Here is a 565,116-nt window from a genome sequence, read left to right as displayed (position 1 = left end):
AATAAATGCATTGGATATGTTTAATATAGCCTTGAAAGCCATGTGCTTTGGAGGCACCATGAGACCAAGCAAATGGGGCTCGGGGAGAGAAACCAGTACATTTAAAACAGCTAAAAATTACTGAAATGGCTTTGCTAGATATAAAAATTTTTCCAGAATTAAGTCTGGAATTGTGGGACCTTCTCTGGGTAGAGGTAAGCATATGTGTGTAAACATGGACACAAAATGTGTGTATCCTATAAATGCTTACTTTCATACAACAGAAAAGGATGCATGCCTTCACACAATTCCCTTTGAATGAAACATGGCATATTTATAGCAGCTACTCTGTGTTAATTAACTAATACATATCAATATATATATATGATTTCTCTTTTTGACTGATTACTGATTCTTTACGAGTCAAAAATAATGATTAAAAATATATGCTTTCTTGTATACCACTAGCAATTTTCATCTCTCATATATGTACTTGTTTGAGTCTGAGTGGCCCAATCCTATCACATTGCATTTCGTGCTTCATCCCCTGGGTCTTGTGTAGCAGACATAGCTACGGGCTATAGCTAAGATGTTCAAGAATTCCCCTTTGGGAGCTATTCTGCATGTGTGTATACGTGCACACATGTATGCACACATAAACACACGTGCGCTCTCCAGCTATGTAGAGAGAGTCAACGTAGTTTTTAGAGGGTGCAGAAGAGCAGGAGTGGAAATCTACAAGCCCTTCTGATTTTCATTATAAGCTCTTGAAACTAATTAAGCAAAAACCTGACCTTATTTTTATTCCTTTCCTTAAATTAGTGCCCATGCAATGGTGAAAGTACATCCCTACTTGAAGATGTTGGGAGAATGTCAAGAAGTAAAAGGTATGAAACTCATCCTGTTCCTCTGACACCGCTGACATCTCTCTAGACTAAGAAGAACTCCTGCCTCTAGAGGAAACCCCTTTCCTTTTCCTTGCTGTTTATGAAATGTTGTTGTTCCTGATGCCATTCCATTCCTTATTTCTGCTTAGAAGATACTAATGAAATTGTTGCTAAGTAGCTGGTCTAAAACTCATGAGGTTTTCCAGGCTTATCGCTGGAAGGTGAGCAAATAATTAAACCCCAAATCACTGCATCTCTTAGGCTGGGGGGAGTGCACGACTACCAGCTCAGGGCTAGGTGCAAATCACAGGATATAGCCTCAGAGCACATTTACCAATGTACTGTGCAAGCACGCAAGAAAGCTCTCAGCTGCCTTCCTGGGGATCTCTCCTCTTTTACAGGGTTGCACATGTGAGCTGTGAGTCCTTGTTCCTTTTTGTTTGTTCTCTTCTGTTTGGACCATGTGAAGCCTTCTGGCCATTGGAAGAACAGGAAACAAAGTTCACAGTAAAAGTTAAACCACTCAGGTTTAGGAAGTTTAGTTTGTGATGAAATAGTTTAGTCAAGGACGTGGTACAAGAAATAATGTCCTGGGTATAACAACTCACTGTAAGCAGGGAGGTTCAGTAATGCCAGAATACTTAGAGGAGGAAGTTAAAGCCTCCTCCTGCCTTGGTTAAATCTTTTTGAGACTTGTTCATAAGCAGGCAGGCCCGGTGTCCCTGGGGCAGACAACACCCGTGCTGCTCTTGGGGAAAAAATATAATGTTATCCACTTCTATTTCTGGATTTTCTGGGTGTGTATGAGACACTTGTTATGGAAGAAATGAGCATGGGTGGTTATTTGAGCTGCAGAGAGGTAAGAACTCAAAGGAGTTTTTATTTCCAAGCTTCTATACAGCAGCAGGGAAAGAAGAGGGCTGATTTTGTGGATCAAGGAATAGTAGAGCTCTCAGTTTTTTTCTCCTCAGTGGTTATTGGGTGGAGGGTCCAAGGAGTGCCTGTTTGGTGAATCTGCTTGCAGATTCATAGCTGCAAGCTAGCCAGAAGTCAATAAGACATCAGAATCCTGTTACACTTGTTTCTACTGGTCTGAAATGCCGAGTGAGTTTGGAGCGCGTCTGTGCCAGGTCATCCTTGTCAACTGCCTCAAGCTAATTTCAGCTGATTTCAAATCTGACATAAGCTGATACTATTCCTATAACACGTTACACTGATTGCACGTCTTTAGTAACTCAGGAAAAATGCTTGTTAGACAATTCTGGAAACTGTGCAGCAAGAAGCATCAATCATGCAAACTCACCCTCCAGAAGGGCCTTTTCTAGCCCCAAAGGAGGACCCTGGCAGGAAGAGGGGATTGCAGGAGGCCACTTTTAATGCAGACTAGTCTCTTCTGTCCTGGAACAGAGATGTTTAGGCAATCACGTCCAGAAGCCCCCGCTGCTTGCCTCCGGTTTGCCAGCTACAGCGCTAGGCAGTGGTGCACCGTAGAAAACCAGGCACACTTGCCGTGCTCGCTGCCTGCGTCTGCATCCACGGTAAATCTCAGTTTTTCTGTCAAGCAAGTGACGTAGTCTCCTCAACCATAACTCTGTAGCTCACTTCCCCCATGTGCTGCGAAAATTGGTAAACCTTTGCCTTTCAGACCTTCCCTTCTAACCCTCCTGTAACCCTCCTCTGTTACCCTCCTCTGTTTTTTTTAAGCATGGTAAGAGCAAGGCTGGGATATGGGTAGTGAATCTCACAGCTGTGGGACTGAATTGGGTCTTGTGAGAGCAGGTTTCATTTCTCAGCTTTGCTGCAGTTCCCTGGGCAATCTCGAGCACATCGGGGCTTTTCCTGGGTGGTAGTTCCCCATCTCCAGACCGAGAAGGGTATGCTATAGTTTAGAAACATTTCTCCCGTAGTCTTTTCTTCTGAATTATTTCAACGGGAACTCAGTGTAAGTACAAGAGCATGACATAAGATAGCCTGATGGGCTCAAAACAGCTCCGGACAATATCGTAATTAAAGAAAAGAAGCAGCAATTTGGATATTCTCTCTTTTTTTTTTTGTTATTTTTCATTTGCTATTTCCTTCATTTCCATCCCCAAGTGAAAAGCAGGTGTTCTGTCTAGATTCCTAGTTCCTCAGTGTCCCTGTGCTCTTCCTAAATTTAATTTGAGCTGACTCCAATTTCTTTTAAGAAGACATCATTGTTTCAGGAATTGCTCCCTTTTGGAACAGCAAAATTTTGCGGATTGAGCAACTTGCTAGACCTGTTTTTTCATAGACATCTGCTGCAAAGATGATTTTGGCTGGGAAAGAGAAGTCAGGAGGAGGCGAGGTTTCTTCACTGTTTTAGGTTTTACTGAATCTTGTCAGTTTTTCTTATTTTAGATCTAATGGGGCTACTTCCATGGGGAACTGCTTGGCAACAAGAAATGCAGCCTCCAGGCACTGTTGTGGTAAAAACAGTTATATAATTGCCTATAGAAATCATAGAACAAGCTACTCCCAAAAGGAGAATTTGAGTGAAAACCCCAGGCATTGGCCACATACTCAGGGACAGATGATCGTAATTACATAGTTAAAGGATTTTATATTGTCTTGCAAATGTCCTCACCAAATTATGGCAGTGTGAGACAATGGATTTTTGTCTCTGGGTGCTTCTTTTCTGGTAATTGCTGTGGCATTTCACATGTACTCCTGTATTTACAGTTGGTCTTAAAGTGGATCAGATTTATCAGTCCAAATTGGAGCCTGGAGAAAATCAGATCTGAATAAAATATCTGTCCCTCTCTTAAAATGAATGTCAGCTAATTCATCCTTTTTGTAAGCACAGCAAAACATTTAAAAATCGTAGTTATTTTAGTGCAATTTCCTACTTTCGACTAGATCTGGAAGTGGTAGCTCTGCTGTAATGATTGAATCTATTGCTAGTTTAATATCTCAAGAGTTAGATTTTCTTAGGAGATTTGAGTCCCTGTTTACTTTGTGCATTTAAAAATATACCTAATTACTGGGATGGAGTTCACAGCTACACTGGATACATAGCAACTAGTCTCCCGAGAGTGAAAGACAAGACGGTCTAAGGGGAAGGATCAGCTTGGTGTTAGGAGGAAAACAGGCTGCTTTTCATATTTCCTGTCTTTATTTTATTTATGTATTATTTTTTAAGGCGAGATCACCCATAAACAGTTGCCAGGAAAAAATCACAACGTCCTGCCCCTGGAAAAAGACACACAGTTTGGTTGGATGGTTTGGGGGTGTTTGCTGTTTAGTTTGTCCCATGAATGCTCATTCTGAGCAGGCTGGGTCTCCTCTCTGACTAGGCTTTAAACCGTGGTGGTTTTCATGCCTGTCAAGCTGTGCCAATGCTGTCTCTCCTCTCCGGTGGCCAGTGTTTCAGCAGCGTCAGGGCTGTGCTCTGTCTGGGTTGCACAGGACTGCTTCGATCTGACTTGGCTCATAGAGCTAAGTTGGTTCTTTCTTGGGCACTGGATTTGTGCCTTTGTTTGTGACCTGAGGTTTCTTCCTTAGACCATTCCTTTTCCAGCATCTCTCCCCCCGGAATAGGATTTTACTCACCTGACAGTCTGGGGCTGAACCAGTCTCTCATTTGCCATGTGGATGAGGTATATCCAACAAGTCTGGAATAACTCCCCCAGGTTGATAGAGATTTGCAACTCGGTTGTGAATCTCGAGGCAGGTATGTCCTACAGAAGGCCCCGTCCTTCAGTCCCTGTAACTTCTGTCAGTTCTGCTTGAGAATGAAGTTTCCCTCAGACTTTGTTTGCTCAGTTTCCAGAGTCACGGCAAACATAATTTAAAAGAACAGCTTTCGCTTTACCCAGATAAGTTAGTACAAACATGCCCTGAATGTCCTTTGCACTGCTTGTGCCAAAGGCTTAATGACAGGGCATTGTTAAACCTCCTGTATAAATCTTTTAACGACTTGGTGAAACTTTGGTCTAAATCTGCAAGTCCAAATACGTGGAAACAGCAAATGGTATTTGCTTACACTTTTAAGGCCCAGTGACGGAGAAACACCTCTTGCTTTACATTACTTACAGCCATTTGAGATGAAAAGACCTAAATGTTTATGAGTATTTTTAGGTTGACACTTTTTAATGTCACATGTATTCACATACCTGGGCACTGGGGTGGATCCAGCAGAGCCAGTCTGGTTTTATTTTAAGGCTTTTTGTATCTGTTCATCCAAACGCCTGTTAGAATTTTCACCCTTGAAGTGCTTCCATTTCTTGTTCAGGTTTGCTGTTCTCTCTACTGGGCTCGCTTGCTGTTGTTTGACTGTCCCTTTTCTGCAGGCAGCAGTGCTTCAAAGGAAGACAAGGAAGGCTGTGATTCCTTGTAGATACCTATGCATGGCTGTACTTAGGGGAGAAGCTTTCCCTCATCCTTGGATAACTCACTTGGTATTTTTAAGCCTGTAGTTTGAATGACTCTTAGCAAAAGCCTCCCCCTGCCTGCTGAGGCTCATGCTAGTCTTCCACTTGATTTTTTCCTTGTTGAAGTTCATGGAACTTGCCAAGTGCCTCGGTCATCTCAGAATATGTTAATTGGCAAAAAAAAATTACCCTATGCCTTTTAAAATCATAGAATGATTTGGGTTGGAAGGGACCATAAAGATCATCTAGTGCCAACCCCCCTGCCATGGGCAGGGACACCTCCCACTGGCTCAGGCTGCCCAAGGCCCATCCAACCTGGCCTGGAACACCTCCAGGGATGGGGCAGCCACAGCTTCCCTGGGCAACCTGGGCCAGGGCCTCACCACTCTCATCGTGAAGAAATTCCTCCTTATGCCCAGCCTAAATCTGCCCCTCTCCAGTTTATACCCATTGCCCCTCATCCTATCCCCACAAGCCTTTGTGAACAGCCCCTCTCCAGCTTTCTTCTAACCCCTTCAGGTGCTGGAAGGTCACTATAAGGTCTCCTTGGAGCCTTCTCTTCTCCAGGCTGAACAAGCCCACCTCTCTCAACCCGTTCTCATAGCAGAGATGCTCCAGCCCTCGGATCATCTTCATGGCCTCCCTGGACCTATTCCAACAGTTCCATATGCTCCTTATGTTGGGGATTCCAGAACTGGACACAATACTCCAGGCGGGGTCTCCAGAGAGCAGAGCATGCAGCTCTATGCCCAGCTCAGCCTGTGGAAGGCCATCTGGTCGTTGAGCAAAGCTTTGGTTGATACAAGGCTGGTCATCACCGCTGTCAGTGTCCCTTTACATCAGCTGGGGGCTTGGCCTGGGCTGTCAGCAGTTAATCCTGTAATGATTAATCGTGGTTGCCGTCAGGCCTGTGTGCTTGGGGTGTGAGCTAGCAGGACATAGGAATAAGGGATACACTGGAATTTGGGCTCCTCTCTGTCGCAAGACTCGCTCCAGGGTGAATCTTGCTGGCCTTGTACTTCAGACTTGCTTATCTGAGTGGCCCAGCACTGGTGGAGTGTGTGAAGCAAGGGACTCCGGTTTTATTGCATTTTCTAGTCATTAAATTGCTTCAGTGACTCCTTTCCGGTGGTGCTATTTTGTGGGCTGAATAAATCCTGCTTCTACAATCCTGCTTTTGTCTGTAAATCTCACCACCTCTCTTCCTTTGCTCCCCATAGATTGCGCCATTTGTTTGGTTACAAAAATGAAGTCTATTTTTCTGTTCTGAATGGGCAAAGTAAATGGAAAGATGGTGTAATGTGTATCATAGGCTGTTTATTGGATGTTGCCTCTCACAGGGCAGGGAAGCTGCACTGTGACAAATCCACAACTCACTGCAGAGCATCAGATGACTTACAGGTCCATTACGGGGTGATGTTGTTGCCCTTTGGGTCAAGGGAGTATTTTCTGGATTTACTCAGTTCTTTCCATCAGGAGAGAAAATAAGTTGTAAAAGGCTGTTATTTACTGGGAAAGAAACACTGGCAGCACGATTCTTTGCTTACTCTTCCTGATGGTAATGAAGAACAACCAGAATCAACGGTTTCTCACAGCATTCTGCTTCAGAAACTGTCAGCCTCTGGCCTGGATGGGCGCACACTCTCCTGGGTTGAAAACTGGTTGGATGGCCCAGAGAGTGGTGGTCAATGGAGTTAACTCCAGCTGGAGGCCAGTCACAAGTGGAGTTCCTCAGGGCTCGGTACTGGGTCCAGCTCTGTTCAATGTCTTTATCAATGACCTGGATGAAGGCATTGAGTGCACCCTCAGCAAGTTTGCAGATGACACTAAGCTGGGAGGAAGTGTGGATCTGCTGGAGGGTAGGGAGGCTCTGCAAAGGGATCTGAACAGGCTGGACTGCTGGGCCGAGACCAATGGCATGAGGTTTAACAAGGCCAAGTGCCGGGTCCTGCACTTGGGGCACAACAACCCTATGCAGCGCTACAGACTGGGGGAAGAATGGCTGGAGAGCAGCACGGAGAAGGACCTGGGGGTAACGGTTGACAGCGACTGAATATGAGCCAGCAGTGTGCCCAGGTGGCCAAGAAGGCCAACGGCATCTTGGCTTGTATTAGAAATGGGGTCACCAGCAGGGCCAGGGAGGTTATTCTCTGTCTGTACTCAGCACTGGTGAGACCGCACCTTGAATACTGTGTTCAGTTCTGGACCCCTCACCACAAGAAGGATGTTGAGGCTCTGGAGCGTGTCCAGAGAAGAGCAACAAAGCTGGTGAGGGGGCTGGAGAACAAGTCATACAAGGAGTGGCTGAGGGACCTGGGGTTGTTTAGCCTGGAGAAGAGGAGGCTGAGGGGAGACCTTATTACTCTCTACAACTACCTGAAAGGAGGTTGTGGAGAGGAGGGAGCTGGGCTCTTCTCCCAAGTGACAGGGGACAGGACAAGGGGGAATGGCCTCAAGCTCCGTCAGGGGAGGTTCAGGTTGGATATCAGAAAAAAATTCTTCACAGAAAGAGTCATTGGGCACTGGAACAGCTGCCCAGGGAGGGGGTCGAGTCGCCTTCCCTGGAGGTGTTTAAGGAACGGGTGGATGAAGTGCTGAGGGACATGGTTTAGGGAGTGTTAGGAATGGTTGGACTCGATGATCCAATGGGTCCTTTCCAACCTTGTGATTCTGTGATTCTGTGATTCTGTGATTCTGTGAGTGAAATGGTAGAAACCCAGCATATCCGCTCCTCATACCTGTGGCTCTCGCAGCTGGTAAGGATAGCGAGGTGCTGGTTTTAAGTGTGCCAAAGACACATTTCCTTAACCAGAACTGGAATAAAATATTTCTTTTTTCCAGTGAATCCTCTTTCCCAAAGACCTCTGCTATTACAATTTGTGCATTATTTTCATAATTATTATTATTTTGGCTTTTTCTTGTTTTTTCTCCCTGACAGAGCAGACTTTCAGTCAGGCCCAGGATTTCTTTTCTGCACGATTGACATCATAGTCCCTGATGGATGGAGAGCAGCCCAAAACGCGAACTGAAAATCTGCACACTGGTGCAATTGCTGTCTTGCATGGCCTGACTCCATTGAAGACCTCTTGATTTTAACAATAGCTGCCTGATGACAGCTCCTGCACTGCACAGCATAGCAAAAACACTGAATTACTTGAGCCAGGCTTACCTTTCTGATAGTTTAAGGAATCGATGGATTCAGGTTTGAATTTGTTGCAAGGGAAATATGCATTAATAATCTTTAATGGACTAAGTATCACTCATCATTGGAGTGGGTCCAGAGGAGGCCACAAGGATGATCAGAGGGCTGGAGCACCTCCCATAGGAGGACAGGCTGAAAGAGTTGGGGTTGTTCAGCCTGGAGAAGAGAAGGCTCTGAGGAGACCTTATAGAGACCTTCCAGTGCCTGAAGGAGCTACAAGAAAGCTGTAGAGGGGCTGTTCACAAAGGCTTGGAGTGACAGGAGAAGGGGCAGTGGGTATAAACTGGAGAGGGGCAGATTTAGACTGGGCATAAGGAGGAATTTCTTCACGATGAGGGTGGTGAGGCCCTGGCCCAGGTTGCCCAGGGAAGCTGTGGCTGCCCCATCCCTGGAGGTGTTCCAGGCCAGGTTGGATGGGCCTTGGGCAGCCTGAGCCAGTGGGAGGTGTCCCTGTCCATGGCAGGGGGATGGAACTGGATGGGCTTTAAGGTCCCTTCCAACCCAAACTATTCTATGATTAAATGTAACCTCTCTTGTTTTCCTACTGATTTCTCACAAGCATTAGGAATTCTTTCTCTTAGCCTGCATTTGCAGCTATTGCTGTATCTTTCCTAAAAGGTAGCACAGAATCGAATGTGGTCCTCCAAATGCAAATGCTCCATTGTTCAGTATTCTGTCATTGTATTATCTTCTGCATTATTTTTACATCCTCTCATTAATGCACCCACACACCCCATTTGCATTTTTTAACCTTTTTAAAAAACATTTTCATTACAGTGAGCAGATATAAGGGCAATGAAGTAAACGTGGAACAATAGAAGTGTAGAGCTTGATTCTCTTCAGATCTGCACCAGTTTTGAACTTCACTGGTGACATCAGTTTTGATTTACACCTAAAAGAAAGAGATGGGATCAAACCTAGGGTGGCTACATTGAGACATCTATTTTTTATAGTTAGGAAGAAATAGTTTGGTAAAATAGTGCAGCACACAACATTTTGTTTGGAAAAAAGCAGTTTTATTGGGAGGGAAGCTGTTTTGGTTTTAGTTTTGTCTCTGGAATGTGGTATGGGCTTTTCTGAGGAGCAGTGCTGGAGGCATGGATGCTGCAGCACTTGGCCATGTAGGGGAAGCACCCACTCCCCAGGAAGTAGTCCGAAGACAGGGGACCCCAGCTGGCTGCAGAGGAAGATGCCCCATCCCTGGAAACATTCAAGGCCACCCTGGATGGGGCTCTGAGCAACCTGGTCTAGTTGAAGATGTCCCTGCTCACTGCGGAGGGGTTGGACTGGATGACCTTCACGATCACTTGCAACCCAAATGATTCTATAATTCTATGAAGAAGATTCTATAATTCTATGAATTAAGGTGGGGAAGGGGAGCGGGGTGATGGCGGGCGACCAGAGACAAAGCCACTCTGCCCTGTGCAGTGCAGAGCAGGGAACCATCACCACCACAGGAAGCCACACTTGGGACTCTCCACTGTAAGAAGAGACAGACAACCAGTTTGAAAGCTGCAGCTGGGCAAGGTGATTTCCATTAGACAAATGAGCATTTATGGGTTGTCTGGCTGTAGAAGCAAAGCGTGTGACTCAGAACACCACCTGAGTAAGAGTGCTGTTAGCCAGGGAGCAGGAAAAAGGTGAAGAAATCCACAAAGCAATCATTCATGTCTGGCTTTCTGATGGACTGCGCCCTTGCAGCCTCTTCAGTGTCTCTCTTCCTTCCTTAATTGCTTCTGGTTTGCTTGACTCTGGATTTTCTCCAGGAGTCGCTGTTAAAAGTTACTATCTGGTGGATATCAATGCCATTGTCTCTGGAGGGACTTTTCCTCACATTGACTATTGTTTAGTTCCAGATGAAGCAGAGAGATACAAATGCCCTGAGGCTTCTCTTGTCGTCTCAGTTCAGGCAATACTTTACTTGCCCGGTTAGGCAAGGCTTGTAAACATGGGGTATGATTTTACGATTCAGCTAATTTGATCTAATGGGCTAGCTGCCAGCTGGAGAAGTGAGTCTGCTCCTCCTGTCAACAGCTTCGTGCTTCTACTCCCTCTCCTACTGCCGATCCTGCTGCTTGGCTGACTTTGCTGACGCAGTCCAGGACAGTGACCTAGCAGAAAACTGCTCACTTTTCTCCTTCTGGATAGTTTGCTGCCAGACTGCCATCCTCTGATGGTTTGCCAAGGTAAGATGAGCCTTGGTGCTGGCACAAGAAGGGATACAGGGTTGCCCAAGAGAGATGGAAGACAGCAATACAGAAGCTTTACATTAATTCAGTCGGTTGATTGGTTTTAAATCCACACATTTGCAACTCCCCGTTTGGCTTGCACAGATCAAAAAACCCGCCATCCAATGGGGAGAGTTTTCTTAGTTTTCTTCCTCCTTTTTCATTATCAGCAAAATCTGTTTGCAGGATGGTTATTTCAATTGTTTCAGATCTTCAAAGACAAGAAGAGTTAATGTCAGCAATGGAAACACATGGAGAAATAGAGAAGAGGGGAAAGCAAGAGAAACAGCAAGGGATGGTATAGAAAAGGTCACCTCTGACAGCAGCGACACAACATTAGATCAGTAGAACAAGGCAGTCATTTGCTTGGGTACTCCCAGCAGCGGCAGCTGCTGCCTCTAAGCCAGCCAGGGCACCAATGGGAGAAGGGGTGATGCTGTCCTCTTCTCCTGGACCTGGGACTCCAGGCTCGTACTCTCCCCTCCGTTCCCCTTCCTGACTCTCCCCATTAGCTCATTGAATGCAGCTGCTGGGATGGTGTGGCCCTGGTAACACCTCCACGGAGGCTACTGGGAGCTGCACCAGCATCTCCACTCCTGTGTTAACCCATCTCTTCACCCATAACAACATGAGAGAATGGATGGAAGGTGGATGGAGCCACCAGAGGAATATATCAGATTATCACAGCACCATCGCCTGCTGGTTCTAACCACTTTCTGGCTTCTTTTGGCCAACTTTCCCAGAGCTCAGGAGCACTCTGTGGGGAAGCGCCAGGAGTCTGCATGATGGGACTAGAGGAACTTTCCCCTCCTCCTCATAAGGGGACAAGGGGACCGAGAAGTAAGACAGCGTGCTGAACTGTATAGCCATTAGCAATGAAAGCCGTTCCCCAGTGCTCTCAAGCCATACAGGCAGAAATACGCTGTTTAATTAATATGATAACTTAAAAGTCTTTCGCAGGCTGCTTGTCCAGCTCATGTGGAACCTCCCTTATATGCAAAACAGCGTTGCTATTTAAATGTCAGCTTGTGCATACGTGCCAGCTGCTAGGTTTTCTGGGGATCCGAGGCAGCTGACGTTGCTGCCAATATAAATAATTTTGCAGGTTGGAGACTAGTTGGAAAGATTGTGGTGAGCCTCCCTTTTATCTAATCCAATAGGAGTGCTTTTTGGCTCTTTGGGTTCTTTTTTTTTCCCTTTGACGTGGCTTCCAGGAGAAACAGAGTAAAAGAGGTATTTATTTATTTATTTATTTAATTTCTTTTTTAAACAAACAAACAAACCACCCATCTTTTTTCATAACAGTGGACATTACTAGGAACTAAAAAGGTAACCTCAACGTTTTGTAGGTTCAAGTAGGAGTGCAGTTTGTGTATTCCTCCATCAACCATTTGCTAAGAAAAGTACTGTTTCTTCATGTAATTCCTCTCTAGTGCTAAGAAAACCTGCACTTTAAGGCACAGGAGCTGCTGCCAGGCTAAGCCACAACACTGTAAAAGCAGAACTTGATTGATTGTTTAGAAAAATATGTACTGGGGAGGCTGAAAATCCCCTTGTAAGTGTGGTAGGATTTTTTTTACCACAAGAAAAACTTTCTGTTTCTAGTGTGGTTAAAATGTTTAATCCACTTGGCTTCTGCTGAGTTAAAGTAATTCCAGTTTTGTGCTTTTTGTGTTTTGAATTCTGAATGTTTAATTCTGTTAGAGGTTTATTGTTTGACAGATCTCCCTGACAGCTCTCCTTTCTTTACATTGAGGGTGGTTTATTGGACTAAATAATTGCATGCTGCCCGGCTTGTTGAGAAATCCCGTGGCCTAGATTTAGTGTAGGATCTGGTCTACGGGGTATAAGAAGCCTGGAGATGGAGCGCTGGGGTTTGGCAGAGATGGATGCAGTCACACTGTTTAGCTAGGACGCAAGGCTTGCACAAAGGAATATGCTGTGTAGCAAGTATCCTAGAAGCAAACCGTCTCCTTAGCCCTGTACAACTGGAATGTGGATACTCCTGGCTCCCCTCTACGCAATATCGCAAAGGAAATGTCTTCTTTAAGTGAAACAAGAAATGTATTTCAACATAGCACTTATTTGACTTTTCTAAGTTTGGATAACACTGCAAGTCAAAGTCTGATGTTGAGTAGAGAATGACTGGCTCTGGATTCTTGTGCCTGCCTTGAAAAGCAGAATTTTAATTGGGTTTTGCACTTGATTCTCTCAGGTTTTTGTTTGTTTGTTTGTTTGTGTTTCCCTCCTAAAACTTTCCTGAATGGGTTGTTTTGTTTTTTGGGGGATCTAAATTCCTTCAAGACAAGCAGCCTCCTGCACAGAGCACTCTTGATGGGGACCAAGAGATAGAATTCAGCACATGGCTTCATTTCTGCTGGTCTGTTTTAAAAGATAGACTATTGTTTCATCTTGGATCTGAACATGTTAAGGATAGGTTTTTACAGAAGCTGAGGCCAGTGGAAATGTTATCCTTTTCAGTCATTTTTCTTGGAGAAGGTTTAAAGCAAATAAACACGCAAGGGCTCATCCTGCTCTATAGACGAGTCCATGGGAGGAAGGAACAAGTACCCTCTCCTGGCGTCTACCAGCACCTACACCTTACTGAAACTTGGGCTCCTTCCAGGTATTAGATCCATCTTAGTTTTGTTTGTTGACAACTGTTATTACTTCTCTTGACTCTTCTGATGTGCTGGAAACAGTCTCTGCCTTGGAAATGATTACAACTGCACAACTTGCGAACCGTGACTAATGGTTTCCTCCAGTTTGACTCCCCTTTTCTCTTACTTGTTCCCAATGCGCCTGTCTTTCTCCCTGTCCACCCAGTTCTGCCTGGAGGTGAGGTACTGGATCTCAGTGCAGCAGCTTCCCTGGTGCCATGGAGAGAGATTGCAGGGAAACCTCAGTCTCCGTGAACAGGAGATTTTGCAAAGATGAGCCTGGGAATTAGGTTTAAAACGCCAATAAACACAAAGCACAGAGGGAATACTGGCTTAATGGCTACATGCTAAATTTCCTTTCTCCTCGCTAGCATCTGTCATCTGGAAAAACTTTACCAGCTCCCTCTTTTTCCCCTAGGAAAACATTCCCAATCAGCTCTGCTTCTCCTTCCGCACTGCTTTACCTCACAAAAGTACAGCTAACTTTTCTCTCTGAGTTAATTGAGTTGATACAGGTCTGAGAAATCATCATTTTGTGTACAGCTCTTCAGTCTCCTGCTTGGATTTCAGCCCTATGCATTCTCAGTGGTTTGTCGTCTTCTTCTTTTTTTTCAGTTGCAGCTCTTGGTCTTTTAAAAGATACTGCCAAGACAAAGTTTATAGACCATGGCAACGTTCTTAAACCATGTTAGCAGCAACACTATGGCCTTGCAGGCCAGCCAGTGCTGTTTCAGTAGGGTTTAGGAACAAAGGAGCATCATGGACACGCAGCCCTTGGCAATTTAACCTCAAAGGGACTGGCGTGTATCATTTGAATTCCTGAACAGTCATTTGAATATTGAACAGTCTTTGTGAGACTGTCCTGGTGATGATTTGCTGTCCCATCAATGATTTTGCTTCTCTTTTATTCAGGAGGGTGTAGCTAGTGATTTTGTCTTTGAAAATGGGTAGAGATTAAGAGAAAAATAGACTCCTTTTAATTGGCTGGGGAGGTAACTAAAGCGGCACTATTTAAATATATATATATGTATATGTATATATAGAAAGAGAACTTTAAGTGTATTTAAAGATTCTGCATTTTTGATTCTGTGTGAAAGTCAAACTGTTGTGACTCAATCTTTGCTTGAGGATCCACAAGGGAGAAGGTAGAAGAAGCCTAGTACTGACTTCACATGTGTTTAAAAAAGGATGGAAGAGTTTCTCTGCAGATGGACGCATGGTGTGTATGTGTATACATATGCATACAGACATAATAGCCACACTGTGTGTAGGGAGTAGATATATAAACGTGTATGTATGTGTACACTCATACACATATCCCTGTTTACTTTCTGAAGAGGTGGAAGAGTCATTTGGTTCTAGTAATTTCCTCAATTATGGTTGTGGGTGCTGCGTCCAGGAACTTCAGGCTTGTTTCTATGGCAGCTATTCCCAGCCTTTTAACATCCCACCTTCCCTCAATTCCCATTTGGCAATAAAAGGAAAAGAAGTGTGTTGTGACACCCACACTGAGCATCTCACGGAGTGGCTAAGAGCACGGGCAGAGCTGTCTGCAAATGACAGGAGGGACTTGAGTAAAGTAGGCTGCAGCACAGCCTCCCTGGGCACTGCTCTCTTGGCTTTGCATTCGGGGCTTTGTAGGGCAGCCCAGATCTCCCTCTCTCTGTTTTTCTTTTCTCTCTTTTACTTATTTCTCTTTTTTGGCCTCCTCCTTGCCCTGCCCTGAAGCAGGGTCGCAATATTAGAACAGCATCATGAGTAGGAATGCCAGGGAACCTGTGCCGCACTAGACAAGCTGACTAATCTCCCTGTAAATAATCTCCCTTTAAATAGTCTGGAAGTGCTCTAGAGAGCTGCTGTTTCGGGAGCCATGAGAACACAGCCACGACTGTGGTCTATATAAATAGCCAGATCCAGGCTGGTGAGTAGTGAACAGGACAGTTATTTGTTCTAGGAAGGTCTTCCTATTTTGCTTCATGTTGTTGCACAGATAGCTGCGATCAAATTCTGGTAACGTTTCTGTAGAGCAGCGGTTCTGCTGCCTTTTCTCAGCCTGTTATAACCTCAGTGACAGCGAGGAGCGAGCAGCTACCCTTTGGAGATAATCTTCTGCCTCCGGGGGCTTTGCATTTGAGTGGCAGTGGGGCTGTGCTTTGCTGGGGTCTGCACAGCCGGATTTAACTACAGCTGCAGTTCAGACCCTTTTGATCAGTGCTGTGAGCTCAGAAATCTCACTGGTATTTATAGCGCCTGGGAGGCAAAAGCAAGGAATATTTGAATACTTTCTGCCAAGCTATGGATCTGGATAGAGCATAATGTGGTGGTGCATCTGAGGAGGATGAGCTTAGCTTATCTGTGCTGTCCTCGCCTGATAATCAGAAGCGTAATAAAAGAATTTAAAAAATTGTTCACTGAGTCTCTATTAGCTGCCTAACACAACCATTTCTTTTGAAAGGTGGAAGAGTGAAAACTATTCTCCACGTAGGTAGAGGCACTGCGCACCTGCACAAGCAATCCTCAGGCTGCCTCCATCAGGTCCAGACAGCCTTCAGAACCATCAGGATCTGCTCCATAGCCAGTAGCCACTATAGTGCTTTCCAAGTTTTGGGTAAATAGGAGAACCTCAACGAAGAGTGCAGCAAATCCTGCCTCAGCTGAGGTAGGAGGCATTTTAATTTCTTACTCATAGTGTATTGTCATCTTCTCCCTGCCATCCTGCCCACTCAATGCGTCAGAGATCTAAGCCTTGATTTTTTTTATTTATTTATTTTTTAATTTATTTTTCTCCCTCCCCCCTCTGCTGAACAGAGGATCCTCAAGCCTTCAGTTTCTGGTACATCATGTTGGAGATCCTTTGTAGTTTTTTTCTTCCCTCTCCCCAGACATAATTCCCCTGAGCCAGTGGGTTTCTGCCAGGGTAAATGATCTCACAGGAGAGGTTTGTTGCAAGAGGACCGAGAGCTGAGTGGGTCTGAGAAGAGGAAGAGAGACTATGTGGGGCCATAGCACAGACCAGTTACACAGAGGCAGCTTTCCAAATGCCTCCTCATGTTTGCCTTCCTCCCTAATGTTGCTTTTAAGTCACTATACAGATGACAAAGTTTTTGCCTGGCCAGAAGTCCCACCCAATGTGATGGGACACCATTCGGACTCTTCTTTAACCTGGCAGGGGGAAGGATGTTCTTTCTTTTGTCATGCTCAATGCTTACCTTCCTCAAACGGGGGCACAGCTATGGTCAGGGGTTGCCTCAGCATGTCGTTTATATGGAATTTTAAGTCATATTTGGCAAAGCAGAAGTTCTGTTGGGTCTTTGAAACACCGTCAACAAAGACGGTAATAGTCTTCTGAGTGAAAATACTATAATGTTTGATTATCAACAGTTTTCTGAATTACAAAGCAAACCCACAAAAATCCCAGTCTGTGCATTTAATTAAAAAGAATAAACAAACCACAGACAGCTTTTTCATTAACTGCTTTTAGTGTAGCTACCTTGCGTCACTCCAGTAAGATCAACCGGGCTGTTTCCTGGGGTAAGCCTGGTCTGTGTTGTCAGCTAGTGTGCAACACATGGGTTGTCAGAAAAACACAAGGAAAAGACAGCTGAAAGCAGCAGAAACTGTGTTTCCGTGCAGGACGGGTTCCACTAATTGGGGTGTGCAAAAAGCAGTGGAATCTGCCACTTCATGTTTTGCTAGGCTAAGGGTAGGTCAAAATGCAATTTGTTTTGTTGTCTTCCCCATAGCACAATGGCTTCATTTCCTGTCTTGGAGCAAGAGACGTTGTTCCAGAAGGGTACCTGGACCTATCGGATTCCAGCCCTGCTCTACCTGCCACGTTTCAGCATCATCCTGGCATTTGCTGAGGAACGAGAGGATGCGGTGGATGAACATGCCAAGCTAATAGCGATGCGCAGAGGCATTTATGACCCAGCCACGCACCATGTTCAGGTTCCAGTGGGGGGAGAAAATGGGGGAGACTTCCCACCTGTGCTCCTCTCCTCTTCCCAAATGAGTTGAGTGTGTTTGCCCTCCCACAAAAAGGGCAGCTTCACCTTCTCCCCAGTTACAGGGCACAAATCTGCTTATAAGTAACACGTGTATTGTTATAACTGCAGGGATTCAACCCCACCATGGAGCCGCTGGTGGGGGGACTAAAACAGGCAGGTGCAGCAGATTTTTCTAGGGATGGCTTTGAATCCATCACCACAGAGCTGAGTAGGCAGATAGAGAGAAGGGGCAAAAGTCCTCTTGTGACAAGAAAGATGTGGAGGAGGGGCAGAAATGGGGAGTGCCCCAGGAACGGGGGGGGAGCAAATTAGCAATCGGTGACTGGGTTTTTTTTTAATTCATCTTCTAGGACTAATTTATGGTTTAGAAAACAATTGAGAACAGCTAGTCTCCCCACGCAAAAGTGTGTTGTCTGGTTTGTCTCTGCCAGTGAATTGGCTACCTTATTAATCTACTGGTTATTATTAACAGTTATCTTCCTGGGTGACTGGGGGTGGTGGATACTCTATTTATAATCATTTTTTTTTTTTTGCATTTGCAAATGAATTAATGTCTTGCGAAAAGAAAAAAAGTCATTATATTTTTCTATTCAAATCCTTTGTTGGTGACTGGTTGTCTTAGATTATAGACTCTTGAGAGCTGGAATCTGCCTAGCAGAAGCAGCCTCAGAACACACCTGCAGCCTCATACAATTTAGTTAACATAGAATCATAGAATCACCAGGTTGGAAAAGACCTCTTGGATCATTGAGTCCAACCATTCCTTTCTGACACTAAACCATGTCCCTGAGCACCTCATCTACCCGTCCTTTAAACACCCCAGGGATGGTGACTCCACCCCTCCCTGGGCAGTCTCTGCCAGCGCCCAAAAACCCTTTCTGTGAAAATTTTTCTTCGGATGTCCAGCCTGACCCTCCTCTGGTACGGCTTGAGGCCATTCCCGCTTGTCCTGTCCCCTGTCATTTGGGAGAAAAGGCCAACATCATCCTCTCTACAACTTCAGGCCTCCCCTTAGCCTCCTCTTCTCCAGGCTAAACAACCCCAGGTCCCTCAGCTTCTCCTCATAAGACTTGTTCTCCAGCCCCTTCACCCGCTTCTTTGCTCAGCCTCGCGTAACCTCCTGTAATTCAGTTAAGTAGGACTCAGCTGGTCATAAATATAGTGATTTGGGTTCACAAGATAGAGGTTCTTAAAACTGAAATATTAAATAGTCCAAAAAAATTAATACTGGTTGAAAAGACCCAAATAAAACGTGACCAAAAAGGGTAATCAGCAAGTTAGGGTAGAAAAGCTGACTAGAATAGTCTTACTGGAAAACACTGCATTTTTTACCAAACCAATAATGCTATTTAGGGATAATTTTTGAATTGCAATGTTAGGGTTAGAAATGCGAGTGTATTTATGTGTCGTTCGTTGTCAAGAAGGACAGGGCTTGGAGGGTAGTTATACCTGCTCTGTGACCTGTTTTCTGTGTCAGACAACTTGGGTCCAGGTTTTCACACTAAAGTGTGTAAAGGCATGCAGTCGGCTCTAGCAAGGTGCTTCCGCGTAGGCTGGGATGCTCATTCACACACGGATCAAAGTGGAGGAAGAGGAGTCTGAATGGAAAGAAATTTGTCAGCATCTGGGATACTTGAAAAGGGCTCAGTTATCTAGCTGACTTCCAAAGAAACACTGACACTACAGTGTCTGTACCAGCACACTTTGACCACGTGTCTCTGTGTCATATATACATATTTACAAGAATTTCTGGAAATTCAGCTGCTGCAGTTTTTAAGCAGCGTCACCAGGCGCTGTCTGCACTGAGGTACGGAGCTATCGGCTCCTCAGCAAGGAGCAATTAAAAAGGACATCACCCACCTGTTTGGGGAAGTACATTGTGTCTTCCAAATAATTTTCACTTACATTTGGCAATGCTGGTATATTGTCTTCCCATTTCTTGCCCTATCCACTAAATTGCTTCCCTTCTGTTCTCGTGCTCTTCTGTAATTTTTATCTGGGCATCCTTACACTGAAATGTGGATCTGTTTGTAATGGTATGTTTTGTTCTTGTCTCCCTTCACACGGGCCCTGGCAGTGGAGTAGCATGGAGACCATTGTCAGTGCACAGTTGAAAGACCATCGCTCTATGAACCCCTGTCCTGTTTACGATGAGGTCACAGGGAAATTGTTCCTGTTCTTCATAGCTGTCCCAGGAAAGATCTCTGAGCAGCATCAGCTCAGGACAAAGATCAACTTGGTACAACTCTGCTACGTCACAAGCATGGACCAAGGACTCACCTGGAGCCCTGTCCAGGATATCACCGAAAGTACCATTAGCAGAGAGCACAAGAACTGGGCCACTTTTGCCGTGGGGCCAGGTCATGGATTACAATTGAGCAACGAGGCCCGGAGCCTTGTGATTCCCGCCTATGCCTATCGGATCTTGGACCCTGAGAAACATCCCACCCCTCACGCCTTCTGCTTCATCAGCTCTGACCATGGGACAACGTGGGAGATGGGGCACTTTGTGGGGGGGGAGAGTGCAGTGGAGTGCCAGGTAGCGGAGGTGCAAAGCTGCGGCAGGAAGGTCCTCTACTGCAACGCGAGGAGCAGCAACGGAGCAAGAATCCAGGCTGTCAGCTACAACAACGGGGTGGACTTTGAGGGAGGCCAGCGTGTTGAAGCGCTAGTAGAACCTCCTTCTGGATGCCATGGAAGCATTATTGCCTTTCCACCTCCCCCTGATGAGAAGTGTCGAGACACTTGGTTGCTCTACAGTCATCCTACAAACCCAAAGGGCCGTAAAGATTTAGGAGTTTACCTCAACAAAACCCCTTTAAATCCTGCAAGCTGGACAAAACCAAGAATCCTCTTCAAGGGCCTGTGCGCTTACTCGGATCTGCAGTACATGGGGATTGGGCCAGATGGCTCACCCTTGTTCTCCTGCCTCTTTGAATATGGGACCCACCAACAATGTGAAGAGATAATCTTTGTAATGTTCACTTTGAAGCAAGTCTTTCCATCAGAGTGCTGAGTCTTGAGCCTTTCCATCAGCATCCCTCTGAAAACCACCTTTGCTGACACTTCTTTTCACCATCACTTCTCATCTTTCAGCAAAAGGTTTCTTCATACTCCTGCACTCAGCTTGTGGCGTCTATAGTTTACAAAGTCTATTAAACATACTAAAATGGAACATGCATTTGGTTTTGTTTTCTGTTGGCTGCTCTCTCTTCTCACCTTTCCCTTTGGCTGCTATCTTCAACGTCACGTGCTCAAAACAAGCATGACCTTTGTGTGGGGCTCTCGCCTTGAGGCCTCTGACCGGCTTGAGGAGGGACGTGCAAGCTGACAGCGTGGGGACTGCGTGGGAACAGAGAGCAGCGATTTCAAGCTGAGCTTTATTTAGTGACTTGTGAAGAAAATGCTAAAGAGGACAGTGGGCTTTCTGCCCTATATCTGCAGTTACCTTCTTCAGAAAACTGCTTTGGCTCGCTCTGGTTAGGTGCGCATCTTCTTGCAGTCAGTGTAGGACTTGCTGGCAACTCTGTCTTTCAGGACTTTCTCTTTTCTCATTTTCAGCAAGGCCATGGGATGCCTTGCTCTTGGGATATTCCTCGTCCACCTCTGCTATGGATTTGGGGTTGCCTGGCTGTGTTCCCATGGCCTAACTCAGCCTTCTCCTTACTTCCCATGCTGGGTGGTTTTGCTTCTTTACCCTTTTGCTTACACTGCACTGAGAAGCTGCAGTTTCTCACGTGTAAGAAAACCACAGCCTCACGTGCTGTTCCCTCTCCCTGGGCAGAGACAGCAGAACCCATGCAGGATGCCAGGACCTCCGCGTGTTTGGGGACAGGGCAAGTGGCAGGAATGGCATTACACCAGCATCGAAACTGCATGATCAGGACAGGGCTGCAGAGGGAGCTCCCAATTTATGGTCGAAAAGGGGAATACTTGGTCTTTCTAACACAAGTGCTAAGCTATGATCCACAGAGCAACCGCTGTCATCGCGACAACCCGATGTCTTCAGGCATGGCTGTTGTTATTACAGGGTATTATTGGCGTTTGAGACAAGTGAGTCAAACAAATAACGCTGCCCCGCTTCCAACGAGCTGCAAAGGCACAGATGGCAGTGGAAGGGGATCTGACCAAGCTCAGAGCAGCCTGACAGCGCTCAAGGTGGAAGGCTTTCACGCCCAGACAGATTTTCAGCAGGTTTCTGAAGGAAACAGCCCCAATTTTGGTGAGAGAGAGGCTATTCTGAGGCTACGGTGTGGTTTGAAAGGAGTTATTATGCAGTGAGTAGACAAAAGGACTAACCCGAAATGAATGGGTACCAAGGGAGACACGTCAGAGCAGATGGAGCTAGGAAAGCTTTTCCCATGCCTCTGGACAAAATTCTGTTCTATGAACCAGTCTGTGCTTGTTTGCTGTGTGCTGTATTGTGTGTATGTGCATGTGTGGGATGGCTCCAAGGAAAATATATTTGTTTGCTCTGTTGCTGAAGAAAAACACGTGCTTTTAAGAGTGCTCTCAGAGCGCATCCCCTTTGGGGAGTGCTTAGCGGGTCCCGTAGGATCCTTTGCACTGTCACCGCTCAGGTCTGCCAGTCTCTGCTTGTTCTGTGTTCCCACCCGTGCCTTTTGATAGCTTTCAGGGGCAGTGGGAGAAGGGACCCTGATTTTTCTCACTATCTAGGTTTTTTTCAGGGCACTTGGAGGCTGCCTGAACCAAGGAAGTGATCTCATGGCCTTCAAAATATACCTGTAATTTCCTGAGCCTTTCCCAAACAGCAGGTCAGTAATGTGGAGTGGCGCAGAGTGGCTCAACCAACCAACCAGTACTTTGTGAGTATTACTCATGTGCTCTTTACGCGTAGGCCAGGGTCTAAATACACCTTTGTGGCCAATTGCCTGATGCTGATGCCTAATGAGGGAATGTTATATCTAGACTAGAGCAAAGGTAACTGCTCTCCTATAGCCTTAACATCCCTCATCAGGCATACTATGAAATACTTCTTTTTCATGACATGAAAGCACATATTTGAGAATTTTTCATCCTACCAAGGCCTGCAGTGGCCTTGCTGATGCACTGCACAGATTGGATATATACGGGGACCTGGGGTGACCGATGTCCATCTCGAATGATGCTGCAGACTGTATTTATCTACTGGTCCTGGACAGGCTGATGAGTTCACAGACAGCTGGTAAAATACTACCCGGACATCCGTAGCAAACTCACTTTAGATCAAATGTTTATTGCAATGTCTGAGAGACAGCTTGGAATAATACCTTAACGTGGGGAAAAATAATGTCTGCCTTGTCCATAGACTGCCAGAGCCATAATTTTTTATTATCCAACATCAAAATACGTCCCAGTTCTTTGTCTGTGGCCTCATAATCTCAAGTAAGTTTAAATGAAATACTGCTGCTGCTGCAGTTATCTGAAAGCTTCTGTTGAGTCTGGGTTGGATTTGTCTGACAGATGTACCCATTATTGTTTTGTTTTACCACAGCTCTCACACGGTGCTTTGTCCCGACTGTGGGATGACCGTGTAGACTTTTCGAAGCACATCCTATTCCTTGTGGAAACCTCAGGGCTGTGCTGGCTATGTTTGTAGTATCACCGTACCAGCCACCACGTAACTGGTGCAGGACAATTAGTGCATTCCCCCTCTATGGCAAACACTCCAACTCCCCTTTAGGTAACTTCTATAATCTCTTTTTCCTCAGATCGACTCACCAGACTTCTCCGACACAGGCACGAATGGAAAGAAAATGAACAGTGTAAGTATCTGCTGCAGAACAGCCTCTTGTCTCTGTGCAGGACAGAAGTTAACACTGTCCTTTGGGAATCAGGTAGTTCAGGACATGCACACACGTGTGTGCTGACCACGCAGGGATCAGTCTTTCTCCAGCGCGGCAGAGTTCACATGCCAGCACCATGAGAAGTAAAACCAATGCCATTTCCTCTTCAGGCAGTGTTGTGAATGAGCCATCACAGAGCTGTTTGTGTGAGGAGATTGGGAGTCACCTTTTGAGCAGCTGGAGCTGTGCTGTGCATTCTTTTGAGACCAAGAAGTATGCAGAGGAACCAGCCTTTACATCTTATTGCTACAATCGTTACAGGTGTCTGGATCCCCTCCCCTTGTTTATGTCTCCAAGTCAAGGAGCTGTGTGTGGCTGGATAGGAGACATGCACATTTGGAGGAAATAGCAACAGTTTGCTAAAAAACCAAAGTTGGTAGAGAGAGGAGGGCTTGTACCTCTCTCTTACCTTGGATTATCTTGCAGTAAACCAGAAGCTCTCCACGCAGAGTTTCATTCCAGCAAAACTCATGTTGTGCATCGGCTCTGTCCACTCTGCATTGACATGTGGGTCCTCGCATGGAGAGCACTGTAAGGTCAAGCAGCGGTTTGACATTCAGAGCTGTTCTGCTTCCTGCTGCAGCTGCACTCCAGAGCTACTGCCAGAACCAGACACCCCAAAGAGCTGGTACAAGTGAGGCTAGCGGCACGCTGCAGCCAGGCAAGACTGCCCAAGGAGCTGCACAGTCCCTTTGCCACACGTAGACGCTCTTCTTTCTGGGGAAAATGGTGTTTGCAACCACTCTGTAATTTGTTACAAGAGCTTACAGCTACTGTCCAGGCAGAGCCACCTCATGGCATTCAGCATCTGACTTGATTTAAGCACTTGAAGCCACGGGAGTCTGGATCCTAAAGCCCTCTGTGATCCGGGGGAAGCTGAAGGGTAGATCCAGCTGAGCTAATTTTGGTCTGTAGACAGCGCTTGCTCAGCGCAGACAGGAAGCCCTGCACGTTGCAGTTCTGCCTGTTTCACAGAGCTCTACTCTGGCCACACAATTTTGAGTTGCTGGTGCCCACGGTTTAATGTCAGCGGCAAAGGTTGAGCTTATCACTGCAGAGCAGATATCTGGATAACTGAAAGCACTGGAGGCCAGGCAGGGATGAATACTGGGCTGTACTGGTTCACTCTCCCTCTCCATACCCACAGGTTCTTGTCTCTCCCTGTTGGGTAATAGTCTGCTCTCTCCTGCTTTGCTGTCCCTGCTGTGTACAGAGGCAGCACTGCGTATATGATCCCGGTATCACGGTTCCAGCACTTCTCCCTGCTCTGGGAGTTAAGGGTTGCAAAGTACTAGCAGAGTGCCTGCCCTTCCTGCGGACTCGCTTTGTATTCCGAGTCCCAGCTCAGCTGCTGCTTTTAGGTATAGCTCAAACATGGATGTGCAAAAGTGGTGCCTTCAGAGGCAAAGGGTTTGAAGTTACGGGGTAGGCAACCAGTTTTGCCGTGCAGGCAGTGCCCCTGGAGCAATGTCCATCTTTGCTGCAAACATGCCCCTCATTGCTCCGGCTTGGAGATGCCGCTCCGAGCATGCCACGCAGCACAGCCCAGGGGCAGATGTGCAGACAAAGAAAAGGGAAGTGAAAGCTCCAGTTCTCTGCTCTCTGACGCAGGTTGCCAAAAATGGCTTTGCTCCATCCCACCTTCGGGGGTTTAGAATAGGAAAGATCTTTGAATCCATCTCACGGTAGCTGACTGGGAGCTTTGGTCACAAATCCCCAGAGCAAATCAGCCTCTACATCTGCTTCTGTGCACAGAGACATGTAGGGGTAGTATTTTTTCAGTTCTTTAAAGTCTCCTCCTCACTCCTAGCTAGATGCAAGGAGTAGGCAAAGCAGGAACGAGGCAGTCAGTGCTGAGTATCCTAATGCACGGTGTGTTTCTGATCAGTCTGCGTTTATTTATTCCCCATGGAGACCTGTAGTGGGTAGGACAGACAGACAGGAAGAAGATGGAAACTCCAAGTGTCTGGCAAGTGATCGTAAATGGAATGGCAGACCACCAGAGCCTGGGGGACTGAATCGGTGGGGGAGCACAAGAGATGCTCAGCTGGGACTTTTTGATACAGGACATGAGAGGGGAGGGAAAGGCAAGGGACACGGGCTTGCTGGTGACCTCAGCTGCTGCATGAAGAGGGAGAGCGGGGGCTGCAGGAACATGTCACACTCACTCTCTGAGCTGTTTGAGTTGAGGAAGTTGTCCGCGGCTGAGTTTCCTTTCCCTCTCTGTACTATTGAAACAGGAAGCTGGTGAGCTGAAAGCTGCCCGATCGTTACACACAGACACACAGGCAGCTCCTGCATTGGCATTCGGGTTTCCTCCAGCTCCAGAAATGGATCAGTGCTGGTACCACGGCAACATCACTCGCTCCAGAGCCGAAGACCTGCTCTCCAAAGTAGGCAAGGATGGCAGCTTCCTTGTGCGGGCCAGTGAGTCCATTGCTTCGGCATACGCACTCTGCGTGCTGTAAGTACAGCTTTCAACCTCGCGCTTCACGTGGACACTTTTGTCCCAGCTTGTGCAGGGTGTCACTTCCCGCACCCTCTCCAACAAACAGCCACTGCACCCGCTGGGAAGGTGCAGCCCACATCCGAGCGGGGCTGCTTTCACCTGCCTGGGCCACAGGGTAGGGAAGGGTTGTGGGAGCAGGGCTGGGCTGAACAAGCCCATATGCTTTTACTACTGCCCTGCTCGTGCTGCTCTTGCCTGTGGTTCAAATGGTGAGAAGAATCGAAGATACTGCAGCTGTGCTCTGAGAGAAAATAAAACCTCTTGGTCGCTCCTGTTAACAGCCTGGGTCACGTATTTTAACAGCTCAAGGACAGTTTAGTGCAGTACCCTGAGCTAGTGGGGTGTCCCTGCCCATGGCAGGGGGTTGGAACTGGATGATCTTTAAGGTCCCTTCCAACCCTAACTATTCTGTGGTTCTGTGGTGCCCTCCCAGGTGCTTTTCATGCTCTGGTTCAGTGTGTTTGACCCACAATGTCATGTCCCATTCAGCAAAAGGCTTGAAATAGTTCCCGGAGCAGTGTGTGATACACCTGGCACAGCGATGAATCTATCTGCATCATTAATGTGCCTCGCAGGGTAAATATTTCGTGTGGGAAATGGGGAGAGGCAAGAAGTGCTGGCAGCTCTGAGCGCTGTGTGCCGGGTTGGGACGGGGGACCCGAGAGCAGTGCCTCCCATCCTGGGTCTGTGAGGGGTGGGTGTTATTTCTGGAGGCTGGAGCGTAGGGGGAGGAGCAGGCTGAAGGCGGTAGGTGAAGTCTGAAGCATTTGACTTTGCACTACAGAGAGATATGAGGTGCTCTGCGCTTGGGAGAGCTCAAGAGAGCCTCTGTGGGACCCCACTCTGCCCATCAGATCGGCTTTGCTGCCGTGGCGCAGCAGTTTAATAAAACTCGTTTCCTCCTTACCCCACATTAAATCACAGGCGGGTTTCTCAGTACTCGGTGTAGTTTCTTTCTGAAAGTGTATTTCTTGCAGCGGTAAAGGCAGTGCTGCTGTCTATAACTCTGGTCTAACTGCTTGTCTCTGAGGTCAGACTTCTGGTGACAGCACAGTGCCGCAGACGATTCATCGGCAGAAAAGCATGGGGCTGAGTAACTGCCCTGTGAGCGTAGGTGTTGGACTGGCAGAGGTAGGCGGATGGGTAGTGGAAGTGTTCACAAGGAGCAGACAGCCTCTATGCCTGCCTGTAACAACTTGGGGAAGAGTTTTGTCTTTCTGGATGGAGCAAAGAATGAAGGGCAACTGCAGATGAATAGCCAGGACGAGCGAGAGGAAGGACGGGCAATCATGTAGCTGAGTGCCCGAGCTGCAAGTCAGGGAATGTCTTACTAGAGTAGACCGTCGCTTCCATTGAGTGTTTTTAGTACGACCGCTTTGATTTTTTGTACACAAAATATTTTTATGGAGTGGTGGTGGGGATTACAGAAAGGGAAGGTGCTGTAAAAATGTCGACTGACATACATTTGCATAAGTTTTTCCATTGTAAATGTTTACGCAGCCAACTTTGAAAGCCTTTTGTGACTTGAGAGACATGGGATCAGGAAATAGAAACAATATCATGACCAGGATTTTCTGAACCGGGAGCCAAAGGTTCTTAAATCCATTCTGAGGTGGTTAACATGAATGGCTTAATTAAAGAGATTGGGAGTACCCAGGTTTCTCAGCCAAGAGCAGCCGGATCTGCGGTGCAAAGGGTTGGCATTCATTACAGTCTGAGAAATGTCTCACAAACTTCTCTCAAAGTATTATACCTGACAAGCTTTCAGCTTATGCTGGTTTGCAGTTCTTTTGTGAAGAGAAAGGGTTAAAGGCAGTGAATCAGTCTTTCCCAGCCAATGTCAAAACGGGCAGCTTTGCTGGAGCTGAAAACTTCCTCAGAGATGTATCAGTTTCAGCTGTTTTATTGACTGGAAGATGTTTGCAGTGTGAGCTCTTCAGTCACTTCTGTTGGAAAAACAGACTGGAGACAAAGACTGAGAGAGGCGAGTTGAAAGCCTGACTGCAAAACGTTCTAATAAAAAGCGAATTACTTTGAAAGTGAGAAAGTGTCAACTCTGTGTAGATAAGGAAAACAAAACCCCACGAAATCTGCTCTGAAAAAGAAGTGTCATATTCTGCAAAGCTCTAATATTTATTGGGCAGATCAGTCAAAATTCAACAAAAGCGCTTATTAGATAATAGAAGGAAATATTGATTTTCTTGAAAAGCTGCTTTAGAAACATGGTGTTTGTATAAATATAGACAAGTAGAGGAGGTGTCTTTACGGGGCCTTTTAAGAGCAGCTCCTCTCCTTTTCTGAGAGTCAGAGCAGCAGCATTTCACTGGCAGTGGAAGCAGTCAGCAAACACAGCTCCTCCCTGCACTGCTGTCCTCTGCTCCGCTGGTCACACTGCCCCAAAAAAGGCAAGAAGCAAAGCCGTTTTCTTCCTCCTTTCTGCTTGGATCGGTTGATCTGCCAGTTTATTGGCAAACATCGGGCTCTTTAATTTACCTGATGAGGAATGCCTGGAGCCTGAAATCAGAAAGAGCATGCTTAGCTTTCACGGTGTGCTGTCTGAGCTGGTATCGTTCCTCCAGGGGATCTTCTGTTGGTGTGTGACTGGCTGCAGGAGTCTAGAGATGACCCTTGAAAGGCTAGCTGCAGCTTTGGGATCCCTCTCAGATCCTTTGGAATCCCTCTGCCTGTGAATCCCATTCCCAATCCCCTGGTGGCACCATCCTTCTCATAGGGCACTTGGCACCATGTCCTGTTTGGAATTTCCAGGCACTCCCAGTTTTTACATCATCACCTGTGCATAAAAACATGCGCAGCAGGAGAGGAAAGAGAAAACACAAGCCTGGGTGCTTTTCCTCTGGTTGAGAGGACAGAGATGACAAACTACTTGGAGACGTGTTTAAACTGTGGCTGATGTCGTATCTACCCCCAACACAGACAGCCTGAACAATGGTTGAGCAATCCTAAACTCAACTCAGTTTTTAGGGTGGACCTGGAATGTGACAGTAATTGTGACCACGTAACTTGACAGTCAGGATTCTGAGGAGAGAAAGACGAAGGATAGAAATGGAGTAAGAGTTCCAGTCTTCTCCATCCACAGGCACTAAATTAGGGGACTGCTAAAGAGGGTAGAATCATAGAATTGTAGAATCATTAGGATGGAAAAGACCTTTGAGATCATCAGCTGCAACCATACCTGTCTGCTACTAAATCATGTCCCCAGGCGCCTCATCTACCCACCTTTTAAACACCTCCAGGGATGGGGACTCAACCACCCCCCTGGGCAGCCTGGATACCTGCTTTAGATATTAGGAAGCGTCCCTCCCTGCTCCTGTCTCACCCAACAGCCTTTCTTTTCTCATCTTCCATTGAAATTGCCCGTCCTCAGCCTAAACCGCTTTCCAAGTATTGTGACAGCAGCCTCATCAGGACTGTGTGATGGGGCACTTTTTGTGAAGGTAACGAGGTGGGTCCCCTTGCGACGCAAGAGCCACTGAGCTGGTTTATCAGTTTCATAATCTCCACACACGTGTTTTCTTTCATCAGCTGCAGGAGCAGTTCTGCTTAGCCCTGTTTGCATATCAGCAGGAGGAAATGGTGTAAGAGAAGTGCATTGACAGATAAAAACAAACCCCATACCCTTCCTTGGTGCCTATCTGAGTTGACTGCCATGGGCTTGGTGAATTTGGCAGTGTTGTGGCAATCCGAAGCAGCGGGGGGATCATTTCTGTGCCTGCCAGCTCTGCACCAGATCCTCAGATGTGTGAACGAACAAATGAATGAATGAATGAATGAATGCAGGTGCCTGTGAAATGGTCTTACATTGCTTAGTGCAGTGGTATTGAGCTCTGGGAGGAGTTCCAGTTCTCCCGTGTCCTTTGCATTAATGCCATCACACCATGCAGGTTCATGTAGATACATAAAAAAATCTCCCAGACACCCTGGAAAAGCTCAGTTGTGATTTATGAGTAATTTATTTTCATTCCACTTGCTCTTTGTGACTCCTTGTATAAGGTTTCCCAAAATCCTGCCAACCTGTTTTTCTCTCTCCTGCATGGAGTGATTCTGAAAGGTGTATGGTGAACAGACTCACAACAACTGTAAAAGAGATGAGGGTGTTTTATTGTTCTCCCTGATTTCCCCAGCTGGGCATTTCACGACAATTCCACAGGTAATGCAGTGTTTCTGTTACAGCCAAGGAAGCTCTGGGAGTGGATTCTGTTTTTCCCTTTGAGAGAAAGGGGTTGAAATCATACGCTGGCTTAAAGCCATGTTGTATGTTTTAACATAGAGTTTTGCAGGTGACTTAAAAGATTTGATCAATCTGTTGGGAGACAGGTAAAAATGCATTTTTTAGTCAACGCTTCTTGGGCAAACTCTGCAAGTCTCACAGCTGCTGAGGAAGGTCACGCTTACCACCTCACAGCACTGCCGAGGCTTCCCTTGGGCTCATTAACACGGCCCTCCACCTGAGAAGACTCTTCCATCCCCCCTTAAATAAGAATCTAATTGAATTTAGGTGGGATGAAATGTTCCTTATTGACGATCTACAGATGCACATGGACAGTGTGCATCCGCACCAGGAGAGCGAGGCGGATTCTCATTTAGGCTGTTGTTTAGGATTTCTGCCTGGAAACATGTCTAACAATCAATTGGTTTACTGTGATTTAGCTGAAATCTATTATTTGTTTGGGTTTTTTTTTCCAGTACAAGTCAATGCACATTCTAGCTTTTCACTTTACTCATTCATTGCTGATTTTGGCCCTGTGTATTTTGGATTTCTGCTTTTTCATTCCTTCCTGAGACGCCCACTCCACTGACAGCTAGAGCCATTTGGTGTTTTCTTTCTTTCCGGCCAGAAGAAGAGTTGAGTAACTCACTCTGAGCCTGATGCTGATATCACTTTCTGCAGTGACATCTGCAAACATGTCTCGGTGACCAAGAACTAACATATACACAGGTTTATGTTAGTTCACATACTCAAGGGAAAGAAATAAAGAGAAATATTTAAAACTCTTGTACGTGAAGACATTGATGCATCTCAGGTTCTTCCAATAGCTTTTCTTAAGGGGAGGAGCACCACAGTGTGATTCCTTTCTGCACATGGTCTAACCAGATCTCCTCTGATCTGTTCCAGGTTCCGAAATTGCGTCTATACCTACCGAATTCTGCCAGATAAAGAAAATAAGCTAATTGTCCAGGTAAGCCATTAGATCCTACGAAGATGCACCTAAAAACCACTCACTGCTTTCTTTCACAGTGGTTCTAACATGAAGAGAAGAAAGTATTTAAGAATTTAACTAATGCCTCTGGCAGAGCAGTGCTAGCCTCCAGTCCACTGCTGTGGCCACAACCGTTAACGTATATGCCTTCAATCCAGTGGCACTGCCGTGTTTTATATAACTGAGCACTTAGGCTCAAGCAATACCTTTTCCTTTGAAGCCAGCGTCTTGTCTACACATTGTGGATCTTTCAAATCCAAAATTGCAGCACAGTTTTACCCAAACCCAGAGAATGTAAATTGAGTTGTGGTCGCAGGATCCACAAAGTATTAGGATTGAGGGCAGGAGTTTCAGACCTTCTGTTTATTCCTATTCTGCTTTAGGATCCCGAATGAGCAACTTCCCCTTCCTGTACCACCTCTCAGCCCTCGTTTTCTCAATATATATCGTGAAAGTCGGGGTGGGAAGGGAGGCATATTCTCTTACAGCCTCAAGCAGTGGGTTTACTAGGAGCAGCGGGGGCTGTAGCCTACCCATCCTCTACAGGAACGTCCCTTGTAAAATGGAACAGAAATGCCCATGCTACCCATGCGCCCCAGTCTGCGCTGCTGTTCAAAGTGAGTCTACATTTGTTCCTTCTTAGTTCCGATGACAATTAGCTTCCCACGCTAGAAATACAGATTTCTGCCAAATCCACATGCAGCTCACATGCACCACGTTACTTCAGCATTTCCTGACCTGCTTCAGGATCACCAGTTTTAATTTGGAATCTGCACCAAAACAGCAGCTTATCTGAAGCTAAAGGGATCAGGTTAGTGAGAAGAGCTGCGACCTAGCAGCTTGCTTTCAGCTGTAGGTAAGAATGGTGGATTGCGTGTCCTGAGTGCATGCACGCAGCTTGTCTCCCTTGAGAACCACTTTTGGGTGGCTCAGGTTTGGGCTGTTCTGAGGCTCCCCACTCGGATGCCACTCTGCACAAACATAGCTGTATTGCCACCCAGGCCGATGCCGAGCCCCTGGTGTGGTGTTCACAAGGACTGTGTGCCCAGGACCGGCCACCAGCCCAGCGTCCCAACTGGCCTCACCACCTCCTGCTGGTTCCCCCAGAGCTATTGAGATATCTCTGCCTCACTTTCCACGGTACTTCTGTTCCTGAGGAGGAATTGGCAGCAGGACACTATGCCAGACGTGACCTGGGTGTGTATGCGGTACTATGGCACATCGCTAAAGCTAATCCATTTTCCCAGACCACTGAGTAGTACTGTTCAGAGGAGGCTGTGCAGGTTCTGCAGGCTGCTAGCGCAAGGCCAGCACTCAGCTGGAATGAATAACCTGTCATTCTGACCTGGCTCCACACGGCATGCTGCAGGCTCTTTAAAGTAATGCTTGATTTTCCTCACCATCTGCTATATCTCAGCATTATTGTCCTAAATAATGTGTTTTGGCATATTGTGCTGGTGTGATGTAGAGTAATGGTAATATAGGCATCCAGAAGGTGATAGGGTGTTTATCATTATTTACAGTCCCTCGAGCCGCTGCAGAGATCAGTGGCTCATTGGGCTGCCTGCTCACAAAGAAGCACCGCAGGCAATAGGTACAACTATCCCAGCACCACCGCAGCCCTGTGGCAGAGCCAGGATGGGAGCCTGGTGCTGCTGCTGATGTCCTTGCACTTTGCACTGACACTGGGATGAGGAAGGGAGCTTTTGGAACCTTAACTCTGAATGGATTTAGGGTATGAGTTCGGCAGTGGCTTTGTCTTTTAGAAAACAAGCACAGAAATGATCATATGTTGGCTTTTCACCCGAGGGATGCGATGAAAGAAAGGCCCGGGGTTACACAGCCCATGCTTTGCCCTCCAGTGCTCCAGGTGGCCCTCAGCACCCCAGGCAAGCCCTGGGCCCCTCCTCAGGCTCCGCTGGTCCTGCTGGCGTGTGGTGTGAGTGATGCTGCCTCTAGAAGGGCACCAATTACAAAGAGGGGTTAAAATACGAGTTCAGAGCAGCATGTTTGTGTGCAGGGCTGCAGGCTGCTCCCAGGACACACCAGCTAAGGTATGGAGCAGGCTTGGCGTGTAGGATTGTTCAGCCTAGAGATGAGAAAGCTTCAGGGAGACTGTCTAGTGGCACTCCAGTACTTAAGGGGGGGCTACAGGAAAGCTGGGGAGGAGCCCTTTATCAGAGAGTGCAGGGACAGGACAAGGGGGAACGGTTTTAAGCTGAGAGAGAAGGGAAATTTAGATGAGATCTTAGGAAGAAATGTTTTCCTGTGAGGGTGGTGAGACACTGGCCCAGGTTGCCCAGAGAAGTTGTGGCTGCCCCATACCTGGAGGTGTGCAAGACCAGGTTGGATGGGGCTTGGAGCAACCCGCAGGAGGTGTCTCTGCCCATGGCAGGGAATTGGAACTGGATGGGCTTTGAGTTCCCTTCGGACTAAAACCATTCTATGATTCTGTACGTTACAACCTGGGAAGGTGTGAGTTACGTTTCCCAGTTTGTACTGGACCTGTAAGTGCTTTGCCACGACAAAGGACCTGTTTTCATGTGCAGGTATTCCAATCCGCTGACAAATCAGAGCACTGGAGGCATGAGAAATCAGCATTTCTCTCTGTTGTAGCAATGGACACCTCCCACGCTGGATCAAGGTTTACAAACAAGCAGAAGATGTGACTAATGTCCATCAGCTTGGGCTTTCCCCACTGCTCACACCTTCTCCTCCTCACCTTCTAGTTCTACATAAAGAATTCTGCAGGGTACTATTTACAAATAAATATGGGATGGAAGTGATTATTATAATCCTGCTTGATCCTGACGGTGTTATTAGGACTCCATAGGATCTTTATGGATGAAACCTTTTGAAACCTACTAGATCCCTTCAGGAAATACGATCAATAGAAGAGCAGCCAGGCTGGTTTGTAAGATTACGTTGGCGTCTGTGTTGTGATTGTGAGGGATTTCTGTTGTTTATCTGTTGTGGGATGTGGAGGGACTGTGGCGGAACACCTTTGTATGCTGGGGTGCCAGGAGCTGTAGGTTGGGTATCAGGAGTAGGCTAAATAAAGTGTGTTGTTAACTCATGTTTTGAAGACTCACCACCTCCTATTTTGCGCTGCTTTATTCCACTTTCCGTGGGAGAGGCAGAAGAAGGGGGATGGCTTCTGGCAACACGGTGAGGCTCAGAGTAAAACAGTCTCATGTTGTTGGCTGCTGCTCTTGGTACGTTGTTCCAGCTGGGCCGCATTTATGGTCGCGTGTCTGTTGGCTTTTGCATAAACCAAAACCTACTTCATGTTTTTTAAAAGATCAGATTTTTAAAAACCAATAGTTCTGCTGTACAAGGACATAAGAGCTGTTGAATAGGAAGGAGTCTTGATGTTAAAAAAATCCCACTAGAAAAGAGTCTACTAAACCTATGGAATCGGAACAGGAGTTAAATGAATACACAGAATCACACAGAATCACCAGGTTGGAAAGGACCCATTGGATCATGGAGTCCAACCATTCCTAACACTCCCTAAACCATGTCCCTCAGCACTTCATCCACCCGTTCCTTAAACACCTCCAGGGAAGGCGACTCGACCCCCTCCCTGGGCAGCTGTTCCAGTGCCCAATGACTCTTACTGTGAAGAATTTTTTTCTGATATCCAACCTGAACCTCCCCTGGCAGAGCTTCAGGGCCATTCCCTCTAGTCCTGTCCCCTGTCACTTGGGAGAAGAGCCCAGCTCCCTCCTCTCCACAACCTCCTTTCAGGTAGTTGTAGAGAGTAATAAGGTCTCCCCTCAGCCTCCTCTTCTCCAGGCTAAACAACCCCAGCTCTCTCAGCCGCTCCTCATAAGACTTGTTCTCCAGCCCCTCACCAGCTTCGTTGCTCTTCTACAGCAATCAGTAGATGCTTCTCATTTCCATATTTATAAAAAAAATTAGAGACATAGGAAAGATTCAATACTAAATCCTGGGATCAGCCTATGTTTTTTACAAACACGGGCCCTGGTCGTGCAATGTGACCTTTTCTCGCCTGCACAGTGCTCCTTCCTGAAGCTAACAAAGTTGTCTTCCTGCCCAGATCTGAGCTGTTGTCTGTCAGACAGTTGTCATGATGACAGCAGGTTCAGAAGATATCTGATTATCACAGCTACATACACAGCACTTGCGACATGACAGCTCTCCCTCTGCCACTCTGTGGAGTTTTTTCACCTTTAAAGCTGCTTCATGTTTTTTGAATCTTGGAAAATACATTTAATTTTCTTTTTTTTTTTTTTTTTTTTTTCAGTTAGAGCCTGGTCCTGCACTGGCGATGCTGCTCAGTGCCGTATTTTGCATGGTTAAATTAACTGTTCAGGTTCAGCTGGCAGAAAAGGAGCTGCATATTTTTGCATTGAGGTGCACATTTTTGCACTCATGCTGAAGAAAAAAATATTTGCATATGTCCTTCCCTCATTCTGTGGTGGACAACATGATCTGCCATCAGGTTTCTGCAACTGCAGCAGCTCGAGAACAGTCGGTATAGTCAGGAATCCCTCTTGCCTACCATGTTCTGGATCAAACTGGTGTCCCCCCAAAACAAACCAGGCCACAGAGGTTGTAGTCATAGACTTTTTTCTTTAAAGACAAATATAAATTCTTTCCCTTCTTTTCTGGGACTGCTGAAAATTCCTTTATCAAGCAGACTTTAAAATATAGGCAAAGAAGTCTATGGCTTGGATGAATCAAAGATGTATCCTGCTGATGAAAACATATTTTAGGAAGGGGGAAGGAGTTAAAAAAACCCCTTGACACACAGGATCTGTAACAGCAAGCGGCGATCTTTGTCCTTTGGCTCAGAACAATTAGTCATCAAGATATCTCTGTTAGCCTGCAGTAAAACAGTGAGAAGCTGAGGCAGGAAGACAGTGAAAAATGTAGTTACGCAGGAGTAGGGGCACGAGGCTGGAAAGCAGCTGCCCCCGAGTTAGCTTGGCTCCTGTCGGGCAAGTCACAGCTGGGGGGCTTCAGCTTTCCTCTCTGTAAAAACAAATATGATTTTCCCGTGCTCAAAAGGGGAGGCATAATTAGTGCAGAGTTGCTGAAAGTCTGGAGACTAGCTGAGTGTAATCCTGTTTGTGCGAGAGGAATGGAGTAGCAGAGTCTTTGGGAATCACTAAAGACACTAAAACTCTTTCTAAGCTGTGTGTCTATAGTCAGCTCTTGCCATCCAGCTTCACACAAGATAAAACTTTCCTATGGTGTCACTTAAAGCATCTCCTTTATCTTGAGGTTGACCCTCAGAGCTGCAGAATCTGAATTCCTTGTGATCTTAGCATCTCCACAATGAGGGGAAGTGCTTTTGTTCCCATTTTACAAATGGGGAACTCAGTCCCGCTCTGTTAAGGAGGATTGGGCTACCAAAAGTAATTTTAAATAGCTGTCCCTTGCTGACTTTCCCAGGATGAGATACATCAGTATCCACTCCCCTCGTGTTAGGTGTGCAGTCATAGCTGTGTGTAGTCGAAGCTGAGTTGTATCTCCACAGTCAGCAGGAAAGAAACAGATTTCTGTCTCTGGTGCGTGAACTTGGCAGGTCTTGTCTCTCTCTCTGTTGTCTAAAGAACCCAAAGAACCCCCTCAGACTGCCAGACGTGACAGGCTGAAGTCAGGTAAGGAGATTCCCATCATCTCTTGTTCAGCGTGAGAAGACGCTGAGGTCAAAAGCTGCTGTTGAAAAACTGTGCTACTGCCTTTGCCTAATTCTTCACCCTGTGTTGGCTTTATATGCTGCAGTTTTAAAAGTTCACGGTCAAGGGTATAACTGCCTCCTGAGTGAGGATGCTTGAAAGAGGTGGTGAGAAGGAAGAAGATGCTGGAGTGGGCTGGTCAGTAAGTACAAATTGGTATAGGGTAGCATGGTAGCATCTTTAAAACGCTGTGGAGTTTAATCTCTCCAGGCTTCTGGCTCATCTCAACTAAGAGTTTGCAGCTTGTGTTATCTGATGGATGATCGGCAATCTAGCTACTGCGCAAGCAGTCATTTCTCCGTGGCAGATAGATTGCATCTGAGTTTAGGCCTCTTGTCTATCAGATAACACCTCATGAATCACGGGCAGGATCAAGCGCTCAGCTCATGCCACTCTGCGTGAAGGCTGAGAGGGGACATCCTGAAGGACAGTTGTCCACACTGCACAAACAGGGCTGTTGCCCAAAACACCAGCCTTGTAATTCTGGGAACAGCTTCAGCTTGCTGCTGAGGGTGGCATCTCCTTAAGAAACTGGCTCATCTGCAGAGTAGGCTTTTGGTAGCTCAGTGACATGGACAGGTTTTACCGATGTGTGCCGTATCCTCCTGCGCCGTGTGGCACTGTCTGATCTCTGAGCCTGAGGAAGGTACGACCTCCCAGCGCTTTCCTGTGGGCAGGCCCTGCTGCTTTCGCTCAGTCGTGTAACGTTTCCATTCTGCAGCTCACAACTTGAACCAGAAACATTTGTCCACCACCTCAGGGCTTGGGCCTCACCGACCCTCGCTGCTTACTTCTGGCAAGGTTGCTTTTTCCTTCTCCTTCTTACAACCTGTTGGTGTTTCTTTTTCTTAAGTCTGCTCCCCGTTCACGCCTGTCAGAGCTCTTGCCGCAGGGTGGGTACCTGCCTTGAAATGTTGTGGGCTGCCAAAGATCGAGGCTTCCCATCACTCGGAACACCTTGAATAATGTGTGTGTGTCCTGGCTGCTCCACAGGAGAGGGCAGAAACAGAGCCTGGAGTAGGAACCGCTTGAACTTTTCAAGCAAACTAGAAAATTGAAAAAAAACCCCACATTCAGGTGAAATGTTTCATTTTCAACATCTCCGATGTTATCACAGCATTGCCAGGATGTTGAAGAAAAACGTTATTTCAGATGGAAAAAAAAGGGACATCCTTTTGAATAAGTCCAGATAAGCGATTTTGAACTTTTCACCCTTTTAGTGAAAAAGTGGGGGAGAGTGGGACTGAATGATGGCCATGCCTTGCTTAGCACATGTTCCAACCCCCTTCAATTTTGCATAAATTTCTTTTTCTTTTCCTTAATAAGCTTTTTTTTTTTTTGTTGTTTGAACCAAACCGTTTGACCAGCTCCAGAGTTTGGCACCTTCTGTGGATTACCTTTCTTCTCATGCCAGGCAAGAGACTGTGTTACAGTATGGAAAACATCAGTATTTTTACAGTCACTGCTTGCCTTTTCCTTTTCACTTCACCCTCCCGGGCTGTCCGAGCTGCCCTGACAGAAAGCAGCGATGTGCATCCGTCTTCGCAGCTTCTGCTCCGTGAGTAAGTGTGGGAGATACCAGTTTTGCAGTTCTAGTGCCAGAGAATGGTTTTGGTGAGCACAAACACAAAATCTCATTCGTGCTGAGATTCACCATCGCTGCAAGGGCTTTTAAAAACTAACTTATGTTTATACCTACTATTTGTTGCAAAGAGAGGACCTGGCCCTATTTACCCGTAGGTTTTGCTGCCTTCGGTGAAAGTGAGGGGTGCCGTGGCAGTGCTGGTTTACATTGAGGGATCATCTAGCTTTTTTTTGTCTATTTTTTTCTAGTCAGGTAGGAGGCTGTGCGCAACAGGAAACAAACGGTGCTATGAGAGCAGTCAGAAAGCAGGCCAGCGGCTGTGACTCACGGCATCAACTGACACTGAAGCTGTAGGTTACAGTGTACTTGCAGCACTGGCTCCCAGAAGGGAGGAGAGACGATTAATTCTGTGTACGGGGTTTCCTGCTGAAACCCCCTCCCTCTCTAGCACACTTCAAGGAACGTATTTTGGGGGAAACACCTAGATTTGTGCTCTGTCTGCGCATGGGTTGGCTAATTAGCCCAGAAAGGTCAAAATGCTTTGTGCTGGGCTAGGCAAGACACAGAAGGAGAGGCCAGGTCAGCAGGATTGTCCCTGCCTCTAGGCATGATTTGTTCTGGCTTCTGTTTGAGTCTTACAGGGTGGAGCTCAGTGTAAAAGCTTCACCTGTCCTGCAAACCTGCTCTGAGAGAACAGATGTACGGCTGCCCATCCTGCCAGCAAGATCTGATAAGAGCCTGAGTTTAGGTCAGTTCCCGCGTTCCTGGTGTCTCTGCTGTTGTCACCAACATCGGAGGCAGCGTCTGGCTGTGACACCTGCAGTACCGAATCCTTTGTGAGCCCTTTTAGAGAGATGCAAAGTTTCTGTCATTCTCTTTTAATCTGCTGTGCTGCTCTGATTCGTGTGGCCAAGAAAAGGTTTTCTATAGGAAGGATTTCATGCTTTGCCTTAGATTTTGCTGATCTATCTCTATCTGATCAAAACTTTTCTACTATGAAGTTACACTTGAGCTGTGGGAGATACGCAAAGCAAAACCTTCCGGGTGATGCTCGCTCATTCACAACGTTGTAAGGATTTTCTGCTTACTCAGGTTGATGTTAAAACCTCACGGTCTCCAGGGAGGGCAGGGCAAGCACAGCCCCCCCAAAATATGACTTTCAGGCTGTGTGGAGACTGTAAGATATCTACGGTCTGCTTGCAGCCGTGAGGCATCGGGCACTGTTGGCTTCCCTCTGTGTTGAAAGGCAGGAGGAGACCAAGCATCCCACCACGAAGGATGCTCGGTGGGCTGGGGGGCAGCAGCTGGACAGCCAGCACTCTAGAGGAAGGGAGAGGCAGAAAGGTCAGAGAATCATAGAATCAGCAGGTTGGAAATGATCTCTTGTATCATCAAGTCCAACCATTCCTATCTGCCACTAGCAGGTCCCAGCAAAGCTTTGGAGTTGGGGTCCTCACTGGAGAGCCAAGAGCTCTTTGGTGTTCAGAGCCGCAGAGCTTCTGTGAGGAAGTGGGATTTTATGCTTTGCGTAACAGTGAATTCAACAAAAGTTAATTCCAAGGATGGGGTTGATTTTCTGTCACTACCACGGAGAACTTGCATTGTTTGTGGTACTCCGTCGGCACTGAAGGGCTGAGGTATAATTAGGATAATTGCTTTTCTTGGATAGAAACAAAAGACAAGTGGACAACTAGATAATAATTAGGAGTAACGTTTGGAAAATGGTTAGGGAAACACATTCCTGGTATGCCCAAATTTAATTATACTATTTTTCACTTAATTACTGAAAACTGTAGATATTCCAGTTTTAATATTTTTTGATATAATTTAACGTTGATTTAAATCAGTTTGTAAAACCCTTCATAGTTTTTACATGTAGGACTGAAAATAATTTGCAGTCAGAGCTTAGCGAAATCTATGCCTCGTGTTTCTGCAAACTATCCAAATCTGTTTATACAAGGAAAATGTTTTTTCCGCTGTTGCATCTAAGGGTACGAGTAAACATATTTCATAGGTTATGAAATACTGAAAGAAGGAGCATTTAATAAGAGAACTGGGTATTTCCTGAAACAGGCACATTCCTGCTCCTGAATATCTCAGTATACAAATTTCTTCATACAAACAAACCATATCCAGCTTTTGTCTAGTTTGAACCTTCCAGAAAGTTTCCAGTTTCCTGAAAATATTAAAAAAAAATGTTCAGGGAAGATGGCTTAAATCAAGTTAAAGTGATATTATTAATTTGTTTTTCAAGCTTCAAGAAATTAAATAGGCTATTTGAAAGCTGATGCATGCCATGAAGTGAAATCACTTTTCCAGAGCTGGACGTGGTTTCAGATAAAATTTCACTCCAAAGAGTGAAATGTCAAAGAATGTCATCAATTTTGGTTGCCGTCTGCCCTCCAAGAAATGTGTTATGTCAGAAAGCCGTCGTCACACTTAAACAATTGAAAACTGTATGAAGGCAATTGTCGCTGAATGTACAAAAGCAATTTCCAGGCACCGCAAAATACTTTAAAGATTCCGAAGATTAGGGCTGCTAAGCAGTAACCAGCTGAACAATTACTCGTTTAGAAGAATAATTATTTTACCTTACTGTCCTTCGATTACTCGCAACCACATCCCCACCACCTGCTCTTTCCTACCCTACTGAATCTTTCAGTTCCCGCTATAAGGGCTCTAGCGTGCAAACAATCAGGTTTGCTCTTGGCACAAATATGGGCCAAAGAATTTGGTAGGAGGGTGGGGACCTTAGCATCCAACAGCACAGAAACCTTCTCCAGCAGCAAATATAATCATAGAATCATGGAATGGTTTGGGCTGGAAGGGACTCAAAGCCCATCCAGTCCCACCCCCTGCCACGGGCAGGGACATCTCCCACTGGACCTGGTTGCTCCACGTCCCATCCAACCTGGCCTGGAACACCTCCAGGGATGGGGGCAGCCACCACTTCTCTGGGTAACCTGGGCCAGGGCCTCCCCACCCTTGCAGGAACACGGTTCTTCCTAAGATCTCATCTCAATCTCACCTCTTTCAGCTTAAAACCATTCCCCTCCTATAGTTTAGGAAGTTCTTGCTCTCCCTTCAGCCCCTCTGTTTTGCCCTAATTGAGATGAGCACCTTGGGAACATGCGGTTCAACATCTCCCAGACGAACAAAATGAAAATTTTCATGGACGTCTCAACCTCTTATGGCCGGTGAGGAAAAATGATTCGAGACTTACACAACCAATATTGTCAACAAGAAAATATTCTAGTTTTTCTGTAATTTAATGGATGTTAGCTTTAGGATATTCCCAGTCACATAGCCTTTGTGTCCCACAAGCCTCCCTCTTATACCATTTCATTTTATTATCCTTTTCATATTTCCAAAGAATTCCAATGAAGCTTCATAACTGAATTTAAAGTATTCAGGGAGACGACAGATGATTCCTCTTTCAGCTGAGTGGTAACGAAGCACTATGTTTTATTGCTTCCGTGCTTTGAGGCATAATGGGTCACAGAGAAAAGGACTCATTTTCAGGCAAATCTTCAGTTGTTTTCTCAAAGAAAGAGAAGTTCATGTATTGTTGGTGCTATCTGAGTTTTTTTGTCCTCATCACTTAAGACAGGAATGAGTCTTGGAGATCATCACTATTGAATTTATTTACAATGAGTTTTATGGCAAATATCGCCATCTGGACAAAATTGCTTCTGCACTTGTTACTGCCAGGGTGATGCTCTGTCTTCTTCAGAGATATATCTTGATTTGCTGATGAGATGTGTCACTGCAGGCTGCGTCTCCCATGCAGAGCTGTAACTCACCCAAGGAAGTCACAATTAATACTGAGGCTCCAGTGAGATCTCGCTCACTCAGTCTGCTCTGCAGCCTCGAGGAACGGCAACGATAGACCCTGCATGCACTTGCACTACGGCTTCTTGCTGGTATAAATATAAAATATAAAGATGCAATCACCTTTAAATAACTACATGTTCAATTGAGAGTGTTGTCGTGGTTGCGCTTGTTTTAGATCGGTTCCACCAATACTTTTAAAATGTACCTTTTGGTGGTTGAAGGTATTTCATGAAGTTTTAATAGCAATTGAGAATCCTTTAGTTTTCAGATTGCTGTGTAAATGCAAAACCACACAGGGCTTGCTTTCAAATGACAAAATAGTTTAGGGAAATGAAACAGACTTTAGCAAAGATAGCTCAGATTCGGAGAGAATGAAGTCGCAATGCAGCTTTCAGTCGTTCCTAGGTCTTTGCCCCACTGTCTGACTTATATCTCCTTCAGCTCATAACTTCTGACAGTTTTCCATCTTGATTCTCCTCTGAAAGTTTAAGTCGGTTCCCTTCTGTTCCATCCCAGAGCTGTGAAGGTCTCCTTTCCTCATGTTTAACACCCTACACATCTGGGTTCGTCAAACCCCGGTGGGCACGGGATAGCAAAGCTCCCTATGGGCTGGGATTGCCGCCTGTTAGCAGGCAGTTGAACCTGAATTAAAATTTCCAGAGAACTCTGGATTAGACCTCATTTTCCAGAACTTAACGGGGATGTAGTGACCCGTGTTGTTTAAAAGTCTTAGGATAAAGTGTTCTTTGTGATCGAATGCAGTGGAACCCACATGCAGCAAGCACGGGTTGTTCGCAGGTAGCCTTTCCAGATGTTTGTCTTCACTGCATGCCACATCCCTGTACGTGCAAAATCAGAAACCTTGGATTAGGTCAAAATTTGGAGGGCAGAGTCTAACAAAAAGTTTGTAACACTACATCCACTCTTTTTATTCCAGAGGTGCAGTTCAGGGAAGAACATAAAGGGAGAGGGTTTGGAGGATGTTTTATGTTTGGGGTTAGTTTTGTGGTTTGTTTTATTAAATGACAGTGCTTCTTCAGGCTGGATTCTCTATCTGTTCAATTATAGAATCGTAGAATTGTTCGGTTGGATAAGACCAAAGATCATAGCGTCCAGCTGTGTCCGCCACCAAACCATATCCCTGAGCAATCAGCACGGATGGCTCAGTCCCTGCTTCTAATTGAGTAAAGGTTTGTTTTACTCATGCAGTAAACGAAAGAAATTAGGGAGAGTCTCTTGAAAGAAAGGACCGGGGGTCACCCTTAGTGGCATGAAAATAGAAAGCAGTTGCTGTAGCTGAAAGTCTGAGAAATTTTGCAGGCTGGAGGTGGGAAATTGTAACACTAAGGTGCTTAACCTCATCTGTGCTTTGCTTATGTTTTTTTTAATTATGCAGTCCCAGAAAGCTCTGCAGTTTAATGTGGTGAATGCAGCTGTTCTACACACACCTTCTGCCTGCATTGCTTTGCTCCAGCAGCGTGTCTTCAGCTGGTGTTACTTCTTCAATCTTACATTTTCTCTTTTTCTACTCAATATTTTATGTAACTCTGGCATATTTGCTGCTTGTTGTCTGTTGAAACTAGGATTCATTCAGCAGAGAAGACAATGGGGAAAGCAGAGAGCTGGTTATGGATCCCTCGCTGTCTGCCTGCACAGGCTAGAGGAACCCCCCAGAAATCTAGTGTAGGACTGATCTGAGCTGAGGAGTCCAGCCCTGCTGGGCAGGCAGAGCCAGAGTACGCACGCCTTCACCCATCTTGGATAAAAGTTATTTCTCAACAGACTTCAAACCCCACACACCATTGCCTGGGGATGTATTTATTGCCTTCTAAACAGGGAAAAGCTGAAGGGTGTATGGAAATTTCCAGCCAAAAGCAAGTATTGGTGACCTGCAGTAGTTGCCCCAGCTCAGTTACTGTCAACAGTGAGTGCGGACAAAATCAGCACGATGACCTCCACAAACCGCCTTTAGAAATGAGTATGTTGTCTTGCTGGCTCTTGAGGACCTGCCTTTTCAAGCTTGTGGTGGTAATCACTGAAGTGAGATACATTCTGAAGTACTTCCAGTGCTTCAGGTTTTCAGTGGAAAACCAAAAAGCTCAAAAAGCTTATGGTAAAATTACAAAAGTTGTTAGAAGTAGCGTATTCGAAAAGTTCTACTAAAGTCTACCCACAAGCTACAGAAGTGCTAAGAAAATTGCATCAGATCCCCATGGATCTGCAGTCTTCGCTCATTCATCACTAACTCAGCTGACTTGCTCCTTATTGCTAAATTTAATACCAGTCCCTCATGTTCTGCCATGGAACCATACTCTTATTTGCTTGTTGTTGATGTAAATCTTATTAAAACACAGAGAAATGCTGAAAGGGCTGGTTGCTCAGGAAGTTTCTCTTGGTGCTCTGAGTTGGATCGTTACACATTGTGTTGGTTAAATCTTTTGGACCTGCTAGAGTTTGAATGGTTTATTTATCATGAAGGACTACCTGGAGTAGGTGGTGTTGGTGCTTTCTAATTGCTTGGGGTTCCCACTGGTTTTTATCTAACTATATTAGTTAGATATTGTCAATTAACCACCCTTTTCATGTGAATCCTGGAGTTGCAAAGCAAAGTAGAATGAGGTGTTTAAATAGGATCTGGGTATGTTATTTTTATGACTGATGTCTTTATCTTGTGTGGGAGAATGCCAGTTCAAAGAACTTCCATAGAATCATAGAACAGTTTGGGTTGGAAGGGACCGTAAAGATCATCTAGTTCTAAGTTCTTTACCTTCCACAACTTCTAATATGTTTTTTCTTTAGAATGTAGAGTTTTAACAAGGAACTTGAGATAAAAAATTTGGCAGCGAGCTGTACTCTACTGAGAACTCCATGTTCCTTCTCTTCAACAGACTCCCTTCACTTGCAAATGTCCCAGTTCTGCCATGGGAGTGCTTCCTACCTGTGAACATGACCAGTCTTCGGGCTGCCAGAATGAAGCCTGAGTGGGACCATATAGAGGGAAACTCTAAGAGATCAGAAGTGGCAGATATGACAGTCAGAATCTTTTTAAGAGTAACTCAGGCTGGGCTCACATTCCACATGTAGGAAATGTTAAGCATTTGAAATGGAGCACGAGCAAAGTGCATTGTGCTTCCCGAGTCGTTTCCGTGACAGTGAGGATAGGAAAAAGTGAGACAGCTGTTCTGGCCAACATCGGATCAGGAGGGAGTTCAGGTTTTAATCTAGATTTGCTCTGTACCCAAGAGTTTGGAAGTGAAGTCATGATGTTCTCTACTGCCCAATGAGCAGTGGAGGCAAGGGTGCTTGTTTGCACCCAGCTGGCAGCAATAGGATTCCAATTTCATGCACATATTGCAAGCAAGGAAGTGCTGAGCTTTAACAAATGTTCTGTGCACACTAGTGTGAAAGAGAGTGAAAATGGTTTAGGGTTTCCTTTTTCTTTCAATTCAAGGAATTGTGATACGGTGCCAGTTATTCACATAGTGTCTCCTAAGTCAGTATTGTTCTTAAAGAAATGGAGCTTGTCTGCATTTGAGGAACACAGGGGATTTTATAGGATTGAAAACACAGTACTTTTCTTTTTTTCTTACTCTTTTAACTTTGGGTTTGGTTTGGTTTTTTTTTGTTTAGATCTCTGATTTTCAGCCAGGAACACAAACTAGAACTAATACGTCCTTAGTTGTTGTTATACTGCAATTCTTTTTTCCTTTCCATGAATAATCTCTTTCAGAAATTCTGAAGCCGTCTTTGCCAGAACTCTTAGATTTCCATTATTTTCACTGAAAGCGTTAAATGTAAAAGGCCATTGTAGCAAAAGTGACATGAATAAGCACCAGGACGAGACTGCACACAGACTAAGGCAAAACCGCCTTCTCTTCTCTCAGAGGAGACAGGGACCGTTAACTTTCCATTCTCTCCAATGTTATTCAAGTTAAGTAATTTACAACTGTACTTACACTGTGCCATTTTCCCCAAAATTGATAGATTTTTTTTTCCAGATAGGATGTACTGCTCCGGCCACTCGCTGGCACGTGCTGCCTTGGATTCCTCCTCTTGCCTCTTCTCTGGTGCTCAGTTCCACTGCTGGAGGCCCTCTCGCTGACCTTACTCAGCATCTGAACTCCTTTGCCAGCTCACAGGTTCCCACCACTTATTAAAGTCCATTCCTTTCCCAACTTTCCATGTCACAGGGTCCCCCTTTTTCCTCAGCACTTGCTCGTCTCCCTTCGTACTCCTAGTCAGCCCCATTTCTTCTCAGCCCTGGGGTGTTGCGTCCAAAACTGAGTCCGTTTCTGGGTGGCTTGTGTTTTAGGAAGTAGCTGTTCCTCCCAGCTGTGATTCCTGTCTATGATCCCAGTCCTGTGAAGTGCTCCTGAATTTCTTAGCACGAGAGTTGATATAAAAAGAAGAAATGTTTTCTAACGAAACAAAACAAAACTGAAACCAGATTGCTTTATAAAAAATAAATTATTGGGGATTTCTTATCTCTTCGGTTCAGCTCTTTAGGGAAACAGCAAAGCTTGCCTACATGAGAGCCAAATTGAAAGATGCCACCTAGACTGCCTAGCTAATAGACAGTCTTAGAGACAACTTTTTTCCAAAGCGGGAAGCCTAAGAATTTACTTTTTTTTCATATCAAAAAGGAAAAAAGTTCCTGCCAGCCTTTCACACCAAAGGAGAAGCGACCTGATTTTCAGCTTCCGTTTCAGCTGGTGGGTATTGCAAGAATTTTATAACTTGGAAGACTTATTGAATGTTACCGAAATGCCTATATATGGGGTTAAATACCTGTTTTAAGGCATTCTGGTCAGAAAAGATTGGCCTTAAGCAATATAACCAGATGACTAGTTTCCTAGTTCCTCCTTGTGCCTTGGCTCAGGAAAGGAAAACACTTCCTCTTCCTTCTGAGGGCCCCAGATTTCCTGTGCCATCTATTTATACAATTGGTGTAATGAACCCCAAGTTAACCACTTCCTCGCCTGGCTTCACATAGGCTTCACATCTTTAAAATCTCTTTTTGCTTTATGTCTTTATGCGCCACTCGCAACTTCTCTTCAAGGTGCATTCAGAGCTTCTTCCCAGCAAGCCCGTATTTGGAGTATCTTCGTCAAGGTGTTGTGTGGTCAGATGGTGTTGCTTGGAAGTAATGAAGAAGAGGAGACGTAGGCTGGGCCCTGCTGGCCTTTTTATACCAGAAATAAAAAAAGGTCTGATTATCTCAGCCACATAAAAATATGCCGAAAAGTTTAGGTGAATGAATTTGGCAAAGGCATCACAAGATTGAACTAAAGACTGACGATTAAAGGAGTTAGTCATACCTCATTTAATGAAACCAAGAACCCAGAAAGCTATTCAATGTGAAGGCAAGAACAAGTTGTAGCTGGTTGATTTGTACAGTGAGCGTTAAGAAGATGGAAGGGAAATGGGCAACTGGAAGGACCTGCAGAACTGAGAGCAGTTTCTGGAGGACAGGAGACCCCAAGACATGCTGTGGCAAAAGAGTTTTCCAGCTGAAAGTGCTGGAGTCAGAAGGACATTCAGAAGGTCCAAGAGTCCTTGGTTTGGGATGCAGTTGAAACGCCTGGGCTGTCATGACAAGTGTTACTAGTCTCCTTCAAGATGTAGCAGAACCTGGACGAAGAGACAGCAGGAAGATTTGCAAAGGGCTTCCTGCAGTCACTGAATTGGGCTGCCAGGAGGCCTTGAGAGGGCTCTGAGCTCTGGGTTTGCCCTGTTTTCAGGCTGAAGCAAGATCAGGTGCCCACTAGCCAGCTGTGAGGAATGCCTGGCTGCTCTGCAGTGATTCCAGAGACGCAGGGGCATGCTTTATCTCAGCAGCCTGACTTTGCAGCTTCTGCCTGGCAAAGTTCCTTGAGATCTGATCCAAACATCCTCTACTGCAGCCACATCTGCTGTACTTGGGTTGCCATCTTCTTTATAAGAGAATTTAAAGCTCGTGTGACTGCTGCTGCGATGTCTCCAGCCTGCCGGACTGTACCAGTCCCTTTCCTCTGAACTTCCCTTGTAAATCACATTTTCCAGCTCTTCAGCCATCCTCATAATTATTCCTTGCAATCCTCTATGGTGTTTTCATGTGTTCCATTCAAAGTATTCTTTGACAGGGGACAGGACAAGGGGGAATGGCCTCAAGCTGCGCCCGGGGAGGGTCAGACTGGATATCAGGAAAAAATATTTCGCAGAAAGGGTCTTTGGGCGCTGGCAGAGGCTGCCCAGGGAGGGGGTGGAGTCACCACCCCTGGAGGTGTTTAAAACACAGGTAGACGAAGTGTTCAGGGACATGGTTTAGTGGCAGATAGGAATGGTTGGACTCGATGATCCAAGAGGTCTTTTCCAACTTAGTGATTCTGTAATTCTATGATTCTAAGTGATGCCCCAGGCTGGACACAGCAGTGCAGCTAAGGCCTTAGAGCACCAAGTACAGCAGAAGAGTTTCTTCCTGCATCACATATGGCACTACCATTAATAGATCTTGGAAAGACAGGTTTTTTTCTGATGGAGTTTCCCACTGTATAATTTCTATTCTCTGATTTGCTCTTACCCAGAGTCCTTTGTACAATTCTGCTGTTTTGTGGGCTGTTCCCTACATTATGTATGTTCACTAGGTGTTTCCTTTCCGTATGTTGTGGCTATCAGCAGCACAAAGTTGAGGGACCAGCACTGACGCTGGAGGAGTCACCCACGGAAGGAATTCCTGCTCTCTGTGCCCACCAGCATCCTGCAAGCTGTGTGAGCACATTTCTGGGCATGTGTTGTGTTGCTGTGGAGATGACACTTGCCATCCACATTTCTAATGACTTGAAATAATTTGCTTTGCAATTAAAACAAGATCTATCCTGTGATAACCCTGAGGAAATAGTTACTAAACAGAGGGGGAGGCAGGCGGGAAGCGGATTTCATTGTTGCGCTCTGCTCGGTGGCTCCAGCTTGCTTTGCGCTGCCCCGTCCTGCTTGGTTCTGTTTCCTCCCTGTCTCAAGAACCAGAGCAAGTTTGTGTAAATTTTAGGCTCTATTTTGCTTCACTCCTGTCATCCAGTGTGCTTATCTAGAGGACATTAATTCAGAGAGCACTACCAGGCCAGTTTCTGCTAGTGCAGTGCACACCAGACCTGGGCCGATGCAACGCTAGTATTTTACTACCCACCACCGCTTTTCCTTCCCAACTCATAAACCTTTGCAACAAGTTCAAGTGTGAAGAAAGCACCTGTTCCAGCTCCGGGCTGCTTTCCTTGCTTGCTGGCAGTGCAAATCGTTAGACCAGCCTTCAGGTAGGTCATCTAGCAACCTGAGAGCTAGCTGCAACTTTGCTGAACCGGTTTTTCTGTGTTAAACTGATGCTACGCAGGCATCATGCCTGCAGTCCTGGGGAGTGTTGGGCTGGGGACACACTGCGCCCTCAGGGGTGGTGGTATTTCCTTGGAGTTAGTACATAAGTTGCAGGCTGTTTGATGCTGGGGGTTGGAAGTGGATGATCTTTAAGGTCCCCTTCCAACCCAAACTATTCTATGATTCTATGATTCAAGAGGCTCACACAACACTTGTCGCTGGTGGTATCCGAGCACCTTGCAGCTGTGTATTGAACAACGTGACTAGTGTCTGTCACGCAGTCTTTGTTCTCATCCTTTCCCCAAAGGGAGAAGTAAATGCAGCGAGGTCTTGCTTTTACTGTTCTCTCTCTCAGTTCTTACTATGTAGTTTTTCCTGTGCCTCTGTGCAGAGGGAGGCAGCACAAAGCAGCGTTCCCTGCTTTCCCTGGAGATTGGAGATGCTCAGGGATGCCTTGAGCAGAGGGAGCTCATTTCATAGTGCAGGGAAACAGGCAGAGGGTTGTCGGGCCCTGCTTTGTGCTGGAGGGGCACAGCCCTTCCCGCCTGCTTCCTCTGTTAGAGTCCTTGCAAATAATAACAATTATAATACAAAAGAAAATGTGGGAGAATAATCCAGCAGTCTTTGCTTTCCCACTCTTGTGATGGCAAAGCTGATGTGGAGCGAGGCGATGTCGCCACTGTGGCTTTCTCTTGAGCTCCCCTGCTGTAAGCGGGCACCGAACAGGTTTGATGGTCCCCTGTCCTTCCCTCCGTGCTTGGCCCCGGCTCGTTGGAGCTCCCAGCCCCACCAGTTTCCCGTTTCCTTATTGCTGCTCTTGCTGTCTGTGCAGCTGGTCAGGACACATGTTCAGGTCTCTGCCAAATCCTGTCTTAAAATGTGAAAGTGCTGTCCTTTACTTTTTGGTGTGTGCTGTGCGGGTTTGGTGCTTTTTACCCTGAATGGGCTTGGGGAAGGGGAACTTTTGAAGGAGCTTGCACTGCCACGATGGAAATTGTCTCTCTTTGGGAATGAGCAGGTGCATCCAGATGCATGCGAAGCCTACATGGCCACAAATCCCATTTCTTCTTCTTCATCAAGAAAAGTGGCTGGAGGTGACGGGCAGCTGAGCTACCGGGTGAAGGGGTGGAGAGCAGGAGGGTCTCTCCGGGTGTGCATCCCACTAGCTTGTATGTGAGTTGGAGCTTCTGGCCACCCTGGGGAATTTCCTTGGACCACAGGCTTTGGTCCACTCTTTAAATTACAGCACAATCAATTAGAGGAAGGAGGCCTGTTACAAAATGCTTCTTCTTCTGGTTACCACGGAGACCAGCACGGCTGCAGAGACTGAACTATCCTTGGCAGCAAAAAGTGCTAATTCAGCCTTTCCTCCCACTTACATCAGGGCTCCTTTTTGGCCTGAAACGAGCTGTACAGGGCAATCCGTCTTCTCGCAGGCACCCTGGGAGGGCAGGAGCTGAGAGGCAAAACAAGGCCTGAAGCTCCGTCAGGGGAGGTTCAGGTTGGATATCAGAAAAAAATTCTTCACAGTAAGAGTCATTGGGCACTGGAACAGCTGCCCAGGGAGGGGGTTGAGTTGCCTTCCCTGGAGGTGTTTAAGGAACGGGTGGATGAAGTGCTGAGGGACATGGTTTAGGGAGTGTTAGGAATGGTTGGACTCGATGATCCAATGGGTCCTTTCCAACCTTGTGATTCTGTGATTCTGTGAAGGCTGAGAAGGCAGTGTTTGGGCACTGGGAGAGGGAGGGAGGGATGCTGTGTGAGGGTGGGATGGGGGCTGAGGGAACATCATCTGTCCAGGGGTTCTGGGGAAGCGGGCAGACAGCGAGGTCTTTGGAAAGTGATGTGGGAGTGTGAAGACAACTTTGGGAAGAGGAGGAGAAGGGCAGGCTGCAGTAATTCGAGAGGTGGGAGAGAGCACTGATGGCAAAGAAGCAAAGAAGCGTTTGGCAAACTGTGACCGTCCTGTTTACGCTCGAGGTGTTTTTGGGTCTGAGTGAGCACTCTGATGGGGCTGATGCCTTTTTCCAGGTGAAAAAGGCCGAAGCAAACCATCACAAGCCTTGTCTCTCAAGAGCTGCAACCCACCTATGGATGCTGTAGGTGGTGGGCAGAAGGCAGTCCAGGCTGATTAAATCCAGAGGATGGACACTGCCGTGAGATAGGCACGAAAGCTGAGGGTCAGTGCTGCTAACAGTGTGCTCTGGGCTGCCGGGGGGACTGCTGTAATCACAAAAATGGGGATTTCAGAGCAGAGGAAGATGCACAGAGTTAAATGGAAGCAACTAGAGGAAATATTTCAACTCTGTCACAGTGCAGCAACGTCAGGATCCTTTCATACGATGGATTAAAGACACATGCTTTTTTCCCTTGATTGTTTTCCCTGATTCTCACCCTTCGTAGCTGACATCAAGAAGCAGAAGTCTGCTATTTTCATTAACTGGTGTAAATCAGAAGTCTTTCAGCTTATGCTGATTTTGTGCTGTGCTAGCAAAGCAGGATTTGGCCTGGGCTCTTACAGACCTGTGAAGTTTTAACCAGCAATTTTTTTTCCAACACCTCTGGCCTCACAAAAATATAATCCAGTGTTTGCCCAAGTGCAGCTTTCATGCTGAACGCCATGTTTTCCAGTGTAGGAGAATAATAAACCTTAATAAATGCATGAACACCTGGGAGACAGAAAAGGAGGCTGCACAAGCAGAGCTCTCAGAAACGTCACACACATTTGTTCTGGAAATGTGTCTTGCTGAGCCTTTAAAGACATGCAGGTGTCATTACAAATGAGAGGTATTTTAGATGGCAGGCCTGAGGGAGGCTTCAAAGGTGGGTGTGTTGAAAGCACTGTCCTAATTTCTGGGCTGAGATTTTGGTTTTTAGGAAAATTAAAAAGAAATCTTGTTTCTGCTAGGACACTGAAGACATTTTTCTGTGCTCCACCCACTGTGGTTTATTCCAGCATTTCTCCTGTTTAATCTCTTGGATTTGCTACATTTGCCTTTTAAACAAAAAAAGTAATAAGAAAGAGGTAATAAGAAACTGGGCAAACATAAATGGCATGTAAATAAGCTTGTTCAAACTTGTAGTGAAACCTTGTGTGTGTTAATTTTTACAGCCGATAATTACAATCCAAAAAGTAATGAATTTGTCCTGCCTGTTAGTCAGAAGCAGAATGTCCAAAGCCTGCCTGTGTAACAAGTTATTTCAAACTGGAAGCAAAGCTTTAAGCCATTATTAACTAACCACATTCCTTGTGCAAAATCTGGCTTTATGCATGTAAAATAGTGCAAGCCAAGGCTACTGGCGGGGTGATCAGGCCTTCCTTTTGATTGCTTACTGCTGCTGCTCCCCTAGATGTGACACATTCCCAGTGTTGCTCTTTTAAGTCAAGAACAAGAGTCTGGTGGGGCTGGAAAACACCATTTCTGCACTGTTTTGCCCTTGCTCCTTGATGTTTTGCTGTGTGTGTAGATGAGGCTTTCTTGGGTTGGTTTCTTGAGTTCCTTGAGTTTGCATGGTGCTTTAGTGCAGTTTCTTTTGGCCAGGAGGTCTGTGCTGAGCCCTGACAAACCATTTCGCTGTTCTTGGTAGGGCCCTTGGTTGAAGCAACCGTTCCTGCCTGGTGAATCCAGCCGATTTACCATTCATGCTGATGCCTAGATACAATTGCTCTGAAACTTTGCCACTTAAAGACCTCTAAGACCTTATCCCTGTGTTTTCCATCTGCAAATATGCATTTCCTGAGATTAGCAGCCAAGGCTGTGCTAGAAACAGGTTTAGTCACAGTTACAATTCAGGTGGTAAGCTCAGTGTGGTGCCTGATGCATTCACAGTCCTGGCTGTGTCCTGAGCCTCAGCTTCCTTAAGCTTCAAGGTGCCTACCAAGAGGATGGAGACTCCCTTTTTACCAGGAGTCACATGAAAAATGACAAAGGGTAATGAGTGTAAGTTGTTCCTGGAGAGATTCTGATTGGATTCCAGAAGAAAAGTTTTCACCATGAGAACATTTAAACATTGGAATCATCTCCTCAGGAAATTGAAGGATTCCTCTACACCGGACACTTTTAAGGCTCAACTTGACAGATACTGCGCCATCTCGTTGAAACTGTAGATCACTAAAAGGTTGGAGCAGATGATCCCTGAGGTCCCTTCCAACTCGGCATTCTATGATTCTTTTTTATGACGGTGCCTTTGCTAGCTTGTTTCATTTGAACCTAATTCTGAGCCCTTGAATCCTGGAAGGGGTGCTAATGTCTAGATTTAGACATGTTTATCTTAACAATTTCACAGAAAAATTCTTCCTGGATACTACAAAATATAAGATAAGCCAGGGGCTTTGTGCTCACTAAAAGAGAGGATGCAAAACATTAACCTGGGAGAACTCTTTCTTTTTAAAGTCTTGCTTTGCTTCAAAGCCAAACACACTGAATCAAGTGAGAGAGCTTTTCATTTGGCTTCAGTGAATCTTTGAAGCTGCCATTTTTGCTGACAGTGGCTGGACCGTGTGTGCGTTTCTCCTTCTGTTCGTACTGCAGGCGTCGTTCTGCACAGAGCCTGCGGTCAGGTGGGCAGTGAGAGCTGGGCTGCCTTTCTCTGGGCAGCAGTAGTCGGTTTTTCTCTCTTGATGACTATGTTTTCCCTTCTATGAGGAGCAGTGTTTCAGTGGTAGGAAATCCCAGACCATGACAGACTCCGTGTTTTGTTTCAGGCATCAGAGGGTGTTCCTGTGAAGTATTTTGAGAACTTGGAGGAACTGATAGAATTTTACAAGAAGGAGAACATGGGTTTAATATGGCACCTCAGATATCCAGTCCCCCGGGAAGAGGAGGAGGCTGCAGATGAACTGGAGGAGGATACTGGTAAGAAACCCGTGATGGGATGGGATGGGATGGGATGGGATGGAATGGGATGGAATGGGATGGGATGGGATGGGATGGGATGGGATGGGATGTGATGGTGCAGACCTTTGACACTCTGGACTGAAGGTACACAGTGCAGGCAGGGGCACTAGAGCATGGCATGAGATAAAATGGAGCAGGGCATAGAGAGACCTGAGCTGGTAAGACCTACAGGTCGGGAGTCCTCATGAAACTGGGGTGGTACTGCATCTGGAGCATCAGTTTAGTTCACCTGTGGGAATGCATAAGGACTCTCTGCAGAAGTAGATTATAGAATCATAGAATAGTTTGGGTTGGAAGGGACCTTAAAGATCATCCAGTTCCAACCCCCCTGCCATGTGCCAGGACATTCCAACTAGATCAGGCTGCCCAAGGCTCCATCCAACCTGGCCCTGAACACCTCCAGGGATGAGGATGGGGATTATATCAGTTTATGTCCAGCCGTCTCGTGTCTCTGCGCCCCTCTCCCTCTGCTGCATCTGTGGGGGCACTGCCTCCGCAGCAGAGATGCTCCCCCAGAGACTTCAAGTGTGTCTCTGTGCAAGCCACATTCAGCACTGTGGGTCCTGGGTCATCTGAAGCTCAAGCCCCCTTATCTGCTCTGATCTGGAGGACATTTCTAACAACGATACCAGAAGTCAGAGATCCCGCAGCAGCTGCCGGTCTCAGCGTGACTGGCATCATCCCAACTATTTTAGATGAAACGTCACTGTGGGTTCCTGACACTCGATGGTCTTGGATCATTCCTTGGATTTTTCTTGGATCATGCCTTGGATTTGTCATTGTTCTCCTGAATCCCAGGGGAAGGTCATGCCCACAGAGCCATCCTTCCTGTCCTTTCTGACGTCTGTCCGGAAATGATGAGCATTGCAATAAAACCTGTCTGCAGGACATAGTCCCTGTGACAGACGGGCAGGCGCGCGTGCTAGAGCAGATTGCGGTGCCTCTGTATGTTTAAGCAATCCAGCGGACCTCTAATAGAAGCTTGAAGATTTTGGTATGCAGTTCTTGTGAAGAAACAGAACAAAAATTTGCAAAGCTGCTCAGGAAAGATGTTCCTGGTTTTCGGCCAGCTGCACCGAGTCTCCAGCTCTCAGGGCGGGGGAGGGAACTACAGCAAAAATAATACACAGAGAGGCGAGCAGCAGGGAATGAAGTTCTAGCCAAGACTAAGAGCCTTTAAATAAAGAGATTTAGCACAGGGGCTGGGCTGTTCATGTACAGAATTTTGTGGAGGTTGTTTGGAGCCATTGTGCTGGAGCTGTGTAGGGCCGATAGATGTCTGGCTGTCTTACATATAGACTTGCAGAGGTGGCAGATGAGCACCCAGCTCACGCAGCTCCCCTGCAGGTGCACCTCCCCCTGTGCCATTGCTCTGTGCTGTGGTGCTTCTATGAATCACGGCTTCTGCCCAGGGGCAATGGATCAGCTCTGGGTATCTTTTTGTGATGAAAATTCCACTGTTTGGAAATAACCAACCCTTGAAACTCCAACAACTACATAGTAGAGGTGTAACAAAGTATTAGAGAGGTATAGAAAGAAAGGCACCATGGCTGGAATTAATGGAGATGAGCCCACTCTTCTCCCAGGAGAGGGAGGTGTGCTGAGCAGCAGGAGGACAAGAGTCTGGCAGAGTAGGAAAACCTTTTGTGCTTCCAACTTGTTGCCCACAAGACAAGGCAGGACACCCAGACCCTCTCTATTGGGCTATAGGGTCTATTTTCTCCATTTATATGTGTTTACTTTAGCTGTTCACCTCTTTCCGTGAGCACCTTCTGGTCCTCTTTCCATCCTGCCCCTACATCCATTCTGCCCCAGTTGCAGGTCTGGTAATAATAAGGATGAGGTACAGTTATGTTCTCTGAGTGTTACACTCAAGGTAATGAATTAACCTTCCGAGCTGCTGTGCAGATGGGACAGACAAACTGCCTCCGATGAGGGTACGCTGCCATGTGCTCCATGCGCGTGAGGTCCGAGCCTGGCGGCTCAGCCCGCTGACCTCACACCACTGGCATCCCTGAGAACAGCGCTGGGACGATATCAAGCCCTGAGCTTTCCAGCTCTGAAACCGGAGGCCCTTCAGAAGAGACGGTTTCTGCAGGGACTGCTGTGGTGGTGCAGCCGCTGCCCTGCCTGTGGGTGAGGGGGAGGAGGGCAAATTGCTGTGCTGGGATGACTGTGCCTTTCCCTTCCTCCTTGCCAGACATGGTACCCACGCCTCCTATCCTGCCCCCGCGCAACATCCTCATGGCATTGCCGAGCAGCGAGACAAAGGAGGTTGCTCCTCTCTCCGAGAACTCCAGGGTGGCAGATGTTAATAAGCTGTCCCTTTCTGAGACACTACTCCAGCGACTGCAGTTCCAGGACACAAGCAGGTGAGGATGGCAATCATGGGGCTGCAGAACCAGCCTTCAGCCCCGCTCTGCACTTTCTGCGCTGCTCTGTTTGGGGCAGCTGAGCACCTATTTGATTCAGCAAAACTACTCCTATTTCATACTACCAAATGAAGAACCAAATCAGATCTCCAGCTGTCATAGAATCATAGAATCACCAGGTTGGAAAAGACCTCTTGGATGGTCACTCCACCCCCTCCCTGGGCAGCCTCTGCCAGTGCCAGATGACCCTCTCTGTGAAAAATTTGTTCCTGATATCCAGCCTGAACCTCCCCTGGTGCAGCTTGAGGCCATTCCCCTGTCACATGGGAGGAGAGGCCATCACCCTCCTCTCTACAACCTCTTTTCAGGTAGTTGTAGAGAGCAATAATTTTTCATCTAGAAAAATATATTTTCCTGAGTATTAAAATCACCCACAGACTTTCTCAACTAAAGTATAGTTTTCTAATATGAAGGATGGCAATATCTGAGAGAACTTGGTGTATTAGCTGTGTTCCTAAACTACAGATTGTCTCAGAAAGCACCAGGCAGTCCTCAAAAAGAATGAAGTGGTGTGTGGTTTTCCAGGTACTCATACTTAGTATTTTACTCCAGCTATAGGTCTGGCTCACATTGTCCCATGTGCTACCTGTTTCAAGCCTGGACACACACAGATGCTTTAGAGGAAGCTGCATGACCTTTAATACCCAGCTCTGCAAAGCTTAGAACTAAAATAAAAATAAAATCAGAAGGCCTGCCTGCTGGCAGGGCAGTGGGAGGCTGTGAGCAACCGGTGGTTGCGTGTGGAAGCACAGGTCCTGTTGTGGTGGCCTGGTTGACTAGGAGAAACCCAGTTTTATTCAGCTGTCTGCGCCATTTAATCTGCGAAGCTGGGACTGCCTGCGTTTGTCAGGGGTCAAGAGAGTACATACAGTCTGCCTGGTTCATCCTTCCTTGTGGTGCTGGGAGTCCAGGCACCACAGAGGCAGGGAGGTGGGGAGCATCGCGTACAGCTCTGTGGTCTCAGCCCTCTTCAGACTCTTCTGGATTGTTTGGAATAAAAGTGAGACTTCATAGAAGCATAGAATGGTTTGGGTTGGAAGGGACCTAAAAGATCATCCAATTCCAACCTCTCTGCTATAGACAGGGACACCTCCCACTGGGTCTTCACTTCTGGAGCGTTTTAGCTTGATGGCCAGAGGAGGAATGCAAAGAGTCAACTATTTAATGATTGCTTGTTTGGTGCATTGTTTCTGAGAATAAGCGAACTGGCCTGACAGCACACATAGAATGGTTTGGGTTGGAAGGAACCTCAAAGCCCACCCAGTTCCAACCCCTTCCATGGGCAGGGACACCTCCCACTGGATCTGGTTGCTCCAAGCCCCATCCAACCTGGCCTTGAACACCTCCAGGGATGGGGCAGCCACCACTGCTCTGGGCAACCTGGGCCAGGGCCTCCCCACCCTTGCACGAACACATTTCTTCCTGATACCTCATCTAAATCTCAATCTAAATCTAAACGAATCTAACTTGGTGAGGTGAAAGGAGTCTTCATCTCCCCAGAACCCGTGCCAGCAGCCTGGCTTTACCCGCCAAGGCTAATGATCCCACTATGGCTTTGGCAAAGCCAGGCATCCCGAAACTTTCCCTGGCATGATAGCTCAGCAGTCACAGAGCAGAGGATTTGGGTTGGAGGAGGAGAAGGAGGAGAAGATGTCAGCACTGCGGTGGGGCATCCATGGTTCAATTCTGAGATTGGCATATTTACATTGAAATCCAAGACAAACTGCCCCACATCTATCCGTGCTGGCAGAAGTTTCAGAAACATAATAAAGCTGCCTGCTGTTTGGGAGCAGAGAGAAGAGCTGGGTTTTGATCTGCCTGTTTCTTTCACAGTGTCTCTGACGAGCATCTTAAACTCATCCAGGATTACCTGCGAGTTCACATCACCAGTGACTTTGAGATGGTGCAGACCGGCTCAAGCAATCTTCCTCAGCTGAAGAAACTACTTACACTTCTTTGCAAAGGACTCTTCAGGTAACTAGGGGCTGGTTTCTGGAGATTGGAGTGTAACGCTGTAACGCAGTAGTCTAAGGTAGGTTCCATGTGCACGGCATTCACAACCTGCATTTCTGGCATAGGAAGTTGGCGTAGCCTCAAAAACATTATATTTAGATCTCATGACCTGGGATTCTGGCTCAAAGATATGAAATCTATATAAAAGACATAGCTCTGACCGTGAAGTTTCCCTGTAGGCGGTTTCAGTCAGTGGAGTGTAATTTTTTTTTTATGCTTTGTTTAGAAAGAAACAAAACAAAAAAAATGCATTAACTGATTAACTGCATAATATGGTAATGCATAAATGACAGCTACAGAGTTGTCAAGCACAAGGCGTTCGGGGAAACAAGCACATAGTGGTGTACAGCTATGTTTAAAACGCTGATTTTCCTTTCCACTAGTGCACAGTGAACCTAGAGTGGTTCCACTGCTGTCAGTGAAGTCCAGCTCAAATGGAAAGGAAAACAAGCCTAGAGTCTACAAATTTTACCTTCCCTATTTATAGACTTTCCAGGTCCTGAATAAAAACACTTGAATAGGAAACTAAAACTTTGCAGAACTCCCTCTTTCTCTGGGGGAAGGATGTGATTTCCTCCCTTGCTGCTTGTAAGCAAATGAGGAGGTTAGCTGAGACCTTAGAGCACTCAGTGGCAGAGGGCGCATACTTCCACGCTCGTATCCGTGGCTTGCAATGTCCTTCTTTCTCTCCAGTGTACTTAAAAGTGAGGCTGGTAGTGCTACTGACCTGGTCTTGTTCTCCTAGAGCTCACCCAGGCTGAAGAAAGGGCTAAAATGAGGGGTGGATGCTGCTGATTTGCTTGTCCCTAACCCATGGAAGGAAGGTGGAGAGTGAGTGAGGTGCTCAGCTGCTTGGGACCACGGTTACTCCCCTGAAGCAGTGGGCACTGCGCATGTCTTAGCAGGCAAAGGGGGAGGAATGTGCAGCCCTGCTCCTTCTGCCCGAAGCCTGCCACCCCCATCTGAGTCCCTGGCAGGACTGAGGATGGGAGCTGCCCTTCCTCTGTGCCCTGCTTGAGGGTTTTGCTTCTCTATGCTTACAGAGGGGGAGACCCAGGTGGCCACCTAAGAATAAACGTGAACAATGGAAACTAAAATCTAATGAAATGACAAGTGAGAATTTTGTGTTACTAAAATATCTCCGGTAGTGCTGTTCTGATGATGGCTGGCTTTTTCCATTTCCAACTTCTTCTTCTACTTCACCTTATCTGGGTTTCATGGCCCTACTCCTCAGAAATGTACATGGGATGGCAAGAAAGGAGACGCAGCAGGTCCACAATCCTCTCAAGTGCCAGGACACCTTTGGCATTTCCAGATTTCTTTGGGTTTTTTGGTGACTGGACTTTGCAAAGCATCATCCTAGAACAAAGCTGGGTGAGTTCTGCTGGTGAAAGCCTGCTGAGCCCAGGGGCACTGCACCGCCATCCTTCTGGTGGCTACGTGTAGCTATGGAAATGTATCTCCTCGTACATTCCTTCCCTCACTTCCCCAGCATTTTCTCCCCACACCTACATTATATCACTTGGATGGAGATGTCTTCTCATTTCTTTTTCTGGGAAGGTCCAGAACTGCAGGCTGTTCTCAGTCCCTGCCAGATCTCTCTGAAGAGCTTCTCCCCCTCTACTCAGATTGTCCCATGAATCTCTAACCAAACTATTTGCTTAGCTGCCGCTGCCAATAGTCAGATCACACAGAATCACAAGGTTGGAAAGGACCCATTGGATCATCGAGTCCAACCATTCCTAACACTCCCTAAACCATGTCCCTCAGCACTTCATCCACCCGTTCCTTAAACACCTCCAGGGAAGGCGACTCGACGCCCTCCCTGGGCAGCTGTTCCAGTACCCAATGACTCTTTCTGCGAAGAATTTTTTTCTGATATTCAACCTGACCCTCCCCTGGCAGAGCTTGAGGCCATTCCCCCTTGTCCTGTCCTCTGTCACTTGGGAGAAGAGCCCAGCACCCTCCTCTCCACAACCTCCTTTCAGGTAGTTGTAGAGAGTAATAAGGTCTCCCCTCAGCCTCCTCTTCTCCAGGCAGATGTCTGGGTATCTTATAGTTTTCTGCAGTCTTAATCTGTGAGGCACTCTGGGATTTTATCTCTCTTCCCTTACCAGACTTCTGAACTCAAATTTAATCAGTGACATTATCTAAATGCAGGTTTTGTTTACCTCAGCTTTCTTCAGTTGCTCAGGGACTCCAGCTGAATGGACAGGTAACTCCTAGGCTACTTCTTAGTGGCTGTGGCCTCTTTTTCTTAATAACATTCAATTTCATTATTTTCCTGGTATTTAAGAATAGGTTAAAAAACTAACCAACCAAGAAGAAATGTTAATTGGCACAGCTTGAACTCTTTCTCTGGAACTGAAACTCCTTTGAATTTCCTGGCACTGTCAAGGATTAAGAGTGTGCAGGCAGACGCCCGCTGTGGCTGAGCTGACCCTGACAGTTTGTGAGCCACACGGATTTGCTGTGAATCTGAGGGTTTTGTGATGTTGTATTCTGGCTCCTTCCAACCTCCCAGAGCCCAGCTGTGCCATCTTTTAAGGTCACACTCAGACACACTCCTGTCACTGTGAAAAATGTGCTCAGGGACATAGTTTAGTGGCAGGTAGGAATAGTTGGACTCAATGATCCAAGAGGTCTTTTCCAGCCTGGGGACTGTATGATTCTATGAGCATCCCGATGCCCTTTGGCTGACTCCTTTCTGTGTTTTGGTACTGGGCTGTGGGTAGCACTGACTGTCGATGTTAGCAAGGTAGAGGCAATGCGTACTGGAGCTGCTCACTGCCCGGGAGAAGAAAAGAGCTTAGAGGGAGCTGTGGGTTGGGAGAAGAGATGGGTCAGTTTGTGAACAGTCTGTGCTTTTTGCAGTTCATGTATTACAGGTGGACAGGTACAGGACCCATTTGTGACCAGTTTAAGCACAGTGGAACAGGAGTGCTGAGTAGGTGATCTCTTGCCCTCACTCTCCTCACCACTGATCTGTGGTTAATTCAGTAAGAACCAGATTCCAATGTGCATTAGAATCATAGAATCAATCATAGAATAGTTTGGGTTGGAAGGGACCTTAAAGCCCATCCAGTTCCACCCCCTGCCATGGGCAGGGACACCTCCCACTGGCTCAGGCTGCCCAAGGCCCATCCAACCTGGCCTGGAACACCTCCAGGGATGGGGCAGCCACGGCTTCCCTTGGCAAACTGTTCCAGTGTCTCAGCACTCTCGTGGTGAAGAAATTCTTCCTTATGTCTAGTCTAAATCTGCCCCTCTCCAGTTTATACCCATTCCTCCTCATCCTATCACTCTAAGCCTTCATGAACAGCCTCTCCCCAGCTCTCCTGTAGCCCCTTCAGGTACTGGAAGGCTGCTTTAAGATCTCCCCAGAGCCTTCTCTTCTTCAGGCTGAACAACCCCAATACTCTCAGCCTGAAAAGGCTGACATTGAAAGCTGGTTTTGAAAGGGATGATTGAAAGGGACATTGAAAGCTGGTTTTAACTGTGCTGGAAGCTGCTGTTACCCTCTAAAGCCAACTGTGGCCAAGGGGGTGGGACAGCCATGGCACATCTTATCAGAACCGGGGGACAATGGGGCAACCCCTCCTGCGAGAGGCTGTTCACTCTGGCAGCTCTTGCACTAAAAAGGATGCAAAGCAGAGACTTGTGGCGCTGATGGGTACTTTTGTGAAGCGTTCAGTGCTAAAAGAAAGGTTTTTCTTAGTCAGGGAAATCCTTCAGGGGGTGGAAAGTGGACTCATGGAGAGCTTGGTGCCAGTGCAGCAAAGAGCAGGAACTGCCCATCTGAGTGGATTTTGTTCAGAGTTTCCTACCAGCTTTAGGTGGAAAATACTAATAGTGTCCTGTTCAGCCTGCTGCTGTCTGCAGCCATCTTTTGGTCATCCATCACTGCTCTGCATGTTCCTCTTTATTCTCCCTCACTGGATAATTTGCACATAGAACTTTCAAGGCAGCTTTTCAAGCACTTACAACACCAGCACTTGTGCAATCGTATGTGCACATATGGGCTTCTGACTCTCCAATGAAGGTCACTACATATATTTCCTTTATACTAATAAGAGAAGAAAACAAAAGGAGTTAAAAGTGCAATTAAAACCATTTTGTGGCTGTTTGAATGCGTACAGATGCTCTTCCCCCATCCTCACGGGCATGCTACACGTTGCACCGCACAGTAAAACAGAGGGCAGTTTTCCCATGAGAAATCCTTTCTGAACTGCTTCAAACACTTACTGCTCTACATTTTCCAGACATGGCCCAGACGTCCTGCACTCTTGGTCACAGTAAATATCCTTTCATCTTTTTCAAACTGAACTTCCCGCAATGCTCCTTCGACTGCTCACATCCTCCTAGGGCTGATTCTGTGGCTGCAGAAAGTGGTGGGAGTCTTGGGTTTGGGGCCCGAGCCATTTGCTGTGACCCTGGCCCCAGGTGATCCCCAGCTGAATAGGGAGGACTAAGTTTAGCAGATCACGATTCCTGCAAGTGTCTTGTACTTTTGTAAGCCCCATAGTAAATCTTTCAGGCTAAAATGTCAAACTTGAGTGCTTAATTTAGGCAATTAATCATCCATGGTTTAGCACCTAGACAAATATCTGACCTTTAGACAGTCAGGCATACTTTCGCTTAGGAGCACTTTCTCCAACAAACAGGGAGTAAAATCCAGTCCATTCAGACTTAAGAAAGCGAGGGAAATCATTAATATCCACTGTTGACTAGGCACAGTGCAAGCATCCTAGCGCTGCTCCCCACCATCACCTTCCTTTTGACCTGTGCTCCCTGGCTGCTCTTTCCGTGACAACTTTTGTCATTATCGGAGCGTGGCTTCTGTGCCAAATGCACACGACAGTGTTTTGACAAATGAGCATCCTGTAGAATCTAATTGGGAAACGCTGAGGGAATCTCATTGCGACCCGCAAAGGGCTCCTGTTCAAGAGATTAAAGGCTGGCTTTTCCAGCCCCTCGCTGTGCCTGGCCCCTCTTTGTCGTGTGAGCTGAAAAAAATCAAACTATCAGTTTCCTCTTGGCGCAATGTGCCCCGCGTTCTGCATCAGCCTCAGCGGTGGGGCAAGACCTGTGCAGGATGGAGCTGCTCCTGCCGCTGCAGCATTCACAGGCACCAAACTTTGCCGTGCTTTGAGATCTTTGGGAGCACTTTGATCTATGAGTTGGCATAGTTGGGTTGATCCTGGTTCTACACAGTGTGCTCAGGTTTGGCCCAGACTGGGACATCTTTCTCGGAGGTTTAGGAAGTTGCCACCTCCAAAGCCAAATCCAAGGAGCAGCCAGTAGGCTTCAGCCATCGCAAGGCAAAGGCAGCTGCCGGACTCTGAGCTGCCTTCATTGGATGTGTCACTAAGGCAGCTGAGGAATTCTCTTGTTGCCTGTCCCACTGACTCAGAGGGCATCAAGCAGCAGAGGACAAGAGCATGACACAAGGTGTGGTGTGAACGTGAGCCCACAGTCTCTCCTGCGTGGCTTTGTCCAAAGAGACTGAGTGCTAACCTAACTTGGGACTTGGCCGCAGCCTTAGACCTCTGCTGTGTCTCTGTTCCCAGCGAAGCCTCTAGGACTCTCCCTTCTCTGGAATCCATCCAGAAGGTGTTTGAGCAACAGCTGCACCCTGGTATCCATCAGCGCTCACAAGTAAGTCATCTGGAAGGTAGGAAAAGGAGTAGAGAGAGGAGTGTGAGTGGCTGTCAGCGTGGTGGGGAGGGAAGGGTTCTGGTTGCTCAGCAAGGACCGGTGGGATTCAAGTGATCAGTTACCACTTCTGTCCTCTCTAGCCTATTTCCAGCTGCAGTGCAGAGGGCACACAGTGAGTTATATCCCCACAGTTTCACTTATGCCATAGTCCCCTCTGCCTGCTCTCCCTTCCTGCCCCAGAGGACAGTGCAGTGAACTGCCTGAGGACCTCCATCTCCCCATCCTCCTCTAGCCTGTGGGCTAGAACTGCACATTTCTCTACCCATAAACTTCACTCCAGGATGTTTCACTGCCAAATCCTTCCTTCCGCCAGCCCGCACAAGTCCCACGACCCTTGTCTCCCTGCCAGTAGCCCAGAAAACCAAAAGTCCATGACTTCTGTATGTTGAGCCCTGGGCATGGTCATGCAAACCTGCTCCCCAGCAGTAAGCTGACTCCTTTGCATGCCCAGCTGCCGCTAAGCCATGGACAAGGTTTGCAAATTTGTCTTTCTGCCCTCCCGTACCTCTGCATGTTCAGTCAAACTGTGCTGTTGTGCTCCCCGTTACGGATTAGAGCGGCAGAGGCACGGGCGCTCCTCCTTGATCTGTGGGCAAGGTGCTCCTGGGGCACTTCCAGGCCACACTTTGTGGGTTTAGTAATTAGGCATCTCTCTCTCTTTTTGTTTCTATGTTGCGTTATCAGATTCTCGGCGAACCTAGTCCAGTCAATATTGTATTGAAACTCAATCAGCTGATTTCTTTGCTGTCTTCCATCGAAGAAAAGGTAGCGTTTTAAAGATATTTTATATTATCTTCTTGTCATCTTTTACCTCTATTTATGCTTCTTGTTCGTTACCCGTGCAGTCCTCTGCTACAGTAAGTCTTCTTTGCTCTGACTTCATTGCTCTCGATCACCAAAGGCAATCTGGTACAGATAAATTCTTTTACAGGTGAAAACACTGTTGATTGAAGGTCCCGATTCAACACACAGACGCTCCCTTATCCCTCCCGTCACTTTTGAGGTAAATGTATTTCTTTAACCATGCTGATCATGATGTGGAAGGGCAGCAATGCAAGATTTATGTTGATACCTCAGTTCCTAGGAACATGGCTGTGCTGCCACAGAGATAACAGCTATTCCTGGCTGCTGTTTAGCATCATGCAAATGCTTAGGAGATGTCTGGTGAGATTGGCATGATGACGATAGTTGCCCACCAGTTCAGGGAAGCGTTGCGTTTGTCATACATGTGACCAAAGTGTAGAAGATTGCTCATGAAGAATCTCTGTCTCCAACAGGTGAAAGCTGACTCCCTAGGAATTTTCTCAAAAATACACCTCAAGGTTGATGTGGAAATGGGAAAACTGATTATTAAGAGAGCTAAAGATGGTCCAGAAGACAAGTTTTATACCCACAAGAAAAGTAAGATGCTTAAAGTCATCAATGCTGGATTAGACTCTCGCTCCCTTGGGTGACAGGGACCTTGGGTGACCCTTTGGCCCCACTGTGGGCAAGGCTTGGCCCAGAGTGCAGATATTTCTGTGTCCTGGGCGTTGTGCAAGGCTCGTCAGTCTAGATTGCCTATCCCCAAAGTGGCCAGCAGAGAGCAGGGAGTCATTACTGGGGTAACCATCTTTCACAGATTGTGTTAGACCTCACCTCCCCATCTAAATGAAGACAGTGAGAGCAGGACTGCAAGGGAACAGGGTTTGATAGAAGATTCCCCCTCGAGCTGGTTGCAACAGACCCATTTTCTACTGAAAAGCAACATCAGTCTAAAAAAACCAACAATTTTGCGGGAACATATTGACTTCTCTGATGATATTTTGTGGTATAAAGCCACATACTCAGTTACTCAGTAACATTTTTTTCAGTGAATTTCTCCTTGATTTTTTTTTTTTGTTGTTTTAAATGGGAATCAATACCTCTACTGATGAGCAATGCCAGTCTGGCCTGTGAAGGCTCAGTTCAAACAACTTTGCAGTTTCTCTGTTGTATTTCTGAACAGGCAGGTCATTGGGACTGAGCCAAAGAGAGGATTTATCAAAGAGAAAACGATGCCCTCAGGCTCCCTCCTGGAAGAAAATCAACCTGTTGCTGGCACTGATTGAAAAGATTAGCTTTTGTGCCCATGTGATTGAAAAGATTAGCTTTCACGCCTGCCTTTCTCCAGCTGGTGTTCATAATTACTTAGCTGCTGTTTTAGATGCAGAGGAATCACCTTTACCACCAAATGAGGCTTTACCTCCTCTTTCACAGATGGGGAAGGAATATACGTAGGCTGGCTCAGGGCACAGAGAGATTGCCTGCAGGAGGCCAAGGCTTCATTTCAGACTGCAGGGCTTGGAACGGACAAGAGCTCCCATCAGAATGAGGTTTTGGGGTCTCTTCACTTCAGACTCCAAATCTATTCCTACAGGGGATGGGGTTAAACAGCATTAAAATATAGTTATGCGGAGCAAAGGGAGACTCGGACACAAACAATCGTGTAAGTCCTGAGCAGAATGAGGAGGGTCCTTTTAGCTTCGTTAGGATTCTAGTGTCAGTGACTGCAGCTCATGACACTCAGTTTCTGTTTAGTCTTGCAGCTTATCAAGTCCCAGAAGGTCCCTAACAAACTGGTGATTGTGCTGGAAACAGAAAAAGAAAAAACGCAACGGAAGGAATATGTTTTTTCTGATTCCAAGGTACACGCATAATGTTTCCTTCCTTCCAGCCTGGAGCAGGCACCTGGTTGGGAATGGAACAAGGGGTATTCCTAGGCAGAAAGAGGAACTGTTGAAGGACGGTGGTTGGCTTTGCAAAAATGAAATTTATCCTCTGTTCCGGAAACATCCAGAAAACAAACAAATGTACTCACTAAAGGGAGATACTGGAGAGGGTAAACATATCCAGGTGCTGTCACTGAGCCAGGAGAACAGAGGGTCAGCAAGCAGTGAGAAGAGGCAAGGACTTGTGTGAGGGTAGCTGCAAAAGGTTCATCTGGATAACGGAGAGGGAAGTCTAGGCTTTCTTCTGACCAGCTCAGCACTTGTTAAAGTAGTGCACAAGCTAAGTGCCTAAGAAAGTACCGCAGGAAAGACAGCCTCTTGGAAGGTTTCAGGATAGTGGAGAGCTAATCTGCCCTTCAAGTGTGCTGGGGATTTCCTGGTTCAGCTAGCTTTTCAAGAGGTCATGTTGGAGGAGTTAAGTATCTCGTTAATTGTCTCTTGTTCCTCCCGGTCTAGAAGAGAGAAGGGTTCTGCCAACTTCTGCAGCAGATGAAGAATAAACACTCGGAACAACCGGAGCCTGATATGATCACCATCTTCATTGGGACCTGGAATATGGGTATGGGCTCCCTTCTGGCATGGTCATTCCTTCAGGCACTTGCCAAAACATGTGCTCACCTGCCACGATGAGCTCCGGACACTGTGTTTGTTCTGTAGCAGATCCGTACCCCAGGGCTGCCTTCCCCTGATCTCTAGGCTTGTCCTTGCACGTGATTTGACACTTTTCATGGTTCCAATCAAGGAACCACAAGGTTGCCCCTCATGGGTACTAAAGGATTCTTCCAGCGTCAGGGAATTGAGGCTGGCACAAAGCTGGAGCAGCAGTGTCTGCTGTCCTTCACCTTGCAGAAAGGACAGGAGCAATTCCAATAACTGCACATCAGCTGCTTCCGAGCCTGGCTGGGGACTCTTTGTGTCCAGCCTGGGAAGAGAACTGATATTTAGAGAAGAGGATAAACTATAGCTGAGGGCAGTGGCAAATTTAAGTTATTTTTCCTGTTTTGGGAGAAAAGCCTGGTTTGACTGCTGTAAACTGAGCTATCACACTTTAAGGGTAAGGCGAAGGCGGTGGCAGGCCAGGAGTACAGCTCGCTGCCTTCCCACTTGGCTAACCTTGGCCTGGTAAGCTAATGAAGGAGAGGAGGATGGGCAAAGCAGAGTCACTCCCTCATCAGTGAGTCAGGTGGGGTTAACATCTTTGTCATCTTAGACTCGTGTGCCCGTGTGCCCTGGCTGATATGAAACCGATAAGGGACAGAGAGAATGTGAAGCCTGTTATTTCTGCCCTGTGGTTGTCTGTATCCCAGGTTTGACAGAACATGCTCTGACTTATGTTGGTGTTTGATTTGTTAATAAAAGGTGCTGCACCTCCCCCAAAGAAGATCACCTCCTGGTTTCTTTCCAAGGGGCAGGGAAAGACCCGTGATGACACTGCTGACTACATTCCTCATGACATCTATGTGATTGGCACCCAGGAGGATCCCCAAGGGGAGAAGGAATGGGTGGAGACCTTGAGGCAATCCCTGCAGGAAATCACCAGTGTCACCTTCAAAGTGGTAAGGTTTAATTCCATCTATTGCACATAACTGCAGCATGGGAGGAGAGTACAGAGGAACAAGTGGCATTTTGCTTACAACTCTTCGCCTTCCCTCCCTTTATTGTCCTTGCATTTGGAAGAGGCAGAGTGAACTGAGTCTGCCTGTGGGCTCTTCGAGGTCCTCCCCTGGAGCTGTGTTGCTGTGGACATAGACTCCCGCACTGCCAAAGGGGGAACCCTGTGTGAAGGTCCTCTGCCTGCCAGCCTGGGAGCAGGGGACAGATGTTGAGCACCTGAGTCAAGCGGTGATGACATTTTGACCTTCACAAAGGAGGAGACTAAAACTTTCTGAGGCAGCTGTAGCCTAGACCTCACCCTAAGCTACTGTACTTTCAAACTAGGACGTAACAGCACACAGGCACAATCATAAACGAAACTGAACCTTATTAAGACCAGATTTGGACGTTTCTGATCTTTCGGTAATGTTAGGAAACAAATCTAAGCATTGGCCACAGGAGAGAAGGACTCTTGTGGTCATCGGAAACTGTATTTTGTGCAAGTAAGGCAATCCAATGATTAACTAGAAAATAGCTCTAGAAAATAGCTAGGTCCTTCCTCCCACCTTTGATTAAAATCACTGAAAGCATATCCTGAGCAAAGGAAGAAGGACTAGAGAACGAATCGGGAAGGCTGCAGCTGCAGTGCAGCTCAGCAGGTATGGGTAGAAAGATAACCTCTAACCTTCCCATCTGTGCAGATAGCCATCCATACCCTTTGGAACATCAGGATTGTTGTACTGGCCAAGCCAGAACATGAGAACCGCATCAGCCACATCTGCACAGATAACGTGAAGACAGGCATTGCAAACACACTGGGTAAGGAACAGCCCCAGTGTTGTCCAGAGTCAACACTGTTGTCTACTCAGTCTGTGCCAATTCCCTCCTTTCAACACAACAGCTCTTTCTGCACAAGACTCCTTTGACTACATTCATGTGACACTTGTGGCACTAAAGTTATATCCCACTAGCACTGATTATATCTTACTCTGTTAGCGAGGAAATCTATTTTTGTATATCTTTAGCACACACATATATATATTTATACTCTGAGAAAACACCTTTGACTGGCTATTGGAGTGCTCTTTCTGAGGTTTCACAAGGAAATTGCACTTCTTTCCCTTCCACTAATTTTTTTTAGCATCCTTAGAAAATTTGTTACCGCGATCTCTGCTCTGTGCACTTATTCTTTCTATGCTGATTAAGTCAACTCATTTCTCTTCTCCATATTTCACTTAAGATGTGCTAGGTGCTTTACTACCTTTGCTAGACTCAGCCTGGAGGTGGATTGATTTCTTGACGGTTTTGGTTTCTCTTTTTCCAGGTAATAAAGGAGCTGTGGGGGTGTCATTCATGTTTAATGGAACCTCCTTTGGGTTTGTTAACAGCCATTTAACTTCAGGAAGTGAAAAGAAACACAGGTAAGATACATCTTCCCCTCTCAAAAATTAATGTTGACCCAGGGTGAAGTTCTCTGGGCCATATTTGGAAGAAGGGCCCACCTAACAGTCACAAGCATGTTTTCCTGACCATAAAAATGTGATAAATGTCTTGTAGGAGGGCAACCTGTGCCCACATTTAAATGAGGGACTTCTGCTATATGACTGTACCTCATTTCTGCAGCTGAAATGGACAGCAAAGTTATTTCAGAGGCAGTATAAAAGTCTTGCACAACACTTGTGTGACCTGTTATGTGAGCCCAGGATATTAACAAAACAGTTCACCGATCTACAGTGGTTTGGAGGGAATGGGAAGGCTTTTCCCATCCCAGAATAAGGTGCTGAAGGAGACTGTCTGCCTCCTCGCTGTAGGCAGTGCTGCAGGCGCTGGGAGCTGTGGTGCACCCTGGGGCACAGCTGAGAAAGATCCCGCTAGGCAGAGTGTGCTGTCAGGAATACCGAGGAGGAGGTGTGTAGCACAGAAATACCTCCCCAGTGGCTAATTCTCTATACCCAGCTGTGAAATGAATTTCCGCGGTCTAGGCAGGTTCTGTGCAGCACAGGACTGGAAGGCAAAGTTCTCAACATTGGTGGGAGATCTGGGCCCACGCTGGGAGGAGCTGGAGCACTTGGAAGGAGTGGTTTTGAAAGCAAAGAGGACTTGAAATGAAGAGGTTGTTTTGCCATCTTTCCCACTCCAGGACCCAGAAAACAGATGGTGTGGGATTTCCGCTCAGGGTCTTTGCCACTGATGGAGCTAACTTCTATGGAAGGGTTCCCCAGGGCCCGGAATAGCTGCCAAAATCTAGTTATGAGTTTGCTGCTGAAAGCTGAAGGCAACTATCTAGTGCTGGGTTTCTAGGACACAAAGCTTAGAAAAGCAGAGCCTCAGGAGGCACCCAAAGTGGCTTTAGGACAGCTTTCCAGCCTTTCAGTTCAGGTGGAAGCAGTTACACGCAAGGTAGAGCAGCCAGAGCTGCTGTAAACACCACTGCCCTCTTGTCACAGCAGGGTGCCCTCCGGCACCCAGCTCCCCAGGCTGCACATGGTACAGCACGAGAGCTCTGCAGCCTCATGGTTACGCGGCTCAACGGGAGACATCGAGTATGTCACCTTGGCTGAGGTGCAGTGAAAAGGCAGGGGTGGCACGTTCATAGAATCATAGAATAGTTTGGGTTGGAAGGGACCTTAAAGCCCATCCAGTTCCACCCCCTGCCATGGGCAGGGACACCTCCCACTGGATCAGGCTGCCCAAGGCCCATCCAACCTGGCCTTGAACACCTCCAGGGATGGGGCAGCCACAGCTTCCCTGGACAACCTGGGCCAGGGCCTCACCACTCTCATGGGGAAGAAATTCTTCCTAATATCCAGTTTAAATCTGCCCCTCTCCAGTTTATACCCGTTCCCCCTCATCCTATCACCACAAGCCTTTGTGAACAGCCCCTCTCCAGCTTTCCTGTAGCCCCTTCAGGTACTGGAAGGTCGCTATGAGATCTCCTCTGAGCCTTCTCTTCAGGTTGAACGACCCCAACTCTCTCAGCCTGTCCTCATATGGGAGGTGCTCCAGCCCTCCGATCATCCTTGTAGCTCCCTCTGGACCCGTTCCAACTGCTCCATCTCTTTCTTATGTTGAGGATTCCAGAACTGGACACAGTATTCCAGATGAAGTCTCACAGGAGAGGAATAGAGGGGCAGAATCCCCTCCCTCACCCTGCTGGCCACGCTGCTTTTGATGCAGCCCAGGATACGGCTGGCCTTCTCGGTTGCAAGTGCACATTGCCGGCAAACAGGTTCTTGGCTTCTGATCTGCTCTTCTCTAGCTGTGGAGCCGGGCCGGATCACTTTCTGCCAGCGCAGGCAGTTAGAAATTGCATGGCAATTCAGTATATCAGGCAGATGTTTCTTGTCTTGACAGACGCAACCAGAACTACATGAATATCCTGCGCTTCCTGACACTGGGAGATAAGAAACTAACTCCGTTTAACATCACTCATCGCTTTACTCATCTTTTCTGGCTGGGAGACTTGAACTACCGTGTGGAACAGCCCCCAACGGTGAGGGACTCGCGTGAATCCCTGGAGAGACAAAATACCATGCTGCTATAGAAACACTATCTTTTCCTAATCTAGGGTGAGATGGCAGCAAAAGGGGAGGAAGAAGGGATCCCCAGGGCAGGAGTCGAGGCAGAGTAAGGAAATCCCTTCTGCCCTCTCCAAGGATTAATGGACCAAGGGTATGCCAGGAATGCCGCCTGGTGCACTTTGCTGCTCCAAGCAGCATCGCTTCCCCAGACGTCCCAACTCTCCTTCCCAATGTAAGCGAGCATCTGTCCCTCAACAGCTTGATGCAGAGATTGCCTTTCTGCTCTGTTTGGTTAGCTTTTAATGGCTCAGAACAGGCCTTCAGAAACAGGCAAGCCGTAACAAATACTGGATAGGTTTCAGTAGGCGGGAGACAAGAGCAAGCCTGGTGTTGATGTGCATCTGGTTGTGTGTGTGTGTGCTGGTGTAGAGGATGTGTGGGCATTTTGACGCCTGTTTTGACAGACGATTGTTCAGGGATGCAACAAAGATTGTGACCTTTCAGCAAAGGGAAAGGTGGGGGAACGTCAGAGGGTAGAGCTCTGTGCAACAGTTCAGGAGCGCTTGCTGGCTCTGAAGTGAAGGGAGTATTTATAAGCAGGTTTTGCATCATCTGCAGCTCTGCTGTTTCCCTCTTGGCAGGAAGCAGAGAATATTATCCAGAAGATCAGGCAGCAGCAGTATCCGGAGCTGCTGGCTTTCGACCAGCTTCTGATAGAGAGAAAGGACCAAAAGGTGTTTCTGCAGTTCGGTAAGATTCCAAGTTCACTGGCAGGTTCCTCACCTATTTCCAGCAACTTTCCCTGCCAGACTTGACGTGGGGCAGAGGGTACAGAGCAACCATCTCTCTTGCTCAGATGAAGGTGCTCAATGGGCCAAACTGTAACGCAGCTCTCTCTCTGTTTTAGAAGAAGAAGAGATTACTTTTGCTCCAACTTACCGTTTTGAAAGAGGTACCCGGGACAAGTACGCTTACACCAAACAAAAAGCTACAGGGGTAGGTGAAAACCAATTTCCTTTCATAATTATATGGCAGAGCAGGGACCGTAACTCCTACAGTGACCAAAACAAATCTCTGCGTTTTCTGCCCTCTTAGTCTTTTGAAAGGAGTTGAGACAAACAGAAAGCTTTGACACAAATATATGGTGCTTGGGCAAGTGATTTGCCTGTTCTTTTGTGAACTGGTCGTCTCCCTTCTTCTTGACATCACTTCTCCTTTGGTTTGCAGATGAAGTACAATTTGCCATCCTGGTGTGATCGAGTGCTCTGGAAATCATACCCCATGGTGCACGTTGTGTGTCAGTCCTATGGTGGGTAGATAACAGATTGTAGATAGCAAAGCAAACAGTCTGAAACGGAAACGATTCAGAGCAGAGTCTGTAGGATCTCCCTGCACTGCCAGGCACTCAAACCAGGCAGAGTGGAGCCAAATCTCTCTGCCTGTAACCGCACAAAGTTGGGAATTAATTCTGTTATTCTTTTAGATGCAGAATGCTGCTCGGACAGCTGCAGCTGGCCAGTTTTAGGCCACGCTGAAGGACCATTTTACACCAGTTATTTCTTGGTGACAACAACCATTTTTCCTGTGCAGTTGCCACCAGGAGCTCCTTACTTGATGGTGCCAGCAGGGCAGATCCTTTGTACACAGTCCAGTCCAAAGTACTGGAGCTGCAAACATCTCCTTCTATTGAATCATATTCCAGAAGGACTGTGTGATGCCAAGAGCCCGTTTCTTTTCTTGCTGAGAGGCGTCACAAAAGTGTGTTGCTGAGAAGAGAAGAAGCCCACAGACCCGTTTAAAAAAAGACTCAATATTAATTCCTGCAATGGCACAGCCTGTATGCAAGAGCAAGCATCTGAGTGTGATGCTGATGGTCTCCTGGGCATGGGACTGAGAAGTGGGCTGTCAAAGTCTCGTGAGGGTTGAGGTGGACTGGTCTGATCACAGAGCTATGGTGATGGGATGTGCGGTGCCAGACCTCTAGAGTCTGGTATCTGCTTTTTTAACGCTGTTGAGTTGCCTGGGCTTGCTTGACCTCGGTGTGTGCTTAGCTCAGGTCCTTGCTCGCTCACTGTTAAACTTGGGTCATGAGTTTCTCTGCAGCACTGAAGTAGCACCAGTGTATTCTTGGGTGATTTCCTGCCGTATTCGAGCTTTAATTAGCTGTGCATGTTGCAGAGGTAACCCGGAAGCCGGCAAGTGCTTTTTGTACTGCGGGAATCTTACACTGACAGTCACTTGCAAAATTACATGTTGAGGTTGTGTCCATTAACCAAATCTTTATATATTTTGACAAGAGTCGCATTCCAATATACTGCCATGAGATTATGTAGAAACACCTTTGAGTAGAGACAGTTACCACAGCGACAGAACTGCTTTCTGGAAAGTTACCCAATAATATTTCTTTTGCAGCCATCTCCTGGAGCAGGGCAGGCGCAGGACAGTAACTTCCCTCCCGTTCTCGTTGGCAGGCTGCACCGCTGACATCATGACAAGCGACCACAGTCCTGTCTTTGCCACCTTTGAAGTGGGAGTCACCTCACAGTTTGTTTCAAAGAACGGTGAGTCAGTTTGACTGCGAGTGTACTGCCATCACTTTTGGATATGAAATGCAGTGCTTTCTATAAGTTGAAAGAAAAAGCAGAATCTTAGAGTCCACTCAAAAATATTCTCTCTTTATCTGCTACTGAAAACTCCACTATTTTCCCTTCCTCTTTCCTAGATTCCAAGTACACAGATTCCCAAGGGGAGATAGAGTTCCTGCATTGCTACGCTACTCTGAAGACCAAGTCCCAGACTAAGTTCTACATTGAGTTTCACTCTAGCTGCTTAGAAAGTATGGTTTTGCCTATATTTATTCTTTCTGTCCAAGTTTCCAGCTTGTTTGGATTAATCCCCTTCCTTTTGCTTTGATCTAAACAAACAGCTGTGTGGGTCACTTGTTCCAGTGCAAAAAGGGATGTCCTAGAGATCTGTTGTAGTATACAAGTTATTCTATGTTGACAACAAAACAAACCAAAACCGACAGCCATTTACCCGTAATCCATGCCTATACATGCAGCCTTCCACCATCTCTTCCCTATTATTTTCACAATCTGATTATCTCCCTCTTGAAGAGAAACACGTATAGTTCTTGCTTATCTCACGGAAAACCACCACTTAGCAAACACTTGATTGATGAAATTTCTAATCGTGTCTCCTGTAAATGATCAGGTGCTTTCAAAGTAAAGCATCTGCATTGTGCAGGTGGAGCTGTTGGGACGGGTCCAGATGAGGCTACAAATATGATCGGAGGGCTGGAGCACCTCCCATACGAGGACAGGCTGAGAGAGTTGGGGTTGTTCAGCCTGGAGAAGGCTCCGAGGAGACCTTAGAGTGACCTTCCAGTGCCTGAAGGGGCAACAAGAAAGCTGGAGAGGGGCTGTTCACAAAGGCTTGGAGTGATAGGATGAGGGGCAATAAACTGGAGAGGGGCAGATTGAGACTGGACATAAGGAAGAATTTCTTCACCATGAGAGTGGTGAGGCCCTGGCCCAGGTTGCCCAGGGAAGCTGTGGCTGCCCCATCCCTGGAGGTGTTCCAGGCCAGGTTGGATGGACCTTGGGCAGCCTGAGCCAGTGGGAGGTGTCCCTGCCTGTGGCTGGGTGTTGGAACTGGATGGGCTTTAAGGTCCCTTCCAACTCAAACTATTCTACGATTCTATGATTGTGCTAATACAAATAGTTTAATTACTCTGGTTTGAAAAGAATAAGTCAGGATCCATTTAAAGGTTAGTGATATGATTCTGTAAATGGGGCTCTGTACCCACCAGTGCCGTGGATTTCACTCCCTGTCCCTGTGCTGCAGGGCTGAGTCTCAGCTGTTTATGTAATGCGAGCCTACGTGCCCTTGCTGTGTTTTTTTTAAGCAATTCCCTATCACAGGACTGCTCCTGTAAGTGGGACAGCATGCCTTCAGTGGATGCTTCATCACATTATCGCATGTCAGAGCGCTGTGGCAAAGACAGTTCCATAAAAGATTATTTTTTGGCTGTATCAGAATTTGCATAAATTTCTATGGAAACAGTGTATTACGAATCTTAAATTAGAATTTCAAAACTGTGCTATCTTGAGTGGCGTAGGAAGAGCTGTCATGTTCTAATCCTCCAGTCCATATATGCACGGAGCTTTTCAGTGCCAAGTTTAACTGTAAAATAAAACCATTTAACAATGCTCCAGTAAAATCACTTGCAAATTTACTTGTGTAAACATTCACCCAAAGCACAGACTTTAAAGCTTCTTAATGCTTTTAAAACTTGTGTCCAAGTGGGAAAATAATTGCAGGCCTTCTGGAGAAATAGCGTCTGAAAAGGATTTGGAGCCAAGTTCTTACTGTCTCTCTTCTAGTGAACTCCTTTCTCCTCGCTTTGCAGGTTTTGTAAAGAGCCAGGAAGGAGAAAATGAGGATGGGAATGAAGGGGAGCTTGTGGTCAAGTTTGTTGATGCACTTCCAAAGGTAAATGGGGATTATTCTTTCCATACCCATACAGGAGAAAAGCTTTCCTCTTGCATCCCACAAGCAACAAAAAATCTTTTACTTATATAAACATTATTTTCAGGAATAGGGTTGTGGTGGTGTTTATGCTCAAAAGAGTCTGTAAGAATGCAGGATGGGCTTAAGCTAAACAGAGCATGGTATAAGCAGGAAAGGACTTTATTGCCAGTATCCTTTCATCTGTATCAGGAATTGTGCTGCTGTGGTTGTGTCAATCAGGAGTGTGACTTTTTCCTCACCTTTTTAGTGAAAATAGCTATGCTGACAGGCCCATTTTTTTGTTCTAGATGGAAGCTAAAACAGCTAAAAGAGTAACTGCCCTGCAGTTAATTTACCCTGTCAGACAGGATTTTTCTTGGTATATTTGAGAAAAGTTGATTAAATATTTTTCACCTGCCTTAAAAAGAACCATAAATGGCCACAAATAGAGTTCTGTGCGTTGGTGTCAGACAAATCCTGTCCTTGAGATCCGAGCTGTTGTTCATTTCCTGGTATGGTGGGAGCTGGATGAACTGTCTGGATCTGGAGCAAATGAGTGTGTCGTGCCCTTCCGAATAGCCCAAAAGAAGAACTGCTGACTTTGGAAGGAGTGCCTTACACTGAGAGGCTGGGGAACGGCGCTGCAATAAGTGATAACAGCGGCCAGCTAGATTTTTGGGAACAACTGTAATCAGAATCCAGACCACCTCCCCCCAGAGCGATTTTCAGTCCTGCACTGCAGGAAAAAACTGCAGCTCAGCCCATGAGTGTTTGATTTATACCATTCCATCTGCTGTGCTGGGAGCGAGAGTCGGGGACTCTAAAAGTGTGTAGGTTTCTACCATAGATCTCCAAATGTCACCAAAGTGGCTGATCCTGCAGGGGATGGTACACTCATGGGTTTGTCCAGCTGAGTTTTGCTCATTTGGGACTGAGGAACTGAGAGAACCGTGTTCATGTCAGCCAACTCTTGTATTGACCCACATTAAATTGTCTTTGCAGCTGACTCCAATCATTTCAGACCCAGAATACCTACTGGATCAACACATCCTGATCAGCATTAAGTCATCAGACAGTGATGAATCTTATGGTAAGTACTTAGCTCTAAAGTTCTGGATGAGTCAAAATCTACTCAGATTTTTCCAAACTGCTGAAAGAGTGGGAGACAGCAGAAGTAACTCTTATAGACTGAACATCTATGATGTTCTGACTTCTGATTTAGAACTCAATAAACACAAAAATACATTGTGGGCAATATTTTCTGAGGTCATGATGATTAGAGGAAAAAAAACTGGAAGCATCAATCTGTGTGACCTTTACAAGCCTTAAAAAAGCAGTGGCTTAGAAAGAAAGTTCTCCACAGGAATTAAATCTGGAGTTAGTCTGTTTAAATTGTTTTCTTCAGAACGTGCGAATCGTGTTTCACTTGCACTTACTTGATGCATTTCTCCTGGATACAGAAAAGTCATTGACAGTGCCAGTTGATTCCAAATTCTAACCAGCGAGAGACTGCAGTCCTTGTCCAAAGAAGGCTCTTTGCTGAAATCCCATAAATTGACATGGCAGCCGTAGGCTTATGTTTTCCGTACCAGCGATGGAAGCTCAGAACCCTGTGGACACTCATGGGTGTCTGCAATGCTCTTTCACACATACGTGAAGAAGGGACATGAATACCCCTGATTTCTTTAGATATCATAGAATCCTGGAATGGTTTGGGTTGGAAAGTACCTTAAAGATTATCTAATTCCAATCCCCCTGCCATGGGCAGGGACACCTCTCACTGGATCCGGGGCTCAAGGCCCCACCCAACCTGGCCTTGAACACCTTCAGGGATGGGGCAGCCACAACTTTCCTGGGAAACCTGGGTCAGGGCCATTGTGATGAAATTCCTCCTTATGTCCAGTCTAAATCTGCCCCTCTCTAATTTATTGGATATTACACCCCTTACTGTGATCTGAAGCAGATTCTCTCCAGTAATCTCAGGCACAGTGACAGTAGATGACTGATATAAGAAAGAGATTTCAGTGGTTTTTTTTTTTTTCTCAGTCCCAGGCTTGTTGTCTCCTTGTTGTCTTTTAGGGGAAGGCTGCATTGCCCTGAGAATAGAAGCAACAGAATCCTTAGCTCCTATCCATACTGTGCTGACACACCATGGTGAGAAAACAGGGATCTTCCAGGGTGAAATCAAGTTACAAACATCACAAGGAAAACAGAGAGAGAAACTGTATGGTAAGGAACGAGATCATCTCTGCAATGCTCACCTTAGACAATATCCATCTCCAAAGATTTCTGATAACTTCAAGGAATAACGTCAAGGGATAACGTCAAGGAATTGAAAATTATCCTTGTGATGCTTTTAGCCCTCAAGAGGCACGAGTGTTTGATGCTGATGGGAAGGATCCATGAGTATTGTTAGTTCTCAGGAGTATACCTGTACCCTTTCAGAAAGACACAGCAGTTCAGTTTGGGTTTTTCTTTTTCATCATTCAAGTAAATTCGGCAGACTGAGGGAGCCCCCTGTCTGTCACTGATACTGATTTTATTGAATGATGATAACTGGTTTCCACTTTCAGTGGCTATATGATAAGATGCCAAAGCTCTCCCTGCTCCAGTCACCCTGGGGAGCTTCTGTGAAGAATGTGTGAGGCTCTCAAGGGGCGTTCATTAGTTAAAAGATCACAACCCTTGCCTATTTTCCTTTTGCTACCTGTTGTTCTCTTTCAGAGTACAAAAGCAGCCTCATGGCATTTACTGTTATTTTAGGTGGTAAAATGTGGCAGTTTGGGTGATCGTGACCTTTGTATTTCAAGATTCATACTTCTTCCTGTGTCAACAAAACACAATAGGTGTGAGTGGGCAGTTGAAAACATAATAGCAACAGCTGTTTAAAACCGTCTGTCCTTCTAAGAGACAAAGATAGATGCCTCTATGCAAGCAGTAACACAGAAAACTTAGACAAACGGTGTCTGAAGCTGCCAAAACAATCTTTTATGCCTTTTTTTCCTTCAGATTTTGTCAAGATTGAACGTGACGAAATCATCGGGCAGAAATCAAAGAACATCAGCAACTTAGAGCCTAGCAAAGATTGGGATCAGACTAACAGGTAAAGGGCAAGTGGGTAAGTCTGTTGCAGAAAACTAGTTGGCTCAATAAACACCAAGCTGGGCTTGCTGTGGGAGCAGCGTCGATAGGCATGGTGAGCGCTGGAAGCTGCCTTTGGGGCTCTCTGTTCAGGACTAGTCACTGCTTCTGTGCTCAAAGCTTCAAAAGCTGGGAATGCATCAGTCAGACTGGGGTCCTGCACCCTGCTTAAACAGGGCCCTTTTATTTCCAACAGAAAGTCCAAATCTACTCATCTGATGGCCAGAGAGGCAGCAGCCGTTGCTCGCTATTGGGGGAGTGCTTCCTCTTCTCCAGACAACCCAGGAAAGGAGGATATGTTACGGTAATCTTGCTGCTCTACCTCTGCCAGCGTAGGGTGGGAAGCTATGCTCGAACTGCCTGTATTTTCCTCTCGAAGAGCCCTAGGGTGTGCCTGGGTAACGCCGTCCTGTCCCTCTGCTTTCAAGGGTGCATTTCTTTGCAGGCAGCTTCCTGCCTTCTGCCTGCTACCCTAGATGGGCAAACCTCAAAAGGCCAAGGGTCTGTCCTGTTGTTCAGCAGCATATTCCCACAGCGTGCAATGCTGCCCAGTGCTGGGATTTGCCTCTTGCTTGCACCTGTCTTGCTGCAGCTGCCAGTTGAAGTGCTGGACCCAGAAACCTGTAAAAGCCCCTCTTAAGTAGCTGCAGAAGCTGCTCTTTGCAGCCTGGGAATGGAAGCGGCTGCCACAGCAACTATTTGGGGCTGGGGGAGGTGGCTTTGACCAAGCCGCTTCCTCTCCAGTGACCCAGGGAGGGAGACGCTAACAGGAGTCCCACCTATTCTCTGATTCTAAAGCAACAGTGACCAAAAAGAAAAGTAGGTGGTATTGAATTTAAGCACTCGGTGGACACTAACTCCTTTGTAGCTGGTCAGGGAGACAAAAAAAAAATATATATTTGTATATGTATCTTCCTAACAATACTTGTTCTTTTCAGGAGCTCCGCTCCCACAGACATCAGCAACCCCAACTACCTGGGGATGGTTGCTTTCTCTCAGCAGCCCTCTGCAACCAGCCAGCTTAAGCAGATACCCTCACCAGACCAGCCACCTTCTCTCTGGAGCTACGAGCAGCAGCCCAAAGAGACTACCTCCGTGATGGGACTGAGCCAGTCATCCTCCACATCACCCTCCTTGTCACCTCTGTCTCCAAAACTATCCCTCCAGCCTACAGGAAACAGAAGCCTTTGCAGTCGGACTCAAGAGTACCTGTGAGTTCTGACCCGGGGCTGATCCCGTCCCTCCTGTCGTTCTGCACAGTCACTACTTCATTATCTGGACAAGGGAGTTCAAGGTGCAGCGTATTCTCTCGGCCTTTTATCTCTAGAATTAGAAAAAGATAAGTGAAGGTCACAAGTTCAGACATCACAGAATCAAAGAGAATTAGCCTTTTGTGAAAGGAAAGCTAAATATATGTATAATTCTCTACCAAGAGAAGGAGAAGACTACAGAGTTGACTGCAGTATCAAAGAGGAAAAGGGAAGAGTGTGTGGCATAACTCTTCCCACTGGATGAGAAGAATAGCTCCTTAGCATGTCATATGTGAAGTACTTTAAGAGAATTTCTCCTCACACTTATATACAAATGTCCCCCTTGTTATAGAAGTTTGCATCCATGCACTGCATCTGTCACAAGTCTTGACGCAGAATTTCCATCCAGCGATCAAAAATATCCCATCCCTACCTAATTTAGCGAAGAGATGAGGCTCCTCCACCCTAGAGCATGTACACAATCGGTGTCCTTGTTCTCCTCCTCACAGTGACAGCTGCTTTCTGAGTCCGGGCTAAGGTTATGGGAATCATAGAATAGTTTGGGCTGGAAGGGACCTTAAAGCCCATCCAGTTCCAACCCCCCTGCAATGGGCAGGGACATCCCACTGGCTCAGGCTGCCCAAGGCCCATCCAACCTGGCCTTGAACACCTTCAGGGATGGGGCAGCCACAGCTTCCCTGGGCAACCTGGGCCAGGGCCTCACCACTCTCATGGTGAAGAAATTCCTCCTTATGTCCAGTCTCAATCTGCCCCTCTCCAGTTTATACCCATTGCCCCTCGTCCTATCCCCACAAGCCTTTGTGAACAGCCCCTCCGCAGCTTTCTTGTAGCCACTTCAGGTACTGGAAGGTCGCCATAAGGTCACCTTCTCTTCTCCAGGCTGAACAACCCCAACTCTCTCAGCCTGTCCTTGTATCGGGATGGTCCAGCCCTCTGATCATCCTTGTAGCCTCCTCTGGACCCGTTCCAACAGCTCCATCTCTTTCTTATGTTGAGGATTCCAGAACTGGATACAGGACTCCAGATGAGGTCTCACAAGAGAGGAATAGAGGGGCAGAATCACCTTTCTCGACCTGCTGATTAAAGAGTTCACTGATAAATGTATGTGGCACTCTCTGAGCGAGGACTTGCAGAAGTCGGAGCTGCAAGCACTGCCGCAGTCTGTTTTGTACCTGACTATGCTTCCCCACGCTCTCAGCTCTTTGCTCCTGCATGTACTGACTTCTGGAAAATAACTTGAAGAAAGGAACACAACTCATTTGAACATACACAAAGAACGTGTGTGATTCCCCCTGACTCTCATTGTTCAGTGATATTGTGGCTTATCTTCTAGGTATCGTGGTGGTTCTTCAGATGAAAGCCTTGCCAAGTCAGGTCAAGATATACAAAACCCAGGAACCCTCCTTTATCCTATCGTACAGTCTGAGCCTCAATCCAAAGGGCTCAGCTGTGAATGCACAATGATTGTCTCACCTACAGAACATAACTGTTAATTATATATTGTGCATTTGGGTGCATTAAGGAGTTTTATCCCTTCCCTAGGAATACAGTGTGCAATTGGTAGCAAGAATCATAGAATCATTAGGTTGGAAAAGACCTTTGAGATCACCAATTCCAACTGTACCTGTCCACTACTAAATCATACCCCCAAGCACCCCATCTACCCATCTTTTAAACACCTCCAGGGATGAGGACTCAACCACCTCCCTGGGCAGCTTCTGCCAGTGCTTGAGAACCCTTTCAGTGAAGAAATTTTTCCTAATGTCCAATCTAAACTTCCCCTGACGCAGCTTAAGTCCATTCCCTCTCATCCTATCCCCTGTCACTTGGGAGAAGAGACCAACACTCACCTCTCTACAAGGTCCTTTCAGGCAGTTGTATTCAGTGATAAGGTCTCCCCTCAGCCTCCTCTTCTCCAGGCTAAACAACCCCAGTTCCCTCAGCCGCTCCTCATAAGACTTGTTCTCCAGCCCCTTCCCCAACTTCGTTGCTCTTCTCTGGACACGCTCCAGGACCTCTATGTCTTTCTTATAGTGAGGGGCCCAAAACAAAACACAGTATCCAAGGTGCCATCTCACCAGTGCCGAGTACAGGGGCAGAATCACCTCCCTGGTCCTGCTGGACACACCGTTTCTGAAACAAGCCAAGATGCTACTGGCTTTCTTGGCCACCTGGGCCAAGAGATTGATCTAGCTGTAAAATGCTACAGTGCAATGCGAGAGCTCTTACGGTAACTGTCTAGACAACCATTTCAATCCTCTCTTCCAGATCTGAGGACTGTTCTTAATATTTAAATTCAGATTTGTGCACTTCACAAAGCCATCAAAGCACTTGGCAGAGTTTGGCCCAGTGTCTTATCTCTGTTTAAAGAGAAGACAAGTACCACTCTGACAAGACTGTAGTCCGGCAGGGAGTTTACACAGTACAATGCATAATCTGCTCTCAGCTATCATGTTAATAATGACTAAACAAAGAAAAAACAATACACAATTGTGTTCTCTCCCCTGAGTTTGTTATCGTTACCCCTTTGCACACACAATTTAATTTTAATTTCTTATTCCTTTTCTGTTTATATCAGTCAGTGTCTGTTGCCTGCCCTTTACCAGTCCCCTTTCTATATTGCTTTGATGACTGTAGGCCACCTGAACTGGGGAAAACCACAGCAGAACCTCTGCTACAGGAGCAAGGACAGCAAAAGCCAGAGATGTTTGAGAACCCACTGTATGGCTCCATGGGCTCTAAGAGCAAGGCGGCAGCAAAGAAGGAGCAAGACTACCTCAAGGCCTCACGAAAAGAGCAGCCGCCACTGCCTGATCAGAGCTTTCATCTCACAAAATCACAGGATCCTGAGAGCAGCAAGACCTCCGGCAAACAACCATCACCACCTTTCCTGGTCCCCACACAGCTATTCCGGTCCTACACCTGCTCCAGCCAATCAGAAGAAAAGAATGTAGGTGAAAAGACTCAAGGCAAACCAAAGATGACTATGTCATTAGAAAACTCAGCACCACTCAAAAAACTGGCCAAGCCGTCGAGGTCTGAGGTCAGCCCAAGCATCCAGGGACAGCAAAACAAGCCACCCCTTCCCTCGAAGAGCCGGGCAGTGCTGGACATGCAGAACCCCAAGGGCCGAGACTATCGGGACAGTTCAGAGCTGCCACACTCTGGGAAGCATCGGACAGAAGAGGGGCCAGTTGGCAGGACAACTACACCGGTGTGTTACTTGTGGGAATAGGGCAGGGTGGAACTTTCATTAGACTGTGGTGTCGGAGCAGAATGCTAGAGTAGTACTGGCTTAGTCACTGTGCTCTCACTCTGCATTTCCTGACCATGCTGAGAGCACGGTCCCACAAACCTAGAGGGCTTGCAGAGCAGGGCATGCGAGGGAGTATCTTGCAGTAATATTGCTGCAGAAGATACTGTGTTGTGAAACCACAGCCTTAGTTTGGCATGAAGTCTTTGCTTCTGGAGTGTTTTAGCTTGATGGCCAGAAGAGGAATGCAAATAGTCAGCCACTTTGTGATTAATTGTTTGGTGCATGCTGCATTGTTTCCAAGAATGAGCCAACTGGCCTGACAGCACACATAGAATCATAGAACAGGTTGGGTTGGAACGGACCTCAAAGCCCATTCAGTTCCAACCCCCACATCACGGGCAGGGACACCTCCCACTGGATCCGGTTGCTCAAAGCCCCATACAACCCGGCCTCGAACAACCTCCAGGGATGGGGCAGCCACAGCTTCTCTGGGCAACCCGGGCCAGGGCCTCACCACCTTCACAGGAAAACATTTCTTCCTAAGATCTCATCTCAATCTCCCTTTTTTCAGTTTTACATCTACAGAAATGGCTAACAGATTTGCTTTGCTGTAATGAATAAAAGATGATTAAAAGTAGTTACCTTGTAGAAACACATCCCAACTTAGGACAGTGGTGTCCAAAAACATTACTGAACCCTCTCCAGAAATAATCAACCATCTACTTTTCTGGGCTGGTAGAGCATTTGCTGTTGAGTTTTGGGTTGTTTGGTTGGGTTTTTTTTTCCCCCAGAATGTCATGAGCTGGATGAGGAGGAGCAGAACAGGTCTTAATAAATGGGTTTGGGAGAAAAAGAGAGCCCACTTGAGCAAGCTGTAGAGGTTTTTTTTTTCCTTCTGCCTGAAAACTTTTAGAATAATTGACAATAGACAAGCTGATGTCTTCTCTTGTCTCTACAGTGAAAACACCATGGCAGATGGCACCCTAGGAGGAATCCTCATGGGAAGGAAGAAAGATGGAGATTACTGCTTTGTTCACACTGATGTCCTCCGGTCTGGTTCCAAAAACCCTGGGGTGGGGGGTATTTTTGAGGGCATATCCCTCTCTATGATTATGACAGTGTTCTAGCTGAGTTTATCCTACATTGCTCAGACCACGAGGCACCAGGACCACAAATACTGAATGCAAGTCAGCCTTTCATAGTGTCACTTTGGTACTTACTGTTCAGAGGCAGATGGTTAAGTACATGCGTTAGGGAATGTTTTGAAAATGAGGAAGGTACGGTATAAGGCCCAGGAGAGGGAAGGGGTGTATTTAAAGAACCTCCTTCCTACAAAAGCAAAATTGTATTTCTGTGTTACAGAATTCCTATTCAAGAGTGATATGTAAAAGAAAGCATTTTGAAAGCGGTACAGCTCCAAAAGCATGACCTATCTGTGGAGCAAGGAGTTAAGGGAGGGTGGGAATAGAGTGCAGATAGCAGATAGAGATGAATGTCACACACTGCCAAGGGAGCCGACTTTGCCTCTAGCTGAGCTCCCAGGCTGCACAGGTGCATTATTCACACAGTGTAAGGGCTGGCCGATGCTGATGGCACCATAGCTCTGGGTTTTTTTTCTAGCAGGTAATGCTTTTGTACCCCTGACAAACAAAGGGAAATGTCAGGGGACCTGCAGAACGGGGTGAGATCAGGCAGTGTCCATAGGCAGCGCAGGAGATCGGCTGCCTGGAGGGACAGCAGTCATTCCAGCCTGTCTTACGGCAAGCACGCTGCTTTTGAAGGACACTGGCCAGCTGGTTTTGTAGCATCCTTACTAGATTAATGCTGACCTTACTGTACACTTTTGTTCATTGACTGAGAATGAATAGTGTTAACATACTTGTAATTTCTGTTATATTCATGTTAAGTATTAATGCTGTGGTTACAATTAGGTTATGACTGTTTGTGACTTAACTGTTGCTATTGTTTCCATGTTGATTACCTAAAAATAATAAAATAGTCACCTTTCTGATCATTCTTTACTGAAAACTCAGAGCTGCCTGCTAGATGATTCAGCTTTAGTTGGGTGTTCCACCAGCTCGCACAGTGACTGTGGTCTCTGCCCAGAAGGCACTGAGGAGCGCAGGGAAAATACAACAATGCCGCTGCAATATCGCGACGGAGGACGCACTCATCCATGTGCACAGACCCCTCCTGGGTAAGCTGGTTTAAAAGTTGTAGCCCCTGGTAGCAGTACAGTTACTCATTGTAGGAGTACAGAAAACCTACAGTCCTTTTACCAGAGCAGAAGAGGCCAAGCACAGGCTTGTGAAAATGAGAGGAAGAGTAAAGTAGAAATCTTTTTAAAAGAGAGGTATTTCTGCCGTGCAGGTAGCAGTTTCAAGGCATCATTGCTGAAACGCCTGGCTTTCTAACCTACCAGTCAGCAAGACAGGCCATGAGCTTACATCCCTCTTCCTTTATTCAGCAGAATCCTCTCAGTGTAATCCCCATAATTCAAAAGCTGTGGTATTTCCCTGGCTCTGCGGACCTTTTCACTTTTCTGTTCCAAATTCCAGACTTCGTATGGCTGCGGTATAAAACTTTCCGGAGCAGGTGAGCTTTCTGCCCAGTATGGAGAGTTAGGTCAGTTCCTACTAATTCTGTGGCGTGTTGCTCTATGTCTGGAGGTGGAAATGTGACGGACTTTCTACAAACAGTTTTAGCTCCTCAATAATGAGACAGGCACAGACTTTCTGTGATCTTAGTGTTTATCCACTGACTAAACTGTATAAAAGAAAGTATATTCTCCAAAGTTCCCAAAATAACAGCAGGATAGCTTCTTCCAAAAAAAAATGCTAATTGGGAATACTGCTTAAATTTGGCCTAGATTTGCAGATGAGCAGAATTTGAGAACACTGGACTTACTAAGACGTAATAGAACATCCAGGTACTTGATTTGGCCTGTCCTTTAGAGAAGCAGATTGCTGAGGGAGAAGAAAACCTCTCTGTGAAGCTTCCAGCAGAAAAAATTGCATGACTACTCCCAAGCTAAAAACACGTTACTTACACAGCTTGAAAGCTGGCTAAGAACTACTTGCAGCTCCAACGAGTCAGAGTTATTCTCTGTGACAGAAACAATGGCAAATGCCACCACACTTTTTGCAAGCGGAAAATGTTCAAAAGAAGGCTCTGAAAAGAGCTTTCCGAGGCCTCTGCAGAAGAGACAGTTCCAAGGTGAGCAGCTTAGACAGAGGGGTAGAGAGCGGATAGTGCAGAAGAAGTAGTGGGACACTCCACGTTACTTGTCTTTAGAGTAAGGCCACCTGTACCGTGGGCCGGTAGAGCTGATAACGCCAACAATGGGACCTTCCCAGATGTGAATATTAGAAAACTGAATTTAATGAAGAAGCCTTGTGCTTGTGATTGGTTTGGTTTCACCTTCTGTCATAAAACCTGTAAAATGATATCTATTGGGTTTACTGCCTGTGTCCTGAACGGGATGAACCCGGGACTTAATGCAGGCTGCTGCTGCTGTCTCTGCTCCTATGCTCATCTGGAGACCTCATCTGGAGTTATTGAGACCTCATCTGGAGTATTGTGACCAGCTCTGGAATCCTCAACATAAGAAGGAGATGGAGCTGCTGGAACGGGTCCAGAGGAGGCTACAAGGATCATCCGAGGGCTGGAGCACCTCCCATAGGAGGACAGGCTGAGAGAGTTGGGGTTGTTCAGCCTGGAGAAGAGAAGGCTCTGAGGAGACCTTATAGCAACATTCCAGTACCTGAAGGGGCTACAGAAAAGCTGGGGAGGGGCTGTTCACAAAGGCTTGTGGGGATAGGACGAGGGGCAATGGGTATAAACTGGAGAGGGGCAGATTTAGACTGGACATAAGGAGGAATTTCTTCATGTTGAGAGTGGGAAGGCCCTGGTCCAGGTTGCCCAGGGAAGCTGTGGCTGCCCCATCCCTGGAGGTGTTCCAGGCCAGGTTGGATGGGCCTTGGGCAGCCTGAGCCAGTGGGAGGTGTCCCTGCCCATGGCAGGGGAGTTGGAACTATATGAGCTTTAAGGTCTCTTCCAACCCAAACTATTCTATGATTCTATGATTCCTACATGATTGATTCTGGGCTAACAAGGCACACTTTCCTGCAGTCTCCGTTACTGTAAGACACAAGGTGAAGGGTACGAATTGTGCAAGAATTCACTGGTTTCCCCCAGATGTATTACCTATCCGTAACCTTCCCACATCCTTTTTTTTAAGTTCTTAAAATAGCTGGAGTCTTAGAGCACTTATTTCCATGGAGACCCAGCTGTCAAAAACGCTCCAAGTTCCCAGCTACAGGATGTAATGTTGTAGAACACAGCAACTTTGTAAGAGCCTGTTTCCTGCCTGCACCTGATGCATCTAACATGAGCTTTCTTGTCTTCCCAACTGCGAAACGACCGCATGGCACTGATAAAGCTTTATGTAAAGTGGGCTATATATTTCCTTCCTGGTAAAGGCAAGGTCTTACGAGAAACAGCTCAAGGGAGAGGGAAAACAGAAGGCAAAATAACAAATGAAGATGAGTTAGTCACTCCAAAATAGCAACGGGATAATTTTGATGTTGTTAGAATCGATGTTGCTCAGACGCCTGCTGGGGCCAAGCACTCTTTTTCTATACAGCTTAAAACTAATTTTTTAGTCTCATCTGTTTTTAAAATGTAAGTTTTCCTGAAATCTTCACCACAATTTTCTGTTGTCCTGGTGACAGCACAGTTAAATTAGTCCACATTGTGACTGAAGGGATTTATTGTCCAAAAATTAATTGATTCCCCCAAGGCAAAACTCCCAATTTTTATTACTTTCAAGGCTTGGATAGTTGTGTGTGATTGAACTGGGGGTGTCAGGGCTAGCTGACTCACCAAAGTGGCCCGGGGCAGTTCCCAGAGATGATCTAACCAGTGGCCCCAGATGGCAACAGACTGGTTGGAAATGCACAACATCCAAATACTTACCTTCTTGTTTCCCTAATCTCTGCCTAAGAGAAATCTGCACTTTCTTCTCTAGGACATTTGCTAAAGATACTCCATCTCTACCCTTACTTGTTGTATCCTTTGACGACAACATCAGCTAGAGATGCAGCAGCAGGACTGTGCATTAGGGATGTTTACGTGATGCTGAAGGCTTCTGCAGTAAGAGTTGATGGTTTGGTGCCATAATGTATATCTGCTGCATCTGCGTGATGCTGGTTTTGTGGGAGCTGAGATATTTACTGAAGGGGTCCCTGACTTTCCCTCTTTTCTGCGCACAGCTGGAGGAAGAGCCGAGCACAGCTGGAACTGTCCCCCCACAGCTGCTCATATCCCCAGAGGTTCCTCAAGTGCCCATGGAGGGAGCCTCCAGTGCTCCAGAATCTGAAGTAATTTCAATGTGCCAGATTTCCCTGGTGTAGAAAAGGTATGAGGTGTAGAAGTACAAGATGTTCTTTCTACATGTACAAGCGAAGATCGGGTTTATATTCAGATGAATAGGAAAAACATCTTTTTTATTCCACAGTGTGCATGATGTTGTTTCAAATATGGCTTTTAACAAGAAGTATTTTAGGATTGCATTTGTGCTAAAGCTCTGAATTCTCTCAGAAATCCTTTCCCAGTTGAATCCCCAGTTGACAGAAGGAAGATTTGTTTTTACCTACTGTAATTTGCTGTATTTTTTCTGATGGACAATGAGATAATGCTTTATCTTATTATGCATCACTAAATTTCCCTGAACTTCTGCTCTCAGTTCATTACCATTGTCCTGTTTTATTAATTGTATTTACCGACCATTTTTGTACTAGCTCCCACGTCAGCTAAACAAAAGGTACGTTAGACATGCAGAGATTAATTTCGCTGTGCAGAACTATCTGCTGGTTCACAATGTCTGATGTATGAATCCAGTCTTCACTGTAGCCATGGTTTATTCTTGTCACAATTCTCCTTTCCTGATTCCTGTTTCTAAAGATGAATAAAAGTTCTGCCTGGAAACACTCAGCTGCTGCAAACACATGGAAGGGCTTCAACGTATCAAAAATAACCGATGTTCTTCTGTCAGGTTCTGAGAACTGTAACCAAAACCATAGTCTCAAAATCCAGTGTTGCAGGAAACATCATGAAGCCATGAGTGTTTACTGAGGCTTGGGGATCAGACTAGATGACCTCCAGAAGCCCATCCAGACTCAACAGTTCTGTGCTTCAGTAATTATACTTAGATGAAACCATTCTGTGCCAGGGACAGTAATATGCCACACATTACAGTTATTATTAACACTTCATTGCATTTTTCCCCAAGGTCTGGACTAGATTACATACAGAATAAATGAATCTTTCATATCATAAAGCATTAGATTACATCACAACTAATAGAGATAAAGTTGGCACACAACAGGCTGGTAAATGTCGAGCTCAGGAAGGAACGAGCAATTGGGAATGGGTGAAGGAGGCAGGGTCTAGCAGCGAACAGAAAGGCTGCAGAAAAGCAAGAAGAGACTTTGGGGGATGAGAGACAATCCAGAAGGGAGGTGAGTAAAAGCTGTCTCCAACAGAAATGGAATAGATGTCTCCAACAGAAAGAGAAAAATGAAGAAGGAAAGACAGTAAAGAAATTGGAAGAGAAACAGACCTTTGGAATAGAAAGGATGAAGAGTTAGCGGAAATTATGCCTGCTCTGTTCTTTACAGCAATTTGCATCTTCACAATTATAGATTGTAAGCACAAAGAAAAGGACCAGATGTGGGAAATGTTCCCTCTTTTCAAATGTAAACTCGAAGACCCAAAACAAAGCCTAATTTGAAAATAGAGCTTTGAATTTAATTTAGCCCTTGAGAAGTACACTGGTGCTCACCATCTTCCCAGTCAAGGAACAGTTCAGGTTCTAGGTCAGAAAGCAGTGAAGGAAGTAACCAAATCGGAGCACCACGCTTCAGTCCAAAGGGAAACATCAGAACCCCTTCCACCCCCTTTGAGCAAGGATCTGTTTCATCACTTGAGCATCAATCATGACACAGCCCCATTAGAACAGAATCTCCGAAGAATTAGGCTGGAAGGGGGCCTGAAGGGGCCCACACAATCCATTCACCATGCCAGCAAAGGGTAAACGACAAAATTCTTCACAGTTATGTTTTTAACTGGCCTCCCATACCTCCAGGGTGGCAGTTTCTCACCTTCCTCAGGCAGTCTGTTTCAGAGCTTTGCTAGCTTTATCTTGCTTACCTCTTGCAGGTTTGGGGTTTTTTTTTTGGTGGAATTTAAGCCCTATTAGTCTAGTCCTGTCCCAGATGAACAAGCAGATAAGGTTACTGTCTACATTTTCTGGCACACCATGTCTGCATACTGCCCTTGTGCTTCCCATCAGCCTTCTCCTCTTCAGAGTAAACAACCCCAGCTGCCCAAATCTTTCCTCTGGGTCAATTCTTCTATATCCTTTGGTCATTTCTGCTACTTGGACACTCTTGATTTGTCTGAAAACATGCTGGCTAAACCCAGACATGTCTCCCCAAGAAGCCTTGCTCTTGCTGACCAAAGAGGAAAGTCCATTCCACGTCTCTTGCTGATGGTGTCCCTGTTTATCTCTGAGATGGGATATGTCCTTTTTGCAATGGGATGCTGGTGCTGGCTTGTGATCAGCTGGTGAATCAGTACAAACCCTGGGGCCTTTCCTATGGATCTGCCCGTGTCCAAGTGCTTGGTTCCTCCTGCCTGAGGCAGCACCTTGCATTTTTATCACTGCTGAAGAGCATCCTGTTTATCCAGAGCGTTTGGATCGGGAAACCTGCTCGCTGGCACACCCGCAGTCTTCAGCCTGCAGAGACTGCATGGGAATCGCAGCTGCTGCAGGTGTTGGAGTGGAGCTTGCTGTTAGCAACAGAAATGGAGTCAGAAGCTCGACAGAGACCTCACAAACTGGAGAGCACCTTCCAGGAGCTCCAAATTTACACAAAGGGCAGGCACAAGGACTCTGAGTGAAACCCTCGTTAAGCACGGACAGCAGCACACAGCTTTTGTCTTCAGTGGCACTTTCTGCCTAACTTAACACACTCTTGGACTACCCTTAGATATTGCTCCTTCTCCACCTCCCTGTTCATTTGTAAGTAATTAAACAGCAACTGTGGTAACCTGGGGTAATTTTCTACCTCTAGGAGGACACCATGCTCAGTGTGGTGGAGTGTTTAACCCTGGAGCTAGGAAGCACAGACTGCATGAGCTTGTGTAGTAGGGAAGTGGTGAAGATGTGCCATGGCCACGCATACAGGTTGCCCAGGGAGGTTGTGGCTGCCCCATCCCTGGAGGAGTTCGATGCTAGGTTGGATGGGCCTTGGGCAGCCTGAGCCAGTGGGAGGTGTCCCTGCCATGGTAGGGGGTGAAACTGGATGGGCTTTAAGGTCCCTTCCAACACAAACTATTCTAGGCTTGTGTACAGAAAGAATCCCAGCATTTCTCCTTTTTATACAAGAGTCTGCGCCCAGTACAGTGTGCGTTTGACAGTTCTTTCTGGTTCCACTGTGAACAGGAGAGTCCTTTACCCACCACCTTGTAAAGAACTGGCCCTCACGGCAGGAAGAGCAATAACTTATTTTGATATGAGCCTTTTCTGTGTCTCTATGCAATCTTGCATCCTTAGCGCAAGCATCTCTTCCTCTGCAGCTGCTGACACCTGAAATCACCTCCCTGTGTTTGCCTGTACTAGTGTCTGCTTAAGAAGGCTTTTCTCCTTTGCCTTTTTTCCCCTGGACACAACAGCTACCAAACCCACAGTAAGCTTTCTGTGGGAAGCAAAGTTTCAGCTTCTACGGGTGTAGAATACAACAGGCTCTCACTGGAGATACAAAATCTATTTTTCCACTGTGGTATGAGTTTTCTGAAAATCATTACTTTGTTGGTTGTCTTAAATATTTATTCTTGAATTAGGCTGTTGAACAAATTGGCAGATTTTAATGATGGTGGTAGCAGAAAGGTGCTTCGACTGGAGAAAGGAGCCAATTTCAGTCTGAATGAGCTTTTTATTGTGTGTTCTTGTAGCTATGATATAAAAGGAGTGCAAGATGACAGATGATGAAATGGAGCAGGCATGTGCTAATGGAAAGATTGCCAGAAGCTTAAGTTGAATTTAAAAAGAGGAACTTTGTATTGGAGTGGAAAAAAGCATCATTAGCAGATATTGTAGATAGATAGATAGATAGATAGATAGATAGATAGATAGATAGACAGACAGACAGATCGATCGATCAGGATGTGCTGCCCACTCTGGAAACTAGAGATAATAGAAAGACGGACCTCTAACATAATGTGATTTCTCTAAGATTCAAACATAAAATTAATTGAAATCCTTCCCTCGGAACTCTCAGTCTAGCAGTAAATCTTACAGTGTTTCCAGTAATTCATCCAATGCTTGAGGACACACTTTTCTCTGGGTTTCTTTTTTCTCATGCCATTTCTGCTCACACCGATTCTTTTCCCTGCTGCACTGAAAGAAATGGTGGACAATTATTTTCTCTCCCAGTTTTAGCGAGAAAAGCCTATTCCCAAAAAGGAGCTGAAGGATTTTGCAGGAGAGGCTGAAGGAAAGCAGGTGGTTAACAATTCAAAGCCAGTGAGAGCCTTTTGGGGTGATTCTATATCAAGGCCAAGGAGAGGAGTAGCTGAGTCTGATCCCTGCATGTCTATATTTTTGCCTTCTCCCTCTTTCTCATGCTTCGTGTTTGGTTTCCTCTTTCTCTGCAGAGGATTAAGACGTAGAGAAGATCTGAAAGGATGAATTTTAGCACTTCCCTTCAGGAGTTGAGTAACTATATCTGTAGAATTAAGACTTAAGCTCACAGTTACAAGTAGTTTTAAATTTTAAAACATCTAATTTGACTTGATGATGTATAAGCAGGAAAAAAAAGTAGGCTGTGTGCTTACACTTGGCCAAATTAGTTTCATAGAGAACATGCATAACCTTGTGCATTGTGTACTTGATAAGGCAGAGCTGTGCTTGAGCTATTATTAACTCAGGCAGCACACTCTCCTCCGGTGTAATAATGTAGTGAATCATTTATTTTATTCTGATACAATTTAATAATTGTATCTTCATTTGTTTACCCAAAAGGAAAACAAAACAATTTAGGTAGTCCAAGACAAAAAGCTTTATGAGTCCTGCCCAGTTTCCAATTAAATTACAATAGTATGGTTGCCTAACACATTACTTAAGAAGCGGTCAAAAGTAAGGCAACGAAGCAAGCTGTTATGCGTTTTTACATATGCCAGAGAACATATGCTTTCTTTGTGATGCTGGACAGGATGTGCCAGCACAGTGAAGGCTCACGCTGTGTTCCAAATAATTTTTCCAAGTAATCCTATATAAAAACCCCAAACCGCACTTCGTTTCACCACCTTGGGTGGCCGTATTACTCGGTAAAGCTTTGTAACTGATGCTCTGTATGCAGAGGTTGTCTGTTAGTGGAGATTTGGGAAAAACAACCTGGGACACAGCAACATACAGACTAGTGAGAGAGAGGCTGGAGAGCAGCCCTGCAGAAAGAGATTTGAGGGTTCTGGTCAAGAGTAAGTTGAACATAAGCCAGATCTGGGGGTTCTGGTGAGTTGAACATGAGCCAACAGTGTGTCCTGGCAGCCAAGAGGGCAACCATGTCCTGGGGCGCATCTGGCACGGCATTGCCAGCTGGTCAAGAGAGGTGCTCTGCTCTGCACTGGTGTGGCCCCACCTTGAGCGCTCAGGGCAGTTTTGGGAATCGCAGTCTAAAAAGGATATTAAGGTACTGGAAAACATCCAGAGGAGGGCCACCAAGCTGGTGAAGGGTTTAGATGGGAAGGCATATGAGGAGTGGCTGAAGTCACTTGGTCTGTTCAGACTGGAGGAGACTGTGAGGAGGCCTCATCGCAGGCTACAGCTTCCTCACAAGTGGAGGAGGAGGATGGGCCGAGCTCTTCTCTCTGGTGACCAATAATAGCACCCAAGGGAGTGGCAGAAGGATGTGCCAGGGGAGGGTTAGGTTGGATATTAGCAAAAGGTTCTTCACCCAGAGGGTGGCGGAGCACTGGAACAGCTCCCCAGGGAAGCAGTCATAGCACACCTGACAGAGTTCAGAGGCCTTTGGGCATTTGGGCAACGTCCTCCAGACACACTGTGTGAGTGTTGGGGTTGTCCTGTGCAGGGACAGGAGCTGGACTGGATGATCCATGTGGGTTCCCTCCAACTGAGGACCTTCTGTGATTCTAAAAGCCACCCAACAAATAGTATTGCAGAGCTCTCTATGTTGTGTACGGCAGTACATCACCCTTCTGCCAGCTGTATAGCTTTTAGTAACTATTTAATGCTCATTCACATTAATAATCTGACTTTAAGAGCAAAAAGCAAAGGAATGAGCATAAGGCTCATTCCACATGGCACAGTTTGTTCACCAAAGCCTCAGGTACTTCTTGGCTCTGTGAGGTGACGTAATGGCAAAACCTTTTGTTATTCTTTTAGAGTCTTTATGCGTATACACAATGAGTTAAGCTCTCTGACATGGGGTTCTTTCATTTACTCCTTTAAAAAGCAGAAATACCAGGAGATCCTAGTGAACCGGAGGCACTCTTCACACTCCAACTGATACCAAAAACGCTGGCAAATAGAACTCTAAGACTCGTTTTGGAGTTTTAGAAAGCAAACATCCTTTATCAGGCCTGGGTGACGTATGGGAGTGATCCATCAATCGTGTGCAGGGAGACAAAGGCTGGTTACAGAATCTATTTCCACCTACAGGCACCTGAATAAATTTTCCCAGAAATCTTATGTGTATTCTATTGCTTTTCAAGGTCTAATTTTAATGTGAAAATGTGAAACTTTGCAGCAATCAAAACTCTTGCCGATTTGGAGCTGGCTCCAGCTCTCTTGCCTTTGAGACAGGGAAAGGCTGCAAGCAGAAGGGATTCCAGAAGAAACATCTGTTCAGCACAGGTTATCCGTTATCATCTTCAAGGAACAACACCTACAAAACACGGTTGTAAAGAAAACCTGCTCTCAGACGGACGTTCTGTGTAACTTTGAAAAAACGCAGCTGCTTAGACGAGACTTTACTGTGCTTCAGCTTAAATGAAAACATTCCACATGTTGTTAGGAAAGACGAGCTACATCAATCACAGCAACCGACCTGCATCCAAAGCAGCGCGGCCAGCAGGAAGGGAGAGCACTCTCGGCCCTGCTGCGCCCTGACAGACCCCGCCCGGTGTGTCCGTCTAGTTCCGGAGTGCTCAGCACACGAAGGGGAGGGAGCTGCTGCAGACGCTCCAGAGGAGCGACGGGGCCCGGCCCACGGCTCTCTGAGGGGCGGCTGAGCCCGCTCAACATGGCGGCTTGGATGAGGAGAGACGCTCGCCGCTCTCAAGATGGCGGCCAGGATGGGGAGAGACGCTCGCCGCTCTCAAAATGGCCGCCGGGCTGAATCGTGGCTCTCGTCACTCTCAAAAAGGCCGCCGGGCCGGGTGGTGGCGCTCGCCGCTCTCAAAATGGCAGCCAGGGCGGAATCATGGTTGGATCGGGGCTCTCGCCGCTCTCTAGATAGCGGCCGGGCTGGATCATGCCGCTCGCCCCTCTCAAAGTGGCGTCCGGGCAGGATCGCGACTCTCGCCCCTCTCAAGATGGCGTCCGGGCTGGGTAGTGCCGCTCGCCGCTCTCAAGATGGCGGCCGAGACTAGATCGCGACTCTCGCCCCTCTCAAGATGGCGGCCGGGCTGGGTAGTGCCGCTGGCCGCTCTCAATATGGCGGCCGGGGTGTCTGGTGACCCTCTGGCCGCTCTCAAGATGGCGGCCGGGCTGGCAGGTGCCGCTCGCCACTCTCAAGATGGCGGCGGGCTAGATCATTACTCACCCTGGCCGCTCTCAAGATGGCGGCCAGGCTGGGTCGTGCCGCACGCCGCTCTCAAGATGGCGGCCGGGCTGCCTAGTGACCCCCTGGCCGCTCTCAAGATGGCGGCATCGCGGGGCGCGCCGGGGGGGGCGGTGCTATGATGGCGGTGGTGAGGCCCCTCTCCTCACAGAGGCGCTTCCCGCCGTCCCTCCTGTTGAGGCGCCGCGGCCGCGCCCTCATCGCCTGGCGGGCGCCGGTCCGAGTGCGGCGTGTCCCGCGGCGGCGCGCAGGGCGGGGCCGGCGGCGGCGGGGCGGGGCGAGGGCGGTGGCGGCGGCTGCGGAGGCGCCCGCGCTGCCCCTTCCCCCCCCGGCGATGGCGGCGGGGCCGCGGGCCGTCGCGGCGCCCCCGTGGAAGCGGCACCTGGCGGCGGAGCTGCGGCGGCGGGACCGGGTGCAGCGGCAGCCCTTCGAGGAGATGATCGCGCAGTGTGAGGGCGGCGGGGAGCGGCGGAGAGGGGGTCGGGGGAGATCGGAGGGGAAATGTCTGCTCTGAGGGGGGAGGGCCTGGAGCAGCGGCCCCGCCTGGGCCTCGTGTCCGGGGGGGATCCTGCCCCTCTGCTCCTTCTGGTGAGACCGCAGTATTGGGTCCAGTGCTGGAATCCTCAACATAAGAAGGAGATGGAGCTCTTGGAATGGCTCCAGAGGAGGCTACAAGGATGGTCAGGGGGCTGGAGCACCTCCCATATGAGGACAGGCTGAGAGAGTTGGGGTTGTTCAGCCTGGAGAGGAGAAGGGTCCGAGAGCTTACAGCGACCTTCCAGTACCTGAAGGGGCTACAGGAAAGCTGGAGAGGGGCTGTTCACAAAGGCTTGGAGTGACAGGACGAGGGGAATGGGTATAAACTGGAGAGGGGCAGATTTAGATTAGGCATAAGGAGGAATTTCTTCACGATGAGAGTGGTGAGGCCCTGGCCCAGGTTGCCCAGGGAAGCTGTGGCTGCCCCATCCCTGGAGGTGTTCGAGGCCAGGTTGGATGGGCCTTGGGCAGCCTGATCCAGTGGGAGGTGTCCCTGCTCATGGCAGGGGGATGGAACTGGATGGGCTTTAAGGTCTCTTCCAATCCAAACCATTCTGTGATTCTATAGCAGGGACACTGGCACGAGGTGGGAAAAACACGACCCATGCCCTGGGCTGCAGCCAAAGCAGCGCGCGTGTGTGTGTGTATATTCTGCCCCTCTGCTCCGCTCTGTGTCCAGCTCTGGGATCCCCGGGATAAGAAGGAGGGGGAGCTGTTGGAGTGAGTCCAAAGGAGGCCACGGAGATGATCCAAGGGCTGGAGCACCTCTGCTGTAAGAACAGACAGAGTTGGGGTTGTTCGTCCTGGAGAAGAGAACGCTCCGAATAGACCTTTGAGCAGCTTCCAGCACCGAAAGGGGCTCCAGGGAAGCTGTGGAGGGACATTTTACAAGGGCAGGGAGTGATAAGACGAGGGGGAATGATTTTAAATTAGAAGGGGGAAGATTTAGATTAGACATTAGGAAGAAATTTATTATGCTGAAGCGTGATGAAACACTGGCCCAGGTTGCCCAGGGAAGCTGTGGCTGCCCCATCCCTGGAGGTGTTCAAGGCCAGGTCAGATGGGGCTTTGAGCAACGTGATCTAGTGGGACGTGTGCCTGCTCATGGCAGGGGTTGGAACTGGATGAGCTTTGAGGTCCCTTCTGACCTAAACCATTCCATGATTCTATGTCAGGGACACTGCCGTGGGGTGGGAAAAATGCCATCTGTGCCCTGGGCTGTGGCCAAAGCAGGGTGTGGGGGTGTGTGTGAGTGTGGATTCTGCCCCTCTGCTCGTCTCTGAGACCTCACCTGCGGCCCCTTGTCTAGCTCCGGAAGCCCCAGCATAAGGAGGAGATGGAGCTGTTGGAGCAAGTTCAGAGGCCACAGAGAGGATCCAAGGGCTGAAGCGTCCCTGCTATAAGGACAGGCTGAGAGAGTTGGGGTTGTTCAGCCTGGAGAAGAGAAAGCTCCAGGGAAGCCTTAGACCGGCTTCCAGTACTGAAAGGGGCTCCAGGAAAGCTGGGGAGGGGCAGGGATCAGGGAGTGCAGAAATAAGATGAGGGGAATAGTTTTTTAGCTGAAAGAGGGGAGATTGAGATGAGATCTCAGGAAAAAATGTTTTGCTGTGAGGGTGAGGAGGTGTTGGCCCAGGTTACCCAGAGCAGTGGTGACTGCCCCATCCCTGGAGGTGTTCAAGGCCATGTTGGTTGGAGCTTGGAGCCCCTGATCCAGTGGGAGGTGTCCCTCCCCAAACAGTTCTATGATTCTATGGATCAGGTTGCTCAAAGCCTCATCCAACCTTGCCTTGAACACTTTCAGGACAGCCACCACCTCTCTGGGCAACCTGGGCCTGTCTCTTATCACTCTCAACATGAAAAATTGCTTCCTAATGTCTAGTCTAAACCTCTCCTCTTTTAGTTTAAAACCATCACCCCTTTTCCTATTGCTACAGGTTCTGCTGGGAGTTTTTTTCTATTTTTCTTATGAGCCCCCTTCAAGTATCATAAGGCCGCAATAAGGTCTCCTCAGAGTCTTCTCCAAGCTGAACAACCCCAACTCTCTTGGCCTGTCCTCACAGGGGAGGTGTTCCAGGCCTTTGATCACATTTGTGGCCTCCTCTGGACCCACTCCAACAGGTCCATGTCCCTGCTGTGCGGGGGGCTCCAGAGCTGGATGCAGTATTCCAGATATGGCCCCACCACAGCAACAGAATCCTAGAATAACAAAAATCTGGCCCTATTTCAGGGCTGGTGCTGTTTGTCCCACACTTGCTTGCCCATCCCGCTTTATCCTACCTGAGCTGCGAGCAGACCAGGTGGGAGTGGGGTCACCTAACATTGCCGGCTTGCAATGAGGTGATGTGTGTTCCAGAGGGGGAATCAAACCATCTTCGGCAGAAATGTGCAGTGTTGGATGTGAGTGATTCTCCGGCCGGTCTGCTTTCCTTCTTGCTATCAGTTGAAGGGCTATACAGAGACTGAACTTTGAACTCCTCTGTTTTAACAGATATCGATACATTTGAGCAGCCTTTCTATTAAACTTCCCTAAGATTGGTCCCACACAGCAGCTGGGTTAATAAGGAATTCTTGGAGCTGTAGCTGAACGCTGCCTTAGCCTGCTGACATCAAAGAGGAGCATGGACTAATGTGCTGTAGGCTTGCATAATATTTGGTTGCGTCAGAGTAATTAAAGATACTAGATCTTAGCTGGTCAGAGAGGGTGGGGATTTGGTTTTGCTTTAATTGTCTTCTTAATTGCACTTTTTGCCCTTTCAGATAACAAGCTACTAGAGAAGTCAGACCTCCATGCGGTGCTGGCTGATAAGCTTCAAGCAGAAAAATATGACATGCAGAGCAGACATGAGATCAGGTATTTAAAATTCCTTTTCTGTCAGTCAGCTCTGTGTCATGTGCGCTGTAACCTAAACCATTGTTTGATGCATTACATAAATAACTTCCAGGTTACTGCAGCAACTTAGGATTAAAAAAACTGGAAGATCTGTTGAACTAAAATTATAACTAACTCCAAATATGTGATGAAGTTTCAATTTACAGTATGCAGTGCAGAAAGGTCTGACCGAGTGTTGGACAGAGTAATTTATCACACGTGCAGAGCAGGGAGGTGAACCAGAATGAGCTTCTGATCTGTTTGCCTTGTAGCACTTACAATGTTTGCCTCAGGTTAGTTCCTGTGATTGCACGGAGAAGCCGTGGCTGCCCCATCCCTGGAGGTGTTCAAGGCCAGGTTGGATGGGGCTTTGAGCAACCAGATCCAGTGGGAGGTGTCCCTGCCATGGCAGGGGGTGGAACTGGATGGGCTTTAAGTGTGTTTCATTGGGTTACGAAAGAAACAGTTCACTCTATTATGTGCAATTGCTAGTGAGGAAAGAACTCCTGATTTTATAGGAGTTGCAGGCAAAATGTCAGCATTTGGCCGGGAGGCTGGAGTTAAAACCCCTGTGAAAGCTCCCCAAAACTTTCTGATGCCTGCAGTTGTCTTGAATCATCTTTAGTTTATGGGAATTAGGTTCTGGTTGAAGACCACAGAGATGAGGCTGGACTGGATGGGGTTGAGAAGAAATGCACAAACCCAGCATCTTCAAAGTAAATGTACGAGGGGGTGAACTGAGTTTTCGGTAAATTTAATTTTCTAGTACTGTATAATGGCATTTTCTAGTACTGTATAATCTTGGTGAGAGTTATGTTGGTGGGGAGCTAGCTGTGCTTTAGTTTGAAATGAATGACTTGTATCTTTGATGCAGAGTAGAAAATCCAAGGCAGCTTGTCCCAAAACTGACTGGTCAGAGGGAAAGGAGCAGTTGAGTTGTAGTTTGTGACATCTCCCTCTCTCTCCACCTCCAGTCCAGGACACGATGGTACGTGGAATGATGCTCAGTTGCAGGAACTGGCACAGCTGAAGATAAAGCATCAAGAAGAGCTGACAGAACTGCATAAGAAACGTGGCGAGGTTAGAAAGTACCCTCGTGTATGGTTCATACATGGCTCCTTGGTAAAATTAAGGTCATGTTCACAAGCTTATTCATCATCATTTTTTCCTTGTTTCATATACAACCTTTTTAAGCAACACATGTCGATGATTAAAATAAACCAGAGTTGGTTGGCCTTTCAAACTGTCAGCCAGGAAATAGGAGCTGATGTTGTCAGCATAGCATGATTTTAAAAAAGTGTTTAATTTTGTTTCACAAATAAGTTTTTAATTGCCTTTGTTAGAGGAGAAAGGACCTGATCCAGTTTACAGAGCGGCACGTGCCCACTAGTTCAGCGCTGGAAAGATTTTGAATGAGCAGAGTGAGAGATTAGATGTCGGTGTGTAGTTTCACTTGTCTCTCTCACTTTGCAGACCCACTGCTAGGTAAGAGTAGATGAAAATAAGAACAAGCCAAAATTGCAAGCGCCATGGTGTTAGACCGAAAAGGGAGTACTGATTCTGCCATGTTGATGCAGTGGAGAGCCCAGAAGTCTCATTAGTTATGAGAATTGAGCCCGTAAGAGAGGAAAACCTGCTCTCTTTTTTTGGGGGGTTGTTTTTTGATGGGAAGTTGTGAACACTTGATTAGCAGAATTGGGTTTTTAAAAAGCACAGCAGTGGATTGAATGAGTCCAGGAGGTGGTACCTGAATGGTACTGCAGACTTTTATAGGGAGAAGGTGGGAGTGACCTGAGAAAAGTTGCTTTTCTCCTTTGATCGCACCTTCCTGGAGTTGTGGAGAAGCTCTAGCATCAGTAATTCTGAGCTTTTCAAAGAGGACACAGCTTTCTGCAGGAGGCGTGCACCAACTGAGAATTCCTTCTCTGCCCTGGTATCCTAAGCCATCTATGCAGACACGCGCTCTTCTCCAAACTCAGGCTTCCCTCTTCCCGGGCTGCAGAGGCTCTGCACGCGGTGGGCTCACTGCTGCTCGCTGCCCGGGTAGCTGCTCCCTGGCAGCGGCAGCTCACTAGTGTTGGCCTCTGCTTCTCTGTTTCCTGTGCACTCCAGAAACTTTCTTTGTGGGAAGACTCTTCATGAAACCTATGTTTACAGTATGTGAGCTACGTGCCTTCTGTAATGGCTGCCCCGATCCTAATGGGAAGATTTGTTGCTTGGGTGTTAGTACTGATTTGTTGGTTTGCTTACTTGGCAATTTTTAGTTTCTGTATTGATTTTTTTTTTCCCCTGCTACTTAAAAAAAACAAAATTTCTCTCTAATATGTATTCAGTTTGGTGTGACTTTAATAAAGAAACTTTCTGAGGGTAAGGAGTGAGATATGAAAGGAAAATGACTTTTTTTTAACAACTAATTTTTGAAAGTGGATTCCCTGATTTATGACCTGTGTGATAGGGACAGTGAACAGATCTGTACAGAAAGCTATGAAAAATGACCTGAAAGGTATGCTTCATGCTTGTAATGTTAGATTCATCTGAATTCTCGCTGCTTGCTGCTCTGTGTTTGTTACCCAGCTGGCATCCCTGCATTTTGTAAAGTATTTTTCTCCTCTCCCTAGCTGGCCCAGTCTGTAATTGATCTGAATAACCAAATGCAGCAAAAGGACAAAGAGATGCAGATGAACGAAGCAAAGTGAGTAGGAACTTCAATCTGTGTGGTTGAGTTATTTGATCCAGACTTCTGGTGGAGTTATTTATTAGTGTTGTGATTTTCTCTAGGGGTCCTAGCCATGGGCTAAAAATTCCTTTGTTAGGCATTGTGCAAAAAGCACAAAGAAGATGGTGCGGGTCCCAAAGGAGATCCGTATTGTTTTGTATGTTTTGTTGCCATTCCAGGATTGCTGAATATTTGCAAAAGATCTCCGAACTGGAAACAGAGTGCCAAGAATTGCGTAGCAAGCTACAAGATCTTGAGCGAGCTAATCAGACGCTGAAAGATGAATATGATGCTCTCCAGATCACCTTCAATGCCTTGGAGGAGAAACTAAGGAAAACTACTGAAGACAACCAGGAGCTGGTCTCGCGTTGGATGGCAGAGAAAGCACAAGAAGCCAATCGTTTGAATGCAGAAAATGAAAAGGATTCAAGGTGAAGCTGATGACCTCTGTTTGATAAACTACTTCCTGATATGTTTTTTAATACTTACAAGTGCATGGGATAAAACGAGGGTTAGTTTTGATCTCTTAAGATCTCCGTACTCTTGCAAAACACAATGAGAGTCCAGAACTTTGCGTTCCTTCTTCTTTCTGGCTTTGTGAAAACATTACTGTCTTTTAAATGAAGAACACGTGTTTGTTTGTTTCCTGAGCAACACTTAACTATGGCCTGAAGATCATCAATCAGATAGAAACTGGGGGGGCTGATACCAGATTTGAACTTCTTTTGTTCGAATTACATCTTGATGCTACTCCTAGTTTTATCCTTTTTTGACTTAACCAACTTAAGTGGTTTTTGTGTTGTGCTTAAAGGAGTGACTGCCATGAGACAGCCATGCATAACTTGCAAAAATAAGTTTGTATGGTTTTTTTTCATTGCAAAATAATAACATTTCTTATTCTTCTGAATTGCTTCAGAGTACTTGCAACTAAGAATGCTTGGAGACTAAGAGCTGTAATACAAGTCTTGTAGTATTTGGCAGTTTTTATTTTCTTTACTAATATAATCATTATTCTTGCAAGTTCTTGCACTCCAAGCAAATTCAGATTCATGAAGGGTTGTAAAGGGCTGTAGGCACAGTTCACCTTGTTGCCTCACTTGATTGATCTTGTCCTTCACTATTTGCAGTAAGAAAACTGCCTCTCCTGCACTGAGTATCTTGAAAAGCAGGCTAAAATTGGGGCAGTGGTCAGATTTTTATTTGGTTTTTTTTTTTTAATCTTAGGAAACCCATCAAAACTGTGCAGGATAGCCTTTGGAAATGGGATTGAGGAAGTTTGTTTTAAAACAACTTTGCTCGCTTTTTCTTAGGAGGCGACAAGCCAGGCTGCAGAAGGAGCTAGCAGAAGCTGCCAAAGAACCCCTGCCTGTTGAACCGTAAGCAGTCTCGATTTATAGCCTTCTTCATGCTTCAGCTTTAGGCAGATGCATGATAAATAGTATCTTTGTTATTTTTAAGCTTGGTGATATAGAGGGGTGTTTAAACTTGGGTGTAAAGTCAGAAATGTACAGTAACTCTCCTTACCTGAACTTCCAGAAGATGAACTCTGTTGCGAATTAAAATAGATGCTTGGGCTGAAAGTCCTAAGAATGGTTCATAGGGTGAATATATGTATTTTTATGTCAGTATAAGAACACTTGTTGTGTGGTATCTTTGATCTTAAAAATAGTTCTTCAGTCGTGGAACGATGCACACTGGAGATGCATTTTTGAATGTTAGACTACGAATGTGTTCAAGGATTTCCTGTAGGAACGGGTACTGAGTGAGTTAAGTTGGTTGAAAATGTATTGATCCCTTTGATATTGGGAGAGATTTGTTCAGTAGGGAAAAAGTAGCTAGATGTGGAGTTACCTTTCTTGGCAAACCAGAGGTAAATACCTCTTGTTCTTCTTTGCTGCCATGTTTGCTCCCTTTAATCACCTGACTGAAGTGGGTGGTTGATGGTATAGGTGCTTTGCACCAGCTTGGTAAGGTTATTGGCACTTGTGTTAGCCAGCTCCAGAAAATCTGCCGCTGCATTTGTTACGGAAACCACTGAGGCAGTGCCTGAGCGCTCTGCAGGCTTTTCCTTGATAGCAGTTATCTTTGTATCGGCATCACGTAATCACGCCAAGTCTCCATGTTGCATGTCCTTGCACGCGATAGGAATGACGTGTCTGCTCTGGAAAACAGCCTGCACAGAAGTCTGGTTGGGTTCGAAGGGCACGTGTAAGGGGAGTGTGAGAGGGCTTGTAGCGTCGGAAAGGAAAACTGAAACCGCTATTAACAGTGTGGCTAGTTGGTGCAACTTGCTTTGCATTTTTTTTAAGAGACACTTGCATGCTTCCATTCCCTTAGCTTATTGAGGTGTGACTCCCCATGAGGAGATTACTGCTGACCTCTGTGTCAGCCCCGTGAACAGTCCCAAGCCATAGGACAGTCTTCCCAGCTCCTAAGAACAGCAATATCCCTTTCGTCCACGTTATTTGACGGGAACGCATTCAAAACATCTTAGAATGTTAACTTCTTCGATAAATAATGTTGCACTGAGAGGGGAAATACACGTGTAATGTCCGTGGCCACTTTCCCTGTCAATTGTCTTCTTCTCCATTACCCAAATTGAGACCTTGCTATCTTAAAGCTGAGCTCAGAGGTAGCTGGAGCACAACAGCTTGAATATTTGACTTCCTCTCGTGGTGGTGATGATGGTGTCTCAGCGTTTCATAATAATCTGATGTGAGACACTGAGAAGCTAAAAAGAAGCCGTTTTGAAAAGAAACCTAGAAAATAATTGTTTCTATAAATTACTCAAACTCTTCTTCACAGATGTTTTTGATTCCTTTTTGATTTCGTAATTTTAGAGGGTTTGTTTGTATAAACGTGCACTGGAAGAGTGCAGCCTGGGTTTATAGTCACTTAAATATGTTAACGTGGGAAGTTCTTTTGCTATGTACTATTTAAATAGCTCAAGCTTTAGATTTAAAAAGAATATCAGTAGAATTTGATAGCGTTTATTGAAATATCAACCTGATACTTTCAGAGCATGATTTCTGTAGCCTTTTCATATATACTGTCCTCAAAAAAATCTTAGAACTTGAAGTGCAGCTTTTTTCTGCAATGAGAGGTAAAAATGGTCTCATCGTTTTCTTTTGCAGATGAGTGTTATCTGATGGCGGGAATTGGTTTATTGCTACTTAAATGCTGGATTTAAAACTTCCTGTTCAGTCAAACGGCATCAGGTTGATAGAGTGTGTTTAAAAATAGTTTGTCCTGCAGAATCAGCAGTGGAGGAAAAAAATCATCTTTGAAGGAAAAAATACCAGGCTGTCAGAGCCCATGATGACTAACGGGAAAAACCTTTTAGCGATAATGGAGTAGTTTGGCAGGATGAACTTACGGCGTGTATATATTGGAACCTCATACTCTGTTTGGTTGTACAGCAATACCTGAGTGAAGTGATCTGAAACGTCCCTGGTACTTAACGGAGCAGCACCTGAAGTGCAACAGTATAGGAAATATCAGGATATCTGGTGTGGGTGGAGAAGGAAAATTCAAACTCTTGTGCTTTGTTTTTTAATACTTCCTTGTTTGGAACAGTGAAAAAGGTGCTGTGAGAACAGGATATCGCCTGTATTTGGGGTTGTAATAACTCTGGGGTTTGCTGTTCTCTAACTATTCCAGCAAATACAGTTCACTCTGTAGCAAAGTCTTGCTCGGATGTGGTGGGTCTTTATAAAGCTGTAGGTCGTGCTGCAAGCTGCAGTCTAATGCCTGTAGCGAAGAGAATCTGGAAAGGATGCTTTGTTAACATGAATACAGAGGGAGAAATCCAGCCCTGTTGACTGCAAAGAGTATAATTTGCTGCTGCTAAGAAAAAAAAGATGTTTAGGTGCTGCATGTATTTGTTTTCAGACATTGCCTGTTGAATTGCCTTTGCACTTGGAGTGCAACAGCTCTATGCAGCGCTACAGGCTAGGGGAAGAGTGGCTGGAAAGCTGCACAGAGGAGAAGGACCTGGGGGTGTTGGTTGACAGTGGCTGAACATGAGGCAGCAGTGGCCCAGGTGGCCGGGAAAGCCAATGGCATCTTGGCTTGTATCAGAAACGGTGTGGCCAGCAGGTCCAGGGAGGCGATTCTCCCCCTGTACTCGGCACTGGTGGGACGGCGCCTCGAATCCTGTGTTCAGTTCTGGGCCCCTTGCTCCAAGAAGGATGTTGAGGCTCTGGACCGTGTACAGAGGAGAGCAATGAAGCTGGTGAGGGGCTGGAGAAAGTCTTACGAGGAGCGGCTGAGGGAACTGGGGTTGTTTGGCCTTGAGAAGAGGAGGCTGAGGGGAGACCTTATTGCTCTCTACAACTACCTGAAAGGAGGTTGTGGAGAGGAGGGTGCTGGGCTCTTCTCCCAAGTGACAGGGGATGGGACAAGGGGGAGTGGCTTCAGGCTGTGCCAGGGGAGGGTCAGACTGGACATAAGAAAAAAATTTTTCATAGAAAAGGTCATCGGGCCCTGGCAGAGGCTGCCCAGGGAGGTGGTGGAGTCACCATCCCTGGAGGTATTTAAAAGACGGGGAGACAAGGTGCTCAGGGGCATGGTTTACTGGTTGATAGGAATGGTTGGACTCAATGGTCTAAGAGGTCTTTTCCAACCTTGTGATTCTGTGAATGTGGTACCTCTGGCAGTGACAGGTAGATCAGTGTTTATGTTGTCTGGACCTGCCTACCTGTTACTACAGAAAAGTCGTTTGAGGTGAGGGTTGGTTGCAGACACTGACAGCCCCTGGAACAGCGTCATCCATTCATATACACCTGTGGGTGGTTCCCACAGGAAGCTCTGGCTGATGGAAAATGAAGTGGTTTCTCTCATTTCAGCAGGGATGATGATATTGAAGTGCTTGCGGATGAAACCTCTGACACAGCCGACGAGACGTCCCCAGTGCGAGCTGTCAGCCGGACAGCCAGGTTTGTAGAGCAAGAGATTTTTTGTACCATATCATTGAGGAACAAGGGGTGTAAGAGTTGGAGCAGTGTTGGGATTGTTACCTACTATTTTTCACTTCCTTTAGCTGGAGGAGAGTTTAGTACTTCCACCAGAGCAGTATGAAATTCATGTGCTGTGTCCTCTGTTACCATGCTCGTGGTATGCTACGGTTTTCCTTTGCCCTTCTAAATAAATCAAACTGCTGTCTGAAAAATCTGTGTCCAATCTTAAAAACAAAGGTTTAAAAGCAAATTAGGCATAAAATGGGCATTGCAGTGCTTGTTGTATTTTATCTCTGTTACTATACAAGATATCAACATGGCTTTGCAAATAGCTGGGGTTTTTGATTTGGCTGAAATGCTGAGAGTGCCTTCACCTAGATTAAATGCATCTTTTTCTTCCTCTAAAGTAGCAGTGAGTGGAAAGTAAGAGGTAGTTAAGTGAGAGCATGGATCAATTTGATTAGAAATTTGGACTGGGCAGACTGTTACATCTAAACCCAGTAATTTACAGTGTGGAAGATGAGGGAAATTGAAGACACTTCACTGATGAATTATGTTCTGAGTTGTAGTTACTGGTGATGTTTGAACTGATGCCCGCCTTTGGAGTTCTGTCTTTGGACTGGGTCTGAGGGGAGGGAGTCTTTCCAGAGACTTATTGCTATGAAATGTGTTTGTGTTGATCTTTATGTGGAGAAGCTATTCACGAGGTTTAAACCTGTCCTCCCATCCTTCAGTAAGCGACTCTCCCAGCCAGCTGGAGGCCTTCTGGACTCTATCAGTAATATCTTTGGGTAGGTTAGAACACTTTCACCTCTTTGTTTTGTATATTGGTTTCAATGTACACCAAAATCTTGGTGATGCAGGGAATACAAAAAAATAATTTCAGCCTTTCTTCTAGCTTCTGCCTTTCTTTTTTTTTTCTTTTTCGTTCTCCTCAACTTCCTGTTTCTTCCATCTTGCCGTGTGCTGACCTCTGACCTTTCCCTCCAGTCTGTCTGAGTCTCCCCTTTTGGGACATCAATCTTCTGATGCTGCCAGGTGAAAACATTATCCGCTCTTAGTCCAGCATGTGAATGTATTCCATTGAAGTAACACGGAACCCAGCGCATTATCCTGACTAGATTGCAAACGTTGATAGCACTGGCTAGAAACTGTCTACAGTTAGAGAGGCATTGAGCCCCTTCTTGTGAAGAAAATACATGGGGCTTGCTCTTACTTTCCACTGCACTTTGCTCCTTTAATATGGTTATTTAAAATAAGTCGTTGGGTTCTGTGCTTAGTATCCAGACTGGAGCCAGTCCTTCTAAGTTAAGCTCTGCATTAGGTGGATGGTCTTTGCTTAAATGGTGCAGCCCAAGCTTTTGAACAGAGCACTTTGTTGCCTGGGATGTAGTGCTGCCATGGTGTTGAGTCTCCCTAGACAGAATGACGGAGTTGCAGTCTCTCCACCTGAACTCAGTCGCACTCATTCCCATGTTTCTCTTTTTTGTTGAAAAAAAAAAATGATTGCTCTGAAATGAGGTCAGTGATCAGTTCAGTTAACTTCTCCGGCATGCAATGAAATACCTAAAGCCACAAGTGATGTAGAGTGATATGGCAAATGTAATTTTTGAAAGACGGAATAAAAGCAAGTTAAAAACTGCTTCCCCCATTTTTAATCGCTGTAGAGTGTAGTTAAGTGACAGATACAGATCTGGATGAACTCAAGAGAAACAGCATTCATTTCTTGTTTTAAAACATTTCTACTTTATTTCGTCTCAGGAGGCGTTCTCTGTCCTCGTTCCCTGCTCCCCAGGATAATGTAGAGCCACATCCAGGTGCCACTAAAGAAGTGAGAGTGCCCACTACTGCCATATGTGTCTTTGTAAGTAGAGAAGGAAATCTCGTTTCACTGTTCCTTTCACTGTCTTTGGAGGAAGTGAAGCCTATCTGTGTGGGATCCGATATCCTGAGACTGACTGTTGACATTGACATTGCCAAACAAGAAGGAATTCTTGATTTGGTAGCATAGTGCACCCCATTTAGTTTTTCACCCAAATGCTTCTCTGAGACAGTGTACTTGACGTCTGTCTTACTGAGGTCGATGATGAGTAGTGCAAGGCCTGAGGGCACGAGGGATTACACTCCACTACCTTCTTGGCTCCCAGCAGTCCCTCTTCTGTCATGCCGTAGTAGAGCTATGATTGAGGAAGAGATTGCTGACAGTTTTGGATTGATTCAGTTCCAGTTCTCCACAGTGAAGGGAGTTGTGGCACTGAATGTTGTCCAACAGAACTAAGTAAGAGGAGCTCGTGGTAGTGGGGTGTTTTAATTAGTTGTGCGTGATCTAAAGTTTTCAAGCTGAGACCTCCTTTATGTGCGGTTTTGGCCTCACAAGGCCAAACTTTTATTTTCTGTGAAGGGCATTGCCTTCTGAATGAAAGATTGTTATATGTTACCTTGTAATGCAGCTACTTGTTTTAACATTCTTCTTGAGCTTTCTCAGGCACTCTGATTCTGGATACGGATAAGAAATGCCTTATATGTTTCATCCAGAGTAACAGGGAGGCTCATTTGGTGTGGAGGCTGATGTGTTGCTAGCCTGCCCTGTTACCATCTTCCCTGGTGGTGGTGATGGGGTGGAGAGAGTAGCAATGTTACCTTCAGTGAGAACATTATCTCTTAAATGGCAGCCTGGAGCTGGTTGGACAAGGGAGGATTGGAGGTGTTGTTCATGCCCACCTCTTCTGATTGTGCACAGCAAGCACAATTAATCAGCAGATGTAAATCCTGGTAGATTTCATGGTAACAGGTACGGCAACAATATATGTGCGAGGTTTTCAAGAGCCGTGTGAGAGGTTATGTTGTTTTCACCTTTCTCCTGATCTTCTGTACCATTATTTGAACTTTCAAGAGTAGTGCAGTGTCTTTCCCAGACAGGGGCAAACCACAGCAGGCTGTGCCTACCCTTAATCGTTCTGATTCCTGACCTGGCAGCAGGAGTAGGAACAGCTGCAGTCGTGAGCCTGTCAGAACGTAGCATTGTGAAGGGGATGTGTGGTTCGCACTGTGGTATTAGAAAGAAGTCGCTACTCATTTCATGGGAGTCCACATGTTCCTTCTGTGAGATGATCTGTGCTGAGTTTTAGCTCCTGTGTGTGGAGCCCACGTCCAGCAGAGCATTCCAGGAATGACCGCAAGGAGCCTGGGCCAGAGGTTTGACAGGTACAGGGAGCAGACCAGGCTCACCTCTGGAGAGAGGAGTAGAACAGGCTTGGGAGGACAGAGGAGTTGCTTCAGCCATCGTTCTTGGTTATAGTTTCTGGGCAAGACCTTTGACCAGATTTGTTCTTGAATGGCTCTTCTGCGCTTGTAGAAAGGTCAGATTTGAAGTGTGATGACCCTAAATATGAGCTGCCAGACCAAGTTCAAGCAACAAAAAATACTAAGTTTCCAGTAAAACTGATTTTGAAAGAGCGGTTACTGAAAATACTTAAAAAGGAATGCAGAAAATGAATTAAGAATGTGGTACTAACGCTGTGTGGGTAAGTAGTTAAGAATCACTGAAGTGGCCGACTCAAACTTCAAAGCATTAAGCTGTGAGAAAGCAGGGATGCAGGGGTGTCACTGCAGCTGCAGACAGGAATCACAGCTTAAACCTGAGTTCTCTGTAAGGAAGCTGCTATTCCAAGTCACAACTCTGCTGGCAATATGAAGTAACGTTATGACCAGTACACTAAATGACCGCAGTTAATCTGTTATGCCATTTTCTAGCAGGCTTTCCTAACTCAAGCCTGACTTGAGTGTCCTGTGGTTGCTTGAACTGATTGGGCCATGTTCCATGGCTGGCTCTAGATGGAGAAATGAAAACTTAGTTTCCTTCTACAGCGTATCACCTGTTACTGTTTTCTGTCCTCTCCTTCCCTTAATATTCTTTCTGGTGTAACTTAAAAGCCTTACACTATCCAGCCTAAGCTTATGAAGCATTGTAAGGCTTCTGGCAGTTTATTAACATTGTTGAGTCCTTGCTAGGGTTTTTCTTTATGTGCTTTTGGTTTTTTGATTTAGATAAGGATCAATGTGTTTGCTCTGTAAGCCACCAGCTATGGCAGAGTTTCAGTCTGTGGCTTTGTTTCCTATATACTGCTGAAAGATCTACACCTGTGGTTCTGTATGACCTTTAAGTCCTATAGCTTTCTAATCTGTGTTTTTTGGGGTCTAATTCTATTTTGAGTGCCTGATCTGTTCCTCTCTCTCCTCAGGACGCACATGACGGGGAGGTGAATGCAGTGCAGTTCAGCCCCGGCTCCCGGCTACTCGCAACAGGAGGCATGGACCGGAGGGTTAAGCTTTGGGAAGTCTTAGGAGGTAAACATTTTTGCTTTGGGCTATGGTGGGATGCTAAACAAACTCGTATCATAGTTCACTTTGTGTCAGCGTCTGTTCTAATCCATTGCTTCAATTTTGTTTGTCTCTCTCTGTGCAGATCGGTGTGAGCCCAAGGGGTCCCTCTCTGGTAGTAATGCTGGGATTACAAGCATAGAATTCGATAGCGCTGTGAGTATCTCTGTGGTGTCCACTGTTTGGGAGTGGGGGGTAAATTAATTGAATTACATTGTGCTCTGCTATCAATTTCCATTCTAACATTTGGAAAAGTTACCTAAGAAATGAGTTAAAATACTTAGGAGAGTAAGTGCAACTAGTTAAAATTTGTACAAAAGATCTTTGTTGGATTTGCTGCAGTCTGTAATTCTCGTCTTTGCTTTACAGTTCAGAAGATGATAATGCAGCTCAGACACTGGCTGTTAGGGGCTATTGTGATAGAATTAAAACAAATTACACTGGGCTTTGTCTGAAGTAAGAAATTGGTCTTCAGGTTCCCACTAAAGCTGGCACAACAGCACAAAAGAAACGAATAAGCTGAGGCTTTATTTCATTGAAGTTTATTTCCATAAGTGCTCTGCTGAGGTCTGTGATGAATAGTAAAAGGTCTGATTATCCTAAGACTTGCACTTCCATGCCCTTCTCTCCCAGCAGTTTCTCACCAGCCACAACACAGTAATAGTGTGGCTGGCAGAGAGTTTGCTGACAGCTTGTGATGTGTTCGGTTCATGTTAACCTCAAGTATTGGAGACATGACTGGAATCTGCATCCAACAGTCCTGCCTGAAGGAGTTTGGGGTCTTGGATTGCTCAAACTGGAAATGTGATCTGACTTTTCTGCTGAGACCTCTCCTGTAGCACAGTGCTTTACTGCATAGACAATAGGCCAAAGCTGACATCGTTTCTTCGATTTGGTGGTTCAATGTGCTAGACTTTATTGGTACACACCCAAAAAGATCCTTCCTTTGGATGCTGACCAGCTTATTAGAGACTTGCTGGCACTGTTGATCTGCAGGAGAGACTAGTTCTGATTTTGGCAAGCTGCTTGAATACATTTGAGGTGTGAACTGCTGGAGGTGAGATGCTAATGAGCTTTAAGGATTCAAGGAAAGTCTTCTGAGATGGGCAGAAGTGCAAGCAGGAATCTTGTGGTGTCCATTCTCCATCGTGGCTGACTTAGAAAAGCCCTAAGCCTAAAGCCATGAACAAGTACATTTATCTTTCCTTGGATAGATTTAAGTTTTGGAATCTTAGTTTAAAATATTAGAGGTGTAACAAAAATTGCAAGAATTGGGCTAATTCCACTCTGAGGCCTATCTAAGCACGGGTAGATGACACTGGGGTTTTTCCCTGTTGGGAACATCGGAAGGAGTTAAAAGAACCCAAACACAACAGATGACAGTAAGCTAGAATCCGTTTCCTCACTGCAGCAGAAGGGAAAGGAGATTGTCCTTTCTGAGCTGGTTATTGTTATTCGTTTTATCTGTAGTCTTATGATTCTAGAAGTCACTCTCACATTTTGATGAGAAGGAAAAGGCATAGCCTTTTTGAAAGTTGTTACCCTGGCTTTCCTTACTGGTGTATGCTACTCTGGGTTTGATTTTGTTCTTTTTTTCTCTTGGCAATACAGCATCGATGTAGTTTTAATGATTTATTGGAAATATTTGTGAGTTTAATTTGCATATTAACTTGCAGAGGCAGTTTTAAATTTATCTTGTGTTCACAGGGTTCTTACCTCCTAGCAGCTTCAAATGACTTTGCCAGCAGAATTTGGACGGTCGATGACAATCGGTTACGGGTGAGTCTCTTGAAGGCAAAGCAGTGCTTGGACTGTTTCTGTCCTGTATTTCCAGTTTTCTCTAACGGGAACCTGGCAATTTTGAAAGTTGAGCGTTTACAGACATTTTCAGTAATTCTTTCTGTTAACAGGATCTTTATTTGTTTTAATGGTCTTCACAGTGAGACCTAGAATACAGTATTGGTCTCTGCACAGCCTTGCAGGAAACTCCAGTCACTGCATATTTTCACAGCACAGCTAGCAAAACCTTTCCACATAAACCCAGTGCACTTTTGCATCTCCCTCTGTGGAAATTCAAATGCTTTTTATGATTTATGGAGAACCGCTTCAATGTTTTAGCCTCGGTCCGAGGAGAGGTCTCCTAGAGAAGGATTTGCAGAAGACAAAGAAGGATTTCTTTGTTTTGTCAGGAGCAGCATCCTTGAAAAGGAGTCCTTTGCCTAGCTAGTAAAAGGCAGCGAGCCTGAAAGTTCTTGACTTTATTCACAATGTCTTTCAAAGATTCTTCTGCTCCTCCCAACTCCTTTATACTCAAGTTCTTCTCCAACACTTAGCTCTGTGTAAAGAAGGATTCACCTCCAACCAAAAGGAAAGTTTCTTTTCAGCTTTCTAAGAGATTTTCTTAACGTCATTTTTATGTAAACTTCTCAACTTTTTATTTTAGGGACACGCTACGTTGATGTTCTGAATCTTCTGACGCTTCAAATGTCAGCAATAACCTACAGTTGTGTTTTCATTCACTGGCTAGTTCTTGATATGGAGATGTCAGGTCTTGTTTGCAAAAGCAAAGAATATCTGTTCTTTTGCAGCTTCTGTTTGGCTGCAAAACCTACTATTGGATGTGAATAAATGTTTGGCAGACTATACATTAATCACTACAAAAAGTTAGTTATCCCTGCAAACATCGACCTGGCTTCATAGTATCTTCCTGTACTTTTTTGGTGTCTAGCTTTGGGCAAGCATACTCACTGTTCACTGAGATAAAATAGCGCATTCTTTGTTTCAAGAGTGTGTGATACAGACTTGTTGTGGCTTGCATGTGCGCAGGAGGCCGTAGAGCTGAAATCACCGTATATTTTGCCACAAACTCCCTACTTAAACACAAATATCTGTACATAATGACTGCACAGCAAGAGCAGAAGAGAGATGCAGAGTCAAAGTTTAGATCATTCTTTTTGGAGTTGGTGTCCTTTCTTGAGTCAAAGTGGTCTTTATAGGATGATCTGTTCTTTCAGAGTCTGTGTTGTCTATCAGGTTTGCTTTTTTCCCAAACTTTGCTCTCATTCCTTTCCATTCTCAAGGATTTTTCTTTTCTGTTTCCCAAGACCAGATTGTTTTGTGTAATTTGATAGTCCTTTGAGTATTTAAAAAAAAATCTTAACTATATACCAAAGATTTCTCTCTTGTTTTTCACAATTTAGTTCAGTCATTCCTTCTGTGTTTTGTGGTTTATGTAAATATTCAGCAGCTTTAAGTGAATATAGTTCGTGTTCTCCTCAGCCCCACAGAGCCTCCCCCTGCAGTTACAGAGACTGCTGCAGGGAGTTCTGAAATCTCTGGTTGTCTCAGTTTTCAGGCTTGAAGATATAAGAGCGGTTGAGACTTGGTACCCTGTTGTATCCTTGAGAGAAGCTCATTATAAGGCACAATTTCCATTTTCAGCATGCTTTAACCTCATGGTTTCTGCAAGGCTGGGTTGCAGTCTGTCCGTGTAGGTGTGTGGAATATCGCTTGTAGGATCCCCGAGTGGCTAAAGAAACTGCAGCCATGGGTGCCCTGTCTCTCCCAGCTTCAGGCTGAATTCTGTGGTACTTAACACTCAGTGTTAATCTCTGTTTAATCATAATAGATTGTATTTTTCACCAAGCAGTGCAGTAGATGTGCAAGTGATGATTTAATCTTGTCTTGGAGTTGTTAAATAGCAGAACTAGTAAGCTAGGAGGAAAGGGAGCAAGTGGAACTCTGCAGTTTTACCATGTGCATCTCTCGTCCTCAGCACACCTTGACAGGTCACAGCGGTAAAGTTCTGTCAGCCAAGTTCTTGCTGGACAATGCACGCATTGTTTCGGGAAGTCATGACCGGACCCTCAAGCTCTGGGACCTCCGCAGCAAAGTTTGTAAGGAAACCTAACTTTATCCTGTGCTTTTACTGAATGTAAATGGGAGTCTGACATCAGCCAGATTATTTCATCTTCTTGCTAGTCTAAAAAAGCAAAATCTAGCAGCTGTGCCATCTTCTGTGTTTGTTCAAGTAATGGGATTCTTTCTGCCTATTACTGGAAATAAGAGTAAGAAATCCTGCGTATGCAGGAAGCACTATTAATGCTATTACGTTCACAGCAACTGTGTTTTGTGAGTGTTCTTCGTTTACGACTCTGGGGGTGGGTATTATAGTCTTCCACCAAAAACTTGGAGCCAGGTCAGAGTTTTTAACCCTGAGGTGGATGGAAATGTCTCCTGAAAATGTGCCAAAAATGTCAACTCCTCAAAGAAAGAAAGTGCTAGGACACAGATTTTCCTTTAGGAGAAACACCCATTTTCGATGGCTTTTCTTCTATTGATGGCTCTTAAACCTGCTTGCACTGAGAGATAAGTGGAGATTCAAGGTTACCTTGATACCTGAACCGCAAATATGGGTCAAGGAGACAGCTTGATGTTGTTTAACAGTAGCAAATTATAGCTGTCATGGGAGTATTTAAAGGGATATTCGCCCCAGCAAAGGAGATTGAGAAGGGTGGAGAGGTTGTTAAAGACTTAAGTCAGGATTAGTCTAAGACAGTTTGTCTGTCCTGTTTGAACACTGCTCTATGTGGCCACTACGTGTGTGTGGGCAAACAATTATTTTGTGTGTCTGTTTTCATCAGTTTGTACAGTTTAAATTTCAATGTTTCACTATTGCTTTGTCCTTTTTAGGTATAAAAACAGTGTTTGCAGGATCTAGCTGCAATGACATCGTATGTACTGAGCAGTGTGTGATGAGTGGACATTTTGATAAGAAAATTCGTTTCTGGGACATCAGGTAAAACTCCTGTAAGAGAGCTTGTTGCGTAGGAATGGTTATGGGACTGCTGTCTGAGTACAATCTGAGCTAGAGAACTCTTCATCCTGAGCTTGGAAGCTAATGAGACTGCTGGAAGAGTTGCAGAATGCAGAAGGCTGTTGAAAGGGACTTTTATACTGTTTGTGGTTTGGGAATTTTTGAGGGGGGAGGATGCCATTTCTTCTCAGAAAAGGCAGTCTGCTTACTTGTAAATATTTTGCATTGGTCACTGCTTGCCATTCTAAGTGTTATTTAGTTTTTCAGAGGGTGGGGTTGTGAGGAGAGTAGTATCTGTTGGCTGGAAGTGTTATCCACAAAGTGAGATCTAGCTTAGGCAAGAATCAAAATGTGAGTATAAATCAGTACTCCTTTCCCTCATCTTCTTCCGTGTTGGGACGAGTCAAAGTTTTGGGGCAGTGGTTTGGCTTCTGGACCCTGTTTCATACTTTCCTTTTTTTTTTCTTTTTTTCTTCCCTGTCTCTCCTTTTCTATTTTTCTTTCTATCTTTAGGACTGAAAGCATAGTAAAAGAACTGGAGCTGCTTGGAAGAATCACAGCCCTGGACCTGAACTCAGAGCGAACAGAGCTTTTGACTTGTTCCCGTGATGATCTGCTAAAGATCATTGATCTGCGGGTTAGTGCTGTCAAGCAGACATTCAGGTGAGTGTGTTCTCCATGAGAACATTATGCATTTCAGGACTTTGCAGCTTACCCTTGATGTTGGAGTGTTTTTCAGTCTCCCCATGGAGAGAGCAGTCTCCTAACTTCTGTGGGGGTAACAGAGTTCTCCAGAGTCTAACAGCGAAGATCAGCTCTGGTGGATTTTTTAATTTACCTCTTTAAAGAAGAAGGCTTGGCTTAGAAGTCTTTGGCCTTGAGGAAAGAATGTCTTCGGGTGTGATTTAGGGGAGAGTGTATGATAAATGTGAACTGTGATAAAGGGATACTGGAGTTTATTCCGAACCATGTAGGAATCCTCACCGTACTTTTGAGAGAGAACCTGGAAGTCCATCTTCTTATAAATGAATTTACAATTATCTCATTATAACTTTTCAGTGCCCAGGGATTCAAATGTGGCTCTGACTGGACGAGAGTTGTGTTCAGGTAAGGTCAGATGTAAAAAATCTTTCCCCAGCAATAGTGAGTGATTCCTGATTCTTGGCTGCATTGTCCCTGCTTACAGCTAGAGAAACTGGGGCACAATTTGTGATTGGCTCAAGGTTGCCTCCCGGTCAGGAGAGGGTGTGTCTGTAGATCTTGATCCAATATCTTGGAAACTTTTGATTTCAAAGTACTTTCACCTCTTGGTGTTAGCAGCTGCTAACACAGAACTCTTCAAAGATTATTGGATACCAAGTTGCTTGCTTAGGAAGTTGCAAGTGGAATGATGATCTGTGCCAATAAATTGCTGACTTGAAAACTGTTCTCTGCCTTCTCACCTGCTCTGATCTTGTAGCCCTGATGGTAACTATGTGGCTGCTGGGTCAGCTGATGGGGCCCTTTACATTTGGAATGTGCTCACTGGGAAATTGGAGAGGACGCTTGCAAAGCATCACAGGTGAGGGGAAGCTGGCCGCGTGCTCTGAAGTGGGGATCTGGGTTGTGGATCTTGCTGAGCTATGAAAGAATTGTAGTCATGCAGCTTTGCAACTTGTATCGGTGTGTGAGGATTTTTAATATGCAGATTCTTTGTGTATTCATGGCACTATTCTCTAGACTGAAATAAGGTTAGGTTTGTTATTGTCCAGCTTCTTAAACTCAGATGTGATTCGAATAAAGTAAGTCTAACATATTCTGAAGAAACTGTATCTCTCAAGCTTACTATAAGCACGAGTCTACTGAGAGCCGAGAAAGTGCTTTTTCTGTGATAGAGGACTGTAATATTTCATTCCAGAGTTGACCGCTGGTGTGGAGTCTGGCTTTTTTATAAACTTGTACCTGGCTTCCATTTCAGTTCTTCTATCAATGCAGTCGCATGGTCGCCAGCGGGTGCCCACGTGGTCAGTGTGGACAAAGGAAATAAGGCTGTCCTGTGGTCTGAGTTTTGACTGGACGGAGGGTGAATGGCGTCCCGCGCCTGTGTGTGGTGGCGCTGGTCCGCGGCTGAACAGAATGGAGACCCGAGCCCAGATCCATCCTGGGATATTAACAAGCACACGGGCTTCACTTTCCAGAGGAAAGTTCTAAAGCAGTGGAGAAGGAGCCCGAGTCGGAGACTTCTTATGGCCGTAACTGCACTGTGGCACTCGGACTCAGCAAGGGATTGGCTGTTCTGGGTGGAGAATGCTACTTAGTCATGCCTTTACATGCAGTATCTGTGCACCGAGCGGAGCAGAAGATACTAGCGAGATTCCTCACCAGACAGCTGTGCCAAATACCCTGTCACACAAATGTATCTACAGCACTTCTGAGCTGGAAATGTTGAAAAAAATTACTGTGTATGCTGACTTACTACATGTCCTGTCTCCTGTGTTCTGTTCTTGTGGCCCGGTTCAGGTATGGGTGAGAAGATCCTGAAATGTGGACGGGTCCTAAGCAGGCTGAAGGGTCGGGACAGCTTTTCAAGAGAGTCTCCCATGGCTCTGGCAGCTCTGCCTTTGAGTTATCAGCTCAATCCAGATCTGCTCTGATCCTGACACGGGTTCTCCAGCACTGTCATGTCAACTGTTTGTATCCATTTCACCTGTCCTTTAGACAATGGTCCATTTTTCAGGACTCCTGCACCCTTTTGTTAAAATGCCCTTCAACAGCCTGAGTATTGCCAAGTAGATTTTTAATCTTTTTATCCCGCAGGCATTTTGGTTACTGGGTGTGAGGAGAGAGAAGTTCAACTGCTGCTGTGCTGAGGAATGTAGTCATACTGTAACTCCAGTACCGGAACAGAGATGTTTGGTCCCTTTTTCTGTTCATCCGTCCTGTCCTGGCAGCTGTCAGTAGAACACAGGGGAGCAGTGGGGTTAAATCCCAAATCCATTGTTTTGGTGCTGGCAATTCCAGGCCACTCGCCCCCTCCTTGAGCACACGTGCAATATTCCCGTTTGCGCTGGAGCTACAGAGCGGTGTCTTGGCTCTGTCCCCGTTTTAAGCATCCAAAACCGTGATGCGGCTGGGTGTGAGCTACCTGACATAACTTTATCCAGCCAAACCTTTCCACATCATCCGGGCCTCAAGACAAGCCACCAGCGTTTTATCGCCTTTTTATTTGCACTTTATTTCTTCTTTCCTGATAGTGTTTTACCAAGGAGTGCGTTCTTTGGAGGGGCTGGATTAGGGGGCAGCTGCTCTGACAGGCATCTCTCTAACCTGGCCTTTTGTTGGGACACTTTCTGCAGAGGGAAATTAGAGTATGTGGGGCAAAGTTTTTATTTATTCAGCAGCCCCTAAGAACTTGATTGTAAATAAACCTGTGTTCTGCTTTTAAAACCACACGGTGCTCAGGTTCTTTTATTTGTGTGTCTGTGTGTGAGATCTTGTTCTGAATGAGCAAAGAGGGGAACCTGAAACATGTTAAATTGCGGATTTGGGTTCAAGATCCAGTGTAGAGGGGGAAGGAGGGTAATGCACTTAGCTCAAAGCGGGACATCCTGCAGATACAACCTGGTCTCAGGAATACAGCCTCGAGACTGAAGGAAGTCTTACCATGTCGAACAAGTATCTCAGTCCTTGAAAGGCTGATGTATTCTTGAATGTTTTAGATAAATAACTGAGGAAATTGGTATCTGTATTTCAGACACTGCTGAAAATAGAAGGCTTTGTCTGCTGTGATGTTTTGCTAACTTGTTGAATTTGTAAGCCAGTAATAGGAGTTGCACGTGTCTTCCAAAACAGGAAAACCCACGTTGAAGATAAAATTCTGGTTCCTGCTTCAGAGTAGCAAAGGAAAGCCTTCAGCTGTTTAATGTACAGATGTCATATGTAACTAAGAGCCATCACTGACCGTCCTCCTGTTTTCCTAAGAAAGAAGTTGTCTGCCCAGCTCTTGGAAGTGAGAACTGTAGCAAAAAAGGAAAGATTCACATTGGCATTCTGAAGCATTTCTAAAAGCAAGATACTTTTTCTTCTGCCTGTTGCTGTGGCAGAAGGTCCTTGAAAAGGCACCTGCCAGGAGTCCAGGTGACCTTGGTTACTGCAGAAAAGCAGATCACTAAATGACAAGTAAGCATGGGGAAAGATTATTGGGAGATTAACATAATAAAAACGCTGCAGGCTCTGCTGAGGAGGATCAGAATGGGTTTAGGATGTTTATAATTTAGGTTGCTATACTTGTGTTTTTCTACAACGTGGACACAGATCTTGCACAAAGGGCCCTGTTTTGCTAGTTGATGCTGTTACGAAGTGAGTTATTAATGTTTGAGGAGAAGTGGGCCTGTGCGAACCTCATGAGATTCCACAAGGCCAAGTACAAGGTCCTGCACCTGTGTTGGGGCAATCCCCAGTTTCAGTACAGGCTGGGGGATGATGGCATTGAGAGCAGCCCTGCAGAGAAGGACTTGGGGTGCTGAGGGATGAGAAGCTTGATATGAGGCGGCAATTTGTGCTTTCAGTCCAGAAGGACAACCGTGTCCTGAGCTGCATCAAAAAAAATGTGGCCAGCAGGGAGGGAGGGGATTCTGCCCCTCTATTCCTCTCCTGTGAGACCTCAGCTGGAGTACTGTGTCCAGTTCTGAAATCTTCAACATAAGGAGATGGAGCTGTTGGAATGGGTCCAGAGGAGGCTACAAGGATTATCTGAGGATTGGAGCACCTCCCATATGAGGACAGGCTGAGGGAGTTGGGGTCATTCAGCTTGGAGAAAGGAGGCTCTGAGGAGACCTTAGAGCAACATTCGAGTACCTGAAGGAGCTACAAGAAAGCTGAGGAGGGACTGTTCACAAAGGCTTGGAGTGATAGGACGAGGGGCAATGGGTATAAACTGGAGAGGGGCAGATTTAGACTGGACATAAGGAGGAATTTCTTCACGATGAGAGTGGTGAGGCCCTGGCCCAGGTTGCCCAGGGAAGCTGTGGCTGCCCCATCCCTGGAGGGGTTCCAGGCCAGGTTGGATGGGCCCTGGGCAGCCTGAGCCAGTGGGAGGTGTCCATGCTTAGTGCAGGGGGAGTGGAACTGGGTGATCTTTAAAGTCCCTTCCAACCCAAACTCTTCTATGATTCTATCATTCTATGGTTCTGTGATTCTATGATAAGGGGTAGCTCGCTGAAGCCTTAAGGATTATAGATTAAAATTCCTTAGGATCAAGGTGTGTAGGAAATTCTAGCGACCAGTTTTAGGGCATTTTTGCTATGGTTTATTTATTTGCCTCTCTTACCCCTTTTCTGTTTCAACCCATAGAGGGAAGAAAGAGAAGGGGAAGGTACCTACTGTGCAGAGGTGGCTGTGCAGAGGCACTTCCAAAGGTGGAGCTGCCCTTCACGTGGTTGGGGGGTGGGCGGGCATCTTTCTCCAGACACAAGGAAGCATGAGTTATGGAGAAGCTGCTTCCAAGCTCCTCTGAAAATGTTAGTGATGGCACTTGTACCCGCACCTCGGAGGCTCTGAGAGGAGTAGCAGGTGTAATGGCAATGCTCACTGCTCTCCTGGAGGACTAATCATGCTCCAGTGGCCACAGCACAAGCTCTTAGCAAAACCAACTTTCTCCTTTGCTTTTGCCCTGTGTGACTGAAAAGAACGTGTTGATTTTTGTGGATTAATTCCTGGGATCTCTTCCCCACTTCCTAGAAGCAGGATCCGCCTTCCCTTCAGCAGCACGGGCACACGTGAATTGCTGTGTTTTAGTGCTGGCTGCTTTGTGTTTGCCAGACTTGATTAAACAGGGTAGTGATTAGACTCTCCAAATAATCCCCCTCCAGTTCACAAAATGTTGCTGGAATTTGGAAAACACTGAAAGAGCTGAGGAACACTAGGTCTGTGTTCATTTTTTGGTATAATTTGTGTACACAAGCCACTATATTCAGGCAAATGTTGGTGATAGTTGGCAAAAACAGTTTTGTGACTGCAAGGCTGCCTGAGGTGGAAGGTGCTGTTCAGAATGACGAGCGGAGAGGATTTCATCCCAACTCTCCAGTCAAACCTATAGATGCAGCCCAGCAGAAGGCTCCAGCTGCTTTGGCAGCTTGCAAGCCAAAAATTACACATACTGTTGTGCGTACTACCCAAACCAAATTAATGGGGGGAAGAAAAAGCTGTTCTTGGGAGATCTGTGGACAAAAAAACTAAATGGATTGAAGTTTCTGTTTGTGTGTCTTAACATTTTGGATGTTGTGCCTCACTCTAAGTGAATTAAGGAGGGGAAGTGTGGAACAGCTGCCCAGGGAGGGGGTCGAGTCGCCTTCCCTGGAGGTGTTTAAGGAACGAGTGGATGAAGTGCTGAGGGACATGGTTTAGGGAGTGTTAGGAATGGTTGGACTCGATGATCCAATGGGTCCTTTCCAACCTTGTGATTCTGTGTGATTCTGTGATTCTGTGTACTAGCTAGCGAATGCTGGTTTGCGTCCGCATGCCAATGGGATGTTGGTGGAGCAATAATAGATAAACTCCTTAGTGATTATGAGAGTAATACATTGTTCTCAATGTTTGGTAGTCCTTTATAATGGCATCTATTTATAGAGACTTGGTTTGGTACTTTTTAAACTTCCTCTTTCATAAATGGCTCTTGTCTGTTCAGCTTCTTATCAGGCTGGATGAGTTGCAAGCCTAGGAAGGAGAAGGTGGAGAAAGAGCTTTAGGCTAAAGCTGCTTTCAGTACCCATCCCATTCTATGTAGGTCTGTAGTCCTTACAAAGCGTGTAAGTATGACATTGTAGACCTTTTCACTGACGATCTGAGCTTCCTTAGGTAATGCTTTATGTTGCTGACTTAACCACTTTCCAGTTGAATCTTAGCCCAGGTACAAATATTTGCTCTTGGAGGGGGATTAATTCTTGAAATCCTGGATGGACGCAACCAGAGACGTATTTTCAAATCCCCTACAAATTGTCTTCCTTATTTGCTAAGAGGTTAGTGATTCCCTCTGGTAGACACGAAGAAGCACAGGACACGGCTACGTGGAAAGTTCGTCTTTGTTCGGTGGTTTAGGAATTCACATCTTTGTCCCGTGGCAGCACCTGTGGCATTTGGAACACAGCAAGGTATTTAATGTTGTTTGCTTGTTTGTTTATTTGGGTCTACAGCATGGGGAGAGTATCTGCTCAGCCACAAATCCAATTCTTGGCTTGAGAAACCTACCTATAGTTTATAAACCCATAAATGCTTAAACACACGTAAGGGCTGTCTCTCATCTCTGCCTTACTTTTTTCCCTAGCTTTCTAAAAGGAAATTATTTCCCTTTTCTACAGTCTGTTTTGTGTAAATAGGCCCTACAAACTGTTTCTACTCTTGAAACAGCTTTAGTATGGGAAAGGGAGCAACAGAACAGAATGGATGTGAACTTCTCCAGCAGGGAGAAGAGAAGGAACAGGGAGTTTGTGGCATCGTCCTTTCCTGATGCTGCTCCTCAGCTTCAGACTCTTACAGGGTTAAGGCTGCTACTTAATCATGCTGTCCAACACCTATCAAAACCCTTTTCCCTGTGAACATGTCTCATCCTGTGAATTGATTCATATTGGTGATTTCCAGAGCCTTCTGCAGGAGCACACTGTGCTCTGGAATCTTGTATTGAGTGGGGAGATGCTTCAATGTATTTGAAACTCGCTGTCTGATCACTTGGCTGGACGCTGCTATTTTGAGTTACGACAAAATGAAAAACTGAACTCTCTCTGCTTTGTACCACTCAGGTTTTCTGGACGTCTCTTTCTGTGTCTCTCTTGTGTCCTTTTGGTTCTTTTTCTTTTTACCTTCTTTTTCTTTTTACCTTCTTTTTCTTTTTACCTTCTTTTTCCTTTTGTCTTCTTTTTCCTTTTACCTTCTTTTTCTTCCCCAGAAGAATCTTATTCTGTCTGTTTTTCCCTTGGGGACATGCTGTTCCCTGCCCTTGGTTATCCTTGTTACCTTTCAGGGCAGGTGGTTCGACTGTCCCGCTCTTAAGGCCCATTCTGTTTTGAGTTCAGTGATGCCCTGCAAGTAATGGTTAGCGTTTGGTTCTGATATAAGAAAATACAGTAGGAGAGATGAATTCTCTTTTTAGGTTCAATCTGACTCCTTACCCACGTCTGCCACCTTTCTAGGCCTTGGACTGAGCATGTCATATCCATACATAAGGGGTTCTAATGTGGTATAAATGGCGTTCTCTGTTGCGTCCTTGATTTGTGTTCTAACTTCTCTACTCATGTCAAGAGATTCTTTTTAAGTGACACCAAGTATAAGAGTGCGTGTCAAACTGTGGTTGTGTTGTCTTTAAGTGCAATACTCCTCACTTACCATTGTAGAGTAAGTGGTATTTCATCGCCTCTCCAGTCTGTATCCTGAAGCCCTCCTCCAGCTTGACACAGAGAGCTTTATTTTCGGGAATCCCGACTAGCTTCATGTCTGTGGACAGGCCATTTGCTCCTTAGCAAAGCTTTTCCCTTTCAATCAAGGAGATGCTCAATATCAAACGTCCCAGGACTGATGAAGCTGCGCTGTTGTATTCTTGCAATGGTAAAAACCCCAAACAACCCCTCCAAAACCAATCCAAACCCTAAAAATAGCCAAAACCCATATGTATAGATATTCTATATTTCCTGGATGTTATCACATTGTTGAGTGAAATGGCCTTCCTTACCTCAGAGCCTCTCATGGCAAATCTTGAGGTACCTTCTGAAAATGGAAGCACCTTGTGTTGATCATATTACCTTTATCTGTACTCCTACAGATTTCTTCACAAAATTACTCTTTATGAACTTACAAAAGCCAGGCTGTCCCTTCCCCTCTAGATTTATCTGTTAGTCTAATAATTTTTTAATATGAATTAAGAAGAGTTCTTGGTCTTTTATAATGATGCTGAGGCGCTGTTTTTAAAATGATGTTTTTATGGTTTTTTTTTCATGAGGAACTGCTAGAATGAAAAGAAACCCACTTGTGCTGTGCCTGAGTATCTATTGAAATAGTTTTTGGTAAACAATATATGGGAGTAGCTTTACCCACCAAGTATAATTCTGCTTTTATCTCATCCACCTGTTTTTTTCTGATGTCTTTCCCAGGACATTTTGGGCCAGAAAAGCTTCATTCAGCCACAGTTATAGATCCATCTTTAACCATGAGCTGCCCTGAGTCTCAAAAGACAAAGATGGGTGGGAAGAATGCTAGTTCTCCTCCCAGACAAGTAATCTTCAGGAAAAGCACCCGTGACAAAGCTGTAAGTACCATAATAACGGATTTATGTAGGTATGAGTTTTACTGGTAGTCAGATTGGAGGCGGCTTAGAAAGTTCTTTTGTGTGTCCTTCATTTTTTCCTGAAGAAGGAACTGTATTTAGCACTAAGTTTTAGGAGATGATGTAAACAGAGTTTATAGGGCAAACTGCTCATATGCTATAGTACAAGAAGGTAACTCACCTCTCACTCCTCCTGTACTCCTGCTGATAGATGTTCAAGACATTGCTGATGTGTTTAAAACAAAGCTGATTCATTGTCCTTCTGACCTGATGGCATCAAAAAATCTCTAAATCTGTGGGATTTTGTCCCGTGCTCAAGTATTTTTGTTGTAATTCTGGTACTTTTGAGAGTTGATCTGCACGAGATCTACAGTTCTGATGTCCTGCAGCATGTGAATAACTGTTGAGTCTGGTGGGGATTGCATGTTTGCTGGAGAAAAGTAAATATTTCATTTAAAATGGAGTTGTTCTGGTCTCTACAAGATTTATAGCTCTCCACTGTTTCCCATGGCCCCCAACACACAACCATCAACATTTTGTAGTTCAACCATGGTCATCTTCTCCCTACAGCTAACCATCTACTTGGGAAAACGGGACTTCATCGACAACATAGGGAATGTGGAGCCTGTAGGTAAGCCTACAATGATATGTGCTGCCCTTCCCACTCTCTCAACCCTGATTATCCTCAGTTAATCTCTCTTATTATTTCCGTTCTTTTAGATGGTGTCGTATTGGTGGATCCTGCAATTCTCAAGGGGAAAAAAGGTTTGAGGTTTTATGTAACGTATGTTTCAGAGATGCAGAATCAGGGTTGGAAGGGTACTTAAAGACCATACAGTTCCACTCCCCTGCCATGGGCAGGGACACCTCCCACTGGCTCAGGCTGCCCAAGGCCCATCCAACCTGGCCTTGAACACCTCCAGGGATGGGGCAGCCACAGCTTCCTTGGGCAACCTGGGCCAGGGCCTCCCCACTCTCATCATGAAGAAATTCCTCCTTATGCCTCATCTAAATCTGCCCCTCTCCAGTTTGTAGCCATTACCCCTCGTCATATCACTCCAAGCCTTTGTGAACAGTCCCTCCTCAGCTTTCCTGTAGCCCCTTCAGGTACTGGAATGTTGCTATAAGGTCTCCTCGGAGCTTTCTCTTCTCCAGGCTGAACAACCCCAGCTCTCTCAGCCTGTCCTCATATGGGAGGTGCTCCAGCCCCCGGATCATCCTTGTAGCCTCCTCTGGACCTGTTCCAACAGCTCCATCTCCTTCTTATGTTGAGGATTCCAGAACTGGACACAGTACTCCAGCTGAGGTCTCACAGGAGAGGAATAGAGGGGCAGAATCCCCTCCCTCCCCCTGCTGGCCACGCTGCTTTGGATGCAGCCCAGGACACGGTTGGCCTTCTGGGCTGCGATATAGTGTTCTTTTGACTCACTGAGATAGAACATTTTTGCTTTAAGGGTAGAAACATAACTCCCTTCGCCAGCAAATGGGCTTCTGACTCAACGTAATGTATGTTCTTAGATATTGTATGAATGTTAACTGGGTTATACAACAGTGTTGAAATGGTTTTCCCTGGCTCTATAGTGCAGGAAGACATTGCCTCCTACCCTGGCCGCGTTGTTAGCCTGCTGTGTGCTTTAGCCACCTTGTGCTTCTTTCCAGTGTACGTTTCCCTGACCTGCGCTTTCCGGTATGGCCAGGAAGACATCGATGTGATTGGTCTCACCTTCCGACGGGACCTGTACTTCTCTAGGGTCCAAGTGTACCCACCTGCTGACAAGCCAGAGTCTCTCTCTCACTTGCAGGAATCTCTGCTAAAGAAGCTGGGGAAAAATGCTTATCCCTTTTTATTTACGGTAAGTATCTCGTAAGAGGCTCTGACCCTCTTCTCCTGGTCTGTTATTACCAGGCTGCTGCTGATGGACTGAGGACAGGGATTAATAGTGAATTCGTGTTATGCAAAGTTCCAATTTTGAGCAACAGGCGATGGACTATAATTGTTTTTTTCTTACCATCCTAAGTGGTAAAGTGCAAGAAGATCCCAACTGCGTGTGAAAAGTGCTTTCCTTGGAAAAGCAAGGAAGCATAAAGTGCTTTTATGCTAGCAACAGCCTCACATATCTTTGTCTTCCCCCTTCCCGAGGGGCTGGAATACTTTATACTGTTGTCCCAGTGGTCACAGAGGAAGTGCCACATCCTTTCTTCTTAAAAATTTTAAGGATCAAACAAGTGGATGAGAAGCTCTTTACCAGATGTCAATGAATAACAGCTCATTGCCAAATTCTGATTGGGACAGGATATGCTTCCAGTACTCAGTGACGTGGCTCCTTTAGCATTCCCTAGGAAGATCCAGGTTTGAAAACCACGGGGTCTGATATAGAAACGAATAAGTCTTTGAATGATGGTACTAAACAGGTCGATACCTGTTGTAATGTTATTAACCACTCAAATACAATCTAATGATCTTCAAACTGCTGGAGTCTCTCAGGGGTGTTAGCACTCCAGGAGCTACTTGGCAGCCTTCCCAGCTGATGTCTGGAGTTGCTGGCCCTGCCCAGGCCGGGAGCCAATGGACACTGCCTGGCAACTGGTCTTTGTGGCCTTAGTTGTGTTTCTGACACGGAGATGCTTTGCTCAAGTGAACAGCGAGTAGCAGTGCTGTGAGCCACACCATGGTGGCTCACAGGATGGTGAGCCAGATGGGCCACGCTCTACTCTAAGCTGTGCCTCTAGGGCTCTGATTTTTAGACCAGATGCTCCACATGCCTGGACTTGTTTTAGTTTTGTCTCTTTCCCCCTTCCCCGCCCCTTCCTTGGCTATTAAAGTAATTTTGGAAGAGAGAGGCTTGTTCATACCAGACAAGTTTAAGGTCCAGGACTTCAAAGGGTTCCTACATTACAGCAAGTGACCTGTTGTCCTCAGGATTGCTGTGTACCTTTTGTGTGCAACATGTAGTTGGAAATCTTTGTAATGGTGCTTTGGGATGTTTTTCTCTTCCTCCCACAGTTTCCAGATTATCTGCCTTGTTCGGTCTGCCTGCAGCCTGCTCCTCGTGATGTTGATAAGGTGAGACCAATGGGACGCTGGTGCTTATCACAGTTGAGGAAAGTCATATGGAAAAAGTCATGGGAATCTACCTGGCTAGCTTGACAGGAGAGTAAGGTGATTCTGGGGTTTAAGTTCTCAGAATCATAGAACGGTTTGGGTTGGAAGGGATCTTGACACCCCTGACGAGATCACTTGCATTGGTGATCATCAGGTCCAGTATTGCATCCCCTTGGTGGAGGTGTCTATTACCAGGGTTCAGAAGTTCTCTTCAGTGCACTCCAGGAGTCTCCTGGATTGCCTACAGCTTGCCATGCTACTTTTCCAGCAGATGTCAGGGTGGTTGAAGTCCTCCAGTAGGATGAGAGCTTGCAAGCATGAAGCCTCCTGTAGCTGGGGGAAGAAGGCTTCACCAGTAGGTTCTCCTTGATTAGGTGGCCTGTAGTATACACTGACCACAAGGTTCCTGTTGGTTCCTGTCTTTTATTCTGACCCACAAGCTTTCAACCTGTTCATGGCTACTCTTCAAAGGCAGCTCTTCACACTCTGCCTGTTTCCTGATATAGCTCCTTCCCACTCTGTCCCTTCTGAACAGCCATTGATAGCCACACTCCAGTCATGGGATTAGTCCCACCAAGTTTCAGTGATGGCAACCAGATCATAGCTGTCTAGCAGCATGGTAGCTTCCAGCTCCTCCTGTTTGTTGCCCAAGCTGCGTGCGTTTGTATAGAGGCCCTTCAACCAGCACATCACCGCCTTAGTGGAAGACCCCTTATTTCCTTCAAGTTTCCCTGCTGGCACCTACTACCTGAGGGGTCCCGAGCTCATCTCCATAGGACTTCAGTGGTGCTGTGGCATCCCCAGCACGTCCCGGGGAGCAGGTGGAGGGCCCATACCAGCACCCCATCCCTCCAGCCATTGCGTGTCCTCCCACAGCTTGTCATAGGCCTGATATCATCCCCTTCACGCCTGGTTTAAAGCCTTGACAATGAGCCCTACAAGAATAGGAAAGGGAATGTAGTTAAATAGCAGCAGGGCTACTAAATCTGCGATGCTCGTGGTTTCCTTAAGGGTACCACATGGTTTGTGGGTTGGCTGCACATAAAATGTTTGTAGCTGTCGGGTTACGTCAGAGAAAAGGAGACAGAGTGCCTGCAATCTCGTAGGTGGCTATAAATAGCAGGTGTTAAGACCTGCTTCTGAATTAAAACAAGTGCAGAGAAGGGCTGTCTTGTACTCGTGTGTAACCGAAACAAAAACCCTGGGGTATGAATCACGAGATGATGAGATGTTCTGCAAGGTTTCTGACATGATTTAAACTATTCCTTGTTTTACATCACTGGATGCTTCTCTGTACAGCTGAGGTAGACCAACTGGGCAAGGTGGGAGGCAGGGTGTAGGATCCAGTGCCACAAGGATAAGCTGTGGCTTTTGCCAAGGGATGATCTTCTAGCAAAAATTTGCATATTCATAGAATCATAGAATAGTTCTGGTTGGAAGGGACCTTAAAGATTATTCAGTTCCACCCCCTGCCATGGGCAGGGACACCTCCCACTGGCTCAGGCTGCCCAAGGCCCATCCAACCTGGCCTGGAACACCTCCAGGGATGGGGCAGCCACAGCTTCCCTGGGCAACCTGGGCCAGGGCCTCACCACTCTTATTGTGAAGAAATTCCACCTCATGTCCAGTCTAAATCTGCCCCTCTCCAGTTTATACCCATTGCCCCTCATTCTATCCCCACAAGCCTTTGTGAACAGCCCCTCTCCAGCTTTCCTGTAGCCCCTTCAGGTACTGGAAGGTCACTCTAAGGTCTCCTTGGAGCCTTCTCTCCTCCAGGCTGAACAACCCCAACTCTCTCAGCCTGTCCTCGTATGGGAGGTGCTCCAGCCCTCAGATCATCCTTGTAGCCTCCTCTGGACCCGTTCCAACAGCTTCATCTTCTTATGTTGAGGATTCCAGAACTGGACACAATCCTCCAGATGAGGTCTCACATTGCTCTATAGAGAATTACCTGGGACTCACAGAGATGTCCCACAGCAGTATAAAACCATGAAAACAAAGGTCACCTTGACCTGATCAGCCCATAGACATTGGGAAGTAAGAAGGTTGACCCTGCGTCAGGTATTGGCATTACAAAGCCATTTAGAAATTCAGTTCAGAAACCGAAGGTGGACTGGAGAACTGTGCAGGCTGATAGGTCTGACAACCTATAGCATGCTGTGACCTGTAGCAACACTGCTCCCACAGAAAGCCTTTTAGAAGCAGGGATCTCATCTGCCAAAGGCTGGGAAAGCAAGCTTCATTTATCAGAAGGAGCATGGAACAGGTGGATGCTGCCACATGGGTTGGCAGGGATCATTATAATGGTAGGAGCCAGAAGACTTTGCAGCTGGCAGGAATCTGCCGATTTCTGGTATGTAGAAAGATATTTAAACATCTGCAGATATTCTTGGTTTCTGATCCTGATTTCACAGCTGTCTTGTCTCTCTCTGGCAGACCTGTGGGGTGGACTTCGAAGTGAAAGCTTTCTCAACAGAGAATGTGGAAGAGAGGATTCATAAGAGGTAACAGAATGTGTGTGTCCATCTTCAGTTTTGCTGTTCTCAAAGGGGTTGAGTGGTTCAGTGATGCCGCTTGGTCGATTGTTCAGATTTGCCCCACTTGTCATTTGGGCTTCATGGGCGTCAGCACACATGAACGCAGAAGTCTTTCCTCCACCAAGCACAAAGTAACACCACGTTGTCCTCTGCTGCTTCCCAGGAACTCTACACGTCTGCTCATCCGTAAGGTGCAGTACGCTCCAGAAACCCCAGGACCCCAACCTTGTGCAGAGACCACCTGGCAGTTCTTTATGTCTAACAAGCCGTTACACTTGAAAGCTTCCCTCAGTAAAGAGGTGAGGAGCTGGGGATGTCATTGTATTGGCCAGTTTTGCTGCCCTAAGCAGCTACTTTGTGTGCTACTTAGCCAAGTCTCAGCTGAGACCGGCTTGGCGCGGCACTTTAGGGCTCCATCGTCATTTCTGTCAGTCGCTGCTGTCTGGGGAGACTGAGACCCCGTTACAAGACGCGTATGAGGCTACATAAGTCATTAAAGAAAGGGTGATCTTGCCTTGTCTGGCCTCTGCGAGGAGATTTATTTTGAGGGGGACTAGAGCGGTTTAGGGCTTGAGAGGAGCCTCCTGGTTTGATTTTGGAGCATCCCATTCCTTCTAGGTGTACTACCATGGCGAGCCCATTCCAGTCACTGTCACCATCAACAACAGCACAGACAAAACAGTGAAGAAGATCAAAGTCCAGGGTATGTTTTTACTGTTCATTGGGATTCTTTGAGGGCTGGAAGACTGAAATGGAAGGAGGGCTGAAAGACAGACAGAATTTAGTGCTTGCAACAGATTAAGCAGGCAGCATGGGACAAGTCAGGAATTTGTCCCTCCACCCTGCCTGTTGTTGTTGCTTTGCTGTTCACTGAGGGAAACACTGCAGCCTTTTCCCTGACTGTCATCGTTTCTTTTGTGGCTTAATTTCAGGTACCAGTATGTCCCCTTTAGTAAACAGTAAAGGGTCTGGCACCTGCGGCGGGCAAGGCGGGTGCTGTGGAGAGAAATCCTCTCTTGTGGGAGGTGGGTTGGAAGGGCTGCCCTGTCAGGGTGATGCTCCTGCTGTGAGTGTGCCTAGGGTGCGTACAATTCTGCCTTGGATTTCAGAAACATCTGGCAATGTGAGAAATAGCCGCTCTGCCAGCGATGGTGTAATTCCTCCTGAGGAAGCTGAGGGCAGGGGCTGAGTTTCAGAGGAGGTTCAGTACTGTGCCTGTGTTTTATTTGTGGCACTGCATATTTTCATCCCACAGCCCCATTGCCCTCGGACCCGTGGAAGGCAATCAGAGGAACAAAGGATGAGAAAGAGAAGGGAAGGCAAGGAGTGAACAAAGCTGCTGAGGTTTTTACAACACTCTAGATTACGGAAAGCCAATTCAGTGCTGGTCTTGGATGCACTGTTTAGTGACTCCCAAATATTTTTAGGCTGACACACCCATGTCAAGCTTAAAAAGACCCTGTTGATAGCTAGATTCTCTCCTCATCAGTGTTTCAGTCAGAATTACCCTATGGATGTTTTGGTGTTTGGTTGGAGAATATAAGCCATTTATTATCACAGGCTCTTGACTGCAGTTTGGCATCCAGTGTGCTGGATAATGGTGTGCTGGATAAGGGAACTCCTGAGTGCAGATCCCTTGGCTGTAGGTACACAAGAGATACCGGTGGCCAGAGATAAAAGTGGACACACTTTGCAAAGAAGAGGGAGATCTCTACCATGGAAAGATCAGGCTGCCAGGGGATACCGTGGGTTATTGACTTTGTCATCTCCAAACCAAGGCTGGATTCCTTCCAGGGAAGATAGGGTTTGGCTCTTTGTGTGCTATTGCTCTCTGTCCAGGTCTGGCTGCGTGACCTGGTAGTCTCTTCAGGCTCTAAATTGATGGGTTTTCCTGCTGACCTCCTCATGTCTTCCGTCTCTGAGACAGGAGTGGTGGGTATGCTCTTTCTGATACATAGGCACAACTGATGGTCTGCTTTCTCCTTCCTCACTCAGTGGAGCAGGTTGCCAACGTGGTTTTGTACTCCAGTGACTACTATACCAAAGTGGTGGCTGCTGAGGAAGCACAGTGAGTGAATGCTCTGCTTATCCCTTCTTACTCCTTCACACCTTTGTTGTTACCCTCCTCAGTAATGTGAGGCACTCCTGGCTATAGTCTCGCTGCTGTTACGGTGCTCTCTGCTCTTGCGTGGGTTCTCCACATCACCTCTACTCCTTTGTACACGTCACCTTGTCTCCTTCTCCCATAGCCAGCGGGCATCCTGCGCCTTTTTTTCATTGAAGGGGGTAGATTGCAGAAGCGAGCGTTTTTTTGAAGAATAATTCTCTACTAGACAAACTGAGGGGCTGCGGAGAGCTCTCAGTTGCTTGAAATCTTTAGAGATGCAGCATCTTTCTGAAAGGTGCTGCTGTTTGAGTGGAAGCCATGGATGCTCTAGCTTGAGGTCACTCTTTTTCACCCTATTTCATTTTGTTTCTTCTGTCTTGGAAAGCCCATCAAAATCTCAAGCCTGTTGACAGTGTGGAGAACCACATGCTTTTTTGCACTGCATTGGCAGTGCAGCATTGAGCTTCGCTATGTGAGGAGAGGTGGAAACACCTACACATAGAGACATGTTTCCATTGAGCACGGCTCTTCTAAACTAGGATTTATTTTGTCTAAATGTAGAGGTCTGCAGTATAGTTTAACCTACTTTAGAAGTCTGCCTTAATGGGAAATTAAGAATTTTTTGCAAGTGCTTGTTCCTCTTTGCTGATTCTAAAGGGAATTTTTCTGACTAGCTTAGATGTAGACACCTGCACTGTAGACAAATGTAGTTGAACAAATAAATTCCACTCCTTTTGGACGGCTTTGTAATCTGTTTTGATTCTCTTTGTTGGGTGTGTAACACAAATAGGAGAGTGCATCCCTTTCCTTCTCTCACCTGCTCCTTATTTTCAGGGAAAAGGTGCAGCCTAACAGCAGCCTGACCAAGACACTGACACTGTTGCCCTTGCTAGCAAATAACCGAGAGACCCGGGAAATAGCTCTGGATGGAAAGCTAAAGGATGAGGATACCAACTTGGCTTCTAGTACTATGTGAGTAGAGTTTTAAATGGTCTTAGCTAGTGGAGGGTTCTAAAGAAGAGGGGAGGATGGAGGAAAGACTTCTATCAGGAGTTAGTGCCTGTAAATGTGTGTCCGGATGGCTAGACCTAAGTTACATGACTTAGACTGTCATATTCCTTCAGGATAAACAAGGATAACAGATCTGGAGAGGTATTAGCTGTCCTTGAGGCTTGTCTGCTCTACCACTTTCAGGAGCACAGGAAGCTCACCTTGATCTTGCTCCACCATAGACTGTTGCCGAGGGATCTGGTTTAGTAGTGGATAGGTATGGTTGGACTCAATGATCTCAAAGGTCTTTTCCAACCTAGGGATTCTATGATTCTATAATTCTATGACGGTTGTTCTGTTTCTGCGCTGTGTAACGCTGCTGTCTGTTTCCTCTGGTAGTATTAAGGATGGAATAGACAAGACAGTGATGGGGATTCTGGTATCCTACAAGGTCAAAGTGAAGCTCACTGTTCCAGGGTAAGAATAACAGAGTTTTTTTTATGTCTACATAGATTTAAGAATGGGGAGTGTGTGTTGCATCAGTGAGTGGGGAGAGAGCAGGACAGACTACCCTAAGAGAAAGGGCACATGTCATCAGATATTGGGCTCCCTCTAGAGCATAAACTGCCTGGAAATCAGTCTTGGTCTAGCCAAAGAACTTGTCCTGAGCCAGAGGGACTGGATTACCTTCCTTAGCTATGAATGACTTTACAGCTGAAGTACGAACCTCTGGTTTGCATTGCAATTTTGTGTTTCAAAGCCATAACTTCTTTTGTGAGAAGTGAAGTGAAATTCTTCATGAGCCTTTCAGTTGACATTCTTCTTCTCCCAGAGCAGAAGGTAGAGACAGCTGGCTGAGAGTCACAAATGCTGTAGCCCTGGTTCTGTTCTGAGCCAGCTTCTTGGGAGAAGCTCATGCTATCAACATGAGTTAGCTCCGAGCATACAGTGCAAAAGAGGACAAGGATAACTCTGATGATAGTCACATTTGTATTTTATTCATCTATCTTTCCTTCTGGTATACAAATGAGTTAACGATTTGCCTAAAGCATGATAAAATGACTGCTGTGATACTCCAAATGCCCTTGTCCTTCAGCTCTCAGGAAAGGACCCATGCCCAACTCTTGGTTAGGAGTTTGAAAACTTAGACTCTGTCCATGGGAAGGACGTGAAACATGAAAATTATCTTTTTTATAGCAAGTTTATTTGGATGTTTATTTGGGGGGAGGGCGATCTGTGTGTAGAGAACCTCAGAAAGATAAGCTACTCAAGTAGAGAAGGATAGATAGGGAAGGTGATTTCAATAGTCCAGCAATAAAACAACGTTTGGTAGAGCACCAGAATGGAAAGGCACTAAATATGCTTGTGTTTTTCTCCCTGTTTTCTCCTGTAGCATGCTGGGAGACCTCACTTCCAGGTAAATGTCATATTCCTTTGCAGACCATGTGGTTATAGTTAATTCATCTTTTTAGTCTCTTTCCTATTTCCTTTCTCACCACCCTAAAAAAAAAGCATAACTATCTCCTAACCTATCAGAAATAAGAAGTCTGTGCATTCAGCTGTGACGATGAAGCAATTATACAAACGTCTCTGTTTTGGTGTACATGCTAGTACATTCAGCACATAATAAACCCAGTTTGTTAAAGTGAATATACCTGGGATATCTGTGGATAAACCAGAGTTTAACTCTTTTTGAGGGGAACATGTTTAGAAAAAGATGCAAGAATGGGTGAAGCTGGAGTTCAAGGCTTGGGCTGGGATGGGAAGGGCATTGAACCAGGCAGGAATGGAGCTGTGGATCTAATGCATTCTCTATTCTACCCAAAGTGAAGTGGGCACAGAGCTGCCGTTTCGTCTGATGCACCCCAAACCTGAGGAGAAGAACACATCAGGTCAGTTATGCCTTTCTTCATTAACAGACTGATGTGAAATCTTAGTGTGGCGAGGTGATCTGTTGTTCTACAGGAAGCCTTTAGAGTCAACAGGACTCCAGCGCGGGAGTTGCTCTGTATGTGTATACGTATATGCAAGTGTACACATATATTGGCCTCAAGGCACAAAATAACAGGGAAAAGGTGGAAATGGGTAATGTTCCCTTTTTGTCTTTTATCTATGGAATCACAACTCAAAGCACAGGGCTTGACGAAGTCCTGCACGTGGTTAAACCTCATGACTGCCGTGCAAAATGTCCTGAATGAAGCTGTCAGCATTCCCATCCAGATTCCAACCTAGCAAACAAGAATCTGTGACAGAAAACACCTAAGACACTTGAAGATTGTAAAAAGCAAAATACTTTTAAACAAAGTTAAGAGATGATAAAACCGTTCATGATTTTAAAGTCCCCGTTATCTTGATGTGGCATTGGCCACGGTGTCTGTGATGTGACCTTTATGTTCAGTGCGTATCTGAGCGAATGTATCTTCAGAGTCAGGTTAGCAAATGGATGTGTGGGAACTTGTGTAAGGAACCCAGGCATGTTGAGGCTCAGGACCAGATGCCAAAACTGCAGGCTGTCTTGAGCATCTGTGTTCTCCTCCCACTTCCTCAGGCCCTGGCTGGCTCTGCTCTCTAATGGTGAACATACAGAAACTGCAAGGTGCTTGCACTAAATCAGGAACTCCTGAACACCATCTGAAGCAACTATGAAAGGAGTTATCCCCAAATAGATGCCATGTTCTGTACTGGAAGCATTAGAGGGGTGACTTTAGTCCTTACCATGTGAAATTCTTGGAGGAATCACATGTGAGCGATGAGAAGTTTTCCACACTCAGGTGCTCTGGTTGGGAATCACTGTTTTCTAGTTACAGATGTGCTGGAGTGGGCAAAGGTAGGTTTCTTCACTCCTCTTTGAGACTTGCACCATAGTAATCTCTGACTTCCACTGGGAAAACCCCTGCTGTGAGCTGTGCCAGCAGGGCTTCTTCTCACAAACACAGAACATGCTTGTAGGAGAAGCTTTTTCTGCGTGTTACACTCCTACCAGAGTCTAGGAAGCACCTTCAGGAGAAATCCATGAGGCTTATTCCCCTCTCACCCCCTTTTTGCTCTGGCCACAGAGGAGACAGCCACTGAGAAGCACAGGACTCCCCAGAGCAGAACGTAACCCAAAGCTTCCCCCAGCTGGTCTGCAAGGTGGAACTCAAGTCCTCAGGGTTGGTCCATAGGATTGATAATGTTGGAGAACTTTGGAGAAGCTGCTGTGAAGCAAGTGCTTTTGTTGGCATAGCTCTGCCCACGCTGCGAGGTTCACTTTCTTGCTGCAGGGCAGTGAAACTCTGCCAGCAAAACACTGACATTGCTGCATGCTTGATCCTGATCTCAAGCGGGTGATTCATTGTGGGAGAGCTGCTTTGGCAAGGGTCTTCTGTCTCTTCTGGTAGCTTGTGTGTACTGAAACACTTCCCTTGGACTTTCCTGCGGCAATCACAGGAGCCTGGTGAAGGGCTGGTGGCCCCAGAGCGGTGGCTGATGAGGGCCATCTCGTGTCTGGGGACAGCCCTGCAGGGCAGAGGTGCTGGTGGGGCAGCTTGGAGCTGCAAAACCTGCAACTTTGATGGATATGGAGAAAAACTTGAAAAGTTCAAACATGGAATGTCCAAAGACTTTGGCAACTATAAAGAACTTTACATTTTTAGAATGGTGTGAATTTTTTTACATGACATTGTTTGATGTTAACAATGCCACATCTCACTTTTTATTACTTACGCTTCAGGCTGATAAGTCTGGCAGAAGCATCTCTAATAGGAAGAAAAATGGAAGTCAATCAGTTCTTTCTTCTACAATAATTTCAAAGGACGGCCGATACACTCCCTTATAGGATGTGGGCAGAAGACTTTACAAAGGAAACGAAGAACTGTGATATTTCTCAGATTGCTTCCCCCAACACATCCTCTTACTGAAGGCACAGCCCACGTATTGTTTGCTACATCAAAGTCTTCCAGGAGCTTGCTGTTGGAAGACAGCTATGGTTCGTACATTTTGTACAGCTGGAAACTGCAGATTTCTTATAAATTGGAAAAATATACAGGTAGTTTCAGGAGCTGTCCCAAGGGAAAGCCTTGCAAATGGTTAATTCCAGAAAGAAATGCTTTCTTTTAAAAAGGATAATGTAACACAACAGAAAATTCCGCTGAAGCCTGCATAGCTGAGGTTAAATCTGTGTTGGAATGTGGTGTCTGAGCTCATTACAGGGAATAAAACAACGTCACATAGGAAGTTGGTAAACTAAAACTCTTTCCGGGGTTATTTGCTAGAGGTTTTCTATGCCCGGTGCCTAATCACTCTTCCTGAGTTTAGGTTTTTTAAATTTTGATTCTACCACCTTAGTTCATAAACTCTGAGAAATAAAATGTGTTTCATTACTTGAAATACCATCTAATTTGGGATGAAGCAAATTGAGGCTTAATTGCAGAGATGGAGCTTCAGCAAACAGCATTCACGCTTTCAAAGGCCCCAAAAGATGGATTTTTTCATCATTGGCTTGTTCAGCAGCCTCTGCAGTGGGTGGAGGCAGGGATGCATGCACAGGGAATTTTGAGGTCATTCCTTATCTTCTTTTTCTTTTCCCTTTCAGTTTTACTGATGAGTCAGTAGTAACTAGTTTGCCTCTTGCACCTCTCTGCTTACTTGAGTGTCACTTCATTGTATGACATAGCTGAGAGAAAGGAAAGAAGTCAAAGTAGCCGTTGTATAGAGTCAAATGCCACATGTTACGGTTTATTTCTTGCAGCAGTGTAATATCCTTTTGCCTTCTCTAGCCAAGGTGATTTATGGCAAAAGTAAATCAAACGTGTAGCATCGTTATATTTAATCACACAGGGCTGATCTGTGGGTAGAGCAGCTCAGAAAGATAAGCTTCTCAAGCAGGTGGTTTAATTGTTTTAGGGCCAAACTGCAGCAAGTGTGATCCATTGCCGTGTGCTTTATTTCACAGCAGATTGCTTTGCCCTTTTATTTGTCTGTGGGTGAGCTCTGAAGCATTTATCACTGGATAGAAGGCAGGTCTGTCAGAGAGCATGGCTACTGCAGACTGCTTGCTCTTTCTTTTCTGTGCCTGGAGGAGACAGAGAAGGAATGGCTTGCTACCTTTCTTTTCCCATGTTTATTTATAGCTTCTTTGTCTTGGACTGCTTGTAGGCCGGCATTTGCATGTTTCATGTGTTCTGGCTTTGCAACTGTGTTTGGACTCATGTGGTTCACAGGTGGTTATTTTTAGGCGAAGCAGCTCCTGTCGTATTGGCAGTCTCTTTTCCTCCTGTTGACAAAAAATGGATAAAGATCCATTTCTTTTAAAGGCAGATTCAAACTGGGCTGTGTCTCTTCAAACTTCTAAGACCTTTCCCACTCAGCAGTTGGCCCAGAAGCTCCTGCTGGGTTTCTTCTCAAGGCTGTGGTCTCAGCACGAGTTCTTTGGTCTGGGGTTTTCCTATGTTTTACATTTGGTGGGCCTATGTCTGAGACACTGGCCCTCATTTTGGCTGTAGTTCAACAAATAGTCATTTATCTGCTCCCTTGTTAAACTTGCACAAAAGCTATGGTTTCAATAAAGCCATAAATACTTTACCCCTTTAATATTAAAGCTATATCTGCCCAGTATTGTTACCATAACTTTCAGAAATTAGTGCATTCTTTAAGCTCTTTAATGTCTTGGAAAAATAACACAGCCTACTCCCTTCCCCCCTCAAAGTTAAGAGAGGTTAAAAGCAAGCTTATAATGAAAATTACCATATGCCACAACTTTAATTATATGGAATCATTTCTGTGGCTGCATAATGAAAGCTTAGAGGAAAACCCTCTGCAGAGTGTATGATGACATTCTGGTGCCTCACTGAACACAGCCCCCCTCCCATCCCAGCCCTCAAAACAAGTGCTGGCATGCTAGTTAAAAAAAAGGAAGAGTCTACCCCTTTTCAGGTTCCTGAGAATTTGTCGATGTTACAATGTGAAATAAGCCAAAGGGCAGCAAGAGGACTACCTGGAATGGGCCTGACTCCTGCCCAGGTGCCATTTAACAGGCTACGTGTTGGTTTGGCTGCTTGAAGGTAAAACATCTTCAAATGTTGTCTTACATCTGAGGTGTACGATAAGCATTACTCCACTGCCACTCTACCTACGTATTGATTCAATAAGCAGTGTTTATCTGCCAGGAAAGTGTATGCCCAACTGAAACAACACCTGTTTTCCCCCCCTCAACCCATTTTGTGAAATTGGCTTCGACCCACATTGGGGGGTATCGCTCAGCTTCACCCATGTCGTTGATGTGTAGTGAATGAACTTCAAAGAGGGGAAAGAGAGCAGACTATTTAAAGAATAAAAATTGGAGGAAAAATTAGATGAGACCTTTGCTCTAAATGTTGGAATTTAAAGCTTTAAAGCTCTAAATATTTTACTTTAAATCCATTTCATTCAAGCACGTGTGCCCTGAGACTTTCTAGACTTCATCTTGGGTGAAGGAAACCATCCTTTCCAAATCTGGACAGAAGCCATCCTGCAAGGCATTTTGGCTAGAATGGCACACTTAATGCTGACTTTTCCAGCAGTGCCAGTTGCCACTTGTTGCCCTTGACTTCAACGTGCGTTGTGGGTGGGAATTCTCCAGGTAGCAAGTTATCCAGTCATTGAAGCATCCCATTTCCTCTGCTCCCTGATTTAAACTCATGAAAAGTATGCCAGCGAGGCAACTGTTACTTGCTAAAGATAAATAACTGTACGAACAGAAAAAAAAAGCCCAGCCCAGATTTCATCACTGCAATACAGTCTGTTCTGCTTACTTTAGGCTGTGCTTAAACAGCTTCCAAGGAATCCTGCTAGCAAGCAGGATTCATTACTGTGTGGTTAGAAAAGATCCAATTAAAGAAACACAAGTGCCAAAGGACTCAGGGTTATATTCAGGAAAAGATGAGATGCGGAGTGTTGCCTCAAGTGCCTCACCTGTCTGATGAAAGACCACCAAGGCCTTTCTGTATTCAGATCTCAGGTTGATTTTAATAGTGTCATGTTTATTGAACATCATCTTCTCATCAGCTGACTGCTTCAATCACAGTGACAGACCGAGACCAACCTCGCGTCATGCAAGCACTGTCATCTCAGAATAGAAGTGAATGCACAGATGTCTCTCCCAGCTGTGACCACCAGCAAGCATAGATAGGAAAATCTCTTTGTTTCTCAGCCCTTCTGATGTCTTGGCCGACATTCTTTCCCGTTCAGGAGGTGGAGTTTTGTTTCATCAGGTGCATGTCAGCACGTTTTCAGACTTTCTGGAATTCTCTTTGTATTGCTGCAAATTTTACTGCTTGTCACTCTTTGTCTTGGGAGTTTATATTTTTTTGACTAGTTTTAGCATCCATGTTCTAACTGTGTGGTGTGTCTTTTTTCCTCCTTAACGCCGATGACTGCAGGGAAGGATGGGTAAGTTTCTTTTAATGGTATTTCACGTTCTAGCTGCAGTTGTGTATTCGCTCTTTGAAAAGTCCTCAAAACTGTCAAAAAGTCCACAGGGTTCACAGAAATCTAGAGTCACTGTGACCTGACAAATTACTGCTAGCATTTGAGCAGCAATGGCTGACCATGTGAAACTGGTTTAAGAGAACATGTTTTGCCTCACAGTTGGATGGAGGGATGTGTTTGTGGTCAGCTGACGCTCTGTAGCTCTAAGTTTGAGACACAATAGGTTTGACCACGTGTCCATATCTTAGTACAGAAGGAATAAGGATTAAAAGTTTCACATTTTAGTTCACAGAATTGTAGAATCATAGAATAGTTTGGGTTGGAAGGAACCTTAAAGCTCATCCAGTTCCAACCCCGCTGCCATGGGCAGGGACACCTCCCACTGGCTCAGGCTGCCCAAGGCCCATCCAACCTGGCCTTGAACACCTCCAGGGATGGGGCAGCCACAGCTTCCCTGGGCAACCTGGGCCAGGGCCTCACCACTCTCATCGTGAAGAAATTCTTCCTTACGTCAAGCCCAAATCTGCCCCTCTCCAGTTCACACCCATTCCCCCTCATCCTATTACTACAGGCCTTTGTGAACAGTCCTTCCCCAGCTTTCTTGTAGCCCCTTTCAGTTCCCGGAAGGTTGAGGTTCTACACAAAGACCCTTTCCGGTTGCAGTCTCTTTGGCTAGCTGTTAAATATTTAGCTGGAATGGACATGATTCAGTACAGATAGAAAGTTCCTCAATTTCTGTCCTGACTTGCTCAATCAACTGCTTTTCATACTAGCTAGGATACCACCAATGAAGATGGTGCCTGTGGGAATGTGATCCAAATCCCTTTGAAGACAAAGGAAACGTTACCAGAATCTGCTCCGGGCTTCCCTTCTTCCTCCTATGCGTTACCTTTAGTCTGCTGGTATAAAAAAATTGCTAACGTCATTTTGAAAGACCTGTGTTTCTTCCATTTCAGTGAAGCAGAGCTGGTATTTGAGGAGTTTGCTCGTCAACAGCTAAAAGATATGCTTGATGATGAAGACAAGAATATGTCCTCAGCTGATGAGTGACTAAAAGAACGAGCTGCCAGAGAAGCTATGTCATCTGGCATCAATTAGAAATGTAGGACCTAGGTTTCTAGTAAACTGCATGTTCTCAGTGCATGCCTGGTCTTCCAGGGATCAGCCCTGAGATCAGTGGACATAAAATCATGAATCTTTATTGCTTATTAAAAATTTAAGCTCTAGAAGAATGAAGCAAACTCAAAACCTGATGCTTACTCAAGCTACCAGAGGAGGAGAGGAAGGCTGCTATGCCATGACTCCTGCTTTCAGAGCTACCTGAAAAACAAAACGTTGGTTGCTTTCACTGCTGGTGAGAGGTGAAATGAGGGTTTGTGCAGCTTGCCTGGACTTACTCGGTGTCACAGAGTCGCCGACTTTGAAATGCCGGTGAGCCAGCCCTAGCAGCCTTCAGTGATTCACTGAAGTTTCTCATCAGACTGTACAAAACTGATTTTATTTCCGTTTGATTGGTTTTGCATTTATGCTTTATCAAACTCGTCTAGTGAATATTCTGAGTGCTTGCACTGTCTCCCCGTGTGGCTTACATCCACGTTCTGTACCATTAAATGTTTGGTAAGCCATCTTCCACAGCGGATTTACTGCTGAAATATGTTGTTAGCTTTCTAGCAATATTCTTAACAACCGCGTTATTAAAGATGAGAGAAATGTGTGCTATCCATGTATTCCTTAACAAAGCTCCCCATACACAACCCCAAACAGAGAACTGCTAGTCCAGACTGATCCTGTATCTAATCAAGTTTCCTGTATGCAACAGTGCTTCAAAAGAGGGTGCAGTAAAATTAAGCAGGAAATTATGGCGCAGCCTGTCCTGAGGAGTCTTTTTTAACATCCATCTGCCAGAAGTCAGTTTATGCTCTAAGAAATGAGATTCTGCAAACTTTGTTCTCTCTTGTTGATCTGGATATTCTCATTATCCGTGTAAATGTCTAATCCTTTCCTGAACCTCACTTAGATTTTGGCTGAAGTGAGTTGCATCAGCTAATTATATTTGGTGCTTAAAATGATTGGTGTTTCCTTTTTTATTTTTTCTCATTTTTTTTGTTCTAAATCTGCTTTTCTCTGGTTTAGATTCTCCAGGAAACTCTGAATGCAGGGCCTATGTTAATTAATAAAACTTATGTTTCCCACCCTATGCACTGGAAAATGGAATTAAGAGCTTCCCACTCATACCTTAGTGAGCAATTACGGCTTTTAACAGAGAAGATGAGGGGGACATTTTTGAGATGCCCATTTCCCGTGGGAGTGGAACTCCTGGTAAAAGCCTGCTCTAAGGGCATTGTGCTTCCATCCTGCTGCAGACCAGTGGCTGTGCAAACCGCACTTGCCTGCTCTCTGGCTTCAGTTACTATTGATAACTCTAACAAGTCAAAGCAGCCTGCGTTGGACAAACGTGTGTGCTGTACTTTGGCATTTCTGCAGGATCATTCTGTATTCAGGCCTTGCTTTTTGAGCAAGGTTGGTTTGGTTTTTTTTTATTGACACCTTCATAGTTACAAGCCTTGCTTTTAACAGATGGTCAAAAGGCTTTAACTGACAGCTTAACCAAGTGCTTACAAAGAGCTCGAGTTAAAAGTAAAGCCTTCTCCTGTTTTGCTTCTGTAAACCGGTCTTAAGATGCTGAATTAAGACTGCAGCTGGTTTCACAGTTCCATCAGTGCTCTCACCTGATACCACTTGGGCTCCATTAGTCACAGCTGCCTCAGCTTAGATGAAATCACGAGAGGCAGTTTGCTTGCTCTGCTCTTTCTAAGCATCTTTTGCTGCTAAAGAAACCCTGCAGCCATTTTCAGGTGGTTGTGGTCAGGATAATTTGTGTGATTTCAGCTTTGGGTTTGGGGAGGGTTAGGCATTTGCACCTGGATTTTTGGAATGGTTTTTCTAATGACTGCCCTGGTATTTTTATTATGAATTTTTTGGTGGTTCAAGAAGAACGCACTGATACAGAAAGGTTGAGCAAATTGCTGGTAGCGAATATTCTGGTCTTAGAGAGCTGGTGTGCAGGAAATCCTTTAAAGATGCTAAGAGGAGGAGGGGACAACAGTGTCTGACAATCTTCTAGTCTCACTTCAAAGTGTGGTTTCCTCCATGGAACTGCTTCCTTCATTTTTCCTGGCTACTGGACCTGTAAGTATGGGACTGGCAAATTCAGAGGCCCTATTCCTTGTTTTTTTCCTCTTTTTTTTTCCCTCCTTATCTGTCAGCCTTGTGAGGCACCTCTGTTGCTGCCTGTTTCTTCCTCTCAAATTCATCTGCAGTGATGACTTCTGTAAGCTGACTGCGTAACAAAATCACAGTGCAATGAGAGGAGTCAAAGGGTTATTAAATCTGTTCTGTAGCCTGGGCTTAGGAAAGCACTTTCAGACGCTAATCTTTTGCTTAGTCCATTCTGGATGTTTGCTTAGGGAGCAAGCGCTTTCTGCTGGTTCCTTCAGCTCCCATTCCTCTGTCCTTCAGTCAGCAGATGCTCTTAGCAGAAAAGAGGTCTCGAGCTGCAACTGTTTGCCTTTTTTCTTTCCCTTTCTTCTGGTTCTGATGTTACGTTGATCTTCCATCGAGTCAGACCTGTAGTGTGCAACTCATATTTACAGCTAGGGGAGAGCGATCTGGTTTTCTGATCCCGTGCCTTTGATATGGTGGAATTCCATGTAAAGAAAGCCTGCCAGCTCCACGAGAGGGATGCGGTTTGATAGCGACAGCATCTCTGAAACTGGTACTTTTGCGCAGGGCTTTCATCGCATATGTGGTCTCCATGCTTTAGCTGCCTGCTGAAGGGAATGTTTTGGTGACAAGTGTTTTTTTTCCTTGTGCATCTTCATGAAATCCCAGCTGAAACACTCTGTACTGTCCCATAGCTGCTGCTGATGTGGCATTAGAGAAATGAGTGCTTCAGAGCTGAGTTATCTCATGTTCACAGAGCCGGTGAGGAACGGTGTGGAAAAGGCTGAGCCAGGGAAGCATGTTTCTGTATAGAAAAATAGAGTAGTTTGGTGCTTTGATGCCAGCCCCTGAGTCACTGAAAGGATGTACAGGATGGAGCAGGAGCAAAGCACCTGTTCCACAACAGGTCTTGCCTTGAGGAAGAGGACCTACAGGATGTGCCCACAGTTTTTTATTAAATGATAGAATAATTAAGGTTGGAAAAGTCCTCTAAGCTCATCCAGTCCAACCGTCAGCTCAACATCATCATGCCAACTAAGCCATGCCCTGAAGTGGCATGGCCACATGCTTTTTGAACACCTCCAGGGATGGAGACACCACCACTGCCCTGGGCAGCCTCTGCCAGTGCTTCACCACTTTCTCGCTAAAGAGATTTTTCCTAATATCCAATCTAAACCTCCCCTGGTGCAACTTGAGACCCAGGTCCCTCAGCTGCCTCTCATAACCCTTGTTCTCCAGACCCTTCCCCAACTCCATTCCCTTCTCTGGATGTGCTCCAGCCCCTCAATGTTCTTCTTGTAGTGAGGCTCCCAAAACTTGAACCCAAGATTCAATATGTGGCCTCATCAGTGTTGAGTCCAGGGGGACGATCCCTGCCCTGCTCATGGCAGGGACCTGAGGGGTGTTTGGGGGAGGCGTTGGGGGGCTGTGGAAGGGGGTGGTTTAGTGGGGCAGTTAGGGATTGGGAGGCAGGACCTGAGGGTCTGTTGGGGGGGCTCTTTGGGGGGCATTTGGGGACTGAGGGGCAGGACATGAGGGGAAGTTGGAGTGGGATTGGAGGGCAATTCAAGGAGCACGGTTTGGGGGGGCAGGATCCAAGGGGGCTGTTGGGGGGGGCGGTTTGTGGGGCAGGGACCCAAGGGGTATTTTGTGGGGCAGGACCCGAGGGGAGGTTTTGGGGGGGCAGGATGGATGGAAGGTCCCTGAGGGGCAGAATGGGAGGCAGAACCTGGGGGGCTGTTGGGGAGCAGAATGGCTGGAAGATCCCTGAGAAGCTGTTAGGGGGCGGAATGGGGGGGCAGGTCGTGAGGGGCTGTTGGGGGGCAGGATGGGGGCCGGAACCCTGAGGGGCTCCTGGGGGGCAGGATGGAGGGCACAACCCCACGGTCTATCGGGGGAGGCAAGATGGCTGGGAGGTCCCTAAGGGACTTTGTGTGGGGCGTCAGGATGGTGGGTAGGACCCTGAGGGGCTCCTGGGGGGCAGGATGGCTAGAGGGGTCCCTGAGGGGGTCAAGACATGGGGCGGGGGGCGAGCAGGTCTCTAAGGGGCTGTTGGGAAGACATGATGGCTGGAAGATCCCTGAGAGGCTATTAGGGGGCTGTTGGGGGGCGGGAGGTGTGGCAGGACCCGGGGGGCTGTTGGGGACAGGACACAGGACACGAGGTGCGTTCGGGGGGTGTTTTTTGGGCGGTCCGGGGGCGGTCGGGGGGCGGGTCCCGCGCGGTCGGTGCCCGGCAGGGGGCGCGGCGGGAAGGGGAGCAGCATGGCGGCGGCGGCGGCCGCGCAGCCCCAGGGCCAGGCCGGGGCGGGCGCCGCCGCCGCGCCCGAGGAGTCGTCGGACAGCGAGCCCGAGCAGGAGCCCGGCTCCCCGCAGAAGCTCATCCGCAAGGTCTCCACGTCCGGGCAGATCCGGCAGAAGGTGCGTGCGGCGGGCGGGGACCCACAGACCCGCACGGGAACCCCGACCCCATCCCGCCCCACAGCGGTGCCTTAGGGACCCTGACCCCCAAACCGCCTCCCAAAAGCCCCTTAGAGACCTGCCCCCCCATCCTGACCCCCAAACCGCCCCTCAGGAACCATCTAACCATCCTACCCCCCAACAGCCCCTCAGAGTCCTGCCCAACATCCTACCCCCCAACAGCCTCTTAGGGACCTGCCCCCTATCCTGCCCCCCAACAGCCTATCAGGAATCTTCCAGGCATCCTGACCCCCAACACTCCTCGGGTCCTGCCTCCCATCCTGCCCCCAAAATCAACCTCGGGGACCTTACAGCCATCCTGCACCCCAACAGCGCCTCAAGTTCTGTCCCCTATCCGGCCCCCTCTTAGCACCCCTTAGGGACCTGCCCCCCATCCTGTCCCCTAACAGCCTCTCAGGGATCTTCCAGCCATCCTGCCCCCCACAAAATTGCCCTTCGGGGTCCTGCCCCCCAACAACTCCTTAGGGACCTGCCCCCCATCCCGCCCCCCAACAGCCTATCAGGAATCTTCCAGACATCCTGACCCCCAACAGCCCCTCGGGTCCTGCCTCCCATCCTGCCCCCAAAATCAGACTCAGGGACCTTACAGCCACCCTGCAGCCCAACAGCGCCTCAGGTTCTGTCCCCCTTCCTGCCCCTTCCCCTCCCCCCAAACCACCCCTCTGAGTCCTGCCCCTCAACAGCCCCTCAGGGATCTGCCCCCCTATCCTGCCCCCTCTTACCACCCTTTAGGGACCTCCCAGCCATCCTGCCTCCCCCCCAACAGCTCCTCGGGTCTGCTTCTGCTTGCCATCCTGCCCCCTCAACAGCCCCTTAGGAACCTGCCCCCCATCCTGCCCCCCAACAGCCCCTTAGGAACCTGCCCCCATCCTGCCCCCCAACAGCCCCTTAGGAACCTGCCCCCATCTTGCCCCCCAGCAGCCACTCAGGTACCTGCCCTCCATCCTGCCCCTTCAAACCACCCCTTAGGGACCTGCCTACCATCCCGTCTCCATGACAGCCCCTCAGGGACTTGCCAGCCATCCTGCCCCCCAGCATCCCAGCCATCCTGTCTGTCCCCAGCAACCCTTTGGAGATCTGCTGGTAATTCCGCTCCCCAAACTGCCCCTCAGGGACCTGCTGGCAGGCCCTCCAAAACCGCCCCTTGGGGCTTTGCTGACAACACCCCCTAAGAGCTTTTCATGGACTTGAGAATCTCTGAATGCTCCTCAGGGATCTCTATAACAAACTGCTTCTCAGGTCTCTGTCAACAGACACCCCCTAAATGCCGTTCAAGGTCTGCTGACGACCCTGCTCACTGCCCTTGGGGCCTCCTGGAACTGTACCCCACCACTCCAAGCTGCCCCTCTGAAGCCCCATAGGAACGTCCCTAACTCACCCTCCCTGCCAGCCCAGCTTAGGCCACCTTCTTCCCAGCACCCAGGTTCAGACCTGCTGGGTACCTTGTCTACCCCAGCAGTGGTGATCAGTGTGCCCTGTTTCACCTCTTTCCTCCCTTACTGTCTCCCTCTCTAATATTTTCTTGGAGTTATTGAGCTCCTGCCCCACTCTGATATTTGAGCTCTAAGGACGTCTGGTCCCTCCCCACTCCTTGAAGCCGCATCTCTCCTTTTCTCCCCCTTTTTACCTGGTATCAGAGTTGCCATCGGCTCCCTCCTCACCTCCCTGTGCCTTCCCTGAGGACCCTTGCACAGCCCAGCTGCATCTCTCTGTCTGTTCTGCCCTCCCCCGAATCACTTTCCAACCCCTCTTCCTGCTGTAATGACAGAAGTCATTGTCTCGGGTTCAGAGCTCTTTAGTCTGCAAGGTGCAGCCCCCGCAGTCGGCATATACCTCCTTCAGCATCTTCTTATCATTTCCATGGTTGCATCCCAGTTTTCCCAATTTAGTACTACGCCATTTTCCCCTTCTGTAGCCATGCAGTGGTGTTTAATGTCTTGCCTGGTCAAACAATGATCTTATGACTGGTTAGTCTTTGTTCCCAGCTTTTTCTCCCCTGATGTGCCTCCCTGGTCAGGTATCAATCCTTTCCACTCCAATTCCATTGGCCCAGTGAGATTTTACCCTTCTCTGCCTTGTTCTGGAACAATAATGCCATTTTTAGGGGCTGAAACAGTATTTTGTGACTAAAACTGTAGCTCCTCTGTATTGTTACTGTAAGAGAAGATGCAAAGATTTCCTTCAGCCGTAGGCTAGGAACCACCCACAGGGAGTTGCCCTCTTCTGTACTATTTTTACTATAGCTGTGTGATTTCTCTTTGTAGCCGTCAAAGTCCGATATAACTCTTGGATTGTTGTGTGATATCTTCATGCTTAGGAATACTGGGTTAGTTTTTCTTTAGCCATCACCTTCCCGTTGTCACCAAAGCACGGGCAAGCACAGAAGCTGCTGCCTGGATGCAGGAGGCCGGGTCGGTGCTGGTGCTGCAAGCTCAGCTCTGCTTATCCTGTATTCATAGCGAAGGAGAGTAAATGTCTCTGCATGACTTGGTGTCTGAGGTGTTATTCGTAGGGATCGTTTTTCTGCTGGCTCGTTTGCTCTGCTTTCATACACACACGCGCGTCATTGTCCTGCTGCTCGTCACTGCTTTGCTGCATTGGTCCCAATTCCAAAGACCCCCCTGTAACCGAATATGTAAGGACCTTGTGCTCGCTTCATTCCGCATGGTGGGGCTGCTTCTTCCATCTGCCAAGTGCTGCCGACACTGTCACTCAGTCCTTGAGCGAAGACGCCGAGGATCTGGCTCTGTCAGTGAGGTGGTTCATTCAACCACAACAGGAAACGGTGAAATGCTCTAAATAGGTTGATGTTTGGTGTGTCAAGCAGATCTCAGCCTTGCTGTAGCACCAGGTGACTTGATCTGGTCTGTTAATCTGCTGTGATAAAAATAAGCCTTTTGAGATGTTTTCAAGCACGCAGGGTGCTGGATGTCAGAAATTTGTCTTGCTGGAGATTGGATGAGCCTTGTGATTTCTTAATGCCACTTGAGGCAGGGATTCCATGTGGGAAGGGAGGAAGGATGCTGTAGCCTGACCTTAGTATGTATGAGATGGTGTCTCAGATAAGAGCTAGGACAGTGACTTTCTCAGTGCTACAGTGGGAACTCTTGCTTACGGCAGGGTGTTAGAGATGCTAATGTAAAAGGTGCATTGGATTCTACTTCTGTCTGAATGTAGCAGAACAAATCCCCACGTCCCTACTTAATCATTTGCCCTGTTTTACATCACTTCCTGCGTCAGCATGGCTGAAAAAAGCCTAAACCAGCCACTTGTACTATGCAAACATAAACATGCTAAGAACAAGGATTATATACAGATACTGGCTACAGCTATTACACCTCCTGCATGTTAATCTGCAGAAGACCTCCAGCTAAACACTGTCAAGTTTTCCAAGTAAGCCCAGGTATTATGACAGCAAGGATTGATTTGTTCTGTTGCTTGACGATGTTGTTTTATTTTGTCACCACCTTTTCTGCGTGCTGCTGCATGTATGCTTTTTCCTTGTCCTGAGGGCAAGGAGCAAAGACAACTTCATGAGTAATCGTAGTTCCAATGAGACTTGGAGGAGCTTGCTTCCTCTGTAAAGGCAGACCTAATTCTGAATTTGTTGATTGAAGGACAGTGCAGGCTACTCGAAGCTGTTGGACAGGTCCATCAGAGCGACAATAAGAGATGCAGACACTTTTACTGTGCCCTGAGGATATAAATCTTTTTTAACAACATCTTTTGCCGTAGTTAGCTCAAGACGGTGCCTGTAAGTACAGTTAAATCACCATGGAAGCTTACTGTCACCACAGCTTGAGTGCAAAGTAGCCATGGAGTTCCTCTGAATTGACTTGCTTGTCACAGTCACAAGCACTTTGAAGACAGGTTTTCCTTCCTCTGTCATCTGTTTTCCCAAGAAACCCTGTAAGATAAAGCTGCTTGCTTACAAGACTATAAAACTTCAGTGAACTTGTTTTGGAGCCCACGTGTTGCCCACCTGCATTTGACTGAAGTCCATTGGTGCGGTAACACCGAGGGGCAGATAGAGTTGTTGCATGTACAGGTGCTGTGATTTTGACGTACAAAATCTGAAGACAAATCATAGCTAACATCTGCTTAGCTGAAAAATCTGTCCCTGGGGAAGATACAGGGCAGGGGAAGGAGGAGCGGAAAGCTGTTTGGGAAGTGAAGCACTTTGTGTTAATGTACTTAGATATTTTTAGCTAGACAGAATTTTTGAGGAAGAGAAGAAGGCGTAAGATAAGTACTTTTGGCGATCTCGTAATGGCTGTTATGCTGGGGAAAGGAAAAACCTCGTATGATCAGGTATAGCTAGTAGCGTAGCTGCTGCTATCTTGACTGGTAAAGAAGTGGAGGCTGCATAGACTGCTTGATCAGCCGTTTTGAGACCTGTCGGACTTGTACCAGTATCAAGCTTCATAGGATGCTGTTTTTTCCCCTCTCCTGGTCTCAGGCTGGCGTTGGTGCAGCTGCAGACACTGTCAGTCAGCTAAGAGAGGGTGGGAATTTAGAAAGGGTTGAGATAAAAACGAGCAGGATGGGGTGTGTGAGGAGATTCGGGAGCAGGAGCCCCACTTCCACCTTCACAAGCAGTGTTGAAGACTCAGCAGGAATCAGCTGAAGCCGTGCTGTCAGTTGTCTCTGGATGAAGACACAGCAGTATCAAAAGCGGTCCCGGGAGAGTGTGAAATGGAGGAGCACCGCACCTCTTATCTGCTCCAACAATAAAGCACGCGTCTTCCTTTGCACTTGACCTTTCATTGCAAGCGTCACATTGCAAACCTCAGAAAGCAGGAGAGTGGATGAACAGGCCATCTTCCTGTTCATTCATCAGTTCGGTGTGATTTCCAGCCTGGCAGCTTTGGTCCATTGAGATCTCGGTTTGTTCACCAGACAGGATTTCAGCAGTGTCCTTGGGTGGCATCAGGAGGACTTCTTGTTTAGACTAGTGCATTATAACTTCTGTTTATTTTTATGAGCAATTTCTCTGTAATATTCTAGGCTTTTTATAACCTTTTAGCATTGCGTTGAACTTTTTAAGACAGGTTTGCAGTATATATTTCGAGTTTAATAGAGAGCGAGCTGCACTCCAGTCTTTCTGGGATGCTGGAAGCTGTCTAGCACTAGTACCAGAGCTATGTCAGGTTAATTTATCCTATGAGGAGCTGGATAAATTAACCAGTAGGTGCTGAGCTTTATGCTGTGGTGAACAGGCTTTGTTCGGTATCTGAACAAGTGAGTTTCCTATTTCTGTGCTGTGCAGCAGCCTGTGGTATAGATAACTTTCACACTAGAAGAGGTTGTGATTCTCTTTCTGATTAGTAGTTTTGAGGTCTGGGAGCCACCCTGAAGCATAGGGGCAAGGAAAAACAGGATGAAGCAAAATGTTTCTCCTTGTTTTTGTGCAAGTTTCCAGGGCAGACTAAACCAAATTCTCCAACATATGGTAGGCAGCATGAGTGACTGAGGAAAGCCTGTTTCGTTCTTGTATTGCCTAATAGATACAATGTCCTTTTTGTAGGTAAAGGAAGTTGGTTTTTTATTTCTGGAGAGCAAATGTTTTAAGGTTTTCTGAGGTGAGATCAGAGTGAGGACATGGAGAAGTTTATTGATTCGATACAAGCACTGAAATATTATGATAAGAAGCCGTGCCTTTCAGTAAAGAGGCAAGGTAAAAGAAATGTGCAACAAATGAGGAATTTGGGAATTTATGGCTTAATTCTTGTTCTGTCTGTGATATCTCCCACTAAAACATATTCTGGGTTTGTTCATAGAATCACAGAATGGTTTGGGCTGGAAGGGACCTCAAAGCCCATCCAGTCCCACCCCCTGCCATGGGCAGGGACACCTCCCACTGGATCTAGTTACTCAAAGCCCCATCCAATCTGGCCTTGAACACCTCCAGGGATGGGGCAGCCAGAGCTTCTCTGGGCAGCAGCCTGTTCCAGTGCCTCCCCACCCTCACAGGAAAACATTTCTTCCTAAAATCTCATCTCAATCTCCCCACTTTCAACTTCAAAATGTTCCCCCTCATCCTATCCCTGCACTCCCTGATCAAGAGCCCCTCCCCAGGCTTCGTGCACCCCCTTTCAGTACTGGAAGCTGCTCTAAAGCCTCCCTGGAGCCTTCTGTTCCCCAGGCTGAACAACCCCAACTCTCTCAGCCTGTGCTTGTCGTTGTACTGCTTTCTAACAGGGTGCCTAAAAGAGGACATTTTGGGAGCTCTGCATGTCATAAATGGTATCAGCTCATGCTTTAGTGCAGGTAGAAACTGGGAGCTCTTCCCTTAAAGAGAGGTAATTGTTGCAAAAGAGAAAGTCCTTGCGATTGAATCCAAACCAAACACCTTGAGCACAGGTTTAAGGCCATGCATTTTCTTGGATTAACACCATGGAAGACTAGTTCCTTGTCTGAGCACTGAGGAGAAAGGTCAGTTTTCAGGCCGCTGTACGTGGCTGTAAGAATGTTTCTGCCCCTTAACTCAATCTACGCTGTGTTTCGCGTGCTCTTCAGACTCAGCTGTTCTGACAGGATTTGGGAAGCCTCCCAGCGCTGTTACCACTGCTGTACTGTAAGGCTGCCGCGCTGCGGGAGCGTTTTGGATGCGATGTGAAAGCGACAGCTGTTACTTCCTTTTTTTTTTTTTTTTTTCAAAAGAGCACAAAACAAAGCACAAAACCACACACACTTGTAGCTCTTCTCATTCCTTCTAACTATAGTTCAGGTTCCAGGAACTACAGAGCTAACATTAAACTTCTGCTTGTTATGAGAACGTCGATTTACTTCGACCACATTGCTAAAAAGTACATTGCCAGGCTAGTAATTGTTCTCTCAAATAAAATTAGAGACAAAAGAAAATGGATATTAAATAAGTTTTATTTATTTTAAAATAAAACTAATTCAAATGTTTAGAGGATTTTCCCCCTACCCAAAACCTGTTGTTACAAAAAATAATAACCTTCTCTGGAGTATTGTGTCCAGTTCTGAATCCTGAACATAAGAGAGAGGGATATGGAACTGTTGGAACGGGTTCAGAGGAGGCTACAAGGATGATCGGAGGGCTGGAGCACCTCCCATACAAGGACAGGCTGAGAGAGTTGGGGCTGTTCAGGCTGGAGAGGAGAAGGCTCCGAGGAGACCTTAGAGCAACATTCCGGTACCTGGAGGGGCCAGAAGTAAGCTGGAGAGGGGCTGTTCACAAAGGCTTGGAGTGATAGGATGAAAGGGGATGGCTTTAAACTGGAAAGGGCCAGATTTAGAGTAGACACAAGGAGGAATTTCTTCATGTTGAGAGTGGTGAGGCCCTGGCCCAGGTTGCCCAGGGAAGCTGTGGCTGCTCCATCTCTGGAGGTGTTCCAGGCCAGGTTGGATGGGCCTTGGGCAGCCTGAGCCAGTGGGAGGTGTCCCTGCCCATGGCAGGGGGTTGGAACTGGATGATCTTTAAGGACCCTTTCAACCCAAACCATTCTATGATTCTGTGATAATTGATATTTTACCTTAGGGAAGCACTGGATCGTAAATGAAAACTACAAATGAAAACTGTAAAATGCCTGTCCAGATCAGCGGATGAGAAAGTCCAGGATACCGTGTAAGGCACTGCAAAACTTTACCTTCTTTACTTACAAACCCAGTGTGATTCTTTCCAAAACAGCAAATACACTTTCACACTTAAAAGAAAGAATCGAGGTAAGGAAAGGATTTTGTACTCCCTGTTACCTTGAAAGTCTGAAGTTTATATTGGATAGTATCACAGCAGCATCAGAAATTTCAGAGCAAAATACTGTCCTGGTAAAAAGCACCTTTCTCATCAAATATGTTTATTCAAGTTTTCAAATGCACAAATCATTATGTCAAGGAATTTTGATTAACTCTCCACTTAAACCATTTGTTCTCTGGTTTTTCCCCAAAGTGGTTATTGCTTCTTGTTTCACTAAGAGTTATGCGAGTGTCTTTTAAAGTAAAAAGATGCTTCTGTGTGGTTCTGCAGCCTATCCAGGGACAGATCAGCTCCAGGCAGACGTGCTGAGGCAGCAGCAGTGCTCCGCACGAGCTGCCATCTTTCATGGTCCCTTCTCACTGGCTTCTTATATAGAGCCCTTCAGAAAGCAATGAGCTTATTGTGCGTGCCTGGTTCGGTAGAGCTGCACCTCTGCAGAAGCAGTGCAGTGCTTCCAATGGGGTACAGCGCTTTGTCTGTCATCCATGGGCTGCGCGTGGTCAGAAATACATATTTTATTTTACAGAGGAGATTGGAAGCCTGCTGCCCTCTTTGCATCCAGAGAGGTAGAAAGTAGCTTCCCTGGCTAAAAGGTTACCACTGCAGATTTAGATAATTGATTAATATGCAATTACTCCATTTGGGTTTAAAGGAAATCCTTCTGTTTCCTCACAGTTTCATTGCTGAGTTGGAACATTTTACATCTGATGCCTTTTCTGATGTTGTGGTTTGGTGTTCTTGAAAAAGGAAACGGCATCTTGATTACATAATGTTTGCATCAAGCACATTGTATTTGAGTCTTGCAAGTTTTCATAAATATAGCCATGTCATGTTGTAGTGCGGAGACTTGGTACCACCTCAGTTTCCCATACTGGGAGCTAAGATACACTCTTTTTGCATCAAATGCATGGAATCGCAGAAGTGTGGCTGATAAAACAGGGAGGGCGTGTTGCTGCCTCTTCAGACTGCTCTCTGCCAAGGCAGGTTGGAGTGCTGTTCTATAAGGTGTGGATCTGTCATTGAGATTTTATTAAAAATCAGTATTCTGGGGACTCATACCAGCCCCTTCTGTTCTTTTTAGCTGAAAGTTAACCAAACGGTGTTCCCAGGGCTGTGCTGATCTTCCTTGTTGTTACTGGTGCTGATCAAGATGTCTTGGCATGGTCAGAGGTATTTGCAGGACATTAAAACAGGGAAAATGGAAAAACAAATGAAAAACTTTGGAGTATCCTTTAAAAACGATGTTAAGTGGATGAGGAAAAAAAAACTTAAAAGCATAGGTTGTTTAATACATAAATATGGAAAATCTGATAACGACAATTGTTACACATGAGATAAAAATAAATCCTAAGATACCTTAAGTATTAATTAAATGGCCAAATGCCAAAAGCTGCTTTCTGCTCTCCACAGTGTAATCCCATTGGAATACCAGTTGGAGTAAAGGGATCAGGATTTGGCCCTATATCTACCAGCCACTACCAAATAAGGCTCCTTGCAGGATTCAGTAGCAGAGTTGGTGGGAATCCAGACACAGTGGGAGGAAGCTGTCATTCTCTCAGCCTTCGTGACACAAGGGCGAAGGATTTGGTTTTCTTCCTCAAGGTATAACTTTCACTTTCCCGTGTCCTGAAGTTCTGCCACCAGTACTTTCTGCTGACTTTTCCTTCCTACTTGGCCAAAGTCTCCATGACATTTAGCAGTATGGGAAGGATGGGGTGGTTATGATTGCGAGGATGAGATCCGCAGCTGTATTCTGGATGTGCTTTCCCTTGCGTTTGTTGTTCTTGTAGTAGCACCGATTGTGCCTTCCCAGCCTGATCCTCTTTATATCAAATGGCCCTGATACGCTGCTATGGTAAGTGCCTGGCTTGTTCTGCCTGCTGGAGAAGTGGATGTGGGGGCTTGGATGGGCAACGGAGCTCATTGGAAATAACCTGGCACTCTCTGCGTGAATAAAAATGTTATTTAAGTTCTAGCGATACAGGCTGCAGTGTTAAAGGGCTCTGCATCCAACGCTTTCATTCACAGTGAGGTTGTATCGCTGCATTTCAGCAGCAGAGCAAGGTGCTCTTGGCTAATAAAGGGGACTCTGGTGCAAAGCTGTGTGACAGGCGTGTCAGAGTTGAAGGTTTTACGGCAGGCAGTGTGTTGTGAAATTTTTTGTGCTGGGGGAAAGTGTTCTAAGGAAGCAGTGTAGTTGTGTACATGTATTTTAAGATGATAGAAAAAAATAACAGCATATTTTTCATATTAGTCCTTAGAATTCATGTTTAAATAGTACCCTCTAAAATTTTATTCCATTACAAAGTTTTCAGATAGCTTTTAAACTGTTGCATTTTTTGTTTTGATTATCTCTGGATAGACTTGAGCCCATATCTTCCAGCTTTGTTCTAGTTTGCTGGGATGACTTGAGCTTCATGCTCAGTTCCTCTCTTTTGATAAATGTGTTTGGGAAGGATGCCTGGAGCCTATGGAAAGCATACTGAGGGTTTAAACGGTTAGTGTGTCAGGAGTTGTCCAGCTACTAACTCATCCTGAAGCAGAGTGCACTGTTTTGTTTTTCAGTCTCTCTTCCAAGTAGCTGACCAGAGTATTTGTCTACTTTAAATACTTTGCTTTGAGCTCTCTGACTGAGCTCACTTTTCCAGGGAGCTGCGTGATGATAGGCTGGTACGTTGTATTTCCCTTCCCATATACATACAACCTCTGTGGCTTTCAAATTTGTTGTTCTTTGTTAATTTACTTGCTTTTGGTCTATGAGTGCCCCTCCCTTTCAGAAGAGAATCATGCACAGTAGCAGCAGGTGAATGTGGTCTTGAGGAAGACTAGTTCAAAGACCTGTTCTTTGATTACTGGCTGCAGCATTAGCTAATGAAGAATGAAGTGTTTGAGCATTTGTCTGCCTGTGCCAAGGCAGATTCTAATGCAAGCCATTTCAGTGTTTTATTTGATACAAACTCCTGTTTTCACTGCTGATCTGGAGAACGAGCTTGCGCTTCCTGTTGCAGCGACATGGCAGCTGCGCTATCAACAGATCGCTGCGTGCTGCTCTGAATTCTGCTCCTCTTAGTAGTTGCAGAGAGGCTGTACTGGGAGCTGTCACCTGAGTTCCCCCTGGTCTCTCACTGGGTATGCCAAGTCCAGCTAATTCAGCAGAGATAGAGGCTGGAAAAGGAGGGGATTGGGAGGATGGCTGTTAGGGGAGATTTTGCAAGCTTTTCCGTGTGATTGTCCAGAGGTCTGTGCTTAACCTGGCATGGATGCTTCCCTAGTTTATAAAACATGGGTTATTAAACAAAATGGTATTAAGGTATGTATGCACAAAGCCCTGACAGTGCCCCCTTTATCAGAGCTCAGCTTCTGGTACCTAATTGTTGACTCACAGCCCTAGCATCTGTTTTGACATTTGTTTCCTGCCGCTCACCTCTGATTTTCTTTCTTTTCTCCCCTCTTCTGTAGTCTTTTGTTGCAGCGTGCTCACATAATGCGTGTTCTCGTTCACATCACGTCCTGTTCTTTTGATACCAGTGAGAGAAATCTTAATGCAATTCTCGCTTTTGCAAGAGCATTTAAGGTAGAATTCCCAAACCGGACTATACAACCTGTAAATTCCTTGTGCTCCCCTGTAGTTTGGCATAGCTCCCTGCGTGTCCTGTACTTAGCACTGCATTACTGATCCAGATTTCCCCCCTTCCTGGAGTTAATTTCCAGGGTGTGACCAGTGTCTCGTGGAAGGATGTTGCTCTCGGATTAGCTTGTTAACCCTGAGCCTTTTGACCTTTCATGTCTTATTCTACGGGGCTGGTTAGATTTATTCCTATAGTTTCTTTATCGGATTTACTGTATTTCATTTGCTTTCTAAATAATTATTAGTTCCATATTTGCAATCACGACCGAGAGTTTTTATGGGACCAGCTACTAGAACTGTTTTACCCCCAGCAAGGTGCAGCACTCCAGGTTTGTCCCTGCCCTAGCAAGGCATGGCTTTTCTTGCCATGGTTAAGTCACTGCAAATCTACTCCCGGCTTTTTTTGCCACGGCGTACCCAAAGTGATTGACTGGGTGAGGTTGCCTGATCCCTGGGGATCAGCTGCCTGTCATTTCCTTACTAAACATATATAAAGATAGCCTGTCAGTTCTGCATATGCCTTTTTACTTTGTTTTCTCCTTCTCATTTGGTGCTTTCTTTAGTTATTTTTTTGTTTGGCATCAGCAACCTGCTCAAAGTTTTGTTTTCTCCTTCTCATTTGGTGCTTTCTTTAGTTATTTTTTGTTTGGCATCAGCACCCTGCTCAAAGTTTTATAGTACATAGAAAGAAAAACAGTCTGTGCCCTGGAAGTTTTGATGTTCTGAGGACACATGGAAAATGGAGAAATCCAGATGTTGAAGACTTTGGAATTCTTTAGTTGCTCTTGAGGTAGTTTTGGATTATTTTGCTTTTACCTTGTATACAGTTCATTTTCTGCTTTGGAAAGAAATACCAGTGGAGCAGAGTTCTCATTTCAGATGTGCCACAGTGAATAACTGCCCCTAAGAATATGTCATGATCTCAGCTGTCAAACAGGTTGCATTGTTCTTCCTCTGGGTGTATTGAACACGGTTTGGAGCTACCCTGTGCGAGAGGATGCTTGCCAGCCTGACAGCTGGGTACGCTTGGTACTTGCCTTTGGTCTGGCTGGTAGGATCTTTTCCAGATTAGGAAATCACTTTTGTCAAGGCCACTGCTTCCAAATGGGACAAGAGGCTTAAGCTTTGGGAACGGATGGACTACTCCTTTGTTTTTATGTAGCAAGCAGGAGAAAAAGGGATGCCACCTAAAAGTAGCTGAAATCCAATGTGATCGTTCTTAACTTTCCCCTGGAGTCATTTGCTTTATCAGTGCAGAAGATGTTTGTGTAGGCTGATCTCTGATCTCCTGATGTGAGTTACTGGATGCAGAGACACTTCAGACAAGTGATACTGCAGAAAATACGACTGTTCCTCACTGGGTTTGTGGATGAATACTGTTAATTGTTTGGTGTCTTGTTTTTACAAGGTGGGACTGTGGGGGGGGGAAGCACCAAAGCACAAGGCTCTCCCTGCCCTAAGTCCTTAATTTAAGTCTTCTAGGTTGTTGGAAACCATTCCTGTTGAGGTGGGAAAACTTTTCTTTCGTCAGCTAAGGATGCTGCACCGGTTTTGACAGGAGAAATCTAAGAACTTACTGTTTCTCGTCCTAAAAGTTGAGTTGTAACAGGGGATGAGTTGGAGGGAGGATTGTATATTGCTTACTGTGAACTGATTTTTTTTCTGCAGGAAGTTGCTTTTCTTTGAGGCCAAAGATAAACTGTGAAATGCAAGAAATTTCCTGGGCCCTGCCTTTCAGTTGTCTGATCACGTTCTTTGCTGAGACACTTAAGACACTCTGCTCTGTGCAGCAGTGCTTTAAATTTTGAGTTTGTGGCATAACATTTCTTACACTGTCTTGTAATACGGTAAACTGGGGTCACTGTTGAAACTAGTACACAAATCATTTTAGGCTTGGTCCAAGAAGGTGCTCCATTTTTTCACAGTGTTGATGGCCTATGGAGTGCCGTACTACCACGTTGGAGAGAAACTCAGCTGGATAGAAAGCAGTCTGGATAGTTCCATCAGGAACAGGTCTTATATTTGTCCTTGATAGGATGCACGTAATCAGACCTCATCATGTTGCAGGGCAGTTACTTTTCCTCTAGGATCCAATGTATGACGCAAAACAGATTTAACCCTCTTTTTTCGTAATGGGAGAAGTAATTTCACTTTTGTCTTCATTAATTATATGGCTAGTAATCTGATCAGAATAGATCTTCAATTAAAAAGCCACAGAGAGGCTGTTGAGCAGACATAACCATTCAGCTCCCCCATTTTATGTCATTCAGTGTCCCTTTGCTGTCAAGTCTTTTCCCCGGTTAATTTTTTTCATCTGTGTTCCTCTGCAAGTAGCAACTCCTTTGGCTGTAAAATTTAAAATTAAAATAGAGGAGGAGAAAGGCAGCAATGTCTGAATCATTTCATAAAGTCTTCTTGATCTTATCTCCAACCCTTTCCGCCCAAACCCACCAAACTCTTTTCTGAGCAGTGTGCCTATAAATAGAACAGCTGCTCTCGTGCAGAGATGGGCAGCTCTGAACCAGAGGCTTGTTTTCTCTGAGCAATGCGTGCCTGCGAGAGCTCGCTGCTCACTGGCCTTTCATCTCTCAGTTATGTAGCTGTGAGGTTTTCTATAGATAGAGGCTGGCAAATGACATAAACTGCTGCCGAGGGAGGGGCAGGGTGACCTCTGCGATTGTTGCCTTTTGGTTAAAAAAAACCCACCCCAGGGTTCTGTTTTAAAGAGGAATGGAGGAATGCACGCCTTGTGCAGTGGTGAGTGAGGCCTGCCAAGGTGAGGGGAGCTGGCTGATGCACAGCACTCGGGAGCTGAGTGGCAGGCAGGAGCTGTGGGAAGCAGAGGTATTGTTTTGCTGTGAGTTATGTTCTGGTGGGCTGGGCAAGAGTTTGAGTGGTGAGAGCGCTACTGGCTGAGCTTGGGGACTGCAGGGCTCTGGCTGACCCCTACTGAAGCATATCTGTGAATAAGCGTAGCAGCAGAGATCTGAAACTGCCTCCTGTAAGCTGTTATTTTCTGATTAGACTCCTTGACATCTTTGGGCTTTGCATCCTGGAAGTCTTCCCTGGGATTTTTAATTCCTCTCTAACTTTGGTTCAGGGCTTTGCTGAGTTTGGTACCTGCTTTCTCTTTCTCACCTTTTAATTATATATGGTTTTGTCTGAGGAATGCAAAGGATCTCTCTACGATTCTCTCTTAATCTGGGAAATCTCTTGCCACTTTCCCATTTTCTTCTCTGCAGAAAAGAACTGCAGCAACGTGTGATTTCTTTAGCATGGTAATTTAGATGCTCTTGCTTTACATGTCTCTTTGATACTCAGGTGCCGGAGGTTGATGTAATTCATCAGACAGACACATGCACACATATATGTATATTATAGTAGGACTCGGCAGAGTTGGGCAGTGCTGGTTGATCCACTTGGCAGGTAGGAGATGGAGACACACAGACTGAAAATTACTTTATTGGGATCTCACAAAAGGTCCATGGCACAGTAGGAGCCTGAATGCGACTCTCCCGGTTCCAGATGAGTGCCTTCAGTTCTGGTGTCACCTTCAAGCTCGTTTCAGCAAGGGATGGGGTTGGGTCAGTCTTTGAACTCCATTTTCTCTTATGCTGAAGCTTCAGATTAACATCATGGCTGAGTTTTGGATTCTCTGCTGTAGCACCAGCTCTAAGTTGGTTTAAAAGCTTGTTTCTGGGTATCGCTATAGTGTGTTTAACTTCCAGACCCTAAAGCTGCTCCCACATGCCTTAAAGTTGCTTAGAGTTTATTCCTACCGCTGTGTCCCTGCTGTGGCTTGTGGAAAATGGGCACCAAGGTGTCTTTCTGCGATCGTTTCAGAGGTGTGGGGAGCTGATGAGGGAAATGGACGATTTATGATGTGAGTTTAGTCCTCAATCATGTATTTTCGTTCTGTTTTCATTCTGCTGGAAATACCGTGGTGGTATTTGGCGATCCTCAGGTAAACCGGGCACACAATGTTGATGTTTGCTCCAGCACCGAGAGGCATTTTTGCAGGTGGCTCTGGGAAAAGATGAGGTTTAGGTGTGTTCCCCTCGCATTCAGCCAGTTCACACCCCCAATGTAGATGATGTTTCTTTTAGAGGAGACAGGGGAGCTCTTGCCCTTTGCTCTTTCCCAGCTCAGTGGTGACTGGTGTAGTGGCTCCTGTGGCCAGCAGCTCTCCTTCAGGAGCAGGAGCCTGCGCTTCCCCAACCCCTTTGTGAGCAGAGGCATCACTGTGGTGGTCCAGGCCCTGTGGTCTCTTGGGCCAGTTTGAGGATGGCTCAGTCTAGCAGGAGAAGAGCATGTATTGTCAGACAGATGTTTCTCCTTATAGTCAGCATTTTTTTTCTGAGTGCTTTTTGAGGAAACTTTGAGCTTGGCAAGGGCCAGCGTGTGTGGAAAGTATTAAAACCTGCAGCTGCTTCAAGAAGGAAAGACCCACATTAGAAGTATATATAGCATTTTAAAAGCGAGTTTAGTGCTCTGGAAAGGATTTCTAAAATGAACTAAACCCTGAGGATCAGTAAGAGTATTTATTTTGTGCTCTGTAGTAGCCTGGCAGTGGACGTTTAAGGCTGTGAATAATTGATACTCATTGGTGACCTGACTCTGTTACAAACCTGAGTTGCTCCGAGACCTCTGGTATGTTAACGCTGTGTCGTTTTCCTGGCATCAAGACACAGAATAACCTGTCTTACAAGATTGCTGGGCCTTTCGTTTCGCATGTTTTAACTGTGTGTTTATCACATTGGGCTCTCTCAGCCAGAAGTGGGTTCCTGGGGGCTGTTTCATGGGGAGAGAAGGAGGGCAGCTCCTAGGCAGTAACATAGTCATGAACCCTCAGCTGTGACTTCTCTGTCTTTTGTCTTTCTAAGCTGCAGTTTTTGAGATTATTTTCATGTAGCTGTGGGTATTCAGAATCTGTCCTCAGCGAAAGAATCAAATGCATTTGATGAAGTAGAATGAAGTGCATGTGGATTAACTACATGCCCCTACGTATGCAAAGTATGCGAGCGAGCATATGGGACTGTGTATGCTGGTATGTCAGTCTAGTTATAAAGCAGTTGACGAAAAAAAAAGGCAGTGTGCGTAGACAGTTTTGGCTCTGCAGCCCTGGGAAATGGCAGCCAGCCAGGGAGCGCTGAGGCAGGGCCAAGACTCTCTGAAGAACACCAAATGCTGAAGTTGGATGTAGCTCCTTCTCTCTAGTTTCACTCTTTACCCCGCGGGCCTGCAGCTTGCCAGCTCTGTGCCAGGTGGGTGCCGATAATGTCAGGAGGCAGAACTGGAGATAGGGACAGGTAGACTGTGGAGTGTTTGTGCTTGTCCTCAAACACCGGTTAAATGAACGGCACAGTTACTGCACAGTTACTGCGGCTGAAATCTGACCTCAGCGAGTTTAACTGTTCCACTCCCTGAGTCGTTGTTAGGCTTTGAAATGCTTACTCAGTTGTAAATTATTTATCTTTTTTGGTATCGAGATAGCACTGGAGACAAGGATAAAACCGCAACCCAGTGTGGATGATGCATTGTGATGGTTTAATCTTTTTAAGTTTGCTCGCTTATGTTGAATGAATTTAATCTCTTCCAGCAGAGGGCACTAAGATTACTGATCTCAAACTGCAGCCTTTTTATTACGGGCACATAGTGGGAGAGCAAAAAAGATGCCTATAACCAAAATGTGTGCCCCTCCCCACTTTGTTTTGTAGACTATCATAAAAGAGGGGATGCTGATGAAACAGACCAGCTCCTTCCAGCGCTGGAAGAGACGATATTTTAAGCTGCGAGGGCGAACACTCTACTATGCAAAAACTGCTAAGGTAAGGTCTTGACATTTCTTATGGGTCTAAGGGAAGAAAGTCAGTGGTGGAGCTTTTGGAGGCAGATGGATGTCCGTGAGAAGGTAGCCTTCAGCAGAGAAAAGAGCTCGTGCTCGGAAGGCACCTGCCTTCAGGTTTTGCAGCTTTAAGAAGGTCCTTGTGGTTTTGCCTCACACTTGAAAATCCTTATTTTTAAGTAAAGCACTCTATGGACCTGTGATAGTGATCTTTCCGCATTTTTTTCCACCTTGATGGGTTTTAGTAGGGAAAGGGCTCTTAATCGATAGAAGATGAAAGAGAAGGGAGAAAACATGAATGTGAAAAGAGGAATTGGAGGAAGGAAGCAGGGTTAGAATTTATCAAATCAGAGCAGCCGTGCATCTGACTTGGCACATTGCTAATCAACAGATATAATATGTCTCCTTTCACAAAGGCAAAGCCTACAATTAATTTTTTTTATATAATCCCTTGATAAAAATAAAGTCATCACATTCACTGACTGAAGACAAGCAAATGTGAGCCACACTCTATGGAACTAGACTTCTGAGTCCTTCGTATTGTTGGTGCTGGGCCTTTCCTTCAGATCACAAAAGCCTGTGTGCTAGGCAGGCATGTCCCTTTGGGTCTGCTGCTTATACGTTGGTTTCAATCACTCATTGGGCTTTTGAATTTTTTCTTTCCAGTCCATTATTTTTGATGAGGTGGATCTGACGGATGCCAGTGTGGCAGAATCCAGCACTAAGAATGTCAACAACAGCTTCACGGTAGGATTTCTTGCATTATTTTCCATTCTTCTTGCATCTTTGCCTCACATCCCTTCTCTTGCAGAGTTTGAAACCAGCAGGACAATCTCCACAGCCTCTTTCATTAAAAGAAAAAAAACCCAACAAATTATTTTTCCTTACAGTGATCATAACTCATCTCCAAGTGCATGGGAAATACCTTAGGTTATAGGTGTAGTGGTAAAACTTTGCATGCTGGGATTTTCTTATCTGTAAATTAGAAGAGTTTGGTAGAATCCATTTATGCAGTGGGACAGAAAAATCTGTTGTACTGAAGGAGTTAGGGGTGATGTTGCTGTTTGTGCAACAGATCTTGCATAAGGAATTTTGTTTTCCCTTTGGGTCTTAAAATACATAAGCTTCTTTCTCTGACTTTGTGTGTAGCTGTGTGTGTGATTGCTCAGTGGCAAAGCAAAAGGAGCTGCAAGAAAAAGTCCCACAGAAATAACTGTGGAATTAGTTTAGGATACTTGTTAGATGTGGAATATGTGCTGAATGTTTGCAGTCTGGAAATACGGTCATGTGACTGCTTCATTTTCTCCAGGCTTAGTAACTGGTATTAAAAAATTATTATATTTCTCAAGTGCAGGCATTCCCCAAGTTCCATTTCAGGGGAAACGCCTGGTGTGCAAAGAAAAACTGTTAAGAGCTGCCATGCAGCGCGAGCGTCAAGCAGCAGTGTGGGTTTCAGAGTTGGCCAACAGCAATAACCTCCATGCAGCCTCCAAAGGGCTCAGAAGGGAGGAGAGAAGAGACTGAGAAGAAAGGAGGCAGTGTTGGTCTATTGCAAGGTGAAGGGGGGAGCAATCCAGGTGGAGGGAGGAAGCTGGTCCTGCAGGTGGTGACCAAGGCTGAGCAGCGTAATTTGCTCTGCAGCAGTGACAACCCACTGCTTTCAACATCTAGCGAAGGATGTTTCTATTACATAGCTGCAGCTTTTTGTGTTGCAGTACCTGTGCAAAGCAGCTGTGGTGCCCACCCTATGTCCAGATGGTTCTTAAAGTCTGAAAATACTTTCTGCAACCATAATTGGATGCCACATCTGGGTCTGGTAGTAAATATTGATATCAGGTGTAGGTGTGCGTACCCCGAGAGAAGGATTCTTCAGTGGTTTCAGTACAGGATACGTTTTCAAGAATGTGAAGTTCTTCATCTCTTAACAAAGTATTTTTTCTTTGGTCTTGCTTCAGTTTTCCCATATGTAGATAAAGACTGACTTTTCAGGTAAGCAAATGTACTGTTACTGTTTTGTTTATTATTACAGTTGGGAGAGATCTCATCCCCATCGGGGATGCAGTGTAGGAATAGGAGGAAGCAGTGTGTTTGCTCTCCCAGATTGCCCGAGTCCAACAGTGAAGAGTTAACTTCCATGACTCTGGTATCAGGCTCTGCCTGTCCTCGCCTCCCCTAGGGCCTAAAAAGTTTAGGATTACTTGAGACTCAGGTAGCAGATCAGGTTTGGCTGTCTCCTGCTGTTCGCTGTATCTTGAGGCTCAGGGAGGCACTGTATCTTGAGACTCGGGGAGGCTTCAAGAAAAACATCTCAATTTCTATCTACTCTTTGTGTCATGGTTTACAGAGGGGATTGACTGCGGTTTACCATGAGCTATAAAAACACTTAGAAAATCAGAAGGTTGCCTAGTCTTGCTGCTGCTTGGTCTGCTGCATCACTGCCGTCAGTGCTTTCAAGTTGTTGCAAGTTTACCATTTTTTTCTTGGCTCTCTTTAAGAGCACCGTTTCCCCCACCCTCAATCTCCCCAGTTCGGTTCTGGTCTAAAATTCAGAGTTCTTTGATGCATTTTTTTTCCTCTTTCAAATCAGTGGGACTCACTACTAGGTTTTTATCCTAAAGCAGAAACATCCAGCACTTGGTGTTGGGTAGCACAGGCAGTTATTCTGCAGTTTCAGATGTTCTTTTTTCTTTTTGATGGTTTGTTTTCTTCAATGGAGGCTGGTAGTTTGGGATCTACAAAGTAGTTTCTTTCTGAGGAAACTCATCCTCTGTCCAGGCATGTGTATTGCTTACTGTATAAAGATTCTGCAGGTCAGGTTGGGTTAGGTGCTAACAAAGGAAGCAGGAAACATAAACATTGGATGAACTGCTTAAGAGCATTGCGGATCCAATGCAAAGAGATAATAAGGGGTGACCCGTCAAAGGAATCATAGAATCATTAGAGATGGAAAAGGCCTCTAAGCTCATCCGGTCCAACCACCAGCCCAACACCACTGTGCCAACTAAACCATGTCCTGAAGTGCCACGGCCACATGTTTTCTGAACCCCTCCAGGAATGGAGACTCTTCCACTGCCCTGGGCAGACGGTTCCAATGCTTCACCATTTCTTTCACTAAAGAAATTTTTCCTGATATCCAATCTAAACCTCCCCTGGCATAGCTTGAGGTCATTTCCTCTGTCCTATCACTTGTTACTTGGGAGAAGAGACCAGAACCCACCTCACCACAACCTCCTTTCCTGGAGATGCAGAGAGCGATGAGGTCTCCCCTCAACCTCCTCTTCTCCAGGCTAAACAGCCCTGGGTCCTTCAGCTACTCCCAGACCTCTGGGCTGCAGCTCCTTCCCCAGCTCCATTCCTTTCTCTAGATGGGCTCCAGCCTCTCAATGTCCTTCTTCGAGTGGGGGGCCCAAAACTGAACCCAGGATTTGAGGTGCAGCCTCACCAGCGCCGAGTCCAGGGGGATGATTCCCTGCCCTGCTCCTGTTGGCCACCCCATGGCTGATCCAAGCCAGGATGCCATTGGCCTTCTTGGCCACCTGGGCCACTGCTGGCTTATATTTAGCTGTTGTTGACGAGCACCTGCAGGTCTTTTTCAGCTTTCTAGCCACTCTTCTCTAAGCCTGGAGCACTGCCTGGGGTTGTTGTCACCCAAGTGCAGGACCCAGCACTTGGCCTTGTTGAACCTCATAGAATTTCCCTGAACTCATCCATCCAGCCTGGGCTTCCTGGAGAAAGTGGTGAAAGGGCAGTGAGGAGCACAGGTACGCAGCACCGTCAGAGTAGAAAACCAGAGCAGGAAGCCAACAAAGGTTACATTGCATAAACAGAGGAATAAGGTTGAAAAATACAGCTGCCAGTAAACCTTCTACACACAACAGAAGTCTGACAGCTAATTTGTTTGCTGTAAGCCAGCAGGAGAGAGAGAAAAGTGAGTGTTAAGAAGAAGCGTGTGATATATGGGTTCCACGGCTGTTTGCTTAGTTGATTGTGCATAGATTTCTTCAGTGCATGTGTCTTGTTTGCAGTGGGGACAGTTTTGGGGACCGCTACCCAGAGATAATAGGTATGGGACTAGAGAACGGGCTGGGAGCTTGTGAGTAGGGGCATCTTTGAGCCTAAGGTGTTGTACAACTCCATCCCCTGAGAGGTGTAAGGAGAGGCTTTGTGTTTGGCTGTTGTCCCTTCAGGTCAGGCAGCGTGGATGCAGAGTCGCTTTGCAGGAAGCCTCTGGGGAACAAATCATATTGCAGCCCTACACGAGGCTTCCCTTCTCCCAGGACAACTGTAGATGTAAGGTTGGCATCTGTGTCATCTCTGACATCTCTGTTCTAAGCTATCTCTACAGGGAGGTCCGGGCTGTGACTGGTTCTTGCCATCTATGCTCCCTTAGCTCCTGGTTTATAATCTCTTGCCAGTGGATTTTCCTAGGGCTGCTGGTTTTCCCAGGGTCTTAGAGAGGTTCTGCTGTGGTACAAATTCGGTGCTAACCGGGTTGTCCTGCTACTTCGCAAGCAGTTATTTTAAAAAAAGAGTGGTCATTTTTTAGTTTGGATTCCTGCTATCACTGTGTGCCTACGTTTGTAGTCCTGTGAAATAGAGATCATCGGCACTGGACGGGTGAGGTCAAACCCTGACCTGAACTTCAGAGCAGAGCTTTGCCAGTTGTACCCCCAAAATCTCTTGTGATTTCAAAAAGCAGATGATTTGGGATCACACTGGGCACATTGGGTCTTCCCAGGGAGACCTCAGCTGTTTCCACAAATGTTTTTTTCCTGGACGGCGCAATTTCACAGTCACTTGATTGGCTGATGCTCTTGTCTAATGCATCAGCAGGCAGTTGCTCTAGAAGCATTAGAAAAAAATACATGACGAGGAGCTTTGGGGAGCCAGCCAACTTTTCTGGTATGTGTCAAAACCTTTTTTCTGCTTAATATGTTAGAATTTGAATGATTTATTTTATTGTCTTTAGCATAAATAGTATTTCTGTCTAACTTCAGTGTTTTTGTCTATAGTAAGGTATCACTAGCTGTAGAAACCACACCCACGTCTGCAGGGCCAGAAGACAAACAGTGAACTTCTGTATATGTTTTCTTACTGATCCGGTCCGCTAGGCTGGTTTTGGCTGTTAATGAAAAGTAGGAGAGCAGGAAGTTTCTTAGCGTTTTTCACTGGTGCAAGAAGTTTGCTTCTCAGTTGCTCCGGGAGCATTAGAACAAAACATACGAGTTCCATTCTTCAAACCTGCAATAGTTTTTTTTTTCACTATATCATGCCAGAAAGCCTGCATTTTGGAGATACTTCACTCAAAGCGACTGCTTTACATGTCTTGTGAACTTGAGCATGCGTGTTCTTCCCTGCTAAGCCTTAAAGGTTTGGGGGGGCACTAGTTGCTCTATCGTCCATTGCTTGGGCCAAGACTTTGCCACCACAACCATCCTGTCTTTGAAAGGACTTTGGGTCATCTCCTTAGGCCCATTTTTATCAATGTTTGTGTAGGAACAAGTTCCTGCCCCTCAGGTTAGTGTTTTGGCTCATGATCTTCTCTTTTCTGGAAGGTGCCAGCTGAATTTAGCCTGCTGCCTTCAGTGCAATGGAGTGAGTCCTTATCAGTTCATTGACCCTTTCCTGCCTTTCGCAGGATTTATATAAAGCTAAAGAGGGGAAAAAAGTCTAAAATATACGTTCTCTTCTAATAAACCCCACCTATCACAGATAGGAGAGAGGCTGGGAAGGGCATCGGATCCTTCCAGGTACATATTTTGTGTTTCAATGTGAATTTCACATGGTGTTTTTCTAAGTGTTTTCCAGTTATTGATAGCCAATGGTGGTGTGGACTTTCACCTCCTTCATATAACATGGATTGCAACATTCACTTCCCATCCCATCTTATCGAAGGCTTTGAGATCCCAAAGGAGAAAGCTCCTCTCTTTGGAGAGAGATGTGCATGGTTTGATTTCTTCTTTCTGATGCTTTAATGCAATGGAGCTGGGTCACAGCACGTTTCTGAGTGCCAGGAGCCATGCTGTTGACCCCTCCTCCGTAGCACTTCATTGGAAGAGGTGGAGCTTGAACTTCGGAGCTCCTGTAAACCCTTTTCTGTTGGGAAGTACCTCTCAGCTCAGCCGCAGACAGGAAACAGCATATTATTACAGTCAGCGCCTGCCTCTCCACTTTACTGCCGCCAGAAGGAAACTTATCCCAGCTCCTCCTTAAGCAGACAGCTAATCAGCTTGTGGCAAGTGGGACATAGCTCAGAAAGACCGACCATAGAGGGGACTAATCCTGTTAATTGCATGTCAAGCAATCTGTTGAGGCTTTTCTCTGAGCGAGTAGGCTGTTCTGGACACTAGCTTAGAGGAAGATTGAACGTGAAAGGTAAGAGCAGGAGTCTGAGTTTTCTGGACTGAGCATTGAGAAACTTGGCACCTGTGCCAATGTAACAGATCATCAGGAGCTCGGGTTCCTTCGAATCAGTTTGCTACAAGCTCTTACTGTTTAGCTGTTCTCTCCTGTGTGGATTTAAGTAGATAAGTTCTCTGGAATCGGGGTAAAAGGAAATATGCCTGTGATGCTGTTGGAAATGCTGCACCCATCAGTTAAGAAATACTGTTTATTAACTGATGATTCACCCTAACCAATGTCACAGCAGAGAGGAAGTACTGAGATTAAAGTAATGCCTCTCTTTCAGAGCACTTGTGTGGCTAGAGGCAGCAATGGTTGTGATAGGTTGAGGAACAGGGAGTTGCTGGTGCTCCTGAATGAGAGCAGAGGGTGCTGTCATCTCTGAGAAGCAGCATGGATGTCCTCCTCCAGCCTTATGGAAGTCTGAGGTGTGCTACTTTTTCTATTACCGCCTTCTTACTTAGTACTGGATTATTCAGCAGCAAAGATGCTGGTTCTGTCTTGTGGAGTTTTGTGTGACTGTCTGATCTCCTTCAGGCTCTATATTTTTGCTGTTTTGTCCAGGGCTTGTTGACCGCTGTGAAGAAAGAGTATGAATTTTCATTTAGGGGTAATTAACCTTGCCTACAAACACAGGGCAAAGTGCTTGAGCTTTATCAAAAGATAAAATTGCTGAGGGTGCTTGGTGATGGTGAGAGTATGTTGTTGGTGTCTGCCAATTCATTTCACAATGAAGCAAAAATGCCTTTGCCTTTTCTGTGATTTTGTGTCAAATTAAATTATTTAATTATTGTGTTGTTGCTTTTAATGTGAAAAATGCATCCTTTTGAGCAGAGAAGGCAGTGAAGTCTTCTCTGAAGAGTTTGGTTTTGAAAGAGCTGCAGAAGCCACGTGTCAGGCGGAAAGTGCAGGAGCTGCGAGCCTGTAAGAAACTGCACTGTTGAAGCAAGAGGAACCCAGATCAGAGGTTGCTTGTGCTGGTTTGAAACGCAAACTTCAGCAAAGAGCATGTGACTTATTTTCATGAGGACAAAGACTATAGGAGCTTTTGTTACGAGCTGTTTGCTGAACTTCAGACTGATACTTTGAGCTTGGGCCGATAGAGGTGAGGGAAATCTGCATGGTTTGACACTTGCACAGGTTCCCCAACTGCCCTGGGTGGCTTCAGCCCTTCGAGAAGGGTGGGCTTGAACTGCAGAGAGTCACTGGGCTTCCCAGTGAGGGGGGGATTTTCATCTCCTGCTTCTTCAGCAGGGTGGTGAGGGACTGCAAGGGAAGACATCAGAAATGGACAAAAAGACTCACTAAACTGGGGACATAGTTACACAGGGAACTCACCGAGTGTCCTTGTTCCTCACCCTGCTCCTTCGTACCCAGCCATGGATTGCCTTGGTAAGGTTTGGAGAAGGGAAGGATTAGAGAAGAGGGTCTGCTGAAAGGCGTGGTTCTTCCCCCCTGCTTTTCAAATTCTCTGTTCTCAATGAATTCAAGTGCAGGTTGGGAAGTTGGGCTTTGCTGGGGTTGTTGTCTCTTCCACACCCATGTGTGTGCACATTCAGGAATTGCACGCTCTGCCAGTGCTCTCACTCTGTTTGTATTGGCAGCTGTCAGAATTTCCTTTATAAGCAGCTGAAAATATGAGTAAGCCATGAGTTGCCATGTCCAGAGCCGCTTAGCTGTTTCTCCCGGCTCCCTTCATTAAGTGCCGCTTGGTCCTCATTTCCTGTCAGAACCGCTGCAGCTTCAAAATACTTTGCTATTTTAGTAGTCTGCAATCCGGACTTCAGGGCAGTTTTTTTCTTCTTGAGAAAGGCTCTTTGGTAAACAGACCGTTCTGAGTCACTGTTAGTCAGTGAAAACAGTCATTTTAAGTCCTTCCATGTCAAGGATTTTTTAGGACTCCAGTCTCTGTCAGGAGCTGATCAGCAGTTGCTGGCACAAAAGAAGGAAGAGTGGAGAAAAAAATGACAAAGAGGATAAACATGGAAGAGGAGTTAGAGAGTCTGGAAGAAGTTGCTGTGGGTGGAGAGATCTGGTGGTTGCTACTGTGCAACTGTTGTACAGAATGACCCCTAAATATGCTAGGAGTTTCTGAGAACTCTACTGTAAGAGAAAGAGGTCAGACTGGGCTTTGCGCATTTTACTGTGAGAATGGGGTAGATGGAGAGCTGGAAAGCGAAGGCAACTGTTTGTGAGAGCTTTTGTTTCCCTAAAGGGAAGTTTACTGCTTTGAAATGAGTGTCTGTTATTGCCCTTGGGCCTGAACAGTAGGAGCTTTGTTTGATAATCCCTTTGCTCTTTGTAACCTTGGTGCCATGTTCCGTGTTTGATCCACCTTCCTGAGCGAGGCTGCAGATTCCAGCACCTGCTCGCCCTTCCAGGTGAGGACCCATAAGCAGAACAACCTGTGATAAACAGGAATCTGAGAACACGATGGGTTTAGTTTTACAGGGAAGCTGTTCTAGAAGAGGAAGACGACTTCTTACATGCATCTTCCCTCGGATCAATTTGATAGGCAGGGAGAGCCTTGCTAACAGTACTTGCAGAAAGAAGGTCTCTCCAGCTGTGGTGCTTGTGATGGTTTCAGGGTTGTGGTGTGTGTAAAAGGACTGGTCTTTGCCTGGTGACCCACTGTGGAAAGCTACCGAGTTCATCAGGCTGTTGAAAACTATTTATTTCCTTTCCTGCTAGCTATTAGTCTCTTTTCAGCACAGCTGATGTACGGGGGCTGTGAGGAGCTGTAACTAAAAATAAGCTGTCGGTAGCAGGTCATTTTTCTACCGTGGAAAAGGTCTTTCGTTGCTCCGTCCTGTGATTTATTGGCTGCTAGCCTCAACGTAGATGAGCCCACTGAGAGAGCTGCCCTGCCACTAGGGAGCATTGCCCTGCCCCTCTGGTCTCCATGGGTTTGCCTCTGTTTGAGGGAGTGGGAAGCTTTCTCTTAAATAACCTTTACCTTCCCACATGTGCTACTCTTTCTGAACTGTGTAGTTCTCTTTGGGAACTCTTTTCTTGGCAGGACTGCATCCTTTGGAAAATAGATGAAGAAAGGATGCATGCATGCATCTGCTGTGTGAAGCGGAGGGTGGATGGATAACGGAGCTGGGCTAAGATGCTCTGGCACTTGGCATGGCAGCCCAATCTGTTCCTATTTGGTGCTGCTCCACTCACAAAGGATATGGAACTGTTGGAATGGGTCCAGAGGAGACTCCAAAGATGATCAGAGGGCTGGAGCATCTCCCATATGAGGTCAGGCTGAGAGAGTTGGGGTTGTTCAGCCTGGAGAAGAGAAGGCTCCGAGGAGACCTTACAGCGACCTTCCAGTACCTGAAGGGGCTACAAGAAAGCTGGGGAGGGGCTGTTCACAAAGGCTTGGAGTGATAGGACGAGGTGGAGTGGGTATAAACTGGAGAGGGGCAGATTTAGTCTAGACATAAGGAGGAATTTCTTCATGATGAGAGTGGTGACACGCTGGAACACATTGCCCAGGGAAGCTGTGGCCGCCCCATCCCTGTGTTCAAGGCCAGGTTGGATGTGCCTTGGGCAGCCTGATCCAGTGGGAGTTGTCCCTGCCCATGGCAGGGGCGTTGGAACTGGGTGGGCTTTAAGGTCACTTCCAACCCAAACTATTCTATGATTGATATGCATGGATTACTGGGCATTTCATACCTGCTAATGGTGGCAAGGACCTTCTTGCATGAGCTTGGTTTTGACATCTGTTAAATGGTTGCTCAAGTCCTAAAATTCTCTCCTTGTCTGTGCTTCTCTTACCAGTTGCCAAGAGCAGGAATGTGCCTTGTTTAGCAACAGAGTTTCCAGAAGCATGTAGGAATGTGACCCTGGTATGAGAGATGATCATTTTCCCAGGGAACGCTTGGTCTGGTCTGCTGTCCCGCTGCAGCGTTCGGGAAGATAGGACTGGGAGAAAGCACAGAGGGAGGGTCAGTGTGAGCCAAACTTGATCTGCAGGCACAGCGTAGCAGCAGTAAGTGCCAAAGACAGTTCTTGGAGAAGATGTGATTGTAATGTGTGACCCCTGGCCAGTGAGGTATGTCACGAGATGAATGAACCTGTTAACGCATAAATGGTCCTAAGGAGACCACACCACATGCTGTATCTGTTTTCCTGTGAAACTGAGCTCTCCTGGGTTTTACAGGTTGAAAATTAAGGTAAAACAGCCACGTGTGTTGTAACCAGAGATTTGGGTCCTTAGGGCCTTGAGGAAAATCTTGTTATTGCTATTTAAAGAAAGAAAAAAAAGGCAGAATTTGGCACAACTATAAGGAGATTAACGACTTGTTTTATTTGGTGGAAATGAGAGTTTCCATAGGTGGAAGATGGTCATTTTAGCAGGAAATAAAGATATTGTGCTGTAAAAATAACTGTAAAACTGGTGTGTTTCTCCAGTGTCGTATGAAAAGTTTCTTTTTCCTTTCGCTTTCAGGGTAGCATCCAGGTTTTGAGGAAAGAGGTGCAATTCCAGAGAGCTCTAGCTGACCTCTGCAGTGAGTTGATAGGACCGAATTTACTGGCAAAACTGACTGAAAGGTGAATTGCAAATTGGAAGAGGGATGTTGTCTGTGGAGGAAGATGGGCCTCTGTCCGCCATAAGTCTAATCATTGATATCCATGTTACTTCTCTCTTACGAGCTATAGAGACCTGCTACGATCGTGCTGACTTGCTAAGGCTTTGCTGTCCTGTTGCTCAGTCCCAGATTATTTCAAGAGCTGACATCAGTTACACAGGCTTTTAAGTTTTTAAGCGTAAAGGACTGATTGTACTTAAGTGTAAAGGATCTCTTTTGGAGAAGAGAAGGCTCCGAGGAGACTTTACTGTGACCTTCCAGTACCTGAAGGTGCTACAGGAAAGCTGGGGAGGAACTGTTTACAAAGGCTTGGACTGATAGGATGAAGGGCAGTGGGTACAAACTGAAGAGGGGCAGGTTTGGACTAGGCATAAGGAGGAATTTCTTCACGATGAGGGTGAGGAGGCCCTGGCCCAGGTTGCCCAGGGAAGTGGTGGCTGCCCCATCCCTGGAGGTGTTCAAGGCCAGGTTGGATGATGCTTTGAGCCCCTGATCCAGTGGGAGGTGTCCCTGCCCATGGCAGGGCAGTTGGAATTAGATGATCTTTAAGGTCCCATCCAACTCAAGCCGTTCTGTGATTCTGTAATTGATTTGAGTCTGAAACTCATGCTTTCATTTTCCTTTCTTCTGCCTTTTTCAGTCTTCTTTTTAACCTTGTGTATTTGCTGAAAGGGCAGCATTTGCTTAATCCACGCTGAGTCTTTTGCCCTCTGTGAGTTCAGCTGTTGTGTTTGAAACATGGAGTGATGATCCTGGTTTGAGAATCTTGCTGAGAAACACAGGCGAGGTGTTTTAATGTACACCAGCGTATGTCTAACTACTGCTGTTGCCGGAACAGGAGCTAGGTAGATAAAAAGGCTGGGTCCTCGGTACAGTCTCACCCAGTTTTCCTTCCTGATTGTTAGGGTTCATGGGACACCAGAGCTTGCTACGATGTACAAAAGCCGAGGTAGCAGTTAGCTACAGATGGTGGACATTACCCCCCTTTAGCCAGATCTGATCAAGCTGAATCTTTTGCCTGCACCAGTACCATTCTCACAGCTGTTTTATTTTTTCTAGCTGCAATTCCTAGGTCTTTTGAGCTCCAGAAATTCCTTCTGTCCCTGTACCCAAGTCATCATCTCTTTGGGGGGTGTATGGCTAGCACCTTTGAATTATAAGTTCATATTTGAACAGGATATGAGTAAAAGGAAGCAGTCAGAATGAGCAGGTGTTCCCATGCACCCGCTTTTGGCCACTCTGAGAAATAAACTGCAACAGAAAAACTATATTTAGCCAAGTTGTATGTACCCCTCGCCCCGTCTGCCCCCACAGTGTTTCCTCAGCCAGCTCCATGATTGGGTCAGCATGATCTAAAGCTTGTTTTGCTGTCTTTTGTGGTCACTGAGCACCCCAGATCTACTCTGATAACTAACAGGCCCCATGCACGTTTGGCCAGGCTGTCACTTCTTATTCTGAGAAGTTTGTGGGCAGACAGAAAATGCTGAAGGAGGAAATGAGCAAAGGTGGTGAAGTTGCCTTTGATGGTAGCAAGACCAGCACATGAGATTTATGCTCTGGCTGTTGGCTGGAGGAAGGTTGCTTGGTACAGCAAAACCCCGAAGGGTGAAGTAGAGCAGATTTTTATTTAAAATGGGGTCTAATATAAAGAGTCTTTTTCGGACTGCCTTTCTAATCCAATTGTTCACAGCTGTTCATTGGGGAAGGACATCCAGGGACATCCAGTCCATTTTTAGAACATGAAATGAGAAATTTTCTTTATTGGCTCTGTTGTTTGCCAGCTGGCCTGATCCGAAATGTCAGTAAACTGGTGTTAGCTTTGGACAGGGGAGTGTGGGTCGACATGAGGGGTGGGAGTTAGCAGCTGGTAAGAGGACACATGCTGCAGGAGGAGAAGACAAAGCTCTATTCTGGAGAAGTGTCAGGGAACCATCAGTATTCACACAAGGCAGCCAATGAAGGCATGGCTTTTTTTAGATTTAGATTTTTTTTTAGATTTAGATTTTTTTTGGATTTAGAGTGAGCAAGCCTGAAAAGGGTGAGTTTTTCTGATAGACTTGAGATGGCCTCTCTGCTTAGAGGGCACATCAGTGTCTGCAAAGGGGTAACCTGGTGGGTGGTTGATTGTCACCATAATCCCACAAAAGGTATTTCTGGGGTTTAATACACAGTGAAGACTTTGTAAATTAAGCCTTGTCCTGATTTGAAATGTCTTTAAGCCTTCCTGCCATTCCCATCCACCCTTATGACTCTTAAGGATTGATCAGAGGGCCTGGCAGCTTTTTTCTGTGTGACTGTTGCTGAGCTTTTTTGCTGGTCAGCATTAGGTCTCAGTGTGGGCACATGGGTGTCTCGGCCTCCAGTTGTGCTGAGGGTTACAGTCTGAAGAATGAAGAACCTCACCCAAAAGTTCAGTAGCATAGGATCTAAAAATTGTTAGTTTTTAATATTCCCTTTTTAGGAAGAACAAGCACTTTTATTGTATGTAATTGCTCATATCTAGATAAAATTCTGAGCTGTTTCAGGGCAGGAAGACTCAGAGTTCTGCCAGTCCCCAAACAGGCCAAAAATGTATGAGATAATATAGCTAAATCTTAAAACTTTTTATTGTGGTTTTTTTTGACTCCTAGCAAGGCAGCCCCCATCCTAACTCAAAAGCAGTCAGATCACTGTTTTTGTGCTCTCCCTTTATGTGAGAACAAGAGGTCACTGGATGACATTACTGCTTTGTAAATTTAGAACAAATAAAAGGAAATGCTACTTCACCTAGTGCGTCGTCATCCTGTGGAATATATTGTTCCAGGATGTTAGTCAAAAGCTGTAGCCGGAACATAAAAAATAGCTGGACCATGCTCATTTCTCACCACGTTTGCCAACAGGGATAACTGAGCCTCGTGTTCCCGAGTGTCACCTCATCCTAGCTGTAGGTGAGAACACACACCCCGGACTCCCTGGCTGAGAAAGGACAGCTTTTCAGGGGGAAGATTGCTGTGGCTTCTTTTGGAGATGACAAGAATGATTGGGTTTTTTGGCACGAGACGTTAGGTTGGTCATCGGTCTCGTCTAGACAGCGGAGCGTATGTAATAGCCTTTCTCTCTCTGTTAGTGTCCTTCAACGGGTGGGTGGCTGGAGTTGAAATTAGTGGCTCAAGTAGAAGGCAGTAGAAATAGTAGGATGAGTGTTTATCCTCCCTGTGAGTGACAGCGTGTGCCTGTTAATTGCAATCCTTCCTCAAGACCGGTGTTGTGGCGTGTGTGTTGCACACCAGCCTGCTCAGGTAAGAGACCAGCAGTGGGGAAATCAGGGGTGTCTTACACTCCCGAGGTACCCAGTGTCTGCTGTTGGGTATGTGAGGCTGTGTGAAAGGCAAGCGAGATCTGTTGAACCACTCTGCAAAGGAAGTGTCCCTATTAACATGTTTCTGGATTCCTAATCATCCTCATTAAAATGTTTTACTGTAACACCACTGCATGTTAATCAGAAAAACAGGTCTGTGTGGTTTCTTCATTTCCCTCAAGTAATGTTACTCCAGTTCCAGTAAAATCTTATCTGCCCTCCACAGTGCAGCCTGAATTGTCGCGCTTTGTCCTCCTTGGAATAGGAGTGAGGTTTGAGGTGGTATTCCTTTATTTTCCATCTCTGATGATAGCACTAAATCCTAACGCAAATGTTGGTTTAGAACTGACTCCTGGGGAATGCCTTGCATAAATTTGCCTTGCACAAAGTTACATTTTATTTGCAGTTTTGTAGTTACACAATAGATCCCTTATTTTAATTCTAGAACTCTTTGTGTGGGTGATTCAAGTGTGAAAATCTTCTGGATATCTTTATTTGTCCTCTTGCCTCATAAACTTTACTGTTGTTCTTTGGATGGAGGATTGTCCTAGGCTGGATGTGGGGAGGTATTGAGATCATGGAGGTGCTGCAGCCTGTCTCGCTGTACTCCTGTGAGCAGCTGCCGTGTCCAGATGAGGGAGACACAGATACTTTAATTCTTGAAGGCTTTTATACTGTTTATTCTAATTATTAGAGCCATAAGCTCCAGAATGTGATTGGAGATGCTTCTGCTTTTTCTAGTATTTGAGAAATAAAGCAAGAGGGCAGGAATGACTCTGGAGCCTTTCACAGTACTAATTGAGAGATGCTTAGGTTCCAATCCAGTGACAAATTACTTATGCATCAAACAGTCATGTCAGAATTTGTGCCTGTGGGCTCCCGGCTCATAGCACTGGACAGCTTGACTTGCTCCCTGAGCAGGTCTATCCTTCAGGTGCAAACTGACTTAGGTCAATGAGGAGAGAAGGCAGAAGGGACTTCTTAAGATGACTTAACAAGGAATGACTGATTTTCTGTATTGGACAGTTTCTCCGGTCATCTGGGAAGTCAGTAGCCTCAGGAATTATTTCTTATCAAAGGAGCATCTGCATTTCTGTATTTTATGCCAATATTTTAGATTTCATGTCTTCCAAGGTGATGTAAAAATTATACTGTGTACTTAGCATTTGTGCTTCCTCTCCTCCGCCCCCCCTCAAAAGAGAGAAAAAAAAGGAAAGGGACCACACTGACTAGGACTGTTCTGAGAGGGGATCGTGATGATAATTAATTTTACCAACCATTTTAAATTCTTTTCCCCCATCTGCCTGAGAGCGTGTCAGTGGCTTCTTGAATGAACTGGCGGTTTCTTATAAAAACTGGCTGGTTTTAAAGTGATGAAAGGTCTTTGGATGCTTCATCCTAGGGTGTCTGGACTTCACATAGGGTACTGTTGTACATCTGCGGTTATAGATGTCCTTGGCTTTGCTGCCAGAAAAATGTGGGGCCCTGTGCTGTCTGAACAAATTAATTGAACTTGGTCTTGGTCATGCTGCTCGTCCTTCTCTAGCTTCACACTGATTTTGAGCAGTGCTTCATGTGCCGTAAAAGGTTTCTCTGGGGTAGCCTTTCTTACCTAGCAGAATTTTTGATGGAAATACAGTTACCGCCCACTTTTCTGCTTTTCCAAGGAAAAAGAAAGGCTCCTTTGATTACCTTCTTTGGGAATATGCTTTATCAGAGCTGGAATTGTTTAAAGGGAGAGTCAGGAAAGAGGGAAGGAGTTCTTCAAAGTTTCATTTTTAGAAAATTGTAAATGCTTATTTCGGTTTGCTTACAGCTGATACAGATCAGGTCATTTTGTCCAAACTAGAACGCTCCATGCCAAAAGTGTATTTCTAATATGAACAGCCAGTCTTTGCTTTAAAAAGGTATTAAACTCTATTTAATGCCAGCTTAATGTGGCTGGAGCATCCTTTTCTAGTACCTCTGAGTAACGTTACTGTCATTGTGGGTGAATACTGCAATCTGTTGCATCAAAAGAAATATATTTTGAAAATTGAAGACCTGAAAATAAAGCAGAAGTTTACAGGTGCATCTTTTTTTGTTGCATTGCATACACATTTCTTAGTGGATGCACTGAGGCACTTCAGCATCAACTGAAAGCCTGATGTTCAACTCCACAGGTTTTTATTTTTAATCTGTTTTATGAATCATAACGAGAGAAGTGAGAAACGGAGTGGAAAATGGTAATTAGCAGGGGTCAGGCATTGTGGGTGTTTGGTGTTCATTAACACTTTGGTTGCGTGCTTGCAAGAGCCACATGGGCCTCATCAATCTGACGCAACCCTAGATTGTTTCAATCCATTATTTCAGATATTAGGGTACAAATTTCTGGAAAAACAGATAACGTAGACAATTTTTTCATGTCAAGGGACACAGGGGCATATGGGCTGCTGGAAGTCCTCAGAGCTTACATAAAGAGGAGTCTCTTGATTTTTGTTAATGGTCCTCAACCTTAATGCAGCTTCTCTTACATCCAGGTCTTTCAAACACTTCAATCTTGGTCTGATTTAAGAAATCAGTTGGATGGAGATTGTGAGATGTGCCCAAGGAGACAGCATTGGTATGATAAGATAACTACAGAGTGGGGAAGAAAGACTTTTATCTTAGGAAGAGTAAATGTTGGTTGATAGTCAAGCCTGGAGCCCAGCTGAATGGGCAGCCCGGTGGACAGCAGACATGGTCCTCTAAAGAGCGAGGAGCTTTTGTTTCTCTTTGCTGCCGCCGTCTGACAAGAGGAGAGAGCTACGCAGAGACCTGTCTGCCTTCCTGCGCAGAGGGGAGCTTCAACCTCACTGCTTGTCTTCTACTGCTTTGTTAAAACGTTGGACTGTTCATTAACTGTTAAGGTTTAGCCCCAAGCTGGCACGGGAAAGCATGTGGCCGCTTGGTTTAGCCCCACGCTAGCAAAGCAGAGAACCACGTGGCTGCTCATTCATTTCCCCACTCCATGAAATAAGGAGGGGAATTGGAAACAAAGAAGGTAGAATTCGTGGGCTGGAGTAAGAACAGTTAAACCAGACAGGAAAGGAAGAGAAAATACAACAGCAGTAATAACAATAAAAGAACATACAAAACAAGTGATAACAAAATGCAAATCGCTCACCACCCAAAAAGCAATGCTTGCTGTGCTCCCGAGCCAGAATTCCCACCTGTGCTCCATAGAGGTAAAGCAGCAGTTTTTCATGTTCAGCAATATCTAAATCGAGCTGGGTGGCTTTCACCTCTGCAAACTGACTTGATTCACCTTGTCCCTCAGCAGTTTCTTCAGCTCATCCTGCAGGACTCTACACAGCAGCTTTCCACCTCCAGTGTTTTCCTACAATACGGCAGGAGCCGCCGAACAGGGCATATTGCTTTTCATTTTCTGGTAGTTTATTCTACAGTGGGGCCTCTTCAATGTGCGTCACCTGCTCCTCTGCTTATATTCTGAAATATTTGCCTTCTGGACAGTCCATGATTAATTCCAGAATTCCTGGGTGACTGGGGTTTCCTGGTCACTGGTTTCCCAGTGTGTGATCAGTGCAACCCACTTGCACACAGCATCAGTTGCATGATGTGTAGAGGGCACCCTCGGAACATCCAACCGAGCACTGGCAGTCAAGGTGCTAAGAGGAGCTGTGTTTCAGTCCCAGCCACCTCCAAAGCAGTTCAAACTCCTTCATATGCTGCCACTATCTCCTTTTCTGTTGAAGTATAGTGGGCCTTGGATCCTCTGTATCCCCAACTCTAAGACCCTTCTTTGAGCCTTCCCTGGTGCTTTCTGCCAGAGACTCCAAGTAGGGCCAATCTTGCTGGCTGTGACATAGAGTATGTTTTTAACGTCTTGTCCTGCGCAGACTGGCCCAAGGGCTTCTGTATGAACTATTTTGAGTTTAATTTGTTCAAAGGCTTGTGGTTGCTCAGGGCCACATTTAAAATTGTTCTGCTTCTGAGTGACTTGATAAAGAGGGGTTACAATTAGACTGTAATTGGGAATATGCATCCTCCAAAACCTCACAATGCCCAGGAAAGCCTACGTTTCTTTTTTGCTGTTGGTGCAGACGTAGCTGCTCTTTTGTTGATCACATTGATTGGGATCTGCCAACTCCCATCTTGCCGTTTTATTCCAAAAAATTAATCTCTTCTGCAAGTCCCTTCACCTTCCTGTATTTTATGGCAAGCTCAGCTTTCAGAAGGATCTGAACTATTTTCTCCCCTTTCTCAAAATCTTCTGCTGTGTTGCCCCATGCGATGATGTCATCAATGTACGGAGATGCTCCCAAGCTAGTAACCGCAGTGCCTGGAGCTGGGGTTGGAGTAATCAGTATGTTTTTGCTCTCTTCCCGCTGAGGATGCTGCATAATATTGAGCAGTGTTTGGCAGGTGCTGGCCAGGGCCCAGCACAACGCAGTAAGTTCTGCCTCCTCAGAACAGCCACAGTGTTTTTCTTTCCGATAGCCTGTCACTCCATCGGAGTCCTGTTAGTTGTTTAGGAGTGAAATTCTCTGGATGCCTGCCCATATTCTCCAGATGCCACCCGTGCCTGTCCAGCCTTGGGGCAGATCCAGGACAATGTTTCTAAATAGTTGTTCAACCCTAAACAAGACTTGAGTCATGGAGATAGAGCAATGAGAGACCAATTACATCAATTCCATAAAGTTTGACAAGAACAAGGGCTGGGTCCTGCACTTGAGTCTTGCTCCAGGCCTCAGGGAAGCATGGCTGGAAGGCTGCTGAGCGGAAAAGGAACTGGGGATGAACGTGAGCCAGCAGTGACCCAGGTGGCCAAGAAGGCCAAGAGCATCCTGGCTCGGATCACCCACATGTGGCCATCAGGAGCAGGGCAGGGATCATTTCCCTGGACTCAGTGCTGGTGAGGCTGCACCTCAGATCCTGGGTTCAGTTTTGGCCCCTCATTCCAAGAAGGACATTGAGGGGCTGCAGTGTGTCCAGACAAGGGAACGGAGCTGGGAGGGTGTGGAGAACGAGTCTTATGAGGAGCGGCTGAGGGACCTGGGGCTGTTCAGCCTGGAGAAGAGGAGCCTGAGGGGAGACCTCATCGCTGTCTACAACTGCCTGAAAGGAGGTTGCGGTGAGGTGGGTGTTGGTCTCTTCTCTTGGGTAACAAGTGATAGGACGAGAGGAGATGGCCTCAAGTTGTGCTAGCAGAGGTTTAGACTGGATATTAGGAAAAATTTCTTTAGTGAAAGAGTGGGGAAGCACTGGAACTGTCTGCTAGGGCAGCGGTGAGTCCTTGTCCTAGAATGGGTCAAAAGGTGTGTGGCTGGGGCACTTCGGGACATGGTTTAGTTGGCGTGGTGGTGTTGCGCTGATGGTTGGACTTATTTTCTTACCTCCTTCTTCCCCACTTGTCATGACTCTAAACAAATTTTTAGTATGATGTTGCAGAGTATGTTACCTGCTACTGCTCTGTGCTTCATTGGTGGTGTGCCGTTATTTGCGCCTCAAAGACTTCTTTACTCTGTTTGGTATTGGGAATAACAGCTGGAAACTTTGGTTCTGTACGTTTACGAGGGAATGAAGGTACGTTATGGTGGAAGAGAAGCGTAGTTGAAAGGCAGTTGTAACTTCTGTAGCTCATTGCCTCTGAAAACAGCTTCGATGGACTAAACGAGTGGTGACGTTCTCTCACTGTATCTCACTGACAAGCCCAGAATACACACTATTTATTTTCTCTCGCTCTCAGATTATCACTCCATGTCGGAAGCTCATCCTTTGCGCTGATAACAGAAAAGAGATGGAAGATTGGATTGCAGCACTGAAGACTGTACAGAACCGTGAACATTTTGAGGTAATAGGAAAATGTGTTTCTTTGCGCTCTGTGCCTCACCTCCTAAATAACAGCTTGTTTTGAGATAGCAGTCAGCTCCCAGTGGAGTTAATAGAAGCAATTTTTATTGATTGTAATGGGTGTAGCGTTAGGCCTTCTATAAAAACTCTCCTATGTATGCTGAGGTGATTCTCGGAAGAATCCTTGTGGCTTAGTGTGCTCTCCCTGGGCAACTTTGAGAGCACTTTTTTACGTACAGTAGGTTATGAAACGCAGTTCTCCTTCCATTGTCGTTTCACTCTTCAGTTATCCTCTGCCCTAATTCACACCTTGCCTTCAGTGCAGCTGTTTGCTTTCTGAGGTTGTAGTTAGGCCAGCCCTGCCACCAAAAGAAGCTGTCTTGTGTTTTCCCCACTCTGATGCTTGTCTCCCTGTTGCTTCCTCCTTTATACTGGCACAAGCATTCCTCTGCTGCACAATAAATCAGGTTGGGGAACTTGTCTTGCTGAAAACGTAATCCAACAAAGAAATGGGGAAGGGAAGGATCAGCTCCACAGCAGATAAATTCTCCAGTTCATTTCTCTACACACACTTAGAGTGAAACAAAGATGGGAGATGGGACAGGAACAGCAGTGGAGGTGTGGCTGCTTCTTCAAGTGGTCTCTTCTGTCTTAAAAGTTGCCTTGAGCTACAGCTGCTGTGTATAAACTGCATGTGACCCACTCTTCCCTGGTAAAAGTGTTCAATTTTTACCTTAGCTGACTGCTAGATGCACGTTTTTGTTTTAAGGAAGGGACGTCCTGTTGCTCTACTCTAGACTTTGCTGTAATACATTTATGTTATTAGTCTACCCAGTACAGCATGGACCATTTCTCAGGGATGCATAACTGGTACGCCTGCTCACATGCTCGGCCGACCTACTGCAATGTGTGTCGGGAGGCATTATCCGGAGTCACCTCACATGGGCTCTCCTGTGAAGGTAAATGTGCTGTCTTCTCTCTTGTTCTGGGATTGTCGTCTTTATAGCTCAGTGCCATATTCCAGAGGCAATTTAAGAGGAATGTTTTTAACGGTCTGCAAAGAGATGTCAAACAAAGCTGTATAAAAACCTGAGAGCGCTGCAGGTGATGTGTGAGACTGGAGGTGTTTTCTGGACCTGATGCTGAAAGCTTTTGCTTCTGAATCCCTTTGGCTTCACAGAGTTTTTGTGCAGAAATTAAGATCAGGATCTTGGCACCTTATAAAAGAGTGATAGATGTGACGGTGCTTTCCTGCTGGTTTTAGTGTTGGACTTGCTGGTAATATAGCCGATGATTTTTTTTTTCTTCCCCCCCCCCCCCACGTACCCAAATACTGCCATCCTTATTAAAATGATGCTTCTAAAGTGAACAGGTATGTGAGGAACCAGGTAGAATATTCATAAGAATAATCATATTTTAAGAACATCCTTGTGAAGTGTTTGAATGCCAGGAGGTTATTCTTTTTCAGCCTTGGCACAGCAGAAGTGGCTGCCTGTGCACGGGCGCTGGCCTGAATGATTCCCACACAGTGGTAAAGGCTGCAGGAGTGTAGGACTAAGTAAATCATGTCAATTTAACAAGGTGATAACTTAGCTTTCTGCAAGCAACTGGCGAGAGCAACAAGGCATGAATGAATAGCTAACTCATCTGACTTTGTATGCTTAGAGCTGTTTTGGCAGGGCTGACAAGGGTAGCATGTGCCTATGCTTTCTTCTGGAGCCAAATATGGTTACTTGGGAAAGCTTTCGCGCAGACTGCCACATTACATGGTCTGAGGCAGGATTAATTTATTCTTGTCTTCCTTTCTAGTGTGCAAGTTTAAAGCTCACAAGCGGTGTGCTGTGCGAGCAACTAATAATTGCAAGTGGACAACTCTGGCCTCTATCGGGAAGGATATCATTGAGGATGAAGATGGGGTAGGCATTAATCTTAACTCTTCTGGCTTTATCTTTTTGTGGAAGCACCAATGTGTGCTCTACAGCTTTCTTCACTGTACAAACAGTAGGTTCGCAATGTGGGAAAGGCCTTTACTGTCACAGCAGGAGATTCTCTGTGAAAAGTTGAGCCCGAGCAGCGAGTGCTCCTTGATAGGAAGAGGCTCCTGGCAGGGACTGGGAAGTTGGGATAGAAGTTGGGACTTGGAGGCATGGGGAATCTGGTCTGAGTTTCAGCATAAGAAAGATAAATGAGGGATTGGAACGGTACTTTAGCATATGACATCTTTCATTCCAGTCAAGTTTCCTGGGTTCCCTGGGGTGAGTTACCTGGTCTTTTTGTGCTTGCTTGTAAAATGCCAAAAGAGATCTGCAGCTGTTTTCCAGAAACAGCCCTTGCTGTCATTAAACAGTGCATATAAAGACTTGCCTCTCTGTGTGTCTCAGCGCCACAGCATCCTGCACCCCTGAGTTGTGCTCTGGAAAGTCCATGTTGCTTCTCTCCCTCTGTACCATTTGCAGATCTCGATGCCACATCAGTGGTTGGAGGGAAACCTGCCCGTGAGTGCCAAATGCACTGTGTGTGATAAAACCTGTGGCAGTGTCCTACGTTTGCAAGACTGGCGCTGCCTTTGGTGCAAAGCCATGGTGAGTAGAATGAATGCAATCATTTCAGTAAAAGGATAGATAGTCTTTGCTCAGCTCTCTGGTGTGTTCTGTCAGCAGCATTTACTTAGATGAAATCTCTACCTGCTCTGCCAGTTCTGTACCCATTTGGCCATGAAGGATCTTATTGTTCTTTCTCCAGAAGATAAACAACTTGCAAGAAAGAGAATTAAAATTTGTGATGAAAAGTATCACAGTGATGCATAAACACAGGACCTGAAATAAATATCTGGCTTCTCTGCAAGCTCATTTTCTTTTGATAGTGAGCTTTCAGAGAAGAATCTAATTACACTAGATACAAATCAATGCCTCAGGCATGAGAGATGCTGGATTTTAAAGAGCCATTATTTGTCATTTCTACAAGTTGACAAGGTACAACAAAAAAAGACGATAAGAATTCTAAGCTATTTAAATAACAGCAGTTCCCTTTCCTGTTGTGATAGGTTTCTCTTGCCTAACCACTGCAGTGATGCAGATCTTGCTATGTTTCCAGATGTCTATAATAGGAGTAAGAGAAGTATCACATATGTGTGTGTAATGTGGGGGATGAGGACTCAAACCCCGATCAAACCCTCTATCTTACAGTCTTTGTGTACCAGAAATGACTGAAGGGCTGTACTCACCTTTTATTTCCTTTTTGGATGGCTCTGTTAATCCCTTCTTCTCTTATCTCTTACATCCTTCGTGTCTTCCTGCTTTGTTTTTTGCTTTCTTGGCTTTTTTTGCATCCCCACTATTTTGTTTTGCTGCTACTTTTGACATCTCAGTGGAGGCTAGGATTTGGAAAGCAGAACAACTGAAGGCTCTTAAAGCCACATCATCTGTTATCTGGTCTTCTCAGCACTCAAAATGCTAGTCTCATAAATTCAAATGGCAGAAAATGTACACTAATAGAAAGGAGAATTAGTAGAATACTCTGATTAGATCATTCTTAAAATAACTATCAATTGACATTTCCTTGGATTCTCCCCTTTCTTACTCTTCCTTAAAGCCTCTTGTTGAGTGGCTTTAGGAGTTACACTGTGGTGCACAAAAGAGTCTGAATGAGTGTTTTTTTTGGTGGTGTTTTCAGGTACACACGGCATGTAAAGAGTTGTTGCCAAACAAGTGCCCTCTTGGGCTGTGCAAAGTATCTGTCATTCCTCCTACTGCTCTTAACAGCATTGATTCTGATGGTAAGTATCCCTAGCAAGTAGCACCTTCTCTCTCCTCCTCTCAGTCCCATCCCTTCCGCTAACACTGTTAATGCCAGACTCTGTCAGCTGACAGTTCTGCTTGTGCTGGTGCTGAAGCTCCAAACGGGAAGATGTTGCTGAAGTACAGTAATGAACTGCTTGCTTTGCTTTCGCATTCAGTTTATTACCCTGTAACGTCAGTATTTTCTGAGCTGCAGCTGTTAGAATTTATCGAGAGCAACTATGTTGCAGAGGCAGTTTTGGAAGGCTGGGGAAGCTGAAATGTTTGGCATACTGCTAGGAGATGAGTGTGACATTTGGCAGCACAAGGTGTGGTTTGTGCTGGATTCAGGGCTGTGCGTATGTGGCTTCTACCTGGTGGGTGCCATAAGCACAAGGAAAGCATTAGCTTCTTCGTAGCTTTGCTGGGGTGCAGAGTGTTGGCTTTTTTCTCACTCCGTCTCCATGAGCAGCTTCACATCTCTTGGCTTTTCCTCTCTCTCCCTTCCCTTTTCCCCAACAGGTTTCTGGAAAGCTACTTGTCCCCCTTCTTGCACAAGCCCTTTGTTGGTCTTTGTCAACTCCAAAAGTGGAGACAACCAAGGTGTAAAATTTCTGCGAAGATTCAAACAGCTTCTGAATCCAGCCCAGGTCTTTGACCTCATGAATGGAGGACCTCATCTTGGGTGAGCAGATATTGTATGGAAGCACACATTCCTTGTAAACACCAGAAAAGCACAAGTGATGCATGTGATTATAAACTCATCCTCAAATATAACAAGGAACCTGTTCCTAAGAGAAAACCAAACACATAGAAAGTTTGGGGAGGGGGATTTCCTCTCTCTGTGTTCAGTGTTACTGATTAGCTAAAACCAAAATTGTTTTTGAAAAAGGTTATTATTTCCATTCTTCAGTATCAGCAGGATAACTTGAGGGGCTTGGAGAGAGTTCCAGAAAGTCTTCCCTGGAAGAAGGCCAAGCATGGAAAGCTTGAATCCAGAAGAAACTTAACAGCAAACAGACTTGTAACAGGCATCCTGATGTACTGTTAACGAGAGTTAACTTCAGTTAAATCGGGTGAACAGACAAGTCATAGAATCATTAGGTTGGAAAAGACCTTTGAGATCATCAAGCCCAACCGTACCTGTCCACTACTAAATCATATCCCTAAGCAATTCATCCACTTGTGTTTAAACACCTCCAGGGATGGGGACTCAACCACCTCCCTGGGCAGCCTCTGCCAGTGCTTGAGAACCCTTTCTGTGAAGACTTTTTTCCTAATGTCCAATCTAAACTTCCCCTGCGCAACTTTGGGATGTTTCCTCTGGTCCTATCACCTGTTACTTGGGAGAAGAGACCAAAACCCACCTTGCTACAACCTCCTTTCAGGCAGTTGTAGACAGTGATGAGGACTCCCCTCAGCCTTCTTTTCTCCAGGCTAAACAACCCCAGCTCCCTCAGCTGTTCTTCATAACTCTTGTTCTCCAGCCCCTTCTCCAGCTCCGTTCCCTTCTCTGAACGCGCTTCAGCCCCTCAGTGTCCTTCTTATAGTGAGAGGCCCAAAACTGAAGCCAGGATTTAAGATGCAGCCTCACCAGTGCTGAGTCCAGGGTGGCAATCCCTGCCCTGCTCCTGCTGCCTGCACTGTTTCTGATACAGACCACAATGTCATTGGCCTTCTTGGCCACCTGGGTCACTGCTGGCTCATGCTCAGCTGCTGTCAGCCAAGATCCTTCTGTGCCAGGCAGCTTTCCAGCCACTCTTCCCAAGTCTGGAGCACTGCATGGGGTTGTTGTGTCCCAGGTGCAGGACTCATCACTTGGCCTTGTTGAACCCCATCCCGTTGGTCTCAGCCCATCGATCCAGCCTGTCCACTTCCCTCTGCAGAGCCTCCCCACCCTCCAGCAGATTGACACACCCTCCTAATGTCATCCACAAGCTCCCTGAGAGTGCACTCAATCCTCTCATCCAGGTCACCACCACTCTTTGGGCCAAGCATCCACCCAGTTTTTAACCAGCCAGTTTGTCAAGCGGAATCTTGTGAGAAGCAGTGTCAAAGGCTTTACTGAAGTCCAGGTACACCATATCCGCAGCTTTTCACTCATACATCAAGTGGGTCACCTTGTCATAGAAGGCAATCAGGTTAGTTTGGCAGGACCTGCTTTTCATGAACCCATGCCGACCAGGCCTAACCCGTTTGCCTTGCGTGTGCTGTGTGGTAGCACTCAAAATGACCTGCTCCATGACTTCCCACTCATATCTCTCTGCTCAGCCAAGCTGGTTTTCTTCCCTGCCAGCTCAATTTCAGGCACACAGGGATGCCCTTGCTCTTGCACTGCCAGGATTTCCTTCTTAAAGAGCATCCAGCCTTCTAGGGCTCCTTTGACCTTAAGGACCGTCTCATGGAACTTTATCAACCAGCCTTCTGCTGGCTGATAAGGCTTCTGCTCTTATCAACCAGTCCAAAGTCTGCCCTCTGGAAGTCCAAGGTGGCCGTTCTACTTACCTCCCCTTACTTCTTCTAGAACTGAGATTCTATCATCTTGTGATCAAGATGCCCCAGGTGTCCTCCAGCTGTCACGTCTCCTACAAGTCCTTTTCTGTTCACAAACAGCAGGTCCAGCAGGGCACCTTCCCTAGTCAGCCCACTCACCAGTTGTGTGAGGAAGTTGTCTTCCACACACTCCAGGAACTTCCTAGACTGTTTCCTCTCTGCTATATTATACTTCCAGCAGATATCTGGTAAGTTGAAGTCTCCCACAAGGACAAGGGCTAGCGATCGTGAGACTTCTAGTTGATTGTAGAATAACTCGTTGGCCTCCTCATCCTGGCTGGGTGGTCGCTAGCAAACTCCCACCACCATATCTGCCTTATTAGGTGCTCTGCTGATTTTCACCCATAGACACTCAACCATCACCGTCATTGAGCTCTAGGCTATCAAAACCCTCTCTAACACAGAGGGCTACCCTACTGCCTCTCCTTCCTCCCTTGTCCCACCTGAAGGGTTTATAGCCATCCATAGCAGCACTCCAGTTACGTGATTCATCCCACCTCATTTCCATAATGGCAGTTATATCAATGAGTTTTCTTGCCTTACAATAACTTCTAGTTCTTTTGTTTGTTGCCCGTGCTGCCTCCACTGGTGTAGATGCCCTTCAGCTGGGCTCTTGATCCTGCTACACTCCTGAGGTGAATAGTCTCAACTCCTACGTGACCTCTCACTGAATTTTTCTAACCCATCAGTAATCTTTACATCCATGCTACCATTTGAGGTGCCATCCCTTGCTTCCTCTGAGGTGACAGACCAATGGTCCTCATCAGCACACCGTTCTCCAGACAGTGGAGTGCCATTCCCAGATGTTTTTCTATCAAGCCTTGTTTGTCCCCCTCCCTCTAAATGTGTCAGATAGCAAACGAATATCGTCAAAGTCAGATTTCTCCACAAATAACTTACCTGGGAAGTATGTCAAACTTTCATCCCTTTAAGATTTTATGGTGATACTGAGAAAACATCCCTTATGAATGCTTTTATTAAAGTTAGTTCTGCCCTAGGATCTAAATGACATTTCAGACTTGTTTACAAGATTACGCTAGAATATCTGTGGATAAAAAAACCATTATGTGTGCTGTGGAATAAATTCCTCCAGTGCATTTCTTGGGGACCTATGAGAAAGCTGGGCAGGGACTTTGTAAAATGGTTTGGAGTGATAGGACGAGGGGCAATGGGTATAAACTGGAGAGGGGCAGATTTAGACTGGACATAAGGAGGAATTTCTTTACCATGAGAGTGGTGAGGCCCTGGCCCAGGTTGCCCAGGGAAGCTGTGGCTGCCCCATCCCTGGAGGATGTTCCTCCTGGAGGTGTTCCAACCAGGCCAGGTTGGATGGGCCTTGGGCAGCCTGAGCCAGTGGGAGGTGTCCCTGCCCGTGGCAGGGGGTTTGGAACTGGATGATCTTTAAGGTCCCTTCCAATCCAAACTATTGTATGATTCTATGATTCTGCAACTCTGTTTAAAACAAGAAGGTTTGATCATTACTTTTCCCCCTTCCAAATGTTTCTCTGTCACGTTGTATTTGAGTCTTGTTTGTCATGAATGGGTGCTTCCTCGCATAAAAGCCAGCACAGGGTGAATTTCCTTCCTAGTTTTCTAACTGTGGCTCAAAGTCTGTGACTGTGACCGGTAGATGCAGGGTGCTAAACCTTGGAGTGTCCACTCCTGGATGAGCGACCACTGGCGTCTGCTCTCCTGAGAACTAATGTGATTTTGTGCCACAGCTCATTGCCTTTAAAACTGCAACCTCCTGTCCAGGGGATGTGTTTGGCTGATAAATAATTTACAGACAGCTTTGAAAATTAATTGTTTTTCTTCTTCCCCAGATGGACTGACTGTAGCGAGAAATTTTGCATTTAAGCAGGAGAGGAGGGAAGGGAGAGAATATGGTGCACTCCAGCTGCGGTGCACTTCTGTAAAACAGCTGCTCTTGTTCATTTTCTTAAAAAGGAAAGGGTAAAGAAAAGGCACAGGGTAAAGGTTGCTTCTTAAGAACTTAAGTATTCTAAACCGGGGCCAGTCAAACTGTACCACAAGATGTTGTCATTGCTGAGAGCCATTTTTCATGTGTCAGCAATGAGAATTTTCCTGTACTACGGCAAATCCCATTTAGGTAATAATAAAAAACCCCCAGTAAAAATAAATGGAAAAAAAAAAAAATGAAAGCAAGCAGTAGTTCTGGAAGATGTTCAGTAAGAAGTACAGACTCAAACAGCGTAAGGAGAGGTTGCAGTTAATATTCTGGAAAGGATGAATAGAGAAATTCATGTGTGTCTTGCTGGGGAGTTGTTTGCCTGCCTGCAGGACAGACAAGGCGCCAGGGCATTGATTTACGTTGCTTTCCCAGAAGAAGGACCAAAGCTTCTGAGGCTTTACATCCTCTTACAGCTATCTGCTTACTGAATGACTGCATGAAGTTCCCACTCTTCAAGCTTTCCTTTAATTGGTGTGGCCTTGAGTATGAAGGCAGTGACATCAGAGCACTCCAAACCGTGACAAATAACTAGTGTTAGGCTGAACACAGCAAATCTGCTAAAAGGAACTATCACATGCTTGTTTCCTCTTCTGTTCAGACAAAAGTGCCCTGCTTTAGTACAGGAGTCTGTCTGGTATATATTTCTATAGTGAACAGCCATTGTATGTTACTTAGCTGTATTTAAAATTCCTTATTTATCATCTTAATTGATCTGTAATCTGACAGTGGCCCATATTCACTACGAAATCGGAGCCTACTTGAAGCAAATCTGCCATATTTATTGCCTTGATTGGAATTGTTTATCAATTAGTTCCATAATAGCTGATTGTTCTCACTTGCTTTTTTATTTTTCCTTCTCTAGTTTACGCTTATTCCAAAAATTTGACACTTTCCGGATTCTGGTTTGTGGTGGGGACGGAAGTGTTGGCTGGGTTCTCTCCGAAATCGATAGCCTCAATCTTCACAAGCAGGTACTTGCCCAGTGAGCTTGAAAGAATGAAGCAATAACAAGAGCATGGGTTGCAGAGGGTTTTGTTTGGTCCTACAGATGTAGTTTGCCCCAGGACTAAAGCCAGTGAAAGCTTTCCACAGCAGTGTTCTTGCATTAGTTTTCTGCAAGATGCAGCACTGCACTAACTCATTATTCCTGTCTCCTGTGCTCCTCCACAACTCCTTCCAAGATCTGGCTTTTGGAGTAGCTCAGAGTTACTCTTGCTCCATTGCCAGCAAAGACTTATAATCATAAAAGGATGCAGTTGGAAAACTAGGAGTTCCTAAAGGGTTATGCTCCTCATCTATGCCTGTCTTTGCATAGACAGAAACTTCCTTGGAGCAGAGGTATCCTACAGGGTTCAATTTGTTTCCATTTTGTCTTTGGAGGTGTCTATGTTGATTTTACAGAAGAAGCAATAGCACCACCTGATGGTTAAATAAACACATCTGTAGAGGTGGTCACTCTTAGCAAGGTGCTGCTCGAGACAGTAGCTGGGATACGCTCCTCTCAACTAACAACCTAAAAGCAGAGGAAGTTTTTCCTCACCTAGAGTTCTTTTCTGGTGATTTTCCCTATCCAATTACTTTCTCCTCACGCTGTTTCTCAGACTGATCTGTGTAAGGAGTCATTCGTGCTGGTGGTGGCTATTTATGGCTTTTGGGTTTCCATCTGAATATCAGGTCTGCTTTCCTTTCCTGTCATGCAGTGCCAGCTGGGAGTGCTGCCCTTGGGCACAGGGAATGACCTTGCCCGGGTGTTAGGCTGGGGTTCTGCTTGTGATGACGATACCCAGCTCCCACAGATCTTGGAGAAGCTGGAAAGGGCCAGTACCAAAATGCTGGACAGGTGAGTAACCGTTGCTAACATCATCCCCTGCTCAAGAGTTGTGTGGAAACGTCCTCTAAGGAGAAGCAGGCAGTTCTTGTTCTGCCCTGCTGCTGGATTTGTTAGTAATGCCAGTTAAGGTTTTTGCTTTAATAATCCTATCGTATTTTAGCAACAAAAGGTAGTCTGGCTTTCTGTGTCACTGCTGCAGAATAATAACAGGAGAAACTGTCTGATGTCCAGTGTCCTCTCTTGTGTTCCAGAGTTCTCATTAACTGAATTTGAGAGCCTTATGGTCGTGATAATTTTTTAAGCTAATTTTTTTCTTGGTATATTTGAACCGATTTATCTGAATTTTGACTTAGAAATGGGCTCCTCTGCCTCTGGTATTGGTATAGCCTGTATGTCTTTGTACATTTGAAAATACTTCTTGTCTTTGGAGTTGCATCTTGGCATCTTTTACGTTGAATCAAACAATGCCCGTAGAATTTCTGTGAGAGAGGGAGGAAGCACAGTGAAGTTCCTTGTGCCGTAGAGTGCTTGTTCATAGTGTCATCCTTCCCTCTTCCCCCAGTTCAGCCCCTCTGCAGTTCCATTACAGTCATACAGCTTCCTTACATCGTTGACATCCCTGCCAAACTGCAAGTTGTTCTGCTTGAGGTTCTAACCTGTTAGGTCCTTTGGATGAAGGAGGAAACCATCTGCCTTGTAGTGACAGCTATGATGTCTCCTTTTCCAACAGGTGGAGCATCATGGTGTACGAAACCAAACTCCCTCGCCAGGCCTCCACTTCCACAGTCACTGAAGATTTCAGTGAGGATTCTGAGGTACTTCATAGGATGCGGAGGGCAGGGAGAAACAGTCTTAGAACAGACAAGATGGAAGGCAGTGATTGAATTCAGATGGAGAAGTCCTGAGCTATGACTTGGGTGAAGCAGGAGCTGTAAAGATCCTGGGTCTTTAAGTCTATGAAGTCTTATGGAGAGGGATGGAGGGTGGGTTACCAGTGTCAATAACATAATGGGGCACAGGAGGGAAATGCTTTGGAACAGGACAGAGAGGAAATGGTTGACTTTTATCTGCTGTTGTGACATGTTGTTGAAACTGTGGAAAGCTGCGTAGCAGCCCTATGAGCTGTAAAAATACAATTTTGGATCCATAGTTAATCGGTATTCTAAGAAAACTGCACTGCTGATGATTTCTAGGTTCAGAATTAGTTTCTTCATCAGATTCAGATCTTCAGTGGGTAACTGAGCTCTGGAGCACAGAACTTTTCCAGGGCAAAAAGAACCTGTGGAATGATGAGTACTCTTTGGGAGCGAGGGTTACACAGTATATGTTGTGATGCTGGGAGGCAGCCCTCCAGTGGTTTGGTTTTGACTGTCACCAGGTGCAGAAGATTCTCTTCTATGAAGACTCCGTGGCTGCTCATTTGTCCAAAATTTTGACTTCTGACCAACACTCAGTGGTCATCTCCTCAGCCAAGTAAGTACTTGGAGACAACTGCTGTAGGTGAAAATTGCAGTGTGACAATCCTGAGACAATCCTTGCATGACTGTTTTCACTGCCTCCTTTTTCTAGGGTGCTTTGTGAGACAGTGAAGGATTTTGTGGCTCGTGTAGGGAAAGCCTATGAGAAGGCAACGGAAAGTTCAGAGGAATCAGAAGTCATGGCCAGAAAGGTAAAATTGAAAAAATCCTGTGTCTTTCTATTTCTGAAGTGGAAAACTTCTCTGTTTTCAGAGAACTAGGACAGCAGCATTTCAGCAAGCACTAAAAGAACGAGCTGCCCAGTCAAGTGTTAGTCTTGCCTAAGTGTTCGTCTTTGCCTTGTAGTGCTCTGTTCTGAAGGAGAAGCTGGACTCATTGTTGAAGACACTGAATGATGAATCTCAAGCATCCTCATCCCTGCCAAACCCTCCTCCCACCATCGCTGAGGAAACCGAAGATGGTGATGGGTCAGGCAGCACTTGCGATTCTTCTAGTGAGCGGTCGGTGGGCTCATCATGTACTGCACGGCCCCAGATATTTCGCCCTCGGGAACAGCTGATGTTGAGAGCCAACAGCTTGAAAAAAGCCATTCGTCAAATAATAGAGCATGCAGAAAAAGGTAATCTGTGAGGAGTCCTGCTTGTGGCTTGTTGCTGCTGTAGGAAGTTACTGCCTCTGTTCATTTGCATTTCCTGTCTGTCCCCACCCATACCACAATTGTGTCAGCACAGCTGTTTGTGTGGCCTTGCTGTAAAACAGATCTGAAAATACTTGGGAAGAAAATATTTTAAGTATTTTCACTTGAATTGTTTCAGAAATCTCTTTATAGTGCAGCCCAGCAAAACAGTGCAGTGGTTACAACTGCAAGAGAGGACAGGAACTTCTTAAACCAGCTTTGTCACTACCGCACCTTGGTGCGAATCAGTTCTATTCCAATATAACTTCCTAGGCAGGTGACCCTCTTCTCCACATCTTGACCCTTTCCTCTCACATCCATAGCTGAAAGTTTCATTTCCTTTGAAAGGCCTCAGTCTCCCAGATGTTAGTCATAAATTCAATGGTTTAACTTAGACCAAAGGAAGTACTTAACAACAACTGGAGATAAAAGCATTCAAGCTGCAGATGTGATGCCCACGCACACCTCGGTGTGCGCTAAGAACGACTGTGTTGGCAGTTACAGATCATTGCAATGCCGCCTGGATTCCAAGTGCTGCAATATTGCATTCAGCCTGTCCTGAAGGTGAAGTTACACAAGCTGATGGGAGTTGAGTGTAGAATCATAGAATCACTAGTTTGGAAAAGGCCTCTTAGATCATCGAGTCCAACCATTCCTATCTACCGTGTCCCTGAGCACCTCATCTACTTGTCTTTTAAATGCCTCCAGGGATGATGGCTCCACCTCTCCCTGGGCAGCCTCTGTCAGTGCCCGATGACCCTTTCTGTGAAAATTTTTTCCTGATATCCAGTCTGACCCTCCCCTGGCGGAGCTCGAGGCCATTCCCCCTTGTCCTGTCCCCTGTCACTTGGGAGAAGAGCCCAGTACCCTCCTCTCTACACCCTTCTTTCAGGCAGTTGTAGAGAGCAATAAGGTCTCCCCTCAGCCTCCTCTTCTCCAGGCTAAACAACCCCAGGTCCCTCAGTGGCTCCTCGTAAGACTTCTTCTCCAGCCCCTCACCAGCTTCGTTGCTCTTCTCTGGACACGCTCCAGAGCCTCAACATCTTTCTTGGAGCGAGGGGCCCAGAACTGAGCACAGGATTCAAGGTGCGGCCTCATCAGTGCCAAGCACAGGGCAGAATCACCTCCCTGGACCTGCTGGCCACGCTGTTTCTGATACAAGTCGAGATGCCGTTGGCTTTCTTGGCCACCTGGGCCACTGCTGTGCACTGCAAACAGCCTGCTGCTGGGGAAGTAGATGACCTCGCTGCTGCCTCGCTTTGCTACTGCATACTTTATGCTAGTTTGATGTTTGTTGGAGCTCTTTTGGAGCCCAACTGACTTGCTTAATCCAGCAAGATTTCAGCTTGGCTCACGGGTGGGATTGGATTGCCTGGTGGGTAGTTTTGATGAACTCCAGAGTGAACACGGGAGAGACTGAGAGGAAGGAGGCTCATCCCTCTGGCTCGGGGCTGTTCACAGAGCTGTGCCCTGTACGCGGTTGCTGGGGAGGACGGACGACTGGTCACATGCGAAGGAAGTTTTGATTTCTTTAGGCAGTGTGCTAGTATTTAATTCTTACCAGCTCTCTGGCAAACTCTTCTCCAAACTGTTTTTCTTCTTCCAGATTATGTAATCTGATTCTTTCCTTTGTTTGTATTGTTTTTTACCAACTGCTATTTTCTTCCTCCTGGTTACATGTGTCTGAGTGCCTTTTTCCAAGTGGTTTATCCTATTGCCCCATAACAGATTAAGCAGAGAATTCATTTAATTTATCATTTAATGTCCATCCATTTAGAATTTCTAGCAACATTTAAATGCGAATAAATGGAAGCCCATCACCTGAAATACAGTTTACACCTCTAGAAGCCCGAGTACCTGTAGCTTTAAAGGTGGGCATTCCTGTTTACAGCCTCACTGCTAAAGAGCTCAGCAAAGAAAACAGGAGGCTAAGTCAGGCCGGTTCCAAAAGCTCTCCAGAGCAGAGCTTAGTGGAGACAACTGATAGAGGGAAGCTTTTTGGTATTCCTGTTTTTCCCTTTATGGAATCAGGACTGGAGTACCTTCCATTCGAGGACAGGCTGAAAAAGTTGGTCTTCTTCAGCCTGGAGAAGAAAAGGCTCCAAGGAGACCTTAGAGTGACCTTCTAGTACCTGAAGGGGCTACAAGAAAGCTGAGGAGGGGCTGTTTACAAAGGCTTGGAGTGATAGGACGAGGGACAATGGGTATAAACTGGAGAGGGGCAGATTTAGACTGGACATAAGGAGGATTTTCTTCACGGTGAAAGTGATGAGGCCCTGGCCCAGGTTGCCCAGGGAAGCTGTGGCTGCCCCATCCCTGGAGGTGTTCCAGGCCAGGTTGGATGGGCCTTGGGCAGCCTGATCCAGGAGGAGGTGTCTCTGCCCATGGCAGGGAGATTGGAACTGGATGGGCTTTAAGGCCCCTCCAACCCAAACTGTTCTATGATTCTATGATTTGGAGCCCCATGCTGTTGTTACTTACATCAGTGGCACTTATTCCTCACTAGAAGAGCTGTGAGGCACTTACCTGCTTTCTCTTACCTGCTTTCTCTCTCCTTGCAGCTGTAGATGAGCAGAATGCACAGACCCAGGAGCAAGAGGGCTTCCTCCTTAGTCTCTCAGCCTCTGAAGAGGGCAAGGAGCTGAGGAACGAGGATAAAATCTCTCTGCAGTCATCACACAGCAGCAGCTATGGAGTGTCCAAAGGGAGGAGCCAGCGGAAAGGTACTGCTCTGGGGCTGCAGCTGTGCAGATCCTGCTGCAAATTATGATTCCATTAGTTGTAAAATATTAGGAAGGTGTTAGGTATATTGTACCTTCCTTATATTACCTTATATCATTATTATATACCTTCCAAGTTCTGTTTTTCTCCAATTTTCGAATGATTGCTTTTCAGGTGCCAGGCCTTGCATGTTTCTGTGCTCTAGCCTGTGCATCTTAAACCCTACTTTTCACCACATCTCTGATGGCTGGTCTATGGTCTTCACATATGGACCTTAAGATTCCGAAATTTCCTTGCACCTTAGCCAGTAATCTGGGTCCTTTTGGCTTTCAGTGCTTGGACGAGGACGGTCTTGAGCATTTTTCATGTCATCTACCTCATGACACTTCCCTGTAAGCCCCTGCCGTCCTTTGCAGATGACAGAGAAGTCAGTTTGCTTTAATAACTGTGTTATATGGATAATTTGTTAGAGATCTCTGATCACTGCAAATATATTTGGAACTTATCTGAGTATTGGCTAAGAGCCAAATACCCTGTCTGTTGTGCTGCTGGCACCAGCTTCTTCTCATCTCCATTTCTAATATTTGCGTGTGGCATTTTGGTACCTCCAATCTGTGAGGTTTTCTGGCTGCACATAAGCCACATCACTGCCTCTTAGTGACTGGTTCTGTCAGCTGTTTGTTTTATGGTAGCTAGAGTGTTTTGCTGTTGAGTGAGTGATTCCTAACCCACTCTTGTTCTTTGGGCTGTGCTACTATGTGCTGGTCTGAATCCCAGCGTTCTGTCTGTCAATCACTCTGTTTGCATTATGTTTTAAAGTGTCCAAGTCTCCTTGCGAAAGACTAATAAACAAAGGAAGTTTGTCGCTGGGCAGCTCTGCATCTCTTCCTCCCCAGACAGGAAACCGGGACAACTTGCCAATGCTGAACACAAAAATCCTCTACCCAAGTAAGTGTAACACCCACCACTTCCCACTGAGGCAGCCAACTGGAGTGTGGGTGACAGCAGCGCAGGCTGCAGTCTCCATGTGGAAATGTGGAATTGTCCTGCCTGATCTCCTTTGCGCAAAGGCCACTTTGAGAGAAAGCCCTTTGTGGGTAACATTCCACTGGGGCTGAAAAGTGGAGAATTGGAGGGGGCTGAAATAGTTTCCAGTTAGTAGCTGATACCTAGGCACAGATTTGTATTAATTAATACTGTGCAGTGGCAGAATGTAGATGCCAATCACAAGGAGATGCTGAGCTCAAAGTTACCTTGAGAAGGCTGATAGGATGCTGCTGAGAGAGGTTTCTGAAGAGTGGCAGCCACAGAATGGAGCAGCAATCCTTCCATGTGAATGCTGAAGTCACTGAAGGTGCACAGACCCAGCAGATTTCCCACATCTTGGGGAGAAACTTCTCCCCATCACCATGGTGCTGTCCTTCCACCTCCTATCCCAAACTACTTGTTCAAAGTGTTTCCTCTGGAGGCAGATAATCTCCTTTGGCCCTGACAAAGATAGTCTTTGTGGGTCATCAGGTAATAATTTAAGAAGCAGGAGGCAGCAATACTTGAGCAACCTGTAGAGTAACTTCAGTCCTCCCCCGCTACTCATTGCAGCAAGAACATTTCATGTCTCACCCTGGAACAAAAAGGCTACTGCAGTGAATACACTCACGTTTCCATGTGTCTGTACAACTGTGCTGCTGGCCTTGGGTGATACCCCATCAATCAAAAATCCTGCAGGCAGCCTGAGAAACCCTTTTCTTTATCCAGAGCACTAAACTTCCTGGAGTGGGAGAAAGCACTATTGCTATTGCTTTCCACAGTGACGAGTTAATGTATTCTGCCCCGTTGCCTTGTCTCTGAGATTGAATTTACCTGTTTTCTGATTAGTATTATTCACACTCTTCCCCCTGGTCATTTTTCCTACAGATATCCGTGCTGGCATGTCTGGTTCTTTGCCTGGGAGCTCTGTCATAAGCCGATTGTTGATCCATGCTGATCCCTTTAACTCTGAGCCTGAAAATCTGTGAGTATGCCCAGGAGGTGGAAAGGAGGGAGTGGGTTTTTCCAAATGGCCCTCAGCAGAGAGACAGATTGTTTATAGAGCTGAAGTGGACTGCAGCATCCCTGAGTTATGTAAATGAATTCATATGCTGTGTGCTGGTCAAGGGCAGCTCATCAAGCTGTACATGTGGTGACACATCTGACTCATGGTAGAAGATTTTTAGGGTTTGGGAGAGAACAAAGTCTGGGTCAGTCTTCTCCCGACACTGGGAGATGACTCCAGCTAGTAGGCACCACCGTGAAGGCCCAACAAAGACCATGGGCAGGCCACAACAGTTGGGAAATGTGATGTGAAGACATTCTCAGGCTTTTTCTGCAAAACTGTTCAATTGTAAAAATCCCGCGATACAGACCTCAAGTTTTTTCATGAGGTTCAGCATCCCTGAGATGAGTAACTGACACTTTAGAGCTCATTTGTCGGGTAACACCCAATACATACACACGCATAAATATATCTAAAAGCAAAGCGCATTGCTAATGTTTTGTGAGGCCTTTTATGCAATAGCAGTGACAAGCAATGTAGCTTTTTGTGAATGAAGTGTAGTCTTCTGAGTGTGTTTCTGTTACAAGGGGAGAGAGTCTCTGCAAATCTTGCAGCTGTGAATTCTTACAGAGGGAGGCTGCAGGCCTGGGACCTCTGACAAGAGCCACTTTTGTGATACTCCTTGTGGGCGTTAGGCAGTTCCCAGAAGTGCTTATCGGAGCATGTTTGCTTATAGCCTTCTTCGTTCTTCACCTTTCTACACAAGAGAATTATGAATTGGCCATTGTGGACACGTAGGGGGCATACCACGTGGTACGGAGACTTAGTAATGGGAGTTCTGTTCTTTTGTTTGGCAGTGAATGTTATACAGAGAAATGTGTCATGAATAATTACTTTGGGATTGGACTGGATGCAAAGATTTCTTTGGACTTCAACAACAAACGTGATGAGCACCCAGAGAAATGCAGGTGGGTTTGGCTTTGGCTGACCTTTGGCTGCTGCCAGAAGTGACTGAAACTACTTTGTTCCTGTGTGATTTCGAAGCAAATTGTCCTACAAGTTTACTGAATAAGTATATTGTTAGTCTTGTCTGCATAATCCTCCTTCAAGGCTTGAAATCGTGATGGAGGAGATGACCTACTGACTTATTTGTTGTGCTGTTGTGAATAGTATCAGATCTTTGAGTAGCTGCTTCGGTGTGGATTTAGTGCATTGCTTCTGTTTATTTCATGATCTCACTCACAGATTTTTCTCCTAGGCTTCTATTTAGCTATGAGAGAATCCCAACTCAGTTTTAAATGCCACAGAGGCTGCTCGCAGCCTTGATCCTAACTTAATACAAACCACAGGGTTTGGCCTTTTGAGTATGTGGACAGCTACAGGATGGGATTGATAGATTTGCTGTGCTTGAGCCAATGCTGTCCTGGTGTAAAAGACTGACAAGTTCTGTGCCAGGGGAATCTGTTGATGTTTCTGGTCGTGTGTGTTACTCGGTCATCCTCAATTCCTACCTATTTATTTACAAGGACTAGATTCCTAGCATATGCAGTGACCATTCTGAGCGTTTGAACCTTTTGGAAGTGAAGCACTTCTGTATTTTAGAATGCAGGAGGTGCCATTTCAATGAGGGGGGGCATTATCTATCTATATGGAAAGGTGAAAGCTTATGCTAACCTTGTCTGATTTGATTTGCCCCCTTAGAAGTCGTACTAAAAACATGATGTGGTACGGAGTATTGGGGACCAAGGAGCTGCTACACAGAACGTATAAAAACCTGGAGCAGAAAGTCTTGCTTGAGGTGAGGAATTAGCACGGCCTTCTGTTGCTGCAGCTGGGATGATGTCTAATTGTATCTCCTTCTACTTTATGTTGGTGTTAAGAGTGTTTCCCTTCCCTGCCTGATACAGCGTACTTGCTGTATCTCGCCCTGAGCTGGCGAAGCGTGGCTTTTCCTCCTTCTGTTCTCGGCCTGTAAGGGAAGTCATCCTGCTGGAAAATATTAGCTATCCCCAGCTCAGTATGCACATGGAGAAGAAGACTGTCCTGTTACCTGTGTTACCTCATACGAACACAACAATTTAGACAGTATGTGCTGTGGAAAGCTCTTGATTGAACTATGCTGTAATTTGCATCAAACTGGAAAAGAAATAGTCTTGTGTGGGCCACTTACAGCGCAAACCGGTAGCTTGCAGAAGACCCTCATCACAGCAGACTGCGGAGGTGTTTCAGAAATTTTATCCCCTTTTCTGAAGGAATAAGCCAGGATGTTTTGCCACGCCTCTCATGTGTGCCCCATTCCTGTTAGGGGAAAAGAAGCAACAGTATCCCCCTAAAACCACCTTCTGCCAGAGGAGAGGTGCTTCATGAGATGTGAATGGATATGTTCTTCTCCATTAGGTCAAGCATAAACTGGAAGAAACCTGAATTAATTTATTACTAAGCTGTGCAGGCTGGTTTGTGTTCTGGCAGGAGGGGATCTCTCCTGCTGTGCTGAGAGCAGTGTTACCTTCTTTTCTTTGTAGTGTGATGGGAGGCCAATCCCTTTGCCCAGTCTCCAGGGAATTGCCGTACTCAACATTCCCAGCTACGCAGGAGGCACCAACTTCTGGGGAGGGACCAAGGAAGATGATGTGAGTATTATCTAAGGCAATACGGGAAATGTTTTTCCTTACTGTGGCTTCTGGAGTCAGAGCCCCTGAGAATGGGCTTCAGAGAAGAGGTGAGGGCCTGTCTGCAAGTAGTTCCTCTGGGAAGGATACTGAATCGCGGCTTCAGCAGCTTTGCACCCAGACAGTCTGTAGTGATTCAGAAGAAATACAATTGTTGTCTGAGCATTTGGACTTCCAGGAAATTCTTTAGGTTGACCTCTTCTCAAAGTGCTTGAGAAGTAAAGCCCCTTGAAGACAAAGGGGGTTAAAACCAGTGTAGTATTTGAGATGAGAATGTGCCTACTCATAAGAATAACTATTGCCTTGTAGCCTACAGCCTTTGTGTTAGCTGCTACTGGAAGCACAGTGGGAATATCAAGGCTTCTTTTTCTCCCTCCTAGCTCACTGCAGATCTTCACCTTCTAGCCTTGTTGTTAATTCTGTACAGATTGAAAAGCACAATTGGAAGCCAACCCTCACCAGTAGGGAGTAGAGGAAACCTCACCCTCAGAGCTGTATGTCAACTGAATTCTTTCTCCCTTCTATCTGGCTAGACATTTACAGCCCCCTCCTTTGATGACAAGATTTTGGAGGTAGTTGCAGTGTTTGGGAGCATGCAGATGGCAGTGTCACGAGTGATCAACCTACAGCACCATCGCATTGCACAGGTATCAGCTGCTTTGGAGCTCTTCTTGCCTCCCCTGTCTCCAGCTTGTCATGCTTTTGCCGATTTCAGGCCTTTGTGCTCTCTTTTACCCATGGAAAGAGCATCCAACAGGGCAAAAATGAGTATGCCCAGAGACAATTTGGGCACAGGATTGTTTCATTGTGGTACAAGTTAAACCACCAATTCAAATGCAGGTTAGTCTAAAGTCACCAAATGGTCCCTGCCACGCAAGGGCAAGGTGTTCCCTTCCACCCAGGCATTTGTGCTCCAGTAGCACCAAAGCCACAGGATTCTGGGAAGCACTTTGGAGAAAAAGAGAATGCCTTGTGCTTTTGGAAAAACAACTTTTTGGAGCTTCTCTGACACAATAACTTCTTGCAGTGTCGGACGGTGAAGATAGCAATTCTGGGAGAAGAGGGAGTTCCCGTGCAAGTGGATGGAGAAGCCTGGATCCAGCCTCCAGGTTACATTTGGATTGTTCATAAGAACAGAGCACAGACCCTCACCCGAGACAGGGTAAGAGCAGCCTTGCCTGCACTTTGTAGTACACACGTGTTTTGATGTCACTTAAGCACTGGAGAGCGTGGCAACAGCCACAACATGACAGCTTATCTTTCTGAATGTGAGAAGCATCCTTTGCTACACACCATAAAACTTTTTGGAAGGAACATGACTAAACTTGCGTTCACTGCTTGGGCAATCACATTAAAAAGGTTGTTCGTGCAAGCTTATTTTGCTTCCTTTTCTAAGTGTCTCCTGACAATGTTGCTTAGCACATTTGCACGCTGTTGTTGAGGACTCCTGCCTCACTGAGTGCTGTGGGTTGTCCAGATTCAGGTGTTCAGTATTTTAATTTCTCGTTATTGTTCGACGTGTGGCTTCTATCTCGTTGATCAAGTAAAGCAGTGTCTCGTGCCTTGTTCAGCAGTGTGCATCGTCTCATCTTTTAATTTTCAAACAGATCTGATGAGTACCAGCACTTAAAGAAGCGGCCTTGCTGTTTTACTTATTACTGAATGTTGCTAAGCCAAAGGGAATGCTAAAGGTCTTGCTGTGGCTCAGGCAGGCTTTATGCTTCCTCCCAGCTCTGTTAACTGTCCATGCACAAATATTTTGGTTGATAACAGCAGGAATTTACAAGTATGATGGTATGAAAAGAAAGCAAAGGTGGGTGTACAAAGCCCCTGTCATGGTAGGACATGAGACTTGAGACATAGACGTACCCAAGACTGCTTGAGCTGAGAGACAACAGTGGGTATTGATCATGGAATTGTAGAATGGTTTGAGTTGGAAGAGACCTTTAAAGCCCATCCAGTCCAGCCTCCCTGCAGTGAGAAGAGACAGCTTCAACTAGACCAGGTTGCTCAGAGCCCCATCCAACCTGACCCTGAATGTTTCCAGGAACCCCCCTTTCTGAGATGTTTCCATCTTCCACCTTTCTGGTAACCTGTGCCAGTGTTTCACTACCCTCAGTGTAAAAACTTTCTTCATTATGTCTAGTCCAAATCTACTCTCTTTAAAACTCTCTTTTTCATCCCTTGTCCTGTTACCCCTTGATGTGACAGTTGTGAAAAGGAGGAGACAGGAACAGTGCACACGGTCTTTCCTGGAGGATAAGAGAGCTTCTGCAGTGTCACACTGAGACTCAGAGTGGGAGTGACTGAAGGAGAAAGCACAGAGAGCAAGGGGGAACAGGATTCCTGCTGTAAAAGGGGGAGGGAGAAAAGGTGGTGCAACCTACATGTAGATATGGTAGGAAAGGAAGTACAAGAGGTAAAGAGGACACACGAGTCCTTAGTGAGTGTGCTGTGTGCGTTGGGCCACCTGAAGCCATTGGCTATGATTGTGCCATCCAACTCTTCATTGCCTGCAAACATGATTATGCAGGTGTGGAATTTGCCAGTGAGGTTCCAGTTTTGCAGAGCAGCATTCAGCTTTTGTCTTGACTGTGGGCTTATTTTTCCTGCTGTCCTTTCGACCATCATTGCACACTCATTCCTCCACAGAGCTAATATGTCCTATTCTTCCTATTTCAATCTTCCCCTCCCACAGTCCCTTCTCTTGTTTAACCTTCTCTCTTGCCATTTCTTGCACTCATTTATCCATCTCTCCTTGCCCTGAGGCTTTGTGTGTCATTTTTCATTCTCACCAAATCTGGTTTTGATCCTTCTGGATTGGATCTGTTTCACCTCTTCCTGCACCACTAGCTGATGCCAGCAGGAATATCCATATGGATGCAAGTGGGATGGGTCTTAGCTCACAGTTTCCAGTTACTGGGGAAGCCCAGTTTATTTCTGGATAAGGAGGAGCCTTGTACATTTTTAGTTTCCCTCTCTGAGATGTCACTGGAAGAGAAGTGCAGGAATACTGAAGTGTAGAAGCGGTACAGCTACTCAAAGAAAAGTCTGCTGCAAGCAGGGAGCTGGTGGACTTCGCTAGTCTGGCCCTCGGAATTGGCCTAGAAATTTTAACTAAAACTAGGCTTAAGTGAAAATTAAGCCAAGACAAGAACGTGGCCTGGAAAGCTTCAGCCCAGTGAAGCTGTAAGCAGCTGAACAACTGGGTCCTGCAATGAAACGTGTCTCTAGTGGCTCTGCATACTTTACAGGCATAGGCACAGCCATTGTTTTTACAGAGGCTTTACAAGATCTCATAGTTTGCTTGCTGTGTTTTTAGGCATTTGAGAGCACCCTGAAGTCCTGGGAGGACAAACAGAAGTGTGAGTTGTCCCGACCGTCCTCTTTCTCTCTACAACCAGAGATCATGTCTGAAGAAGAATCCACACAGATCAACCAATTTGGTCAAGCTGCAGGTGCTCTGATTCACAGGTGGGACTCAAATTGCTTTTGCTGCATAGAACTCTCATTGGTGCCTGAAGTTCTTGACCTACTCCCTGTTCCTGGAGATGTTTCTTTTCACTCTTATCTTCTGCAGTGCTGGTCCATGTCAGTGGGGACAGCATTGCTCATTATGCACCGTCCCAGCTGCATGAGACTGAAGTCAAATAAACTTTCTTAGGTCATTCTGAACAAAAAATGTTGCTCTCATGAGCAGACGTGGATGCTTTAATCCCAAAAGAACTCATTGTCTTTGAATGTCAATGATTTTTATCAGAAATGAAACAAAGGCTTCCTTAGGAGCTCAGGTGACAAATTACAACCCTTGTAATCCTGATGCCCCACAGAGATTTCTGGAAGAAGTCACTGTGGGCTCATCTGCTCATTCTTCAAACACTCAGTTCCTAGGTCTGGACCTCTGAGAGAAGATTCCCAGAGTCAAATTAGAGCAGTGTTAATTAAATTAGAGCAGTGCCATATGTGCAGCTGCTTTTCACGTTGCTGTGGCCAAACTGAAATGTCTATGTTGTGTTTCAAAGTGATTCCAACTTGTGTGCAGGATTGAATATGCACCTGGAGTTGTGCATGGGAAGCCTGCCTTGCTTTGCCTACGCACGCTCACTGTAGCGGGGAGAATTGCCCTGCTTTGCCAGAGGCTGTGCCCCTGCTGTGCTTTATCCCTGCTCTTGTCACTCAGATGGGTATTAAAAGGAGATACCCAGTCAGAAAAGATCTCCTGCTTTGAGCATATGCTGATGCGATCTGTAATTCTCTCTTTAGCATTCGGGAAATAGCCCAGTCCTATCAGGACATGGAACAGGAGCTTGCCCATGCTGTCAATGCCAGCTCCAAGTCTATGGACAAAGTCTACGCTAAATCCAAGTCTACAGAGGTACTTCACTCACTTGGCATCTCCCGTTTGTCCTTGTCCCATAGCTCTTGGGTTTCCTTTCTGATTGATCAAAAGTAAGCCTTGCTTGTCTAAGTCTTCTTCCTTTCGACTGCTCAGACCTCTGCATTTCCAGACTTAATTTGCGCATGAATTGCTTCCCCCGCAGGGTCTGAACTGCAGCCTTGTTGTAGAGATGGTGAATAATGTCAAAGCCTTACATAATGAGACAGAGCTGCTGCTGGCCGGCAAGATGGCGCTGGTAAGAAGCACGAAGCAGGAGTAAAGCCGCCTCTCACTTTCTCTTCTCTCCTATTGTTGCCTTGGCAAGCAACATTTTGCTGGTCTCGTTCTTCTTTGTGTAATAGCCAGTTTAAACCTTATCCAGGAATTGGGATGGTGTTGCTACATAGGCGTGAGGAGCAGGCAAGCCACCTTGCGTGTTGTTCGGAGCTCAGAAAAGATAAAAATCATTAACTTGGTGGCATCTGGGCAGAGTGCCTGCTGTGCACTTGCTTTTAAAAGAAGGAACTGCTTTGTTAGCTAGGAATGTCAAGGCAAGGGCCTGAGTGTATGTTCTACCATATGGCTTTTAACTCTGCCTTGCTTCCATTTCTGATCCAGCAATTAGATCCTCCACAGAAGGAGCAGCTCCAGGCAGCCCTGGCAAACATGGACCTCCAGCTGAGGAAACTGGCAGACATCCCTTGGCTGTGGCAGCTCATGGAGCCCTGCGATGAGGAGGTGAGGAGGCCCAAAGCTGTATTTCCCTGACTGTTCTCTTTTTCACCAGCTGGCTGCGAGAGTTTGACTTCCTGTGAATATTTGACTGATGGGAGAAAAAATGATTCAGAAGGAAACCTGACTCCCTAAGGCTAAAGAAAGTAATTTCCTGCTAAGCTCCCTTGCCTGACGTGGGATCAACTTTCTCCATTTCCTTTCCCATCTTGATCAGAATGAGTTTAGAATTTTTTTTTCTTCTCTTACAAGGTCGTGGGCCTGAGCTCGACAGTACCTGTTGCTCTTGGTCCGTTCCAGTCAACTGATGACCGTTTGGCTGATTTTCCCTTTTGTTCTTACAGAACCAGATGCTGGATTATTCTAAACGCAGCCGCAGTGGCAAATTCCGGCTGGTGACCAAGTTTAAAAAGGAGAAGAACAACAAAAATAAGGAGACTCATAGTAGCATGGGACTGCCGGGTACCAAGTCTGCTCCTTCGTTGTGTCTCTTTGTCACATCGCTGTGGTCCTACCTGTTCTCTGTCTGTTCCCTCTCGTGTTCTCTCAGTCTGTTTCACGTGCATCTACCTTTTCTTGGAGGTCTAAACTGTCTTTTTCACATGGCAAAGTAGCTTGTTGCTCTGTTTTGTCTAAGTCACAATGGCCCAGTACTACGCAAACATTCCTGAGCAGAAACAGGATTTGCCCTCTGAACCGTTCTCCTACACACAGACGTTTTCAGGATACTTTAGGGGGTGCTTAGTGAAGTGAATGTAAGGATTTTGGCATTTTAGATCTTGAAACGACTGTGGGGCCCAAGTCCGCATAACTCCAGTCTTTTCACTGCTAATTCTCTGTGATACAGTTAATGATATTTTTCTCATTGATTCACCCTCAAGCTTTAATCAAGTTTCATGTGTAATTGGCGGGAGATCAGCATCATCACAGGTGCACCCTGACCTGTAATCCTACTGGGCAGTAGATAAAAACTGACCATGAATCAACAAATTGTCATTCCAGATGCTTTCTCTTAATTGATTTTCCTTTTATATTCTCCTTATGAAGTTTTTCAGAAGTGCTACCTGTTCTGTGGGCTCCTGGGTCCTGTCCTCTGCCATGGAATTGTGGGTACAGTCTCCTTCTGCCTGGCAGGCTGCTGCTCATTCATTGCCTCCCAGAACCTGGGAACTTGATTGTTCTCTTATTTAGAGGCTGTGCCAGAAGTTGGAAGTCTAAAATCTTCTTCTCTTCCTCACACTCGGAGGAGAGAGGTTGCTCTTTTGTTTACTGAGCACAAATACTCGTACGTAATAGCAAACTAATCTGTGCTTGATTCTTCATATTCTGAATCTGTTGTTTTGCGAGCAGAGGAATATCAGTGAACATACTCTTCTTAAACATGGGATTAAACTTTAAAAAGCATATCCAATCCCATCAAAACAAGCACACACTTCCTCCTGGCTTTGCTGCAGCTGGCCTCTGCTTAAGAGCACACCCCCTACCTTTCTCTGCCCTGTCTCCTCTGTTTTGAGACTGTAGGTCGCGTTACCGGTCCTTGCCCTCCCCTTGGTTTGAGGCTGTGGTACTGCTTGCCCTCCTCTGGCACTGAGTGCTGATGGTGTCCTCATCTCTCACTGTCTTCTGGGATTCTGGGTACTCAATGCACTCCTGCTTTTCCATCTCTAACAGTTCACCTCTGGGGAACGGAGGAGGTTGCGGCCTGGCTTGAGCATCTCAGTCTTTGTGAGTATAAGGATATCTTCATCCGACATGACGTCCGGGGCTCTGAGCTCCTGCACCTCGAACGGAGGGACCTCAAGGTACTTTTATGATCGGCTCATGAGAAATAGCCAGCTGCATCTGCATGACCTTCTGTGCTCAGTGTGCTTGGAAATGGTCTGCCCACTGTTCATTCCACGTGCCTTGGCAAGATGAACGGGTTCATTGTGGCCTTGTTTTATTTTCTCACCATTTCAGATCACGTGATTTTTAATTTTAATAGTAGGGAGGTAGAACAGCTAGTTGGGAGACTGGCTGTCCGATTCTGCCACTGCTTCCCAGTGATACAATACAGTCCAGCGCACAGACTGCACACTGTGTTCTTGGGAGTCTCTGCTTTTAATGAGGGAACGGAAGTTTTCAACTTCTCAACTCCCGTACCATCTTTGCTGAACATACTGTGATTGAGAAAATTTGGGTCTTGTGTTGTAGTCACTGGCCAAACAGATCATTGCACTTCTTTGTTACAAGAAGAAACAATCAATGTAGTCTTTGAGGCTGCTGGATGGAGAAAAATCTCTTTAGGTAGAGCTTAGTAACCACTTTGCATAGCTTTTCATCTCCTCACCAGGACATGCTTTCTCTATGGAGAAAAATTGAAAGTGGTGGTTCTTTGCATGTGCAGGAGACCTGTGTCATCATTCTGGTGACTTGCACGTAGCAGAAACATCCTTTGTTGTGGAGTAGCGCATGACATTTGTCGAATGCTCCTTAGATCTTTATTTGCGCTTTTGACCGTCTTCCTGTTCCGAGTTTGCTGTGATGTGCATAGCTGCCTCCTCTGCTTGCCGTCCAGGGGCAGCCTGGGGGTTGTTGCATGGTCCACAAACGTTCACATGTTTATTTGATGTGACCGGTGACTGATTGGTTCTTTGTGCATGTTTTTGGCCACCAGCTTAGGTCCCTGAGATCTGTCTGGTCTTACTGCTCTCTGGCTTTGGCCTTTAACAGCGAGAGCAATTTGCATTTCTGGCTGATGTCTGCAGTTGTTCCTCTCCACTGCTCTGTGCCTGCTCATTACCCTGTCATGCTCTGATAGCTTTTTGATGCACGGTTTGTGGTTCTACATATTACCATCAGGTTTGTAGTCTTTCTAGTTGGTTTCCTCCTCTCTTTGTAACTGGCTGACTAGTTTGTAACCGTTGCTTGGCCCCCGGCAATTTCTCACCTGCCTTTCCCCTAAGCTAAGGTCTTCTCTTTTCTTGCAGGACCTGGGTGTGACCAAAGTGGGTCACATGAAGAGGATACTGCACGGGATCAAGGAGCTGAGCCGGAGTACTCCTGCCAGCGAGGTTTAGCCTCTGTTTTCACAGCCTGTGTCTACCATTCCCCCTAACTGCACAGCAGTCACCTCACAGAGCAGATGTGCTCACAACTGTCTCTACTGAACAGCCAAACTGTTCAGCTCTCCTGTCAACCAAGCATGGTGCTAACGTTTTTCCTGTGGGGTACGGCTGCATCCAGTCGAGAGGCACCTTGTCTGCAGTGAGACAGAGCCTCCCGTAAGAAAACTCACTTGCTGTTTGAAGAACCATGTCATCTGACGTGGGAAGTTCTGGACCCAAGTGACACTGCAGCACTCCTGAGCATTGCAACACAGCTACCTTTACTGGATAACTTCATCACAGTAGAATTATTCAGGGCAAGATACATTGGCCAGTCTTAGTTCAGGAGCATCTGACAGTCTTTGCAGACCCCAAACTTTCCCGCTCATCCGTGTGTCACACCTGTATCTTAGAGCATTTGAGTGAGACAGAGCTTGTCCTTGTGCTTTAATAATCCCTTTTTAACATGCGGTTTGCATCAGAAATTCAAAGCCAGTACACACCTCTTGCCAATGAAAACCCAGTGATTCTCACTCACTTATGCCTCGCAACAAACAATGCCTGTGGTTTGAACAGCAGTTGGCACCAGCTTGCAGGGTCTTCCTCCGGGACTGGCTCTCCTCTTCCAGCCAGTGGCAACTGTACAGCCTTTAGATTTTTTAGGCATCACAAACAATTGTTCAGAAATTACTGGCAGACAAAATTCTGGAGAGCCAAAAGATGAAAGGAGATCAGCTCCGATATTTCTCTTCAGGAGACCAGAAAGTGAGAGGAATGCTAACTGGCTGTTTGGGCTGTGCAAGAAATGTAATGTAAAGGAGTGAGACATGGAAAAATTTGCTCCATCCTGGTGGGGGGGAGCAGCATGACTGGCAACAGCCAGGAGTGGCTCCCTGCCCATTTAGTGCCACCTTGGTGGCCACAAACAACAGAGCTGTTTCTTTACTTCAATTTGCAGTGCAGAAACCTATTTCTATCACACAAGATGTGATTTATCTGTAGTACTTGCATCTTTCACCTGTCTTGGTTCTAGTGGCTTTTCCACCTCGCTCCTCTCTCTTGCTGCCTTGCTCCTTCACTCCAAGGTGGATACCAAAAGCTTAGGGTGGCTCAGTCCTCCTGGGCTGTGCCCATGAGAGAGATGCCGCGTGCTGTCAAACATCGGGGCTCCTCTAAGAGCACGGAGAGAAGGATTGTTACTGAGCAGATGGGCATCGTAATGAAAACTGGAGTATGTTGTTAAATTGCCTTTGGTACCACCAGCTGTGGAGCGTGGAAAAATAGTGCCTCTGATTCTGAATTCCTACCTAGACGGCCTTCAAATTTCCACTGATCTGCCTGACTCTGATCGGGTGACTGTTAAAGCCCGAAGACCAGCATGCATAGTTGTTTATTGCCATGTTTATCACTGCGAAGGGAATTTGGGAACATTCAGTGCTGTGAAGCTGGAGAAGCAGCAGGAATTTTTAATTACTTTGTCATTTTGTATGTATTTATTTTTTTTATTATTACAGAGTGGCACCTGTCTGGCTGTGGCTGCAGACAGAAAAATTGTCATATACACAGAGGCATAAAAGACAAATTTCTGAGGACATCATTCTTCTGTATTTGTAGGAATTTTATTAAATTGACATTAGCTGCCCAGACTAACAACAGTCAATTTACTTTATGTAAGGACTTATCAGCTTAATAAGGTTGAGGCCTGCTTTCATGCTGGGCAAACTCCACTGCATTCTCTAAGGTTACACCGAGGACTATTCTGACTCTCCCTACTTGTTTTTAATCAGTTGTCACTCACCTGCGTCTCCTCTCAGCCCAGCGCGTGACAGGGTTTGCTCATGAGAAGTTAACAGAAGACCAGATGTTCTTGATCCAGCTAGGAAAATTTTTGGTGTAGATACTGTGGGTACTGAGCAAGAAATACATTCAGCTTTGCTCCAGATTTGTTTCCCGTATCTATACAGTTGCTTCCGTAGGGATATTTTTTCTTTATCAACACAATGCCCCTCACTGTATTGAATTCCTGAGGTATCAGATGATTAAGAATTGTAGCCACACTGTATTTTCGCACTCGGTTGTTGAGGCCCAGAGCAGCATCTGCATGAGAATGAGGAGAAACCTCCGATAAGGAAAGCTTGAGGATGCAGCCCTCCTTGCTGGTGACAGTAAGGTACATGAAGTGTGCATGGTTAGGGCACTCCTGTGCCTGCCCAGGGGAGCGCGGTCGGAGCACAAGGAAGGTAATAACTCTGGAAAAAGGGTGAGATCTGTGTTTGTTCCTCAATGTGGTGACGGAGCTGTTCTTGCTGCAAAGTTTCTCCAGGCAGCCCCATGGTTGGAGGTGCATAAAAATATGCGCTTGCCTTGCTTGCGTACTTCCTGAGGGATTAAATTCTTGCCTCAACAGAAACAGGTCCTCTCTGCTCTTCCTGCTCAGAGTAGCAGGGGAGGAACCCAAAGAGTTTTTCCGTTCAGGCATGTTCCTTATCTCATGCCATATCTGTCGGGGCTGATGGCCATTAGGTGTCTGCTACAAGTGATGATGTCTGCACAGACCAATCCTTGTGTCTTTTATGTGCTGTTGTGTCGATGGGTTCAGATCTTTTTTGTGTATGTGCACGTTTTATCAGAGGGTTTGCAGCCAGTACATTCCTTTTTGTTGCTTAGCAGAGGCAGCCAGGGAGTCCTACCCTCTTTTAAGAGCTCGAAAATGGGACCCGCATTTAACCTGAGTGCCTTGGAATATGTATTAAGATTTATATCTAACAAATGTGTTGTGGCTCTGTGTCTCTCACTGGGAATAATGCAGATTCCTGTTGCAGAGGTTTTGTGAATAGATGGGAGCAGTTTGTGTCCAGTGTCAGTGAGAGCTGTCTGCAAAGCGCGGGCCAGGCTGGCTACAGCATCCCTGGCTCCTCTTCTGATGGCTGATTGTGTTTTCTTGGAGAGAAACTCGGGAAAGACTATTAGACAGTAAAAAATCTGCTGCTTTTCCAAAAAAAAGAGACTTTCCTGCAGTCTCAGGTAAAACACCAGCTTGAGAGAGGAGCTAGAACTGCACATATCGTGCGTGTGTTTAGTCTCTTCAAAAATGCCACTCGTGTGAAAGCCGTGCGGCACCTTCTGTTTATCGTTCCTCACCCTTAGCAGTGATGCTGGGGCAGTGTCTGCAGGGAACTGGGCGTACAGTTTCTTCTGCGAGGAAGAGGTTTCCATACCTCATCTCACATTCTGGCGCTGCCCTGGATGTTTAATTTTACTGGCAGATTCTGGGGAATAGCATCGCTTGTGTTCTGATGTTTCGGTTCAGTGGGAGTGCATGCAATGGAGACGTGAGGAGGTTTGGCCCGTGCAGCGGCTCAGGGCTACCTTCGGCAGGGCTGGTAGCGCCAATACCGTCTGGTTTCGCTTGTGGGATCTCAGTGCGGAGAGCATGCGTCCCCGCTGCGGCAGGAGCTGGCTCTTGGCAGCAGAGGGGAGCCGTGCCGCGTGGTGCCCGGAGGTGCCGGCCTGGCTGGGCCACACAAGAGCCGGGCACCCAGGAGCCTCCAGCTGTGCTGAGACCTTCGGTGCCGGTCCTGGCAATGTTTCTGCACCCAAACCGTATGGAAAGCTTTGTTCATTCTTTTAGTATTATTTAAAAACATGCATACTATCGATGTGATTTTAAAAAAGACTGTTTACACAAAATATTTTGTATCTTAAGATGTGCGTACTGTAAAAAAGAAAAAAAAAAAAAAAGGAAAGGATGAAAAATGATGTTTTTCTACAACTGTCAGCAGTGACTGCATGTCTGTATCATCGTCCACCGACCGTTGTTCCTCAGGGGTCTCCCCGCCATTCCTGTGATCCTGTCAAAAGTGTAGGGAAGCAAGTGAATCCCTGTACAGTCTGGGGAAGAAGGTGTTGTGCCTTAAGAATGGGACCTGCTTCCTTTCTATTTATTGTGTTAATTTATACAGTGAATACCATGGAAATGTCTCTTGTATTTTTTTTTTTTGTACATAGTTTACTGTTGATTGTTGTAAATAAGTTTTTCTTGTATATAAAGTAAACATTTCTGAGCTTCCAGTAAAGGTTCTCTGTTAGTGATTTTGTTGTGTGGAGGGCGGCAGTGCCTGTCTGCTGGGAACCAGCTAATAAAAACCTGTGCTGTGATCAAATGGCTTTATCCTGAGTTGCTTCGGAAGATCAGAGCTGTTCCTTAAAGAGCGAAATGGTAAATGCGATTGTTGTGGATTAGTTTTGTGCCATTTCTTTGCGTCGAGTAGAAGACATTGTGCGGTTTATTGTTCTCAGCTGTATCTCTGCACTGAGTGAAGGGAGATTTTTTTAAAAACGATGGTTCTGCTGCTGCTCCCCCGATCAGAGCTGCACCACACTGGGGCGAAGCCGCTCAGAAGCTCAGCGGGGTGTGTGTTTGTTACCTCCATGGGTGCGGTGACCACATCTTTCTGGCCGTGGTTGTGCAGTGTCCTGATGAGAGGGAGATGGTTGTTTTTCTGCTCCTCTGGGGCCTCCGTGCATTCAGTTTATTGCAGGCAGTACACACAGTAACTGCAAAAAGTGAAAATGCATTTACGCAAACTTGGGGAAATGAATTTTCTCATGAAATGCAGAAATTTGACTGCCACAAAACAACACCTGCGAGTTTGGAATAAAATCATGTGGAGAAGTTTGGGTGAGCAGCCCATGATTGGATTGTGATGCGCTTTCTTTTCCATCTGTACATATCGATGTCTTCAGAAGGTGCTGGCAAACTCCCCGCAGATTACTTTCAAACTGAGGCTGGTGGTAAGAATTCCTAGCGCCGTTACCAAGTAACCGGGAGGTTGCTCATAATGGGCATTTTCTGTGTAAAAAACCAATTGTACTTGATAGTTAAACTGAAGGATTTACTTTGTGTGGAGGGAAGAGTTGATGTGACAGCAACATAAGAAAAGTTACGTACTGTTGCAGGATGAAGATGGTAAAATTGGTCATTAGCATGTTAGTTATGTAGTCCTAGTAATAAGGAGGAAAGAAGATGTATTGACTTCACTCAGACACACTGGATCTGAGTGTCGGGCTCTGTGTTAGGTAGCGCTTCAGGAGAGCAACAGCAGAGACGGAAGGTCTGCTCACTCCTCCGATGCAGGTAATTTGGTTTGGTCTTTTATTCATGTGGCAGAAGCCAATAACAAGAAACTTCTTTGCCCCACTCCTTACTGGAATATCACACCTCTTGCTGGGGGCTGCCGTTCTCTTGGTTTGATAGATAACTACCTAATTGATCTTGGGAGGGTGGTGTGGATTTGGAGAGAGGTGTGCTGTAGAGACTTTCAAGTACCAGTGACAGAAGGTAAAATGTTATCTGCTGCTGTTCCTCTTGTCCTTGTTGCTGCCTTGGGTTCTGTAACGTGTTTGGTCTTTTTTAATGCAGTGTAAAACATCAGGAAATTTGAGGAGAAGTTGAGGAAATCCACTCCCACTGAATGGGTGCTGTGTTTCCAGTGCTCCTGCTGGAAATGAACAGGGTTAGAAGAAGCCTGGTCATTCCTTACCTGCAAAGCAGCTTCAGAGACAAAAGGTAAATTCTTTCTTTGGCTGCTGCGTGCCTGGTTGGGGTGAGTACCTGCGCCCACCAGCTGAGCCTAGAGCAGCGCAATGTGTTTAGTTCTCAGGTGGTCACAATGAAAAGGTTCAGGGAGCGTGGAAAGTAACGTTTGGTGATAAAAGATACGTTGCAGTTCTCTAGATGCTTCTCTCTGGAGAATTGCAGCACTTTGTAGGGTTGCCAAAAGACCTGGAAGGCAGTAAGTTGTCTTGTCTTCACAAGAAAGAAAGGGGTAGTTTGCACGTGACCTAAAAGACCTACCGCTTCTTTGACTTCATGGTAAAATATGAGTCCGTGGTGGCCTGCGGCATTCCTCCCGGGGAGCAGGGAAGGGAGCGGCTTCAGGCCTCTCGTCCAGCTTGGCCGATGGGCTGCGCTGCCAGCTGGAGGAGCTGCAGCTGCAGCCTGGGGCAGGTGCAAGCAGATACCAACCAGGGCAGCAGCAGGGTAGGAGATGTCACGGCAGCAGCTTGCTCTCTGCACAGGTTGTCAAATTCCTTTTGCTCCCGGGCTGCAAACTGGATGCACGGCAGCATTTCCTGAGGACGTGCTCTGACCTCCCTACACACAGGCTCTGGGCAGAGGCGTTCCTGCATTCCTGGCAATGTGCTCCTGTGCTAATGTGGGAGCTGTGCAAAACCTTGGCCTCCAAGGACCTTTTCTTTTAAGAAGAGCTGCCCAAGGAAACTAATACATCAGCTAAATTTCCTAGGAAAAGCAAGAGTGTTCTGGTTTCTCTGGTGCTCAGTGTATCAGCTTCTCTTTCCCCTTCTAATGCCTGTTTGGGACTTACTGTCTCATTGCAATCCATCCGTAGAGCTTTGCTGTGCACACATTTTCCCCAACGGTAATTTTGGATGCTGTAATCTTATTTTATTTAGCACAAATCCCACCCGGCTGAACTTTGAAACCTTTCTTTTAAAAAGAGCCTGTTTTCCAGAAAGTCCATAGCCAAGTTTGTAAGGGACAAAAACTTTCACAAGCAGTCGGAAGGCTCCCAAGCAGCCACAGCGGAGGTGAGATGGGAGCCGGGGGCGGCCACCTTTTCCTGGCACCCTGTGGCCTTTTTTCCGATGAAGGACGCCTGAGGACACAGGGTTGCAGAGATAATTTGCATGAAGACATCGAGCGCTGTGCCGTTTACAGAGGTGCCGCTGCACAAACTGCTTCCAGAGAAGGGGAATGCACTGCTTTGTGCCCTCTCTGATGCAAGAATAATTCTGAAAAGGATTGCAGTTTTTCTCTAAAATGTTTAATATTCAAAATTCCATAGAAGATTTTTGTTCTGGTGCGAGCTAACACCAAAAGACACGGCGTGCTGGTCCAAGCCTCCTGCCCTGCCTCTCACAGCTGGCCCCTGAGGGGCAGGCGCTGCTCACCGCTCGGTTGCCTTCGCTGTTTTGTAGTGGAAACCGCTGAGAAAGTAAAGAGCAAGGACTTAAAATAGCACCACGTGCCCCTTTTGAGCAATTGCATGCTGTGAGAAGGTGGTGGGATCTCAGGAGACCTCAGCAGTGGAGCGGTTACACTTGCACACTGAGTATAACAACTCGCCAGACAGTTAGAAAAGAAAAGCAGATTTGAAACAGGCAGAGTGGATGCCTCAGCTGTTTCACTTCTCTTCTGCATCCAGGTAAATTGTCAAGCTCGCCCTGAGCACTGTTTGTTTAACGACTAAAATGAAAGCGCTTCATGTCACTCCAAAGAGTAAATATTGGAAGTTACGGATTAACTAAGTTCCAGCAGAGCTCATGGCGGAAGAATAGATCACGCCGATCTGCACTGAATAAAGCAGTAAGTGCTTCAAAAGTATTGGATCCTTCGAAGTGCAGCTTGCTTTAATGAAGCATAAAGCTTGTCAAAATTATCTGAGGACAAGGGGAGGGTGTCAGGGCAGACAAGAAGCACTCTGGGGGAGCTGCTGATGGCTTGAAGAGATCGAGCAAACCAGCCTGAAGGGTCCCTAACAAATGGACGCTTTGGAGCTGGAGGCAAAAGAGAAAGTCGCAACACAACGCAGCATTTGGCAAGGGAGCTGCTCTGAGGGAAACAAGTGAAGGAGCTCGGTGAGCTGAATAGAAGCTCTCCGCAGCATGGGGTTGGTGCTGCAGCTCAGCAACGCGCTCCCCTTCAAGCCTACCTTCTCTTCTCTTCTCTTCTCTTCTCTTCTCTTCTCTTCTCTTCTCTTCTCTTCTCTAGGTGACTCCTGCTGCAGGATGTGGACACTCATCACTATGGGGGTGCTGCTGGCCGCCTGCTCATCACGAGTCTGTAGTGCCTCAAGTAAGTTTCCATGTCAGAGATACTTTCACCCTTTTTCAGTTGCTGCGAGTGCATTTCCGGCACCTCTCGGTCACAGGGAGTGTCTGGAGTCATTCCCATTATGGGGGCTCTGGATTCCTCTAGCAGAGATTCACAGCCAGTGCCTGATCCCAGCCTTCCCGAGCCCTGCGAGGAGTCGCAGTGTCGCAGAGCAGAGGCTGGAGGTTCCTCCTGCAGCGCAGCGCTGGTGGCCCAGCGTTTCAAGGACAGGCTGCTTAGCTGCGCTAGAGAGAGGCTGTTGCTCTGATAAGTGTCCTTTGGGCAGCACCAGTTCTCAGCCAGCTCTTTTCCCTGCTTGTGCTTTCACATTCCAGTATTTTACAGCAGCAAAGATGCAAACCAAGTCCTGAAAATCCAGAAGCGGGCAAACTCTTTTCTCGAGGAGCTCAAACCGGGCTCTATGGAGCGCGAGTGCCTTGAAGAGCTCTGTGACTTTGAGGAGGCCAGTGAGATATTTGAAACCAGGGAAGCAACAGTAAGTTGTGATTTTAAGGATGAATGTGGGACTTTTAACCAATCCATTGTTTGTTTTCTCAAAGTATTGTGATCCAGAGCTTGGGAGGTCTTGCTGTCGGCACGGAACAGGGATCGCTCGTGACTCCTAAAGTGTAGGCATGGGTTTGAATGTAATTGTGCTACAGCGATAGTCAAGTTACCACCTGTATCAGCCGCAAAACTTGGCTGCTCATGCACGTTCCACCTGACCTCATTGTGTGGTTTAGATCACAGCCAGGTAATGTCAATCCCTGCTCCACTCCACTGGCTGTTGCTGCCACAGAATTTTTCCCAGTCCTTCCCGTCCTTTTCCTTGTCCGTTCGCCAGCTCTGGCTGCCTTTCACTGTATCTTCCCACTTTCTCACCCATGCTGGGCAAACATTTCTCTTATCTCTAGGCCTCCTGTCTTTCTCCAAACCTCATGCTTTCAATCGGATGCTACCTATATTATGAACATCAGTGATTCCTGCCCCTTTCCACACCTGAGCTCTGTGTTGGCTTGGACTTTCTCTTACTGAGTTAAGCGGAGTAGGCTCACCACATAGGATGACCCAGTCCTTGCTGTCCCTCAGGCCCCGGAGCAGAGTGGGGCTTCACAAAGCCCACAGTTTATCCAACTGGGCATTAATGGCTCGTGTGCTCAGCAACGCAGGCTTGTCACTTACCTGGCAGTGACAAGAAAACAGAGAAGCCGTGGGGATGTTGAGGGGTTGTGGGTCTGCAGGCAGGGCAGAGGGATCTGTGCCAAGCACGGGCAATACTTGAATGTCTGGTTTGGCCGTTTTTGTTGGTGTATAGTGCCAGTCACTACACCGTCAGGAAGAACAAGGCTGATGCTGTTTTACTGGGATGCTGTGCTCTGTTGGCCAAGAAAGACCGTGATACACTTTAAATCCCTCATCTGCTTCTAGCCTTAATGTAAGTCTTGTTTCTCCACAGCTAAATTTTTGGAGCAAGTATGTAGGTGAGTAAAAGCCTCCCCTAGTCATTTATCTGTGTTTCCTCGAGAGCAACGAGTACTCAGCCTTCCTGAGGCCATGTGTCACATAGCGATTCAAATTCTCATTCTCTCCTACGTGGGGTGTGCAAAGGATATTTTTCTGTCCCATCATACAAGTGACCTTCCCAAAACTCATGAGGTGCATCTGTGCCTGTCCTCAGTCATCTCCCCATTACTGTGGCCAAAAGTGCTCTAATCCCGTGGGATGTGGTCCAGGGAGGAGCCCCGCCACTGCTCTTCACTTCCACAGTCACCTGCCTTTGTTCTGGCTGCCTCACACTTTGCTCGCTCTTCGCCTTCCGCCCACTCTGCTCCCTCTACGGTTGCAATTTCGAACCCAAACAAATGCCCTGTCCTTGGCCCAGCACCCACCGTTTGGTGGTGGAAACCACGGGAGATGCTTGGGAACCAGGGGAGGGTCTGTTCCTGTTAATGTTGGACCTGTGAGCTCTCTGTGATTCAGGGCCTGAGTTTGTCTGCCTCTCTTTCAGATGGAGATCAGTGTGACCCACAGCCTTGTTCCAACGGGATCTGCAAGGACAATATTGGAAAATATTCCTGCATCTGTAACAAAGGCTGGGAAGGGGTTTTGTGCAACTATGGTAATGCTGCCTTCAGTCTGCTGTAAAGTGATGCTCTCTGTGACGGGATCTCTGTGTGCTTGGGACTGATGCTTTGGTCACTGCACACTCCACTGGCTCATTTTACTGTGATTTCTCCTTTGCTTCACGATGCAGTAACGAGATTATCTGCACACGTGTAAAGTAAAATGAACTTTGTGTTGCCGTGGAGGAGGCTCGGAGATCTGAGATTTGTAAATGTTACAAAAATAGTTGTGTAAAGCAGGGTTTCAATTACTTTAGAACTGTCAGCACAGGGACAGTGGTGGGGTTTTTTACCATACAGAGGAGAAAACAATGCACTGCGAATATTTAATTGTCTTGCTGTGGCGATTTCTTCCCAGACAGAAGCTGGGAAGCATATTTAGGGATGAGCGTGTGTGCTGTGGATCATCAACTCTTTGCACTGTCTGACTTGCACTCAGTGACGGTGCATTTTTCCCATCCCCAGCCCTGACAGTAATCACCTCCCACTGCCTTATTCTGGACCAGGCTCTGTTTGCTGTCTCGGGCCCCAAGTGCTGTTAAAGCCTGCAACTGTCATCCCAAATCCATTGTTGCTCACTTGAATCACAATGTCATTTTGCCACTTTACCTTCCTGTAACCCTTTGGCTTTCCCTCTTCCCATGTCTCTCTCCCGGCTTGTTTTTCCGCAGAGGTCAAATACACCAACTGTTCTGTCAATAATGGAGGATGTGACCATTTCTGCAGGGAGGACCCTGCCAACCAGTGCCGCTCCTGCAGCTGTGCCTCTGGTTATCAGCTGATGGATGACCATATCAGCTGCAAGCCTGTAGGTAAGAGGGAGATATGTTCATAGTCCAGATTTGACAGCCTTTACTTCATTCAAACATGAAGTAAAAGAGATTTATGGGGGAGTGGTCCGCAATGCACTCTACTAGTTTTCAAACCATCTGTTCCATGCAGAAGAACTGTGCCTGCAGTTCCTAACTCCATACTCGCTCTGGGTCTCCATGGCCTTTAACCTGTGTTTGCCTCATGGACACATACAGGGGAATCGGGAAACTGCCTCTTCTGCAAAGCATGGAGGAGCTTCCATGAAGCCACTGAATAGTGTTGCCTAGGTTAGAGAGACAGAAGGAATGCTTTAGGAAGAATCTTTGCATTGGACAATCTGCTCTTTGCTTGTTAACTTCTCTGCATCTCCTGTAGTGGAGTTCCCATGTGGAAGAGTGAAAATTGAAGCTGAAGCAGGATTCAAGATTCGGCTCATTGAGGGAAAAGCAGGAAGAAGGGGAGACAGCCCTTGGCAGGTAAGGAGAAAAGAGTTTTTCACCACATATAATTCAGGTTCTTCCCGCATGGCTCTGCCTGCCTAGCTGCTCCAGAAAGGCTTCTGCTTTGCTAGCAGTGGTGTCACATGAAGTTAAGGTTCCCTTAGCTTCAGAGGAGGCCATGAAGATGATCCAAGGGCTGGAGCACCTCTGATACGAGGACAGGCTGAGAGAGCTGGGGTTGTTCAACCTGGAGAAGAGGCCTTAGAGCAGCTTCCAGTGCTGAAAGAGGGCTGCAGGAAAGCTGTGGAGAGGCTCTCGATCAGGGAGCGCAGGGACCGGACGAGTAGGGATGGTTTTAAGTTGAACGAGGGGAGCCTGAGATGAGATCTGAGGAAGAAATGTTTTGCTGCGAGGATGGTGAGGCCCTGGCCCAGGTTGCCCAGGGAAGCTGTGGCTGCCCCATCCCTGGAGGTGTTCAAGGCCAGGTTGGATGGGCCTTGGGCAGCCTGAGCCAGTGGGAGGTGTCCCTGCCCATGGCAGGGGGTGGGACTGTATGGGCTTTGTTGTCCCTTCTGACACAAACCATTCCATGATTCTATAGTTCTGTGTTTAGCTCAGTTTTTTTCAAAAGCAACTCAAAAGTTGGAAAAATAGATCATTATCTGTTAGGACTCTTGACCTTGTCACTGTTGCCAGGTTTTTTACAATACTTTGCCAACAATGTCAAGAAAGAGGATAGCAATGGCACTTCTCTGCTTTGTTGCTCCATCTGGAAAGGCCACTTCGTCGCTGCATGTGCTGCATGCTACGTGCTCCAGCAGCCTTATGGGGGGAGCAAGAGGTGCTTCTCCCCCTTTCTGTATGGATGCGTTCTTATAATCCTCATCTGTCCTCAATTCAAATTAGCAGATTTAATCAGCAAAATGTGCCGTAGCTTTACAGAGCGGGTTGGGGCATCACGTAGAAAGGGGAGACCTCGCAGAGCTTATCATGGAACTAGTGAATGCATAGAATCAGGGCCTGGTTCTCTTTGACCTCAAAGGCCCTTTTACACCATACCAGGAGAGTTGCAGCATGGAATGACACTCTGTCTTCTGGCGTGCTGTGGACACAGGAGTAATCCCCTCATTTGAGCTTTGTGTTTCAAAGCTTGGAAGTACCAAAGTGCTCGACAGTGACCAGCATCATCCTGTGCCCATTTGGATGAAGCCAGCCCTCATTCAGGAACAATATTCAAGCTTTCTTGTAGGTGTTCCGCAGAGACCTTGTCCACAGTGCTTTGGTGCCACTCTAGAGCTCTGGCTTCAGTGAACATGACGTGCTTCGGTGCTTGCTGTGTTGGGCATTTTGCAACCACAGAGAAGAATGTTTATGGTGTTTTGCGAGCTGTGCTCCATGCAGACCTTTCTTTGTTTGTTGTTGTTACAGGTTATGCTGCAAAATAGCAAAGGGAAATTTCTGTGTGGAGGTGTTCTTATCCATCCATCCTGGGTCCTAACAGCAGCACACTGCACTGAGGCAGAAGAGGGGCTCAAAGTAAGAGTTGGTATGGCAAAAAAATCTGTCCCTGTTTTTTTAGATATAATTTTTTCATTCCCAAGGTTTATCATCTCAGGAAAAAGACTGGCAGGTTGTGAAGACACAAGTCCTTCTTGGTTGTAGGATTAGATTGTCTGTGAACTGTTCAATATGCAGCTTAGCATAAAACAAAATATTTGTTTATTAGTGTTTTCCATCTGGTGTTAGTGACAGAAGCACAACAGCTCAACTGTTTTCTTTCTGTGTTAGTGAAAAGGTAGGTTGTTCCCAGTAACCGCTGATGTCTGGCAACCACGTTGTCTGTATCCATAGCCTTGGAAATACGTTGTCTGTGAGCATCTTCCATATGGATGTACCAGCGTTTTAGAACAGGCACAATAATACGAATGGATGTGTTTATGTACATCTTCTGCTGTCCTGCATAAGGGATGGATGGGAAAGAATGCGATACAGCCTTGAGTCCTCTTAGTGCCAGCCTGGAGAAAGGAGGCTCTGAGAAGACCTCATAGTGACCTTCCAGTACCTGAAGGGGCTCCAAGAAAGCTGGAGAGGGGCTGTTCACAAAGGCTTGGAGTGATAGGACGAGGGGCAATGGGTATAAACTGGAGAGGGGCAGATTTAGACTGGACATAAGGAGGAATTTCTTCCCCATGAGAGTGGTGAGGCCCTGGCCCAGGTTGCCCAGGGAAGCTGTGGCTGCCCCATCCCTGGAGGTGTTCCAGGCCAGGTTGGATGGGCCTTGGGCAGCCTGAGCCAGTGGGAGGTGTCCCTGCCCATGGCAGGGGAGTTGGAACTGGATGGGCTTTAAGGTCCCTTCCAACCCAAACTATTCTATGATTCTATAATATCCACCTCTTCCACAGAGGGGCATCAAAGCAGAAGTGTGTGTGATAGCTTGGAAACATGCATACAGGCTGCCCAGCTCCGGGCACTTGCAATGGCTGGAATTTTCTACCTTTTGAAGTAGTTGCCAGTAAGTACAGGTAGTCTTCATGAGGCCCAAGAAAAGGAAACGTGCAGTTTGCTTGGAATGTTGTAGGGGAAAAGCAGCGATCAGCTGTGGTGTTTGAATGCTGTGCGGTCCTAGATGGAGCTTTGAGTAGTGAGTGGGGAAAACGGGATGCATTGAGGCTCTCATTAGGTTATTCCACCTTGGCTGTGTACCACAGGTCCTGGTAGAGACCCATGCAGTGTTCCAAGCTGCCAGAACTCTGATTTGAGATGGGTTTTTTTGGCTCAAATGAAACTCAAGACACCTCATATATAAATTTGGGGTGACTGTACAGACTACCTTATGGTGTAAGGGTGATCAGCCATAGGGGCTCAAATTTCTCTCACTCTTCCAGCTGCCCCAAAGACTTTCCTAATTAACAGAGGAAAGAAGCAAGTGTGGTCATGGAATGAGTTGGGACAAGAGAGGGGAACCCTTCTCGTTCAGCTTTGAGCAATGCTGCTGTGGTGATAAGCATTGGAGCTGTGGTGAACTGCGACCACAGAAGGGTCCTTCGCTGCGGCGTGGGGGTGTGTGTGTGCCGGACTGAGATGACCACAGCCTGAGACTTTGCCATGAGAAGAGAGTCTTCTCCCAAAGATCCTTAAGACCTTTCTAAGACCCAGCATAATACCACCTAGTTGTCCTTTTGCATGTACCTTTTGGGCATGAGGGAATGGCCTGAAGCTCCGTCAGGGGAGGTTCAGGTTGGATATCAGAAAAAAATTCTTCACAGTAAGAGTCATTGGGTACTGGAACAGCTGCCCAGGGAGGGGGTCGAGTCGCCTTCCCTGGAGGTGTTTAAGGAACGGGTGGATGAAGTGCTTAGGGACATGGTTTAGGGAGTGTAAGGAATGGTTGGACTTGATGATCCAATGGGTCCTTTCCAACCTTGTGATTCTGTGATTCTGTGATTTTAACGCCACCAGAAAAGCGTATCAGAAGAATGCATGCTCTAAGCCATAGAGACAGCTAGTGAGGTACAGGGACAGAGCTTGGAATGGAGATGCTGTCGCGGCCCTGGGGCAGGTGCAGATGAAGGTGTTCACACAGAGGTGACCCTCAGCCTACCTCTGTCAGGCTGGGACTCAGCCCACGGCAGCTCTCTGCTCATCATCCATTAGAGCGAAACTGGAGGGAAGGTCACATCTGGGTTTGCACTTATGAGCCTGGGGAGTGACCTTGTAGCATGACTCGAGTGGCTTTTTAGTGTCCAGGGTGAAAAGTTAGAACTCAGGGTAGCTGAAGTTTTGGAAGATGGATTTGAGACCAACCCAGTTTTCCTGTTTGTGGCTCTTGTTCCCACATCTCCATCTTATAAGCATCCAGAATATGTTCAAAGCTGCAAGAAAATAGAGCAGAATGTGAAGGTAATGATTCAATTCAAAATGTTGTCTCCCTTCAGAGAACAGCTTTCATGCTTCCTTGTTTATGTAGAACTTCATAGTTAATATTTTCCTGCCAGCAACAGGATTATGGTGCTCCTTATGGCGGTGTAGAAAGATCTGGATGCCTTCCATACCACCTCTAGGTTTGGTACACTCAGGTGTGGATAGGACTTCTGGAATGTGAAACTCTTGGGGTGGATAACTCAGCTGAGAAAGGAAGCATTCATAACCAGAAGTCAAAAGAGATTTCTCCTGGGCTGGGACGTTAGAAGCTGTTTCTCCAGTAGCACCGGCATGAAGGCTGTCACCTGCTGGTTCGTGGGTGCCTCAGGGTACAGACTAGTCGTAGCCATGCTTGTAGGCAGAGCATGCAAAGCCTGGCAGAAACAATGCTCCCACACAACTAAACTGCCTTCTGCAGAGGAGAGGATCTGACAATGTTCCGCTCCAGGGTGATTTCTGAGGCTTAAAGCAGAGTTCTGTATCCATGAAGACAGGGATAAACCCCTGCCCTTAGGTGCTGGTCAGCCCCAGCCTCAGTGGTGCAGAAATGATAGCAAGGAAAGGTGCTCCATGGGTGCAAAGGACACTTGTTGTGAAGAAGAGAGGTCGCGATGGCTGGCACAGCCAGATTTGTGAGTCGTGGCCTGGCAATAGCAAGTCCTTCTGGTACTACGTAATACAGGTGCCCGTTATGGCCATTTGAGCCATCTCTGCCGTGGCCACATAGGCAATGTCTGTTGGCTGTATGGGAGGAGCAAGAGGAGAACCTCAGAAATGGTTGGTCTGGAAGTCCAAGATGCAAAAGTGAACTTAAGGAGTCTTGAGAATCTGTTTCTGGAACTACAGTGGATCCCTTACGCTTGGAGACACGGACTCTCTTAGAGACAAACCCCGAAGAGCTGCAATCCATCCTGATAGGCTCAGGCACCAAGGAGCTCGCACTGGAGCAAGAGCCTGCAGAAGGTGGCAATTTCAGAGCAACTTGGCTTTTGAGTTTCTGTCTGGAGGGATTCAAATGAGACCAAAACGGGCAGAAGTTAACAGGGGGGTGGGGGAACAAATTTGAAGGATGCTATTGCAAAGCACTTGTTTGAAAAGGTGGTGATAAAGAGCAGCTTCCAACTCACCCTTAGACCGGGAAGGACAGGACACTTTGGTCCCACACAGGCAGCATGGACAGAGGTGAGGTGTCAGCCTGGATGTCCTGCCGCCTCGCCTGCCTGCCTGCAGCTCGGTGTGCGTAACGGGCAGTTCTCTGAGGTGCTGGACAAATACATACTAAGGTGGGTCGTGATATGAAGCTTAAATTAATGACAGCACAGCTCAGAAATGTGACAGCCACTGATAATTATTCATAGATCTCTTCACAGCCTACCGGAGAGATCTGTTTCTGCTTTTTCTTTCCCAGTGTATCATAAATTATTTGATCTTACCTTTCTGGCCTTTTCAACTTAGCCTCCTCCTTGCTGTTCCGTAAGGGCTTGGCCCACGAATCAGCTGTGATCGTGTAGCACAAATAGCAAGTTTTAAGTAGTCAAAAATTCCTAAAAGTACAGATGCAAGATTTCAGAAAGGAAAAGCCTTACCAGTCAGTCGTCTTTGTCCTGTAAATGCTGAAGTTCAGCTGTTTGGGCACAGGTTACACAGCACGAAGCTCAGGTACTGGTGTAAATGTCTTGTTCTGCTGTATGCTTGCTCTCCCAGCGTTTAATGCCGAGTCCAAGATTGGTTTCCTCCTGAAGATCTCTTGAGCTGCCCAAGTGCACAGTAGTATCAACGCAACGGGGCAGTGCATAGGCACTTCAGTTTCTCAACCGATGACTGTACCTCTAGGGCACTAAGTCATTCAGTACTGCATGAACTCAGAATTTAGGGAAATATGGGAAGCCTGGAGATTTGTCTATCTAGTAAAGAGTGCTGTTAACCTGTAACATCAAACGAGTGAATGTCTGTACTACAAGGGACAGAAAAACATGATGTACAGTCCTAAAGTCCAGTGTGATCCAGATGCTTTGGTGTTCAAAGTGAAGGAAGGTTTGGTAGCATCTGTCATCTTCTTGTTTGCTCTTCCAGGTAAATTCCACCGTCTCCGTGCTGAGGCAGATGAGCAAACCATTTGGGTTGATAAATATGTGAGCCACGAAAATTACACCAAGGAGACCTCCGATAATGACATAGCCATGCTGCACTTGGCTGAGCCCGTGATGTATAACAAATACGCGCTCCCCGTCTGCCTTCCCACCCGCGAACTGGCGGAACAGGAGCTGACACGAAGCGGGAGGCAGGTGGTGGTAACTGGCTGGGGCAGCACGAGTGATGTTAACAACAATTACTCTAATTTCCTTGGTTACATTGAAATCCCCATAGTTCCCCGGAACGAGTGTGCCCAAGCGATGAGATTTGCCATCTCTGACAACATGCTGTGCGCTGGGAGCTTAGGAGACAAGAAAGATTCCTGCAGCGGAGACAGCGGGGGCCCTATGATCACTAAATATCGGGATACGTGGTTTTTGGTAGGCCTGGTGAGCTGGGGTGAAGGCTGTGGAAGAAGGGAGAAGTTTGGAGTCTACACCAAAGTTAGTCGGTATCTCGAGTGGATCCAGCACCGCATAGATGAGACGTCAGCTTCTAGGAAGGGCTGATTCCAATACTGAGAGGCTGGAATACTGTGGCGACGTGCTAGTGGCAGTATGCAGCGTAATGCACTGTCTGATCTTCAGTATTAAATAATGAGTATAAGGTAACCTTGTGTGCTGTTTTCCTTGGTACTCGTGCCTTATATTTCTTTGTTGTTGGTTTTACACTGTTTGCACTGGATGGTTTCCAGGTTATGTTGTTCATTTGTAGCACGGTCCTTTTTGCAGGTGAGGAATAATACCCAGTGTCGCAGAAAACTAGACAGACCGTGGTCAGAGGACTCCCTCTTTGAGGTGTAAAATGACCAGGGGCCAGGAGTGGCCAGGGAAAAGGGCTTTAAAAATCAACACAGAGGTACAGTTCTGACATTTCAGCTTTCCTTTAACACGTTATCCACAAGAACTGTTTTGGTTTGCTCTGTATTTGTATGGTTTTCATTTCAATGAGGTGAAATGTTAAGAATATCACCACAGCCTCCGCTCATTCCTGTCTTGCTCCACTGCTCACAGATGAAGTGGATTCAGCAGGTCACTAGAACTGCTCTGTATTTCCTGTTTCTTGCACACTTGATGCCGTTTTTTTCTCCCCCCGAGGCTTCCTTAGAAGTCAGTGGGAAGTCTGATGCTATTAAAAAAATGAGATTTAATCCCAAAGGTTTAATTCCAAGCTTTCGCATGCTCTGTTTATCCTATGGTTGGCAAAGCTCTTCTGATCAGCAAGCTAAGCAAACGCTTCTGTTCATTCTTATTCAGCTGCAGGCTGTATCGGCATTGCTAATACTGATAAATACTTGTGCAGGTGTATCCATATGTCTCTGTGTACAAAATAAAGATCCACAGCACCAGGAAGTTCACAGGAAGTAGTACTACTAATAATACATTATATGCACTAATATATTATATAATATTATAATCATAATAAATACTAATGCTTAACAGAATCACAATTTATGCTTGTTTTTAATCTTAGCACTTAATCCTGCTAAATATAATTAATCTTATAGGAAAAAGGTGAAACCAAATCTGTTTCCAACATGTCAGTCAGGATTTGGACCCATGTTTGGATCAGGGAAGAACATCAATCTGGTCTCGTGGTGAGATATTAAACAAGAAAACCCTCAGGTGCAACAAAGTTGTATTGGAATTTGTGAGGAGTGTAACCAACTGCCAGCAGAGGTTTAGCACTTCTGAAACTCGTGCACTTCCTCTTGTTGACATACACGCTGCTCCTGTCCTTACTAAGCCAGCGCTGGTGTTGATTGACGCATAGAAGAAGAAACCGTCAGGCTGAGGGCTTCCTGTTGGAGATGAGCTGAGACTGAAGCAGCGGTTCTCTTTTTTTTCCCTCTTCTTTCCTCTCCCCTTTTATTTGATTTGGGACCGGATTTACAGATGGATGAATGTTAAAGAACAGTGCTGTAAAGAGCAGCCTTCTGGGCGGGACCTGCCCCAAGAAGATGTGCTTCTGAGAGGGCTGAGCTTGTCAGAGTTACAAGAGCAAACATCGTGTTCCAAGCCAGTAAAAAACCTGGGTCTAAAAGGCAGCAGCAGTCGGAACGTGGATGCAGAGCTGTGGCTGCTGCAGTATTTGCCTTCCCACAGGTGAAGCAGGGATCCTCCACCCGCACAGCCCTGCATGTTTCAACAGATGTTTGCAGAGCAGGTTGTGTATTTTCCAGATCCTGAGCCACTTCCTCCTGAGAGACCACAGTGTCAGTCTGCTTTCAGCAATGGGTGGCTTTTATTGTTAGAGGATGTTTTTAAGGACCTTTTTTTAAAATACACGGGTGAATGTGTGCAGGAGCACAAGTTTCTTCAGATTTTGGATCCCAAATGTGTTTCATAGGATCCAGAAGGTTCTTTTTCCTCTGTCAATATTTGTGACTGGTTAATGATCAATCTCTTGACCTCATAGCTGTTCCTGGTGTGCATCCAAATCTCTCTCCTGTCTTCCTCTAAAAAAAAATAAAGCAAAAAGTGAGTATAATTGCACGGTTCCATGTAAAGGGAGTGCGTTCTGGATCCTGTGTTTTTGGACAAAGACACAGGGAGCAGAGAGGTATGTGCTGCCACATCCTGGTCAGTTATTTAGCCTGGGCAGGTAATGTGGAGGAATGCAAACTTCTCTGTTCTAACTTTTACTGCCAGGTGTGTTGCGGTTTCCTCAGGGGGGTTTGCACATGTGGTCCTACTTGCCAAGCCCATCAGTAATTAGAGAGCAGCTGCCATCATTAACTGCTGGATGGTGTGTGCAGCTCCACCCCTGGCCTGGGCCCTTCGAAGCTCAGACTTGGCCGGCTCTGGAACTGGCTCCTGCTCAATCTGGGCCTGATCCATGGCTCCCGTGTTCATTGGAGCATGTTTGTGGCTTCTGTGGGCTTTGGGTCAGACCTTGCACCGCACCCCGGGCTGGGGCTTGCTCTGTGCTTTGCCTTGTGAGTTGTTGGGATTCATGTGGCAGCGCAGTGACTTGGAGAAACGATGGCAATCAGATCAAAATGAGCTCAGTAGAATTTGCTTTCTTTCTTCTTTTGTCCTTTTGCTTCTATTCCTTTGCCTTTTTTGCAGGATAATTCGCCCCTGCCTTTTTTGTGACAATATACAAATTCCATTCTTCTTTTCCCTCCGAAGGAAATCAGCAGGAAGTCAGAGGATTCACAATGCTTGCTAAGATGGAGAGCAGTTCCTTGCGGGTGCTGTTTCTCCTGCTGATGTGCTCCATCCACGGCAGCCCTCTGGTTTCATGTTCAGGTGGGTACTTCTGAATTACACTTTTAACTTAATTTTCTTACTGAGACAATCTTGGTGTTTGAACTGAAGCGACATTCCTTTTCGGAACACAATGTCCTGTGAGTTGAAGAAGCACATCCTGAAATGCAGAAGCAAAAAAAATAAATATTCATATGTGTGTATATATATATCCAAGAGAATCAGCCTTTTTTAGCTTCCTGTTTAGACCACTGTCCTGTTCAAAAGTATTCTCCGTGTGGCACTGAACTCAAAGTCTGGACTATTTTTACATGGCAATGTTTTCAAATTTGGGAAGTTAAAATTAGGCACTTACAACAGGTGTTCTCGGACTTTATGTTGATTTTCCTACATGAGATATGCAAGTGGCTCTAAAGAGCTTCCTGACAGGCGTGAGAAGGCACAGGATCTCGCCAATTGTTGTTGTTGGTCTTGCAGAGGAGCAAAAGCAGGAGCAGAACTGGTGTCTGCGAACCAGAGGCCTTTGCATCTGCGATGGTAGGGAAAAGGGAAAGCCTTTAAAGATAACGAGGGCTGGTGAAAGGCATTTTTTGCCATTACCAGGCAGCAAGATCTGCCCAGAGCTTTTCTCCGCTTAGAGGTTTTCTCATCTTTTTGTAATTGCCTGGAAAAGAAGCAACTGTAAAGAAACATGTGTATTTATGGTCCACCTCCAAAACTGGTGTCTTGGTCACTAAACCATGACCAGGAAACCAGAGCAGTGGCACACAGATTGCTGTGGGAATTCTAGTGGGCTTTTGCAGGGTTGCAAACTGAACTTACTTCTTAAAACACTTCTCACAGTCGGATGGGTGGAGTTAGGGTATGGGCCACGCTTCTAGAGGTGTAACCTCCACCTGCTCCAAATAGCAATGCAGGGCACAGCTCAGTCACCACACCTGTGGGTCCAGAGGTGCCTGAGGTGGCACGCGGTATCCCTACATCCCCAGGGGCTGAGTGAGCCCTCCTTTTCTTTTAGAGCATCCTGGCTGGAAAACCCTGGGAGCACCGTGTGTCAGCAAGACAAGCACTAGCAAAGGCTCCCAGGGGAGCCGCAGGGAGGCTGGGGGCAGGATCTCACTGCCGTGTTCCCTCTTCTGGCCACTCTTCCCTTAATTTATTGAGGAACAAACCAGCTCTTTAGACAGTGAGGTAGGAAGATGGACAGCTCAGTTAAATTGAGATGAACTAAATATAAGCACAAAATGGATACTTCATTTGTTTCTTTTAATGAAGGAGCAGTGTCTCTCCTACTGTGGCAACAGTTGCTACCTGGAGAGCTCGGCATCTCTCTTAATGAATATCTAACAAAGCTGATGCCACGTGCAAACCAACCCTCTGCTTTAAGCTCGGTTTCCATATGCGTACACAGCCAGTCGATAAGCGACCACTGTGACTCAGGAAGGTGAGGCAGAAAAATACAAGCAGCATCCAAAGAAGCAGCTGCAATGCTCAAGTCTTGTGGAATAAAAATTATTTCTGTGCTAATCTGCAGGTCTCAGTAGTGGGGCTTTTGATTCACTACAAGAAAGCTGAAACTTGTGTCTTTTGTTGAAACACAGACTAATTGAGTTTTCCTTTGGGCTCTTTACGTGGATTCTCCCGTTTCTTTATATTGTTTACCCAGCTGAAAGCACGCTACCGTAAAGATGACGGTTTGGCATCTTCCACTATCCTTAACTCTTCAGTGTTGTTTTTCTAGTGTTCGTGAGAAAAGACGAAGCACACGAGGTGCTGAAAATCCATAAACGTGCCAACTATTTCCTAGAAGAGATACGTCCAGGGAACTTGGAGAGAGAATGCAATGAGGAAAAGTGCTCCTTTGAAGAGGCTAAGGAGATCTTCCATTCGCAGGAGAAAACAGTAAGAAATGACTGCAGAGGCAGTAGAGGGAAGCAAACAGTGAGCTGTAAATAATCCACCCCAAACCACCTGGCACGGTGCTGACAGGCCTGTGCCTCTGGATTCTGCATCTTGCTACTCGGGATGGGCCCCTCAAGGCACTTTGTAAGAGCTCACTTTCTAAGCGAGGGCTCAGCTTCTTATGTGAATGTTAAAAGCAATTCCTTAAAAGTAAAAAAATTCCAGAGCCCGTTTGTGGGAAAGCCTCGGTCCAGCAACATGGTTCTGACCTTGGCTTGATCAGACCCCTCCAAATACAGAGGAGGAGCGCATCGTTCCTAGATCCCAAGAGCACACGGCTGGGATTCAGGGCTGTGGGCATTCTGGAGGGGACCTGCTGCTGAAGCAGGAGGTTGACTGCAATTCCAGAGGTGCCTGATTTCTCTTGTATCCAGCCCGAGTTGTGTAGGTGACATCTACCTCAGTGCAGTGTAGAAGCAAAGGAGCTGGTGGTGAGGACCTTCCATTGGCATGTTTTGTGGGGAGTGTGGTGGCCTGGGGACTCCTCAGCTGCTGCTTTCACAGACTGAAGCGCTGATGGATCTCGGCTTTCAGCTGAAGTTTCATTCCAGCACAGCCCAGGTTATGCACTCGTGGCTAGTCCACGATGCAAATGAAAGTGAGCTGCATGGCAATCAGATCTGCCACGAGAATGTTTCATGGCTCTAATTAAAATGTTAACAGAAGTGCAGCCTAAAAAATGATTTTCTACATTATGTCTTTAGTAACCAGTGTGATCGCTTACTGACTTTTCTTCATTTGTGACTTATTCTTGCAGATGGAGTTCTGGTTCAATTACAGAGGTAGGTAAAAAAGGCATTTTTTTAAAAAAAAATCTATTTCTTGTGTCCCTTCCAGGTACCAGGAATTCTGTGGCAGTTGAGCCAGACTTCTCTTAATTCCAGGAATTAAACTTAGACCTTGTTTCTTCTTAGGTTTAAATCCATGTAGTTCCAGTCCCTGTAACAATGGTGGAGTATGCAAAATAAGACACTACAATTACTTCTGCATCTGCCCCCCCAGATTTGGGGGACACAACTGTGAAAAAGGTGAGTACACACCGTACCTCTTATTATCCTCTGGTAGTGACCACAGATCTGGTAACTCCTGCAGCAGATACCTCCACCGGAGATCCTTCATGGCGAGGCCCTGTTCTGTTTCGAATTTTATTGAGTGCCTGCGTGGGCAAACCAGCCAAAGCTTAGCATAAACACAAGCCCCAAGCTGTATTTATGCTGTCATATATGAGTGATGAGAAATGCAGTGGATAAGCTGCCTCTCCCTTGTCAGTTTTTGGTCCTTTGGAATACAGTATTGGGTTTGCAAATGACAGGGATAAGACACAGGAAAAGCTGAACACAAGTGGAAACTATGATTCTTAAGTAATTTTTTTCTCAAGGTGTTTTCTAGGTTTCTTTTTGTTGGCCTTTTCTTTTTACAGCAAAGCAATTACTTAAATATGTTGATTTTTTTTGTTTTAAAGCAACAATGTATGAAAAAGTCTATTTCTAACAGACTTGACCCCACCAAAATGGCTCGTATGTTAAATCTGACCTGATAGAAAAGGTAAGATTTGCAGAATGATCATAAAGCGCCTGCATTTAGAAGCGTTTGCTGTTCCCGGCGCTGTCTTGCTCCTGCTCTGCAGCCAAAGGGCCTCAAGCCCAGCTGTGGGCACAGGGCAAAGCTGGCAAATAGCAGCGTGGTAGAGCCAGGATGACTGCAACAGCAATAAGGCGGTTTGCCTCGCTGCCAATCGATGGGGCTTTTCTAGTTCCTTCCATTTCCCTGCCAGATGTCAGCAGATGGATTTGTCCTACTTTCTTTCATGTAACAAGGGTGCTGGAGGCTGTGCGCTGCTCAGGGCCTCTGCAGGGCAAGCCCACAGTGCCTGCCTGTATGTTCCCGTCGCAGAGCAGCTGGAGTGCTGGTATAAGAACGGCGGGTGCTGGCAGTACTGCCAGGACAGCAGCTCCTTCCACGTGGTCTGCTCCTGCGCGAAGGATTACAGCCTGCATGAGGATGGGAAGCGATGCGTGCAAGCAGGTAACGCCTGGTCAGCTTGGTTGCTGCAGGTAAAGAGCAGATTGGCAGGCACCATCTGTGCCTCTTCACTGGCTGCAGAAGAGCTGCACACACCGTAGCTACTGCGGCTTTCTCTTAGTGGATAGAAAAGCTCTCTTATTGTTTGGTATGTTTGCTTTAAAAGTTGAGGTGCCTCTGAGCCACGTGTCTCTCTGATTACTTGGCAAAGGGGCACCAGTTCACAGCAGCACAGAATCTTGTTCTTGAACAGCACAAGTGCTGCTTTTGAGTTTGGCACTACATTCTGCACCCTAAACTCAAAGCTGTTTCTGTCTGTCCTCCCTCCAGCACCGTTTCCTTGTGGCCTGATTAAAGCCAGGCAGGCTCGGAGTGAAGAGCAGCTGGGGCAGGTGAGGCTGCCGAGGAGATTGTCGGAGCACCGGGATGATCTGGCCAAGTGGAATGAGAGCATGGAGGGCACAGTTAGACAAACCAGGCTGGAGCAAAGGGCTGGGGAAAACCAGACCTTAAAGGATGCCTTTGGACAAAGCGCACTCATAGAGCATGATGCTGGACCAGCTGAGGTGGCTGAAGATGCTTCCAGCTGGAACAAGACACTGGTGGGCTCTGTGACCCAGGAGCCGCAGGGGGATGTCCCTGCGCAGGAAGAGGCGATAGAGGGGACCAGCAGGCCTGGCAAGCCCTGGGGTGAGCCAACCCAGGATCCTGCAGGGCTGCAAGGAACAGCAGAAAATGCTGCTGGGCAAAATGCAATGGGGGAAAGTGCTACCCAGAATGATACAGGGGCAAAACAAACCATGAATGATGGGCTCAGTCAGAGCAGGGGAAGCGATTCTGATGCACATCGGTTCACCCATATAAACACCAGTGCTGCTGTAGAACACAATGACTCCAGGATAACAGGGGGAACATTGTGTCACCGTGGCCATTGCCCCTGGCAGGTAATACATTTTGTCCAGTCTGGCTGTAAGTACCAATGCTGACTGCCTTCTTACCTTATCACTGACTCCATGATAAAGTTGTTTTTCAGGTCAAGAGCAATCTAACCAAGTTGTTTCTCAAACTTCTGCAGGCCTTGCTGATGATGCACATCTTGGCTGCCTCATTTGTCATTCATCCCCAAGTCTCAGATACATGTGCTTTTGTCATCTCAGCTTAAGACTTTCTCTCTTACCTATATAGCTTGGATCTCCTCCTGTTCTGTTACTCAGGTTCTCTGTTTCTGATTGTTCTTGGTGAAACCTGTGCTTCCCATTCCTTCGGGAATGGGTTATGGTATTGTTCACATGAGTTTCTCTAGGACCAGGTGTGATTCTTCATTAGAATGCAATGCTTTTCATACTTGTTATGGTAAGGAAGGTAAAACTGAGAGGGCTGAAACGTGAAGGCAAGTGGCAAGGGGAACCTCACCAAAGTGTTATTTCCACTATCTTGGAAATAAAGATTTCCAAGATAAAGATTTCCGCCCCCATCCTTATTTGTTATTAATTTTCCCTTATTGATATTGTCTCCGATTTGTCAGCGCACAACCCTTTGTTTCTGGGCACTCAGGTATCTGTCAGTCTGTTTTATTGCTGCCACACACAAAGGTTTTCCCATTCCACACCGTGGGAGGTGGTTTACAGGTAGAAAACGGATAAGCAGTGATTGCAGACAATGCAGTGAGTGTTCACTTTTGCCAGCTGAGATGTCACTGCTCCTAACTGATAGGGGTTTACTGCCATCACTTTCTTCCAGGAGGAACAGCACCTGCTTTCATCTGGATCAAGCAAGACCTGATTTTGGGTTGCAAAAAGGGAATGTAGTCTGAACGCTGCCAAAACTGTACAGTTTCTCCTTGAAATTAAGTGCTACCATCAAGGAAGTTTAGATTTTCATTTCATCAGGCAATTCATAACTGAATCTTGTATTATGTATTTTTTTTCTAAAAAAGGCTTTTGCAAACTCTTTCCATTCCAGTCCTTCCTAACCTAAGGCAGAATTTCCAGGTAAAGAGAACTTAAAAGCATCAATAGCACATAGAATTCAGTCAAAATGGCTTCCGTAAAACATGACACCAGACCAAGGTAGGAGGCCGGTGAGTGTCATGCCTTTTCCCACTATGTGATTATTCACTTCACTGAAACAGCAGAGTAGCAGAATTTAAGCTTTCCCTTCAGTTTAACACATGAAATACCAGGTTCAGGGAGGAGTGTAACTGCAGAGATGCTGAGGTGTTAGTGGAGCCTATCATTCCAAGCAGACAAGACAAACATGCAGCGTGTCAGATTTCTCCATTTTCTGCTCTAGCTCACTTCAAATTTTATCACCAGTACCAAAAAGTAACAGTTTCTGAATCTCCACTCCTACCTGTACCTTCACTTGACACCGGGCAAGTGAAAAGCAAAGGTGCTTTTAACCCAAGTATAATGAAACACTCCTTTTAGTATTGTTCTAACTCCCCGAAAATGTGAAGCCACATGAAAAAAATTAGTCACACGTACCTGACACAGCGTGGTGACATGGCCTTCCTCATCTTTCATCCAGGTTTTGATCCGGAACAGTAAGGATATTGGTTTCTGTGGCGGGAGTTTAATCAGCAGTCGCTGGGTGGTCACTGCTGCTCACTGCCTTGATCTCGTACGACCACACCACGTTACTGTAGGTGAGTTCTGTTCATCTATTCAATAAACTCATGTATTTCTCATACTTGAAACATGCCTTGCAGCGTACTTGTGAACACACCAAGGTATGGCTGAGAGACACACTGACACAGCCAACTCGACTCAGATTTACAGACCCCTTTTCGTTTTCTTGGCAGCAGGCATGTACACAGGGGCTGCAGCTGGTCTCTCTGGTTTTCTCATGGAGAATGTGGAAGCAAAAGGCACAGATCCATCTTCTGTCTCCCACTTTGGCAATGGAGACTGAGCAGATCTCAGGGTACACCACAGAAGAGAGGATTCCCATAGGCAAGGGGCTGCTCTCCAGTCCATTTTGGTTTATAATCAGCCTTAAGATAAGTTTCTTTATTAGTATTTCTGGTAAAATCCCTCCCCTGGAAGCCATCATCTCTGCACATATCTGCTCATCCAGTCAACAGCTCTCTTTTACCTGCAAAGGACACGTTGGGAAGCCCAAGTTGCAAGGTCACATCTGCAGTGTAAGGAATTATTGTTAAAGAGCACAAAGTGGTCTGTGCCTTCCTGGGGTGAAATGCCAAAGCACCGAATCATTGTCCTTCCTGGTCTCCACCACCACCCTACAGGCTTGCTTAACATTTTATCTTGTTGTGACTACAGGTGACTTTGACAAATACCAAAGAGAATTCAAGGAACAGAAAATTCTTGTGGAACAGAGCTGGACGCATCCACATTATGATTCCAATGACTACAACAGTGATATTGCCTTGTTGTACCTGAGCAGCGATGTTATTTTTAATGAGTACGTCATTCCCATCTGCCTGCCGAGCCCCAGCCTTGCCAGGCTGCTGTCTGAAGAAGGAACAATAGGAATGGTAAGCGGATGGGGTGCCACTCACAACAGAGGTTCCACACTGCGCTTCCTCATGAAAGTCCAACTTCCAATTGTAAACATGGAGACCTGCCAGCGCTCAACAGACAGGCTGATCACTGACAACATGTTCTGTGCAGGGTATGGCACGGAGGTCGCAGACGCCTGCAAAGGGGATAGTGGGGGCCCTTTCACTGTGTCTTACCACAATACGCGGTTTCTCCTGGGGATTGTGAGCTGGGGTGAGGGCTGTGCTCAGCAAGGAAAATATGGTGTCTATACCAGAGTATCCAATTACATCTCCTGGATTAAAGAGGTTGTGGAAAGTGTAGCAGATTCAGGAAACTTTTCCATTAACTTTTCTTAATATGTTCTTTGGAAGCAGCGACAATTCTCTCTTACAGTGCTCCAGTCTAAGACATTATTCAGTTCCTGTCCTGAACAGTGTAAAAATCAAGATTATTGTCAAAGAAATAGAATCACAGAATGGTTTGGTATGAAAGGGAGCTTAAAGCCCATCCAGTTCCAACCACCTGCCCATGGACACCTCCCACTGGCTCAGGCTGCCCAAGGCCCATCCAACCTGGCCTTGAACACCTCCAGGGATGGGGCAGCCACAGCTTCCCTGCGCAACCTGGGCCAAGGCCTCCCCACCCTCAGAGGAAAACATTTCTTCCTAAGATCTCACCTAAATTTTGATTCTGTTTACCAGAAATGCTTAAATCATTCATCCAGGTTTTCCTGAGTAAAATACTTGCGTGTAATAAAGAACAATTCTGCAAATAACAAAGGAGACAACTACAACTTTTCTTGATGTAAATTCCTATCAGCAAAGGGGGTTGTTTTAGAGAAAGAAAAAGCTCTCCCTTTCTCCAGACTGCACACTTATCACATACACAGGCAAGCAGTCCTCCGTGGGAATTACCGGCTTAGGAAAGGAAGGGCATTTGTGGTAGCACTGGGCTAAACGTGGGCACTGGGCATCTCTGAGGTTTTGTTACCAAGTACATTTGTACCTCAAGTACAACCCAGTTCACTTAAATGCAAATGTTTTCCGATACAAAAACTGAATCTGTAGGAAATAGTGTATTACAAACTGTGCTGGACCAGCTGTCTGAGAGGGAATCTGCCTGGCTGCACCTGGAGAAACAAACAGGATGGTATGGTGGAATTCTGAGATACCAACACTGGTACTGGGGGCTGTGGGGACCACATTGTCCCCGGTGCCTTGGGGCAGCTCCACTCCAGCACTGGGTGAGGAAAGGCGTGAAGGTGGGCAATGTGCTCCCACCCCTCATCCTGCTCTGGGCAGACTACAAAACACAAGAGCTGCAAAGTAACAAATAACAGAACTGTCCATTGTCCACACTGTTTTCCTAAGAAAGAAAACCCTTTTTCCTTTTATTCTGAAGACACTTCCACCCACTCATGTACACTCCCCAGTTTTGACGAAACCAGTAATTCAGACATCACACATTTGTGAATACATGTGGTGGGGGAAAAAAACCCAGCCACACAACCACAACACAGAACTTTGCCATCATCTTAAACCAAAAGATTGATGGTGCGTACTCAGCCATCCCGAGAGGGTGGCTTCCCACACATCACAAGCAGCTTCACATATTAAACACAGCCCTGAATGCCAAAAATACAGGTGAAATAAAACACTGGTGGGCAAGAATAATCTCCCAAATAATTATCCTGCAGGACCTGCAGTGCTATTGTTGTAAAATTGCCTTTTGTGGCCTTTCTTGCAATTCACCATTAAGTTTTAATTTACCACCCCCCCGCCCAGCAGCCTCACTGATAAAAGGTGTTGCTGCCTCAGCTTTGTTCAAAGCCTTATAAAATTTCATTATTGCCATTCCAAAGGGAACAGAACCTTTTTGGTTGCCTCAGAGAACACAGGATGCAGAATTATTGGTTAATTTTGATGGCAAGCACCTGCTAGGACTGCAAGAGACCACCAGGGTCAGTCCATTAAGGAAGCATCTTGTAGGATTTGTAAATATCCTGCAGGTCTGCAATACCACTTACTACAAAAAAACCCACTGTGGTGGGGAGCCCGTCCTACCCCACAGACCTTTGGGGCCAAACGAACCTGGCAATGAATAGCTCTACACTGCTCTAGTTGCCAATATGGCAGTTCAGAATTCCCCATCTTTCAATAAATTCTTAATTTATTAATTAATTTATTATATGTGGGGGGGACCCAACCCCTTGAAACTCCCATGCTAAAACCACAGACCTGAGGCCATAAGCATACCTGGTGAGAGCAGGCGAGGCAGCCTGACAAGCACAATTCTATTAGTAGGCTCCATCCAGGCAGGGTGTCCTCCTTCAGTTTTTGCTTCAAGTTCCCGACCCAGCACACAACTGTGTTTGACTGTCACGGTCCCTTTCAGTCTCACAAGAGCATATTTAAAATGTGGCCACCCACGTACTTACAGCCTTCTCTGTTACCGGTGCTGTCAGATGCCAGAGGTACAAAGCTCCTCCAAGTTAGCCACGGACAAGATCCCTACCTCACAGAACACCCATAATTAGAGCATACATTACAGCAAGCAGGCTGTGCCGCTCTGGAATGAAGGCAACCTGCTGACTGAAATACCAACTGCCAGTTAACCCGCGTAGGGAGAGGAGTCCTCTTCTTGTAGGCAAGCTCAGCAGACAAAGTTATTTTCAGAGGCAGAGGTAAAGGAACAGAGGCACAATATTCTCTTCTGCTCTTCCTGTAGTGCCAGGGACAAAGAAATAGCAGCATTATCCCTCAATGCAGACACTGGAAACTTCTCACTGCTGGCAAGTAAGTCCCTTTCAGGGACTAGAGCCACACGCATTTGAGGTACTCGAATACCAAACCCAAAAAGCAGATAAAAATTAACAAGGCTTTCAGCTCTACGGAATATAGTCACAGAACCTCAAGCCCTGCAGCAAAGGCTCTGCACAGCCAACCTAAATGCTGCAAAAAGCACCCAAAAAAGCAAGCATCCAGCTAGCTATGCCCGGCCTTCTTCAGCAGCTTTCTTGATTCCAAACTACGTCTGGCTTAAAAAATAATCTATGCTGTTCCAAGGCACAGCAACACCCTTCAGCTGCAGTCCCTTGTTCTCCAACAGCAGTCACCATGGAAAGCTTTGCCATCCACAAGGAAGATCAACAGCAGTCACTTATTGCTGTTTTACGTCAAGCACTTTAGTCGCTGTAATCTTCACAGTTGGGGTCTGCCGTCTTGCATGAAAAATTAAATCCTTCAAGTAAAGATGGTCAACATATCTAATCAAATCCAATCACACAGATTTCCTGTTGTGGTTTGAGTCGGGTGCGGCTAAACCATGACATCTCCAAAGGCACAACTGATTAATAAAGCACCAAGCAAAAAGGAAATCAACAATAGTGAACAGAAAATTAAACCCACAGCTTTTCCACATAGCAGGTGGTGTGTACATACATTCCCTTGAGCAATCAACAGACAACCCCCCCAAAAAACAGAAGATGTTTTATTGTCTAAAGTGTTGCAATACAACAAATATGTGATCTGTACAAAGGACACAAGAAAGCAAGTTTAAATACAATCGGGAGAAAGAAGTCCCCTTATTCACAGTCCTCAGACAACATTTTCTACCAGAATCTGAATCAACAATTTCAAGACTCACTAAAAAAAAACCCCAAACAAGCTGTTAAAAATGTAAAGGTCTCCAAAAAGTCTGTGGGTGCATTGTCTTACAGCAGAGCTCATGGGGTGAAGGGTCACAATGGCATCTTATTACCCTCAATGCTGATTTTCACTGCATGGGCTGATCTGCTTTTTTTCCTGATATCTGTGAATTTCCGCATCTGTTTGTCCAGTCGACTCACCCCTTTCTTAGAGGTCCCCTGGAACTTAGAAAATAAAACTAGTAATTATCACTGAAAAAAAGCAGACGTCCCAGAGGTTTGAGAAAAGCGATGCATGCAAGGTTAAACCTGCCAGAGGGAGGTGAAGAAGCCACTTGGTTCCAATTGGTTTTGTTTGTGTCCGTACGTATGCACACACGTATGCAGATTCTCTCCCCACAAAGCGGCTAAAATGGTTCCTCCAATGTATGCATCGCATATATGGAGGCAGTCGCACTCACAAACATCACACAGTAAAGCTTTCATGTTACAGGGATTAATAGCCATGTTAGGTGTTCGCATGCCAGCTGAATGTACAATTTGTAAGCGCTGCGTGTCTGTATCAGCTAGAGTTTAGTGTCAAAACACTGCTACGGTGTCAGACAGGCTCCCTGGCGTGGGGAGGGGTAACTGAGGCAGACCAAGCTGGCACGTCAATTCCAAACTGTGATTTATTTTAAAGGTCACCAATTAGTACTTATAAAGCAAGAGAAAAAAGAGGTGCAAAAGAAATACCTAAGCTGACCATACAAGTTATTAGAAGAGTTATTGCATCTCATCTATATTAACTGCAAATGAAAAACTGAGGTGACACAGCAGTTATTTTGCACAGATTAAATACAGTGATTCTGTAAAGAAACACCACTGAAACAGCAAGGACTTTCCAATCCATAGCCATTACTTCCTAGAAAGCAATTTTTCTAAGTAGGCAACAGAAACAGTAGATGATTCACACCTTTTAAGTCTGGAAGAAACACATATCCAGAACATGCTACTTAATATCTGACAAAAAACATCTATTAGAAACTGAACCTCTCGTTTATATCATTGAAGGAAGGCTCTCCTGTCCCACTGATTTTTAATAAATTTTATTCATAAGCCTGCCCACCATTCGCTGACATTTATAGCTACACTTTCACAGTGATTTTTAAAAAAATAATTTTTAAAAAACAAATAAATATGAAGCTTAAACTCAACAGTTCCCTACCACTTGTGCTAGCCTCTTCCTGCCACTATCAGTTTGTGGCAGCCCTGCTCACAGAACTGAGACGCCAACTAGAACTTGTGAAAACCATCCCCACACTAATGTATGGCATTGATGGATCTCCCTCCACCCTGGTATGCAGAGGTCTCATTCCCCACCTCCTGTCAACCACCCGTGTCACCCATCTTCCCGGAATGAGAAGGTGTGAAAACCAGCTTACTTTGGGCCAGTAAAATGCCAGCCACCAATGTTGGTATGCAGTGACATGAGGTCCTACAGGAAGGGCTAAGAATTCCCAGGTGTCAGTTCAGGTAAACCCAGAGAACCTAACTACGTCAGAACAGCATTCAAAACCAGAGGTTGTGGAAAGCTGCTTTTGAGTACAGGTATTTTCACATTTACTGCCTGTGGTATGGGTGCCCTGAAGCTGCCAAGGCAAGTATCGAGGCAGGTGTTCAAATTCTACAGCCCACTCTTCCTGTACAAGTTACCTCTTAGGTCACAGTACAGACACGAGAGAATATGAGAGTTTCCCAGGTTTAAGTTAGAGTGTACACACTCCTTTCCTGTGTGTGCAAATTGCCAACAGCTGAAGCACATGCACTGTTCACACCTCCCTTGAGGGATACCTCTCCAACTTGGGGAAGGCAGTGCCATGGCTACAGGGGCATCCTGTTGCCTTCAATGCTGAACTTGATGGCCCGATGCACTTTGCTGAGTCGTTTCTGTTCAGCAAACCGTCTCTTGTGTTTTTCCAAGCGACTAATACCTCTCTTAATAGTCCCGGGCTAGAAACAACATCTCAATTAATGCACAGCAGAGATAACAGCAGAAAGCACAGTAGTTATTACTTCTTCCATTTACGTGTGTTCTACCATGTACCCGGCTTTTGAATTAAACTGTACAAGGTATATGGATGAACCAAATAAACCAAGGCAAAGAAAGGACTCTAATGAAGCTGTTGATGTTTACTGAAACCTCAAAGTTTCACAAACTGGAATATTATCAGAAAAACACGATACAAAAACTAGGGGAGGTATAAAAATATCAGTGATGCGTGTATTGAATTGCAGCTTTAGGTCAAAATGCTCTAAAGTAAGAGGCCTGTAATTCGATTCTCACCCTTGATTAAAGCTGCAGAACACAACCTGACAATCTTTTTGGTTAGAGATGAACCATACCTTAGTGAAAGTATGTGATGAGCTGCAACCAGCCCAACTGGTAGAACTTACTGTCTGCTCAAATTAAAAGAGGCACTTACAAGTAACTACCGTATTGTACGGTAACCATGGCAAGGAAGTGACAGATTCCCAGGCTTAATTAGAGATAGCTTGGGTACAGAGTCCCTAGGGGAGGCTAACCTAACCCCACTGCAGTGCTTACCCTGGAGGACTCCATCTCCACGTTCCACTTTGGCCTGACCACATAGTCCTTGTTGGAGGGCATCGGCACCCTCGCACGGGCACAGAAGCCAGGGTCTCCCGGTCTAAGAGCCCTGCAGAAAAAAAAAAACAATGAACAGAGTTATTTGAAAGAAAACTTACATAGAAAGAAGTACAAGGATAATGTAGGATACTCTACCTCTGAAACACACTGCATAAACTCTACCTCTAAAACCTCAAAACAAACTGCAACTTCTTAGCACAACCAAACTACTTTTTTCTAATGAAATCTAGAACAACATCCAACTTACTTTTCCTCTCCAGTTAACACTTTCTCCAGGTCCCTGCGAGGGGTCTGACCACCAGAGCTGCAGGAAAAATAAAATTGTATAGGCATCTTTGCACAGAGACAGATAAAAAGACAGTCAAGTGTGGTAAAAGAACAGAGAGATGTCATAACCTTAACAGGTTACTCTACTGCCCTTTACTCCCTGAATATTCACACACCACACTTTCTTGATGGAGTCTTAGAAAGAAGGATTTCACATTTCTGCCTGCTACTCCTACCTGCTCAATCTCCTTCGCTGAGGCATCTGTTCCAAATCTCTCTGTTCCCTCTCTTCTCTTGTCATGCCTTTGTAGTTTGAGGTAAGGCCAAAGATGGGTCGAGACCATTCATCTTTTTTTAAAAAAAAAAATTTGGTTAACAAATACGAGGCCTCCAAAGTTCATCTCCAAACCACACTGGTGACCAAATACAGCCTTTAAAGTTTATGGCAAGTATTTATACTTCCTTGTGAATGCTGTTTTAGAAATACCTCAAGTAGTTCCTAAAGAACTTAAGTTTATAATCAGTTCGCAGTCATTCAGGATGGAATGCACTACACATGGACTGCAGCTGTTTAAGAAGTAAACCTGCAGTCATCCAAGCTCTCCCTAAAGTCCATGGAATTAGTAGTCTTCTGCCAGCACCTTCCTGCCTTTGTAGCATATACATGAGATCTGGACAACCAGCCAATAGATAATCTGGGCAAAATAAATGTCATCTCCTGGTTCGTAACAAGGACGAAAGAAACAGGGAAAGTTGCATGCAGAATTCAATGTAACAGTGTTTGTTAAGAGTTCTACAAAGCAAGCTACAGAACTCACTGAGTGAGATTCCTGAACTACAGAATTGATTCTACTACATGCAACAGAAAAAACGTGCAACAAAGTGATGCAGAAATGACATTATCAGTGAAAGTTTAGTGACGCAAAGCTAAGGGAGGTTTACATACTGATTAGCTTCCCTGCCATATCCTTGTTAGGTCGCGACTCTTTGGGGTGCTTGTAGAGGTACATCACAGCTCGTCCGATGCCGCTGTGCTTCAAAGTCTCCTGGCTCACACTGGGCAGCTGCAGCATGAAGGAAAAGTCAGAAAACAGCAAGAAATTAGGTTTGAACACTAAAGAAGTTGTTGAATTTTACAAAGGTCAAAACTCATCTTTCACAATAAGCTCAAAAATATTAGAATTTTTCATTATCCCACTAGAAATTAGTTAAAATAACAAACATCAAAACCTAAAAATTTTCCTTAACAGTCTTGGATTTTATACAAAAAATTAAGTAAGTTTCCATAACTATTTGCTCCAGAGGCTGAAAAACTGAGTTACTCCCATCAAAGCATTCATTTTATAAAAATAACTTGCATGGGAAAAGAATGTTCAAGTAATCAGCTGAGCTACAAAAGCTCACAGACAAGAGTATGATGGGCACCCTGGTGCACTGAACACTTTAATAGGTTGGAAAAGACAAGGGACCATGAGCAAGAAAACCAGAGGGATACATAACAAATGACTCTTCTCTAAACTTTGCATATAAGCCTGAAACAGGCACATAAGGCCAAGCAATCTGAATTCAGGCAGAACTCTTGCAAATTCTTAGCAAGGAGAAATATTTCTACAGCTTCAGTCAAATCAAGCCAGCTAGTGGTGCTGCAAGAAAAACTTCACTTCTACTTCACTATCAAGACTACAGCACAACTACTTTGTTTACGCAGCAAAGACAAATTCAAGTAACCAGTTCTAATGTACTGAGCCACAGAGAACAAGACAAGTGGCTAAGCAGTTTAGATTCATCGAGAATCTAGAAATGCTGTGGTGCACAACTCCTTGGGAGAGGGTGAAAAACTTCATGTCTGCAGTTCACCTGAGACTCCCAGAAATGTCTTCTGGCCTTCTGGAGCAAAGCTACTCGCTTTGTTGTGAACACAGGCAAAGGTTTGCTAACAACAATAAAGTGATTTAAGTTCCCTAGTCTAATTTTGTTCAGCTAGACAGCATGTTTACAACATAAGACAGCATTAAAATAATGCAACTTTTAAACAAACATCTATTTCGCAGTTTTCTTCCTTGTGCATTTCACTGTAGTCCATTGGTAGCAGCTGCAGAACATCCATCATCAAACGCTTCCCTAAAGCACATGAACGTAAAACCATGGAGAAGCCACAAATCCAATATGGTTAAAAGCCAGTTTCAAACCTCTTGCAGGATCTTCAGAAGCTCCTCTCGTATCTTCAGTGCTGGCAGACTTCGGTCTGGAAGAGGAGAAAGCCACTCTTTGATGGCAGACATAACACCACTATCGATGAAAGTTTCTTTGAGGTCCTGCCTAGAAAGTTTAAAATAAAGAGAAGCCACAAAGTCAAATTATTCATCAGAACCTTAAGATGTGAAGTTCCTTCAACACAATAGTGCATCTGAGTTTGTTTCATGTTTAACTAACAGGTAAAATCATGTAGAATTTCAGGGTTTTGAGGCCACCAGGCTCCAGCATTTACTTGGAAGAAAAAGTGTTTCAATTTATACTCAAAACAACTGTAAAGACTCTCTATGCAATCTACCAAATTCCCCATATTCCCCAAGATGATAACTGATTGGGAGAATGACAACTCACTTTTTAAGATGCATCACTACAGTTGGCAGCAAAGTTAGTTTTTTTAGTGCTGGTTTCTTCTGCGTATTTAGCTGTCGATCCTCCTGTAGGGAATTGAAGAACCAGTGCAAGTTAATCAACAGAAGAAATCAGCAAGTCTCATCCTTTACATTTACAGGGAAGAGATTAGTCTGTTAAATGAGAAACACAACTTTGGCAGGATTACACTAACTTTGTACCCTGCTCCATCTAGCTAGAGCCCCAAAACACATTATATGATGACCCGTCTTTAAAAAGGTCCCTACCTTAGTCAATATTCTCTCTAAAATGCCATTTTTTTTCTACTTCATGATGTAGGTCGATTGCAACAAAGACTGCAGAGTCCTCCATGCTAGCCACACACAGACAGACTGGAACATTTGTTAGTAAAATCTCACCTAAGCTACCCAAAACAATGAAGTGAGAAAATGTACATTCACTTCAGCCAAGAACGTAACTGGATAACCTAGAGGTTTAGGCTAAAGCACGGTGCAAGTAACACAAGAACACACAAACGTGCATCACGTGCTAAAATGAAGTCTGGGCTTCAAGTGACCATCATCCAAGGCCACAATGTCACTATCTGGTGAGCACCTGGGCTCTCACATCAAAAAGACCCATTACAATCAACAGATTTACGTCCTGGTGTGGTAATTCTTTCCCACTCAACCCACTGAAGGCTCTTTATGCACTTTTTTTATTGCCAGGGGTTGCCCTTCTTCCCCTCTTCATGCCCTAGAATGGCACAGGCAAGAGAACTAAAGACACCACAATAATGGAGCTCAGCTCTTCCTTCCTTCAGCATTTCAAACTTCATGGCTTCGTCTGAAACATCTTGGCCAAGGACGACTCTTGTCAAAAAAGTCTCAGTTGACTCCCAGACCATTATCTCACCCTTCCCTTTCTCCTCAAACACATTATCCTTCTTATCTAGTTCTCAAGAAGATTCTTCTGCTGTTGTTATTGTTATTTGCAAGGTTCTTCTTTCTAAAGTTCTGTATATTGCCTCCAAATGGTTTTAATAGGCGTTAAAGTGTTCTTTGTTAATTTGATGGCTACTCCAACACAACTGTAACCACAAGAGAAGATACCTGACAAAGGCAAGACTTCAATAACACTTGCATAGCAACATACTAAGCATGACTCTGCCAAGGCAGAACTCCCCATAATTCTCTTGCTCTGCCATCACTTGCTGCAGTAATGTCATTCAAACACATTAGAAACAGATCCTTCTCAGGAACAGACATCGAAATACCACATACACTAGTGACTGTACAGTGAAATTAAAACATAGTCCGTTTCTCAGTGTTTGATATTTGTATAGTTTATAGAAAACGTATAATTCCCTTTTCATAGGGCTGTTGATCTCAGCTGCCCGAAGTTTAGCACGTTAACTAATTTTAAACTTTTAAATGAATAAACATTTTCTCCAAATTTCAAGGGAAGAAATGTTTTCATTCAGAACAGCGAAATAACATTAAAACAGTTATTTAGATATTAGAGGCTTTCCATAGTGTACAGATTACTCCTCCCAAGTCCCAGCCACATTTCTGTACTGCACCAGCTACACAATTTCCCCATAGAATGGAATTGGATTTTAAGGTGTCTTCGGAGCCTAGAAAACTCACTTCAGCAGCTTCATTCATCTTCACAATCATAGCGCTGACCACATCGTCTGCATCACTAATGAAAGTTCCACCATCACGGTTCCGTCTACGCTTGCCACTCATACTCTTCTTTCGCTGCAGCATCATGTCAAAATCTGACATGAAGTCCATGCTGAAATGCAAGAAGAAAGGTTGCTAATGATGAGAAAAGGGTTGATCTTTCTGTCTTTGTAGGAAATAATTTTCTATTTCTGTAGCATAACCTTCCAAAAACTTTCCAATAAATTTACAAGCGTTATGTCTCAGTGTCCCTGCAGGATGATTAGTTATCATCAGTATACAAAGCGAGCAACTAGTAAAGGGCTTTGATGGTTCTCAGGTGCCCTCAGAATTCTGCAAGACCTTGCTGAAATAGCTAAAGATGTGCACACATGCAATATCCAGGGCTCAAAATGTGCTAATGCTGTCATTGAAGATGAGAGAGTTAGCTTTCCTGTACCTGCAATACACTGCTCTGATGCTACTGGAGCAGACAGAAAGCAAACAGGAGATATGCTGACGGCAAGTCTTACCATACTTGATCCCTTACACAAGCAGAGAAATACTCTTGTGACTCCAATGCTGAACTGCTAAAAGTACAGTTCAATGCTCATTTGATAAATATTCATTTAACTCAAGATTTGATGTGAACTGTGAGATGCTGCTCTCCGAAAGAGCAGCACAGGTAATCTGCTACAGACTGACAAGTGACTAAACTGTACAAACACAGAGACGATCTCCTGCCATAGTTTAGAACACCTTCTGTAGCAACACAGTTCCATGCCTTTCTACAGTAAGAAGTCTAGCTAGTCTTTGAAGGAGCACTTTCACCAAAATCTTGCATTTGGTATTAACAAAGGAGTAAGTAACGCATTAACTTACTGCTTCCCTCTTTTGATGTTATCATCAGAGTCTGATTCATCTGCTGTCTCCTTCATGTCTGCATCACCTTTCTCTTCCTCCAGATCTTCCTGGTTAAAACCCTGAGGGGTGAAGACAGTGTGAATCAGTGCATGGATTAAGACCAAGCATCTACTCAGGCACCTGACACCAGTACTCGAAAAGCTTCAGGTAAGTCTGCAGAGGATCTAGAAAGAAGAGGATCAAAAGCTTCCTAATTCCACCTGTGACTTTCACACCAATAACACTTCCAACAGAAGAGCCGTAAACATTATCTATCTGAAAGACTACCTCAGTGAGTCCAGCAGATGGTTTGAGTTAGAAGGGACCTTAAAGATCACTAAGTTCCAAACCCCCTGCGATGGGCAGGGATGCCTCCCACTAAATCAGGCTGCTCAAGGCCTCATCCAGCCTGGCTTTGAACACCTCCAGGGATGGGGCAGCCACAGCTTCCCTCCTGATGCAGCTTAACTGTGAACATGAGCTCAAACTCAAGCAGTCAGCCTGTAGTATCTTCCCATGAATACTAGACGTAGCACATGAACAAGACATCCCCTACAGTAACACTTACTGTAAATTCTTCCTCTTCCTCATCACCAGATTCTCCAAATATATCTGCAATCAGGTTCCTGTGAAGGTAACAGTAACATTTATCTATTAGACTGCAGCAGTGAAATGAACATTTTAGTCAAAATTTCTAATGACCGCGTGGAGTTCCACCTTGCATTCTGCCGCCTACTACTGACCTTCCTCTTCACACCACCAGTGAAGGTGGACAATCATTCTCTGGCTGGGATTCATCCATTCTCCATGCACGATCAGTCTCACTACCTGCAACCCTGAAGGAGTTCATATTCCCAGAAGCACTTACTCTTGTTCATTTCCAGATTCACTGTCACTGCCAAACAGATCTTTCTCTTCTTTTTTCTTGCCAGCATTCTCTTTTCTTTCTTCTTCTTCCTCACTATCTGACACAATATTTTTCTTCCTTTTGTCAGACTTCACTGAAGCAGCATCACTATCTGATTCTTCGACATCAGAAAGGATTCGTACTTTTTTGGCAGCTACCAACAGAAAAGAGCAGTATGTAACAACAAGAGCAGCAGGTAACAACTGGTCAAAAAACTATTCTCTCAATTTCCATTTAGGCAAGAAATGGTAACTAGCCTTCCTACTCAAAATCATTGTCATTTCTTAAAAAGTATACCCATACTACAATCAGTTTTATTCAATCAGTAATTGAAGTTTCCATATGCCACACTTATCCACAAAAACTTTTAATTTCAAAATTGACTCTCACCCCTAGTATATGAAAAAAACATGAAAATACTACTAGAGCAATAACAACAAAGTAGGGAAATGACTGATAGGAATAATCAACATGACAATGCCAGTATAAAGCAAGATTGCTGCATTTTCCCTTTTACTTCTATTAGACCTACTTATTACTCAAGAGTAATTAGATATGCATTCACACAGACATGCAGTTAGAACAATCACCACTACAAATGCAGTTGTGCTCTAGAAACAAATTTGCTTTACGGTTTCATGTTTCTTTAGATGCCTTTTCACACAAAAACAATGATTTAACTGTAACACTACTGCTTGTCACACTTATCACACTTATTTTCATGCTACAGTTCCTTACGTGTTTTCTCACTGTCATCCTCACTGTCAGAAAGGATAGCTGTTTTCCTCTTCACTGTCTTTTCCTCTTCTTTCTCTTCTTCATCGCTGTCTGATATTTTTCGTTTCTTAGGAGCTTCCTCTTCACTGTCAGAGCCCTGAAATCCTTCCCTTATGTGCTCATTATCTGAATGACGGGAATCATTCTGCACCTCCTCCTTCCTGTCCTCCCCATCACTATCCTCAGACTCTATTTCTTGTTTGTGTCTGGAAACATCCTCGCCCTCCGAGTCACTAGCCGGTTGTTTGTGGAGTTCCTCACTCTCCGAGTCGCTGGCCGGCTGCTTGTGGTGCTCCTCGCTCTCTGAGTCGCTGGCTGGCTGCTTGTGGTGCTCCTCGCTCTCTGAGTCACTCGCCTGCTGCTTGTGGTGCTCCTCGCTCTCTGAGTCACTCGCCGGCTGCTTGTGTGATTCCTCATTTTCAAAATCACTACTGTGATCCCTGTGAGGTTCTCCATTTTCAGAGTCACTTGCTCGATGATTTAAGGCATCTTCATTTTCAGAGTCACTTAAATGTCGATTTGGACGGTCCTCAGTATCAGAATCGCTATCTTTCCCTCCATGAGCTGCTTCATTGTCCGAATCACTTACACTGTGATTTGGAGGCTCCTCGTTATCTGAGTCACTGTCTTTTTGCCTTGGGATGTCTTCGTTTTCAGAGTCTGTCATATGAGTCTCTCCTATTTGCCCATCATCTTCTCCATCACTGTGTTCATTCTGAAAGAGAAAAACAATCTCAGGCAACTAAGCAAAAAAAGCCTAAAGAGTAAACAAAAAAACATTCTGAATTTTTGCTTGTCCTTCCTCCAGTCTGATCACCCATGCTACCACAAACTGAAACGCTTTCTATATAGAAAGAATTATTAGATCATTTGCATCAAAGGACTATCAAATACTTCAGATCAAGAAAAACACTGAGATCAATGGAAGTCTGTCTACCCGCCAGCTCAATCAGATTTTGGAAATGGTAACAGAATGTAAAAAAAACGCTCAAATATGTCTGCAGAGGGTCCAGTTTTTAAGAAGTCAGGCCTCTAAAGTGCTCAAATGCCCAGTAATAAGGCAAGAAACAGAATCTCACACTAGTCATCGTCTTTTTCTTAAGATCTCAAAAAAATCCTTTCTGCGTGAAATAAATTATACTGGAACTGCATAAATCACTCTCCAATTTAAGATCAAGAGAGCCTGCTCCCCTCCCTTCTTTGCCAAGGGAAATTATTTAAGAACACGTCAAAACCAAAAGCCTACCAAAAAAAAAGAATGAACTTCTAGTCAGACCTTTCAGAGTATTAGTATTGACCAGTTCTGTGTTTCAGCGTGTAAGAACATAAGAACACACTTAACACTTCTCTCCTTTAAGCTGATAGCTTCCACGCCTATCCAGAAACATGACATAACCTGTGCAGAAATAAACCCATCTTCTCAAAACTTCAGAAGTGAAACACCATCTGTTAGGTCTTTTTCTACATGGCAGAAGATACTGAGCCATATGCTCCATTTTTAGAAAAACCTTTCAAAAGCTATCCGTCAGTATCACTGTTTGCAATATCTACTTTTATCTTTCCCATAATACCTGACTTTACTTGGAAAAAAGAAATCTCAATTGCATTTACCGACGAAAACAAAATTAGACTCTTGAACACCCATTCCATTAACTCAGCGTCCCTCTCTCAGTCACTGTCACAATAATTCTGTTTTCAACTGTAAAGAACAATACTGTAAAAGGAACTTCTTTCCTACACACTCAGCTCTGCTCTTCAGCCAGGCTTTCCTTAGGGGCACTCTGTCTCAGCAATGGACTCCTTCCACGCGCACAATTGCAAAGCGAGTATTTATTGCCTGAGGAGATACTTTAAGATCTATATGTCCTGGAGTTTCCAAATTTTTGTTGTCAGCAATTTAATTTGCTTGGAAAGACAGACTTTCTACGCATTTTTATTTTCAGTCATCATTCTATTCCCACATTCAGAGTCATACACAATAATGCAGGTAATGCAAATATTTGCCCTACACCTACAAACCCCAATACCATTAAACTTTAAAATCTATGATTAAGAAGGAATTTTAAACAAAATTAAAAACTTATAATTGTTTTCAGGAACCACTCACTCCAGTGTTAAATATACTATACTAAGTGGTAAATAACACTACTTTTAAGACCTTGGACTTTACACATTTATTCCCTTGCCTAGCACTTGACAGAATAACAACTTCTAAATTACTGCGGAATCACTAAGAAAGGTACTGTGCAACAGAAAAAAAAAATCAGGACTCTCTAACTTTAAAACAAGCACTTCAAATACAATTTCACTATTTCCCTGTTACATAATGCCAGCTACAAAACATCTGTGATCATCTCAGTAAGTAGTTTTCTCTCTGCTGCTTGCCTCTGCCTCTACAGCAATGCTAGTAATTTTAACTACAGTAGTGGCAATATTCAGCATTTCTCATTCCCACCTACAGAAAAGAAACACAGTTCCGTACAAACCTGAATCTGGAATTTTAAAGAACTGATGAAGAAGATTAAGAAGTTACAGAACTGAGTATGCACAGCCAAGGAAGACCAAACACACAGTCAACTGCTCTCAGGTCATTACAGGATTTTATTTACGTCTTGCTTTTTCTTACAAAAAAATTAATTTGATTGCCCTCTCCTGCCCAGTATCTTTCACATACACTAACGTGTAGGGGATATATTTTCTCTGACTGCATTAATTAAGATTAAAGAAAACTGCAGTTGCAAACAGAACCAGAAAGAGATTTGACAGCAGCACTACAGGTTCAAGCATCGAGAAGCACTGAAACGCAGGTGTACACTGAAACTTAGGTCTATAGTAACAGAAATCCTTCAAACCTTATTTTCCTACCATTTAATTTTTTGTGGGTTTGTTTGTCTTTTCTGGATTTCAGATAGCTAATGCTGAATAGGTACTGCTAATTGTGTCAGCAGTAGTATGGGACTTTGATAAACAAAACCAAAGGAAACAATACAAGTACTCCCATTTAAAATTTCAGGCTCATCACCCTCCCGACTACCAGCCTACAAAGTCTTTGGTGAACTAGGAAACAAAACTAAAAAACAACTGGAATCCATAATGCTTCTTAAACGGTTCTAAGGTCAGAAGTGTGGCTGCAAGTTATATATCCATCTATTCAGAACACACTACTATATCTCAAGGAACTTTGTATGCAAAAAACTTGGTAAGAAGTCATTACAGTTACATTGCATTATAACTGAAGCACTTGACAATACACTGAATTTCTGTTCCTGCAAACTGCCAGTCACTCTTGAGGTGGGAGATGTCTGGGGAGGGAGAGCAGATGTACATCCTAACGAGCTCAGACTGATTATACAGCACTCTGCACCACAGAACCCTGGTGGTCAAGGCAGTGAACACTGCTATAATACAACCACCTACAGAGGAACCACTTCAGTAATACTGGTGCCCCTGCACAGACTGGGCAGCCAAGCACCACCTACTCTGGTCCGAAGGCCAGGAAGCTCACCCTGAGCTCACCCACAAAGCACACAGCTCTATCAGTTAAGTCAGTAATGTCGCAGAGAGGTGACACACACCATCTCAGACTCAGCACAGGAACATAACTCAGCATCTTCCGAGGTAGAGCTGAGACAGAGTCAACTCGCTCAGAGCTACAGGGAACAGACAGGCCCTGTCTGTAGTCATCAGTGCAAGGGTCTTCCAAATACAACTAATAAATCCATTACTGTTTTGGAACAGACTTGATATAAAAAGTGCAATAAGATCACTAAACTCCATCAGACATTCTCCCCTCCACCCCCTCCTTTTTCCTTTTTTTTTTTTTTTTACTAGTTCGTCTCTAAAAAGATGCTTTCGAAGAAATCACATATGTAATGTTACAGTTTTCTATTTTTCCTTTTCCAAATATTTAATTAAAATAAAAGATCAGACATCCTCAAAACTGAGTAGGTCTCAGGTAATTGCTACTGCATTTTTCTCTAATTCCTTTGCTTTCTTTTCTTCCTCCTCTTTATCTATAAACATTTTTACTGAGATGTCCTTAATTTCTTTAACTGAATGAATTCTATAACATGAGGCTTTAGTACAGTATAAAATAAGGAATATGTCAAAATCAAATTTACAGTGTTATCCTTCTACCTAAAACCGTCAGTTAGCAAGTCGTTCATTGGATCAACATGCAGCCACTTTTGAGAACTACTGATATATTTATAAGTTCAACAAAATTGATCTATCCACTATAATATCACGAATGACAATTGTTAAACTAAGGCATCCACAACCATCACAGGCAGATCAGCAAGCTTCTCTTTTTTTTCAGAAATGTAAGGTATTTGTGTATGTTTGTTAACCATCACAGTCAAACCACCACTTAATTCATGAAGACAGCAGCAACTTGGTGAAAGTCTAAGGATCTAAGTCATTAAAGATTTCCATATGAGCCTGACTCGTACAAACACTGTAAACATGATTTCATATTCATTACTGTACTAAAACTATGTGTTATCCAATTCTATTCACCTAAAACAGAACTGGTAAGGACATCAAGGAAAACATTTATAGATAAAGTGGGACTGGGGGAAGGAAAGTCAGAAAAGAATTGTGTGGAAAAGAAAAACCCACATACCTGAGACCTACATAAGTAATTCCTCAGGATTCCCCTTGTCTTTAAAGTTAAGAACCTGAAAAAAAAGTTTGAAAGTTTACAACTTCAGTTCTCTACATCTGAGTTTTAAATTAGAGACGAAATAGCAATTAAATAGACTTAACTGATTAGGCTGTCTCAAAGGTTTTATTACCTTTGAGTGTCATTCCTCCCACATACTCCTAAAGATGAAGGAAATAAGAGGGTAAGAAAAAAATTTAGGGTAAATAATATGATAAATCACTGAAAGCTACTCCTTTCAGAGACAGCTGCACTATATCACGTTTTGAGCTGCATTTTGAATTTGACATAGGGAAAACTAAGGATTTAAGACTCCACAGCAAAGCAAAATGCTCAACTACTTCTGATCTGAATCCAATCAAATAGAGCACTACAGCCAGAAGGTTCACATTTAATAATAGTTAGAAAGGGGTTTTAATTAATTTTTTCTTTTTTCCCCACCCTAAACCCCCCTTTAAAGGACTTTCTGAAGTATTTTCTCTACCGTGGAATATTCAACAGCCACCACAGAACAAAGCCCTTGAAATAATGCAGGCACATGAAGAGGATCAGTTAACAATGATAGGTCCTAGTACTTTCTGGTTATTTAAATCTGAAAAAAGAGATGCTGAAGGCATAATAGTCAACTGCCTGTTCTTTAGGCCAGATTTCCAACTACCTTGTGCAGTGATTAAAATTAAAATCCCACAGAAAGAGAGAGAATAAATAACCAAGTTTCCACCCAGAGCAGAAAAAGCTCGATATTACTGTAGCACCAACATAACTCTCCATGTACTCATCATCATTTTCTTTTCTCATTAAAATCTAAGTGTGAAATCTCTCCGAAAGACAGTTATTTCTCCCTTGCTGAAATACATATTTTCTCCCACACTAAAATCCTGATTTGCACTGTAAGAGATCCTGCCTCGCACCAAATCCTTCTTTTCCATTGTAAATATCAACACCTTTAAAAAAACCAAAAACTTCCAAATCTGCTTTACACTTGAATTCAATTACATGGGAAGAACTCTCATGTTATAAAAATATAAAATCTTCACCTACTTCCTAACTCTGACGGAAGTATGAATTCCATGAAAGGGTGGAGGAAAAAGAAAAAAGGGTAGCCAGTTACACCACAGAAAAGCTGCAGCCTTCTGGTCAGCTGTAGATCATCACATCATGCATTTTAAGCAATTTTTTGAAGGTATAACCACTGAAAACCCAGTGAGAGCCAATCTGATCTTTGCATGAAATGCATCAAAACATGCAGAATAAAACAAAACAGGTCTGACTGCAGTTTTTACGGGTAACAAAAAGTTCTCCATAACATAACTTTGCAGGCCAAAATTATTCCTTCCTAGCAACACCTGATACTATTTCAAGTCACAAAATAATCCTCAAAATTCAGATTAACTCTAAATTGGTCCTAGAAATCTAAATGGAACCTTTACTTTTACCAGAATATCTTTTCAGCCAAAGAGTCAATCCACAAGTTAAGTGACTCTCCGACAGATATAACGCTGGATCAAAACACTAGCACTTTTTCCACGGTACAGGCTTCTCCAAGCAAGAAACTCTTCAGCAGAGGAACAGATCCCATTTAGGAACCTTAACTTGCTCCTGTGCTACATGGAGACCTACTCCTTTGTGAATGGCAAGGTGAAACACAGCACAAAACAGACTTGAGAGTCAACGCTCACATCTGAGAGGAAAGGCAGAATATGGATGAGTATTTACTCTTTGGTGAGGAAATCTATGTCTCTGTAACGCACAGAATTTGAGTTAAAATTCTGAATTCCTCATCCACTGCTTAAAATTTCAAGCCAAAACATTTATCCTCTTGCAACTGAGTACAACAATATTAAATGTTAAAACAGTGACTGTCATTATAACAATTAAGAAGAAAAATGAAAAAAAGACCCTATGTAACAGACACGTGGCTTTCTGGGAGTAAGGTTTTGCAAGACAGGACCCTTAAGAAAATGAGTAAACACATACTTATTTGTATATATTTGTTAACAGTCACAGTCAAACCAACACTTAATTCATGAAGACAGCATCGACTTGGTGAAAGTGTAAGGATCTAAGTCGTTAAAGATTTCCATACCAGCCTGACACATACAAACGCCATAGAAATTATTTCATATTCATTATTGTATAAAAACTATGCATTATCCAATTCTAAGAGAAAATGCCTCTTCAAACAAACAAAAAATTTGCAGAAGAGTAATCTTTACGTAGGTGAAGTTCCAGCAGTACCTCCGAATGATGCCCTACACTTCCATTCTCAGATCCGGAATGCTGCTCATTTCCTTCATCTTCCACATCAGATCCTGAATCTCGCTCGTCTTGCACAGGCGTAGCTCCACCATCATCTATTCCATTAAGGAAAGAAAAATAAAACTGAGTAACAGCCCACAGTGTGAAAAGCGCCTTGACTGCAGCGATGAGCGAGACAGAGTCAAGATCAGGCCTGTTCTCACAGAGCACCCACATGGAGAAAAAGAGGGGTTCCACAGGGAAGGTGTGGAGCAAACCCGCCAGAGACGTCCAGAGACCACAAGACCCTCACTGCAGGCAGCAAACCTACCAGACACCCTTAGAGACCACCACGTTGTCCTGGCAGGCAGCAAACCCACCAGACCACCCCCAGAAAGACTACTACGCTCTCGTGGCAGGCAGCAAACCCTCCAGACAGCCCCAGAGAGACCACAAGACCCTCACGGCAGACAGTAAACCTGTAAGACATCCCCACAGAAACCACTATGCTCTCCTGGCACGCAGCAAAGGCATCAGACACCCCTAGACTGACCACAAGACCCTCCTGGCAGGCAGCAAACCCTCCAGAGACTCCAAAGGGACTACTATGCTCTCCTGTCAAGCACCAAAAGTACCAGACGCCCCCAGTTTGACCACAAGACCCTTCTGGCAGGCAGCAAACCCTCCAGACAGCCCCAGAGACCACAAGAACCTCCTGGCAGGCTGGCGCTGACCGGTACCTGCCCGAACCCCGAGCTCATACCGGTGCAGCCGGGCCCGCCGAGCCCCTCCGGCCGCGGCTGCGGCTGCTGACGCCGCACCCTCTGTGGGGGCCAGGCCCGGTTCCGCCGCCTCACGGGGAGCGCCCGCCAGGAGGGCCCATTCCCAGCTCCCTCCTTCCCTCACAACGCTGTTTTCCCCCTCTTCCCCGCACCGCTACCTGACTGGTCCCCGCCGTAGTACTCGGTCTCCATGGCGGGCGGCCCCGCCTCCTCACGGAAGCCCCCGGCGCCACCGCCCGCCTTGCAGCGGCCCAAGATGGCGCCTCCCTTCAACCACGGCCCCGAGCGCGCGCGCCTGCGCCGCCAGCCCCGCCCCCCACCCGGCTCTCGCGAGACTTCGGGAGCGAGGCCGCCAGGGGGCGCGTGCGGGAACGGCCGCAGCACTTCCTGCTCTCCCCCCCCCCCGTGTAGTTCCACCCCTGCCAGGGGCGCGGGCACATCCCTCTGGAAAACGGGATCCAGGGCCCATGCAACCTGGCCGTGAACACCTCCAGGGGTGGGGCAGCCACAGCTTCCCTGGGCAACCTGAGCCAGGGCCTCAGTACCCTTATAGTGAAGAAATTCTTCTTTATATCTAGTCTAAATCTGCCCCTCTCCAGTTTGTAGCCATTCTCCCTCGTCCTATCCCTACAAGGGTTCTTTCAGCCATTTCCGTGACAAAGATGTTAAACACTGGTCCCAATACCAACCCATGAGGAATGCCTCTCATCACAGGGTCTGACTTCCCTGCAACAAATCAGAAAGCAATTGTTTTCCTCTTCCAAAATATTTATTTTTGCATTTTATAGAAAGAAAAATGTTTTATTTTAGCTTGATAGCTGACCTGCAAGGGAAATTGCAGGACCGTTTGAGAAACAAGTCTGTTTTGAGCCCTTGCACTTCAACATGGGAACTGCACAGTTGTATAGAAGTGTAAAGCGGGTGTTGTTTTAGTTAAAGAGGTTTCTTTGTGTGGGAAATTCCAAGATAATAAACCCCAGAAAATGTTAAATGACTGCTTAAACACAGAGCCCAGACTTGCAGGAGAGCTACCCAACACCTCCCTTCAGCCAGTCAAAGGCACGTCTGGCGAAAATGCTTCCAGTACTGGTAAAGGATGGGAGATCTAAAGTTTCGTCTACCACCTTGAATAGAAAATATTTTCCCATTTAAGTAAGAGGTGAATTTAACTGCTCCCTACAAATCAAGTGAGCAAGAAGTAATGTGAATCTCTGCTGGGAGGCAGCAGAACAAAACCAGAGTTCAGGGGCAGGTACCCACACAGGCTGTGGATGCTGCGATGGGGAGCCAACAGGTTTTACAGTGCTGCTGGCCGCGAGGGACCCGCAGCTAGCCATGGAAACAGAGGGCTAGTTGGCTCAAGGAGTTGGCTCAAGGAATTTAGGTCTCAGTGTCCTGGCTGAAGCTGCAGTTCAATCTAGTTCATGTGGAGGCGGTTCCTCCAGATTTAGCCTTCAGAATCAACTGAAAGTTAGCCTTGAACTCTCCCATAATTGCTGACTTCCGGAGTAAACACGATCCCTGTCTTTTTCAGGCACTGTTGTGTTCGGTTTTAGTAACCTCGATCCTCTGAGCAGCTGCGTTATTCAATTATTTGGCACGCCTACGATATGTCAGTAGGGGATTACTAGGGATGGCTTTGTCATCGATGCGTCATTTTAGAATGGAAAGCCTAGTAAATGCCTGCGGTGCTCATCTCCTGCCTCTCTTCTTCCGTGGCCAACAAAACATCTTCATTTTCTAAGAGGGCTCAGGTTAATGGGTGACAGATAGAGAACTGTTGAAGCGGTGTCATTTGGGATATTGCTAAACAACCATGATTTCTATAATCTTGTTCAGGGACATAAAAATTTAGCGAGTGGAGAACCCTGAGCCAAATGAGTCATTATTGATTCTGGGCTAGAGATGCTTCAGAATGGATGGCGGAGAGGTTAAGCCATTATTAACTAACACTGACACTCCAACAGCAAGCAAAGTTACAATGCGGGGTGTTCAGCGTGCCGTGTCAAATACAGCTGAACACTCTCAATTGAGTCATTACACCGTCTTCTACAGAGTTTTACTTAGAAGGAGAAATGGGCAGTGGAGTCAGATATTTCTCAGATACAATCCTATATTTGTAGCAAAATCACAGAAAATCTTTTCTCCCTGCCCTGAAACAGCATACAGAAGACATACAGAGAATTTTCTGTTTACAGCTTTATAGGTTTTTCCTTAGTGACCCTCAGGACCACATTCTCAATGGCATCATGTCCTTTTCTCCTGCTCCTGTATGATTTTCACTGCTTTCAGCTCTTTGCACTGTGTGGTTTCACTTAGTTCTTTTTCAGAAGCAACAACACCTGTGTCAGTATGTGATGGGAGGCACCCTTTGCTTCCCTTATTTGACTTCCATAAAGAAATTTAATGGCTTTCCCATACAGAAATTCAATTTTTACAATCAGCACTATGATAAACTTAATGTGACTCTTTACAACACAGCAAATAAAGTTCTCTAAGAGAGCAAAGGAAGTTCTCTGCAGACAAAGCACTAAGGTAGGAAATAACATGTTGAGAGTAATGTGGTAGAAAATAACAGACAAGGGGAAACATAAATAAAAATTAATAAGAAAAAAAGAAATTGAAACGTGTGCCTGAAATCAGTACCAAGGTGCATAGGAAACATAGAAGACAATCAGATACTAAAGTTCCAAGCAGAGTCAGAGTATCATGGTGGCCTTTCTTGGAAATTATGCATTTATAAACACGTATTACATTCTGCGGTGACCCCAAGCCCAAATCCTGGCTGCACTGAGGCTGGATGGAGGCTGCCAGTGGAAGGAGGCACAGAGGTTCCTTCCAAAAAATTATGAATTCCTGCTTTCCTGAAATGCAACCTCCTAACCCCAAGCCTATTGTTGTGACATCCCACATGCACCACACAACAGAGGGTGCACTGGTGTCTTAAGCAACCTCACCTCAGCAACGCTGAATAACAGGGCATCAATTCTGACAGCTCTCCTGCGGGTAATGTGTGTGTTCGCACTAGCGTGCACGCTTGCATGCACATGGCTTTGTCCCTCCCAAGCCAGAACGTGGCACTTACTGGCCTGTAGTGTATTCTTCTAATACCATCTTGGCTGCGTCCCAAAAGGAAGGATGGAAGGAAACTCAGACCATAATGGGATTGCACAGTGGGGGAGAATGACCTGCCTTCTAGCAAGCAGAGTAAGCAGCGCCCACTTGGCGTGTGTGAAGGTGTGTCATGACACACATCCCACCAGGCTGCCTCTGTACAACATCAGGAACTGGCTGGAATGAAATAAACCTTTCCCTGAGGGACAGAATGCTTCAGACAACCAAGGGATGCACTTGGAAATCCTTTACCGGTATGTACTTGTTATTTAGTTGGCTTTGTTCCCTGCAGTACGCCGTTCAGAGTTAAAAGACATCAGTGACTTAAAGCTACAAATCTGCTTAGAGGAAGGGAAGGAGGTTAGTGTAGACAGGAGGGCTTCTGAATGGTTTAAACTGCAAATTCTTATATCCAATCCACCTCCCTTCAGAAACCTTAAGAAAAACTAGTTTAACATAAAACGATGCATGTCACCTAGGACTCAGTGGTGCAGAAATGAAAAGGCCACTTCGATTTAGCTGGAGAGGAAATGTGAGGGGTAGTGCCATGAGCGAATAAAACCCTTCGATCCTGACATCAATCTCTTAATTAGGAAGCTGTCAGGAAGACGCAGTTTTGTTAACCCATGTCTATCTGGACAGAGCTATTGCTCTGAACAAGTAAATTCACCACAGATTATACCATTTTAGTTTGTTGCATTTTTCAGTGAATTATTCATCAGCATAAACTATGCTACAAATTACCCCATCCCTCACGAAACTCTGTCTTCAGCAGCAAGCAGAGTTGCTCCCTTTGAATACGTATTCCAGCTCTACAGTGAGTCGTGCTTCTCTTCAGACTAGCTTGAGTCCTCTGCGTTTCCACCTCATACAGTTTATATACTGTACTAGGACAGAAACACTGTGCTTCTTTCTGAAACAGCACCCCCACTGTGCCTTCGCTCCACACATTAAAAATGTATATATTTTTAGGATGAGATTCTCTGCCCCAAAAGACACCCCGTTTGGAATTTCAGCAGGTACGTTTCATTTGCTGAAGAAATATGCATGGCACTTTTTTCCCTACAGTCTAATTACACAAAATGCTTAGGAATTAGATATTTGCCTAGGTAGTATAAAGGTATGTACCTTCATTTATTTTATTTAAATCTTGAAATAGAAGAAAAAACAAATATTTGACCTTCGCCTGATAAAATACTTGAAATTTTGTTAATTACGTACGGCATATAGACTTCTTCTAAAATACTTGTATCAGAAGTAAAAGTCTGCTCAAGAACTACTTTGTGGCAAAACTCTTGAGTAAGAATGATTTGCAGTTAAAAACTCAAAGAAAGCTCTCCTCTCTGCTTGTGGTTTCCTACCTCTCCCTCAAAGTTTCCAAGCCCTGGAAGGCCTTCGTTCTATTTCTGCACCCATGTCTTCATTTCTGCTATAAAACCTAAACAAAAACCTCAGGTAAGGAGGCTGTTATTAAAACACCAATATGTAACTTGGATAAACACACATTACTCCCAACTATTTATCGCTCTGCTTGAATGCTTACCTCTGGTTTGGATATGGAACTACAGCAGGAGCCCCAAGACATGGAGGCTTTTCGTTGTCTTTCCCATTGGACAGTGCAGCTACATTGGACCTAAGAGGCAGAAAAATAAGAGTTAAGGTATTTGGCGTGCTAGCCCATGCTTACATTAATTGTACATTTTCATGCGCATGGTTGATAAAGGGCACACAGAGTTGCTCATCGCGAGGCAAGCCTCACTGGAGGGAGGTTATACAGCTGAGTTAAGGTAGATGGGGAAAAAACTCATCCTTGCTGTTGGGGCTCACATCAAGGGTTGAAATGTGCCTGGCTCCCAGGTCTATGTTCTGGCTGGAGAAACCCTGAATCTGCCCCACTACAGGCATCCTACACTTTTATTTCTTTTCCAGACATCACATCTATTGCTGGAATTTAATGGGATAGGCAGGAAGGACACAGGATTACTGAGAGCACACGTGGAGCAACCAGTAAGAGGGAAGCTCTTGGGCATCCTGTCCTAATATAGAAAGAGAGAAGTGGGCAGATGGGGAGTTAACAGAGAATCATAGACTCATAGAATCACCAGGTTGGAAAAGACCTCTTGGATCATCAAGTCCAACCATTCCTATCTGCCACTAAACATGCACCTAGATGCTGGAACACAGGGGCAGAATGTTTGTTGGGAGATAAATTGACAACAAAATCAGGAGCTTTCAAACAAATAGACTAGAAATCCCAGTCCCTTCATATGCACATGTGACTATCGTTTCGGTTACGTGTCATGAGGCTACTTTGCCTTCTGTTCCAGGTACTATGAAACACGGTCCACACAGGGCGTAGACCAATGGGCATTTCTGCCCTTGCAGATGAGGGCCTGATTTTTCTCTTATCTAACAGGGTGACTCCCAGGGAGGTCAGTGGTGATGGAGCAGCATAAAAGCAGATGCTGAAGGCTTTTCTTCTTGGAGTGTTTTCCAGAAATCTAGAAGGATTCTGGCACAGTGGAGAGATTGAAGTTTAAGGTTCATCCAGGCAAGAACAAGCCTTCCTGCTTACTGGAACACCTGACTTGGAAATGACATATATGCTGAACTGGGAGCAAAGTCCTGTAATAAATAACCGTGCTTCAGCCATTTCCTCCTTTGTGCAGTGGGAAACTGGCACTCGGTGAGGGATCTCTTAATGGCACCAGTATCAGTTTCATCTTTCTTTTCCTCCTTACTCCAACGCTTATGAAAAAGAGGGGCTTAAGCTGCAGAAGCCAGGTAGTGAAGATTTCTTCTGGAGAGGTAATTTCCCATCCCGTAGGGTGCAGTTGGGTTTACAGGGCTTCATTACTTTGGAAAGAGAAGCAATGGAGAGAGACAGGCGTTGTCAGAGAGTGGCCATTCAAGCAGGTGGGGGGCTGGCTTCTTATGACTTAGCTGAGAATGCGCATTTTAAATGTTGAAACTGTGTGTCCTGGGATGATATGGATCTCCTCTTACATGTCCATTCTTGGCTGCTGTCACAGACTGGATCCAGAGCTAGCTATACCTTTGGTGTGACGCAATATGGCTGTCTTTTCCAACCTAACAATTCTATGATTCATCCCCTTCTCAAAATTAATACTCAGATCCGGTTCTTGAGTCCTGAATAACAACATAAGGACTTCACCATAACAATAACCAATTGTGGAAGACAGAAGTTCCTTCTTGAGAGAGTGTAAGAAAACAACATGAAAAACCCAAAGCACCCAGAAAGAGTGCATTGAACGTTGCATTGCTATATTTTCATAGATATTGTGCTACAAAATTGAGAATTGTCTTAGTTAGAGACGAGATCTGGAGGTTGCTGGAGTGTCACGGGAAGAATCAATTCTTAATATAGTCAACAAGTGTTATGTTGGGGACACAGCACTTGCACTTTCTCCATAACCTTTTGTTATGAAGTGTGACATTCCAATTCTCTTCTTGTTATCGATACGTGAAAATTGTACTTTGAATTCCTGCTTTAAAATTCCTGTATTAGCATTGGACTTCTACATCAGCAGTCTGTCATCTCTTGACGTTTCTCTTTAGTTTTCACTTTGGGATGACAATACATTTTGTAATTTTGATAATTAGTTATTTTCAGCATATCTTATGATGACTTAAGTCATTAGAAACCCTTTTCAATCCATGATACTGTATATCCCTTTGTAACCATGAATTGGGCTCAAAGATCTTGTAGCTGGTCAAGTGATTCCCAGTTTCCATTCTGCTACCCTAATAGCACCTTAACCGTTATGGTTAGGACACTGGTGCAACCCACAACCGTGACATTGTCTTGCATAGACTAGAGAGTGTCTGTCTGGCATTGTCTGAGCTGCTCCTTCCACTTAGAATGAGATTTTTTTATGCACCCATCAGTTTTAAATGAGACCATGACTTATGGAAGCTATGTATGCCTTCCTAAATAACATAAATAAAAACAATTAGGCAGCTACAGGAAGGCAAATGATAAAATGAGCCCTGATTCTCTCACTGCAACGTTTTCTTCTAACACTGAAGTTTATTAAAACAAGAGGGAGAAAATAGTGGTACCCCCAGACTTCACCTTGAGGTTTTTTTTAATGGTAACCTTAATTTTTCAAGAGCGTGAATTTCCAAAAATGAAGCGGTGACTTGAAACACTATTCTGATAATCCAGCTGCAAATTTCTAAACCTCAGACACTTGTGTAGCTCCACCACAACACTAACATAAATCATAAAATGATTTAAAATATTCAGTCAGAAAAGTAATGAAATCTGGGTACCTCTCAAAAAGATGTACCATGAGGATTACACATATTTTTTCAGCAAATTACAATATTTTTTCAGCAAATTACGGAATTGTAAATCATCATAAGAAATTTTAAACATAAAATTTTAAAGCCTTCGCATATGGCAGAAGGAGAAATCTCAAGCATTTCAGTGAAATTATTGATGATGTATAGAGTCACAGAATCATAGAATGGTGTGGGTTGGAAGAGATGTAAGGATCATCCAGTTCCAACCCCCCTGCCATGAGCAGGGACACCTCCCACTGGCTCAGGCTGCCCAAGGCCCATCCAACACCTTGAATATCCTCCAGGGAGGGGGCAGCCACAGCTTCCCTGGGCAACCTGGGCCAGGGCCTCACCACCCTCATCAGGAAGAAATTTTTCTTTATATCTAGTCTTAATCCGCCCCTCTCCAGTTTATACCCATTGCAGCTAGTTCTATCACCACAAGCCTTTGTGAACAGTGCCTCCCCAGCTTTCTTGGAGCCCCTTCAGGTACTGGAAGGTCGCTCTAAGGTCTCCTCAGAGCCTTCTCTTCTCCAGGCTGAACAACCCCAACTCTCTCAGCCTGTCCTCATACAGGAGGTACTCCAGCCCTTGGATCAGCCCTGTGGCCTCCTCTACCCGTTCCAACAGCTCCATCTCCTTCTTATGTTGAGGATTCCAGATCTGGACACAATACTCCAGATGAGGTCTCACAAGAGCAGAGCAGAGGGGCAGAATCCCTTTCCTTGCCCTGCTGGCCACACTGCTTTGGATGCAGCCCAGGACACACTTGGCCTTCTGCGCTGTGAGCGCACATCGGCAGCTCATGTTGAGCTTCTAATTGACCAGCACCCCCAGAAGGGGGTGCAGGTGGTGCAATATGTCCTCATTGAGCACAAGTTGTAAAATCTGTTTGAGGTAAAGTGCCATGGAAGCATCACTGATGATAGATCACAGAAAGGTAAAAACAGAATTACTTTTTGGCCCAGGGTTAGCATTTTATGGAGCATTCTGTTTAGTGCAAGCGTTTCATTCCTATCAAGTTCGAGCTGAGCCTTTTCTTTGGGTGTGCTGGAGCAATGGATTGAGGGAAAGATCCTTTAGAGAAATGGAGGGAGCAGAATGGATCATCGAGCTGTGAGAAGTTTGTGAATTTATGGCTGTGGAGACCTCGGCTAATAACTGGTGTCTGCTGCACACAGCAGCTCCTGAATCACAGGTTACTCATCAGCCTTAATATGCAGGTATCTCTCCTGCTTGTAGGAAGAGATAACAGGGAAAAAACGTCTGGAACTCTGGAAACATTTCAAGGGAACCTTCCAGGGTTTTTGCCTGTGGTTTCCCCCACACAGTAAAAGGCATACAGCAGCTTTCAAGCTGTGGCAAGACTGGGAGCCACCAAACCACACCTAGTCCTGGAATCATTCCCAGAATCCAGCTGCAGTAGCCTATGGGACAGGAAGCAGCTTCTGAAGATTTGGTCCCTTGGTTGTTCCAAGGATCACAGCCTAAATAGCATCATCCCTTAATCTGGTGTAGATTCCTGGCCACCAGTCTTTTCACTACTATGTTCTTGATGGTGAGCTCCTAATTTTATTGTTGTTCCTTCCTATTCCTTGTTTTCCTGCTCACATCTTCATCGCAGCCGCTCCCATTCCAGCCAAGAAAGCTGTACTCCAGATCTGAGTTTCTATCTGGTGGTGGGTTCAAGGTGTGAGAATCTGAGGGAAATGAGTGTCTTAGAATATGAATTCCACCCGTGTCACTGGGCTAGCTGTGTCACTGGGAACCCAGCTGCTGGGTCAGTGGACCAGCCAAAGGTAACTCTGTTGTGCATTGGATTACATTGCATTGTGGGAACTTTTTATTTGGGAGCCAAACTTGAAGTTTAGCCAGTAAGTGTGCGTAGTATTTGATTGAGGGAGCTATTCGGTATGAAAATGTGCACAGTGACTTCTTCAGTGTTGAGAGCATCTCCTGGGTTATGTGGTAGAACTTGGAGCAGACCATCACCCCAGTTCTGCAGATCTTTGCTTTAGGTAGATGATTTTGTTGTTTCTACATTGGGTGTAGCTCGTGATCATTTCTTTTGCTTTGATAAAATCTGTAAACATAATTATTCTAGGGCATCTGGCTGTTATTTTTACAAGGAAACATCTCCACCCCACTGTCCTGATCTAAGCCTGAGCTCTTTTCTGGCCTAATGTCATGTTCTTCTTGGCACTGCAGGTTACATACAGTGATCTGAAACATAATGATGGTTTTCAGAAAGGTAAGTCTTATTATTTGCTGTGATTTAATGACTAGCCAGAGGCCCAAACATCATGGTCCATCTCAGAAAGAAACTAGCAACAAGTATCACCCAGTATCAACAAGGTACAAAATAATACCGATCTGGACTAGAGATGCTGAGGTGTCTTGCCAAGCCTGGCTGTGCTCATGCTGAGCTGGTGACCTCTGTACAAGGCGTGGCACTGAATCTACGCAGATGACCTCTAGAGTTCTACCCAACACCAATGCAAGCTGTTAGTCTGCAATGTTCTTCATAACCATGTGCAATGTTTAAGATGCTTTACACTACAGTTGTTTGGTTTTAAATGTATGGAAGCCCATATAGTATGTTGAGAGGAAAAAAATATTTTTTCAGCAAAAAACTTGAAACTTTGGCAGTAAATGCTACAGTATGCAACAAAAGTTGTATACGACAAGGCGGTCAGCTGGAAAGCTGGTTCCTCGGCAGCTGTAAGTATGAACTACCTATCGAAGACCTCACCTACAGCTTTGTTCCCTCTTCATTCCAGCCAGTAGAGTAAAGCTTTCTATTTGAATCTGGATTAGTGCCTGGAACAAGAGAAGCTATTCCTGAGGGCTTGGAGTTGGAGACTATAACCAGGACAGTGGTGCAGGTGACACCAAGATGGTTCTCATTCCCAGGAACGGGCAGCCATAGCTCACACCTTTACTCCAGCAACAGCAGAGCAGTTCTGCTTGCTTGCTCTGCAGAGAGGCAGGATGATGCCACCACACCTCTGCAAATGTGACGAGGGAAGCTGGGCTGAATGAAGAATGCTTTTTTTTTCCTGATGAGAGATCATGGATGGACTCACTTTTCTAACTGATTTCTGCTATAGCAGGACGAATATATATCTAAACACTCTTGCAACAGAGCCCTTTTCATTTCCAAGCATCTAATCTGTACATTTACTAATCTGTACATTGACTAGCCTCTGGCTAGTCAATAAATCACATTCTTTCTTCCTGGTAGTGTCTACATTTTCAAGCATCTTTTCTGAAAGAATAACATAACTAATGTGAGGCTGCCAAGGCACTTCAGCATTCATTGTGCCCCTTAGAATCATAGAATCACAGAATAGTTTGGGTTGGAAGGGACCTTAAAGCCCATCCAGTTCCACCCCTCTGCCACAGGCAGGGACACCTCCCACTGGCTGCCCAAGGCCCATCCAACCCGGCCTTGAACACCTCCAGGGATGGGGCAGCCACCACTTCCCCGGGCAACCTGGGCCAGGGCAGCACCACTCTTGTGGTGAAGAAATTCCTCCTTATGTCTAGTCTAAATCTGCCCCTCTCCAGTTTATACTCATTGTCCTTCATCCTATTACTCCAAGCCTTTGTGAACAGCCCCTCTCCAGCTTTCCTGTAGCCCCTTCAGGTACTGGAAGGTCGCTATAATATCTCCTCGGAGCCTTGCCAGTCTCTAGGAGGTAGTGGAACTCAGTAATTGCTGTCCTTGTAAAAGGTGTTGCCTCATTCCCTCTTATGAGACAGTTGACCTTGATGACTTGTCCAAAGTCATGTCGCAGGTCAGCTCTGGAGCTGAGAGTAGAACTCAGAGGTCCCAATAATGTAACTGTTAGACTGTACCACCTGTGAGCAATACAAACTTATTCAGTTAAAAACTGCTAAAGAAATCAAATCACTAAAAAGTTAAGACCAATAGGTCAAATTTGATCTTTCAGACATCATGTTTGTCACTGTACTTGATGATAGCTTTTCTTCTCCCCAGGGTGATCATGTGTGGCTGGACACTCAACCAAACAGGGAATTTAATGTCCCTATTGGGGCAGTCGTGAAAGATTCTGACTCGGGACGGATCTTGCTGGAGGACGATGAAGGCAAGGTGGGCTATGCTATAACTTTCTGTAAAAGATGAATATAAAAGTACAAAGTACAAAAGAATGGCTCTATTGCATCAGATCAAAGTCCCATCTAGCCAAACGGTGTGACTTTGATAACATCTGATAGGATATACTGAAAGAAAGAATAGAAAAGTAAAGCAAGTAAAAGGTGATACCCTAGTATCCCCAGGTCCCAGCACTACAAAGATTTAGAGCTTCCTGAGATAGAATTTCTATCTACGTGGTTAAGAAAAGAAAATGGACATACTCCATTCCCTAAATTTTGTGGAGGCTTAGATAGAATCATGATCCCACTGAAGTCAGTTGGGGTTTCATCCCTACCTCATACATTGCTGTGGCTGTGATGACCTGACAGAGCTGCACTTTGAATAATGCTAAATTTGATGATGTCCAGAACTCACCTGAATGGCTTCACCCAGTATTTTGAAATCATCTGGTCCTGGGGAGCAGCAAACCAGTTAATTTCTGTAGTTCAGTCGACTGTTAATTAGAATATGCTGGTTTGAGCATGGATTATACTGAAGCTCACTCTGGTCTAACATGGCTCTCCTTTGTTTGCTTCTGAGCAATGGCATAACACATTAAAGCTGATACCTTGCCTTTTTCAGGAGCACTGGATCACGGCTCGGAACATGCACATGGTGCGCCTGATGCACCCCACCTCTGTCCAAGGAGTGGAAGACATGATCCGCCTTGGGGATCTCCATGAAGCAGGCATGGTGCACAACCTACTTATCCGCCACCAGGAGCACAAAATCTATGTGAGTGCCAAGGTCACCAGGCAGAGTAGTTTCAGCAATGCCCTCTCCTACACACAGAGCAGAGCGACCTGCAAGCCTTTCACACTTGGGGCTCTCTGCTTCCTTTACTGACTGAGGGTGCCAAGGAGACACAACATGGTTTTTCTCTTCTTCAATGGCTCGAAGTCCAGAGGGAGATCCTTGACAAGTGATGTCCCTCAGGGGTCCGTACTGGGACCGGTGCTGTTTAATATCTTCATCAATGATATTGACAGTGAGATTGAGTGCACCCTCAGCAAGTTTGCAGAGGACACCAAGCTGAGTGATGTAGTTGCCACACCAGAAGGATGGGATGTCATCCAGAGCGACCTGGACAGGCTGGAGAAGTGGGGCTGTGTGAACCTCATGAGGTTCAACAAGGCCAAGTGCAAGGTCCTCCACCAGGGTGAGGGCAATCCCTGATTTCAGTATAGGATGGGGCAATAATGTGATTGAGAGCAGCCCTGCAGAGAAGGTCTTGGAGGTGCTGGTTGATGAGAAGTTCAGTATGAGCTGTCAATGTGTGCTCACAGCGCAGAAGGCCAACCGTGTCCTGGGCTGCATCAAAAGAAGTGTGGCCAGCAGGTCAAGGGAGGGTATTCTGCCCCTCTATTCCTTTCTTGTGAGACCTCATCTGGAGTATTGTGTCCAGATCTGGAATCCTCAACTTAAGAAAGAGATGGAGCTGTTGGAACGGGTCCAGAGGAGGCTACAGGGCTGATCCAAGGGCTGGAGCACCTCCCGTACGAGGACAGGCTGAGAGAGTTGAGGTTGTTCAGCCTGGAGAGGAGAAGGCTCCAAGGAGACCTTGCAGTGACCTTCCAGTACCTGGAGGGGCTCCAAGAAAGCTGGAGAGGGACTGTTCATAAAGGCTTGTAGTGATAGAATTAGGTGCAATGGGTATAAACTGGAGAGGGGCAGATTAAGACTAGATATAAAGAAGAATTTCTTCCTGATGAGGGTGGTGAGGCCCTGGCCCAGGTTGCCCAGGGAAGCTGTGGCTGCCCCATCCCTGGAGGTGTTCGAGGCCAGGCTGGATGGGCCTTGGGCAGCCTGATCCAGTGGGAGGTGTCCCTGTCCACGGCAGGGGGTTGGAACTGGATGATCTTTATGGTCTCTTCCAACCGAAACTGTTCTATGATTCTATGATACTCTGGCTGTGAAGAAGAGAGCAGTCTCTGAAATCCCAGGGATACACGTAGGTAGTGACCCTGCTTACTTTCTCTCCGAGCGATCATTTTCCACCAGTGAGTCGCAGTGAACTAAATCCAGCGCATGTCACAGCTTAGCGCTGCTATTACCTGCAACTGTGTTACAGGATCAGTCAAACTGCTTGCACTGACAGGATTTGGATTGTCCTCCAGTCCAAGTCAACGTTTACTCAGTTTTGATGTGATAAAATAGATAAAGAATAAGTTTGGATATTTAGGACACCTTTCCTTTGTTTCTTGTCCATTACAGGTTTTATCTGTGACTGAGCAATTCGGCATTTTGAGTTTCTTTGTTCCTTAGTTCCCAGTTTATAACATATTCAGGTTTTTCCATGCTTTGCCTCCCATGTTGTATACGCTGCAGGAGAGGAGCTGCCTCTTACACCACAGATGTGGTGATGTTTAGTGTAAACAAGGACTAATTTTATAGCTTCTGCAATTAGAACTCCAAGATGTATGTATAGACCTGTTATATTAGACCAGTCTGTCTTTGCCTTATGGTGAAACACTTGAACAATATTTTTGCCTTGCATTTCCACAGCCTTCAACTGCCTCTTTCATTTCAATGGTGCTGATGTTTACCAATGTTATGAAATGACTGTGTCAATAACACAAGCATTACTTTGCCCATTAGCAAAGTTCAGCTACAGCTGCACTAGTACACAAAAACAGCTTAATAAACCACTACAAGACAGCCTATGATAACACATAAAAATGCCAGGTCAAATTGGACTTTCTTGTGGTTTAGCCTGAGACAGTGAACTGAGCTGTGATTTGGAAAGGAGGTTATAGCCAGGTTCTTCCTTTTGCAAAACCCTCCATATCCTGAGATATCTGATATTAGCCTATAACAAGGAATCATAGAATCATTGAATAGTTTGAGTAGGAAGGGATCTTAAAGATCATCCATTTCCAACTCCTGCCATGGGCATGGCTATCTCCCACTGGATCAGGCTGCCCAAAGGCCCATCCAACCTGGCCTCAAACACCTCCAGGGATGGGGCAGCCACAGCTTCCCTGGGCAACCTGGGCCACAACCTGTGCCTCACCACTCCCATCTTGACGAAATTCTTCCTTACGTCTTGTTTAAATCTGTCCCTCTTCAGTTTGTACCCATTGCCCCTCATCCTATCACCACAAGCCTTTGTGAATAGTCCCTCTCCAGCTTTCCTGTAGCCCCTCCAGGTACTGGAAAGTCACTATAAGGTCTCCTCAGAGCCTTCTCTTCTCCAGGCTGAACAACCCCAACTCTCTCAGCCTGTCCTCATATGGGAGGTGTTCCAGTCGTTATCCTTGTAGCCTCCTCTGGACTCGTCTGGAACTAGACTCCCAGCCTCACCTAGCATTACTAAGGATCTCCTTGGCTTCTCTCCTGCCTCTGTTAAGATTTATATGAGTGGTTTTGGTTGTATTCTGTTTGCAGGCTTGCTGCTAGAGGTAACATTCATAACTGTTTTGCAGACTTACACAGGATCAATCTTGGTAGCAGTGAATCCATACCAGCTGCTGCCCCTCTACACTGTCGATCAGATCAGACTGTACTGTAACAGGAGGATTGGAGAGCTACCACCTCACGTCTTCGCCATTGCAGACAACTGTTATTTCAATATGAAGAGGAATAAGAAAGACCAGTGCTGTGTGATCAGGTGACTGGACTCAGAGAGGATGAGTAGCAGAAAACAAGTCTGCTGTGGTTTTGAGGCACCTTTGTGGACACAGGAGATCTTCCAAATGGAAAGGCACAGATAGCAGTAAAGACAACAAGAAGGAAATATTTTCTTCCTTGCTACTTCATTTTCAGTTAGGGCTGCAGAAGGTAGAGCATAAGCAAGGGATTTCTGAAGTCCATCGTTTTCCCCCCTAATCTTTGGCCATGGTGATACGTTCTGTGCATGGGCACTACAGATAGAAAATATGAGCTTGTGTGATACAGGGCTATCTTTTACCTTGGGGACAGAATACTTACACTACATGTATTTAGTGAGAATAGAGATTTCCTGGAGCATCTGCTAACCTGAAGGTAGAAGGAAGCTTTCTTCATCCTATAAACACGTAACATGTATCCATTTTCTCTTAAACTTCAGTGTGAAGAACCCGATAGTCTCATTGCCATAATATCTGATTGTAGCTGAGGCATCTCAGTTGCTATGCTGAGACTAGCATTGAAAATCTAGTAATGCTTTAAATAACAAAAGCAAAATGGTCATTTAATTTGCACTGTGCTGAATGTCATCCATGGATTTGCTTGGTTGTAATCAGTGGGAGGATTTAGTCCTCAGCCTAAGCCTAAAAAAACAACTTCAATTTTAATTTTAGTGGATAAGATGATGGAAAACTAAAATTCTCCAGCCCTCCATGAAAGACAGTATCATCCGCCATTCACAGGATTTTGGGGATTTTTTTTAACTCGGTCTGACATTTTGCCAGCCTAGCCAGAAAAAAAAAAAAAAGAAGAAAGAAAACCTGTAATGATCTTGTTTCTTGCTGCAGTGGAGAATCAGGAGCTGGGAAGACTGAAAGTACAAAGCTAATACTACAGTTCCTGGCAGCTGTCAGCGGTCAGCATTCCTGGATAGAGCAGCAAATCCTGGAGGCCAACCCCATTCTAGAAGGTGGGTTGTTTAGTAAACACTCCTGATTTATCACCTGTATCTCAGGATTTTTGTATCGGGATAAAACATTCAGAAACAGATCTTTGATCCAGTGTGTTTGTGTAACTGTTCAAACTCTTGAAACACTGGTGATGCAGGGCAGAAGTTCCCTATGCTTTTCTGCCATGTCCCCGTCAAGTCCACAGCAGCTCCCAACTGTCAGGAGCACAGGAGCCCTTGGGAATGCATAACCCAGAGTAACAACCGCTGGTTAAGCATTTGCACTAGATCGTGCAAAGTGAGTGGCCAAGCACAGGTTGATCCGTAGGGCAGCTCCCTGAGACGCCCAGCTTTCTCTGTAGAGGGACCAAGTGTGTTCCCAGCACATCCTTTGGGAGGTCTTCAGAATTGCCTAGCTCTCTTGGCTGGTCAGGTACAGGGCATGTTTAGATCATTTGAATAGGTCTTTTAGGACCCAATTATCTAGATCGACAGTACTGCTGCCTCTCTCTTTTAGAGGCAGTCTGAGATCAGACTTGTCAGCACTGTCATTTGGAACACAACATAGGAAATACCAGCAGAAAAAAAAGACAGGCATAAAAAAATAGACCTGATGTTCATTAACTGCAGTAATCCAGATACTATCTCTGTCCCTTGCGTATCAGCTTTTGGAAATGCCAAGACAATTCGGAATGACAATTCCAGCCGCTTTGGGAAATATATTGATATCCACTTCAACCAAAATGGTGTGATAGAAGGAGCTCGGATTGAACAGTTTCTTCTGGAGAAGTCCCGGGTTTGCCGGCAGGTGAGAGCACTGGCAGATGTTCATTCTGCCTGCTCCTGTGTCACAAGCATATGCTGACAAGGCTGTCCATTGGCCTATTTCTTTCTTTTAGGCTCCAGAGGAGAGAAACTACCACATCTTCTACTGCATGCTAATGGGGATGAATACAGAGCAGAAAAAGATGCTGAATCTGGGCACTGCTTCAGAGTACACTTATCTCACTATGGTAATAGTCTCTACTTTCCTCTCCATTGTGCCTCTGCCATTTGCTTCTCCCTCTGAGCGGTTACAATCAATAGGAGCTGCAGATGGGTAGTTATCAAATATGAACGAACAGTCCTATCTTTAGAATACCTAAAGCAGTAACACCAAAAGTGTTGTGAGCCTCGGTTTCAGAGACTTATTGTAATGTCCACCAGCAGCACGTGCCAGTTCAAAGCTTTCTATCGAAGTCAGACTTAGGAAACGTAAGGAGGGACATGAAGCTGGTGAAGGGTCTGGAGGGGAAGCCATGTGAGGAGCAGCTAAAGCCACTTGGTCTGTTCAACCTGGAGGAGACTGAGAGGAGGCCTCATCGCAGGCTACAGCCTCCTCACAAGGGCAGGAGGAGCAGGCGCTGAGCTCTTCTCTCTGTTGACCAATGACAGGACCCAAGGGAATGGCATGAGGGTGCACCAGGGGAGAGTTGGGTTGGATATGAGCAAAAGGTTCTTCACCCAGAGGGTGGTGGAACACTGGAACAGCTCCCCAGGGAAGCAGTCATGGCATCAAACCTGACAAAGTTCAAGAGGCATTTGGACAACGCCCTCAGACATGCTGTGTGAGTGTTGGGGTTGTCCTGTGCAGGGACAGGAGCTGGACTGGTTGATCCATGTGGGTCCCTTCCAACTCAGGACATTCTGTGATTCTTTGATTCTATGAAACATAAAGGACATTTTAATGCAGGTGGGAAATATCCCTCACTTTCACAAGCGCTCAGATTTCAGATGAATGCAAGGGATTTCATACCAGAGAGATTACTAATCAGGTATATACACCTAAAAGGAAAATGAATAAGCAGAAAGAGTGCTAAGAATCCTGCTCCTTACATCTGATAAATCTTATCCACCTAATGCAGGAAGCTGGCATTCAATCTAACCTCCAGCAGCTGACGTTAATGTCCCTGCCTGGGTTTATATTGCTGTAGTGGCAGGACTGGGATGTTCATAGGTGAGATTTTTAAAAATAGCCAATTAGTTAGTCTAGGGCGTGAAAGCTATCATGAACATCCTGTTCTTTAGCCTGTGCATATACCTTATATTAAATGTGTCATTTGGCTTGAGTTGGGCTGTTCTACAGCTGTGGCAAAAATGGGCAAAGTCCTGCCTCTGATAAAGCTAATGGGAGCTGGGCATCTAGTTTCAGAGGAAACTAGAAAGACAGCCTATAAAAGCTGTTTCTGGAATCTCAAAAGTAAAATCATTAAAATTACTGGAAAATTTTTCACAGGTGATGTTTGCAAAATAGAAGTGATGTTGCAGCAAGAGCTGATGAGTGCAAGATCACATTGGCTGTTCCATAAAAAGTGCCCTGGGTCAGCAGTAGGGCAGTGTAATGCTGAGATAGGAGGATTAGACTAAAGGAGAAAATATCCACAGGTTTGCTCAGGTTAGCTCCTGGCACAGGCTGGCATGTTTACATGCTGTAAACAGAAATGCCTAGGAATACTTCACTTTTGTAATCATCACACTATATTGTCAGTAATAACAGGGATAAAAAGGCATTTTCCCATCTCTGCTAGGGCTGAAAATAGTTTCTATCAGGGGCAGCATCCTAGGACACGCTGTGCAGGCTTTTTGAAGGTTCTGATGCTGCCTTGGATGCTTCCACCTGCTTTCCACTATATCCTAATATTCTTATTTTGAGATTTGCTTTCTGGTATTGATCCAATTCTACTTGTTTTTATTTGAGATTAGGGCTTGTAATTGTTGATAAAGCAGAGAGAGGAAACCAAAAAACCCAGGCATGGGCTTGTATGCGTAGGTAACCTTGTCAAAGTCTCCTGTCTTTGTATGCTCCAGAGCAGCCTTCCTCTCACCTTTTCCTTTTGGCTTCCCCAAGATTCAGACTAGCCCTGGAGAAATACATTATTTAGCTCTCTGCTAATGTGTTCTTCTTCAGAGCAGAGATGAGGGAAGAAATAGCCGTGGGAAGAGCATATAGAATGTCTAAATAGGTTTTTCCCTTATGTCTTGTGGCAAGTGGCTCACAGGGTATCCACACTATGTAGAAAGCTTTGTCAGCCTGCAGGTCCTTTCTTCCTTGTATGGGTCCTGGGAGGATTTTACTTTCCTTACCTGTGGATGTGGTGTCTTGCAGGGCAACTGCATGTCCTGCGATGGCCGGAATGACGCAAAGGATTATGCCCACATTCGCTCGGCTATGAAGATCCTCATGTTCTCAGATTCTGAACACTGGGACATCAGCAAGCTGCTGGCTGCGATCTTGCACCTGGGCAATGTAGAGTTTGAAGGTAAACTCAGTATTGTCTGTGCTTGGCCTTTTTCCAGGTTTAATGGCCTAACAATGCTGCCCCTTCTACCTCTACAGATTAGGTTGTGCTTCTCTGGGTGAACAGCGTTGGAAGGGCAGGGAGATAAGCACCATGAAATTCTGATTCGTGACTCCACTGCCTGGTGTTTTGCAAAACATCTTATTATTATTATTATTTTGTCATGCTGTCAGGTTTCCGTGGTTATAAATAGGCCCTTGTCATACTAACTGAAACAACAGATGATATAATGCCATGTTACATTTGCTGATTGTTGTGCTGCGCAAGTCGGAGGACATGGGGGCGATGGAGGGATGCTTGCTGTGGAGATGATTGCAGTCAATTCTCCTGCATGGGTTTCGTGAACACTTTACCTGCATAAGGACTCTTCGGATATGGCACAGCCTGAGACACACAGCAGAGGTGCCAGAAGCTCTCACGATTTAGAAAAGAACTCCTGCTCACTTTGTGATATAGAGGGACCAGTCCAATGATGCCAGCTGGATTATTTGGACTAATGCTGGCTGCTAAAATGAGGGTTTTCTTCATTCTCTTTTTTTGTCTGATTTTCCCACAAGTCAGATACACAGAAAAAAAATATTTTCAGAAACACTTTTTTTTTAAGTCAGATACCACTTCCCTAGATCCCCTGTAGCTACTATTTAAAATGAATAACCTTGTCAGTTTTACTATATTTTTAGCCTGTTGTTGTGAGGGCCCCGTACATCCCAGGATCCCTGAGTGAAATCAGGACCCTCCTTAGTAAAATCATCAAACCTGGGAGTTTCAAAAGGAAACTTACTGCCTTTCCACGTTCCCAGAGCTACAGGGTTACTGAAACACAGCTGCAATAACAGCACAGCCCCCCTTAACATAGCAGAAATGATTCACCCTGAGATTGACTGTTTTCTCATTGTAGCGGCTGTGTACGACAACTTGGACTGCTCTGACGTGATGGACTCACCACATTTTTCAATCGCAACCAAATTACTTGAGGTAATGGACTCTCTCATCTTCTCCTACGGGTTCTCCCCTTCACTCTTGCTCCCTGAGCACGTTGACAAAGCGTGTCTCTATGGAGTGTTTAGGTATGGATGCACCCACGACGGGCATGCCCCCTTCCTTCCTGCTGACACTCAACTGTTGCAGCTGTCTCTCCAAGCCAGGAGAACCTGAACTGGGACAGCAGGCCACGAGTGAATGCTGCTGGACAGGCAGTTTGTCACGGCCCTTTTCCTGAGACAGACATTGCTGGATCTCTTTTATCTCCCTGGAATGACCGGGTTGCCATGACTGTTCCTCCAGGTGGACTCCAGTGAACTCCAGAACAGCCTTACAAACCTCTCCATCATTGTCCGAGGAGAAAGCGTGTCCAGGCCTCTGAACGTATTTCAAGCTGCAAATGGGAGGGATGCCTTTGTGAAGGTACTGCTGCTTACATCTTCTCTGTTTAAAGATTGGGGATGCTTTCAGAGCTGGTGATCTTACTACTTGAGGAGCTTTAGGGGGCAAAGATTCACCCGGAGGCCTCCAGCCCCTCGTAGTTTTCAGGCACGGTTTGATACCATTGCAGCAGGACGACAGCAGGCAGTAAGTTATATCCAAAAACTGTAATGATAGGTCCTAATCCCTCTTTAATTTTTTTCTTAGGGTATATATGGGCGGATTTTCCTGTGGATAGTGAATAAGATCAACTCAGCCATTTTCAACCCAACCTCTCAGAAAGCTAAAGACAGACGTCAGTCCATTGGGCTGTTGGACATATTTGGGTTTGAAAACTTCAGCAACAACAGGTAGGAGGCTCTAGTTTCATTCCCACTGGGAAGCTGAAGAGCAGCTGGTGTAAAGGGAAGGGATGAAAAAACAGGCAGACACATGCTCTTTCATTCTCATCCCGATTCTCAGAAAAGCAGTGACATTTCTGTCACCGAATTTTCCCAATGATAACCATGCACAGATCCCAGTTGTCTTCAGTCTTGGTCCTGTTTCTGCCTCCTCTCCATGCCTTCATTTTGGTGCAGCCATTGCACATGTCTATTCCAAAACCTCAGGAACTTTCTTGGAGGAGATGGCTATGAAGCTGCTACGAGCAGGCAGCCACTAGGAAAGGGTGTATTACGTCATGTGTGCCAAACTTTCTTGTTCCGTGGCGTGATGTCTCTTGGGATACATTTTGCACACAGTACAAAGGAGGCTGTGCTGTGTTTCCCATTTCAGCTCATGCTTCCACCTTGCACGACGTTCTCACGTCCCTTTTGGGGGCTGCTTCAGTTCTCTATTCTTGAGGACAGGCCAGCAAAATACCTAGTCAGTATACCCTTGTCCTGCTGCTACCCCTCCTGCTGGTGGTTGCAGTCCCAAAGCACTGTTTCTGTTTGCCCTTCTCTCCAGAGGCAGCAGTTCTGTCAGTTGTGCGGTACCGTACCATCAGCCGTCTGCAAACTGGCAGCACATATTCTGCAGTCTTTTCCAATCCATTTCAATTGATCCATTTTGCTTGCTTTCAATGACAAAATATTCCTTACTGACTTTTGGAACACAGCCTAGGATCTGCTCAGCCAATCTTCTATCTTTTGTGTCCTCTCTTATTATTTTATGCTGTTCCCAAAGGCTGCAATCCACGTGGAGCCTCACTGTGGTGAGCACTCCAGAGACACACACAGTGTGCCGCAGTGATCACCAGGTAATGAAGTTCAAGTGCAGCATTAAGGAGTAACAGAATAAGTGGTAGTGCCAATGCAAGTGAAACCATGTCACACACTCATTCAGTCCAGCTGTATTCACAGAGTTTCTTGAAACACTTACAAGACCTTTCCTTGCTTACTCAGCAACACTCAGTCATCACTTGACTTATGTTTACCAGTTTCTGCTTATCTTTATCATAGTAGAAGATGCCTTCCTGATACTGCTAAGACTGGCAGCATGCAGTGGTGGTGAACTAACACTGTGGAACATAGCAGTAGTATATCTTGATATGTATTTAATACAGAGAATAAACAAACAGACAGAGCAGTGCAGCTCTGGCCAAGGATGACCATGGGTGTTGTTCTCCCCCAGCTTTGAGCAGCTCTGCATTAACATTGCCAACGAGCACCTCCAGCAGTTCTTTGTGCGCCATGTCTTCAAGCTGGAGCAAGAGGAATACCGTGTGGAGAACATTGCCTGGAATAACATTGACTTTACTGATAACCGCCAGGCTCTGGAAGTCATCGCGCTCAAGCCTATGAATATCATCTCCCTCATTGATGAAGAGAGCAAGTTCCCAAAGGTAATTTTCTGGTTTCGCCTGTAATGCCTGGCTTTGCACAGCTTACAGGTAATGCTTCACTTTACACACAGAAAAGTGCAAAGGTGGCTTTTGGATACCTTGTGAGAGGCAATGTCTTCTCCTCGAGTATGTTCCTTTTAAATTAGCTCACTATACAAATGCATCACTCTGGTGAAGTATACTCTTCCTGGTACGTCGCTGTTGAAACTCTTAACAGCTGTTCCACACAGAGAGAAGGAGTCCAGCTCATTTTACAAGGGCTTCTTAGGAAATCCTTGAAGTCACATACTGTTGGAGTATTGTTGTGCTGTTGGTCTGGGCTGCAGCTTGCTCTTTCTTCTCCTGGATGACAGACTTAGTTAAGGAATGTCGCTGTTGTGAGGAAATGTTGTTCTGCAAAGGCCAGGCATCTTGCTCAGAAGGGCAGAGATGAAAGGAGCAGACATCCCTGTTCTCAGACATCCCTGCAGAGCATTTTCAGTCTCCAGGGCACGGTGAGGCTAAGCAGGAGTGCTGGTACAGGAATCAGATGGCAATGTGAGCTTGTCCAGAAAAACAAGCCCCACGTGCTCCCCAAAGGAATGAGATTGTGATGACACCCCTTGAAGAGAAGCACCCAGCTACCTGCCTGTGGAAGTCACGATCCAGGCACGCTGACTGGTATCTGCTCAGGGTAGCCTTCTCCCAGGAATCTCTTGAGTCTTTCCCAGTTGGGCAGTGAAAGAAGAACTGTGCCTGCCTGGGAGAAGTAGCATGCACCCCCCAGAGCACGGCTGGGTGGGGTGGGATGGCATGGCAAGGCTGGTGAGGAGCTACGATTGGGAGGTCCAAAGATGTGGGAAATCCTCAGCATATCTGGTGAGGTCAGTAATGTTATGTTGGCTTCTGTAAAGCCCTAAAATACTAAGCTTTATGCTCTGGTGCTGTTTTCTGTACTGATACTAGAGAGAGGGGCCTGTGTAAAAGGGAGGACACTACTTTCCTCCAGATCTGTTACACAAATAAGGGGAAGAATTTCAGCTTCTGTTATCTCTGAGCACCACTTCTATTTGTTCACTGAGTTTAGGTGAGTGCTGGGGGGAATCTGCTTAACGGTCCTTTTTCGCCTGTATTTGTTTCCAGGGCACAGATGCCACCATGCTCATCAAAATCAATTCCCTTCATGGCAAAAGTAACATCTACATCCCACCTAAAAGTGTCCATGACACCAAGTTTGGCATCAACCACTTTGCTGGGGTTGTCTTTTATGAATCAAAAGGTGAGCCTATCTCTGCTGGATATGGAGGGTGAAGAGAAGGGCAAGACCTGCCCTGGCTCTGTGGCACTCCAGGGGAGTGTTGATCTAAAGTCAGATCAGGAGGTCAGGAGGATTACTTTAAACTAATCTGCAAGTTACTGTAAATGAACTGGATTTTAGCTGTACAGAGTGGAGCCAGAGCCAGCGGACTGCAGAGACGACAAACTCATTTTGTTTCCATCATACAGATTTCCTGGAGAAAAATCGGGACACGCTGAGTGCTAATGTAATGCGAGTGGTTCATTCGTCCAAAAACAAATTCCTCCGAGAGATTTTCCAGGTGGAAACAACCCCACCTAGTCTGGGACGTGGGACCATCCGGCATCTTGGAGCTGACCAGACCTACAAGGTTGGCTTACTGCACTGAGTTGCAGAAACAACCCATTTGTTTCCATAAGGCTGTGGCTGTTCTTGACCGCCTCTTTCTTTTGCACTGTCTCTGCAAATCCCTGTCTCTTTCATTCAAATCATTTCTGCAAAGGAGTCTGTAGGAAAAGTCAGGTTCGGGTGTCACACTGTAAACAAGAGTGATGTAATTGAGGAGGGACTGTTTACAAACACTTGTAGTGATAGGACGAGGGACAATGGGTATAAACTGGAGAGGGGCAGATTTAGACTGGACATAAGGAAGAATAAGAGGGGTTGGAACTGGATGATCTTTAAGGTCCTTTCCAACCCAAACTATTCTATATTCTCTATATATTCTATATTCTATATTCTGTATTCTGTATTCTATATTCTATATTCTATATTCTATGGTTCTGATGTCAGTCCTGTCTGCCGGGCCTGCATCCCTGGCTGTGTAGCTGTGCCTTCAGGCTGTCGCAGAAGCATGATTTACGCTACACACACATTTTTGTCATTAACTGGACAGGGTTGCTTTGCACCTCCCTGGGCATCCATGCTTCATCTACATCACCAGGATGAGTGTAAATTAGCAGAGGGAACTGTAGCTGAAAAGGTTCATTGGAACAAGGCACCAGTCAGAAACCCCTCTGCAAAGCCAGAACCTGTCCAGAACCCAGGAGCTAAACTGCTGCCATGCTGCACACATCGCCCATGGCTTGGACCCTAACACCAAGGGTTCTGGCTGGGCAACAGGCAGGAGAGTCCTGGCCTTTTCCTTCTTGCAAAGGGCTGACAGGCTAGCACAAAGGAGCAAAAAGCTGTGCTGCCACAGACAGATACCATTCCTCCTGCTCCCAGGGACACCTGTAGACACAGTCTCACTGCCCCACATATTGCTGGAGCTTTAGCTTTCCCTCCAGCCCAGAGGCTTTGTGGGAAAGCTCATGAGGGCTAATTATGACAGAAACATTTATGCCTAGTGGTGGAGGCAGCCTGGTTCTGGGCTTAGTGAAAATGAGGTTGTAAAGAGCAGTGGACTGGAAACAGTGTGGGGCAGAGTTCAAGTTCTCTGCCCTGCTCTTCTTTCACATACTTTGATTTCTGAGTATGTACCTGCAGAGCGTCAGCACGGTGTGATGGGATGTTTGCATTTAGGTTTACATCTTTGAGTTTTCCTGTCAGGGTACAGAACAAACAGTCACCTTGCTATCTTACCTGTCATCTGTCTATTCTCCTGTCGCTGTTTTCTGATCATCTCTTTTCTTCCTCAGTCTCTATCTCAATGTGGCTTCCTGCTGTCCAGAACATCTGGCCATGGACAGGTAAACATCCTGGGGGAGAAGAATGTCAGAAGTGGTACAAGCAGCAACAGAGAACTGGCTTAGCATCTCTTAAATGCTATGAATGCCTTCAGATTAAATAGCAGGTCTATCTACATTGCTTTATTCTTTTTTTCTCTATAAATAAGGTTGTGTTATTAAAAAAAACCCCCTTTCTTTACTTTTAGAAAGTGCAGCAGCATGTCAAGAAAGGAGATACTGAGTGTGGGCTACTGCCCATTTCAAAATGCACAGAAGTTAGCTGCAATACCCAATACGATTGGACTTGATGTTCTCAAAGGTCTTTTCCAATCTAGGGATTCTATGATTCTATTAAGTTCAAATCGGTTGGGCCGCTGTTGGGAAGCCTAAGAAGCAGAAAAGGACAGTGAATGAAGTGCTAGAATAAACTGTGCTGAGGTCTCAGACTTGCTCTCCTGACTCACCAGGGGACAAGAGCCACCACCATCTCAACAACAAATTCAGCTTTAACAATGTTGTATGTGTGAGATCATGAGAGTATTGGCTTCAGATTTGTGTGGCCATCTCGCAGACTTACTGGTACAGCAGAAAGATCTCCAAGATCTGGAAAGTATATTGCTTTTAACTCTTAGACAGCTTAAACATGTATATGCTGCTACAATATCTACTTGGAACAGATGCTTGCTAGCCCTAAGATGCATCAGGGCTGCTGAGACATTCCCAGGATGTTTTCCAAAGGCATGTTTGCTCGCTGGAGGGCAGCATTGCCCTGTAGCTAAAGCAGAAGGTGGCAACTAGAGTGTTGGAGAAGCCACTTTAAATGTAAGAACCAGCAGAACGAGGTACTGTAAAGTCCATGAAAGTGAGGAGAGCCACAGGACTCCAAATTATTTACTTGGATAAAAACCCCAAACCCCCTACAACTCACCATAACCCTCCGAAAAAACAGAGTATCTATACTGTGCTGCAATGGTTAACTCCGTGCCTGCATGTGAAAGGCCAGAGGAGTCCTTTTATTACTTGGAATCTGCAATTTAAGGTGCCCCTAACATACTAGGAGGTAGAAGCTTCAGCCTATTGTGATGATCTGTATCAAAAAGACAGAGGTGGAACTGTGCTTTCCGAAGAGCTGGAGAAGTTGGGAGCTAATCACAGCCCAGTGCAGTCCCTCTGGGGTTACAGTACTGCAACTGGGGTCAAAATTCAACCTAGGAGTGGTGAGACATGAAGCACACAGCCATAAACAGACCTTATCCTCCACTGCTTACTGTGGTATTAATGAGCAAGTCATGCTAATCACAAAGAAATGAGCTGTTCTGGAACTTCAGCATTCCTAGTCAGCTATGAGATGGCAGCAGAACATCTGGCCTGGAAGTTATTATTGCTTTGGGAGTGGCTGTTTCTCACCATGAATAACAGCTTGTCACCAAGGCCCTACACTAAATGCAGCCTTGGCTGGAAGAGTCAGGCTTATGCAGGCTCCTAAGGGTGGACTTTGTTCTACCACAGACACCCCCACTGCTAAAACCTAGTGCCAAAGTAGGTGAAGGAGCTCAGTGGGGTTTCTTTGTAAGAATAACCCCAAATTAATAAGATACAGAGGGCAGATTTAGCTCCCACGTAGGTAAATATTTTTTTCTGGCAGTTGTGTGATACCGTTACATGGTACAAAAACACATAGATTTATTAACCAACCCTCTCACAGTGAATGATGTCGCAGTCGGCGTGTGCTTCCTCTTCCCAGGGCACGGATACCACCAAACGGCTCTCTACTCTGGGAGGACAGTTCAAGCAATCCCTGGAGAAACTAATGAAAATCCTTGAGCACTGCCAGCCGTACTTCATCCGCTGCATCAAACCAAATGACTACAAGAAACCCCTGGTAATGTTTTAGCAATATAAGGTCTGGTCTTCAGTAAACATTTTAATGAGAAGAAGCTGTCAGTTGCTGTGTATCTGTCTGTACTTCAGCTAAGAAGAGCTGGCATACAGGCTATTACTAGAATAAAAAGGGTGGCAGGATATAGCATTGTTAATCTACCAAAACAGCTCCAAAAGCATCATAACAAGTGGCAAAAACCACATAGGTTTAATTCCTGGGAGGTGATGTAAAAGCCTTGCTTGTAAAGATAAAGACAAAACTGGAGAGTTTCTAGGCCCTCAACAGGGGGACAAACAAAAAACATTAGGATCCAACAATAATCATACTATGAAATAGCCTGACGGAGAATAGTAGATCTGTTGGTGTTTGAAAGGGGCGTTGGAACCTAGTTTGATGCTATAGGAGAAGAGAAGCGCGCTTGTCATGGAGATGCCTGGCGGGAACACAGGAGATCACAAGCCAGATGTGCTTTAAAACCTTGTGTGCAGGAGGTCAGGTGACTTACAAACTTTTAAAGTACTGCATGCGGCTTCGTGAGCCTATTTCTAATCTGCATTACAAGAAAGTAACAGCACTCGTGCTGTGTTTTGCATGACTATGCCCAAAGGGCCTCCGCTGCTACTGCAGTTATTCAAACCGGCAAAATTATATGAACAATATATTGTTCATCTGAAGTTGCAGTTCTAGAGTCGAAAACAGTTGCTAAAGGCGGACTGAAGCTAATGGACTGTTTCCACTGCCAATAAACACAAGTTTGAGGACCCTTTGGGGTAAGTCGTTTATGCCTATGGTGAAATAATTTAGGGCACTAAAGAAATAAGAAGTGCTATTTAAAAAAGCATAGTAGGCCATTTTGCAGGCATTCTGAGGTTAGAGGTTAATAGATATGTTCTGAGCAATGCTGCATATGTAGCTTCTTTCACTGCTAAGCCTCCTCCTTGATTGCTTTCCCTTTCAGTTGTTCGACAGGGAGCTGTGCATTAAACAGCTGCGATATTCAGGGATGATGGAGACCATCCGGATCAGGAAAGCTGGCTACCCCATTCGCTACAGCTTTGAGGAGTTCTTTGAGAGATACAGAGTTCTGCTACCTTGGTCTCTTCGGGAACAGGTGTGTTAGCACAAAATTGGTCTAAGCCTAATTAACTCCTCCTAATGAGGAGAGCTGTCACCACAGTTACAGTAGCTAAATACCTACATACTCACTGGGACCTTAGTTGAAACGGTACAAGTGCTTTTAGGTCCAGCTGTCCTTCACCTACTCCACACAGACATCCCAGGCAGGAGGGCATCCCCGTTGCCCTCAGATGTTTCTTTTCTGTAATCACACTTCTCTGAGGTCTCTAACATCCTCCTTGCACTTGAACTCTGGAATGCTTGGCGACGTGCTCATGTTCCTCCTGTTCTTGACCGTGGAGCTGAAGCACTTTCACTCATTATACTGTCAGCCCAGAGGTCTATAAGACCTCATCTGTTTCTATTCTTCGCCCTTTGAAACACAGGGCAATAGAACCTTACATAGTGCTCTGTGTGTCCAACCAAGCCCTAACCTGACGATGCTTTTGCACATCAGCTGAAGAACGATGCTCGGCAGAGCTGTATCAGCATCTCTGAAGCAGTGCTGGGCAAGGATGAAAGCTGGCAAGCTGGAAAGACCAAGATTTTCCTTAAAGTAAGTAGAAAGGGCAATTTGTTGTCCCTTCTCCTGAAAAAATGCTTACTTCACAGTAGTGCTTGACCCGCTTGTGCAAGAGTGGTGACCCAGAAGGACTGGGTTCTCTTCTAAACTCTCTCTTGCATCTGAGGCTGGATCTTTGTACCTGAAGGCCAAGTAATTTAATGACATGGCTTGGTGCAGGAGAGGCTGATCCTGTTCCTGCACTCCAGTGTTGCAGCTATAAACAACAGGGTGCCTTGAGCACTCTGGACGTGAGCATAAAAAAGAACTGCATACCAGCACAGGGTTGCAGAGGACTTCCTTGCCTGGAGCATTCTCCCAGGTAAAACGTCTTAGTGCAGGCAGATTCCTTTCTTGTTTGTGGCTACAGCCAGACATGGTGTGGTCAGGTGGTGATTCGGGGACTCTTTCAGACTACGTATCCAGTTTTCAGAAGTGTGGGGGTGTCTGCTCAGCTGGAATATCCATGCTTTCTGTTAACAGGATCATCACGACACAGTACTGGAGCTGCGACGCCAAAGTATACTCACAGATAAGGTTCTTCTTATCCAGAAGGTGATGAGAGGATTGAAGGACAGGTCAGTGATCTTACAGAAGGGAATCCGCTTTGGTTTGAAGCAGGAATCTTTGTGGTGAGGTTTAACACACTCTGTGAAGCATTTTTGAGTATGAAATGGAATAATCCATACCTTCCACTAGCCCTGAGCTCAGTCCTCATCACATGACAGTGCATCTATGCAGATTTTGCACAAGATTTGTTATGAATCAGTTTCTTTTTTCTCGTGCTACGTTTCAAAACGTAGGGCTGTGGCACATGCAGATTTTATGAAGGGGAAGGGCTGGAAGAAGGATTCACACTTCTTAATATTTCTAGTAAAGAGTAGGTATCCAGAAAGCAGGAAATCCATAAGGAATCTGTGTCCTTCTCAGAGCTGCAAGGACACTCTTTCATAGAATGCTTCTTTGATACAAGACAGAAGAGAACCAGATAGAAACTAACTAGCCCTTCTCTTTGCCAGAGATGCACAATTCTTGCATTTTGTCTGATTTAGTTTGAGATATCTTCAGAAGTGAAATTTAGTCACTGCCAAGTAAGCGTTGTCCCCATTAAATGCTTTACATCATGATTGGCACTAACTAGTCTTATATCCTCCAACGAGAACCATGATCTAGAACTGAATTCTGGTTCGGTTTAGAAATATACTTGACAGTAGAAAAGCAAGAACGATAAAACATGATGAAGGCCCAAAACCTTCCCCCTTTTTTTCAGATGCTAACAGAGCATCATCTCTCTAAAAGCCTCACCTTGCTTTCATTTTTAAAGCATAAGAGCTACGTGCCACTTCTGACAGCCACAATGTGACAGCTTTTCCCGTGGGGAGTTCATCTTTCTCTGATGGGCTCCCAGCAGTTAGGACGCTGGGGAGTAAGTGGTCATCAGATGGGGAAGTTCACTTTCCCAGGTTTGGTACAAGGGCTTTTCCGTTCTTACGGAGCTCTCCTGCCACAGCAATGACTTTGGTCTGCAGTTGCTCTGAGTAATTTTGCAGCATTAAGGGCAAAATCAGCTTGAATGTGTCGAGGAGCATTAGTAATACTTCTGTCTCACCCTCTCTGCTAGCAAATGGATAGCAAAGCAAGCAGGAAAACACTTCATGAGCTCAACTGATTTATGGTGCTGCTTCACTTGCAGAAAAGGTCAGGCAAAACAGCCTATTTTGGCTTTTCCTTCAGAACATGGAACCAGGCAAAATGTTTAAGTGCTGAAAATTTTGGATCACGTGGTACCAAAATATCTGACCAGACCAATCTTTCTGCTGTGACACTTTCTAGAAGCGGGAAGAAAAGCCCTCGCTGAGCTTCTAACTTGCCCTGGCAAGATGTCTACTAATAATTCAGGTGGTTAGTTTAATGATAGCTTTCCTGGCTCTAGTGTGCCAAGACAGCAGACAAAGCTGAGACCCCATAAATGGGAAAAATACCCCATGACCTTATTCTTTCCTATTATCATAAGAAGCAGCAGAAATAACCTGTTGTTTGTCACCTCATCTGTCTGTTTGCTTAGGAAGCAGTTTCTGAAGCAGAGGAAGTCTGCTGTAGCTATTCAGTCAGCCTGGCGCGGCTACTGCTGCCGGAAGGATTTCAGAATGGTAAGATGCAGGGGTATATATATAAATATTCATTTTTTTAATACATACATACACACACATATGTATTTGTGTGTATGTTTTTATATATTATGCCCTGCCAGACTCAGTGGAGTATTAAGACTGAAGATTTTCACAACTAAAGGGAGGAGAGACAAGACAGCAGGGGGTAAAGTCCTAGGAGGGCTGTGGGACTTCTCAGGGCTTGCTGAACCTGTGACATTTCTGCGTTCTGGTGAAATAATAACCCAACTAACCTCTGGCAAGCCTAGCTCCAGCGACCTAACATGTGTGTGATCCCACACTTCTAGTCAGGAGTCCAAGGCTAGCATTTGTCCATCACCACTATGCCATGAGCAAAGTGTCTTCCACAACTTCTACAGGAAAACTAGGAATCTGAAAAAAAATACCAGAAAAATCATTATCTCAGTCTCACATTATTAAATATTTTGACTGATCTTCTCTAGATGGTGGGTTTTCTGTGTGGGGAAAGCTACACCATCTTGGGGACACTCACATACCGTGGATTTGTGTATCAGGGATTATTATTAATATATCCCTTACATCCCATTCATGAGGGGCAGGAGGAGGAACGGCCAATTTCAGTCAGAAACATTTTCTATTCTGCACCAGCGATGCAATTCCTGTCTGAAGAGCCAGGCTGTTGTCCTGCACTCTGCCCCACCTGCCCTCTCTCGGCATCATCACACCCATCTCTCCAAGGAGATTTTCTCCCATTCTCTTGGTCTTATTTCTGCTCTCCTCCTTCCCTTGCCATAATCCCAGGCTACCACTGTCCCTTCCTGGAGCCAGTCCCTAGAACAGCTCCCCAAAAGAACTCTCTATATATCCAGTTTTAAAAGCCTATAACTGGCAGAAACTAAAGCATAAAGGGCAGTATCACATTAGCCCCTTCCAGTGTCTTTATCTAGCTGATGAATTCTGTCATCTACTCATCCCAAATTACTCCCATTCTCAATGGCTCTGACCCATAATCACTTGTTTTTCCCCCATCTCCTCCAGCTCATGCTGGGTTTCGGGCGCCTGCAGGCCCTCTACCGCAGCCGACAGCTTGCTAAACAGTACGAAGCAACCCGGGCTCACATCATCAGGCTTCAAGCCATGTGCCGTGGTTATCTAATGCGTCAAAAGATAGAAGAGCAGAAGAAAGCTGTCTGTGTTATACAGGCATACGCAAGGGGCATGTTTGCTCGCCGAACCTACCAGAGGATGAAGAGGGAGGTAAGCTCACAGATACTTTGGAAACACATTGTTTCTATGAGGTTCTGACACAGATTTAATGACCAGGAAGTGTTGGCACTGGATGTGGATATTTATTGCAGGATACTTTATTTTGAGCTCTTGTCAAGTATGAAAACAGAGTTTTAAGCAGACTGATCTTGTTTCCATTTGCTTTCTGTGTTCATTAGCACGGATCCAAACTTCATTGGCAGAGCTGAAAGGTTTATGACAGAAGGGAGGAGAAAATATAAGATACTTTTGTGTATCAGTCACTGCTGCAAGGGAAGATCAGTTCCTACAGTAAGGCCTGATATTCCAGAGGGAATCCTCACGCAGTGTGTCTTGGCATGCGCTGCCAGGGGAAAACCTGCACATGTCACCTGGGCTGTCCGTAGCGTATGGAAGGCCTTTCATAGAATCATCATAGAATTACTAGGTTGGAAAAGACCTCTTAGATCATCAAGTCCAACAAAGATGGTTTGCAGATCTCTGCCTGTGGTGTGTTCCCAAAAATGTCAAATCTAGAACTGACTCCCTGTTAGGATGAAGTCCAGGCATGGACAGCTTGTTAATGGCAGAAGGGAGCCATCGCTGTAGCTGTGCAAACAGTCGTAGAATGGCCCTGTTGTCCACAGAACCAGTGCAAGCTGGAAGCCAGGAACATCCGCTTGGAAGAAGAGAAACGCCTCCTCCAAGTCCTTGGACCAGTGAAAGCAAGGGAAGAAGCTATGAGGTTAGAAAAGGTAGGTATGTTGGTGGAACAATGCTGACTGCCATCTTCCTTGGCCAACAAGATGGCTTGCCCAGCTCACACCTGCGGACTTGCTTAAAGACCTAAGCTATAATTTAGTAGAACACAGACATAGTTGTAAACCTGTTTGTAACAATGATTTAGAAATGAGCCAAGGCCAACACAAGGACGTTTCTGTTTGCAGTATGAGCTTAAAGTGCGCTTTAGCCAAACATGCGCAATGCTATCACTGGCCCAGGTTGCCCAGAGAGGTGGTCGCTGCCCTGTCCCTGGAAGCATTCAAGGTCAGGTTGGATGAGTCTGTGAGCAACTTGATCAAGTTGAAGATGTCCCTGCTTACTGCAAGGGGATTGGACTGGATGATCTTCATTGTGCCTTCCAACCCAACCCATTCTATGACTCTATTAAATAAAGCTCCTGACACAATACATGTTGAAATTTTAACTAATGTGGGGGGTTCTGCTGTTAGGAATTCTGTGTTTTTCCTGTATTATCTCTTGGTGATGTAGTTCTTGGTAAATTGCACATCATTCGTAATAGGCCAATAGTCTACAAGGACAGCTGGAAGAGCAAGGCCCTCCTGCTGGCGTGCTAGGCCTTTGTGACTGCTTAGCACAAGCAACATTTGACTTCACATTTCACCTCTGCACTAGCAGAGGTGGACCTTGCTGTCATAACACCAGGGTAATAGTGTTTAATCCTCACACCCATTCATTCTAGCAGAGTGATATTCCCATCATGCCTAACCAACTTCTGTGTTTAAAGGAACACCTGGCTACTCTGGAGAGAGAGGAAGCAGAAGCGAGCCAAAGGAGGAATGCTCTTGCCAATAATCCAACAAATGACGACGTTATCAGTGACCAAGAAATGGTGGACAAAATTTTTGGGTTTTTACCTGCTATGATTGGAGGCCAAGAAGGACAGGCTCCTCTGGGGTTTGAGGTACAGAGCTGCAGACCGGTAATGGGTCATGTTCATCCCCTGTGTGAGTCCAATGACCTTGAAATTCTATCAGTGGTCAATTCTGTTTGAGCTTCTCTGCAGTAAAAAATGTCACGCAAATTAGTCATCTAGACAGTCTCGTCAGGAACTGCTTTTGGAGGTCAGCTCTCAGATAGTTTTGGTGACACGCAGTTTGGGGACTGTGTCTTCAAAAGCTGCTGCACATCTGATTCTTTGGCCCAGAAAACCCTCACCAAGTAGTACCATTGTCTGCATTTTGGCACCAACCACATGATCTGCTGACAGTGCTCTCAGTGATTTTCTGGCTGACCCAAGCTGTAAATTCATGACCGAAATTACCCCACGTTCTTAAAAATATTGAGGTATACTGGTCCTGACAGCTGTGGAGGATGAAATGGGGTAGGGAGAGGTAGGCAGAGTAAAATGGGCTTTTAGTGCAGGATGTAAAAGCACCTGCAGTTTTCAACAGCAATGTTCTTGCTGATTTCCAAGAGAGGAAAGCCATATAGAATGGATGCATCTCAGAAGGAAAAGTTCTGAGTCCAAATGATCTTTTGGTAGCAGCTGCAAATGGCATTGGGGTCAGGTGGAAAGCAAAATTACAGAGGACCTAGGACCGAGAATAACAAAAAAAAGAGGGAAAAAAGAAAAAGAAATTAACATAAAATAAGGATTTCAGAGTACAGGGAAAGAAAATATTCTTCTTCCTCATGTTCTGCACAGGACTTGGAAACAAAGCCTAACAAGCTGGATGAGGTGGACCTGGACATGGTTCCCATGAGTGTGGAGCTAGAAGAGGAAGCAGATGGCCTAGAAGAGTTCACTTTCCCAAAGTTTGCAGCTACGTATTTCCAGGGCTCGTCTACACATACCCACATCCGGAAACAGCTGCGGCACCCACTGCTCTACCATGATGACAAGGACAACGTCCTGGTACCTTGCTCTTTGTTGTTGAACCAGCTCCCTCCACAGCCCTGGCTTCTACAGCTCCCCTTCTCCTTGGGCCCTGCCACCTCTGGCACCGCCCTGGGAACCAGAGGCTTTAGAGCATAGCAGACAGTCGTAAGCACTTGCACAAAAGTAGTAGTTCCCATCAGCATCTTTTTTGGCCCTTTGCAGGCAGGCACTTCCCAGAGATAACTACACAAGATCTCTGGTCACCTTTACTCCTCTAAAGAGAGGCTCGTTTTGACTTCTCCAGATACCCTTTGGGGGCAAAAACAGACTGGAGAGAAGCGTCAGAGCTCACTTGTCTCTCTGCTTATCTAAGGGCTGCTGGTCTGTGAGTCAGGACAGACGGAGGAAGTCCAGGCCTCCAGTGTTTCTGTTGAGCCATAGTGGGACTGAGGAGGGGATTTTTCCTTGATGCTAAGCTGCACTGCAGAATGGAGGATCCAAAAACTTCATTATTACTTGGCTTGAGAGCTCCTGGAAGAGCTTGCTCCACTAATTGTCTGTCCCAGTGGCTTAAAGGCAGAGTGCAGGTCAGCCAAGATCTCTTGGCCTCTCTCCAGCCACAGCACGGCTGCAAGGTGCCAATGCAGCGACTGGGGGCTCAGCACCCACAGAGCAAATCTGATATTCCTACTAGAGCTGCACTCTCTTTCTTTAGCACAAGAGTGTTATGAACGTTGCTTGAGATGTTTGAGATGTTGCTTGTCGTGTTTGAGATGAAAGTAAATTCCTGATGTAAATGGCAGGAGGAGGAGGGAAATTTTAACTGCTTGTACTGGGTAAAAGAAGAAAACGTTCTCATGTAAGCAGGAAGAAACAGCATGAGGCCATGGGTTCTCTTGGCAATGTCTGACTGTGATTTCTGCCACTACAGGCTTCTCTAGTCGTGTGGGTTATCATCCTGAGGTTCATGGGGGACCTGCCAGAGCCAGCAATGTTTGCCAAGAATGCCACCATCAAGAGCAACTCTGTAATGACACAGATATATGACACACTTGGCAGGAAAAACCAGGTCCAGTTCAGGAACGACAGCCCAAATATGGTGAGAGGAGCAGGCTATGGTTGTACCTTCATTTGCTTTCCTGCATTTCTGTGCTAGCCCTCCAAGAGTGAAAAAAAACCAAAGGAACCCTTTCATACTACTGTTCTTCAAGTGCCAGAAGTGCAAAAGGGCTCCTGTCAGTCCTAGAAGGACACTGCATCTCCTTCTGGCAGGAGGAGATGAAAAATATATCTCCGTTTGAGCATCTTTCCTTCCTTAATGAATCATCCTTGCTGTGCAGTAAACTAATTTTTTATAATGGTAATGTCTGTTGTAGAGAGAAAATAGAAAGTATAACAAGATTTCCAAGGGGATCTCTTCCCTGAAGCTGAAACGGTCATCCAAGTTGACCGGGAAGGTAAGAGGTAGAAATAAATTGCTTCCCCAAAGTCCCCTGTCTTCACCTTCTGACAGATGTTGTGTGGCAGCAGCCTCCCAGCTGGGAACTGGGACATTCGCTTCATCCTTTCCTGAAGAAGAGTGACCCCTGAACACAGGGAACAATTGGTTAGTGAGAACTGTTGGTATTACAGAACAGCTTGCCCAAAGCTTTGAGCAGACTGAGAACCGTGTACTATGGCTGCACAGGAGAGCACAAAAAAGTTCTCCTAGCCACTAAGAATAGTTCTGTTACACTGCATTTCACAAGTTAGCTTGGGCAGAGTGCCTGTCCTTAACTGCTCCTGCACTGAGCAGAAAGAGTTTTAGCCAGAAGGATGAAGAAGGAATATCTCTCATTTCTGGGGGAGCTGTCTGGTAAGAGGAAAGTTTTCCGGAACACTCTGAGGTTCTTCTTGGTTTCTTTCAGGTGACAGATCAGCTGAGAGGTGGGGAAGAGGCTTTCCAGGAGGACAGCTCGATCTCTGAGAGACCTATGTCCAACCTAGAAAAAGTGCACTTCATTATCGGCAACGCAATTCTGCGCCCTGCCATCAGGTAGGACATTTGTACTTCTTTTCTAGGGCCACGCACCCATTACATCAAGAAAATCCAGCATCCCTTCCATCCAAATGCTGGAAGTGTCTCACGTTTACCTCTGGGGATTCCTGACTGAAGGCCCAAGCTAGTCATGTAGAGCTGAGACTGTAGGACACGCTCCTTTTTGGAGGAGGTTGACCTCTAAAGGGTAGAGAATGACTCCTTTACTGCCTTTTCTGATGTCTTCACCTTGCAGTTAAGGTGAACTGCACCACATATGGCTTTCTGAGTACACAGTGAGGTAGAGCTCAGGGCTGTAACCCAATAACACCTGAAGGTGGAACACAGGCCTAGTATGAGGGAGTAGAAACACTTGGAAGAGTAAGAAATATGGAGATTATGTGCACTAAGTGTATGAGAAGTGTTCATAACCTCAGTTTCCCAGTATGCTGTTGTTGAACCCTCAAGCAACATCCCCAAATCAGAGGTGGCTGAAGGTCTGGCTTGCTGACTATACCGGCCGCTAGAAGAAATTCTGCTCACAAATGATGGGAGGCAGGACCTTAGGCCAAGCAAGATGTGAGGATAAGACAGAAGCTGGTTGGTTGTGACCTAAACCCCATCAATTTTTTGCTCCATTTTAGTTCATGCAGCACTTTTCTGTAACAAGTCGTGGGCTGCGTTCCTCTCAACATATTTGCTTTGTTCCGGTAAGATGCTCCAAGAAGCAGATCCTCAGCAGGCAAAAATTGCCTTCAATCAATGTACCATAATGGTCACAAGCTAAGCGTCTACTCCCTCAGCCTGTGTTTCATCATATGCACTATCTGGGAGCAAAGACCTCATCTATATTGTGTCCTCCTACATCAGACCTGCCAACTGTATCTTCCAAGAGTCCAGAAAACTTAAGATTATTTTTAAATAGCAGGTGGTTTTGTATGCAGCTTTTTTATCTGTTTCCATTTGTCCTTGCTGCAGGCAACTTCCCTTTCCAGAAGCTTCCTCTGCCCGAATTCCTCCATTCCTGCCGGAAGACTCACTCCAAATTTCCTAAAAATATAAAACCAAGCAGGGTATCCCCTTTACCTTATCCCCAAATCCACATATGAGCAGATAGACAAGAGCCATGAGACACAAGCTATGTACCGTGGAGAGCTTAGAGCTCTGACAGGTGAGGGAACAGCAGCACCATTTCACAGCTGGCTGACCCAGCAACTGTTAACCCTGCACAGCCACCCTCCTTGTCACCAGAGGTATGGCAGCACGGGAAATGCACTTGAATTGCTTGAGTAACAAGGGATGCAAAGGGCACCAAAACCACCTCGAGCCTTTCCCTGCCAAAGCTGATGGCAGTTCTTTCCCAGGGCTCATTTCCTCGCCAGCGTGGTTAAACCTAGCTCAGACCTACCTCATCATGCTGCAGTCATGCCAAGCTGGCAGTTCAGACAGTGAATCGCTATCTGTTGCTTTTACGTGTTTTATTACAGGGATGAGATTTATTGCCAGATTTGCAAACAGCTCACTGAAAACAGCAACAGGAGCAGCTATGCTCGAGGCTGGATCCTTCTGTCACTTTGCCTTGGTTGCTTTCCTCCCTCAGACACATTTGTGAAGGTACGTTACTAACGCTTCCTACAGCAGCTTCAATGCCTTGGCTGATCTGGTTTCTCGTGTATTCTGATGTTTTGATACAAATAGTCACATAAATTGTTTGGCTGCCGTAGCAGCTCATGCCATGATTTCAGCAGAAGCTCTCTCATAGAATTGTAGGATAGTTTGGGTTGGAAGGGACCTCAGAGCCCATCCAGTTCCAACCTCCTGCCATGGGCAGGGACACCTCCCACTGGATCAGGCTGCCCAAGGCCCCACCCCAACCTTTAACAGTTTCTGGTGAACTGATGGCTCTAATCTAGTCTAGCAGCTGCAGAAGATTCCTAGTATTTTACAAGGACTGGTGTCTCCTAACTCTTTCTTATGCCCTGTGTCTATAGTACCTGTTGAATTTCATCCACCACGGGCCTGCAGGCTATGCGCCGTATTGTGCTGAACGCCTGAGACGTACCTATGTCAACGGAGCACGGACTGAACCCCCAAGCTGGCTGGAACTTCAGGTACCAAGTCCATTTTGGCTTAATTATATTGATCTATGACATTTTATGCTGAGCTGCATTTAATAAAACCTGTGCTAAGAGATCTTCCCGAGTCCAATATTGGAAAGCAATTGCACAAGGGGATTGAAGACCAGCTGCTTCGGTCTGCACAGCTTCTTAGATACACCTCTTGTGGCTATTCTATTAACCTAAAGCCAGTGGAGGATGTAATTTAAGGTCTGTAACACAGGGAGATACCTGTATCCACTCAGAAGCCACAGGCCAGAACCACCTCCTGAGGGATGCACTTACCACTGTTTGTGGGAGAAACTAAGCAGTGCTTATGCTTTGAAAATGGAGAGGAAGCATGTGCGATAGGGCTACATCACTCTCCTCCTTCCTTTAAATGTCAGCCCAGTAATTACAAGTCTCACGCATGTGAACACCTAATCCCTTAATTGAAGACCTCAGTACAATTCCTTCCTAAATCTGAGTGACCCTAACATGCACCTCAAAGCGCTTGCTGTGTCTCCACTGATGCCTGTAAGGCAGTACCCAAAAGTCATCAGGCCAAACAGGGCTCTCAGAAAGCCTATCGGGCCACACTGTTATGTGATAATTAGCTGTGGAGTAGAGGGAACTTGATTCTGGTGCTGCTCCAGGGATGTAATTTATATTTAAGACTCGTCATTGAAGAAACTGTGTGGGTGTTGGAGATGTACTTGAAAGTTGCTGACTAGGATGTGCAGTGTGTGGAACTCTTCAGCCTAAATGCCTTCTTCATTCTTCACAGAAAAGTAAGGCTTGCCCATAATTTGTTTCTCCCATCTAACTCTGACTTACAGGCAACAAAGCAGAAGAAACCCATTATGTTTAACGTCACCCTGATGAATGGTCAAAGCATCACTGTCCCTGCAGACTCTGCTTCCATTGCCAAAGAGATCTGCCAGTTCATAGCAGATAAAACTAAACTGAAGGATGTTTTTGGTTTTTCGCTCTACATTGCTGTGTTTGATAAGGTAAAGTGTAGAAAAAAATTAGAATTAAAGCTCTTTTTTCTTTCTGAGGCATTGCTGCTATTTGCTGCTGTCCATCCAGCCTCCCTGAGGACTCCCTCTGACTTCCAGAAGTACCCCTGTCTCAGTCCTGGGCTCAAATCACCTCTGTTCTGAATCCCAGCTGAATCTCAGGACCTGATAATCCTATTCTGCCTATTCTGTAAAACAGACACACACAGCAGGATGACATCTTGGTTCTCAGTCAGGCATCAGCAGCAAAGAAATTAATTTGAAGGTGGCGTTTTTCTTTGGATTACAGCACCATTTGCACATGCACTTAAGGGGGTATACAGAGGACAAACAAAGTACGAGGAGACAAAGAGAAGATTTCAAACCAGAGCTCCTTTGACTTAACTTCCAACTTATTTTTCCTGATATCATCCCTGCACGTTAGAGCACACCCATTTACTAAATTACGACTTGCACATCCATCTGCTTACCTTTTCAGAGGTTTTCTTGCCATCAGGAGATGAGGAGCTTTGAGTTCATTGTCTACACGTGTCCAGATCCAAAGCAGGCATGTCAGTAACTGCAGTGTCCCTTTGTTCTAGGTCTGGTCACTGGGTGGGGGACGAGATCACGTCCTGGATGCCATCTCTCAGTGTGAACAGCTGGCAAAGGAGCGGGGCACACATGAACGCAATGCACCCTGGCGTCTTTACTTCCGCAAGGAAATCTTCACCCCCTGGCACAATTGCCAGGAGGATCCGATCAGCACTGATCTTATTTACCACCAAGTCATTCGTGGCATCCGCTTTGGAGAGTACCGTTGTGAGAAGGTGGGTCTCCTTATGCATCCTCCTGAGGAGATAAAACTACATTAACATTTCTCACAATTAAGAATCAGGAAAATGAATGAGGTTTCCCGTGGCTGTGAACAACCCTTCCCTTCTTAACATACAGTTCCTGTCCATGTGATTGCACCAACTGTCACACCATACATTTTCTTCTGCAACCACCAGTGCATGTGGCAGCTGGAGGCGTGACCAAGGGGACAGTTTAGGTCCTTTCAAAATGTCTTTGCTAATAATGTCTTTGATGCTGTGATTGTGCAAAGTTCATCTCTCATTATGCTGTCAAGATTTCTCCAGACAACAATGGAAAAACCCCCATTCCTAAACTGGCTTCAAGGTTGAATGAGATTAGCTGGACTTCATAACATCTTTCTATGCCTCTTTTAATGGATTGTTTCAGGAGGAGGATTTGGTGGAGATAGGTGCAAAATATTGTTACATCCAGTTTGGAGATTCCATCCACAACGAGCTTGTGCAGAAGGTGCTTCACGACTGTATCCCAGTGAAACAGCTGAAGTCCAAGCCCCTGGAGAAGTGGGTGAGCCTTATAACCTACGCACATGCTAAGGTAAGAGGTTTGTCTGGCACTTCGTGGTAAACACTATCAAGCAACAACTGCTGCTTCTTTCACCTTTCCTTTTATGAATAGTCTGTTGAGGGAAGAAGGAAAAATATTTGTTTGGATATCCCAAATAATTAATTAAGACTAGAAGAGCAAAGAACCTTTCCACTCACTTTTTCATATATGGCTCAGCAGAGGAACAGAACAAAAAAAGTACGTTTAAATCTCTGAATAGAGTATCTTTTAAGGTTGCATCTGGCAACGGAGTCAGGATGAGCATGGGATGGAATGATCCAGATGGGTTACCATTTCTATGGCACGCAAAGGGTGTTAGACTCTGAAAAGATCAGTCAGTGGTGGTTTGAGAGAGGACTGGAATTTTCATGCCTGCAGGCAGCCTCAGCTGCATGTGGCTTGGGTGCCTGGAGGCTGTTTCTGATTTGACTTTCTCCAAGGACCCTTGACACCAGTGATGGCAGAGGCCTGCTCTTTATTGTTTGCAGATCACGCAAACCAGATTTTACTAAGAAAACCTTGGCTATCTTTTTATATTGCAGGCCCCGTACACGCAGGACCGTCTCTCTCATCAGACTGTGAAGGAGCAGCTTGTAGATTTTGCTCGCTTTCAGTGGCCTTTGCTTTTTTCCCGATTCTTTGAAGTCACTAAGTTTTCAGGTAATGCCTGGAGCCTGGGAGTAGAGGACAGATATAAAAGCAATAGAGGAGGGCTTGTATGGTATTGATAAGGAGTTTATTCTGCTTTTTCAGGTCCCAGCTTGCCCAAGAACCACTTTATTGTGGCTGTAAATTGGAAAGGTATCTGCTTCTTGGATGAGTCAGAAAAGCGGCTCTTTGAGCTGACCTTCCCAGAGATCACTGGCATCCACACCAACAGGTGAGTGCCCCAGAAAGACAAGATACAAAAGAGGCACCTCTGCCCATATCCAGAAAGGGGTTTCCATGTAGGATGGAGGTGTACCTTCTCTACTGTCCCCCTGGGATCTGAGCCTGGAAATGTGGTTTAGCCTAAGTCTGGGAAACAGAAAGGGACAAGTTCTGAGCAAATTTAATAGTCGCCCAGTTACTCCAAAAGAAGGGTGTGCTTTTGTCTGTAATGAAGCACTTTTGTACAAAACATTGTGGAGTCCAGAGTGAACATGAGCCACTCCAGTCCTTCACACCTACCGAGAAGGCAAATTAAGGACTACAATACTCACTGTAAGGGAGTTGTCTGCAAGGAGGCGTAGGTGCCTTGGCTGTGACTGCAGGTGCGTCTGTAAGTTTTTCAGATGCTCTGGTAACTGTTGAATAATTCACAGGGCAGTGAAATCGTTTGGACAGAGTTGCACTCTCATCACACTTCGCGCTGAGGAGTTTGTCCTGACATCTGTAAACAGCGTTGTCATTGCTGAACTGGTGGTCATGTTCCTGGAAGGGCTGAAGAAGAGATCACGATTCGCTGTGGCAATGCACGAGAAAAAATCCCAAGGTAAGTCCTGTACCTTCGCTACAGGGTACTGAAGAAATCTTGAAACCCACAGCATTTGTTTGAAAGAGCTTGAAGGGAAGTGGGAGAACTTCAGCAAGAGTCTCTTTGCAGCATAGTGATCAGCTCAGCCATACAGAGCGTAAGACAATGTGGTTCAATACCATTGCATGCAAATTACCCTTCCTTCTCCCTTCTACATTTTGCATTTTTTCTTTATGGAATCATAGAATCACCAGGTTGGAAAAGACCTCTTAGATCATCGAGTCCAACCATTCCTATCTGCCACTAAACCACGTCCCTGAGCACCTCATCTACCCGTCTTTTAAACCCCTCCAGGGAAGGTGACTGCACCCCTCCCTGGGCAGCCTCTGCCAGCACCTGATGACCCTTTCTGTGAAAAATCTTTTCCTGATGTCCAGTCTGACCCTCCCCTGGTGCAGCTCGAGGCCATTCCACCTTGTCCTGTCCCCTGTCACTTGGGAGAAGAGCCCAGCTCCCTCCTCTCCACAACCTCCTTTCAGGCAGTTGTAGAGAGCAATGAGGTCTCCCCTCAGCCTCCTCTTCTCAAGGCTAAAAAACCCCAGGTCCCTCAGACGCTCCTCGTAACCCTTGTTCTCCAGCCCCCTCACCAGCTTCATTACCCTTCTCTGGAATTTAGATACTACGGTGTCCAACAACTCAACCTGCTTAAAGTGTAGAGTTGGATTTGGGCTCCCCCAAAATCCTCCCCCAAAAACCTTTCACAGAGGTGTTAAACGGGAAGTTTCTGTCCCATATAGTTGACTAGAACAGACAAGAGGGGTTTAGAGTGTACTTACCCACTTACTACTAGCACTTCACGTACTTACAGCTAGTGAGTTTCTTCCCATGACTTGCTGCCACTAATAGACACAAATTCAGCATCCATTTGAATCAAACAGAGTTCTGCCACTGCTCTCAGGGGATCAAAACCAGGCCCTCAGGTGACATGTAAGTGATATCTCTGAAGCGTTACTGGATGATTAGCTGTATTTATACAAACCGATTTTTATTGCTCATTGAAATCAAGCCTTCAAAACTACAATTCCCCTGTCTTTCACATTGCAATCCCCTTGCATTTTCTTGGTCTGTCAAGCCTGAACAGTACTCCTTTATGCTGTTTTCCAGAAGACCCTGCCGTCCTGTCCTTCAAGAAGGGAGACTTGCTAGTCTTCACTGAAGACAAAAGACTGGATGCAGACACTGGTTGGATCAATGCCCAGAATGAAAGGACAGGCAAAACAGGGAATGTATTTTTGGAAGACATCTACATCATCCCTTCTCTCACAAAACCCTCTAGTCAAGTGCTGGTAAGAAAAGCTGAGCACTCTCTTTGAGAAGACTGGAAGATAAATGATAACAGCAGTGTTAAATATGATTGAATTTATAACTGGAAGTTAATTGTTCTTCCAAAGTCAGACAAGTTCTATTACCTCCCATTGAAGCAAAGCATTTCTCTTCTGTCCTGTCTGAAAACAAAACTAAACCTAGCCCAAACTCTAAGGAGAAGACTGCAGTTGCACAAAAGCAATGACTTTGAAAAAGAACGGTCTGTTCACCATTAGGGATTTCAGTGTCTGACACTGGTAGCAATCAAGAGAAATGGGAGAGCAGCTGAATTTTCCTGTGTACCCACTAGGCTTGATTGGTGATCACGTCAGGTGTCAAGGGAGGCCCTAAGTGCAGCAGGTAGCTTTGAAAGAATGTAGTCTTCAAGGGAGTCAGCACAAGGTTTCCCACTGATCAGTCTGCTAATGATTTTGCCTTTGGTTTTGGAGACTCAGTATATTGGATGCTGTGATAACAAGTAAAAAACTGAAAGAATTGTGGAAAACCACACCTGTGGTCAGCAGGTCTCCTTTTGACAAGTGTTCTACTTTGGATAATCACACACATTCCGATGGCCACCACTCTTATGTCTATGGAAATTACTTCCTTGAGCCTCGTACTCCTACTCTTTCTTGAGTGTCTGAAAGATGCTGCTTAGGGGACAGAAGATCTCCTGCAGTCCAGAGCACTCGAGCTCAGTATACAGCATCGGCGGGTATATGCTGAGTGACACCTGACAATACGTGCACAGACCTGCATTCGTGTGACATCTCTGCATGGCTATGTCATTCCAGAGCTTGCTGATGATGTCTCCAGACCAGAGGAGGACTGCTTCACAGAACTCCTACGTGGAGGAACCCGATGAAGAGGATCTCAAAGTGAAGCCTTACACCCTGGAGGAGTTCTCCTATGAACATTTCAGGTGAAGCTCTCTATGTAGTGTGCACCCTCGAAAAGTTCTTGCTGATCTTCAGTGATCCTTAAATCTTAGGATGTTAATGGTATCTCCCATTTCTATTTGGGTTCCTTCTCTTTGTTCCCTGTAATTAAGTGTGACTTTGGACGTGCAGAGATCCTTGAAAATGGCCCACTTGTATCTTTTGTCTGCAGAAATGCAGAGTGAAAGGTAGAAGAACCCCAGCTGGACTTTTTTTCTTTCCAGCAGGCTTCCTTCCTTCTCACCCATGCTTTAGTGCTTGCAAGCTACTGAGGATACAGAACATCTCAGGCCTTGGAGAGCAAGGGAAAAATTAACCTTTTAAAACCACTCTTCTTTTTGCAAGCCTTCTGCCTTCTGCATCTACAAGAAAGGACATTTTTCTGTTCTTGTTGACCTGTGTAATCAAAGGAGATATACGGTCACTGTCTTGGGAAAGAATGTGCCTAGGGATAAGTCTTTGTGATACAACCTCCTATGTTCATGGCAATGCTAATCCAGTAACATTTTATTGCCTACACTTGTCTTCATTCAGGTCTCCCGAGAAAGAATCCATCAGCAAAGCTGTTCTCCAGAAATCCCGTGGGCGCAGTCAGCTGTGGGCACACTCTAAGGAGCCCTTAAAACAGCCCTTGCTGAAGACAGCGTGCACAGACCCTGATCTTCGGGACTTGGCTTGTCAGGCATTCATTGATATCCTTTCACTCTTGTGCTGTGGGACTAAGGAGGAGGCAGAGCTACCTCCACTAAACCACCTCCACTGAGATAAGACCGTACCTGTGTTACAAGGGATACATTTACATCAAGGTGGGGGGTATCAACTGTGAGTGATTTCCTGTTCTTTCCCTTGCCGACAGAAGAAAGGTGCCTATTCCCTCCCAGTGCTCCACAAGCCCTAACTGAGAATTCGGCTTTAGGAACAAGTGACATTGGCTCACTTCGCTGAGAATTCGGCTTTAGGAACGAGTGACATTGGCTTACTTAACTAAGAATGTGGCTTTAGGAACGGGTGACATTTCCTGCATGTGCCCAGAGCAAGCAGCTAATAGAGTACAAGTCACAGCCAAACAGTGACTGCTGCTTAGGGGAAGGAGTAGGGGACAGGCAGAGAACATGTTCCAGACCCTCCTCCCAGCATTTGCCACTTCGACATCAACAGGGTCACTGTCACAGAATCACAGAATCACAGAATCACCAGGTTGGAAAGGACCCATTGGATCATCGAGTCCAACCATTCCTAACACTCCCTAAACCATGTCCCTCAGCACTTCATCCACCCGTTCCTTAAACACCTCCAGGGAAGGTGACTCGACCACCTCCCTGGGCAGCTGTTCCAGTAGCCAATGACTCTTACTGTGAAGAATTTTTTTCTGATATCCAACCTGAACCTCCCCTGACGGAGCTTCAGGCCATTCCCTCTTGTCCTGTCCTCTGTCACTTGGGAGAAGAGGCCAGCTCCCTCCTCTCCACAACCTCCTTTCAGGTAGTTGTAGAGAGTAAGAAGGTCTCCCCTCAGCCTCCTCTTCTCCAGGCTAAACAACCCCAGCTCTCTCAGCCGCTCCTCGTAAGACTTGTTCTCCAGCCCCTCACCAGCTTTGTTGCTCTTCTCTGGACACGCTCCAGAGTCTCAACATCCTTCTTGTGGTGAGGGGTCCAGAACTGAACACAGTATTCAAGGTGCGGTCTCACCAGTGCTGAGTACAGAGGGAGAATCACCTCCCTGGACCTGCTGGTGACCCCATTTCTGATATAAGCCAAGATGCCATTGGCCTTCTTGGCCACCTGGGCACACTGCTGGCTCATGTTCAGTCGGCTGTCAACCAGCACCCCCAGGTCCTTCTCTTCCATGCAGCTCTCCAGCCACATTAGGATCCAGACGAGAACTCCCATTTCCCTTCCAAAATCGGCCTGCTTTTGTCCTTAACAGCACATCCACCCATCATGAAATTCATGGGGGACTATCCCTCCAAACAGGCACACTCCTCTGTGGAAGTCACTGACCAGATATTTGTAGCCGCTATCCAGGAGGAGGTCCTGCGGGATGAGATTTACTGTCAGATTATGAAGCAACTGACTGAGAACAGAAACAGGTACTCACCTGGGTGCAACCATCCTGCAAAGCCGGGGCACAGGTGGTGATCAGGATTCTCTGCTACACCAGTGCAGAGCAGGGACAGAGGGGAAGAACAGCCAAATGTTGGAGGGACAGCTTCCCATCCCCCCTCTTCCAGGCAGTGCTGTGGGGCTCACCTTTGTGGAGCGCTCAGGACCACAACCTGGCAGTGACAGGTCAGAGCAGGACCATTATTGTCACCTTGAGCTGCTGCTGTGCTCCACCAGCATTCAACGTTCATCTCTGGGCAGGCAAGGTGTTACTGAAGCCCTCTTAGTCCAAAGGCAATCTGTGGAGGAAAATGGAGCTCTTGCATGCATTCAGTGACTGCGCTGCCAGCCCTCCCTTTGTTTAAGTTTCCCAGTATTTCCCTTATCAGTATTTCCAGTATCAGCACGTAGTTCACACTACATCTTTTACTACCTGTTAATCCTTTCTACTAGTTACATCAATGAGGTTACCCGGTTACCCAACTGGCTTTCAGAACAGGTTGGTCACACAGGCCCCTGCCCATGGACAAGTCTCTGAAACAGGCTGATGTCTGCTTTCCCACTTGTAATTATAATTTGACCTCCTTCCAAGGGAACTGAACTTCAAAAAGAAGCTTAAAATAATACTAATTGTTAACAAAATAATTGGTCTGTTTCTAGATGCATTGTGTCACTGCAAAAAAAAGTAGAGAAGGAGGTTCTAGTTGTTTATTTTCTTTCTTTATTTTGTTTCTGTTCCACAAATATTAAACTCAGTGGAACTATTACTATGGATCTAACTCTTAAAAGCTAAATCCCTTTGCCAGCAGTAAATCTTACAGGCTATTTAATACATGGTAGCGACAGTGCCATGCCTGATCTGCTCTACCAATTTAGTCCTGGGAGCCATTCACTGTTTTGTGAGAGATCGCTGATGTGGAAAAAACAATGCCTGAAGGGTGGCTATTTCCATATATTTTCATTGGAACAGCAAGAGCAACAAATCTTTCAGTCTTCCCAGGCTACTGCCCTGTGGACCATGTCGCGCTCCCACACAGACACAAACACCACTGCTCTATAGAGTATAAATGGGATTATAATAGCGTGTCTTCATCTGCAAAATTAGAACAGTAAATGGGAATAGAGAAGCCAGGACATCTGCATTCAGCAGTCTGGTGCCTGTTCAAAGGCAGACCTGCTGGTTTTCACAATCAAAACCACTTCACACCATTTACCTTAGAGAGCAGTCCCTGGGACGGAGCTCAAGTGTGTTCTGCTCCTGGCCTTCAAGGCAGAACAACTGACCAGTTCCTGGCTGCACAGCCTCCCATCCCTGGAGGTGTTCCAGGCCAGGTTGGATGGGCCTTGGGCAGCCTGAGCCAGTGGGAGGGGTCCCTGCCCATGGCAGGGGGGTGGAACTGGATGGGCTTTGAGGTCCCTTCCAATCCAAACTATTCTATGATTCTATGATTACACAACGTCATCCACTTGCTCATTTTTCAGAGCAGGAGCACAGGTGAATGAACACAAGCAGCTGAGAAAGCACAACCCAAGTGCATGAGAGCCTGGACAGCAAACTGGCAGCAGCTTTCCAGGAGGATGGCAGGAGGGTCACTGCTGCCAAAATGACTGTTAAACTGAAGCTTATACTTAATTCATAAGTTTTGCAACTGTCATAAATATTTATCAGCCAGGATTTAGCATTGTCTTTGCATACAGGCTGCAGTCATTGCACAGAAAACAGCTGCCAGATCCGTGTGAAGTCATTGGTTTGCAGCTCTCTGCCAAACGGCACAACATACCATGATGGGAGTGTGTTTCTCTCCCCCGTAGCTAGTGTGTGGTCAAAGAATTATACCTGGCTACAGCAGAATCGTTTGCTTGGCATTGACAGGTACAGCGTGACCAAGGGCTGGCAGCTCCTCTGGCTCTGCACTGGCCTGTTCCCACCCAGCAAGTCACTGCTGAAACATGCCCAGAAGTTCATCGAGACACGTCAGAAAGAGACGTTGGCCCTGGAGTGCAGTCGGAGGATTCAGAGGGTGATGAGGTAAAGTCCGGCACGTACCCAGCTCAAGGTCTTAAAAGATCAGGCACCAGGTAGCACATGTGCTAAAATATCGAGACTGTTACTTGCCTTTCTCTCTTCACATCCTGTTTGGTTTTTTTTAATTAAGTGATCATTATTTTTAATTCTCAATGGTTTCTTTCACAGAGTTAGCAACATTTTAAAAAGCTCAGCATCACACATAATCACTCGATGCCCAGAGCTGGGTATTTCCAACATGCTATAGGACACACAGCTTGAAATGAAATCCTGTATCGTCATTGATGAGGTCCTGACCTTGCTTTCCTTTGGTGAGGCAGCATATCCTTATCCCCCTTACTTGCACCTGAGGATTAGTCTTGGGTTTGTTGAATCTTAGAAGCTCAGAGCTGCTAAAAATACTAGGTCACTGAAGTCACTGACAACTGCAGGGCACTAATGTGGCTCTGTTGGTTTCCTGATGGTGAAGCAAAGGAGATCCATGCTGAGTAGAAAGGAGCAAGACAATCAATTCCTATTCTTTGAAGAAACGCAAATGAGCATCACCCTGAGACTTTCATGGCTGCTCACACCAGGGCACTCCTCAGGCCTCTTAGCATTCCCTTGTCCTCATGAGGGTTGAAGCAACGTGGCTCCAACCCACAGTGATTCCCTGGCTTCCAAATGACCTTTGGTGTAATGAACTTGACATGACCAGACATAGTGGAATGGCTCCCTGGTTTTCAGGAAGAATCAACTGAACTGTAGGAGAAAGGTTTACCGAGATTCCTCCAGGCACTGGAATTACACAGCTCGACACTGAGAACTTGCTGCTTGGACATCAAGGTTAACCCCAGCTTTCTCCATTTTGATGCTGCTGCGAGCTACCGCTCTTCAGCAAAGAAGCTGCCCAATGATTTATCCCTCCCGCTCCTCCATCCTCCCCCTTCTCTTTGTCTGTGCCCTACGGGTTTGCTTTGTGAGCCCTGTGGGGCAGGCTTGACGGGAATGCTAACACTGGCTGTCCCTTTGCGGTGGGGATTTTGGCACTGCTGGGGAAATGTCACTGCACTGAACTCGCCTTTGAAGTGCTTGAAAAATGCATGGTGAGGAATGCTATTCATTGGTTTTTTCTATGGAGAAGGCTGAAAATTTCCTGCCTCCCTATATCATGTGCTATTCATGCTCTAAGCCCTGTTGAGCTGTACAGGGCTTCTTTAGAGCTGGGAAACAGGGAGGGAAACGCAGAATGGGTTCTTTGGGAGGAGAATTCTATCTGCTAAACTGCTCAGATCTGGAGCCTGGGGGATGGGAAAAGGAACAAAGACAAGTGTTGTTTTCTAGGAGCATTTATTTTCCTAAGATTAAACCTGCACGTTCTTTCTCGGTTGGAAGGTACCTATAATGATCATCTAGTCCAACTTCTCTTTGTAAGAGATCCCTGATCCAGTGGGATGTCCCTGCCCATGGCAGGGGGGTTGGAACTGGATGATCTTTCGGGTCCCTTCCAACCCAAACTATTCTATGATTCTATGATTCTAAATAACCTGCTCTCTTTAGAAAGGGGGAGAGCAGCCAGCTCGAAGGACCAACCTGTAATACGCAGAGTGGAAGCCAACTGAGCCCTTGGGTACACCTTCTCCTCCATAAACAACTTTACAGCTTCATCCCCAGACTCCTGGGCAGGGCGCAAGCGAGCACCCTGCTGGGTGTTAAGCAGATCTTGCCTTGGCAACAAATTCCTAGCTGAGGCTGCAAGGAGAGATGGCCCTGTGCCTCCAGCCAAGCTGCTGCACTTCCTTGGTCTCCCTCTGCTGCAAGTCCAGGAGCAGACAGCTAAGGAGGGCAGGTCCACGCTCCTCACAGTGCCTCTGCAGTACTCAGAACACATGCTGTTCGACTTGGTTACAGTCAGCTTTTCCTTCTCCACATTGAACTACTTTATTTAATGGACAATTGGTTTTCAAGCCTGCACAACACAAGCTGGATGCCAGACTAAGCTCTGCTCCTGAGAGACTGGCCTAAGTGTGAGAGAGGTTTGGCCCATAAGCTCGTGTGCCCCATCTCCAGCCTGCTCTGTGCCACTGAGGGCAGGAAAATACCAGCCTTGAAGGTGATGTGCTAGACTTGTGCTCACTTTAACTTCATCAGGGTTCCTGCGTGACTCAGATTTCAGGGCCAGTTCCTTTGCTCTAAAAGGCAGCTCTGCTCTGAGGGATGATTTCAAGGAAGGATTGTACAGCTTAAGTGCCTCTCGAATCAGTGATAGCATGCCAGCTCTTCTATAAAATACAGTGCTTCTAGCGGCCCTCCAAACCTTTCTGGTACTTGTCTCCTGAGCCGTAACTCATTTTGTATCTGAATGCATACCTTTTTTTTCTGATGTAAGTATTAAAAATATGTATTTCTCCTTGCGGCCACTATCTTCACACCTTATGAAGGAAAAATGTTGCTGAATACATAGGAGGGGTAATGGCCAGGAAGGAGCCTTATTCATGCAGCCTCCTTGCAGAGCAGAACAGACTTTCAATATCCACACTATTACCACCCTCAGTTTCTCACTGTTCAAATACAGAATTTGCACCGGGGTGAAATCCTGCCCCATCGCATAGTACTAGCATTTGGGATGGAATCTGTTGTTTGGGTGGAATCCTGTTGTTCAGCTTCTCAAAGAATAAACATCCAGCACTGACTTGTTACGATGGTGGTGGCATTTTCCAGGAGTGGCTCCAGGAAGTGGGCACCTCATCCTGTGGAGGTTGAGGCCATCCTACAGAACAACACTAAGATCTCGCACAAGATTTGCTTCCCCAATGAAACAGAACAGGTGAGAACTTACTTGTTTTCCCAGCCATGATGTGTTCATGCAGGAGCACACTTCAAGGCGTTCAGTGTTCTCATTTCTTCCTGTCCTCTGTGTAACAAGTCTTGTTATCTCACAGACATTTGACGTGGGAACAAACACCAAAATACGGACTCTGTGTCAGAACATCGCTGCCAAACTCCAGCTGAGCTCCTGGGAAGGTTTCAGCCTCTTTGTGAAGATTGCAGACAAGGTAACTCCTCTCAATTATTGCAGGGTAGCCAGATTCCCCCCTCCTCTCTTACTCATTTACCCAACCACCTAGACAACCACATCTGAAGCCAAGCAACAAAGCAGCTCGTTACTGCTTGTTTTACCGAAGCGATACAACCTAGACTCGAATTTTTAGCACCTGACAATTCTTTTGAGTCTCTTCAAGGGCCTGGCTGGAGATGCAGGGTTTTGATCAGTCTGCCGGTACACAAGTGGTTTAGTGCCACCCGTACAGTACCCACTGGTGTCAGGGAGAGCAGTGGTTGACCGTTTGATCGCTCTCTAGTTTCTCAGAGCTTGCCTTGCCTGAGCTGAAGCTTGGGCTGGCTGCCTTGCTAAGAGGTGCCTTCTCTCTGGAACGTAATAAAGGCAAGAGCAGCACCGGGTCCAAGCACAGGGATTTTCTGATTTGGCATTCCTGAAAGGAGGAACGCAGCACGTGCCAATTTTTTACAAAGAGGAAATGGCAAAGAATAAGGTAGGCATCTTCAGCTTGACTTCAATAAGCAGGCTGGAAAGAAAAAAGCAAGAGAAGATGCAATAAAAATCACCGTATGGAATGTAGATAATTTGAGCCTTCCTCCTCCTATTTCTCTACTCCTTTCCACTTGCCTCTTTCCTGCCATAATCATGATCTCTTACTGCAGAGAAGGAAAGAAAATTCAGCCTTGGACTTGGGTATATTTGCACAGGCAGTATTAGATATTATCTGCTGATCCCTCCTTTGTGCCCCTCATTGCTTGGCCTCTTCCAGGTGATCAGCCAGAATGAAGCAGACTACTTCTTTGACTCACTAAGGCAAGTGACGGACTGGAACAGAAGGAACAAACCAGTGAAAGATGGTAAGGAGAACACCAGCACAAGAAGCTGCGTGAAATGCCATGTTGAAGTGGGGAAACAGCAAATTTATCCAGTAGGATCTACTCTATCTTAAGAAGTGTGTGGCAGAGCCACACATCATTCTTTTTTGTAGGTACGCAGGTCCTGCCTGTACCAGCAGTAAGATCCAGGGACCTGATGCAGCCAAGCACTGGCTATCAGGAACACCAGAACATCTTTGGGGGGCTGATCTCTCCACAAATTTTGAATTGGTACCAAAGAGTCTTTGATCTGTTGCATCCAAAACAGCTGGATGCACACAAATTAGACAAGTTGATCCTCTACAGGTCAAGGCTCATGCATTGCCAGGCCAGGTATTGGCCAAAGTGTGTAAATAGGTTCTTTACACACTGTCACTCCCATTCTTTGGGATGTAAGAAAATTGTTGGCTGGATTATCACCTGGTGATGCCAAAGCACAAGTTGTATTCCCAGGGGAACACTTGTTAGAATAAAATACAACACTAATGACAGCAATTCTTTGCGCTTCACCCCTATGTGTAACATATATTTTGAAATCTACACCAAACTCAAACTCCACTCAGATTTCATATTCTTTATCCTGAACTTTGAAGGTTCAGCTTCATGAAGTACAATTTACATATCTAAGACTGCTCAACTTCCCTCTTCTGCCAACAGCTGATGCTGCCGGGAGCTCTGAAAATCACAGCATGAAGATGTGGGTGCACTAAATCACAATTCATTTCTGTAAGCGCAGCCATCAGGGAATGCACCTGCATCAGTATAAGAGGATTGAAGCGTGCTGCACATTGGCAGGCAGCTGTTGTGAGCACCAAAATGTAACAAACACTCACGTTGCAGGCATCCTTACCCTCTTCCCACATCTCCGGAGAGCCTGCACCTCAGTTCGCTGCATCAGTGTCCAGCGACTGACAATCAATCGCTGCCTTGGTCATCTAAAACAGCCTTTTGTGCTTTTTTGTTAGTCATTTTGTTTGTTACTATTAAAACCAGAATGAGTTCTCTGAAGAAGCTTAAAAGCCATTTAAAAACTGCAGAACTCTGCAATGAGACAGAGAACGCTAACGAGATGTTGTTCCCTTAGGGGCTGCTATGTCTGTGGCTTATGAGGTGTACTTCATGCGAAAGCTGTGGCTGAACGTAACTCCTGGGAAGGACCTGAAAGCTGATTCCATTTTTCATTACCACCAGGTAACCAGTTCCTTAAAGCATAAATATAATGGTAGGCAATGTGATCCAAGAAATACTCTGGAGACAATAAGCCTGCTGGAGCATTGTAGTCTCCCTCACCAAGGCCTGCATTATAGATCATCCCAAGGGATGCTTGTGGAGGGCACAGCGCAGCCTCAGGAGCAGATTTCTTTCTCACAATGTTCACCCCTTAGTTATATTGCTTATGTTTGGAGCACAGCTCCCTTATCTAATTGTTTCCAGGAGATGCTCGTCTTGCTCCATAATCATATGGAGAATCAGAGACTAGGTTGGGTTAGGAAAGACCTTGAAAGACCATCCAAAGAACTTCCAGAAGGAGTCAAAAATTCTTGAAATGCCCTTGGACTGTTTAGCAAAACTCACATGCCCTCACAGATTTAGCGTGCGTAAGTCAGTGCTTGCTTCAGCCTGTTCTGTCTGGATTTAGAACTGATCTCTTCCAGGAGTTGCCGAAGTACCTCAGAGGCTATCACAAGTGTTCCAAGGATGAAGCTGTCCAGCTGGCAGGGCTGATCTATAAAGTGCGCTTCAACAATGACCGCACACAGCTAGCAACCATCCCCAAAATCTTGAAGGAGCTGGTGCCAGACAATCTGCTCCGGGCAATCTCACCCGACGAGTGGAAGAAGGTAAGAACATCAGCTTTCATTAATCATACTGCTTCCACAGAGCTTTATGAGAGAAGACAGACATCAACAGACATGAAGAGATGCTGCTGGATGTTGCTGTTCTGCCTCTTACAATCCAGCTTTTGCATCCTCTCTGCCAAACCTCTGCACGATATCTGCAGCCCTGGACAACCAGTCTGAGATGTGCATTTTTCTTGGAGACAGCAGTCCGTTTTCAGTGCCCAGAAAAAGATTAGAGATAGGAAAGTCAGTGATGGGACTGGGAATTTGAGTACCTTGTAAAGAAACAGAAAATTAAGATGTGTCCTAAATATTTCATAGCGTGGCCGGCAAGTCATCTTGCACCACATGCACACTACTCATAGCAAAAGGATTGTTTTTCCACCTAAAGGCAAGGAAGTTTCAGCAGGTACTCATCACTTAGCCATCGAGGACAAACAAGGCACTATTTCAAATACAGAGAGGAAATTCACTCTAAATGTGTCACCAGAAAACGTGACACATGTCTGTGGGTGTTGAACACTGGCTTTCTCAATGTTGTTTCATCCCATATTGCCCCTCTGTGCTGAAATCCATCCCCTGGGCTTCCTTCAGCCAACTCATTAGTAAGGAACATTGAGGAGGTTCTGGCTCCACTTTGCCCCATGGCATGGTAGGCTATTTGCACTTTCGGTGTCTTCTGCTGCTGTGGGCACAAGCCTGATCCTGGTGATGGTCTGATGCTGTCTTTAGTGCTAATGGTGGGTGTCAGAAACCTGCCCATCTCCGACTGAAGAGCCTTTATATCCTTTTTTCTAAACAGAGCATTACTGCAGCATACAGCAAATATGAAGGAAAAACTGTGGATGAGGCCAAGGTTGCCTTCTTGAAAATGATACATCGATGGCCGACGTTTGGATCGGCCTTCTTTGAGGTGAAGGTACGTTTAAAGGCCTGTATGAACAGCTTTGGCAGTAGAGCAGCCCTGAGGGATATAACTGGACTAACTACAATTCTAGATCTGTGAGAGAATGCATTATAAACCTGGCTTCCCGTCATCCACTGAGGAAAACACAGTTCCTTCAAAGCAGGGAGATGGGTTTTAAATCCCTTCTGAACTGTGCCCGCTATTTACTGGTGATGTTGTTCCAGTTGTAATATTTAACATGACAAAGGTAACAGTAGCTTCTTAAGAGTCTGTCTAAGGAAGGATTTAATTGACTGTGCCAATTTAGGGGCAGCAACAGGACCTTCTCCTCGAAGAGGAGCATCCACAATATTTAATATTACAACTACACAGCAGATGGGGATCTTTCAGCTGTATATTTAGCTGTCCTGTCACTGTTCTCCACAACAAAACGCTGTCAAATCTCCAGAGACTCTTCCCTCAGAACTGTACTAATCCTCTCACTCTGCAGTTGATACCTCCAGGAATCATTTCCGACTTGCTACCTTTAATCTCTCCCCACTAGGCTCTTCACTGGTTTGCAACCAACCTATTACCAGGTCACCTAGGAAATAACAGACCCGATTCTATTTTTATGTAGCAGCTGTCCAAGTCATCAATATATGGCCAAGACGGTTGTCCTTAGCAAGAGTTACACAACACTGAAGAGCTTGATGTTTCAGTGTTTATTTGGTAAAGAGAAGCACCAGCACTGCACACTCTTAGAGGTCACTATGCAGCTAATATGGATCATTTTTTCATCTTCTGCCTATCTTGCTCTGTTACTTGTTTATAGCAAACCTCGGAGCCAAATCTCCCAGACATTGTGCTGATTGCAATCAACAAGCAAGGGGTGTCGCTGATCCACCAGAAGACAAAGGTAACAGTAGCTTCTTAAGAGTCTGTCTAAGGAAGGATTTAATTGACTGTGCCAATTTAGGGACAGCAACAGGACCTTCTCCTCGAAGAGGAGCATCAACAATGTCCCTGGACAACCTGTTCCAGGGCCTCACCAGTCTCATCGTGAAGAAATCCCTCCTTATGTCTAGTCTAATCTGCCCCTCTCCTGTTTATACCCATTGTCCCTAGTCCTGTCACTACAAGCCTTTGTAAGAAGTCCATCCACAGCTTTCTTGGAGCCCCTTCTGCATTATTGCCTCAAATCACTTCTTTGTGGTTTCTGCAAAGGAAATGATTTGGGAAGGAAACAGCGCAGAGGATCTCTGAGATTGTAATCATGATGGATCTGGGCAAAGTGGTAAGATGGGGCAGATAGATGGGCAGTGCGCTAGAGGATCTGCTTCAGAAAAATGCTTTTTGAGTAACCCGAACTGTTTGAAAGATCAGACTGAAAGACAGCGTTTACCAGCTCTCTAATCCAGACACTCTGGTCTTACCAAAGTCCCAGGCAGAAGCCATTATCAGTATCATTATTTGCTTTTAAGAAGAGAACATCCAGTGAGTTTAGATTATTGTAAATATAATGGCAGTGTGCCAAGGCAACGATCAACACAGAATGAAAGGAAGTCTCATTAGAGTGATTAAGACTCACCTACTTGGTGAAAATCCAATACACCACTATTCTGGATGCAAGACTTACCTTGAGCCGCTGTTTATAAATGAAATGGGCAAGAACGCTCAGGGTCTACAAGTTTTCTTTCAAAACAGCCTATTTTCTTCTGAGAAATGTTTAATAATTCAGTTTTTTTCCCCCTCCAGGATATTTTAACAGTCTACCCCTTCAATAAAATCTCCAACTGGAGCAGTGGGAGCACGTACTTTCACATGACAATCGGGAACCTGGTACGAGGAAGCCGGATCTTATGCGAGACATCTCTGGTAAGAAGAGTTTTGTTAAGATGTACAAAAGAAACTCCTACTTTTTCCTTTACATCCAGAATTGCTGCAGAGCAATCATGCCAGAAAAGATGTTAAATCCGGTGCAGATACAAAAAGCCTTCACTGCTAGGTCAATAAAACCACAGTTTAGAACTGATTCAGTGCTATATAATGCCATCTGATGCCAAGGAGTGAACCACAGAGCCAAGTGAAAAGAGTAATTTCTCCAATTTTTCTGATACATCAAAATTCTATCTACCTGAAGCATAAAGAAAAGATTGCACTTGCCCACAAAACTACATAAGGGGCTTTTTGTCTCACGTGGTTTAATCCATCTAAGCAGTAACACTGCCTTGTAAGATTTTACGCTTGTCAGTGAGCTGTACCACCTTTTAAAGTATTGAGTTCAGATTGTCCACAGGCTCAGGCAAGCATCACTGCATTGATATTTAAAGGCAAATTTGTAATGACAACGTAAAAATATTCAAGGGCTGACTTCTCTCACAGAAAAGCTTGGATTCCAAAGTAGAAGATGTCAATGTACAATCGTATTTTGAATGACAAGGACACAGTAGAGTTACGCTCTGTAAAGTTTCCCATCTGTGGGGGGAAGAGTAGAAGAAGGAATAGATAAACAATTATCAAAAGAGCAATAGCTGTTGGAAGAGGTGTCCATGCAGGGGAGAGCTTAAGAAAAAGATAAAAGAGGGAGGAAATGATACTTATTTTTGCTTCTGGAGCTCTTTGAGAGACTAAGAATCTTCTCTTCTGACAGGGTTACAAAATGGATGACCTGCTAACATCCTACGTGCGCCTGCTAATGAACGCTGTAAACAAGCAAAAGAACCTCCCAGCCTGAGGGAGGGAACAGAACCTACAACCTCTATCTGTGCCAAACTACCTATAATTTCATCTCCCAGAAGAAATGCCATTTAAAAAATATGAGTCTTGATGATCAGTCTTCTGACCATACATGGAATGAAGTGCGTTGCTGAAATACTACCACAAGACAAGATCGAGGGCACATGTGCTTTCAAATATACGTAACACTTGTCTGCCTTAGATGTAGAATAAGAATTCCCTTCAGACTTTGGATGTAGAGAAAGTTTAGCTGGATTTTAAGATAGTACGTGGGCAGAAGGAAGAGGAACCCTAATATGAGAGCCTCTTCAGATACTGAAAATCTCCTCCATTCTTAGAGAGCCACACATTGTTTTCTTCCTTTTGGAAAGAAAAGGTCCCCTTGTTGCATATGCTCTTACCAAATGCATAAACTTCTCGAGTCTTTACAAAGGGAACGTTATTTTTCTTCCTACTATTGGAAATTCTAAGAGTAAAGAAATGCCCTTTAGTTGTAGGATAACTGGACACCTCAAAAGGCAAGATGAGGGGTTTCATCCTTTTATCACTACTAGGTGATGTGCTGCAAGGCACAGGAGATGGTGACAGACAGTTGCTGTCAGAGTACAGCTGTCATTCCTGTGCACTGCTAACTTTGCGGGCTGCCCACTGGTTGACCATTGCCTTGGCTAAATTACATGGTTTTCCTCCTTCCACAGTTTTCAAGCGCATTATAAAATAACAACTGCTTTCTTATGCGGTTTCTAACAAGCATAAACAAACCTTGAAATGGGTCTGGGTGATGGGTCCATTGCTTTTACTCAGTTCCTCTTATTCCAAGTTATAGATTCACTGCAGATCAGGACTGAAGAACTCAGTCTAACAGATATCTGTTTAAAAGAGATTTTTCTGCTCTCTAAAAATGTTCTCAGCCTGGAGTTATGCAGACATTCGTTCATGAGACGAGAATAGCTTTAATTTCTCCTGCTCTCTTCCATTTCCTGTTTAGCAGGCACTCGGAGTGGTAAAATCTGATTCAGCACTTGTTCATCTCTTAGACCTTTGTAAACACACAACTTTGGCCCTGGAGGAACCAGAGCGTGCTCAGAGTGTGTAAAGCATCTACACACTGTGGCCATAGTCAGCCTCAATCACCCCCTCAGACCACAAGCGCTCCTTTCTCGGTGACGAGCCTTCCCTTGCTCAGAGTGAAACATGGACATGTCTTAAAGCACTTACACCAAGTTCCTTGAGACACGATCGGGCAGCGCTGGAAGAGCAGCTCTGCTCGATCTCTCACTTTAATTTGCCAACGTATGCACAATGGTTCCCTTGTTCCTTCAGATGGGCGGGTGTGAAATTCAAACACTAATGGGAGTTTTGTAGATGGGTGGCAGGGAAGAGCCCCACTCTCTTTGTGCATCTAAATGAGTGCCACACTTGTCAGAATAGTTGATCCTTTTGCAAGCAATTAGATATTCCGGCTGTTAATGTCCATTGCTGGCAATGGAACTTTTGAGACTAACGACTTGGGAGTTGTTTTGTAACCCTAGGTCTGGTCTGACTGGCTGTGAGGAGCATTCAATACGTCACCTGTACAAAAAGGAATTTTGCAGCCAAACTGTATTGTTTCTGGTTTTTCAATAAACCCTGCAGAAAAACAATCATGATGTCTTTTTTAACAAAAAAAAAAAAAAAAAATCAATATTTGCTTTAGAGCCTCGTAACCTAAACCCACCAAACATCAACTGCAGCCTGTAAACAAACGTAGCATCCCATCTACTCGTCATAGAATAGTTTGGGCTGGAAGGGACCTTAAAGCCCATCCAGTTCTACCCCCCTGCCACGGGAAGGGACACCTCCCACTGGATCAAGTTGCTCAAAGCCCCATCCAACCTGGCCTTGAACACCTCCAGGGATGGGGCAGCCACAGCTTCCCTGGGCAACCTGCAATATACACAATTAATTTGCACAGCACTGCCTCGAGAAGGATACCCCTTTCTGCACATCCACATCAACCAACGCACCGCCAAACAGCACAGACCCAAAATGTGAATTCACCACAACAGGGCATCACATCTGGGCAATCGTCAAGAGGTCCTCTGAGGGCACAACGCTCTCTGCCTCAGCACTGAAAATGAAAATTGCTTTCCTTTTTACTGTAGAAGAGACAACATTTTTTTTTTTTTTTATGAAGACGTAAAATGTATTACGGTTAACTTTATTACAGGAACATAAAAAGGTACAGTACTGCAACACTGCAATTCACAATCCCATGATTTGGTTAGACAGCACAAGCAACGTGTGATCAAATGAACGCTCCACAGAATCCACACTGCTCACCAAGGCCTGAACCAAGGCGAGTAGCTGTTAAGCCTTCTACTCAGTCTATACCATCCTCAGCACTTGACAGTGCTTTACAGACTAGGACAACTGCATTTATGACACGGCTGCCTGCAATCTAGTCCTTCTCCATCCAACCACGTATGAAAAAAGAGAGTCAGTCACATTATTTAATACAAAACACGCAACCCCTACGCGCTCTCTGTACAGAGGCCGAACAGTATTAGCCTGTGCCGCACAGACTGCTGTCAAAACAAAGACTGGGATGCAAATCTTAGAGAGCAGATTAGGTTGCCATAAAGAAAGATTGTGAGTGATTAACATACCCTTTGAGTATAAACAAGCTTCACATATCACGGTTTCTAAAAGCAAAACCATTTTCAAGTGTATTCAGTGAATATTAGTGATTTTAATTCGGTATGTATAAATATGCATGTAAACAATAAATGTATATAATGAGACAATAACTTTTAGTAAGTGTAGACTTGTAGTAAGTTCAACCTTGATATAAATCTATAAAAGTATACTCTCCAGTGGTGTGATACTTTGGATGAATTTGGCCAACATGTCTATTTACAGCAATGGAAAAAACCATGCAGCTTATTTCCGACTGAGACCTTGACTTTATCTAAAAACAAAAACCCCCAAAACCCAAACCTGTCAGCCTATCAACACACTAAGTGAATTCATGTCTGCATTACATTCTACTTAGCTTTTAAAAAGTGAACTCTAAGTAGTGGAAGGCGCGTTTATTTGAACTGGTGATAGCTATTTCTCCTACTCCTTCAGTTCTGCTCTCCCACAAAACATGTCAGTGACGTTCACACCTGCAACTCTCCTACTATAGGTAGTAGGAGTATGAGAAAAATAATTGTGAAAAAATCATAATTTAAGAGAATTATTAAGAGAATGTGATCCTCTTCCGATACAGAAATGAGGGATTATGATGATTATCCCACCATTATTTTTCAGAAATGCTCCAAACCTAAGACAGAATCCAAATCCTAGAGACCTGAACAGTTTTATAAAGAGAATGAAATCAACTGTCTTTCGAACACTGAAGCTTACTAGGTGTACTGAATTTCTAACATGAGGGAACACGAAAGCATACGCTAAATCTCTCACAGCAAGTAATTCCATACACCTCTACACACATGCATTTTCCATTGCTGAACTTGAGAGTGGCCGCTGAAAGAGTATTACCCATTGCCTGCCAGTTACATAAGTTTTCCATATTTACCAGTAGCTGTGTGGCTGTGTGCTCCTCCCCATCTTCCCAGGAGGCTCAAGACACAAAAGCTGCTCAGATTTAGCATCAGATGTGGCCTGTGACTGAGACTATGGCCTGAATGCTCCGTGCTGAGGAGCACCTGCATAACATACCGAGATCTATAGTTCTTGTGCTTTGTGCTGTGAAACAAATGCCAAGAAGCAGACTTCCAAGACCAGTCTTTGCAGTGGCCACAAACTGCTGCACCAAAATACGTGCTGCTCTTTGTGCCCTTCACTAAAAGGCCACTTGAAGGCTGGTGAGAGAATAGCAACTAGCCACATCCTTCTAAAGCAGTGACAAAAGCAACTGCTGTTACTGTATATGGGTCAGAAGAGGACGGAAGAGTTCTACTGTTAAAATTAAGGCCTATCCCCTTATTGGCATTCGCGTGGATGCGTCTAAAAGCTTATGGTAACAAAAAGCAAAGCAGTTGAAGGAAGGTGAATTAGCAAAGCCAGTGAGTTTCTAAGAGATGGTTGCACATATGGAATTCTTCTCTCCCACCACTGCTGTTTCATGGAGAGTAGCCGCTAACACGCTGGTTGCAGCTACCAGTGCTTCAGCTATTATCTTGTTTAGATCTGCTCTGAGCAGCGTGATGATTAGGTAGACCGTTGCCCCGATCCAGTTGCTGCTCAAACATACAAGAGGTGAGGAAGCTTTACCTTCTTGCTCGCTAATTCACCTGTGGCTGCATGGTGGTGCCCAGGCCCAGCTGTTGTACTCCTCTGACCTACTAAACCACCCAATTTATGGAAGATTTAAATCACGCAAGGGACAGCAGTCTTCCAGTGCCTTTCCTCCTGTCCACCTTGCAAAAAGGGCAGACAGTCTCCAGCTGTTCATGGAAAAGGATTTTCATGCTGCTCAGCTCAGTTCAGCAAAAGAAACTACAGGGAACACCTCCAGAGGTTTCAGAAGCTCACCATGATCATACAGCACACAAGTGGACTTCAAAACAGCATTCTGACGGCTCACCCCTAAACAAGTATCAGGAATGTTGAAAGTCAGTATGTTTCTCAGCACCTTGGGTTGTACTAGCAGAGGCAGCAGGACCAGTGAAGCCTCACCGGTGACAGGCAAAACTAGAGAGCAGAACTACATGCTTAAGACTTAGAGATTCACATCTGAGGTCCTCTCTAAGTACTCTCAGGTCTTAAGAAGAAAGGTGAGGGGAAACTCTTATTTGGGTGAAATTTAAAAAAAAAAATAAATCTTACTTCTTGGTTTTTTTCTGCATAAAACCACATTTGCTACAAATCCCTTCATGTCACTGGGCTTTCTGAAGTACAGCCTGTGAATTCTCATCTTTCAAATAAAGTGAGAAGGACTGGATTTGAAACTGAAGCATTTGATTTGGTACCATACGACTAGCTGTCTTATCTAGCCCTGAGCAAAACACGTGGCAGTGCAGATGCCACGACGATTGGTTCCTGCGCTTTCCCAGAAAATCTGCAAACCAGGATTGCACAGCATCCATACATGCTCACTAGGATCCGACCAGAACGTCTGGTGTGTAGCAAGGAGTGACAGCTTTCAGAATATTTGCCTACATGAAAAAAAAAAAAAAATCTTCTCCCAGGGTAAGCAGAGAAATTTTTGCACTTGAGATCACAGAATAGTTTGGGTTGGAAGGGACCATAAAGCCTATCCAGTTCCACCCCCCTGCCATGGGCAGGGACACCTCCCACTGGCTCAGGCTGCCCAAGGCCCATCCAACCTGGCCTTGAACACCTCCAGGGATGGGGCAGCCACAGCTTCCCTGGGCAACCTGGGCCAGGGCCTCACCACCCTCATGGTGAAGAAATTCCTCCTTATGTCCAGTCTAAATCTGCCCCTCTCCAGTTTATACCCATTGCCCCTTGTCCTGTCACTACAAGCCTTCGTAAAAGTGCCTCCTCAGCTTTCTTGTAGCCGCTTCAGGTACTGGAGGTAATTCAACTGAAAAAGAGCAAATCCCACATTTCTTCCACCCCATACTCAACCACTGTTTCCAACCAACTCAGACTATATAGGAATGGAGATAGAACTACAGTTCAACTGAGGAAGGAAAGAATGTGCACAATACAACAAAAGCAGAACAAGTTGTTATTAGCAAATTAATAACCAGCCTGTAAACTGCTCAAGCAGAAATCATATTACTTTTTCTGCCAGTGTTAATAGGCAATTGGTTGAGAAAAGGCATAGGCAAGATGCAAGCTACGTTACCAGAAGCAGGGGAAGGTACTACTCATCTTTCATTTCATTTGTTCTTATTAATTGCCGCTGTAATCAGCAGCTGCTGTGAGCAGCAGTTTATGACTGTAAGAGTGAGGTCAGTAGACTGACAGATCTGTTTAAGCAGAGTTTAAATCCAGAGCTTTGGGATGTGCCTTCTTGGATGCCAGCTCTGACAACTTCTTCAGGCGTTTCTTCAGCTCCAAGGGGAATTTCTCATAGCACTTCTTGCATACAGGCTTCATATCAAACTCCACAAATTTATTCCTTTAACACAAAGAACAGCAAGATATTAAATCTCTGTAAATGCTGTTGTCTCTGTTCTACTGCATAAATAACACAATTCACTTCCTCATCTGGTCATGTACATACAGAGACTGGGTACTTATCAGGGACCCAGAGTCTTTAGTATTGCTACTTAAAAAAGGATCAGGACTTTGCTGCATATTTATACATAACAGTCTAGAATATTGTTGTTCTGGTAGAATGAAAGGGTCCAGTCAAAGGTCATCTTTGTGATGAGAGCTCCTCCATACACAAGGCCAGTGGGCCAACCAGGCATAGGAGGACAAGGGTTTGAACCTGAGAAAGGAAAATGAAAGATTGCTTTGTTTTCTTTCTCTCCTCTATGTATTTGAGGTAACTACTGTAACACTGTCTTTCAAAATAGATATTGCCATTGAGGGGAGCATCCAGACTAAGGAGATATGGAAGCTGCAGGTACTGAAACTGAAGCATTTGAGTTGATACCATACAACTAGCTGTCTTAACTAGTCCTGAGCAAAACACGTGGCAGTGCAGATGCCACAACTATTGTTTCCTGGGCTTTCCCAGAAAATCCACAAACCAGGACTGCACAGCATCCGTACGTGCTCACTAGGATCTGACCAGAATGTCTGGTGTGTAGCAAGGAATGACAGCTTTCAGAATATTTGCCTACATATAAAAAAATAAAAACCATCTTCACCCAGGGTAAGAAGAGAAATTTTTATACTTGGGATCATAGAATAGTTTGGGTTGAAAGGGATCTTAAAGCCTATCCAGTTCAACCCCCCTGCCATGGGCAGGGACACCTCCCACTGGATCAGGCTGCCCAAGGCCCATCCAACCTGGCCTTGAACACCTCCAGGGATGGGGCAACCACAGCTTCCCTGGGCAACCCAGGCCAGGGCCTCACCACCCTCATTGTGAAGAAGTTCCTACTTATGTCCAGCCTGAATCTGCCCCTCTCCAATTTAAAGCCATTCTCCTTCATCCTATCACTCCAAGCCTTTGTAAACAGTCCCTCCTCAGCTCTTCTGTAGCCCCTTCAGGTACTGGAAGGTTGCTTAAATGTCTCCTCGGAGCCTTCTCTTCTCCAGGCAGAATAACCCCAACACTCTCAGCTTGTCCTTGGATGCAAGGTGCTCCAGCCCTCTGATCAACCTTGTAGCCTCCTCTGGACCCGATCCAACAGCTCCATACCCTTCTATGTTGAGGATTCCAGAACTGGACACAATACTCCAGGTGTGGTCTCAAGAGCTGAAGAGAGGGGCAGAATCCCCTCCCTTGACCTGCTGGCCACACTGCTCTTGATGCAGCCCAGGATACGATTGGCCTTCTGGGCTGCGAGTGCACGTTGAAGGCTCTTGTTGAGCTTAGTATTACTGAAGAGAACACTGAAGGAATATAAACCGGGGAGAAAGTCCCAGTTCCCCTCTAGTCCTGAAACCAAGGGAATTATAAGCAACTGCTCCCAAGAAGAAAAGGTGTATTGCTCCTCAGAGAAGCACCAGCTCACGGCTCCCCCAGGCTGATATCCCCTGCCTTAAGGGTAAATGTCTTGTATGGTCCAAAATATCAACCCCAACTTACTTCAGCGTAAGCTTGATGTTGCAGGTGGAGCAGGAGAAGCAATTCACACACCAGGCTTTGTTAAGAGCCGATACCACTGCAAAAGCAAAAGCACAAAATAAATGAAAACTGACCGATTATTTGAATTTAGATTTGTATCCAAATTCAAATGAGGCCAGATGTGAAAAGAAACACTGGTGCCTTGCAACCGTGGGACTGCAACAGCTGCACTAACAAATGGAGCAGGGACAGCAACCCAAAACAAGGGGAGAACAAATCTTACCGTCTCCCTCTATCACGTGGCTGCAGTTGTAGCAGACATCTCCAAAAAGCTGCACACCAAAAGAAACAAGAACAGGAACTCATGTTACTGCCTACTCGGGCTCCCCAAATTACACAGCTGGTGTGAACACTAGATCCTAACAATGAAAGAACTCCCAGACATTGCAGTAGCCCCCAAATACACCAATTTAAATCTTCTGAATAACTTCTCATACACTTGCCAAATAAGGCTATGTTCCTTTGGATCTCACACCATTAAATACCACAAAACCTTTTTTGTTGAAGCCTCACACTCTACCACTGTTATGGGATATTAAAGTCTTGTACATGTGGCAATTTGGAGAAAAGAGGATGGGCAGAGTGTGATGCTTACTGTAGACAAACACCTCCTGATGCTGAACTATCAACATCAAAATAAAGCCTAGAGCTACTTTCAAAACAGTAACACTTATCTCTTATGTGAGAAAGAGACTCAGTAATTGTCAGAAGATAATACCAAACTCATAGCTGTCCTACAGAGTCACACACAGAATTTAGATTGTGATTAGCTTTTTCTAATGCTTTAGACAGCACAACCTTTGTCTTAGGCCCATGGAAGCAAATAATTATCAAAGAAGTCTACACAAATAGTTTTGGTGCAGAATTACAGGGATTTTAATCACAACTCATGGTCGATGGTTTCATTTCTATCCTGTTCTCAGCATCATTTTGCACATCTACCAAGAAAAACTTTTCCTGTTAAATCTCACTAGTTTCCTAATACTGCATTGCCTCTATAAATTCTGTTTATGTAAAATGTGCATAGCTTCGCATAAGGCAAATGTAAAGTAGCATTTGCCAGTCAGAGCAAGTACCTACAGTATAGATGGCAGAATTTACCTGGTTATAGTGAGTTTCACAATAAGCTAGTCCTTTTTTCTCATAGTGTCGATGCCCCAAAAACGGCTTCTCACATTTGGCACAAACAAAATGCTGTGAAAGATAAAAAAAGAGGTTCAGTGGCAGGAAAGTGCCTTTTCCATCACCACAGGAAAACTTATATGGCTACAAATCGTGGCTCAATATGAGATGCTTCATCATAGAAATGTTTAGGTTGGAACGGACCTTAAAGCCCATCCAGTATCACCCCCTGCCACAGGCAGGGACACCTCCCACTGGATCAGGCTGCCCAGGGCCCATCCAACCTGGCCTTGAGCACCTCCAGGGATGGGGCAGCCACAGCTTCCCTGGGCAACCTGGGCCAGGGCTTCCCCACCCTCATAGGAAAACATTTCTTCCTAAGATCTCATATAAATCTCCCATCTTTCACCTTAAAACCTTTACCCCTTTATGCCTTAATGAAACTCAGACCGGAAAAATCTACATAGAAGTAAAATAGGAGGAAATATTTAGTCTCCTATAGTATTTATGTATTTTATTAGAGATAGGCAGAAAACCTGCTGAAAGGGTAATCATCTTGGGTCTACAGCGATAGACTTGTGGATTATTATCTTGCTTGTTTCAGAGAAGAGAAACAGGGACACCAAATGTGACCGGTATGAATGCACTTCAAATGAGCAGCATCATATCTCTCAGTTCAAGCCTTAGGAGGCTTAAATCACTAAAATCATGAATGGCTAAAAAACTTCAGAGCAAGCTGTGATAACTCAGCTGAAAGCTACAGAAACAATGAGCTGAAAAGGCTTAAAAAGCAAGAAGTGCACTGGCACTGCCTCCATTACAACTTCTGACACTGTCATGAACCTCTTAATGGGTTGCAGAGAATATATCAAAGTACATCAAAATAAATATGTAAGTTAATTAGTGAGTACATGCTGTTCAGTGAACAAGATTCTGGAAGAATCTTTACAATGAAACTCAGGCATTTTCACTGTTGTGAAAGCACGGCTTTCTTAGGCAACCTTGATGACCCTGCTGTATTCATTCACTGAAAGTGAAGACATCAGCAATTGGGTTTTGCTTGAATTCATACATTACAGATCACAGCTTCCAATTAGCCCTAGTCCTCTACCAAAACAGCTCCTGAAGGGACTTTCAGACTCAGAGAGGCCCCACCTCAACGTGCCATTGCTTTCCCAGAGCATTGACCACTCGTCCCTCGATGGGCCTGCGGCAGGCTCCGCAGATAGGGATTCCCATCTTGTCATGGCAGGGCAGGCAATACAGTTCCCCCTTCAGTTCCCGGGCCTCAGCAGTCAGCTCCTTCCTGAAAACACAAACACGTCACTGAAGCAAGAACACTAAGTGAAGCTCAGCAGAATGAAGTTTTGCAAGACTAAACTTGAAAAGTTAACATACTTTGGCAACGTTCATGCTACAAATGCAGAGCCATTAGGTTAGGCTAGTGAAATACAGTTATCGTCAACTCATCTCTCTAAAATTGCTTTCTTGGCTTGCCAGAGAAGAGAACACACGTGGAATATCATGCCTTTGGCTGGGTACTCTTGGCAGAAACATGAGGTGCACTTACATAGAACAATGCAGTGTTACGCTGTTGTTGAAGGGGACAGGTCTGGTACGAGGAGCATCCTAGTAGTGCTCAGCACTGAGCCATTTACTTTACTTTTCAGCACCGTTATCCATTCAAGGGCAGTCCTGTGCTCCAGTTGTACTGCCTTCATGGTAAATAATTCAGGTCTGACAGACAGCACGGTAATGGACTTGTGCCAGAAGACTGACACAGCTCACCGAGGCATCTTTATTTTTTATCCTTGAACACAAAGTAAGACTACCTTGAATAGAATCATAGAATAGTTTGGGTTGGAAGGGACCTTAAAAATCATCCAGTTCCAACCCCCTGCCATGGGCAGGGACACCACCCACTGGATCAGGCTGTCAAAGGCCCCATCCAATCTGGCCTTGAACACCTCCACCAATAAGGCAGAAATAGTCTGGCAACAGCTGTCTTTGGATGACACTATTGCTGTAATACACACACAGCCTTTGAGGTAAGTTTACAACAAGGAATTGCTTTCATTTTCAGTATAAAATAGGGTAATTCCAATTTAGATTAAAAGAACACTGAATGGCAAAATAAAACTCAAGTTCCTGCAGGATTTCCAAGTTTCTTTTAATTTCTCCTCACAATTTCTGCTTTTTCAACAATATGAATGCAGCGAAGTTGAAGTCTTGGAAAGGAGTTTCTCCTTTGTTATCAGAGTTTAGAATATGAGAACATACCCACAGTGCGTGCAATTGAAGTGATCTGGGTGGTAGGAATCATTCCTAAACATCAGAGGCTGCTCATCAATTATCAGGTGGCACTTCTGACAGATGTACTTGCCCAGTCCCTTAGCTTTTTCACGGTTATGGCATGGCCTGCACAGATGCCTGGTTGAAAAAGGAAAACGTTAAGAAATTCTTTCTCCTGAAAGAACACACATTGCATGCTGTAAGAAGTACTTAATGTAACAGAATTGTCTTCTGAGCTCAGATTAAATGTCATTTAGTTTAATATCCTGTCATTTAGTTTAATATCCTGTCTTCCACATCAGCTGCACAGACAAGAATATGCGGACAGAGCAGTCAGAGTTGTATTTCCTTCGAATACTTCTCCAGCATTCACTTACTTGTATCCTATCAGCGATATCACCCTGTCATTCTTCTAGGTATCCTTTCCAGTTCTTCTGGATCCTTGCTGAGAGGTAGACAAGGAAAGCTGACAACACTCTCTCTCCATTAAAACTATGGGATCCAGCCATAACAGAGGCATTACAGCACAGAGCAGGGGGAGTCCAGGACAGAGAATAAAAGCTATTAAACCAAAGCACATTGCTGAAATGCCTTCACTGTGACTGGATTCCTTAGTTTTCAATAGCTAGGACAAACAAGAGACCATCGAATGCTAGCTCATCTGCCTTCAAATTCCTTTTAGTCTTAAGTTAATAAACATAAAGAACTATGCAATTTTGCACTTTCATGTCCTAAAGGTAACTCTGGTCCTATCACACAGAATCATAAAATCTCTCAAGTTGGAAAAGACCCATAAGGATCATTGTGTCTAACTCCCTGCTCCTCACAGGACTACCTAAAGCTAAACCATACGACTTCTTCTAGAACACATTACAAGTACAGTCCTAGACAGGCAGAAAAGACAAATTTCTGTAAAGGCTGAAGAAACCCACAAGTTTTATGCCAATCTTTAGGAGTTCTGAAGAGAACTGTCCAGTTTACTTGTGCGTTGCCTCCCCCTCTCGTTGAAGGGCTGCAGGCTGGGAAGAACAGATGATAAAACAAAAATGACAGAAGAATGACTTCTGTGGGTTTCTTTGTCACAAAATGGACAAGCCTGCTTAATTCTTTTCACCACACCGCTATGTGAAACACTCGCCGAGATTCACAGGTCATTCTCAAAAGATACCACAGAACACGAAAAGTACAAATGGAAAGGGTAGATTGATGGCTGGAGTAGCGGGTTCTTTTCAGGGGCCCTTCCAAAATTCTGCTGTGATGAATCACTTACCCTTAGAGCTGTGAAATGGGGATAAGAATACAACACAGATGTTGTTGTGAGACCTCAAACATTTATGACCTTCAGTGGGCAGGCGCCTGTCTAAGTGCTAAGTATCATTATTATTCTCTCCAAATCTGAGTCCTCCTGTCAGCAAGTGTCTCTCTCCAGGGCTGGAACTACTGTCTGCCCAGACGGGGTCCAGAAAAAGCAGACAGCACTCCATTATAAGGAGACATGCAGCTGTGCTCATCTCAGCATAAAGGCATCAATTTTATTCGGCACTGTCAAATGCAAAGTAATTATACAGGGCAGGACATGGGGACCCTGAAGCAAGTGTCCTGAAAGAGACCCCTCTCATTCAGCTGAATAAGATGCCTTCAGCCATTTGCACTGATAAACCATTATCAACTCCTCCCCACTCACAAGCCCTCTCTGCCGTCCCACAGACCCTCCTCTATTGCAAGCAAAGGGAAGTGTTGGACAGGCTAAGCTGTTACCATAGCAGCCGCCCCTCTCCTTTTCCCCCTCCCCACTCCCACCATTATGGAATTATCCCATTCTGAAATGTCCTGTTGTGTCTATTAATACCAGACTTCTCCCAAACAATGCTTCTCTCCACCCTCCTAAAATAATCAGGGGACTCCAAGAAGTCTGTGTTCATGGCTGGGAGTTCAGTCGCAGCCTTTAGTAACCACCACGAACACTGGAATATTCATACAGCATATTCATATCTGTAACAGCAGCAGCAAACCCCGTGCCAAGGGCTCAGCTGGGATGAAGACTGCTCTTCACCGCTGCGTCGTCTTCTCCCCAGCTCTGTTGCATGACTGAGCTGATAATGCGCTATCAGAGCGCAAAGGACACTATATAGAGGGGCTCCCCTCTCCACCCTCAGCAACTCTGTGCTCATTCTGGATCATCTTGGTTTCACTGTAACTGCTTCTACTTGGTTTGCTGTCACCAGAAGGAGTTCTTTGAGTTCTTCCCCAAAAGGACCCTGTACTCCACCCACAGGACTGCACTGTAAAGAGGTAAGAGACAAATGACAAACTTCTTTTAGCAGAATAATGAAGGAGCTTTCCTAGAGGAATTTGTTTTAGCTGCTGTCGGTGAGGTGGAAAGACATCACACAGAGGTGGATGAATATAATAGAAATGTCTGAAACTAGAAGCAGGCAGCATTTTTTTGAACTTTAAAGAATAATTTCTTTACATTACTCCTCCAAAACATAACCATTTTCAAACTTCTGTACTTAATGGACATCCTCTTGTGCCAGGAAAATCAACAGTTGTCGGGTATGTCCAGTGCCCTCCGACACTGCTTTGATGGTCACAAGAAACAAGGACTCCAGTTGAAGGGTGAGAGGCTCAGCAGGGGATGATTCTCAGGAGAGTAATTTCCGTAAGAATTGTATTATTTCTAATGAAAAGTACTTTCAGCAAAAGACAGGAGACGCTCCCATTCAACAAGACACTACAACCATAACCACAAAACTTCCCAAACTCCAAACCAGAAACTGCTGTAGCTGGGAGCAACAACAGGGATTTCTGAAACCCATCGCAAACTCTAACATCTACTTCAAAGCCACCTGCGTTATAACAAAACGTCCGAATCAGCCAGGTAACTAACTTAGCCATGAATTAACTATTTCTTCTGCTTATTAATCGTTTCATTAGTGACAGGTAGAGTGTCTGCTGAAAGGGCAATCGGGTTGTTTCTATACTGACAGCCTTGTGGATTGTTGTCTTGCTTGTTTTTGAGCAGAAGAGAAACAGGTCATAAAATACGGTCAGTGCGCATGCATTTCAAGCGAGCAGTGACATCCCCGTTACAGCTCAGCCCTGGGAGGCCTGGGATAACGGTTCCTTCTAGAATAGCGCTCTGTTTAGCAATACGTAAATCACAAAATATTCGCACAACACCAAGAGCGCAATCCAAGCGGAAATTATTGGACAATGAGCCAGACTCCTAAAGGAGTTTTCTGTCTGTGGAGTCAAAGCCTCTGGCACCATATAGCTGAGCACAAACTACACATTCTAGGTCATTTGGGAAGGTTGCTAGTTTGCTCTCAGCATTCCCACAGGCTAGCACAACAAGCTTTCTAGGACTCTGAGGGCTTTTTCGTAAGCATAACAAACTAAAAAGAATTAAAACCAAGAAATTAAACACGTTTCATTTAAACTGATAGGATAAAGCCAGGCAAAACAGAAGTGGAGTTGTAAATAACAGCAAAGAGCTTTCCACACTGTCTACAATCACAAATATACCAAGAACTATTACTTTTGTAAAGTTGTGGCATTTTGTTGAAAACATATCCATTATAAAAATAAGTTCGACAATTAACTCTTGTGACAAATCAGCTCTATCCCTAACCTGCTCAGGCACCACGCCACAATCTTCATGGAAACAAAGAAGATTGTAAAGAAAATTAGAAACCCGATTAAAAAACCCTTCTAATTTAAAACCTAAGCCGAATTAGAAAGAGGCCCACATTTCTTTTCTATGATCTCTGACCAGGCAATGAAAAATACCTCCCTTCACCTTCCTCCAAGAAGTAAATTAGGTAAAAGTGGCTCTCCTGTGAAGGTATTCATGTGAAAAGACTGAATTTATTTCCATTTTACCGTTAGCTCTAAGCCTCTTTCTTCTTGACACTGACCTACTGGGCCCCCAGAGAGCTCTGACATTCTTCTTTTTACTCCACCCCACACTATTTTGCAGTGAAGGCATGTCCCGATAGAAAACAACAGCAGATGCAATATGGACAGAACTCTCAGGTTTTAATTCTTGGCTATTTCAGGCCTGGCAGTAACACTCAGCTCAACCTGAATCCCAAAGGTCCTCCTTAGAAAATCAGCATCAAGTATCATGCTGCTAAACCCTTAGGATTTAGCTAGTAAACACAGAAAAAACTCGGCTTTCCGTTTCGCTTCCTGAACTGATTTAAATCATTATCATTAAGACAAGAGAAAGTCCCACCTGTTCCATGACAGCCCTTCCTTCTGCCCTTTCAGCTGGTCCAAGTGAGGATTTACTGCTTTCACTGGTGTCATAACCGCATACAGAGTAATGCCGAGCCATTAAATCACCTCATCACTGACAGGTCTGTGTATATAAAGATCACCTGATTTCATTTTTTTGCAGATGAAAAGCAAAGTTAAACAAAGCGCCCGGCACAAAAAAGGTGACAGAGCCAGAACATCAGGCGATAGGTAGCACTGTAAATGAAGAGCCAATAAAAAGGCATGGTCTCATCATATTTCTCCTTTGGTCTCCAACAGAAAAATATACATTTAACCTAATTCCCCTCCGGGGAGGACAAGTATTTGAGCGTTCGACATTACTATCATGTGCAAACTTCAAAATCCTGTGTTCAAAAATGCTTGCAGAGGATTTTTTTTCCCCAAGGGACAAACAAACACTAGGAACAAAAATTGTAGACTCCCCTGCAAACTTAGGAAATTCAGACGGAAAACTGAAAAAGGCAATTTTCCTTTTGTACAAGAAAGCAAGACTTCCTATGTATTTTTATAGGTAAAACATCCCTTGGGGATGAGGGCTATACAGCCTTCCTTGCACACGCACTTCCAGTAATTCCAAACTTGCTGCTCTTAGGGCTACAAAGGGCTGGCAGCAGGCAGTGAGCACCCACACACTCACACCTGGAGTCCTTTCTGCCCCATAAACTTGCCAGGAATGTAGGCAGCGCGTGGAGTAACAAGGCCCCTCTGTGGCCACATGAAGAATTCTCAGTTTCTGGATTTCAGTCTCCCTTCGGTTGACTTTTGCCTCTTCAATTGTGCTCTAAAGAGAGATGGTCCAGCACGTTCACCTCTAGCTATTGTAGTTCTCTTTCTGCCTGAAAGCAACAGCAGCCAAACAAAAGATGGCAATTTCCTTTGAATTTTCATTATTATTTTATTGTTATTCCATTATATTGGCCTGTTCTTGACTAGACAACGTTTTAAACATCAGAATAATCAGTTCTGTTGGAACTGGATCACTGGATTCACTGGCAGAGGCTGCCCAGGGAGTCAGCATCCGTAGAGGGATTTAAAACATGGGTAGATGAGGTACTTGAGGATATGGTTTAGTAGCAGATAGGTATGGTTGGACTCGACCTCAGAGGTCTTTTCCAACCTGGTGATTCTATGATCAACTATCTAACAATGTAAGATTTCAACACATAGCATAGATCCTATCCAAAACTGAAAATTATATCTAACAATGCCAGCAACCATGTTAAAAGGTTAATCTTTAGAGCAAAACCGACGCATTTAAAGGTGTATTGAATATTCTGGAGGAATGGTCAAGCAGTACAACACGCACTGGTGAGCACAATGGAGGCATTGCTGCACCCACTCCAACACCTCTGAGGAATCCAAGAGACACAGACAATGCCAGAAATTCAGACTGTCTGCATCTCCCTTCCACCTGTACCCACGGATGAGAAAGGTATAAAAAGCCATGGGCAGGTACTCAGAAAAGTTTATCACATTTTGTAGATGCTGTTCAGGACTCTGCAGACAGAGAGTGTGGCAAAACTAAGCTTGCTTTTACTAAGCTGCTACTTGGAAAAGGCCCCAGATAAGCTACTGTGGAGCTCAGGCTTTTGAGGGAGGAAGAGAGCAAGTTATGCCAGGAGAAAAAGAAAGCTGTGGGGAAGGATGACATGCTGACAAGTAACCAACAGCACGGGCATCTCTAATAATGTTTTCCAAGTCAATTCAGTGCTTTTTGCTGTTCAGATGAGATGCTGCTACCCATCTGAAAAGTTTCCTCCTCTATTGGAACTTGATGCATTTGCCCCAAGTACAGGACTTTGGGCTAAAATCATCCTCAAAGATTTTCAGGACCCGTGTTTTTTTTTAATAACAGCAATACCTGATCTGCCTTCCACCCCATCCAGGAACAAGGCATACTCTAAGCCAGGTGACCTTACACCTTACTGTGTTCAGAAAAGTTGATTAATAGGAGCTCTTCAGTCCCAAATCAGGTTTTCAAATTAAACACAGCAAATATTTTCTCGTTAGACATACAGAACCCACTTCTACGCTTCCATTAACCAGTCACATAAGCATTTGACTATTATTCAACAGCACAGGTTGGAGACAAGCTCATAATCAGCTCACTAGCTCTTTATAATGGTTCCTTCAATGGGAATTAATGGTCTGGAACACCCCATCGAGCAGGAGGCATTCAGAATTTTAATGTAAGTGTTTGAACTCAGACTGACCTGTTGTATTTAATACCAATATTAGCAAATAAGAGACATCACTGATTTCCATGTGTGGGTTTCTGGGGGTTTGTTAGGGACTTTTTCTTCTCAAAACCAGGCTCTTTTGTAATAGTCTGTCTCAATTTTTTCAGGTTTTTTGAGTTCTTTTCTTCAGAACGATGAATGGTCCAGCAGATTCCTCCAGCCTACTCTTCAACTGCTCAAATCAACCAAACTTCTCCTTGGAAACATCAGAGCAATGTGGCAAAGAGACACACCTCGAGAACATCCTTTTTGCTACTTTCTACTTCCTGGATTTCATCCTGGCTTTTGTTGGCAACGCCCTGGCTCTTTGGCTCTTCATTCGAGACCAAAAGTCAGGCACACCTGCCAACATTTTCCTGATGCACCTCGCTGTGGCAGACCTGTCCTTCGTGCTGGTCCTTCCCACCAGGCTGGTGTACCATTTTTCTGGTAATCACTGGCCATTTGGTGAGATCCCATGCAGGCTCACTGGTTTCCTATTTTACCTCAACATGTACGCCAGTATCTACTTCCTCATGTGCATCAGTGTTGACCGTTTCCTAGCCATCGTGCACCCTGTGAAGTCCATCAAGCTCCGCAGGTCCCTTTATGCCCATGTGGCATGTGCCTTCCTGTGGGTTGTAGTCGGGGTTGCAATGGCACCTCTGCTGCTCAGCGTCCAGACAGTCGAGGTGAACAACACAACCGTCTGCTTGCAGCTCTACCGAGAAAAGGCATCACGTCATGCCCTTGTATCCTTAGCAGTGGCATTCACCTTCCCATTCGTTACCACAGTGACTTGCTACTTATTAATCATCCGAAGCCTGAAGAGTGGGAACAGAGTTGAGAAACACCTGAAGGAAAAGGCTATCAAAATGATCATCATGGTCTTGATGATCTTTCTGATTTGCTTTGTACCTTATCATGTCAATCGTTATATTTATATTCTCCATTACAACGGGACCAAAACTTCCTGTGAGACACAGCGTGCTCTCGCCCTCAGTAACCGCATCACTTCCTGCCTCACGAGTCTAAATGGTGCCTTTGACCCTGTCATGTATTTTTTTGTAGCTGAGAAATTCCGTGAGGCTTTGTGCAATCTGTTTTGTGTTAAAAAGACTGTGATGTTGTCGCAAGCGTACGAGGGTAAGACAAATGAAAGCTCACTAAGCGCTAAATCTGAACTGTGAATGTGACTCTTGCCACTGCTTTGGCTTAAGAACGCTCTATTCCACCCAAATCAGCTGAAAGGGCGAATATGCACTCAGAGTCAAACTCACGGCCAAGGAGAGAAGTTCTGTCATTTCTATGGGACTGCCATTAGCAAGAATCCCTCTGACAACAGAGATGACATGTTCTTGTCTTACTGAAACTGCAAACAGTACAGTTCTCATTTCCAAGATGCACAACTGAGGGCTGAACACTTAGGAATAGAGAAGGAAGCCATGCAGCTATTAAATGGACTTGTTTTTCAAAACAACAACTTAATTCTCAAAGCATTCAGTTACGACTCTTCCTCTGCACATACTGAGCCGGCAGCACAGACCCACTCCTGAGCCAGACCTGCCTGATGGCAAGACAGCACATCTGCTCGTCCTGTTCACATCTCCGAGTTCAAAGTGTTCATACATTGTAGACAGAAAACAGTGTCAAGGAAAAAAAGACCAAAATGCTGCAATGCACCCAACCTGCAAAATCTGCTATTTTCGTACTTCTACCCAGCACTCAGAGCTGGAGATGAGCACTAAACCTCACATCACCTTTTCTATCTGCCTCTGCCATGGTCTCAAAGCTGCAGACAAGAGGCTGGACAATATTTACTGCGCTGCCTCTTTCACACAGTTCTCTGCAAAACATCAGCTATCCCAGTAGCTCTCAACCTAAAGAATAGAAAACGACTGTTTAGGAATACAATGTTCATCTTTACTATATTCCAAATCACAATATCACCAATAACAAAAGTGAAGTACAGTAAGCATAGGAAGTAAAGTCTACTTTGCCCAGAAGAGATTCCCGTCTTTAAGGTGTTTTACAATTATTCTTTGTGACTTATCTAGCTAGAATATTTCTTCACTATGGGTTAAGTAGGGATTATCTTAACTACTCTCAGTGATATAAACTGCATCCACTGGAATATGTCTGGAAATGACAGGCAGACTAGGGAAGACCAGGTATAGTGAGAAGCTGGGAAAAAGAACGCAATACTAAGTAATATTTACTAGGAACCTGTCTCTACACTATGGAGATAAATCATGTGACAGGTGAATTCTATTTTTCACATCCAGATACATACACACACACATATCCTTTTTCTGTGCTTTTGGGAATAAGCTCCTTACCAGTTTAGATCTGGTCCACAAATTATGAAATCAAAGACTTTATCTTGCTTGAATTGCTTTGATCCTGACTGCTCTCCCAAAATACCTTAGGTGATATCACCTAGCTTCTAACAAGCTTAGTTGTCAAAAGAAAATCAATTAGCTCAACTCCAAAAAACTAAAGCACAGAACTTGCATGGAGGATGGAAAAGAAGAGAGAGTTGAGAGCAATCCCTGCTGGACAGGGTGCAAATATATAACCTTTCCTTCTCTTCTTCACCACTCTGTTAGTGAGAATATAAACTCTAGGAAACTACTAGGCTTTGCTCAAGACAGCCTGAAATGACCTATGAATGGTGCAACACTCCTCTAACTGCTAGATTTCTTTATTTTCTTATTATTCTGTGCTTTTGTACAAGTTCCCTTCTATGTTTTTATTTCTTACTTGTTAATTAAATGCATTAATCAACCTTTAGGACTCATTTTTATATTTCTGTATATAGAAGTAATGATTTCCAAAGACGAGGAGAATCACCTGCTGAACAAGCTTTACTGTAATCCTCATGTTATTCTTTTGGCCTTTTGCTATGCTCAGCATAAATAGCCTGGCCCAGGATCACATAATTCCTTTTACTCACTTTCTATTCAGCCTTTTGCCTGAAATCCTTTTCTTTTTCAGAACTCACCTACCAGCTACTAAAATTTGAGTTTCTGCTTTCTACGGGTTTCATTGGATGAAGAACACTGTTCTTCATTCCACTGTCCACCTCCTAACAGGCTAACGCTTAAAGATTCTTCTCTGCCAGCTTTACCTTTCAGTGTTAAACTAAATGACCGCTCTTGACATCTCATTACTGTATCATTAACACACTGATCAAAACTTTTGAGCTCTGTTCAATCTTACCTGCCAGCATTCTTCACAAAACCCAGGTCAGCAAGTGCCACATCACAGAGCTCACAGCGGAAACATTCAGGATGCCAGTTATTGTTCATTGCCTTGATAACGCGCCCAATAATGAACTCGCCTGCAGAAGGGAAGCAACACCTTGAGATGCATGTCAAAACAGTCTGATCAGAAGTCTACTGCCCTTCAGAATCATTGAATCATAGAATAGTTTGGGTTGGAAGGGACCTTAAAGGTCATTTCATTCCAACACCCCTGCCATGGGCAGGGACACCTCCCACTGGCTCAGGCTGCCCAAGGCCCATCCAACCTGGCCTTGAACACCTCCAGGGATGGGGCAGCCACAACTTCCCTGGGCAACCTGGGCCAGGGCCTCACCACTCTCATGGTGAAGAAATTCCCCCTTATGTCTACCCCAATTCTGCCCCTCTCCAGTTTATACCCGTTACCCCTCATCACACCACCACAGGCCTTTGTAAACAGTCCCTCCACAGCTTTCTTGTAGCCCCTTCAGGTACTGGAAGGTCACTATAAGGTCTCCTTGAAGCCTTCTCTTCTCCAGGCTGAACAAGCCCAACTCCCTCAGCCTGTCCTCGGATGGGAGGTGCTCCAGCCCTCCGATCATCTTTGTGGCCTTCTCTGGACCCATTCCAACAGCTCCATCTCCTCCTTATGTTGAGGATTCCAGAACTGGACACAATACTCCAGATGAGGTCTCACAAGAGAGGAATAGAGGGGCAGAATCACCTCCTTCGCCCTGCTGGCCACGCTGCTTTTGATGCAGCTCAGGATACAGTTGGCCTTCTGAGCTGTAAGCACACATTGCTGGCTCATATCAAGCTTCTCATCAACCAGCAATCCAATAATCCTTCCTCTTTAATTCCACAGAAATCACTGCAGTATAGCTCTGAAAAAACACTATTACTCCCACAACCAGCATACCCCAAATCACTGCTTGTATCATGCTTTGCTTCCTCCAAAGCTCCTGCTCCTTAAAATGACCTCAACAATCCCAGCATGGGGTTGGATGTTACTGCAGTCGTGGGAGGTTTGTGCAGCCCAGTATCTGTTACTCCACAGTGTTGACATGCACCACATCTTACCACATTCCCCGCAGCATGGAGCAAACAGCATCTGAAAGTCATGCTCACAGTACTTCCGACCTTCGAACTGTTAACAAAACAAGAGAGAAAGAGCCCTCGTGAATAACTGAACTACTCTGACACATCAGCATCATTTTCCATTGAAATAACCCACTAGACAAAGTCAGTCAAGTTCTCCAGTTATAGCCCCGCTCACCTCCTTTTAAACTCCTAAGGATTTTTCTTAAAGAAATATCCAGATATGGTTTCAGCCTCAGCGTGAATTTGCATCACAAACAGTTAAATCAATAACAATGCTGCTAACAGGACAGCAAAAATCTTAAGGCGTCCAAGGCCCTTTTCCTATAGTTGGCTTTCATTTCAGTTGAAATGCTTTAGTTTTTTCACTCATATAATTCAGAACCTCCTACACGACATTAGAACTCGTGGCACATTAGGAGCACGTTTAAAATAATGTATTACTCAAAATATGCGCTCACACACACGCCGTAAAAATATTTCTACCTCGTTTTTAAATGGGTTCACCAATTTCAGTTGCCCAACTAGAAAAGTTTGGTACAAAACATTTAAAAATAAAGACAAAAATTCATTTACATCTAATGAAATATTAAGGAACAATTTCTGCCTTCTTTTTTATATGCCTTTTACCCAAAGAGCAAACACACAGTTTTTACCATTACTGATGTAAAGGAAGGAGTATGTGAGAGAGAAAAATGGAAGCCCTTCAATAAAAGGGCACCAAAGGTTTAGGGCTTAGAAATTAAACGTGCAAGACAGATGGAAATTCACATTTCTGTCAGAATTTTCATCTAATTCCTTGCCTCTTCATGGACATTTATCTTCTCTTATGCACAGTATGGGACCTCACCTCATAAAAAAGCCCATCTGGGAACTGACGAAAACACTGAGCACAGACAAAGCAGTTTTCATGATATAGTTCCCCGTTGCTGTTCACAATCCTCTCCGCAGGATCGAATCGAGTCTGGCAGCGTTCACATACTGCATTCGCAAGAGCATCAGACATATTACTGGAATGAAAACAAGAGTAAGAAAATGAGCAATGTCACAGCCAATCACATTAGTCTACAGGTATCATCCAAGTGTTCCCCATGTCTATGAACACAACATTTCCACTGCTTCAAACTCCCTTTTCCATGAAGAAACAAAGACCAATGAGTCAATTCAGCACTGACATCAGCTAGAAATAATGTTCTTGCAACTCACACGTGGCACAATGAGCTCATGGAGCAGACTTACCTATTGCATGCTTTTGGCAGCTACACCAGTCTTCCACTCCATTAGGTCACCCTGCTAACAGCTCATACCAAATACTCACAATTTTTAACCAACCAGTAGTTCAGAGAGCATCAAACACAGCCAACCTGACTTCTTGGGATTTCTGGTCTCAGGGTGTGCACCTCCAAGGATGTTCTAATGTCTAATAAGCACTGATATCCTATTGCAGTCTCCTTTTCCTCGCAGGAACTAACAGGGCATTTCGCCCTCAACGCAGCAGCTTATAAGCACAAGAGTAACTGGAAAATGATTGCACACAACAGCAACAAAAAGGTATGGGAAGAGAGAAGGCAAAAAAGGTATGGAAAGACAGAAGTCTCTCTGACTTGGCAAATACATCAGCTTCATTTCCTCAGAAAGGGAAGCTAAAAACACTCCAAAGAGACGCTGACAAAGAGCGTAAAGGACATTTCCTCTCTCTCTCCTAAAATGCAGAATGATCCTATTCTCTTTAACAAAATTTTAACAAAATTTAAATTATCACAGCGTGATAATTTAAGTTCTCTATACCAGATCAGACTGCAGGTTTAAAAATCATATATTGCGGGTCCAAATACACAGAGAATTACAAGGAAAAGGTCTCAGTTTCTTGCTGCAATGCAACCTTTCTTTTAATCACCAGACTACTCAACAATACAAAAATTCAGTATCTTTACACTTCTAGATATAGAAAAACTGTTTTATGCCTTTTGGGCACCTTCTGAACTCTACAATTGGAAAGATAGCAGTTTAATAGCTGGGAGTATAAAAAAAATTGCCAGCATGTTAAAAACCTCTGTAATATTTATGTGGTAATTTTCCTGAAGCACAAAACGTAAGCATAAAAAGAAAGATGGCTTGGTTTAGAAGTCTTTTTTCTTCTTTTTTATCTTTTATCTTTTTTACTTTATTTTATAGTTTCTTTGATCTGTATTTCCATCGCTAGTGTTATTCCACAACCTGAAACACAACTTTTCACATGTCTTCATCGAGAGCACCAATTTGCAGAATCGTAGAATCAGAACCATTAGGTTAGAAAAGACCTTTGATATCATCCAGCCCAATAGTACCTGTCCACTACTAAACCATATCCATGAGCACCTCATCTACCCTCTTGTAAACCCCTCCAGGGATGGAGACTCCACCACTTCCCTGGGCAGCCTCTGCCAGTGCTTGAGAACCCCTCCATTAAAGAATTTTTTTCTGATATCAAATCTAAATCTCCCCTGGTGCAGCTTGAGGCGGTTTCCTCTGTCCTATCACCTGTCACTTGGGAGAACAGACCAACACCCACCTCACTACAACCTCCTTTCAGACAGTTGCAGACAGTGATAAGGTCTCCCCTCAGCCTTCTTTTCTCCAGGCTAAACAACCCCAGGTCCCTCAACCGCTCCTCATAAGTCTTCTTCTCCAGCCCCTTCCCCAGCTTCGTTCCCTTCTCTGGTCACACTTCAGTCCCTCGATGTCTTTCTCGCAGCGAGGGGCCCAAAACTGAACCCCTAATTTGAGGTGCAGCCTCACCAGCACTGAGTCCAGGGGCACAGTCACTTCCCTGCTTCTGCTGGCCACGCTGTTTCTGATCTAAGCCAAGACGCCATTGGACTTCTTGGCCACTTGGGCCACTGCTGGCTTACGTTTAGCTGCTGTCAACCAACACCCCCAGGTCCTTCTCTGCCAGGCAGCTTTTCAGCCACTCTTCCCTCAGCCTGGAGCTGCACAGGGTTGTTGTCACCCAGGTGCTGGACTCACCACTTGGCCTTGCTGCACCCCATCCCACTGGTCTCAGCCCATCGATCCAGCCTGTCCAGGTCCCTCTGCAGAGCCTCTCTACCCTCCAGCAGATCAACACACTCTCCCAGCTCAGTGTCATCCACAAACTTACTAAGGGTCACTCAAACCCTTCATCCAGGTTACTGATAGACATTAAACAGGACTGGACCCAGCACTGAGCCCTGGAGACACACAAGTGACTGACTGCCAACAAGACTTAACTCCATTTACCATCAGTATCAATTCAGTAAGCACGTTCCAGCAGCAAAAGATTCTCCTTCCTCTGGTCAGAGACACCCCTACAAAAATCACACAATTGCCTGTATTCCAGGACTTTGTGCTCTGAGTGTGGCTTGAAGGAGCAGGCACAAGACTCGGGCTCTTGAGGCAACACCACCACCACCCGTGTTCTTCAGCTGGCCATGCCGAGCCTATAGGAACATCTGCAGCCTGCACCAAGACACCTCGCTGTGACCTGGAATGACAATAAAATACACTTTCTATTTGCCACCGCAATTCCAAGGGTGGCAAAGACAAAGGGACCTGGGAATCATTTCAAGAACAGAGTACTGATTTAGCAGAAATTTATTATAACTTGTTTCCTGATTGCAGCTTTAAAAAAAACAGACAAGAGTCGGAATTATGGACAAGCAGGAAATCCGGTAATTTCATAAACTGCAGATCACAGGTTAAGGAAACATTTTTATCCTGACAGAGCACCAAAGGAATAGTTCAACACAAACCCATCAGTGTTGGCAGCAAAGCCAAGAGACCTCATTGGCTTCGTTTTCAATCACCACTTTTTCAGTTAAATCACAAATGTGTACAAGGACTTGAAAATATGTCACCATCAAATATTTTTTCCCTCTTGAAGACTCTGAATTCCAAGGCTTCAGCTTCCCAAGAGCTATGATTAAGAAAGCCTCACATCAACATCAGTTAAAAAGCTCCTCTGGAGCAAAACAGCGTTCCAGCAAGTCTCATCATTTCCAGCAAGCATTACAACCTACACGCTAACAACAAAGCGTGATCTCAGGTCGTGCTTGTTGGGTTTTTTCCCTTTATAAACCTGAAATCTACATTTAAAAACATCCTGATTTGTCTTTCTCTAAGTGGCCTTTCACAGAACAGCATCACAGTGTAAGTGCACACCAAACGCTACCAAACATACCTATTCCAGCAGAGATTCGGACACAAGTCCCATGGCTGTGTTGGCGAGAAAGATAATAAAGATATATGGCCTCACTCAAGAATAAGGCTTTCAGGAGCCTCCATCCTGAAATCAGTATTTGAGGGCTGCTAAGACAGCGTAACACCCCAGTAAACCCTAACTTCTAAACAACATAAAATCAAAATTCCAAGCGAAAGTCAAATGCTCTATTGTTCTGTGTTCTCACTGTCTTCCCTTAGCATGAAGTACAACTTTGGATTTAATTTTTAACTCTCAAAACATTAATTTGACTCATGCATCTGCAAAAACAAAAGAAAATCAAGAGTACCAAGAGTTTATTTACCATTCTGCTGATGCATGATGGTGCAAAACGTCCAACTCCTAGCTATGCAACTTTGCTCAAGGTATTCCAATACCGTTTTAATCACAGAATCTGACATGCAGAAAAAAAATTATTAATGATTTTGCAAAACAGCACAGAACAAGCACTTCAAATACTTGGAAATGGAAAATAGAAATGAAAAATTCTAAATGTTTGAGCTAGAAGAACTTGGTTAATGCTGACAAGAGTTCCTTAAAGGCAGAAGAAAGATGACCATGATACAGCCCAGGCTGTCCAAGAAATGCCAAATGAGCCAATGATTGTGATTTGTTGCTCATACAGGTGAGGAACTATTAGATGGGGGAAAAAATAAAAGAACCTATACACTAAACTACACAATTCTCTGCCTCAGCCATAATCCACTCAGAATTTGTTGGGGACAACCTTCCAGGAGGCAACTAAATCACACATCAGCTCCTGACCAACGCATCTCCTGTAACACAAACCAGAAGCTGTGACTACTAATTGTAGCTCAAGTTCCACCTCTGTCTCTTCATTCATGACTTTGCATCTATTTTTACTGAAGATGTTTTGTTCTTTCATACTCAAGCTAAAATTTGCCACTTCAGCATTGCCCTAAAGGTACAACTTGGCATTTGTTCAAAACTTTTACTTTTATATATGCCATAGTTTCATAATCTCCCTCTACTACACACTCGTGTGAACCCTCTGCCTTGTGCAAAAACAGGCACTTAACTAGCTCAAGATTTAAAACTAACCAAGACTGAAGGAGGAGGGAAGACAGTCCTAATTAAGACGAGTTTTATGGTTCAGTTTACTCCAATGTTGCAAAAACATTTCTGCCAGCAGCATGGGGAGAGGAAAAGCAACACCACGACCATCCTCTTGACGAGTGACCACAAAAGTTTGGCTGTGTCAATCGTAAGACATTTAGATACAAGCCTTTCCCACAAAGGACAGCCTCCAACACTCCAACAAGAAGAGTGCTTCTTGTATTCTGTTTGCTCACTGATTTTTGGCAATTGGGTAAATCTTCCTCTGTTTTAACAATAATGTGGTGACACAAAGACAGGAAAGGCTGTTAGAACATGACTGGCTCAACATCCTGAAGTTATCCTGTCCTGTGCAACCCCAAAAAACACCAGTGCTCAAACAATGCTTTTTATAATCTCTCACCATTATGTGCCATATTTTTAACAAATTATCTTTGTCAAAGTATCTAATTTACAGAAATTAGTTATTTACTATTATAATTAGGTGTTGGTTTCTCATGCTTTGACTTCTCCTAAGTATTTACTATAAAGTCTCAGCATTGCTCTCAAATTGGAAAAACAAAAAGACAAATTCCTTCTTTCTAAGAAGCAGAACTTATTTGGGAAACCCATCCTGTGCCACTGGTACAGGTGCCATAGAAAGGTTTGAAACCATTATATCTTCTTGTGTCACTAAAGTCAATATGGATCTATCTTCCAAAACCAGCAGTTTCATAGATATTTGGGCAGCAAATGTCATATTTTTATGCCACAATCTCATGCAGATTCAGGAAATTCGGCCTGTGTTACTACAGAAAGAAAAAAGGCTGGACTCAATCACCGAGAAATCTGGCTAAAATGTTCATCTTCTATACCGTTACCTCCTTTTTTAAGATTTGTACAGAAGGATCTAGCACTGGTGACAGGCTGAAATCAAATCTAATACTTGCACTGCTTAAGAGAACACAACAGATCCTCCAGCCTTCACATTAGTATAATTCAGTAGCTTAAACAAGGATGCAGGACAGAGCGACCCAGACAACGAGCCAGCCAGGAGAACAAACGAGCTGGTCAGAGCCTGAGACTGTTCAAGTTTTCTTCAACTGGCCTCCAAAGCATTTTGGTTTTAGCGTCAAAGAGAGTTCTCCTTCATCACAACCCTGAATGAAGAATTACTTTAATACAGAGAGACCAAAACTCTTACAGATCCTATGGAAAAAAAGAAGACCACATTTCAAGATATTGGATCCAGGGCATTCTTCAAACCTCAGCAGAGAGGCATCTACCACCAGGGAATCCTAGAAAGCTCTGTTCACTTGGGTCTACCGGTAGAAGATGGTGTATACAGAAGATATCACACTAGGAGGACATTTCCATACTAATTTCTAGTATGCACACAGGCACAGATGCCTAGGACAGTGAAAAGACAAGCCTAGAAAGCTGTCACCACCTTCGTATATCACAGATGCCAGCAGCCACACCAGAGCAGTCCAGAAGGGCTCCTTTCCACTCCCAGAGTACGGTTGAGGATTTGTGGGTTTAAGTCCTTAATGCTGACAAAGACAACAAAAAACATTTGCCAGGACAATAGCAGACTTTATAATTAATTTCACAGATAATGAATAATATAAAGAACGAGGAAAGAGGAAGGGTATCTGTTTGTGAACTCCTGCTGAAAAACAGCCCTCAGCTACCCTTATCACACTTCTAAGATCCCTTCATTACAATTGATTTTTATCTGGACAACTTTCCCAAACTGACTGAACTTCTTTAAGGTTATTATCAAACTTGTTATAAAATACTGGAGAAAAACCAAAATCCCATTTGTTCATTGTATGATTTTTTGCATGCTTTTGGTAAAGCTACACGCACAGCTTAACTTTTTCAGCAATTCTCCTTCTGCCTGCAGTGAGTTTTCAGTTCACTGCCTGTTTAAATATTTTTCCAGCTGGCTCAATAAGGAATGAACGGTGCTCCCCTCAGCATACCTTTTTCAACCATGTAGTCCCCAATCTCTCCATGAAATAAGCACTATTTGTTCTTATTTACTACACAGGATAGCCAATATGAAGTAAAACATGTATATGGTCACAATTTAGCAAAAATCTTTATGACTCCTCATTTCTCCTTGGCTTACCAGCCACGGTAATTTGCTATACGTAGAAGAAAAAAACCCAAACACTCCATCACACATTTCAGCTGAGAACAAAATACGTCAGTATTGCTGGTCTGCACGGCGAAGAACCACATCCAGGTAGACCCTTGAGAACAGCAGCAGCAATGAAGTCTGTAGATATTGACACAGAAAAATCCCTATGCTGCATCCCTCTCTGTGCAACAGAACACTTATTTCCAGTAAACCACGGCCAATCACTCACAAAAACCACACATTTAGTTCACTCAGCCCAGGGAAACATCAACAACACAAAGAAACATACATAGAATCACAGAATAGTTTGGGTTGGAAGGGACATTAAAGATCATCCAGCTCCAACCCCCCCGCCATGAGCAGAGACACGTCCCACTAGAACAGGCATGTTTTAAACAGCATGTTTTAAAAGGAAAACCACCTTTTAATTTTCAAGCACGTACCACTTCACCTGCTATGTCTATTTGATAAGCCACTTCTTATACACCTTCAGGCTTTCTCTTCTTCAATTCCATTATTTCAAATGTGATAAAGCAGATCATTCCTAGACGTGTTCATCAAGCATCATCAACCAGAAGCGACACTACTTTGGGATTACTCTCATTTGCCCAAATCACAGAATGATTTGGGTCAGAAGGGACCTTAAGGCCCATCCAGTTCCAACCCCCTGCCATGGGCAGGGACACCTCCCAGTGGATCTGGTTGCTCCAAGCCTCATCCAACCTGACCTTGAACACCTCCAGGGATGGGGCAGCTACCACTTCTCTGGGCAACCTCTGCCTCCAGATAGGACACAAACTATCAGAACTCAATAGGAGAGAGAAGCAAAAACTATTGGCAGCTCCAAAACTGTGGATAAAATATAAATAATTCAGCAGACACAATTCCAAGATTCCAATTTTCAGCACTGACATCTGCTGAATAAAACCAGATTATGTGGCTTTATGTTTAGTTCACTTCAGGAACTATGACTTGAAAAATGTATGGGATTTACATGATGTTTCCCCCCCTAAATCACTCTGTCAGCAGCAAAAATTATTTTTTTTGAACCTGCTTGGCCTTATTAAAAATTCTGCCAGCACAGAATTTATATACAAGCACGAACTGCCCTGCTCTGCACGTGTCACCACATCCACACATGCAAAGCCTCTCTTTCAATGTGGCACAGCATCAGCCCCCGAGCTACCTAGTCCTAGTTGAGCTGAGCTTAAGAGCGAGCTCCCAACCCCACTCCAGCCTCCCCAGACTTACGAACATGCAGTCCAATGCAGAACACTGGAGAACCATTATTGCCAGCACTGCTAAACTAGTGCTTCCCAGACCCCCTCCTCCAGCAGCCTCACGTACAAAATATCTTCCTTCCCTATGAAGTAATTTGTTATAAGTTGCTAACCTATTATATATTTGAATATTATGTATATTTATTATGATTTTAGGACTAATATGTCGGATTAGCTTGAATAATAACTTTTAGCTAGCCTGTGCCTGGATACTTATGCTTAAATAAGGAATTTTAACAAGGCTGCAGTTAGAAAGAATGGGAAAGAATGTGGCTGTATCTAATTAAGTCAGATAACAAGGACTAGCACAATGATAAGAGAAAGAACCAGGACCAGATCCAACCCTGAAGAGGGGCTCAAAGAGTCTAAGAGCACGCGCAACAAGGAAAGTTGAAGAGTTCATCCATAAGGAAGATCTATGGCCTTCATTCTGAGACCCCTGAAGTAGACCCCCAGAGGGCAGAGCGTGAGTGCCAATGGCAGGAAACGTACGTAAATAAATCCAGGGAATTATAATAGACACACCTGTTCCAGGAAAAGTGATGAATACATATGCTTTGATTGTTTATCACCTTTGTGAATGGTACTGGAAGCTGCCCGAACCTTAGGTGGAGCGACTCCCTGCACGCCCAACGTCACATTAAGGAATACCTTATTTAATAATCAAATTGGCATTAATTATTGAGTCTGGCTTTTCACGGCCTCAATAACACCAAGGATCTCACACAGATTAGCATTTTCCAAACACCAACCTTCAGCTCCTGAAGTTTGGCTGACGCAGCAGGCAGAAGGGAATTCACCTTGTTCTCCTCCAAAATCATGCTAGTGTCGTATCTAATACTGCAAACTCGCTATTCAGAAAAGGGTATTCTTTATGCATAGTAGACTAAGTACAGCTGCTAAAGAGAGAGTTTTAAACTCTAAATATATGTGTATATATACATCAAGGATTAAGAAATCTATCATGTTTAAAAACTCAGAAAAAATATTAGAAATAATAATTGGAAATTATTGAAAAAAATATTGTGCCTTCATCTTCTTTCTGGATGGTTCTTGCAGGTTACAGTGAAACATGGTTAAACAGCTGAAAGCAAAGTACATTTTGATAATGTGAGATGCTGAGGCATTTATCTCCTTAACCTTCCCACGTTCAGTTCACACTCGGCTTATCTTCCGCTGCTGCTCTTTCAAGCATTCTTTCCTCTCCCCTCACTGCTTCCTCCTATGCTTTTCACTCATCAAAATTTCCTTCACTGCCTTCTTACACAGCTCCTCCCTAAATCCTACACACACACGGACAATTTTGTGTAGTAAAAACTGAAAAATTACCAAGTAATTCCTATAGGCTAAAAGGACGATAGTGGGAAAAACAGAGTTTTGGTGAGGGATATGGAGTTCAAATTGAGATGCCAAACCAATTGCTCCACTACAGGAAAGCATCAGGTCTTTCTGCAGCTAATAAAGGACTGAAATTCAAAACTTCTGACTGCTAGGAAAAAATCTCCCCTCCTGCACGTTCGCTGCCCTCCCCAGTGACACAGACTTCAGAGGTCAGACCGCTGCCACAGCTCACGGTGCTCCCAAAATTCAGTTTTATTTAATTCCTGGTAATTTCTCTTCTGCCCAAAATTAACTTCCATGAAAACTGAGAATTAAGTTCAGATTTTAATCTGAAGCACAGGAAGAGTAATAATCCAATCAAGGAAAGGAATTGCCTGGGTAGATTTAAGAAGCCTTGTTTGAAGACTTCTGAATAATCTAATGGAGCAGCTACACTCAAAGCTTCAGTTTCTGCACAACCAGAGTTACTTAGAAAACCAAAATCAACTAGCTTGCTATTAACAGTATAGGTGAAGAAATGGACTAAGGAGCCCTAAAAGTCAAAGAACTGTAGAATTTTATCAGCATTTTGAAATATCACTGCATTTTACCATTTCCTTATTCTCACATTACCTGAATCATTTACAAGATGAGCAATAATGTTGGTTCTGAACAGTCTAGTACAGCATTTCGAAACGGGAAAGGTTTTCCGTTGTTGTTTTCCTGTTATTGTTTAAAACTGGAAGCTTCTTATCAGGAAAGTCCTTTCCTTTGTAATCTTTGGAAATGAAAATAAACAGACTTCATCCCCTCTGGTCGTGTGCAGACAATTCCTGCTTTAAGTAAAAAAGCCCCCCCACCAAACCCAACCATCTATCAGCTCCTGGAAGACACTTTGGCAGTGCCATTCCCTCCATCTCGGAGACATACCCATGGATCGCAGCTGCTGCGTCTGTCCTGTTGCTCAGGAGCGACCCTGTGCCACTGAGCCGATCCTGCCGGCGCTGATAAAGCCTGGAGGATGCCAGCCCCCGAAGTCTCAGGCTGGCCATGGCACCCAACGTCAATGCAAAGGGGAATGCAGAGAGACAACTGGAGCGACCGCCAGCGACGCTCACATTCAGTGAGTCACCTTCCTTTGGGAGTTGCCTTTACATTTTAGAAGAGCTGAAGCAGGATGCTTGGACCCCTGCTCCAGCATTGTTTCTTACTATTGTCTACCGTTCTGCCACAGGCTTAAAGACCAGACAACCCCTTTCCTGTGCTTCACTAGGAATTACCTCTGCAAGCCAGCGCCCTAGCAGTCTACATCAGCAACTCATTCCATGCAACTCATGTGATGTATAAATTTCATAGGTGAGAGTAGTGGGCAACGGCTCGATGATGGAGATGGAGACCCATGACAAGTGGTGTCCCTCAGGGGTCCGGACTGGGACTGGTGCTGTTTAATATCTTCATCAATGATATAAACAGTGAGATCAAGTGCACCCTCAGCAAGTTTGGAGATGACACCAAGCTCAGAGGTGCAGTTGCCACACTTAGAAGGACGGGATGTCATCCAGAGGGACCAGGATGGGCTGGAGAAAGGGCACGGTGTGAACCTTATGAGGTTCAACAAGGCCAAGTGCAAGGTCCTACACCTGGGTCGAGGCAATTTGCAGTTTCAATACAGGATAAGGGATGATGTGATTGAGAGGAGCCCTGCAGAGAAGGACTTGGGGGTGCTGCGGGATGAGAAGCTCGACACAAGCAGGCAATGTGCACTCACAGCCCAGAAACCAACCATGTCCTGGGCTGCACCAAAAGCAGCAAGGCCAGCAGGGCGAGAGAGGGGATTCTGCTCTTCTGTTCCTCTCTTGTGAGACCTCATCTGGAGTATTGTGTCCAGTTATGGAATCCTCAACATAAGAAGGAGATGGTGCTGTTGGAAAGGGCCTAGAGGAGGCTACAAGGATGACCTGAGGGCTGGAGCACCTCCCATACCAGGACAGGCTGAGAGAGTTGGGGTTGATCAGCCTAGAGAAGAGAAGGCTCCGAGGAGACCTTATAGCAATCTTCCAGTACCTGAAGGGGCTACAAGAAAGCTGGGGAGGGGCTGTTCACAACGACATGGAGTGATAGGATGAGGGGCAATAGCTATAAACTGGAGAGGGGCAGATTTAGACTGGACATAAGGAGAAACTTCTTCACCATGTCAGTGATGAGACACTGGCTCAGGTTGCCCAGGGAAGCTGTGGCTGCCCCATCCCTAGAGGTGTTCAAGGTCAGGTTGGATGAGCCTTGCGCAGCCTGATCCAGTGGAAGGTGTCCCTGCCCATCACAGGGGGGGTTGGAACTGCATAACTACAATCCCAAACTATCCTACAATTCTATGATTAAAAAGGAAATCCTGAATCTTCACATCATTAACTCGCTTAATTCAAGATGACTCTCTGATCAAAGCAACAGAGAGATACAGAAAAGCAAAGCAGATTACTCGATCTCTTGACAATGAGCACTAGACTGCAAATCAGCCTCCGATCCTGGCATCTCTGAGGTGGTTCCCTACGGACCGTGGCATCACGCCGAGCCTTAAGGATACTGCAAACAGAACTGTTCCCTCCGTTTGGAAAAATGCATATTTCAAGAAACAAAACCATGAAGGCATTTGCTCTCCAGACACACTCCAGCCTGCAGAAGAGACACGCAGTGGAGGGTCAGGAAGCAAGGAGAAAGAACATACTTAGCATTCCAGCCTCCAGAGCTCTGCTGGGAACTGAGCAGGGCATTGAAACAGGAGTTGACCCTTTCCACCACTCCCCCTATCCACCCACCCGTGGCAGAGAGGAAGAGGATCACACAGCACAAATGGCTCGGTTTAAGGAGTAACAGTTTGAGAATACAGAAGTCAGATTTTAAGAGAATAAAGAGAAAGAACTGGAGGATGGGATCATCTGAGTTAGTGTCACTTGATCAGCATCGCCACGAAAAACGTCTTTAGAGTCACAACCAACAAAGTGGGTTTTACTAAACTACAAATAATGAGGATTTTTGCAGCATGAGAGTGAAATATATTCCATGACTCCAGCCTGGCAAGCTATAGAGGGAAGAAAAAAGTAAGAGAAGTAGAAGTGATGACTTAAGTACTAAATGAGAAAGAACCAGCAGAGCTTCCTTTCATCCTTCAAAGAGGAATGGAAGGGTTTACTGGGACCCAGCAGAACGGCAACAAATAAAAGAATACTTTTGAAACCAGAAATCAGCAACCTCAACATCTACAATTCACCCCACATCTCACTGGGAGTCTCAGGCTTCTGACCTCTGACAGCAATCTGCTTCTATCATCTCTCTCAGATTGCACGTGCACTTTATCCACTTCTACATTATGATGTAAACGGAACAGAAGAAGAAAAATGCCCTCCGTACTGGGTGTTTACTGATCTTTTAAATTTTAGAGCAACAAAATAGTTTTAAAATGTAATATTAAATCACTTTTTTGCTTTTAGCACAAAGCAAAATACTAAATCACCGCACCATTAATCTCCCCTAACCTTTAAGCAATCTGGCTGAGAATCTCCTCTCTCAATTACCTGGGCTTTTACCCTCCTGACTCGTATGGCATTTTACTGGTTTTCAAATCACCGTTCTCCCACAGAAAAGTATGATTCCTTTTCAAAAGGGAAGTCAGGGGGATTGAAGGGAAAAAAAACTCAAAACAATCACCATCCTGTCTTCCCATCCCTCAACACGAGTTCTCTCCCTGACTCACTCCTCTCCTGCTGCCTCGCACATGAAGAGTGAAAAATAAATGAGTTTTCCTTTCCCTCTCGACAGATCACTTTTAAAAGACACGGTTGATGCCGAAATCTTACAGCTGGTTACTTTCTGGGCCAAAGCAAAGAAAGCAGTGATACTTCCTCGAAGCATTAGCAGGTAGTTATTATCCTCAGAGCAACTCTATGCCAGACTACTCAGGACCTTCCAGCAAGTTAAAATTTATCTGGAAAGCCTCACAGAGCAGATTTCTATGGACAGACAGTAAGATTAAAAACACATTTTTCAACCCAGAAGAGTCGCAATGGCTGCTCATAACTCAGAGAGATCAGAAATCTCTTAGTTTGACGCAGGCTCTTTCTAGTCAGTGCCAAGAACACCTCTTAATTAATATTATGAATCTTCACACTCCCTCCTCCTCCCTCACACCATTTCACCAGCAATTGCTCCATAAAACAGAGCACAGACACAGCAGCAGGTCTCCACTGAATTAAAAAGCATCTAGTCAAACGCTAACCTGATCAAAAATAATATACTCTCATTTCTTACCTCAACTGGATTAGGAACAATCAATAAGCATATCTGTAAATGCAGCTGCTCTTCTTTTGTTGACTGCAGGAAGTACATAGGCGTATCCAGATCCCAGTTAGACCAAGTATAGTGATGACAAAAGTTTCTTACAAAAATAATTATGCCCTAAAACACGCACTTAGGAAGCATTTTCCTTTGGGCTCTGCATTACATAAATTTCTAAAAGTAATACAAAAAGCACGGCCATTTTTTACCTTTGTTTTTCTAAACAATCAGCAGTAAAGTCATAAAAGAAATTATCTTCCCTCCTGGTTTACTTTCTACTTGGAGTATTTGATAATGTTTTGTCTGCTGGTCATTCACTGATCCTCTTTCGTAGGTGTAAGTCCATTACAAACAACAAAGAAAGCAGGGCAAAACAGCAGCAAACTCCTAAAACCCCAATAATCCTCAAAAACAGAGATATTAAAATGGAGAGACAGAGCAAATACATCAAATACAAATTAGAGAGGCAGTCTTCACTTATTTATTGGTAAATAAGTACCACGATATAATTCTAAAGGCACCAAAAACCACAGAAACTGTATTTCTCAGCACTGCAACTTATAGAAAGGCTGCTTAGAAACACGCTACTTGATTTTTTTACACATTATCTCTTACACGGAGTTTATTTCCAAAGGTAGTTAAACAATGTGTAATTTAACACAACTAAAATTCATAGATCTCTGCCATTTCTTTCTGTCCTATTATCTTTGGATCTTAGCTGGTACAGATAGGTTCAAATAAAGGGTAATCAATTTTCATTTAAGGTAACAGCAAACCACAGACCACTCTTGAAATCAGGACTGTTAACAGCCACTTTACAGTCAAGAAACAGAGAAATAAAATACCTGGGCCACGACCTGGCAGTCAGAATTGTTATTTGCCATTTTCAACTATTTAATTATCGCTTTTCTCTAACACAAGTCAGTTGAATTACAGCTGTGACAAACATCTCTGATAGAACAGCTAATCATTTTGTCCCAGGAACGACAGCAGACAGAAATTTAGACATTTTCACAGCTGACAAACCTCCCAGGATTTCTGAAAACAAGAAGTCACAATTGTATTGACTTCTCAAAAGCTAAAGCCAAGTCCCGGTCCTTTTCACAACCCTCCAAAGTACATCTAAGGGAAAGAAGACAAACTCTGCAGTACTTTGGAGAACTGCATGCTCTGCCGTATCTCAGTGTTCCAGCAAGCCTCATACTCTGCGTCAAAGCTTCTTGGTGGATAAATACAGTGCCATCCCAGGTGGGTTTCTGAAGAAGGACTGAAAAGAAGACGACAAGAACTCCTGTCCGCACTCATTTCCCACCTTCCTCTGCAGCAGAATGATCTCAGCTCAGGTAAACATGTCACTCTAAACAGTACTACACCACAGTTGCACAGAAATAAAACCAGCTGGGTTCATACAGCCACAGCTCTTCCCAAGTCCTCCCCATCCTGTCCCCCTTTAGGGACTGCATGGGCACGCATGACCTGTGAACATTTAAGAGTCTCCAACCTCCCCCTAGTTTTAAGGAAATGAGTGCAAGTTCATAATTGCATACCTATTTCACATCTTGGAACACAAAAGGGACCACTAGGACAGAAAAATTAAGTAACCTAAAGACAGAAGGCAAAAAGCAGAATGCATTGAGAATGTGCCACCATTCATCATCAATTTGTCACCACAGACAGCAACAGTAACACTCACACAAATCACAGATGAGGATATAACAATCATTCAGCACTTTCTCATATCTGACAACCCACCCAAATGAATCAATATTGAATAATCATAAGAAGCTGCATAATCCAAACATGTAGACTTTACAGAAAAGAAGAACTAATACTCATACACAGGCTATCCCGTATCTATTTCAGTCTTCCTAGGCATGAAGAGCCATGGATTACAGCACTGCAACAATTAAAGCGAGATTCAGGAGGATGACTATCCAAAAAAGGCACCTTACTAATTTTAATATTACTTCATGCTTTTCCTCTCGAAGACATTTTACAAAATGACACTTATTCTCACAAATTACTTTATAATGTGATCAGAGACACTAAAGCATTTGTGCAAGCCCCCAAAAGATGCCAGTAAACACTTTCCCCACTGCTTCTCTCATGTACATCTGTCGATTGGGTGACCTTATGGAGTTTTCCGGTGTCAGAGCGCGTGGGAGGAGAATCAAGCTCCAGATTCAAACGGCTCTTGGAATGTATAACGCCAGGGCTGGCCCACAGCAGAGCACACCCAACGTGCGGGCGCAGAGCAGCCTGCTGCCCAGCCAGACCCAACGTGCGGGCGTAGCAGGGACCGGAGGCACAGGGCAGCAGTGTGGGGCACCTTGGAGCGGGCTGGCAGCACCTGAGCCATGGCACCCAGCTTGCAGCTGAGTTGGCACCACTCAGACCCAGAACTGCTCCTTTCAAACCCACAGCTGCATCACATAAGGGATCACAGGGATCATCTGGTCCAACCTTTTAGGTCAGCTATAGTTTCAATGAGATGGCCCAGCAACTGCCAAGCTGAGCCTTAAAAGCGTCCGATGTAGAGGAATCCTCCCCTTCCCTGGGGAGATGATTCCAATGTTTAACTGTTCTCATGGTGAAAACTTTTATTCTGGAAACCAATCAGAATCTCTCCAGGAACAACTTTAACTCATTACCCCATGTCTTTTCCATGCGACTCCTGTTAAAAAGGAAGCCTCCGTGCCTGTGTTCTTGGCAGACACCCTTTGCGTACCAGTACACGGTAATAAGGTCTCCCCTAGGCCTTCTCCTCTCAAGGCGGAACAAACCCAGTTCCCTCAGCCTCACTTCCTATGGGAAGCCCCACAGCTGCTCCCTCCGAATCTACGACTGCTCTTTGTGACCCACAACTGCTCCTTTTGGCCCCACGGCAGCTCTTTGAGACCCATGGCTGCTCTCTTTGGATCCACAACTGTTCCGTTCGGGCCCACGGCTGCTCCCTTCAGACCCCACAGCGGCTCTCTGAGCCCCATAGTCTCCTCCTTTTGGCACGGCTGCTTTTCGAGCCCCGTAGCTCCTCCATTTGGCCCCCTGAGACCCCTGACTGCTCCCTTCAGCCCCCCGGCTGCTCTTTGAGCCCCCACAGCTGCTCCCTTAGGAGCTGCAGCTGCTCTTCAAGCTCCACAGTTCCTTTATTTAGCCCCATGCCTGCTCCCTTTGGAGCCACGACTGCTGCTCTCTGAGCCCCATAGCTCCTCCTTTTGGCCCCGTGGCTCCTCTTCGACCCCCACGGCTCCTCCATTTGGGCCCACGACTGCTCTTTGAGCCCCACGGCTGGTCTCTGAGCCCCACGGCTCCTCCTTTTGGCCCCATGGCTACTCTTCGACCCCCACGGCTGCCCCCTTCAGCCCCATAGCTCCTCCCTTCGAGCCCCACGACCGCTCCCTTCAGCCCCATAGCTCCTCCTCTGAGCCCCACGGCTGCTCCCTTCGAGCCGCACAGCTCCTCCTCTGAGCCCCACGGCTGCTCCTTTCAGCCCCACGGCTGGTCTCTGAGCCCCATAGCTCCTCCTTTTGGCCCCGTGGCTCCTCTTCGACCCCCACGGCTACTCCTTCAGCCCCACAGCTGCCCCCTTCAGCCCCATAGCTCCTCCTCTGCCCCCACGGCCCCTGCACCCGCGCCCCTCGCGGTCCGTACCTGCCCGTCATGCCTGCGCTGCGGGCGAGCGGCGGCCCCGCCGGGCAAACCCCGCCCCGCAGAGCCCGAGCCCCGCGAGCTTTGCCTATAAAGGGAAAGGACCGGGCAGCCGGGCGGGACCAGGCAAAGCCCAATAGCTCCCATGGAAGACAAATCAAAGCTCATCCCAGAAATTTTTTTGAAAGTTTTCTCCCAAACGGTTTTTTTTAACAGGCGCTGCTCATTCTTCGGAGATGAAAACATCCTGTGTTCATCCGTGCTGAACAGATGTCTCTTCTGGAATCCCCTCTCATTGCAACCTTTCCCCATCTCAAATCCGAGGTCCAGCAGGGCTGGAGCCAGCTCCAAATCACCAAGAGTTTTGACTGTTGTGAAGTTCATAATAACTTCAGAAACCAACCATGTCCTGGGCTGCGTTCAAAAGCAGCGTGGCCAGCAGGGATTCTGCCCCTCTATTCCTCTCTTATGAGACCTCATCTGGAGGATGGTGTCCAGTTCTGGAATCCTCAACATAAGAAAGAGATGGAGCTGTTGGAATGTGTCCAGAGGAGGCTACAAGGATGATCCGAAGGCTGTACGAGGACAGGCTGAGAGAGTTGGGCTTGTTCAGCCTGGAGAAGAGAAGGCTCCGAGGAGACCTTATAGTGACTTTCCAGTACCTGGAGGGGCTACAGGAAAGCTGCGGAGGGACTGTTCATAAAGGCTTGGAGTGATAGAACTAGGTGCAATGGCTATAAACTGGAGAGAGGCAGATTAAGAATAGATATAAAGAACAATTTCTTCACGATGAGGGTGGTGAGGCCCTGGCCCAGGTTGCCCAGGAAAGCTGTGGCTGCCCCTGGAGGTGTTCCAGGCCAGGTTGGATGGGCCTTGGGCAGCCTGATCCAGTAGGAGGTGTCCCTGCCCATGGCAGGGGGTTGGAAATAGATGATCTTTGAGGTCCCTTCCAGACCAAACTATTCTATGATTCTATAGCATTAAAATTAGTTCTTGGAAAGTAATAGAATATGCATAAGTTTTCTGTGAAAAATTATCCATGTGCATATAAGTGGGAAATTCTGTAACCATGCCTCGTTGCACATAGAGATCACTCCCGCATGTTGCCCAGGCCTGTTAAAGGACACTTGCTTTCTGAAACTCCAGAACGAGTCTTAGAGAGTTTATTTGCTGACATGTTCAGTATCACTCCAAGCAGGTTTTTCTGTGCACAAAGAGGCTGCACTTCTCACCTCTGTTCCTGCACATCCCCAAGGCAAGGGAAACAGCGGTTTTACCCATGTCTGCCAGGTTATCTTCTAAAAAGCAGCCAGACGGCATCCTCTGCTACCGAGGGAAGAGGGATCACACGCTCTAACGAGGGCCTGTCTAAGTGCGACTTCATATAATCTCTTATTATAGAAACAGAACTGTTTGGTTGGAAAAGACCTTTGAGTACAATCGTACCTGTCCAGTACTAAACCATATCCCTGTGCACCTCATCTGCCCGTCTGCATACTTCCAGGGCTAATGACTCCACCAACTCCCTAGGAGCCTCTGCCAGCACCTGAAACCCTTTCAGTAAAGAAATTTTTCCTGTTATCAAAGCTAAACCCCTGGCGCAGCTTGAGGCCGTTTCCTCTACCCAATCACTTGTTACCTGGGAGAAGAGACCGACATCCACCTCACTACAACCTCTTTTCAGGCAGTTGTAGACAGTGATGATGTCTTCCCTCAGCCTCCTTTTCTCCAGGCTAAAAAACCCAAAGTCCCTCAGCTGCCTCTCATAAGACTTGTTCTCCATCCCCTTCCCCAGCTTCATTCCCTTCTCTGGACACGTTCCAGAGCTTCAGTGTCCTTCTCGTAACTGAGGGGCCCAAAACTGAATCCAGGATTTGAGGTGCAGCATCACCAGCGCTGAGTCCAGAGGGATGACTCCTTCTCTACTCCTGCTGGCCACACCATGGCTGATCTAAGACAGGATGCCGTTGGCCTTCTTGGCCACCCGGGCCACTGCTGGCTCATGTTCAGCCGCTGTCAACCAGCACCCCTAGGTCCTTCTCTGCCAGGCAGCTTTGCAGCCACTCTTCCCCCAGCCTGGAGTGTTTCATGGTGCTGTTCTGTCCCAAGTGCCAGACCCATGATTTTTGCCCATAACTAGACTTTGTCCAGAGTGCTTAGAGTTCTATGTTCTCTGACATGCATCAGTGTACCGATGCTAAAGTGATCCACCAAGAGAGACAAGGAGCTTCTGCCCCAAAGCAATTTAAGTCTCTAGTTGCACTTTCTGAGGCAGCCTGGTATGATGTGACTCACCATTGCTACGGGTACTGTCATAAGCTTGAGACTGGTGATGGAAACTCTGTGTTTCCTGGAGTCCAAACATCTTGATTTTCAGCCCTGCAGTGAACATTCAGAACCACACAGATTAAACCAGCATCTGATATTTTGATTACTTATTTAAACCAGGGCAAAGAACCAAGTGACACGTTCTTACTCTGGTTTAAGGGTTGGGAGAGGAAGAGGTAAGGAGGTAACCTTGGTAACCAACAGCTCCCCCATTCCTGTCTTGCCTCCCCCACACCATCCTCCTAACCCATCCCTCCCTATTCCGGCCCCATCCCTCCCTTTCCATCCTCCCTGCCCCACCTCACCCCTCCCATCTCATCCCATCCTCCTCATTCCATCCCTTTCTCCTCGTCCCATCCTTCCCGTCTGATCTCATCCCATCCCATCTCTTCCTATCCTGTCCCATCCCTCTCATCTCATCTCACCTCATCCCATGCCATGCCATGCCATGCCTCCCATCCCATCTACCCCATCCCATCCCTTCTATCCCATGCCATGCCATGCCATCCCCACCTTGTCCCTCCCTTCCTTCCCTCTCATCCTAACCCTCCCCTCCCATCACACCCCATGTCTTCCATGCCATGCCATCCCTTCTATCCCATCCCATCCCACCCCATCGCATCCCTTCTATCCCATCCGTTCCCATGCCATGCTATGCCATCCCTTCTATCCCGTGCCATCCCTCCCCTCCTTTCCTTCTCCCCTCCCCTTCCCTCCCTCTCATCCTTTCCCATCCTACCCCTCGCTCCCTCCCTCCCTCCCTCCCTCCTTCCTCCCACCCTCCTCCCACCCTCCTCCCACCCCGCCCCGGAAGCCCCTCCCCAAGATGGCGCCCGGGTAGCGCCGCGCCATGGCTGACCTGGGCCGGCAGCTGCACGAGTACCTGTCGCGGTCCAAGCCCGCGGGTCCCGCTCCGCCGCCGCCGCCGCAGCCGGACCCAGACCCGGAGCCGGACCCGGAGGAGGCGGCGGGGCTGTGCCCGCGGCTGGGCCGCTGGGAGCGGCTGTGGGGGGCGGCGCTGTGCCTGGCGGCGTCGGCGCTGTGCCTGGTTCTGGCCGCGCTGTCGGCGCCGCTGCTGCCGCTCCGCGCGCGCCGCTTCGCGCTGCTCTGGTCGCTGGGGTCGCTCTGCGCGCTGGGCGCCGCCGCGCTGCTCCGCGGGACCCTCCGCCCCCCCGGCCCCGCCGCCCTGCTCTACCTCGGAGCCCTGGCCGCCACCCTGGCCGCCGCCCTGGGGCCGCGCAGCGCCCTCCTCGCCGCCGCCGGGGCCGCCGTGCAGATCGCCGCCGCCGCCGCCCTCCTGCGCGACAGCCTGCCCGGGGGCACCGCCGCCCTGCGCCGCCTCGGGGGGCTGCTGGGGGCCGCGCTGCGGCGGGGGGCGGCCGGGGCGCTCTGAGGGGCAGACGGGGAGAGGAGAGGTCTGCCCCGCTGAGGGGAGAGACTGCTGCCTCTCTGAGGGGAGAAGGGGGAGAAAGAGCTGCCGCTCTGAGCGGGGAAAGGACTGCTGCTCTGAGGAGAGAAAGCAGAGCAAAGCGCTGCCCCTCTGAGGGGAAAAGGGGAGAGAGAGAGCTGCTCCTCTGAGGGGAAAAGGGGAGAGAGAGCTGCTCCTCTGAGGGGAGAAACTGTGGCTCCGCTGAGGAGCGAAAGGGGGTGAAACGCCGCCACTCTGAGGAGAAGAAGGGGGGCAAAGAGCTGCCTCTGTGAGGTGAGGGAGCGCTGCCCCTCTGAGGGGAGAGAGAGCTGCCCCACCGAGGAGGGAAAGGGGGTAAAATGCTGCCTCTCTGAGGTGAAAAAGGGGGGCAAAGAGCTGCCCCTCTGAGAGAGGAAAAAGCTGCCTCTGTGAGGCGAGAAAGCACCGCCCCTCAGAGGTGGGAGAGAGCTGCGCTTTTGAGGGGAGAAAGAGCTGCCGCTCTGAGTGGGGAAAGCACTGCTCCTCTGAGGGGGAAAAGGGGGGGGGGGCCAAAACGCTGCCCCCCTGAGGGGGGAGGGGGGCAAAGTACTGCCCCTCAGAGGGGCGAAAGAAGGGTGAAGCGCGAAGTGCAGCCCCTCAGAGGGGAGAAGGACGGGCAGCCCCTGTGAGCAGCCGCTGCCTGTGTGGGGGAGTCCCATGGTCGAGTGTGGCCAGTTGGAGCAAGCCCCTAGTGCTTGTGGGAGCACTGGTGGGAGCGAGCCTTGCATCAGCTTCTGGGTGAAGTGTCGCCAGTGGATGCGAGCCCTGCATCACCTCACATGTGAAGCTTTGCCAGAAGGAGCAAGCCCTGCATCACCTCCTGTGACAATCTTTGCCCGTGGGAGTGAGTCACACATCACCTCCCTTGGGTTCGAGCCCCGCAGGCCAGCAGGACTCGGACAGGGACTGAGGAGGACCCACAGAACAAGAAGACGGCTCTCAGAGACCAGGATGAGGAGGGCACCTTCGCACACCACTTCCCCCCATGACCTCCATGTTCCTGCTGCGTTTTCATCGCCGGTTCATCACCAGAGAACAGCCTCGGTGACTCTGAACTTGTCCTGCTGTGTTTGGGGGCAGCAGTGTGGGTGCCAGCCTGCCGAGCCACCCCTCAGCACAGGTTTTGCCTTATTACAAAGTCGGCTCGGTAGTGCTGGTCCAGATTCTCTCCATCCCCAGTGGCAGCTGGCAGCATTCCTCATCCTTACCTTCAGTGTGGGACCACGTGGCTGCTGCAGCCCACTTCAAAATGTGAGTGAGACAACAGAGACAATGTAATTCTTGACTTGTCCGTTGGGTGGAAGGTCTTACAGCTGACACTGTAGGGCTGGCTGGTGTTGGAACATGGAGGTGATCCAGCAAGATTCTGTCAAGTGTGGGGGTGAACATTCAAAACCAGGTAACTGCTGTTAACTCAGGTTTGTGGTGACCCCTCCATGCTGAACCCATTCTTCGGTCGCTGTATGCTGCAGTCATCAGCTACCTTGGACCAGTGGTGAATATGAATAGCGTGCCCACTGAACTGCTTTTCTCTCTAAAAAACATCTGTAAAGTACCATCCAGTAAGTGCAGCAAACGTCCCTGGGTCTGTGGGTCACAAAGGCTGCCCCTCATTGTAAGGGGAGTCTCGTGTGATGATGACGGGGTGCAAGATGCTAATCTTGTACCTTGCCTTTGCAGGTACTGCTGCATTACAGCTGCTGTAAGGTAGCACATACTTGGGCTCTAAAAAGATAACTTCAGCTCCTAGAACTTGATTTTATATATACACCTATCTTTTACTGTCCCAACACAGGCAGGAATTACTTGCTTGTCACAACGTGACCTTCAAAACTAAGATTTGCTCGTAATTGGAGCCTGTTTCCGCTAGCACAGTTCTGTTGCAGTGCAGAAACCAAGCAGCCTTGGGCAGGTGCTGAATTTGGGCTGCCGGTTCCTGCTGAGAGCTCGATGCTTCCCTCCAGGCTTCGTGCACTGCTGCAGGTGAAGAGGAGTGCCAGGCCTACCCTGCTTAGAGCCTAAGGGAGGATCTCACCGAGCATATGCGTTTCATATACAAAATAAAGCCAAACACTGCATTATTTAACTGCTATCACTACTTAGGGTTTAGCATAAACGCCTAATTCTTGCTCCGAATTAAACTGAAAATTGTTAACTGAGGTACTTAAATGTACTTAGATTGCTTTAATAAAACTTATCTGTACCAGATGTCGGTATAGAAATTCCACTAATGGTCATATTTTTTTTCCCTCTTCAAAGTGTAGATCAGCACTTTATGAATAGCATTAAATTAATTCTCTCATTTTTACAGCTTCCAAGCTATACCACATAAAATTAATTTTATGCCTAACAGCAGTATAAAATTAAATCTTAGAGACTAAGTGGAGCTGTAAACTATGAGGTAGAGCCTGAGGATTCTACCTGCAGCACCGGTCAAAGAACTGGACCTGGAGAGAACTGAAGTATGTTCCCATTAAGTCATTTTATCCATTTTCAGCAATCGTGGGGCTCTGTATGCTGGACTGGGGAGCTGGTTCTGTCTCTCCTCAGATTTTATGCAAAAGCAAGCCAATACTCCAGTTTTTATGACTTTTTGTGCATATTCCACGATTGCAGAATATTTCACATCTTAATTAGAAAAGCTGCCCCTTGATGAGGAATGTAACTTAACACCAAGTACCACAGCAGTTTAAGGAGTTAACCAACCATCAGAGGGAAAGTGAGCAGCTCCCTCTAGTCTAGAGACAGAAGGTGGGGTTTCCTGGTATTAGGTGTACTCTAACTTATTTTGGGAGGGGACTGTGGTTTAATTAAGGACTAAAGATCCAAATCGCATATTCTAACCATTAGACAGTCACTTACAGCCCCTTAAAAATATATAGGACTTGTTTAAAAAAACAAAAAAAGGCAAGCCTTGCCCTTTAAAAAAAATAAAAAGGCAAACTTTGTCCTTTGCTAACAATTTAATTGAAGGTACTTTATCACTAAAGCTGCAGGACAGATCCTACGCATCCCAAAAGTGGCCAAACCCCCTCTTCAGATACAGGTAAAAAGCAATTCCCCCCCTCTCTCCAAAGGAGAAACTCTTGTATCAGGCGCATCCTAGCTGTTTAATTCCTTAAGGACCATCTTGTCTGATGAGAGATTCATGATAGGGATTTTATAGAGCAGTGATCAGAATTAATGACTCTAACTTTCAAACGCTGTTTTACACAGTATGAATTTAAAACTAAGATAAGCCCCCCCGACTCGTGACTGACTGGACAGAGGGAACAGCAGTGAAGTGTCTGTTCTTTAGGGGGTTCACCAGGACTTCAGCCAGGCTTCGGTACATTTGATTCCATGAGAAGTCGAGCTGAAAGAGCTCCTGCGTAAGGCTGTGTTGTTGCAGAGGCTGGTCAGCTGCAGAACTGCTTTGCCATATTATCCCAACTAATAGAACATGAAATTCACATCCTGGCAGTGATGTTTTTCATTGTACACTACAATCCTGAGAGATGGCTTTATGACAGGTACTTATGTGACAAAGTTTTCATTGAGGCTTTATTAAGGAGCCTTTCGATAACATGGTGACTGGAGATGATTAACACAAATGATTTATGGGGAAAACAGAAACTGGTGGTTGGTAAGCAGCTTTATTATGAAATGTGGGAAATGGGAATAACCCTTCCGTCTCATTTCCCTCCCCTAGTAAAACTAGGAAACAATAGCCTAATGAAAAAGATACGTAAAAAATGTTATGATGCAAGCGATCAACTATCAGGATTTGCACGTCAGCATTTGAAAGCACCAGACTACTGAACACCCGTATTGTTAAGCAATGCTGCCTACAGCCTTTGTAAAACATACGCATCTGTATTAATCAAGCCGATAACCTTCTTTCTTCCTCAGTTTCTATAAACAGATGCAGTTCTGAAGAAAAGCATTTGCCTGGCCCAGGTGAAGCGCAGAATGACAATGCTTGCCATGATGTCTGTTCTGCTGGCAGCCCAGGCTGTTACTCACTATGTCTCTACAACTCTTTCTAAATGGTGTTCCACATTTTTTTCTCTTTCAGGATGGTAGACTAGCAAGCATCGATGATTTCCCGTGTTCTGGAATTTTAACGTCAGCACCACTTGTACTCTCTAGACAGCCGTGGCTGGAGGTGACAATGAAAGTTCTCCATTCATGATAAACCAAAAAACTCTATGAATCGGCTCTCAGTATTTTAAACAGCTGAGATTTCAGGAGGTAGTTCTGTTGCTCCATCTGACACACAAGTTTGCCTAAAGACAAGCCTCTTTATAGTAATAGGTGAGTAAAGAATCACACGCTGTGTTGATTTTTTGTTAATTTTTGCGCAAATTACATTCTGTATTCATACAAAAACAACGTAAGTTCTGACAAACTGTACATATAGAAACAAGTTTGTGTCTGGAGGTGAACTGAAATCTGTGGAGGTGTCCCATGTCTCATAAGACTTAAAAAAAATTCCAGCTCTTCACAAAACAAAGTATGTAAAAAGTGAGGGAAGCAGGGGCGGAGAGGACAAAACAGAATGCCAGCCACAATATTGCAGCTAGTCTCCGCTGATTGATGTAGGAAAAGACCCTTGTTAGGAACTAATGCACATTCAGTTATCCCAGTTAAGAATCCAGGTTTGTGGTGTTGCAGGGTTATTTTCTTTATCCAAGTCCAGAATAGCAGTCTATTTAAATATTGTCCAGCAAGGACTGGGTGTGACCCAGTCAAGGCCTCTTCTATCGGCCTCTGCCACCCCCCCTAGATGCTCCTCTTCTTGACTGACCAGAGTTCACGTTATTTCCTCTTCCCCAGTTGCTTCCGCTCCTTCCTCCTCGAGAAGGGTTATTGCTTCCTGCAGGGCCTCCACCAAAAGCTTCCTCCCTGTGGAATCCGTCATGATGGTCTCCATCTAAAGAACTAGACCTCCCAGATTTTGGCGCTCTCTGTGATCCTGAATTTCCTCGTCCTAAAAATGAAGCACAGTCAGTTACTGACGCTGAATTCTCAGCCAAGCCTCTTCTACGACACACCACATATTTCTCATGGGGTAAAATCATCCACAGACCAAATCTAGTCAAGACCTGTAATTTTATGCCACCTCCCCCTACATACGATTTTTCTTACATGGATTTAGCATTTCCATTACAGTCCAGAAGAGGGACAGCAGTCAAGCAGATCCTTGGGAATTAAAGGGGATTGTGTGTGATGCAGTCAGCGATCACTTAAACGAAGTAAGTAAGAGCAGCGATCGTCATGGTGTCCCCCAAACTGCCAGGCAGACTCTTGAGCTTTAACAACATCTGTGGTTTGCTTGATATTTTTATTGCAAAATACATTTTTTCCTAAATGACAACATTGCACTGATGGATCCGTTTGGGTTGGTGGTGAAGACAATGAGTAACATCACTGTTTGGTTCCACTTTTTGCTAGAAATAATGGAAAATGCTCTGTTTTACTACTAACTGAGAACATAAACTACATGAGCTCTTACTGCCAGGAACAGGATTTTTTACTTCTCTCAGATCTTTTTAGTACTGATATGTAAATTAACATTAAAAAAGCCAAAGTCATTAGCTTAAAATAACAAGCTGTATTTTGGAAACAATCAATAGTAACAGTGCTATATGGACATGTGCTACAGCTAAATGAGGATACCCTTGTTCCACTTCAGCATTCAGAGTGATTTTTTGTTGACTCTACCCAGCTCTGTGTAAAATAGAGACCAAACTGTTTAACAGAGTTTATAATTCATGAAGTTTTAGTCTTCAAATAACTTTACCAATATAACTGAAGGTGTCACAGCCCATCTATGAAGCAGTATTGTTCATGTTTTATCAGGCTTTCTGCCACTGCTCTAAACCTCCTTTGGGACATTAATGAGTTGCCTCGCCACAAGAAGTGTGGGAGCTACCAACCTTTTTGACTTCAGTGAAGAATCTGAGAGAGTTTTCACAAATTATTATGGAAGCTGGAGGAGGAATCCTGACAGATTTGATATTATGCTGGCTAAACGAGAAACGCGACATGCAGTTCTGAAAGGAAAAATGATACAGAGGAAGCTCACCAGCAGAGTTTTATGAGGACTGCCATACAGTTGAAACTAAGTGAGCTTCAGGACAACAATAGGAGAAGTGGAATCAGATCCAGTGGCATCAAAGACAAAGAGTTCTAAAAACAAAAATTCAGCTCTAGGCTGGCAGCTCAGCATTTGGAAGCAGCGAGAAGGCCTCTGTCACTGATCACTACCCAACAGTGGGGAGTCAGTATGAGGACATTAAAAAAAGACAATGGCGATCCTGAGATTTATAAGAAGAAAAAGGATCAAGAACTGGTGCAAGGCTAAGAGGATGGTGGTGGAAATGGCACATACATTAAGAGGTTCGGAGCCAGCTAACAACTCCAAAAGAATGTATTTTGTGGGTTGCCATGTGGCTGCTTAGGAGTCAGTTAAGAGGGAACCACGACATCAGGAGCTATTGGGTAAGAATGGAAAAAACAGAACACAACCAAGTAAACTGTAGAAATCCGTGGTTAAACCACGTCTTAAACAGTGTGCATGGTTCCTAGTTACCCTGTTTAATTTACAAAAGGATACATTAAAACTGAAAGTATTACCTACAGGTAATGAGGATGGTAAAAAATACAGAACAGCTTCCCAGAGAGAACTGAACGGATCAGAGCTGACTTGGGGAAGAGCTAGAGCAGGTGGGAAATGGTAGAGTTCAATGCAATCCGAGGCAGGATACCGAAATAATGGGGATCAACTTTCCAATCAGAACACAAGACACCGTCAAATGAAATTGGTGAATGAAAGGCTGAAAACAAAAGAGCAATTTCATTTTCTTTTAAAGCATAATCTAATGCAGTCAAGTTTTAGAGTTGTGTCTGTGGATGTTGTGAACGTCAAAAGTTTAATTGCTTTAAGAATCATATAGAGGAAAACACAAAAGGTAACTGTCAGAAGCTGTTAAATATAAAAATAACATTTACTTAAGTCACTGAACTACAGATTTTCATAGCTTCATAGAGCATTTCAGGGGCCTATCAGGCCCTATCCTATCCTGCAGGATATCCTACAAGACACTGCGCCTCACGGCCTTTGGGTGTCATCATGGGCGGACACACTTACATTCTCACAAGTAGAGAACTCGTAAGGAAAGGCTTAAAGAGAAGACAGAGTTAATGAAGTCCAAGAGAGTGAAGGTTGAGACAGGAAAGATATTTGAGTTAAAAGACGTTAGCACAAGAATGAGTATTAAAAAACTACAATTAACTATTCTGAAAATAGAGGGGAAAAAAAGCCTCTTAACCTGAGTTTTCCAACTGGACTAACAGGGAGCCTAAACGCAGCTGCTTTTGAACAGGGCAATAAAGATGACTGTTATATGATGCCAGAGAGATTACTTGATGTCCCAGAGAATCCCTCTGCTCTTATGTTCCTATAAGATAGATCTTCAGCTTCACAGCTGCTAAGATCAAATATTTACCAGTCCAGCTTTATCCCCTCAGAAGAGATGAGGAATTCCCGCTGCTGCAAAATGTGCCAGCAGTAGAGAAGGTTTGCAGTACAAGGGGCTTTTTACCTTTGCTCCTCTCATCTGGAGGTCCACCTGGAGTATCCATTTCTCTGTGGTCGGAGGTCCCTGGTCCATCATGCCAGGGACGTTTACGTGGTGGCAAGGAGGCCATGTCCATGCCCTGGAGCGAAGAAGAACGTTCCCTGTTAGCTGGGGAATGCCTGTCATGAGGGTGATCTGAACGAGGACCTGAGTGTGAAGAAAGAGAACAGGATCATAAGTACCATACATCTGATCATTATTCCTCATTTTTAGAGGCAGTCACATACGTTCACACATTATTTTGCACACAATTTTAAGTTAAAATTACATAAAGCTTCCCGTTCATCCCAGGAGGCAAAAAAGCAAACATTAGATGAACAATTTGTAAGAAAGCTAAATGTAAAACAGGTTTAAAAGATGATAGGGAAGAAAGAAGTGACAGATATAAAGTGTTCTTTTCATGAAATATTTGTATGTATTTTAGAGACAATCATATCTTCATTGTTATTGATTCACATGTCGTTTGTGCTCATTTTTCCCCCGACATTCTAACACTCAGTTCTGCCTTACAGAGTTTCCATTAGCAGCACAAACGCAAACACCAGCTTGCTGTCAGCTGAAAACATTGGTTTGCAAACAACAGAGAAGATGCCCTCCAAGAGAAAGTTTGCTGCTGGCATTAGACATCTCAGCAAAACCCCCCAACACACGCTTCAGCCATCCACAGGCAACAACATCAACAGGCAGCTCTGCACTGTACGAGTTCAACTTAAAAATCAAGACTTTGAGGCGACAATCATTTTCTGTTCAGCGAGACAGCCTCATTTAGAGCCAGTTAAATTTTGTGTAGTTATTTTTTCCTAAGTTTAGAAGTCTAGAGAACAAAGTTTTACTTTTCTCATGGTAAAAGCCTGTTAAAGAGCATATTAGGTATAGGAAAAATAACGTTTTTTTAATTTATTTTTTTTTTGATAAGCGGTTATATTTTAGAACTTTACTATCTAAAACAAACCTCACCAATTAATTTTTTTACCTGGTTCTCTGTTTCCATCCCAAGATTCTGGTTTCCGCCCTCCCTCAAAGCGTGGCAATTCATCTGGAGTAGGAAGTAAACCCTTCCGGCCTCCTAAGCAGTAAGAGATGCAGGGGACAGGAGTAAGAAGAGACATCGTATTCAGGAAACAACTGGTATTTGACCAAGGAATGTCTTTGCCTCCTTATCCTTGCATTTCAGTGGAAGGAGGTTCCCTCACCTCTAGGAGCACCACGACCTCGCGTCCGAACACCATGGTCCCTTCCTCTTGAGTTTTCATCTGGAGAGTCAAAAGCATCATCCGGCCCAAAATCTTCAGGGCCAGGAAAGCCATCTCTCCCCCTTGGTCCCCGTCCCTCATGTCTTGAGGGTCCTCCTCTTCGGAAGCTACAAGAAAGAACACAGTACAGATGTGATTTTTAGGCAGAATTTAGATTGATAAACTTGAGTCAGCTTCAGTCTAATAATCCACTCATTTCTGAACTGTTCTACTTAATGCACATACAGTTACTAGAGTAGGATTTGTAGGTGGAAAAGTGCCCATTTTCAGCCTTTGAGCACTTCAATGAATCATTTTTATGCTTTCCCCTCATATTTCCTTCTCTTGATTGTGTTGATTTTTCATAAAAGAAAAATATTGTCAAATCTACTGCGTGAAATGAAAAGGGGGGAAAAAAAAAGGTCAGTGAGTGATGATAGAAATAAGGCAAGGCAAGGCAAAGTATAAGTGAATCTCTTTTAACTGTAGGGCTCTCGCTTTCCCCTTTTTGCCCTTCCCTTGAAGCGATAAAACCAAACTGAAGTAGTACAGGCAGTGACAGTCATGGCTATAACAAAGCATTCCAGCATCTTGTTCCTATCGATACGGGGTCCTTCGGCTAGAAAATTCTCTTTTCTGTTTCAGTGTAAATTTACAATTTCAGTAAATGAATCTAGACAGCACATGGCCCTGTGGGGGTGATGATTGCTGATTCTACAACCTGAGAGCAGTTTATCCAACTGCAACAATGAAGAATGATTTAAACCAAACTCTGTACAAACGCTTGTACTGGCAAAACGTCATTACGGCACCAAAGCTGGTCGTTTCCTTCTAGTAAACACCAATGAATCTTCAGTAATTTGGTATGACTGGGTTCTGCGTCTCATCATAATGAGTACAGCTCCTCCAGCACCACACAGGGGCCTTAACAGAGATCCTCGGGGAGAAGCTCGGTTCTGAAGGAACCACCAGTGCTGCTTCAGGTAAGCCTGGACGTGGCTGCACAAATACGAGGAGTCTGGGGTTTGACGTGATCAGTCTAAACGCTTGGAGTGCCTGTTAGAGGGCGTACAGGTGCTGTGCATTACCGCAACTCCAAAAGTGCTGCGAGCCCCAACGAGAGGACTGGCTCAGTTCGCAGTCCCGTTCCTGTGCCAGCACGGGCGGGACATTAGGTGGTACAGGCACTGCTCTGGGGGTCCTCACAGTGCGACCCACGCTGCTGCTGCCTGCCTTCGGCCACGGCGCAGGGCGTGCCGAGCACTCTCTGCCCCTTCGCACTGACGCCCCCCGCCTCCCCGCTCTTCCCAGTTCCACGCTGGCCAAATGGTCACCACCGGGATATTCGGACGGTGTTGGCTTTGTGCAGCATCCCCTTTCCCAGCTCATTAACGACACGGTGCATCCTATTACAAGCAAAACTTTAGATACTTTTATTTAGAATTTTAACAACATTAACCTTTTAATTACAAATTTAAATATTTTAACAGTAGTCATAACACAATACAATATTTTTAAACTTTTACATTTGTTTTAATTAAAAACAATAGGTCTGTCTGCACCTCCCAGAAAACAAACACGATACAGAGAGGAGGCTGCTGTGCCTGTACAGGTACAACAGGGGACGGAGGGAGTGCTGCGCATGGACAATGAACTATTTCACATTAACCTGGATGATGTGGGGTAACAAACCAAACAGTTTCAGGTACAAATGGTTCAAATAACCACATGGTAATATCGGTTAGCCTTAAACAGCACAGTCCTCTCAATGTTCCTTAGAGGGCCTCCCAGTTTAATACTGACATGGTGCGATTCTGCTTCACTCGTAAATGACCAAGGTTCGCAACACAAGGCACCCTGGCTAGCGGGAACAGGGCCCTTCCTTTTGTGTCCAGGCGACACGGTTTGGTTTTGAAATCTATCACCCCTACGCCTGACATAACAACAGCTCCTAATATCGTGTTATGTTTATCCTTTTTCTTATCAGTCACGTGTAAAACCCTGCCTGGCACGGGGCTCGGTTCCTGTTTGACTGCTCTCAGATCATCTTCCTTGAGGCCTAGGACCTTACTGTACAGAACTACACACTGCGCAGATTAGCGGGCAGGAAGAGGCAGGTCTCTGCAGGAGAAGCATCGTGTCGATACACACAGGTAGAGTGAGAACAGGACAGGGATGAAAAGGACGGGAAATTAGAGAAAAATACACATACACACGCTTCCCTTTCGTGCTCGATCAAACCAGTTACAATCTACATTCCAAACCAAGTCAGCTAAAGAGTGTTTGGGATTCTTAAATTCATCTCAGCGTCTGCAGTAAATGGCACCTCAATTCATTCTCATTCAAAGGAATTCATTAAGTTTGCAGCACAATAAGCCTTTTGTAGCCCTGCGGCAATTCCTTCTAAACCAAACTGCGTACAAACACTTGTACTCTGACAAACAGACTCCTCGGGTCAGAAGCCACATTTACAAGTCCCAACGTTCTTGGACTCTTCCTGAAACCTTTTAAATATCAGGATCATAGTAAAACACTTTCCAGTCCCTAAGTGTTCCCAACATAAGGTTTGAAAATCTCTACTGAGCTCCCCAAAGTCTTGTCTGCTGCGTCATTCAGAATTTTATGATGCAGACCATTCAGCTTGGATTCTCTCTATTTTTACTTTCTTAAAATGGCTTTAATTGTTACCTTCTTTTAGTTACTGTTCATTTCTTTTCATACTCTTCACACAAAAGGAACATCTTTACAGAGCTAGGTAGAAAATAGCTAAAAGAAGAGCTGTATAGATGCAAAGTAAAAGGAATGTAAGAAAATGATTAAAAAAGCAACTAAAACACACAAAATTCACATTATGTGGAGACCACAATATATTTGTACAAGTACACGTTCTTATACATATGGAGTCAGTGGTCAGCCAGAGGCTTCCACCTCAGAGGCCCAGTTCAACTCAGTTAAACTAGCATATATCTGAAGCAATTTCCATGATCATTACTCTTGTTGACTGAGCGCAATTCCTCCATATTTACATTGATACCTAGAAGCAAATTCATCCCTTTGTGATTTCTTTGGAAATCAAGAGCAATGACACAGACATTGCTGTAAATTAAGATTCTTTTGGAGTTCTTCGCTCAGCATTAAGAAGTAAGTCAGAAAGAGAAATAAAATTCCTACAAGCAAAACCATGAGAAAATAGTCTCAACAGTCCAACAGACGCGGTAGCTCTGCCCCTCAGGTTTGATGGTGGGTCACTGCTCCTGCTCCTCAAGTCTAGCACAGCTCATCCTACAGTCTCTACAGTCACACGGTACTTTGTGACTGGAGACAAAGGCTCCAGATCCACTTCTAGCGTTCAAAAGTTTGTCATTTTAACCTTCAAGTTTCCTCAAAACGGTCTCAAATCTTCATCCTGTGCCACTGGGTCTTCTCTACAAATCTCCTCCCTTCTCTTTACTTACTGTTTACAGACACGGAAGCTGCTGTGTACAATGACCGTTTTTCAAGTTTTCTTCTATTACTGAATGATTTTTATGGACTACACTTGGGTATATTAGAGTTTTCATTTCCTTATTGGTTTCCAGTTTATAAATCTGAAACAGATAGACTCCTTAATGAAAAGGAAACCAGGAAGAAAGAGTACCCTCCATTTACCCTTTAACCCAAAAAAGATAGGTAGATTTATTCTTACCTCTCGTCTCGTCTTCCTCGGAACCGTGCGTCCTCAGGATCCCGTGGGTATCTATCATCTGAAGGTCTCCGTCCTTCCCAAGCACCGGGAGGCCCTCGGTTTGAACCCCCTCCTTCAAAATCCCTGTGATCAGGAGGAAAGGGAGGCCCAGGTCCTCCTCGTCTCCATTTTTCATCTTGCAATGGTGGGCCTCCTCTCCCCTCAAATTCCCGTAAGCGATGGCCAAATCTCTTATCTGGATGGAAGTCGTCACGGAAGTCATCTGGTCGATCAAAGTCATCATGGAAATCTGGGTGAGGTCCTCGTCTATCTGGCATGCCCCTGCTGTCTCTACCATCACCCCACTCCTGGCCACCTCGAAACAACCCTCTCTCAGGCCCATGATCAGGACCACCACTGTTCTGGTCGTGCCTTCTATCTGAGAGAGGGCCCATGTGATGGTTTGGTGGACCACGGGAGTCACCTTGAGGGAAAAAATAGCAGATTTCTGTAATGTTATCTAAAAACGCTCTAGGATGCTCTAGTTCGTACGGTTCTACAAAGCACACACCAATACACTCCACATTAAATAATTGTTTGGGGACAACTTTTCCTCTATATTCCAGCCCAAGCCTACAGAAGCTTTCCTCTCCACCAAGGCCCTGTGCTCTGCTCTAGCCTCTTCCATCTCCAAGCACTGCACTGGAACAGCCTCTTTTAGAGCTACAGAAGAACAGAGAACATATTTAATTACCTTTACTAAGACCAGGTCCTTGGTTGTGAGGGCCAAGACGACCTTGTCCTCCTTGCTGCCCCAGTCCCGGTATCAGTGGTGGAGGACCTGGGTTCTGTCCATCCTACGAGCACGGAATAAGAAAAGCCACATGAATTAGCATGCGTGGTTACTTTTGCTTTTAAGCATTTTTCTAAGGGTAAAATGAATTTCTTTACATCTAGACTGCATCCTCACCAATCTTACAACAGAAACAGCTGCTTTTCCGATGCTTTGAGCCTAGTTTCTCAGACATTCCCATCAGTAACGCTTTTCAGTCACTGTGTGAGACGCAAGCATAATTCTATAGGAAGCTTAAACGTTTCAAGGACTGATATTTTACCTGTAACAACCAAGATACAGCTCACACTCCAGCTGCCTGTTAGAGTCTAAGATGAAGGAGCTGGGTATATTGGTTTGAAAACCATCAAGTACTGGTTTATACTGGTTCAAGAGCTGCATAGACCAAAGGCTTCCTTGGGAAGCAAACAAAACAACAAAGAAACGATGAAAAAATAGAAATATCAGCATGTCAGGACAGGAGGGACAACACCAGGGGCAGACAATAACCTCTCCTTGTCAACTCTTAACATGGAAATACACGAGTTTTTTTATCTGCTGGCAACGTTTGTTTTTCCTAATTGTAAGGATCGAAAGGATGCACTAACACCTGGCTCAGCCCCAAGAGAGTGGCTGGTAACGGGCTGTTCAGCAAGGATGGAGCTCAAGCAGAAGCTGCACCTGACTACTTTCCTCAAGCAGAAAGCAGAGTGGGCAGGGCCTCGGGGAATTTGGGGATCCCAGAGAAAAAAGATTTTGTTGTTTTCTCTCTCTTTGTCAATTTTAAAAGATTAAGAAAACCCAAGTTCTTTAAATTCAGCTCCTGTCACTGACCTGTGACAGAATTCTCCTGGTACCACGTTTACACTGGACCCACTGTGAGAATAGGGGTTGGGAAACAGAGCGGCTGACCTGCCCGATTCTGCCTTTAAACAGTGATGGCCAGACAAAAAGCAATCACCTGCGGTTTGTACCGCCTGGAATTAATGGGGGCACGTACGTAACCAACCACGCAATGAGTCCCAACACCACAAATCTACCCCTGTGAACAAGACAGAGTGGAAACCTGCAGGATTGCTACCCAAAAAAACAAAGAATCCTCCCCAACCCCACAGCAGAAAACCACAAACCCATAATATTTTTCCCCTAGACATGTTGGCCGGGTTGGAGGGGCCTTGGGCAGCCTGAGCCAGTGGGAGGTGTCTCTGCCCATGGCAGGGGGGTGGAACTGGATGGGCTTTAAGGTCCCTTCCAACCCAAACCATTCTATGATTCTATGTCTAATATCTAAGGTTTAGATTTGCTCTTCACATGGCTTGTAAAAACCCCTTCCGACTGCAGGCAGCTTGTCAATACTTCAACCCCTACCGCATCACTGTGCTCAGACTTACACTGCCTCATCTCTCCAGCAATCGCAGGCAAATCATTTTCATGCTTCGCCTTAATTTTGAGAAAAGCTACCTTTTTTTTCCTGCTTGCAAAGAAGCAGTAAGTTCACTTGTGTATTTTTTCCCATTGTACCTTGAAACATTGGGTTTAAACTAAACATTCATCACCTATATTTCAGTCGAATACAAACATAAAAAGGCACACAAACACAACTCCAAACATCACATTTGCATTAAATGATTTTGTCAGGGCTTTGAAAAAGAGGCAAAAAGGGCCTGGTCCAACACCTATTAAACAGACCAAAAAAAACTTTCCTAGTGACTGGATGTTGACTTGAGTCCAGAACAAACAAATTGCCTGACCAGGAAAGCTCCAGCTATCACAGTGCTCCTGCCATCCTGACCAAAACCTTGTGGGAGTTCCAGGATTTTGCGTATATTTAGCATATGCTTAGAATAAACTTTCATAGAATCACAGAATGGTTTGGGTTGGAAGGGACCTCAAAGCCCATTTGTTTCCAGCCCTGCCTTGGGCAGGGACACCTCCCACTGGATCAGGGTGCTCCAAGCCCCATCCAACCTGGCCTTGAACACTGCACTGAACCAGTGTTTAACCAAAGCAGCAGTTTTTGGCACTCACTAAATGAGCTTCCTTAGCGTTTAGCAAAAACCTCTATTCCGAACAAATCATGCTGTGGCAAGACAGGAAGGAAAGGTGTAACACTGTGTTTTCACGTGCTTTTCATTTCAAAATACACTCCAGGTCCCCAGATGGGCTCAAAATTGGGAACGAGTTTGCGGTGTCCCTGCTCTACCTCTGCAAATGGCACAGCGGTGTTACAGCTGTCTGGATCAACTAGAACCAGGCATTAGAGATGGAACAACTTCTTTGTATTCAACTTGTATGGAAAAATTATGCTTCTTGTCCAATACTGCACAAGCTCCTAAAGTTTGTTTTAATGAAGACAAGAGACTTGGCTTGAAGTATTCATACCTCACTCGACTGATAAAGGAGAGGAAATCCAGCCCATCTATTCAAAAAGAGCGTGACAAGACCAAACCTAAACCAGCAAGAATGAAAGACCTCCAAAGTACTCCTGCTAATTTAGGAATATTCCATTTATCCATCTATATTTCCATATCAACGTGCTCAGCTCAGGAATAAGCTTGTAACAATCATCTCAGCCAATTTCCTTCTCACAGACAGTTCCCTACTCCATTTCACGTCTGTAGAAGGAGCAGAGCTGGAGCCTTCCAGCGTACGGCAGAAGCAGGGACAGGGGTTCCTCATACCGGGGAGAACCTTCACCAACAGGTATACATGTCACAATCCCTGGATCAAGCAGATATCTGTTCGGACTCTCCTGCTACCGTCAAGGAAGACAAGTGATTTCATAGAATCATAGAATAGTTTGGGTTGGAAGGGACCTTAAAGATCATCCAGTTCCAACCTCAAGCTGCACAAGTTTACAGAAGGAAAATGTCAAATTCAGAACAGAACCTAAGCTAAAGTTTGTTGTTAAAGAGGAGCCATGTTACAAAGAAGCAAACTGGAGCAAGACCTGACACACAAATTTCACAATCTGCTCCTCTTTTAAGGCCATCACCACACCGGGACTGCACGAGGAAGTGAAAATGCTCAAATAAAACTTGTTCTGTGTTTTTTAAATATCTATAAGAGACTTCAGGATCACAGTATTCATTGAAAATGGCCGGCCACCTGTCAAAAGCAACTTGGAGACTTCTGCACCGCATTCACAGCAGGATGAGAAGGCACAGCCCCGCCCAGAGGTGCAAACACACCCCAGCTGTAACACGCTTGAGAATGATTCTCAAAGCAGGTACGTCCACCTCCCTGGGCCAGCACTGAAAGCCACTGCACTGCGAGATAGTGCGGGCAGCAGCTCTCTGAGCAGATGCTTCTGCAGCCTCAGCAGCAGAGTCACAATAGACTCAGGAGGGAATTAATGATTTTAAGGAAAAAATAGTCAAATAAAACCACAAATTGTAGGCGACTCTGCCTCAATCTGAAATGGAATCACTGAGCTGAAGCTCACTTCAAGGTCATCGGTACTGGATCACAACGAAGGACTCCATGCACCTGTCTAAAGCTTCAATGACAAATCATTGAGCGCAAGGCTAGAAGAGTTTGTTCTGTTTAAAAACCCACACGTTTTTCATAGCTGCGTAAGTAGAATATCTTTCTAAACCACCCTTCAAAATTTACCTTAAAGCCAAAGAAAATCAAGAGAAATTTTAAGTACATAATTAGTGTCAAAGGGGACCTTGTAAGAGGTAACTGAGAGGTCTGTCTGATCTGGGGGAACCAGAAGGTGGAACAAAGCCTGTTGTGAAGATGCTGAGGAGTGCGGAGCAGGTTGTGCATCAACCCCTGAACTGGTTGCTGCAGAGTTAATAAGTGCGTCTCCAAGTGACACTCTCCCGTATTACAGGTCAGCTGAGAACAAGAACATCCCTGCACTGGCGGATTCCTGCTTCTCAGGAAATGGGGCACAATGCCAACCTCAGAATTTGTGCCTCGGGAAAGACAAAAGGTGGTGAACGATTTCCACAGCAAGGCAGGAAGCAGGACAGCTACACTCCTGAGTGCTGAACGCCCAAGTTCAACCAGAACTGACACGATTCCAGCTATGCCTGCGTCAACGAATCCCACAGGTTGGATTACCTACTCTGGGACACTGAGAGTTGGCAGGAACTCGCTTTAATTGATATATAAGAGCTTCCTTATAGTCAGTTTGCTGCAATTCAGCTTTTCTTGGTGCTTAACTACACAGCAAATTCCCCGTTTAAGACAGTTCAGCATCTTTCAACTAAAAAGACCAGGGTTTCCCTCAAGGTTCCGCAGTTTCACAGCAGACACTGGTTTCTGTACAGATATTCCCAACAACCCCTTTCCTACAGGCACCTCTGCTGTTCCCAAATTACAGAACTCTGTTATCATTTAGGTTTTCCTGAGGCATCGAACCCTCAGCCCCTCAGCTCCTGCTCTGCCTTTCTACCGTGTAACATCATCGTTCCGACACAGGTAACACTCCTCCTGTAACACAGACCAACACGTACCTGGTTAAACGGGGGGCGAGGCCCATCGCCCAGCAGAGGCGTTTTCTGCTGCTGGAAAGGCAGAGGACCCTGGGAAGGATGCGGCCCCCTGGAAGGGTTCGGTTGTCCCTGAGGTCCTTGCATGTTTCCTTGAGGCCCTACTAAAGAGCCTTGTGGAGGTCCCTGCTGGCCTTGTGGACCTGGTGGCCCACGCAATTCTTGTGGCGGTCCTAACATTGAACCTTGAGGTGGGGGTCCCTGGAGGCCCCTCATCTCCTGAGGACCGTGTCCTAGTAAACCACTTTGCATATGAGGACCTCTCATTTCTTGTGGATGACCCATCATCATCCCTTGTGGAGTAGGTCCCTGGTTATCTCTGGGTCCTGGTGGACCCTGCATCCCTCTTGGATTAAGTCCCATCAAAGGCCCTTGCGATATAGGGCCCTGCATCCCTTGAGATCCTGGGCCTCCTTGCATGCCGTGAGGAAGAGGTCCTTGCATTCCTCGGGGACCAGGCGGCCCTTGCATTCCTTGACTACCGGGGGGACCTTGAGGACCCAGGTGACCTTGCGGGCCCGGTGGACCCTGTGGTCCTAAATGAGTCTGAGACCCAGGCAGACCCTGTGGTCCTAGGTGGCCTTGCGGGCCGCCACTGCCCTGTGGACCTGGAGGCCCCATTGGCCCATGAGGACCAGGATGTCTCTGCATTCCTTGATGTCCATGTAAATCCTGAGGCCGTGGCATTCCTTGTGGAGGTCCTTGGGGGCCTGGAGGTCCTTGTGGTCCCATAAATCCTTGTGGACCTGCAGGACCTTGGTGTAACGGAGGACCTTGAGGTCCCATTTGTCCTTGGGGTCCCGAAGGTCTGAACTGTCCTTGTGGACCAGGAGGTCCCATCTGAGGCATATTCATTGGCATCTGCTGAGGTGGAAGGGGCTGCTGAAATCCTTGAGGCATCTGTGACATTGGGCCTTGCCCTGGAAAAGGCCCGGGTCCATGAAGAGAGCCTCCTGGAGGCGGCTGCACTTGCTCAGCTTGCTTTTGTGCAAGTCGCTCAATCTTCAATTGCTGTCCAAAAAAAAAAAAAAAAAGACCCAGAAAATAATCAACTAAGTGTGGAAGTATACGTAACAACTAAAAATCAGAAGCAACCATCTCATTTCTCAGAAGATTAACAGAAATACAGTTACAGAGCTCCACAGACCAGCACAAGCTAACCGAGGTGTGGGGACCTCACTGGAAGTACCACAGCATCAGGCATTAAGTCCAATGCCCCGTTAAATCAAATGTTTTGGTTTTTGAAAGAAGACAGCACTGCAAAAGGACGCTACACGGTTTAGTGTTGAAGCCCCAATGTACCACAGAGCACTAAAACACACTGAATCCTCAACATAAGGAGGAGACAGAACTGTTGGAACAGGTCCAGAGGAGGCCACAAAGATTATCCAAGGGCTGGAGCACCTCTACTATGAGGACAGGCCAAGAGACTTGGGGTTGTTCAGCATGTACAAGAGAAGGCTCTGAGGAGACCTTAGAACAGCTTCCAGTACCTGAAGGAGCTACAGGAAAGCTGGGGAAGGACTTTTTACAAGGGCCTGGAGTGATGGGACAAGGGGAATGGCTTTGAATTGGAAGGAAGAAGATTTAGATTAGACATAAGGAAGAAATTCCTCAGGATGAGAGTGGTGAGACACTAGCCCAGGTTGCCCAGGGAAGCTGTGGCTGCGTCATCCCTGGAGGTGTTCAAGGCCAGGTTGGATGGGCCTTGGGCAGCCTGATCCAGTGGGAGGTGTCCCTGCCCATGGCAGGGGGTGGAACTGGATGGGCTTTAAGGTCCCTTCCAACCCAAACTATTCTATGAGTCTATGATTTACTGTTCACTACCGTGACACACGTACCTCCAGGAGCTGTGGGTTTGTGTACTGAAGGGCTGCCATTTCCTGCTCAATCTCGGCCTGTGTCTTCTTTTTCTCCTCCAGCTTAATATCTTCTTTTCTATCATTCAGTGGCTCAGGTGGGGGAGGCAAAGGAACTTTATTCTGCATCCATGCCTGTAAAGAACAGCAAACGCGAGATGAATTTTGAAGAACAACACATATGCAATATATTGCTGCTCTGGGAAAAGCTGCACTGCAGCACTGTGTAGGATGGATATTCAGGGGCTAAAACCAACGCTGAATTAAGCTTCAGTATCTGATAACATTTTCCAGATACAATGGATTTAACCAAGTACTTTACAGTTAAATAGTAATTAAACTAACAACTGAGCTAAATTATTTTTCACTGGGTGTCGATATGAGAGAGCTGATACTGGAAATCCAAACCATTTCAACAGCCACATACACTTGGGAAGCCAGAATAAGAAGTTGTGGGATTCAAGTACTTACCTGCTGAAATTGTGCTGGTATGGGTTTTGCATAGGGCACTTTTTTCTGTGGCACCTTCTTTTGGTCCTTTTGCATGACTTCCTCCATTCCCCAGTCCAGGCCAGGGATAGTCATTTCAATGTCATTGGACTCATCTTTCCCTGCAGCACCGGGAAGACACAGTCAGAGCAACACGGCTTTAGGAAGAAATCCAGACAAAACCAAAGAGGTTTTCACCTCTTCCTTCCTTACATGGCAAACAGGCACAACACAGAACAGTAGAAAACAGGGTCTGTGCTACCAAAATATATGGAAGGAATGGAAGAGAAATCACACAGGATTTGGATGGCTCGGGAAAACGCTTCCCCACAGCTGCTACTTACCCATCTGTTCTTGTTCCATGGCTATTTTTAACTGTTCAGGTATTCCCATCCCAGGAATTACCGATAGGCTGTTGGGTTCCAGATCATCTAGAGACAACAAAGCAATATTTACACTTAGAACATTTTTCTTTACATCATCACAGTATCGCTTTGGATTCTCTGATGCTTTTACCACTGGGATCATTACACATTTCACAACTGGCGGGATGCTTTTTAACCACACAAATGAATTACAGGACATTCAAAGACCTGCCAGTTCAGATCAAAAAATACTTCCCAGAAGGTCAGAAACTATGGCCTCCCAGGAAGGTCCCATTTAGCACAGAAGCCCAGAAAAGGAGATAACCATACCCACTCCCTTTTGGCTGATAACAAATCTACACATTCTAAATCTATACATTTTAAAACTGAAAGTGCTGCATTTCAACTAATATTCCCAAACACAAAAGAACAAATAATCAAAAGTGTGAAGAAACAGATGCAACCCCAGAGACGAAAAGGTGGCGAAGGCACGCATAGAGCTGGGCAGCCCCGCACAGCCTCAAATTACCAAGATAAATCCTTAAGATGGGGGTAAAATTTTAAGATTTTACGCAAGTTCAATTTGAAAGATTTTCTTGCTGCAGTCCGTGACTGTAGGAAGTCTTGAAGTCACATGAAGATTTCAGGAAGAGAAGTAAACTGGAGATAATGCCAGAGGGAGAGAAAAACCTCCTCCCTGTGGTTGCCAGAGTAGGGCTTACCTCCAGGAGCTGCAGAAACAAAAGAAAACACATTATTGGAGTGATAATTGCTGATAACGTGGAGAGTACGATTATTCTCATAAAAACCAGTCCCTCTATCAAGGCAGACACCAGCAATGTTGTACTGTTTCGCACTCTTACCCAGAAGCTGCACTCTAGGGTCAGCTAAATCATAGAATCCTGGAATACTTTGCACTGGAAGGGACCTGAAAGATCATCCAGTTCTACCCACTATGCCATGGGCAGGGACACCTCCCACTGGATCAGGCTGCCCAAGGCCCATCCAACCTGGCCTGGAACACCTCCAGGGATGGGGCAGCCACAGCTTCCCTGGACAGCCTGGGCCAGGGCCTCACCACTCTCATGGTGAAGAAATTCCCCCTTATGTCCAGTCTAAATCTGCCCCTCTCCAGTTTATACCCATTGCCCCTTGTCCTATCACTCCAAGCCTTTGTGAACAGCCCCTATCCAGCTTTCCTGTAGCCCCTTCAGGCACTGGAAGGTCGCTCTAAGGTCTCCTTGGAGCCTTCCCTTCTCCAGGCCCTAGGCTTGGTCCTGACCCCCAACCCTCTTTCTTCCATACTGAGGGAAATTACCTTACCGTATTCCACGCCATCCTCTGACATCCCAGGCAGCAGATTCAAGTTATAACGATCTCGCATCTTATCTCCAGGCCGATTTCGAGTCCAAAACTTGCTGTCAAAAGGATGTTATATAATCTCAATAACGGGTCAAGAGAATGAACTACTTATAAGCTCATTAGTTCTTTCTTTAAATCTCAGCACGCTATCTTAATTAGATAAGGATTCAACTCCTAGCAATTCAAGTTCAGCACTAGATCTGAACATTAGGTGTGAGGTTCAAGCCAAAAATAAAAACCCAATCATACTGAATTATATGATTACAATTCAGAAGATGCTTCAAAGTATAAGCGGTGCAAGTACCAGGCATCAGGATCAGATCCTGAATAGACAGCTCTATTTCTAATCCATTCCAAAAACTTCGCACTCAATTCAAATGTATTCTTCAAGCACAACTAAACTTGTCAATGCACACATCCGCACGCACAAATGGACTCCATTTATATGCTCCCACGTTTACAGCATGCTCAGTCTACAGGATTCAAAGCACAAATTATAAGCCTCCAAACATGACCGCAGTGTGCAAAGACAGACTCAGCCAGCACAGAAGCTGGGAGAACAAACGCTGCGGAGATGAGAATATTTCTTCAGCAAGAAACTACAACAACTCTTTTCTACAAATGCCTTCAAGAGATTTCAAAGCTCACACGCACCTGCAACTCTAGGAGTTCTTAAAGCTTTCTCTGGTGAATGACAAGAGGTTAGACTCTACTTTTTAACATAAACAGTCAGTGCCTGCCCATTTCGCTCAGTTTTTCTCTCCGCTTTGCCCACTGGCTGTGTATCCCAGTCATTCCAGTCTATTCATTGTTTACTGATGTGACACACCTTTCTAGTTTCTAATTTTACATAAATACCCTTAGATCTTTTCTTTAAACACTTAGCAATACCTGGTGTGATCATTTGAGCCCGAACAGAGAATGTGTCCAAGGGGGTGCCACGCCAGACTCCAGATCATTCCCTCATGGGCCATTTCCATCCCACCAACCTCCTTCTCAACCCTGATGCATCAAAAAAAAAAATCAGTCATCACACAGGTGACTATCTGCTACAGATAAAAAACAAAGAGTTTGCTGTTGAGATGTTCCTCTATCGTTTATTTTGCTAAACTTAAGCCTCTGTTATTTTTCTACTGGGTGAATTGATTGTTCCCAGTTGTTCTTAACAGGGAATTCAGTAACATAGGGATTTTCTAACCGTACATTTAGAAGCAAAATAATCACAACATCTCAGGAGAAGCTCTAAGAAACCAGGAGCTTCAACCATTCCTCGCCCTCTCAACAAAGGACTATTTTCTGTGCAAGCAATTGCATCCTTTAAAATACATCTGCATGGCAAAACACCTTCATAAATGAAGCACATTGACAAACTTCCTCCAGTATAGAAAAAAACTACACCGTAAAACATGCACGGTAAATCCAGAGTCAAATATATGTTATGTGTAACTTGCATATCTCACTAGTATCTTTCCAACTTGCTGATGAGAACGTCACTTACCCAACATGCCAGAACAATAAAGAGCCGTCAGATCCTCCACTGGCGAACAGACCTTCATGAACAGGATGCCAGGCCACAGCTGAAATACAAAGTAATCCACGATCAGAAAGCATAACGCTAGGATTTCTAATGAATGGATAACAGGATCGCAAAAACTTTAATCCAAACATTAATAAAAAACCTCACATAATCTAACAAATTCTGACCTGTGGCCTCCTTCTTATGACCCCTGAAGACTTGAAGTTCTTCTTTCAGATTTCGAATGTCAAAGAGCTTACAGAGATGGTCACGAGAAGCTGTTAGCAGCCAGTTGCCATTCAGGTTCAGTTTCACCTCCATCACTGTGTTTTTATGGGCATGCCTGCAAGCAGAGAAAGACTGTTTGTCCAGGTACACAAATGAAAACGTGGTAATTTACCAGTCCCAAATATTCAGGCCAATAACAAAGTAGTTGAGGCTACTAAATCAGAATACTGAGGCTTTTGCAGCAACTGGTACTGCTCACTGCAACAGGATGCAGTCACTGCACATTTCTCTGCTTCAGCGTAGATGAAACATCTCCCCTCGGCTTGGAGAAGAGAAGACCCTGAGGAGACCTTATTGTGGCCTTTCAATACTTAAAGGGGGCCGATAAGAAAGATGGGGAAAAGCTTCTTAGCAGGGACTGTAGCGATAGGACATGGGATGATGGTTTTAAATTAAAAAAGGAGAGGTTTAGATTAGATATTAGGAAGAAATTTTTCACACTGAGGGTGGTGAAACACCAGGCCCAGGTTGCCCAGAGAGGTGGTGGCTGCCCCATCCCTAGAAAGATTCAAGGCCAGGTTGGACAGGGCTCTGAGCAACCTGATGGAGTTGAACATGTCCCTGCTCATGGCAGGGGCTGGAACTGGATGATCTTCATGGTCCCTTCCAACCCAAATAATTTTGTTATTCTATGATATGCATTTCCATATCTCAATTGTGCTTCCCTAATGAGAACTGTACTACTAGGAGGTCTATATAGAAGGACAAAGTTAATTTAAACAGGAATATTAAAGTCACAATTTTCCATATGTATACTTGACTTCACCCAACCTCTAGATTTTCCAGCATAGCTAAAGCACTAGCTTTATATTTGAAGTAATTGTGGGTGACTGAAAAGACAGGAGGCAAGAAGCTAAGGAAATGTTAAAGATTTCTTCTATGAAGTTAGCTTACATTTGAGCAAATCAAAGTCTGTGGGCAAGAACTTACAGTGTCGCAAGGCTCTGGCCAGTCTTTGGATCCCAGAACTTGATGGGCTGTTGGCTATCTTTGCTTCCCGATACAACTAATCCCTTTGTTGGATGCCAGTCAACACATTTCACATCTGCTCCGTGCCCTGTTAAGAAAATTAAAATTCTTCACAAACCCTGAAAAGACACTGAAAACATTAAAAGAGTGCACACCTCACAACTGTGATGTGAAACCGGATGAGAAACATCACAGAGCACAGGTCACAGAACAAAATCAAACTAAATAAAAACTCTTCCGAGTTATTTGGGTTGCATTCCTTCCTGTTAGTCACTGGGAGCATCTTCTCCTCGGATTATGGCCTCAAACCACGCTCACTTCACCAACTCAAACAAGTTTCTGCTTAAACTGGGGCTTTTCTTTAGGTGCTGGGCCTATACTGTTACACAATATTTTAAATGTAACACTGATGAAGCCTTTGTATGGAGGTGGGAAGGGAAAATAACAGAGAGGCACTTCACTTGCTGTGAAATATTACAGAAACAAATGGCAAATACACACTCGTTCCTATCCGATCACTGCTACCTGTTTGCTGTCCTGTCAGGAAACAAGCAAAGAAATTAAATTATGGATCTGAAAAATAAATTAGTATGGGATGAAAAGAAACCTTCCCACATGTACCCTCTTCTCAGGTCAGAGGGATTTCAGGTTTTCCTAACACTCTATAGAGTTATCACGAGGGTTTTTCTCTATCATTTAATTTTAAACAGCTTGACTGAACTTGACAGAGAATCAGCGCTGCTCAGATGAGCTAAAATCCATCCAGAAGAAAAGCCTGATTCTGCTACACACAAAACAAGGTTTCTGAGCAGAACTACACGGATTTAGAGAAGAAATAATGACCGAGAGTTTCTCTCCCCTATCTCTCTCTCCACGCCAGCCCACTTCAAGGGAAAGACAACGGTAACAGTCAGTGCCGGAAAATGAGGCTGCATGCAGGAACTAAACAAAAGAGCGAGATGAGAAAGGAAGGGCTGTCTGCAACACAAAGGCACAGAAGGTGCAAAGCGGTGTAGAAGAATGGTAGCACATTCCACCAAAGACCAAGGGTCCCCAACAAAGTCCAACCACTCTGCTACATGGTAGAACACCCAACTTCAAGGCGTACAAGCTGTCCTAATACAGGCCTTGATTTGATAAGACATTAAAAAATCAGTATTGGTTTAAGTTTTTCTGAGGCCACAGAAGAATGAAATCAGAATAAGCAATAGAGTTCTATCTTAAAATAAAAGCAAGATGTTAACTCGTAGAGCACTCCCTCCATCAAGTATGCGCAACTTTCCTCCTCTCCAGAGGAAAGGAGAGACAGGGAAGAGATTCTCAACCCAAGAAGAAAGGAATACAGCTTTGGTTAAGTATTTGGGGAACAACTTTTAAGGACTGATTGATGATACGGATGAAGGAAGCCAACTCTCCTCCCCCAGCCATAGCAAGTAGAATAGCTCCTGGAATAAACAGGATCTCAGGTGAGAGCAGGATCCTCAGGTTGCAAAGATGATAAAAATCCTCACAAGCAACTGCTCAGGTGGCCTGTCCTGCCAACGGAGGGGCACTTGGAGATGCGTTATTTCCCTTCTTTGTGGCATTTCTGATGCAGAAAGAAATGAAAGGCACTGTATGTCTGGACTTGCTCTCAGTAAATCTCTCTCTCAACTAAAATATGAAGCTGAACCCTGAACAAACCTTCCTTCAAAGTGTTTATTTGGAAGGAATGATCCGTCCACTAGTAAGAGAGAAAGTGCTTTTCCTCTGTCGTTGAATTCCTGCTTGCAGATTTTCAACTGAATTTTCAAATGTTCTGTAGGTACTTGCTATCCGGCAGCTTCACCAGGAGGATTTTAATTCAAGGGCAACAACAAGTCCTTAGAGAGAAACAGCCCATTACAGTTAATAATTGCTCGAACTGTATGAAAATGTGTTCAGACTGGAATACTTGTGTACTATCAGGAATACAAAACCAACAAAGCACAGCAAACCCATAAAAATCCCTACCCACACGGACTGGAACGACACTGGCCTTGCTGCTGCTGAACTAAATACAACTAGTAATGGAAGCGGGCTGAGAGGAAAAGGGCTACTCTGTCTGGTCAGGGAGACTGCATCTGGAAAATGAGTTCTGCTGGTGGAAGGCCATCTCGGGATGACAGCTCATCCTGAGCGAGGCCCGATTCATGCTTCCTGTAGGAGACCCAACCTGAGTTCAACCAGTCCAGATGTGTACTCTGAGGAAAAAAGGCTCCAAGTGTGCAGTCCAGTTCAAGTTCAGAGCCACACTCAGAAACAGAGCAACCCAATTACCCATCCTCCCCCTTCAAAAGGGAGCAATGGCGATGGGACAACACTGGACTGATGGGATTCTCAGAAGCCAAGTTTGAGACTCACCACCCACCAGCCCCAGACCGGAAAAGTGGTAAAAGATGCCATAGAAATTGTAACCAGAGCAGCTAGGTAATTAGGTCCTTACCAACAGGCTTTTGACCATCATCATCACATTAAAACTGACCACCAAGATCAGAAGAAATTCACCAAATCTAAAACCAGATCCATTATCAAGACAGATAACTGAAATTTCCTACTCAGAGCAATCCTTCATCAGCGTGCTCTGGACTACAGCAACAGTGAGGAGACGCTGGGACCCTGCTTTGCAATCGAATCAAAAGAGACTGAATCGAAATGAGATTGAACACCTCAAGAGAGGCGCCTGCAACAAAGTCCTGCACTAGAGAGGATCTGCACACACGACGAGCTATAGGTTCCTAATGCAATGATGCTTTAAGTAAACTATTCCCAAGGGATCACAGAACCAGAGAATCATTTGGGTTGGAAGGGACCTTAAAGATCATACAGTTCCACCCCCTGCCATGGGCAGGGACACCTCCCACTGGAACAGGTGAACTAACTCAGAGGAATTACATAAGATAATTGAACAGCACTGTCTAATCAGACCTTTCTTAATTTCTTTTTTTTTTCCTTTTTTATTTTTAATTGAAACAATCAACACTGTCTATTCCTTTTCCTTCTCCCTGCTGACAGATGTACATACGGCTATCTGAAATGAGACAGATGATGCAGAAAATACGCTTAAAATAAAACTCCAGAGAAAAAGGAGCTGGGTAGATCTTTACTTTGTAGTCATTTCCCATTCTTACTTCTAGGCTACCACCCAGGAATCAGCCTCTCCTCTGGTACAGAACCCCTGCCACCAAGCATCACGCTCAGAAAACCTTAATTCATGCATATCTCTCTGGTTCACATTCCTTATTTGCTGACTCTAAATAGCTTTTTGATTCGTAACTTCAACAGTTGCAGAGATATCTCTGAATGAGGAGAGCAGGATGGGTATTCCTCTCCAAACAGGGCTGGCACCTTCGTGCCCCCCCAGCCCCTCTGTAAAAGGCACTCATGTTGTGCCATTTCCCTGCCTCATAGGGATGCTTTAGCAATGCTTTAGGGATAAATGAATTGAAATGTGTCAATTATGGCCCATAAACAAAATTAAGTCAAAGAAAGTAAAGACTTCTGATAAACTGAACCCATTTAAAATAACGAGCTAATGCCTGATCATAGAATAAGGCACTAGCGCTTGTCTTTTTTACTCAGTCCAGCTTATTAAAACCTTTTAATAAAACAGCACCAAAAAAAATTAAAAACCCAAATCTATGCAGATTCTTTAGAAAAGTTCCAATACAAAAGCATTTCTCTAATAATACTTTTCTTACACATAATAAACTTTTGAACAGAGTGACTGCAGTCACAACCCAGTTAATTATAATCCTGATTGTTAACGCTTGTAGCCAACTTATGTGAAGGGTTGTTCTTTAAAAGACACTGAAGAGAAATGCCAGCTGGCGAAAGGCATGACAAGCTGTAATAAAACGATGTAGAACAGCATTTGACCAAACCCTGTGTGTCACAAGGCTGGAAAAATTACACCAATTAAGGACCTGATTTTTCCCCCCTCACTCTAATTTCTGCCTACATGACAGTGAATGTAATATATGCTGTAAAGAAGCTCTTTCGGATAATCATTTCTCATGCAATCTATATAACATATCTCTATCTTTTATAATGCAATTGTGTATAAACTATCAATTATAGATATACCAGGCTGATTGCTGAAGCTATATTTTTCTCTACTACAGCCTCTCCTCCCTACTCCAAAGGCACTTAAATTGCTTCTTGGCATTTATTTGGATATATAAACACACACTGAGATTGCACTCTTCAGGCATTTTGTACTCTTTTAATACCCACATTCCAAAGAAAATGGCTATTTGTAACCATATACATATTTTAAAGATCAAACAATCATTTAACTTTGGCAATGCTGACGGTTGCTCCTTTAGAGAGAATTCTAGTTGCTTGGATTTTTCTTTTTAAGACACATGGTTTTCCTATGATGTTTTAAATGGGGATAAAATAGAGCTGTGTGTCCTCCACCTGAATTGGTCAGATTTGAAGCCTTTTCACTCCCTTCCTGGAATGTCTTATTCCCAAAATAACAGAGCAGGCGCTTTGCAGGGGACTATTTCCAAGGGATTTGTAAGGAGACATCGGGTCTCACCACCATCCAGCTAAAGTTCTCCACCCGTAAAGGGAAAAAAACAAAGACCTGCAAGTCAAAGATAATGGAAAACCACCACATTAGCAGAAAGATGTTCAGTGTCCTCCATAATCCCCTTAGACTTTTGTTAGTTGCTTCCAGCCTCTGAGGCAAATTGGATTATTCTGCTCATTCCATTTTTATGGAAGGCTTTTAAAATGTTATCTGACAGCTACCATTCCTTTAGCAATTCCCTGCTTTTCCATAAAGCTCACTTAGGAACAGAGTATCTCCTGTCTAAGAGGACCTAGGTACTGCTTTGATAAAATTGATGAGGTTAGCAATAAGGGTAAGAATAGATTTCAATTCAGTAATTTAGTGTTCCTTGCCCCATTGCATTATGTGACCTGTACTCCTCTTGAAAGCTGTCCTACAAGCTCTTTTCATTCTCCACTCCGAGAATGAACAGCACAGAACTCCTCGCTCTACAGATACACAGCATGACTTTTCTTTTTAGCACAAGGTGGGAGGCTGGTGAACCAAGGGAAAAGCTCCTTTCAGTCTTCAGTGGATTATGAACAATGCCTCCCACCATCCTTTCAGAGCTCTGTCCCATACAGAGTTTTGTTCTCCTCAGTTTGCTCCCGGCCTCTCTTTAACACCCCACTAGTTTATCAGACATGGTTATCTGTTAAACCTGGTATCTAGGGTGACGGCTAGAGCTTCAATCTACCTACAGGGAACGTCTCCTGGATCACCAGCATTTCTCTAAACCAGCAGCAGAATGGGACAGAATTAACCCTTGGGGCTTTTTTTCTATAACATACTAAGTTTTCTTTCCCAAAAAAAGCTCTTAAAGCAGGATGGCTTGGTTTTATCATCTGTGAAATCAGGTAAAAATGATTATCAGTAAACAACAACAGTTATGGGTAAACTAATGAGTTTTCCCAAGATTACCTGGAACAGGTAACCAGCCCCCAAAAGGAGTTTCCATAAATGAGTTTAGGATTTGGTCCTAGGCAGACTCAGATCATGCAGCGAATAGTTTGAATTCTACAACACCCTAGAACACCGGCAAAAAAAGGTTTGCATTTCCCTCTGGTTGCATGCTTGCACAGCTTACAGAACGGCAAAGGCATTGCCGAGGAACATGAAAAAAATGGTGCTACAGAGCATGTAATTATCCGTAACGGCATGTAGGGATAGGGATTCTTTACATCTGCTGAAACACAGGAACAAGGTCTACCTGCAAGGGCTGGCAGCGACGGGAGGAGACCAGCTGGGTCCCAGTGGGTGCGGGGACTGGGTCAGGCAGGGCTCTCTCTCTAAGCGGATTACTCACGTGTTAAAGCGAGAGTTTAAACGCTTCAGTGGATTGAAGGAAGAATGCTGAGCAGCTTCCAAAGCTGAAATGCATTGTTTCGAACAGAAACAAGAATTACGCAATTGAAAACGTCTACTGGTGTCATTCATGGTGTCAGGGGTTTGGGTTTGGTATTTTTCCCAGTCACTGAGTATGTTCACAACGGAGCCAACAAACACTACAGACACCTTTCCTTGTAGGCATATTTGCTTCCTACAAACTCCCAGATTTATTTTTGAGCGTTATCACTACCTACATCTAGTCAGGATATTCCCTGTATACGTAATAAAGCAGACAGAGGCAAAACAAGTTTGACAACAAGTTGTGCATCATCACAGTAATGGAAACAGCACCTGCGACATGTGAAGAGCTGTTTAACACGCTCTTAGAAGTGAGAACTATATGAAAAATCAATTCAATATGCACGTTTCACGATTTCTAAGACATATCTAGGTTGATCACAGACCATTATCAATAGGTTATTTTAGTGTGTACAAATATTAGAAAATTTCACTAATTTTGCTTCTCCAGTGTCCAGATTGTCTAACTTACCACCACTTTATCCACTTAAAAAAACCCCCACGTAACATTAAGTGCATCTGTCACAGAGTTCACCTATGTGACGATGCTTTAAAAACGCAGCATAATGCTTAGTGCAACACAGCGCTCATTATTTCTAATTAAGAAGTCATCATTAATCTTTAACAGAAAGGCATCAGGAAACTCAGAGCTAGCTCAAGAGAAATGACAGGAAAAATAGGGCAGAAAGTGTAAAAGGGGAAGATACACCAAATTAAAGCCACCTGACACCTTCTTATTCAATACATATCTGCTGTGCTTAGCAGTAATGGCAGCTGAATTCAAGGACAAAGGCAGGTTCTCATCACAGTTAAATTATTTATGAAAAGCAGTCTGGATTCTACTTTGCACTTAGGCACAGTTAGCTATTAAAATTTTCATGCCATATTACTTCTAATTCCTTTTTCAGAGAATTAAGAGGGCTTTTTTAAATTGCAAGAGGTAGAACTGCCACCAGTTTTTTTTTTGCTGGATACATTATCTGTAAAGTAGCTGGGACTAGATATTCTTTTCCATTCTACTAGCCAGCCTACTTTGAAAGCAGCAACACACGTGCTTTTCATTGACAGAAAATATTTATTTACAACGGTATTTACATTAAATGATATGAAAAATAAATGTCATACAAGAAACATTAAAATTGAACAGCAGTTTTAAGAAAAATTCTCATGCCTCATAACAGAAACAGCTGACAGGAGCCAGAAAAAAAACACTCCCTCAGAGAGAAACTGTCCCACAATTTTCTGTTGCTTGTTTTCTGGCACCTTCCCTTCAAGTACCTGGTACCAGTTACAGGATTGGAAAAAGACTGCACTGCCTCTAAGGAGTTTTCACTCTCTTAAGCCATCACGCAAGACTGATGTCCAGAGACATGTGGAATGGCAGTTCCTACGCACTGCCATGCAGGAAAGGGGAAAGGAGAGCTGGGAAGAAAGAACGAGAACTTGAAAGATGAGATAATCAATGATTTTGTCAATCAGTAGCCTGTAGTTCCCATAGATTTGTGGCTTTATAAGTGGGTACAGAATCAGTTTGCTGGGTAGCTTTTTTTGTTCGTAAAAGCAAAACAAACAGCATCCCCAAAAAGTCTGAGTTTTCACATGAAAATATTCCCAGTCAAGTCCTCCAAACACAAACCAAACAAGTGTTGTGGAGCCTCTGTGTGGCCTGTACCCTCAGCTTCTTAAAGAAAGATGAATATGATCAGAATGTCAAACAACTCAAAGCCTCGCCATGACAGTTTATCTACAAAGGAACAATTCAACCACCGCTCAGCCACCGCTTCCATTTTATGAAGTGAGAATAAAGTGGGGCAGGTGATGAAAACTGATGCCTGGAGCCGAGCTTCTAGTAAGTGATGTAATTTTAAGACACACAGATCCCAGAGTATCTTCAGTAAGGCTGGTTTTTTTTAACACGCACTTAAAAAACTAGTTTTATTTGCTAAGTATTGAAAATGTTGACTAGTGTGTTCATTTGCTGCCTTCAAGGTGTGAAAACCCCCAGTCTTTCCACTTCCAGACCTTTGTCAAGTCCTTGCCTGTTACACCTCTGTGAAACACCACTGAGCAAAGCAGAAAAAGTTTTATATTTATACTGAACATTACAAGAAGTAATGGGAAGAAGGAACGGGACGAGCATAGGATTGATTTAGACATTTTAAAATCAACTTCGAGCTAATAAACTTTGGTGCAGCCTAATATTCAGTGTGGCAATGTAGTGAAAGGAGGGAAAATGAAGGAAATGAGGAGACACACTGCAGAACTTGGTACCAGCCTGCTTCAAGCGCTGTACTCTGAGCATAATTTCAGTCAAGGCTGTGAGCAGTAGAGTCTGACTACCTAGTTCTTAACTCAGGGAAGAGAAACAAATGTTTCCAGAAAAGCTGAGTAACCACCATTAACCCTTTTCCATACTTATTTTTTTTAACATCCCACTGGATGTTCACTGAAGTTCTCCGGGTGATTAATGGCTGTTGTAAGTGAAAAGCATAGTTCAAACACCTCATTTAGAGGTTTATCCAAGTTTCAAAGTGCTGTCAGGCCACGTGAGCAGACATCACTCCCAGCAAGCTGCTAAAACCTAAGAAAAACTGTTGTGGATCCCAGCAAAAGAAGTTTTTTATATAACTTCCATTTTTCCTTAATCCAAAGTGAACCCAGAATCTTTCAATAAAACACAGAAGGACTACAGAGATCTTTCAGTCCACTTGATCCTCCTGCATTGGAAAAAAGGTTTTCAATGTGTTTTTACGGTTAAGACTACAGGGCAGGATCCTCCTTTTTTACATGCCAGGGAGAGGAGAGGTACTATCAACTCTCTTCTCTAGCAGACGAGTACATTTAGAGACAGCCACATTCCTCTGGCCAGCCACAGAACACTTCTCCAGCCAGCTTCTCACTTTAACAGACAAGTTTACACGAAAACTGTTGTTGCCAACCAAAAACCCCACATAAGCTACTTTTGATTCCAGTTTATCAATACAGAACTTCCCATGAGTCCATTATCATATTAAGCAAAGAAATAATGATTTTAGGAGCACAGAGAAAACTGTTTTTATAGAATCATAGAATGCTTTGGGTTGAAAAGGACCTTAAAGCCCATCCAGTTCCAATCCACCTGCCATGGGCAGGGACACCTCCCACTGGATCAGGGTGATGAAAGCCCTGTCCAGCCTGGCCTTTTCTTTTGTTCTAGGGCAAATACTGCAGGAGCACCTGCTCTCAGTAATATGTGAACAGCACTTGGCCCCAGGAGGGGTGGGGGTAGGAGGACAACAGAGAGATGAGCAAACTGTGTAGCAAAAGATTTGTGTGTGTCAGTCCATAAGGCAGACAATCAGCAAGCCTGAGAGCCCCAAGAAGGGATGCGAACACAGAGACCATTTCACAAAGCCACCAAGATTGAACAAACTAGGAAGCAGCCGGTCTCCTGAAGTGCACCGGTGGCAGAAAGCAGAGCACAGACTGGCCTAAGCTACAGACCCCTACTCGTTCCATACAGGGGTGAAGCTGAACAGACTGCAGAGCTGTTATCTCAAACACCTGAGAGCAATTTCCAAGCAACTAAAATAGGAATGGGCTGTAAATTACAAGGATAAACACACACAAGGTGCCAAGAAACAAAGGTGAAACAGAAACAAGGTGAACAGAAACAAAACCAGCATGTAACATCAAACAGTGACTTACAAACATGTCTAAGCTAGTGGTAACCACGGGGGCTACTGAGAAACACAGCAAAACTAAAAGAAAACATCAGTACAAAAACGTAATTAAAATGCAGGAGCACAATGATGTGAAGAGTGCTACAGAAACATGACAGAGACAAAACCTTCCACCCAAACTTCGATCAATCAGCAAAAAACCGCTGAGCTCAGGCAAGAGAGCAACAAGGAATGTTTTATCACAGTCTTACTTTAAATTTCTGCACCATCAGTGCTCTCATTTCCTCTCATTCTCCTGGGCTTTCTGGTCTCACCACCACCAGATTTGTGGACTTGGTTCTCTTCCCTGCCATCTATTAATTCTGAAATTAAGGAAATCTTTTCCTCTTTCAGATTCAAAGATAATACTTAAGTCCATATACTAGTTCATAATACTTAAGTCCTTACAATGCTAATACTTAAGTCCTTATTATATTATACTTAATTAATACTTAATACTTAACTAGGGGAACACAAATACTTTCCATTTGTGTTTCAATTCTAAAACCAGATCCTTTATTAAGCAACTGCTCCGTAGTGTTGATGTGTAAGCCCCTATGAAGCTCTCTAAAATACTATGCATCCCTACATAATAACTCCACAAGCGTATAAATGGATCAAACAGTAAAGCTCTTCACACGTGATTGAACAGGGAGACTGGGAAAAAGATGGTGCTGAAAATTTATCAGGGATTTTGTGCGATAAAACCTAACAAAGAAAGGGAGAGAAGACAACAGGAAGAAATGGGCTAAAACAATCCAAAGAGTACTTAACTCAGATGTATCAAAACTAGAGGAAAAAAAACATGGAGAACATGTAAAAGATGATGGTTACGAGAAGAAGGCAGCAAAGGGGCCCATCACCAGTTTAGGTGGGATTCCAAACATAAATGCTGGTGGCAAATTAGTGGCAAATGCTGTTCCCAGATTCACTTACTAAAGTCACAATTAGATGCGAACAAAACAAGTGGCATCTGATTTAAAGTGCAGGGCCGTGAAACACTACGTCTTCTTCAGCTGAAAAAGTAGATGTGAATGGTTTCCTAGGACAGCACATTGTGGACTGGTCTTTCAAGACCAGAACAGGGGGTACAAGAACCAAAGAGACGCTACCACACCATGTGATGGAGAGATTGAATACTTCTTTGAACTCTGGGCTTCTTGAAATGACCACCCATTCGATTATTTCACCGCTGACCTCAAAGGAATAAAGAACTCAGACAAGATACAAATATTGTACTGGCATTTAGGTGTGGTGTTTCCCTCTGCGAGGCAGTCCGTGACTCAGTATGTATTGGAGTGCACAGGTACACGCACGCAGTAACATGTTACAAAAGAATCATAACTGAACGATGCAGAGATTTGCAGGAAAGCATCCTAAGAGCACACTGCAACTACAACTACAGCGTACGCTCCCATGAGTTGAGCAGAACTTAGATGGAAAAAAAAAAATGTTGATTAGAACAGGAAAATTTTCTCCCTAAAAGGAGAAAAATATGTGGTTTGAATCCCACATTTACACTAGGAGCAAATAACTCCTGGATGTTATTGCCTTCCCCTCCATTTCGCACTAGAAACATTGTCAAAGTGCAAATCTTCCCATTTTCCAATTTAAGGCTAGACAGAAGCTTTGCGAGTCAAAAACTTGACATTCCCAGAGAACAAATAAGTTGGTATGAAATAAATTTTGTAAAGTTTCAAAAAAAGCTTTTAAAAAGTTTACACAAAATTGTAGAAAATATATAAAGCTAAAATTCTAGAAAATACATAAACAGCCAAATGACACGGACAAAAGAGAGGATGCCCATCTGTTCGTAAGGGCATGCAGAGCAGAAAAAGAACAGTTCAGACCATCTACTAAGCAACTCCGAGAAAAAAGTAACCTTTAAATTCTCCTGAAACAACGATCTTATCTGCAGTATTTTAAGTCAGTCATCTTTGTTACAAGAGCAGCACAAAAGCAGTAATGTTAATAGTAGAGATTTATTACTGTAATAATAAATTATATTAAATTAAATTAATTACTGTAATAATAAATTATATTAAATTAAATTAATTACTGTAATAATAAATAAATAATAATAGTAGATATTTATTACTGTTCTGGACTTAAAAGATGAGAATATAAACAAGTTAGCTATGGAACATTTTGTCTGGATTTTGGAGCATTTGCTGCATGGAAACACCACCACACAAGTATCTCCTAAACTTCAGCCATGCGAATCATCTGGAGCCGAGTAAAAAATGTGGGCCCAAACCACCAAAATGAAATGCCAACTAGATAACCAATCTAAAATAGAAGGCAGAAGAGAACCAGCATTTATTGGGGAGATGTGATTCAGAAAGAAGCTCTTTGCTAGGGAACCTTTCGATTCTTCTCAGTGCTTTCTCTATCAGCTTTTAAAATTTTTATTCTTACACACGCCAGAAGAAAGGAAATATAAAATACCTTCCCCATTTCAGAACTGAGGAAACCAGTCCATGCATTAACAATGAACTGGGTCCATATCCGAAACTACAGAGATTGGAGGCAGAAGCTAAGACAGTATTTTTGGGAAAATGGCATCTGTTTGCCAAATAACAGGAAGAGCAAAGTAGGTTAGGCATGTAAACAGTGAGGGGGGAAAGTCAGCACCAGGAAAAGGTTGCTATCCTGACCTTGAGTGGAGCTGATCTGTGCTCTTCAAATGAAACACCTTTTCCAGTACTGCTGTGCTGGGTAGAACCAGCTATGCTGAGGAATGGAAAAGCGCAGGATTTCTCTTCTAGGAAGCTGGACTTGGGAAAGCTTCTGTAAAATAAAATTACTGCTAAAATGAGGCAGGGACTGTGGGAGAGGAACTGAAGCCTCCCCCTCACTTGCACAGATAAATCCCCACACATCCTTTCAGATACTAACAGAAGCAGAAACCAAAATAGGGTGACTTGCATGACAGAGGGCACAATTTCTGCTTCAGAAAAGGCTATGCAAGAGCACGCCGCTGCTACTGAGGGAACGGCTGAGGACACAGAGCAAAAACAGACTTGTTGGCAAAATGATGCAAGATAACAGTTCTGCCATTTTGATTTTTAATATTTTGTTAATACAGCAACCCCGTATTTGGGAGCAAAGTGCATTTTTAACCTTAAAAAGTTAATAAAAAAGAGGAAGCTTTAACAGGTATAATCCCATGTCAACAGTTTATTTTCAGTGCAAGTTAAAATACAGCTTTAGTACACAGAACACACCTTCAACAGACTAGTCTCTACTTTTGGAATACATATTCCTTTGTGAATTATTTGCTGTTAGAAGATGCAGTTTTACAAGCATCACTGTGTCAGGAACACGATCGACTGCAACACAAGCTCTGCATTGGACAAAAAGGTACAGCAGGCTGAGAGTCACCTGGCTTTATGAGCAACGGATTCTCCCTCTGTTGGAGACTGGGCATTAACTGTTCGTACCCCACCAGCAGCATCCTAACCTCCTCAGGACGGCACAGCAACTTTGCATCAATGCATCAGAAAAAGTAGGGGGTTTTACCTTCTTTTACATGATGTCTACAGCGAAATGCAGTGGGCACAACAGATACATTCAAGCCACAAAACCCATCATTCCTGCTATCGCATAGGAACAAGTAAACTTTTACAAGTCAGAGTACCTTTTAAAGGAAAGCTTGATTTACCAATCTATCACAGGATTTTATGAATAGCCTTTGCTGCTGAGTGAATGAAGAGAAACCTTTTGTGAAAGACAGATTATCTAGGTTAGTGCAATTTACTACCTTTTGCTACCATTTGGCCTGACTGGAATTAAGAAAGATTTCTTGATGGTTAGCGGAACAAGACATCTGGGCAGTAAAACTTGTTAACTAAACCAGCAGTCTTACAAGTTGCTACCGTGGAGATGTCCAGTTCACAGCAACTGGCATCAAAGAGCCAGGGAACGTAACAAACTGAGGAATTAATTCACTTTTCACTCCTCAGCTCAAGTCCTCCTTTCTGGACAAGGATGGCAAAGAGTAAGCACGTCAGGAAAAATATATTCTGATACTCTTCAGGCAATGCAACGTTAATTCCTAAAATTTTAATAAGGCACTTCAAATTAAATGTGAAATTAAATTCTAATTAAAATTAAATTGTTAATTGTTAATTTTCAAATATCACTCCTAAGCTCTGCTTGTTAGATACCTGTGATAACAGCTGCTCTAGTAAATCCTTCTAAACACTTTACAGGAAAACCTGTCTCGTGCCAATTCCTTACTTGCATTTCGACCTTACAATAATGTTTAAAAACTTATCAAAACACCAACATTCTATGGAACAAAAGTTATTAATTTGGTCATTAAAACATTTTGCAATGGGTTAAAAATAACTTCTGGTATTTCTAGTAAATAGTTTCAGTGGAATAAAATACCATTACTTACTGAAACTCAACAAAGGTTTTAAAGTGTTATGGCTCGCTATGTGTCGCGGTGATCACAGCTGGCAGAGTTCTGCAGAAACGAATGCAATTCAATAATTGTGCAAAACACAGACTTAAGCGCCAGTATTTCCACATCCACACTTACTAGGAAGAGGCATCCTCAGAGTGGAATTGTAGACTGAAACATGCTTAGTAAGTGCTCTTGGGGACTGTATATTGCTTGAAGAATTCCGTGAGGCAGGGAAAAGAGAATGGCAAAGTGGGAGAGAAGCATGCAGCATGTGAAGAAGCCTCTGAGCAAGCAGGATGGTTTTTCCAGACAGGAAGCAGCAGTTACAAAAATGGTCAGAAAGATTGCGCCTGCTATTTACAGCCTCTGCCACTCCAGTTTTATAATGTGAACACAGAAATTTTGAAGTTTAATACAAGGATTAAAATTTCTGATTGCATTTTAATAAAAGCCCCATTTGAAATTTTCAGCAAAGGCAGCACACATCGCAGAAATAACAAATCTATCACGCTCATACAGGTGACTGCAATGACCTCTCCTTCTCCCTCCCTTTGGAAGGAAAGGATATTCCTGACAAGCTGGCAGTAGTGTGAAAAAGAACCTACCTTTGCCCAAAGATCTCCAGAATACAATTGCAGAGTATAAATGGGTTTATCATAAAGGATTTGTCTGAGTGCATTTAGCTTTTTACATTCCTCCTCTTTAATAGAACAATGATTTTGTGAATATGTGTATTGCCAAAGAGGAAACACCTCATACACTCATTTTCAGTAGGTGGAGTTCCTGCTAGGGGAGCAACAGAATTGTTGCTGTCTGAGGATTTAAGAGCTTAAAGTGAGATCTGTCAGGACAAAGACATCTTATTATCCTACTATATCACTGACCTAAAGTAAGCAAGTCTGTGTCCTTAAGACAGGTTGGTGTGGTTTAAAAAAAAATAGAGCCAAAGGAAAACCCAACCCTTTTTTCTTACTATGTCAGCTGGTCTAATTACAAACAGTATTTCTGCCTACAAATTATGCATGTGTAAGAAAGAGCAGAAGGCAGGTGTAAAGAAAAGGCAGGATTCTTCTCAACCAGACACAAACAGCGAGCAGTAACACCCTGTGCCTTATCAAGCAGCAGACCTTGCTGACCTTTAGAAAACAAACACATCTTGCCAACAGTTTTTCTCTCTTGTAAAATATAAAAGTGTGCCTGACAGCTGTCCAGGCAGTATTTTCCATGTGCAACTGTTCCTTGCTATTCATTCATTACACCTCAGAAGAAGGAATTTTGTCCACAGGTTTTGAAATGTATTGTTATTCCTTTCTAAACTCATCCCAAACACCAGAGCAAACCTGGCCTGGACCTGTCAAGTTCTTGAAAAGTAACACATTTTAAGTTAAAGCAACTTAAAGTTTAAAAAAACAAAGTATAAGTTGCTTGCAGTCTCAAAATTCTATTTAATATTGTGCAGTCTTCTGTTAATACACTTAAACTTGAAAATTAATTAAATAATTTGGTTTTAGCAAGGTCAGTCAAGACCTGGGATAGGTGTGGGCGTGAACAAGGAATAAGCTGTGTAGGCCAGATTTTGCTTGAAAGGAAAAAGAACTACTCTCCAACACACATTTCATCTCAACATAAAGGCTGACAGTGGCAAGCACAGCAGGTCTGCTTACGGCTCCTTTGGAGAGCTCAGAAACACGATACAAAGAAATGCACCTTCAAGAACAGCCTAGAATGCTTCAGTTTGGGAAGTAAAGCAATTACCTACACCACTTTTTTCTTTTAAATGAAACGTTTTTAATTTTAATTGTGCACGTGCTTTAGAGCTTTACAACGCTGCCTGAACCACCTGTTCCAGAACTGCACGATTCTGAAGCAAACAACAAAGCAGCAAACTTCTGAAGTCCATAAAGCCTTCCAGTGGGTACCATTACAAAGGCTGTACACGTAGAGACTGACATTACATATGCATAGATAGCAATCCAATATTTATATATATCTACAGTCTATATCTTATATATATAATTTTACCTGACTGATGTTACATAAATAGCAGACACTTTGAAGATGCTGACAGCAGCTACCACAGCTTTCATCCCATTTGCAACACATTTTCACTGCTTGTAGGAAGACTTTAAGCAATCCCTAAACTTGAGTAGTGCTGAGAGTTGAACAAACTATTAATCACTATGGAATGCCCACACATTTATCGTCTCCAGAAAAAGTTCCGTTAACCATCAAGAAATCTTTCTGACCCAAATAGGTACTGTGCATTTCCTCAGTCTTGATAAAAGCTGGAAGAAAAAAAACAAACTAAAAAATAATTATTTTTTGATATGGTCTTGTGAAGGTCAGCTCCTTGTGTCATATAAGCTGGTGTACAGCTGAAGGTGACTAAAAATTAAATCACTCACTGCTCCTTTGTTTCCCCTTTGGCAAAACAGAGGGATTCAGTATTACAAGATCACAGGGTAAGTCAGGTCAGAAGAAACCTCAGACATCTCTGGCTCAACGCCCTGCTCAAAGCTACTGGGCCAGACCAGGTTGCTCAAGGTTTTATCCAGTTTTATTTTTAAAGCCTCCAAGGACAGAGACTGCACAATATCTAAACTTCAGCAAAACTCTCACACTGTTCTACCACACTACTAAGAGAACACCTGAAACAAACCCTGAAAATGAGACCCTCCATCTCCCCAGTAAGAATGGCATTTGGAATGTGTTTTCCGCTGTGCTAGAGAAGATAAACAAAAATATTTCCTTTTTTAGAACTTTGAACCTTACTGTAATACTTATTTTTCTAATGGCAACATACTTGGAACATCAAACAAGTTTTGCACTTCTGAGGATTCCCATAAGACTTGTACTTAAGTGAAACTTCTTACCTGTGAATCCCATTTATATGTCACTTTGTACTACTAATCTCCAAATATTAAGGAATCATGAAAATTCTCTTTTCAAAAGGAAAATGTTTTACTTTCACCTGAAACTCTATACCGCACCTCATCTCCCATGGAAAGCTGGGGGACAGGAATAAGCTCTTCATTGAATTCAAAGAAGATAATCAGATTTTTTTAATCTTTAGGTGTACTGATTATTTATAAAGCCACAAAGAACCTCAATTTTTGATGAAAAGTAGTTTTCAACGTGCTCATTGTGTTAAGCAAGGAGGAATGGCGGACTCCTGCTACGCAAATTCTCAATCTGAGACCAGTAAATAATTATCAGAGCTACTCCTTCCTTAATGCTAAAACACACAGAAAAATAAAGGAGGACAGGTGGCTTGGAGAAGAGAGAAAAGTCAGCTACAGACTATAAAGACTTAAAATACAGAAGTATTGTATAAATATTTAGGCTTGATTTTGCCTAACATATCATAATAGCAATAATAGATTGGACCCTGAGCTACACTTTTTCAGCAGTTCATCCTACTCAGTTTGCAGGCTAGAATAACTACAGTAAAGCTCTTCATTTATCAGACGTTGTGATTCTTTATACAGGAAAGCTTTTTAAAGCAACAGAAGGTTAAGATGTAAAATTTTAATATAACATTGAAAATATTTTCATGCTCCACCGTTCTAAATAAAAATGCAACGAAAAAAGCTATTGCACGTGGTGGAAATATGTATCTGCCAGCACACACCAGAAACCAAGGGTTTCTTATTATTAAAAGGTATTGGTTCTCCCAATTTAAAGAAGCCAAGGGAACACACTCCTAAGCTTTTCTGAATGGAAATTTGAAGTTCACTCACTGGGGACATGGTAGAAGCACCTATTCCGCTCCTGTTATAGTTAACTTCGGGTTTCTCAGGTCAGGCTCACATTTAAATATCCAGATAAACCCCCCCTTAAAAGCTTATTTTGGTGCGCAAAACTGTACACATGGCTGCTATGAATGGTCAAAACAATTTAAAGATAACTTTTAGCCTTCAAAGACAATATGTGTAACATATTTGCTATCCTTGCCTTGTCTACACCAAAAACTCAGACTGAAGTGACAGAACCACTTCTTTATGTGGCTGTAGGCTATTCCTATCCAGAACAGCTCTACCTACCTGCCCATCAATTTATGCACAATTTGACAAATACTAAGAAAACACTGCAATTTTTAAAAAAGGATCGGTAACAAATCCGTCCTTTAAATTGTTCAATGGAAGCCAGAACTTGACTGACTGCATAACGCAGGATTAGAAAACTGAGATGCTTCCACTGAGATAGTAATTACAAATAGTAATCCAAACTGCCTGGAATGGAAGAAATGTTAAACTTAAGCCTGTGCCATCTTTTTTATCTGATAAGAATATTCTGATGAGTTCTAGTTTTCCCCTGTACTTGCGATGCCTACAGCTGTGCTTCTTTGACATTAAGACACTTAACAGCCCTATCACTTTTTTAATTTAAAAACAAAACCCGCAAAAATTCTTCCCTCTATAAAAGATGAATTCATAAAACTTCCGAAACAGTTGCTTTACCTGCAATACACACATATACTTCTAACAGTAAAAATCAAAACGTCTTCCCTTGAAAAATTTTTGGTTTTAACAAAAAGCCTTTATCCTTAAATAGCAAAATTAAATGGCAGTTTGTATTTTCACAGTGAAATAAAGCTAAGCCACTTGGAAAGATCTAGCACTGTACTTCAAAATTAATGTTTATTACATGCTTGCATGCTTAATCCAACCAACTGCATTGATTATATTTTTAACTAAGCCATCCAGAGCTAGCCACAGGTTGAAGAGCAACTCTCACGTTTCAGTTTTAGAACTGCTAAATAGACAAAACTGGCTGGGGGAAGAGCCACACTACTTCTCAAGGACTAAGAAGGACCATAAAGAGTTATAATCAGCTGGTAGAGAGCTTTCTCCTAGTCACAGGAGGAATGATGGTATCGTTCACTCAGTAAAACAGTGCTCCATGCTCATCTTCTGAATGAACACAGAACGTATTCCTAGCATCAACTTGAGTCTAAGAGTCATGACACAAGGAAGTCCCTGCCCACGGCAGGAGGGGTGGAACTAGATCATCTTTAAGGTCCCTTCCAACCCAAACTATTCTGGGTTTCTATAAAATTTAGAAGAGATTAAGGAAAAAATATGTGATGGGTGCTATTATTATTGCACGTTTGTGGACACACGTTACAGTCTATGACACAGACTCTCAGTACGTTACGCACTGTCCATTTGTCCCAGTGTGTCATTCAGCCATAAAAACGCAGCCTCTTCTCTGGCTGCTCCAGCAATTGAGTTTGCCCTGGTTTATCCTCACAATGCCAGCAGCATATTAGTTTCCAGCAGCATATTAGTTTCCAGCAGCATATTAGTTTCCACCACCCCATTTTCATCTCCTTGCTCACACTGCCGCTATCTTTTCTCAACCATTACACCAGCTGTTGTTTTATCAATTTTTTTCATCCTGACACAGCGTCCGCACTTTCCTCCCAGCTGCTATCATTCCCAGACACCTTTCACCCATTTTTTTTGCAGAATTCTTATTTACCCCTTTCTCCTGGCCTGCTAGGCAATCCATTTCAGCACATTTCCCAGCTTCTCTTTTGACTGTGTGTCTTCCTACAAATGCAACATGTGATGAGCAGGACTAGCTTTTCATGAGAACAGAAGGCCAGGCAGGTAAGGCAGAGAGGAAAAATCCCACCGTATTTTAGGGAAAACATCTATCTCCGCAGCTCCCAGCTGTCCATATGAATGTGTAATCTTCAGTATGAGAACCACAACATTAGTCGTGTGATAAAACTCAGTGTTGTGTCTCACTACTGCAGCCAGAGTATCACCCAGAGTGAAGCGTACTATAACAGGAAATAATTTGCATATGCAGAATTAAAATGACGTAAAAGAAAATATCAAATGCTTTGCGAAGGTTATGGCTTACCGAGATGCACAAAAGCTTTTAGTACAGTAACTATAGGATGTGAAAAAAGAAAAAACGTGGTCTGTTTAATCCACACACAAAAGAAAAGTGGAGTCAAGAAGCCTGCAAGGAAAATTTCTAAGGTCTGACATAGAACATTTTCACCAGGGAATTGTATTGTGAGGTTTGTTTTTTGAAGACTTCTACCATTTATTCTGAAATAGCAGATTTCTTTATTTACACTTGAGTAGGAAATGGAATGTCAGATGAAAGATTCCATTAAAAATACAAAGGAAGTGCACAATTCTGACTACCTATCCACCTAAGATTCATAGTAACTCATAAGTTACTAACAACTTGCATTAAGATCAAAATCAGATGATTTTGTTTCTGTGGGGAACCTTTGACATGAAAAGTACTGGCGAGCAGATACCAGAAAGCCACCAAACCTGCATCCTTCTCAACAACTGCACTCGTGCTGAGAAAGGGAGGCTGTTATCATAGCATTTAAATGCCCCTAGCATCAGCATTTAAATGCCTCCGTAGCTAAGCACTTTTTTCATTAGTATCAAATGTAATCTGCTTAGAAGAGTGTTCTTCCTTCTCAACGATGACGATGACGCTTGAGGACAAAGCTCACTGCTCTGCCAATGGATCTCATTTCAGGTGAAACCCCGACTACTATGCAGAGTACCATGCCATATTATGGTTGCTTCTATACACAGTAAAGTTCTATCCTAACAAACCATAAAAAGATTTCACTTCCTTCAGTATTTATCTGCTTGCATTATCGGCACACAAAGGGAAAAAGACAGAAGAAATCCTAATGATGCAATGTAAACCCTGTTAATGAAGTATAATTTCAGCAGCACTAAGAGTTGGCAGTCCTGTGAAACACTGGGGCTTCTCAATATTCCTCCAAGTTTATAAAATACAAGTATTAGTCTTTTTAGTGAGATTACATGACTTTCAGCTTCAGGATAATTCTCAGGGAGGAAATGAGATTTCAAAATTGAATCTGAAATTATCTCATTCTCACACAGAGTCTCTTTTATAGCATGGTGTTGTGGCTCATCTCTCACGATAGCTTTCATTCATTATTTGAGAATTCTATATATTCTTAGCTATTAAGTTTTCAGGACTTATAAAACACTAGATGAGAATCAGAACTCCAAGGCTTACTATGTTGTATTCTAACGTTTCTCAGAAATGAGCTGCAATATAAACCAAATGCTTTTAGGCAGATTGGGTCCAACCAGATCCAAAAGCTGCCTCTTCAATACCCTCTAATTCTCCTGGCGGTGCTTTAGGAAGCAGAGCAAAGGTATCCAGAAGCTACCAAGTTACCTCCTAATCACTACTTTTTAATCACAGAAACCAAGGACCTCAAGTATAGTTCATCAAAAGAAACTTTCTGTCCAATCCAGAACATTTCTCAAGTAGAAACCTGACTTAGTCAACACAGCAGGAAGTTTCTTTCACAACTCTCAGATGGATTTTTACATTTAACAGCAACAGAATTGGACATTCTAATGAGTCCACTTCTAATAAAGGGTTTCCTATATGGTAAAAAACGGGAAGCTGAAGCCTCAAAAGAGTCAGGAATAAAACTGAGTTGCCAGATGACACCTGAACATTAGTAGCCTCAAGCAAGAAGAGTCTGGATTCTTCTCATCCAGCTTCAGTTATATCCACCACCCTAGCAAGCAGCAACGATAGAGTTTATCTATGAGCTCAGGAGGGTGTACGTGTAGTCACGCTCCAGGTATTTGGTGTTACTTAACTCTAGAAAAAATGTAGAGAAAGATACTAGGAAAATATACTTTGCATTATAATTTCCATTTACAAGGCTGGAAACTGTATAAAGTATTTCTAACTCAACCTCACAATGGCAACGGAGAGGTTTCCTACTGAGATGAAAAAGCGAGTGTGACTGTGTGAGGAGTCCTCTATGCATGCAACCCCAAAGCTGCAGCATCGGGGCTGGCACAACGCAGAGAGCAGAGCAAAAGGGCTCCAGCATCACCGAGTGCACGAGCCATTGCAACCATCTGTGGCAAAAACAACCCATCACAGATTCAGCAGCAAGTCCCCTAGCATTTCATGTGTCTAAAACACATGAGAAGCTTGATGCACAACCATCGAGATCACAACAGTATCTCAAAAGACTGAGCTACAAGTTGTTCCTCTCCTTCATCCCAAACTTTCCTTTGGCAATGAAGATGCATGAAGATCAAAGACCTGCAACAAACTGCCATACCAAAATCCCCCAAGAAAGATATTTAACTGGTTCAATGTCAGCATTTCAAAACAGCTCATCCTTTTTAAGTCCAAAAATTCAAGGGCTTGCTTTCTCTAGATTGAAATGGCTGGTGCCAATGTCAGCCAGGTCCCATCTTGGCTTGGACTTTTGCTTCGAGGAAAAATCCTTCTAATATTCATTTATGGAGGGATGCATTAGTAGACTAAAAGACATATCAGATACACGTGAAATCCTAACAGCACCAAGAAGAAAGCCCCTACAAAAAACTTGAACTTTTAAACATTAAACCTCCTTGCAAGAAACACAGCATCGACATGCAGGCGTTCCTTGCATTTGCTGGGGTTTCTCTCTCTCCTCAGAGAAGGAAAACAATAGAAAAACCTCACATAAAGGGAAGAAAAATGGAAATGACAACACCAGGATTTTTTTTTTTTTTTTTAAATTATCCAATATGGAGTTCAATTACATTCCAGGAAAAAGTAACAGCTTTAGAAGCCTCCTGCTTCAAGAGCTAGCTATTAATGTATGTTTAATAGTGAAAGGGCAAACTTAAGACATAGTTCTGGTTAGCTCTGGTTCTCAGGTTCCTTTTAAGTACTGAACATATCTCTGAATTTAAGTACAGGGTTTGCTATTGACTGAGGGAATGGATGACAAATACTTGGAACAGACCCTTCACTTTCAGACAGAAAGCATAGAGTATACAAACCATACAACGGATTTAAACAACTAAACAAACATTCCATGATATTTTATTTGCTAATGAAGATACAGAAACAGGGAGGGAGGGAAGAGAGCAATAAAAAGTTCTCTACTTATTTCAGTATGACTAGCTGTGGAGATCCTTTTTCAGAACTTGTGAGCAGATGAAAAATAAGTTTACCATGACTGCTTTGATTTCTGCATGCACGCATGTTTTCTGCACGCATACACGCATGTTATTTTGTAGGTGACGAGTTTTGCACTGGTGTTATCCCTGGACAGGAAATTCCAGGCAGAACAATGTGTACTACTCATTTTCACGGCCAGAAAACAGAAAAACTTCTCTACAAAGTATCTTATTAAATACTGGGTTTCCATGCTTCAGAGGCCTGGGTAGAATCTCCTCCAAAGGCCTATTTTAAGCCAGGCAATTTCAGAAATTCTCAGAGCACAGAGCTCATCCAGACTTCAGAAGGAAAACCATACGGCCCTTGCAAGCACACATTTCTACTGGCTTTTGTGTGTGACTGTGAAAGGAAGGAGAAGGACCGACAGTGGAACTGACAACACTAAAACGTGTTTGCAGCCTCCTGACTCCATGCTGGGAATAATTAAGGAACTGTGTTTCCTAATGATACACCCAAAACGTTTTCAGGGATACATTGGCACAGACCCAACACCCAGCCACCAGCCAAATCATCGAAAACATGAATTTCTCAGCAGAAAGCGGCACTGACCTCCTACTGCACACATTTTTCACTAGATGTTTTTAGCATTATTAAAAGCCACCAGTGTGTATGTTCTCACTGAAATGGGGACAGGTTACACGAGTCCTGGCATTAACTTCACTGCAACTGTTCAGACTGAGGACCTGACAGTGTTTTGTTTTAAATGCCATTATCAGAAATATCTTTTGGATGAAGAGATTATTGACAAGGAAACACCGTACTGCTATACCATAGCCTAGTTGCCATGTCTTAGTATTTTAACAAATAATATTTTTATTTTAATATGGGTTCGATTCCTACCAGTGTATTTTAGCAAGTGCAAGAAACTCTAATGGTTACCATCATCGGGATGGTAAGGTGATAGAAATGAACACAGGAAAAAAAACAGTGGTGCAGATTTAGGAGTAGAGCACGTTTACTTCATGAGAAAAGACAGTAATTGGGCTGAGGTGACTATGACAGTGCCATTTCCCTTTCCTTCAGGTTCTTTCAAGGTAATTCACTTTGAAGATGAATTACTTAAAGACAGTTCCTCAAGAAATGGAAGATGTAAACCTATTTGTTTCCTTAAAATATTAAAAATGAGCCTGGTAAACTTGCAAATTAAAAGGAAGCCAAACACGGTTAAGTGTTTCCCACACCGCTCACATCTTCACGGCTTCAGCTACTGAAAAGATTGTGTAGCCTACTGTAGACAGCTGAAAGGACTCCACCAGAGGAGGGTAAGACTAGAATTGTTCCTTCAGACCAGTTACAAGGGAATCATTTCATCAAATAACAGAAATAAATTATGTTAGTTCGTTTCAGTGCAAACAAAAGCACGTGTAACAAGTCTACAGGACTTTATCCTTTAACACTCTTCATGCTAAAGAATGTTTTTAAAGGAATTCCACCAAGTCCTCAAGTCTGTTTTTTAAATTATGTTCCTTAATTTGTTATACAAAAATCAGTATCAACTTTGATACTGGATCCCCGAGAGTGATCCCCCTCAACCTCACAGCACCAATACAAACCAGAACAGCTGAAGCACGGTTTGTGAAAGTAGGAAATGAAAAGCCTTCTTTAGCACAGAGTTTGATTTAAACACTTTTGTACCTAATGAAATATTTCAAATTTTCACGATTAATTTTAATTTACAGATGAAGAATTCTGGAATGGCAAAGGCATGAGTATTTACCCATTTTGAAGGCTGTACTAAGCAAAGTTTTGCAGATCACACTCCTAAATGTGTTAAAGCAGAATGCATGTGGAGAAGTAAAAAGCTGGAGATAAGCTCCTAAAGCCACAAGCTCTGATCTCCGATAACAAAATGAAAGCCTGTATTTTCCACCAAGGAAGCTACAGAAGTGTTACCCACGTAGCTATTTCAAATACTTCTGATCAGATTTAACAGCAGTACTAGGGACCAAAACCAAATAAAAAGTTCATGTTTGGCAGAAATATCCTCCCCACCCTCAGCACTCAGGGACTTGGATGTTATTTTTTGTTTGTTGTGGGGGATTTTGTGGTGGTGGTTGGTTTCTTGGTTTGCTATTTTGTTTTTCCTCCTTATCTGACAGCAGAAATGAGAAATAATCTGCCCTGTGCAATTTTATTAATTGCATAGATGTAAAGCTTTCAAAATATTTCCAACTTACATAAAAGACGAAGTGCACTGTGGGTACAACATACAAGTAGCAAAGATACACTTTATAAAGCTATTGTGCAAACTAAAAAGTGTGTATTGAGATGTATAAACTGTAAGAAGTTAAAGCGCTATTCGAGATACAGTCACAATCGCAACGTGCAATTACACAAGGTAACAGAAGGAAATGTAACGCAAGTTCTGTTCTTTATGGCCTAAATTAAATGCCTTACTCCTACTTTACACAGAATATTACAAGAAGGTAGGAAAAACTGAGGGATTTTTGCAATCTTACCAGCTGGGCATGGAGGCAATCCCCATTTCCTCCACATGGTTAAATGAGCAGTTAGTACCCATCTGAAGGAGGGTATAGAATGTGTTTAGTACAGAATGATTGGGTTTGTAAGGCACCAGCAAAACACTCCAATCTGTTTGGGTCCTTCCAGAGTAACAGGTATAGACAGAGCCTAGAAATGCATTTGCCAGCTCCTGCAGAGCACAACTACCAGAATGTCTATGCACAGATTCTGTCAGAAGGTCATTATCGCAAAAACACTGGAGCCCAATGTCTTTTCAACGTAGCGGTGTTTACAAGTAACGCAAGAGTAAAGCAAGAAGAGAGCTTTAGGGTCAAGAGATATAGGGAGAGCTCTACTTCATAAAATACATAAAGCAGGTCCACGTTGGAAGTATGATTATAAAAGAGACAAATCCTTTGTTTAGGAATGCACTGAACAAGCTTACATGCCTAAAACTGAAATTCCATTGTTTTATTGAGCACGTCTTCGCAGTTTATCTGCATGCCTACAGTGCCCAATCTCATGACAGTCTTCAATACATTAATCTATTAAATCATGTACCTTTGACACCTTCTGCAAGCAAGGAATAGTTGCCAGAAGCTATTGTTATTGCTCGAGTGCAACGAGAGAAGGAGAAAGCTCAACATGGCTAGTGGAAAGGCACCAGAAGTTAGCATACACAGATGGTGGACAGAAAACTATTGAACTGAAGCTAGGATTATTTGCACGTGCTACGCATGGTGTGATCAAAATTTACTTGTTGTCTCTACCTAAATACTCTCCTCAAGGACTGAGAAAAAGTAACTACCTTAACTCTGAAGAAATCAGAATGGAAGGCACTCCCATGAAAAGAATGGAATCCTCTGCATGAAGATGCATGTTCTGAAGTAAAAGCAGTCACAAAGTTTAAGCTTTGGAGAAAGAGAAATGTATTCCTGATCCAGAAACAGCTGTTTCTATCAACATTAGTAGCAGAAAAAGTGTCCTTACATCCACCTCCGTCGTCTAGAGCTTCCGTGGACAGTAAACAGAGTTACGCCATTGTGAACTGCAGCCTATCTAAATATTGTAAAGCACCTAGAGCAGCAGCCAAACAAAATCTTGTTTGGAGAATATAAGACAGGGATGTAATACAAAAATGTAGACAAGCTAACACTTCTGTATTGTGAGCACCTAGTTAAAAAAAAAAGGTTTTCCCCCTTCTGAAATACCCCAATCAGTACTTTTGGTACACATACCTCGAAGAATTCTCTCCTCATGGCAACGTAGAAAGTCCCAGATTCTAACAGTGCCGTCGTCAGAGCATGTAGCAAATTTATTATCCGTGGGTGAGAAACTGTTACATGAAGACACACAGCAGGGGAAAGAAGTCAGCATTTAACAGATTATCTATGCTTCTCAGACAGGGCAAAATTATACTGTAATGCGTTACACATCGAAGGATGCATTTGAACATAGGGAGTTTTAAGAGAATACAGTGCCTGCCAAATGACACTACATCACAAGACATGAATTTAACATAGGATTACTACGGCATTGCAGTACCCTGCCAAATCAGGCATTTATTCTTAGCACCCTCCTACCTACGACTGCACACGGTAGTGCCTTCTCTGCGGGATGAGAAGCAACATCAATATGAACTGGTAACTGTCACCCTAGACTTTCACATTTAGTAATACCCTAAGAAAGTGATACTGTGTAGAAGCACAGGAGACAGTTCTTATGAAAAAACTCCTCTTCAGCCACAGGTGCTTTGCAGCAGAGAAGGAAAAATGAGGGAAAGCTGGTCACAGGAAAAAGCTAGTTGGATTAACTGTTGAAAAAAATTGTATATAAAACAAGAGTACCACTAATTGTAAAAGTAATTTGGAAAAACTCCCTCTTATTACATCCCATCAACACCATGGAAAGAAACCTAGACACAGAAGCAGCTTCCAGATTAGCAGCCAACAGCACTTGATGAAAGTTCCTGGAAAAGCAAGGAGTTATTTAGCCATGTGATTAGGGCCAGAACACCTCCAGCAACTGACAGGCACTCACTTCCTTTCTGGTGCAATGAAAGACCATGAGGGAGCCCTCGTGAAATCCTAGATCTTTATGATCAGGAAAGGGCTAAAAACAGTAGCGAAATTCAGGGTATGGCCATGATAGTCAGACAGTAACTGAATCCAACGAAACCACTTCTCATAACCACACTCTGGCAGAAAACACTGCACCCTATCAAAGAAAAATGGTGACTTTAGAGGAAAGTGGTTTTGTGGCAGTGAACCTTTATCGCCAAGGGCCAGACCTGAACTCGAAGAAACACTGCTTTAGCTTCATTTTGGATCTGCAGTTTCTCTTCAGGCTTACTTTAAAAACATTTCCATATCTTTCTACGGATTATGTGCAGGTTTGATATAGCAACATCTTTCATTTACATCTTACTGATCGTATCACTTTAGATTCCATTTTTTATATAAATAGACATTTGCACAACTGAGGCATCAACACTGAACCAAGAAAATATCCTACAGTCTTCTTCTCAATGGCTTGCTTACAGTTTCAAGCTCGAAGAACCCATTCAGTATTAACATTAGACTTCTGTATGTGGCAGTCTGCGTGGGTATTTAGGTATTACTGGAAGTCTTGGCTTCACCAAGCCAAGCAGTTCTTCACTTTATTTAGCGTTTTATTATTTTGTGAGAACTATGCAGGTGTTTTATTTCTGAAGGCTTTATATTTTATTCAGTTAGATTATTAAAGACTGAATTCTTTATTTGGAATGAAATTGTTGTCTTACACAGTGCGTATAAAAAGGAATAACTGATACACATCGTCACCATATAAAAAGAAAAAGAATACCAGTGCAAAATGCGGCAGACAAATACATCTCTAACATATTGCAGAGGCGGATACTGGGACAATACTAATTCAGAAAGGTGCCAGCAAAACGGTGAGAAGGTGGAAACAAAAGAAGATATTGTGTTTATGTGGTGCAGGAAGTTTCCCAGAATCTGACAGAACCCATGCATTTCTGCACCCAGAATACACTTAGAGAACAGTCTAATCATGGCAATAGGTACTACAGAAAATGGTATATTGTGTATAAACCTGGCCTCTCTAATCGCCTCCTTATGTGCCTGGAACATCTTGACGTTGTTCATGTTGGACTGCCAGTATTTCACATATCCCCCGTGGTCTGCTGTCAGCATCCACATATCATTGTGTGACCAAGTCATAGCCCTTACAGGGCTGTCGTGAGCCTGTGAATTCAGAAACAAAACTTCTAGCAAACATGTTCCAAGACTATCTGACCCACACAAACACAAAAGTTAGTAAAGTTCCTACTTAACAGCTGCAACAAGGAAGTGAAAACAATGATGATCTAATTAGATTTAAGATGTTATTGTGACAAAAAGTTCCCTTACTCGGTATACAATGGACTTCTAAATGATAAATGAAGAGTATTTGCATTTTACTTCCAAAGCGCTCCCTTTTTATTACAAATGCTCACAGTATGTGCCTGAGAAGAGTTAGAACGGCATATGGAAATGGAATGTGAAGCATTAAATGGATTGCCTATAGCCAGGCTGACATGGAGTCAGCGCACAATGAAAAATAAAAGATCTCTAAGGCTCACATTACCACATTTAGACCACAAACCCATGATGAGCAGGGTGAAGCTGTTCCTAACACATGCTCCAAGACCTCAAGGAAATACACAGAAACCTTGACAGATGAATTTACCTGCAATATCGTTTCAAAATTGAACGTCAGTCCATTCCATAAAGTGAACTCTCCACTAGATGCACCAGTGACCAAACGCCTCCCTTCAGGAGTCCACTGCAAGAGAAAAATGTAACTAAACTGTGCAAATAGAACATTCAACTACTTCCTCACAATCCTCAACGTAAATCATAAGGGAATTTGCAGAACTGGAATTTATTGAATGACTTTATAGACGATGCAAGATGGACAAAAATGCAGAACGGTGCCAGAGGGCTTCTGACTTTTGTAACAAAAGGACAAAGCCCACTGTAAAAGCAATGAAAATCATCTAGTCCTAGAGAAGAAACAGTTTATTGGCACCAATACATTTCTAGCACACAACAGCCTTACTAAACAATACTGTTTGACATCATGGAAAAGTTGTTAGAGGAAGTTACAAGAGTCAAACAGCACAATCAATTGCCTCCTTTCTTGCAAGTCAAGACATATTTGCCCTCCTTAAATTAAAAAAAATAAAACGTAGGAAGTGTACCTCAAACCACGAGGGTATTTTATACTCAGACCTTACCATTTAATTCCCTAAAGCTTTCCACGGAAAGACTAGGCACAAAAACAGTCCATACGTTCGAGATGCTGATTTTATTTGGAAATACTTTAACTGTTACCCTGTTTCTTTCTTCAGTTAAGAATATCACGATTTTGAAATAGTACAATACAACCAAATAAATCCAACACTCTACTCACCCTGACAACAAACACTGGGCATTTCACTTTATTAGTAGACGTCCGAACAAATTTTGTTGTTACAGCATTCATAGGGTTGTTCAGCATTCCTATAGGAGGGACCAACTACAAGAGAAGAAACAGAATATTCCATAATGACATTTCTATCCAGAAGCTGTGAGAAAAGCATACATTTGGCACAGGTTACCCAGGGAAGTGGTGACTGCCTCATCCCTGGAGATGTTCAACGCTAGGTTGGGTGAGCCTTGGGCAGCCTGATCCAGTGGGAGGTGTCCCTGTGGGCAGGGGAGTTGGAACCGGAAGATATTTAAGGTCCCTTCCAACCCAAAACCATTCTATGATTCTGGAAAAGCACATTTTCCATTTGCAGGGATATTATTGGAAGTCTTCAAATATCTGCATGATTTATCTCAAACATCCAGAGCCAGCATTAAGAGCAGCTTTGCAAGCTGAGGGTACTATGAAAGTTCTCATCTCCAAAAACTAAAAGCCTATCCAATTTCAGATTCTCTTTCTGGACACTGATTCCAAAGAACAAGATAACAGCGTGAAGATACTTTTCATAACTTTAAGACCTTTTGTGGACAAAATGATAACCTCAGCCGACAGCTCCCAATTTTCTGGACAAATTTTATCCACAGAACTTCATCAGGAAACAAAGATTTTACTTACGTCATTATAATATCCTGCATCAGGCTGGATTGCTCGCATATCTCGCTGATCTCTCTGCCAGACTCTATTCTGGAAGAAGAAAACAACTAGTTCATACCACCACTACAGTTCATTGTTAAACAACAGAACATGAGGAACACAGTGACAGTTTGTTTGGGAAATTCCAAAGCACTGCAAGGATTTTAGGATCGACTCAGCTAAAAGACTTCGATCTCAAATACCTGTAGAACTTACACAGCATAAGCAAAAGATTCAAGAATGTTTGAAGTCTTAAATTCTACCAGACAAAAGCAGCTCAATTAAAACTGCAGCTTAACAATACGAACGGCACAGTCCTACACAGTAAGCCACATTACTGTAACAAAGACAACATTGGTCCAAGACAGAATGAAGGACTGGTGTTAACACCAACTCCTAAATCAGCAGTGTATATGTGTAGTCTTATTACCAAGGATCAAACCCCTTCCATTCATGCTACACCAAGTTTACAGGCAATTGTGACTGAGTTTGAAAATGCAGCGGTAGGACTCCCAGTATTCCAGACTGTTCTATGGACTCTGAAAAGCAGAATCAAAAATTTCAGGAGGAAAAAAACCCTTTCAAACAGGCTCAGAAAATGAACTAACCTCCAAATATTTAATTACAGAGGGATTGTAGTCTATGGTCTTTCGGTTCACAGCTTTTCTCATCCGCTTTCCATCAAACGTAAGCTGTTGCATTGCTTGCTGCTGTGCAAAATCAGGTCTTTTGTAGAACAACTGCCGAGGCGCCTGGTGCTGGAACCTCGGCATATGGAAAAATCGGGGTGGGGAGCCAATTTCTGTGGCCATGGCTACCTTGTTTCTGAAAGACTGCAAAAAGTAAAACAACAGGTTACTACATAAGAAAGACAAAAATCCTGTATCTCTATTAACTTAGGTTTACAAGGGTGAACAACACAAAGCAGTGCTTATTGGAAATATTTCAGGTTCTTCTAAACAACTACTATTCTTCCCCTGTACCACAACACTGACATTAAAGTGGTTAAGTGCTTTGTTCTCTATCAAGAGACATTTTTATTGAAACAGATCACTATAAAGTTATCAAGATTTGATAAATGTAAGCGAACACAACCTTTCCTCAACGAGGCCCACTGAGAACGCTAAGAAAACCTGACGGGTAGCGAAAAGAAAGTCAATATCGAGATTTTTTTTATGACAGAGGGGAATGAGCTAAAACCTCATTTTTCAGTGTTAACTCCCTAAGTGATGAGATCATAGCAACCTCTTCACAGCTGAAAACTACAATATACAGTCTTTAATGTATACACCAACTCCAGACTAAGCAGTGACACATCAGATCAGTGAAAGCCATACTTTCCAACCTGCACTCACCTTCTGCCCTAAACTCGGTAGTTTGACAGAAGTTTTAAACCAAAATAAATCGGAATTGTCATTAAGGGAATGCAAAAAGGGCTGAGAATCCCTCCTTTGCACGAAGTGTTTAACACAGAGTATAAGGGTATTTCATAGAAAAAATGGAAATAAACGTGGTAGAATTTATTTTTTAAAAAAGCTGAAAGAATCTGTTTATAAATTCATGAATGTACTTTCTACTTAGTTACGGTACTGCAGGTTGCAGTAGCAGGTTGTCCTCTAAATTCAGGCAGTATGTTGGCACAGGGAAGGGATTAATCTTCACAGGCTCTCAAACCCGGGATTCACAGGCTCTTTTCCATGGCTAACAGAAAGCGCGTCAGGCCAGCTATGAAACAAGTTTGCTCCATGAACAGTAATAAGGTGCAAGGGGAAAAAACAAACGAGGGCCATTAGAACTACTCTTCATTCAAGACAAGCAAGTCCAAACTAAAGCAGTATATGTCCTTAAATGGGGAAAGGACATTTAAGACCTTTGGCAAGAGGAGCATCTTATTAGACCAACCTGTAAAACTCAAAAGAGACCAGCTTTCAAACAAACCAACCTTCACCTTGCAAGCAGAAAGGCCTGAAAGCTGCCCAACTCCAGGTGGTTGCATAAGACACCATGTCTACCTCCAAATACTGCCACATCCACACCACCACTGTAACAACACAACGACTACAGCATTTAGCTGGTCAGAAACAAGAAAAAGCTATCAAAATTTTATAATGCAGTACGTCAAGTAGCCCTAAACCACAGAATCACAAAATCCTATCACAGAATGGTTTGGGTTGGAAGGGACCTCAACAACCATCCAGTTCCAACCCCCTGCCATGGGCAGGGACACCTTCCACTACATCAGGTTGCTTCAAGCCCCATCCAACCTGGCCTTGAACACCTCCAGGGATGGGGCAGCCACAACTTCTCTGGGCAACCTGGGCCAGGGCCTCACCACCCTCACAGTAAAGCATTTCTCCCTAAGATCTCATCTCAATCTCCCCTCTTTCAGCTTAAAACTGCTTCCCTCATCCTATCCCTGCACCCCCTGATCAAAAGCTCCTCCCCAGCTTTCCTGGAGCCACTTTCAGCTCTGGAAGCTGCTCTAAGGTCTCCTGGGAGCCTTCTCTTCTCCAGGCTGAACAACACCAATTCTCTCAGCCTGTCCTTATAGCAAAGCTGCTCCAGATTCTCTTTCAACTCCTCAGAAGGCAGCTGTTGTACAGAAAATTAAAAGCCACATATCTTTTATCAAGAATGCAAAAATAAATTTCAAGAACGAATACCAAGAAAGCAGACAAAGATAAGCTGAGGCTCCCAAGAACACTTTGATCAGATATATTTGCAAGAAAACATTACATTAAAGTGCCTCTTTATAGAAACACTCTGAAACAACAAGTTAACCATTTATTCTAATCTTCCAGAAAATGAAATCTCCTAAAGAAAAATTTTCAATTTGAAATGTTGGTAAATCAATCATTACCTATGACATGGATCAATTTGGAGTGGACATACCCCAAACTAGCACAAGCAGTGTCTAGCTTAGATTAGCATAAACGACATTCACTTAACATGCAACCCACATAAGCAAAAACTACTGTTTAAAATATGACCAGATGCATAAATATGGTAATTACACCTCTTATGCCTCCAAACCCTTCCTAGTTCATGATTGTAACAAAGCATGACACCACAACTACAACAACATGGAAATGACACAGCATGAGGAAAACGAAAGGTTTCTGCTCTGTTTGTTCTACGCTCTTTTCTCCAACACTGGAGATCACCACCTCCACCACAAAAAGCCTCCTATGTGCAGTTACAAACTTTGGAAAACAATTTTTGTTTACTCAGCTGCTCACAATCATTTTCTTCTAACAATGCTTTGAATATCATGCTTCTACCCACATAATATCCTCATGCCCAAGTCATGTTTGCATTTGTCATATACACATATACATCGATACATAAGAAGAGTGTGTGCACACAGAGTTTTGTGTGTCTATATACACCAAGTGAAGTTTCCAGCTGAAGAAGCTTTAGAAAGGAAGGGGCTTCTGGTACAGATCCAGTTGTCAGATGAAACCGGAGCATTTATTTCCAAAGACCTTTACTCCAGTCAGACAAATACACCCATTTGACATGTAAGTTACCAGAAGCCTAACTTCACCTTTTGTTGGGACAAACCAATGCCTCAACAGCTTCTCCTTTAGATCTTTTGTCAGCTAAAGCAGGGTCTAAGTTCAGATCGTCTCTAGCCAAAGCTCCTACTGTACAGGGGAGCAAGTAATAACATGCAGACAAATATTAGAGAACAATGCGTAACCCAGAGCCATAACATCAAATTTACTATTTTAAGAAAAGTACCAAATCTTGGGGTTTTAGGGTTTTTTTTTTTTTTTGAGAGTTCATCAACAATGGCTTAAATGGAAGACTCCATTTTTTCCTTAATGCAGTGAGTTACAAGCAACAGCAGGACTTTTCCCAAGATTGAGCATAAGTCTGCTCTTATTTTTTCTGGATAGTAATGCCACCAATTCATTGCTGCTCTCTTCTACTTCACAATTTGAACTGTGAATTGAATTTCTGTATGCCATTCTTCCATACATCCTCACTGTTTGCAACAAAACCACGATGCTTCAGAGAGCTGACTGTCGGCTTCCCCGTTTCTGTCCCCACAAATACCTCTTCAACACTGACTAGCTTTCACACATTTGGTGATTAAGTGTATTTGTGTCCAGTTCTGGAATCCTCAACATAAGGAGATGGAGCTGTTGGAACGGGTCCAGAGGAGGCTACAAGGATGATCCAAGGACCGGAGCACCTCCCATATGAGGACAGGCTGAGAGAGTTGGGTTGTTCAGCCTGGAGACTAGAAGGCTCTGAGGAGACCTTATAGTGACCTTCCAGTACCTGAAGGGGCTACAAGAAAGCTGGAGAGGGGCTGTTCACAAAGGCTTGGAGTGATAGGACTGGGGGCAATGGGTAAAAACTGGAGAGGGGCAGATTTAGACTGGACATAAGGAAGAATTTCTTCACCATGAGAGAGACTGTGGCTGCCCCATCCCTGGAGGTGTTCAAGGCCAGGTTGGATGGGCCTTGGGCAGCCTGATCCAGTGGGAGGTGTTCCTGCCCACGGCAGGGGGATTGGAACTGGATGATCTTTAAGGTTCCTTTCAGCCCAAAGTATTCTGGGATTCTAAGATTTAGCTGACCCTAGAGTGCAGCTTCTGGGTAAGAGGGCTAAACAGTACAACAGTGCTGGTGGCTGCCACGATACGGGGATTGTTTTTTAATGATTCTATACACAGAGCACACAAAATGAATCCACTGAGCAAGGATAAGGCCATCTAGAAACACCAGAAGATAAGTAACTGGGCCTACCTTTCAGCTAAGATGTCAAAATAAAGCCTGGAAAATGCCATCAAAATGCAGAAGAAATAAAGACACATCAGACATGAAACTAAAGGCAGAAGTAGGATCAGATGAGTAAAAAAAACCCCAAAGACAAGTTAGCCAAAACGCAGTAAGAGCGGAAGTAACTACAGAAGCCTAGACATTGAGGAGCAAGGTCTGTCAAGAGACTGAATGAGAAACCTAACAAATTGGCACAGGTTAAAAAGGAAAATTAAAAACTATTTTGTTGAGAGACACGGGCAGCAGAGGTGCAAAACAGAACACAGGGAGTTTGTGATAAGACCCAGCATGCCCATTGCTGTTCCTTAGCTAACAGCAAATACTGCCTTTGGTTTGTTCAAAATAGTTCCATATGGATGGCAGGTTTACTGATGCTGGTGGGTAATCAGAAGGCCATGGCTATAGGACACGGATAACTGAGAAACCGAGGATGGCCTTGGACCCAGAGCAGCATGGTGTCACAAGACAGAGGGAGTCTGTTTGCTTTTTACAACAAATTAGCCACATAAGTACTAGTCCATTACAGGAAATGGTTAACATCTCACAAATAAGGGTAGAAAGATAACACTCGCAATTCACTTAGTAACTAGACACTTTATCATGTTGTTTGCGTATGGCTGTTTCTTTAATACCAAAAGGAATCTCACAATAAGTTTTGGACTTTGCTGCTCAAAATTATGTAACCAGAGCAATTCACACACAACTTCTCTAAATCAAAATAAAACAAATCAGGCTACTCAATATAAAATGCACCAAAGCATCCTTCTTTGAAGAGGTAAAGTTTGGAGAAAGTGTGCAATGGCTTATATTAAATCTGTCACTTCTTACACAGTGAGATACACTTCTTACAAAGTGAGACAATATTAAAAGAAAATAATCTGATTTATGTCTAATCTTGACAAATATTAAATGGTTTACCCAACAAGTAAAGGTCATCATTAATGAAGTGCAATAACTCATAAGCAAAATGTGCGTGCCTATTTCATAGTTATTTTTCACTTAAGTGAAAGCAACTTGGGTGCAGCACAGTAATAACCAGAATACGTCAAAAGAAAAGTATGCTTCCAAGCAGCAGAACATGCGCCTCTTCCCTGGAGAGACCAAGCCGCCAGGTATTTTGCAAACCCTGCACTGCCCACTACAACAACACATAGAATCGTAGTAACACACAACAGTTTGGCTTGGAAGGCACCTTAAAGCCCATCCAGTTCCAACCCCCCCTGCCATGGGCACTGACATCTCCCACTGGATCAGGCTGCCCAAGGCCCATCCAACACCTTGAACACCTCCAGGGATGGGGCAGCCACAACTTTCCTGGGCAACCTGGGCCAGGGCCTCACCACTCTCATCGTGAAGAAATGCTTCTGTACGTCTAGTCTAAATCTGCCCCTCTCCAGTTTATACCCATTGCCCCTCATCCTATCACTCCAAGCCTTTGTGAACAGCCTCTCTCCAGCTTTCCTGTAGCCCTTTCAGGCACTGAAAGGTCACTATAATATTTCCTCAGAGCCTTCTCTTCTCCAGGCTGAACAACACCAACTCTCTCAGCCTGTCCATGCCGCAGCCTAAGAGCCATTCCCCTGCAGCAGCTAAACCAGCAAAGGAAAACAAGGGTGAAACATTTCCAAAGTGCAGCTGTACACTACTACTCTAAATGAGTATGAGACAAAGTACATCCAGGCTTAAAAGCAAGCACTCTTACTGTGTAACAGCAACTGCAAAAGTAATATTAATTATTTGCATTGCCATAACAGGCAGGATGCCAAAATATGGTCCAGGACATTCAATGAAAAAAACCACACTCTTGGAAAAGAACCACTACAGCTTTCTGTAGCAGAAGTGTACGCCAAGAACATCACAACACAAAGTCTGCATGGCAAGTTTATTGTTCAGCAGACCAGTAGCAAATGCCACCCATCCAATTAGACAAGCACCTTCATATCTCCAAGGCAAAAGGTCACACGCCACAGCCATACAGGAGGTTCGCATCAGTTAACAAGAAGCAACAATGAAAGGCAAAGTTTCCCAATGTAGCACAAAATGATAGAGTTTTGTCAAAAGCAGACAAAAAAATCCTATAACAGTATTAAAAATTGCATAAGGTTTCTGTCCTTTGAGCATTTAGAAATCTTATTTCCGCTCTTGCATTACACAAGGCACAGAAACAGTGCAGTTTTATGCATTTTTACATGCAAGTCACCAAGAATTTTCTAGAAGGCATTCAGACAGGGGCATTACTAAGTTTAAACCTAAGACTACTGAGACCATTCTTACAATCTGAGAATAGACTTGATTATCCACACATGCTGGAGGTCCGCAACACACCAAATCACAAAACTCAAGACAAAACAGTACTGATCTATACTTTACAAGAGCAACATTGGTGCTTCCTGCGGCACAAAGACTTCTGCAGGGTTCTGCTGCTGTACCCCCAATATACATTAGCATCCCTTCTCTGTTGTATTCTATTTGTTAAAAGAAAAACTAAAACTTTCCTAGAAATGGATTTTAAAAGGATTCAGCAGCTTCCCCCATGCAGCCATTCTATTCCCACAGAAAATGTCAATAAATAAATCTCCTACATCTTCACAGAATCATACAATAGTTTGGGTTGGCAGGGACCTTAAAGTCCACCCAGTTCCAATCCCCCTGCCATGGACAGGGACACCTCCCACTGGTCACAACTTCCCTGGGCAACCTGGGCCAGCACCTCACCACTCTCATAGCGAAGAAATTCCTCCTTATGTCTAGTCCAAATCTGCCTCTCTCCAGTTTATACCTATTGCCCCTTGTCTTATCACTCCATGCCTTTGTAAACAGCCCCTCCTCAGCTTTCCTGTAGCCCCGTTCAGGTACTGGAAGGTGGCTATAAAGTTTCCTCAGAGCCACGTTCCAACAGTTCTGTGTCCTTCTTACGCTGAGGATTCCAGAATTGGACACAATACTCCAGGTGAGGTCTCACAAGAGAGGAATAGAGGGACAGAATCCCTGCTGGCCACGCTGCTTTGGATGCAGCCCAGGACATGGTGGTCCTCCTGGGTTGCGAGCACACACTGCTGGTTCATGTCAAGCTTCTCATCCATCAGCACCCCAAGTCCTTCTCTGCAGGGCTGCTCTCAATTACATCATTCCTATCCTGTACTGAAATCACGGATTGCCCTGACCCAAGTGTAGGACCTCGCATTTGGCCTTGCTGAACCTCTTGATTTTCACACAGCCCCACTTCTCCAGCCTGTCCAGGTTCCTCTGGATGACATCCCGTCCTTCCGGTGTGGCAACTGCACTGCTCAGCTTGCTGTCATCTTCTTCAGAAACAGATACTTAATTATTGGCCAAGTAAAATAAACTACTCTGCCCAAAAGGTTAAACAACTCCTTCCTTCTTAGGGACACCTCAAAGATTTTTGTTTTATACACATTCTGAATCTAGTACACTGGCACAATCAAGGACCTAAAATTGCAGGACAATGTTTTACCGCTTTAACTTCGGTTCTGCACTTTCATTATGCTCAATTTTACCATGAAGTTTAAACCTTGCACACACAATATGGAGTCTGAAAGGATAAGAACATGTAACATTTCTAATATATTTATCAAGAAATTTGCAACCAACTGGCACTGTATAGAAAGATCCAGCAAAATGTGGTAACTTTGATGCAGTTTATGATGCAAAGGATTTATTGTCTGCAGGAAGAGAAGCAGTGCTGAACTTGACAAAAGCCCCACAGCTTTGAAGTTTCACATACAAACACACTATGCCCAAGAACGCCCAAAACAGTAGAGGAAGCATACAGACAAATGAAGACATAGAAAAGCCCAGGGAAGAAGGGGCTAGGAAAGAAAATACTTCAGTCTCTGAAAGGCTCAGGTTACAGAGCTTGGGGGGAAAACCTTTAATAGCTGAGGCTGCTTCACTGCACTAGGTTAACATGGACATTTAACTATGCCTCCAAATTTTCGATTTTTAGTGCTAAATAATCAAACATACCTCGCACATTCCTCATTTTATTCTCAAACTAAACCCTCATTCTAAAGTAGACATATTCACCAAAGACAGCTGCTTATGTACATCATTAAAAAGTCAAAATACTTCAGTTCACAGGACTCGGGAGACAGGTCCTGCTTTACTACTTTGGCCACAGGAGAGAAAAATGCTTTCACAAGTAAAACACCCTAGAACAATTCCCCTTCTGCATCTCACAAAAACAACTTGTACGGCAAATACCCTCAAGTGTAAAGCAAAACAAACACAGAAGCAACTAACTGCATGAAGAGGAATTTTTGTAGACTGCACCTAAACCTCAGTTAGAAGATGCTTAGGATTTGGTCTGTTGTCATGATTTTGATAGTTCTGCTTGAATTTCAAATTTACTTGCAATATTTTAATGAATTTTTAATAATAAAACAATATTCTTCCTCCCTCTAAATAGTATGTTCCTTCATCTCAACTCCTACTTAGCATTTGTCCAAGACCTGTATTTAGTCCCTAATCAACCCAGACTGTCTTTTGTTACTGTGAGTCGCTATGATAAAATTGATCTTAACTTTATTGACCAAAATACATCCAGCACGATTTTAATGTTGAAGTGATGATTGACACCACCTTACTTGGGAGCTACCACATACCTAGGATACTAAGGGGAAAAAAAAGACAAACCCAAAACAAAGGAAAAGAAATGTAAAAGAAAAAAAAAAGGCCTCTAATGCTCACTAATCCTATATATCAAGATATAATAACCAGCTGTAGAATGATATCAGGACCTGCTGAACTACTGCTAATCTCACTGGGAAGAAAAGCAGTTGAACATGCTTGGGATACTCCTTGTTTCACTCAATATGCGGTTTGTCTTATTTACGAGGAGAACCTACTGTTGGTTCATATTCAACTTGGTTTTCACTGTAACTCTCAGGTCCTCTTCATTTTGCAGCCTGGACAAATGCAGGTGGCTATGCCTGCACGTGGAGAACTCTGCATGTCTCCTTGTAGATCTTCAGAAGGTTTCTGCTGACCCATGCCTTAAGGTCAACTCAACTCAAGGGCTAGTGTTGAGATACATAAACCCCAAATTAGACTTATCATCATCCTTCCTCCTCTAAACGGACTGTAACAGTTTGGAGGGCAAGACTTTAGCAGGGAAACAGCAACCACCGTCTTCATATCAGAAACAACAGACCAAGATCTATACAATCTAACAGATTGATTGTTTTCATGCTATGGAACAGAAGCCTGTATTTTAATATATAAAACAAAGCTGAGTATCTGAGTCCCTAAGAGCTACAAATTCCACACTGACAAGAAGAAAACAAAGTCTTTTTAGTAAGACTTGGGAATTAATAGTTTAACTGGTTAAATTCACCTTTCACGACTTTTATCTAATGAATATTTAGCAAACATATCCAGAACTCTTGCAGCTTTTATGTAAAAGTACATGTTGAAAACACCAAAAGAGAATAAAGAAAATCTCTACTTTGTGACTGAAAGAATGCTCCCCACCCCGACCTCAGTGTTACTTGACAAAGCAGTACAGACCAGTTTAAGGGCCAGTCAGAGGCAGAAAAGCAGTCTTTAAGTTTCCATAGCCAAGAAACTGAAGTCCAGAAGGGGAAGCATGAGGAAGGGAAAGAGCACTATCACATGTGATCGTGTGAGAAAATGTGCCTTTATATGGCAACTGAGAAGTGTCAGGAGGTCAAAAACCCTCAACACCACCAAGCAACGTTCTTCAATGGTCATTAGCCATATTTCAAAGATTCTTTTTCTACTTCTCTCTACAAAAATAGATTTTATACATCAGTAGAACATTTCAAGACAAAAATATTTCTTTTTCTTTAATTACATATTTTAATGGTAAACGTCATCTACCATCAAAGTCTACACCGTGGCTAACTCAAATCCAGAAGCAGATGCTTTGTGCAACAGAGCCTCCACCTTCTTGAAAGATGAAAGTTATTTACATACTTTATGTATTCAACATAAGAAAAGAAGATACTAGACACTCTGACAGCCACACTGCAGAATGCCCTATAATGCACTACCCCACCACCACCCCCCCCCCAAATTTTCCCTAGCAATATCCAGAGATTTTCCTCGGGGGTTTTTGTTCTCTTTTGATAAAAAATTGTAGCAGATGCATACAGATTTGTTATTCCCCCCCAAATCAAAACTCAAGGGTCTTGAGCAGTTAAATTAACAGCTATGTTTAGAGCAAAAGATGCAAATTAATGCCTACAGTTGCAATGCCCAGACACAGCTGAGAGAGACCCTTAAGCGACAGCAGTGGAGTTGGGAGAACAATTTAACTTCATGAAATCACACAATGCTGCTAAACAAGCCTTTCAGACCCTGCTAGAGAAATTCAAACCATACTCACTTCAGCAATGCTTCCCATTACTGAGTTAATGGTGAATCAGAGAGGTTTTAAAAAAACAGACAACAATAAGCCCCATCAACCAAACAAACACTCCCTAAATTATGGAAACGGTGAAAGAGAACAGCACTTGGATCAAGCAAAATTCTGACCACAGATTATTTATGTGGATAAAGACAATTCAAAGTGTAGCTTCTCATTATCTGCTCCAGTTAAGATTTAAAAGTCTAGTGTGTATGTAAACTGCTTTCTTGCCACAGCTGGTGTGGAAGATCAGTGCATAATCCCTGTTTGCTACTCATTAGGCTAGGAATTGTTCAACCCGATGAGGAATAAAAAAACTGTGATAACTATTGTAATTTTATGTATCACTGTTTAAAAGTGTCTGTAACATCCCTCCAGCAGTTATAGTTTGTCAGAAACATGCCTACTTTAAAACATGGTCAGTTTAGATTCTTCTTAAAGGACTTTCTATGATGTCCATAAATTAATGATGATGTATACACTACTTGCTCACACAACTGAAAACTAACTAGAATGACTCTTGCTTTTAACGAGAATCACATTGACAACTCTTTCAGGAATACAAGTTTTCCAGTCTTTCCCCGTGAATTACAAGCCACACAAATGCCTGCATGATGATGGAGATGCCTATGCATCTTTCGTAAAAAACCCTTTGCATTTACCATTTAGTACTGTTCAATAAAAGCAAGTTTTCATCTGCTCTATCAATACACTTCTCAGTAAAATGAATTCAAGTTCACATACATCAATTCTCCACAAAGCCTATCAAAGAGCAAAGGTTCAGTATAAGATTATCCCAGTTACAGGTGGAGATAAGCCTCCCCTTGGGAATGACAATTCAGCAGAAGTGCATGTCACCAGAGAGCTTCAGTTTTGAAAACCAAGTTCTCCAAAGATCTAAAACCCCTTGGCATTTCTTCCCTATGGCACATCACCTGCCTTGAGAGTATTAACAAGCTTTCCCAGAAAAAGATGCATCTCAGTCAACAGGTCTCAGTATTTGCATCTTAATGTACAGAAAGCTTGGCAGCTGTGGTTTACTGTATTAGTCAAGAGTCTATAAAATATATTTTTAGAAATAGATACTTTGTTTATTTTATTAGGCTTAGATTTGCTTAGGAGGCCAAAATATTTGCATCAATCAGTAGAATGATTCAAAACATGGTTTGATGACTCAGTTCTGAATTTAACTCCAAAGTGCATAATTTAGGAGCAGTGTAAACATCACAGAATGAACATACTACATTAATACTTTCTGCAGCCTGCAGTCCTCCTACTTGTAAATTTGGGTGATATAATAAGATTTCACTAGTCACTGCAAAGTGTAATGCTTTGCCCACAAACACGTCCTAATAGGAGGAAGGGCATTTTCAAAGTTAACTGGTGATTTTCACTGGGGCCGGGGGAAGGAGGACGATGGTAAGAAGAGCTGCTGCTCATCATGATCACAAAATTTAGCTGCAGCAATAGCCGAGTGAACCTCTGCACTGTGGGAAGAGGATAGAGGACTGCGGAGATCAAGTCCCACAATGATTCAAACCCAACCTAAAACTGCTCTCACAAAAAAGAGCAGTCCTGCCTCAATTCCAGTTGTGTGCTCCTGACCTACATTACTCCTCCTGTAATCCAACATGAACATCCAGTGACCACACCAGCCACCAACCTAAGCAGCTGCTCTGTGTTAAGTCAGACTCCCTTTTTGCTAAGGTCAATCAAAACCCAGAGCAGCTTCCCAGCCAGCTTACTACGGAGTTCCTGGAATGTCCCTACTGACACAGAAGAAAACACGCTCATGACAACTGATGGGAAGCAGGGGAAGTCACTGCTTTGGGCTGCAGTGTCAGTCCAGATGACTGCAAGTGCACCTTGGGCAGGACATTGCTGTAATGGGACACAGTCCTCAGCCTGGAAGTCAAGCACTTGGGAGCTGGGGCACTACTCATCCAGCTCAAAGCACAGCTCCTGCCCAAATTTGCAGATAAGGACTCGTACCCCCATGGTAAAACAAAAATCACTGTGTTGCAAAAACTTTGTAATGTGGCAAAACTACTTTTGGCTTCTCCACACCTCTTCTACTCAGAGGGTCTCACTTTGGGGTACATTTACAGGGGAGTGACTGAGAACCATCTTCAAGCTTTGTGATCAACTGCCTTAGATTAAAACTTGGTACTAAACGGACATGATCTTAAATATTTAGGGCTGTATTTTGTAAAGAGCTGATCTATCTGCCCTACTAACCACAGACAGAGCATACTGCCTCTCAACACGTGGTCACAGTCACTCTGTGCAGCTCAAAGCAATGCCATGGCAGATGCATAGCTCCGACCATTTCCTCTTTCCCTACCGCCTTGATGGTTCCAGGAAAAGCATTTCTAAGACTCAGGCCAAAACAAAAAAAATGAGCCAGATTAAAACCAAACATCTACTTCTGCTCACAGCTACCTGCATCACTACATCAACTCTGGTACCAAGAGAACACAGGCAGCAGAATATTATGAATTTAAATAATTAACAGAACTAATAATTCTAGTTTACATGACATTTATCCACTGATAATGTTTTCAAATCTTCAAAAGTTGATAGAATTTTTTTTTTGAACAAGCATATTTCATTATGGTGAAGACTACTTAAATAACAGCAATGCGCTCGTGACAAGCATGTTGTTCTTTGTACTGAAATTAACTTACCAAAAGTAAATAGGAGATGAGAAGTGTTGAGATTTAACAACAGTATTTGGGAAAAAATCCTATTTAGATTAAAAATGAAATTGAAGATAAGCTTCTAAGCCCTTTTTTGATAGCCAAAAACATGCCATACATTGCAGTGTAGAAGTGCCCAGAGAGGAAGAGGTATTTTCATTAGTGTCTGAAGAAAGTGAAAAATTGCTTGTACCTTTTATACGCCATTTATGTGCAAGAATACTTCCAAGTAATTCTTTGAAACTAAACTTGTGTACCACAAAGAAGTTTTATAAGGGTCACCCAACAGTAAAGTTCAATAATGCAGAGCAAGTCTCTCTTCCTGCAACTGAGGGAAACTGTGATAAAAGCAATGGTTCGCCAAACTGCTTAGAACAGAACCCCCAACGCCTGAGAAGACTTCACTGCAACTCAGTACAATCCGTTATTATTACACTTGGTATGGTTTTTAATCCTTAAAGGATATTTACATGGATTTTCAGCATTAAAGATTATCCTGTATTAAGGAAGCTGGCACTTATCTTCCTGTTCAACAAGATATCTTAATGAACAGGACGGAGTTTTTCCCCCCTCAAGTGAAAACCAGGTACATAGCTTCCTAGATAAATGGGATCTGTTTATCTTGGCTCTTCTTGCTACACAGAATCGTACTTCTTCCATCTGATAATTTGGTGCAGAAGTAAAACAGGAACAATACCACTTAGCTTAGTTTCAAAGCATAAAGTAATTTGGCCTCTAGTAGCCCTCCATGCTCAGAGAATGCCTTACAAGCCATACCTGCAACCTCTCTAAGCAAATAAGAGGAAACTGCACCAGAAAAATATAAAGGCTCAAGTATCAAGTCAGTATGTTCCAACAAGTGCTTAAGCTACTATAAAAAGTACTATAATTACCACCAAAAGAAATTTCTGGGTTAGTTTTTTCTTGGTTTGGGTTTTTTTCCTTCGTTAAACTAAGTTCCCTGTAGACAAAGGTAAACAGCTTTAAACATCACCTTTTAAAATGAAGGTCGGGAATTCCTAGCCACTTTTCTAACTCCATAAACACACTGGCTTCTACTACGCTACAGCACATTGAGGTCTTACTTTTTCCCACCATAAACTTCAATCTATATTATCATAAACTGAAGAACTATTCAAACGAGTATTTCACATTACTGTGCAGGAACTGTCCTTATACTACATGTGGTATCAAAAGTAATATTGCACAACAGAGGAGAAACTAGCTTCCTTTCTTTCCTGGTAAATACATACATCATATCACATTTCGAGTTTCACAACAGAACAAATGGTACACTCAGTGCGGCTGCAAAGAGCAGGTTGAACCAGAAATGACAACCTATGAAATGTTGCGTAGTTTTTTTAAATACTAGTGAGCAAGAATGGATTTGCTGGTAAGTTTAGCTTCATTTTAAAAGTATGAGATCATGGACACTCTACATAGAAGAAAAAGTAATAACAACAAAATACAAACAACAGAACTGTTTAGCTATCAAGAAGTCTCCTTCTCTGCTCCTACTGTCAGAGCACTTTCTAAGGTAAGGGAAAAAAAATTCAGGTTATTTTAAGGTTTTAATCTTTTGAAAGATCTCTACCACATCCCCTCCTCGCCACTATGCTGTAACAACATTCAGTTTAACTGAGGTTTACTTATCAATGACATCTCTTCATTAATATCAACCAAACCTGTACATCTTAATTTTTACTATGTCTAAAACTTTAACAAAATGAGGCAATATCAGGAATGAAACTTTTGTAAAATTCACAAACACACTACAGAAAGTTTTCAGCTTGTTCTTACAACTTCCCTGTATAAAAATACAAATAGTTTTCTAAATTATAAGCTAGAGTAACATCTGGACAAGGCTAAAATTGTTTTAATTTCCAGCATTAGCAAACCAGCAATGGAAACTCCCTATGTAGCCCTGTGGCTACCAGATGCAAGAAGTGAAATATTTTGCATGGAGTCATGTCAGTAAAAAGTTAAACTGCATTCCTTCAATAATTCCTACTCAATGAAACCTCTTCTTTCTTCAGATGAGTCAGAAGACAAAGACATCTGCTAGGGATGGGACTAAACAGAAGCTTTCTCATCCCCTCCTCAAATCAAGGCCTCTCTTTGCTGCAGCAAAAAAAGGCACTTTTACTCCCTCTCTCAAGTGCTATTTAGGATGACTACGCTATTATTTCCTGTGCTAACCTCTGCTGCTAACAGGAATACAAAACTGATGATAAATCTTCAACTCCAACTGTCCAAACTGTCGAATGTTTGCTGCTGTGAGTGTTCAAAAGAGGACCAATGCTTCAGGTAAGAGGCAAAGATTTTAACTGTTCATAGTGACTGTCACGCAAGTTTAAAGGTTTTAGCAGCTCTAGGAGCAAAGTGTTAAACATGCGCTCATTACTAGCACCTCACATTCCCTACAGCTCAAAGGGATTTGTTTTCTTCCTAGTATTTAACTATTTATTTCTCAAAATTGATGCTCTTAATATAATCTGGTAGTTCAGTCACAGGCAAGAAGATTGTGTGAGGCTTACTTTCTAAACTGCAGAGCAGCTGGGCAGAGAACTCCAAAAATGCCAACTACAAAGCCGTTAAAGACAAGCCAGATCCTTCTCATGGTGCTGTGTTTAAATGAAAAGTCTTTTAACTACATTTTCAGATCTTCCCATTAAAAACACTAAAGCACAACTGAACAAGATGTTAAGAATCTGATTTTGAAGCATGCTTTAGGATGATATACTCTTACATTGAAGATGATGGCAGAATATTGCAGCAAACTGTTAAGACATAGAAGTCAATTTACCTGAAATCAGGATGAGGGAACCGCAAAGTATTTTCACACAATGCTGTTTGCGTATTATAAACTCCTTGACAAGTACGTACTTACTGCTGCTTTTATTAAAAGGAGAACAGAACGGTTTCAATTGAGGAAGAGCGTATACAACAGCTGCAAGAAGGATGAGGGACTAACATCTACACAGGAAAAGATTCACACATACAACTCACAAACTGCAATGAGTATAAAATTAGGTACAAAACTTGTAGGGCACAGAACTATTTACCTATGACAACTTCTGTAAGACAGATGTGCTCAAAGGAGTACAAATATTTCAAAATACTATATGTGAAACCATACAGCTCTCTACTTGTAACCAAGAAGCTAAGAGACAGCAAGAAAGAAACAACATCCATCTTCAAGAAGTTTAATGAGTTCTGCACTTGGGACACAAAAACCCTGTGCAGTGCTACAGGCTTGGGGAAGAATGGCTGGAAAGCTGCCTGGCAGAGAAGGACATGCAAGCGTTGGTCGACAGTCAATTGAACACAAGTCAACAGTGTGCTCAGGTTGCCAAGAAGGCCAATGGCATCTCGGCTTATATCAGAAATGGTGTGGCCAGCAGGACCAGGGAGGTGATTCTCCTCCTGTACTCTGTGCTGCTGAGGCCACACCTTGAATACTGTGTTCAGTTCTGGGCCCCTCGCTAAAAGACATTGAGGGACAATGAATGTGTCCAGAGAAGAGCAGCGAAGCTGGTGAGGGGCTGGAGAACAAGTCTTACGAGGAGCGGCTGAGGGACCTGGGGTTGTTTAGCCTGGAGAAGAGGAGGCTGGAGGGAGACCTTATTGCTCTCTACAACTACCTAAGAAGAGAGATTGGTCTTTTCTCCCAAGTGATGCGTGATAGGACAAGACTCAGACTGCGCCAGGGGTGGTTTAGATTGGACTTTTGGGAAAAATTCTTCACAGAAAGGGTTCTCAAGCATGGCCAGAGGCTGCCCAGGGAGGTGGTGGAGTCACTATCCCTGGAGATGTCTAAAAGGTGGGTAAATGAGCTGCTTGGGGACATGATTTAGTAGTGGATAGATACAGTTGGAGTTGATCTCAAAGTCTTTTCCTACCTATGATTCTCTCCAACACAAAAATGCTGAAGTAGTTTTTCAAACTTAACAAGCCACCCAGGTTTGCTACCAATGTCCTCATCACACAGAGGTGAGTTCTAACGAGGAAAACTGCCACCACGTCGTTATTAAACCCAAGCACCCTTATTAAACCCAAGCGCCCGTTACACACGGCTGTACCCGCCGGTGACGACCAGGGCTTCCAGGCCCTGTCTTTAAACGCTCGCGACCCGAGCCCCGCTCACACCCAAGGCGGAGTGGAAAAGTCATACTGCGAAAAAATAAGCGTATAAAGACGCGGGATCGGGACACAGAGCGAACGGCCAGGGCCGTTCGCGCACGCCACGGGCAGGGCAGAGGCCCCGCCGTTGCCCGGGCCGCGGCCTAAAGATGGCGGAGGCCGCCGCGCTGTCCGGGCTGCTCCACCCGACCCGCAGGCACCGCACTCACCGTCCACGTCGCTCCCCTCGCACCCCGAAGCGCTCTCCCCGCCGCCTCGTCCCCCTCGGGGGCCGCCCGGGAGCCGCCACCGTCGCCTCACGAGCCGCCGCGGCCCGACGCCATCTTCCTACCTTCCCCCGCCCGCACGGCGCCCGCGCCCTACGTCACCACGGGCGAGAGGCGGGGGCGAGAGGAGGCTACTGCGCATGCGCATAGCTCAACGGAGGCGCGCGGAACGGACGTGCATGCGCAGTGAGGGCGGCACGAGACGCATTTACTGCCCCTCAAAGGGTGCCCACAGCGCCCTGGCAGGAAGAAGGCAGGAAGGGAGGACACGCATGCGTAGTGAAGGGCGGCACGAGACGCATTTAGCGACACTCCTCCCGCGGGTGCCCACGGCGCTCTCGCAGGGACAGGCGGGGAAAGGGACGGGTGCGCATGCGCATGGGGAAGGGGGTCGGCGCGTGCGCAGTGGCAAATGCCCGAACGTCTGCGCTTCCCAACAGGCGGGGCCGTGCATGCGCAGTGAGTGCAACATGAGGGTCACGCTCAGTAGGCGCAGGCGGGGAAGGAGGAAGCGCATGCAGAGTGAGGAGCGGCACGGGGGCCACCCCCGGCAGGCGGAGGCGGGAATGGGGTAACGCGCATGCGTAGTGAGGGGCGGCACAAGCCCGGGATCCCGTGCTGCCCCGGAAGGAGGCGGGAGTTTGGCGCATGCGCGGGGAAGGCTGGTAGGAGCCGCATTTACCGCTCCCTCCCCACCAAGGATGCCGACAGCGCCCTGACAGGAAGAAGGCGGGAAGGGGGGACACACGTGTAGTGAGGAGAGGAGAGGAGTGGCACGAGGCACCCCCTTCCCGGTGCCCACCATGGCAGGCGGAAGCGGCGGCGCGCGGGAGGCCGCTTCCATTGAGGAGGGACCCACAAGTGCTGCGGGGACAGAATGAGGGGGAACGGCTTGGGGCTGACTGAGGGGAGACTGAGATGATGAGATCTTAGGGAGAATTTTTTTCCTGTGAGGGTGGCGAGGCCCTGGCCCAGGTTGCCCAGAGAAGCTGTGGCTGCCCCATAGCTGGAGGTGTTCAAGGCGTGGTTGGATGGGGCTTGGAGCGGCCTGATCCAGTGGGAGGTGTCCCTGCCCATGGCAGAGGGTTGGAACTGGATGGGCTTTGAGGTGCCTTCCACCCCAAATCAATCTGTGATTCTATAGTAGGGATACCAGCACGGGATGGGAAAAATGCCACCTGTGCCCTGGCCAAAGCAGTGTGTGTGTGTGTATTGTACCCCTGTTCTCCACTCTCTCAAGACCCCACCTGGGTCCCTGTGTCCCGCTCTGGGATCTGCAGCTTAAGAAGGACATGGGCCTGTTGGAGCAAGTCCAGAGGAGGCCACGGAGATGATCTGAGGGCTGGACCAGCTCCTGTATGAGGACAGGCTGAGAGAGTTGGGGTTCTTCAGCCTGGAGAAGAGAAGGCTCTGAGGAGACCTTATAGCAGCTTCCACTACTGAAGGGGTCTCCAGGAAAGCTGGGGAGGGACATTTTACATCGGCATGGAGTGGTAGGATGAGAGGGAATGGCTTTAAATTGAATGGGGGAAGATTTAGATTAGATATTAGGAAGACATTTTTTATGCTGAAGGTGATGAAACACTGGCCCAGGTTGCGCAGGGAAGCTGTGGCTGCCTCATCCCTGGAGGCGTTCAAGGCCAGGTTGGATGGGGCTTGGAACAACCGGATCCAGTGGGAGGTGTCCCTGCCCACGTCAGCAGTGGAACTCAATTGGCTTTGAGGTCCCTTCCAACCCAAACCATTCTATGATACTATGACTATTGAGTTTAGCTTTTCACATCATCACTATGATATGAGGGGCTCTGTATTTAAAAGTAAAAAATCTTTTCAAGCTGCTTGCACAGTCATGTTATGGGGACGCAGCTTATCCTGTACCAAAAGGGGCCTCCGAGTGCTGTAAAGCAAAGAGTCACCCTGCTACCTTGCTTTTATCTCGTTCTGAAGCTGTAACTATGGTTTGGATCATCCTGGCTTGGGTCAGCCATGGTGAGGCCAGCAGGAGCAGGGCAGGGATTGTCCCCCTGGACTCGGCGCTGGTGAGGCCACACCTCAAATCTGGGTTCACTTCTGGGCCTCTCACTGCAAGAAGGACATTGAGGGGCTGGAGCCCAGGGGTTATGGAAGCAGCTCTTTATGGAAGCAGACCTGGGGCTCTTTAGCCTGGAGGAGGCAGAGGGGACATCTCATCGCTCTGCAGCTCTAGGAGAGGAGGTTGTTGTGAGGTGTGTGCTGGGCTCTTTACCCAAGTAAGAAGGGTCAGGACGAGAGGAAATGACCTCAAGTTGTGCCAAGATATTAGGCACAACTTACACTAGATATTAGGAAAAAATTCTTTTAACAAAAGAGTGGTGAAGCACTGGCAGAGGCTGCCCAGGGCAGTGGTGGAGTCTCTATCCCTGGAGGGGTTAAAAAAGCGAGTGGCTGTGGCACTTCAGGACATGGTTCAGTAGGCACAGTGGTGTTAAGCTTACAGTTGGATGGGATGAGCTTAGAGGTCTATTCCAACCTTTACTATTCTATGATTCTTCTGCCCCGTCTAAAGTTACTGTGGTTTGTTGGAGTGTCTCACATCTGGCCTGGTACTGGAAGGTCGCTCTAAGGTCTCGTCGGAGCCTTCTCTTGTCCAGGCTGAACAACCCCGACTCTCTCAGCCTGTCCTTGTGTGGTTCTCCAGCCCTTGGATCATCCTTGTAGCCTCCTCTAGACCTGTTCCAACAGCTTCATGTCCTACTTATGTTGAGGATTCCAGAACTGGACACAGCACTCCAGATGAGGTCTCACCAAGAGAGGAATAGAGGGGCAGAATTCCCTCCCTCAACCTGCTGGCCACGCTGCTTTTGATGCAGCCCTAATTAAGGCTAATTAATTAAGCACCTAATCCTAGCACCTAATTAAGCACCTAATGTTCATTAAACAGACAGCCTTAATTAGAAATCTTTTAATTTACACTAAACAACAATAGAAATTATTTAAGCTGTAAAGTTCCATTGTCCTGTTCAAACAATAAGAAAAGCCACCTCAGAAACTGCTCATCACTAAACCTTCTGAGAGTCAAGTTTCCAGTTTCTCCATCTTCCAGAAGTTCACAAAAAAGACATCATATCTACATTTTGACTAAAAAAAAATGGAAACATTGAAAATTTCCAAATTGGAGAGAGGGATTTGGAAGTAACAAATGCTTGATCCACTGGGAAACGACTTTTCTGGTTCTTTGGCGCTCACAATACAGGTGTCCTTTCTGATACACACATGGGACAAACCAAGAGGACTGGACTCCAGTTGGAACGCAACTGTGGATGACACAGCATTGAAGTACCTGTATCCACAACTTCCCTCACTCAGCCGAGAGCCGGATTGGTCCAGGAAGCTGAGAAACGAAGTCTCCACATTCTTCTGTCCAGGTAAAGGGGTGGAAAGCTTTAACCCTAGTACTGGAAGCTGCGCTTAGTCTGAATGTCATCAAGAATCTGCTGTAATTCCTCATCTTCAAATCGTCCCTCCAGGCTGCAAGGTAAGAACAGTGAGGGGGCATTAAAGGCTTCAGAAATAATTTCCCCCCAGATTCAGTTCAGAAAAAAACATAATCCTTTCCTGTCAGTCTCAACGCCATCATCATGATACAATATGTGGAAGATTTCAAAGTGGAATATTTTCATTTAAGTTAAAGTCCAGTTAAGTTTCATCTAAGCAGTTGTGGGTTTTGAAAGTTAGACAGAATATCCTTCTGAGAGCAGGTTTTCTTTCTCTGATAGAATCACAGAATGGTTTGGGCTGGAAGGGACCTTAGAGATCATCCAGTTCCAATAGTGTTCCATATTCCAGGGCAAAAAGTACTGCAGACGTTGGTAGGCAGTGGATGGTCAGCTTCCCTGGGCAGCCTGGGCCAGGGCCTCACCACTCTCATGGTGAAGAAATTCCTCCTTACGTCCAGTCTAAATCTGCCCCTCTCCAGTTTATGCCCATTGCCCCTTGTCCTATCACTACAAGCATATGTAAACAGCCCCTCTCCAGCTTTCTTGTAGCCCCTTCAGGTACTGGAATGTTGCATGTTTTCCTTAAAACAGTGTTTTTCAGACACTGTCCTTTCTTTGGAAATGATAATGTATTGTGTGAGGAACTACTTGTTCTAAACAGATGGCTCTTCTTCTGTCATCACCTCTGTTTGGAATCCTTACTAATCCGAAAGGCAAGAGAGCTGGAGCCAGCTCCAAAACAGCAAGAGTTTTTGACTGTTGCAAAGTTTCAAAACATTAAAATTTGACCTTGGAAAGTAATAGAAAATGCATAAGATTTCTGGGAAAATTTATACACATGCATGTAAGTGGGAAATAGATTCTGTAACCAGCCTTTGTCTCGTTGCACACGATTGATGGAGAACACTCCCACACATTATCCAGGCCTGATAAAGGATGCTTGCTTTTTAAACTCCAACACGAGTCTCAGAGAGTTTTATTTGCCGACATTTCCGGTATCATCACCCGCCTGCGTGGTACCAGGCACTGCCCAGAACATTACTGCACAAATACCCTTCTAATCCCTGTGCCATGCCTCCCCTTCAAACGGCAGAATCCCACTCTTCCCAGAACTTTCTGCTGAACAGTTTTCAAACCATTTTATACAAAGGCAAGTGCAGGTTTACACAGGATTCTAAATGCAGGCCACAGAGCTCATCAGCCAGTCTGCCCACAGCTGCCTTCAGATCACAGAGGAGCACACAGCCTTTTACAAGATCTAAACGCTCACCTAGGAATCAATGCCTTCGCTTCCTCAGCTGTCTCAGGACACAGGTTGGCCAAACATGCCAGTTCAAATTTATGGAGCTTCTTCTGGAGCAGTAAACTGTAAGGGAAGACAACAACTTGGTGAAATTACAAGAGAGACAAATATGAAAAGGACATAAACCAAACCAAATAGGTATCCTTTTCACTCTGCTTTTAGCACTGAAATCAATGATTTTTCAGGAGGAAAGACTCACTGTATAACTGCACAAAGAAAAAAAAAGTCACATCCATTAACTCCGCTTCTCTGGAATCGCTCTACTGTGTCTTGAAAACCCTCCCATTTACCAGAACTGGCTGTCATACAAATCATAGAATCACCAGGCTGCAAAAGACCTCTTGCATCATCGAGTCCAAACGTTCCTATCTGCCACTAAACCACATCCCTGAGCACCTCTCTTTTAAATACCTTCAGGGATGGTGACTCCACCACCTCCCTGGGCAGCCTCTGCCAGGGCCCAATGACCCTTCCTGTGAAAAATTTCTTCCTGACATCCAGCCTGACCCTCCCCTGGCACAGCTTGAGGCCATTCCCTCTTGTCCTGTCCCCTGTCACTTGGGAGCAGAGCCCAGCTCCCTCCTCTCCACAACCCCCTTTCAGGTAGTTGTAGAGAGCAATAAGGTCTCCCTCCAGCCTCCTCTTCTCCAGGCTAAACAACCCCAGGTCCCTCAGCCGCTCCTCGTAAGACTTGTTCTCCAGCCCCTCACCAGCTTCGCTGCTCTTCTCTGGACACACTCCAGAGCCTCAACATCCTTCTTGTGGTGAGGGGCCCAGAACTGAACACAAGATTCTAGGTGTGGTCTCACCAGTGCCGCGTACAGGAGCAGAATCACCTCCCTGCTCCTGCTGGCCACGCCGATTCTGAAACAAGCCAAGATGCCATTGGCCTTCTTGGCCACCTGGGCCACTGCTGCCTCATGTTCAGTTGGTTGTAAATCAACACCCCCAGGTCCTTTTCCTCCAGGCAGCTTTCCAGCCACTCTTCCCCCAGTCTGTAGCACTTCATAGGGTTGTTGTGCCCCAAGTGCAGGACCCGGCATCTGGCCTTGTTAAACTTCATCCCATTGGTCTCAGCCCAGTGGTCCAGCCTGTTCAGATCCCATTGGAGCCTCCCTGCTCTCCAGCAGATCAATACTTCCTCCCAGCTTAGTATCGTCTACAAACCTGCTGAGGGTGCCCTCAATGCTTTTATCCAGGATAGAATCAAGTACTGAAAACAAAGCAGTTCAGAAGGCTTCACCTGAACAAGGTACAACCCTCCAGGAAGAATTACAATTACATTTCTTGATTCTTCAGAAAGACAACATTCAGAATTACGGTATAAATCAGGAAATGCCACTCAACTCCACTTTCATGCAACAATGTCAGTATTACACACCAAACTCTCCAGCATGATCTTACACCCTGAATTTTCCACTCACCTACGGACGCTGGCAATGGTTTCACGGTTTTTGAAGCGGCTGAAGCGCGCCGTGTAGTTCAGGGTTTTCATGAAGACCTCTGAAAGCTCCTGCTCATCTTCCGCACTCTCATTCTGTTGCTTACGATGCTCAAGAAGCATATGTACTTCCGAATTCAGAAGAGTTTCCGCAGTTTCAAATTCTAAATTTGAATAAGTGAATATCAGCATAAAACCTAAGGTGAAGTAGGGATGAGAAAGTCCACTTACACAAAGTTTTGCCTACAAATTTAGCTTTGGGCAATAAAGAAATGCACAAGGTGTTTCATAGCAATTCTACAAGCCCTTTCCCCAATGGTTGGGCAGCATTTCATACTGGAAACGCTGATAAAAGTTACACCACAATTTTTGACAATCCAATGTGTTTGTTTTTATGACCAGTCCAGAACAGGACAAGCAACCTTTATTTTTGCTTGAGATGGTAAAGTAACTGCTAAGCATAGGCAGAATATAGATTTTAGGGTAAAAACATCCAAAACCCAGTTTTGCAAGACTACGCTTGTGTTCATAACTCAAAAATGCAGCATGGTGCCCTTTTATCCCCCTCCTTCTTCCAGGACTGCTCTGAGGCAGAAATACGGCTCTGGAATCTACAGAGAAGTTCTCTGAAAAAAATACACAGACTGTTACTGTCCTCGTTACACTCTGGGCTCTGGACAGCAGGTTCCCCAAAATGCAGTAATGGTTGTAAAGTAATGCTTGCAGCAAAAAAACCCTTCAAGATCTCTTCGCCATAATCATAAAGCGGTTTGGGTTGAAAGGGACCTCAAAGCCCATTCAGTCCCACCCCTGCCATGGGCAGGGACACCTCCCATTGGATCAGGGGCTCCAAGCCCCATCCAACCTGGCCTTGACCACCTCCAGGGATGGGGCAGCCACAGCTTCCCTGGGCAACCTGGGCCAGGGCTTCCCCACCCACACAGGAAAACATTTCTTCCTAAGATCTCATGTCAATCTCCCCTCTTTCAGCTGAAAACCGTTTGCCCTTGTCCTATCCCTGCACTCCCTCATCAAGAGCCACTCCCCAGCTTTCCTGGAGCCCTTTTTTAAGTACTAGGAGGCTGCTATGAGGTCTCCCTGGAGCCTTTTCTTCTCGAGGCTGAAGAACCACAATTCTCTCAGCCTGTCCCTGTAGCAGAGCCGCTCCAGCCCTCGGATCATCTCCATGCCCTCCTCTGGATTCGCTACAACAGCTCCGTGTCCTCTTTACGCTTGGGATTCCAGAGCTGGACACAGGGCCCCAGGTGGGGTCTCAGATTGAAGCACAGGGGTTACAATACACACCCCCTCGCACTGCTTCGGCTGCAGTCCAGGGCACAGGTGGTGTTTTTCCCAGCCTGTGCCAGTGTTCCTGATACAGAATCATGGAATAGCTTGGGTTGGAAAGGGCCTCAAAGCTCATCCAGTTCTACCCCCTGCTACGGGCAGGGACACCTACCAGTGGGTCAGGCTGCTCCAAGCCCCATCCAACCTGGCCTTGAACACCTCCAGGGATGGGGCAGCCACAGCTTCTTTAGGCAACCTGGGTCAGGGCCTCCCCACCCTCACAGGAAAACATTTCTCCGAAAGATCTCATCTCAACCTCCCCTTTTTTCAGATGAAAACCCTTTCCCCTCGTCCCACCCCAGCACTCCCTGACCCAGAACCCCCTCAGCTTTCCTGCAGCCTCTTTCAGCGCTGGAAGCAGCCCTGAGGTGTCCCCGCAGCCGCCTGTTCCCCAGGCTGCCCCTCATCTCCCCCCATCAAACCCCACACGGCAGCGCCGCGTCCGCCCCGCGCGCGGGAGCCGCTCCCCCCTCACAGCATCCGGTGAGGGCTGTGGCGACGAGGACAGAGCTCGCTCAATCGCTCTCCCAGAGGCCTGGTCCCCACCTTTAGGGAAGACGAGCTGCGAGGCATCTTCCTCCACATCTCCCGCCCGCGGGTCGCTGCCGCCCGCCGCCATCGCCGGAAGCTGCGCTGGAAGCACCACCCCTTCCGCTAAGCCACGCCCCTCTATCTCAGACCCCCGCCCCCTCGCTCGCAGGGCCCGTCCCAACAGACACTGGCCACGCCCCCTCATCCCGGTCCTCCAAATAACAGGCCACGCCCTCTTGACCCAGGCCAGCCCGCTCAATCTCAGACCACGCCTCCTCTTAAATAGGCCACGCCCTCAGTCTTGGGCCACGCAACCCCTCGCCATAGCCCAGTCCATTACAGACCTCGCCTCCTCTGCAAGAGACCACGCCCACACAGTCACTGGCCACGCCCCTTCCACCTAGCCCAGCCCCTCGGTCACAGGCCACGGCCCCACAACTCACCTCAAACTACGTCATAGGCCACGCGCCCTCCACCCAGTCCAGACTATCGGCCCTCGCCACGCCCCCTAAGCCGCAGTCCACGCTGCCCCATCCCAGCCCCTCGGTCACAAGCCCCGCACCCTCAGCCCCGTTGTTCCCCTCGGCCACTGCCCCCGCCCCTCCGCTAGTCGCCCCGCCCCCTTACCCCACCCCCGCCAGAGACCCCGCCCCCTAAGCCCCGCCCTCACCCGCTACTCAGGGCCCCCGCGCCGTCCGCGCACCCTCTCGCGAGTTCCACCTCGCGAGTCAATGAAACACATCAGTAAATTCTCGCAGCCCTAAGACAGGGTCTCTCTTGGAGTCATAGAAGCATAGAATAGTCCAGGTTGGAAGAGATCTCAAAGCCCATCCATTTCCAACCCCTGCCATGGGCAGGGACACCTCCCACTGGCTCAGGCTGCCCAAGGCCCATCCAACCTGGCCTGGAACACCTCCAGAGATGGGGCAGCCACAGCTTCCCTGGGCAACCTGGGCCAGGGCCTCACCACCCTCATAGTGAGGAAATTCCTCCTTATGTCCAGAATAAATCTGCCCCTCTCCAGTTTATACCCATTGCCCCTCGTCCCATCCCCACAAGCCTTTACGAACAGCCCCTCTCCAGCTTTCTTATAACCCCCTCAGGTACTGGAAGGTCACTATAAGGTCTCCTTAGAGCCTTCTCTTCAGGCTAAAACACCACGGATTTACTCCCTCCAAACACCAGAACATCTGCAAGAACTTCACCTGCAGCAACATCATGGAAACATCTAAAAAGACAATATCACTGAACTCCAGACTCATCGTATAGTCCTTCACAAACCCTTATAAGATATTTACATTGGTCTGGACTTAAGCTTATACTCTTGATTCAAGATTGTAACATTATATATTGTTCACTAGTGAGAAGGACAGACATTTCCCTTAGCTCAGAGACCGGAAACAGAGCTGGCAGAGCCCTGGGATGGGGCTGTTTGAGTGCTTAGAGTGGAATCCTGAAGAAACACTAGATGTGCAGGGAAGGCCTTTGGGGAGGGGTTGGACTGGATGACATGCAAAGGTCCCTTCCGACTCAAAGCATTGTATGATTCTAAGGCAGAAGCATGCATTTTGCATTTGGAAAGAAGTGGGATGATGCGTTTGCATCACATGAGGATGATAAGGTACTTCCCGGTCCATTAAAGAGGATATCTAACATCTCCAGGAATAAATACCTCTAAATCAACTTGAAGAGATTAACTTGAGGGGCCTTTCCTTGTCTTGAGAAGATCTTTGTTCCCTGATGTTAATTTTTAAGACATTTTGGAGCCCTAGAGAAGTTCCCTAGGTGTTTAAGTGCAGCTCTGGGTCCTTCTCTGTCTCCCTCAGTGTGTGACAGCACTGGAACCCAGTGAGAGTGTGGAGTCACCTCTGGAGAGATCCAAACCCACCTGGACACTCCTGTGCAGCTGCTGGAGGCGACCTGCTTCTGCTGGGGGGCTGGACTGCGTGAGGTGCTCTCCAACCCTCACCAGCACATCCTCCAGCTCCACAGCAAACCCAGAACTCAGGGAAACCACACCAGAATCCCCAGAGCCCACTGGGATCAAAACCCCTCTGCCTGTAGAGATACCACTAGGACCACGCTTTGGAAGGGAGGCGACTTTTCCAGGCTGTCCAGAAGGAATCTACAGCTGCCTCAGAACTGAGAGCTCTCCTGACACTCTGTCATGGAAACACTGCCTGCAAAATAACTCCTGGAGTAGCATTTTCCCTGGAGAACTCACATGGATGTGCCTAACCAGCCTAAGACTCTTAAAGTAATCATCTCCTCGCAGCCTTTTCTTCTCCAGGCTGAACAACCCCAACTCTCTCAGCCTGTCCTCATATGGGAGGTGCTCCAGCCCTTGGATCATGCTTGTTCCCTCCTCGGGACCCATTCCAACAGCTCCATGTCCTACTTATGTTGAGGGTTCCAGAACTGGACACAATCCTCCAGATGTGGTCTCACAGGAGAGGAACAGAGGGGCAGAATCCCCTCCCTCCCTGCTGGCCACGCTGCTTTGGATGCAGCCAAGGACACGGTTGGTTTCTGGGCTGCGAGCACACGTTGCCGTCTCATATTGCGCTTTGGAGACCTTTGAGATCATGAAGTCCAACCACACCAACCTGAATAAACCACTCCTGTTCTCACGGACTTGCTTCTGTGTCTGGGTGAATTGTTTCTTGCACGCTGGGAAAAAGATCACATTAAAAATAAACTGCAAGAATAAGGAGAAGTCAAATCCTATATCTTAAACATTTGTTATCTTGATAAACAAGCGTGGCAGAGAAGCTTATTTAAATCTGATTTGTTAAGTGGTACAAGCAGAAAGACATTCAGGAAGATGGAATGAAAATATCTGTGGGAACATCTGGGAAATTAAACAATTTCAATTAGGTTTACAAGAAAACAAGGAAATCTGTGCCAGGCTGATGACAGAAGCATTGAAAATCGCTTGGAATCCTGGTGGCTTCTCAAATAACCCATCTACTCGGAACACGATGATTCTCAGAGCAGTAGGTAGCTCACAGAGGTTTAGGTTATTAATTTTGCTTTTGTTTTTCCCCAAGGATCCGTTCCACTTAAATATACAAAACCTAAAACGACCAAGAGAAAGCCAGATGCTTGCAAGATTTTATAGGTACTATAAAGGGGCTATCGCAAAAGATAAACGTTAATTACCACTGCTGCGTTTGTTTAAGGTCTCAAGAGTCAAATAAGAGACAAATGAGAACGTTGCTGCATGGAACCTGCTTCCCCCTCCCCTCAGAAGCACGCCCCTCCCCCTCCTTTTTTATTTCTCATTTAAGCATTTAAGAAATACCTTTATAAACCCACAGTAACTATTGTTCAGCTGCTGCAACAAACCAAACATAACAGAGTATCTGACATCCTTTGTTATTTCAAATCCACACTGCCTTCTTCCTGACAAATAATGATAGGCTCAACATTTACAGTTCAACTGGAAAACACACGTAAGAAAGGAAGATGAGACAGATTATGAAGGATGATGTGATTGAGAGAAGCCCTGTGGAGAAGGACTCGGAGCGCTGGTTGATGAGAAGCTCAGCATGAGCCGGCAATGTGCGTTCTGCCCAGAAACCAAGCCTGTCCTGGGATGTATCCAAAGCAGCGTGGCCAGCAGGGCGAGGGAGGGGATTCTGCCCCTCTTTTCCTCTATTGTGAGACCCTATCTGGAGTATTGTGTCCAGTTCTGGAATCCTCAACATAAGAAGGAGATGGAGCTGTTGGAACGGGTCCCGAGGAGGCTACAAAGATGATCCGAGGGCTGGAGCACCTCTCATATGAGGACAGACTGAGAGAGTTGGGGTTGTTCAGCCTGGAGAGGAGAAGACTCCAAGGAGACCTTAGAGGGACCTTCCAGTACCTGAAGAGGCTACAGGAAACTGTGGAGGGGCTGTTCACAAAGGCTTGTGGGGATAGGACGAGGGGCAATGGGTATAAACTGGAGAGGGGCAGATTTAGACTAGATATAAGGAGGAATTTCTTCACCATGAGACTGGTGAGGCCCTGGCCCAGGTTGCCCAGGGAAGCTGTGGCTGCCCCATCCCTGGAGGTGTTCAAGGCCAGGTTGGATGGGCCTTGGGCAGCCTGATCCAGTGGGAGGTGTCCCTGCCCATGGCAGGGGGTTGGAACTGGATTATCTTTAATGTTTCTTCCAACCCAAACCATTCTATGATTAAAACAAAGTGAATGACTGTAGGAGGTTTCATGTGTGTTTACTGACCATATCCTAAAACAAACTGATTAAGACTTGGACAAATGTAATCTATTGTAAATAGAGCCTCTAGTATTCCATATTCCAGGGCAAAAAGTACTGCAGACGTTGGTAGGCAATGGATTGTTAGCCAGCTCTACTGTGGTCATTTCTACATCGTCACAACTTACAAACAGGCCCAGCAGCACTAAGTACACCCACACAGATCTTTAGAAAAGCCTAGCTGAACACCTCTGTGTGTTACAAGGTAGGAAGAACTAATAACAAGGGTGTTCTATTATCGGTATAACAATACATTCCTTCTGATTCACCAATGTTATCTTCCCAGATAACAGTCCTTAAGCTTCATAGAATCATAGAATAGTTTAGGTTGGAAGGGACCTTAAAGCCCATCCAGTTCCAACCCCCTGCCATGGGCAGGGACACCTCCCACTGGCTCAGGCTGCCCAAGGCCCATCCAACCTGGCCTTGAACCCCTCCAGGGATGGGGCAGCCACAGCTTCCCTGGGCAACCTGGGCCAGGGCCTCACCACCCTCATGGTGAAGAAATTCCTCCTTATGTCCAGTCTAAATCTGCCCCTCTCCAGTTTATACCCATTGCCCCTCGTCCTATGGCAACAGACACACACTGCACGGTCTGTTAAGTTTTTAAATGCATATATGATGGCATCTAAAAGTACTGTCACCTGGTTGTATAATACAGAATTTCTGTCAGAATTCACCAGATCAGACGAGCAGTCTAGCTGCCACAAAAAAGGAGAAAAATGATGGTTCAATAATCTGGATATTGGTCAATTTGTAGAGTGACACATTGGTTTAAAGGAAATATGGGCTTTCTGTGTTTGGGGATTGGTCATCAAACACATTCATAGGTCATCTTTTCTGAGTAAACAGTTCAGGAAATTCCTATTCTACTGCTCTGGGGACTAAAACCCACTGGAGAGCAATCCTCATAACACTTAGTCAGTGTAAATATTAATTTATTGAGTCGCCCAGGAAAGGGTTCTGGTTTTAATTTTTTTCTTCCACAAGTGGCATTTCTCAATCACAATGCTTATTATAATCACAAGCTTATTATAGAAATTTTGCCCAAGAATAAAATCCTTTTTTTTGTGTTTAAAATAAAAATGGTCAAGTATTCCTCCTTTGAAGCATTCTGGAAAGATTTCTCCCAACCTTTTGGCGATTTGTTTTTAGAAGGAAGTGAGGGAGTAATTAATTTTGTTTCTTATGTCAAACAAGTGAAAACAGAAGTAAGCGCTTTCTGGAGCACCACCCTGGTTTATATTTAGTTTAGATTGAACTATTTCAGTGTGTGGTCATACGAACGCCCTTCAACCTGGCCTCAGCTCCGTCATGAGCTGCCGAATGTTGCTCCAGTTGCTGAAAGCCACACGCATGAAAAAACCCCTGAGGAAAGACAGCGACAAAGATTTGGTCTGACTGATCCTGTGTGAAACCCAACAAATCAAGTAAGGAAAAACATACCTCAAAAATCCACAAAGAATTCGCTGTATTCTTGTCAATGAAGAAGCTGAGAGCACACGGGATCGCTGACCTGGGCACATGACCACAGTGGATGCTGCCTCTACGGTTGACTTCAGAATTCACAGTGAGTCACCTGGACATAGTGATAGCCTCATCACCCCCGCAGCCCACAGCCTGTGTTGGTAAGGGATTTGTTTTCTAGCTTGACCAGCACCAGACGCGTGACTTCTGAGCACAGGTTTGTAGCTGCAGTGAGGTCAATAAGCTGCTGAGGCACATCGAGGTCAGACCCACCCTCCCCCTTGGGTTGGTTCAGTTTTTTCAGGCGATCTTATGCCTGTTCTTCATTGATAGCCTGCGCTGCCCTTCCAAAGAACCACAAACAGGAAACACAGGATCTTTGAATTGCCCACCTGCCATAGAAAGCAAGTGAGCAACGACCTCAAAGTGTACGGGAAAAACATTTAAGCCAGAGGTATTGAAACTGTTACACGGCACCTTAAGGGGCTCCAGGTTAGCTGGAGAGGGGCTGTTCACAAAGGCTTGGAGTGATAGGACGAGGGGCAATGGGTATAAACTGGAGAAGGGCAGATTTAGACTGGACATACGGAGGAATTTCTTCACGATGAGGCCCTGGCCCAGGTTGCCCAGGGAAGCTGTGGCTGCCCCATCCCTGGAGGTGTTCAAGGCCAGGTTGGATGGGCCTTGGGCAGCCTGATCCAGTGGGAGGTGTCCCTGCCCATGGCAGGGAGTTGGAACTGGATGGGCTTTAGGGTCCCTTCCAACCCAAACTATTCTAAGATTCTAACTAAGAGAGATTTATTGTCAAGCCAACATTATTTCAAGATACAAAGACACTGTGCTATATTGTTATTAATGAACATCTAATCTTTGGTTTGAAGTTTCCTACTGTTCTTTCTCGCTTTCTTCTAGTGAGCCTGTCCTGACTATTTCTGTGCCATCCCACTCTGGCAGCCCCATTGGCTCTGAGGAGCTAAGGTAATTTAGAGGTTTGGTATTTGTACACATAGCACATTCTTCACCTTTTGAGGTGAGAAAGATTTCCTCTTATTCCCAGTGAAGGCTGCAAGAACCCATATAAAGAGGACAGTACAAATAGTCTGTATCCGTTATGATTTATTCTCTACAATACTTCATTAGAGGATAGAGTTCAATTATTTACACTCAGAAGTTATTATATAGGTAGGAGGCAACCAAGTGTAATACAAAGAATTGGTCTGACATCTCTGCGCTGAAGGTCAAAAGAGGTCTCCTGCTTTAAGGAAATAAATTAACCCCAAAAAACCCAACAAAACAACATGTAGTATCCAGAATACAAACAGAAAACAGCACTAATAGTCAGTGAAGATTGCAGAAGTTTGTTAATGTACTATGAAAACAAATTATTCTGTGCAAAGGTTAAAATGAACTCCTATTTTCTTACAGATTTTTGTCATTGTTCTGATAAATTGTAGATATGTGATATTTTGACCATAAAATCTTCCCGAACTGAAATGGCCTCAGCTGAGATTGACTGTTGAACATTATGAAACAGAAATTCAGAACCTCACAGTGGGAACATTCCAACACTGACAGTCTCCAGTGATCAAAGACATTCTTCCGTAGTTACCGTAAAACAAAGACAATTCCTAACTGCAGTGAGATTGTTTCTCAGTTGTGGTTGTCACGAGAATAAGCCCTTCTAGACCAAAAGGCACTTGCTTCTAAGGATGAGTTAAACCCAGATCAAACCAGTTGCTTTGAGACGGAGCAGCTCTAACTTACTGTCCCAGCCAAGGAACACCCGAGAAATTCTTACCGCCACTGATTTTGGCTGCCTCCACCTTGAGGCAACGGGAAGTACGGTTTATGTCTAGTTCAGCTCTGTCATCCTTACGCATAGCTGCCAGGTAATGATCTAGAGACGGGATTATTTCCTGAGACCACCTCTCCTCGTCAGACACTCTTCTGAGCCAGAACTATCAACACACTCGTTATAGCTGGACCCTTAGGGGACTAAAGCCGAGAGGGTCTGTTTCTCTCCGATTTGCTAGCTTCTCTCCTCACTGCAACAAGACAAGAACACAGTATGTATTTAAAGGCATTTTTGTTTGTTATTTTTAAACAGTCTGAGTGGGGAAATGGAAGTGGGAGAGGATGAGTCTTCCCCAGTCCCAAACCATCTAGCCCACTGCAGGCTCCATCGACCAAGTCACTCAATCCTAAGACTCTGTTCTTTAGAAACGACAGCTAACCCTCCCCACCCTGCCCCACCGTCATCCCCTATTCCGAGAAAATGAAATCAGGAAAACACTATACACTGCTGAAGACACAGAACAGGGCAAACGTTTGGAAAAGAAACAGTATTGTTGGAAAGCCTGGCACTGTGTGCCTGCATGACCAGTCTCACTGAGCGTGCTCAGGGGTGAAGTTTTAGCACCATTTTCTTGCTTTTTTTTTTTTTTTGTTTTAAACCTTCTAGAAATTAAATTCTAACATAGAACACTGGAACAGTAATGAGCGTAGCCCTATGTATCGTACTGTTTGACAGCTGAGAGGTGAATGCTATGTCCGGAGCTGACCCACCCTCACCCGTCACTACACAGCACCTGCGAGAGGAATTACAAACCACTCCAGTTTGTAACAGGACCGATTTATTCTCGGCAGCAGGAAATCGTGAAACAACTCCTCCATCTTCAATTGCTTTTCAACAACATCACAAGGGAAAAGTGGCAATTAAGAATGACCCAGTGCAGGAGGAAAGCTGGGTCGATATTGCACCGTTATCTGGAAGAGGACCCCCTCCTTTCCCTCACATCTCTCTCCTCCAGCTGGAGGACGTTACACCGAAACAATGAAAACCTGTACGATCCTGTTTGCTTCTCTAGGACCAGAAGGAGCAGCAACTCGCAGCTCTGAGCTTTCTACCAGCCCTACTCCCTGCTAGGCCAGGAGAGAATTTCAGGCTTGAGCCACCAGCCAATTCCAAGAGCCATCATTACTACCCACAAGCAAGCTTTGAAGACAGATGCGCCTAACCAGCCATTACTCTGCTATGCACCTGTATTTTCTTCCCTGATCACTGCTGACCCTCCAGAAACTTGGAAAAAACAAACAAAACAAAGCCCTGAATTACATTTTGAAGACCAGTGACTTCATTGAGAGAGTGTCATAACATAGAGTTGATGACATCCCTCAGTGACGCTGCAGAATAACAACCGGATAACTCATCCTCCTCTTAGGAGAAAGCAGTCCCTGTAATCATCAATGACAGGAGGAGAAATATAGAATGCAAGTTTCTCACAGTCAGGGTAGCACAGGTTTCCCCACTCCTTGCCTTGATGCAGTAACGACTAAACTGCACAAAATCATAGCGGAACTACCCAGCTCGATTCCAGAGGCCTGCTGTAAACGGGAACGCTTCCCATTCTCAAGATCGATAGTCACACCTGAGAAAGCGGCTGTCCTGTCTAAAGGAAGCTCCCTGAAACTGTTAGCTTATGTTAAACAAATTTCAGTCATCAGTCTCACTTGTCTGACTACAGTCTACGCCCCTCGCTATTCCCAATCCCATCAGGCTCCATTACGAATGTCTGGATGCAAAACTCAGTCATAACAGAGAGGCCTGTCCAGGGACACCTGAGTACCTCGTCCTTCGCATACCCAGCTTGTGCCACATTGCTCTCTCTTACTGCCGTAACGGCATTCAATGTCACAGCAGGCTACAGAGCGCTGTCTACAAACCCAGGGAACCATGAACCAAGAGGATTTCTAGAGAATCCAAGCTATGGTGGGATCTGATAATTAAAGCCTTCTAGGATGGTAACGGATTCCTCTGCAATAGCATTCCAAGGTTTTTCACGTCCATCAGTGTTTTCTGTCCGCAAGGATGGGGTTCTCTCCAGACGTTCAACCCTCCCCGATATCGTAACATCCGCCTGTGATGCGTGGGGACCGCCATCAGCTCTCGGTACACAACAGAGACCGGAGGTTAAAAAAAATTTAAAAGAACCTAAAAACTGTTTCGTTGGATTCCGTTGCCCAGGCTGCCAGGGGAATGCTCCTACTTGATCTGGGGGGGGCTTCCATAACAAACAACTCGAGTTTCCAAAACGTCAGTAACACACAAGAATGGATCGGTCTGAAGCGGCACTTTCATCTCCTAGAGGTCTTCTGCACCTCACGACAGTCCGTAGGCATGGAGCCCCGATCCAACTGAACCCCCGTTCGGAGGGAAGGCTGAGATAAGGCTTGGGCCCCTGAAGTTCTGTCACGCTCTCATCCTCCCCCCAGGTCAGCTGGAAGGCAGACTTGGCAACGGAAGCTAGCATCATAAAATGGTGCAGTAATAGAAGTAACTGGACCAGGAAGAGGAGGCGTCTGCCCCGATGATGTCGTAGCCGTTGGCAGCAACTGGGGAGTGGGACTGGTCATGCAGCCGTGTGTCAGGAGTAATGATTGTAGAGGGGGGGGGCATGAAGAGTGCCGTTCTGGAAACAATGCTGACGGGAAGCCATGTACTCTGCATAACTGATTGTCACCTTCTCACTGCGGTACCTATGGGAACAGCAAGGAAAAACAATACCGTCAACAGACTACGCAATAGGAAGGGACTAGACATAAAAACATTCATCCCAGACCACCTTTCAGCTCGCAGCCAATAAAAACCGAGAGGAACCCGCTAACTTCAAACCCTACTTTGTTTGGTGTCGTCTCATGCAGCAGCCTGAATAACTCATCTAAGCTCAAACTAACTTCAGGGTCCCAAAAGCTGAGTCCTACTCAAGGCAATCCTAATTCAAGGGAGTCCTGAAGCAGCACGCAGGAAATAAACGATCCATTTGGATTCTTTTTATCTACTTGCTGTGGGGAAATAAAAAAAGATGACATGGAAAGTTTGCTGGAAGAAGACTCTGTTTCGGAGACCAACTAACCAGTATTTTACTATCATTTACTGCCGTGGTTATTTTCAGATCTGAAAGGCCGGCGCAAGCAAACGATGGAGAGCTGCTTAAAGGGAGGTTTATTACAGCACTTGTGGGACTTTGCACACATTGCACCATCAGAATTCACAAAACATGAAGTCTCCTCTGAGACCAGATGCCCAGAGGTGCTCCTAAAGCAGTCACTTCAAAGTGGCGGTGAATTGCGCTAAGTCCGTATTACACCAGATTTTAATGAAAACTTTCATACTGTCCTCTTCTGTTTAAAATAAAAAAACCCTACCTACCCACCTCATTGCTCCAGAGGTTAGGAACAACCTGATAAATTAGGGTTGCTATACAAAACCACAATGTCCCAATTTTTACTAACATAAAGGCAGCCGAAACCAACAGGACAGCTGGGGGTATAGAAAAGCAAGAAAATTTTGAGAACTAGCCAGACTAGAGTGTGGCTTGGGTTTGAGACAGCTGTCACCTCCAAACAGCAACACCGTCCACTGACGAACATGATGAGAAAACAAAGGCCATGTAAATCAAGCTTTTTAACTTTCAGAGGTTCTTGGTATCCTTCATGTGGATTATGGTATTGAAACCAGGGGTGCTGAACGTATTGCACTTCATTCCATGCACATTCTATGTATGACACGTGGCATGTATTGTTTCGCCTTTCGGACTACATCTCTCATGAGATGAGAGGCGTGAAGGCTTACATCAAGCACAAATACTTCACTCACAACCACTATAAAGTAAAATTTAAAGATGATAGATCTACTCACCTGGTGAGTTTAATCGTTTTCCTAAAATCATTGGTAATCGGAGCCTTAAAGCCACCTTTCCTGAGTAAGGAGTCTATGGTCTGGATCTGATCCCAGTCTATTGAAAAACAGAAGCAAGAGAAGTTCTTCAGTATAAAAATGATGTTTCCAAAAGCTAAGAGATGCATTAAAAGGCCTCTAGAAAAGCAAACAACTAAGCAGGAAACGTTGAGCTTTAGAAATGCCAGTGTTGAACTGGACATACACGGTCTTACGCATGCACACTGTCCTTTTAACTCGCATCGGAACTGGTCCATACAACAGTAATTCCATTTTCCGTATGACCTCTCTTAGAAAGGTCTGTGCCTTGCTGCCATTGCAGGGACCCCAGCCTGTTTTATCACGTGCCAGTCGAGTTTAGCTCCCTAAGCCTTAAAACAAGGTAATACTCAGTTCTTTACAAAGACACATGGGGATCAACCTGATGCTCTAGTGATAGCACAGTGCACTGCTATGTGAGAGATCAGAGTTAAAATTCCTACCTTAGTCTTTTGCCCCAGAGCCAGGAGGATGCGACCACTCCACTCTGCTAGGTGGAGGAAAGGAGGCAATATTTTGAGCAGTTACCATGGTGACCGCTACTATATTTGAGTGGGAAGTATGCTCCAGAGGGGCCCTGTTTCCTGCCCTCATCTGGAGGATGCTACTTTAGCAAGAATGAGGAGGAAAGGGACTCTCCTGTTGGTGCTGTGCAGCCTGCAGTTATCCTAGTTGGTGGGAGAAACATAGAAGAGGAAAGATGCAACACTGAATGAAGCTGGAAGACCCGTACTTTGAGATCCTCTATTTCTTAAGCCCTAAAATATTTTTACACTAAGATACAGCTGTGCACAGATGTGGAATGAGAGAAAGGCCAGATGAAAATCCAGTGGCAGCTGTATCAGGTGTCAGTTATCCAGATTAAGCCTGGTAGCTCCATGGCACTACTGTGAGGATAGCATTGCAATCCAAACCCAAAATCCATAGATTTATGTTACCCAATTCTGTGACAGCACGTGTTGACATGTTTGGCTGACATCTCAAACCCACCTTGTTCCTTAGCAACCTCAGGTAAATACGTGGCTGTACGTTTGACACCTTTCTCATTGATGAACTCTATTCTGATCCCATGGATCCCAACCTATAGATGGAAATGAACAGCCAAATAAGAGGTGTTTGCTTACACTGAGTCCACGATTGAGTTGTCATTCCCACAACACTGTCTCCCTCTCTTTCTGCCAGTTTGGCTTTTGCCTGGATAAGGACTTGCTTTTCCCCACTCTGTCCCTGCCAGGCAGGTCTCTCAAGGATCTCTGCCACCCTTCCCAGACGAGCCTAACCAGTCTCCCTGCCACTTCTCCTTCAGTCTTGCCAGAAGACTGACAGTTTTCCACCTCTTAGGTCGGGCAAGAAAGGCAAGATCTCTACACAAAAGAGATTTAATGCCTAAAATATCCCAATCACAAATTAACCCTTCTTGAACTGAATACACTTCCATGTGCAAGGTCCTAAAAATGATTAATACCTTCAGTATTTACTTTTTGTTCCCAGTTTCTATCCACAGCACCAAAATACTTCCCAGGTTTTTCCTCATGTATTTGCACCCATTTCCTGTTGGGCCAAATCCAGGAAACACTTTCCTGTCTCTCCTACTCCCATTCAGATCCCCTTCTAACCAAAAGCATACTGCTAGCTCATCGTCTTCCTCCCTTCTAGTCTTCCAGCCCCATTTCCTCTACTCCCAGTTTCTTCTGTCCCCATGCCACCCCTGTAACGAAGGAGACACATCGCCATGTACTAACCCGAACCCAAACGGAACGAGAGAGTGATGCAGAGTTCCAAATGCACCTGTTCTCACCTCCCAGTCCAGGTAGTCACTGGCATCCTCAAAGTTAGTGAGGAGGGAGACAGAGCAGAAGAGTTTGGGCAGCTCCTCGCGGGTCAGGGGGGGAAATCGGCTGTCCTTAAGTGCACTAAAGGAAAGAGAAGATACGTTGCCTAACGCAAGGACCAAACGCTCCATTATTCCCTTCTGGATTATGCCTCTGTGAAACATGTTTCTCTTTGCTGCTGCAGAGAAAGTGATGTGTGTCTCTTCCTAATCTAATGACCTGTCATGTGCAAGCACTAGTGCAGGGTTCCTGCCGCCATCCTCCACTTACTGAGGCCAGAGAGAAACTGCGTGCTGCACAGGATGCCAACACTGCTAGTACGCAAGACAGATTCACCGTAAGCCTTGGAACGTGACCCAAAATCCACCTGATCCAGACGTTCCACTAAATACTGATATATTACCTCACCCTAACCACCGTACACTTCTCAGGTTTATTTTATTGTGTAGCATATTACATTGAACTACACCGATCCAACATCTTAACCTTGAATCCTTATAGCTCTGCAGCAAATTAAACCCATTTATTTCATTTTTGACATAATTACCTGGTTAATGTGTATTCCCTGAGTCCTGAGTGAAGATTCATGGCTGAAAAGGTCCCGATGCAGCCACGAAGCCGCTTGTCTCGCCCCGTCTTCCACGTCACAAAGAGTGGACTGAAAAGGCAAAACAACATAAATACTCCAACGTCTAGAGATGTTTGGTTGCTACGGGGAGACCAAGGAGGTGTAAAAGAGCACATAAGCGTGCACTTGCTTTCTCTCCCTCAAATACACCCAATAGACATATTTCCTCAGCTATTACACAGCTTTAATAGAATCCTACTCTCAAATGTAAACCCAACACTCCCATCCCTCCACCAGTATCCTGACCGTTCTCCACCAGCTCCTTCCCAGCCACACGCTGTGCTGCCTCCTCCTGAATGATACGTTCCTGGGAGGAACGGCCTCGCTCACTGGCATCCACCATTTACATGGCAACCCATATAAAAATTAAAACAAGTGAAGCAAATAAGATGACTTATTAACCGTATTGTTGAACCTGAAAGATCCCCAAGCATTCCACAAAACATGAATAATTCAGGTCTGCAATAAAGCCTCCTTTTTTAGGCGGGGGGTGGGGGGAAATAAAAAACAAGCCCAGGGTTTTTTTCATCCCCTTCTGTTATTTCCAGGAGGATCTGACTTCAGGGTCCATCCCCAGGGCTCAGTTTATGTTCATATCGTTTGCTTACCTTACATTTGAACTCTATTTACACAGATTCTCTCTTGTTGAACACCTGACTATACTGTTCCTACTCAAACCTTGCACCATTTCCACTTCCCTGTCTACTACCATGGATTTACAGGTGTAACAGTAGATTCTCAAATTCAGCAGGCACATTTCAATCTGCTAAACTAGAAGCCACAACAAAGCCCGCAAGACCAAGGGGTTCAGAACTACTGGGTTCAGAAGAGCTCTGTGAGGAGGTGACAGGTAAAGATGACTGTGAATATTAGACACAAACAGTTCACATCTACAGAAGCGAGTGAGGCTGCAAACAGCTGTAGAGAGAAAGAGTAAAGAAAGGAGAGCACTAACTCCAGCTCTATGAGCATGTCCAAAGATCTCAAAAACATTACAAGGCGATTGATGATGCTGATCTAATTATCATAGCAGGATGACTGCTCTTACTTGTTCAGATTAAAGTGTACAGAATACAAGATGCAGTCACTTTGAACCCAAGCATAAGTAAGAAGTTAGTCATTAGTGACTCCAAACATCAGCCTATGGGTTACTATTGAACTTTAAAAGGTAAGTAACAGATAGAGAACGATGGTGTTATTTCTCCATAACACTATTGAGAAAATGACATTCCGAAATTAAACAAACATTGGCAGGAGTTCCAAAATATGAAAACAGAATAACTGATTCTACAACAGAGTGCAGACACCTACTTTCCTCAAACTCCTGAAGCTCTTGCAAGCAATATATTTCTGCAGCAAACATTACAAAAAATAGAGGCATCTTGTTCAGACAGTAAAACCAGCACACAGCATGGATGATTCCTCAAATACAGGCGATAGAGCTTCTTATGCTGCAGTAGTTAGAACATTCTTTAAATCGTAGTGACGAAGCAATGCCCAGTGCTGTTCCTCGGGGCAACAATGGGATTAAAACTCTATCACAGCATAAATCCTTCATGCAGGATCTTGTTAACAGCTGTGATGGATGGCAGAAGCACTACCCAAGATACCAACTGGCCTTCAAGTGATAATTGTGAAGTATTTTGCCCACAGAGGAAGTGGAAACATTCCTCCACAACTGTGAACCACCTCACCCGTGCCCGACCTAGACAGAGGATTTACTGTTCCAATTCTCCAACAACACTTCAAGGCACTTGCAGGATATCATTCCTCTACATTTTCATCTAGCTACCGTATGTTGAAATAGAAAACAAAGCATAAGAAAATACATTAGGAAGCTGACCAAAAAAAAAGATACTAAGCTTACAGAGGAGACCTGAGAAACATCGCTGTCACAAGTTCAGTGGAAATTTAGCTCAACCTAACGGAAGTTTTGAAACCATTACTTAGCCCATGCAACACTCAGCCCAAACAGAAAAGGGGAGGGGCAAAATGAAATGCATCGTAAAATAAAAATGTAAGTTCCTTCTCTTCTCCAATTCAAATTACAGGTTCACATTTCCAATTCACCTTTCTCCTTCCAAAAAATATTTCCACTGAGCTGTGAAACAGCTTTCTACGTCCACAATAGAAGAGGTATTACCAGGAAGGACAGGATAATTACATTCAGAAGGCTGTCATATTTTAGAATACCATAAAGCACATTTTCAATAATTTTTCACTGTGTTCACACTAACCGAGGCATAAAAATAAGATAAATGGTTTTGTACAAGTATATCAAAACTTCACTCCCGTAAAGTTTTTCGCTGTAGGAAAGGTGTTGGTTCTGTACCTGAAGAATAAATGGGCTCAGCAAAGTGCACATGCAGCTGACAATGGGTCGATTGTTCCACAACCCCTTGGTTTCCAAGACACACTGAGAAAATCACAACAATCTTGTGCCCATGAGCACATCTGCTTCACCCAAGAGCACTTACCAGCACTCTGCAGTCACATCCTGAGCAGATTATGACAATCACTTTCCCCTCCAGCCACAGCATCCTGCTTAGGATTGTTTGATGAGAGTTTGCTAGGCTGAGGAGACAGGAATTTCAGCAACTTCTCCAGTTGCAACTACAAGGGGATTTATAAAGTAGCAAAATATAGTTTGTTCAAATCAGAATTCAGTTTGTACCAGGAAAAAAACCCATTACAGTACAGATTTTGTGATGCGATTATCTTCTTATTTATCTTCTATGCCAACTAGAAACCTACAGGGTGTAGTTTAGTGCCAGTTTGTAGTATCTACTATCAAAAAACCCCCAAAGACAAGTACAAAAGTGGAAGAAGTAACCAATTAACTACTTGCATGCCATACAGCTTCAAAATTGTAAGGCTTTCAGTAATCTGCATAGCAAAGGGGATATTTGCTTTGTCGACCAAGTTCATTTGGACATAACTACAAGCCTTGCAATGCCACCTTCTCTCTATAGATGTGTAAATGTCATTGTTAATGTCTACGCAAGGTTCCCGCACTCCACAGGTATCTACTCACTTCATAATTCCCATCTCGATTATTGCCCACACACATATCCTCTCAAGCTGGTAACTGGAATTCATGATAGCGTTCAAGTCAGAGCCCCATAACTTTTACATTACTACTCTGTTAGTGCAGAATCCTGACCTTCACAACCACTTCTCTTTTTTCCTGAGGGTTCAGCACCGATTTAAAAGACCAGTTACGAGAAACAATTGGGACAGACACCTACATCCTTCTGTTCCTTCCATCAACAGTCCAGAGAGACTCCTGGCATACATATTTGTTTTGTTCAAAGATCTCTCATATCGACATTAATCACATTACAAAGGACACCAATGCAAATGAATGATGTATTTTCACTTTACTTACTTCTATAATTGATAACGTTTGGCTTGAAGTTCATTACATGACTGTCTCAAGTGTGACAGATCATCCCCACGTGCTGCTAAGCAAGAAAGCAAACCCCATGCTTTTCCCAGGGGTGCTTTCAAATATTTGCTAGAAGCAACAGCACAAAAGCTGAAACACATGAAAATTCAGGCAGGCATTTGCCTGGAGGGTAGGAAAAGAGAGGAGCTCGGTTTACTTTGGAGTGCGGATCTAAAAGAATTTCCAGTTATCCGCAAAGAAATACCCAGTGAACGATGTTTAAATTTGGGCATAAAATTCAAACAGCTGAGACTCCTGAAAGAATGCCCTTTTTGAAACCAGTCAACAGAAACAGTGACAAAACCCAGCTAGAAGTCTCTTCCAATGCCAAAGGAATGAATCTCTATAAAATAATCTTTCTTACTGACTGAAAAGCAGAACGAGAACAAAAAAAACCAAACCCCTTTGTACTTCAAGTAACAAAATAATAAGCAGATCAATATATGATTTTCTAAAAGGAGACAGCTTAGGCATGAAAAACAACAACAGAAATGTTTCTGTGTGGGAAGTCCCTGGATCTATTCTATATTCTAGTCCAGAGTATTTCTCCCTTGACTTGTATTTACAATATTAAACAGCTTAGTCTGCAGCAGCATTCAGAGCATGTATCCATAATCCTGCTCGGATAATAACTGCATGGATGCACAACCTACATCGACACTGACAGCCAATAAGGTGGGGAGACATTCAATACACGGATAAAGTCCTTGACCTGTTTAAGCCAACGTTCCTTTACATCAATTTAAAATTCATTAACTGAAATTAAGGATTTCGACAACTTTTTGTTCTGTCTGTTGTTCTGGAAGCGGCCCCTGGAGGAGTGTCAGAAGGCGTATCTGTCATGGATCTTTCCCATATAATTCTTCCACCAAGCATTCTAACAACATTAGCATTTCCACACCTACGCATTCAACCTGCAGATAAACAAATCTTACCAAAGCAAAACACCTTCATAAATCCTTCTCCTCACTTCTCATTCACACCTCCTTTCTTCTTAACCTTTGTATCATCCTTGGAAGTTAACTCTCCACTTCTCCCCACATTGCCCAACCAGCTCTACCTCCACAACACCGTTTTTCAGTTCCCCTCCCTGCTAAACCCATTAACTTGGCAATTATTCCCTTCCACTTGCTTCGTGGAAGGAAGTCTCTCCCCTTCTCCCTTCACCAAGTTAGCACCTGATCTTCATCAATGATATAGAAAGTGAGATCAAGTGCACCCTCATCAAGTTTGCAGAGGACACCAAGCTGAGGGGTGCAGGTGCCACACCAGAAGGCCGGGACGTCAGTCAGAGGGACCTGGACAGGCTGGAGAAGTGGGGCTGTGTGAACCTCATGAGGATCAACAAGGCCAAGTCCTTGCACCTGGTTCAGGGCAATCCCCGGTTTCAACACAGGATGGGGGATGATATGATTGAGAGCAGCCCTGCGGAGAAGGACTTGGGGTGCTGAGGGATGAGAAGCTGGACATGAGCCTGCAATGTGCGCTCGCAGCCCAGAAGGCCAACCATGTCCTGGGCTGCATCAAAAGAAGCGTGGCCAGCAGGGCAAGGGAGGGGATTCTGCCCCTCTGTTCCTCTCTTGTGAGACCTCATGTGGAGTATTCTGTCCAGTTCTGGAATCCTCAACATCAGAAGGATTTGGAGCTGTTGGAATGGGTCCAGAGGAGACTACAAGGATAACCAGAGGGCTGGAGCACCTCCCATATGAGGACAGGCTGAGAGAGTTGGGGTTGATCAGCCTGAAGAGAAGGTTCCAAGGAGACCTTATAGCGACCTTCCAGTACCTTAAAGGGGCTACAGGAAACTGTGGAGGGGCTGTTCACAAAGGCTGGAAGTGATAGGACGAGGGGCAATCGGTATAAACTGGAGAGGGGCAGATTTAGACTGGACATAAGGAGGAATTTCCTCACCATGAGGGTGGTGAGGCCCTGGCCCAGGTTGCCCAGGGAGATTGTGGCTGCCCCATCCCTGGAGGTGTTCAAGGCCAAGTTGGATGGGCCTTGGGCGGCCTGATCCAGTGGGAGGTGTCCCTGCCCATGGCACAGGGTTGGAACTGGATAATCTTTAAGGTCCCTTCCAACCCAAACTATTCTATGATTCTATGATTAGAAGCACGATCCTCTCAAAATTAATAACCTTATTTTACTGTTTTCTGAAAACTCTGATTCCAGTTCCACTTGTTTTTTCAGTATGGTTTCCTGGGGGGCACGGCGCAGTTAACTTTTGCAGAGGGATCTATTCGCAGAGAAGGAGCAGACTTGAACAGAACGTTATCGACTGGGTTTGTGCTCCTTGATAAAGCGTGCACCATCTTATGCAACACATCACACTGTGACCTCAAGAAGCATCACGCTTCCTTACATTTTGCCTGGCTCTCCTGTAGAGCTAAGCACGCTCTCCCTCATAGGCGACACTTCAAAGCTCCACTCATCTCCTCCAACAAACACAGCAGAATATTTTGACTCTTTAGTGCACTTGCAATGCATCACTTTTTGTTTCCAACAGACAAAGCAAGCTGCAGAACGCCCCGCTCCCACCTTGCATACCAGTTTTCCCATTTTCCATAAGAAACCCTTCATCCCTCCCCAGCCAAACCATGGCTCTGATACTGGTTTCTCAGCTTTCCTCCCGCACATAGATTTACTCACTAGGGGTCATTGGTAAATCGAGGAAGTCGTGGCTGAGGGAAACCATAGAGATGACAGTAGAGTACATCAAAGCAGTAGCAGCACATCTCCGCTGTCACCACCAGGTTCTTGGTGCTGTTGGCAGTTCCATTGGGCCGAGTAAGTGGGCTCAGAGCTCCTGAAGTGGGATTCATTCGAGTAATTGGGGAATTTCCTGGGCCCAAAGTCAAGTCAGATACGTTCTCCCTTCCATTATTCCCGTCTGTATGCTGGTGGTTCTGAAGAGGACCTGAACTGGAGCCCGATACAGTCGTGGCCTGATTCCCATGACTGTGCGTTCCACTCCCAGACAGTTTGGGCTTCTTTACCCCACAACAGCCAGCTGCCAGCTTGGGCTCAAGTGGAGGAACACAACGTCTTTTTCCCATCCTGCTTCAAAACTCGCCGCCTGGAGCACTGCAGAACCCTGGCAAAAGAGGGGGCAGGGGAAAAAAAAAGCAACACACAAAACAGTTACAGGTGAAAAAACAACAGCTGCTTCATTGCTTCTGCTATGGTATCAGAGAGATTTTGCTTTAGCAACAAAAAGAGGAAGAAAACCCTTGCAACACGCAACCAAGTACAAAACTAAAACCAGTTCAGCAAGCACAACAGGTGTTTTCACATCCGACTCAAGAGCGCGTACACAACGTGCACGGAATAGCACTTGGAAAGTTATTCATGAAGTGTGCTGAGGTGTCCTGTCACCTATCACTTGGGAGAAGAGACCAGCACCCACCTTATTACCAGTTTAATAGGCAGCTCATCACAAGAAAACATCATCAGCCTTCCCTTCAAGGGAATGAAACGGTGGGAGAACAGCAGAACAGAGGACAAAATGACTGGCCTACAGATATACCCCATCTGGATCACCGCTCCCCCTCGGCCAATGCCTGCACCAACCCAACGGCAAATCAGCTACTGGAAATCCCCAAGTGCATTTCCCTTCCCTGTTCTCAACAGAAGAGCGACAACAACTCCAAACGACACCTCCAGGGCTGGACTCCCAGGGGTGCTGCCCTCGATTTCCTAAGTAAGACAGGAAGAGAAGCTCCAAGCCTTGAACCACCATTTTCTAAACAACTGATTACGTTCCAGGCTCCATGAACTAGGATCTGCGCTTCCTTTGTAGGATGAAGTCAGTCAGTAGTACTTATAAATAAAGGTGCTTGGTGCACAGTCAGGATCAGAGGAGTGGAAGAGATGGAGACTGCACACAGGCTGGACAGAGGGAAACAAGCAGTTATGGCAGGAAACGGACGAAAAAAGAACCCTAGAAGGGTGTTCTGCTTGCAAAGAAGAGAATGCAAGCTCTTGCATCACAAAAAGGGGTGGAACAAATACAGGGAGGAAAGCCTCTGCGGACAAAAATGAGTGAGGACGACCGGCAAATGCCAGATGTAAGGGGTAGGAACTTAAATCAAAGAAATGCCGTGGCCACCATGAGATCTAAACACACAAAGGGAAGGAAAGACAATTCCCCATCTGCCAAATGGGGTTGAAAGCACAGACACGTATGTCACAGAGAATGCCATGGAGAACTGGAAGTCACACTCGGGTCTCATAAGGACTAGGCTACATCTTTAACAACCAGGGCTTCCCTCCAGGTCTGCCAAGTATCTCGCTGGGGGCTGAACTGAACGGGCAGAGAATGGGGGTGTAATAAGTGATGAAATTCATGGCAACAACTCTGTTCCTTCTCTGCTCCTAAAAAACAACACAAGTTGTATCCATAAGGCTTTATACTAAGAGACATGAACCTGAACTGGACCAGAAGCATCCCAAGAGTTATACAAACCTGAACCGGACCAGAATGGGTATGGTATGCATTGAGAGACTGAGAAAGAGAGAGAGAGGTGCCTCTACAGCAAAACTTGTGCATTTGCAGTGCTGGCCCTGCTTGAGAGCCCTCACAAGGTTCCAGAGTGAGAATCCAGAGAGCTACTATCTGCACAAGGAACAGTTTCATAGAATCATGGAATGGTTTGGGTCAGAAGTGACCTCAAAGCCTATCCAGTTCCATGGCTGTCCCAGTCCATGGGCAGGGACACCTCCCACTAGATCCAGTTGCTCCAAGCTCCATCCCACCTGGTCTTGAACACCTCCAGGGATGGGGCAGCCACGGCTTCTCTGGGCAACCTGGGCCAGGTCCGCACCACCCTCACAGGAAAACATTTCTTCCTGACATCTTATCTCAATCTTCCCTCTTTCAGGTGAAAACCCCTCCCCCTGGTCCTGTCCCAGCTCTCCCTGATCCAGGCCCCCCCAACCCTTTCTGGACTGGCAGCTGCTCTGAGGTTCTACCCCCTCAAGCATCAGAGACATTCCTCCAAGCCGCCGCAGACCCAGCGCCAGCAGGAAGCTTCCACCACGCTTTTACCAGAGCTAAGGAAAATCTCCCTTTTCCCTTCCCAAACACCGGAGCCGAACTTCGAGGGAGCGAATGTTCCCGGCTCACAGCGATGGGAGCAGCTCCCACGGGCCCCGGTGGTTCTTCCTCCTCCTCCTCCTCGTGGGGACAGGGAGGCCGGAGCAACTCCTGCCGGGAACCCCTGCTCCCCCTTAACCCCTTCCCCGCCGCTCCTTGCCCCTCTCCCACCCAATTAACCCTTTCCCCTCTGCCCCAACTCCTAGTTGACCCCTTCCCCGCTGTGCCTCTCACGCTGTTAACCCCTTCCCCGCTATCCTCGCCTACATCCCCATTAACCCTTTCCCAGCCGTCTCTTGTCCCTCTCCCACTGTTAACCCTTTCCCCTCTGCCCCAATCCCTCGTTAACTCCTTCCCTGCTCTCTCCCCCCCACATTCCCATTAATCCGTGTCGCCCCTCCTCCCCCTTTTCCACTCTGCCCCTACCTTTGTTAACCCCTTCCCAGCCGTCCCCCTCACACACCCGTTAACCTCTTCTGCCCTGTGTCCTCATCACTCCCCGATAGTCCCTCCCCCACCCCGTTAACCCTTTCCTCTCCGCCGTCCCCACCATTAACCCCTTCCCCGCTGCTCCTTCACCCCCTGCTTAACCCCTTCCCCACCGTCCCTCTCCCACTCCTCGTTAACCCCTTCCCCTATGCCTCAACCCCTAGTTAACCCCTTCCCTGCTGTCCCGCTCACTCCCCATTAACCCCTTCTCCGCCGTTCCCTCCCCATTAACCTCTTCTCCGCAGCCCCGTTAACCCTTTTCCTGCTGTCCCTCTCACTCCCCATTAACCGCTTCCCTACCGTCCCCTCCCCATTAACCCTTTCCCCACTATCCCTCACACCCCCGTTAACCCCTTCCTCGCCGTCTCCTCCTCGTTAACCCCTTCTCCGCCGCTCCGTTAACCCCTTCCCCGCTGTCCCTCTTACACCCCCGTTAACCCCTTCCGCGCCGCCTTCCCTCTCCCCCAGTTAACTCCTTCCCCGCCGCCTCACCTCCTGCGCCCGTCCCGGCCGCGGCTCCTCTTCCTTCTCCGCCTCAGCCCCGCCGCCGCCGCCGCTGCTGCCCCGCCGCCTCCGTCCTCTCTCGCCTCATGGAGCCATGGGCCCGGGCGAGGCTCCTGGGAGAAGCGGGGAGCGGGCGGCGCGGCTCGAGGCCTCCTCGGTGCCGGCGCCTCCTCCCCGCCCGTGAGGTAAGGAGGGAAGAGGGGCATGGTCCGCCCGCCTCCCGTCGGCCCGCGCGACCATAGAGACAAGGGGAGGGCGCTCTGGCCGCTCCTGACCATAGAGATGCGCGACTTCCGCTTCCCCCCGCCGGAGGCCGGGCTATTCCACCCCTCACCGCACCACGTGATGCTCCGCACGTGCGAGGACAAACGAAGCCGGCCGTGCCGCCGTCACGTGGTGCAGCTGCCGCGCCGCCATTGGCCCGTGGGGGGTGGAACCGTCCATTGCGGGGCACGGGGGGAGGAGATCTGGCTGCCCCCCCTCCCCCCTCCCTGCTTTGGTCCGTCCCGCACCGCCCTGGGTAGTGGTGGAGGGCCCGAGGCCCTCGCAGTGGAGAAATTATTCCTAATGTCCAGTCTGAACCCCCCCTGGCACAGCTTGAGGCCATTCCCTCTGTCCTATCGCTTGTTCCTTAGCAGGAGAGACCAGGGCCCACCTCTACAACCTCCTTTCAGGCAGTTGCAGACAGTGATAAGGTCTCCCCTCAGCCTCCTCCAGCCTATAGAGCCCCAGGTCCCTCAGCTGTTCCTTGTAACCTTTGTTCTCCAGCCCCTTCCCCAGCTCCAGCCCCTCAATGTCCTTCTTGGAGTGAGCGGCCCAAAACTGAATCCAGGATTTGAGGTGCAGCATCACCAGCGCTGAGTCCAGAGGGATAACTCCTTCTCTACTCCTGCTGGCCACCCCATGGCTGATCCAAGCCAGGATGCCATTGGCCTTCTTGGCCATCCGGGCCACTGCTGGCCTATGTTCAGCCGCTGCCACCAGCAAGTCCAGGGCCTTTTCCACCCTGCAGCTTTCCAGCCACTCTTCCCCAAGTCTGGAACTGCACGGGGTTGTTGTGTCATAGAATCATGGAATAGTTTGGGTTGGAAGGAACCTCTAAGTCCACCCAGTTCCACCCACTGGATCAGGGGCTCCAAGCCCCATCCAACCTGGCCTTGAGCACCTCCAGGGATGGGGCAGCCACAGCTTCCCTGGGCAGCCTGGGCCAGGGCCTCACCACCCTCACAGGAAAACATTTCTTCCTAAAATCTCATCTCAATCTCCCCTCTTTCAGCTTCAAGCCCTCCCCCCTCATCCTATCCCTGCACTCCCTGATAAAGAGTCCCTCCCTGGCTTCCCTGGAGCCCCTTTCAGTACTGGAAGCTTCTCTAAGGTCTTCTGGGAGCCTTTTTTTCTCCAGGCTGAACAACCCCAACTCTCTCAGCCTGTCCTCATACAGGAGGTGCTCCAGCCCTTGGATAATCTCCACAGCGTTGCAGCCTCCCGTGAACCCACTCCAACAGCTCCATGTCCTTCCTGTGCTGAGGACTTCAGAACTGAATTCAGGTTTCAGGTGTTTTCTTTCTTCTAGACAAGGAAATTAGCAGTTATCTTTACTTTCCTACTACCAAAGCTACGATATCATTATACTAGAATTGTATTTTACAATGGAAGTGTTTTCATTTTAAAAAGTAAAATCAAACTAATAAGAAAATGAGACTGCCACCCAGTCAAATGGGAAGTAAAGGGTTTTTTTAGTATGCTACAATATCAGAAGAAGTGAATAAAGACGTTCTACTCACTTCTCTAGTTAAGAAATTAAAAACTAGGAATTAAGTACCATTTTTTCTCATCTGACATCTGAAGGAACTCAATTCTGAATAAAGACAAGACAACATCCCTAAAACCAGATGAAGCAAAACCCAATACTCTCAAAACAGAATTAGTTGATGAAACCAAAGCCTCCTGCTGAGATTAAAAATGAACCGATTTGGCAACCTTTCTAAGAAACTTAACCTTAAGTGCATGGGAGCCAATCCATGTTGTGTATTCAGGAGCCAAAATGTGAATGAAATTACCCTTCCCTCAGCAGCACGAGGCTGACTACTTTCCAACAAACCATTTCTTCTCCTCAGAAGGCTTCTTTCATGGCTTTAACTTGGTTTTGGGTTCACAGGCCGAAGAGTTTCAGTAGCATAAAGCCATACAAACTGCTTGCATACAAAAACCTCCAAGTCCTTTATTGTTTTCAGGATATATGTGGTACAATTAACATTACACCAGCTATGGCAAGCCCTCTGTCGCAAGAGGTGCTTCAAAACAAGTATCCCAGAGCACCAACATAGACACACGCACACAGACACTACAAAACCACTTTGAAATGATTCCCCATCCCCACCCCCAACTTTTTTTCCGTTTCTTTGTTTTTGTAACTTGACAGCTACGACTTCCATGACGTCGGAGATCCTGGATGTGGCAGATCTAGTGCAGTGGCACTGGGTTCAGAAGGCTACGTCAGACACAGGAAGGTCAGAAGAATGGGGTAACTGTGTTGTTTTCACTGCTTTGAAGCACGGCTGCTGCCTGGGTCAATCCCTGTATGTCAGCTTCCCAGTGTCCCTGCAGAGCCTCCTGCGGTACAGGCGCATCGGCACCTCGTGTTCCTTGATCCCTACGCTGCAGTGGGAGCGCCCTGCCCACTGCAAACGGCAATGCTCGCTCCAATTAGTAGGCACTGACACATCAGGAGGGTTAAACAAACGGGACTGGAAAGACTTGAAAAAGGGATGAGCCTGAGAGAAATCTTTGTTCACTATGACACATCAGTGACAATCCTTTCAGGTCACCAGGCTTCACATGTCCATCTGTTGCCATCTGTTCCCTAAACTCATCCTTTTTATTCAGATGCTCTGCTTAAAAAAAGAAACCCAAACTACAAAAAGGTTCAACTCCATTCTGTACACATCCTCCGTTTCCAGAGTCATTATTGTTCTGGCTTTACGCCTTCTCCTTTCGCTTTAATTTGGATACTTTCTTGACAGTTCCATTCTTGTTTAGAAGCTTCAGAACACGATCCTTGTGATCCAAAACCTTCAGCATGGAGTCTCGAGCCTCGTTGATTTGATCCATCACAAGTTTACACCTCTGCATATTCCCCTGAAAAGAAACACTGTTGTCATTACCAGCAGACCTCTCTAGCTTAAGCGATCCCTGGACCTTTTCCTAACGCCGCTCGTTAACTGGTGGCACTGGAAACACAGGAAGCATAGCTACGTGTTTTTTTTTAAGCCAGTTTAGCTCTTACTAACTGCAGTAGGATATTCTGTAATTATGGGTAAGCAATTCTGTGGGAGGGCAGAGTAACCTACCTGTATCAGCTCGTTGATTCGATGCAAGTCATCATCAGTCGCTGCCTTTTTCTTAGGAATGAGTCCCTCTTGCAGGGCAGTCAGTCTCTCATACACATCATGCTCCAGGTCCGTCTAAAAAGACAGGAGTCCTTCATGAGCAGGTTCACCTCTGGGCCAGAAAGCATTCGCCCGCATTAAGAAAGCTACACAGAGATGATAACCTGTTCCCCTCTCGGCTGCTTGTGTTAGTAATTCAGAAGGTGGAGCCTCTGACGTGGAGTGTGGCACTATCACTCTTACTTGACATCCTATTTACAGGGTTGCTCCACTTCTGAACAAACATGGATCCTGACCAGAACTGCTTCCCCTATTTCTCACAATACTATTCCAGGAATGCAGAGGTTTTGGGGAGTTTGGTGCTAGAATGCAGAGCACCTACCTCACCCCCAACCTGAAACAGAAGCATCCAGGAATGTGGATCAGTGCTGCCTCCTCAGATCAGCCGCACCATCCCAAACGGACGCTTCTTCAGACCTGTGCATCGGCAGGAGGGAGTTGCCAATTTTGATCATCTGTACAAAATACATCAGCTCTTATGTCTGAATCAAAACCAACACTCTACGTTTCCAAGCCACTTAACGCCACATTCCTGAGAAAGGGGGAAAGCACGTCCCGCTCCCTTTGGGCGCTACACACCAGCTCTTTTATGGTATCCCAGTGTCAGATGACCATGTACTGAGTTTGTAAAAACATCTCCTGTCTTACGAGCTCCTTGTACCCCGCGTCGTAGGGAGCTGGCGAGCCCCGTTCACCTACCAGCTGCAGGAGCTGTGCTGCGCAGAGATGGACCTTCCACCCTTGTGCCCGGCAGGATACGCCCTTCTGATTGGCAATCTCCTGGAGCATTGCCTTCTTCTCTTCTGTCACCAGGGAAGACAAAGAGATGTTATTTGAACTGCAGGAATTTGCCAGGCCTCTCTTTTCAAACACACTGACCCAAATTCTGCTCTCCATCCATCTAAGAAATGAGGATGCGCAACATTTGGATTCAGGGAGAAAAGCCTACCCATTTGTTATGGACCTGACCACAACCTGACAATTTATATTCTATCCTATTTTTTCCTCATTTAATGAAGGCAGCGCTCAGTGTTTCAGAGAGTAAAAGGTCCATCCTAAACCACTGAAATATGTATCTACTCCCTTCTTCCACAGCTGTGAAAACTCAAACTGCTTTAAAATGCCAAGAATCATAGAATCACTAGGTTGGAAAAGACCTCCTAGATCATCGAGTCCAACCATTCCTATCTGCCACTAAACTATGTCCTTGAGTCCCTCATCTGCCCGTCTTTTAAACACCTCCAGGGATGGTGACTCAACTTCTTGGCTAAGATATTAGCCAAGAAGCCTAAAAAGCAGTGTCCAATCTCCATTTTCTCATGTTAGGAAAAAAAATCCTCTTTAAAAGCCCTTTTGTTAGTTGAAGAGTTACGTTAAATCTAGAATGTTTTTGATTGACTGGCAAGTTTGTTAGGTGGTAAGAAAATCGGAAGGCACATCACCGCAGCATGTCACTGCTTTAAGGATTACCTTCTTCAGTAAGTTTCTGTTACTGTAAGTAAACAGGTTACTCCATAACCATACAATTTTTCCTTTTACAAAACCATAACTAATTCTATGTAGTCTCCATCCCTTCTTTCTTCCTCTATCTCGAGAGCCAAAGAGATTCAGGCAACACCTACCTAATGAAAATCATTAGCTAACTTGATCAACCCTTGCTTTCCAACTGCAATCAAGACCTTTCTGTGGGATTGCTTATCCACACCAGCTTGCTGAGAGCGTTCCTGAGACGCGGAAACTGTTCATCCCAGGAGAATGAAGCTGTCGCTCTCCAAGAAGTGGACTGACCTTTGACTCGGACATCGCTGTATCTCTGAAAGTGGTGGTAAGCGGCTTTCCAAGGATTGCGATAATGACGGAGCAGTGTGATAGGAGGCCTTGGACGCACAGGGACGTATCTCACACCTTCCTCATCTGGAAAAGGAGCCAGGTAGAACCCTATTAGTAACTAGGTGAAAGTAAGAAATCAGCTTGACACAGTAACCCCAGCAGATCCGTAAGCACCACCTCATCCAGAATAGTTTAGGTTGGAAAAGACCTTTAAGATCGTCAAGTCCAACCGTAAGTCATCCAAAATGATACTCTGTCTTGAGAGAGTAATTTTCCCTTAACACAGTTATACAGAAAGTGCTGGGAACAGATACTTGGATTCTGTATTTTCTATATTTAGGAACCAGAAAAATGAGAGAGCACCTTCTCTGAGAAACAAAGGGAAGAGAAAATACAGACACTGGAATAGGAAAGAGAGACATCAGATATGACTTTACCTATATATTCCTTTGGAGGAGACTTGCGCTTTTCTGCCTTCACTAGCAAACTTTTGGCAGTGGATTTCTCATCGTCAGTGCTGTTCGTCTCCATCATGTCCCCCTCCTCTGTGGAGATGACATGCTGCTGCTTGCGGGGTTTCTTCCTTGGGGAGGCACCAGGTGGCAAATCACTTGGAGGCATTGAAAGGTTGTTGGCCAGCAACGCCAAAGACGGAGACACGGTACTTGTAGTCAAAGGAGGGACTGCTGAGAGGAAGGAGAGAGGAAAAGAGTCCAAACCATCAGCAGCATGAAGGTAAAACACTGACATTATTTGAACGCTACCTCCAACCGAGGTTCTCGTTTCAGTGCACTGTGAGGAGCATGAAGACTATGAGCACTTCAGCTCCACATGCATAGAAGATCAGATATTAAGCCAGCAGCAATTGCTAGGACAAGCCTACATGCTAAGATCTCTAGTGTCTCATATGCAAAGGCATGAAGAATAAGAATGGAGACAATTGTGCCTCAGCTCCTTCAGTTCTGGAATCCTCAACGTAAGAAGGATACGGAGCTGTTGGAATAGGTCCAGGGGAGGCTACAACGACGATGGGAGGGCTGGAGCACCTCCCATACGAGGACAGGCTGAGAGAGTTGCGCTTGTTCAGCCTGGAGAAGAGAAGGCTGTGAGGAGGCCTTATAGCGACCTTCCAGTACCTGAAGGGGCTACAAGAAGGCTGGAGAGGGGCTGTTCATAAAGGCTTGGAGTGATGGGATGAAGGGGAATGGGTATAAACTGGAGAGGGGCAGATTTAGACTGGACATAAGGAGGAGTTTCTTCACGATGAGGGTGGTGAGGCACTGGAACAGGTTGCCCAGGGAAGCTGGAGGTGTTCCAGGCCAGGTTGGATGGGCCTTGGGCAGCCTGATCCAGTGGGAGGTGTCCCTGCCCATGTCAGGACAGTTGGGACTGGATGATCTTTAAGGCCTCTTCCAACCCAAACTGTTCTATGATTCTATATGTGAGGCTTAAGTTAGCTTAATGCTAGAAAAAGGAATCCATGCCATCATTTGTCTTCCGCTACAGTAAAAAAAGACATCTTTGTAGGCAGGCTAGCACAGATCAGAGTCAATAGCGCACAGGTCCCTTCCCTCTTGTAACACACAGCGTCCCATGCAATCACAACAGGACTGCAGTACTCTTCTTGCAAGAGTGCTGTCAGAAAGCTACTGCGCCCACCAGTGCCCCTCCGCGAGGAGCAGAGCTGCAGGCAGCTGCGGCAAACGCTCCATGGCATCTGGAGGGAAAAGTTCGATCATAGAATAATTTGGGTTGTAAGTGACCTTAGAGATCATCCAGTTTCACCCCCTGCCATGGGCAGGGACACCTCCCACTGGCTCAGGCTGCCCAAGGCCCATCCAACCTGGCCTTGAACACCTCCAGGGATGTGACCTCCAGGGAACACCTCCAGCTGTGACCAAGGCTGCAAAAAGACATTTCTGGGATGGGATCTCTTGACAATTTGGCATAGACACAGCTTCCAGTAAGAGGCAAAAAAAACATGGAGAACTTAATGCTGTCTGCCTGTGCTACCGAATTCTGCAGCAAGCAGCTTGTGTCATCAACAAGCTTTAAGGAGAGTGATGAAACCAACAGCTAAACAGAATTCCCATAACTCATGAATGTGGGATGCATTTGTATCTGTTTGCAACTGTATAGCGCCTGACCCGAGACCCATAAGGATAGGAACAGTACTGACCATCCTATCTGATGGTATGGCCAGGCTGGATACGTAAGGCAATATAACGAATATTTTAACAAGTTCTAGAGACAATATCCATGAATCCCAGGAGGGCCCTGTGGGGTCCTGCTCTGGGCACTGATTCTTCGCATACAAGAAAGGCCCTTGGACCTGAATGGTGTGGTTCATCAGAAAATGGTAATGAACTGAGCAAATCCATAACACGTTGGTACCACTGCTGTGCACGTGTGTTTTAAGCAAGGAATCTACGCAGAGCCTTTGAAGTTGGATCATTTGAAGACAAACAAAGCAGTCACAGTAACAAGTGATTTCATGGAAGATTAGGGAGAAAGGAAAGAAGAACTTTATGAGTTACAAGGCATACGGGAACCCTTTGATTGGTGTTCTGTGCTACCATGAAAGAGATGTTATTTCATTTTACAGAATGGAAGTGTTGAAATCCTCTTAATTTCTCCACAGAAGAAGCAACCTGGTGATTAACAACCACCTACCAGATACTGGTCGCATTATATCCATGGGCTCCATTTCCTCTTTGATTTTTATCTCTGGTACTGCAGGACCCAGCACGGCTGACAGGGCACCACACATGGTTGAAGGAGGAGCAGATGCTGCCACAATCGTGGTAGAAGTTGGTGGAGCAGCTGGAATGGCTCCTGGAATGGTGGAAAGCGCTGCTGCAGGCTGCGAGGTGGGACTGGCTGCGGCGATGATTGTCGGAATGGCAGAGGCGGGCTGCTGGGAGGTCGGGGGAACTGCAATGGTGGGCTGCTCGCCGCCTTGGTTCGACACCACCTCCATGGACACAGAGACTGGAGTGGCCATGGACACATGTATTTCAGGTTTTGGCTTGGCACTGTAACATAAAAGAAAGCAAAATAAATGCAAATTAACTGCGTCTCAGCCATGACCAGCTAGCATGAAGCAAATGAGCCAAGCTGGATTCAAGACTATCCAGCTTTTCCTGCACCCTCAAGTAAAACCTGGCTCAGTCACGTGTTTAACAACAGGAGAAGGTGTCATCTCATTTCCTTCTCTGCTCCCTTTCTAATCCTCTGTATTTATTAGAAACTCCCTGTCACAAGCAAATCTCCTGACAAACTCGATTTGACTTTGGAATGCTTGTCAAAGGAGGAGGCAGCTTCACCCTGCAGACAAGAAGAGCTGTACTGCCCCCAGGCTCTGTTTGCAAGAGCTCCCATTATGGATAACAGTTATAAAAACTATTACTAAAACTTATTATATATGAAAATATAGTTATATATGGATAATAGATATAAAATTTTTAAGTGAAGCAGGGCAGAAGCTGCATTTACCTTTCGTCAGCGTTCATTTTCAAGTCTCATAGAAAAAACATTTTGAGGCCCATCCATTTTGTTTCTAACGACAGCTCATACCCACATCTTTTACAGGGCCACTGCTTCAGCTTCACAACAGCAGAAATAGTCAGGTCTGTTCAAAGTCGTCACGTTGACAACACCACAATAGATGGTTTCCCAAAAGAAAGGAAAACGCTCCAATAGCCAGAGAATACAAATCAAACCAACACAATCCAAATATTATGGCACAGCTGGTTATTGCTTAAAGTCTTACCCAGCAGGCCTTGGTGATCCAGATGTGCTTCGCATGGTACTCTCAACACGTGTGCCAGCTACTTCAGGGGGCTGAGGTGGAATTAAGCTTTTCCGGACCGCGAGCCTGTAAGAGACAGAGCCAAGATGCAGAGACTAAAACCGAGAGCAAAGGTATCGACACTCTCTTGACCAAACCAAGACAGGAGTTACAGCTGTATCATTGCACTCCGTCTTCAGTATTGCTGATCCGCTATAGAAAGAGTCTCATTTTGCTTTTCAAATTAGAGTTAAGTTTTATTTTCTTTAAAGATAAAGGATCCCTTGCTCTGGCCCAGGCTCACCACCATTTATGGCTTCTCCAGGAAGGCCAGCTTTACTTCCATCTTACTGAGACTGCCCGGTGCCAACAGTGGACAAAGAGCTCCAGTCTGGCCATGCCACCAGCCTCCACTGCTGTTTCAAGACTGAGCCAATCATCTTGAACATAGGATCATAAAACAATTTGGGTTGGAACGGACATTAAAGATCATCCAGTTCCAACCTCCCACTGGATCAGGCTGCCCAAGGCCCATCCAACCTGACCCTGAACACCTCCAGGGATGGGGCAGCCACTGGAAGGTGCTCAGACAAGCATCTGCTTTGTTTAGTTGGACTCAGCTGTGTCAAAGCCCGACCCCAACACCTCAAGCCCTGAATGTGGATGTTAGCCAGCACAGGGCTAAACACATAAGAGTATTTTAGAGACTATTAAGTCTCCTGCGGGGCTGGAAGTCAAACTGTTGTCTAAACTAGTCAACCTCTCAAATGGAAACATTCTTTAGTGACCTACCACTGCTTCTTTAATATCTGTTTCAGTTTTACAGCCTGCAGCTTCTCTGCCTTAAAAAAGTTGCCACCCAAATAAAAAAAATATGCAATTTTAGTCTCACAGGACACATCAGCTCCAAACGTTTTCAGTCGTTAGGCAGGAAGAAATGCACTGTTAATTCTAAAGCAGCGTTGCGTCTATTCAGGCATTTAAAATTCAACAGACAGCATAAAATATTTTAAGAGTTTTAGTTACTCCCTTTTCTTAATCAGATTTCACTAATCCTATCCTTTCTACTCATCCACATATTCTTCCAAGAAAAGCACTGAAGAAAAAGCACAAAAATTCTAATTTTAGTAGATTATGAAGTCTTTGTTTTTATTACACTAAGCAAGAAAAGCCTCAAATCTTCCTCCAAAAGCCACTTCCAAGAGCAAGGAGACAAACAGTCCTTCTCATTTTATTACTGGCATTAAAAGAAAACCTTATCCTACCCCAGGGGAGGAAACCAAGTGTATTTCGCAGATCAGCAGGTCACTCACAACCACTGACTGAATAATCTGCTAGAACCGTTTTTTATCTCCACTGCAACGATTCCGTTCAGCTAGGCTAGGCTACACAGAAGTGTCTCCTTCACACATTATCTTCAGTTCTACTCACCCGTCCGTGGTTGGTTTCTTCCGGAGGATGCTCGGGCGTGGGGAAGAGCCCTGGGCTGGCGCACTGGCACTCTGGCTATGGGTTTGCACGACTGTAGTTGCTGCAGAAGCGGTGTTGAATGTGTTGCTAATAGGATTGGCTACAATGGTGGCTCCATCTGCCAGGACTACTGCTGGGAAGGATGGATATTGATACAGCAGAGAGAAGAACAGATACAGAGAGGAGAAAACCGCAGTTACTTAAGGAGATTTGATGTCAAGGCAGGTGTTCGCGGAGCACGTGTTGTCCACGCTCCCTCGACTCCCTCCATCTCTATCTGCAGGGCTTTCAGAGTGCTTTGTAAGCAATACCTTTGCTACAGGCAACCTGATCACTGAACTTTCTGCAGGGAAGGCGGAAACTACCTCCTGCCTAACAACTGCTGCTAGGGAAATAATCTTTTCCAGAAGAAATGGAAAATGCAGAAATTGCTAGGGAGATCACTAACACAACTGGGTCAACACAATAACGCTCTGGTAGTCAGTGTGGCACTTATAAGTAAGCACCATCAGTTGTATTTATGTTCTGACCTTCTGCCAAAGCCCATCTGGGCAACTAACTGATGCCGCAGTTAAGATGGTCAGGAAGTCTCCATGCAGCGTGTCTGCCGGCTTTGCAACGGCAGAGTCTCTTGGCTGCCCACGCTTCCAGTAAGTTTCTGGGGTTTCATCAGATCAGTCGTTTTTAATGAAAGTTGGTTTCTGTCAGAGTCCAGGATCAGGTGACCAACTGCTGAAACTACCTTTTAATTGTTACTGCGACCTAATCCATAGCCAGAACAGTTTGGAGAACATCATTTAGCCTAGAGAAGAGGAGGCTGAGGGGAGACCTTATCACTGTCTACAACTCCCTAAAGCAGGTTGTAGAGCGGTGGGTGTTGGTCTCTTTGCCCAAGTGACTGGTGATAGGATGAGAGGCAATGGCCTCAAGCTGCGCCAGGGAAGGTTCAGATTGGAGATCAGGAAAAACTTCACTGAAGGCATTCTCAAGCACTGGAAGAGTCTGCCCAGAGAGGTGGTTGAGTCACCATCCCTGGAGGGATTTAAAAGATGGGTAGATTAAGTGCTTAGGGATATGATTTAATAGTGGAAAGGTACAGTTGGACTTGGTGGTCTCAAAGGTCTTCTCCAACCTAGCAATTCTATGATTTATTCATAAATGACTTTTCCCACAAGGCCTTACCGAAGGAAGCTGTTTAAGCTCTGGCACTACCAGTCCTTCCCATGGAAATAACCCATTAAAGCCGCCCACACACTCCACCCACTACGCTTGAAAAATAGTTAAAAAATATTTCCTGGGAGAATATGAGATGAATGTATTTAGTGTCCACTACTGGACCAGAGAGACTACAAAAAGGTCACTGGTCAGAGTAAATGATAAAAACTAAGCCAGTGACTTTACCTGAAGTCTTGCCGTCGGCTGGAGGCTGCTGAGCGCCGATTGGTGCTGGCTGCAGTCCCTGCGTGCCAATTGGTGCAGCGGGGTGGAGTCCTTGTGTCCCGATTGGTGCTGGCTGAATGCCCTGGGCACTGATTGGCGCTGGCTGGATCCCCTGCGCACTGATGGGAGCCGGCTGGATGCCCTGGATGTGACGGGCGTGAGAGGCATCTACAGTCATCAGCTGCATAGGGTTGAGGTGGACAGTGGAGGCCACGCCAACGCCGGTCTGAGCCGTGATGGCAGAGTTGGGCGCCTGCGCTGAAACTGGGAGCAGCAACACAGACATCTCGTCACACCTGTCCAGCGTGTCGCCTCGGTTCCCCCCAGGACCTCTCACTCAAGTATTTCCTTTCAAAGACCATTAATCTGTCGGCTTGCTTAGTAGTGTATTTTAGAGTGGGGAGGCCAGACTGTCTGCCAAAGGACTGTAACACTACTGTTTACTTCCATGTATTTTCTATTCCCAATTGCAACAAGAGAGAACAGTTCAAGTTTAATCCTAATGTTAAAGTTCAACTCAAATTAGCTTTCTGTACCCAGCTCCCAGTCTCAGAAAGCCAGGCGTTATTTTTGCTCACTATCATTTTATATAGCCCGATGTACCAACACTTGGCATTTTCCCTGATTAAAAAAAGATAATTAGGATAAATCAGAAGCCTAAGCCATTTCTTTTCAATAGGCAGTCTTTCCACAGAGCTTATCGCTACATCAATTAAAAACCTCCAAACCTTTCAATGTACAAAAGCAAGCAAAGCAGAGACTCAAGTATAAGTCCCTTAAAGCAGGGCTGATTTCCTTATCCAATTTTCCTAGCCACATAAACATAAAAGAAGCGTTCCTTAGCACGAGCGGACAAAATGTTCTGGAGTGGAGTATGGACTCAGCTGGCTCAGAACAGGGCTTGCAGTTACAGGCTGGATCCCACAGCTCAAATGAACACTAGATCTTTTTGTGGCACAACAATATTCCCAATGAAGCACCTGCTCTAAGAAGTTCAATTCTTTTATTCTAACCGTGATTCTGTCTTTCCACATCCACTATACGGCATATTACACTCCCCCACAGCAGTGTTTAACAAAGCCCATAGTTCTCGGATCCCTGAATTTCCAGTCTTTACAGGACACAGCCACGATTTCTGCAGCCACATACAGAATGCAAAGGCGAACTTGCCAACAACGGCCTTGCTTGCTAACAATGGAGAGCCCTCTCATCACAAAATAAGCTGGTTTTGTCATTGTCACAGGATTTCGATCAAGTTCTTGTGCTGATGAGACGCTCTGGCTGTCAAACCTCTCAAATCTGACTCCAGGTCTCTGCAAATGGCTTCTGGGACCCAAGTATGAAGTATGGCACCTCATGTCTCTTGGTAGAAGACCTTATGTGAAATGCTCTTGTTGCGGAACTTTCTATCCAACAAAATCCTTTTGGGAGACCATATAAACAAAACTGGCTTTTGGAAAGCCAAAGTCAACACTCCTCCTCAAAGTTCCGTGTTAATGCTCCTTATCTCAGTGACCTGTTAAAAAGTCTGCTCTGCACTTCTATCCGTGCTCTCGCAGAGGCTCATGTCCCTCCTGACACCCCGAGTCCTCTGAATTGTCACCAGTTTCTGCCGCAAGTAGCACCTTCAACTGATGCTTCAAGTCAGCTTAACAAGCAAAATGTCTCCGTCAATGAGTTCCTGCTGAAGAAGGTACTTCTGCTTTGTAAAAAACTAGCTCCAGTCAACCCTCACCCCACCCTGCTACTACACCTGGACCTCCTGACAGCCTGCGTCACGTTGTACCAGGGCCTCTGTAACCCTTCCTCGATCACAGCTGCCAGCACCCAGGACCACCGCTCACCTGCACGTTGCCCTTTAAAGCTTTCAGCCCCAGCACAGGAAGGTACAGGAGCAGCTCACACATCCCTTCTACAAGTCCTTTAATCATCCCGAAGCCCACCTCAAATCCTGACCGGACATAGAGCTGGCACTTGCAATTTTTCAGTGGAATTTCAGTGACAGTAAGCACATGCCCCAGGAACTTGGCTGTTCTTTGCGTGGACTTTGCCAGTCAGCAAATGGGCTTTGGCACCTCCAAGTCCTTCCAAATTTCCTCTATACTGCTCGAGGGCAACATGCTGCCAACAGATATTCCATGAAAATCCAAACCATGCATATTCCTACCGTTCGGATTGTGGAAACAATCACATTACAAAAACAGTCCTAATGCCCTCAGTAAGGTACAAGTGCTCCAAATGCTGTCACAGAATGACGTATGTTTGGGTTGTCTATGTGGGCTCCCAGTACACAGCAACTTTGGTTTAAGCACATTAGCTTCTTTTGAACAGAACGCCAATATGGAAGTGTGCAACGCAGCTAATTTTTTCCATTTTTGATTTGGGTTTCTCTCTCAAACTGCATGCTCACATAGATGAGATTAAGAGGAACTTGTCAGAACACCAGGGAGTGAACACGCGTTGGAGAGCTGCGTCTGGAGGGTTGAACCAGTTCCATTTGTGGCATCAATAACTTTTGCTTAGAGACGCAAACGCTTGGCTATCAAACGTGGAACCCTTCGCTATGTTTAGCAGCCCCTGAAGCAGTTCAGTGCCCTTTGCCTGTGAGTTTGCCCCTCAGCCACAAGCCATCACATACTGTGTGTGACAAACTGTCAAGAGTCAAGTGGAAAAGCCTCTTGATTTCTCCCACCACTAAAGCTAATGATTGAGGAGAGCCCAAATCCAGCTTGTTCCAGAGCCTCACCTGGGTACTGGCGAATGGTGGACACCGAGCTCGTGATGGGGGTGTAGGTGTGCGCAGTCAAAGGGTAGGCAGAGGGCGGGTACGTTGGTAAGAAATACTGGAACTGGACAGGCACCGACTGCCTACAGGCATCAAAGAGAACAAGTATTACATACACCACCTCAACAGCTCATCTTCAAGCCCTGTCCTTGGGCCACCCTCCAAGTTTTCTGATCTCAACCATCAGAAACTATCAAGAATCTCAGCTATCACGATTAATTTGGAATCTTCAACATAAGAAGGATATGGAGCTGTTGGAATGGGTCCAGAGGAGGCTACAAGGATGATCTGAGGGCTGGAGCACCTCCCATACGAGGACAGGCTGAGAGAGTTGGAGTTGTTCAGCCTGGAGAAGAGAAGGCTCCGAGGAGACCTTCCAGCGACCTTCCAGTACCTGAAGGGACTATAAGAAAACTGGGGAGGGACTGTTCACAAAGGCTTGTGGTGATAGGACAAGAGGCAATGGGGATAAACTGGAGAGGGGAAGATTTGGACTGGACATAAGAAGGAATCTCTTCACGTTGAGGATGGTGAGACACTGGCCCAGGTTGCCCAGGCAAGCTGTGGCTGCCCCATCCCTGGAGGGGTTCAAGGCCAGGTTGGATGGGGCTTGGAGCCCCTGATCCAATGGGAGGTGTCCCTGCCCATGGCAGGGGGGTTGGAACTGGATGGGCTTTGTGTTCCCTTCCAACTCAAACTGTTCTATGATTCTACGATAATCCAAAACTACCAAATTGCCTCCATCCCTGGGTTTCCAGCATTTCAAAACCTCTCATTCACAGAGCTGCTACTTCCTCACCTGTTGTCATTTCTGGTTTCCATCGCTACTGGGTTTGGAGAGGCCCGGTGACTAGAGAGGGGTATGAGATTGCTCCTCTCTGCTGTGTAATCAGACTGGATCCTGGGAGAAGTATGCGTGATTTGCTGAGGAACCACTTTAGCTGAATAAAGACAAACATGCAATCAGTTGACAGTCAAAAGAAAAGCTGGCAGACGCTTCAAAGGTAATATTAATTCTTCTGGCAAAATCCCCAAGACTCGCCCCGCTCCCCCCCAAATGAAAAACCACCCCAACTTCAGATGATTTTTCTATCCACAGGGATGACAGCTTTCCTCAACAGGAAAAAAGAGCTAGGGAAATGAAGTATTTTTTTATCAACGTGTACTAAAACAGAAAGATGTTATAAATGCATATATAAGCTCTGCCACATCACAGATTAACTTACTCCCGGGCTGAAATTAAATCAATCAGCTCAATCCTTTCTGCTGGCAAGAACTTATTTATCCAAGTTTCCATAGCAGGACTTGACAGAGACCAAGGGAAATGAGATCAAAGCAGACAAGTACACATAGACAGAGGCCAAGAAAATAACAAAACAAAACAGCCAGAAAAGCTTTACAGGAAACACCAGCGTATTGAGATACAACCTCACGCCTTGGAAACTGATGGCAGGGCAAGATGCTACAAGATTTCAAAAGAACAAGGAGGAGGTCAGCAGGAAAACAAAAGGAAACTTATGTGGTTCTGCAGTGAACATCTCGGGTGGATTTTCACATCTCAGCAAAGAAGTTTCCCACCTTCAGACCTCAGTGTTTTACCTCCAAAGGAGCACGCTAAACAAAACCCACTAGGCTACACCAAACACCTCAAGAAGCACACTAAAGAACTTGCAAAATCAGCTATGAAAGCCTTATTCTACCACCAAGCAGTTATAGCTACTAGTACATACGATGCCAGTTCTGAGATGCCAAACGGCTCAACTTCATCTGAAAATTCAATTGAGTAAATTAATGAGCCATTTTATGACTTACTCCTCCTAGAACATCTATTTCTTCTTGGTATTAAGAAAGCTATGCTACAGTAGACCTGTTAATTGGTTTCTCCCAGCTTGAACTGATTTTCTTTCCCTCCTTAATTTGCTAGTATGCACAAACACTACCAGTATCAACAGGAAACCGAAGCATCAGTTACACATTCTTCTTAAAATTGAAATCACTCACCAACTGGGATGTTTGAGGTCGTGACAGCTGTAGCATGGGAAGAATGGGAGGGCATTGTCATGGTGACAATGGTGCTTGTAGGCGCTTGGGTGTGAGACACAGAACCTAAAGAAAAGGAAAAAAAAATATACAAGAACTTTCTACAGACCCCTATCGCCCTGGTCTATTGATATCCAAATAAAGAGGGCAAAAACTGCAACCCATACAACCTTCACGAAAAACCCGGTATTTCTTTCCTGAACTCTGTTTGTGCACTTCCAAATGCAGTCTTTACCATTAAGAATTCCTCAAAAGCAACCAGGTCTCGTCCTCAAAGAAGAAAAACAACAAAAAAATCCACCCCTCCCAACAGCATTAGGAATACTCACCAGCTGTGGTTGCTGAAGCAATGGTATTTGTTGCCAAAATAGGTGCCACTGTTGCTGCTGCCACTGGAGTACCAGTACTGAAAATGGTTTTCTATGAAAAGCAAAGCAAAGCTTCAAGTTAAAAGACCAGCATGCTTAAAATATTGACTTAGCATGGAATTCCGCTGCACTGACTGTGAAGTACATGTATTTCTAACCTAATACTAACCCTTTTTCCCAAATTTAAACATAGGGCTCAAGATAGAAACAAAAGAACCGTCTAGAAGACACAAGAGGTTTTTTTTTTTCTTCTTCGTGCAGTTTACCTGAGCCATGGTGTGGAGCTGTGGCTTCTGTGCTCCTATAGCTGGGTGAGAGGGTAGTGTAATCCGAGTCGCTGTGTCCCGCGGCTGCGCGGGCCGCTGAATACTAATCGCTGCAGAAGGCGGGTGCTGCTGGATAGACAGGGTTGGTCGGCTGGAGAGAAAGGAAAATAATCATGGAGACAACCTCAGGGATACTAAACACGAAGGGTAAGATGCAAGGACACATCAGCCCTCGGTCTCTTTCTCTTTGAAAGCAGGACTGCCATCAAATATAGGGTCAAGTTTCTTATCCTGCTTGACCTATGCTGTTCTGTCCTCACCTTCCCAAGTGCCCAACTAGGAGGACAGGCCTAACAACAATGCCTATCACTTCACAAAAAAAGACTTTGTCAGGGACTCTTTTCAACGTTCACGTATAATTTTTTTCCTCTGTATCTTCACAGTCTGAATTAGCCATGAGTCCCTACAACAGAAACTCTGCTTTCCAGGAAGCGGATCACAATGCTCTTTCACAGAACTCAGAGCAACAGTTCACGTTTATAGTAATTTTTATGCACAGAACTGAAAGCATTTGCACTGTCCAAGCACCATTTTTGTACTGTATCATCCCACATCTAGAGGATGTGCTCTGGATGGTTAAGACGTATGTTTTCCCTTCCTCCAGCCTCTGTACAGTCAGAGCACTGCAGATTTCAAAGGTCCTTTACCTGAGGGTTGATTCTGTAGCGTGTGCTGCTGTTGTAGTAATAACAGGGGACTGAGCTCTTGTGGCCGAGACAGTTGCCACCACAGCTGGAGGAATAGTGCTTGAAGTTGTCACGGGAGGACGAGACTACAAAAACCAGTGAAAAAGAGACATATTCAGACAAGAAATCATGCTGTTCAGAGAATAACTAGAAATTACTTGGTTAAAACTGCTTTTCCTACACTTCATCACTAAGCTTTGGCATGCTTAAACATTTCAGGTCTTTCTGACTTGATGTATAAGCTCAAAGGGGATCTGCCCTGGTTTTCAAAGCAGGGACATCATAGGAATCGGTAAGCAGCAGAGTGAACATGAATGGATTCCTTGCAGGTCTTCAAGAAAAAAAGCAAAGGTCAGGTGCCCTCTGAATGAAAAGAAACCCTAATCCATCTACGTTCAGGAAGCCAAAGGTGATTACATTGGTAGTCTGAAAGCATTGAGTAAAGATGTTTAACACTTTAAACACTAATGCCACTGCAAGGAGATGACACCTACAATCTTCTTATACGTGTATGGAAGCTGAGATGTACAAAAGCTTATTCAACAAAGGACCTTTTTAATTCTATGTTAATACATATATTTAAGAATAAATAAACACGAGCATACCACACCAGACTTTTCACACTTTAAAGCTGGAGTGTATCTGAACTAAAGCCCCGTCCCAGCTTCCAAGCACTTTGGAGACAGTCAAAAAACCAATTTCTGGCTCCAAGCCTTGGAAGGAAACAAACCCATGGGACTAATGCAACTACTGCACTACTTGCTGTAAGAAACTGGTACCCAAGAAACAGAACTGGAAGAGAGATGGCAGTAGCCTCAGCTCAGTAAATACAGTTACAGGTTCTATATTATGAGTAAGTGCCAGGAAGAATTTGGAGCCGGCCACCGGTGTTCTTCGGAGCGGCCTGGCTGCTACCTGCCTGGATTGGCTGGTGAATGATGTGCTGGACCGCTGGCTGAGCCGTCGCTGCATTTGGCAACTGGGAAGCTGGTCTCAGGACTGTGGTTACTTTAGAACTGGACATCACCGCAGCAGCCGCTGCACCTGGGAAATGAACCAAGAGCATTAAAATACCGCATACCCAAATGGCTCCATTATAACCACAAAGAGATTCTGACCTTAGCTGGTTTGCATTTCAATTTTAAAGTATTTCATATGTACATCAGTTCAGGTGACATTGGTTTAAAGTAAGGCTTGCAACAAACAAACATACATAAGATTCACAGAAGTATGTGAGGAAGGGTAGGTATTATTTAAAATGAATTGGCTTTATTGATAGCTCTTATTCCCCTATAATAATCTTATTGAAAATCCAATCTTTTTCTATTCCAAGCTATGGAAGTCAGTAGAAATAATTCAGTTTGATTACTGGGTTAATGTGTAAATAGGTCACCCAACACCAACCATCTCACTGCACCCATGAAGTTCAGAAGAAATATACATGTGCAATAGAAGAAAAGACAAAACAAAAGCTACCTTTCAACCCTGTCATTTGATTAATTTGTCTACTGTTTGCTGTTTCCTGACCATAACAAATCACCGTAGAAGGCAAACAGCCTTGAAATCATCCCATGGACTAGACTGCATAGCTTCTGTAGATGTCCCTAACTGAAATTATTACCTCAGAAGTTAATATTCAAGCTGAGAGAGAGAGAGAGCAGGAAAGCATATTAAATGTCAATACGGAGTTTGTGGCAGCTGTCCCACAAGAATCAAGTGAACAAAACTACATTTAACTTCAACTACAAATAAAGCTGCACAGTCCTTCTGCCTGCTCTAGTAAAAGATTAGATCTTGGGTCACGTCAATTTATTTTTCATAAGTGACCAAGTAACACCAAATATGAAAGGAAATAAAAACATAAATGGCACTTTGAATTCATGTAAGTTTGAAGCTGAGCTAGAGACCTAACCCTTGAGAAAGTAAAGCTGCAGTCAGAAATCGGGCAGACTGTATTGAGCACAGGGTTTCTTCTCAGGGGCTGATCTGTAGCAAGAAAAATCCCAGGAGGTAAGAGCCTCTAGTATCACCAGCATTTAACTCAAGGGTAAACGTGGACACATAGAATACGAAATGTTAGCACGCACAAAAACGCATAAATGAACCTGTGATGGGGTACAAAAACATGCCTCGCAACTGCAGCATGAGCTGTGCTAGCAGTGAGGAGGAGAATTTTAGAGGAGGAGGAGGCTGGATGCGCCTCCCTCAGAGGCTGCGAGCAGCAGGCAGGGACAGCACAGCGAGATCTGTACCTCGGGGCAGGTGGGAAGCTCCAATGTGTAGCGGAGGCCCAGGAGCACTGCTTCTGATGATAGACATCTGCACGTTGGTAGCCATGATGTGATGCAAGTTACTAGGATGCCCCTGCAGAGTTAAAGAGATTACAAAACCCCAAATAAACATTGAGCTGTGTTGACAAGAGTTAACGTCCACAATCATTTGCCATACCCAAGCCCCACAGACAGAAAAGGGATTCTGTAGAAATAGTTGGTTTGCAAAGGTTGCATGCATCACAGGTCGAGTGGAGAACGAGGCAGACGTTTCTACAGGGTAAGGTTACAGAGTCTGCTGACTCTATAGGCTTGCGAGATATAAACATTTCTGTATTTCACTGATCTATTTTCACAGCTGGCTTGCGACTGACAGTCAGCCACAGAGATGGCCCTTCTGCCATTTTAAGGAACAGCTTCACAATAACTGTCCAGTGAATTCAAGAGGATAGCGAGAACCTGGCAAATGCTGCAACAAATGAATTCTATTTTCTCATAGATGGACTGGATGGACTTCCCAAGAACACTCCTGAAGATAAAATCCGCTGAACCTGCTGTTCATCCTTAGCCAGCCTAACATGAATCCACCTAAAGGCACTTTACATCGAACCCCTGAGCCTTCAGAGCTTTAGCAACGAGCATTCTGGCAAACTAGCTTCAAACCATAAGGATTGGCTCTGCAGTCGAAGTATAGAGGTGGGAAAAGATTACCTACACCTTTACCCCCTCAAATTTTGTCACCAGCACTTTAATAAACGTACACTGCAAAACCATGAACTGCTCAGCAGTCTCTTCTGATCTGCTCCCAGGAGAGCTGCATAAGACCACAGTGATGAATCCCAGCACCTTGTCTACACTAGACATTCTCCAAGTGATCCCGGAACAGCAGGAGCTCCTAAGAAAGGATTCAGCCTCACAGAAGCTTTTGGATAAGGCTCTGCTACCACAACCTCCCTGTGCTGCGTTAGTCGGATGACAACAGCAAACCAGCAGCTTTCCAAAGAGCTTGTGCTAGCCGAGTCTGAGGTTTAATGCTCCGAGAAGAACTGATCCAACAACCACTTGGCCACTGAATGGGGAAGCCTGCTGTCTCTCCCTTCCTCCTGGCTCCAAGTACCCCCTGAGGTGTACAAATATGAGTATTGATCTGACCCTGCAGTGAGCTGGAACAGGAAAAAAAAAACCCAAACCAAAAAAATCAGACCTGTTGCCCACTGATTGTCGCCACGGGAATCGTTGGAGCCTGTGGTATGTTGCTTTCCATGGTCACGGTAACTTGCCCAGGGACCTTTGTGGGAGCTGAGAGAGTAGAGGGTGGAGCAGGAGCAATGGGCCGGCTGGGCATGGTGGGCTTCAGCGGAGGCTGCAAGAAACACAGGGACAGAAACGTTGGCAACTCCAAATGAGAGTTCAGTGCTGAAGCAGAAATAATTTGGGGGCTGTGTGTCCAAGTCTGGAGAGAGAGTCAGCTTTGCGCAAGGATAAGTATGTGTAAGTGTTAGGAGAGGATGGATATTGGTCATTTACAGCTGTTCCACTTTCATTCGTGACAAAGAAAGGGCATCTCCTAACTTTCAGCAAGAGTCACAAGTGGCATCTATTTAGGGCTATGGTGTTTCCCTACACACACTATGCGCTAACAGTTAGGTGTTCCCATCCACTCCTGCAGAGAAAAGGGAAGATTTCAGACACTGATCGAAGTTACTCTTCTCTAAAGAGAGAGATTACAACCACACCCCCTCAAAACCAACGGTGTGATGTTATGAAGTCCTCAGTGCATCGCACAGAAGAGCAAAGCCCAGGAGGCACTGTAGTCAGAGGAAGCATGCAAGGAAAGACTAAGAAACAAAAGAATAGTGTTAAATGGAGTTAAATCCAGTTGGTGGCTGGTCACAAGTGGGGTTCCCTGGGGCTCAGTGTTGAGGTTGGATCTGTTTAACATCTTTATCAATAATCTGCATTAAAGGAATGAGTGTATCCTTAGTAATTTCGCAAAAGGCACTAAACTGAGTGGAAATGTTGATCTGCTTGAGGGCAGGGAGGCTCTGCAGAGGGACCTGGACAGGCTGGATCGATGGGCTGAGACCAGCAGGCTGGGGTTAACAACAAGGCCAAGTGCTGAGTCCTGCACTTGGGACGCAACAACCCCGAGCAGTGCTACAGGCTTGGGGGAGAGTGGCTGGAAAACTGCAGGGTGGAAAAGGCCCTGGATGTGCTGGTGGCAGTGGCTGAAAGTGAGCCAGCAGTGGCCCAGATGGCCAAGAAGGTCAACAGCATCCCAGCTTGGATCAGCCATGAGGTGGCCAGCAGGAGCAGGGCAGGGATCGTCCTCCTGGACTTGGTGCTGGTGAGGCTGCACCTCAAATCCTGAGTTCAGTTTTGGGCCCCTCACTACAACAAGGACATTGAGGAGCTGGAGCGCATCCAGAGAAGGGAATGGAGCTGGGGAAGGGGCTGCAGCCCAGGGGTCTGGGAGCGGCGGGGGACCAGGGCCTGTTCACTCTGGAGAGGAGAAGGCTGAGGGCAGACCTCATCACTCTCTGCAGCTCTCAGGAGGTTGTGGTGAGGTAGGTGCTGGTCTCTTCTGCCAAGTAACAAGTGATAGGACAGAGATAAGGGCCTCAAGCTGCGCCAGGGGAGGTTCAGACTGAATATTAGGAAAAAAATTTTCACTGAAAGGGTCTCAGGTGATGGCAGAGGCTGCCCAGGGAGGTGGTGGAGTCACCATCCCTGGAGGGGTTTAACAGACGGGCAGGTGAGGTGCTCAGGAATGGTTTAGTAGTGGACAGGTAAAGCTGAACCCTACGATCTTAAAGGTCTTTTCCAAACAAACCATCCTATGATTGAAAAGCAGGGAAGTTTTTGGTGCAATTTGTTTTTGCTCAATTTTGTAACACAGACTGTATTTTTCCCCTACAAATTGTGAGCCCCCCTGTTACCTTCATGAGTCCGTCTGCAAAGGAAAGTGGCACAGCCGGAGTCAGATGCGCTGGAGGTGCTGTCACTGTCACTGGGGCACCAGACTGGACAGGGTGGTGCTGTGTCAGCATCTGAACCTGTGGGTATGGCCGGACCACCACTGGCTCCTGCTTTTCCTCTCGAGGCTGCATGGAGCTGCTTGGGCCGATGTGCTCTCTGGGAGCAACGTCTGAGTCACGACTGGATTCATCGCTCACTGGTGGAAAAAAATAAAAAGGGAACTTTGAGGAAAAAGGCAAAAGAGGTTAATGAGTTTTCCCTGGTCACCTGGCAGGTGACTTCTGTAAAGCCTTTGACATAGACTCCACAACATCCTTCTCTCTAAATCGAAGGGAGGTGGATTTGATGGGTGGACTTTTGGTGGATAAGGAATTGGATGGATGGTCGCATGGAGAGAGTAGTGGTCAACGGCATGATGTCCATATGGAGATCCACAACAAGTAGTGTCCCTCAGGGGTCCATACTGGGACCAGTGCTGTTTAATATCTTCATCAATGACATAAACAATGACATCGAGTGCACCCTCAGCAGGTTTGCAGATGACACCAAGCTGAGGGTGCAGATGCCACACCAGAAGGACGGGATGTCATCCAGAGGGACCTGGACAGGCTGGAGAAGTGGCACGGTGTGAACCTCATGAGGTTCAACAAGGCCAAGTGCAAGGTCCTACACCACAGAACAATCCGTGGTTTCAATACAGGATGGGGTACTGCAGACAATGACTTGGGTGCTGGCTGCTGAGCAGCAGCTCAACACGAGTGAGCAATACATGCTTACAGCCCCAGAAGCCAGCTCTATCCTGGGCTGCATTAAAAGCAGCGTAGCCAGCAGGGCAAGGAGATGAGTCTCCCCCTCTACTCTGCTCTAGTGAGATCTCACCTGGAATCCTACATCCAGCTCTGGAGTCCCCAACATAAGAAGAATATAGAGAGGTTGGGATGGGTCCAGAGGGGGACTACAAGGGTGATCAGAGGGCTGAGAGAGTTGAGGTTGTTCAGACTGGAGAAGAGAAGGCTCCATAGGGACCTAAGAGCAGCTTCCACTATTGCAAGGGGCTCCAAGGAGGCTGGGAGGGACTTTCTAGAAAGGTATGGAGGGATAGGACGAGAGGGAATGGCTTTATATTGGAAGAGGGAAAATTCAGATTAGACGTTAGAAAGAAATTCTTCCCAATGAAGGTGGTGAAGCCCTGGAACAGGGAAGCCGTGGCTGCCCCATCCCTGGAGGTGTTCAAGGCCAGGCTGGACGGGGTTTTGAAGAACCCGATCCAGTGGGAGGTGTCCCTGCCCACGGCAGGGGGTGGGACTGGATGGGCTTTGAGGTCTCATCCAACACAAACCATTCCAGGACTCAGGTCAGGGATGAGATAAACACCCAAAATACGGGGAATTGAGGCTTTCGGTTAAACCCGTTGAACACAGCCTAGCGGCGGAGGCGCCAGGATCCTCCTCTCCACCAGCTCCCCCCCCCCCCCCCCCCCCCACTCCATCTCTTACCTGGGGCGGAGGGTGCGATGCCGGCGGGGCCGCTGGCGGCCGGGGGCGGCGGGGCTGCTCCAAGGGCGGCGGGGGTCGCTGCCGAGCGGGGGAACTGCTGCGAGCTCATCTCCGCCTGCGGGACCGGGCGCTGCGTCACCGCCGAGGGGCCCCCGCGCGCACGGGGCGGCGGCGGCAGAGACCCGCCCCCTCAGGGGACAGCGGCCCCTCATTGGGGGGAGGCGGGACCCGCCCACCCTGTGCGCCCGCCGATTGGACACCGGCAGACCCCGCCCACCAAATAGGCCTCACTGATTGGACAGTGACAGGCCCCGCCCAGAAATTCCGCCCCGCTGATTGGACGCCGACAGGCCCCGCCCACCAAACTCGCGCCGTTCGGCTCATTGAACAGACAGGCACCGCCCACCCAACACGTCCGCTCATTGGACAGCGCCTAGCCCCGCCCCCGAACCCCAGCTTATAAGGCAGCACGTAGCTCCGCCCCGAACCCCATCCGCTCATCGGACAACGCTGTTCTTGCTTCCTCAGCCCGCTCATTAGACAGCGCCGAGCCCCGCCCGCAGACCACATGCGGCTCATTGGACACCACTGACCCAGCCCCTGAACGCGCCCAGCTGTTCGGACAACGCGGTTCCTCCCTCCCGCCCCCGCCTCCAAAGTCGCGCCGCTCATTGCACAGCGCCAAGCCCCGCCCCCTGAATCAACGCCGCTGATTGGACACCACGTGACCCCCCCGCTCACCCTGCGCCAACCCCGCCCCTAGAGCTGATTGGACCGATCCAAATCCCGCCCTTCCGAGCCCGCCCCGCTCATTTGGGCGGCTGCACAGCGCTAGTCCCGCCCTCCCCTCGGAGTGCACCCCTCCATTGGACAGCGCCAAGCCCCGCCCCGCTTCTTGGAAAACGTGGCTCCGCCCCACATTCGCTCATTGACTGCGGCTTGGCCCCTCCCCTGGGACCACCCACACCGCTCACGCCCCTCAAGCCCGCTCATTGGACAAGGCTCCACGGCATTAAGCCCCGCCCACCGCCCCCGCCTCACCCATTGGCTGCCGCGTAAAACGCCGACCTCGCCCCGCCCATTGACCCAGCGATAAGCCCCGCCCCCTTGGCCGCCCATCCCAGCCAATCCGCGCGGCGCTCCGGGACAGTGACGCCGCGGGGCGCCGAGCCAATGGAGCTGAGCCGCTGTGCGGGGCCGCAGGGCCCGGATGTTACCGGGAGGGCAGCGGCGTCCGCCCCTGCCAGCCCCAAGCCTGGCCGCCCTTTCCCTTCCGCTTCCCGCCGTTCCTTCCCGCCGTCGCCGCGCAGGGGCCGCCCCCCTCCTCTCCTCGTCGACCACCTTACCGCCAGCCCCAGGCTCCCGCCTTCCACCCGCCGCCCCCCGCTCCTCTCCGGGCCTGCGTGGTACTGCCGCGCCGGTACCTGCGTGCGGGGCGCCTCGCGGCCGCGGTCTCTGATCCGCCGAGAACCGAGCTCCGCTTCCGCCGCCGCTGCTGCTCGTGGCGGATTGGCCCGGTCCGGCTCCGCCCTCCGCGGAGCCCCCGCCCCGTGCCCCGCGGGCGCTGCTGGGACCTGTAGTGCAGTAAGAGGCGGGAGCGGCCGCGCCGCGTTCCGAGCCTTCGGGGCCCCGGGGAACGCGGGGGGGATGGCTGCCCGCGGCCCCGCCCCTCGGCGGCGATCATGTGCCAACTGAGGCCACGCCCCCGCCTCGTTAGACCGAGCGCTGCACAGGCTATCAAGCCCCAGCCGAGACCACGCCCCCACATAGACCACGCCCCAACATGCAAACCACAGGAGACCACGCCCCCAAGCGGGACCACGCCCCCAAACGGCAGCTCAATGGAGACGCGCCCACTGAAACAGACCACGCCCCCAAGGGCGATCAGCTCCAGGCGAGGCCGCGCCCCCACTCAGACCACGCTCCCATCGAACACCCCCACTTCCCAGCAGAGGTCACGCCCCTCAATTGAAACCACCCCAAATAGACAACACCTCCTTCAGCGACATCAATCCCGCGGTTAAGCCAGGCCCCTCATCGATACCACGCCCCCTCAATCGTTTAATCACCAGCCGAGGCCACCCCCCTCCCACGAGACCACGTCCACAGATCGCGCCTATTCGATGAGACCGCGCCCCATTGAGAAGGCCACGCCCCCCTCTCCCGCGTTTCTCGTGCGTGAACCCTCTGCCCTCGTCCCCCTAACGTTAAGCGCGGGAAGAGACGCATTGGGGTAGGGCCGGGCGGGGAGCGGCTCAGCACTCGTAACTACGGGCCTGCCCCGCGGGAGGCGCCCCTGCTGCGCGCGAACGGAGAGGGAGTGGGTCAATAAAGAGGTTCCCCCCCATATTCCCTGCTCCAAGCTGACGCTCCGTGCCTTCAGGGAGCTGCTCGCACGTTAGAACGGGCCTGGTGCCGCGCCCCGGGCTCCGCTCTCAGCGCCGACCGAAGTCGGTCCCGGGAGCAGATAGCCGGTTCGCGTACCTCCCCGCAAGATGGCGGCCGCCGGGGGCGCTCTGGCCGGAGCCGCCGTGTCTTTACGGCGTCCGGGGGGCGCTCTGGCCGGCACTGCTATGTCTCTATGGCGGTGCCGCCGCTCTCGCCCCGAAGCGGAAGTGCCGTGCCCAGAAGTGGCGGGGGCGGCGGGAGCCGGAAGGGAGCGTGGCGGCCGCCGGCAGGTGTTGTTACCACGGCGACCCGCGGCGGGGCCGGGACCGGGGGGATGGCGGGAGGCCGGGACCGGCTGGAAGCCCAGTCCCTCCTCTTATCCCGCGGGCAGCGCCGGTCTCGGGGCCGAGCGTGCGGCCCGGGGGCGGATGGGTCCGTCCCGTCTGCGAGGCCTCTGGGCAGGGCTCCGGAGGGCGAGGGGTTTTAAAGAGATCCGAAGGGAAATGTTGTGGTTCAGATGGGTTTCGCTGTGTTGCCTGGCAGGGAGCGGAGCTGGGTCTCCTCAGGGCATTCGCACCCATCCCTGAGCCCTTTACCACTTCACTTTCCTTTGCGATGCTGCTTTTTCTTCTCCTTTACGGTCTCTCTTATCTGCACGTTCTCCGTGGACTGGTGTCAGGTGACAGATGTGTCCTTCTTTTTCCCGTTTCCCATGGGAAAAGGCTTTTGTAGCCTTTCAGAGAAGGGGAAAACACGCATGAGAGAGTAGCATCGGACTTTGAATTGCAGGATTGCGGTGGAATATGTTTGTGTACAAGTCATGTTCACACGTGTGATTTGCCCCAGGGAGGCCTTTCTGAGGCCCCATTTCTGAGGGAAATGGGTTTTGTTGCACTTGGCGGAAACTGAGGTTTCATTCCGCAAATAATGACCAAGCTTTCTCCCCTGCATGCGGCAGTCGGTGGCCGTAACTGTGCCACGTCACACAGTGCCATCTGCCCTCTTCCCACGTGCAAAATACACGTCCTGTGCAGCCTAGCAAGCTGCCCTTCGCATGTCAGAGCAGGGCGTTATTGTTTGTGTTTGGAAAGACAAGGCACTGACACACAGCAATGGCTGAGGGATTGTGGAGTCATAGAATGGTTTGGGTTGGAAGAGATGATGAAGGTTATCCATTCCAACCCCCTACACTGAGCAGGGACATCTTCAACTCCCCATGAGATTGCTCAGAGCCCCATCCAACCTGGCCTTGAATGTTTCCGGGGATGGGGCAGCTAGCACCTGTCTCGGCAACCTTGGCTAGTGTTTTACCATCCTCAGTGTAAAAAGCTTCTTCCTAATGTTTAGTCCAAATTTCTTCTCTTTTAGTTTAAAACCATCACCTCTTATCCTATCACTACAGGCCCTGTTAAAAAGTTTTTTTCCATCTTTATTGTCAGCCACCTTCAAGTACTGAAAGGTGGCAATAAGGTCTCCTCAGAGTCTTCTTCAAGCTGAACAACCCAAATTCTCTCAGCCTCCCTTCATAAAGGAGGTGTTCCAGGCCTTTGATCATTTTTGTGGCCTCTTCTGTACTCGCTCCCACAGCTCCACGTCCTTCTTTTGTTGAGGATTCCAGAACTGGACACAGTACTCCAGATGGGGTCTCACAAGAGAGGAATAGAGGGTCAGAATCCCCTCCCTCGCCCTGCTGGCCACACTGCTTTGGATGCAGCTCAGCACACGGTTGGCCTTCTGGGCTGTGGGTGCACATTGTTGGCTCATGTCGAGCTGCTCATCCATCAGGTTCTGCAGGTCCTTCTCTGTAGGGCTGCTCTCAATCTCTTCATCCCCCGACCTGTATCGACACTGAGGGTTGCCATGACTCAGGTGCAGGACCTTGCACTTGGCCTTGTTGAATGGCTGGGGAGCTTTCTCCTGGAGCAGTGTTTGCCTTTAACAGGAGTGGGACAAGGTTATTCTGCCTGTCTCTGTTTATATACAGGTAGAGCTGCAGATATAGAACACGTATTACAGAGACTTTGTTACATTGACATCATCATGTTAAATCCTGACAGGTTGTTGGGTATGAAATACCTGGAATTGGAAAGGGCTGTTTCTCCAGTTGGGGGATGAATGGGAAGAATTATCCAGAAAAATAAGGATTAAGAAGATGGAGGGTTCCTGGCTGCATATTATACTCTAGTCAGAGAGGGGGGGAAAAAGCTTGAATTTTTAGAGGCTGTGATGAAAAGCCGACAGGATAATACAGATTTTCCATAATCTGAAGAGTTGTGGGCAAGGAAATTCCACTCAGCTGTATTATGGTAGACAGATCAGAGAATGATAGACACGAAGCTATGCAGGAAGGACAGTAAAGAAATAGCTTTCCCCCAGCTCATCTCTCGCTGTAAGTTTTATCATTTGAGTCTGTCAACATTCATTTTTCATTCCTTTTTCAGCTTCTGAGGTTGGTCTGTGGTTCATCTGGGAAATGCTCGTGTCCTCATTCCCCAGAGAAGAACCCCGTCGTACCCAGCAGAACCTAACGGGCTGACAAAGGAACCGTAGCCTCGCCTGGCCTCGCCGACGGGGTCAGTACAGCAGCAGATGCGGCTGCTCAAAGACCAAATATGACAGTACTTCCCATAGGATGAACGCTGGGCTGCTTTTCCACCTAATTGGAAATATCCAGTATTCAAGGCCAGGCTGGGTGGACCCTGATCCAGCGGGAGGTGTCCCAGTCCATGGCAGGGGGTTGGAACTGGATGAGCTTTAAGGTCCTTTCCAACCCAACCTGTTCTATGGTTCTATCTGTTGTTTGTAATACCTCTTCTTAAAGGAAGAAGTGTATGATGTGGGTGTCCCAGAACAGAAGCAAGTTTATTTGAAAGCATGAACGTGGAGGAGGCTGGAATTGGTTTAGGTTTAACTGCAGCTCAGAAGTCAGATCTTAATCTTCATCTCTTCATGTTTTCACAGTATTTTTATCTTGTAAGCCCAGGTGAGACTGGTTGTCTCAATGATGTACTGCGTTATGTGAGCAACTGAATCTTAAGCTATGCCTTAATATATTTGGATATGAGAGATTTTGTATTTATTAGAAGACACAATGCAAAACTATGCTTTTCTTCATCTTTTTTAGGCCTCTTCTATAAAATGGGAATACTTATTGCAATTCTTGGAATCTGGTTTGGCTCTTCACTTGTAAGAGGAGATTCTAAGGCTGTGACAACGTCTCTGACTACGAAGTGGTCTTCAACTCCTTTGTTGCTTGAAACAAGGTAAGTGCATTGTGATTTTTTTTGTTGATGGAATATGCTTAGAAGATAAAGTAACGTGACCTCTTTTTCATTTGTGGCGCTCTGGTCGTTGCTTGTTCATTGGCAGCAATTACTCTTGGTTGAACTTGATCATTGCTGTGCTTGGGGTGGTGGGATGAGTGTTGTAAAGGAGACAGGAGTGGTTTTTTGTGTGGTGAGTTCTTTCAGTGTGCATTAGGCTGGACGTTTACAACCATGAATTCCGTAGCAGGTGGGTTTTGCCTTCCTAAGGCTAAAACAGCACTGAAGAGGTTTAGCATGGTTTTGTAAGATCCCATAGCAGGCTTTGGCTTCAGTGATGGCAGCAGGTTTTGAAATACATCTGTTGCTTGCGTACCTTTAGCTCAGGTAAGCTTGATTTTAACTTTGTTTGTATGAGTGGTGCATTGATTATCTGAACCCAACTGCTTTGTGAAGAGTTGTGCAAGCCAGACTGGGGAGATTTCCTCTATGGTATCAGAGATTTGTTTTGGGTTTTTTTTTAATTAGACGTTATTTAAAAAGAGCAAAGAAAGCAAAGTGCTGTCTTTTCACTGCTAGTCTGCTTAGCACTTTAGAAGTCCCTGTCATTTCCTTTTGCAGCATTCTAATTTGGAGATGTCTGTGAAATAGGACTTACAGGTTTTTGTGTGTTTAATGTTGTATCCCTTAAGGATGTTGCCACGTATGGAATTCTGCCTGTTATCACATGAAAACGGATTGGCATAGATGGGTTTCATTCAAGCAGGCACGGCTTTTGGTGGTGGGGTGGGTGTGTCCTAGGGGACATCGCTTTCCTGTACACTTCTCTGTAGAAGCTCAAGTTTGAGCAAGACTGAAAAATCTAGAAGCAGTGAAGTGAAAAGCTCGGGTGTTAGTTCCGGGATTTAAATACCCTGCCAGTGCAGGGCTTTTGCTGGGGAAAAGCCCACCCTGAGAGACAGTGAAACAGTAAGCAAATCATTAAAATGATGTGCCAGACATTCGGTATATAACCTGACTGTTCTACTTAAAGGTAGAGTTGTTCATCCAGGGTGACTGGCAGAATGGTACAGCGCTGCAGTGTCCAACCATCCCCGCTGTTCCATTTCCTCAGCCCAGCACTGTAGTTGGGTACCAGTTCCAAACTTATTAAAAACAAACTTATTAAAACCAAACAAACCCCACCAAAGCTAGTGGTTTCAACAAACTGTTGTTACAGCAAAGTAAACAAAAATGTGTATTTCTCCTAAAAGATGGCTAGCGAAGAAATATAGCACGGCGGAGAGCTAGCTGTCAGCAGTCTTGGAGATTCATAGGTGCTTACAAGCTTCTTTCATGTGTTTGTCCTGGCCTGCAGCTGTTATTTGTTTGAGTTTTAGCCTTTCTGGTCTGCTTTTTCTAGTAACATATGGTTTTCTGATACAACTAAGCATACAGTAGGAGCTGATTTTCTGCAAAGCTCTACAAAGCATTAGAATTGTAACTTGGAAGAAAATTTACAGATCTATCTAACTCTTTTCTTCTTACTCAGTGAATTTTTATCAGAAGAAGGTCAAGAAAAATTCTGGAATTTTGTTGAAGCCAGTCAAAACATTAAGACATCTGAACACGATGGTAAGTTGGGCTTGATGATCTTAAAAGTCTTTTGCAACCTAAGTGATTCTGTGATTCTAGGTTTTCATCATGTTTTTCTTGATGGTGACTGACAGTTGACGTGGTTGAAAAATAAGCCAAGCTGTTTTGTCTTCCATTGTGTTAGTGTTCTAGAAATCGGATGACTGATCTCAGTTGTGTTTTCACTGTGAAGTGCTCGAGGCTTGTGGATATCTGACGAAAGCTGTAGTGGACGAGTCTGTGACATGTTTCACTTGCCAGCTTCTCTTTCAACATGAAGTATAAAATATTATAAATGCTTTTTTCCTGTGTTTCTATCTCTGAACTGAAATTAAATGAGAGCACTTAATCGCTTTCCTCCTCCCCGAGCCAATGTTTGTATCTGTACATAAGCAGACTCTTTGTGGGTCTCTATTGAAGTTCACTGTTGTCCATCTGTGGAATGGGCTGTAATGAGAATTGGGAAGGAAGGGTCACACACACATTTACAGCTAATGTCATGAGCTTTTGTTAGTATAAATCACAGCTGAGATGAAAAACCCCTCTTTGGTGAATATATGGTGTAGAAAGATAACTGCTTGTGCTTTGACTTTGCAGGTAGTGATTATTCTTCTTACCATGAAATGCTGAAAGTGGCCTGCCAGACTCTGTCCCCTCTGCAGCAGAATCTGTTGAAGTTTTCCCTGTCTTTGCGTTCTTACTCTGCAACAGTTCAAGCTTTTCAACAGGTTGGTACAGCACAGGGGAACTCCTCAGGTGGTTTGTAGAGCCCAGGAAGGAGCAGCCTGTTTAAGGAGATGTTCAGGTACATCAGAAATCTTGAACTGATTAAGTGCTCCATACATCTGAGCTGAAGAGCCTATCTATATTCCACTTTCACTGAGTGCTGAATTAGTCTCCGTCTGTCTTGAGCAGAATAAAGAGTGGGAATTTCAAAATGTCTTCATATTGCTGATGCCTGCTGCAGTGATAAATTTGTAGAGGTTTGGGAGGGAACTCCCTATGGCTCTGTTGGTATTTGCGATGCTGCTGCTGTTCCTGTTATTCAGTTGTACTTATTGAAGACAGTAATCCATGAATATATAGCTCCAGTGATTAGAACCCATAAAGGGAAATTTGTTGTGCTCTCTGCTTTCTCAGACTCAGGCTATCGTGTAACTTATCTAAGTAACACTAGGAGACATCTTCCTTTTTCATCTGGAATCGCTTTATCATTTAGTGTTTAACACATACGTTAACTTTGTATAGAGGTTTCTGAAATGTAATGCAAAAAAAACTCCAGCCAAAAACCCCGCAACTGCAAGCCTCACTTTTTGTGCCTGGAACTAATGTGACAGCTAACAGAAATAGGCTGGAAAGCTGCTTATGGCAAGTTAAGGCTGAGCTCTGAATTTTGCAGTTTTTACCTTGCATTTAAATTATGTAATAAACAGGGCAGAAGCACTAGTTTAGGATGCAGTAAATTGAAGAAGAGTAATTGCGACAGAGCTGTGCTGTTGTCATTTTCATTTGTTCTGAGGGAAAGCATTCAACCCACTTTATTACAACTATGCAGATAGCAGCAGATGAACCTCCGCCAAAGGGCTGTACCCTGTTTTTTGCTGTGCATGGGGAGAAGACATGTGAATTTGACTCTCTTGGAAACCTTTTAGAGGGAGCTTCAGAAAGGTATTGACTTCATTTCCTGTCACTGGTTTGGCTTTTAAAATTTCCCTTAGCTTAAACGTACTGTTGGAGGCAGATGGTAATAAACCAGTAGCTTCTACATTCTTTGGTATTGATTTTTACAGGCCATTGCTTGTGTGGAGTGGTGGTCTCTTATTTCTCATTAATCCAGATTGGAATGGTTGTTTTCTTATCCCCTGTGTTGTGATATTCTGCTGGGAGTGCTTTGAAAGCGCATGGGAAATGCTGGATACGGTTTATTGAAAGGCAGCTGGAATTCTCAGGAATACATCAAGCCTTTAGTGGGCAGGGAGAATAGAAGGAGCTGGGCTGCGTATTGAAGTGATGGTTGATGTAACAGAAGTGGCGTCACGAATGCCTTGGAGCATGTGTATTATATTTTCCCTATATAATTTTCTCAGCGTGAACAAAGAGAGCTATTGCTGCACAGTGTATTTCAAATTCAGATTTCTTCACAAAACCAGAACTTGATTCTAACTTTTGGTAACAAAAATAAACTATAAAATATGATAGCTCTTTAGAAAAGAAAACACCCTACATTTCAGTTTGATTTCATAGTGTTCTTGCTAATTTTGGTGTTTTGTAAGCATAAAGGTTTTTTTCTGTCAATGTGCAGACACACGGCATCTATAGCCCAGGTGCTGTTCTCACTTACTGGGAATATTTTAAATGTTTTCATTTTATTTTGACAAAATTTCAAAACAGAAGTTGAAAACAGTCTTCTCATTCACTTTCTGCTTTGTATACTAAGCGAAGGACAGGGTCCTCTTGAATTTGAGGTCCTGGAACATCTGCTTTATTACCCTTTTATTTTTTTTATTTGAATCTCCATCAGGGGAAAAAAAGTTAATTGACAGTTTAAGGTTTCATTGTTACCGGAAGGATCACAGTAGATCCAAACCAGCACCTGACTACTTGTTTCGTTTTTGCAAGTCCCTTTTAACAAAGCTTTCTCAATGTGTCTCAGATGCTTCGATCCATGATAATATGTGGGAATAGCTTGATACAAGTATTCAGTGAAGACAGAGCAGTGATTAAACATGAGAAAAAGCATTTCTGCCTCTTGTCTTGAGTGAGGAAATGCTGTGAATCACAGTGTGACAGTCTGTAATATTTACTCTTAGGCCAAAGCCGTTTCTGTTCAAAGGGGACCACAAATACCCTGCGTCAAACCCTGAAAGTCCTGTCGTCATACTCTACGCTGAGATTGGCTCAGAGGAGTTCTACAGACACCACAAGAGGCTTGTTTTAAAGGCTGAGGCAGGAGAAATCACTTACGTCCTCAGGCACTACATTGCTGTAAGTACATTTGTGCTCTGTAATGGAGATATTTTACACAGAACAAGTAACTGGCGTGGATTTTAAAAGAGAAAGCTGGCCTAAGTTTGTTCCCTTTACGTTGACATTTGCATAATGTGTTGCTGCTTGATATTTATTTGGAATACTCAAGGTTGTTTTTTTTTCTTGTGTGTAGCTGAGGAATATAGAATATTTTATTTCTCCTGATTATTTTAAGTGGTTAATTTCATTTTACAAATGCAGAGTCAAACTCCAGATTAATTACGGATTTTAATCTAAAAAAATGTTGCTCTACCTGTATTAGATTAAAGTAAATAGCCAGATCTTTTTACTGTTATGTCACTTATTTTCTTGATATGAAAAGCAAGGATTAACCTTAAGGTATCGCTTTCAAACAAAAGGCATTCTTTCTGTAGCAGTTGTATTACAGAGCCACTTACCAGTCCTAGTGCAGTTTGTCCTAGTTTCTGTCCCCCTCCCCTAATTTGCCCATAACCCCTGGATTGGTGTTTAAAACTACATTTCAAAAGCCTGGAAAAATTTGAATTATTTGGCTTTTTTCCTGAATATTGCTTAATGTTGCTACAACCTGCAGCCCAGCTCCTAGTAGGCAGACTTGAATGCAAAAAAAATCATCGGCTGGTTCACTTCTAAGAACATTTGCACTTTTAGGAAGTCATGCCTTGCACACACCGCTTTCCTTACAGAAAGTAATTTGTTTTTCGGAGTTGAGAGGAGTACCTGCATTCATAATTAAGTGTATTACGCAGTAGATCTTAGTACAGTTGTGTGACTCCTGTACACTTCAAAATACTTCTAACCAGTGATCGTGTTTGTTTCCCATTGAAGTCAGAACTAGTGATGTGTATCTCTTGTCACTCACTTATTTTTTCTGTAATTCTCTGTTACAACTCTTCAGTGAATGTTTCATTTTTGAGCTTCACGGTTGAAGTTCCACGCCCTCCTTTGTCTGATTTGATGATATGAGTCTGTCCTGCTCTACTTGGCTTACGTGCTGAATCCTGAAAACATTGCTTTGTGTTCCTCTCTGTTTATGGGTTTTAGTGGTTTTTTTTTGGTTCTAAGATATCTTTGCTCACTGAACTTCAAAAAGTGCTGTTGAAATACAACACGAAATATAATTATTACTGTACGTTACTGCAGAATCGCTCATTGTCTTTGTTTCTCACTTAGGCTTTGCCAATTGTGTCTGAAATGTCTTTGCTTTGGGAAATGGCAGCTTTTAATTTGTACATCAGAACAAAAAGTGGCAATATTGTGCTGTTTGCTTTTCCTTCCAGAATCCCAGTCAAGAAAAAGTCTACCTCTCTGGCTATGGTGTGGAACTGGCTATCAAAAGTACAGAATATAAGGCCAAGGATGATACACAGGTGAAAGGTGAATTGTTATTTTAACTACTTTAATGTGAACGTTTTAATTTTGCAAAGATAATTTTATATTTCTTTTAATATCAATGACTGTTTGTCCGAATTGTATATATTCTTCTTTCTTCTGATCTGAAATCACCGAAATGACTGTCTTCTCTTCCTCTCTCTTTTGGGATTATGTTCTTTATGAAACACAGTTTTGCCGTGGTACTTGTCTTCTATATTTGAGAAATCCTAGAATGGTTGGGGTTGGAAGGGACCTTAAAGGTCATCCAGTTCCAACCCCACTGATGTGGCCATGGTGTCCCACCTCCCACTGGCTCAGGCTGCCCAAGGCCCATCCAGCCTGGCCTTGAACACCTCCAGGGATGGGGCAGTCACAGCTTCCCTGGGCAACCTGGGCCAGGGCCTCACCACCCTCATGGTGAAGAAATTCCTCCTTATGTCCAGTCTAAATCTGCCCCTCTCCAGTTTATACCCATTGCCCTTCGTCCTATCCTCACGAGCCTTTGTGAACAGCCCCTCCCCAGTTTTCTTGTAGCCCCTTCAGGTACTGGAAGGTCGCTCTAAAGTCTCCTCAGAGCCTTCTCCAGGCTGAACAACCCCAACATTCTCAGCCTGTCCTCGTATGGGAGGTGCTTCAGCCCTCTGATCACCCTTGTAGCCTCCTCTGGATCTGTTCCAGCAGCTCCATATCCCTCTTATGTTGAGGATTCCAGAACTGGACACACTACTCCAGGTGAATTCTCAGAAGAGAGGAACAAAGGGGCAGAATTCCCTCCGTCGCCCTTCTGGCCACACTTCTTTGGACACGATTGGCTGCCTGGGCTGTGGACACACATTGCTGGGTCATGTCAAGCTTCTCATCAATCAGCACCCCCAAATCCTTCTCTGCAGGGCTGCTCTCAACTGGAATCTTCCACTCATCTTAAGCTTTTCCTTCTCGATGATTCATCTTGGTTTTATTTCAGCTAAGTGTGTTCATTGATACAGATGTAAAAGTAAACCTGGAACTTGCCCAGCCTTTCCTCTTTTTGGTTATTGCAGTGTAGTTTTGTTAAACTAACCAAGACGAGTGTGTGGTAATTGTGTTCTGTGTTCTTCTCGGTGTGTTTATAGGCACGGATGTGAACGCTACGGTAATAGATGAAAACGACCCAATTGATGAAGTGCAGGGATTTTTGTTTGGAAAACTAAGGTAAAACTCAGTATTAAGTTTTTGGTCTTTGTCATATCAAAAAACTTGATGCAGGGATGCTGATATTTTACTTCGTTATTATGTTTTAAGTGTCTAAGTTGTCCATCTGTGTTAGCAGCGCACTTTTTCGTGTGTTTGATTCTTTGAAGACTTGCATATTGGAAACCACAGAAGTTATTTTACCCTCACACCCTTTTAGGCAGTTGTATCCTGACTTGACAGAAGAGCTGAAGGAGCTTAGAAAACACCTTGTGGAAAGTACCAATGAAATGGCCCCTCTGAAAGTGTGGCAATTGCAAGGTAATGGCTATGAAGGCTTTTGGTGTTGTGCTGCAAAACCTCATCTTTCCATGCTCTACACAAACTAGGTGGCGTGTGGATGTGTAGTTGACGGAGTTTGTATGTGCCTGCCCTGGGGAATACTGGGTTTTCTGAAGCGACTTTGTTGAGTTCTGTTGAAATAGCTCTGAGAAAGATCGTTTCACAGGACTTCTGAAATGAGGTTTGCTTTCTGTATTGTGCAACACCGTAAGCTGCTCGAACCGACTACTTGTACCATCTGCCAAATGCAGAAAAGCAAAGGAACTGTAAAGTTTCTTTCCGTGGTCACATTCTTGGTGCGGAAAGCTGAGATTTCTCAAGACCAAAGGAAAACTGTATTTGTAAAGCACCTACATGCAACTATGACCCATTTCCCTGGAAATAATCTGCAGAAGCCTGTGGAAAGGCTCCTTATCCTCTGAAAAAGACAGTAAATCTAATGTTCAGCATGTATTGTAGCCACAGAGAATCCACCTATAGCCAACAGATGGTGGCTGTTTATATTTCTAGCTTGTGAAACAAGTCCCCAGACCTTTTCTGAAGGGCCGATCTCCCACCTCAGCCTGAAAAAAAAGGCGACGGTCTGGTGTCATTGAAGTCATCCGTAGACAAGCTATGTTGGTTCACTTTGGAAGGATTCCTTACTTCAAAGCAACAAATAACAAGTTGAATATAAGGAAGAAGATGGAAAAAAAATATATAACATCCAGATAGAAATTTAATGTTCATGGGTTACGAATAAGTAAAAATGTTGAAAGCTAATGTTAAAGATGACCCTACTTTGGCTTGTTTTCATTTTAGAGTTCTTGACTACTATTTTTTTCACTTCTAGATTTAAGTTTTCAAACTGCTGCTCGCATTTTGACTGCTCCCCCGGTGGATGCCTTGATGGTCATGAAAGATCTCAGTCAGAACTTCCCTACAAAGGCCAGGTAATTTCAGTTATGAGTTCTAGAAGGTTTTCCTGCTATCTTTTTTTCTGAGCAGAACCACAGACAGGCAGCATTGGTTGACATCTGAGTTTTCATTTAGCTGGAAGCAAAGAGTGAGGAATGTTTACGCAGGGAGTGTTACAAAGAGGATCTTGCAGTGTTTTTCTTGGACGGCAGTTGATGTGGACTAGTGGAAAATTTGACAGAATTACCCGTGCTGTTTTGTTGTGAAATGCTTCTGAACCTTTTGGATCAAGCCCTCAAGAAATTATTAGATAGGTTTTCTATTTGGTGGCTTTAAACTTTATCTCTTTACTGGATCCCACTATTCTTCTGGGATCCACTTTGGCAAACAGACCTGTTGGTCTCATTTCAGAGACTGATGTGCAATTCCACTATTTTTTGTACTTTGCCAGTGACTGTCTTGAGTATATTCAAATTAATTTCAAGAAATTCAGCCATAATCTGGCCTGTTTAACCAGTCTAGAAATGTATTTCATTTCATGAATGCCATGACCTGGATTGCGAAGATGATATTACAGTAGCATTTCCTTTTTGAGTGGGTGGAGGTATAGCTGAGGGTAAAAAGAGCCTGAATTCTCATCTTATTTCCCACCAACTGATGTTATGATTGTGCTATTTATAGCTTCTTAAGGCAGGCACTGCACACCGTGTGTTCTGTCAGATTTATGAGCTAGTTCTGATGTAAAGAAAGGAATGGGAACCCAAAATGAGGAGCAAAAGCCCCCTATTTTCTGCTGCCAGCCTCCACCTCTGCCTTTCCGGCAGATGCCGACTTTTATTACAGTTAATGCGAAATTAGACACTGGGATTTGGCATGTGGTTAAAATTTTATGTTCTATTGAATCATGTAGTATAAGAAAAAATAGCACATCCTACTGTTTAATGGTACCACAAAACACAAGTGCTTCTGATTGCAGTTCTTTATACTAGGAGGCTAAAGGTTTTTATTTCTAAGGTACAAAAAGTTGGATAAGTTGCTATCTAATCTATCCATTAGATAAACAGAAAGGTGATTCACAGCATGATGATTGTATTTCTGCAGAGCCATAACAAAAACAGTTGTTTCTTCGGAACTCAGAGCAGAAATTGAAGAGAACCAGAAGGTAATGCTTCAATCATTTTTTTTTAATGTAAATGCAAGCTTTGGAAATAATGATTCTATTTAAAAGTTTACATTTTGCTCACAAATAATGACCTGGTATTTTCACACACAACTCTTGTCTTAGTGTGCATCTGAGAAATAAAGAAGTGGTGGACTTTCAGACGTGGAGAAGGAACGTAATTTAGCTTGTTTGCTCAAATATGAAAGTATTGGTCAGAAATTCTTTGAGCGAGATCACTTCTGGGGAATGATGTTTGGAGCTGCGCAAATGCTGTGAATGGTTGTTCACAGTAACTGAGTGTTCTGATAGTTATTTGGCAAGCACTTGTTAATGTACGTGACAGTCACCTTCTGCTTGGAATCGGAACTCAGAATCTGTTAGCTGTATTTATTTTTGTAATGTTAATTTTAAATACAAGGAAAGTCCTCTGGTGTTAACCCTGGCGGAAATGCTTATTCACAGAAAACATAGAGCGTGGGTGTTCTGAGGATTGCCATGCAGACGCTCTTAATGTGATCCACAGGACAGGACTGTGTTACATCAGCCTTAACTGCTGAGTTATGCATCTGTAGTGATAACTTAGCAGCCAGAGCTGTAGAGACATGGTTAGTTTTCTAGTGGGACTGTGCCTGCTGCTGGCCACCTTCCAGTCTCTGGCCCGGTTCTTATTTAAGTGGGGAAGCAGATGCACCAAGTTTGAATGTCACTGCACTACTTGTCTGGGGTAACAGGCAAAAAGAGGCTGGCTAAAAGTTACAGATTTTAGGTTTTAGAATCGTAGAATTATAGAATAGTTCGGGTTGGAAGGGACCTGAAAGATCATCCAGTTCCACCCCCTGCTGTGGGCAGGGACACCTCCCACTGGCTCAGGCTGCCCAAGGCCCATCCAACCTGGCCTGGAACACCTCCAGGGATGGGGCAGCCACAGCTTTCCTGGGCAACCTGTTTGTAGTCATTGTCCCTAGTACTATTGTTACGAGCCTTTATGAACAGCCCCTCCCCAGCTTTCTTGTAGCCCCTTCAGGAAGGTCGCTCTAAGATCTTCTCGGAGCCTTCTCTTCTCCACGCTGAACAAGCCCAACTCTCTCAGCCTGCTTGGGTTTACAGAGGCTTGTAGTGATAGGGCTAGAGGCAGTGGGTATAAACTGGAGAGGGACGGGTTTAGACTAGACATAAGGAGGAATTTCTTCACGGTGAGTGTGGTGAGACACTGGCCCAGGTTGCCCAGGGAAGTTGTTTTTTCCTCTGGTACAGATGTGAGCGTGAGGTCAGCTGTAGTGGAGAAGTAATGTAATGCAGTAAGGGAGACACAAAATCTACAATTCTGACACAGTAATTGTTTTCCAGGCAGGGCATTTAATGAATGGCCTTCTTGCTTTCAGTATTTCAAAGGAACATTAGGATTACAACCAGGAGACTCTGCCCTGTTCATCAACGGACTGCTTATTGATTTAGACACTCAGGACATATTCAGGTAGGAATGTGTTCTTTTTCAGAATAATTGTATCCTCCTGTTGAGGAGTGTTCATCCTGCTTGTGCATACATCGTAAAGTAATTCAGACAGTTCTGAACCTGCTTCACAAGGTCTGTATCTAGACTAGATTTAACTATTAAAAAAAAAAAGCAAATCATGGTTCCTTCTCTTATGTGAGTGCATTTCTAACAAAAAAAGCTGATGTGAAAACTGGAATACCCTCGAATATTGGAATGGGAAGTCACCTTTGTACTGTTTTTCTGATCGGTGCTGTGACTAGACTGGAGGCTGGCTGATGTTGTGCCCATATACAAGAAGGGTTGCAGAGAGGATCCGGGGAACTACAGGCCTGTCAGTCTCACCTCAGTGCCAGGGAAAGTCATGGAACAGGTAATCTTGAGTGCTATCATGAAGCACACGCAAGAGAACCGGGTGATCAGGCCCAGTCAACATGGGTTTACAAAAGGCAGATCTTGCCAAACTAACCTGATCACCTTCTATGACAAAATCACTCAACTACTGGATGGGGGAAAGGCTGTGGATGTAGTCTTCTTGGACTTCAGTAAAGCCTTTGACACAGTTTCTCACAGCATTCTGCTTCAGAAACTGTCAGCCTCTGGCCTGGACAGGCGCACACTCTCCTGGGTTGAAAACTGGTTGGATGGCCGGGCCCAGAGAGTGGTGGTCAATGGAGTTAACTCCAGCTGGAGGCCAGTCACAAGTGGAGTTCCTCAGGGCTCAGTACTGGGTCCAGCTCTGTTCAATGTCTTTATCAATGACCTGGATGAAGGCATTGAGTGCACCCTCAGCAAGTTTGCAGATGACACTAAGCTGGGAGGAAGTGTCGACCTGCTGGAGGGTAGGGAGGCTCTGCAAAGGGATCTGAACAGGCTGGACTGCTGGGCCGAGACCAATGGAATGAGGTTTAACAAGACCAAATGCCGGGTCCTGCACTTGGGGCACAACAACCCTATGCAGCGCTACAGACTGGGGGAAGAATGGCTGGAGAGCTGCACAGAAGAGAAGGACCTGGGGGTGCTGGTTGACAGCCGACTGAACATGAGCCAGCAGTGTGCCCAGGTGGCCAAGAAGGCCAATGGCATCTTGGCTTGTATCAGAAATGGGGTCACCAGCAGGTCCAGGGAGGTTATTCTCCCTCTGTACTCGGCACTGGTGAGACCGCACCTCGAATACTGTGTTCAGTTCTGGGCCCCTCACCACAAGAAGGATGTTGAGGCTCTGGAGCGTGTCCAGAGAAGAGCAACAAAGCTGGTGAGGGGGCTGGAGAACAAGTCTTATGAGGAGCGGCTGAGAGAGCTGGGGTTGTTTAGCCTGGAGAAGAGGAGGCTGAGGGGAGACCTTATTACTCTCTACAACTACCTGAAAGGAGGTTGTGGAGAGGAGGGAGCTGGCCTCTTCTCCCAAGTGACAGGGGACAGGACTAGAGGGAATGGCCTGAAGCTCCGTCAGGGGAGGTTCAGGTTGGATATCAGAAAAAAATTCTTCACAGTAAGAGTCATTGGGTACTGGAACAGGCTGCCCAGGGAGGTGGTCGAGTCGCCTTCCCTGGAGGTGTTTAAGGAACGGGTGGATGAAGTACTTAGGGACATGGTTTAGGGAGTGTTAGGAACGGTTGGACTCGATGATCCAATGGGTCCTTTCCAACCTTGTGTGATTCTGTGATTCTGTGATTCTGTGATTCTGTGACTAGCAAGATTTTGGTCTCCAAGACTCTCCACATACAGATTTTATTCTGAAGATAGTACGCTGATTCTCAAAGGATAAACCACTGTGAAGTTTGATCTGAAAGCCTCCCTATACCTTTGTCAAGATTTGTTTCAATAATGTGGAATTGAAATGTCACACTGTAGTTACCTTGATGAAATGCAGTTTTGCCTAGAACTATAATTTAATTATGTTTAAGTTATTGCAAGTTTCTTAAGACAGAAGTCGGTGGTAAATAAGAAGGAATCCACAGACATAGACTTGTTTATACCTTTCATCTGTTAACGCTTAAGGTAAGTTATTTGCTGTGTCTCTAAAAGTCAGCATCTTTTCTTTTCTTTCCAGCCTGATTGATGTGCTGCGCAATGAAGCCCGCGTTATGGAAGGCCTGCACAGCTTAGGGATTGAGGGTCTTTCCCTGCACAATGTTCTGAAATTGAACATCCAGCCATCGGATTCTGACTACGCTGTGGACATCAGAAGCCCTGCAATTTCAGTGCGTGTTCTGTTGTGTAAGAAATGCCTTAAGTGCCATTGTGTGGTGCGTTCTTAAGCTCCCAGGGGAACTTTTGTTCTTATCTCACAATTGGCTCAAAACTACTGTGAAGAAGAAAAGAAAAGTAAGGTTATAATTGGCTCTTTTTAAAAAGCTTAACTTTTTATTCATACAGTTCTCAACACAGTGTCTGATTTTAAAATACTTTACAGTCTCAGACTTGAGCAGGAGAATTGTCAATCACTTAAATGCCTTTATTTTTTTTCCTTAGTGGATCAACAATCTTGAAGTTGACAGTCGATATAATTCCTGGCCTTCCAGTGTGCAAGAACTGCTGCGTCCCACATTTCCAGGCGTGATCAGACAAATCAGAAAGAACTTCCATAATTTTGTAAGTAGTAATCTGCCTAGCAAGGAAATGTGCATTTTTGTTTTTTTAACACCAGGGACATTAGCTTTTGCAACTTTCCTACATATATGCTGGATTCCCTGTCACTGAAATATCTTGAGACAGGATGCTTTTCTAAAAGGTTTTATTCTTCTCATACTAGTATGTTATGGGTGAGATTTGGAGATTACAGAGCGTGATTCTCTAGTATTTAGATGCCAAAAAATGCTTCACCAATGGCAAAAACTATCTTGTGATGAGTAAGAATTTGGTGCATTTCAGCTCTGTGATAATAACTGAAATTGGTTAATGAAATCAGAATCATAGAATCACCAGGTTGGAAAAGACCTCTGAGATCATCAAGTCCAACCATACCTATCTGCCACTAAACCATGTCCTTAAGTACCTCATCTACCCATCTTTTAAATACCTCCAGGGATGGTGACTCCACCCCCACCCCGGGCAGCCTCTGCCAGTGCCCGATGACCCTTTTGGTGAAAAATTGTTTCCTAATGTCCAATCTGAACCTCCCCTGGCGCAGCTTGAGGCCATTCCCCCTTCTCCTGTCACCTGGGAGAAGAGACTAGCTCTCCACAACCTCCTTTCAGGTAGTTGAATCCCTCAGATTCATTAATTAGTATTTTCTTAGCACGGTTAAGAGCTCTTCAGCTGTTTCAGTTGGAGAGCGTTCTTGCCCCAGGACTTCCAAAGTTGATCAGTAGGCCTCAGCTTCATTTTGGGTGTCCTTTCAGTCTCTAGGTAAACTATGTAAAGTTAGATCTTGCAAGGAGTTTGTAAATTCTGCACTGTAACTCGTCATGTGGCAGAGTGGCCCTACAGAAAAAAGGACTCGTTATTAGTGGCAAACTGGGACTTGGACCACCTCGAGCCGTGGGGGCGTTAATGTGTTATCTCTTTCTCTGGAGTTCAGTACTTCTAATGCTGAAATTATTAAATGAAAAGGCAACACTTGGGATGAATAAGAGGCCCTAAATTCCTACTGAATGGCTCAGTTCTGTCTGGGTTAAGGCTTGCTCTGAGAGTATCTTGGCAGCATCAGCTCTAGGGGGCTGAGCAAAGCGGTGCTGTGTTCCTCAGCTCTGACCAATGCCTGTCTCCTGTGCACAGCTTAAAGGGAGGATTTGTGTACATGCAGAGGCCTGGATGCTGGGGGATACTGCGGTAAAGATAAAGTGTGTAAGGAGTCTGGTCTCTTCTGGTCAAAGGAGTGGTGCAGACAGGGTATTTTAGATATCAGACTGAAGCTGATAATTAGTGAGCCTCATTTCCCTGGCCATGTATGCAATAGGACTGGTGGTAATTCTGCACTGAGGTGTGAATGAAGCTATTGCTGATCAAAAACCCGTGTCTTGACTTCTTAAGAGAACAGAAACTTTTCACTTGCAATTTATATGCAGGTGCTGATAGTAGATCCTGCTCATGAGACCACAGCAGAATTACTGAATGTGGCAGAGATGTTCTTCAGTAACCACATCCCACTGAGGTAACTGCTATGTTTTAATAGGATTTTTTTACATTAGTTTTATTTTCTGATGTTTGCAATTCTAAAATTTTCATTTCTAGAACTCTGTAGAAATGTCTGGTGTCTTGTCCTGGTGGTTGGGAAAGGCATTTACTGAATGCTGCATGCTATTCTAAATGCTTTGAATATAAATTTTGCTAATAGGAAAAGAAGGTTCAGTTTCTTTAACAGTCCAAAACAAACTGAAAATCAAATAGTTTGGATGAAAAAAAGAGATGAAAAGCAAGATTCCGATGGGCTGATGGTTAGAGATCATACATCCAGAGTTTGATTCCTGGCTGCTCTGCTCAAACTCTTACCAGTCTTCCAGAAAAAACTTTTGTCTAAGGTGGTGATCACAGCTGGCAGTTGTACAAAGAGCTGATTATTCATTAGTGTAATAGAGTGATGATCCAGGGATTTGCTTGATTGCAGGATAGGACTAGTCTTTGTGGTGAATGACTCGGAGGATGTTGACGGGCTTCAGGATCCTGGAGTTGCCCTCCTTAGGGCATACAATTATGCGGCACAAGAAGTGGACAATAATTATGCTTTCCAGACTGTCATGTCTGTAAGTATTCGTTTCAAAGGGAAATAACTGTTCTAATATTTTCCATGTATGTGATACTATATTAATGTGCTAATATGTAGATAATGGAAGAAATTATTCAGGGGATTGAATGAATGCTAGTGCCTCATAATACCTGGTTCTATGTAAAGTGCTTCTGAACCTGAATGAGCGAGACTATGTTTATATCGGACACTTCTGCACATTTTTCTGAGCCTGCCTCTGTTCATTCTGGCAATGAGTTCTAAACTGATGGGTAGCAGATTGAGGGAGGCGATTGTCGCTTCCTACTCTGTTATCGTGAGACCCCACCTAGAGTACTGTGTCCAGTTCTGGAATCCCCAATGTAAGAGGGATATGGAACTGCTGGAGTGGGTCCAGAGGAGACCACAGAGTTGATCCAAGGGCTGGAGCCCCTCTGCCATGAAGACAGACTGAGAGACTCGGGGTTGTTCATCCTGGAGAAGAGGAGGCTCCAGGGAGACCTTAGAGCAGCCTCCCAGTGCTGAGGAGGCTGCAGGAAAGCTGGGCAGGGACTTTACAAGGGCTTTGAGCCCCCTGATCTGGTGGGAGGTGTCCCTGCCCATGGCAGGGAGGTTGGAACTGGATGGGCTTTGAGGTTCCTTCCAACCCAAACCGTTTTGTGATTGTATACTTTCATTGTTATAATTTGCTCTGAACAGTCCCTGCTGCATCCTTTGCCACGTAAAAGGTTGTTATAGGTACTAGCAAATGCATTTTCAGTTGTGGTCTGACATTGTTGTACAAATCTACCAGCTGGGGCCTGCTGTAACATTACACTGCTGGTGACTTGAAGGTAATGACTCGCATTCTCCTTTTGTGTGTGTGTGTATATATATATATATATATATTTGTAAGTCAAAGCAAAACTTAGTGTCTTCAAGAGGGGAACAGTTACCTCCTTTACATGTGAGGTCTGTTGCGTTGTTTGTAAGCATGTCTTGAGTTCTGAAGGGAAGGCCTTCGGATATGCTCTTCTTGAGCACTTTTTCCCCTAAGCACTGCTTACACCCTTGCAAATACCTTTTCTAATTAAAGAGGCAAGTTATCATTTAAAGAAATACATGATATTTACCTCCTTGAAGTGTCACTGGAGCGACTATGAGTTAAAGCAAAATACTTGTAGGAGCTACAAGTGCTTATGAACTAGAAAATAAGAAAAAATATTTTGCAATCTGGCTGTTAGTGCCTTATTATAGTTAGTGGAATACAGGTGACGGGTCAACTTAGCTTTGGTAAGGGAAGGAGCTTTTCAGTTGCAGCTGTGAACTTGTATTTGTGTCCTCTGTTCAGATATATAACAAAGTAAAAACGGGAGATCAACTCAAAGTGGAGCATGTCCTCAGTGTTCTTGAGAAACAGTATCCTTATGTGGAAATCAACAGCATTCTGGGAATTGATTCTGCCTACGATCAAAACAGAAAAGTAAGAATTCATGAAATAGAGCTTTTTTTATTTTCTTCAACACCATTTTGGAAATACAATGATGTATGATTTCGTTATCTATTTCTCTTACTAACCAGGTAACTATTTCGTCATCACATTGGGTGACTTTTAGTAGTACTTTAATAAGTATTTGTGGTCGGCACAAAGCTTTATATGATATATGTATTATATATATATTTTAAAAAATCTCTATGTCTACTACCAGAACAAAGTTAACTTTCATGTTACTCAAAGTCATGCTTTCATTCTGGTCTGGAGACTTCAGTAGAGTTTAAAATCACTTCAAAAAACTCAAGGGAATGGAATGGTTCATAAGAAAAGCAAGGGGCCTAGTGTCTGGAAGGGATTGGTATTGGTTTTCCTTATTGGTGTTTACTGTGTGAGGTAAAGTAATGATGATGGAGTCAAAATGCCCTCCCTGTAGCAAAGAACTCGAGAATCTTCCTCAAATAATTCCTTGAAGTTATTTTTAGGATTGATGCTTTCTTGTATGGAGAAAACTGGGGGAGCAATAAGGATTGGATCACTTGTATGTGAGATGAAGCAGAATTGATTTGGGCCTCTACAGCTTTCTGTTTTTGTGGAATATTCTAAAAGAAAGAGTGAAAATCCTGTCTACCTCAGCTCTGTAGCACTAACGATACTGCTGACACCTATAGGTGTAGGGAATGCAGTCAGGGTTGGGATAGGCTTGTGTGCACGTGTGGTTTCCATCTTCAATGCAGGAAAATGAAGGGGAAAGCGTTTTGAACATTTTGGGCACCTCATTATAAGAAAGACATTGAGATCCTCGAGCGTGTCCAGAGAAGAGCAACGAAGCTGGTTTAGGGGGCTGGAGAACAAGTCTTACGAGGAGCGGCTGAGGGACCTGGCGGTCTTTAGCCTGGAGAAGAGGAGGCTGAGGGGAGACCTTATTACTCTCTACAACTACCTGAAAGGAGGTTGTGGAGAGGAGGGTGTTGGCCTCTTCTCCCAAGTGACAGAGGACAGGACAAGGGGGAATGGCCTCAAGCTCTGCCAGGGGAGGGTCAGATCAGACATCAGGAAAAATTTCTTCACTGAAAGGGCTCTCGAGCACTGGCAGAGGCTGCCCAGGGAGGGGGTGGAGTCCCCATCCATGGAGGGATTTAAAAGGCGGGTAGATGAGGTGCTTAGGGGCATGATTTAGAGGTTGATAGGAATGGTTGGGCTTGATGGTCTCAAAGGTCTTTTCCAACCTAGGGATTCTATGATTCTATGGAAATTAATAGACGGGAGACAGATTTTTGTCTGTCAGGAAAGGCCTTTTCAGTTTACATACGAGACACTAAATTGAACCCAAATGAAACAAAAGCAACAGCCCCTGCCCTGCCCCAAGAAACTCCTAACACATGCAGAGTGCTCAGAGTTCTCCAGAAGCTGGGAGAGGCCTTGCTGCACTGCTGTACCTGCGACCTTTTAGCACAATCACATCTGAAAGCATCGCAGAGCCTTTGGATAAGGAAGGAGGCAGTTTTGCAGTGGTTACATGAAATGGGGACATTTGTCTTGACACAATAAGCTCCTCCCCACAAGTAAATGTTTTTTCACAAGTTTAGGAAACATGTTCTTAAAAATATAAAGAAGCAACCTCTATTCTGCCTTACGTTATAACTGTCACTGCTTACATTGCAGTTACTTCCTTATGCAAAGTCGTGTTTTGTTTCCTGTTGCACGTTTTTTGCTGTTACCAGAAAGTGCTCATTGGAATTAATTTTACAGTACAAACTTAATAGAATATTTGTCACTTCTGTGTTAAGTAATTTTTTTGCTTTGAAACTCTGAAAGACTCTTGTGCGTGTAAGATACAGCAAGCGTCTTATGCACTGCTTAAAATTCATATGTAATGGCTATAAATTGGAGAGGGGCAGATTTAGACTGGACATAAGGAGGAAATTCCTCACAATAAGGGTGGTGAGGCCCTGGCCCAGGTTGCCCAGGGAAGCTGTGGCTGCCCCATCCCTGGAGGTGTTCAAGGCCGGGTTGGATGGGCCTTGGGCAGCCTGAGCCAGTGGGAGATGTCCATGTCAGGGCGTTGGAAATAGATGATCTTTAAGGTCTCTTCCAACTCAAACCGTTCTATGAATATTCTCTGTATCACATAAACCTGGAAGGACATCTTAGCTCGTTTAGAGTAGACTTGTGTGGGTATTGCATGGAAATGTTCTGAACCCTTGTGGTAATGGGCTGATGTGTTAAAGCGCCTTCTTTCCCTGTATTTAGGAAGCGAGAAGTTACTATGAGCAGACGGGTGTAGGTCCTCTCCCTGTGGTGCTGTTCAATGGAATGCCTTTTCAAAGAGATCAGCTGGATCCTGATGACTTAGAAACTGTGACGATGCACAAAATGCTGGAAACCACAAGCATCTTCCAGCGAGCTGTGTACCTGGTAGGTGTCGAGTTTGGCTGTGTTTTTCCAGCATTTGGAAAATCCAACTCAAACGTCCATGAGTATGCAATACACAAGATGACTTAACTTGGATTGTTTCTTGGTTTCTTGTTGGGTATTTTTTTGTGTATGTTGCATTTTTGTTGTGGCGTTGTTTTTTTGTTTTAAGTTCTCTGGGGCAAATATACCTGTGAAATAACACATATTGCTTCCTTCTTCTTTCCTTCAGGGTGAATTATCTAATGACCAAGATGTGGTTGAGTATATTATGAACCAGCCGAACGTTGTTCCAAGAATTAATTCAAGAATCTTAATGTCTGACAGAGAGTACCTAGATCTGACAGGAATGAGTAAGGGATACTTTTAATTGCATTAAACCTGAAGTATCTGAGTCAGAGACTTTGAAGACTGCTGTCCTGATGGAATGCTTTAGAGGCAAAGTGTTAACAGCCTCCCAAGTGATGTTCCAGTCCTGGTGCTGGGGGAGGTGTTATGGGCAATAGTAACATTATTGTCTGGATTTTGATTTTATACAAACCTTGAGGGGACTGTGAGTCATGAAGCTGAGAAATTAGCAATGCTAGCAGAAGCCAAGAACAGTTATATAATGATAAAGCAACAGCTTGTTTCTTATTTCTAACCTTCTTTTGAGCTGAGATTGATGGTCATCTCTGAAATTACTTAAGATTCAGTGGAGATTTTCATGGCTAAATGTATTAACACCCAATGCAGTGACTCTGCGGTATAATGACAGTATTGCAAAAACACTTGTACAACCACCTCCTTTGAGTTGTTTGAAAAATAGTAACACAGTGGAATTTTAAGTGTATATTATTTACATAAATTAACTTCAACTGAATGAGACTTTAATGAATTCTTTCAGCTGAATTCTGCATATCAAATATGCAATGTAGTTTTTAATGTAACTTATGAGACAAGAATGTAACTTTTGAGGCAACAAAAATATAATCATTGGCTTATATATTAGCTGTGGAAATGAGAGGTAAAAAGGAGTATCGTGAGGAACAAAATGGGATGTGTTCTTAATGTTCTGGTAATAGCAGTGATTTTTCTTTCATTGTGCATGAAAGAATTGCTTTAGCATCTCATTCTTCTTCTGTTCCTCAGATAACTTTTACGTGGATGACTTTGCTCGATTTACCACATTGGATTCCAAAGATAAGACAGCTGCTGTTGCAAACAGCATGACCTACTTAACAAAGAAAGGTATTGTCTGCAGTGGTTTATGAACCCAAATCTAATCTTACCTGTCTTTCCAAGCTTATACACAGTACTCGGCACACACATGGAACCTCCTTCAGGCCTGTGGGGGGTAAAAGAGTTTTTTTTAATAAGGCATGACATTTACATGGAAGAAGAATGCTCTCCTCTTTAAATCCAGCCTTCAATGAATAATGAAGTCCTACCCAGCCTGTTTTTAGTGGTCATTTGCAATCCAGCAGAAATGCAGCAGTGTAAACTTTGGTCCTGCAGTGACACTGACTGGACAAATACAAAAGGGATTCAGTAATAGCTCTGTCTCATCATTCACAGTTACTAACAGTTATGTGCATTCAGAAGTAGATTGTTATTACCCGTTATTAAGACAGCAACCTGCTGGATTTATTGCTCAAGTGCTTTGTCAGTGACAGTATTGCTTTATTCCAGTTATAAATAAAGTCTTCTCTTAGTGTTCAAACTCAGCCGTACTTCTCAATGTAAGGAATGCACGCACAGACATCATACAGAGCTTAATCAGGCCTTTCCTGTATCCATTTCAGTTGAGTGTCGTAAATCAGCTGCTGTCGTTTGAACCAATTCTTCTTGTTCCTGTCTGTCACCTTTGCTAGACTCACAAGTTTCCCCAGTACATGCATGCCTTGCCTTGCCTCAAATGTTCCCGTTGTTCCCTCTGGCTCTTACTTGCCCTTGGTTCATGTTCAGTCACTTAGATCTGAAGAAGTTTCTTGTTTTCCCTTTGCAGACTATTAATTAAATCTGTACCTCCGCACGTTCGTTTGAAGGCGTGCATTAATTTGGAATCCCAGGTTTGCGTCACTGCCTCTTCTGTCACTTAAGATATTTAATAACTGGGATCTGATTACAGTAATACCGTAGCACATTTATTTTCTAAAATAATAAGAAAGTTATGTGTGTTGCTGTCTCGGCAACGGTGCTGAGTAGCCCTGTCATGCTAGCTTTAAAAGAGGCATGATAACAGAAAAGGTTAATGTCCAAGTCGTAATGGCATGGCACTTTTGCAAACCGTCTTTAGAACGATGCTAGTGTAGTATGAAACTGGTAATATGTACTATAATTAGTGCTGCAGCATGAAAATAAAGCATCGATCTATTTGAGGGGAAGAAAAAGTCAAAGTTTATTCTAATAAAATTATCACAAACTAGGACTTGAACGTTAGTAATTCGCTTATGCTCAATGCTGCAGCTTCTTGATACTATAAAATTATTAATGTCTCTCTCCTTTCCCCCTTTCCTTTCTGCTTTTTGACCAGGAATGTCTTCCAAGGAGATCTATGGTAACTCATGCTTTAGCATTTCCTATGTTGTTGGTGGGAGAAGTTTTTGGTTCCTTTTATAACACTGGCTTTTGAACCAGCAAGCAATGAAGAAAGCTGTTTAAATGCATGTTTGCTTCAGCACTTTTTTTTTTATATAAAACTGATTTTGTGAACTAAGAGCTTCAGTATGAAGAAGCGGTATGTCTGTACCATAGTTGGAATTTGTAAGTTATTTATAAGTTCCTTTGTAATTTCTAAATTAAAAAAATAGAAAAGAAAAAAAAATGGCTCAAAACCAATGATGCATGTTGTCCCATGGAACAGCATGTTTTCTGAATGAGGTAAATGAAACCTGATATAGTACCAACACTATTATTCTTGTCTTGCTAGACTTCATAGCTTTGCTTCATCCATATCTTCCTATGTAATTTTACTTTATTTTAAACCTCTGCATGTGCATCATATTTTTCCTCCAAACGAGGAAAAACTGTATCTTTCCTTCCCTTCACCCTCAAATTTCTCCCACTCTTTTGTTTTTTAATTGCAGATGATTCCTTTGTTAGACCAGTTACTTTTTGGATTGTTGGTGATTTTGACAAACCTTCGGGGAGGCAATTGTTGTACGATGCAATTAAACATCAGGTAGGCAATGTTTTCATTGGAATGGATTAGTAGAAGCTTGAAAAACATAAGTTGTGCTTCTTCCTGTTGTATGACCTGGGGAGACTGGTTCTTCCTGCAGGGTCCCTAATTTCCAGCCTCATCATATCCGCAGGGGTTGGAACACGACTGACCTCCTTGTCCTAGGGCAGAATCGCCTCTTGGCACTGTGCTAATACAATACAGAAAAGAAGTTCTCTTTAAGCCCGTGGTTCTAAATTGAAGGTGTCTGTGTTTTGGTTAGTGGGAAAACTGATGACTGCAAACTAACAAGATCACGCTTAGATATCACCTAGATATCTCAGTCTGACCGTTTTAGTGGTTTAGTTTGCAGTGACTCTGAAAGAAAGTCCCCGAACCCCAAAATGAATCATAGAATCATAGAATAGTTTGGGTTGGAAGAGACCTTAAAGCCCATCCAGTTCCACCCCCTGCCATGGGCAGGGACACCTCCCACTGGATCAGGCTGCCCAAGGCCCATCCAACCTGGCCTGGAACCCCTCCAGGGATGGGGCAGCCACAGCTTCCTTGGGCAACCTGGGCCAGGGCCTCACCACCACTCTCATCGTGAAGAAATTCCTCCTTATGTTCAGTCTAAATCTCTCCCTCTCCAATTTGTACCCACTGCCCCTCATCCTATCCCCACAAGCCTTTGTGAACAGCCCCTCCCCAGCTTTCTTGTAGCCTCTTCGGGTACTGGAAGGTCGCTGAACCTGAACCTTGCTGTCTGCTCTGTCTCTTTTGTTCCAGGAAGATAACTGAATCATAAAATAGGTAGCTTACTCCAAATCACTGTTTTGTGAGACCTCTGAGGTGGCCATAGTCGCGTATCTTGTGTGTAGCACAGTATTTAGATGATTCCTGTCACAGTGGTGCCTACATGTAAACGAAGCACTTGATGTTAAATTAGTTCATAGAGTCATAGAATCACCAGGTTGGAAAAAAAACTCTGAGATCATCAAGTCCAACCATTTCTATCTGCTACTAAACCATGTGCTGTGATTTACCTAATTTGGAATCTCATTTTCTAATTAAGAAACACGAAGCTTTTACTATAGAGTTTATTATAATTGACCACTACTTCTCATTTAAAACACACCTGAAAACAAAAACTTTTCTAATGCGTGTTTTGTTAAACACAGAAATCCAGCAATAATGTTCGCATAAGCATGATTAACAACCCCAGTGAAGATCCAAACAGCCAGAACACGCTTGTCGCTAGAGCCATATGGGCGGCTCTGCAGACACAAACGTCAAATAATGCCAAGAACTTCATCACCAAAATGGCAAAAGAAGAAAATGCAAAGGCTCTGGAGGCAGGAGCTGATGTCTTAGAATTTGCTGTTGGGGTAAGCTTGTTTGCTGGCATTTACAAAGGTACTTGGCTTGTTCTGCTAACGGATTGTTTTGTGTGGTGTGTTCGTGTGCAGAAGATCCAGTACCAGTGGAGAGTAGTAATGGTATTTCTGGGGGTGGTGGGTTTTTTTCCCTGAAAGGTAAACTTACCTAAATAGAATAGTCCTTCTGAAAATAAAGTAAATTTTCATACACATCAAAGCTGCATAACTTTGAAAAATCAAAAGGAGTGCGGTTTCAGGGTCTGCTTAAGCGAGTCTGTTATTTCTTGGGGGAGTGAGAGAGAACTGTAATCTTCTTAAAAAAATAGGAAAGAATTTACAGTTACGTTTCTCAAAGTAAGTTTAAAAAAAGCTAAGAATCACTTAAAAAAGTGAGTATCGCTTAAGAACAGAAGAACAGAACAACTGGTGTAAGTAGCAACAATTAGCAGGGCCGTGACCCTTCACGTCGTAAGCTGGGTTAATGTTTGAAGACAACAGACAAAACCAGGTCTAAGACCACAAAGAAAAAGGGCCTGTGGATAAATTTCAGCAAGATATAAAAATGTTCTTAAACGGAAACAAAGAAATGCATTTGAGAAGTGTGCGGGGGTGTACTTTTCTTCCTGTTTCCATGTGGAGTATTCTTTTTTTTTCAGGGGATGGATATCAATATTTTCAAAGAAGCCTTTGAATCTCCCAGGGTGGATTTTATCCTATCCCATGCTATATACTGCAGAGATGTCCTGAAGCTGAAGAAGGGGCAGAGAGCTGTGATCAGCAACGGAAGGGTGAGATCAATCAGCCAACGGTAAAAGAGAGATTCCCCATGTGGGAAAGAAGGAAGCAGACCTTGAGCAACGGAGTCTGGGGACCAGACAGAGTCTCAGCCTTCTTTAGGTGTCAGCAGTCTGTAGGACTGCTTCAAGTTTGATTTATTCAGACCTGCAATGACCTTTTCTTTTGCGTGCCGTTAGTCATTGGCATTTTGTACAAATTCAGATGTCTCTACTCTCGTGTTGGCAGTGAATTGAGTCCAGAGGGAGAAAGGGATGATAAATTTGAAGGGCTGTGTTGCTTCAGTTCATCGGGTAAAATGCTGCTGCGTCAAGGTGCCTTGGTCTCTTCCAGCAGCTCTTTTTGCAGTCACCAGTTGGATCAGGCGAATGATGTTACAGCAGTATTTCACTGCAAAAAATTAAACCCTGACTGTGTACAGCATTCTGTTTTCTGCTGTCATCTGATTCCTACTTAGGGGAAAAAAAACCAAGTTCCAGTGGTTACTGCATACTTTAATGGGTTAAAAATTCCAAGTGATGAGCTGTGGTATTCTGTTTCTCTCATTAGCAAACCAGCAAGAATTATCTAGGTAGCTTTTAGGCTTCCGAAGGCTGTAGGAGTGAGATTTGCTGGAATTTTGCTGGACTCGTAGAATTGCCTTGGTATTCCATTGCCCTTTCAAGAGGTAGTATTGCACGTATAATTTATTTATGCCAAACTTTTGCAAACCAAGCACTCGGTGACAATTTTAAGCATGCATTTTATGCCTACGTCTGTGACTCTTGGCTTTGAGTAGCTAGACTTACCTGTTAAACTGCTGCCATTGACATTAATGTTGGCCTAAACAGTTGATACCCACCAAGACTGGGTGGAGTATTTATTTAATACAGCTTTGAATTTTGTTTCAGTGTAACCCTTTACCTAATAATGTTGATTCTGCTTTCTTTTGTAGATTATTGGCCCATTAGAGGATGGCGAGATGTTCAATCAGGATGATTTTCATCTCCTTGAGAATATCATACTAAAGACGTCAGGACAGAAAATCAAAGCTCAGATTCAGCAGCTGGGATTCGAAGAAGATCTGTAAGTAAACGTGAAGAGGCTTACAAAAAAGTGGTGGTACTCTGATAATGTGACTTCCTACAGCCTGGAGAAAGCTTTATCAAGCACACTCCGGATAGGAGCCATAAATAAACGTGTGTGTTTGTATGGTCAAGGCTCAGCTATTCGGAGCTGGTGCATTAGCTTGTAATGGAAGTTGGAGGAGTTTTTTGGCCAGAGCCTCAGTGACAAGCAGCAAGAAACTGAGACGGTGCCCAAGTGTGCAGGAATTTGCTATAGAACCATTCAGGAAAACACGGAACAGTAAATGTATCAGTACATGCTGAGATAGTCCCTGGATTGCAGTAGCACAGCCTGCTGTCTTATCTGAGGAGTTCAGGAAGTGGTTTCTTGAATTGGTGACGAGGGGGGATACAGTTGGACTGGAAAAATGAAAAATGAAGGAAGAGATGCATCTTATGGGGGGTAGTTAGTGTTTTTGCTGCATTCATCTTGATGAAGTTTCATTCAAGGCTTAGTTGACGCTGGTTGGCGACAACTTCACCAACAGAGATGATGTTTGTACACAGAGAAAAGTCGTTTGGTGCTGTGGGATGTGTTACAAAGTGGTATGAATTGTTGCACGTTATTGCATTTCTTCTTCAAAATGTTTTCTGCACCTGATTCTCTTTCTTCTCCTCTAAATGGAACAGAAACATAACTTCTCATCAATATTAAGGCCTTCAGACATCTTGTAGGCTTTTCCCCTAGCTAAATCTTAACTGACACGCTGCTTTAAACCATTTGCCTCCAATATGTCAGGGATTCAGAACTCATCTGTAGGATTACTGCGGTATTGATTTAAAAGTAGAAAGAAGGGAAGAAAATGAGACTCTGGAGTATGCTTCCCAACTCTGTTTGCAGTTCAGCTAGATGCTCCTTAGTAGAGAGATAAGACTTACTTTGGTGATATATTTCACTGTCAGTACTATGGAATTATGTAAAGTGCTTAAAAAAGAGAAACAGTAGGAAAAGAGAAAGAGATAAGGAAATGAAAATTATAGTTCTAGGTAATTATTGCAAACAGCATAGATGTGGGCGAATCAAAAGGAATTCATCTTCAGGTTCAAAAGAACATATGCCACTGTCTTCAAAACTAAAGTCTGGAGGTGTGTGTTTGCGTGTTGAAGCTTATGGCTAAGAAGACAGTTTCTCCTGTGTTTAGCATTACATTGTTCCGTGCTGGTGCTTACTCTTAGAGGCTGGTCAAGTAAGTTAAACGTGAGATCTTTTGTGCGGAAAATCTTGTGTGATTCTGAACCTTAGGAGGACAGGTTTTTAACAGCATTCCAAACACTTATGTATCCATTGCTGTGCTCGAAATCAAAAGAGGAGTGAGGATGATAGGGAAGAGGCAGGGAGCGTGGTTTGAACATTGACTGGTTTTGGATGGGACAGTAGTTTCGTGGTTCGAATACTGCCAGAGTATTTTGAAAGCTTTTGAAATGATCTGCTGCATTGGAAAACACTGTACAACGTGGCAGATTTTGCTGACCTTTGGTTTTGGTATGAACAGTTTAAACAGATGTGACTATAAATCTGAGACTTACTTAAAGGTCTGTTAGCTTTTCCTGAGTTAAGTTATAGTATTGCTTCCTTTTACCAGGTCATGTAGTGATAGGATGAGGGGGAATGGCTTCAAATTGGAAGGGGGAAGATTTAGATTAGACATTAGGAAGAAATTCTTCACAATAAGGGTGGTGAGACTGGCCCAGGTTGCCCAGGGAAGCTGTGGCTGCCCCATCCCTGGAGGTGTTCCAGGCCAGGGTGGATGGCCTTGGGCAGCCTGAGCCAGTGGGAGGTGTCCCTGCCCATGGCAGGGGGGTGGAACTGGATGATCTTTAAGGTCCCTTCCAACCCAAACCATTCTATGATTTTTGGCAAAGCTATGATGTGCAAATCAATTTTTACTGAACCTTCAAGAAGTTTTACATTTTCAAGGTTAAATATATTCTCAAAATACTAGACTGACAATTTATGGGAATAATAAAAAGGAAAAAGTTGTCAGAAGTTGCTTTCTTTTACTGATAGGACCCCTCTCTCAAAAGTTTCTCTATGTTCAGTGTTGCTTTCTGGTTCCTGGAGCTGAAGGGTAAAATGGGAAGACTGCTGTGCAATAAGGGTTTGATTTGAATCGCTTACAGGTCTGGGAGATGTCGAAGTTCAGGAATGCGGAGCCTGTTGTGTCGCTGACCCCAAAGCTGCTCTGTATTTGTTGCAGAGTGAAACCCTCTGGTACCCTCTGTAATGAGGCTGCAACCGGCTTAAATTAATGGCAGATTAAAGCCTTAAATATGTTTAAATCTTCAGAGCTTGTGCAGAGAGGCAGTAGAAGTGTAAGTTTGTGTATCGGAATTTAGCCTGACTTCTCTTTGCTGCTAACCGGCAGAAATGTGATAGGGATACACGTTTTCTGAGTATCTGTAAACATTTTCTTTCCTTTTTTTCTCTTCAGTGCAAGTGACTTGGTAATGAAGGTGGATGCTCTTCTTTCTGCTCAACCAAAAGGAGAGGCTCGGATTGAATACCACTTTTTTGAAGAACGATACAGGTATAAGATTGCTGGAATTTGCTGCGCAATATGCTTCTCCTTGTCTTTTAATGTTTCAATGGTTTTAAGTTGCTTTAAAATTAACAACTAAAAAATCCCACTAGCAATGGGGGAGTCCCCAACAGTTTTAAGGTCACAGGGAGATTCCAGAATCTAATTTTGTCTGTCTGCTTACCTCTGTACGCTTACATGTCTATTTTACATAGTTTCAGGAGGAGCATAGCATTTAGAAAGTAATTTGGTTTCAGAATGAGATGAACAGTGTTTTTCCTATTTTTATCCATACATTTGGTACCTTAAAATTGTTTTTTCTCTTGTTTAGTGCAGTTAAACTGAGACCAAAAGAAGGAGAGACGTACTTTGATGTTGTGGCTATTGTTGATCCGGTGACCAGAGATGCTCAAAGACTTGCTCCGTTGCTTTTGGTACGTGTGCAGTGTTGTAATGCACGTTGTGGCAATTTCAGAATGTTGTCTCGGGGAATCATAGAATCCCTAGGTTAGAAAAGACCTTTGAGATCATCAAGCCCAACCGTACCTGTCCTCTACTGAACCATATCCCTAAGCACTTCATCTACCCGCCTTTTAAATCCCTCCAGGAATGGGGACTCAGACACCTCCCTGAGCAGCCTCTGTCAGTGCCCAAGAACCCTTTTGTGAAAAAGTTATTCCTGATGTCCAGTCTGAACCTTCCGTGGTGCAGCTTGAGGCCATTTCCTCTTCTCCTATTACCTGTCACTTGGGCGAAGAGTCCAGCATCCACTTCTCTCAGTTCTGTCTTATTTTTTTCAATTGTGGAATGTCTGAGTGGTGAGCAGTGGCCTTCCAATGGTGTGTCTAAGTTGCACAATACAATAATTAGTGGGAAAACTAATGACACTATACTACAAACTAACAAGATCATACTTAGCTATCACCTAGGTAGCTCTCAGTTTCACCATTTTAATGGTTTAGTTTTAGCTCTCAGTTTCACCATTTTAATGGTTTAGTTTGCAATGAATCTGAAAGAAAGTCCCTCAACCCCAAAATGAATCATCGAATGGTTTGGGTTGGAAAGGACCTTAAAGGTCATCCAGTTCCAATCCCCCTGCCATGGGCAGGGATACCTCCCACTGGATCAGGCTGCCTAAGGCCTATCCAACCTGGCCTGGAACACCTCCAGGGATGGGTTCTTAACACCACCAAATGAAAGGTGGGCGCGGTGAAGCAAACGATGAGAAGGGAGGATTGAGAGGAGACATCTTTCTTTGTGGCGTTGTCTGTAAGAAGAGTGGTCAGCTTTCCTAGTTAGCGTTTTAAGAGATTTGTGTTTCTCATTTCTTTAGGTTTTGAACCAATTGATAAATATGAACCTACGAGTGTTTATGAACTGTCAGTCCAAGCTTTCTGACATGCCACTGAAAAGGTAAGCAATGCTGTGCCAAGGTCTGAGAGGGGAGAGAAAGAAAAACCTGTTGGAATGTGGGAGCACAGAAACACAGTCAGATGTCCTAAAGGAAATCTCAATAATTGCTTTGAGCTCATTTATTTAATAGCATGATTTCCCACAGAGAATCTGGGAATTTGTGGATAGCATGAGGCAGTTTGCTGGTTTACAAGTTGGATGCGGTTTTATATATATAAAGGTTAAATAACTTGCCAGTCTTAATCATATGATCATAGAATAGTTTGCGTTGGAAGGGACCTTAAAGATCATCCAGTTCCAACCCCCCTGCCATGGGCGGGGAATCAGGCTGCCCAAGGCCCATCCAACCTGGCCTTGAACACCTCCAGGGATGGGGCAGCCACAGCTTCCCTGGGCAACCTGGGCCAGGGCCTCACCACCCTCATTGTGAAGAAATTCCTCCTTGTGTCTAGTCTAAATCTGCCGCTCTCCAGTTTATACCCAAGGTCCCTCATCCTATCACCACAAGTCTTTGTGAACAGTCCCTCCCCAGCTTTCTTGTAGCCCCTTCAGGCACTGGAAGGTCACTCTAAGATCTCCTCGCAGCCTTCTGTTCTCCAGGCTGAACAACCCCAACTCTCTCAGCTTGTCCACATATGGGATGTGCTCCAGCCCTCCGATCATCCTTGTAGCCTCCTCTGGACACATTCCAACAGCTCCACATCCTTCTTGTGTCCAGTTCTGGAATCTTCAACATAATATTCCAGATGAGGTCTCACAAGAAAGGAATAGAGGGGCAGAATCCCCCCTCTCGCCCTGCTGGCCACACTGCTTTGGATGCAGCCCAGGACACGGTTGGCGTTGTGGGCTGTGAGCGCACATTGCTGGCTCATATCGAGCATCTCATCAATCAGCACCCCAAGTCCTTCTCTGCAGGGCGGCTCTTAATGGTTGGGTCTTTCTGGTTGGTCCTTGAGGATGAAAATCCTGCCCTGTTCTAAGGTCAACATAACCTGTGGTGCTTTTGGACAAAGCCTCTTATGTGCAAGAGGGAATAAAAAAATTCATATTGGGCTTTTTGGAAACATTGGAGGTCCAGGAAGGGCAATGCCATCAGCAAGTTCACAAGGGAAGTATTTGTGAAGTTTGGCAGAAATATGTTCTAACATTTTCTTTCTAAAATTTCAGCTTTTATCGCTATGTTTTGGAGCCGGAGATTTCTTTCACAGCAGATAACAGCTTTGCTCCTGGACCAATCGCCAAGTTTCTGGATATGCCCCAGTCTCCTTTGTTCACTTTGAACCTAAATACTCCTGAGAGCTGGATGGTGGAATCTGTCAGAACCCCGTATGACCTTGATAATATTTACCTACAGGAGGTAAGAGAAATCAATGCCTTCCTATACTGTGTTTCAATGGTGGTGTTTTTCCAGGGCTTAATGTTTGTCACGGGAAAGAAATGTAGAATTTTAAAAAGCTAATAACAAAGGGCTATGGATGTTAACATCCTGAACCTTTTCTAGGAGGGATGCAGGTCAGCTTCATCTGATGGCAAAACTACTGTTCTCAGTTACTTACTTGTGGACGCCTGAACCACAGGTTGAAAAATACTGTTGGCTTTGAATGTGTGCATGTAACATTTCAGTATCCTGAGCTAGAAACGAAGATCATAACTCTTTGTTGGTTGTTAAAGAGCTTTTCCAGTTTATTAATTGAAAAGTTCTTTTAGAAATGAAAGAATCCGTATGTACAAGTTGGTGATTCTGATTAATCTTTAATGGTGTGGATAATTCAGTGGTAATCATTAACCTCTTACTGCTAGCAGTTCACTTTAGTAGTTCACTTCTACTTTCAGAAGATCTGGAAGTAGTGGGCTGGTAAGCAGTTACAAAATGCTCTGCACTGACACGTTACGATGGGCACTAAAAACATGTTAAAAATTAGATAATCCACGTGTGATGCAAGGTAGAAAATTTTGGACTGCAGAGAATGATGCTAAATACTAAAAGTTAAATGAGGTGGTCAAATAGACTCTTCCTTTGAAATAAGCCATTATTTAGTTGGCCTTGAAAAACTGCAGATTAAAGCCAGTGATTTTGTATGTAAAATCCAGTATGTGGAAGCTATGCCAGAGTGACAGCTCTGGAGGCCGATGTCTCCAGACTGGTACGGCATGGGCAGCAGCAGGATGAGCCCAACGCTGACGGGGAGGTGAGGGGGACGTTTGGGCTCCAGAAGCAGTGAGTGCTTGGCCTCATTGGCCGAGATGGGGACAGCAGGGGACTCGTGCAGCGTTGGAACCCATCTGCTGCCTGTGTCAAACCCTTTACAAACAGGCGTCTTGGAAAGCCCCAGTCTGTACAGCCTCATGGTCAGTACAAACACAGGACGCTTTTTCACTGAACATCACGTTATTAATCTCCTCTCACTTTTGCATCTGTCTGATACCGTTTGAGAATCCAGAATCGTTAAGGTTGGAAACGACCTCTAATCTCATCCAGTCCAACCGTCAGCCCATCCCCACTGTCCCTACTGAACCAAGTCCCAAAGCGGCACAGCCACACGCTTTCTGAGCCCCTCCAGGGATGGGGACTCCACCGCTGCCCTGAGCAGCCTCTTCCAATGCTTCACCACTCTTCCACCAGAGAAATTTTTATTAACATCCAGTCTAAACCTCCCCTGGTGCAACTTGAGGCCGTTTCCTATCACTTACTCCTTGGGAAAAGAGCCCAACACCCACCTCACCCCAACCTCCTTTCTGGGAGCTGCAGAGAGCAATCAGGTCTCCCCTCAGCCTCCTCTTCTCCAGACTGAACAGCCCCAGGCCCCCCAGCCACTCCCAGAACCCCTGGGCTCCAGACCGTTCCCTAACTCTGTTCCCCTTCTCTGGATGCGCTCCAGCCCCTCAACTTTGTTCAGGATGGTGGCCAAGTCTGATATTGGCAATCCTGCGCTGGTGTTCAGCAATCTAGGCAGTCAGGGGTTGCTGTTGGTATATGGTTTGTGTTGGTTTTTGTTTTGGGTTTAGGGTTTTTTGCTGTTCATCTTTTAATCTAACTGTGAAGCCATAAATGAACCTGAACGGCTGATACTACTACGCATTTCAAGCCGCTGACTCCTGTGCTCCCCCTTAGATTAACCGAAAGCCTGAGAGAGATGGGGGTTAAATGCTTCAAGCGTTCCAAGTACCATCCTGAGCGTCTAAATAAATAGCACCTTTACTTCTGCAGGTGCAGAATAATAAGCAGTCGCTGGTGCTGGAGCAATTGCTGTCAGTTTGGATGCACGACGAGATGATACTTTTTGTGAGATGAGGCTAATATCTTGCTTATGTAGTGTCCTTCGGCCACACCTGAATTTAGCCTGGAAGAGACCCAAGGGTTTTATGTTTTTTTAGTGTTTTTTTTTTCTTTTCTTGGCACCTTTGGTGCAGAAAAGAGGAACTGGTCTTTCCGACAGTACCCTAGCGCGCTGTAAGAGTAATGTAGAGCAAAACAAAATGTTTATTTCAGATGATAAATATCAAATGAGACTAGCTTTAAACAGGTTCAGATTCAAAGTTCATGGTTTACCTTTTATGAAATGCCATGCCAGACCAATCCCTTACTTGACTACATTCTCCAATAAATATGCTAAGAAGAACTGTTAAATTGAGCAGGAGTTCTTCCTCCCTTTTTTTAACCTAGCATCTTACCAGTTGAGATTCAGATCTTTTGAGTAAGGGACATGTGCGAGGTTCAGCACTTGAAGGAGCTGGCTTCTTTGAGGCTTTCTAGGTATTTGTTTAATAGAGTTACCGTGGTCAAAGAGTTGTGTTGTTTATTTACTATGGCTATTTTGGAGAGCAACTGAATCACTAAAAATGTGTACTTTGGAGCTAGTGCTGAATTCAGCAGCATCTTCTTCTTCCAGGTGGATAGTGTTGTAGCTGCAGAGTATGAATTGGAGTATCTACTTCTGGAAGGACACTGCTATGATATTACTACTGGACAGCCTCCTCGGGGGCTCCAGTTTACACTGGGAACTTCAACCAGTCCTGTCATCGTTGATACCATTGTTATGGCCAACCTGGTAAGCATTTGATTGAAACTGGCAACAAGTTACCGGTCCCAAAGTCGGCGCCATCACTTGGGGAAGCCCTTGAGTATTTTCTGGTGTGTGGGTTCTGGGTCTGTGCAGTTACTTATGCTCCACAGTTGCTTACAAATATAATGGAACCACTTTGTCCCTAACACTGATGTCTAAAACTTCACAGTGTATATTTGTCTCTTTTCTATTTTTTCCTTACATCCTCCTCTTCTCTGGGCTATATAAGACCTTATGGTGATGTTGATAAGCAGGCTTACGAATAGCAGATAGAAAACAGTGGGTCAAAATACAAGACTCAACGCAAATGTAGAAAACCAAGTTTTTTTTTCTGGAAACTAGCAAATACTCTTCTTGCTTTGCAGGGTTACTTCCAGTTAAAAGCCAACCCTGGTGCATGGACTTTAAGGCTCAGAAAGGGCAGATCTGAGGACATCTACAGAATCTACAGGTAGGACAGCATGAGAAATACTTTAATCTTTTTCTTTTCAACTAACTAGGCATTCTAGTATATGGATCTAAAGTTCCCCTGCCAAGCTGTGGTGAGCTGATCACCAAATTACGTCTCTGGACAGAAGTTACACGAGACGAAATAAATTAATTAAAAAACCCAGTAAGCATGTGTTCAGAGGCATGTATTTGTTAATTGTGGTACATCTTAAACCTGGATTACAGTGCTAAGGCTTAATGCTGTGTAGAAAAATGTGTAGAAGAAATAAAGAACGTATTTCTGCTTTGTAGTAAAGGTTAATATTTTATTGCTATTTCAGCCACGATGGTACAGACTCTCCACCTGAGGCTAGCGAAGTTATAGTTGTTCTCAACAACTTCAAGAGCAAAATTATCAAAGTAAAGGTGAGTTTAAAAAGTAGAGTTGCTCTTAAAACAGCCTGTTTGACCAGTGGTGCGGAGGGAATGTCAGCTAAGGCTTCCTGACAATCCCTTCCTCCACACATACATTTGAGAGAATTGTCTGTAGGCTTGGTTTTAGTTTTTATTGACACAGGAGAAAACAACATCTAACTGCTGTTCCTTTTGTATGCCCATGAGAAACAAATACGTTCTCATTTTACTGACTCAGATGTACTCATGACTTAAAGAAATGGCCAGTCTTGAATGTCCTATACGTGTTTAGTTGTGAACATTCAGTGTATCCGTTGAGCCAGTATTCTATGCATTATAGATGGATTTTACTCATCTGGTAATATATTTTCTATCAGTCTGACACACAGTAGGAGAGAATACATTAAAGAAAAGATAAATTAGTAATCCAGTGTCTTTTAGGGCTGCCTGCTGGATAATGGCATAGATGAAAAATTTGAGGACAACTGATAGCTAAGTGATGGCTAAAACACACCTGGTTCACACTTCCTCACAGGATTTACATGTGCTAGGATAATTCTGGGACATTCTCCTGATGCGCTGCCTCATCTGTGTATCTGCTTTGGAGTCTCAGTGGCCAATGATACCTCTTAGAAATAGAAAGTGGTGCTGAGGGGTTCCATTGGGTTGGAGGGGTGTGTTGGGTGGTTGGTTGATTTGAGGATTTTTCATTGGTGTTCTCCATCATTAAGGGTGGTCACTCGGCATCCTTTGGCAAAGCGTTTTAACCACCTTAACTAATGTGCTGTTGGTGTCTGAAAACAGCTGTGGAGTCTGTTCAGAACACGTCAGTTCACCGCTGAGCTGTTTCTCCTGACAGCTTGTGTTACCTGTTAGCTCCCTGGGCTTAATTCACGTGGATACAAACAGAGCCAGTGTCAAAACAAGGCTCTGTAGCTATTTGCCCAATATATGGTTCTGCTCACTAAAGAAATACTATGCTTTACAGGTTCAGAAAAAAATAGATATGATGAATGAAGATCTACTGAGTGATGGTACCAGCGAGAATGAATCTGGATTCTGGGAATCTCTCAAATGGTAAAATTAATTCAATGATAACCTGAAAGTCTCCCAAAACTGGAAACCTTTTTCATGATACAGTTATGGCTATGAAATATCACAGACCTCTGTTGAGACAGCTTGAATTCAGGCCTTGCCAACTACTTATCTTTCATAGGACCCCTCAGTTTCTAGGAAACGGAGCTAATGCTTTTCGCCTGCTTACCTCCCTGTACCCCCAGTGCTGCTTGGGAGCCTGAAAACTTTCCAAGAGCTACACCTCAGCTAGCAATTTTCCCATGTTCATATGCAAGCTATTGGGTCTTCCGTGTCTGCAGCCCTCTGCCTTGTGCAGGACACCCTGACTAGCAGGGGGCCATGACACCAAAACTCACAACTGTGCTACATTAAACTAACTTCTCTTGTGGAAGAGAAGACTCTCTTCTTGGAGAGCTGGCCCGTACTGTTGTCCTTTATATAAACATGTTTGTCCTTTCAGGGGGTTCACAGGAGGACAAAAGAATGAAGATGTGAAACAGGATAAAGACGATGTACTAAATATCTTCTCTGTGGCTTCAGGACACCTGTATGAAAGATTCCTACGGTTAGTTCAGAGTGTATAATCGGGGGGGCTCACATGGTATCGTGCCCTGCTTTCCACAAGGAAAAAGGTTAGAATGTGCAAGAATATTAAAAAAAAAAACCAACACAGAAAACCAAAACCAATAAAAAGAACCCCAAACCAAACAAAAAGGCCCCACTACTTTAGCAGCTCAGAAGCAGCTCAGTAGTTTTTGCGTCTACTGTATTACAGGAACTCTTGTCTGTGTAACATTCATGTGTTCAGAGTACAGTTCATTTAATACGTGGTATGTTGCTGTCCTGAAATTTCTTGCTACGGTATAACCACGTAGAAATGTATTGTTAAGAAGTTATAGAGTAAGTCATAGTTGCTTTGGAGAAGAATCTGAATGCCTGTTCTCAAAGGGCTGCGAAAGCCAGCAGGCTGTATGTTCTCTCACTAGTTAAAGTATATGGATTTTTGGGGGGTTGGTGATTTTGTAGATGAAAGAAATCTATTTGCAATAGGCTGAAGCTCTCCAGTGGGTGGCAGTTGTTCCTGTAAATGCTTTATGTTTTTTCTTTTGATAGCATCATGATGTTGTCTGTGCTGAAGCATACTAAGACTCCTTTAAAATTTTGGTTTCTGAAGAACTACTTATCACCAACATTCAAGGTTTGTTACTAATTAGAAATCTGTTCTGTGGTGGGGAAAAGTTTGGTGTTTTTTTTTGTTTTAAAAGAAATAATGGTTGCAACCTGTGCTTCCTGCTGTAGCCATGTGTACAGTGACCTGTCTGTGTACCTTTGGACAAAACACGAGGTTGATATAAGCTGGTGGTTCTGCCTAGAAAGCTTTGAGAAATAACAGAGAAGTTGACAGTGGACTCATGCCGAAGGTATCATAGAATCCTTTGGTTTCAAAAGACCTTTGAGATGATGCTCAAGTCCACCCATACCTGTCCACTACTAAAACAGATCCCTGAGGACCTCATTTACCCGTCTGTTAAACCCTCCAGGGATGGTGACTCTACTGCCTCCCTGGGCAGCCTCTGCCTGTGACTGAGAACCCTTTCAGTGAAGGCATTTTTCCTGATATCCTGAAAGGCCAAAAACTGAACCCAGATTCGAGGTGCAGCCTCACCAGTGCCAAGTACTGGGGCACAGACCCTTCCCTGCTCCTGTTGGCCACGCAGTTTCTGATCCAAGCCAGGATGCTGTTAGCCTTCCTGGCCACCTGGGCCACTGCTGGCTCATTCAGCTGCTGCCAACCAATGCCTTCAGGTCCTTCTCTGCCAAGCAGCTTTCCAGCCACTGAGTTGAAGAGAACAGCACATATTAGGAAAGTCATAGTTGAAAGATTCTGGCCTTTTTTGTGTGTGACTTGCATGATGGAAGTGTAGATTTTAAGATGAAATTCAAGGCTATAAAGTTACAGCTTATACATAAGGGTTGAAAGATTATAGGGAAAAACCGACCACAAGAGCAGCGCCTATGACCAGTGGATCATAAGCTGTGGAAGAGGAAACATTAAACTGTGTGTCAGACCAACTTGAGTACACAAGCAGTGCGTAACGATGTGACACAGCCTCTAGGAGAGTGTTCCTGGAAGTACTTATCAGTTACCTGTCATAAAACAAACAGCAGGATTTGAAACAGAACCCAGAGCTAAATGGATGTCAGAGCTTTCAGGAATCTGCAACTTTTTAAAGCTTAATATTAGGAAGTAGCATTTCTGAGAGAACATTGCCTGTCCAGTATAAACTCAAAGGGAAATAATTGGCCATGGGCTGAGCCGTGACTCTGCTGTTGTCAGCCACCTCGTGGGGTGGTGCAACAATGTGCTTCCCACTCCCTTCCTAAGTGCCATCCCTTAGGCAATAGGCATTGGTCGAGAGCATCGACCAATGAGATGATGGGCCAAGTTGTTCTAGTCAAAAATTTCTCCCAGTTCTTCTCTCTCCTTCTATTATTCCCATTCCTGCTTTGTACAGCCCTAAAGACTAATTCTCCCATCTGCAGAATGTTATGAATTGAGTCATCATTCTTTTAAACTGCTCTGTGGATGACTATAAAATGGCTCGTGAATAATCTTGTGGGGAAAAACGCCAAAAATATTTAGTTGTCTCATAGTCGGCTTTCCAGGTTGTACAGATAGGGGTTGTGTCTTTGAAGTAACAATGAAACTGTAGTTATTTTTTGTGGTATTTCATTTTTTGATGTTTGGTTCTTTATTGTAGGACTGAAATCCATCTCTTGTGATGCACTTTTCTTTTCCTGCAGAGGAGCAAAGAACTGAAATTAAGGTCCTTCTTTTCCCTCTCCTTCTGCAGGAGTTCATCCCATACATGGCAGAGAAGTATAATTTCCAGTACGAGCTTGTCCAGTATAAATGGCCACGCTGGCTTCATCAGCAAACAGAGAAACAGCGCATCATCTGGGGTTACAAGATCCTCTTTCTAGATGTGCTTTTCCCATTAGCTGTTGATAAGATCCTCTTTGTGGATGCTGATCAGGTAATGCAAAGGTTGGAGTTACCCATTCTTTTCTTTTCCCTTTTTCTCCAAGAATAGTATGCTCTTGAGTACCGTTTCTGCATTATTGGAATGGTTGCAGGTTTGAGCCCTTCGCAGGCGTGACTGAAGGCCGATTCTGTAACTTGCATGCTTCAGCAAGTGCGGGTTTTTCTGCCTGTTCCCACAAAGCTTGGTTTTGTTGGCCTGTATTTTGCTTTTGTCTGGTTCCTCGTTCCCTCGCTGTGATTCCAGATGGTTTGCCACATAAGATTCTTGTTTCACCTTTCCGTTTTTTCCAGTTCTGTCTGTTCTCCCAGCCTGCGGATCACTTATGCATATGGTATTTTCCTAAGTCACCAAACACCCTCCCACCCTCCACTTTTAACTTGGCCTGATCTGCGTGGCTTTTATTGGAATGAGAACTCAAATCCCTTGTGCCCGAAGCTGTGTCCTGCTGCAAAGCAAAGCACTGAGTGTGCTTACTGCCTGGAATGGTTTGAGAGCAGGATACGTATGCCAAAAAAACTCCTTTGAAAACCTAGATAATACTGAAAAGTACAGATTATTGACACCTAAGTACAAAATGTGCGAGGTGTTCAGTGTGTGATCCCATGTCAGTTAAAACAGTTACAACTTATGCTGAAGTATCACTGAGGATAAATTTCCAGCTACTCCGTTCTCATTTTAGACAGTTTTTGCTCTGTTTATAAAAGATATGAATGCATTTTGTCCCTCCAGAGTGGTATTTAGAGTAGTGTTACTGCCACGTCTGTGTCAAAAAGACATTAAAAAGCCTTCATCCCTGAAGGGTTTGCAAACTTTCAAGAGGAAAAAGATACAAAGGATGACAGTAGAGTTCATGTATAGTGAGAACTCTTGCTGCTTATTAAGCAACAGTTTGACACTTCAGCTGTCACACCAGCCTCTATCAGATCATTTTAAGCTCTAGTTTAGTTGCTTCAGCTTTAAGGGCAGGGGAGACAAACACCTTTTGTGCTGTGGTTTTGGATTAGATATACATAATGGAGAAGACTGCAGAGTATAACAGGTAATTCTTCTTCTAACTCTGTGCTCAGCTTAAATTAAATACTGACCAGTATTTCAAAATAACCTATGGCAGGCATCTACAAATAAAAACAAAATGTCCTTTCCCTTCAGATTGTTCGCACAGACCTAAAGGAATTAAGAGACTTCAACCTAGATGGTGCTCCTTATGGATATACTCCATTCTGTGACAGTCGAAGAGAAATGGATGGCTACAGGTTCTGGAAATCAGGATACTGGGCGAGTCATTTAGCTGGAAGAAAATACCATATCAGGTACTGATGAATTTAGCTCTTTCAGAATAGAAGGAGAAAGCGTTTGCTACTACTTAGAATTAACTGGGTAGGTTCGTGATGCTGCAGTGAAGCATTTTTTGCTTACTTTTGCCTTTAAGGTTCCGTTGCGCCTGTTTGAAGCACTAGGGATGCTTTCAGTGTGGTTCACCTTTTCCCGATGGAGAACTGAAGTGTTAAAGAACTGACGCGTTAACTAACTAGAAATCATCATTTGTTAATAACAGATGTTGGAAGAAGGGTCTGTTTGACAGCAAAGCTAGGATAGATTTGGTGGAATCCTTTTGCACATGCCATGGCCTCGTTAGCACTGCGTTACTTGTATTAGGTAATCTGATGTACTGCCAGCAAGAGGCTGGTTTAGCATGGGTTACCTCGGGATCTGCTGGGGCTGCAGTAGGTTACCCATCAGTCAAATGTCATCACTAACTGCCTCATCTCCATGTAGTGCTTTGTATGTCGTGGATCTGAAGAAGTTCAGAAAGATAGCAGCTGGAGACCGACTCAGAGGACAATATCAGGGTCTTAGTCAGGATCCTAACAGTCTGTCCAACCTTGATCAGGTGTGTTTTTACTGTGTTTCTTTTGTTTTGTTTTACTGGGGTATGATGACAGGTTGGGACCCTGGCCAAACTTTGTCACAGCCAGATGCCGGTGGCCATCCTGTTAATCCCTGCCTTCAAACCAGGCAGGTATCGATAGCATCAAATATAACTGATGGGTAGAAACAACACCTTCCCCTTCCATGTCTTAGGAGTATCAGATTCGCCAGTATCCTCCAAGACAAATAGATAACACAACTGGGGACTTGTTTCTTGGGCTGTCCAGCTCCGAATGCTTCACTGGGCACTGATTTAATAACACGGAAATAAGGCTTCTACCATGGAGTGAGGAAATAACACAGTTGTTTGAAGTGGTTAAGAGTAGCCTTCCGTGCTTGTCCAGTACAGGTTTGATATTGGATTCATAGTATTGCTTTAATATGTTCGCTAAATAACTGATTTTCAAGAAAGATTGATTAACAGTTGTAGTGTGCAGTTTTTTTCCCCAAAGGACTTTGTTTGGAATGGAATGAAAGATTGATTCATCACTCTATTTGCGCTGGCAAAAACATCTCTTTATGAAAGCTAAACTGTTCAATACTGTCTGGGTGGGGGGTTCTTCCTCCCACCCTGCATCCTGTGGAAACTGCTACTGATTCTTACTCTTCACGACAGGATTTGCCTAACAACATGATCCACCAGGTGCCAATTAAATCACTCCCCCAGGAGTGGCTGTGGTGTGAAACATGGTGTGATGATTCCTCAAAGAAGAGAGCAAAAACCATTGATCTGGTAAGTGCAGTGGCTACCCTGTTCTTATGTAAGAGGAAAACAGAGTGACTGATTTTAGAGGCATTTCCCTACCTCATCCTGCATCGTCGTGTGTTCAGCACTTCAGTTTTTCCCTTTAGCTTCTGTATTTCTCTTACCTGGAGCAGTGGCATTGCTATGAATTTGGAAAGAGTGTACTTGCTGTACTCTAGCTGAAAGACAGGCACATATTGTTTGCCAACTGGTTAATTCCACCAGGGGGAAGCATACCGCTGCCGGGGAAATAACCTTTTTTATGCGGGAAGTATCTGAACAGTTGGTCTGTCTCCTTGGTAGTGTAATAACCCAATGACCAAAGAGCCCAAACTGCAAGCAGCGATGCGCATCGTTCCAGAGTGGCAGGACTACGACCAAGAAATCAAACTGCTCCAAAGTCTTTTCCAGAAAGAGAAAGAAACAGGAACACCAGCGAAGATGCCAGGACAACACACACATGGTAATCTTCCTGTTTCCCTACTTCTATGACCTCCTACCTGTTTGGACTGGGATTAAATTGCATCCTTGTTCCCTGTAACCATGCAGAGGCTTGCCTGGAGGATCTGTTCAATACTTGGTGTGTTTTATCAGGACAGAAAGGCCTTGCCGAGTGAGGGTGGGGTAATTCAACTTGACTGTGAAACTGAGAGATCACAGAGCTTTCTCACAGGCTTTCTCCAGTTCTGTTAAAGACCCTCGTCGCACCTGCAATATCATCAGCTTGGCTTTGTCTTAACCCTTAATTAAAGTGCCGCTGTACACAGTGGGTGTGGGGTGTTCTTCAGTCGCTGAGAATCTTGCAAAGAACAAGTCTTTGGGTATTATATACTAATTTTTAAACCAATCTGCTAATTGAGGCAGCTGGAAATGCAGCTCATTTTTTCTCTCCTTTTCTACAGATCCAGCAGCACACGTGGAATTATGATCCATGGAGAAAAATTCAAGTTAGACTGTTTCATAGACAATTTTTATATTGAAAGCTAGGGTTTTTTCCGGTATGTCTGCAAAACTGCTGAATAATCGAATGGGATGATGTATGCATTTTTATTACTTGCCTTTGGGTTAATTCCTGCATATGAAATAGGATCTGGATTGCTGGAATTAGCATTACTCGGTTTTGCACCTGTGATGGAGATGAAAGAGCCCACGATGGAGTTTAGCATTTCAGAAACAAAACTTCACAATTCACTGGAAAAGCCAGAGCCTGTTCCTTCTGCTGGTGCTGCCTCCACCACTGATGAAGATCCTGTTAGCCTCAGACCTCACTTGAGCCTGGGAATCGCAGACCGTTGAGCCGTTGGCTAGAATATAAGTCCTAACCTCAACTGACGGAGCGAATTTTTCCAGGTAACATTTAAAAGGCTTAAAATCATGCCTTGAATTTGGAATGCTGTTTAATCTGCAGGTTTTCAAGGAATGCTGCTCAGATTTGTTCAGTATGCCCTTGATTTTGTAACAAATCCAGCATTGCTTAGATTTTCTATTTCCTCTCTTCACTTATTGCCTAACTTTTGAAGGTTTGGCTTAATGTGAAGTTACCCCAATCTGTTTAAATTCCCATCCAAACACAAACGCCTGAGCTTACGAAGTGAGCAGAACATTGAATTTGGCAGCTCAGTTCATCTTAGCCCATCTGACTTCAATGCAAGTGCCCTCCTTCCCTCCTGCTCTGCAAAACTGGTAGGGCCTTACTATTGCTGTGGTTCACTGATTCATGAATGTTTCTTTTGTTTATGAAGAAATCTGTGGAAACTTGGAAGTTTTTCATCATGTACATTTCCTTAACTTTATTTTTCTTTGAACAGAAACGTTGTCACATCAATAAAAACTTTGGAGTTCTTAGGTCTTAAGCTATAGTTCACACCCAGTCCTTTGATCACCCTTTTTGCTCACACACATTACCATCCTAATTTGATTTTTGGGTTTTCTGAATATTTCACCTGTGTTTGTTTTCATTCTGTGCACGTTTTCTTGCAAAGATTAATTACCCTGGGCTGGTTTTATCATTCATATTTGTGTCTATTAATTTTTAAAGATGATGCTGCCATAGTTCTGTTATGAACATACCAATTAAAATATCCCCTCAAGCCCTGTTTCCCTAGAACAATGAGAAGTGGAAAAGTTGAAATACTGAAGTAGTACTTCTAGTAGTAAAATATAGCTCCCTGTGCACTTCTTTAGAAATCCAGACTGGGATAATTTCTGCCTCCCGTGTTTTTATACAGGTAAATGTGCTGTGCTGTAAGAGCTTCACACTAAAGATAATCCTGACCTAAGATATTCTTGTACAATTATTGTCTTGTATCATCCCATCAGTGTTTTGGAGAGGAATCTGAATGACAGCAGCTGTAGTGTTTAAATCTGTGTTCAACGGGGCAACCAAACCGAAATGCAGCTCAAGAAAGAGCCCAAATCACTAACCCAAACTCTAAAACGAATCTGTTTAAAGGCATAGGCGGTGTCTCTAAAGTGCACTTTGCTGGCGAGGTCAGTAAACTGATCCCTCACCCTGCACGTATGCTTCTGGCAGTTCTACAAAGGACAGGTTTTATAATCTCCCCTCTCCAGAGGGGAAGCTCTGCAAACAAAGGACCTGGATATTGAACCCCGAGCTCGGTGTGTTACTGGCTTTGGTATTCTCCACTTTGAGGGGGTTTAAATTCCAATTGTTTCCCTGATGCTCTGTATGCGACCAGCGACTTGTGCTTCCCACAAAAACTGTTCCAGTTCAGGGTGAGCAGACTTCAACCAGAAGATTTTTTTCTAATGTAAAAACCCAACAATCTACGTGCCAACAAATTAAAAGTAATTACATACTATGCTAATTAGCCTGTTTTAAACAGCTGATGCAGCACAAAATACCTTTCCTGTGCTCAGCTACAAGTTGCTTCTGCCTCTTTGGAGCGCAGGATCAGGTGGGCAAGGGCTGTGTGCAGGATCCCATAGGATAAATGGTGTGTGGGTAAGGAAAGGATCTGCGCCAGCCCTCGGAAGAACAGGGCAAGACCCTCTCCTCTCTAGAACCATATTTGGCTGCCTTTTTTTTTTTTATTAATATTAGAAGGCAGAACATAGAGAAGAAAGTAACCTTTTAAATTCAGCACAATATTTGCAATGCCTTGTTTGGAGCCGAATAAGGAGAAAACAATTTTAACTTAAATGTCAGTTAGAGAAATACTTTTTGCTCCTCCATGCTAATAGTTCATGTACGCACTGAAACACCCACACCACAGACTTTTTTAATTAAAAGATCTGGCAATCTATGGAGAATATTTTTGTTCCCTCTGGTTAACAGAGACCATGCTCTTCTGTTCACCTCTTTGTAAGGAACACAAATAAATCTAACTGGCAGTTGGTATAGACAGAAACCAGAAGCATGTATTGTCAGTACCTTTTGCAGTACTCTGAGGGTCCTGGACTTGTTGTCAAGTACATGATAAAATGCACGTGGTACATATCAGCCCAAATGTGAACTACTCCAGTTGTTCTGGGAAGCCACTGTTTATTTGCAGATAAGAATAACAGTCCCAGAGAAGAACAATGGCTTAGCAAGTGTCTACTCTTGCTCGTAGTGCTCAACTGGGCCTTGAAAAATCCTTTGGCAGCTCCATCTAAAAGAAATCTCAGATTAAAATGATGGCTGCAATAGGCAGCTGATGGCCTGGGCCTGGCAGCTAGTAAGAGGGATGAGAGAAAATATAAAAATAGGGTTATTCAGAGGTCACAACATAATTTTCGATCCCTCAGACTAGAAAGGCTGTGGCAAACTGATGACAGTGTTCCAAATCTCCGGCTACACAAGCTTGTCATCTCAGTGAAGAATTCACACGGAAAGATCATAGAATCATAGAACAGTTTGTGTTGAAAGGAACCTTAAAGATCATCCGGTTCCAACGCCCCTGTGACAGAAAGGGACACCTCCCACTGGCTCAGGCTGCCCAAGGCCCATCCAACCTGGCCTGGAACACCTTCAGGGATGGGGCAGCCACAGCTTCCCTGAGCAACCTGGGCCAGGGCCTCACCACTCTCATGGTGAAGATGCCCAGTACTTTATTTTAAAAGGAAGATTTCACTGCTTTACTAGGAAACAAAGAATAGAGAAATATGTTTTTAAGATTTCTCTTTCACTTAGCTGTTGGGGGTTGGGTTGTAAAGGAACTGAAAGGGGTGGGACATGTACAAAGCAGTAAATATCCAATGGCAAGTTGAGGAACCGAACTGCTGCGTTTTCTTAATAGAAACTGTTTTGCATATCCAGACCTGTAATCTGTTCAGGACAGCACCGTCGCTCAGTGTGGCGCTGCCCTAAGGTAGCGATTCTCTACTGAATGTTACCCAAACAGAGATTACAGCCAGTTTCCCAGTACAGTGGCAACAATAAGATCTGTCTGACATAATAAAGCCTTTTCTGTTCTTTACCCTGCTCCTCATGTCGATTATTTTGGCTCTGGTAACTGGTTTGTTAATGGAGTTACTTACAGTATGTTTTTCGCTGCTTCTTGTATTCAAGTGTTGGAATGCTGCTGATTTCAGCTTCTAGAAGGGGAAAACAATGTTTCTGTTCCAAGCCTGTCTTGTTAGCCATGGTATTAAAGCAGCCCCTAAACTGAGACACTTCTGTTAAAAAAACAATAGAAGTATTTTACAGCAAAGGAATATTTATATCTTTTTTCCATCTTTACCTCCTGAAAATAAACCAAAGGTGCTTTTGCCGCTTTTCCTCATTTTATTAAGAGTCACACTGATCTATTCATAGTCAGTGCTCAGAAAAGTTAGTGTTTCTCAAATAATGCTTGCAGCTGCGTCTGGGTCTCTTTCTGAGTTGGGAAGGAATTCCAAACTCGGATGGAATTCTGAGAAAGACCTCTCAACCGGAGCATCTTTATTACTCAATGAGCCAGGAAAGAGACAGTTTCACACAGAAAGCTCAGTTGAACACCATGGAACTATGTCTTTGGGTTCTTACAGGAGACTGTTTGAACTTGCTCAGGTTTGGAAAATGAGTACAAATCCTAAAGGACAACTAGAAGGGGAAAAAGGAAGCAGCCAGAAAGAATAAATGCATCCATGTGCCTCTTGCCTTCTCAGCCAGTAAGGGGTTTTGCACCACCCCTCCTTTTAATTCTCAAAGCATGTATTTTATTTAAGCACTGGTGGTGTGGCCGAGACTGATTTCCCTCCACCCTAAAAGTGCTCACTTAAATGGGGAAAAAACTCTGATGGCTGCAGGGGGAAATGGAAAAAGCAAGTTTGAACCTTTATCTCCAATCCCTAACTCTTAAAATAAATGATGTTAGAGTTATAGAATCATAGAATAGTCTGAGTTGGAAGGAACTTTAAAGCCCATCCAGTTCCACCCCCTGCCACGAGCAGGGACACCTCCCACTGGCTCAGGCTACCCAAGGCCCATCCAACCTGGCCTGGAACACCTCCAGGGATGGGGCAGCCACAGCTTCCCTGGGCAACCTGGGCCAGGGCCTCACCACTCTCAGGGTGAAGAAATTCTTTCCCTCTCCAGTTTATACCCATTGCCCTTCGTTGTATCCCCACAAGCCTTTGTGAACAGTCCCTCCTTAGCTTTTCTGTAGCCCCTTCAGTCACTGGAAGGTTGCTATAAGGTCTCCTCAGAGCCTTCTCCGGGCTGAACAAGCCCAACCTTCTCTGGATGTGCTCCATCACCACCTCTGGTTGTGCTCACACAGCATCTAAACATGTTCCTGCCACAGCCTTTCTTCACCCTGAGATGTCTTTGACTGCAAACAAGCTACATTTCAATTTCTGCTCAGTTGTTCTGTGGTCTGGTTAATGGAATTCCAAAGATCCTGGGGTGGGGACAATGACAAGGATGGGGGACTGATGCAGGGAAATTACACCAAGGAACAGAATTGCAGCTGAGCAAAACTCGATTAGTTTCTACTTTGCTTCAATCAGGAAGAGGCAAGTGCTGCGGGATGCTGAGAGCACAAAAAGGTGCAAGGACGCTTGCAGAACTAGAAATTCACACCGGTGGCAGCCCCTTGTCTCTGGCGTGTCAATTCTAGACCATGTGAGCTGGTGACCACAGCTTTGCTGGAGCAACAGCCCATCTCCCTCTAACCCAGTGCAGCAAAACACACCTCACCTCTGCGTTAATGGGTTTAGGTTGGAAGGGACCTTAAAGATAGCCCAGTCCCACCCCCTGCCATGGGCAGGGACACCTCCCACTGGCTCAGGCTGCCCAAGGCCCATCCAACCTGGCCTGGAACCCCTCCAGGGATGGGGCAGCCACAGCTTCCCTGGGCTTTGTATTGAGATTCACCCATCTGGGAGGAAGCTCAGGGCCTCGACGGAAGAGTTTGCCACAAGAGGACTTTAGAACTTTACCCAAAGCCCTGTTCAGTGCTGCCAGTGGCGTATTCAGTGCAGCAGCTCAACTGCAGCTCCTGTCCACGTAGGGGAGAATACAGGGATGAGAAGCCTCTACTCTCACTGCAGGCACTTGATGCGTTTCTTGTTTGCCTTCACTGTTTCGGCTCTAACTGGGGAGGAGATACACAGCTGCAGGACTGTGAGCAGTGCTTTATCTCCAGGTAAACAAACCACCTTCCCAGACACTGCTCTTGCTGCCTCTTTCTGTCTATCGATCACATACTCTCACTGACAGAACAAGATGAAAATCAGGCACCGAAATGCACTTTGGTTCGATTACAGCAGTGAGGGTGCCCTTCGGGCTGTGCTAACAGCAGCAGAAAGGGCCACCAGAGCTCATCCTGCCCCCAGCAGACGCTTGCACTCTGCATCACAACAGAAGCCCCCACACAGCCGTACAAGCAAGCACAGGAGCTTCTGGTTGAAGGCTGCCAAGCTCATCAGGTCCATCCCCACTGCTGCGGGGTGGGGAGTGGGGATGCTGGGAGTGAGAGTGCAGCCCTCACAGCTGGGAACCAGAAAGAAGACACTGCTCCCACCAGTTCTGTAACGCAGCTGTACTGTCCCTCCAAAATGCATCTCCTGTCACCCAGGAAAGGTCTTCAATTACTTCGTTCAACAAGTCCAGCCTGATTTGCAGTCACTACAGAAATGGCTGCAGTGCACTCCCAGGAAGGAGTTAAACCTCTGGAACGAGGAGAGTCCCCATTCTGCCATCTCTGTAACGCTGACACCTCCAGCAGAACCCAAAGCACAAAGTCCCTCAAGGAACCGACTTTCCCAAACCCTTCCGCTTCCCACGGGCAGCCTTGCGAGGCACCACAGAAAGGTTCACCTCGACGCTGTATTTACTCTGCACACTGGTTAGTGTGACAGCGTACATACACCAACATTCAAAGCCTACCCACAAGGAAATCCCTCTCCATTTGCTTTGCCTTCCTCCTCTCTCCCACATAACTATATTTACCCAATCATGAGCATTGCTGGTGGATTATACACTCCATCTGTTTTGATTCACACTGATCTTTGCTGACTTGAAGATAATTAAAGACCTCTCCCCCACTCTCCCTTTCTGTCTGCAGCGTGTATGCCAGCTGCTCGCTGGAATCCAGCTAATTGAACAGCATTCCCTAATCAGGAAACTCGAGGAAAATCCCTTCTGACTACCAGGGTTTACTGCTGACTAGACTTTGTGAAGATCATTGCTAAGATAGATTGCCTTGTGCTTGGAATACATTGATTTTTTTCCTTATTAGGATGAGGGGCAATGGGTATAAACTGGAGAGGGGCAGATTTAGACTGGACTTTAGGAGGAATTTCTTCACTGGGAGGCCCTGGCCCAGGTTGCCCAGGGAAGCTGTGGCTGCCCCATCCCTGGAGGTGTTCCAGGCCAGGTTGGATGGGCCTTGGGCAGCCTGAGCCAGTGGGAGGTGTCCCTGCCCATGGCAGGGGGTGGAACTGGATGGGCTTTAAGGTCCCTTCCAACCCTAACTATTCTACTATTCTATGGAAATCAATCCACAACACTAAAGCCACACACACATTCTTTTTTAAGTTGCTATTCCTCTGTTCTGGGGAACGTCTGCCATTCCTGGTTGGTAGACATCTCCTTTCTCTGCTTAAAGGAACAGGTCTCAGATCTTAGACTTTTAATCTTCAACCTTTTCTCTACCTGTAGGTGTTTATTTACTACAGCAAATACACAGTGAGGACTTTCAGAGCTCAAAGTATTTCTTTCAGCCTTTAAACTGTTTTCTTGATATATTCTGGTTTGCTTGCTTGTTTATTTTTAAATACAGAAAAGGAAATCTTGGCACCAAAATTGCATACATTTTTCCAAGCCTTCTGGGATCAATTTAATCAATACTGCATAAAGAAAAGATGTTTGTGTGTATTTGTATTTCCGTACATCCACACTTATTCTACTATTTGCCTTTTATAACATTAAGCACCACAGGATGCCTTCTACCCATCCCACTCATCATGGAATCACAGAATGGTTTGGGCTGGAAGGGACCTTAAAGCCCATCCAGTTCCACCCCCTGCCATGGGCAGGGACACCTCCCACTGGCTCAGGCTGCCCAAGGCCCATCCAACCTGGCCTGGAACACCTCCAGGGATGGGGCAGCCACAGCTTCCCTGGGCAACCTGGGCCAGGGCCTCCCAGTGAAGAAATTCCTCCTAAAGTCCAGTCTAAATCTGCCCCTCTCCAGTTTATCCCCATTGCCCCTCATCCTATCTCCACAAGCCTTTGCAAAAAGCCCCTCTCCAGCTCTCTTGTAGCTCCTTTCAGGCACTGGAAGGTCAAAGGTGCTGCTAACTTCTTTTGAACTGCCTGCCCACAGCAATCACTAAACCTTATTAATTTGACAGAAGAATACAGTTCCTTATGCACTGGAAGTCCTTGTGTTTCAAGTTCTTAGATACGTCATTTCAAGTGTACCTTACTGAAATGCATTTGTTGTTCCCCTCCAGAAGAGGCCCTGGGAACGCTGCGTAGGATTCACTGCTGCCCAACAGCTGTCATCAGAATTGCTTCCAGACCTTTACGAAAGCATGGAATAACACAGGTCACTGCAGAGGAAAAGAACCTCAAACACCTATTCATAGAGATTCCCATTAACTATCACTAATAAAACTTCCCTGGCTTCCTAATCCTTTTAATGCCCCATCCCTGGAGGTGTCCAAGGCCAGGTTGGATGAGGCTTTGATCACTCTGATCCAGTGGGAGGTGTCCCTGCCCATGGCAGGGGAGTGGAACTGGATGGGCTTTAAGGTCCCTTCCAACCCAAACTATTCTGTGATTCTATGATTTTATAGACATTCTGTATGTTAACATTATTTTGGAGCAACAAGGTAGGCTTTTGTGAAGCATTTCTACATACACCCAGTGCTGCTATTAAACCCAAACTTATAACTGCTCAAAGTCACATGTGTTTGACAAGAATTAGGTCCCATAAAACCCTCTCAAGAGATATTTCAGCTCTCGAGGCACTGCTGATGCCCCTGGAGCTTCCCCTCTCTTCTGTTTCAGACAGATATCTGGACAAGGAACTTTTTGCTGTATTTTTTTGGAATGTGTGACTTATATTCCACGAGTTATTGAAAACTAATGTTATTGGGGCAGTGACTTCCCCGGTCACCTCTTCAGACTCTTCCTAAACATCCGTTATTAAGTTTTCCCTTTAGTAAAATCTTAAAATACCAGCTCTTTACCATGTATTGCATCAGACCCATGAAGATACCCCAGCGCTACCAGTGAACAAGAACGTGCCGTGCCGGTCCTTTCAGCACACATACCTGGTAAGCGTTCTGCTTTGTATTAAACAACTTTGCTGTCTTCACCTGGGAACAAAACGTTTTTCCTTATTTTCTACTTCTTGTTCTTAAACTGAATTGTACTTAAGATGTGGCCAAACCCATGTTTCTCTCTCTCGGGTGAGGCAGCCTCGTCTGTTGCTGTGCTGGCAGCCGCACAGGCCGATTAGCCGGCACGCTGACCGAATGATGCTCTGACTCCAGGAATGCGTCTCAGACTCTGGATGGAGTCACCTTGGCAGGCTTAGATGGGAAAACTCTCTGCTGTCAATCTGCCCAGATCACTGTAAGAACACTTTGCTTTGTTTTCACAAGCCATTCAAGTAGAGTAGCTTTCAAAAAAGCCCTCAAAACTAAGAGACTCACTTATTCATGTGTCTGATAAGGAAGATGCTTTTGCCCTCTTGAATGTTTCAGTTGTTTGTCCCAAAACCACTTATGGCTGATGGCTTGAAAGTGCCACCCAAGCAATCAAATCATAGAATCATAAAATAGTTTGGGTTGGAAGGGACCTCAAAGCACATCCAGTTCCACCCCCCTGCCATGGGCAGGGACACCTCCCACTGGCTCAGGCTGCCCAAGGCCCATCCAACCTGGCCTGGAACCCCTCCAGGGATGGGGCAGCCGCAGCTTCCCTGGGCAACCTGGGCCAGGGCCTCATCACCCTCAAAGGAAAACATCTCTCCCTAATATCTCACCTCAGTCTCCCCTCTTTCAGCTGAAAACCTTCCCCCTCTCATCCTATCCCTGCACTCCCTGATCAAGAGCCCCTCCCCAGCTTTTCTGAAGCCCCTTTCAGTACTGGAAGCTGCTATGAGGTCTTCCTGAAGCCTTCTCCTCTCCAGGCTGAACAACCCCAACTCTCTCAGCCTGTCCTTGTATGGCAGGTGCTCCAGCCCTCGGATCATTTTTGCAGCCTACTCTGGACTCCTGTTCTGAGGACTCCAGAACTGAATGCAGGGCTCCAGGTGGGGTCTCACCACAGCATAGTAGAGGGTCCCTAGGGAGATTTGGCTTTGAGCACACGCTCCCAGCTCATGTCGAGCTTCTCACCCACCAGCACCCCAAGTCCTTCTCCTCAGGGCTGCTCCAAATCCATTCATTAAGGTCTGCTTCATGAGGCTCATGCAGCCCCACCACTCTAGCCTGTCCAGGTCCCTCTTGATGATATCTCTTCCCTTCTATGTGTCCTCACAGCTTGGTGCTGCCGGCAAACCTGCCTTCAATCCCACTTTTCTGTTCCACTGAACTGTTTTGCTCAAAATGAAGTTACCCTTTGGAAGGTGAACTTACACCTCACCATCCTCTGTTGAAAAGCGGTTACTCAGAATCCCACTGGTGGACTCTGAGGTAGCTTTTTAGCCACATTCTCCTTTAATTACTGTAACTGGAGGACAGCACTCGGGACATACTGGTCAATGATCTCAGCAGATGTTTCCATCTGTAGATGGAGCACTCGCACTGCTGAAAAACCCCACGAGTACCTGCCAAACCCTTCCCAGCAATTTTTAAACTGGGAAATACTCGTCCCATGTGGTCTGCTGTGGCATTCCGATAAAAAAAATAAAAGCCAAAGTCCAAGGGCAAGAAAGCTGGAGCTCGGCAGGCTCTACCTCAATCAGTCCCAAGGTGGAAGCACATATCCCTGTGCCCCACAGCTGCCCGCGCGTGGAGACACGCACCGAATACCAGCTCTGTGCCACACCAAGGCGCTGGCTAGGCTTGCTGCTATCACATGATAAGGCTTCTCTCTGAAGTTCAAAGGTAGTGACCCTGGTCTAACTGTTTCCAGGAAATGCAGCAGCCAAACAGATTCACTTCTGGATCAGTTGTGGGTGGGGGTTTGGTTTGGGCTGGTTTGTGGGGTTTTTTAGCTATTTATTCATAATAAAATCCCATGGAACTACTTCCATTTCACTTACCAGAAACTTTCTAGTGCCAATCAAAATGCAATTTATTCATTCAAATGAAGACTACCATCCCTTTTCATACCACACTAGAGTCAGACACCTCTGTTACAAAAGAGGATTGGATCTAGGAGAAATGGGCTGGAAAGAGAAATCTTTCCACTACGTTGAACCAGGTTCATTTGGTCCAATGCTTCTATCTGATCGTGACTATCACAAGAGTGAGCAAAAGTCTTAAAGAAAATAATGCATAGTTTGAGAATCATCTGCCTATCTCCCACTACAGCAGGAAGGACTTGGATATAAAGTCCGTATTGCTTCTGTATATGCAGATCAGCTTTCCGAGGGAAGCTGTCATCTCACATCCCACCCAGAGAAACACTTCTACCTGGATAACATTAACACCTAAAGGCTCGTACAAGACTCTTAAATCAAATGCGTGTTTTCAAGACCTTCGTTTTGCTCACTGAGATCGCTGATGAATTCATTTTAGAAGGGTGAGTGCTGGAAAAAGTATTTTTTTAATATCACCCCCTTTTTTGTAAAGCAACCAAAAGAACACAGTGATTGAGCTCCATCATAGAAGCACTTGCAGTCCTCTGAGCAGTACAGGAGGGCTAAAGCTACGCTCTGTCTATGCTTTGAAGCATATTATTTTGTCTGAGTTTCCAAGTGCCTTTCTGCTTGCTTCTTCTGGACAAAGCTACTGGGGAGCTGGGTGCAACCCCCATCTTCCTCATCAAAGTCCTGCCTTCCTTTCCTTCCCCCTCGCCCTGAGAGCTGGTGCACGAACCTGTTGCCATCTCATATCCATGGAATAATAAATGTATCTGATCACTTTGTGTTGCTGAAGAAAGCAAGAACTGCATTCTAAAAGCAGAAAAGTGATCCAAAGACAATGTCAGCACCATCAAGCATAAGCTGAATATTTTAACAGCTGGAAGTTGATTTTAAAAACTCTTCAGCAAAGCCCAGGTATTTTAGGGATGAAAGTGGCAAGGAATGAGGTATTAGTAAGCTCTCAGTATAGGGATCCAACTTCGCAGCACCTAAAAACTGTCCAGCTTGTTTGCTCATTCTTTCATTCATCTACTTAAGGCTGTAAAGCTTAATGCCTATGTAGCAGAAAACAAAGAGAGAAACCGTTCTTCCAAGTCAGCAGCTGTTCAGCACATTAACTAAAGCACAGAGCAGTGCACATGGAACAGAGATGCTCCAAGAAACCCATCTGCTGCCAACAAATAGCACAGAATCTGAGGAAGATATCAAACGATTTCTTTAGATGCTTCTCAGTATCCAAACTATCACTAACCGACTCGAAAATCCTCAAAATAGGTTTATCTTTTTGTCGTCCTCTCCATGTATCAGTCTTACTATATGCAAGACTCATCAGCTTCTAGTACTTTGTCAGAACTGATCTAACTGAAAAAAGGCCATTTTCAGGCAGGGAAAAATTTTCTCAGCCATTTAACATTAAAAGATATCCCTCAGGTGGACAATTCAACCAAAATAACTCATCACACCTTACATCTCTTTGAGAAATTTGGCAAACCCTAACATAGAAAGCTCTACCTTCCAGTACCTGAAGAGGCTACAAGAAAGCTGGGGAGGGACTGTTCACAAAGGCTTGTGGGGATAGGATTAGGGGCAATGGCTTTAAATTGGAGAGGGGCAGATTTAGACTGGACTTAAGAGGAATTTCTTCACTGGGAGGCACTGGCTCAGGTTGTCCAGGGAAGCTGTGGCTGCCCCATCCCTGGAGGTGTTCCAGGCCAGGTTGGATGGCCCTTGGGCAGCCTGATCCAGTGGGAGGTGTCCCTGCCCATGGCAGGGGGGTTGGAACTGGATGATCTTTAAGGTCCCTTCTGACTCAAACTATTCTACGACCCTGTTCTACATGCAGATATGCCCCAGAGCCCTGCAGCGAGAACTGTAGAAGTAGAGAAGATGGAGACTGCAAAAACTAGGGAGAATCCATGCTTTCTGGTGACACCACAGAAGTCCAGGCTCTGGCTCTCCTGCATCCTCTCTTAACATATCCAGAGGAGAAACACGCGCACGCTCCCTTACCTGTTCTCAGCCTAGAACAAATAAATCAAATAGCTGCAGTCTTTCCTGCTTCATCCAGCCCTATCCTGGGGAAGGAAGAGAGGATCGGTCTCTGACCAGAGAGCTACGAACAGTAGAGGGGGTGAAGGAAAAGGGAGAGGTACAGAGTGCCCCTCCACATACTCCTCAGAAGCACCCAGAGGACGCAGGAGTCTGAGGTACCAGGAGAGCAACAAGAGCCAGCGTGTGGCTGCGGGGACCGGAGAGTCACTGCGTATGTGCGTGTCCAAATACCACCCTGCGACTGGTTCAGCTGAAGGCTGAAACTGGTGGTGAATCTACAGGCATCTGAGGACACCTAAGGAGAGGGGTATCTTCCAAAAACTCGCACCAAGGACAGCTAATTAACGTCATAACTGTGAGCCCCCATTTTTCTCTTAAAAGTAGGCACAAAAAATTAAAGAGTAAGAAACAGTCACTACCCTAAAGCACCCACAGAAAGACACCTCCTAATAACAAATGCTTCCCTGACTTCTTTATTTCCTTCTCTTTTCTTACTTTCTTTGTGTTTGAGCATGATGAGAGGTGAATCTGAGCTACACGCCTTTCAATGTAACACCAGCACAACCACCACATTCAGTCAGACCCCAACTCCCTTCCATTTGGACCTACAGCTTCCTGGCATTGGTGGGAGCGGGCAAGGAGTTGTGTGTCTAGAAGACATCAGGAACCTATGATCCAATGTCTTGCCAAGACATCGCTCGTTCACCCCACTAGAACATAAGCTGGTGCATCTGTGGAGAGGAGAGTGGTGCCACAAACTCTCCAGAAAGAGCTCAGAGATTCCAGACTGACTCCAAAAGAAGTCACTGCACGGTTTTGGTGTCACAGCAGAGCTACAAGTCAATAATTACAGTGGGACTGAAATCAGTAGCCAAGTTACTCTGATAATAGAAATCCAAAGCACAACCAGAAGGGAAGGGAAAGAATTAATTCATCATCTAATTAGAAAACACCATGCAACTTGCTCTAACCAACCTAGTGGCAGGAGGCAAAGTGACGGCATAAAAACAAGCAGTACTGAATAGCCAAAACATAACAAGGATGCAAAGAAAACCACTCTTGTTTAAATAATGGACTCGCAACTGAAAGCAGATTCATTATTTATTTCAACTATTTATGTCCTTTCTGATTCCCTTTTGGCTCTGATTTGCTGTCACTGGCGAGTTACAAGGTTATTAATAAACGCAGAGCGATGAATAATGTATACACAGTCACACCAAATGAATTCTGTCTGTCTGTACAGCCCAGCGAGTATTTATAAATTCATTACACATGGGGCCTTTTCTGAATGGTAGCTGAGATGTATATACACAGACTAGTTCAAACCTAGAAAGCAATAAAAATACTCAGTAATTTCCAGTAAAATAGCTAACACGGAAGTAGTCAATTGTCAGTTCAGATAACTGCCATACAGTTCACCAGCTCCCATCTTCTCCTGCACTTGAAAGGGAGTTTCATGGCAACAAAAGATCTTCTTGGGAACACAGGGAGTGCCTTTCTTTTAAAGGCTACTTCCACACAATGCTTCAATGTGAAGCCTGGAGGGAAAAGAACCCCCAAAAACATAGCCAAGGGCCGTGCTAGAAAGCAGCCCTTAACTGCACACAGTTAACTCCAGGATCCTCAGCATTTGTATAAGAGAAGATAAAATCCAATATAAAGAATATTACTTCATATAAAAACATCGTGTGACCACATGTACCCCTCCAAAGCCAAAAAAAGAAGTGCGCAATAAGAACAGAAAACAGAGACATCCTAGCTTTAGAAGGTAAAATTTGGTTTTTCAAAGACCCACTAACCTAGCACTGCACCAATGCTTTCTATTCTTATTAGGGAAACTGTAAATCAATCCCCTCCGAACATCTCACTGTGTGCAAACTGCAGGGCAGAGCAAATCCAAGGGTCTCAGTCCCCTTCCCTTCAGCCACAGAATTAACTACACCCCCTGAAAGCAGATAGATTCAGCAAGCTGATGGGATGAGGATGAACATTTGGAGGGGTTTTGGTGGGTTTGCCAGGCCAATTTCCCTAAACAAGCTGATTCTGATGGAAAGAAATCAGCAGGAGCACGCAAATTAAAGAAATAATAATCTACCTGTGGCGAATTAAAGAAATAATAATCTACCTGTGGCAGAAGGGCTGAAGGGGGTGGGTGGGCTGGGACTGATCTTATTTTCCACAGCTGCTGAAAATGATGTAAAATTAGATGCAATGCAGAAGTGTATCTTTGAAGTAAATCTTTAAATTAAAATGAAGCTGTTATTGAGAATACAAATGAACTTCTTGATGCCTGAATGAAGTTGCAGCATTAACAACCTTTAGTTCTGTGAAAGCAGGCTAGAAAACTCACTACACATCCCTTGAGTGCTGGGCGATATTGTCCCTGCCCGTGGCAGGGGGTTGGAACTGGATGATCTTTAAGATCCCTTCCAACCCAAACTATTCTATGATTCTATGATCTATTCACAAATTCAGGTATTTAGTGAGCAATCCCCACCTATGATTTAAACACATTTGACTATCGTACAGCAAAGTATAATCATTTTCCAGAACTGCAACCCCCTGCTATGAAATGCAGAGAGGAAAGCCTCCAAAGCTAATTGTCATTGAACTGTTAGTTAATTAATGAGGGGAGCAACTGGTGAGGTCAAGCACAAGACTGCTAACAAATTTCAAAGTTAGCGATTACAACTCAGCTGCCCGAGGGTGCAGAAACACTATTTATTTGAACTGTTAAAAAGCAAAGCAAAGTAACCGGACGGAGATCCAGGGTGGCCGATATAAAGCCATAGAGAAACAGTCTGTGGCGAAGCTAAGTGTTGCCTACCTGCAAGAAGAGAGTCACATCAGGAGGCTTCATCTTCCAAGAGTTTTCAGAGACCAGATCCAGAAGAAGTGTTCATTTTCTCTGTTATCAAAGGGCCTGAAACAGAAACAGAGCTCAGGCTAATCAGCATTTTAAAGGTAATAACTTCACCCCCCACAACCCAAGCAGAACTTCACAGCTCATCAGGCAGCAATGGAGAGATGATTTTTGTCCTAAATGAGTTTCTGTTCCCCCAGTGAAGACACCAGCACAACTCACACGAGCGGGTTCTACCCGAGGCCACACAGAGGACAGGATTTCATCACGGAGCTCAGCACTAGCACTGCCCAGTGACGCCCAATTCCCACTTTCACTCACCTGTGCCCCGTAAGACACTAAAATATATCCATATGTAGAACAGCCTGTACCTGTAGGTTATTAATACAAGACATATATATGGTCTGTGTGCAATAAAGGGAGCAAGTGTTCAGTTGTAGCAGAGCAAATAAAAGCCCCAATCACCTCTGGCAGTCTGAATCTCCTGCTGCAGGCACAGACACCTCGCCAACCTCTGCGCTGCCCGAAAACCTTCCCATCCTCTCATTATCTCTTCTGCAGTCCAACCAACACAAAGACGCTCACACAAAACACTTCAGGCAAAGACTGCCTGGTTTGAATCGCTCCACAAAGGCAGGGACAGGTTAGGAAACGTCACACAAGGCACTCCAGCCTGCAAGGATCCTAACTCCTGCAACCACTCTCTTGGCAAAGAGCATGGGAACATTAAATTCGCCACAGCATTCAATAAAATCACTGCATCTCCCTGATCCCGACAGCTCCTAGCAGTGATTTTCTTTTCCTTTATTTAAATCTAAACTGGTAACAATTAAACTGTCCACAGCTGGGACTGCCGCTTTAATAGATAATAGATGACACCAAGCTGAGCAGTGCAGTTTCCACACCAGAAGGACAGGTTGTCATCCAGCGGGACCTGGACAGGCTGGAGAAGTGGCGTGGTGTGAATGTCATGAGGTTCAACAAGGCCAAGTGCAAGGTCCTACACCTGAGTCGGGGCAATCCCTGATTTCAGTACACGATGGGGGCTGATGTGATTGAGAGCAGCCCTGGAGAGAAGGACTTGGGGTGCGGGGAGATGAGAAGCTCGACACAAGCAGGCAATGTGTGCTCACAGCGCAGAAAGCAACGATGTCCTGGGCTGCATCCAAAGCAGTGTGGGCAGCAGGGCGAGAGAGGGGATTCTGCCCCTCTATTCCTCTCTTGTGAGACCTCATCTGGAGGATTGTGTCCAGTTTTGGAATCCTAACCAGAAGAGGGAGATGGAGCTGTTGGAAGGGGTCCAGAGGAGGCTACAAAGATGATCCGAGGCCTGGAGCACCTCCCATATGAGGACAGGCTGAGAGAGTTGGGGTTGTTCAGCCTCGAGAAGAGAAGGCTCTGAGGAGGCTTTATAGTGACCTTCCAGTACCTGAAGGGACTACAGGAAAGCTGGAGAGGGACTGTTCACAAAGGCTTGGAGTGATAGGACGAGGGGCAATGGGTACAAACTGGAGAGGGGCAGATTTAGACTGGACATAAGAAGGAATTTCTTCACCATGAGAGTGGTGAGGCCCTGGTCCAGGTTGCCCAGGGAAGCTGTGGCTGCCCCATCCCTGGAGGTGTTCCAGGCCAGGTTGGATGGGCCTTGGGCAGCCTGAGCCAGTGGGAGGTGTCCCTGCCCATGGCAGGGGGATGGAACTGGATGAGCTTTAAGGTCCAGTCCAACCCAAACTATTCCATGATTCTATTATAGGTTTCTGGAAAAAAAAGCCTGCAAATTACAAGAAATTCAATCCTGCAAGTATCTGCAAGCTATAGGTCAGTCGTGGAAAAGCCATTCAGCACAGCTTTATTGAAATTGGAAGTATCCTACTCTGATTACTCTAATCTGACAGCCTGCAGCATAAGCAGAACCCATAGAGCACGAGATTCACAAAGTTCCCCAACAAAACACATCTGTTCCTTGTAAAGCACGCTACGCGGTGGCACACGACTGTCTCAGAAAACAGGAATTATTAGCCCACAAACATAAAAATGGAATATTTTTCCATACCAAAGGTAGTAGCCAAGTTGTGGCTTTGCTTCCATTTATATCTGACAACGGCTGGGAATATCCAGAAAAAAAGACAGACAATGAATTTCCTGAAAATTGTTTGTAGTTCTAGTTTGTCTCTGTGACACTGACTATTAACTCTCAAAGTCTAGTGCAGTAAATTCAAAGCCACTTATAGAATCATAGAATGGTTTGGGTTGGGAGGGACCTTAAAGATCATCTAATTCCAACCCCCCTGGCATTGGGGGTCAGACTCCTACAGGCACCAACATCGTCAACAGAGAGGGAAGTCGGAGCATAATGAGCATTGGAGAACTTCTAGGCTGAAGCCACAAAGGAGGCTTTGCTAACACCAGCCTCCTCCCACCCTCCTCAGACGGACACATCAGGGCCCCTCACCCACTTTCATGCTACAATCTTGGTGGCACGATGTGGGATTTGGCTGCAGGGGCAGGAAGGTTACCGTAAGAGGGAGGCTTTCAGGCACAGATAGTTTCCAAGAGTGCTCACATGGCATACAGTGACAGCAGCTTTCCCAGCAGAGCTGCAGAGAAAATCCAACTCCACACTATTCTGTGCACAGAACCTAAGGCCCCTTCGTGTGATTGCTTCAAAGCTGAACTCTGCCTTTCCATGCAGAACAGGGAAGTGAAAGGATTTTCTCAGGCTGTATTTCGTAGAATGGTTTGGTTGGAAAAGATCTTTGAGATGATGCTCAAGTCCAACCATACCTGTCCACTATTGAACCAGATCCATGAGCACCTCATCTGCCTGTTTTTAAACCCCTCCAGGAATGGTGGCTCCACCACCTCTATATGTAAGCATCAGACAGCAACGACAAAGGTTTTCAGACACCCTCAATATATAGAGGGCTTTAGGATCCGGTTTCAGCACTGAACCAGCACTTTCTTCCTTCACCGATGGGCCAAGTTCACATGGCTCTGCACTTGGGTACTTTGAGACCAACTTCTCAGTTTCTTAGCAGCTTGCGGATAGGCAGACAGGCTTCCAGACATGTTACTTACTCAATCTACTTTCAAATATTCTTTTCCTTTTTCCTCCTCTCCCTCCTTTTTCAGAGCAGAGATGTTTTTCTCCCTCCTGGCGTGAAGGGCAGGGAGGCAGCCATGCGTGCAGACATCTCGCAGCTAACTGTGCGTGATTCCCTCTGGCAGCCCTGTCAAGACCTTAGCGGTTTTATGTACAAGATGTCACTCTAGGAAAGGTTTCTACACCTGTACCAACGCCCTTCACATTTCAAAACCAAGAAATATTCATTAAAAATCAAAATCCTTCCCCTCTCCCTTTCCCCCTGACTTCCCTCTCCCCTCCCCTTTCCCCTCATTTCCCCTTTCCCCCTTCCAGTCCCACCAGGAGGTGCATCACCTCTCCCTGCCCTTGGAAAATGCGCAGCTCAACGTGAAGTCTCCTGCGGTGGCAGTCAAGAGAATCCTCCTTAGCTCTGGGAAATTCCCTCATCTGGAAAGGAGATTACTCCTTGGAGCTCCAGCCAGAGCAGATCATTTCCCTTCTCACCAGCACGCTTCCATACTGGGAAGCACGAATCATTTCTCAGCTTTCTCTTCCTTTTTAAGCACACTTACTGACACTCCAGTTGGGCAAGACGCCCTAAGGACTGAACACAAGCCCCCGTGTTTCAAGTCTGGCAACAGCTAGCAGGTCCAGGTGCTGCCTCGGGGCGCCCACGGAGAAGCCCTGAAGCACCGGTTACCTTTGTGAGCCTTCAGCAGGAACAGCCTCAGGTGAAGCAAAGAGAAATACTCTCAGAAACTCATTATAGAGCCCCACAAACACTCGCACCTTCACCTCTGACAACGCCTCGTCAGCTCTGAGAGCGGGCGCTGCCCAATCCTTACTTAGAACCTGGCTCCCTTCGTCTCCTGTGCGACGCAGGTTCACTTCACCTATCAGAAAATGTGCTTATTCCCCCAACTTCAATATGAACCTTGTCCAGGAGACTCAATCTGTGTTGGTAATTCCTTCAATACTGCATGCTGTGCAAGTCTAATACAGCAAAGCACGGGGTAATTAAGAGGAGAATGGAGAAGGCAACAAAATCTGAACCCTGAGAGGGGCAGGGAAGGGTTGGTTTGTGTGCAGCTGTGCTCTGATATGAAACTCTAAATAAGCTGGTAACATGCAATAGGATAATACGCTGTTGCATACGCAGGTTACTGTGCGTGGCGTGCTGATAGCTACAAACACTTTGCACTCCTCACAGACAACGCTCGTGTATCACAACAGATCTATGTCCTCTCTATCACTTCTTCATTTGCAATTCAGAAGTTACACGAGCCTGGCTCCCAACACCTTTTATCAGTAGCCAGAAGCAAACGTGACTACTGAAAACAGTCTGTGTGTGCAAATGGACTTTAATTCTTGAAGAAAAATGCAGGAGCACTCTATTTTTATGCAGATTCAGAACTAAAAGTGCTGCTGGGGCCATCCAGAATTCCCAGTTTGCTCCCACACCCGTGTTGCCAGCTCCCATCTGTAGGCAAAGCTGCTGCCCACAGCTTGCTCGGGCTCTGACCAGACCATTTCTCCGCCCTTCCTTCCACTCTCTTTCCCTCTGCATGATGTTATATTCAAAAGTGCTGCTCTAAATCCCAGGACTTAGCATGACTTTACTTTCCTCAAACTGCCCTCTGGCACATCCCACCCTCTGCCCGGCCAACATTACACACCTTCCTTAAAGTCACCCGTGTCTCCTGGCTTGCAGAAAGCAATCCATACGCATGTTTTTAGAGCTGGTATAAAAAAATATCTGCGTTACAGCCTACTGAAGTCCCACCACAACGCTAATAAAGTTGACATCTCCAGTATTTTCAAATCCAGAATTTGAAGCCCTCAGCACTGTGAGGAAGA

At 45.2% G+C, this 565,116-nt stretch overlaps 17 protein-coding genes and 2 non-coding genes across 71 annotated transcripts; 13 read left to right on the top strand and 6 right to left on the bottom strand.

Moving 5' to 3' along the window:
• The first annotated feature begins 11,752 nt into the window (after positions 1 to 11,752).
• Positions 11,753 to 20,495, top strand: NEU2 (neuraminidase 2). Of its 2 annotated transcripts, XM_054074683.1 has the most exons (4): positions 11,753 to 11,920; positions 15,803 to 16,006; positions 17,091 to 17,295; positions 19,432 to 20,493. In XM_054074683.1, the coding sequence occupies exons 3-4, from the start codon at positions 17,095 to 17,097 to the stop codon at positions 20,368 to 20,370; spliced, it is 1,140 nt and encodes a 379-aa protein (XP_053930658.1). In that variant the 5' UTR covers positions 11,753 to 11,920; positions 15,803 to 16,006; positions 17,091 to 17,094; the 3' UTR covers positions 20,371 to 20,493. The 2 variants fall into 2 exon arrangements, with proteins under 2 accessions (XP_053930658.1, XP_009567290.2); XM_009568995.2 differs by lacking the exons at positions 11,753 to 11,920; positions 15,803 to 16,006 and having other exon boundaries at positions 19,432 to 20,495.
• Positions 20,496 to 22,042: 1,547 nt separating this feature from the next.
• Positions 22,043 to 86,506, top strand: INPP5D (inositol polyphosphate-5-phosphatase D). 3 transcript variants are annotated; one of them, XM_054074668.1, is made up of 30 exons: positions 22,043 to 22,180; positions 23,066 to 23,119; positions 25,441 to 25,664; positions 30,844 to 30,907; positions 54,108 to 54,258; positions 56,501 to 56,672; positions 58,566 to 58,706; positions 64,316 to 64,403; positions 65,148 to 65,228; positions 65,395 to 65,466; positions 65,741 to 65,864; positions 67,023 to 67,129; positions 67,670 to 67,772; positions 68,573 to 68,769; positions 69,508 to 69,625; positions 70,131 to 70,227; positions 72,161 to 72,299; positions 72,969 to 73,077; positions 73,235 to 73,323; positions 73,555 to 73,636; positions 74,799 to 74,888; positions 75,050 to 75,163; positions 76,739 to 76,821; positions 77,842 to 77,929; positions 78,919 to 79,068; positions 79,849 to 79,942; positions 80,177 to 80,284; positions 80,919 to 81,191; positions 83,889 to 84,465; positions 85,466 to 86,506. In XM_054074668.1, the coding sequence occupies exons 2-30, from the start codon at positions 23,111 to 23,113 to the stop codon at positions 85,466 to 85,468; spliced, it is 3,747 nt and encodes a 1,248-aa protein (XP_053930643.1). In that variant the 5' UTR covers positions 22,043 to 22,180; positions 23,066 to 23,110; the 3' UTR covers positions 85,469 to 86,506. The 3 variants fall into 3 exon arrangements, with proteins under 3 accessions (XP_053930643.1, XP_053930642.1, XP_053930644.1); XM_054074667.1 differs by lacking the exon at positions 85,466 to 86,506 and having other exon boundaries at positions 83,889 to 84,501; XM_054074669.1 differs by lacking the exons at positions 22,043 to 22,180; positions 23,066 to 23,119; positions 25,441 to 25,664; positions 85,466 to 86,506 and adding an exon at positions 26,236 to 26,285 and having other exon boundaries at positions 83,889 to 84,501.
• Positions 86,507 to 97,384: 10,878 nt separating this feature from the next.
• ATG16L1 (autophagy related 16 like 1) lies at positions 97,385 to 120,701 on the top strand. 8 transcript variants are annotated; one of them, XM_054074676.1, is made up of 19 exons: positions 97,385 to 97,822; positions 100,668 to 100,761; positions 101,754 to 101,859; positions 103,398 to 103,471; positions 103,675 to 103,926; positions 104,806 to 104,871; positions 108,346 to 108,432; positions 109,188 to 109,244; positions 109,444 to 109,491; positions 110,215 to 110,317; positions 112,695 to 112,800; positions 112,919 to 112,989; positions 114,541 to 114,612; positions 116,609 to 116,729; positions 117,526 to 117,631; positions 118,163 to 118,312; positions 118,709 to 118,756; positions 119,109 to 119,210; positions 119,607 to 120,701. In XM_054074676.1, exons 1-19 carry the CDS (start codon positions 97,492 to 97,494, stop codon positions 119,698 to 119,700), a joined length of 2,088 nt encoding a protein of 695 aa, XP_053930651.1. In that variant the 5' UTR covers positions 97,385 to 97,491; the 3' UTR covers positions 119,701 to 120,701. The 8 variants fall into 8 exon arrangements, with proteins under 8 accessions (XP_053930651.1, XP_053930649.1, XP_053930655.1 ...); XM_054074674.1 differs by having other exon boundaries at positions 97,386 to 97,822; positions 108,343 to 108,432; XM_054074680.1 differs by lacking the exon at positions 109,188 to 109,244 and having other exon boundaries at positions 97,386 to 97,822.
• LOC128853101 (small Cajal body-specific RNA 6) lies at positions 110,532 to 110,801 on the top strand. Its single transcript, XR_008451348.1, has one exon. It is a non-coding gene; the product is annotated as a small Cajal body-specific RNA 6 (non-coding RNA).
• On the top strand, positions 113,400 to 113,662 carry LOC128853100 (small Cajal body-specific RNA 6). The gene has a single exon (XR_008451347.1). It is a non-coding gene; the product is annotated as a small Cajal body-specific RNA 6 (non-coding RNA).
• A 3,889-nt stretch (positions 120,702 to 124,590) lies between the features above and the next one.
• Positions 124,591 to 144,835, top strand: SAG (S-antigen visual arrestin). 3 transcript variants are annotated; one of them, XR_008451177.1, is made up of 15 exons: positions 124,591 to 124,776; positions 126,766 to 126,920; positions 127,509 to 127,569; positions 127,659 to 127,703; positions 128,598 to 128,791; positions 129,943 to 130,002; positions 132,478 to 132,545; positions 132,742 to 132,877; positions 133,197 to 133,281; positions 134,574 to 134,646; positions 135,520 to 135,657; positions 136,075 to 136,152; positions 137,069 to 137,092; positions 137,503 to 143,082; positions 144,078 to 144,835. XR_008451177.1 is itself a non-coding variant. In XM_054074155.1 (14 exons), the coding sequence occupies exons 2-14, from the start codon at positions 126,822 to 126,824 to the stop codon at positions 137,597 to 137,599; spliced, it is 1,158 nt and encodes a 385-aa protein (XP_053930130.1). In that variant the 5' UTR covers positions 124,591 to 124,776; positions 126,766 to 126,821; the 3' UTR covers positions 137,600 to 144,835. The 3 variants fall into 3 exon arrangements, 1 of the variants encoding a protein (XP_053930130.1); XR_008451176.1 differs by having other exon boundaries at positions 143,895 to 144,835; XM_054074155.1 differs by having other exon boundaries at positions 137,503 to 144,835.
• A 3,745-nt stretch (positions 144,836 to 148,580) lies between these two features.
• On the top strand, positions 148,581 to 218,057 carry DGKD (diacylglycerol kinase delta). 6 transcript variants are annotated; one of them, XM_054074134.1, is made up of 30 exons: positions 148,581 to 148,763; positions 165,892 to 166,002; positions 166,686 to 166,766; positions 186,073 to 186,177; positions 187,003 to 187,135; positions 187,986 to 188,092; positions 188,633 to 188,758; positions 189,849 to 189,951; positions 190,475 to 190,637; positions 195,340 to 195,448; positions 196,178 to 196,317; positions 197,039 to 197,123; positions 197,687 to 197,781; positions 197,878 to 197,977; positions 198,132 to 198,405; positions 201,024 to 201,185; positions 202,003 to 202,131; positions 203,098 to 203,194; positions 204,073 to 204,183; positions 204,917 to 205,013; positions 205,738 to 205,845; positions 206,418 to 206,531; positions 206,912 to 207,046; positions 209,207 to 209,358; positions 210,148 to 210,259; positions 210,426 to 210,518; positions 210,881 to 211,000; positions 211,339 to 211,456; positions 212,666 to 212,796; positions 213,964 to 218,057. In XM_054074134.1, exons 1-30 carry the CDS (start codon positions 148,608 to 148,610, stop codon positions 214,051 to 214,053), a joined length of 3,657 nt encoding a protein of 1,218 aa, XP_053930109.1. In that variant the 5' UTR covers positions 148,581 to 148,607; the 3' UTR covers positions 214,054 to 218,057. The 6 variants fall into 6 exon arrangements, with proteins under 6 accessions (XP_053930109.1, XP_053930110.1, XP_053930111.1 ...); XM_054074135.1 differs by lacking the exon at positions 148,581 to 148,763 and adding an exon at positions 162,914 to 162,931 and having other exon boundaries at positions 213,964 to 214,100; XM_054074136.1 differs by lacking the exon at positions 148,581 to 148,763 and adding an exon at positions 165,420 to 165,438 and having other exon boundaries at positions 213,964 to 214,100.
• A 3,359-nt stretch (positions 218,058 to 221,416) lies between these two features.
• On the top strand, positions 221,417 to 232,060 carry LOC104066376 (vitamin K-dependent protein C). Of its 2 annotated transcripts, none has more exons than XM_009568968.2 (9): positions 221,417 to 221,470; positions 221,876 to 221,959; positions 222,313 to 222,473; positions 223,434 to 223,458; positions 223,986 to 224,096; positions 224,772 to 224,912; positions 225,289 to 225,389; positions 226,782 to 226,899; positions 231,348 to 232,060. In XM_009568968.2, exons 2-9 carry the CDS (start codon positions 221,893 to 221,895, stop codon positions 231,914 to 231,916), a joined length of 1,293 nt encoding a protein of 430 aa, XP_009567263.1. In that variant the 5' UTR covers positions 221,417 to 221,470; positions 221,876 to 221,892; the 3' UTR covers positions 231,917 to 232,060. The 2 variants fall into 2 exon arrangements, with proteins under 2 accessions (XP_009567263.1, XP_053930129.1); XM_054074154.1 differs by having other exon boundaries at positions 226,782 to 226,889; positions 231,348 to 231,547.
• A 1,600-nt stretch (positions 232,061 to 233,660) lies between these two features.
• LOC104066403 (venom prothrombin activator trocarin-D) lies at positions 233,661 to 242,888 on the top strand. Of its 5 annotated transcripts, none has more exons than XM_054074153.1 (9): positions 233,661 to 234,417; positions 234,542 to 234,661; positions 236,361 to 236,521; positions 237,339 to 237,363; positions 237,496 to 237,609; positions 238,475 to 238,606; positions 238,934 to 238,995; positions 241,133 to 241,250; positions 241,888 to 242,888. In XM_054074153.1, exons 1-9 carry the CDS (start codon positions 234,246 to 234,248, stop codon positions 242,463 to 242,465), a joined length of 1,482 nt encoding a protein of 493 aa, XP_053930128.1. In that variant the 5' UTR covers positions 233,661 to 234,245; the 3' UTR covers positions 242,466 to 242,888. The 5 variants fall into 5 exon arrangements, with proteins under 5 accessions (XP_053930128.1, XP_053930124.1, XP_053930125.1 ...); XM_054074149.1 differs by having other exon boundaries at positions 233,664 to 234,417; positions 238,934 to 239,547; XM_054074150.1 differs by having other exon boundaries at positions 233,679 to 233,969; positions 238,934 to 239,547.
• Positions 242,889 to 244,270: 1,382 nt separating this feature from the next.
• On the bottom strand, positions 244,271 to 263,516 carry IWS1 (interacts with SUPT6H, CTD assembly factor 1). 8 transcript variants are annotated; one of them, XM_054074146.1, is made up of 15 exons: positions 262,429 to 262,535; positions 260,295 to 260,351; positions 260,152 to 260,206; positions 255,489 to 256,242; positions 254,712 to 254,904; positions 254,412 to 254,469; positions 253,823 to 253,923; positions 252,923 to 253,073; positions 251,277 to 251,359; positions 250,862 to 250,991; positions 249,619 to 249,736; positions 248,909 to 249,020; positions 248,653 to 248,709; positions 248,343 to 248,454; positions 244,271 to 245,980 (listed from the first exon to the last, which is right to left on the bottom strand). In XM_054074146.1, the coding sequence occupies exons 4-15, from the start codon at positions 256,192 to 256,194 to the stop codon at positions 245,849 to 245,851; spliced, it is 1,953 nt and encodes a 650-aa protein (XP_053930121.1). In that variant the 5' UTR covers positions 256,195 to 256,242; positions 260,152 to 260,206; positions 260,295 to 260,351; positions 262,429 to 262,535; the 3' UTR covers positions 244,271 to 245,848. The 8 variants fall into 8 exon arrangements, with proteins under 8 accessions (XP_053930121.1, XP_053930123.1, XP_053930116.1 ...); XM_054074148.1 differs by having other exon boundaries at positions 260,324 to 260,351; positions 262,429 to 262,518; XM_054074143.1 differs by lacking the exons at positions 260,152 to 260,206; positions 260,295 to 260,351 and adding exons at positions 247,589 to 247,747; positions 263,369 to 263,516 and having other exon boundaries at positions 245,902 to 245,980; positions 262,429 to 262,544.
• A 2,269-nt stretch (positions 263,517 to 265,785) lies between these two features.
• Positions 265,786 to 323,879, top strand: MYO7B (myosin VIIB). 7 transcript variants are annotated; one of them, XM_054074127.1, is made up of 50 exons: positions 265,786 to 266,578; positions 272,841 to 272,883; positions 274,636 to 274,749; positions 275,377 to 275,529; positions 278,220 to 278,404; positions 279,249 to 279,370; positions 280,015 to 280,157; positions 280,249 to 280,362; positions 282,495 to 282,648; positions 283,586 to 283,662; positions 283,972 to 284,091; positions 284,317 to 284,459; positions 285,724 to 285,934; positions 287,057 to 287,192; positions 287,420 to 287,580; positions 288,851 to 288,901; positions 290,625 to 290,762; positions 291,721 to 291,873; positions 292,336 to 292,434; positions 292,924 to 293,018; positions 294,506 to 294,590; positions 295,611 to 295,829; positions 296,465 to 296,572; positions 297,346 to 297,522; positions 298,267 to 298,476; positions 299,372 to 299,539; positions 299,817 to 299,897; positions 300,348 to 300,475; positions 301,945 to 302,071; positions 302,449 to 302,568; positions 303,393 to 303,566; positions 304,157 to 304,384; positions 304,800 to 304,967; positions 305,519 to 305,636; positions 305,730 to 305,856; positions 306,281 to 306,450; positions 307,597 to 307,778; positions 308,592 to 308,719; positions 309,270 to 309,427; positions 310,671 to 310,824; positions 312,711 to 312,866; positions 315,564 to 315,669; positions 315,785 to 315,898; positions 316,673 to 316,760; positions 317,863 to 317,969; positions 318,434 to 318,619; positions 319,422 to 319,538; positions 320,341 to 320,424; positions 321,264 to 321,383; positions 322,159 to 323,879. In XM_054074127.1, the coding sequence occupies exons 2-50, from the start codon at positions 272,866 to 272,868 to the stop codon at positions 322,240 to 322,242; spliced, it is 6,579 nt and encodes a 2,192-aa protein (XP_053930102.1). In that variant the 5' UTR covers positions 265,786 to 266,578; positions 272,841 to 272,865; the 3' UTR covers positions 322,243 to 323,879. The 7 variants fall into 7 exon arrangements, with proteins under 7 accessions (XP_053930102.1, XP_053930106.1, XP_053930103.1 ...); XM_054074131.1 differs by lacking the exon at positions 265,786 to 266,578 and adding an exon at positions 268,926 to 269,132 and having other exon boundaries at positions 307,600 to 307,778; XM_054074128.1 differs by lacking the exon at positions 265,786 to 266,578 and adding an exon at positions 268,927 to 269,108.
• A 2,282-nt stretch (positions 323,880 to 326,161) lies between these two features.
• LIMS2 (LIM zinc finger domain containing 2) lies at positions 326,162 to 364,545 on the bottom strand. Of its 4 annotated transcripts, none has more exons than XM_054074122.1 (10): positions 364,524 to 364,545; positions 345,060 to 345,219; positions 344,192 to 344,258; positions 343,089 to 343,209; positions 333,352 to 333,501; positions 332,227 to 332,377; positions 331,051 to 331,143; positions 330,173 to 330,221; positions 329,911 to 329,986; positions 326,162 to 328,323 (listed from the first exon to the last, which is right to left on the bottom strand). In XM_054074122.1, the coding sequence occupies exons 2-10, from the start codon at positions 345,213 to 345,215 to the stop codon at positions 328,176 to 328,178; spliced, it is 1,011 nt and encodes a 336-aa protein (XP_053930097.1). In that variant the 5' UTR covers positions 345,216 to 345,219; positions 364,524 to 364,545; the 3' UTR covers positions 326,162 to 328,175. The 4 variants fall into 4 exon arrangements, with proteins under 4 accessions (XP_053930097.1, XP_053930096.1, XP_053930098.1 ...); XM_054074121.1 differs by lacking the exon at positions 364,524 to 364,545 and adding an exon at positions 362,232 to 362,899; XM_054074123.1 differs by lacking the exon at positions 364,524 to 364,545 and adding an exon at positions 358,554 to 358,573.
• GPR17 (G protein-coupled receptor 17) lies at positions 335,225 to 342,653 on the top strand. Its single transcript, XM_054074124.1, has 2 exons — positions 335,225 to 335,655; positions 339,995 to 342,653. The coding sequence occupies exon 2, from the start codon at positions 340,022 to 340,024 to the stop codon at positions 341,054 to 341,056; it is 1,035 nt and encodes a 344-aa protein (XP_053930099.1). The 5' UTR covers positions 335,225 to 335,655; positions 339,995 to 340,021; the 3' UTR covers positions 341,057 to 342,653.
• An 825-nt stretch (positions 364,546 to 365,370) lies between the features above and the next one.
• Positions 365,371 to 369,003, top strand: SFT2D3 (SFT2 domain containing 3). Its single transcript, XM_054074125.1, has one exon. It carries the CDS (start codon positions 365,407 to 365,409, stop codon positions 365,947 to 365,949), a length of 543 nt encoding a protein of 180 aa, XP_053930100.1. The 5' UTR covers positions 365,371 to 365,406; the 3' UTR covers positions 365,950 to 369,003.
• Positions 369,004 to 369,656: 653 nt separating this feature from the next.
• On the bottom strand, positions 369,657 to 439,977 carry WDR33 (WD repeat domain 33). Of its 7 annotated transcripts, none has more exons than XM_054074112.1 (22): positions 439,661 to 439,977; positions 422,033 to 422,257; positions 421,407 to 421,475; positions 420,735 to 420,839; positions 420,009 to 420,104; positions 419,373 to 419,524; positions 417,518 to 417,615; positions 390,671 to 390,797; positions 389,641 to 389,795; positions 389,435 to 389,513; positions 388,828 to 388,938; positions 387,898 to 387,992; positions 386,554 to 386,640; positions 386,192 to 386,331; positions 385,703 to 385,855; positions 383,826 to 384,872; positions 379,279 to 379,381; positions 378,546 to 379,008; positions 374,822 to 374,988; positions 374,602 to 374,694; positions 373,593 to 373,775; positions 369,657 to 370,975 (listed from the first exon to the last, which is right to left on the bottom strand). In XM_054074112.1, the coding sequence occupies exons 2-22, from the start codon at positions 422,234 to 422,236 to the stop codon at positions 370,746 to 370,748; spliced, it is 3,957 nt and encodes a 1,318-aa protein (XP_053930087.1). In that variant the 5' UTR covers positions 422,237 to 422,257; positions 439,661 to 439,977; the 3' UTR covers positions 369,657 to 370,745. The 7 variants fall into 7 exon arrangements, with proteins under 7 accessions (XP_053930087.1, XP_053930088.1, XP_053930090.1 ...); XM_054074113.1 differs by having other exon boundaries at positions 378,546 to 378,807; XM_054074115.1 differs by lacking the exons at positions 369,657 to 370,975; positions 373,593 to 373,775; positions 374,602 to 374,694 and having other exon boundaries at positions 374,846 to 378,464; positions 439,661 to 439,975.
• Positions 439,978 to 442,611: 2,634 nt separating this feature from the next.
• POLR2D (RNA polymerase II subunit D) lies at positions 442,612 to 447,944 on the bottom strand. The gene is made up of 4 exons (XM_009568976.2): positions 447,831 to 447,944; positions 445,921 to 446,101; positions 444,464 to 444,559; positions 442,612 to 443,224 (listed from the first exon to the last, which is right to left on the bottom strand). The coding sequence occupies exons 1-4, from the start codon at positions 447,901 to 447,903 to the stop codon at positions 443,146 to 443,148; spliced, it is 429 nt and encodes a 142-aa protein (XP_009567271.1). The 5' UTR covers positions 447,904 to 447,944; the 3' UTR covers positions 442,612 to 443,145.
• Positions 447,945 to 454,648: 6,704 nt separating this feature from the next.
• On the bottom strand, positions 454,649 to 471,578 carry AMMECR1L (AMMECR1 like). 2 transcript variants are annotated; one of them, XM_054074612.1, is made up of 7 exons: positions 471,304 to 471,573; positions 467,877 to 468,321; positions 461,699 to 461,809; positions 461,118 to 461,232; positions 460,310 to 460,400; positions 459,242 to 459,338; positions 454,649 to 458,079 (listed from the first exon to the last, which is right to left on the bottom strand). In XM_054074612.1, the coding sequence occupies exons 2-7, from the start codon at positions 468,281 to 468,283 to the stop codon at positions 457,968 to 457,970; spliced, it is 933 nt and encodes a 310-aa protein (XP_053930587.1). In that variant the 5' UTR covers positions 468,284 to 468,321; positions 471,304 to 471,573; the 3' UTR covers positions 454,649 to 457,967. The 2 variants fall into 2 exon arrangements, 1 of the variants encoding a protein (XP_053930587.1); XR_008451284.1 differs by lacking the exon at positions 454,649 to 458,079 and having other exon boundaries at positions 459,240 to 459,338; positions 459,763 to 460,400; positions 471,304 to 471,578.
• A 1,931-nt stretch (positions 471,579 to 473,509) lies between these two features.
• SAP130 (Sin3A associated protein 130) lies at positions 473,510 to 497,913 on the bottom strand. 5 transcript variants are annotated; one of them, XR_008451296.1, is made up of 22 exons: positions 497,669 to 497,913; positions 496,245 to 496,359; positions 494,709 to 494,944; positions 492,974 to 493,132; positions 491,752 to 491,863; positions 490,419 to 490,543; positions 489,461 to 489,585; positions 488,754 to 488,904; positions 488,449 to 488,539; positions 488,081 to 488,185; positions 486,879 to 487,020; positions 486,041 to 486,162; positions 483,256 to 483,558; positions 481,816 to 481,987; positions 480,367 to 480,471; positions 479,268 to 479,629; positions 477,032 to 477,280; positions 476,553 to 476,678; positions 475,464 to 475,567; positions 475,087 to 475,219; positions 474,666 to 474,779; positions 474,430 to 474,453 (listed from the first exon to the last, which is right to left on the bottom strand). XR_008451296.1 is itself a non-coding variant. In XM_054074775.1 (21 exons), exons 2-21 carry the CDS (start codon positions 496,351 to 496,353, stop codon positions 474,295 to 474,297), a joined length of 3,168 nt encoding a protein of 1,055 aa, XP_053930750.1. In that variant the 5' UTR covers positions 496,354 to 496,359; positions 497,669 to 497,912; the 3' UTR covers positions 473,510 to 474,294. The 5 variants fall into 5 exon arrangements, 4 of the variants coding, with proteins under 4 accessions (XP_053930750.1, XP_053930751.1, XP_053930748.1 ...); XM_054074775.1 differs by lacking the exon at positions 475,087 to 475,219 and having other exon boundaries at positions 473,510 to 474,453; positions 477,032 to 477,277; positions 497,669 to 497,912; XM_054074776.1 differs by lacking the exon at positions 475,087 to 475,219 and having other exon boundaries at positions 473,510 to 474,453; positions 477,032 to 477,277; positions 481,816 to 481,984; positions 497,669 to 497,911.
• Positions 497,914 to 498,825: 912 nt separating this feature from the next.
• Positions 498,826 to 547,984, top strand: UGGT1 (UDP-glucose glycoprotein glucosyltransferase 1). Of its 4 annotated transcripts, XM_054074575.1 has the most exons (42): positions 498,836 to 498,922; positions 501,074 to 501,205; positions 501,757 to 501,895; positions 503,427 to 503,509; positions 504,107 to 504,237; positions 505,065 to 505,177; positions 506,320 to 506,494; positions 507,796 to 507,892; positions 509,002 to 509,080; positions 509,280 to 509,380; positions 510,234 to 510,333; positions 511,400 to 511,460; positions 512,843 to 512,934; positions 515,006 to 515,156; positions 515,428 to 515,547; positions 516,963 to 517,048; positions 517,502 to 517,637; positions 518,949 to 519,080; positions 521,343 to 521,507; positions 521,737 to 521,857; positions 522,636 to 522,734; positions 524,020 to 524,043; positions 524,573 to 524,667; positions 525,828 to 526,034; positions 526,682 to 526,813; positions 527,755 to 527,885; positions 530,359 to 530,454; positions 530,777 to 530,879; positions 531,779 to 531,858; positions 533,026 to 533,215; positions 535,749 to 535,907; positions 536,288 to 536,373; positions 536,693 to 536,777; positions 537,754 to 537,842; positions 538,303 to 538,407; positions 538,956 to 539,040; positions 540,698 to 540,880; positions 542,039 to 542,199; positions 542,666 to 542,780; positions 543,435 to 543,551; positions 543,867 to 544,026; positions 544,466 to 547,984. In XM_054074575.1, exons 3-42 carry the CDS (start codon positions 501,771 to 501,773, stop codon positions 544,489 to 544,491), a joined length of 4,596 nt encoding a protein of 1,531 aa, XP_053930550.1. In that variant the 5' UTR covers positions 498,836 to 498,922; positions 501,074 to 501,205; positions 501,757 to 501,770; the 3' UTR covers positions 544,492 to 547,984. The 4 variants fall into 4 exon arrangements, with proteins under 4 accessions (XP_053930548.1, XP_053930550.1, XP_053930546.1 ...); XM_054074573.1 differs by lacking the exon at positions 501,074 to 501,205 and having other exon boundaries at positions 498,826 to 498,922; XM_054074571.1 differs by lacking the exons at positions 498,836 to 498,922; positions 501,074 to 501,205 and adding an exon at positions 501,492 to 501,615.
• Positions 547,985 to 565,116: the final 17,132 nt, after the last annotated feature.

The sequence above is a fragment of the Cuculus canorus genome, chromosome 9 (genome assembly GCF_017976375.1).
Source record: "Cuculus canorus isolate bCucCan1 chromosome 9, bCucCan1.pri, whole genome shotgun sequence".
NCBI lineage: Eukaryota > Metazoa > Chordata > Aves > Cuculiformes > Cuculidae > Cuculus > Cuculus canorus.
Note: the sequence above shows the minus strand (reverse complement) of the source record. Positions and strands in the feature narration are given on the sequence as shown.

What these genes read in the sequence shown, in the direction of transcription:
- NEU2 (XM_009568995.2), top strand. Translation starts at nt 17,095, where the DNA reads ATGGCTTCATTTCCTGTCTTGGAGCAAGAGACGTTGTTCCAGAAGGGT. An exon ending in CAGCCACGCACCATGTTCAG is followed by an intron (nt 17,296 to 19,431) that starts GTTCCAGTGGGG and finishes GGGCCCTGGCAG; the next exon opens with TGGAGTAGCATGGAGACCAT.
- DGKD (XM_054074134.1), top strand. Translation starts at nt 148,608, where the DNA reads ATGGCGGCGGCGGCGGCCGCGCAGCCCCAGGGCCAGGCCGGGGCGGGC. An exon ending in TAACAGCATTGATTCTGATG is followed by an intron (nt 189,952 to 190,474) that starts GTAAGTATCCCT and finishes TTTCCCCAACAG; the next exon opens with GTTTCTGGAAAGCTACTTGT. An exon ending in GTGGTCATCTCCTCAGCCAA is followed by an intron (nt 197,782 to 197,877) that starts GTAAGTACTTGG and finishes TCCTTTTTCTAG; the next exon opens with GGTGCTTTGTGAGACAGTGA.
- AMMECR1L (XM_054074612.1), bottom strand. Translation starts at nt 468,283, where the DNA reads ATGGGAAAAAGACGTTGTGTTCCTCCACTTGAGCCCAAGCTGGCAGCT. An exon ending in GTGACTACCTGGACTGGGAG is followed by an intron (nt 460,401 to 461,117) that starts GTGAGAACAGGT and finishes TTCCATCTATAG; the next exon opens with GTTGGGATCCATGGGATCAG. An exon ending in AAAACGATTAAACTCACCAG is followed by an intron (nt 458,080 to 459,241) that starts GTGAGTAGATCT and finishes CTGTTCCCATAG; the next exon opens with GTACCGCAGTGAGAAGGTGA.
- POLR2D (XM_009568976.2), bottom strand. Translation starts at nt 447,903, where the DNA reads ATGGCGGCGGGCGGCAGCGACCCGCGGGCGGGAGATGTGGAGGAAGAT. An exon ending in GCAGCTCGTCTTCCCTAAAG is followed by an intron (nt 446,102 to 447,830) that starts GTGGGGACCAGG and finishes ATTCAAATTTAG; the next exon opens with AATTTGAAACTGCGGAAACT. An exon ending in ACCATTGCCAGCGTCCGTAG is followed by an intron (nt 444,560 to 445,920) that starts GTGAGTGGAAAA and finishes CTTCCCTTACAG; the next exon opens with TTTACTGCTCCAGAAGAAGC.
- GPR17 (XM_054074124.1), top strand. Translation starts at nt 340,022, where the DNA reads ATGAATGGTCCAGCAGATTCCTCCAGCCTACTCTTCAACTGCTCAAAT.
- LIMS2 (XM_054074119.1), bottom strand. Translation starts at nt 355,303, where the DNA reads ATGGCCAGCCTGAGACTTCGGGGGCTGGCATCCTCCAGGCTTTATCAG. An exon ending in TTTGTGAAGAATGCTGGCAG is followed by an intron (nt 333,502 to 343,088) that starts GTAAGATTGAAC and finishes TTTTTCAACCAG; the next exon opens with GCATCTGTGCAGGCCATGCC. An exon ending in CCACGTGATAGAGGGAGACG is followed by an intron (nt 329,987 to 330,172) that starts GTAAGATTTGTT and finishes TTGCTTTTGCAG; the next exon opens with TGGTATCGGCTCTTAACAAA.
- ATG16L1 (XM_054074674.1), top strand. Translation starts at nt 97,492, where the DNA reads ATGATGGCGGTGGTGAGGCCCCTCTCCTCACAGAGGCGCTTCCCGCCG. An exon ending in CAGAGCAGACATGAGATCAG is followed by an intron (nt 100,762 to 101,753) that starts GTATTTAAAATT and finishes CTCCACCTCCAG; the next exon opens with TCCAGGACACGATGGTACGT. An exon ending in ATTCGTTTCTGGGACATCAG is followed by an intron (nt 117,632 to 118,162) that starts GTAAAACTCCTG and finishes TTCTATCTTTAG; the next exon opens with GACTGAAAGCATAGTAAAAG.
- SFT2D3 (XM_054074125.1), top strand. Translation starts at nt 365,407, where the DNA reads ATGGCTGACCTGGGCCGGCAGCTGCACGAGTACCTGTCGCGGTCCAAG.
- LOC104066403 (XM_054074149.1), top strand. Translation starts at nt 234,246, where the DNA reads ATGGCTCCCGTGTTCATTGGAGCATGTTTGTGGCTTCTGTGGGCTTTG. An exon ending in TCCATTCGCAGGAGAAAACA is followed by an intron (nt 236,522 to 237,338) that starts GTAAGAAATGAC and finishes TTATTCTTGCAG; the next exon opens with ATGGAGTTCTGGTTCAATTA. An exon ending in GAAGCGATGCGTGCAAGCAG is followed by an intron (nt 238,607 to 238,933) that starts GTAACGCCTGGT and finishes TCCTCCCTCCAG; the next exon opens with CACCGTTTCCTTGTGGCCTG.
- UGGT1 (XM_054074571.1), top strand. Translation starts at nt 501,507, where the DNA reads ATGAACGTGGAGGAGGCTGGAATTGGTTTAGGTTTAACTGCAGCTCAG. An exon ending in TTCTGGGAATCTCTCAAATG is followed by an intron (nt 537,843 to 538,302) that starts GTAAAATTAATT and finishes TTGTCCTTTCAG; the next exon opens with GGGGTTCACAGGAGGACAAA. An exon ending in GCCAGGACAACACACACATG is followed by an intron (nt 544,027 to 544,465) that starts GTAATCTTCCTG and finishes CCTTTTCTACAG; the next exon opens with ATCCAGCAGCACACGTGGAA.
- SAP130 (XM_054074773.1), bottom strand. Translation starts at nt 496,353, where the DNA reads ATGAGCTCGCAGCAGTTCCCCCGCTCGGCAGCGACCCCCGCCGCCCTT. An exon ending in CAGCACAGCTCCTGCAGCTG is followed by an intron (nt 474,780 to 475,463) that starts GTAGGTGAACGG and finishes CTGTCTTTTTAG; the next exon opens with ACGGACCTGGAGCATGATGT. An exon ending in GAATCAACGAGCTGATACAG is followed by an intron (nt 474,454 to 474,665) that starts GTAGGTTACTCT and finishes GTTTCTTTTCAG; the next exon opens with GGGAATATGCAGAGGTGTAA.
- WDR33 (XM_054074112.1), bottom strand. Translation starts at nt 422,236, where the DNA reads ATGGCCACAGAAATTGGCTCCCCACCCCGATTTTTCCATATGCCGAGG. An exon ending in GGCTCAAATGATCACACCAG is followed by an intron (nt 387,993 to 388,827) that starts GTATTGCTAAGT and finishes TCCTTTTGACAG; the next exon opens with CAAGTTTTGGACTCGAAATC. An exon ending in AGGACCTGGTCTTAGTAAAG is followed by an intron (nt 379,009 to 379,278) that starts GTAATTAAATAT and finishes TTTTCCCTCAAG; the next exon opens with GTGACTCCCGTGGTCCACCA.
- SAG (XM_054074155.1), top strand. Translation starts at nt 126,822, where the DNA reads ATGAGCTGCCCTGAGTCTCAAAAGACAAAGATGGGTGGGAAGAATGCT. An exon ending in AATTCTCAAGGGGAAAAAAG is followed by an intron (nt 127,704 to 128,597) that starts GTTTGAGGTTTT and finishes GCTTCTTTCCAG; the next exon opens with TGTACGTTTCCCTGACCTGC. An exon ending in CTCCTCGTGATGTTGATAAG is followed by an intron (nt 130,003 to 132,477) that starts GTGAGACCAATG and finishes TCTCTCTGGCAG; the next exon opens with ACCTGTGGGGTGGACTTCGA.
- INPP5D (XM_054074667.1), top strand. An exon ending in AAAATAAGCTAATTGTCCAG is followed by an intron (nt 30,908 to 54,107) that starts GTAAGCCATTAG and finishes GTTTTGTTTCAG; the next exon opens with GCATCAGAGGGTGTTCCTGT. An exon ending in TTGTTGATGCACTTCCAAAG is followed by an intron (nt 76,822 to 77,841) that starts GTAAATGGGGAT and finishes TTGTCTTTGCAG; the next exon opens with CTGACTCCAATCATTTCAGA.
- MYO7B (XM_054074127.1), top strand. An exon ending in CTTGGTCTCTTCGGGAACAG is followed by an intron (nt 291,874 to 292,335) that starts GTGTGTTAGCAC and finishes TTTGCACATCAG; the next exon opens with CTGAAGAACGATGCTCGGCA. An exon ending in TCCCCAATGAAACAGAACAG is followed by an intron (nt 315,670 to 315,784) that starts GTGAGAACTTAC and finishes GTTATCTCACAG; the next exon opens with ACATTTGACGTGGGAACAAA.
- LOC104066376 (XM_009568968.2), top strand. Translation starts at nt 221,893, where the DNA reads ATGTGGACACTCATCACTATGGGGGTGCTGCTGGCCGCCTGCTCATCA. An exon ending in TTGAAACCAGGGAAGCAACA is followed by an intron (nt 222,474 to 223,433) that starts GTAAGTTGTGAT and finishes GTTTCTCCACAG; the next exon opens with CTAAATTTTTGGAGCAAGTA. An exon ending in TATCAGCTGCAAGCCTGTAG is followed by an intron (nt 224,913 to 225,288) that starts GTAAGAGGGAGA and finishes CATCTCCTGTAG; the next exon opens with TGGAGTTCCCATGTGGAAGA.
- IWS1 (XM_054074141.1), bottom strand. Translation starts at nt 263,402, where the DNA reads ATGGAGACCGAGTACTACGGCGGGGACCAGTCAG. An exon ending in GTGTAGGGCATCATTCGGAG is followed by an intron (nt 256,243 to 262,428) that starts GTACTGCTGGAA and finishes TTTCTCTTTCAG; the next exon opens with AATGAACACAGTGATGGAGA. An exon ending in CAGCGAAGGAGATTGAGCAG is followed by an intron (nt 248,710 to 248,908) that starts GTAGGAGTAGCA and finishes TTTTTCCTGCAG; the next exon opens with CTCTGGTGGTCAGACCCCTC.